The sequence below is a fragment of the Spermophilus citellus genome, assembly GCF_964194105.1.
Source record: "Spermophilus citellus genome assembly, chromosome: 10".
In the NCBI taxonomy this organism is placed as follows: domain Eukaryota; kingdom Metazoa; phylum Chordata; class Mammalia; order Rodentia; family Sciuridae; genus Spermophilus; species Spermophilus citellus.
This window is the reverse complement of record NC_138197.1, coordinates 57,261,437-57,783,199: the sequence shown is the minus strand read 5'-3', so window position 1 is coordinate 57,783,199 and position 521,763 is coordinate 57,261,437. Positions and strand designations below refer to the sequence as shown.

The following is a 521,763-nucleotide window of genomic DNA, read 5'->3' as shown; positions in this document are numbered from 1 at the left end:
AATTTTCCTCTCAATGTGTCTTTTGACTTTATTTTTATTTTTTTATTTTTTTGCGGTACTGGGGATTGAACCCACAGGTGCTCTACCATTGGACTACATCCCAAGTCCTTTTTATTTTTTATTTTGAGGCAGGGACTCACTGAGTTTCCTAGGCTGTCATGAAGCTTGCAATTCTCCTGCCTCAACCTCCCAAGTAACTAGGATTGCATGCATGTGCCACCACACCTGATGTTGACATTAATTTTGATAATAATATTCCTGTGTAGAAGTACAGTTGTGGAACCAAATCTGGTAGGGAATGCAGGGTGTATGGAATCAGACTCCAAGGCATGGGAAATGGCCAGGATGAAAATGACCCCTCCCCTACAAATGCCTTGTTGGTGCCTAATGTAGCACTTTAAATGCCTTACTGAAATCAGCCCAGCCTATTTGTCTGAATAAAAGCTTTGAATCCTGGAGAGATCTTCGTAGGTTTGTCAGTACTAATCTTGAGCCCTCATTTGTACTGTGGGATCCAGTAACACCAAGGGGCTTTGGATGAGGTCTCAGGTCCTTCTGGGTGAACAAAAATGGAGAGAAGACTTGGTTTGCAGCATTAAGGAAACACTTGAAAAACATTTATAAAATCCAAGTGACAATGTATATTTATACATAAAATCAATAAAGCTTGCATTTGTACCTAATATATGCTTTCCAAAATGCAAAGAGAATGAGATGAACCATAAATAACAAAACATGAGCACTAAAAATCTTATGGTAGTATGGCCAAGAGAACATTAACATTTTTCATCATTTTGTCCAACTGTAGTATTTTACAAATATGGAAACCAGGGCCCCAGAGAAGTTAAATGATGATCACAGCTCCCATTCCTAGCAGAGACAGAATTAGATTCAGTCCTCTTGACTGATTAGGAATTCCTTGTGTCTCTGAATTTAAAAACAACTCGGGTATTTTAAAATGTGACTTTTAAAAGAATTTTAAAAATTTGATAAGTTTTTAAATTTTAAATTGATCCACCTTTTTACAATTATGTTATAATTGAGTCTGAGACCCAGGAGAATCTATGCTCTGAAGTCAACCCAAAGCTCCTAGAAGTAGTATCCCTGAACTTTTCCCAGAGACTCTGCCTTCTCTCACCCAGGCCATCAGCAACTCAGACTGCCTGAGGCTTACTTTCCTGCTTACTTAACCTACAGTTTCTCTAAAAGACAATTTCCTGCCCTCCCTTGCACCCACCTTCCACCTGTGTGGATGAATTTCACCTCTCACTCTCCAGCTGTCATTATAAAACATTAGCATGTTGACAGCTCAGTTACCTTTAGATCAGACCTAAATAAATGTATGTCCTCAAGCTAGGAGCTTCTCTGAAAACCCTTTTTAGATTTTCATTTTCACCTCAAAGAAAGGGTGGGAATTAGTTAAACAGTAATAACAAAGGGCATAAAAGGGAAGGGGAAAAAAATCACCTTAACTCTGCTAGCGCCTTGTCAAATCCCTTGCTCTGGAGTTAACTACCACTAAGGATTTCATAGGTATGCTTTCAGAAATGTCCATGCATGTGTAAGGTACAGTCATATTTTTAATGATTTTTATTTTTTGATACAGGAGATTGAACCTAGGGGTGTTTTTACCATTGAACTACATCCCCACTCCTTTTTGTCTTTTTCTTTTCTTTTCTTTCTTTTTTTTTTTTTTTTTTTTTTTTTTGAGACAGGGTCTTGCTAAGTTGCTTTGGGTCTCACTAAATCTCTGAGGCTGTCCTTAAATTTGTGATCCTCTCACTTCAGGTGCCAGGTGCTAGGAGCCACAAGCAAATATACGATGTATGGCACCTTTGGTTGTAAAGTGACGCCAGCTAGCCACTGAGATATGATTATGTTAAGATTTACATTCATATGGAAATTGGACTCCCGCTGTTCACCTTGGCCTGCTACCGGACTCATGTTACCGGGACTCATGGAGAGTTCCCATTGGTTGGGGAAGGATAGTAGGAGGAAATTCCGGGGGAGGTCCGGGGGACCCCCGGTTCCGGGGGACGGGAGGTTCCGGTAGACGCCCGCGTGGGAGGACCAGGTTTGGCTTGCCGGCGCCAACAGAATATTGGCGGCTTTTTCGAAATAAAGTTTTGTTCCTGCTTGAGTGGCTCGTGATTCTGTGCCCAGCCAAGACTGCGGCATTTGGCGGCCCGTGCAGGGAACGCCTGAAGCTTGGAGGTGAGTAAAATTGCTCGCCCCTGAGGGAAGGCGACAGGATGGGTGCCCATCTCAAAAAACAATGTGTTCTTGTTTTGATTTATTTTGTTTTTATTTCGAGCTCCCTAGCCCTAGAATTTTCTCAGGCGAACTGGGAAAAATTGTTGGCTCAAGGTTTGAAGTTATTCGGCCCTGAGAAAGAGAAAATCGATACAACCATTCTCTGCTCCGTTTTTGTTTCATTCTGTTTCGGCTTTGTTTTATCCTATCTTATTGGGTTGCGTTACCTTTATAGTAGATTAGAATCCAGTAAAAAACAAACCGAAAAACTGTTAAGTAAATTGTTAGAGGTCCAATCTATGGTAGAAAAAACGCTAGGTCAAGCAAAAGAGAAGGTCTCTCAAGCTAGTCAGACAGAGGAAAATTTAAAGAAAGCAAGCTTAGAGGAAAAGCAGCCATCAGGTGGAGAATTACAACAGGAGGTTGCTACTAACTCCGTTCTATCACAAGAGGGCATAATTCAACCAACAGCTCCATCTACCGCTGAGCAGCCCTCAACTCCCGTAGTTGATGGACGGAATTCTGAGACAGAACCTCAAAGATTAGCATGCCCTGTACTTGAGCAGGCAGGAGGAAAAATTATAATCTAGAGATAGCAATAGATAAAGTACAATTAAATCTTCCAATTAATTATTTAGGAGTTCTATTATCCTCAACCATGGTCCGTCCACCAAAAATTCAAATACGAGTAGATCAACTCAGATCACTTAATGACTTTCAAAAGTTATTGGGAGACATAAATTGGATAAGGCCTTATCTAGGCATACCAACAGGAGAGTTAGGACCTTTATTTGATATTCTAAAAGGTCCATCAGATCCAAATTCACCCCGCATGTTAACGCCTGAAGCAAGAAAAACATTAAAAATCATTGAAACATATATGGAAAATATGCATTTGGATAGAATTGATATAAGTTTGCCTTTATTATTTATTGTACTACCAACAAAAAATATTCCTACAGGAGTATTTTGGCAGGAAGGTCCATTATTGTGGATACATTTATCTTATTCTCCTAACACTATTCTTACTAGATATCCTGAGGCTGTAGGACAATTGATACTCAAAGGAATAAAAGCAGCTAAGGGAGTATTTGGGATTTCTCCCAATAAAATTATTACTCCATATACTATGGATCAAATTGATGAGTTAGCTAATGAGTTAAATACTTGGGCAATAATCATGTGTAAAACTAGTGTTTCATTTGATAATCACTTACCATCTAATCCTTTGTTGTCTTTTTGGTCTAAGCATCCTGTAGTTTTTCCAAAAATGACAAGAAAAACCCCTATCATAAATGCTCCAAATATATTCACTGATGGGTCAAACAATGGTACAGCAGCAGTAGTTACTCCTGATCAAACTTTTACATTTTTAGTACCCAAGCAATCAGCTCAAAAGGTAGAGCTTAATGCAGTATTACAAGCTTTTATGATGTTTAAAGATTCTGTATTTAATTTATTTTCTGATAGTCAATATGTAGTTAATGCTATAGTATCCCTTGAAGATGCTGGTAGGATTTCACCTTCTTCTACTGTTTTCTCTTTGCTTTCCGCTATACAAAGTCTAATCTGGGACCGAAAAGATCCATTCTTTATAGGTCATATCAGGGCACATACAGGATTGCCTGGAGCCCTTAGTATGGGCAATGAACTAGCAGATAAATCTACACATGACATACATATTTTCTCCACAATAGAAGAAGCTATAAATTTTCATAAAAGGTTCCATGTCAATGCTAATACTTTACAAAAACGTTTTAAAATAACTAAAGAACAAGCCAGACATATAATAAAACAATGTCAAAATTGTGTGACATTTTTACCACAAGTTAATCTTGGAGTCAATCCTAGAGGACTGATACCTAACCATATTTGGCAGATGGACGTCACACACTTGCCAGAATTTGGAAAATTAAAATATTTACATGTTACAGTTGATACCTCTTCCGGATTTTTCATGGGCTCCCTTCATGCCGGAGAAAAAACTAAAGATGTTATAGCTCATTGCTTACAAAATTTTGCCACTGTGGGCGTTCCAAAACAGTTAAAAACGGACAATGGTCCTAGTTATACTTCCACCTCTTTTAAACAATTTTGCTCATCATTTGGCATTACTCACATAACAGGAATTCCATACAATCCACAAGGACAAGGCATAGTTGAAAGAGCTCATCAAACTATTAAAATGTACTTATTAAAACAAAAGGAGGGAATTGGAAAGGGGTATATATCCCCCAAAGATAAACTTAAAATAACCCTTTTTACTCTAAACTTTTTAAATTTGGATTCATCGGGACTTAGTGCTGCGGAAAGACATTTGTACCCAAAAAATGTACGTAAGCCTAAGGTACTTTGGAAAGATATTCTAACAGGACAATGGAAAGGCCCGGATCCAGTGATAGTCTGGAATCGGGGCGCTGTCTGTGTTTTCCCACAGGATGAACAGCAACCGATTTGGATTCCAGAGAGATTAACTAAAACAATTTCTACAGAAAAAGAAGATGATTTGACTCAAATCCATAACAGCTGACATCCAGAGCTCCAGCTTGGCTATTCTTACATCTGCGACAGTGATTAACCAAGGTGTTTTTTTTTTTCAATATCTATTTTATTATTGCATTTTTCCCACATCATAAAGTTCTATTTTAATTTTGAGCTCATACAAACCTAGGTTAATGTTTTTCTGATCAGTTTTATTTTTTGACTGTGTTTTATTTTTTTGACTGTGGAGTTTTTAAACATTGCAATGGAGATTTCACCTAGGTATAGTTACAAGGCCTTTATTTACTATTGTCTTATGTGTTGTATGTTGTGTGCACACTTCTGTTTTGTGTTGTATGTCTGTATGTGTGTATGTCCATATTTCTTATATGAGGAGCGCTCATGAAAAAATGGATCCGAATTTTTTCTTTATTCACGTGATTTATATGGTTTAATTTAAATTAGGTGAACAGCTGTTAATGATTGTTTTTAGAGATGGTTAACAGATCTGTTTGTTTACTAATTTAAATTAGGTAAACAGCTGTTAAGGATTGTTTTTAAAGGAGTTTAACAGATCTGTTTGTTTACTTTCACCTTTCCTTTTCATTATATTTAATAATTCTGTTCAGGATAATGTCTCTTTAGCATCATTGCCAGAATTTCCATCTCCATCCCAATTCCGGTGAAGACTGAGATAAAACCAAACTACAGCTTCTATGATAGCTATCACAGTAAACTGTATAAACTGATACATCAATGAATATAACTCAACAAGTAATGCTCAATCAAGGACTTGATTTACTTTGGGAGGAAATGGACATATTGATAGACTCCTCCAATTTGAACTGCTTGCAGAACTTGCCTGGACTAGATATCAGTTGCATACATTGTGAAATATCATCTGGTGCACCGAATTGTGGTACTGCTGGCATATCTTTGCTGATGGTGTCACCAGTGATGCAATTTCCTTGCCAGCTCACCCCATGTTTATTGTGGTAATACTGGCATATCTTTGCTGATGGTGTCACCAGTGACGCAATTTTTCCAAAGGAGCCATCAATTGGCTTGGTGTCGTGGCATTTCTGTATCCTCCTCCCTTCTACTAGTGATGGTCTAAAATTTGGGGGCCAACAGAGGTGAGGCAAAGAACCTCACCCCCCCACTGGCACCAAGGCTAAATTTGGGGGCCAACAGAGGTGAGGCAAGAACCTCACCCCCCCACTGGTGCATAGGCCTATCCACAAGCATGGCTGAATGCTGGACCAGTAGTCAGTGACGGGTTGATCTGATTACAGTGGATTCAACCTAAGACAGGAAGCTGACGCCTAAATGTCAGTTCTCCCATGACGGGTAAGAACCATATGTTAAATTGGACAACCTACCAGGCACGGTCCCTAGCCACATTGCTTGTTGCTTAATTAAACAGAAGGGGGCAGATGCTAGGAGCCACAAGCAAATATACGATGTATGGCACCTTTGGTTGTAAAGTGACGCCAGCTAGCCACTGAGATATGATTATGTTAAGATTTACATTCATATGGAAATTGGACTCCCGCTGTTCACCCTGGCCTGCTACCGGACTCATGTTACCGGGACTCATGGAGAGTTCCCATTGGTTGGGGAAGGATAGTAGGAGGAAATTCCGGGGGAGGTCCGGGGGACCCCCGGTTCCGGGGGACGGGAGGTTCCGGTAGACGCCCGCGTGGGAGGACCAGGTTTGGCTTGCCGGCGCCTACAGAATATTGGCGGCTTTTTCAAAATAAAGTTTTGTTCCTGCTTGAGTGGCTCGTGATTCTGTGCCCTGCCAAGACTGCGGCAGCCAGGACTACAAGTGTGCACCCCGCTTTACAGTTTTTTAAATATGCACACTTACTATCCTGTATGCATCTTTCCAAATCAAGGAATCATCATCTCAATCTCTATTAATATCTGTAAATGTATGTGTGTATATGTATATATGTGGAACACAATTTGTTTATGATTTGTTTTTAAATTGCACTGATTTCTCAAAAGTATGGCATACTGGCACACTGATAGAGCTTGAAAATTATTGTTGGAGTGAGTACTAATAAGCATTCTTTACCTAACATAACCCATACATGGGGGGAGGTGTGTGGCCTTGGACAGTCTACTTGCACTATCTGAGCTTCAATTTTTCCATCTGAAAATGGGATTATCATTACTTACCACAGTGGGTGGTGACAGAATTTGATGAGATGATAGATGTAGGGCTATTGATATGGTGAAAATGGCTTTAGAGGAGGCAGTGTAGTATTTTCTTTAAAGGATAGGTTTTATAGTGAACAGAACTGTGCTGGAATCCAGGTCTATATATTTACCAGTTCTAACCTGGGATGAGGGATATAAGTTCTCTGAGCCTCGGTTCCCCATCTATAAGAAATTCACATAAAAAGGTGGTTGTGAGTTTTAAAACAAAATAATTCATAGAAAGGGATAAACAGGGTGTGAACAGGACATTTATGGTAGTCCTCAGTAATAGTCTCTATTCCTATCAAGTGTATGCATGGAAAGTAGATAAATCCAAGCTTAAAACCTATCGCTGCCACTCCCTACTTATATGTCCCTGAGGAGTTCTCTTAATATTTCTGAACCTTAGCTTCCTTATCCTAACTTATAGGACCATGAGAATGAAGTAGATACTTAGTATGGTCCCCAAATCATGGAAGACACCTCGTCCCACCACAGTGTATAGGTCTTCAATGGAAACACACATAGGCCAATTCCCTCGGTCTTTCCAACTCTTCACTGGACAAATATGGTGTATTCAGACTTTGGTACATATTAAAGATAGGTTTGAAAGTATGAACCCTTATGCCCTTTTGTCATTATTATATTTTTAAAAAATATGTTTTTAATTATAGATGGACATAATACCTTTATTTTGTTTGTTTTGATGTGGTGTCGGGGATCGAACCCAGCACCTCACACATGCTAGGCAAGCACTCTACCACTGAGCCACAACCCCAGCCCATTATTATATCTTTTAGAGTCTTTTCTGTAGACTCAGTCTTATCCAGTTGTTCACAAGGAATGCAATGAAACTTGATGAATAGCGATAAAAACATATTCCAATCAGAATATTAATTATTTAAACAAAAAAACTTATAGAGGACTTATTTCTTCAGGGCATAAAGTTTCTCAGCAAATTAATTTTTAAGTTATCAAATAATAACAAATAATAGTTCTACCTCCCTCTCAAGTTTAATAGGAACTCTTCATAATGACACAGGGTGGGGAGTGGCTAAATTCCAAATCATGGCTCAGATGAAGGTCAAAGCACAGGAAATATCCTAAGATATCAAACGAGAGAGAGAGAGAGAGAGAGAGAGAGAGAGAGAGAGAGGGTGGGAGGGAGAGAGGACTCTAAAAGAGAAATATTTAGCAATTGTGGTGCAAGGCCATTTAAGGACAATGATTCTTAAATGCTGCAGGTCACAGATCAGGTTCCCAGTGCATGGGGATTCAGGCTATTCTTGTCTCTCCTTGAGTTCCCAGATTTCATACTAAAGATAAAGAGTCACTTTGTTCAAGGGACCTGATTGCCATAGATCCACAGACTGAGAATCTCAGGAAATTACTTCTGGCCCATAAAGCTTCCTAGATAGATGCTATCATCTTTCCATTTAGACCAAAGGAAAGTAGGGCATTGAATGGTGACTGAAGAAAGGAGGGGAGGGTCGCAAAAAAGGGTCACAGCTGATAATTTTAGCTCTGCTTTACCCACGCTTGAGGAAAGGGGAAGGGAGTAGGTGGCCAGAGGTGTGGCGGTTCTGGAGCAAGGCTTCTCAACGTGAGCACTAGAGACATTGTGGGCTGAGTAATTATGTTGTGGGACGGGCCTGTCCTGTGCATCACAGATTTTAAGCAGCATCTCTGGCCTTTACCGTGTACATGCCAAATGTCCCTGGGGAAAAAGAAAAGCAGGTTAAGAACCACTGCTCTGGAGTATGAGGAGGCAAATAATAGGATTACACTCTGGCCACCCCACCATTTCCTTTTTCCTTTATAAACATTTTGCTATTTCCAAAAGGCTTTTTATAGGTCCCTTAATTCCTTTCTCATTTTCAGCCAGATAGTTATCTTTTTTCTTTCTAGTAACCCCACAACAGACTTACCTGGGAAACATTCGGTGAAGCCCTGGGGCAGCTTGGTGGCTAGTGGGAGGGTGTGACATCACAGTGGAGGAGGGGTGAGCCGACTACAGCAGTGGGGTCTCAACTGGACAGAGTTGTAGGGGTCCGGAATGCAACATTGAGAACTAATTGTCTTCTTTCAACTTTGATTATCACTGTCCTTCAGGAAACTTGGGATAGGCAGGCAGAGGAAGAAGGGGATGAATTTGAATCATGTGGGAGAAAATTATATATCCTTGCCTGTGTGCCAACATGCAGCCCCCAGGCACATCAGGACTGCAGCAGATCATGGAATAGGTCTGTATATTTTTCAAAACACTTTTCTTAAGATTCTTTAGTTGCTTTCTTCTGCCCATTCCTCTCAGTCAAATCACATGCTAGAGGTTTTTTGTTTTTGTTTTTGTTTTTAATGACACCTAACTTCAATCACAGATGCAAATGTCAATAATAAGTTAAAGATTTCCTTGAAGCTTTACATAGCCCAAGATGTGAAGTAAGCAGATTCCTAAGTAAATTGTGGTGGAATAAAAATTAGGTAATTTATATGAAGTTCCTAGAATAGGGTTTAGCACATAGTCTGCCCTCAAAATTTTGGCCATTACTCTGAAAACCTGTTTTTGAAGATGGGGAAGTACCTAAGATACAATGTTAAATGAAACCTGCTGGATCTTGGACTCCAAATAGTGGATCTCTATTTTTATCAAGAGAGATCTATATTTGGGGGATTTTAGTTCAAGATTGAACTATGACGGTCTATTCCTTGGATTCAGATTTCATGATTTCTGAGGTGTGAAAGGAAAGTGACCACAACACTCGGAGTGACCAAAAGATGTTTATTGCAGCAGTGCAACAAAGAGAAAAGAAGGAAGGAAAGAGAGAGAGAAAGAAGAGATGAGATGAACAGGGAGAGAGCAAGAGCAAGAGAGAGACAGAGAGCGCGCGCAAGAAAGATAAAGAGAGCAAGAAAGAGAGAGAGAGCAAGAGAGAAAGAGCAAGAGAGAGAGGGGCCTGGCAGGAGGGAGTTTTTATAGCCCAAATCTAATGGGGCCTCTGGGTCTGCATGCTGCCTTGTTGGCCCAAGTGGGGTTGAGTGCTCAGCCTTGAGCGGGACTTGACACAAACAGGTGATAAAGGACCAGATAGAGGGGGATTTGAGTGTGTGGGCTGTCTTGCAGCCAACATCTGTTCAGCCTGCCCTGCAGACAACACAGTTCAGTCTGCTCTGCACCCAACATATTTCATTTATGTGAATTTTATATTAGATTAAATCACAATTGGTGAGTGTGAGGTCAGAAGTTTTACTTGTAACTACTGACATTTACACATTTTGTGACAGTGTGCTGGTATCTATTCATGACTCAAATACCTTAAAATATCCTGGGTTCTTTGTTAACAAAGAGCATATCTTCTGATTAAAGAAAAGACAAAATAAGACGATAGAGTTATTTGGGTGCTCACAGAAAAAAAAATCTGTCAGTACCAAATATTCAAAGTAATCCTAGATGTAATGTTTCGGTACAATAAACACAGAGTAATTTAATTCAATTATTTGCCTTCTTGTTGATCCAATATGAAGCATTCAATATTTAAATGCCAAATAAACGAATGAATATTCTACTTAAACATGTTGAATAAATGAATTTTAAAACTATATCTTGAAGCCAGGTGCAGTGGTGTACACCTGTAATCCCAGTTATTTGGGAGGCTGAGACAGAAGGATCCTAAATCTGAGGCTAGCCTGGGCCACTTAGCCAGAACCTGTCTCCAAATAGCTCAGTGGTACAGCACCCTGGGTTCAATTCCCAGTACTGCAAAACAAAACAAAACAACAATAACCAAAACTGTTTCTTGAGATTATTATTTTTCCTGTGACAATTTATAATTGTTTTTAAAACTCTTTTATTAGAGCATTATAGTTATACATAATAGTTGGGTTCATTTTGACAAAATCATGCATGATTGGGATTTGACTTACTCTGTCCCCAGTGCCTCCTACTTCCTTCTCCTCCTCCCCCTATTTTCCTTCTTCTACTCTACTGCCATTTCTTTCACTTATTTATGTATTTATTTTTGATTGGTCTCTTATACATATACATAAAGGTGGAATTCACTGTGGTATATTTACATATAATTTTTTTTAAAGAGAGAGGGAGAGAGAGAGAGAGAGAAAGAGAGAGAGAATTTTTAATATTTATTTTTTTAGTTATTGGCGGACACAACATCTTTGTTGGTATGTGGTGCTGAGGATCGAACCCGGGCAGCACGCATGCCAAGCGAGCGCGCTACCGCTTGAGCCATGTCCCCAGCCCCATTTACATATAATTTTGTTAAATTCATTGAGAAATTTTTCCCTTGATCTCCCTTCCTCCCTCCCATTCCATTTTTTTTTTGAGAGAGAGAGAGAGAGAGAGAGAGAATTTTAATATTTATTTTTTAGTTTTCAGCAGACACAACATCTTTGTTTGTATGTGGTGCTGAAAATCGAACCCGGGCCACATGCATGCCAGGCAAGCGTGCTACCACTTGAGCCACATCCCCAGCCCCCCATTCCATTCTTCTACTCCACTGATGTTCCCTACTTCTTTATGACATGCAATCCCCTATCCCTTTTCCCTTATTTTGCTCTAGATTCTGCAAATGAGACAAAATATTTGACCCTTGTTTTTCTTTTTTTTAAAAAACTTTAAAATATCTACTCCTTTTTTGTGATCTTCTCAAAGCTTTATTTTTTAAAATTGCTTTTATTTTTTAAATATATGACAGTGAAATGTATCGCAATTCTTATTACACATATAGAACACAATTTTTCATATCTCTGTATGTAAAGTCGACCCTTGATTTTCTGAGACTGACTTATTTCACTGAGCATGATGTTCTCCTGTTTCATCTATTTACCGGCAAATGCCATAATTTCATTTGTAATTGCTTTTTCAATGTATTTTTAAAAATTGTTTCTCACCTGATTGCTGCTTATTCCTCCTAACTATAACTTTATGTAGTTTTTCTTTGAGAAACAACTTTGATTTGTATAGAAATGAAAAACAGGAAAATTACAATATGTAGGCTCAGGAAAATTAAAAACTAGGTTAAACTCCATCAAAACACTTCTCCTTTTAAACAAACTTTATATTTTAGAGCACCATTAGGTTCACAGTAAAAGTAGGCAGGAAGTACAGAGTTCCCATATACTCCCTGCGTTCACATGGGCACAGCTTCCCTATCAACATCCTGCAGCAGAGTAATGTATTTGTTACGACTAACAAACCTACCTTGACACATCCTCACCCAAGTCCATTGTTTGCATCAGGGTTCACTCTTTTTTTTTTTTTTAATGGTACAGGGATTGAACCCAGATGTACTATATCATCAAGCCACATTCTCAGTCCTATCTTTTTTTTTTTTTTTTAAGACAGGGTCTCACTAAACTGCCAAGGCTTTCCTCAAACTTGGGATCCTCCTGCCTCAACCTCCTGAGTCACTGGGAGGTTGCACCACCACATCCCAGTTCAGGGTTTGCTCTGGGTTTTGACTAAGGTAAATTTTCATGCATCCATTAATATCAAGTCATACAGAATAATTTTACTGTCAGAAAAATCCTCTCTTGCTCTGCCTATTCATTTCCTCCCTAACCCCCGGCAATCACTGATCTTTTTAATGTCTATGTAGTTTTCCTCTTCCAGAATGTTACATAAATTAGAATCATACAGTACATAATCTCTTACGTTGGTTCTCTCACTTGGTCATATATGCCCTTAATATTCCCCCATTTCTTTTGTGTTTTGGTAGCTTATGTCTTTTTATTGTTTATTATTTTTGTTTTTTGATGCTAAGGACTAAACCAAGGGCCTTGCACATTCTAAGCGCAGACTCTACCTCCAAATAATACTCCTAGCCCTTGCTAATATCTTTTTAGTGATTAATACTTCATTGTCTGCATGTAACTGTTCATCCATTCACCTCCTGATGAACATCTTGGTAGCTTCCAAGTGTTAGCAATTGTGAATAAAGGCACTATTAAAAAAAAACATTGGAAGGGTTTTGTGTGGATATAGTTGCAAATTCATTTGGGTAAATACCAAAAAGCATGATTAATGAATTACAGGGTAAGAGTATGTTTAGTTTTTTAAGAAACTGCCAATCTCTCTCCAAAGTAGTTGTACCATTTTGCATTCCCACCAGCCATGAATGACAATTCTTGTTGCTCTACATCCTTGCCAGCATTTGGTGTTGTCAGTGTTTGCGTGGGACTCTCTCCTGTCCAGCAAGGAGGTCCACAGAACAAGGTAGAATAGAGTGTGGCTGCGGAGTCACAAATCAAGACCTCTGGAGACCAAGCTGGAAGCAGGTCTGGTTTTATTGCACAGTTACCATGTACATATACTCTGGCAGCAGCTAGGCAGATTATAGGCAGCCACTAATATAATTTCTTCCCAACTGTCCATGCGGCAGTCGAAGAGCAGGCTGCAGAGCAAGCGCTGGGACCGCAACACGTGGTTTGTGGCTCACATGCCTAACACTAGCGGGGTGGTTCACCGCTCAGGAGCCCTTAATGTATGCCACAAATGTAGAACTCCATGCACTTGTCTCCACAAGTGTTCTCATTTTGACCATGTTAATAGGGCTGTGGTGGTATCTCATTTCAATTTTACATTTCCCCCAAATACTTTATTTTTTATTTATTTTTATGCAGTGCCAGGGGATGCATGCATGGTAGGCAAGTTCTAACACAGAGCTACATTCCCAGACCTTCCTCAAAAATACTTTGAACGATTTTTCTGAAATATAATCAGACTTACAAAATAGTTACAAGTCTATTACAAGATCTCTACCCATATCATTTATTAATATCTTTACCACATTGACTCTATTATTATCTTTCATCTCTGAACCATTGAGAATGAGTTGCAGACACAATTCCTCTTTGTTCTTTTTTCTTTTTTTTGAATTTTTTAATATTTATTTATTTTTTTTAGTTTTCGGTGGACACAACATCTTTATTTTTATGTGGTGCTGAGGATCGAACCCAGCGCCCTGAGCATGCTAGGCGAGCGCGCTACTGCTTGAGCCACATCCCCAACCCTCCTCTTTGTTCTTAAATAATTTAGTGTTATTTTCAAGAACAAAGATATTCTTTTGCATAACCTCAGTGCAATTATCAAACAGGAAAATTGCAGATGCAATATTATTACTAAAGATTTTAGAGGGTTTTATTTATGCCATTGTGTGTGTGTGTGTGTGTGTGTGTGTGTGTAAAACACTGAGATGATACAAAAAATCAAAACCTCACAAAAAAAGTATATTCAAAAAAGCATCATATATTTTTAGCAAATAATTTTTCTTTATTCATGGTTCTTCCTCCTACACTATTGTTAAGCCTATATTCTGTGCGTGCCTGTTTTTCACACCCCAAGAATGCACACATGCACACATGCTCACACACTCACAGATATTGAAAAAAACCCCACAAGATTACCTATGTTTCTCCAATTTTAACATATACTGATTCTACATGGAAACAATATCTTTAAATTAATTTTTTCACAGCATAGTGTTCTGAGACCCAATATTATTGTATTAAAAAGGAGAATTTCCTTTCTCAGACCAAGCAAACCTGGTTTTCTGTTTTTACTTAATGCAGGGCAAAACAACACATGAATCACTTCCTCCACAAGAAGGTGACTGCAGACTAGGCATTCATTATCTAGACCCTGGGCCAGGGCCATTCTGCCAGCCCCATTTCCTCAGGATGTGTATTTTTCTGTACTTCTGGATTCTTCTCGAAGAGTGACCAGCTGCCTCTTATTTCCTTCATAGTCCAGGTGCTGTGGTCAGGGTGGTGATAGTGAAATTAAATTTTTTTTTAAAGAGAGAGTGAGAGAGGAGAGAGAGTGAGAGAGAGAGAATTTTTAATATTTATTTTTTAGTTCTCGGCGGACACAACATCTTTGTTGGTATGTGGTGCTGAGGATCGAACCTGGGCCGCACGCATGCCAGGCGAGCGCGCTACCGCTTGAGCCACATCCCCAGCCCCTTAAATTTTTTTTTAAAGCAAGAATCTACTGTGCCAAATTGACTAAGATATATATATATATATATATATATATATATATATATATATATATATATATACACACACACACACACACACACACACACACACACAAATACATACATATATATATGTACCATATATATATATTTGTTGTTGTTCCAGTACTGAACATTGAACCCAGGGCCTCACACATGCTAGGCACACATTAGGTAAATGCTATACCACTGAGCTACATCCTATCCCTTTTTATTTTATTTAGAGACAGGGTTACATTAAATTGCCCAGGTTGACTTCAAATTTGGTGTTCTTCTGCCTCTGCCTCTCCAGTAGCTGGGATTGCAGACATGCACACTGTGCCAGGTTCACCATTATATTTTGAAGTACTTTAATTTTTTAATCAGGAATCTAGCTTTGTTATTAACAAAAAAAATTTTAGCTTTATCAAATGTTGAAGATTTCCTTTTCTCTCAGTCTCCTATCCCAAGGTACTCTTAACCATTTAAAACTTAGGAATAAAAGTTCAGATCATTTTTCTTTATATAAACTTTCATATTCAATAAGTACTTATGGAGTAACTAAATGTACTAGGGTTTAGGGATTCCCAATCAAAATGAATAAAATATCCTTGGAACTTATGTTCTAGTATTAGACAAACAATAAAAAATAAACATAAAAATCACTCAATTATTTTGTTCATTGCAAGATGCTAAGTGCCATCCAAAGAATAGATCAGGTTAAGAGAGAATGGAGTATAATATTGGTAATGGAGGCAGTTGAATTTAAATATATCATGGGGCTAGAGGTGTACCTCAGTGATAGAGCACTTGCCTAGCATTGTGCAGACCCTGAGTTTGATCTCCAACACCTCTCCCAGCCTGCCCCAAAAGACTACCATGTGTCTAGGTCAGCCTTTTAAGAAAGCAAGATTTGAGCAAAGTTTTTTTTTTAAGTTGGGAAATTGTTAATCATACAGATATCTGGGGAGGGACCACTACAGGAAGAGGGAATAGCCAGTGTATGTTATTAAGATTGGACAGTAGCTGGCTTGTTAGGGAAAAGCAAGGAGACCTATGGTAGACTGGTAAGGAGACTTATAGGAACATCAAGGGGTTTTTTGTTGTTGTTTTGTTTTTTTCAATACAGGGATTGAAACCAGGGCTACATACCTGCTAGGCAAGCACTAAGCTACATCCCCAGACCCTTATTATTGAACCCAGAAGTGCTTTACTCCTGAGCTATATCCCCGCTTCTTTTAATTTTAAAGTTTGAGACAGATTCTCATTAAGTTACTGCAATTGACCTTGAACTTGCCATTCTCCTATCTCAACCTTCCTAGTCCTTGGAGCCCAGCCCCCGGAGCCCAGCCCCCAGACCTTTTTTTAATTTTTTAATTTTTATTTTAAGACAGGGTTTCACTAAGTTGCTTTGAACTTGCTTTGACACTCAGACTCTCCAGTAGGTGGGATGACAGGGGCCACCAGGATGCCTAGCCTAAGGACTTTTTATTCTGAATGAAATGGGGAACATCTAGAAGGATCTGACTTGTGCTTCAATAGATGCCTTTGGCTTCATTTTTGAGAATTTGAGGGGAGCATGCTCTGATTGAGAATGGGGTGGGTGCTATGGTTTGAGTGTTCCTGCTAAAACTCATTTTGAAATTTGCTATTATAACAGTATTGAGACAGGACCTTTTATTTTCTCACAATATTTATTGGCACATTATAGTTGAACATAATGATGAGACTTGTTGTTACATGTTCATGCACATACTATAAACAATATAATTTGGCCACTTTCACTCCCCAGCAATTTACCCCTCCCTTTCTACCTCCCATTTCTTGGTCCCTTTCCTCTAATGTTCTCCTTTGATTTTTAGGAGCTCCACCCACCCCAACTTTTTCTTTTTCTCTCTCTAGCTTCTGCATATGAGGGGAAACATACAACACTTGACCTTCTGAGTTTGTCTTATTTCACTTAACATGATAGTCTCTAGTTCTATCCATATTCCTGCAAATGCCATAATTTCATTTTTCTTTATGGCTGAATAAAATTCCTTTGTATATATGTACCACATTTTCTTTATTCATTCGTCCATTGATGAACCTCTAGGCTAGTACCATAGTTTTGACTATTGTGAATTGTGCTGCCATAAACATGGGTATGCATGTATCACTATAGTATGACTTTAATTCTTCAGGATAAATACCAAGGAATGGGATAACTGGATCAAATGATGGTTTCATGTCTAGTCTTTTGAGGAAACTCCATACTGATTACCAGAGTGGTTGTACTAATTTACAATCTCACCACCAGTGTAAAAGTGTTCCTTTTTCTCCACATCTTCTCCAGCATTTATTATTCTTTATATTCTTGATGACTGATATTCTGACTGGCATGAAGATGAAGTCTCAGTGTAGTTCCTTAACTGCTAATAATGTTTAACTCTTTTTTTTCATGTATTTGTTGGCCATTTGTATTTAATATTTTGAAAACTATCCGGTTTTTATTTGCTCATTATTTATTTAAAATATATATATTTGTAGATGGACACAATATCTTTGTTTTATTCTTATGCGGTGCCAGGGATTGAACCCAGTGTCTCACGCAAGTGCTCTACCACTGAGCCACAGCCCTGGCCCCTCATTTGCCCATTTATTAATTGGGTATAAATTTTCTTGAGCTCTTTACATATTCTAGATAATAATCCTCTACCATAAGAGTAGATAGCAAAGATTTTCTCCTATTCTGTGGGTTCTCTGTTCATGTTCCTAATTGTTTCCTTTGCCATGTAGAAGCTTTTAAATGTGATGTCATCCCACTTAACTCTTGGCATTATTTCCTGAGTTTTAATGGTCCTATTGAGAAAGTTGTTGCCTGTGCCTAAAAACTGGAGTGTTGATCTTATTTTTTCTTCTAAGAGTTGCATAGTTTCTGGTCTAATTCCAAGGGTTTTTTACCTATTTTAAGTTGATTTTTGTGCAGGGTGAGATATAAGGGTCTAGTTTCATTCTTATACATATGGATAACCAGTTTTCTCAGCACCATTTGTTAAAATGGATGTCTTTTCTCCTGAAAGGGTAAAGTTTCTAAGCCGCAAAGCCTGAGTTAAAATGTAAAGGACCAGGTATTGTTAAGTTCCTATGCTACACTCAAAACCTGAAATTCCTGTAGCTGTTAGGACAATTCCCGGGACTGCCCAGTAGATATTTCCCCTGACCATTTAGTTGTTAAATAACCTGGACCCTGTACAGTTTGGCACGTAGGCATTCAGGGCCCAGACCAATCAGTTTAAATATATCCCCCTCTTTAGGAGTGACCTATCACCCCCGCCCGACCTGTTCCCACCAGTGAATGGACTAATCATGTTTGAGAGTTGTTGTTCAATTTTCCCGTGCCTCATGATGATTTCCTCATGATGATTTGCAAAGTCCCTGCCCTCCCTAAAAAAGTGTACTTAAGCACTGCTCAACCCCTGCTCGGGGCTCTTGGCCGCTCTCCCGTCTTGAGTGAGCCTGGAGCCCCAGCGTGCAGGATTGGATCCTCAATAAATCCCCTTTTGCTGTTGCATGAGCCGGTCTCTTGGTGGTCTCTTCCTCCGGCGTTCGCCGGACCCTTACACTCCAATGTATGTTTTTGGCACTTTTGTCAAGGATCAGATGACTGTTGTGTATGTATAGATTTGTCTCTGTGTCTTCTATTGGTACCATTGTACCATTGGTCTGTGTCTGTTTTCATGCCAGTACTATGCAGTTTTTGTTACTATAGCTCTGTAGTATAATTTAAAGTCAGATATTGTGATTCCTCCTGCATTGCTTTTTTGGCTTAGAATTGTTTTGGCTATTCTGTGTCTTTTATTCTTCCAAATGAGTTTTAGGACTACTTTTTCTAGTTTTGTAAGGAATGTCATTGGTATTTTGATGGGGGAGTGCATTGAATCTGTATATTGCTTTTGATAGTATGATCATTTTAACAATATTAATTCTGCCTATCAATGCACATAGGAGGTCTTTCCATATTCTGAGATATTCTTTAATTTCTTTCTTCAATGTTCTATAGTTTTCAATGCAGAGGTCTTTCACTTCCTTGGTCAGATTTATTCCTAGGTATTTTATTGTATTTTGAGGCTACTGTGAATGGAATTCAAGATGGTGGGTTAGAGGAAGGCTGCATTATCAATCACTCTGTGACTCGAGATTCAAACGGCAGGACTACTGCTTCTATGCAAGGTGGATGAAAAAGGGATTTCACTAAAAATATAGGACCGTCAGAGTATCTTACAGACTCAGAAATTGGGGTACAAATTAAACAAAGCAGAAAGATGACATTGGCGCCAACCCGGTTGTGGAAGCAGCAGCAGCTGTGGTAGCAGTGCTGGTTTAGCACAGAGGGAGGGAGAACACAGAAATACAACAGATACATTTAGTATAGAAAAAAACTGAGATCAGAAAAGCAGGCTGCCTTTAGCTGATCCAGAGGCTCCACTGTGCACTGGTGCTTAAAAAGTGCCCCGTGTTTCCCAACTGGCTGAGGGGAACTGAGGCATGAGCCATCTTGAGACAGCCATGCTGCAGCTGCTGCTGTGGAGCCAGGAGATCAGATCAAACACTGCTACTCTGTCTTGGCAAGAACCTACAGTGTGGCCTAGGGTGTACCTAGCAGAACAGGAGTGAAACAGACCCAGAGATATTTTACCCAGGGGGACTCAAGTCAGAAAAGTAAAGGGGAGCCCAACTTGCTTCTCCTTTGAGTGTGAGGGTTCACATAACCAGCTGAAGCAGGCCGGGAATCTGACCAGGCAGGTCTGAACACACTTAGGGACTAAACCTGAGAAGGCAGCAGAAGGGATGAAGGATTGGTGTCCCTGCCCCAGGAGTAGAATTCTTGAGAGGTTGCTGAGATCCAGACTCTCATCAGAGATGAGCAACTCCCTGGCCCTAAGGGTGTATTGATCTAATCTCTCTAGAGAAGACACCACCCAGCAAAACCCCTGAGGCCTAAATAGACCTAAGCCCCAGCTGTCTGAACTGCTCTCATAAAATGCTGCAGTAGCCCCACCATGAGTGTGCATAGATCTGGTCTGTGCAGACAACTCCAATTGACAATACTTCCCATCCTACCTCATACTGGTGAGAAGTTGAGAATTATTTGAACCAGTTACAGTCTTAGACTCTTACTGGCAGTTTGGTGAGCAACATGGAAAGAGGAAGGGGTTAACAACCCCCAGCCCTTGCTCTCACTCTCAGTACATAGCTTAAGAAGAAATGGAAAGAAAGACCGTTGGTCATGGACAGTGATCATCTATTCTTGTTGAATATTTTGACCATCTCTGTGAAAATGATTCCTCATTTTTCATTAAGAATCTTTATTCAGAGACTGGGGTCAAGATGGCAGAGTAGAGGTTACTTTCTGAAGTGCTCTGTGGCACAGGACCAGGAAAGAGGACAAACGGCTTCTCTTTGAGATCAGTTGAAAAGAAATCCTATTGGGATTTAATACTGGAATCTCAGAACAGCCTAGGGACACAGAAGTTTTGACAGAATAAAATTATTAAAAATAAGAGAGAGAGCTGGGGATGTGGCTCAGCAGTAGAGCGCTTGCCTTGCACATGTGTGGCTCTGGGTTCGATCCTCAGCACCACATAAAAATAAATAAAATAAAGGTATTGTGTCCAACTACAACTAGAAAAAAAAGTTAAAAAATAATAACAATAGGAAAAAAACCCATGTCTGGCACCATTGGTGCCAATGCAGATCCGCCACAAGCAGGTCAGAGAGAGAGTCTAAGAGAACCTGAATTTCAGGTGGCACTGACTCTGTCTTTTGAGGACTAGGGTTTTTGATTAGTATTAACTTGGTTTTGTTTAAATTGTTTTTCTGTTTGTTTTATATTTTCTCATCTCTATTTCCCTTGATATTCTTCCTCTCTTTTCTTTTGCTAATAGTCAAATTTTATTGTTCTCTCTTTCACTCTTCCTTAACTCTTTACTCTCTCTCACCCTCCCTCTCAATTATTAATCCTACATCTCCTCCTGCATTCTTCTTCTTCACTTTTTTGACATACCAAACACTTTTGTAAACATAATATCTCCACTGTTGGCAAGTTCCTACCATACCATTTCTGTTTATAGTGCTAATTAACATTGTAGATGCCAACATAGGAAATATGTATATAGTTTAATGCTAATATTGATTGCATTGATTGTTATTATCTGTCTCCCTCTAAAATGTGAGGTACTATAAATCTTCAGGAACAGTATAAATTTAGATTCTTACTGCCATCTCAGGTCCTCATAAATAAGCAGACATAAAAACATGAAAAAAGCAAGAGAACAAACCATCCTAAACAAATCAAAATACCTTAATAAGAGAATCCAATGATATCACAGCAGAGGAAACATCAGAGAAGGAATTTAAAATTCATAGTTGAACTGATCTGTGAGGAAAAAGATGTTCTGAGAAGTGAAATCAGAAAGAAAATATGAGAAGTGAAAGATCACTTCGATAAGGAGATAGAACTCCTGAAGAAGAATCAATTGGAAATTCTGGAAATGAAGGAATCAATAAACCAAATTAAAAACTCAATGAAAAGCATCACCAGCAGACTAGACCACTTCGAAAGAGTTTCAGGCAATGAAGACAAAATATATAACCTGGAAAATAAAGTTGACTTTGGAGAAAAGATGCTAACAGAACATGAATAGAACTTCTAAGAAATATAGGATAACATGAAAAGACCAAACTTAAGATTTATCAGAATAGATGAAGGTTTGGAGATACAAACCAAAATAATACACAATCTTTTCAGTAAAATAATATCATAAAAATTCCCAATCCCTAAGAATGAAAAAGAAAATTAAACACAGGAGGCTTACAGGACTCCAAATGTACAAAATTACAACAGACCTACACCAGGGCATATCATTATGAAAATGCCCAACATATAGAATAAGGATAAAAATTTAAAGGCTACTAGAGAAAATTGACAAGTCACATTTAGAGGGAAACCAATCTGGATCTCTGCTGATTGAACCAACCCAACCCCTAAAAGCAAGTGTATATATATATATATATATATATATATATATATATATATATATATATATAAACACACACACACACACACACACACCAATCCCTGAAAGAAAATGGATGCCAACCAATAATACTATATCCAACAAAATTAAGCTTCAGAATTGATAATGAAATAAAAATCTTCAACAATAAATAAAAGTTAAAGGAATTCACAACTAGAAAACCTGCACTACAAAACATACTCAATAAAATATTTCATGAAGAAGAAATAAAATATAAAATTGAAAACCAGCAAAGGGAGGAACTATACTAGAAAAATAGTTAATCAAAGGAAAAACTGATTCAAATTAAAAATCAGAAATAAATCTAAATAATAGGGAATAAAAAATATTTCTCAATAATAACATTGAATATAAATGGCCTAAACCATCAATCAAAAGACACTATCAGATTAGTTTAAAAAACAAGACCCAACAATGTGCTCTCTCCAAGAGATTCACCACATAAGTAAAGACATCCACAGACTGAAGGTAAAAAGATGGGGAAAATCAAATCATTCACATGGATCTTGTAAATGACTAGGAGTTTCTATCTTCATATCAGATAAAGTGGATTTCAAACCAGAGTTAATCAGAAGGGATGAAGAAGGTCATTTCATACTGCTTAAGGAAATTATAAATATTCATGTTCCCCAAAAATGTGGCACCTATGTACATCAAATAAACCCTTCTCAATTTCAAGAATAAACAGACCACAACACAATAATACTGGATGACTTTAACATGCCTCTCTCATTACTGGATAGATGTGTCCAAACAAAACTTAACAAAGAAGCTATAAAACTAAGAAATATAATTAATAACATAGACTGAACAGACATATATAGGATATTCATCAAAAATTAATGAATATGGGCTGGGGTTGTGGCTCAGTAGTAGAGCGTTCACCTAGCATGTGCTAGGCCCTGGGTTCGATCCTCAGCACCACATAAAAATAAATAAACAAAAATAAAGGTATTGTGTACAACTAAAAAATATTTTAAAAAATGAATGAATATGCTTTCTTCTCAGCAGCACACGGATAATTTTCTAAAATAGACCACTTCTTAGGCCACAAAGCAACACTTAGAAAATTCAAAAAAAATAGAGGTAAGGCCAAGTGCAATGGTACATGTCTGTAATCCTAGTAGCTGGGGAGGCTGAGGCAAGAGATCATGAGCTCAAAGCCAGTCTCAGCAACTTAGCAAGGCCCTAAGCAACTCAGTTAGACCTGTCTCTAAATAAAATATTAAAAAGAGTGGAGGATGTGGCTCAGTGGTTGCAGTGGTTGAGTGCCCATGAGTACAATACTTGGAACCAAAAAAAAAAAGAGAGAGAAGAAATAATACACTGCATTCTATTAGATCATAATTGAATATTAGAAATCAATGATATAATAAAAAATAGAAATAAAAAATAGAAACTAACACCTCAAGATTAAATAATTTGCTACTGAATGAACAATGGATAGTAGAAGAAATTAGGGATGGAATTTAAAAAAATACTATGAGGTCAGGCACTGTGGCGCATGCCTGTAATCCCAGCTTTGGAGGCTGAGGCAGGAGAATTGTGAGTTCAAAGCTAGCCCTCAGCGAAAGCAAGGCCCTAAGCAATTCCGTGAAACCCTGTCTCTAAGTAAAATACATAATAGAGCTGGGGATGTGGCTCAGTGGTCTCCTGAATTCAATAACCCCCCCCCCACACACACACACACACAAAAATACTTTGAGGTAAATGAGAATACTGACCCAACTATCAAAATCTCTGGGACACTATGAAGGTGGTTCTAATAGGAAAGTTTATAGCACTGAGATAATTCATTAAAAGAACAGAAAGTCACCAAATAACTAAGCTAGCATTACATCTCAAGTCTTTGGAAAAAGATTATCCAATCAAAACTAAAAGCAGCAGAATGTAGAAAATATTTAAAATCAGAGCCAAAACCAATGGAATTGAAAAAAAAGTTCAAAAATCAACAAAACAAAAATGTCATCTTTTGAAAAAAATTAATAAAACTGATAAACTTTTAACAATGCTAACCCAGAGAAAAAGGGAAAAAACTCAAATTTCCAAAATTTGTGATGAAAAAGGAAATATCACCATGAACACCACTGAAATACAGAGGATAATCAGAAACTATTTTGAAAATTTTTACTTCAACAAAATAGAAAGTCTTGAAGATATCAACAAATTTCTACAGAAATATGACCTACCCAAATCGAACCAGGGGGACACAGAAAATTTAAAAAGATAAATTTCAAGCAATGAAATTAAAGATGACATGAAAAGCCCACCAACAAAGACAAGCCTAGGACTGGATAAATTCTAAGCCAAGTTCTATCAGACCTTCAAAGAAGAACTAGCACCAATCCTCCTCAAACTACTCCATGAAATAGAAAAGGAAGGAGCCCTTCAAATTCATTCTAAGAAGCTAGAGTATCACCCAATTCCAAAACTATACAAAGACACATCAACAAAAGAAAACTTCAGGCCAATATCCCTGATGAACATAGATGTAAACATTTTTAATAAAATGCCAGCAAATCACATACAAAAACACATAATAAGATAATGCACCATGATCAAGTGGGTTTTATTCCAGGGAAAGTTGTTTCAACATTTGGAAATTAATAAATGTAATTCACCACATCAATAAAGACAGGAATCACATGATTATCTCAATAGATGCAGAAAAAGCATTTGACAAAATACTGCATCCATTTATGTTCAAAGCACAGGAAAAACTAGGGAATAGTAGGAACATACCTCAACATTGTAAAATCTATATGCTAAGGCCAACAGCATTCTAAATGCAGAAAAACTGAAAGAATTTCCTCTAAAAACTGGAACAAGACAGGGATAGTCTCTTATACTACCTTCTATTCAACATAATCCATAAAATTCTAGCCAGAGTAATTAGGCAAAAAAAAAAAATTAAAGGAGATATGAATAGGAAAATAAGAGCTCAAACTATCCCTATTTGCTGATGACATAATTTTATATGTAGAAGACCCAAAAATCTCCATCAGAAAACTTCTAGAGCTCATAAACAAATTCATCAAAGTAGCAGGATATAAAATTAACACTCATAAATTAGTTGCATTCCTATATACCAATGGTGAATCAACCCAGAAGGAAATTAGGAAAACTATCTCATTCACAATAGCCTTAAAAAAAAAAAAAAACCTTGGAAATCAATATAACAAAAGAGGTTAAACATCTCTATGATGAAAAGTACAGAACACTGATGAAAGAAATTGAAGAAGACCTTAGAAAGAAAACCTTAGAAAAAACCTCTCATGTTCTTGGATAGGCAGAATTAATAATGTCAAAATAGTCATACTACCAAAAGCGTTATACAGATTTAATGCAATTCCTATTAAGGTTCTGATGACATTCTTCATAGAAATAGAAAAGGCAGTCATGAAATTCATTTGGAAAAATAAAAGGTCCAGAAGAGCCAAAGCAATCCTTAGTAAGAAAATTGAAGCAGGAGGCATCACAATACCAGAACCTTAAATTATACTACAGAGCTATAGTAACAAAAATAGCATGGTATTGGCATCAAAGCAGACATGAAGACCACTGAAACAGAATAAGAGACACAGAGACAAACCCACATAAGCACAGTTATCTCATAGTAGAAAAAGGTACCACAAACATGCATTGGAGGAAAAATAACCTCTTCAACAAATGGTGCTAGGAAAACTGGAAATCCATATGTAACAGAATAAAATTGAACTCTTATCTCTCAACCTGTACAAAAGTCAACTCAAAGTGGATGGAAGACATTAGACCAGAAACAGTACATCCACTAGAATAAAAGATAGGCTAACACTCCATCATGTCAGCTTAGGAACTGACTTCCTCATATAATCAAGAATAAATAAATCAGATGGTATTCAAACTAAAAAACATCTTCACAGCAAAAATAAAAATCAAGAGCACAAAGAGAGAGCCTACAGAGTGGAAAACAAATTTTTTGCCAGCTGCACCTCACATAGAACATTAATCTCAGGAAATATAAAGAACTCAAAAAACTTAATGCCAAAACAGACAAACAAATACCACAATTAATAAATGAGCAAAAAAAAAAAAAAACTGAACAGACACTTCACAGAAAAAGAAATACAATCGCTCAATAAATGTATGAAAAAATGTTCAACATCTCTAGCAATTAGAGAAATGCAAATTAAAACTACACTGAGATTTTATTTTAACTCCAGTTAGAATGACAATTATCAAGAACACAAGTAACAATAAATGTTGATGAAGATGTTGTAAAAAGGGTACACTCATATATTCTTGGTAAGACTGCAAACTGATACAACCACTCTGATAAGCAGTATGGAGATTACTCAAAAAACTTAGGATGGAACCACCATTTGACCCAGTTATCCCACTCCTTGGTATATACCCAAGGGACTTTAAAATGGCATATTGTGACACAGCCATATCAATGTTCCATAATAGCTAAGTTATGGAACAAACTTATGCACCACATAACAGATAAATGATAAAGAAAATGTTCTATACACAATGGAATATTAGTTAGCTATCAAAAAGAATGATTTTATGACATTGCAAGAAAATGGATGGATGTATCTCTCTGATACATGGATGCTAACATACAATGAGAGGGGAGGGGAAGAGTAGAAGTTTAGTAGATTAAACAAAGGGGAATGAAGGGAAGGGAGAGGAGAAAAGAATAGGAAAGACAGTGGAATGATTCTGACCTAACTTTCCTATGTACATATATGAATATACCACAGTGAATCTCTACATCATGCACAACCACAAGACTGGGATCCTATTTGGAATAAGATGTAGTCCATGTTTGTATAAATAAGTTGAATTAAATATATGAAAAAGCAGAGCCTGTGTGTATTAAAATGGATCACAAAATTAAAATTAAAAAAAAAACTTTTTCTTTTTTGTTTTGTGGTTTTATTTTTGTGTGTTTTTGCTGTGATGATTTGTTCATGAACATGTATACATATTTCATTCTTCCTCATTTTTAACATTTTTAAAGCAAAGTTATTTTTACTTGCCTTGTCTTTTGAGGGTTAGGGTTTTTTATTGGTATATTTTGGTTTTGTTTTATATTACTTTCATTTTTCTGTTTCTCTTGACTCTTTCTCTCTTTTCTTCTGCTAACAGGCAAATTCTATTCTTACTTTCACTCTCTAACTATTCTTTTTCTCCTCTTTCCTTATACCCATCACATGATAAATCTCTTCTGCATTCTCTGTTCACTTTTTGAAGTGTAAACTTTTTTCTACCTTCCTATTGTATTTTCCATTCTCTTAACTATACTCTTATCATCTATTAGCACTAATTGGTTTATATAACTCCTGCCCCCACCATTAATGCTGTTTCAATTATTACTGCTATGGATGACAAAGTTGACACCTATTGTTTGCTTTAATGCCAGATATTGTTCATGGTTACTTATTGTATTTGCAATTGCTAAATCTACCATTTATATGTGGCAATTAACTTTTTAGATGTCATTGTTTGCACTGGTTGTTGCTGTTGTTTGTCTACCTCTATATTGTGAGGTGCTGAGAACCCACAGGGGGACACTACTAGTTCTCAGGGTAACACTCCTACTGAACTAAACTCAACCAAAAAATAGCACATCTTGTTCCACACACAATTTAATAACATTCAATCTTCAGCCATCCTTTAATGCAAAGAATAGAAGAGACAAAAAACCCAAGTAGAAATGGCTAGGGAGTGAATCCCCGGGTCCCACCTGTGGACATCCACTGCTACAGCAAAAATTGAAAGAAATAACACAAAGGCCGTAGACACCACACCTATGACAGGGTCTCAATCAAGATCACTCTAAGAGGACTGGGGATGTGGCTCAAGCGGTAGCGCGCTCGCCTGGCATGTGTGCGGCCCAGGTTCAATCCTCAGCACCACATGCCAACAAAGATGTTGTGTCCGCCGAGAACTAAAAAATATATATTAAAAAAAATTTTAAAAAAAAAGAGATCACTCTAAGACAGTTTGGCAAGTGAAGATTGTGCCCTAAAAAAAGCCCACACTAATTGTGGAAGAGAAATCCATTCCAACAGATGCATAAAACCCAACACAGGAAGATAAGAAATGTGAAAGAACAAATTAACATAGCACCTCCTCAAGGTCATAATTCACCAGCAAATGATGCCAAAAATATTGAAGTGGATGAAATATCAGATAAGGAATTCAAAAGACTCATTATAAAAATTGTCACTGAATTCCAAGAGAATACAGAAAAACAACTGAATGAATTAAGAAAGTCAGTACTGAAAATGAATGAGAAATTTAACAAGGAAATAGAAAAATTAAAAAAGAACCAAACAGAAATCTCAGAAATAAAAGACACAATAAGTCAAATAAATTGTTCAGTCACTCTAATAGAGTAAGCCATGCTGAAGACGGAATCTCAGAGCTGGAAGAGAAAATGGCCTTGAACATTCACATAGTATTTTAAAAAAGAGAGAAGAAAAAGAAAAAAAAGAAAAAGGAACTGTGATCAAAATATACAAGAATTCTGTGATACCATGAAGAGGCAAAGTTTAAGAATCATTGTAATTGGTGAAGGCTTGAGATGTGGGCTAATAAAATGGAAAAACTCTTCATTGTAATAACAACAGAAAAATTTCCAAACCTTCAGAATGAGATGGACAACCAAATACAGGATGCATTCAGAACCCCAAATAGACAAGATTAAAAAACAGTCTCTTCACAACACATTATAATTAAAATGCCTAGGATAGAATTTTTAAATTCAAGGGACATCAGGTCACATCAGGTCACTTTTAGAGGCAAGCCAATCAGAATAACTTCTGATTTCTTAGCACAAACTCTACAAGCCAGGAGGGTTTAGAACAATGTGTTCCAATCCCTGAAAGAAAATAACTGTTAATCAAGACAGTTGTATCCAGCAAAGGTATTATTCAAAATCAAGATGAAATAAACATTCCAAGAAGCCAGACATGGTGGCACACACCTGTAATTCCAGCAGCTTGGGAGGCCGAGGCAGGAGGATCAAAAGTTGGAAGTCAGCCTCAGGAACTTAGCAAGACCCTGTCTTAAAATAAAAAAAAATAAAAATAAAAAAGGCTCTGGTAGTGGGCTCAGTGGTTAAGTGCTCTCCCACAAAAAAAGAAAGAAAAACAAACAAACAAACAAACACCACCTTAAAAGATAAGCAGAAACTAAAAGAATCCATGACTACTAAACTGGTACTATAGAACCTACTCAAAGAAATACTGCATGTGGGGCTGGAGTTGTGGCTCAGTGTTAGAGGGCTTGCCTAGCATGTGTGAGGCATCAGTTTTAATCCTCAGCACCATATAAAAATAAATAAATAAAATAAAGATATTGTGTCCATCTATAAGTAAAAAAAAAATTAAAAGAAAGAAATACTGCATATGATGGAAATAAAAACAAACCTTGGCATTCACAAATAAATCTCATTTGAAGAGTAGCTAAGCAAATGAGAAACAGGACCAAATTAAATGTGATAAATAAACCAAAGTGGCACAAATTAATAAACCTCTCTCCATAATAATATCTAATGTAAATGGTCTCAACTTTCCAATTAAAAGACATAGCCTGGTAGAATAAATTAAAACAAGACCCAATTTTATGTTGTTTGCAATAGATACACCTTAGAGGCTAAGGCAGCCATAGGCTAAAAGTAAAAGGATAGGGGCTGGGATTGTGGCTCAGCAGTAGAGTGCTTGCCTCACATGTGCAAGGCCCTGGGTTCGATCCTCAGCAGTAAAAATAAATAAATAAATAAAATAAAGGTATTGTTTTTTAAAAAAAGTGAAAGGATAGATATTAATATGGAACTTGAAAACAAGCAGGACTGGCTATTCTCATATCCAGCAAAGCAGATTTTCACACCAAAATTAATCAGAAGAGATTAATTTCACATTTGTAAAGGGAACAATTCAACAAGAAGATATAATGATAGTAAATATTTATGCCCCAAATATGGTTGCAATTAAGTACATTAAAAAATAACACTACTCAAATTAAAAGCCTTAGATAGATTCCAATACAATAATCCTGGGTTATTTCAACATACCTGATAGGTCTTCCAGATATAAACTTGGTAAAAACTCTTTGGTCCTGAAAAATATTATAAATCAAGTGGACCTACATACATCTAAGGAATATTTCATCCAATGACAGCTAAATACAGTTTCTTCTTAGTGGCTCATAGAATCTATTCCAAAATGGACCACATTTTAGGCCACAAAGCAACACCTAGCATATACAAAAAAATTGATATAATTCCTTGCATTTTATCAGATCTTAATGAAATTAGAAATCAACATAACAAAACCCTACAGAAATTATATAAGCACATAGAGATTGAACAGTAGCCCCCCTTTAAAATTATTTTTTTGTAAAATTATTATTTTGATTTAACTCAGGGGCACTTGACCACTGACTCACATCCCCAATGAGACCCTGTATTTTATTTAGATACAGGGTCTCATTGAGTTGCTTAGCACCTCGCTTTTGCTGAGGCTAGCTTTGAACCTGTGATCCTCCTGCCTCAGCCTCCTGAGCCACTGGGATTACATGTGTGCACCATTGCACCTGGCTGAACAATTACTCTTTTGAACAATGAATGGGTGACAGAGGAAATCAAGGGAGAAATCAAATATTCTTAGACTCAAATGAGAATAGTGATACAATATACCAAAATCTCTGGGACACTATGGAGGCAAGTTTATAGCTATGAATGCCTACATAAGAAAATCAGAAAGGGGGCTGGGGCTAAAGCTCAGTGGTAGAGCATTTGCCTAGGATGTGTGAGGCCCTGGGTTCAATCCTCAGCACCACATAAAAATAAATAAATAAAATAAAGGTCTATCTACAACTAAGAAAATATTAAAAAAAAAGAAAATCAGAAAGATCCCAAATAAATAACCTAAACATGATTCCCAAGGTCTTTGAAAAAGAACAAAGCAAGTCCAAAACTAGTAGAAAAAAAGGAAATAATTGGGGCTGGGGCTGGGGTTCCATGGTAGTGCACTTGCCTGGCATGTGTGAGGCACTGGGTTCGATTCTCAGCACTACATTTATTTATAAATAAAGGTATTGTGCCCACCTACAACTAAAAAATATTTTTAAAATAAAAAATAAAAAGCTTTCCAACAAAGAAAAAAACCAGGACCAGATGGATTCTCACCTGAATCCTACCAAACCTTTAAAGAAGAACTAATCAAATTATTCCATGAAATAGAAAGGGATGGAACATTTCCAAATTCATTCTATGAGACTATTATGACGCTCACACCAAAAACAAAAACAAAAAAAAGATGAGGAAAGAAAACTACAAACCAATATCCCTGATGAACTTAGATGCAAAAAATACTTAATATTAGCAAATCATGTTCAACAACATATTAAGAAGATTGTACACCATGACCAAGTTGGTTTTATTCCAGAGATGCTAGGATGGTTTAATATAAGCAAATCAATAAATGCAATTCATCATATTAACAGAATTAAGGACAAAAAATCACTTAGTAATCTTAATAGATGCAAAGAAGGTATTCATCAAAATTCAGCACCCGATCATGATAAAAAAAAAATCAAAGAAATTAAGGAAAGAAGGAACTTACCTGAACATCATAAAGGCTGTATATGAAAAACCCAAAGCCAACCTCATAGTAGATGGGGAAAACCCAAAAACATTTCCTTTAAAATTTGGGATAAAATAAGGATGTTCACTCTCACCACTCCTATTTAATATAGTGCTAGAAATTCTAGCCAGAGTTATTAGGCAAGAGAAGGAAACAAAAAGGATACACAAATAGGAAAGGAAGAAGTCAAATCATCACTGTTTGCAGATGATATGATCCTATATTTAGAAGATCCCAAAAACTCCACCAAAAGACTGCTGGAGCTAATAAACAAATTTGGCAAAGTAACAGGTTACAAAATTAACACAAAAATCAATAGCTTTCCTGTATACCAATTACAAATCCACTGAGAAAGAAATCAAGAAAGAGGTGGGACCTTTAAGAGACGATTAGGGGGCTGGGGATGTTCAGCAGTAGAAGTAGTGCCTAGCATGCATGAGGCCTTGAGTTCAATCTCCAACACCAAATGCAAAGAAATGATTGGTTAGATCACAAGAGCTCCACCATTGGGCGGGGTTGGGAATTTTATAAAAGGGTGAATTCAGCCCTCTCTTGCCCTTATGCCTTTTGATGACTGTATTGCAGACCAGCTAAATCACAGTCTGAGAACTGACAAGACTTCCAGGTGATTCCTATATACTTCAGTTTGAGAGGCCTGAAATTGTGTGCTTTCCACATTTCTACCTGGAATAATGTGGACACAAAGAAGCCATATTGATGATCCAAGGGCAACGTTAAGAAACCCTTTAACTGATGCAAATTGCTTTTAAGTGTCAATCAATAAATAGTTAATTCTCTGTGGTCAAAAAAAGCTAATAACCTTCTAAAAAGGATTATCTCTGGAAACACTTTACTTATGAAATCATAAAGAAAGTCTCTTAGGATTCTTTTTGCTTTAAATATAAAGCCAGAAAAGTAACTGGGGGGTGTAGCTCAGTACTAATGTGAAGTGTGTCAAGAAATACTATTTGTGTAGTGCTTTATAGTCAAATGGTAATTTTTTTGTCTCTTGGAATGATCATAGGAGTTTATTACTGGGATTCAAGGACATATGACCAATAGCAGCAATAAGAACTAAATATATATGATTCTAGCTGAAATAACACCATAAGGCTTTAGAACTGATTTAAGGATGTATTCATTTTACAAGATACAAATGTTTAATATTTAATAGGAATTAAAGTGCTTAATTTTACAGTATTTTCAATTATCTGCCTTTATGACCAAATATACATATGTTACACAATATATACACTTTGCAAATATTTTACATTCATATAGCTAGAAAAGAAAAATTGTATACACTTTTTCACATTAGAGTCAATGGTAAAATTCTGATAACAGACCTTTTCAATCTTTGTCACCAAATCAAAAGAAAAATCCAGATAATATTTTCAAATATCAGTCAACTGACACTCACAAGATGAAATGCTAGTCTGGCTTTTAAAAAGTTTTATATACACACGTGATTGTTTTGTTAATGAAGACTCCCCCAGTGATACATTCCAATATCCATATACTATGTAATATTTAATGCAATTGTTACCCTAATGGTCCCCACAGATTATTGTTTTTTTTCCCAAACCTATATTTCATTCTATATGTTTAGTATTCACTTATTAAAATATACTAAGAGGTTTTTTTGATTTAATTTTTCACTAAATCTACCACAATGAATTTTAGGAAAAGGAATGACCCTCATATAACCCTCAGTGACTCCAACAAGTAAACTGTCTCGTTGAAGTCATGTGCTATTTCAGCTCAAAACAGGAAAGACTGCATTCTCACAGGTGCTCAGTCCAGAAAGTAAAAGATTATAAATTAATTCAGAGGGATGTTTTGCCTTAGCAAAAGTACAAAAAATATTCTAAGAGAATGAAAACTATTTTTAAAAAACCTAAAGGAAAACAATAACAAGAAGATACCATAGTCTATAATTTAGAGGCCAAGGTCAAAGCCTGGGTGCAATGAATCACATCAGCATGCAAAAACATAGATTTGTAATTTATGGTTTATATCCCTTCTGCAGCTTAAGTATTTTCCTCTTAACACACTTTGCTCTGATCTGGAGACTATCTACCTGTGTTCATTCTTATTTGTTTCAATTTCTCATCTTATTCATCTCTACCAAATCTGTAAAGAAAGCAAAGTTACCTTCCCATGACTCAACATGATTCAGGGGCATGTATGAGAATGAATTATATATTCAAAATCCATGTAAACAACTTGTTAAAATATTTCAACTATTAAAATTTCTTTCCTATGGAAAGAGAATTGAAAATCAATAAGTTTTACATATGTACATACAATAGAAATTCACAAAAAGGATTTTTAAAGAAGACCTAGTGGTCTTTCTACTTAATCATAATCTCTAAATCTAGAGAAGCTATAGTAGACAGTAGTATGAAAATAAAAAGTAGCTTGAATCTAATAAAACTGGGTAAGAATGAAGAAGTAACATGATCCACTATAGATGTCAACACAGTCCTAAGAATAGGAACTGGCTAGCCACATAGTCCTTATATTAATACATTCTTGTAGATTACACAATTTATTAATGAAAACATTGATATTCTTGCCTTTGAAATTTTAGCTTATAAATACCATGTGCTTAATCTTAGACCCACTAACATGAACATTATGTGATGCAGGAAATTTTAATTCTCCTCTAATAGAGCACTATAGCAAGGATACTTACCAAAAAAAGACCTTTGTTCCTTAAAATGTACTTATGTATTTACTCCTGTTGGTGTCTATTCCTCAGAATATATCCATTGCCGAAAGATCCGTTTAGAGATATATCACAGACAGTATGCTTAAGAACAACTTAAGGCTTTGGATACAAATGAACAAGATCTAATGTTTGAAGGCAGGGAACCCACCTTGTCTCCACAGAGATAAGAAAAAGTAAAACAGAATCATGAACTTCCACATGGATTTTTGAGAAAAGGTTTTTAGAAGGCATTAATGAATCTATAACAAACCTGCAGTACCATGAAGTTTATAGATTTCTTTATATATTTATGACAGAACAAGTGCTCTTTAAAAAAAAATACACAGGGTGCATTTAAAAGATGAATTTCTATAAAAAGTTTGGTAATTTAAAAAAATTGGAGTGGGTTGCCCAGTAAAGGTAACCTACATATTGAATTAATGAAAAACAAAATATAGCTTAATAATATAATACATATATGTGCTTTACTTGTTTCACTCTCCACACTCTTTGAGAAAGTAAAAATGATTTTGATAGCATTTGAATCCAAGAAATGATGCCCACCCCCTTCTCCACCATTTACCTCCTCAGTACTCTGCAATTAGAATTATACTATATAGGAAGTCAGTCTTCTATATGCTTGTGACTAGGGGTCTTCATACTAAACTTTCAATATAAAACCATATCTGGAGAGTTTATTGCTTGTATATAAGCTGGCATTACAGATGCCATTATTATGAAAGTGGCTGGCACTTTTCATTATTGAGCTCCACTTAAAACCTTGATAAAAGTCTCACACTTATCAAATGGTAGACTTTCAACAAAAGCAAAATTTAAGTTTTTTGAAAGCTGGAATGTTTTCTAATGAATATAGTTTTATCAAAGAAGTATTTTTAACTTTAGAAGAAGGGCACTTAACAAGATGACTTTGGAAAGCACCAAATTAGACAATGACCATTAAAACCCATATGGAATGTTGATTTTAATAGGAAAGTTTCTTTCTTTTTTTTTTTTTTAAGGTTCAGTTTGTCATGACTGCTCACACCAGTTGCTCTTTAACAACCTCCTCAAGGTCTCTGAGTTGAGCAGCTAAGAGTATTTTACCTTTCTCCAAGTAAATGTGTGATTCTTTAAAGAGACACAAATGAGTGAGGCTGCTACCCTGCATCTCTTCGTGCTTGACTGACTGAAGATTGTGGGATGAAAAGTGAAGATGATGACTAGGTAACCAGAAATTTTCTTCTAGTTCTGATATTTCTCAGAAAAAAAAAAAAGTAAAGAGAATGACTACTAAGAGCACGGTAATAATACTCTTTGTATTCTTTCCATAACCTAAGTTAGACAACACTAAATGTGTTCATGTTACTTTTATTCTAAAAGGACTTACTGGTAGGAAAAAATTGAGTTGTCTGGCTGCTCAAATAATTTTCAAAAATAATCTGACTCATAAGTTGTCTAGTTGCCATATATATATCTCCAATGATCTATTCACATTTACAATCGAATAGATCATTGGATATATATATGCTTTGATAATCATTCTATACTTTTATTGCTTCTCTTTTCTTGAGATTAAGAAAACCAAAGTATTATTTATAGCTGTAATTTTCTCAATAACCATCCTGGACCCGTTTTTCTTTCTTACACACATACCACAGCTGGCAGCTAGGAAAGAGAAGCAATGTACATTTTCTTTCAGTTTGGCCCTGATTTAATAGGGTACAAGAAGCTATCTTTTTCTCTTTGTGGCTCTAAGTATTTGGTTTAAAGTTAATGATCATGGCTGGTATTCCTTTCATGGAGGAAAGGAACCTAATTATGTCAGCCATAATTGGTTCATTTACTCCTTTGGAGTGGTGGGGAAAAAAAAAAAATCTTAAGACATATTTCTTAAAGCAAAAGGGCCTGAAATAAATAGCAGTTTCAAACTGAGTAAATGTAGATATTTAGTCATTGTCTACATTTAAGATGCAGTCCTTACAGACTGAGGATAGTAAATTTCTAGCAGATTGGTGTATAAAAAGTGATAATGCTTGAGTTATCATAGTGTAAAAGGAAATGAAAAACTGAGGTTGAGAAAAGAATTAAATAAGCAACTCCATGTGAGATTTTAATCACCAGTAAAATAGAAAAGAAGAGCAGCAGCCTTCATGAAAAAGAATTGCAATCTATTAAAATTCCACAGAGGATAAAAGGGGGAAACATTCTCCTATTCTTTAATCATTTGTACCTCCTGAAAACCTGCCGTTAAAATATTGCTTTTTGAATCTTGTCCTCCCCACCCCCTGCTCGTCTCTGGGGAGGTGGTTGTGCATAAACTTCCTTTACTATCTTTCAACCCCTGTCCCCAAACATAGGCTATCATGTGTGAATTTTGTTTCACATCTGACCAAGGAATAGGCCCACATAGTTATCTTAAGTGTTCATCAGATATACTCCTTATTCAACCATGCATAACAGTCACATGGAAAAAGGAAACAATGACAAAAAATGCAGTTTCCACATGTCCCAGGTTCTCTGTAAGGTCAGGTGTCTTCTATAGTTCAAGTTTTGGTGAAGATTTTTGCACACGCTGATGTTAACTACTACAACAGTTATATTTTTGTAAAAGGCAAATTAACCCGTATGACTTTGACCATCCCAGTGACCAAAATGCACTTTAATTTCAGAATAATTAAGACTGAAACATTAACTAAACCCTCATCTTATATTTAAATAGGTATTAATAGCACCTTCTAAGAGAGGCACTGTTTTAAATAGGCACAGAACAAAAACAAACAAACAAAACCAAAAAAACTCTAAAAATACTGTTGGAATTCACTAATTTGCCCCATGCCATTTAATGCTTTTTCTTATAAAAAATATCAACACCCTTAGTTGCCAATCAGTTAAACATAAATCACCCAAAACATTTAAGTTTAGAACACTGCTCAATTCCAAGATAAAACATGCTTTTTATTTTAAAAATAAATTAGAGATGAATATGAACCTAAAGCTGAAGAGAAAAGCATGTATAGTATATATATTTATATTTAATACTATATACAGATAATTGCTATATACTTTATTCTGAAGAGTATTTCTACAAAAACAAGTATTATCTTTTAAGTCAAAAGGTTGAACACCAATAATTTGTCCTTTTTCTTTTGTTTTAAAAGAACATATATCATTTATGCAGCTTGAGATTTATAAACTAAATAAGTTAATATTAATAGCTAAACTGTCCCTGTATTTATCACCATGGATCTATTTTGGCAACACGGAGGTATATCTTTTAAACTGTTACAGATCCTACATGTGAAAAAGAAGACATTGAGGGATTTTTTAAATGAAAGTGGCCCATTCTAACCTGGTAGTGATACAATCAACTGACACCATTTTCTTCAAGACAAAAAGCACATATTCTAGTTCATAAAAACTCCATTTTTCACATTATTTCAAAACTTTACCGGGAGAATGGCTCTGCACATTAATTTTACTAAGAGTACACAAATGGGAAAATCCCCAACAGGTGGCATTGATGAGCCTATAGTTTTCAACGTAAAGTGCTAAGAGGTGAGGAAGGAGAGCTGGGGATATCTGGAGCAGAACGTCTTGCTTGAGACCCCACACTGCAGCTGATCCGAGAGTTCAACATTCTGATTTTTTCTTAGGTTCAGGATGATCGTCCAAAGTGGCTTGGTGCTCATTTGGACCATCTGGTGTCTCACCTGTGACAGCTAAAAGAATGATTTTCAGCCACTTCTGTTTCAGTTCCTCACTGTCTGCAGCAAAGCTGTGTACAGACTTGGACTGAGTCAGTTTGAAACTGTGTGGCAGGTCTGCACTCCTTGGCATTTCATCCACGATGTAGCCCAGGAGTGGAATGGTAGCTTGGGCTCTGACATCCTGCGCAAAGAACATTGCACGAGGGAGAGAGCTGTTAGTCTGTTGTGTGTGGCCCTTGTTCCTACAAAACCTCTTTTGCTACTACTGCCCAACTCAGATTCACTCTGAGTGCTCCATGGGCAGAGGGGGTGGTTCCAATGCCTGGACATGAGGCTGATGGAGTTGGCTGAGTGAATGCATGAATGAGAGCCAGCACCCAAATCGGCCAGGACCCACTGATGCTATTACCTCCTTTCTGAGGGAGCTCAGTCAGTGCTCTACTTAGTGGTACTTGGGATTTAACCCAGGGGTGCTTTACCACTGAGCTACATCCCCAGCCCTTTTTATTTTGAGATAGGGTCTCTTTACATTGCTGAGGGCCTTGCTAAGTTACTGAGGCAAGCCTCAAATTTGTGATCCTCCATTCTTAGCCTGACAAGTCACTAGGATTACAGGTGGACGCCACCAAGCCCAGCTCAACTTTTCTTAATGTTTCCTATCATTAAAAAGGTGTGCTCTCCCCTTTTACTTTTCCCTCTGCTTTCCTTTCTCCTCCTCATGTTCTTTCCTAACTCAATTTACCTTTTCTCAAACCCACTGAATAGGAATAAGCAAAGAAAGGGGATAAATGATTCACAGGGTGAAGAAAATAGCAACTATAAAATTTATCATTTTAAACAACAAACTTAAGTTATTCATTCTTTTTCTTTTTTGGTATTGGGGATTGAACCCAGGGGCACTCAATCACTGAGCCACATCCCCAGTCTGTTTTTGTATTTTATTTAGAGACAGAGTCTCAGTGAGTTGCTTAGGGCCTTGCCAAGTTGTTGAGCCTGGCTTTGAACTTGCGATCTGCCTGCCTCAGCCTCCTGAGCCACTGCAATTACAGATGTGCACCACCACATCCCACCTATTTTTCAATTTTAATGAGACACAATGACAGCCTGAGCTCTTTTGTTCTAGGGAGGAGCAATGGCAGGATTGAGTTCACTGTCCACATGTCTCCCTCTGTCCCTGGGGGCATCTTGCCTTCAAGCAGATGTGGTTTAGTTACCTGGGGGGCACCGTACATGTACAGCACAAGAGGGTCTTGCTTGGGGATCACACACCAAGCTTTCTGCCAAGGTTTTGTTTTCTCCGTGTACTGAAGAAAGCTGCAAACAACACTATTTCCAGATACTTCTGCAGATTCAATCTAGAGCAATTATGATGGGCAGAAAGAATAAACAAAATAAAATCGAAGTAATTCAACTTAGGGAAAATACTCAAAGAATATGTATTCGTATAAAATGTCTTCTAGAATTGTCCAAAAAAGATTAGTTTGCAATTACATTTGAAACTCTGTCACTAACATGGAAAAATACTTAGGTCAACTCTAACTCTTACTAGAAATCTATCTTTATTATCTATCTATTTATTTTTACATGAGCTCTCATTATTATTATTTGCATTACAATTATTTATTTTTAATCTTTATTTATTTCAATTACATTTCTTAATAACCTATATACCACAATTTATCATATCTCTGTATACAAGATGACACAGCCACATCAATGTTTATAGCAGCACAATTCACAATAGCTAAACTGTGGAGACAAACTAGATGTCCTTCAATGGATGAATGGATGAAAAAATGTGGTATTTATACACAATGGAATATTACTCAGCACTAAAAAATAATAAAATCATGGCATTTTCAGGGAAATGGATGGCATTAGAGTAGAACTCAAATTTAAATAAACATGTATTGACTGCTTTTTAAAGGCAGTTTCCTCTGCTTGATACATGTATTTAATTTAATCATCATATCAACATTGAGAAGTTAGTACTTTCATTATCTCTGAAGCTCAGCTTTTTTTTTTTTTTTTTCCACCAGGGATTGAACTCAGGGGCACTCAACTACCAAGCACATCCACATCCCTTTTTTGTATTTTATTTAGAGACAAGGTTTCACTGAGTTGCTTAGGGCCTCACCATTGCTGAGACTGGCTTTGAACTCTCAATCCTCCTGTCTCAGAACTCCTAAGTGTCTGGGATTATAGGTGTGAGCCACAGTGCCCAGCTAGAAGCTCAGCATTTTTAAACAGTTTCCCCAAGAGCACACATTTAGGAATTTGTGTGCTAGAATTTTAGCCCAGTACGAATCCAAACCATGAACTTTGAGCCACAATACTCCAACAATGCATAAATACAATAGCAAAAAGGTAAAAACTGATTAATTGCCCTAGTACCTGAGATAATTTAAAATATTTCATTGTGACAAATTTTTGAAAAGTCATTTTATAGTTTTCTGCTTTGCTTTTAATATATTAATTACTGTCAAAAAAGGAAATAAAACCATTTAACTAAATTTTTATTTTACACTTTTATTTCTATTATTATTATTATTATTTTGGTATCGGGAATTGAACTCAGGGATACTCAACTACTGAGCCACATCCCCAGCTCTATTTTGTGTTTTATTTAGAGACAGGGTCTGAGTTGCTGAGCACCTCACTTTTGCTGAGGCTGGTTTAAACTCATGATCCTCTTGCCTCAGCCTCTCAAGCTGCTGGGATTACAGGTGTGTGCCATTGAGCCTGGCTTCTATTTTTATTTCTGAAATGGTGTGGTGCTACTCAATTTTGTCACGGAATGTGAGTGTGAGAGATAAGAGAATGCATACATACACTTAAATGTATACCAGAGAATTACTTTGTGTAGTGGTTAACAAACTCTGGCCAAAGGGCCAGAGAGAAAATATTTCATTCTTTCCAAGCCGAGAGGCCATACCAAGTAACATAGATACTTATGTGAAGAAAATAGACTTTCACAAATTTTCATTGACAAAATTTAAAATATTTAGTATGTACTTAAATTTTTTTTAAATGTGCATCTATTAATCAGAATGGAATTCTTCTGGGGAAGATAACATTTTTTCCCCCAAAGTGCTGATTTGTTACCAGGTGATACACATTTCTGTGTAAGAGTAAACATTAAGAAACTTTTATAGCAATTTGACTTTGTGATGATACCTAAGTGCATGCTTGTATATTTTTGTTGATCTGTGATGGTTTGGATATATAACTGATGCTTCACCACAGATAGTTTCTTGTGAAACTATCTGTGTTTAAGAAGAAACTATCTGTATCGGCAAATGACAACCTGCAAGTTAACTCCACCTGCTTTTGTATGGCCTACAAGATAACAGTAGTTTTTACAGATGAACATTTACAATCAACTTGATGATAAGAACACTAACTTTAGACTGCAATTAAATGAAATGTCATCTTCCCCCAGAGAATTATATTTTTCTTAGTTGTAGACCCATATTACAAAACCTACATATGTAATTTATAATATTTTTGAATTTTTAAATCCAAACAATGGCTCAGCAGTGAAGAGGATAAGCTTGCAAATATAATAAATCAAATACATTGAATTTTGTCAACCTAATTTGTGGAAACATTTCTTTTTATTTTAAAAACACCCATTTAATATTCTTGGTCTGGCCTTTTGGTCTGCAAAGAATAAAATATTTTCTCTGACCCTTTTATAGAGAAGTTGACCACTGTTCCACAGCACACAACAGTCTAGCTGGGACAGTGTTAAGTCTCAGATGCATATATATATTAAGTGCATGCATGCTTATCTCCTACTTATGGACTGCACATTGTATTTAGTTAAATTAATTAACCAAATAAGTAAATGATTTTCCCTCAGTATAAGGTTTTCTAGAAAACTAGCTACTGATTTTTATTTCACAGAGATACCCTGAAACTCATCATTTAACACATGATCTGACTCATTATACTGTGCCAGTTTCATGAGCTGCTATTAAGTCTTGGGGCTGAAGCTGTGTTCCTGGGGGTAAATGAAGAGTATCCTCCTCTCATTCTTGCCCAAGAAAGCAACATCTTGGTCTGCCATACAAGTAACACTTACATCCCATTAGGATTCAGAATTATATTTACAATTTCAGCATATAGGCCTATATTTTAACTTCAAACAGAGAATTTGGAGTTTAAGATCCTTTTTCAGTTAACCGAAATGACCTTTGTATATTTACCTCAATAAGCTCAATTAGAAGCTAATCAGTTATTCTTTAGAAAAATTTTTGTTAGTACCAGGGATTGAACCCAGGGTTGCTTAACAACTGAGCCACATCCTAGCCTTAAAAAACAAACAAACAAACAAACAAAAAAACCCCTCTTTTTAAAAAATGTTTTTAAATTATATATATGTGTGTGTGTGTGTGTGTACACACACATACATAATATATACATATATAATTTTTATTTATATATAATATAATATAATATACATATGTTTTATTCTGCTAAGTCCTTAGGGCCTTAAGTTGCTGAGGTTAGTCTGCAACTTGCCATCCTCCTGCCTCAGCCTCCTGAGCCATAAGGATTATAAGTGTGTACTGCCTCTTTAAAAATTCTTGTTAAACCAAATCTCTAATTTTTGGATACATAGAATTTTGATCCTATTTCCAGGCTTCCCTGAACTTCCTGCCACAAAGGCCTTATTACATAAAGGCTTATATTATCTTTGACTGTGAACCCATTTCAGATATATAAGTTCTATTGAACATAAATTCACTTGAGACACTTCAGTAATACAGTTACCAGATTATGTCACTGGCTATTAAATGACTGTAATGAACTGGCTATTTATTTTAATACAATAAGTTGAAAGAGTTGTTCAGGTAAACAGTATTTTAATCTAAATTTGAAAATTTTCATGAAGTGGTTTTCAAAAGCCAATATGTTGAAATTGAAAGAAACGCTTTCCTATAAAGAAAAGATTCTATAATTTGAATGTTAGAAGACATGCAAACTAATACTCTAATATTTGGTTATAGCTACTATGTGCATGTTGGTTAATAGGCCCTCTATCTGTCCAACCAAGTAAGTTCCTAAAAGTCAGCAAAAAGTTATCTTGCTTATTGTTACTCCAATTATTAAATACTAAGAGGAACAAAGTATATTACTTGTATTCCTCGTGGTTAAGAGAATTCTATGTTCCTGGCAGAAACACCTAAAAGATGTCCAACATTTAACATTTCATACCTCTAGAATTCCTTTCCTTTTCTTTTCTTCACTGTCTGTGAATCCACTTATTATTTGATAACAATCTTTACAGACTTTGCTCAGTTTTCCACCATCATACTCAAGTTGAGCTTTGTAGTCAGAACACTTCCAGCAGACCACCTTAAATTTTGAAAAAAGGATAATGAAGAGTGAATAGTCGTCTGTAGAAGACAAGAAGGTTTAATCAATAATCAATTAATTATACATAATAATAAATGAAAAAAATCAAACACACAGGGAGGATTTTTGTTAACATCCACATAAACATTTGAAGTAAATATCAAGGTGTTGTAATCTGTGATGGGCTCTGCTTATCCTTTTCTTCTTGACTTCCTGGAATAGGAGATCCGATCCCTGAAAGCTTGGTCCAGACCTTTATTTTTATACTTCTGGATAATTCATCCATGTCCTTAAAACTCATGATGTTCCCTACCCTGGGCTCTCTTCATATGGGACTCCTCCCCTTTCAGCCTGTTCTTATAAATCCTATCACAAGAAATGGCCCAGCCACCCAACCAGTCATAAAAAGTAGGAAACATAGGAATCGTTCCCACCATCTTCCTACTACCTCAAACCATAAATTCACTATTTTAAGTTCTGCTGATTTTACCTTCTAAACCTTTCTTCACTCTTGTCTTTCGTATAATCACTCAAGTCTAAACTATCAGCATGCTAGTTTGGACTACTTTTTATAGCCTCTTGACTAGTCCTCAAAGAATTCTTACTGGCTTTCAGGCCTCTACTCTTAAACCTCCAGGCTATTTTCCAAACAGCCAGATGCTTTCTGAAATATGCTAACCTGATGTGATCCTCTTCTTTTTAAAACTCCCCAGTCTTTCCTTTGCTCTTTGTTAAAGAACAAATTGTGAAGCATGGACTATAAAGTCTTGTATAACTGGTCCTCTTTCTCCCCTGGCTCTGACTTCTTCTAGCCCCCAAAGTACATGTTCCCTTGCTCTCTCATCTCTGCTTCAGTGAGTTAATTTTGCTAACTCAAATTTCACTTCCTCTTTTCAGGGGTCAGGGTTGTGGCTCAGTGGTACAGCGCTTCCCTAGGATGTGTGAGACAGTGGGTTCAATTCTCAGCACTGCATATACATAAATAAAATAAATGTCTGTCAACTAAAAACAATTAAAAAAAAAAAAAGGAAGAAGAAAGGTTCCAACTTCCAGAATAGAACCTGAGTCCTGTCACTGTGCCACTAAGTTTCCTGTACTTTTTGATTATAGTTTTTAATTATTTACTTGTAAGATTGTTTGTCTCCTTTACTAGGTTATAAACTCCAGGAGAGATTATTCTTGAATATTTTGTTCACCAGGCATACAATAAACATTACAGAATGTCAGTGAATGAATGACTATAATGCAAATAAATGCATGTTACTTTTTAGTGAATGGTATTCAAATTTCTAATTACTATAGGATAATTGTTTAAAATTTTTCTAGTTTAAGAAATTACCTTTTTATTATTATTATGGAGGTATATCCCCTCACCAATGTATAGTGAACTGTATCTAAGAAATATATAAGTATCAGTCAAAAATTTTTTTCCTGTGCTGGGGACCAAACCCAGGGCTGTCTATGTACTAGGCAAAGGCTCTATCACTGAGCCACATCCCCAATCCCTAGTCAAAATTTTAAACTAGGTTCATAGCATTTAAAATTCATGATAAAAATGGTCAGGGGTTGGGTATAGCTTAGTGGCAGAATATGTACTTAGCATGGACAAAGACCTGGGTTCAATACCCATCCCCTTACAAAAAAAATCCTACCATTTTCTTATAACGAAATTACTTTAGGGGCATTTAGAATTAGACTTGTCTGTATCTGCTAACTCAAATCAACTGTTTTATTTATTTTCAAATCATATAGCATTTTTAAAATTTTTATTTATTTTTTAGTTGTACACAATACCTTTATTTTGTTTATTTATTTTTATGTGGTGTTGAGGATCGAACGCAGGGGCTCGCACATGTGGCTCGCTGAGCCACAACCCCAGCCTCATATAGTATTTTGATATTCTACTAGCACACATTATTGTTTGTTGACCAAAGGCAAGCATGTCAATGCCAGAAATGATTTCTGATAAACTCAATGATGGATTTAAAAAGTCTTACTCTAAGATGTTTGTTATTTGTTTAGTTTTGATTACAAAACTAAAAACTGATTCTTAGAAAAAGAGAAAGAATAAATCTGCAATAAAATGAGAATAAGCTAAAAGAAATATCAACATAAATTGTTGCAGGTAAGCACACAACAAATAAATCATGAAGCTGCAATGCCTACAATGAAGTTCACCCATTCTTCTTAACAGAAAGGATCTAGTCTTCAGCTTGGTTCCCCCCAACCCCCCAAATTGCTGCTACCTCTTTGTAGCTTCATTTCACGCTTTCTCTTCGCTCTTTCCAATGACACTCAGCTCAATGGCTGATCAAACTATGTTCAAATTTTATTTATAAGTAGCATCATTACTTTTCTATATAACATTGTAATTATTAATTCGTATCATAAACATATTATTATATAAGTAACTTAAACTTTCATAAATAACCAAAGAATATAAAACATGCCAGAAAATGTGTAAGTTTTATAAGTTTATATAACAATTGAGATATATATAGACTGTGTAAAAAATAATAATATGAAATATGTAGCCATGATCAAACATATTTTTTTTTAGAGAGAGAGTGAGACGGGGGGGGGGGGTGGGGAGAGAGAAAGAGAGAGAGAGAGAGAGAGAGAGAGAGAGAATTTTTAATATTTATTTTTTAGTTCTCGGCGGACACAACATCTTTGTTGGTATGTGGTGCTGAGGATCGAACCCGGGCCGCACGCATGCCAGGCGAGCGCGCTACAGCTTGAGCCACATCCCCAGCCTGATTAAACATATTTTTGACTCTTGATTTTTATCAATATGGCAGAATAGATACATATGAAGAATCCTTTTGCCCTCATACAACTGGCTTCTAGACACAACAAATGTAACTTTAAAACTTGACTTTACTTTAGAGAGAATTCTCCAAGGTATAAAGACTAAAACCCAATGAATAAACAAAAAAAAAAAAAAAAAAAGAAAGAAAAGAAAAGAAAAGAGTGAGCTGAAAGTATAATTTTTAATAAACCGAGCAAATTCAAAGTTTATATTTGGAAAAAGTCCTAGGGCCTGAAGAACAGGGGGAAGTGAAACCGAGATTCAGTCATTTATACTAAACTTATGAAAGGAGGATCATGAAATATTAACCAAACATGAGCTCACAATCAGACTAGCAAAATATTTCAGAAAATAAACCATCACGAACCAGAATTAGTAGAAATAACCACCAACAGACTTTGACCAGATATTGGCATTACCGGGACAGAAATCCTGAAGTTGTATAAGAAGGGTTTGAAAAAAAATAAAGTGGAAAACAATACAAAAACTATAGAAATGAACAGGCAGATTTAGAAGGAAAAAAAAAACTTTCAGAAATCAAAAATAAGATGAAATTGAAAATGCAAACAATCAATAAAATAGCAGTTAGCTACAACTAAGGAGAATGTTCAAACTAATAAAATTAACAAAATACAGATATGCTACAAAGAGAGGCATGGAGATAGAGACTTGGAGGGTAGAATAGGAAGGTCGTGTAACACAAAGACCATATTGTATAACATTTGAATCTTCATTATAGAGGAGTTGAGAAAATTATAAGAAATAACATATACACATAGTTCCAACAATTCTTGGCACCAGTACACCATAAATGGTAGCTACTCTTTTTATCATTACTGCTACTCTCCTCTACACACTTGCTTCATTTTTCTATATATTTTTATGTCACTTAATGACATTACCATTTATTCACCTAATCTTAATGTGGGGACAGTCACTCTTGATTACTCATTTTGCCCAACTTAGAACCATCTCCCTTTCAAACTTGGTCAAATCAAAGCATGGCATGTCTGACTTTCAATGACCTCATCTTTACCTACATTTCTAGTCCCAGCTAGCAACAGCCAGTCCCTGTCTTACAGTGTTTAATATCAAGCCAGCCTGTATGCCCAATATATCAATTGTATCCTCAGTTCAAACATGCTGCCCCACTAATTCTCTGGAAGCTGCTCTCCCTTAGGCTGCCATGCCACCAAGGGAAACATCTGGGTCTCTGGCAATAGGTCTGGTTGACCATTGTTAACTCAGAGACCTGAAGAATTAACTCCATTATACCTCAGTTTCCAGAAGGCCTGGTCTCTCTAGTTGTTTTCCTAGACTCTTCCCATACACACTGCTTTGTATGTGATATAGTCCCCCATCTTCCTTCCACCCCTCAGAACCCTCTCACAGGGCCCTCACTCATGAATCCTCAAGTAGAGGCTGCCGGTTTCTCTCACCTCCCCTTGTGCCATCTCTGAAAACCTCAGGGCTGAAAGCTGGGGTTTGTAGCCTTTGGTTTTCTTCTTGCCCTCAGAACCCCCTGGCTTTAGCCTTTTCCCCTACTGAGCTATTGTCTCCTCATCATCTGCCTCACCACCAGGATTTTGTAGCTAAAATGGATCTTAGTTCAACAGGGTATCACAATGCCTGGTGACTTCAACATCCACATGACTAACCCACTGAACTGACTTCTTAGGTCCCTACTGCCTGTGCCATTCTTACGAGGTCAGTCTCATGGCTACCCACGAGACTGTGTCACCACCAGGGACTGAACCACATTTGACACGACAAGTTCAAACATGACTTGCTTGCTGGCAGCGGTCCACTAAGATGCAGCTTTGAAATTACAGAACTCCTTCTGTCCATTGACCCCACCACTTTTTCTCAGCAACCCTCTGCTCTCCCTCTGAGCTTTCCTACCTTCTTTGTTATTAACTTAGACTTTCCTTATTCATTATGAACTATCTGATGAAGACACCTCTCTCTCTCCTTGTTTTTCTCACTACATTGATTCTGGATAAACTCTGCCATTTGCCTTCTCTGGCCTGAGCTGAAGTTTGTTAGAGAAATCATTGCCGTTAAGCTGATGACTATCCCTTTAATCTTATGACCACAGACTACTAATGAGCATCTAGTCCGCCTGTGTTTCTCTGGCAGGCTTACCTTTTTCTGCCCAGGGCAAAATGTTTTATACTTAGTCTTCTCTCTTGAATCTTCCCATCTCCCCCTTCCTTCCTCCTTTACTCTCAACTTATGACTGCCTCATTCTTCAATGAAAATACAACACTGAACCTAAACTCCCTCAGTTCACACCACAAAGCCATAAACAACAGCAACCTGTCCCCACTTATAACCATCTTTCCTCCTGTTACAATGTTCCCCTCTGCCCATCAAAAGCCAGAACTTCTACCTGAAGGGTGAGTTCCACTTCTTCTTGTCTTCTCAAAGACACCAAGTCCTCTGGGCATTCTCTCTCTTACCACCTCTGGCGCCACACTGCCCCTTACTCATCATGTTCCAGCCACGTGGCTTTTGGCAATCTTGTGACTAGAGCAACCTTTTTCCTACTGCAGGTCTTTGGCTCAGACTCACTGTCTGCAATGCTCCTCCTGCCTCCTCCCTGGGATTAGCTCTTTCTCCCTCTTTAGGTATCAGCTAAGTACCAGCTCTTCAGGTAGGTCTTCTTTTTTTCTAAATAAAATTGGTTCCAAATCTTCCATTACTTTTACCTTCTCTTTTAACTTCTTGACCATTTTCTAATTCTGTTGACAGTAATTCGAAACTCTTGTCTTTCTCCATTATAATGTAAGCTCTGTGAAGCCAGGACCATTTTGTTTACCAGTTTTTTTGTTTTGTTTTGTTTTGTTTTTTGATACTGGGGATTGAACTAGGGGCACTCAACCACTGAGCCATATACCAGCCCTATTTTGTATTCTCTTTTCTTTTCTTTGGTGCTGGGAATTGAGTGGTTGGATTTTATTTTGGATTTTATTTAAAGACAGGGTCTCACTGAGTTGCTCAGTGCCTCACTATTGTTGAGGCTGGCTTTGAATTTACAATCCTCCTGCCTTATCCTCCCAAGCCATGGGGATTACAGGTATGTGCCACCCGTGCCTGGCTCCTATTTTGTATTTTCTTTAGAGACAGGGTCTCACTGAGTTGCTTAGGGCCTCACTGAGTTGCTCAAGCTGGTTTTGAACTCACGATCCTCCTGCCTCAGCCTTCCAAGTTGCTGGAATTATAGGCGGGCACCACCACACCCAGCTTTGTTTCCCATTTTTTCCTCCAGGGTTCAGCACAAAACTGAGTGCTTTGTACAAAATTGGCACCAAAATAGGCTTATTAAGTGATTTTTTTAAACGATCTTTTTTTTAAAAATATTTTCCCAGATGATAATTTAACCACTTACACCATTACTAGTGACCTTAATGAACCAGAAATCTCACTTACATGTCCACATGCTCGACAATGGTGCCTTCTCCTTGTCAGTGCATTGAAAGGTTCCTTGCATTTCATACACATTGTCACTTCATTGTCTCGGATCCATCTCGGGGCTCTTTTCCCTAGCTCAGCAGTCTTAAAAAAAAGGAAGAAAAAAAGAGAGAGATAATATATAAAAATTGTGATTTCCCTTTTTAAAAAAAAACTATTTTAACAATTGTATAAACCATGTTCTGAAACTCAAGACCCAAGAAAAGAAATCAAAGATTCAAAGAAGTTTAAAGAGTGTCAAGAAATACTACTATATCCATCAAGAAGGAATGAGATTCTGTCTGAATAGCCAATTTTGGCATTGTGAAGGGAAAGGGTCAGATCACAAAATGATTAGATAGATCTTCTGCAACTCTAAAGAGATAAAAGAGTTTAAAACTAAGAACTTAATTCAACTTACAGAAACCTCAGAGTGAATGTCATTATCCTTTGCAATCGCATTTCTGAAGGTTTCATGCCTTTGATGAAAGGCATCAATGGTCTCTTGAAGGGCCTAAAATATAAATGAAATTCAAAGCACACATTAAAGTATCACATGACAATCATGAATACACTTTATCAAACAATATCCATAATAGGAATCATCTTAAAATTAAATAAACTTGTTCTGATGATTATATACTTAAGTAACAGAATGATGTGCACAAATTAATGTATGCCTAGGTTGCCATAAAACAAAAATGAAAATAGAAATCAGGCTTACCTTGATCCATTCTTCTTTGTCTTGCTCGGAACTAAAACAAAACAAAATTAAAGTGAATGTGGAGAACATTAATTAATTACACCTGGTGAATAAAACGGCTTTCATATTGTTCCAACTTCCTGGAAAATTCAAGAATGTCCTGAAAGGCATTACAATAATTACACAATGTTTGGCAACTGAGCAAATAAATTTTTCTGAGATACAGTATCAGACTACCTATTAATTTTGGTGACCATATATTTTGTTGGGGGCGGTTAGGTTAAGCTGCCATGCTATATGCCCTGACATTGAGTGAAATACCCTCAGCTAGTGGTGTTTATCAAGTGGCCCTATACATCTAACATACTGGACAAAGCGGCTAATCCTTCAATCTCCTAAAATATATGAAGGCTACTAGTCACAGCCCATCTCAGAAAAAAGACTGCAATTATCCTTGCATCTACAATTCATTACAGAAAAACCAAAACAGATCAGCATTTTCAATGCCTGTAGGAAGGAGGTTTCACAGATCAATGGCGCCAAGGTTTTATTATTTTCTTTATGGAAAAAAATTTCCTCCACTGTAGTTAAGTCCCCGTCACCCTGTTGAGTCAAGTTTTACTTCCTCTCCCCTGTAAGTAGCTTACGTAGCTGGCTGACTGTTGTCACATTATATTTGAAAAAACCCTTTTGGGAACTCTGAATGATCTCTAAATTTTGAAGAATATCAAAGAGTGCCTGTTCATTTACCATGTTTGGTAGGCTAGAGCCAAGTGTGAGTTCCAACCTAATGTCACCTACCTCATTCCAACAGGTATTCAATATGATTGAGATAACTGGAGGTTTGTTCCTGTGACACCATCCATCTATCCATTATTTATTATCCTTTTTTTTTTTTTCGTACATGTGATATTGGGGATTGAGCCCAGGGCCTTGCACATGTGAGGCAATCACTTCACCACTGAACTATATTCCCATTTCTTTAAGAGAGAGGATCTCACTAGATTGCTGAGGTTGACCTTAAACCTGCCAATTCTCCTGTCTCAGTCTCCTGAATCACTGAGATTACAGGTGTGGGCCACCATGCATGGCTCCAATATTTATTACTGAATATCATAATGTGCAGGAATGTTGGTAGAATCTGTCAAATGGAAGATTCTGCTTATTGCCCACCTATACGCTTAAATCTGTTTTTTAAAAGCAAAAATATAAGCAACTCCCTATTGCTTTGCCCTGTCACCACAGCTCTCCTACCCTGGAAGCATAGTTATTTGTTAGCTACTTTTAGTCTTCTAAATGCAGACAAAGACACTTAACAAGAATTTAATGTCTTTTTTCTTACTTTTTTACTCTTGGCAAGTTTTTCTACTCCTTCAATTAATTTACTTATTAAAATATTTTAAATTTCACTTCCAATAGAAAAGTATTGCACAAAAATTAGATAAAACATAATACTTGGGGTAGGGGTGTAGCTAAGTGGCAGAGTACTTGCCCAACGTGTGTAAAACCTTGGATTGGATCCCCGGCCCTGCCTCAAACAAAACAGAACCCTCACCACCACAAAACCCCAGAATACTTTTTATCTTTTTAAATGTGGAAGAGGAAGCATAAATGCAAGGGGTCAGTCCTGCAGTTGACTCATACCTTAGCAAGAAAAGGGGAACTCTTTTTTTCCCAGCTGGCTTCAGAAGCAAATTCTCTAAATATTTCCAAATATATACCTAATTTTTTGATTTTTATTTTTGTAGTATAGGGGATTGAATCCAGGACCACTCTATCACTGAGCCATATTCCCAGTCTTTTTCAACTTTTATCTTGAGACAGAGTCTTGATAAGTTGCCTAGACTAGTCTCAAATTTGCAATCCCCCTGCCTCAGCCTCCCAAGAGTTGCTGGTATTACAGGTGTGTGCCACCATACCTGGCTTACACACCCGATTTTTTAACTTTTTCTTTCTTTCTTTCTTTCTTTTCTTTTTTTTTTTTTTTTTTTTTTTTTGTGTTTGTGGTGCTGGGAATTTAACCCTCGGCCTCCTGCTTTCCAGGCAAGCACTCTACCACTGAGCCACATCTGTAGCCCTACACATTTACATGCAATTTTTAATTGCACATAAATCCCTCCGATACTCTTTTTGAACCCTCAATGTTTGTCTCTATTCTTGAGAGCCATTATAGATCAAATGGAAAGTAACCATTTAATCCAGATTTTTTATATTACCACATTATCACAAATATAACTAGGGGAATAAGAAATTCTTAATCAAGAATAACCATGTTTTTGATACTAATTGGAATGTTATAAAGTGATGATTGACTGTGCTTAAGAAAATTTCTCCCATCCTGAAAAGCAAATAGCCCAACTTGCTAATGGAGGGCTAACATCTCCTTTTAGGCATCCAGAAACCTTAGAAAATCTTTGCATTCTCTCCTCTGATGTAATACCTCTTGGGTTTGTAGATTTGGAAGTATGCTGCAATTTTTTTTTTTTGCAGTCTTTTTTATTTTCTATTCTTTGAAATATGCAGCACCTTAATTCTTCTACAATTAAGACTTCTATGATGATCATAGAATTGACTAGTGCTCCCTATTGCCAGGGCCAATAACTCAGACACTGAGTGAGGCCTCACATCAAAAGCCTACAACACAGCATCATACATTTTCTCATGAGTTTGGGTGGCTTAGGCCCAAACCCTACCAAGAGGCAGGATAACCATGACCCTCAAAAGCCAAGCCCTCTACCTTTTAAACTCACTTGAAATGCTACTTGCTAATCTTTACAGTATCCCCTGATTGCTTCCCTATTAATGGGGTTTTCAATACAAATTCTTTGTGGGAAATCAAAGAATTGGCTGTTCCTTCAAACTTTCCCAGTTTGCTACACCTTCCATAGTGGTAATCTCACTAATTCTTAGACCTCCTGGGCACAGATTCTAGATAAAATGATATACTCTTGCCAGATGCAGTGGCACACACCTGTAATCCCAGTGTCTCAGGAGGCTGAGATGGGAGGATCACGAGTTCAAAGCCAGCCTCAACAAAAGTGAGGTGCTAAGCAACTCCGTGAGACTCTGTCTCTAAATAAACTACAAAATAGGCCTGGGATTGTGGCTCAGTGGTCGAGTGCCCCTGAGTTCAATCCCCAGTACCAAAATAAATAAATAAATAAATAAATAAATAAATAAATATTTTTTTTTGTTGTTGAAAGCTTGAATATTAAACTCCTAGACGGTGACTATATGTAAATCAAGGTGAATTCACCTGGGCAACCGGAACCACATGCTGTGTACATGGATTATTGGGCACCAACACAGTTAGAACTGGGACTGGTACTTTACACTCAGATCTGTGATCTTATGGAGTGTCCACATTTTCACCTTGCTAGGCCTTTGTAGGCTAAATGGAAAACTGTCTTCTAAAGCAGATTTATTTCACATCCTGACAGCACCTTTTCTTTCAGAGGTTCATGCATAAGGTAGTCAGCTATGATTGCTGTGGTTTTCCTAGTTCTTCCTAGGAAAAGTTAGTTCAGAACTCCAACCCTTTCTCTCCTACTCAATAAGGTGCATAATTAGAGCCATATTCTCGAAGTTCTGATTGCCAAAGGATTCCTTTCATGTATCTTACAACTGGCTGTGGCAGGGGATCATTACTTTGATTACCCTGTCAAACATTTCTTTCCATCAAAGTGCTCCTAGGTTCCAAGAATACAGAGCCCCTAAAGGACTCGGCAGTTTAGTATGGAATAGTCATCAAACAAATATTTGAGAAGCAAGAGGAGGAATAGAAGGCTGATTAGGGGAGAGCAATTTCTTCCAAGTGTCAAGACTCTGACAACGTGCAGCAAACTCATCTTCCTAGTACCTTGTTATTCTGAAGAGATAATCAACTGAGTGAATGCTTACTGACCCAGGCACCGTGGGGAGAGGAAGTCATGATGTCTGTCCTTCAAGAGCTCCCAGCTCTCTATTTACATCCAGTCAGATTCCCAGGGGTCTGTAGCACTCACTTGGGAAAAAACCCTCAGCACTATTCTTTTTTTTTTTTTTTAATTTATTGTTGGTCGTTCAAAACATTACAAAGTTCTTAATATATCATATTTCACAATTTGATTCAAGTGGGTTATGAACTCCCATTTTTACCCCGTATACCGATTGCTGTATCGAATCAGTTACACTTCCATTGATTTACATATTGCCATTCTAGTGACTGATGTATTCTGCTGTCTATCCTATTCTCTACTATCCCCCTTCCCCTCCCCTCCCCTCCCCTTTTCTCTCTCTACCCCCTCTACTGTAAATCATTTCTTCCACTTGTATTATTTTTCTCTTACCCCTCCTTTCCTCTTATATGTAATTGTGTATAACCCTGAGGCTCACCTTCCAATTCCATGCGATTTCCCTTCTCTGTCCCTTTCCCTCCCACCTATCATCCCTGTTTAATGTTAATCTTCTTCTCAAGCTCTTCGTCCCTACCCTGTCCTTGGTTACTCCCCTTATATCAAAGCAGTCATTTGGCATTTGTTTTTTAAGGATTGGCTAGCTTCGCTTAGCATAATCTGCTCTAATGCCATCCATTTCCCTCCAAATTCTATGATTTTGTCATTTCTTAATGCAGAGTAATACTCCATTGTGTATAAATGCCACATTTTCTTGAGCTATAATTTACTCTGATGTTTGGGATAAGCTTTGGGACAGCAATGATTCTCTTACCTGGCCTGTAGTTCCAGTGTTCTCTCTTTTCCAGACACCTGGAATGTGTATGGATATTCTTCATTATGAGTCTCTACAATTTTCATTCCATCGATGCCAACCCTGGTCCGAACTGTGAATTTTGAGCCTACCAAGCTGAATCTGGGCACACAGTACAGTAACATGTTGTTGAACTGCAAGAAACAGAATGTATATCAATACACAAGAAATAGAGAAAATAAGGAAAATTGACCAATTTTTTTTTTTTTTGAGAGAGAGAGAGAGCGCGCGAGCGAAGAGAGAGGGAGGGGGAGAGAGAGAGTTTTTTTTTTTTTTAATATTTATTTTTTAGTTTTCAGCGGACACAACATCTTTGTTTGTATGTGGTGCTGAGGATCGAACCCGGGCCACACGCATGCCAGGCGAGCGCGCTACCGCTTGAGCCACATCCCCAGCCCAAAACTGACCAATACTAAAAGTAGACCTGGACAGCAATTCCTTGGAATTCCAGGGAATATGGTACTTCCTACTTGAGGAAAATTTACCCCTACATTAAGATTTTTATGCTTACATTAAAAAAAAAATCATACAATTTTTGAAATAGTTTCCTTTCATGATTCAAATATTTTACTAATATGTAAGTAAATCAATCACCTTTTTATACCACTGCTTTAAGAAAATTAGTTCAATAAGTCTGATAAAAATTTATTGAGGACCTTTGATATACTAGGAATTGAAGTTGTTATTTTTTTTCTTTTGTTCCCATTTATTTATTTATGGTACCAGGGATTGAAGCAATGGATGCTTAACCACTGGGACATGTCCCCAACCCTTTATTTATTTATTTTGAGACAGGCCTAAGTTGCTGAGGCTGGCTGGCTTTGAAATTGCAATCCTCCTGCCTCAGCCTCCCAAACTGCAGAGATTATAAGTGTGCGTCACCATGCCTGGCTGTTTTTTTTTTTTTTTTTCCCCTAAATGGTATTGAGGATCTCCAGGGTCTCATGCCAGACAAGCTCTCTATCACTGAGCTATATTCCCCAATCTTTAACTGAAATTCTTTTTTTAAATTTATTTTATTTTTTGAAGTTCTTAACTTTGGAAGTTAAATTCCTGACCAGGTGCAATAGTACACACTGTATTCCCAGCTACTCAGGAGGCTGAGGCAGGAGGATCAGTGGTTGAGTATCCCTCGGTTCAGTCCCTGGTACTACAAAAAAAAAAAAAAAAAAAAAAAAAGAAAAAGAAAGAAAGAAAGAAAGAAAAGAGCTGGGAGAAGAGGTGCACACCTGTAACCCCTGCTACTTAGGAGGCTGAGGCAGGAGAATTGCAATTTTGAGGCCAACCTTGCAACTTAGCAAGACCCTGTCTCAAAATAAAAACTAAAAAGGACTGGGGATGTAGCTTAGTAGCAAAATGCCCCTGGATTCAATCCCCAGTATCAGAAAAAAGAAAAAAAAAAAGAGAGAAAAAAAAATCCTGATACATCAGCACAGACCTATGAATCCTTGAATCTTCAAAATTTATCACGTAAATTTACAGAAAAACCATCAGTTAGTATCAAGAGGTTTTTAAAGGTATGACGTTATTCTTGTCTTGATAAGGTGTACTTAAAAGAAAAAAAGAAAAGAAAGGTTTTTATTTTGAAACTGAATCAAAATTATTATGTACATTGCGCCTCATTTCTGGTCAACAATTAACAATCCTTGCTAGGACCATGAACAATATAAGACTAACATAACAGAAACTGATTTTTTAATGACTTTGTGAAAGCATTTATTTCACTTTTTTGGTGAAAGGGGTACAGAGGATTGAACCCAGGGGTGCTTTACCACTGAGCTAAATTTCAAGCCTTTTTTATTTTGAGACAGGTTCTCACTAAGTTGTTCAGGCTGGCCTTGAATTTGTGATTCTCCTGCCTCAGCCTCCCCAGCTGCTGGGCATGTGCCATCACGCCCAGCTATTTCACTTCTGAATATGTTAAAGTATACAGAGAAATAAAACTCTATAAATATTTGGGTTAATTTGTGGGCAGATTTCTAAGAACAGGTCCATACTTCTTACTTCATATTTGTTATTTAAATTGTTTCAAGGGTTACATATATTTTTCTTAGGCAAGAGTTACTAGGAACTAAATATTATCTTTTGCTTTTCCAACAGCATTTGCCCTAAATTCTAACAGATTTTTTTTCCACATGCTTCATCAAGGTTTCTCAATTTGTTCTTTTTCAAATTTTCTCTAAAATTTTACTATAAGCCCTGACTTTACTGCTTAGGAGGTGTGTGAACCCTCATGCTTCAGGGTCATTATCTGCAAGTCACTGGTTGCTAAAAAGATTAAATGAGGAAACCAAATGGTAAGTATTTAGCACGGTACTTTGCACATACAAGTTACTTAAATTAAACAAGTTGTCTTATTTTATGCTCTTCTAGGATTTGATTCTCGAGCTTTCCTCCCAAGCCCTCTGCTTGGCTCCATACTATGTTCTAAGAGGAGACACATCAATGGATATTTAAAGCATCAACATGTTTATGTGACACAGTCCATTGTGCTCATTCTAAAAGTATATTTCTCACCAGTTGTTTCTCGTTCATCATTTTGTAACTTCCTATAACCACTGTCATCATAAATTTCAGTTCCACACAGGGGAACATAGTATTAAAAGAGCACTAAATGCATTTGACATATATTCCAGTATCACCTATATTTCTAGTAGAGGACATAAGCCTTTATCATTAACAGCTCACTAAGTGCTGAGTATGGCCACGGCAGCCTCATTGTAGTAAGATAGAATTTGGAGATTTGAAAAATCTCCCAATGTTCTCATTGCCAATTCCATATTGTAGCTTGACTAAGCCCATACCTTACTAATTTTCTGGGGAAGGGGTGGCATTGAGGATTGAACCCAGGGTGCTCTACCACTGAGCTATGTCCCAGCCCTTTTTGAGACGGGGCCTCTCTAAATTGCTGAGGCTGGCCTGGAATTTGCAGTCCTCCTGCCTCAACCTCCCAAACTGATGGGACTGCAGGCATGCACAACCACATCTGGCCTGTTTGCTAACTTTTTGAGTTAACATTTCTTTCCCTCTCCCTTCCAATCCCCTCAGGAGGAGATTTGGTTAAGACTATATGTTGGAGGGGCTGCAGAGCCACCACCACAAGGACAGCTCACACTTAACCAAATTGTTTCTGAAAATGGAGTGACAAATGTAGTATTATAGCATAAAAGAGTCAAGTTACCTGATACTTGTGTTCAGGTTCGCTTTATAGTCTTGTTAGTTTATAGACATATAAATACATGAATATGGAGGATCTTAGCCTTTGCCTTTGGTAGTTATTCTCATAAGATGACAGATGTAAATATGTTTCTCTTTCCTCTTCATGCTTTCAGGACTACCTCATTAAAACTCTTCCTTGGTAGGACTTCACAGTATAAATTGTAAATAACTACATATTATCCTTAAAGAACTCTGATCACAGTCTAATGCTGGTTAATAAATACCTTCTGTATTCACAGAGATGAAAGTGGGAGCTTTTACAGGATATAAAATATTGCCTCACAAAGATTAGGTGCCATATCTGTGAAAAACAAGGTAGCTGGTCCTACTCCCTCTCTGAACCTTGCTCCTGTGGCAAAAGTCCTGTTACCACTACTAAGAGAATCTCTTGTCTCTGGGTTTCCCCTCATACTGAAAGAAGAAGTTGCAGCAGCCATAGCACCAACAATGACTTTTTTTTTTTCACTATAGGAGATTCACTTTCTTCCTATCCATACTTCAGAAGTGGTAATCAGCAAAGCACTGAGTGATGAGGCCATCTGTAGAAGTCCTAGGTGGTGACAAGACCTAGAAGCAAGTTCTCAATCTAATCTTTTAAAAAAAGGGGGCGCGGGGTTGGGGTGAGGAGTGGGCGTGGTGGCTTACGCCTGTAATCCCAGTAGCTCAGATGGCTGAGGCAGGAGGATGGTGAGTTCAAAGCCAGCCTCAGCAAAAGCAAGGCACTAAGCAACTCAGTGAGACTCTGTCTCTAAATAAAATACAAAATAGTGCTGGGGATGTGGCTCAGTAGTTGACTGGCCCCGAGTTTAATCCCCAGTACTACAAAAGGGCAGGGTGATCTCCTCGCTTGATCTCTAGTGTGCAAGTATTTCTAACCTCTTACAATATGTTCACTGAAATAATACAATTTCATTGTCTCACCAGTGATAATTTCATTGAAGTTTGTTTTAGAAGGTAAAAGAAGAGTGTTGGAGGAAATTTACAGTGACTGATCTGTATATTTAAAGTTTAAATAAGGAAAAAAAAATTACCTAGCAAGCTCTAACAAGGAATAGAACAACTACAAAAGGCCAAGAATAAAAACTCTTGGGTCATTTTGTGGAATAATTTAGTGATTCTTATTTTAAAACCTTCAGATCCCAGATAAGGTGATTTTATTGTGTATGTGTTTAACTTCTTTTTTTTTTTTTTAAATTGGTTCTTTTTAGTTACTCAACAGAAGAATTCATTTTGATATAATTGTACAAGTATGGAATATATCTTATTCTACTTAGGACCCCATTTTTGTGGGTGTACATGATGGTTCAAAATTCACTATGGTGTATCATGTAAGAACACAGAAAAATTATTTCTGATTCCTTCCACTGTCTTTCCTTTTCTTATCCCCCCTCCCTTCCCTTCATTCACTTTTATCTAATCTACTGAGTATCTATTCTTCCCTAGCTCCCTTGTTGTGGATTAGCTTCCACATATCAGTAGTGATCTAGTTAACAGAGTAACCTACATCAACATAAAGAAGTGAAAATGTAGTGTGGAAGCAAGCAAATAGAAATGAGTAAGGAGCATTTGGATACGGAATCAGATTCTAAACATAGTTTGACTTTTAAGCCAAATTTAATATCCTGTAATAGGGAATCAAAAGCTTGCCTTCATTTTCTCACTAGAGAGAAAAGAAAAGGAAAATGCTACTTTTGAAGTTTCCACTTATAGAAGAACAAGACGTTCCCTAGGAATAAACACGACAAGCACAGTCTCAGAGAGTGGATTCAATGAATGAACCTACACAATATGTGATTCTAGAATGGCCTTCAAAACACATGGTTTCCTAAAATTCCTACAACATCACTCCACTCTCCTGGGAGGTAATGGTGTGGTATATTTGACAGCCAATGGGAACTGGATCAAGATGGGTCTTTTCCTCAGTTGCTAACTGTCAGATTCCCCCCATCCCCCACTCCCAAGGCTCCTGCCATCTCTCTTCCAAACAGCAGCTTAATTTGGCTTTGCATCAAGATCCTCGACCTCAAACTATTTGCAGAATAATTTTGAAATGTGAAAATTAAACCAAGACAATTGGTTAGACACAGAACTAAAAAGTTTAACTATAGAGACTGCAACCCTAATGAGGAAGAAGGAAAAGGACCTATAATGTAAAGACAGAGCAGACATTGATTCCTGGAGGATTTTACCCAGAAAATTATATTAAGCTGACTTTTTAATTCTATGTTGTTGATGCCTGGACATCTTCATTCCTTGCTCATACTGAAGGGACTGACCCTCCCAGGTGACCCAGTTCCTAGAGACAGTCTAGGAGTCACCTGTGAGCACGCTTTCTGTACGGGAGCAAACACCCTCAAACACCTTCTTCCTCATCAAGCCGGGCTGCTGATTCCCCTGCCAGAATTACCCCCAAACTCAGGCAGAGAGCAGCCCCTATGCCCAGGAGCTCACTGCAGTTCAAACTTGCCCATCCCAAGCCTTTTACAGCCTTGCCCATTATCTCCTGTGGAAGCCACAAAGGCTCCTGCCCACCTTCTGCTTGTGCCCTCTGCCTCTTCACTGCTGTCCCCTCCCCATGGTAGGAATAGCACTCCTGCTGGGATCTGTCTTTTCACCTCCTTACCATTCTTGAATAATAATATTTAGGTCTATTTAGTTCTCTGTATCACCTGGGAAAGGTGGTGTACTTCTCTTTAGTTCAAATAAGGACTTTATAGTTAGATAATATTCATACATTTTAAAAACAAACAAAATTAATATACTACACAAATTTATCTTTTTTTAAAAAATTGTTTTTAGTATAGTAGTAAACCAACACTACTAGTTCTGGAACTCTAAAATGAAACCTTGTGCCCATTTCTCCTTCCCACCAGCCTTAGGCAACCACCAATTATGTAATTGGTGTATTTGCCTATTCTAGACATTTCATATAAATGGAATCAGAGTATGTGGCCTTTTGTGACTTCATTTGACAGTTTTCAAGATTCATCCATGTCATATATTATCAGTACTACAATCCTTTTTATTGACATAAATTCTTTTTATTGACATAATAGGATAGCCCATTGCATAGATATACCACACTTTAACCATCCATCACTGATAAACATTTGGGTTGCTCATGGTTTGGGGCTAAGATGAATAATGCCACTATGGATGTTGATACACAAGTTTTTGGGTGGACATGTGTTTTCAATTTCCTTGAGTTGAACAGACTTGGAGTGGAACAACTGGGTCACATGGTAGGCAAATGTTCTTTTTTAAAAAAATGACTGAGAGACACTGAACATTCCTCTTCATGACAGCTTGTATAAGGTTTCTTTTCAAAGAAGGCTGGAAGCAGTAGATAGAAACTTCTCAGGCCTTAAGAACAACTCTGTGAAATGAATGCCTGGCAGCAGAAAAGTCTGCCTAGGCAGCCTCTTCACCAATGAGTCTTTGTTCTTTGCCTTTAATAACAATCATAATAAAGCTGGTTGACTGAGCCACTATTCAATGTGTGCTTGCTCTTTGTCAATGCTAGCCATTATGATCCTTATTTTATTAGATACAGAAAAGAATCAGAATTCACTAAGGTAACAAAGAAATACAGGTCACGTGGACAGAAACTTTAAATAATAATAATAATGGCTTGGATGCCCCAGAAAGAATACTACATTTGAGATAAGCCCCAGACTAATTGTCATTTCCAGGAAGTGAAGGGAGGGACAAGGACTGGTAATGGTGAAAAGGAACTGTGTAGCAATCACACTTTCCCTATAAATACTTTAGACATAGCCTTACAATCTTGCCCATTCAGTTTTTTTACTCTAGAATGATTAAAAAAGTGATTACAGATGATTAGGAGAACTGCTGTCAGGAAATAGTATGGCAACACAATACTCAGGAAATGGTGCCCATTATGTTGAAAATGAAAGGAAACAAGTAGACAAGGAGGATTTCAGAAAGTATACCATACCCTGCATATGCACTATTAGCATTATCATGGAATTCAAGGCTAAATTGTCTTCAATATGCCCTACTGAAGTAAATTATACCCATAAAGTAAACCAAAAATAGTTAAATTTTAGTTACTTAGACTATTCCGTCATTCAAACTCCTAACAGTGTTTACTAAATCAAAGCAGATGTAATTAAAATATATATATATATATATATATATATATATATATATATATATATATATATTTTTTTTTTTTTTTTAAACATTTTATTTTTATGTGGTGCTGAGGATCAAACCCAGGGCCCTGCATGTGCTAGGCGAGCACTCTACCACTGAGCCACAACCCCAGCCCTAAAAATATTTTTTATTTTATTTCTTTGTGGTGCTGGGGATTGAACCCAGGGCCTTGTACATGCAAGGCAAGCACTCCACCAACTGAGCTATATCCCCAGCCTCAGATGTAATTATTTTGGGGAGCAAGCAATTAAGCATTGTACTTTTCCAAGATGTAAACAACAATTTTTATTTTTGTAAATTATTCATTTTTGGTAAATTTTTCTTATATATCTTGCCAACACTAGAATACTCACTAAGAAAAGATAGCGTTCTTGTGCTGACGTGTTCCGTGCAGCTAGCTTGAGGATCTGTCCTTCTTTTATGAGTTCATTGGAAGGGTTTACAATGTCTTCTTCTTCTCCCAACATTTCATAAATCTCCAAGAGTTTCTTTAGGTTCTCCTGGGAAATTAAAACAAAATACAGCAAGATCAAATACAGGAGGTGTCAATTAAGTGACATGAATAATAATACCATGACCTTAACTAAAATCTGCATCATTTAGAAGGGACTGGGAGTGAATGTATTTTTTTGGTATAAAAATGTATCCGTAAATTGAAACCTGAGAGAATAGGGGAGAGGGTTACTCCAGGAAAAATGAGACATTTTGCAAATGTTTTTTCTTGTTTACCTCTATCTGTTCACTTTGGTCCAAACCTACAGATAGTATTAGACTATGTTATGATAATTATCTAACCATAAAGTTCCTGTCTCCTCTAAAAACCACTTACCATTTTTCTTATTGCACTATTAGAATGGCTTGCTGCTGTAGATATAATTTCAAGTGATTCTAAATGGGAAAAAAAGAAAAGTAAATAAATATGTTTTGTCCTTCCTGGGCTACTATATAATTGAATAATTTACATACTTAAATAAGAAATCTGAGACCAAAAAACACAATGAAAGTAGCAGCAATTTCCACTTACAAACTGTATATCTTCAAAACTTAATTTGTAAGCAGACTAACTGAACTCAAAGGGTACTTCCTTGTATAAAGTCATGTATGATGATGAGGCTCACAGGTATATTGAGTTCATATAGACCATGAAAAGTCAATAAGCATTTACAGCGTACACTAATTAGATTCAAGGAACTTTGTCAGGTGCTTTCATACACAGGTAGTCCTTCTATTTTTTACTACAGTCTGAAAATATTACATGGAAAATTCCAGAAATCAAACAATAAGTTTTAAATAAGTTTTATTACAGTGTACTATTATAATTGCTATATATTATTATTTGTTAATCTCTTTACTGTACCTAATTTATAAGCTAAATTTAAACATAGGTATGTAGGTATAAGGGGGAAAAACCCAGTACTGAGCCCTATGTTTAAGACTGTGGTTTTAGGCTTCTGTGGAACATCTTGGAAGGTATCCCCTGCAGGTAAGAGAGGACTACTGTAATCAATTCTTATGTTATTAAAACAGCCTTGAACAGTAAATATATTTGCTCCATATAAAAGAAATGAGGAAGAGATGTGACTTGGCTAAGGTCACACAACTCTGAGGTTGAAGGCCAGATCTGAAACTGGGTCTTCTGACTCAAAGTTCTACAACATTTCGACAGAAAGTATTTTACTAGTTTCGTAAGCAAACGAACCACTAAGCACAATAAAACTTTCTCTGTGAAAATGCACTCAGAATTCTAGCCTAGGTCTGATGAAAGGGAGTCTTCTAGAGTCAGTATTGTTTCTGGGGTGGCTGTTAGTGAGAACTCTCTGATATGGACATTGTAGGAGCTCTGGGGCTGAGAATGAAGACCTGTGAATGCTGAGGGCCTGCTGGATCAACCCCAGGGAATACTTTTCAATCCTAAGTCATGTTCTGTTCTCTTCCCTTCTTTTCTGTCTTGTGAATGCTGGCCTGCTCAATTCTGTTACCGCAGCAACCCCCTCCCTTCTGGACTACATTTTCCGTCTTCTTTGCTCTGCTGAACAGAATGCACTTTTGTTACTTCCCTTTCCACTTTTAGGTCTAAAAGTCCTTCTTCTGTGATTTCCTTAGAATTTAATTGTAACTATTAATGCAAAGCCAAAACAAGTAATGAAATGCCCTACTATGTCCCACAACTTTCTTGCTTTTGACATGGGTATCTTAGGCAAAGACCGTCTTTGAATATAGAAGACACTGCATTTTATTTACATGTTTGAGAGTTCTTTACAGATTTGGGCAATTCTGTGCACCTGAGATAGGAACCAGGTTGGAGGGAGCCAAAGTAAGATGGAGTGGGGCCACTGCTCAAGAGATGAGTTCCAGGAATAGCAAGTGATTCCACCTCCAATCCACCACTGGCTCTGCCACTGGAACCCAGCACTTGAGCCAGATGGACAAAAAATGGGGGTGAGGCACAGTTCCTGGGGAGTACTGGGCTGGGAGAAGATGGTGAGCCAAAATCAAGCTAAACTACAAAAAGAGTAAATGGAAAGAGAAGTTTCACAGGTCACTTGGATGGTATGAGGAACATATAAGAGGCAGTTTATGTTCAAGAAAAGACTTAGGCTCCAGGGTCAAAGATGTTTTATGTTCCTCTTTTTTCATACCGTGGTCCCCTTATAATAGAGGGCAAGAAATTAGAAAAGGAAATTGTGGCAGTTAAGACTATACATGAGTATCGTCAGTGCTTACTAAATATCAAGCCATTTTGATTCCTTAAATTTTCATCTCTTAACAGTTGAATGATTTTTCAAACTGTGCCAGAGGGCTAGGGATGTGCCTCAGTGATACAGCATGTGCTCAGCATGTGATTCGAAAGGACCCAAGGTCAATCCCCTGCACGGAGGTACAAAACCACATACACAGAAACTGCACAAGAAACCTGAAGTATTAGCAGAATTTATGAATCTTAAAAACAAAACAAAACAAAAAAATAACCTTTCATTTTAATCTAATGAAAGAATCAAAAACAACTAAAAGAACTGGAATAAAGTTTTCTTGAGGAAAAAGTTAATAGACAATAAAAACACCATTTCCCATTGTATCTTGGGTAGGTGAGGCCAACAGTGCTTAGGTTATTTTTACATATTAAATGCCATCTTGGTATTCTTTGTATGCATTGACCTATCTAATTAAACAGCAGCACTTGTAATTTCAAATGGCTGTGTTCTTCCTGTGAGATGGTAATTGTGTATTGCTATTCTGGATGTCTCTAAGACTATAGTTTTATATTTCACAGTTAGTGATTAAAGTGAATCCAGAGTGGTAAATGTGATTTGCATTGCTTTAAACTTGTGATTTGGGCTCAAAACTGCCTTGCCTAATGGAGGCATTGATAATTTCCAGTGAGACTGTTTTCTGACAGCAATATTTGGCTACAGTAGCTAGCTGTGAGATGCATCTCACTTTGAAACAGGCTGCACGGTCACTTGATTATCTGATAATGGAGAAGAAAAAAAAATTTTAAAAACCATTTACTTTTTGCATCATTCCAGTCCGGGGAATCGGGGGGCAATTTCCTTAGGTAGTCCTTAAGGAGCATCTCATACCGAGGAATCCGCTGAACAGGTTCCAGCATGTGATGCTGCAAAGTTAAGCTCCCACAGATCTTCTGTTTCTGTTTTTAAAGAAACATTTAAAAATTAGGTTAGGCAATCTAAAAACTCACTATAATAACTTCCATCAACTATATTAAATATATTTAGGTTTTATTTTATTTTATTTTATTTTTGTGTATATGGTGCTGAGAATCAAATCCAGGGCCTTGTACTTGCTGGGTAATGAACCACATCCATAGTCCCCTGGGTTGCTTTTAAAAATGCAGACACACAAACTCCCATCTATGAAATCATAATTTTAGAGGGAAGAAGCTATAGAATATGCATTTTAAAACACTGCATATAAAAATCTAAGGCCCACTAATCTAGTATAAGATCAGAAAGGGACAAAAAAAAATCATGCAGAATTTTTTTTTGGTGCTGGGGATTGAACCTGAGGCCTTGTGCGTGTGAGGCAAGCACTCAATTGACTGAGCTATATCCCCAGCACCCAGTCAAGCAGAATTTTAAGCCAGAAAATTCCAGATAGCTGGCAACTACTTCAATTAGTTACTACTAGGGTTTGTGAAGTCACATTATTAAGTCATTCTACAGAGATTTTTCAAAAGATGCACCTGTATAATGAGATTCACTAACCACAAGTACATTAAATGTCTTTGGACTTAGCCGAAACTATTTCATAAATTTCATAATGAGGCTATCATAAATGGCATTTCCTTTGAAGAAAAAAAAAAAAACCTCTAGGAGAATGACAAGATCTGGCATCTTGCTATCTGTTGGAACATTTTAATTTTTCATTAGATCAAGGCATTCTTCATCATTAGAAACTAAACTCCATTTCTTAGGGCAAAATTAAGTCTATTTCACTTGCTTGCAATAGGTAGTTAACAAGAGAAGGAAAACATTCCACAAAGAAGAAACCCCCATTAAAATACTGAACTTCTACATGGTCAAGGCATTGCAGGATAAGAAAGCTGTATTAGGCCCTGGTGTTTTCATTCAAAGCAAACAAGTAACTCAAAGCCTCACAGGGAATGGAGCATTTAGTACCAACTCTGAGTGCAGGCTTTGGTGGGGAGGCAAGTGAGGAAGACTAGTCTAGGGAGAAAACCTGTGCAAGGCAGCGGTACATGAAACATCTTCCTTCAGTAAAGGAGAGCAGTTGGGATTTTGTGGAAAATAAGCATGAGAAAATAGGGTATGAAGAAGAAAAGGCAATATGAGCTAATACTATCAGAACTTGCAGAGTTTAGATGTGCTTCATCTAATACAGATCTTTGCACATGGGAGGGATTATCATTAGATCTGATTACCCTTCTTCAGGATGGCTTTACGGGGATGTGGGGAAACCAGCTTGGAAGTTGATGTTGTAGACAAGGAAGAAAGTTAATCAGGGCCCGAAATTGGCATGAAACCTGGGGGAGTAATAGCTTCCCTGTAAGATATTAATTTTACAAGTTTAATGATCTCATTTGATTTCCCCTAACAGATCTATATATCCATACCTTTATCTCTAGGAAAATATGAATGGTGTCAACATTTTTACATGAAGAAACTGTAGCTCAGAGAAATTAGGAGAGTGCTCTAAGGTCAAACGGTTAAAAGTAGCAGACTAAACTATAAACGAGGCTTACTGTCAGTCTACTACTCTTTCCATTGTCATGCCATTTCTTCATAGTTGGTGAAGACAGACACTGCAAAGGTAGAATTTAAAGTAACTACCATCCTTAACTGAGTAATTACTATGCAACAAGCACTGTGCTAAGCACCTTGAACGCACTATCTCAGAGGCAAATGAATACACATAGGAGGAGGAAAAATGACAGGTCACAGCTGAGGCCAAACTGTCAAGCTCTGGTGAATGAGAGAACAGTTGTGTTGTCAAAGCTAATCACCTGTCAGAATTATTATCTACTTTGTGCAAGGCATTAAAAAGTCAGATGGAAAGAAATGCTTGGGAGCTAACTATAGAACATGTTGACTTTATTTATTTACTTATTAGTTATCATCAGTTATACATGACAGCAGAAAGCTCTTCAATTCATTGTACACAAATGGGGCAGAATTTTTCACTCCTCTGGTTGTATGTGAAGCAGTCACACCATTCGTGCAATCCTACATGTATCTAGGGTAATGATGTCTGTCTCATTCCACTATCTTTCCTACCTCTTTGCCCCCTCCTCACCTCTCCTCTTTGCCCTATTTAAAGTTTTTGACAGGACCTTCATGTGGAATTGTACAAGCACACAGCACTCGGCCATTAGTAACTAGAGATTGGGGACAGAGGACTAGACTAAGGCATGTGGAAGTAGGATGTCACTGAGAGTGTGAAGACAGACTGCAGAAGACAAACCTTAGGCTCTGCTCACTTTTTAGTACTGCAAGAAGGGCTGGTAAACGATTCAAAAAAGCTAGTGTTCAGAGAGGTACATGAGTATTTAATCTTGAGAAAAGAGATGCTGATAAAAAGAGCATAGGGGAAGCGGCAGGACTTCAGACTGAGTAAGGAGACTGGTAAAACCTCCCTATCAAAAGCAACTGCTGGGGTTGGGGGCTGTGGCTCAGTGGTAGAGTGCTTGCCTAGCCCATGTAAGGCACTGGGTTTGATCCTCAGCACTGCATAAAAATAAATAAATAAATAAAACAAAGGTATTATGCCTATCTACGACTAAAAGGAAAAAAAAATTGAAAGAAAAAAAAAAAAACAATTACCAAGCTGCAAAAAAAAAACCTGACAAACAACCATTTCAGCATTTTTAGAAGTTGCTCTAAGGCATACAACAATCTGGAAAGCATTTATGCCTTAACAACTGTTGAACTTTGAGAAAGAATAGTGAGAATCTATGGCATTTGAGCCTGGGGCTGCTCCTGTCCTTTCAACTCCATCCTGTGTTGCCAGGGCAGTAAGGCTGTGAGGACCAGCAGCTTCCCTCCTGATGCGTGGAAGGTTCAATATGGAGTGGTGCACAATGCACACGCCCAGCAGCATGTTCAGTAGAAGTGAGGATCTCTGGGGTGGAGGAGTGGAGGGTCCAGTGGCTCTACTAGCCAAAAGTAATAGCTATGGATGGACTAATCACATTCATGGCTGAGACTGGAGAGAGCCCAAGTCAGAATACTCACCTGACCACCCTGAGGCTTTGTACACATGGATACAAAGTTTTAAAGAGCCCAGCAGACTTGACAACTACCCAATCTTTAAATGGGTCCCCTTATTCACAGCCAGGCCCATAAACTGAAAACGACCTTTCTGGCTCCAGGTAACCAAACACCTCTGTCCAAGAGCTGTTTGTACCCTAACCAACACAGACATATGGGTAATCCCCAGAAAACCAGGCTCACAAACACAGACATGCCAACAAACAGCTTGAAGGCAGACATCAGGGACTGCATAGCAGAGGAGTAACAGGTTTCATCCATTTTGTGTAAGTTAGTAACTAAACAAAGAAGCAAACAAACAAAAAATAATGACAACCACTTTCAGTGGAGAAATCAAAACCCAGAGTTGACATGATTTTGGATTATCTGAAATATCCAATATCCAGAAAAAATATAGACAAAGAAAAAGTAAAGTGTGACCTATAAAAGAGACAAAATGGAAACCAACAAAAATGGTGTGAGTACCTTTAGAAGTTAATGTGGCAGACAGAGTCTTCAATGTATGTTCAAGGAAATGAAATGACGTTTGAAGAATTCAAGGAAAGTATGAAAAAAAATGAATGTACAAATGACAATTTTCAAGGAGGAGTCAGACATAATTAAAAAGAGAGAAGAACCGAATGGAAATTCTGGAGTTGAAAAGTATAATAACTAAAAGAGAAATTCACTATAAGCGTTGGACAGTGTAAGGGTCCGGCGAATGTCGGAGGAAGAGACCACCAAGAGACTGGCTCATGCAATCAGCAAAAGGGGATTTATTGAGAATCCAGCATGCTGGGGCTCCGTGCTCACTCAAGAAGGGAGAGCAGCCCAGAGCCCAGAGCAGGGGTTGAGCAGTGCTTAAGTACACTTTTTGGGGAGGGCGGGGGGCTTTGCATACATCAGAACAAATCATCATGAGGCGCGGGAAAATTGAACAACTCTCATACATGATTAGCACATTCATTGGCGGGAATAGGTCGGGCGGGGGTGATTGGTCATTCCTAAGGAGGGGATACATTCAAACTGATTGGTTTGGGCCCTGAATGCCTACGTGCCAAACTGCACAGGGTCCTAGGTTATTAAACAACTAAGTGGTCAGCACCGGGCATTGTCTTAACTGCCTCAGGAATTTCAGGTTCTGTGTGCAGTTCAGAAACTTTACAATACCTAGTCCTTTACTTTTTAACTCAGGCTTTGCAGCTTAGAAACTTTACCCTTTCATACAGCAGAATCTGAGATGACAAAACAATTAGGGAACTTGAAGAAAAACTAATAAAAATCATACAATTTGAAGAACAGAGAAGAAAAGATTAAAGATAAGTAAACACTTTCATAAACTTGTGAGATAACATCATGAATAGCAGCATTTATGTAACAGGATTAAAACAAAACAACAACAACAACAACAAAACTTAAAGAAATAATGGCCAAAAACTCCTAAAAATGATTTTTAAAATATTAATCTAGAAATGCAAGAAGATCAACCAGCTCAATACAAATACAAAAAGATCCCCACACAGGCACATCCTATTCCAACTATTGAAAGCCAGCAACAAATAACAAATCTTGAAAGCAGGAAGAGAAAAATGATTAATCACACACAGGAAAGTACTGATAAAATTAATGACTAGTGGAGGAAAGAAAGCAATGAGAGTGACCATGTTCAAAGTGCAGGGGGGACCCATCAGTTAAGAATTCCGTCACTCCTTGGAATACCCAAAGGACTTAAAATCAGCATACCACAGTGATGCGGCCACATCAATGTTTAAGCAGTTCAATTCACAATAGCTAAGCTATGGAAACAACCTAATGACCTTCAACAGATGAACGGATAAAGAAAATGTGGTATGTATACACAATGGAAATATTACTTAGCTATAAAGAAAAATAAAATTATGGCATTTGCTGATTAATGGATGGAACTAGAGACTATCATGCTAAATGAAATAAGCCAATCCCAAAAGATCAGAGGCTGCTCTGAATGCAGATGCTAATTCACAATAAGGGTGAAGGATAGAAGTTCACTGGATTAGACAAAGGAGAATGAAGGGAAGGGAGAAGGGATGTGAATAGGAAAGATAGTAGAATGAATCAGACATAACTTTCCTGTGTTCCTATCTGAAAATACGACCAGTGAAACTCCACATCATGTACAACTACAAAAATGGGAAGCTATACTCCACAAATAATATGTCAATATATTCTACTGTCATGTATAACTAACAAGAACAAATTAAAAATTTTTTAAAAATTCGATTTTACAAAAACAAACAAAAAGAATTTGGTATCTAGTAAAAGTATCATTCAAAAGTGAGGGGTGGGGGTGGAGAATATGCCTGGATAAAAATAATGACTGACAGATTTCATTGTTAGCTGATATACCTTAAAGGAAACAACAGTCATTTTTATACTGAAAGAAAATTACTCTAGAAATGGCAAATACATGGTTGAATATAAATGTTTTATAAATATATTTTTATATCCTCCCTTAACTTTTTAATATACATAAAATTTTGTAAAACAATTATAAATTATAAAACATCACTATATTGTCAGATTTAAAACACACAAAAAATGTAATATATATAACACTAATAGCACAGCATGGAGGAAGAGCTGTATTTAGAGCAAAGTGTCAGAGAATATAATTATTTATATATTGTATTATTTATATAATACAACAGAAGGCAAAGAGCCATAAAATCCCAATCCCAAGATCGTTATGTGATGGAGAAAATGCCTTTTCAACTTAACAACTCTTTCAAAGAGTAAGTTATTAACAATTTTGACTAGAATATCAAAAGAAAATTACTATGGAATTATTAAAATGTATTATCCAGATTTGGTAGAATAGAAGAAAATCAGTATAAAGTGACCTAAAAATATCATTGTTATTCCAAAAACTCAAGGTTCATAGCAATCATTGTTTATATTTATATTCCATCCAACATGTGAAGCTCTGAAACTTGCAAAGGGGAAATTTGCTCTGCAAATTTATGTGAACCCTAATGCAGTCAGTCTCTGGTCTCATAAACAAATGGAGAATTTAGCACTTAGTATGTGGCCTGTGCCCAACAGGTATTTTAACTTCTTAGAGATATCTTTGCATAATTCAGTAGAATGGGTATCTCAGACAAATTTAGATCGGCAATCTTAGATCTAGAAGACCATATAACTTTGATAGAAAAATTAATTCGTAACTTTGAACAAAACCGTCCTGTTACCTGAATTTCTTCAATCACCGATTTGAACTGGGGAACTCGTTCTGTCATGTTTTTGACCAATTCCATTGCATTATCAAATCCCTTCACATATTCTCCATACATCTTAAGGAATGGCGCCAATTTCTGAAGGATGTCTCCAATCCGAGGAGTGGTTTCCCTGGATCGAATAAAGAAATAAATCCTTAAGTTTTTCTGTAGAACAAGCCAATTCACAGACTGCAGATGAAGTCTTCACTTTCTACACACACTCTGTGCTTCCTCAGATCCATCTTGCTGTGAGACTGGTAGAGAATAAAGAAGCTCTTTTTCCAAGGCAGTTGAGGAATGCCATAGTAAAGAGAGATGCTATGGCATCCTTGAAGGTCCAGATTACCCCTGATATCTTGTCTTTTCTAATCAAGAGACAGTTTGGAGTGCAGAGATAAAATGCTTTTCAGATTCAGCTGAAAACGTAGCACAACTTCTTAGTCTTTAATGTAAAAAGTTGGCACAATGTCTAGCTAGAGCTGTGTGTGGCATTTCTATTTGAACTGAAAAGCTGAACAATACAGCATATTGTATGACTGCCTTAGACATATCGTTTCTGTCTACTCCTCTTACCATTCTTGCATTCGTTTCTCCAGCTCTGGCAAGAGGAATTTACTATGGAAGGCATTTATTGATGAAATGTTAGAAAAGATTTTATTCACCATCTCTGCTGGAAATGAACCTCGGTTTGCTTCTTCCAATAGTTTGCAATAAAATACCTGAGTAAAAGAATAAAGCAAATATTACTTCACTTTGTGGGTTAACCAACTAGCACTGTGCTAGGCCTGTAGCAGGACTTTTATAGCATTTTATTGAATAAATGGAGAAGTTCATGATTCAAGAAGTCAATTGTTTGAAATGTAGTAAGGATATATACTCTGATTTGGAAGAACCACAAATAAGAATTAGGATGCTTGATTTTTAACCTACACGCCGCTCCTATCTGTGGGATGTTAATAATATACCTTTCTGTGCCAGAGAAAATCCAATTGAGGTTAATAGGATTTACCCTTCCTACCTACAGCCAGAGTTAAGGGATGTGAAAGTACTTTACATGCACACAGTAACTGTGGTGTTTCATTTCCGTTTATGTTTTGAATGACTTCTCCAGCACTTATTACATATTGCCCTTTATTGAAATTGGTTGACTTAAATCTTATTTTTCCTTATTAAAATTTATGTATCATGAGAAGGGAGGATACAGGATTTAGTTCCCACAACAGAACAGGCCAATGAGTCAACGAAAGTTCATTTCAGTTCTCAAATGTTTATTTGCTTTTTAGTGAACAATAAAACATGAAAACTTAAAACACTGATGGGGTGTTGTGGGGGATCTTCTATACAGAGTAACAAGTCCCTTAGAGACAATTAAGAAAAAAAAATAATAAGGAAAAAAGAACCACCTTGAGCCTTAGCTATTCTCCACTAGGTCTACTATACCTCTTCATTGCCAATCTGTTAAATGTAGGCAGAAGGAGATCTGTTCCTTCATAATGTCCAGATGGTTGTTAATGTTCTAAATTCACCTCCACTGCATTTTCTTGGGAGGCAAAAAGAACACAAAATTATGTCCTTAGAGATACCAATAGGTAGGATACTATAATAATTAATACTAAGATTCTAAAAGGTCACAACTGTAGCTAAGTTAATTTGGCTTAAGATCAAGAAAGAAAAGAAAGAGAAAGAAAAAGAAAGAAAGAAAACTTGCTAAGAGGAAAAGACATATCTTTACTATGAGCACCTAAATGTTCCAAGGTCTATAATTCCTGCAAGGAAAACAAGTTGCTCGAAAGGCCCAAGCTCCTCATAAATTGATTTTGTTTTATGGCGAAATTTCTTAAAAAGTGAGCATTTGAGCTATACACTATTTTAAATAGTAGAGTATATTAACTTCACTATTTGAGATAGAGAAGTTCTAGTTGAGGTTTTATTTTATAGTGAGGTCATATAAGCTGGCACCTCAAGGCTCACTGCACCAGGCACATAGATCACTCTAGACAACAAGGATAAGGTGTGCCAGGACAGTCTGTTTCCATGAAATTCCAATTTTCCAGTGGCAGAAGTGGGTTAATTCTTACAACTAACACTCAAACAGGGTAGCTTTAACAAGAGGAATTTATTTGCAGACAATCTATTAAATGTCATGTCTTTTATAGCTAATGTAGGATTATGATGCATTAATTTCCAATAGTTATCTTATAATGCATTTAAAAACTTCCCTAATAATATATTTGAAATCATACAAGGCTCCCCCGTGATGAAAATACAAAATGTGATTAAGTTGATCCACATATTCAGCAAATATTTGCTGGATGACTTTATGTCAGTTACTTCTACAAGTATCTTATACAAGGCTGAACAATTAAACTCAAAATCCTATAACTACACCAACTAAGATCACTCTCAGATTTGTTTCTGCTAAACAGAAACAATTCAAACACAATCACATATATTCATGTTAGCGTTATAACCACCAATATCTTAGATTATAATAGTAATATGGCTCCCCAGTCAGGATCAGAGTAAAGATAAAAAACAAAACAAAAACAGGCTAATGTTTAACACTGTGGGACACAGATAAAGTCATTTTGTGATTTGCACAGAAAGAAATCTCTACTTTTGTGAATTATAAAATATTCATACCCAGTGAATTCACCAATAATGTTGAAAGTGCTAAAGATTTCCTTGAACAAATAGCTTTCACTGGCTAAAAACAAGCCCACTTTGCAGTTTCTATAACACTTTAATTATTAGGTTTAAATGATGTACAATGCTGAGACATAGAATGATTCTGAAAAGGAAAACATTACCTGATCTAAGAGGTCAAGTCGGTTGACGTAAGCTCTCTCTGTAAGCAAAAGTTCATTGGCTATTTTGTGAAGTTTTTGTTCATTAGTTTCCTAAAAATAGAGCAGATAATCACAGGTCAGGAAATGAACCCTGGACAATATTTCTCAAGTAATAAACACCTCTCCTCTAATGGTTTGATCAAAGCAGTTTGCTCAAGTTTCTCAGGTCCTCAATTCCTGTCAGCCGACAAGACAGAAATGTCTATCTGTTCATCCAGACAGAAATGAACAAAATTAGAACCAAGCAAGCAATTAGGTTGGAACTACAGCTTCTTTAACTTCTATAGCAGCAGTCAACACTACCATTTGCCTTTTCCTCGAAACATCATTTCCTTTTCTTAGCACTACACTTAACTCATTTTCACCTACCTCTTAGGCTATTCTTTGGAAATGATTTCATTACACTCTCTGATGTCTTGTCTAACTATTGACTCTATGCACAAAACATTTTGCCTTTAAAAAATACTTTAGGGGGCTGGGGCTATAGCTCAGTGGCAGAGCACTTGCCTTGCACGTGTGAGGCATTGGGTTTAATCTTCAGCACCACATAAAAATAAACAAATAAAATAAAGGCATTCTGTCCATCAATAAAAAAAATACTTTAGGAAAATCTCAATTATGTCTAGTAGTAAAGAAAACAGAACTGTATGTGTCCCTTGCTGAGATTTGTAGATATCAACTCATTGTTAATGTATATGTTTCACCTGTGTCCTCCCTCACCTCATTCTACCCCATTATTATTTCTTTCCTTCCATCTCCCCACTTTCGTGGTATTGGGAATTGAAATCAGGGCCTTAAGCATAATAGGCTAGTACTCTACTACTGAGCTGCAACCCCAGACTTTTTTTTTTTATTTTAAGACAGGGTCTCACTAAGTTCCTAAGGCTGGCCTTGAACTTGTGATCCTCCTGTTTCAGCCTCTCAAGTAGCTCAGATTATAGGCATGTGTCACCATATGCAGCTCCACCTACATTGTTTTCAACTAAATTCTACTTTATTATTTCCTCAGTTTGTTTGTACTTAACCCTCAGATATATTTGTACAACCTTGCTTGTTTCATAATTCTAGGGACATTTTTTTTTTCAACCAACAATGCTGGTATTTTGCCCTAAATTTACTGAGTTAATCAATTGAGGAATTTACTGAGTTGACTAATTGAGGAAATGATGACTATATAGTTCTTATTTCAATTTTTTGAGACCACAGATTATTTACACATTATAGACTTCACATAAAAACACCTTATTCCAATGCTTCTGTAATAAGCAACATAATTTTGCACATTGGAATGAATATTACACCGAGAGCATAAAGTACAGGGCCTCCAAAATGCTAGGCAAGCATTCTACCACTAGGCTACCTTCTCAGACCTATAGAAATATTTCTATCTTAGTTGCTCTAGCTCCTGTGTTTACTACAATGCCTCCCTGAAAACACTGACATTCAATAAAATATTGCTGGGTGAGTGAAGGAGTACTAGCCACACATATTAACCACTTTGTCCATCTATTAGTACTTTGATGCCATGTCAAACTCTTTTTTTTTTTTTTTTTTTTTTGGAGAACCTCTCCCTCACTACCAAACCCCAAAGTTTCCCATTCTAGTAATGTACTATCCCTTTCCAGTTATCTGGCTTTGGAAGCTTGAATTACTTTATTTTTGGATCCCTCCCATGGAATTAGACAGCCACCAAGTCCTACTCAGGATATGTCTCCAGCATTTACCCTTTAAGTTTTCATCACTGCCACCCTGTTTTGCACATATCATGTTATGCCCAGACCAATCAAGTTTCCAAATGATCTAATTCCAAAATTTGTTTCCTTACCGGCCCCCACCCTGTATATATGGCTATATGAGTAATTGGTCTAAAGGTTTGCTTTGCACACATAATCCTACTTCCCATAGAAACAAAAACTATCAGTATCCTTCCTCTAACTCAAAAAATAAAATCCACACTCTGTGTACCATTTAGGGTAATTTAAACCTCTACTTACTTCCTCAAACTCACTTCTCACTCTATCTTTAAAGACCTTTTTCCCTCCAAACATGTCAACTGAAGACATTTCATCATTATTCAAGTATGTCTCTGGCCATCTCTGCACCTTTCTTCTTTCCATCCTCTCTGCCTGGCATGTGCTCTTACTGTATGTATGTCTCTACAGTCCTTTGACAGCTGAATTTCTATTCCTTGTCTTCAACTATTCAAAGCCCTCATTCTTTGTCTTATTACAATGCACTGTATTTTTTTAAATGCATTTTTTTTTAGTTGTAGATAAACACAATACCTTTATTTATTTTTGTGGTGCTGAGGATCTAACCCAGTACCACACATGTGCAAGGCAAGCGCTCCACCACTGAGCCACAACCCCAGCCCTGCACTGTATATTTTATACTTAAGTCATATTACATTGAGGAATTTCTACCTAGAACTTTGCTGATATACCATTTTGCTCCAGGAGAATAATAAGGGTTTAGGAAAAAATAGTAGCAAAGTAAACCAAAGTATGTTTTAAGCCAGTAGAGTCTCATTTGTGTATAGATGCTACACTTCATTTTATTGTTATTATTATTATTATTTTGAGATATGTTTTCATCCGGTTGCTCAGACTGTCCTCAAACTCACAATCAAGCTCTTGCCTCACCCTCCTGAGCAGCTGGGAGCACTGGCACATGCCACCATGCCTGGCTAGATGCTACATTGTAAACTGTGGATAAAATGCTATTAAGTTCTATGAATGCTTCTCTGTGCAACCCATGAGATCTACTTTATGTTCTATGTGTGATATTAATTATAATGTGAAAAGCTATGTTGCTCTTACAGGCATCAGAATGAAGCATTTTTATGTGAAATCTTTATAATAATGTGTAAATAATCTGTGGTCTCAAAAATTGAAATAAGAACTATGTAGTCATCATCTCCTCAATTAGTCAAGATTTTAATTTAACTTAACAAATTCAAGGCCAAGTACTAATATTGTTGGTTGACTGCCTGGCATCCTCTCCCACCCCCTGCTCCCCAATTTCTAAATGGCATCCAGATTTGGTTAGATAAACCCTATTGCTGTATAGTAATTTCTTTTGAGGAAACAGACCTCATTCTCAGGTCAAAAGGAAGACCTTGAATGATTTTAAAAAATCAATACAATGAATAGTTCAGGAGGCAATGAGACAGGATGAAATATATATATATTGAGGACTCTGGCAACAGGAGCTCCCAATTCTTATGGAAAATCAGAGGAAAAGAGATTTCTTTGGAAATCTACATGAATAAGGGTTGCTGGAGTTCAATCCATACACAGCTATCCTATAACCACAGGGACAAAGCCAATGAAGTTTGTCATTGTTCAGACCTGGCTAAGTGTTATGATTAGAAGTATCCCAGCTCGTATAGAAAACTTAAATACTATGATATGCGATATATTTAATTGTACACACATTCATACATACACATAGCAGATTCCAGGAAACTGAAAAACTCTCAAGCAACTTCTCTTTCAAGGAGAGAGAGAATAAAATTTAAATACTTAATAAAACTAAGGTGACTTCTGAATCTGTAATAAGTGATACAAATGCAAAATAATACACGAGAAATATCAATATTTCTGGGGAAGAAATAGAAAATAATGCTATCCTTCACACTAGAAAGAACTCTTGCCTGCACTGACATGACCAATCCTCTGTTTTTTAAAGTCAGATCCACTAAGGCATAATTTGCAAATAATAAAATTCACCCTTTGTGGTGTATTTTTCTAGGAGGTTTGAAAAACGCATTAAATCATGTAACCACTACTACAATTAAAATGCAGAACATTTCCATGGTGACCAACCTTCTCTCCATTTCCAAATTCCCATACCAGCTCCTGGTAACCACTGATCTGTTCTTTCCCCAAAAGTCATGTAAATGGAATCACACAATAAATGAGCTTTTTGCATCTTGTTTCTCATTTCGTGAGATGCATTTGAGATACCTCCATTTGTTTTTTAATGTCAATAGTTTGATCCCTCATTTTATTCTAATAATGATGATGAGTCTTCTTGACTCACACACAGTCTTTTATATGGTCTGCTTCTAGTCTGTCCTTATCTTTTAAAAAAGCAGTCCAGCAGAATTTGTGCCATCATAAAATATTTTTCATAAGACAGAAATTGTGTCATGTGTTACTGCTATGCAATGAAGTCACCCTGGAGGTTTTCCACAGACCTACAGGATCTTAAATAGGATGTTTATAAGAAACAATCTTTTGCTGACTTCAAGGCATATGTTAGCTGAACTTGGCAAATTGTGAATATTCTGGTCAATTTTTGCAAAATCCAAGAGGGATGTCAGCAGTTATTAGCAAAAGCTATACTCCTTCCATACAGATGGTCTTCTGTACATCAGTTCCCTGACCTTGCTAAAGCCAACACAAACATAAGCAAAAGTAAGCTTGCTGACATACGGTTTAATCACTCACCTACATATAGGTTTGCAGAAAAGTTATTAGGAATTTTGTGGTGAGAAAATCATGGACTCATGGATGCTTGCTCTAAGTTAATAAAAAAAAATATCATCATAATAACAGTTAACACTTATTCGCTGATGGCTTGTTATGTGCCAAACACTGTTGTAAGGATTTCACATCAACTGACTATTCTTTATAACTCTATAAAATAGGTACCCATTTTTTAAAAGTTCTATTTTTCATCACACACACAACAAAATGAAATCCTGATCTGAAGGAAGTCAGGTAATTTACCCACAGTCACACAGTTACAAAGTGACTGTATTAGATTCCAATCATATAGGAAAGTCCACAACTTTAAGTAACTATTCAGTACACAGTTTGACTCTTATCTTTCTTTGCAACAAAAAATAAGATTGTGGTGTATGCCTGAGAAGACAGACTGACAAAATACAAACTATATACTTATAAAATCCACCTAAAAATGGAATGTGGTACCTATTATTCATTTTGATTTATATATTATTTTCCAGCACAAATTCTGTTTAAAGGAAACTTTTCATCATTTTAGTAACCAGGTGTGTAAAATTCATCCACTTTAATGGAAAAAATAATGGCTTCCAACTTTAACAAATTTATTTACTGAAACACATCTGAATACCTTTGTGGGAAAATATAATTTAGCCACATGCATGGGGCTCTATGACATTATGATATACACATTTTTGTTTTGCACCATAGTTCCTGGCTCTGAACTCCTTCCCCATAGCAGACCACAGATACTAGAATGTTACTTCCCCAATGTGGATCACAGAAAAATCTAATCTTCTTCCACCTTTCTGTCCTGGAGCTGGTCATAAGGAAATTCTGATTTATCAGAGGTCATAAGACCCTCACCTTCTGGAGGGCTCCCATCCCACACCCTGGAGGAAAGAATCCTGTAGAGAGAGACCAAGAAGAATCTGAATAGAAACGCCTTGCTGGGTTTCCCCATCCAGTATATGAGCAATCATACCTGTGCCATGAAGTCTCCATGGAAACTACTAAATCACTAAATGCCCAGAGAAAGCATGAAAGCTTCATGCCTCTTCTCCCATACCTTGTCCTATCCATCTCTTCATCTGTATCCTTTGTAATAAACCAATAATCCAAAGTGTTTCCTTAGTCCTGTGAGCTGCCCAAGCAAATTAATTGAACCCAAGGAGGGGGTTGGGGGAACCATGATTTATAGCCTGTCCGTCATAAGCACACAACCTGGGGACTCTGAGTGGCATCTGAAGGGTGTGGTGAGTCTTGGGGACGAAGCCTCAACCTGGGGGATCTGACTATACCTCTAGGTAGACAGTCGGAGAAAAGGGTTAACTTTGAGGATACCTAGCTGGTGTCCCTGTTGCAGAACTGATTGTTTGCTTTGATAGGAAGAAATCCATGTACATTTTGGGATCACAGAAGTGATCTGTGTATAATGTATAATTGAGTTCAGTTGGTTTTTCATTTTATACCATCAGGCTGTATTTGACGTATGTTTAAATAATAAAATAGTTTTAAAAGTGTTGATACATTAGGGCTCTAGCCTGCAATGTTTTCAAAATAGGAAAGTTAAATAAGTAAATATTGTTACTTAATACTTGCCACTTCAAAATAATATAACTCCTACTTTGTCCTCAGGCGCTTTATTAAGAAGTCATTTATTCTGGTGATCCTTTAGGAAACAGTAATGGTTATACAATATTGATTTAATCAACAACTCACTTTCTTCTGTTAAAATCTAAACAACAGCCTTGACATTTCAAAACAATTTAAATAAATGGCATTAGGAAACATCTTACTTTTAATACCCCTTCTTTAAACTAAAGGGATTTTTTTTTCAAATAAATATTATATACTGAAAGCCAATTCCCAGGGTATTGCATCAAAACAAAAATACATTATATCTAAACTGCCAGACTTGAAAAAGATACAGTCCTCCTACAATAATAGAATACACAGTTACTTTTCTCTTCCTGCCTGATGCCTCTGCAGGCTGTTTCTGGAGCGGCTGTGCCTCTGGACCCTCTGGGAGAGCCTGCTCCTTTCCTGGGCTAGGATCAGCCTTGGCTGTTAGTCACTGTGCTCTCTGACTCATGAATGTACTTCAGTCTCAGTTCTGCCTCCTCATTTGCAGATGTCACCAACTCCTGCAGCTCTTTTCAGACCTTCTGGCATGACTCTCCCATATGGCAGGAGGCAGGACAAAGAACCCCCGCTGCAGCTCTCAGAGTTCATTAACCGGGTAGGCAGAAAATGCTTGTGTAGAGCCAGCAATTCATTCTTCAAAATCTTGGTGCCATCCACCCTGCCACATGCCTCCAACTACCAAGAGGGGGAGTAGACACAATGCCCATGGGCAATTTGTTTCCTAATGGATGCTGTAAAGGCAAAATCTTTAATTATTCTAAAGTGAATTGGATATGGACACTATGCTTTACAACTCTTCAAAACATGTCCTTATATGCAATTTCTTTTTTTTTTTTAAATTTGTTTTACTTAGTTACACATGACGGTACAGTGATCTTGACATATCATACATTTGAATCAGATGGGATATAATTTCTCATTTTTCTGAGTGTACAGGTTACAGAATTACATTTAAGCAGGAAGAGTAGTTTTTTTCTAAAAACATTTACTCAAAACTTCTACAAGTTCTTGCAGCTTTCCCCATATGCCAAATAAGGGTTAGATTTAAGACATGCATGTAAATGATCTATGTAAATTTTCAGGTTTCTATAAGATCAAATGAAATTTTTCTCAATTCTGTCCAAATCTGCTGCCAGTTAATTATATTCTCTCCTGTAAGGAGGGAAAAAAGTGTGACTTTATAGAGATTTATGCACCTCGGTATCCCCTGAAGCCCATTCTCGCATAAGAATTTGAGATAATTTAGGGAATAAACATTTGTTTTTGTAGCACAATTCATGGATGCATCAAAATTAGATGTGTCATTTTAAATGCCTTATTAAAGTCTTCAGAGAGGCTCCAGGTGATAATTTAAAATGAGATTGCAATATTTAATGCCTCATAATTGGCCTATCATTTGAAAAAGCATCTTAAAATTTGATTTGTGTTAGGTAACTTCGTTCTGTAATATTCCAAAATTCTACAGATTCTTTCTTACTAAACAAAGGACCAGAGAAATCAAGGGGAGCTATCACAAAAGTGAGAAAGTGACAATTGTTTACATAATTTTGTATACACAATTCTAGGTGCTTCACATGAATTTTTTCATATAACCTTCATAATATTCCCGATTCACAGGACTTATCCCTCTGTGTCCCACAGAGGGGGTGCCTCAGTTTTGAAAAAAAAAAAACAGAGAGGTGCTAAGATATTCAGTATGCAGAATATGTTGAATTCTGGGTCTATTCTATGACATCTCTGAGTCCACTCATCTTGACTCATAGGTACAGAAACAGGAATTCATGTGTATTTAACAAATACATAGCTCTTACAAAGCACCAAGGCACTGTTCTAAGGTTTTTTACAAGCTCTATGCCTCACAGCCGCACTGGAGCATAGATGTATAATCTCTACTTTACAGATGAGAAAATTGAGGCCCAGAGAAGTTTAAGTGACCTCTCTCTCATATGGCAGGAGGAAGGACAAAGATCCCAGAGCCAGTATGTAGCTGAGCTGGGATTCAAACCTAGAGTTTGCCACTAGTTCATGGTATAGGAATCCCTTTTCTGTTTGTTCTTAAAGCCACAGAAAACTGCTCTGTTTGTAAGATCTTACCTTTCCATATCTTGCATAACCACACTAAACTGGATCTTTCTGCACATGTCCTCCAAGCACTAGATCTTTCCAAATTCTGCTTCATCTCCACATTCTGTTCAACCCCACACCTCCTGGACCCTGCTGACTTGCTGATCTTGACTAACTCCTACCCACACCACCCCACCTCATTTGTTTTTACCTTCTTGAATTTCATGCCACTCAGCAAGGCTGGGGACATTACCAACTGGCCCCACTATCTTTGGCCATGGCCCTCAGAGTCATGGTCACAAGTTACCACTAACTAAAAAAGAAGCTAACCACTTTCTGCACTGTGGGACAACTCCATGCCCTTTCAGAATATCCTGCTGGCCTCTGCAAGGCACTTCCCAACAGGATACATCAAGACCCAAGCTTAGAGTAACCTCTACACTGTGGCCCCTTAGAACCTCACCCAGTGAATCCCAGACTGTCCTCAAGACTTTCTTGCTAAGAACACTGAGTACACCTTGAGCCATGCTTCAAATCTTGGCTTTATCTTCAAGTTCTCCCTTGCCACTGACCTTATGATGGAAAAAGTTATGCTTGATGGAGGTTAAGTACAGATGAACTTTTTTCTTTTTTTTTCAAGGCAGTGCCTTCCTTGCCCATAGTATATATGCAACATAAATTCACTCAGTTTAATTCAGTTATCCATGTTCACTGAGCTAGTTAGCCATCAAATCCCACTGAAGACCCAGTCTCCAGGTTAACTCCTAATTTCAATTCTAAGTGTAGACAATGCTCTTCCCCTTAAAGCTCACCAACACATCTGTACCCCTGACATCCCCCAAGCTCTGTGAAACACTGTCATCCCTTTACCTTGTGGACAAGCCTCATGTTCTTTTCCCATTGTGCCCGTGCTCTATGCATTTTCTATTCCCGCATGCTTTACTTTAGTACTATTAAGCACACCAATATATACTTCATCTTAAATTCTCCTGTTTCTTGGGCTCCATGTGCTTGATTAATATCTCCAGATGAATGTCTTGCAGGTGTCATAAAGCTCCATGGCACAAACTTAACCCAATTAGCAACTGTACTCCATCCTCTCGTCCCCAATGCCATTACTTTCCTTCCTGTTGGCCATCTCAACCATGTCATCAACACAATAGAAAATCATGGCCTTGAGAATTATGCTAAAGTGGCAAGTATGAGGTCAGCTGGTTGGTTAAGTGATGGAGCAGGCATTTGAACTCAGGCTTTTAAATTCCAAAGCCCGCATACTTAACTAATAAAACACATTTCCAGAATATTCTAGCTTCGTAGTAGAATCTTCTCCCAGACTTCTCAGAAGACTCTCAAATTCACTAAGTCAAAATCTACATTTTTTTTCTCCACAAATATATGTATCATTCACCTTCTTGTAGCTCAATGAATGGTCTTTGCCTCTAACCCTCGCTTTGTCACCCTCTGCGTCTTGCACCTGGACTAGTGCAGTTGCTTCCTAACTATGTACCCTGCTCCATCTGCTTTCCATTTTGTCTGACTCATTTTTCTAAAACCCACAGATGTGTCATCATTGTCACTTCCATGCTTTAATTGTCTTTGCAGCCAGATAACATTCAGCTTATGGAAAATTTGAATTAACATGGGAAAATACCTAAGTTTAATCCAACAAAACAGGATATGGAGTGGACATACATTATGCTATTGAATGAGTTTTCAAACCATAGCTCAGAAAAATAAGCTGGAATGTTAAAAAGATCCAGGTAGTACTCCCTGGGTAATAGAATCATGGGTGGTTTTTGTATTTAATGTGCTTTGCGCTACATTTTCTTGTTTTCTAGTGAGCACTATTAAGTCTTTAGTCAGGTTTTCAAAAAATCTTTTTTAAAAAAGTTTGTTTTCAAGTGGGGGTGAGGGGGAGCCCTACTTATCAAGCATACTAAGCTCACTGAAATTTGTCCTTAACTTTTCTTAAGCCTGGCTCTGTTCAGACATGGGTGTTTGCTTGCAGTCCCAGCTACTTGGGAGGCTGAGGCAGAAGCATCACTTGAGCTCAGGGTTTTGAGACTACCTTGGGCAAAACAGCGAGGCCCCAACTCAAAACAAAGGAAAATAAGCCTAGCTCTCTACTTACTCCACTTTTTCTCTAACCCTTGTGTGGCCTCATTGTGAGGTCAGACATATTTCCTGAAGCATGGCCTCTTGCTCCTGCTCACTGCTCCTACTTCCACTCACCCTAACCCACTTTGTACATGACCACACAGCAATCTCCCACTCCCAACTAGCATTCTTTGAACATAACTGTCTCACTTGTTTCCAAATCAGCAAGTAATTTTAAGAGTTACAATTAAACCTAGTAGAAATGGAAGGAAAAAGAGGAAAAGTAAATTAACTTGGATTATAGCATTGCTTTTTCTTTTATTTTGATACAGGTATCACTAAGTTCTCAGGGTGTTGCTAAGTTGCTGAGCTGGTTTTGAACTTGTTATCCTCCTGCCTCACCCTCTTGACTACCTGGAATTAGAGGCGTGCAGCCTGGCTAATTGCTTTTTCTTTATTCAAAACTTATGATGGAATGTGATCTTGCCATTCCTTTCTCTATTAAATGACTATTTTCTTAATTCTTATTTTAGTATGTTTAATAGGTACAACCTCTCCAGTCATATATAAAAATGTAAAATTGTAAAAGTAAGTAAGATTGTAATTTAAAATCAGAAATAACAAGAAAGGGAGGCTGGGGTTGTGGCTCAGGGGTAGAGTGCTCGCCTTGAGCTTGTGAGGCCCTGGGTTCGATCCTCAGCACCACATAAAAATAAATAAATAAAGTTAAGGTACTGTGTCCAACTACCACTTAAAAAAAAAAAAAAAAAAGAACCAGGAAGTACATTTAAATTTGTTTCCTAAAATAACATTTCAATTAATCTCTACACTATGGATTCTTCCTTATTCATCTATCAGCCACTTTATTATACAATTTGTCATTTTGGCCAAATAACCATCTTTTAATCTGCCTGTTATATTCTTGATAAAACTATTGGTTTTTATAATTTATTAATTCGAGCTTATGTTGTCAATAGCAGAGATGTATTAAACTTTCATCTTAAAAGTATAATTCTACACATTTATATCTGCTTACCATATAAAGCTAAGTATGTATCTAGCATATAAAATATTTATATCTATAAATATATATTAAATTCATTTAAAAATGTATTAGAATATTAACCTGAGTCTTATAATAGTTTACTTGATATAGTTTGAGATATTTATGATAACCCAAATTCATCACGCCAGGCAGGAATTATCGTATTCCTGTCTCTTGGTGTCCTTGTGGGCACACAGGTGCATGTTCACAATACAAAATTCCTTTCCCTTCTCATTTCCTGTAACTAAAGGGTTTTAATATGTCCTTTTGTAGATTTCAATCTTTCAATCTTTGTGATACATAATTAGACTTCAAGATCCAAGACCTGGTGTGACTGACAGCTGAAGTTATCACATAGTGCTCACTTTTTTCTTTTAGCTTTAAAAATATACATGCACGCTCGCTTTAAGGTGTTTGGTTATATTCTAGATCACTAGTGCTACAAAAAGTTTAATCATTGGAAAAGTGTAGATTTGCTAGAGTACGGAAGACTCCACAGATTCAATGACTTAGCTGTTCTACATGGTAAAAAAAATAAAGGTATTCTATACTCATCCATGAAAGTGATTCTTCATCAAAATAATTCAGATAAATCAATGAAACTGTTTACAAACCGAGATTGTTTTCAAATCAGTTCAATTATTGTTTGTTCTTGATATAATTTAATGTGTATCTATCTTCCTGAAGTTCCTTTGCAATTCTACCTTCTGTTCTTTATCCCCTCATTTTTCCACCCCTGGTGGGCATCTACAAAATGTCTAGTAACTTAATATTGGTTGAGATGAAATTTATTTGACTATCCTCATGTAGACCTCTATATCCAGTTATTTAAAGACAGAGTAATTTTTCAGTTGTCTGAATCATGATACAATATCTCACTAAGTCTTCAAAGTTCAACTGTTAGACAAAAAGCAGCTGATATTCTGGAGGATTACACTAATAAGGGAATAGATCTACATGTAACAGCATAAAATTAGTACAGTATCACTGAAAAGGGCCTTAAAATCATACAATTTACACCCTTTAACTACAAATGAAGAATTTTATTTACTTGTTCAAGGTCATACTGCTTGTTAGGACACAAGCCAGAGGAGCATCCCAATTTCCTGGTCTTAATTGTTTGGTCCATGATAAACTACTAGACTCTATTTTTTAAGATTTTTTTTTTTGTAACTATAGTAAATATGCCTAACACAATGTTCCATCTTAACACTATTAACATTTAAGCTTGCCTTTTGGAAGGAGCAAAAGCATCCTAGCAAACTGTAGAACAACAAAGAATGCAGGGTCCTCACACAGAGATTAAATCCTGTTTATAGATGGGAGAGATGTGGTGTTTGGATCAACAGCTCTGCAGAGAAAATTTCTTTTTTCTTCCCACACACAGCATGTGCCATCTACTGCTTAAAAGCCCAATTAGGAGAAAGGCCAGCTGGACCCTAATCCACTCATTTAAAAAGTAAATCCTGTTAAATCTCCCTCAAACTAAGTAAGACTCAGCAACGAACATGCACACACAGCAATATACAACACGATGTAGAAAAAGTACCACCCCACCAGTGCCAGCATCCCCAATGAAAATATTTCCCTTAATAAGAACAGCTCTTACTGTTTTATAAACACTTGCTGGGGGCATCATCCCAACTGCAAAAGGTGTTCTTGGTTCTACTCGGCTTCTCCTTTCACCATGGTTCAAGTGCAGAGACGCTAAAATCTACCTCGGTGCGAGATGTAAAGGATTCACTTCGCAATCAATGTCCTGTTTTCTTTACTGTTTCAGATAATGTTACCAAGCATGAGTCACTTTCTCCCACTCACTTCCTGATTTAAACTTTCACTGCTTGAGAGTCAGTATTTAAAATTAATTCACTAACTGGAAGAAATAAGCCATTTGCTCTTTGTGTACTGGGTCCCCCCTACCCCCAACCCAGGGGCAGTGAAAAGTTTTATTTCATTTGGGTTAAAGTTCTCAATACAACCAACAATCATTTTTAACTCTTATATTTTAGAATGAGTCCTTTTTGAGTTTCTGCCTGTGTTCATGTCAGAACACCATAAAAAAAAAAAAACTCGTAAGCCTTGTATTTGCTGTTTATAAATTTTCTGATAACTGCAACTTTTCAATTTTCAACCCCCCAAATAGTTATTTAGCATAATCAGTGAGAGACTGAGCAATACAAAATTTTTCTTCTCTTCAGAGATGTAAATAGCCTTAAAAAAAAAACAGTTTTCTAATCTAGGAAAATTTTGGATGATACTTATATTGTACCTGTGATCTAAGAAGTCCTAAATACTGTATAAAAACTATATTTATTAATATTCCCAAAGAACTAAACTGACATGAATGAAGAATACAATTCAAATGACCTTCTTACTGGAATTATATAACAATCTCTGCAAGTTAGTGGACATGCCAGAAGCAGCAGCAAGATTTCCTGGTTCTAATTGTTTGGTCTATGATATACTAAGTAAACTTTGTCCTTTTTAAATAGTTTCCTTTTACTTGTGGCAAAAGAAACTTAACATCATCTATTATGTTAACATTAAGAAAATTCAACATTTTAATTTACCTGAATACAGGTAAATTATGTGTATATTTCACCAGCAAATCAGGTGTTAGATGAGATTTGTACAGGAGCAGAAACTCCATTCCGGTAGTTCATCAAACTACTTCCCTTTTCAGGAAGGACATGAACTTTCAGTTCACCACTCCAGTAAACTATCTGTGGCTGTGGCAGCCATTGACATTCCTGCATTTTGCTATTTGGATTTGTAATTTGTTGTACCTGGGACACAGCACTGCCCTGAGTGTCACAGCACAAAAGTTCTGGGCCATTTATTAATTACATAAAGCAGTAGAACTTGGAAAATCACTTAACCCTTCTAGACTGTTTCTTCTATTAATGAACTGCTTGACTACAATCATCTCTAAATGGCCTCCTAATTCCAAAACCAAGCCACTTAGTATTATATTGGGTATTGATAAGAAAACTTTAAAAATGAGAAGTCTGAAAAGAGTTATAATCTGTTGAATAATTTAATACTTCCATATTAATGTCTTTCAAAGCATCCTCTGCTAGTGGCAAGTTCATCTTCCACGTCTAATATTTTCTTTTGCCAGATTAGAGAAGTTGAAAGAAGAAGAGTATAAAATTTCTTCTTGCTTAGCCTGTAACCATTAGGGAGGCAGCACCAACATCTAGAGCAACAAAGAACATTTCCTTCCTACACGAAGATCACATGACTGTGAACTTCCTATATCAAAATTGGCACCAGGTTCTGACCCTTGCAACTGCAATAGAGAGATCAACAGAAACTACACAGAAAGGTGAACTATTCCCTCAGAGATGGCATTAGTGCCCACAGCTTGAAACTGCCTTAACTACTGGATGGGGTGATCTGACTCACTCATTTCATGGGTGCAATGAAATAGTTTTAAACTGCTGTCCGCTGGGCAGCGCTTGCCCTGCTGTGAGTTAGCCTTGTGCTCTACCTTTGTCTCCGGGTGCTGGTCCAGCTGTTCCAGTTCCACAGGGCTGTCTCCATTTTCCCTCTCTTGAACCTTGGCTTCCGCTTCCACTTCTCCTTCTTTAAGGGGGAGCACTGCGCCTATACTTGGAGTCCTGCAGCTACCGTCAGAAACATCTCCGTCATGGTCACTTGTTGTGGGTGATGCAGAACTGATGGCGCTTTCACCTCTTTCTCCGTTCACCAAGTGTGTATCAAGGAAGGGTTCAGCAGTTTGAACAGGAGTAGCTGGGCGACCAGTGGCTGCTTGAGCCTCTTCACATTCCATCTGGTTTGGTGCTGCCATTATACCATTGGCCACACAAGTCTGTTCGCCCTGAGTCTGGTCTGTACCATTTCCCTGCCTCTGCGGTGGGTGCTCGGAGAGGAGTTTTTGTGGAGGTGTGGGTGTTACTCCATGCCGTCCTGGGGTCCGAGGAGCATTTAAGTTCACAGCAGAATCTTTCTTCGTATCACCATAATTTGCTAATGCACTAAAAGATAAAATACAAAGGAAGAGTGAAAACATTGGCATGGAAGTCTGAGCACATAGACCAATTTATTGTAGTGGAAAAGGAACTTTCCCCGCTATCTCACATGGCTTTTGGAAACATGGTACTGGGGATGCTGTCCACATTTAAATAAATAGTTAAACAAAGATTATAAGCCTGGGTTTACCTATGGAATCTGGAGCATTTCCTTAAGCTGTTTAATAATATGACTAGTTAGTAAAGATGTAGGTGGAAAATTATTTATATTTAATAAAATCATCAAGATTTTTATTTCCCTTAGAACTTTAAAAACAAGCATAGCAGAGCTGGGTGTGGTGGTGCACACCTGTAATCTCATTGGCTCAAGAGGCTGAGGCAGGAGGATTTTGAGTTCAAAGACAGCCTCAGCAACTTAGCGAGGCCCTAAGCAATTCAGCAAGACCCTGTCTCTAAATAAAATACAAAAACGGCTGGGATGTGGTTCAGTGGTTGAGTGTCCTTGGGTTCAATCCCTGCCACCAATAAAATAAAGTAAAATAAAAATAAGCATAGCAGTCCCCAGTTTATGAACTTGTGGTAAACCAGAAAGTTATTTTTATTTGCATGGCAGAACACATTCTTAAAAACTTAATTTTCCATGTTGCAATACCCTCTAACTGGTCTCCTCAGTGGTCTCTTTCCACTCTGAATCCCCTCCAGTCAAATCAAACTCAGAGGGCTTTCTCACACACTTGAGGGTAAATGATATCCTGATGTTACCTTCAAGACTGTACACCCTCCACCCCCTAGTGACTCCAACTCACACATGCTCCCCTAACCATGGTCTTGCTTTATTCCTTGCTCTTTCCTATCCCCAGTAAGCAAATGTGTATATTTTGGGGTCACTGCAACTGCTGTGCTCTGCCTAGGACACAGGTGGCTTCTTCCTCCTCCTCATTTAGGTTTCTGCTCAGATTCACCTTTTAAGTGGCTTTTCTGATTGGATCCATCCAAAACAGCACACCCATCACTATCTCCATATTTTATTTTTCCTTATAGACTTATTACCACTTGACATTATATAGTCCTAATAGTTCTAACAAGACAATGGAATCTCACTGCCAGTACAAATCAATGTTCCTATGTAAATACTTGCATGGCATTTTAACCTAGGATTCCAAGATGGAAATGAGAAGAAATAAAAACAGACTAAAACTCTACAAGGAGGCACATTGTGTTATCTTGTTCTCTGCTTTACTCCTAACTCTCTGCATAGTGCTTGATTTATGTGAAGTCCTCAATGAATATTTGATGGACTATGAATAATAATGATGATGACTGTGACAATAATACAATAACACAGACCATCACATGTTTACTAAGTCCCACAAGCTATGCAAAGCCCTTTACAGTGGTCATTGTGTTTCATCCTCATAAAAACTCCGAAAGCAGGGACCAAAGGAAATCTAGGCTTAGAAAATTGCATGCAGTTGGGCACAGTGGTGCATGCCTGTAACCTCAGCTACTACAGAGGCTGAGGCAGCAGGATTGCAAGTTTGAGGCCAGTCTCAAGGCTAGAAACCTAGTGAGATCTTGTCTAAAAATAGAAAGGACTGAGGATGAGGCTCCATGGTAGAGCACCTCTAGTTCAATCCCCAGTACCACACACACACACACAAAAGGCATCTTGTGGCCAGTGTCACATCTGACAAGCATCAAAGCCAGAATTCAAACCGGTAAGTCCAACTCTAAATCTCATGATGATCTTCACCTATGTCATGGTGATGAATGAAATGAAGAGCAGGAGAATAAGCTGCAGACAAAAAGACAAGGAACACTTTTGTTGTCTTGTTGTCCCTTAAAAGTAAGACGGGTCACCAACAGCTCTATGGAGACACCTGCAAAAATGTGGCCAGGGTTCTAGCTCTTGTCAAGTCTGCTCAAACTGGTACAATGTGATCCAGAAATATGGCCTCATCATGTGCTGGCAATTGTTTCCATCAGTATGTGAAGAATACAGGTTTCATTAAGTTGGACTAAGTGATCTTCCTTGAATGGATTGCCCCAAGACAGCCACTTGATGAAAGACAACATGCTAACTCTTTGTACTTGAAACATTCTAAAAAAAAAAAAAAAAAAAAAAATCTCAAGAAAAAAAAAAAGTGGGAACAAAGTCCAGTGCTGGTTATCTTCCCCAGTGCAGGTAGTGGGGGTGGGGAGCAATTCCCATGGACCATGCTAAGATGAGAGTTGCCTTCTCTCTTTGCTCCATCAACTCTAGCCACAGCTGCTCTGGACAGGAGAATGGAAACAGAATACACAATAGACAGCAAGAAAGTGAGAAGGAGGGAGGGCGAAGGTAGGGGTCAAGACTAGCACAACAGGAAGAGAAGGAAAATTCAGTAGTGGAAAATGTTATACACACAAAAGTTATAGGTGGCCAACACAAATACAAATGGAAAACATCACCCCTGATATTTATCTTCTAGGAGAGTATATCCTTGGCCTAGATAATTTCTTCTTGGAGATTTAAGTCAAATTGTCTTCCTTATCATGCCCTCTTGGGTGCTTGTAACCTGGCAGATAGATTAACAGATCTGCTGAACCAAAATGAGGCAAGCTCAGGACTTTTTAGAAGGACTGCTTTGGATGATAGTTGGAAATTTCCCATAAGGGACATCAAGGGTATGTCTGGGGATGTGGGGATAGGTGGGAGGGGTTCGTAGAAACAGAAGTTGAACCAGTACTTAGAAGATTCCTGCTACTTTGTGGATTTCAAACTTTGAGGTGAAACAGCTGGCCTTGCAGTACCCTTGGAAAAATCAGTGTTCACCTCAGCAGAAAACTTTATTTATTTCTAAAGTCCTGAAATCTTCATAAATTAAAAAGAATATTCTCTCTTACTTTGATAGAGATAGAGGAAAGGAAACCACACACAAAATAAATAAAATCTACTTGTTCCAAATCACTCTTCCAATAAAATGATGTCAGGTGAGGTCTTAACAGCAGTATGATAAGGTGCTCTAGACCATCCTGACCAGACTCTACCCTAGCATATGCTGGTTCTTACTGTCAATCAATTTCCTGCAGTAACTCAGTTGAGTGATCTTCCTTTATCCCACAAAATGCTAGTTTGGGCTGTGATAACTGGGATTAAAAGTGAAAACCACCCTGTAGGTATATAGACATCACTTAACAAAATATAAATACAAATTTCCCACTAAAGAGCTGTAGACCCAGGGCCACTGTTATGGTTTAGATATTAGGTGTCTCCCAAAAGCTCATGCATGAGACAATGCAAGAAAGTTTAAAGGTAAAATGATTGGCTTATGAGAGTTTAACCTAATCAGTGCATTTATTAATCCGCCGATAGGGATTAACTGTATGGTAACTGAAGGCAGGCAGGGTGTGGCTGGAGGAGGTACATCATTGGGGTATGCCTTTGAGATATATATTTGTCCTTGGTGAGAGGAGAACTCTTTCTCTCTGCTTCCTGATAGCCATGTCCTGAGCTGCTTTCCTCTGCAACACTTGTCTGCTATGATGTTTTGCCTCATCTCAGGCCCAGAGCAACAGAATCAGCCATCTATGGAATGAGAACTCTGAAACTATGAGCCTCCAATAAACTCTTCCTCCTCTATGCTGTTCTTTTGAGGACTCTTGGTATCATCAGAGGAAAAAAAAAAAAAAAACTTGAGTAAAAAACAGCCAGTTTGTGCTGGTAATGCCTCATTGCAAACATATCATTATCTGTTTGCATTGACAGGACTTTGCCACATGATAGTTGCCCAAACATGTTACACCCTATTTGCACTCAGCACACACTTGCTTAAAATGTCATAAAATATTGCACCTCTTTATTGAGATCAAACTTTCAAGCTTTGCATTAAGAATTGACTTTGATTGACTTTGAATTGGTTTAGCTTGAAAGAGTAAAAGGAAACTGATATTATTAAGCAGAAAAACTCTGCATATTTCATGTGTAGAGAAGAATCCAAAAGCAATGCAAGGGGTGGGTTACCAAAATGGTGAGGATGAGAGGCCTCAGTCTTTGGAATACTGACCCTCTGCCTTCAGGTCTTCATAAAGCTATCCCTGAAAACCAGGGATGTGGGCTCTGGCATGCGATAATGACAGGATCTGGGCCCTAGCCCTCCTTCCATTAGGAAGTATCTGAGCATAGCTGCTAAAACCTGCAAACAGGAGGGATCACTTTTCTATTATTATTGAAGCAATTTACCCTGAGAAGCAGGGGAAAAAATCTTTTTAATTAAATTAAACCATTCTTGTAAAGACTGCTATCATTTAAGATAGCAAAGGAATTATAAATCCTACTTTGAGGGGGAGAGAAAGTTTAAAGATTTATGACCAAAGTTCGCACAATTGATCAGGAATGAAAACAGGCTTCTAAGTTACTCTTTTCCAGAATGTGTAGCTAACATGGTCCCATTTTAAATGAGGGACATTGCACTTTTGTGCTTGGCCACAACTTTCAGGATATTCTGCAAGTATTTCCAACCTCTAATTTCACTACATAAATAACAAGAAATCCCATAAATAAAATGATCACATAATGGGAAACCATTCCCAAATATTGCACAGAAATGAATGAAAACACTCAGCTTCTAGGACGAAAGCAAAGATATATATGTGTGTGTGTGTGTGTGTGTGTGTGTGTGTGTGTGTATGCACACACACAAGCACACACACAGATACATATTCTCTTACCCTTCTGATAAACATTTTAAATACAATTCTATTTAAGTCAGTGATGAGAGTTCTAGCAAAAAGAATTCTTTAAAGAAAAAAAGTTGAGGGTCTTATATATAGAAAAGCAACTTATATGGGTTTTTTTAAGTGAGAAATATATAGTACTTCACCTGCCTTCCCCCCAGACATTAAAAAGAATATAAATTCTATCTGTAAGTACCCAAACTAAAATTTAGCATGAGTTCTGTTTTAAGGAATAATATCTCTTTGAAAAACCTACCACAAGATGGTTATGGTGTGCAGGAAAATAGGGACTGAATGAATATAGAAGACTCACATTAAATAAAATGGGTCAGAAAAAAGAGAAAGCCATGGATGAGAATCCCCCAGGAGTCACACTCCCAAATACACAAAGTGAGAAAAGCAGAGACAACTTTGTGTCCTTTCATAACCAGATGGCTGGTAATCCACGAAACAGTCAACAAGGAGTGACAGAGAGAGACATGCACAGATACACAGGAAATGAGAGCGAGCACATCTACACAAAGCAAATGATTTTATCCCTGGTGGCCTAGGGTGCTGTATGTAGGGAATGTACAGAAAATGACAATTCACTCTAGGGCAAGACTAAGTTATTTTAAAAATGCACGTGCTAAAGGCCTACCAAAGCTAATGGAATTACATACTATTTTAATTCAGAAAACCTATGGCGTTATTATCTTTTCAAAGATTGATTTCTTCCCTCTGCCTTCGCCCATTGTTAACTCTTACCTGCCTCCTTCAAAGCGACTGATGAGATCTGAAACCTTACTGGGTTTTTCTTTTGAGACACAAGAAGCAGAGGCAGGTTTAATTTCCTCCATCCTTGGTCTTGCACTAGGTAAAGCTTTATGCCTGGGGGTTTGGTGTATATTGGACGAAGGCGAATTCTGCAGATGTAATGGCTTTGGAGGCACTGTAGAAAAAGAACAGAATTCAATATTTCACCAATACATTGTTCTTTAACAATAAAGAGTCTGGTACCCTGAGTACAAAAATCTTTAGCATTATCATACTGTTTGTAAGGGGTCTTTGCAATCTGAACTGAATCTTAACCAAGTGACCTTTATTTGTCTTGGACATTTGCTTTATGTCCCATGGAAATCCTATTTCCAAATTTAGATAGTTCGTTTACTATTAATTCATCTTAAATACAGCATTGATAAACAATCTAGAAATATATGTAGGACTACAGCATCCCAGAGACAACATAGCAGCTCTTCATTTAAACAGAGAAAAGAAGGTGCTAAGTTTGAAACTAAATCCTAGAGATAAACTATTGGCTACAATACAGATTTTCTAATTGAGTGATAATAACTATACCAGAATCCAGAGCTACTGAGTTAAACAACACAAAAGTCAACAGAACAACAACAAATAGCAGCAATACAAGATTTCATTCACACAGCATTTCCCATTTATGAAAGCACTTTACCTCATTTGATCTTAGATAGAATTTTACACCTTATAGACCAGAGTCAGAGATAGGTACAGTTATTCACCTGTCATGTTTACGAACACTTACAGAAGTGATTGGCTTGGGGTAATAAGGCTAATCTAATTTGATGGCTGGTACCTAAACTCTAGGATTCCCATCATCAGTACTGCTCTTCCTTGTAAACCCAGCAAAAGGGGATAGAGGGACATAGAAGTACTTTTACTACTGTTTGCCACATTATAGAGTAGGCTTGCATCGATATACCACAAATCATGTTTACTAGTAAGTTCTTCATTCAATTCACAGAATAGGAAAAGATTGGTTCCTGAGATACTAAAATCTACAGACATTCCCTAGCAGACTCTGGATATATAATCGGTATATAATCAGTACAGGTATTCCTTCACTTATGGAAAACCAATATAATTTTTCTTTAAGATTAACACTGAGGGTAAAAGTTTATAACATGTATTTTTCTACGACTGATTTTAACAGATCAAATAGAATTATCTCCTATTTCTTTCTTAAACCATTCCATCTTTTGGAACAAGGGTAAGGAATCATGTCGCCTTCTAATTACATGCCCCACTTTGCCCAACTGGCTGCCCTGGCTTTCAGTTATCTCATCTCTTATGAACTCAGCTAGCTGACAGTTGCTGGATGCACACTGGCCTAGATTTCATCACTCCTGTGCCAGTTATCAATTTATTACAGGAAAGGAAAAAATATATCACAATGAGCTACAAGTGGAGCAGTTAATTCATTTTATTATCTTTTAACATAAGAAGAAAATCCCTGAATGAAAGAGCATGCTTCTTCTCCTTCTTCTTCTTTTGAAATGAAAATAATATTGTCTAAGATACAGTCAGGGGAAATGGTTAGTGTAGTATCCATTGGGAAAGAAGGGGTTTACATAATAAGTGTGATGTGTTAATTTTAAGGAAAAAATTATCACACAGAAAAAAAATACAAAGTAGTAAAACAGGACACCATCCCCACACATACACACAGCAAAACACACCTTCAAGCTTTAGGAATAATTTCAATATTTCTAACTAGAATATTGAAAGGAAGTGAATATGTTCTTTATAATTCTTTGTGCTACAATTGTTATAAAATAAATCATCCATGGGCTGGGGATGTGGCTCAAGCCGTAGCGCGCTCGCCTGGCATGCGTGCGGCCCGGGTTTGATCCTCAGCACCACATACAAACAAAGATGTTGTGTCCGCTGAAAACTAAAAAATAAATATTAAAATTCTCTCTCTTTCTCTCTCACTCTCTCTTTAAAAAAAAAAAAAAAGAAATCATCCATTTACAGTTGACTCACTGAACATTCCTTATCATGTGGGAGACACTGTTAGATACTTGAAAAACTGAAATATAAAGGCTTAGCTAGCTTTTCAGAGATGACTCTACTGACCTTAGCAAACTAATTATGCACCTCACCCACCCATACTGGGGTTGGAAGCCAGGGCCTCCTTCATATAAAGCACACATGCTCTATCACTGAGATACACCCCCTCCCCTACACCCATCTCTTAAACTGTTTCATAGTACTGTGTACCTTTTCTTCAAAGTGCTTATAAGTTTTATGCAACCATTAGATAACTAGTGATACATTAGTGACACATACAATAGCAACAAGTAACCAAAAAATTTAGTGTTTGCTGCTAAAGCAAATACATGATCACAATTATATTTACCGTAACTTTTGTATACTGTGTTTAGTAAATATGTGAAACACGTATAGGCACTAATCAATGTGTCATCCAGGAGCTCATATACTAGTGGGGAAAACAGTTTAACCATGTTGATAAAGGTGGGTGCTGGATATACTGCATTTTAGAAACATAGAGGAAGCATCTAATTCAGTAAGAGAGATAACCCAAAGGCACAATAAATCAGTAATATACACATTTTAAATAAAGGAACACATATAGTAGATATGATAAATATCTTAAAATAGTTTACAAATGGCCAAAGTGTCAGAAACATCGTCTTAGAGGGAAACTGTCCTTTTGCTTGTCATTACTGGTCTATAATAAAACACAATGAATACTTTGCTCAAAAGACCTAACCAACGAGTGAAACTAATTCTTTTTCTCTCAAAGTTAAGCAATAATCAAGGAACATCTGCTGCAGATTTCAAAGGGAAATACATCTTGTATGCTATGTATTTTTGATGCTAAAAATTTGATTCTAAATTAAAAACCAAGAACTTGTGTTTCAATTTAATGCTTTGTATCAAAAGAAAGTTACAATAGCAGGACCAAGGAGGGAAGGAATTGATGCCTCAAATTATTGAAACTAAGTTTCTCTTCATGTTTCTCACTTCTGGGAAACCAAAGGAGCTATAGTCATCTTCTTTATCTCCAAGGATTCAATTTCTTTCTTTTCTGTTGCCTCGCTGTTCTCTAGGGATTTAAAAATATCCACCCCCTGTAAACTTTAGGCTGTTATCAATGCTTTCAGTGACTGCCTCTAAGATACACTTGCATTTCTCAATGAATCTCCATTCCCTCACCGATCCCTATTTCTGATCTTTTACATGGTGGGGTCAGCATTTCCAAGTGCTTTCTGGGCATCTCCTAGGTGCTCCATCAGCAAATCCAGTTCATTATATCTAAAACTCAATTTATTACTTCTTACAAAAGAGCTTCCCCTCCACCTATATTCTCCATTTTTATAAATATTTAACATCATTCATCATTTGTCTCAGAATCATTCATCAAATGCATATTGACCATTATACCCACAGACTAAATAGTGTTCTGGGCACTGTGCATATGTTCCTTGCCCTCACAGATGTACAAGTCCACCTTCCCTCTAACATTACTTCTCTTTATAAAATCATTTACAAAGTCCAGCTGATTGTTATCTCTATACTAGCTGACTAAGGCTCCTCCTTTTCCTTCCACAGTTACTGCACTAAGGCCCTCTTATCTCTCACATATCCCCAGTGCCCACATTTAATTCAAAATAAACAATAAAAATGAAAGGGTCAGCAGTCAGGTGAAATCCTAGCTATTCAGGAGGACTGCAAGTTCAAGGCCAGCCTGGGCAATTTAGCAAGACCCTACCTCAAAATAAAAAGGGCTAAGGATGCAGTTCAATGGTAGAGGACCCCTGGGTTCAATTCCCATGAATTCATGTTAACACACACTCATAATTTGTGCCTAGAAGGTGAATTTTTCATGATCAACTTTTGTTATCAGTCTCAATAACTTTTATAAAAAGATGACAACTCTAATCAATTGCTATTTACTTGAGAATTTGAGACTCCAGGCTTAAAAATGATGATGATGATGATGATGATTAGCAATGTCTGCCCTGAGTGCAAAATAGAATATTTGCTATTATTTTAAAATCAATACATTAATAACTGTCTCATATTGTGAGTACCTGATAGCATATGAAATGTGACAGAGCATGCCCCTGAATATACTACTTTGGAATAAGGATTATTTTGAGCAAGACTATAGAAAAACAGCAAGTGTGAGAAGGACATGTTGCCTCTTTTTCTTCCTTACACCAGAAGGGGTGGGGGAGGCCCTCTAGAAGCTGTCTTCCCTACACCAGAAGGAAAGTAACCTTTGTTTCACCACTGATGAGGAGTTAAGGCTAAGAAAACTGTACACACATAACCTGTTACAGTAACTCCTACTTTCTAGTTTTCCCTCCATAACTAAGGAAAAGTCCCTTTGTCTTATTTTCATAATTTATTATTCTTTATCCAATTTGGTATATAAGAATTCAGCTTCTTTAGGCCTCCATTTTTCTTATGGAGACTCCATGTACATGTAAAAACTATATGTGCATTGTATATATGTACATTGTGTGTATATAAACACACATATAAATTTATATATTAGTTATATAAATAAATTTTATTATATAAATAAGTATGTATTTATTATGCATATTTATATTATATAATCTGTCTTGTTTCAGTTTAATTCTCAGGTCTAACCATAGACCCTAAAAGCAAAGAGGAGAAATTTTTCTTCCTCTACTCTTAGAGGGTCATGAACCAGAAACAAGATTTATTCTTACATATTAATACAATCCAGATTGTTAGTAATCTATTATAAAACTAAAAAGAAACCTAAAATCTGAAGCTAAAGAAATCATGATTTTAGCCAGGTTCGGTGGTGCATGCCTATAATCCCAGTGACTCGGGAGGCTGAGACAGGAGGATTGCTAGTTCAAAGCCAGCCTCAGCAAAATTGAGGCACTAAGTAATTCAGTGAGACCCTGTCTCTAAATAAAATGCAAAATAGAGCTGGGGATGTGGCTCAGTAGTCGAATGTCCCCGAGTTCAATCTCCAGTACCCACTCCCCCTCCCCCCAAAAAAGAAAGATTTTATAAATAGACAAAGAATATTGTAAAAGACCCCCCCCCCATTGTACAATAGGGAAAAAAAGATCATAAATTGTAGGCAAGATTTTAAGGCCACAGTTTATTATTAATTCCTACTGGTATTTGAGACAATGAGAATGGAAATGCTTAATGTTTCAATTCCTCTTCCTCTTACTATTTCATTCATTCATTCATTTATTTCAGATATTAGTTCTAGAGATATCAGGACAGTAATGTAACATCTAAAACAGGCAAAATCATTCCCACTAACAGTAGTTTAGCATGCAACTCCAATCACAACTCCAATCACTCCCTACTTGTTTTTGTACAAAAAAATAATAATTATTATAATAAAATAAAATAAAATAAAATTCTCAGGTAAAGGATGTTCTGAATCCAGAATGTGTACTACAACACTTTTCACTGAATCAAACAAACACAGGAACACATCCTGGTAAGGATGTGAACAATGTCAGAATTATGTTAGCAAGAATTTTGTTATGTCTACTTGTAAATAAAGACATCACAGCAGGTTGTCTTCTTTTGAAGTAGATTTCCTGGGCTTTTTCTTAGTATCTACCTGATCTCTCCCAACCCATCCCCACACAGCCGTTTTATTTTGAATCGTAAGCTTGCAATGTTTTCCTTGGGCCTTCAGGTTGTCCCAACACCTGGGAAGTCTCTTGCAATCTTTCCGCTCCACTTGGCAAACTCCCATACTTTCAACAAAGCTCACCTCAGGCATCAACTCCTTTTGAGAAGCCCACCCTTAGTATTCCACCCCTAATTTCCCTTGTCCTCCCACCGTACCTCAAAAATCTTCATTCATCTTTCTCAATTAACGTTTGTCATAATGTTTTGTAATATTTTTGAACCATCAATGTCTTCTTGGACTGGGTTTCTTTATGATATCTGAATGAGATCAGCCTAGGTCTTCTGACCCATCTGATTATATGTTAATATTCAACTCCTAAGGAAAATCAATGTATACCAAAACCAATTTATCTTATTGCTCTTATCAAAGATTCAAAAAGTAACATATAGCTACTTTGAGGAATAAAATACTTAGTAAAGGATTTTTTTTGGACATTACCTAGAACCACCCCACTTAAGAAAGCATTTTGTAACTGCACAACATTAATAAATATGAGATCTAAAATCTACAAGGAATTTTGTTGTAGGATACAAAGCTTCAAAACTTAGTACTGCCCTTAGTCTTCCCCTGCACCCACATAAGTGTCCCACCCCCTTGTTGCCTCCAAGATGCTCTGTGAGAACCTGGAGTTTTTCAACCTAGAAGACTTTTGTATTATATATGACTGAGATGGAATAACAACCAGAATAAAGAACTGCAATAGACTATTAACTAAAAGAACCTGTAGCCCCAGAATATAAAGAGGAAAAAAATAGTGTTTACCTGCACTAATAATCCAGGAACTGCAAATTAAACCCACCATATGATAATTTGTTACCATCAGATTTACCAAAAAATTTAAATCTCACAATACCAAGGGTAAGTGAGGGTATGGAGCACTATGAACTCTCATATGTTTTCAGTGAGAGAAGAAATTGATAAAACCACTAAGAATTCAGCCTTTTCATTTAAATACCTCTTATAGGAATTCTTGTACACATAAACAGGGTTTTAAAATTTTTACCTTTTCATTGATTCAACAAATACTTAATGAATGACTATGAAGTTCCAGGCATTTCAGCCAATTAGTGAGCCGAATGAAAAACAATTAAAAAAAAAAAAACCAGCAAGAAAATCATATATCAGTAGTTGGAAGTGATAAGAGAGAACAGGGGAGGAGCTAAAAGAGTAAGATCACAGGGAATGTAGGGAGGGCAGATTTCAGCACTAAACAGGATGTCCAAAGTGGGCTTCTGTGGGAAGCAACAATTTGAAAGATTTCAAGAAGTTGAACCAGTTTCTCAGGGAAGAGCATCCCAGCAGAGGGATAAAAAGCTAGAGACTACTAAAGTCTGGAGCCCAACATAAGTGCAGCAAAATGATTGAGTGAGCAGAGTAGGTGTTGAGGTCAGGGGGGGGCCTGATTTTGTCAAATTTTATGGACCCTGGAAGTGATTTTAACTTTGCAAGAAATGAGAAGTCACTGCAGAGTTCTGGGCAGAGATGTAGCTTTGTGACCTACATTTCAACAGCACCACTCTGGTTGCTGTGCTGAGAATATAGAAAAGAACAAGTCAGGGGTTATTATAGAAATCCAGGCATGGGATAAGGGTGCTTAGGAGGTGATAAGATTTGGTTGGATTCTAGACGTAGTTTATAAGTACATTTTCTGCTTGTGAGGTATGAGAAAAACAGGGAGGAGTCAAGGATGAGTCTGAGACCTTTGGCCTGAACACCTGAGGGAGGCACAGTCATCAGCTGAAACAGTGAGTTGAGTAATTTTTGGAGAGAAGATTGGTAGATCAGTTTTGCACATGCTAAGTGAGATATCTGAGTGTTAGTAAAATGAACCATTATAGCCACATTTATACACAAATAAAAAAGAAAAAAAATCTAATTATTAAAAAATTTCCAAGTATGCACAGTGATCATGAAGAATGAAGAGAAACTAATTACCAGATTGAAGAGCATTAGGAGATTTCAATTACTGTCAATAAAAATAAAAAATAATAGTTGGCTACATATAAATGCATTATAAACATACACTTGTTAACGATAGATTATTACACATGAATGGACTGTTTTACATTACAGGCAAATAAATTAGTTTGAGTATTCCATATAATTTCATAAATTATTCAAATAATAATGTGGCTTTTCCAAATTCATGAAACTTTAAAAATATTTAGATTTAAAGACTGAGGCATTATGTGACAAAAATTGAGTTTTACCAAAAAAAACAAAACAAAACAAAACAAAACAAAAAAAAACCATGAACTATGGAGAATGTTGTGGACCAAAGCTCTTGAGAGAAAAAGTACTATTTGCTTTAAAAGAAGCTATTTTGAGTTACTCTAGTATGGCCAGAAATAGGTCAATAATAAAAGTGGTGAACAAGAAGAAAGACTATGTTGGAGGTCGCTCAGTAATGTGTTTGACTAGCGGGACTGGTATAAAAGAGAATCAGCCATGGTTTCTAAGCCTTAGGGTATTTTCTGAGGTGGAATCAAAACAAGCTCTAATATTGAAGAAATCTTTAAAAAATCTACACACTGCCATTTAGATCCAAATGCAACTTTATCAAATCTAAAATTTACCTCTTTTACCTTTTAAAAACTTATACATGATTCTCCAATCAACACAAACATAAACCTGGTTCCAAATGCATGATACACAATAACCACCACTAATATATATGCATACAACAGTAATCTCTCTCCTCTGAAAACTACCAAAATAAACTGTAGCTATAATCTCATTAGCATTTCACATAAGGAAATCAAAAAACACCCAAGATATAATGATGTGCTCTTTTAGGATGTACATCAGTGTTTCTCAAAGTCAGCATTAATTATGTTTCAGTTTAGATGACATTTTGTGGTGAGGGGCTGTCCTGTGTACTGTAGGATATTGAGCATCATCCCTACCCTTTCCTGGCTAGATGCCAGTAGCAACTCTTACAAGTAATGTCAAATAAAAAATTGTCCCCAGACATAAGCAATGTCCCATGGAAGTGGTGGTAAGGGTGTCAAAAATGCCTCTGGGTAAAAACTACTGATATAGAACAAGAGTCATCAATTCAGTTAAAGTCACACAATGACTCTTTAGCCTCAGTACCCTCACCATTCACAATTTTTAAGGGGTTAAAGACATAGCAGGATTAAATAAAAGTCTCAGTAAGCTACTCCCTTACTCCATGCAGGAAGTCTTCATTAACACTCCCATCCCTTTTTTGCCTCAGTCACTCTAATGTTAAGAGCCTGAAGAAATCAGAATTAGCGCCTCTCCAGTAAAGGGTAGCTATTAACTACTGTTGGCCAGTAAGTCTTACACAGTACCCAATCTATATGGCAGCTCATCTTAGAATTCTAAGATATAGCCTTATTCAGGGATGTTGGTCTTTGAATGGCATACATCTAAAGTTTTAAATAAAGAACAGCTGAAGCAAAGTGGAAGAAATGTTAGAAAGGAAGGAAGGAAGGAAGGGGAGGGAGGGAGGAAAAGGAGGGAAAGGAAGGGTGTATTATAAAAAAGTGGAAGAAATGTGGCAGAGGAGATTATTGTAGACCTGCCCCAGGCTATAGGAGGGAATACAAGAGCACAAAACACAGAAAACACCCAAGACAGATGAATAAAACACACAGCAGGTCAGATGGTAATGAATAACAAAAAACAAAGAGACATGGGTGCTATGATCTCAATGTTGTGTCCCCAAATTCATGCTGACATCCTTACCCCCAAGATGATGGCATGAGAAGGTAAGGGCCTCTGGGAGATGATTAGGTTATGATTAAGTCTGCTTCTCATTAATGGGATTCATTCCCTTTAAAACAGGACCTAGAGAGAACCCTTGCCCCTACCACTATTGTGAGTTTAGTGTCAATCAGAAAACAGGCCAAAGTAAAATAAGGAAAAGGGCTGGGGATGCAGCTCACAAGTAGAGCCCTTGACTAGCATGCTTGAGGCTCTGTGTTCCATCCCAGCACTGTTAAGAAACAAACAAACAAGGAAAGAAAAGAAAAAAGGGGAAGAAAGAAAGGCCCTCACCAGACACCAAATCTATCAGCACCCTAATCTTAGACTTCCCAGCCCCTGGAATTGTGAGAAATAATTTCTGTTGTTTATAAGCTACTCAGTTTATAATATTTTGTTATAGAAGCCCAAGGAGATGAGTTCATTGGGGAATATAAAATATTAGGGTCAAAATTTTAGCCAGAGGTTCTAGGGAAGAGCCAAATATCAAGAAAGAGCATTTACTCAGTATCTGGAAATATCCTTGGTAGTTGTAGAAAATTGTATATAATCCACATTTAAGACAGGAAGTAAATAAGCATCTAAACAGCAACATATTGATTTTGGTATAACTTTAAAACAGCAAGAATAAAGCTAAGTGTTTATAGTCTCCATAAAGAAGTGGGCTTAGAGCAGAAGTGTCCCTCAGGAAGGACGCTGCTTTGATTTCTTGCAACACACTGACTGTCTAGAGCAGAGGGGTGGGAGGGGAAGGGAGGGGGCATGGGGTTAGAAATGAGGGTGGAATGTGATGGACATCACTATCCAAAGTACATGCATGAAGACATGAATTTGAGTGAACATACTTTATATACAAACAGAGATATGAAAATTGTGCTCTATATGTGTAATAAGAACTGTAATGCATTCCGCTGTCATTTATTTAAAATAAAAATCAATAAAAAAAATACACTGACTGTGAAAAACAGTGAAGTAATGTAATGTGTCTTCCAAAACAGGCTTTTAAGCAATGAAAATCTCGCTTTTGATCTGGCCAGTTACATAAACTAGAGTTGCATTCAGTTTTTATAGTCTTACCTCATATTTTATCTTTTCAACTCTAATGAGCAAGGTATAATTTTGTGTTTTACAAATAAAATAGCTTAAATCAAGGTAAAAAGAATGTCTGTGCTTATAGTCATGTCACTGTTATAGGGAGAACTGTGGCCCAAAGAAAAGGTCATAAGCTCATGGAGGGGCCTCTTCCTTTAAATCACCAATTATTTGGCTGTGCTTGACATTCCACCATGAATACAGCCAGTAGTGAGAACAAAAAGATTAACATACCATAATCTATTAAGAGTCTATTTCAAATGTTTTTTTCAGAAATCCTTAACAAAGACAACTTTAAAAAAACAACATGAGTTCTTTTACAATGCATTCCCTAGTATGCTTTTTTCTTTGTAAGAATAGGAAAGAGACCAAAGTAAACACAAAATAAACAAGATATAAATAGATTTCTCCAAAGCACAGTGATTCTAAAAATGTTTTTTTGGGTAAATAAATGTTCAGTATTATGAATGAAAATCCATCCAGAAGAAACTATACATTAAACCATCACAAAGCTCAGTTTTTGCACTGCATTCCAAAAGGCCTTGATCTCTACCATCAAAACTATAATTTGTGCTTCTCAAAGTTAATACTCAGTTCACTGGAAATTTCTCTGTAAAAGGAAGAGGTCACTGAATAAAATATTCAGAGCTTTCCACTTTATTTTCCCCCAAATAGCTACTCCATCTAAATGGAGGGATTTTACTTTTCGTCTCTGTTTCTAAGAGGTATATCATCTAAACACATTCTTGATAAGTATGTTAAGCACTGTTTTAGAATGATCTGTTTTACAGATCCTCTGACATCTAGCAGGCCAATTCTTCCTGACAGTAGTTCTAAATATGTTTATTATATAGACAGTAAATTAAGCCCTGCACTAGGTTGAGCATAAGGCATGAACAGATCCCAGTGCCAGGAAGAAGACATGAAATTTCAGCACTGTGCAAAGAACAATGACAGAAAAATTTATACACTGTTTTAGGAGCAGAGCAAATGCTGGCACTGCCTGAAAAGGTGCTAAAAAATAAAGGTACCCAGTTCCTCTCTTTTTATAGTTAAAAACTCCATGTTCTTCTTTCTTCTAAGTAGACTTTCTCAGTGAACAAAGCACCAGCCCCAACCACAACCCCCCACCCACATGCATACCTTGTGGCTTTGGACTTGCAGCTGAGCGTTTCGCTGGTGTCTTCCCATTTATTCCCTGAGCCTCTTCAGATACATTCTGATCAACCAGTGTGGTTGTGCTGCTCCTTGAACCAGGTGGGACTAGAGTGACCTTTGGACAGGTACTGCTGCCTGTGAGTTCAAAAGGAAAGATAGATAAATACTGAGGCATAGCACAATTCTATCTGGTTCGTCACATTTCTCCTAACCCCATAAAACCAAAGCAGTCATAAGATTAATCGTCAAAACACTATTTCCATGAGTGCTGAGTTCCTTGATAAAGAACTTTCCTGGGAAAGAGCTCATTCCATGTGCTTTCGAAACCCTCTTAGCACACCCAGGAAAACCGGCTACACACAGACCTCCCTTCCTAGCAGAGTCACAGAAAGGGCTTAGAATGCAGCTGCTCTGGTGTAGGTGGAGGCGAGGACAGGAGGGGCCCAGCTCTAATCTGTTAAAAGCGTTTCTTACCAGTGTCCAGTCAGTCACCAGTCATCAGCCTTTACTCAAAGAACAAAGCAGGAAAGCCCCAACGTGACAGCTGACCCAAAGACTCCAGAAGAATGGCTCAGACAGAAACAAGCAAGTAACACACAACCTCTCACCCACTAGCTTACTCTGTGACTCCACATAACACCCACGAGCAGCAGAGGAGTGACCCAAGCTTCCCAAGGATGGAAAGGCAAGATTACATGGAGAACGCCATCAAGTTTATTTAGAACTCAAAACCCAAAATGTTCTTTAAAATAACACTGAGATACATTACAAGACACAGAGAGGAAAAGATCAGTCTTCTGTTCAGTTTCTGATACAAGAAGGTACATCTTAAATTTCAGAGACCTTTGAAAAAGCCATGTCAGTGTCTTCTTTGTATACATACATTAAATTTCCCTCTCTCATGGTTGACATGGCGAAATTAACTATAGACTGAACTCTGGTTAAGAGAAAATAACATTTCTATCAGGAGTTCACTACAACTGAAACAAAATAGGCCATTTGGTTAAGAAACAAAGAGTTTCATTTTTGTAGGATTCAAATATAAATATCAGATATTTTTTTTTTAGAGAGAGTGAGAGAGGAGAGAGAGAGTGAGAGAGTGAGAGAGGAGAGAGAGAGAGAGAGAGAGAGAGAGAGAGAGAGAGAAAATTTTTAATATTTATTTTTTAGTTCTCGGCGGACACAACATCTTTGTTGGTATGTGGTGCTGAGGGTCGAACCCGGGCCGCACGCACACCAGGTGAGTGCGCTACCGCTTGAGCCACATCCCCAGCCCCAATATCAGATATTTTTAAAACTTTATCATGCAAATCAAGAAAAGCTAAGTTTAAAAAAAATCAACTATCTACTGAATCAACAAGATCCTTCTTGGGAGCTGGGGCTGGGGCTCAGTGGTGGAGCGCTTGCATGTGTGAGGCCCCGGGTTTGATCCTCAGCACCACATAATAAATAAAAATCTATTAACAACTAATAAAATGTTTTAAAAGAAGATCCTTCTTAGTCCAAATTATTAAATAATATTGGCTAAAAAGTACACGTCTGCTTTATTTTCTGTGTGCCCTTAAAATTTATTTTGGTGAAACAGATTTTAGGAAGTATTAACAGTTCTAAGTATTGTCTGAGAAATTTATTAGAGAAGCAGTGCAGAAATTAAATGGGCTTTCAACAAGAGACCCTTCTGCTAAAATGGTAAATCTGTCATCGGGATTAACTATTTTCAGCAAAAGCAAGAGCTATGGATGACTGACAAAATATTATTAAATTTGTAAATGAAAGAACTAAAAGTTCAAATCTTTAAATGTATGAGCTTATGTCCCCTTCCTAGAAAACCTCAAATTCACAGGGATATATATCAAGCAACCACTTAGCCTTTCAGGGGGATTTGGTTGTTTTTCCACAGTGATCTCAACATCAAGCAAGTATCCTAAAGGCCACCTGCTGGGGCCTAGTGAAGGATGGCGTAGGGGCAGAATCTCAGAAAAGCCACAGCTCCACTATAAACCAGAGCAAGAAACTGCAGCATAATCATAAAAGGAGACCTTGCCAAAGCAAGAATGCAGCTTTAGCCAGAGTGATAACAACAGCAGCAATAAAACCTTTAATGTGTTGAATGGGAAGTTAATGTGCTGAATGACAAAACTGAAAGTCTTAAAAAAAAAAAAAAAAACAGACCTCCACTGTTACATATTAACATATGAAACAAGTTTAAAAATTAGTCTATTTAGAAGTGAAATGTGTCTTACAAAAGTATTAATTTGAAATTCAAAATTAGGCACATAATTTCTGGAGAGCAAGCTTCCTGGGTGTGATGGGTTTTATAAGTGTCACATTTATAGAGATTATCTCCCAGGAATGTGACAAGATGCTTGCAATAAGAGATCAACTACACATTCATTTCCCCATAAATTCATTAAAAATTCATGACCACAGATCTTTTGCCAGGGATAATAAAGCCACAGTCAGAAACTTCACTTCATACTATTGTTTAAAACAAGTCTCCAAACATCCACCAGTTTCGTGAAACAGGAATACATGCAGGACACAGAGAACACATACGTTTTCAAAAGGTTATTTAAAGAAAAGAAGACCATATGTGGCTGTAAGCATACCTCTTTCTGTCCCCCAATTTACTATCTGGCCTTTTAAGGGAAAAGTTACTGACCACTGAGATAGGTCACACATATCTTGGTAAAGAAAGTTTGCCTCATACCAAAATCATTTCATTAATCATTTCATCTTGGTTAATAGCAATAAATAGTACAACTTTGCTTCTTTATGATTTGGGGAGAGTTCTCATTTGGGTGCCAGTTGCACAACAAGAAATTGAAACCAAATTATAACCAGATAGTCTACCCATTAACTACATTAACTACAGGGGCTCTTGGAGTCCCCATTATCAAGAAGAACCAGTAGGAGTGATTTACAAGTAAGTGGGTACCTAGGGCAGAGAAATAGTTCTGTGTGGACACAGGTCAATTCAACATTATCAAGATTTGTAACAGATACGGATGATCTCCAAGACAAAATTAGATAAAAGAAAATTGTATAGTACAGAATGTATAATGTGATCTCATTAAAAAAAAAAAAGCTGTATACAAATGTATGTAAATTGAGTGTGCCTTATCCAAGAATCCTTCAGATTTTGGAGTTATCTGGGTTTTGGAATATTAGCATAGACTTTATCAACTGAATATCCCTAATCCAAAAATATAAAATCCAAAGTGCTCCAGAATCCAAAACTGAATAAAGCAAAAGATATTAAAAAAAAAAGTTTTTAAAAATCCTGTCAACACCTCCAAGGAGTTTCAAATTTTCAAATTAGGGATACTTCACCTATAAACATATTAAAAAGGATGGAAGGTAATATGAAAACCTTAATTTTGGGAATTAGGTATGGTGGTGAAATGAGATAATAAATAAAAACTGTCATGTTTTGCTATTTATATAGCTATTACTATTTTATGTACAGCTTTATATCTTTTATAAATAAAATGTGTTTATTACTTATATAAAAAAGAAAAAACATGAAAGTCAACTACTACATGTATTACAAGACTTTAAAAAACAGATACCCCCTATATTTATACATCCATGTTCATGATATTATTCACAATAGCCAACAGATGGAAGCAACCCAACTCCAGCAGAGGATGAATGAGTATATAAAGTGTGGTATTGTACAGACTATGGATATTATTTAGCCTTTGGAAGGAAGGAAAACACTGACATGCCACTACACGAATGATTCTGAAAGATATTATACAAAGTGAAATAAACCAGTTTTCAAAAGACAAATACTGTGTGATTCCAGGTACATTAAGAACCTAGAATAGTAAAATTCATAAAAACAGAAGCAGAACGGATATTGCCAGAAGCTGGGAGGAAGAAGTATTGGGGAGTTATTGCTTAACAAGCATAGAATTTCTGTTTTGCAAGATGAAGAACTCTGTAGATGGATCAAGGCAATAACATAACAGTGTGAATGGATTGTGATGCCACTGTACTGTACACTTAAAAAATGGTTAAGATGGTAAATTTTGTGTTATATATTTTTTTTTTCAAAATTAAAATTATATCTATTGCTTAAATAAGAAAAACTCAAGAAATTCTAAATTTTCCTTATCTTCAGTATAGCAAGAAATCATATTAGAACCTCTTTGAAGTTTTGGTGCTCTTGAGTGCTATGCTTGGTTCTTTCCCGTCTGTGCTTGCTCACTTCCTTGATGATCTCAGCCAGTCCCAGGCCTTCTACATGCTGAGACAGGTACATTTACTTTCACTCCAGACCTTTCACCCAAACTCCAGAGTCATTCATTCAACTGCCTATTTGCATCCCCACTAGTATGATGAAGAGCTTTGTCACAATCAATATTCCTAAATCTGAACCTTATATTTATTTCCAACTTTCTCCCTAAACCACTTCCCTTACAGTTTTCTCCACTTTGCTCATGGCACCACCTAGGCTTAGACAAAATCCTTGTAAGCATCTGAAACTGCTTTCTTCTCACTTTCTGTACATCCCTTCCATCAGAAAATCCTGTTGGCTCTGCCTTTGACATTTCCAGATGTTGTCCATCTCTCACCACCTCCATTGCTACTATTCTGGCCCAACCTACCATAATCTCTCTAACTGGATAACAGCAAAACCCTCCACCAAGTCTCCCTGCTCTTTCCCTTATCCCTATTATAGTTGGTATTGTCCAACAAGGCCCAGAGAGATCCTTTTAAAATCCAAATCAACTCTTGTCCTTGATATTCTCCAGTGGTTCCACAATTTACTTAGAATAAAATGTCGAGTCTTCACAGTGGTTTGCAGACACTACAAGATCTGGCCTTGGTTCCATTAGCACTGTACTTGATCACCTGCTACTGCTGCTGTCCACTCTACCCCTGTCATGCTGGCTCTCTAATGCCCTCACACAGGCCAGGCACCCTCAGGCCTTCCATCCAGCCATTCTCTGCTGGGATGTGTCTCCCCCAGATCGTGACCATCTGAAAAATCTTCAACTCTTGGCTCAAATTGCATCTTGTTAACTTGGACCACCCTGATCATCTGGTTATTATAACTGCAACTTCTACCCTACCCTGCTGAACTGTTCATTTTTTTCTCATAGCACTTGTCATCTTCTAACACATGTTATTTATTTTACTTATTGCATGTTGTCTATTAGAATGTAAGCTCTGGCAAAAGAGTAATCTTCTTTTTGATATATCCCAGAAACATGACCAGTCATGTAGTAGATGCCTGATAAATATTCTGAATGAATAAATTCCAAAGACCTTAGGTAAGTTGTTCTTTATTTGCCTAAAATTTTGTTTCTATTTCATGATAGCTATTTTATAAATTCTGACAGTTGAGAAATATGTAGTTGTATTAGGGCTCACTCTATGAGAAATTTCAGACCTTTCCATTTTTGTCTAAAATCTAAAATACTCAAAGTTATTTCTACACAAGTCTTAAATACTTGGAAGAAAAAAATAAAAAGAAAAAAAAAAAGCTACACCCAAATAATTTTTTTCACATCCCAGAAGCAGATTTGTAAACATCTGGAGTTGTGAAACTATCCAGATGTTTGTCTTTATAAAAGTAGCTGTGGGGTTGGGGGGAGTGGAGAATCCCAGCAACTGACTGAATATTTCAGATTATAACCTGTAATTTTATTTATGTTCACTAGGATCACTAACTAAAATGCACTATGGGATGCCAATATTTCAGAATCATCACTCAATACGACCTAATATTAAAGAATATTATACTGGCTTGTTATACTGTTATACTGGCTAAGATATCCTTAAAGTTAAAAGGCAATATGAGGGGCTGGGGTTGTAGCTTAGTGGAAGAGCACTTGCCTAGCATATGTGAGGTACTGGGTTTGATCTTCAGCACCATGTAAAAATAAATAACTAAAATAAAAGGTATTGTTATCCATCTATACATACATACATATACACACACACACACACACACACACACACACAAAGGCAATATGAACTCAAAATAAACTCTGAAAACCAGTAACTGCAGATATTTAGTATTTTTAAAGGCCCCACAGGTGGAAAGCCCCAAATAAATATAAGAGGCAATCTTTACTATGATATCTTAAGCATATACAATAATGTGTGCATGCAATTGAAATAAAAAAAATGTTCAGCCTCTAAAAACAAATTATTTTTATAAACTATGATCAAGTGGACACACTGGAATAGGCCTATAATACCAGCTACTTGAAGTTGAGGCAGGAGGATCACTGGAGCCCAGGACTTGGAGAGCAACCTGGGCAACATAGCAAGCAAGACCATCTCCCTCTCTTCTCTCTCTCTCTCTCTCTCTCTCTCTCTCTCTCTCTCTCTTCTCTCTCTCTCTCTCTCTCACACACACACACACACACACACACACACACACACACACACAGGAAAAAAATAAAGAAATAAAATTCTGTTAGGTGGTCTGAAACACAGTCCTAATCCCTGTTCCTCCACTCGCTGGGTGACCAGTTGTTAGATGCTGTTAGCCTGCACAGCAGTGTTGACAGTGAGCTCTCCATGATGACACCTGCACTGGGGCTGGGATTGACTCAGTACATCTTACTCTACCTTGGCATAATGTTTTTTTGTTAGAGAAATAATTTCCTACATCAGAGAGGGCATTTGAGGCCACTTTCCCATCCCTAACCATGCACTGATGAAAGTTCCAAAAGTTCCCCTTTGGCTATGTCCAACTAAGAATGTTGGTCAACATTATGGAAAGCTCTCCCTATTCAAAGTACACCAGTCACTCTGCATCTGCAGCCATGACTGCAGTGGACGGCAGGAGAAACCAACATGGATCAATTTTTCTATCTTCTTGCAAAGAGCCATTTTAGTTGACACTCTTGAGTCGGAGGAGGTTCAAAGGCTGCTGTGCTCTACCTGACAATTGTTTCCAAATGATCATAACTCCTGTTTCTTGGTCCCTTCCTTTACTATTAAGCATAACCATGTAGAAGTGACTGGGCCATAGGTTTATCAAAACATCCTGCATTATTACTGCACTGATAATGAGAAACAGGCCCCAAAATTGCTCAATCATATGATCAGACAAATGCTGAGTTTTCAAACAATCACACTTTTTGACAGAGCCTAAAATTCATAACAGTTTATAATAGCAACTGTTGTCAACAAGACTTCTAAGCTGCGCATGGTGGTGCATACCTGTAATCCCAGCAAATGGGGCAGTTTAGCTAACTATTTTTTCCAAAATAAAAAAATAAAATAAAAGGCTGGGATGTAGTTCAGTGGAAAAGCACCCCTGGATTCAATACTTAGTACCACCAAAGGAAAAAAAGAAAGAAAGAAAAAAGATCTCTAAAACCCCTAAGCATATTACCATACAGAGGTGCCTGATACTGATAACTGATATTCGATTTCACTATATGATTATCTACATCAAAAATGCAACTCAGATGCTATGAACGCACATACCCAGGCAACATTCCTTGATTCCCAGAAATATGGGGATGTTTGGATGCCAGCTATACAAGTTACTGTGTATTAGGTACCCAGTGTACTTCTACAGCAATTTAATCATTCCTGTAAAATAACTATCATTTTTCTGAGTTTAAATCCAGCCTTTACTATTTACTAGTGATCAATTGGGCCAATGACTTACTTTCTCTACAGTTCAATTTCTTCATCTGTAAATGAGAATTCATAAGATTCATAGTAATACCTACATTAAAAGATTGTTGTGGAGATAAGAGTAGCTGGCACACAATAAATGTTATATTAATCATTTGCTATTATTTTCACTTGTATGATACCCAGTGATGCATGGTGCCAGGGTAGTGACTGGGGATCTAATCATTCTTTTCCCAACTTCCTCAGGCCCTGATCTCTTGCTTCCTTCTTTTCTGTCTCTGTCTTCTTTCATCTGGTCTTGCTTCTGCCTGAATTTATTTTCTTACCATCCAACACTGGCTCATACTGGTTTATATCTCAGCACTTGCCATTTGCTACCATGCTATCCACTCTGTTACTCTCTGGGATTACCAATACATGACTCTTTTGCACACCAATAATGACTTATTTACAAGTGAACAGACCTCATACAAACATGAAACCCTATTTCGTAAAGACAACATTATTAGTAATGATAAAATGTCTGGCAATTGATAAGAAGTAGAATTTATTACAGAAAACAGGAATATCAAATCATTACTCTTTACATTATCTTTACCATATTGCATTATTATAAATGCTTATTCTAAATTCAAACTTCTAAAAATTTTCTGTCTGCATTTCTTCATTTATTAGTATCTCATTTGCTAGTTTTTGCTAATGATTCACTTTCTAAAAAGTATGTTTAAATGCCTATTTCTACTTTTAAAAAACTCGATATTTATTCTTAATAGATCTCATCTTAGTCTCCAAATTACAAGCTGTTCTCTAAGTATTGAGATACACAATGATCAACTGCAAAAAGAATAACAAAACTGGTCAAGTTTCTATTTTATTCTTTTTTCCCTAGTTAAATGCACAGAGTGATAACTCCCTAATTAAAAGTGCTGGTACTCAGGTAATTCCTGAGAACAAAAAGACAAGTAGGGGGCTGGGGCCTGGTGGTAGAGCGCTTGCCTAGCATGTGTGAGCCTCGGTTGGATCGTAAGCACCACATAAAGATAAATGAAGGTATTGTGTCCATCTATGAATAAAAAGTATTAAAGTAATTCATGGTTAAAGAGGAAACAGTTGGTACAGTTAAGATGCAACAGCACCAGCCCAGACAGAAGGACGGGAACCTGAGGGCAGAGGAAAAAGAAGAGATGGAGGACTGTGAGATGCACTAAGAAACTAAAGAGAGACTGGCTGCAGACAGCAGAGACAGAAAGAGAAGGCAGTGCTTACCTGGGCTTCTCACTAGTGAGACAGGGAAATGGCTCCTTTCATTTTTTTTCTTTTTTTAATATTTACTTTTAGTTGTAGTTGGACACAATACCTTTCATTTTGTTTATTTATTTTTATGTGGTGCTGAGGATCGAACCCAGGTCCTCCTCGCATATGCTAGGTGAGCGCTCTATGGCTGAGCCCCAGCCCCAGCCTCAGCCCCAGTTCCTTTCATTTTAACAATGAATTCTAGAATGCAGTTTGACATGTGATTTCAGAAGCCTACAAGACAGCCTGGAACACAGTTTGCTCTGAAATTCATTAGGTTCAGCCAGCCCTGCACACTCCATTAGCCCTCGTTTTTCAATCTTATTGTTAAAGTTTTAGATACATTCCCTTTGGACTTTCTTTAAAACTTCATGTGCATTTTAAGTGGGAGAGCCTATTTGTGCGATCAGGGGCCAACTACTCTCAGGCTCTGAACCCATTTGTTTTTCATTTTTGTTTTTCCCTTTTCTTAACCTTTGGTCTCAGTAATTATAGATTGAATCATTTGTTCTTCCTCTAAGAAGGACTAGTTTCCTTAATTGTGTTAACAACAGCAACGAAAATCAGCCAAGTAATTACACTGGAGGAAGGAAAAATGTACCCAAGGAGAGCCCAGAAAACTCTCTGGACATGGCTGAGTCCTTTGGAACTCCACAGGGTTAAAGAACAATCCATGAAAGGGCCCAGGGAAAAAGTCAGCAATATTCACAGCATGTGCCATGCGCCCTAGGACTTTTCCAAAGAAGTGTGTGGTGAAACACTGCTCTGATGACAGGATCCCTCATCCCCACTCTTCCGTCTCCGGCCAAGTCTCCAAATTCTATGTGAAATATTTGTGATGACCAAACTTGAAACATTCGTCTTATGTATTCATAATGTCAGTGGGTATACTAGAAGCTCTGGAAAGGTCCATAGAAGAAAACGCTGTTCAACTTTGAATCCAGCATTTGTTCAGGAAATTTCCCATAATGTAGCATAAGTCAACATCCCACGGCGCTAGTGTGTGTCTCGGAACACATTTGGGAAAAGCTACCCTAGGGACTCTTCCGATTCCTGGCAGCCACCGCCTTGGCCATTTTCCACACTTTCCCACCTCCACTATTGGCCCGAACTCCTGATTTCCCAGTAATCATCTTGGCTGCCCTCATGACCTCGACTATAAACTGAAACTCCAACCTTCTCCTGCCTCTTGGACCTGACCCTGTACCCTCCAGCTCTGAGGTTGCTCAGACCATAAAAGCAGCATTGGGGCAGGACCCAGGACACCGAGTTCTGTGCACAGACTCTGAAACTGGAGCAGCCACCAGCCTAAAAAGTCAGATGCAACCATGTTTTGTTATTCTGCTGGTCCACACTCTCTCCATTCTCTACATCTTCCTCCTGTTTTTCACCTGCAATTCCCACAACCTAACAGAACATGGAAACAGGCAAGTCAGTTATCACAGAAAAGCTCCAAAGGAATTTTTTCTTTCCTTGAAGTGGTTATAAAATAAATTTGCACGTTTCTTTAAGCACAGGTTATAAAGTATTATAACAATACAGATAATAGTAATATACAGTTTTATTTCATCTATATAAGTATCATAAGACCTCTAAAATTAAACCAAACCACTGACCTTTAATTCTGAGTAGTGAACAGATACACTTTTCCTTTGCTCTATTTCCTACTTCTGGGGGTAGTACCCAAGATCAGGCAAAACATTGATAAGCTGGATTCTTACTAAGGACTTATAACCCATAAGTATTATAACCCATACATATATCAATAAGGTACTGGAATTGGTTATGTTCCCTGTTTAAAAAAATTATTTCAAAAGGAAATTTTTTCAACTGATTTGTTCTCTAGACACCAGGAGGAATCCATATGAATGCTTTCAACAGAAATAACTGGTGCCAGGAGAAATGTCCGATGGTAGCATACCCTTAAAAAAACTTATCCTGAATGTCACAAAAAATATCAACAACCATAACTTGAGGTTTCAAAGTGTTTTAAAAACTTACAGAGTTCTACAACAAACTTGTTTTCAATACTACTACTATTCTTACTACAAGTAGTAATAAAGGTTCAAGTGTCTAACAACACCGGGTGTTTATTCTGAGCCAAACATGCACCATGCAAAGCACACTATATACTATTATTTCATTTGCTCCTCTCAAGAATCCTATGAGGTCAAGTAAGACAGGCATTTTACTATCCATCATAACAATGATTAAACTGAGTGGTTAGGCTGGCATCCAATGTCATACCTACATTTGGTTCATAGGCACCTTCTGGACAGAGACTCCAGCTTATAGTTCTTAGGCTTTTGCTCAGCAGGTAAATGAGTGCCTACATCTGCTATATTAGAGCTGCCTACTATAACCCAAGCTTCGATTTCAGCCAACACTACGCAGCCACGAGCTTCAAAAGACCCAGAGTACTAAACCAGGGTACTAAACAATCCAAGGCAAGAGAATGGGAGGTCTTGATTTGGGACAACTATAGACAGAGACAACTCCAGATTACCTTATCCATTCCCAGCTTTGAACCTCTTTCTCGTCTGGTTTTTAGCTTCTCAGACACCTGACATCCTTCTTTTTCTGCTTTCCATTTCTGGCATACACTGTTTCCCCACTCTGAGGCTCAGGAGGCCATCCTTACACTGACTCTTAGACGCTCACTCGGAGCCAGTGGGCACACCTGCTGAGTAACCTCCACACTAGTCCAGTCTCAGTTAGCTCTGGTTACATGGCTGTGTTTTCTGCTAAGCCTGACCCACCCCCCTCCTGGAAGAGGTGAGAAAAGGACTCCCAGGGTACTCTAACTCATGTCATACTTCCCTTCAGCCTCTTTGAAAAGTAAGGTTGATTAAAGTGGCAAAGGCAGGAATCATATCAGGACTTTTGATTCCCAGGTCCTTTCTCTGTCCACTATAATCAACAGCCTTATTTTCAGGTCAGTGTGTTTGTCATTAGGAACAGGTTCATAATTTAAAACTATATTTCCTGTATTCAGGGAGCTGTGGGAATCCATCACTGTTCAGTTTTGCCACACACCACTCACCATGTATAAATAAATACCAGTGATCTTCAATCCAAATGGGTTGAAATAAACATTGTATTGAGAAACTCATAATACTCACAAAATTATTAGGCACTCTATTGTATCACAAAACCAAATTAAAGAAATACTTTGAGGTTTTAAAAAGTCTTAGAAACTAAGATTTTAAGATAAGAATGTTCACAGAGTGAGGTTAGATTTCTAATTTACTTCAAGGATTCTACCAAAACATAGTGATTACATCCTGCCACAGACCACAAAGCATTCTCTCTCCACAGCTGAAATATGAGGCAACTTTTCCCCGCAACAGAAGGATCGGAAGTAGCAGGAGAAAGGTTAGGAGTTACAGGTCTGCATTCATTCAACAAGCTTTGGTTTAACACTTGCAGTGAAGGCACTGTAATAGGACTGGTTTGCAGCAGGCATCAGGTGGGATAGGTAAGATCCTCACTCTGCTCTCAAGGAGACCTCCCTCCAAAAGAAGGGTAAAGTGTCTGCAATCTTCAGGTCACAGGCCAACTCCAGCTAGCCACCTGTTTTGTCAGTAAAGCTTGTCTGCAGCACAGCTACACTCATTCAGTATGTGATGCTTTCTACTGGTTGAGTTGAGCAACAGAAACCACGAGGCCTACAGAGCCTAAAGTATTTACAATCAGGTCCTTTACAGGAAAAAATTTTAAAAACCTTGGACCAAATAATGAAGGCATCAAGGTGTAAATTTATGCAATAATTTTCTAATCTTAATTCTGTCCCCAACTAGCAATGTGATCTTGGGCAAGTGAACTGTTGGTTGCAGGAAACTTATTAGCACCACTGTATTTCAGTGGATCGTGGTATATAATGCACTCTGGGGTATATTTAGTGAATTAACAGTGGTATGGGCTATAATTTTAGTTTCTTATTGTTTTAAACCCTGCATGCCTGGTGTGCTATTGTGTCGTTTACCTTCTGAATATGTTTAGCCAAGATAATCTTCCTGGGACATGTTTTGCATGTGAGCCATTAATCAGAGGGGGTAAGTCATTTCTCTAAAATCATACTTCTTGGTTGGTGGTTCGAAACCATGAACCATTAGAATCACCTGTGGAAATTAAAATCACCTGGAAATTTTAAAAGAAATTGCAATTCCCAGTTAGCTTAAATCAGAATCTCTGGCAAATTGGATCCAGGTGTCAGTTTAAAGTTTCCCAGCCAATTCAACATTCAGCCAAGGGTGAGAAGCAGCATTCTTGGTGTTATCATAGGCTTGGATCAAAACACCATCTACAGAGGAAGCTGTATGAAATGAATACTATAATTTTTTGGTTAAGCTAAAATTCCAACAAAATTTAAAAAGGGCACATCATGAAGGCTTACTGACATATTTTAATAGAAACTATTTAGGTTCACAGTACCATGTGACTCTGAAGTCATAGCCAATATTTATTTATATGCTAAGTATAAAGCCCTCTTCACAGGTAGGCAAAAAAGATCAGCTGATTTGTGACATTGTAAGAAATAAACGGTATTTGATCTTTGTTCCTGGTTTCTGACAAAAGGTAGCTCCTAAAACCCTTGGAACTTCCTGAGCGTTAAGGACACTAGGAGGATCATGTGTTCCTAACAGAGGTCTTGAAACTCTTGAAATTTCCTGGATAACGGGAGCCTCTTTTGTTCTAATGAGGTGAATCTTGGTGAGATCCTGGTTAGCTTCAGGATAGGGTCCACTGCCAAAAAGTCCAACTCTTGATTAAAAGCCCAGAACTTCTAGCCCCATTCCCTGCAATTTTGGGGGAGAAAGAAGGGCTGGATATTGGGTTAATAAAGGCACACACCTATGTCAAGTTCCAGAGAGCTTTCAGGTTGGTGAATGCAACCATGTGCTGGGAGAATAGAACAGCTCCTATGCTCAGGAAACTTCTGGACTTCAGTCGCCCATAATGTAAGTCAAATGCTTCCCTGAGTTCCATGAGCCTTACTGAGAGGGTCATAGAAACCTCTGATGTATAACCAGTTGGTAAATACTATGGCATGTCTGGAACTTGCAACTAGCATCCAACATGGAAACAGTCTTATGGGACTGTCCATTTGTGAGGGCTAAGGCTAACTCCAGGTAGTTAGTGTCAGAATTAAATTGTAGCACACCTGGTTGGTGTTCAGGGAATTGGAGAATTGGTATGAGGGGGAAAGAGCCCACAAGTTTGACGTCAGGAGCGCTCTGTGGATAGAAAAAGATCATAGTACCACTTCTGGAAAAAACATTAAGATATCCCCCAGTTTATTAAAAAAAAAAAAAAAAAGCCACCCATTAGGAACCTTAATAATTAAAAAGGAGGCGATTATTTATGGTAGACAAAGAACATGGAAGGCTCTTCTACATAACAAGAGACTTCTACAATAATGAAATTAAAATTTGTTTTGACTTTATAAATGTGAATGAAATAAAAACAGATGTAAGAAAAGAACTTGAAGGGCAAAAGCTACAGCCAACTCATTTACTCAAGATGTCTGGTTTATAAACTAACTGGAATTTTGGCTTTTCCTTTTCCTTCTTCCTACTGCCAAACTATTTTCCATTTATTCATAACAAAGCCAGAAATAAGAAAATCCAACTGGCCAGTGTTTCATAAGTCTTGACAAAGATACTATTAAAACCAATTATAATTGTTTTTCATTACTTCAGTCACAAGTAATCAAGAATGTACTACTGCTTTTCTTCACAAAAGGAAAAACATCCTTTTCATGAGCAAATCCTTCCTGATTTTGTTGATTTGCATTACTTTTGTACTTGCTATCTGGTTAATTTTTCTGAACTTGATTCTTTTTCAATTTTGAGTCCTTGCGGCTAAAACATCTTAGCCTAACACCTATTTTGTAAACTAATTTCTGTGAGCTTCCAGCTGATTTCCAATTCTCAGCCCACCATCCTGAACACTTGGTTTTATAGTTTCTGACACTATTCATTCACTTTTCAAACCTAAGTGGAACCTCATGGTAACAAAGGATAAAACCAACCCCACCAAACAGGAAACGCTCCTTGAGACCCAGTTCTTCACCCAACAGCCACTGTTCTAAATGCATGGGTCAGAACAGCCTCAGCCTCAGGATCAGCCAGACCTGCTACGAAGAACAAGGTTGTTTATCTGGAAAGTGCTTTTTTTATTCCTCCCCAGGAGAAAATAGAGTGGATTAGTAAAATTAGAGGCTCAAAGCTCAAATTTTTGGCATGATTTATCTCATGTCTGTGGGAAAGTTACTTAACTTCCTTAAAAAATAAAGAAATAGTTTTACTGCTCTAAGTGACATTACTTAGGCAAGGTCACAGGTAGACAGACCTAGACCTCAAAGTTCTTCAATTTGACTCTTGGCAAATTTTAAAAGTGCATCTGACAAATTAGACAGCTCACTTTAAAGGCTTGGTAATACTTTCTACCCCACCCCAACTCTCTGATGCTCTTTCATTTAAGACAAATGTCAGTATAAATTCCATTTTACTATACATTTAATATTTAACAGCTTACAAAGTTAGGAATTTGCTTTCCTTATTCCCTGTTGTCGAATCAACCCAGCAGGCCTTACGACGCTTTCCCCCAGCTAGATTCTAGGCCAGAAGCACAATAGCATCTTGTGTTAAGCTTCAAACAGTGCAGAGGATTGTTCCAGTCATGCAAAACTTAAAAAGCAAATGCTGCATCTAGCTTATCTATTATTTCCTATATTTTTTCTGGCTGACAAAAGAGGGAAGTTTGGAAGAAAAAAATGGACCAATTCATCAAAGATAGCCACTTTTCCAATTCTGAATTTTAAAACAGCCTTACTGAAGTCATGTTTAGCCAGGTCTAATGATATTGCTCCCACAATAAAATGGTGAACTATTGTATTTATCCAATGAGTGAAACCAATCTTATTACTCCCTTGCTTAAAATTCCTTAATGAGACTGCCAGAGCCATAGGAAAAACATTCCAGTTCATATAAAGGATTCCTCACCAGACATTGCTCTACCAAAGGGCTTCTTATCTACTCACAGCTGTATTCCTATGTTCTCTGCTCCTGGAATACCTCATACTCTTTTCATACACCTCTCTTTCTATATATGTTGGTTCCCTTAGTATGATGGTCCTTCTTGTGACAAAAACATAATGATCTTTTTGTGTGTGTGCGTATGTGGTTCTGAGGCTGGAACCCAGGGTTGCTCTTCTATTAAACTGCATCCCCAGGGCTGTGGTAGAGTGCTCACCTAGCACATGTGAGGCACAGGTTCAATCCTCAGCACCACATAAAAATATACAAAAATAATAGCAGATGAAGTTAAAAAAATTAAATAAAAAGATACATCCTCAGTCCTTTTTATTATTATTTTTTGAAATTTGTTTTGATCAGTTATACATGACAGTAGAATGCATCTATGCACTCTGATATATCATACATAAGTAGGGTATAATTTTCCATTTTTTTGATTGTACATGTTGTAGAATCATATCAGTCATGCATTCATATATGTACATAAGGTAATAATGTCTGTTTCATTCTACTATCCCTTCCTATTTTATTTCTATTTTTATTTTATGGGGGAGGGGAGTTACCAGGGTTGAACTCAGGGGCACTTGACCACTAAACCACATCTCCAGCCCTATTTTGTATTTTATTTAGAGACAGGGTTCTCACTGAGATGCTCAGTGCTTCTGTTTTGCTGAGGCTGGCTTTGAACCCATGATCCTCCTGCTTCGGCCTCCAGAGCCACATTACAGGCATGTGCCACCACACCTGGCTTTATTTTTTATTCTGAGATAGGGTATTGATAAGTTGCCCAGGCTGACCCTGAACTTGTGATCCCCTTGCTTCAGCCTCCTGAATCGCTGAGACTGCAGGCTTGAGCCATTGTGCCCAGCCCAATGTCACCTTTTTTGAGGAAATTTTCCTTAATAAATTTGACAGTGAATTGCTCCTTCTTTCCTACTCTCCAAATCTATACTTTGTACCTCCACTATGTCAAGTGTCACTCACAGTCACTGGTTTTAGATGTCTGTGGGGAAGGCAGGCTTATATATCATTTAAGGCATGGGTATTAAATATTTTGGGGATTAGTCTAGTGAATATAGTTATGTTTCCTGTTTTGTTACCACTCTGTTTTAAATTATTCACCAATTTTAAACTTAAGAGGCACTGAAAGTATCTTTTAACTGGGTGTCATGCACCTGTCCCAGCTACTCGGGAGGCTGAGACAGGAGGATTGCCTGAGCCCAAGAATTTGAGGCCAGTCAGAGGAGCACAGAAAGTTCATCTGAAGGCAAAACAAACAAACAAACAAAAAACCCTTATTGGCAATGTAAGAGGAGAAAAGCAGTAATTGTACCAGTCTAACAATCATTAGGGGGGCTTACATTTACAATACCACAAAAATAATCATTTTTAAGCTTTGTATATTTTCTTTTACTATAGTCAAATTAGATTTTATCTTACTATAAATCTAATAATGTGTCAATATTCAGATAAAGTATATTACCATATAGCAAATAACAGTTCATAAATTTTGACTGTTAGTTTTAGATTTTTACATGTAGGACAATTTCTAATTATCCAAATTTGGAAGGAAACTGCATGAAACATAAATACATAAATAATTTCACACTTTAATTTTCTACCCCTTCAAATCAAGCTTTAAAAAAAAACTATTAGGGGGGCTGGGGATGTGGCTCAAGCGGTAGCGCGCTCGCCTGGTGTGCGTGCGGCCCGGGTTCGATCCTCAGCACCACATACAAACGAAGATGTTGTGTCCGCCAAGAACTAAGAAAAAATAAATAAATATTAAAATTCTCTCTCTCTCTCTGTCCCCCTCTCTCTCTCTCACTCTCTCTTTAAAAAAAAAAAAAACTATTAGGAAGAAATGTTTCTAGGTTGGTATTTTTATTCAGTCTTCTTTCTTTGCCTATCTCCCTCCAGCAGAAGTAGAACAACAGGAAGAAAAAAAAAAAACATGAAAAATTAAAAGGGGGAAGTACTCTTAATACACAGCAAAATATCACAAAATTTCTTTTTATCATGTCATAATTTTCTCCACACTGACAAAAATGCTTCCCAAATTTATTAATTTCACATCCCAAAGTTTCTCCTCATCTCTTTCCTCTCTCCCAACCCAGCTCATTAATTGATCATCCAAAAACCATTTACTGAACTCATCTGTAGACGCTGCTCTCACTACGACCCCCACTTCCTTCTGTCTCAGTCTTTATCTTTACAGACCTTTAGATCAAGTTGGCTTCTAAGACTTGTGTGGGAAGAAGCCCATCACTCAGACTTTGCTCCACAAGGGAGACCAGAAGGTGGCAAGCAAGTCTGTTTACTCCTAAAAAGGGGATCAAGGAAAAGAAATGGAGAACTCTACAAAGACTTATAAATTATTAACTTGTCTTCTATTCCTGCTGCTCATTTTGCTTTAAGTTTCCTAACAGAAAAAGGCACAGGACTATCAGAAATGTATTCATTCAACAAATATTGATGAACCACTCTGTATTTATCAGTTCTGTTACTAAACCCAAGAGATAAGGCAGTAAACATAACAACCAAAAAGCCATTATATACTAAGTGAAAAAACGTGTTGCTGGCAAATCTGGGTAAAGGAGTGAGTGCTATTTGGAGAGGGCAGCTATTGTATTTACACACACAGGCGTGCGCACACACACACACAGAATGAATGAAGGCTGCACAGATAAGGTGTGCTGAGCAGACCCAAAGGGAGTGAGGTACACAAATATTGGGGGGATTAGAATCTCAGGCAAATTAAAACTGCACAAATCCTAAGGTAAGGATGTGTTTGCATAGTTGATGTGTTTACCAAGAAACAAGGGAGACGCCATGGGTAGACCAGACAGAGAACAAGCTTGCTGCTGAAGTCAGAGCAAGAATGGGGTCAAGGCTGAGGCTAGAACAGGAGGGCCTTGCACACACTGAAGGGGCAGAGGCTTTTCCTCAATAGAGCTGAGGATCCAGGGAAGGAATCTTGAGAAGAGGAAAATGTTGTGTTTTCCATTTTTAAAGGGATACTCAGGCTGCTAGGCAGAGAACAGATTGAAGCCAATAAAAATTAGCTCCCTATTTTAGGAAGAAGAAAGAGCATCCAGAGTAAAGATGATTATCAGAATGTGAGTCAGAAATGTGGCAGGAATGGTCTACACAGCAGCTAAGAAAAGACCTTTCATTCCCCAAATAAAAGGTCAACTCAACTTTCCCCTGGATTATTGTTAGTAGCTTCCTATCTACCCTTGACCTCCTGAAGTCTATTTGGTATGTAAGGGGACTTAGTTAAGTTTAAATCTGAATTCTGCACTGCAATTTAAGCCACATGTAGGTTTGGATGTATATTAAACAAAGACCAAATGACTACCCCTCAAAAGAAGTGCACAGTGCTTCCTATGGAATCTTCCATCACACTCTAGCTTACTTCATTTTTATGTGAGAAGGGTTTGCCTAGAAGCATAAGTTTTAAAAAGGGAAAAAAAATCCCAGGCATTAAAAACAAAATGTACAAATAACATGTACATTAAATTTGCATAAATTTTTCTTGCCTAACTTAAAAGCAATAAAATGATCTGGGACAGTAGGCAGGAAGTGGCTACATTACTGCCTTTTCAGTTTAGACCTTTTTAAAGGAACTCATAAAGCCCACATTGTTGTAGTGGCCATGCTCTCCAGGGTGTTGTCCCCTTAAGCAGAAAGGAGGCAAGAGCATCCCTCTGTGGACCCACACTGCCCTCTGAAGCCTTGCCATCATCCTCCAGCCTCACCGCAGTCCTCCCTCCAGCAGAGAGCTGACTCTCTCCCATCATCCCTAACTGAAGATGGAATGAGAAGGGACAGAAGCCATTTCAGGAAAAAGAGAACTTCACTGATGGAGAAAAGACTTCCCTTTTACTGCATTTCTGCTGCTTCTCCTTTTTGCAAATTTCACATTTAGATATGGTGGTAAACCGTGGAGAGATCACAGGAACCCCGAACTTCACACAAGAACAGTGAACCCCTGCAGAGGATTTCATGCTTCTGGCTGGGTAGTGGAAGGAGCAGGAGCAGGCAAGGAATCCGCTGCTCAAACCTTCAGCAACTACTAGAACCTGGGAACATAGCCAGCCAGAGCCATGCAGCTGTAGGAGGGGGTTTAGCTCAGCTCTTCTGCTGCAGGACTATGACCAACCAACCCCGCCCCAGGGCTTCATGCACCCCAGAAGTCAAAGGCAGGAAGGAGAGACACCACAAGTAAGAGACTCTTGCTAACTACCAGGATTGCTCATTCTATGTTTCAGTTCATACCAGTTAGCAGTGTAGACATTCTTCAGGGAAGTCTATATCCATGCAGAAACAAGGGGAAATAACTAAACAAAATGAATCCATTTCAGCTTTTAAAAATATTTTTAGTGGGTACTTCCGGTTCACATGATATTTTTACCACACAGTGGAATTTGCATTTCTATATGAAAGACTCAATTTCTCATTAATTAGCTCTCTTTAAAAATCAAGGACACCACTGTGGATTAATACTGCTGCTAACAATTTTTAAAAACAATCCATGCTTATCTGAACAATGTTATTGTATATGGAAAAATAAGGAAAATTTACTCCCTGGAACTTCTTTGCTGAAACAAGGCTGGGGTGGTGGAAATATTTGTTTTAACAGAACAACGCTCCACGCTCTGCATCAGAGGAGGGTAACTGATTAATATGTCTTAACTGTGTTCACACCAGAAATGCAGGGAAAAAAGGAACTTTTGCCTTTTTTCCTCTGCATTCCTTCCCTTACTGGCTGAATTTTTAAACTTTACAAATATTAGTTATATTTCTCTGGCTCATTGTTACCACCAAACCAATTTGTATCATTTTAGCTCAGAGGAAGCTGCCTGGGAAAGCCAAAAACTGTCAATAGTACATATTTTTATCTCAAAGCTAATAAAACAAGGTGAGGCTTCTTCTTAACTTTAAAATGACACTGAACTCTGCCACTTTTATGTCCCTCAGCAAGCAGCATTATTCAGTGACCCACACACTCTGAAAACAGCATGAGAAAGATATTCTAGAAAATGAAACCACTTACCTTGATCAGTGGACATGACTTCACATATACTGATAATTAGTCCATTCTGGCTTAGTAAGGAAACATTTGCCTTTACTCTCTTAAAGTTCATGTGATAAAATCTCACTCCTGACTTTACAGCTTCGGGGTGATCACCCGGGATCAGCCAGGAGCTCTGGCCAGTACACTGTGGACTTCAGTACATTCTTAGATCTTACTGCCCAAGGACAAGCCCATGCATAATATGCCACACCTCCCCAGAGGATGGGCTGCTGCTGTGTTTTGCAAGAGATGCAGTACATGAGGATGGAGAGATTTCTATTTATTACAGTGAAATAAACAAGGGAGGCACATGGAACCTTCAATTGCACTAGAAATACAGTTGGGAATAGGATGGTTTATAAACTGCCTAATGCCTGAACTATTAGTAATCCTTCTTGAAAAAAAAGCTAACATGAAAACAGTTTGTTTCCCTTTTAACTGGGTCCATGCCCTGGACCAAACGTCACAGATTCACAATTCATAAGCTTTAAGATATTAGGATCTCAGCTTGAATGATGTCAAATGATATTTTGCCAAGTATGACTTTTCTTTTTAGCATAGCTCATTGATTTTTTTTTTTTTTGTGAATAAACTGCAGAATGAATAAATACATCAAAGTCCCAAGGAAACCACATTTTATGTTATTTCAGAACCCTGTTTAACTGGTATATTATTGTTGCTCATTTTTATGTAATTCACAAAATTTGATCATTAAATATTTCTCAGAACCTTGAAGAATTAGGAAATGTCAGAATGAAAATATTTACAAAAATCACAATGAAGTAATAGGCTATCAACTTCTCCCTCACAGGAGATGGCAACCTCTCCAATCCATTCCTCCAAGTGCCCAGATGTGGTGGACCTCACAGTCTAGTGCCTACAGATACATCTGGGTGACTGTTCACACATATTGCTGGCTGGGTCCTATTTCCAAGGTCTGATTCAGCTGGTGTGCTATGGGGCCACAGAATTTGCAATTCTAACCAGCTCCCAGGTGACTCATAATGCTGGCCTGGGCTGACTTCAGGAATCACACTTTGAGAACCACTGACTGAGCAGGTTGCTTCATCTCACCAAGAACTGGAGAGCACATGCTCAATTGCATACCCACCAGGACCAATTAATGTCCAAATTCCAGGAGTCTGTTCCCTTTCTTCAACACAGCCTTTACATGGGACTCTTAGTAACTCGCACTGAATGTGGGCAAATTATTTTCAATACAAATTATAATTTTTAATAAATTTGCTCCCTGTGGTTGGGGATACGGCTCAGTATTGAGAGCACTTACCCAGCATGCATAAGCATGAACTTGGTACTCAGAGCACAGCAAAAACAAACACAAAAACACAAAAGAAAATTGTCTCCATAAAAAGCATGAAGTTTTGCAACTAATCTAATAAAAGAATACAGAATTAGAATGTACAAGAAAGAACTCAAAGAGAAAAAAACCTAAATTGTCTTTTAGTTCCTTCACAAATTCTACTAGTATGTGTTTAAATTTCACCGTGGAAGAGAAACTGTTTAGATTTGATTCCAAGACCACGCAGTCTTGGCACATATCAGTAATGTAAAAACCAGAATGTGTGTCTGTCACAAAAATGCCCCAATGTCTGCTTCCTAAGCCTTGATAGTAACGTTTAAATTATAGTCTCAGGTTTGGTTTTTAAACAAATTCCTTTTTTAATAGCTAACATTTACTTGGTGCTAGGCACATGTTAAGAACTTTCCAAGCAGCATTTCAGTAAATTCTCACTGTCAGGTAATAATTTATCACCATTTTAAAGAAGAGAAAAAAACAGGCTTAAGAGGTAAAAAAAACCTTGGCCATTCACACTAATAAAATGACAACCTCTAGGAAATTACATCCATTCACTTTTGTGCGACAAATTAAGATACAATGGTATTCATCTTTTCTTTATAGATGAAAGCCAGAAAACCAAAACATGGTTTGCAACTAGTAAGTGATAATTAAAATAAAACACATCCAGGACTAGAAGTGTAGTTTAGCAATAGAATGTGTGTGTAGTATGCCCAAGGTCCTCAGCTCAATCCTTGGCATCAAAATAATTAAATGTAACTATTGTGATTGATACTCTAATGTCCTCAAATCAATAATCTGCAATTATATGAAGCAGCTACCAAACATGGAAGTAAATTCTAAGCCACTCAATGTAGCCATGGCAGTTCTCACATAATTAAGATAAACTTGGTCAGGCTCACGCCTAAAATCCCAGAAGTTTAGGAGGCTGAGGCAGGAGGATCACAAGTTCAAAGCTAGCCTCAGCAACTTAGCAAGGCCCTAAGCAATTTAACAAGACCCTGTCTCAAAATAAAATACAAAAAGGGCTGGGGATGTGGCTTGATGGTTAAGTGTCCCTAGTTCAATCCCCAGTACAAAAAAAAAAAAAAAAAACAGGACACACTTGATCATATCACATGACCCACCAATTCCAACTCAATTCCAATTCCTCACTCAAAACACTTGTACATGGATGTTTACAGAGGTTTTATTTTTTAATCATCCAAAACTGAAGACACTTCCTTGTCCTTCAACTAGTGAACTGGTACATCCCTACAATGGCATACCACTCAGCAATAGCAAGGAATGAAGTCAGGACACTCACACATGCATTAGAAAGAAGCCAACGTAAAAGGCTACCCAGATATAATTCTGTGGGACATTCTGGAAAAGGCAGAGTCACAGGGGTAGAAAACAGATGCATGGTGGCCAGAAGCTGGTGGTATGCACGATGACACGACAAAATTTTGGATGACAGAAGGACAGTTGTGTATTTTCACTGTGGTGGTAGCTGTATGACTGCATCCATCTGTCAACACTCAGGAGGGCACTATAGAGAGGGTAATATTACTGTTTGTGAATTCTTAGTTGGTTGTTTTTTTTTTTTAAATCTAAGGACTACAAACAATTTATTCTTTCTAAAAAGCAAGAGATAGGAAACAGGTGGTTTATCTTTCATAGTATGAACTCAAAGCTACATGAGGTACAGTATACCTATTGCCCTTCTCATCTTCACAAATAGAGATCATCATTATTATTTTGTTGGTTTTCTGTGATTTTAAAAAACTTGACAAGTACAAAAAAGTGAATGTAGTAGCTTCCTGCACAAAGTCCAATTGTGAAGGTTGACATTTATAATAGCACCTTGAAAAGGTCCTTTCAAATATTATGTTTAGACATCTCCTTAACATTATTTGTTATAGGTATCAGCCCTGGAAAATACCTAAAATCCCTGCTAACCGACTTGAAGCTCTTCATAGAACACCTGTGCTCTGAAGTCTTAGCAGGCGTTCACCCTACCCTTTCATCTTTCCTCATTGTAGAGATGTTTATTTCTGTATAAATTCCACTGAATAAGGAACTAAAGAAACTTCTGCCACATATTCACATGATATTTCATAGTAATTTTTTCATTATGTTGAATTTAAATTTCTTTTTAGGGACGACTGCTTATGTTATTTTTAGTAGTTCCGTTTATAACGGAAATGTTCTAAAAAATCAAGAGTTCTGTGTGCAACCCATATTTTCTGCATCTGAACCTATAAATGTACAATTTTTGTTTTTCATATACCATGGAATGAACCCAGGAACACTTAACCACTCACTGAGCAACATCCCCAGCTCTTTTTTATTTTCAGACAAGTTCTCACTAAATTGTTTAGGGCCTCACTAAGTTACTGAGACTGGCCTTAAACTTGTACTCCTCCTGCCTCAACCTTCTGAGTTGTGGAGAGTATAGGTGTGTACCCCACACCTGGTTTATAAATCTATAATTTTAAAAATAGATGGGTGACTGCATTGTCTGCCTTAGCATATTTATTTAAAGCTAACTAGAACATCATCTGTCCTATAATTGAAAACTTCCATCTATTAAAATGGCAAACCTCGCTTTAATAAATTATTTACTAGCATAAATTTCGCAATAAAAGGAAAATTATACTACATGGATGTTAATATTTAATCTTGTTCAGATAGAATATGGGAGTAGGAAAAGATAATGGAAGACTCCTATTTTCACTTATGAACTAACAAGTAAAATCCTTAGATTGATTCTTTAATGTTATTTAACTGGAAGAAATCTCAATTTTCATAGGATGCATCCAATCTGAATCTAACCATTTTGCATTGTTAGTATACTAATAATAATCTAATAAAATCAAACAAAAATGTGGTAGTAAAACAATTCCCTCATTGGTTTAAAATGATGCATTTTTTAAAAACCATAACCAACTGGAGCATAATTTTCATGTAGCATGTCTGAGCCTTCATGAACCAAGGTTTAGAAATTCTTGAATGTATGCCAGGGAAATCCTATTGTTTGAATATTTTTGTACTAAACTTTTTTTTACAGATCTCCAAAGCAACTTATCTTTGAGCCTCTTCTTTTGTTAAAGTTACTAAAAATGTTTTCTATTATCTCTTTAGTTTCATATTCAATTAAAACTGCAATCATACAGTACTGTTGAAACAGTGCCAACCTCTACCTCCAAATCAGCGTTTCTGGATGGATGGGACCACAATCGGACATTGAATGGCTGCCCGTTCATTCCATTACTCTTACACGTTGGAAGTCCTGACAAGGCTACACACCTTTCTAATGGCATGTGAATAGGGAGGTACAGTGTACAATGAGATACATAACATTTTGGTCAATGACTATCTGCTCATAAAACAGTAGTCTCAATAAGATTATAATGGAGCTGAAAAGTTGCGATCACCTGGTGACATTAGCTGTTTTAACACTTTAGCACAATACATGACTCACCCGTTGGTGGTAATGCTGGCATAGACAAACCTTTTGCACTGACACTGTTAAAAACTACAGCACATAGAATTACATAATACTTGATAATAGATTACTGTGTAACTGGTTTATGTATTTTCTATACTACGTCGTTGTTTTAGAGATAGTCCTCCTTCCACTTATTAAAAAAGTTTACCATAAAAACGAACACCATGTCACACTGGCAGTGGCCTCATGCATTCACCATTCTCCATTGCATCAGAGGCTCTGTTGAAAGCCAGATGTGGTGGTGCATGCCTGTAATCCCTACTACATGGGAGGGTAAGGCAGGAGGATTACAAGTTCAAGGCCAGCCTGGGTAATTTAACAAGACCCTGTCTCAAAATAGAAGAGGGCTGGTGGTGTAGCTCAGTGGTAGAGTACTCCGAGGTACTGTCAAGAGATTGAACTATACCACATAGGTTTATGTATGTTCTATGATGTTCATACAACGAAACCGCCTAATGATGCATTTCTCAGAATGTGTCCCTGTCATTAGTAATGCATGACCATATTTTAGATAAACTGTTCAGAAAAAAAAAAAACTTTTACCTGTAATGCCATCTGACCTTAATAATTCCCTTCTAATAAAAAAAATAAATAAATGATAGCAAGGCCCCGAGCAACATAGCAAGACTCTGTCTCAAAATAAAAAATAAAAAGGGCTAGAAATGTGGCTCAATGGTTAAGCACCCCTGTGTTCAATCCCTGGTACCAAAAAACAAACAAACAAACAAACAAACAAAAACTCATTTGATCCTGCCAGATGTGCCCATCAGTCCCACCTACTTGGGAGGCTAAGACAAAGGGTCCCCTGAGCCCAGGAGCTTAAGGCCAGCCTGGGCAACATTGTGAAGCTGCATCTCACTCAAAGAACAAATTTTCAAAAAGATCTATATGGATGTAAAATCCCAGAGAACAAAACTGTGCCCTGGCCTCAATTAGGAAATTGATCTTCTCACTCCAATTTACAGTCGGTCTGATCTTATCGATAAGCATTTCCTGCACCACGTCACTCAATTCATATGATCACATACTTTAAGTCGGATGTCATTTTCTCTTTTGCAGCATTTTCCCATCATGGACTACGCACCTCTGAGATGTGTGCTGCCCCTGGCCAAGAGGTAGCAGGACTCAAAGGGGGCCCACAGCTCTGGGCCCCTGCTGCTGGTCAGAGCTCCAGGAATAACACTTCTGTACCCCTGTATAGTTCAGTTTGATGGTAAATACTACATAACGCTGCATAACTCATGTAAGTAAACTAGCAAATGTGATTTTTACTCTTCCATTTTTTTAAAAAAAGAGGTCAATCTGGTAAATATTTTCCTGCATTTGTACAAGTAATTCTGTGGCGAGATGACTACAAGTGGACTTCACAGCTCAACGGTCCCTAAATTTAATATTTTGATAACTTACTAAAAACTTCACCTCCCAGAAATGATACCAAATTCTTTCTTCCCTTCATTCTTTTTATTTTTAATTTTTAAAAATTTGTTCTAATTACACATGACAGTAGAATGCACTTTGACACATCATACATAAATGGAGCATAACTTCTCGTCTGTTTGCACCTGATGTAGAATCACATTGGTCATGTAATCATAATTGTAAACAGGGTAATAATGTATGATTCATTCTAGTATCCTTCCTATCTCCCCCACCCTCTTCTCCTCCATTCACTCCCCTCTGCCTAATCCAAAGTACCTCTATTTTTCCCTAGCACTCTCCCTTATTGTGAATTAGCATCCACACATCAGAGAAAACATTTGGTCTTTGGCTATTTGAGACTGGCTTATTTCACTTAGCATGATATTCTCCAGCTCTATCCATTTACTAGTAACTGCCATAACTTCATTCTTCTTTATGGATGAGTAATATTCCATGTGTATATATACCACAGTTTCTTTATCCATTCATCTATTGAAGGGCACTTAGGTTGGTTCCATAGTTTGGCCATTGTGAATTGAGCTGCTATAAACATTGATGTGGCTGCATCCCTGTACTATGCTGATTTTAAATCCTTTGGGTATAAACCAAGGAGTGGGATAGCTGGGTCATATGGTGGTTTCCATTCCAAGTTTCCTGAGGAATCTCCATACTGCTTTCCATAATGGTTGCACCAATTTGCAGTCCCACCAGCAATGTGCGGGTGTACTTTTTCTCCCACATATCCTCACCAACATTTATTGTTGCTAGTATTTTTTTAAATTGTAGATGAACATAATACCTTTATCATTTTTTTGAGATAGAGAATTTTCAATATTTTTTAAATTTTGGTGTACACATCTTTATTTTATTTTTATGTGGTGCTGAGGATCGAACCCAGCGCCCTGTGCATGCCAGGCAAGCGCACTACTGCTTGAGCCACATCCCCAGCCCAATACCTTTATTTACTTATTTTTATGTGGTGAAGATCAAGCCCAGTGCCTCATACATGCTAGGCACATGCTCTACCACTGAGCTACAACCCCAATCCCAACTGTTGCTAGTATTGTTGATAACTGCCATTCTAACTGGAGTAAGATGAAATCTTAAGAGTAGTTTTAATTTGCATTTCTCTAAATTGCTAGAGATGTTGAACATTTTTTCATATACTTGCTGATTGATCATATTTCTTCTTCTGTAAAGTGTTTGTTCAGTTCCATAGCCCACTTATTGATTGGGGTTGTTTGTTTGTTTGCTATTGAGTTCTTTATATATCCTGGAGATTAGTGCTCTGAGTGGTAAAGATTTTTCTCCCATTCTGTAGGCTCTCTCTTCACATTATTGTTTCCTTTGCTGTGAAAGAAGATATTTAGTTTGAATCCATCCTGTTTATTGATTCATTTTTAAAAGTGTTTGCCAATTTCATGTGACCAAAAAAATGCACAAATCTGAAGCGTATTCATGTGATAATAGTGTGAGTGAAATATACCTCAACGGGGGCCAGCTTACAATGTGGGATGAAGAGTCATGGAACAGAGTATGATTCTGGTTATATAAAATTTAAAAGCATTCCAAATGATGTTTTTCATGGAAATGGATCCGTATGTAAAATTGAAGGGACAAGAAAGGGTGCGATAAACACAAACTTCAGGACAGCTGATACCTCTGCTGGGGAGGCTTGGAGAGTAGAAAAAGAAAGGCACACGGAGGGGCTTCAAACTGCTAACACCCTCCTCTTTAAGCATGACGTTGTTTTATTCTTGTTCTTTAAATAATTCTTAAAAACTTTGTTTACACACATACACAAATATATATGCACACATAGTTTAGTATTTTATATTTAAAAGCAGTATCATTGTTTAAATTTGTATTTTCCTAACCAATAAATTTTTATGTTTATAAATGTTTATTAACCAATTTTCTTAAACTTCTATGAACTCTGCTCATAATTTTTTCCCACTCCTTTTTTAAAAATTTTGTTATGACAACTTAATGCATTATAATTCTTATTACACATATAGAGCACAATTTTTCATATCTCTGGTGGTACACAAAGTAGAGTCACACCATTCGTGCCTTCGTACATGTACTTGGGGAAATGGTGTCCACCTCATTTCACTGTCTTTCCTACTCCCATGCCCCCTCCCTGCCCCTCCCTCCCTTTGCCCTATCTGGAGTTTGTCTAATCCTACTCATTTCTCATTAAGTTGTAGGAGTCTTTGAAGGATTTCTATCATATCACAGTTATTTTCTCCAAGTCTGGCATATCTCTTATCAAATTTTGCTTTTATATTAATCCTAAAGGATTTATGTTATCTTAATTCTGAGCAGAAACAATATTTTCTGATAAATAATGGCATTTCTTTAATTATGACCATTATTATTATGATGATTTTTAACTTACACGTATTTCCTTTCATCTTTATTTTATTTTTATGTGGTGCTGAGGATTGAACCCAGCGCCCAGCGCATGCCAGGCAAGCACGCTACCACTTGAGCCACATCCCCAGCCCGACCATTATTATTTTTATACAAAATTCTTTGGATCCCACTTGATCCAAACTGGAAAGCCCCCTGGTTGCGGGATATAAATCACAGTCACTTCTGTGGTCTACTCCACCCCTTCCCATGAGTGCCTCTGCTTCACCCACCTGCCCACAGACGATCTCTCTGCGAGCACTTTCTACTGCACCGTGGAGTCCTTGATCCCCAATGTTTCTTCCATCCCTACATCATAATGCTGCTCTGTGTTGCTAGCAAACAAACAAACAAACAAAGAACAACAAACTGCATCTATTTAACGAATACAGAGTTTCAGCTGGGGAAACTGAAGTTCTGGAGATGGTCTGAATGTACTTAATTGCTGTGGAATCCTACTTGAAAATGTTAAAAAGTAAAATCTGAACATTTATTGTATTTCATCACAATAAGAATTCATTGTAATAGAACATTTCCCACCATATATCCCAGTGTTTCCCAGTCTTTGCCAGCCTCTCCTGACCTGTTTGTGCTGGGTCAACTCCTGATCATAGACCTTCCACGGCCTGCACTACTCCTTTCCATTCTTTCTTCACTATCCCTGAACAACTGACCCCTGGGGGCTGTAGCTACTCCACTCTGCAGAAAACTCCAAAATGTTCATTGCCAAATACAACTTCCCTTTCAGGCTTCATCTCAATCTTGACGTCTGGACAAGTACCTCCACTGAAAAAGGGAGGGTTGAGGTTTATCTTGAAGGATGAGTGGGATTTTGTTTAGGAAAAAATGAAGGGAAAGAATATTACTTCAGGCTTTGTAGTGAGGGGACCTGTGGCAGATTTGCAAGCTTCACTGTGGCTGACAGAGGGGTCCTCAGTCCCCAGCTGACGGCCTCAGGGGCTGCTTTACTGAGCTTAGAAGGAAATCAAAACTCCCTGTGAGGCCTGCTGACTCTGCCCGCTCACCTATCCACACTATGCTTTGCAAATAGAGGGAAAATGGCTTGGGAACCTATCAGTCAGCTGAGGTTCTGAGAAAGAAGTCAAGAAAAATGTTTTCTTTTCATAAATTTCCCCAGGAACCCAGCTATTATTTTTTCCAACTTTCAACTAACCACACAGCTTCCAGAAAAGGTTCCTCGGAGGCTTTAAGAAAATAAAATGTAAGCTCTGCCCCCTTGGCAGGTCAGACGAAGGACAAAGGACAGCCAGTTACCACTTGCTACTAACTTGGGATTGTAAAAGGGAGAGTTTTCATTGCCCTATTTTTTTGATCAGTTGCCTGATCCTAATTTGTTCTAATTATTGTCTCCCTTTTCCCAAGAGATGAATGGAGTTGGTTGGGGTAACAGCAGCTACTCAGACCTCTTGTATCGGCCCCAGTATTCCCAAAGGCTAAAATCAAAGCGGGGAAAAGACACCTGAACTATAACCAATACTTTCCTTATTTTCTTATTCCCCCACCACAGATGACACTTTTAAATGTTCAATTTCTTTGATGCAATCTCAGAAGTGCATTAAATAATGATGACAATTAACCTTTTGGATAACATCTCCCAAGTTACCATTTTTTGTGGTTGGAAATAAGGTCAAGGTTAAAAAAAAAAAAAAACACAAAAATTGTGGGGGCAGGGGCAGGGGGCAGGAAGCCAACTCATATCATCTGGGCCTTAACTGACAAATGGATATTAAATAAAATATCAATTTCTTTACCTGAAATTTTCTAATTATTACACCACCAACCTACATATTATAAACTTCAGCAATAATGCTAAAACTTGAAAAAGGTCTTCAGTACTAGGCTAAGGATTAAAAAATATTCCTGTAGTCTTAGGACACAACACTTAGGTTTGCACATTAACCACTAGTGCTACTTGAGAAAAATAATCTCATATTAGTAAGCAGTCACGGCTCATGGAATATGGCTTATCTTCATCATCTACATGGGACAGCAAGGACAAATGCAGTCACCAATTAGGTAAGTGAAAAAACAGAGGAGACTCAGATTTAAAAGTAGGAATTAGAGTTACCTATATATGGACAAGCTGGAAAATTATTTGTATTATGTTAAAACTCAAAAAAAAAAAAAGAAATCCCTTCTAAAATGGTTGTATTAATTCATTTACATGGAACTCAAAATAGTATATGTGACACATCACTTGGCACTTGGGAATCCATTCTGCTCATTATTTTCCTCAATTCCTCTTTCCCTGAGGCACAATGTCCTCCTCAGTTCCTAGGGCTTTAAGGTCTTAATGTATGACTAGGTCTCACTACCCTCTGTGGGTTTCCTTAGAACAGTTCTTTTAAATTGTAATTAAATAATCTTACAATGTCCTTTGTTAGCATTTGTTTTCCCCACTGTATCCCAAGCTTCTGGAGAACATGGATCCTGTCTGTCCTTTTCATTCAAGGCCTTGTGTCAAACACTATATACAATCTCATCAAATGGTCCTTTCTCCAGGAGCCAAATGGAGTACAGGTGGGTAAAATGATGATTGACAAGCTTGGCTAGGGTCTTGTCACTGCTGTAGATGCACAGAAGAAAGTCTGGGAAGGATTTCTAGAACAATGATCTCCATTTTTTTTCTATTTGTTCTAATTAGTTATACAGGACAGTAGAATGCATTTTGACACATCATACATAAATGAAGTATAACTTCTTATTCATCTGGTTGTACATGCTGTAGAGTTACACAGGTCATGTAATCATATATGCATATAGGGTAATAATATCCAATTCATTCTACTATCATTTCTACGCCCAGACACCTTCTCCTCCCTTTACCCCTCTGTCTAGTTCAAAATACTTCTCCCCCATGCCCATTGTAAATTACCATCCATATATCAGAGAAAACAATTGGGCTTTGGTTCTTTGATATTGACTTATTTCACTTAGCATGTTATTCTCCAGCTCTAATCATTTATTGGCAAATGTCATAATTTCACTCTTCTTTATGGCTGAGTAATATTCCATTGTGTATATATAACCAAGTTTCTTTATCCAGTCATCTATTGAAGGGTACCCTAGGTTGGTTCCATAGTTTAGCTATTATGAATTGAACTGTTACAAAACATTGATATGGCTGCATCTCTGTACTATGCTGATTTTACGTCCTTCGGGTATAAACCTAGAGTGAGATGACTGATTCAAATGGTGGTTCCATTACAAGTTTTCTGAGGAACCTTCATACTGCTTTTCACAGTGGTTGCATCAATTTGCAGTCCTACCAGCAAGTATGAGCATATCAAACTTTTTGAAGGCACATACCTTTAAATACGAAATCTGAGTGAGCACTCCTAGCAATTGTGCTTCACATTTGAGTATATACATGAGTTAAATACAAGTATTATTGCACTAGTGTACATACCATAAAACAAAAATATATAAAACTTAAACTTGGATGACATAAAGGCAAAATACAACTTTTTTGAGAAGGCATAATTAAATCTGATTCTTTTTAAAATTTTTGTTTAAAAATTTCATTATATAGCAGAGTCTGAAAGATTGGGTCTAGTCAGTTTACTTCCATAGTTGATATTAATGAGGCCCTAATTGAGAAGGATTAATTGCTGCAAGGAAAGAAGTACATCATTGGCTGTGCTTAGTAAATCACAATGTACATTTTAATAGCCCATCTACCAACTATACAAAGGGTTTCTCTGAAATTCTTCTAACAAATTTCCATCTGCCCTGATATTTTGGAAAGTGGTAGGTTTTCTTTTTTTTTTGGGGGGGGGGGTTGTTTTTGGTTTTTTTAAGCTTGGTCTAAAGACTTGCTAAAACTATTTCAAAGATTTAAAACAAGGTTTAAAAAATTCTTGAGTTTATGTTCAGAAATTAAAAAAAATAAAAAAGATATGCATGACTCACTGTGAGTGATAAGATTACACAATAATAAAAACATCTCCAAACAATCATTTTAAAAATGCCTTATCTGTGGTGCACTTTCCCTCTGCTCCGGATTGCAGGGACTGTCTCATTTAAATTTCACTTTTGCCTGGAAGGACAGACTGTGTTCATTTTTTCAAACATATCTGCTAGGTAAGAACCTACTAAATAGCTACAGACAGATATCTGTCTTCACATGAAAGGTTAGCAAATGAAGACCATTTGTCTTCTGCAAAATAATAAAAAAAAAAATGCAGTATCTTTAGTCTGACACTCGTTTAAAAGTACCACACCATCATAGAACCCATGATGTTTAAGGTCAGCCTGTTACCAAGAACTGCCGAAATCCCACTGTCTAAGATAATATAATCTCAGTCCACATAACCAGCCTTGCCTAAAATGCCACAGACAGAAAGGTCACAAGAGACTGTACTGTCTAAAAAAAAAAAAAAAAAACCAGAAGTCCTCATCAGTACCAGATATACTGTATGCATTTCAGATGTATTTGACAAGTGGACAAAATGAAGATGCTAATATAAGTCCATAAACATTAGGAATGCTAAGATTTTTCTGGGTTTTGTTTTTGTTTTTAACTCTTTGGGCAAAATAGGTAAACTTTACTAAGCATCTATGAGCTTTTTGGGTACTCACTAAAAGCACATCAGACATGAATTTGCCCAACTGAAATAATTACCATTTCCAAGTCTACTACAGTATTATGCAATAATATTTCCAGTATTATGTCATAGATAAGCATTAGACAAAATTAGCATCTAAAAGCACTAAGTTTCCTACTCCTTTCTTCATTTGAGTAATGAATTATACTTTTGGCACTTTCATAAGTCAGAGGCATTTTACTAGAAAACAATTTTTGCTCTCATCATTTATATGCAAACCACCTAATCGGTACCCTGGAGTTTGAAATAAAGCTTTTATTCTAGCAAGCCTTATTCTAATTTAAATGTAAAAGTTTATGCTAAAAGACCACTTTATAATTCACAGTTCATCATATGCATCAGTGTAGGCATGTATTTTCAGAACTGATAACCTGTGTCCATTTCATTGTTATTTCTATTAACCAAGATGGTGTTTAAAGGATCAGAACTCACTGCAAAGAGGAAATGCTGATCATATCAATACAAGTTTGAAAGTGGAAAATTAGTTCCTTTGCTGTATAATTCTACCCTATAACTTCTCAAAAGGTTTTTTATTTTTTACTGCTTGCTGCTGTTATTTTTCTACTGGTTTCTGAGAATACTTTTAGTTCTGCTTTTGGCAATTTTAGTTATTACCTCATGCCCTAATTTTGGATGAACAGTCAGTTATTTGCTAAAATCAAGTTACTGGGCTGGGGACGTAGCTCAGTGGTAGAGTACTTGCCTATCATGCAGGAAAAGTCAATGGTTCAACCCCCAGAACTGCAAAAAAAATAAATAAATGAAAATGAAAACAATAAAATCAAGTTACAGGTTGAAGACCGGGCTAACTCATTTCTTCAACATGATTATCTCATAGTAAGAGTTCATCTGTCTGCTTTTTTAAAGGGGATGTGGCTCAAGCGGTAGCGCGCTTGCCTGGCGTGCGTGCGGCCCGGGTTCGATCCTCAGCACCACATACCAACAAAGATGTTGTGTCTGCCAAAAACTAAAAAATAAATATTAAAAATTCAAAAAAAAAAAAAAAAAAAAGAGGGTATTTCATTTAAAACCAGTTTTCAATTCACCTGATCTTCTTCTATGGGATTTTGACCCTTAGTCATCTCTGATCATTTTTTATATTTAAAAGACACAAGTATTCGCATATATCTTAAAAAGTTAAGTTTCTGGAGCTGGGGGTGTGGCTCAGTGGTAGAGCACTTGCCTGGCACAAGTGAGGCCCTGGGTTCAATTCTCAGCACCACATAAAAATAAATAAATAAAGGTCCATCAATGACTAAATATATATGTAGAGAGAGGAGTTAGTTTTTGTCTTTCTGTGTCTCTTTTACCCCTCTGTTAAAAGGAGGTGAGAAGTTAATCATTACTAAACTTAGGAGAGGAGAAAATAAAGTTATCTGAAGTGCACCACATTGGAATGTTGTCTCAAAAGAACAGTAGGGACAGGTAGAAAAAAATGACTGTGGATTTTAAAAGATTTGGTTTCATTCCAAAAGATCATTTGTTGCTAATTCCTCAGACCTACTGTCAATGATATCCTCCAAATTCCTTAGTGATTCTCACTTTGAAGAAGTCTGGGAAAGACACATTTTCCTTATTTCTTCATTAGGTGCTTTACTTAGCAATTTATATTTGCTGGGCTTTATGCAAGCACCTAGAAGTACAAAGTAAAAAAGAAAACCGTGACCTCCAACAGTACCCAAACCAACCAGGAAGAGCTGGGCAAGAAGAGCCAAGACCTGCCCAGGCATGGTGGGGCACACCTATAATCCCAGCAGCTTGGGAGGCTGAGGCAGGAGAATTGCAAGTTCAAAACCAGCCTCTGCAACTTAGTGAGGCCCTAAGCAACTTAGTGAGACCCTGTTTCAAAATAACAAATAAAAAGGGCTGAGGATGTGGCTCAGTGGGTAAGCACACCTGGGTTCAATCTCCAGCCAAAAAAAAAAAAAAAAAAAAACACCCAAAAAACAGTAGAACTGTGTTGGTGGAGGACCTGTCCCAAAACAGAGTCATTGGGGCCAGCTGGTAATCACTGGTGCTTTACCTAGTCCCAGGGTGTGGTACCTCTCCTCATCCCCAATTGGCAGTACCACTTTTTCCTTACCCTTAGTTCAATTCAACAACCTAAGTATTCGTATGGTTAGTATGGATTCCATGCCAAGCCAGAAGCTGGGAGGTAAGAGGATATACGTAAGAAAGTTCCTTGCCTCAGAAGATCAATCTAGCAAGGGAAAGAGACAAAGTAATAGCCAATTTCAAATACAGGTGACCCTTGAATGAAGCCCTCCATGCATCAGAAAATCCACACACAACTTTTGATCCCCCCAAAACTTAACTACTAATAATCTGCTACTGATCAGAAAGAAGCCTTACCAATAAGCAGCTGACTAACATTTGGTGTATGTACTATATATGGTGAAAAAGGCATAAGAACCATGAGCAATCACTTTTTTGCTACAACACACAGTTTACTGGAGAGATAAACTGCTCACGTGGAGATGATTAGCGTCGCTCGAGTTTCAAGCAGATACTTGCAACACTTGAACTTGCTGCAAAAGCAACAGGATGTGGCTATGAAGTTATTACAATATTACAATGTGTGCCACAGTTTATTTTATGCAGCAATGATTTAATAGTGCATCTTGGGGCTGGGGATGTGGCTCAAGCGGTAGCGCGCTCGCCTGGCATGCGTGCGGCCCGGGTTCAATCCTCAGCACCACATACAAAGAAAGATGTTGTGTCCGCCGAAAACTAAAAAATTAATATTAAAATCTCTTCTCTCTCTCTCTCTCTCTCTCTTAAAAAAATGGTGCATCTTTACATTTGTTTATATTTCTCTTGAGTACCAAGTATGGCTTGTGTTTAGGTGAACAAATTATGCTAGATTCAAACTTTTTAGGTTAGACTTGTATATAATTTATGGTAGTAAATTATAAAATAGACTGTTGCCTACATATATTTTTATGCATTGATGATATACCGAGTTTTTTCTTAATTCTTTCAACATTTCTAGGCTATGTGGTTTGTCTACAAGTTTTTTCAAATTATTGCAAATCTTTAAAGAATCTGTATATAGGTGAACCTGCGCAGTTCAAACCTGTGTTGTTCAAGAGTTACCTGTATGTTGAGAACAGAGAAAATCCATCAGAGGCGCTTCAGGAATTCAGAGAAGAGAAACACAGCCAGGGGAAGGCAGCAGCCAAGGAGTGTCTTCAAGGAGCCTAACTAATACTAATATTTTCTCATTTCACTCAAAAGCCCAAACATCTTACAGCCATTTCTCGCCTCAACATTCACAATGCTTCAGTATCCTATAGCTGAAATATATAATATATATATATATATATATATATATATATATATATATATATAACAAATATATTAACTCACCAGGCAAGAGTTTAGACTTTTTTCATGGAAAAAAAAGTGTACATACATACATACACACACACACACACACACACACACACACTTGCTTTCCCAAGTTATATTGTGAATTCTGATAAATCCTGTTTTATTTTCTGCTTTCATTTCACAGCAAGGGTTTAGCCACCTGTTGATAGGAAACTATTTTAAATGGTAGCGAAGGCAAAAATTTAAAGTATGATGCAGGAAGAAAAAGTAGGAGTTTGTTTGTTTATTTATTGCAAAGGGGATGCAAACATAATTTGTCATACTAAGAATACTGTACTGGATTTAATGTGGTGTTTGCTTTCAAAACATAAAACAAAAATACAAATGTCAAACATAAATCTAAACCAGTTAGACATGTGACAAGAAATTAAATGCAGTTTCTGAGTCAACCAAGAGGCAGAGACCAAGGGACATGGTCTGCCTCTCCCACGGTGCCCCAGTATTAGCTAATGATGCATCATCCAGCCACCTATCCAAGCTGGAACTTGAGAGCTGTTCGACACTTCCCACTCTCCCGCCCCCATCCGCACATCCAATTAATCACTAAGTCTAATGAGTCCGCTCCTAGCAATTTCTCAGTGCCTTCTTTCTTCTCCATCCTTGAGCCACCGCCTTAACTCGGAGGACTCATCATCATCTCTCTTCTGTACCATCTGCTCCTCATGGAACTGCCGAGGCTCCTGCACCTTGCAACCCCAGCTCCTCCTCTATGTACTGTCACAGTCATCTCTCCAGAATGCCTAAAAGACCAGGTGGCTTGGCAGCTTAAAGCTCTCAACCAACTCTCTCCTGCAGCGGAGTCCTGCTTCCAAGGCAAGGCTTGGACTAACCCACTCCTACACCCAATCCCAACTTTCTTGTACTTCAAACACACGTTATTCTTTTGTAGTTTTTACATTTTAATGCAGGTTGTTCCCTTCATATTGAAAATGCTCTTCACCACCTGGCAGGTGTCACCTTATCCTTAAGATGCAGTGCTGAGTTATTTCCATGACAATATTTTTCTGGTTCTCTGGCCTGGGCTTGAGTCCTTCCTTCTCTCTGTGGGATCACAACACATCACACCCACCTTTGAACAGTTATGTGACCTTGAATTATACTTTGTTGCTATAAGTGAGGATGCTGAGAGCAAGACTGTATCTTTACTGTTCTAGCACAGCACTGGGCATGGGAAAACACTCAGATGCTTTATTAAATGAGTGTCCAGGTTGCCCAGGCAAGGAAATTAAAAAAAAAAAAAAATCCATCTAACTTTGGTGTAGGGAGATTCTATTTGATTTTTTTCTCCAGTAGAATTTTTATGCAAATGTGATGCCCTTCTTTTTTCTGCCAGTGTTCACAAACAAGAGAATAACCTTTCTGGAAAGATCTTGTACCTCTGAGCAATTAAGAGAAAACAGCTCTGGATGGTGGAGGATGCAGGGAAAATAGATGGCTGCTATGTATGCTTCAAAGCATCTGACTTCTACTCCATCCCCTTTTTACTTCCATCTGGTCAAAAAATGACTCAAATTTTTTCTAATGTTAAAAAATATGCACCCCCAGAGAAGTGAAGAGCTGGACCCTGGATCAGCCTTTATCAGAGTAACTGCATTTTAGGCAGACAAACTGATGGAATGGCTCACTGCTGGTTTACCTGGCCCAGACCTGGTCCTTCTGAGAAAAGACACTCCACCCAAACAATATTCTAGAGTGAGGCAGCAGTGACAGATCCTAGTAGAGGAAAGGTACTAATCTGGAGAGTCCTAGGTGTTATAGTACCAACCCATACCTGAGGCTGAAACCAACTAAACTCAAGGTTATGAACACTCCACTCCTTAAAACACTTGAATCAACCACAACTTCAAGTTTAGGATACACACTTCAGAATTAGCCTACAAGTTGTGAACTATCACAGAACAGACTCAATACACGCCATAATCAGAAAGTAGAAAAGTAGGGTCGGGGTTGTGGCTCAGTGGTAGAGTGCTTGCCTAGCATGCGTGCGGCACTGGGTTTGATCCTTAGCACCACATAAAAATAAACAAATAAAATAAAGGGATTATGTCCATCCAAAAAATTTTTAAAAAAGGAAGAAAGAAAGAAAGTGGAAAAGTAATTCAAGGAAAAGGAATAGCCTATTCACTATTTTTATAATAATGATTTTATGTCCATTCCATTTTTTAAAAGGGAAAATTAATTTTATTAAAATTATAAATTAAGTTCCAATCCTGGGATCAGATTTTATTTATGGAATAATGAACAGAAATACATCTTAAACTTCACCTGAGCAAAACAATGATGAACTCACTCGGGCCCAGATTCAACAAAGTTCACTGGTTTCTGCATAACACAGAGAAATTTTAATCCTGACAGTTAAACAAGTCGTTGATTTCACAGTATAGCTGCTAATGTAGTACTACTGCCATAGTTTGACATCATCACCAAAACAGAAAACAAAAGAATTCATGGCTGATTATCCTGACGTTTTCTTCCCCAAATATAGTGAAGACCACAAACAAGCACACTTACAATACTGGCTTATCTTTGTTCTTGGGTTCAATGTAGGTTTTAACCACTTCACTAGGGAATGAACCAGGAAAATGCCTCTTCTAGCTGGCAAGCCAGGTGGCTCCTGCTATTGAAGGTTTGGTCCTCAGCCTGTGGCCCTTTGGGAAGTGGTGCTGAGTTGGAAGTTTTCCAGTCATACGGGGGTGAGCCCTTGAAGGGAATATTGGAACCCTGCCCCCACCCCTCTGCTTCCTGGCTGCCATGCATGATTCTTCCTCCAACTCAAGCTCCCTACATCCTTCCTTACCACAGGCCCCAAAGAAAATCACCAAGAGCAACCAACCATGAGCCAAAAAAAAAAAAAAAAAAAAAACCCACTTTTCCTCTTTATGAATTGAATTATTTCAGGCATTTGTTAAAGTAATGAATTGGCTAAATCCTAACTGTATCTCAGTATCAATCATTAACAAGATCTTAAAATTATTTCCCTCACATAATCCAATCACTGCCTTCAAGATAGGACTCAAATTCATTGCCTCCTGCTTAATCCCACAGACTGCAGACTTCTGCATAATTTCACATCTTATTCTCAAAAGGCATGTGGGTTGTATTACAGGATCTTCCTCTAATATTTAATTAAGAATCTTTAAAGAAATCTTTCCAGAGTAAATTGTTTTCCTAACAGATCATTAGGGTTGAAAAGGACTTTGGAAGCCATGTAGTTCTATATACCTATCTTCTCCATAACACCTCTTAGAAGTGTTCGTCTAATTTTTACTTGAATACTACCAGCGATAAAACAGCCCAATTATTAGGAAACCCATCCTATGTTTTCACTACATAATCTATAACACAAATATATACTAGCCTAAATTGGTTACTATTACTTGGTACAGGTTTATCTCTTATCACATATTTCAAAAAAAATTTTTTTAATTGTACATGGACACAAAACCCTTATTTTATTTTTATGTGGTGCTGAGGATCAAACCCAGTGCCTCACACATGCTAGGCAGGCACTCTACCACTGAATCACAACACCAGCCCTCTTCCCTATCAGATTTTAATTTGCGTTTTTGAATCTTGTAGTAACTTACTTTTGCCATAAAATCCAAATAATGTCATTGCTAATCAATCATTTAAAATCTAAAGAATAACTGTAAAGAAGAAAAGAAATGTCAAGCTATTGATCATATAGCAGGCGTGTGCTTGTATCTGTTGCTGCAGGTGAAGTCACCTCTGTGTCTCATGGCCACAGTTGACAGAACTTAGCTGACCAAAGCTCAGCCCATTAGTCTCTCCAGTATATCACAAGTGAGAACTGCATGTATCTTACTGGGCTCTGGAACTGGGAAGTGCTACATAACCCGATTGGAGTGGCCATGTTTTCTGCCATCTATAGACAGATGTGTAAGAGGCCCAGGTGAAGAGCAGAAAGTATACAGCAGGGCAGAGGGGACGAGAGATCCAACACCCACAGGAATAGAAAGTATAACTGTCTTGGTTCCAGTATAATACTATTCCTTGCAATATGTACTCTAAATTAAAAAAAAATAGTAAGTTATTTTCCCCAAAATTTCTATCATTGTACATTCATCTGAAGAATACAGTGATGCTAATCCAGAACATAAGCAATCATTATTTTTTTGCCAATATACTATTGTGTATTTCTTTGATAGCTTGTTATATAAAACTTTTTTCCCAAAATTAGTCAATCATGTTTGTAAACTCTTGTCTCTATGAAAAGTTTCTTCTTCTGATGAGGATGATGTTACCTAGGTTAATGTAATGGCTTTATAACTAAAGAAAATGGAAAATCTAAGAACACAGACTGAACCAAAACACTTTTTATTCTAGTTCACCATTTAACAGTTGGTAAACTTGGATTATTATGTATCTCCTAGCAGGTTTTATTTGTTCAATGAGCACAAATCCCTTATATTCAACAAGTCTAGCTGCGATGACGAACGGGCTCTGCAGTGTCTGGCATGTCACTGCATCAATTGCAATTACATTAGTTGCATTATAAATACATTTAAGGCTGCTCCGATTGAATGATACATGCTTTGCAGATAAAGAAAACAGCGGTGTGTGAGTGAGTGTGTGCGCGCACAAACACAGATACAATCATTTCAGTTGCTCAGCTAACGCTGACCCCAGGTTCACGTACCCTGTGGTGAGGGTGAGGAAGAAATCATAAACTAGCTGCTGCCCCAATTCCTGTTGGTTCCCTTGTGACTTCTCAAGTGTAAGCCCTCATCACACTGGGTCCCATTCTAGGCCTACACTTCCTACATAGCCATACATAGCATAGCCCCTTAATATGAGCAGTGATTATTTTATCTCATGCCCAACTGAAGAAGATCCAAACCTTCCCAACCATGGGGGGGAAGAAAAAGCACCTACTGCGTGGAATCCATGAGAGCTGATCGGCCAGGCTGGGCATCCCTGAGGGAGTTTTCAAGAATTATATTGACTATAAAAGTTTTGCTTTATGTGCTGACTTCAGAATGTAAATACCAAGAATAAGATGTGACTGAACCATTGTGGTGGTGACAACAGAAGAAAAACTTTGCTGAGACTGAAGAAGATGATGATGAAGATTCCCAGCTGCCTTGAGAAGTATTCCCTCCAATGTTCCCATCGTTAAACTGCCAATTCTCTTCTCAGACTATGCAAAGATCTATTTCCCAATGTTTAAAAACATTCAAAGGTCCCTCATTCTTTAGGGGACCTCAAAAGTGTAAACACTTTTGAGCAAGGCAACATCTCTACCCTCACATCCTGTCCTGCCTTGTCTCAGGTTCTGCCCTCTGTGACCGGCACTTCTGGGTCAGGACTTCACCTGCTCCAGTCTCCCCAGACCAGAAGTCCCAACCCCACCTCGCCTGACCCACCCATTACCCGTCTCCTCACCTTTCTCCACTATGTTACCAACCACCCTGAGGGCAGCACAGTGTGAGCACAGATCTAGCCCTGCTCTTCACCTTGAATCTAAAAGGCAGAGTGGACACTCAAACGGGGCTTGCTGAATAAGTGAAGGTAAGTGCAAACAGTTCTCTCTGGCTATCCCTGCCAAGAGTAGCAAAAATCTTAACATTCAGGAAATTATTACCCAGACCCCTTAGAGAACATCACAATCATCACCATCACTTTCAGTACTAATTGACAATATTTAACATACCTCTCCTCATACTCACAATAACCCCATGGGTTCTGATAACGGGGAAACTGAGGTTTCCAGAGGTTCAGTAACTGGCTTAAAGACAACCAGGCAGCCAGTATGTAAGAGGGACCTGAACCCAGGTCAGCTGGACTTAAAAAGGCTGCTCTTAACCACTGTCTTGAAATGCCTTCCCATGCTTATCTGTTAAATTCTGCCTTTGAAAAAGAGCACATTTTAAGTCCTGGGGATGGATATATGCATGTTGGGGGAGCGGGTAATGTAGTGTAGCTTTACAGTTATTTTAACATGACTTTGGAATGATCCAGATTATTCATGCTCCTTAATTTCCACCTCCATAAAGTCATGATGACAACCCCCCTGCCTGAACTGGATCACACATGGCTGACTCCAGATCATTTTTGTCTAGGTATACATTTCCTGACTACCCAGTATAAAGCTTGCTACCCTAAACCCTCCTTACCATTTCATGTTTATCTTCACTAAGTTGCCACTACTTGAAAGTATTCTGTTCACTTATTTCTTCACTTTTGCCTTATGTCCCCCAGCCTCATGTAAATTTCACTAAAAGTTCTTGCCACTATGCTCAGCATCAAATTTTCCATACCTACCCAGTAACAGCACAGAGGAAATTTGTTCAATCGTATTTGATGGTGGGCTGGAAATGATGGCACATGCCTGTAATCCCAAGGACTTGAAAGACTGAGGCAAAAGGATTGCAAGTTTGAGGCCAGCCTCAGCAACTCAGTGAGGCCCTAAGCAATGTAGCAAGACTCCATTTCAAAATTGGGGAAGTAGCTCAGTGGTTAAGCACCCCTGAGTTCAATCCTCAGTAGGAAAAAAAAAAGTATTTGATGAATGAACGAAAAGTTAACACTGACAACAGTAATATCTGATAGGCTATCTCAATAGTGGGTGAGGTGGTCTAGGGCCAGGGGGAACATGTGGTTGATGAGGGGAGCAGAAGAAAGGGAAACTGGGTAGTGTATCTGCTGTGTCCACAGAAGAGGGACACCAACACATCCCAGGCGTGTATGATCTGAGTGACAGGTGTGCCCTGCAGTAGAACTACAGTCATCTGCCCTTCAGGCTGTCCTTCCTTAGTGCTCTACCTGCCACCTGCTCTAGGCTCCACAACTGCCAAGCAACATTCTCATCATTATTTTACCTCTCATATACACATGGCTTTAGGAAAGAGAGCATACAAACTGACACACAAATATCTAAGTTGGTTTGCCAGCTATGCTTTCTAAAAGGCTAGGCGTTTATTATGAGAAATCCATTTCTTACGACTTGTATTATTGAGTAAACCATCTTTCAAACCTGTGCTCCCTGGAGATGCCCTGAAAGTTCGTCCCATCTGAGTTCCATCAGCACCCCCACACTCTGCTCCTCGTAAGGGCAATGACATAGAAAGTCAGGTGACCTGACTGAGTCTGTTTACTGCCTGGTCTCAGATTCTGCCCTCTGCGACTAGCACTTCTGGGTCAAGATGTCACCTGCTCCAGAGTCCCCAGACCATAAGTCCCAGCCCCCACCTCACCTGCTCCACCTAAGACAAGTTGCTTCATCTTTATGGATCTTAGATTCTTCTCTAATGAGGATAAAAGAGGAGATGATTCTGTTTAGCTTGGGATCTTTATATAAATGTGAAAACAAACATCCAGTGATATATTAGGGATCAAAAAGAATGCAATAGATTCGATCTGCCTGCCTCATGTGAATATACCGTGTCTCATGATTTCATTAATATGAGTTCAGGACCAGGAAATTGGGGAAAAAATAAAGAAAGAACACAGGATTTAGGCAGACTAGGAGGAAGGAAGGAACTACTTATAGGAGGAAGTCCAACATTTAAAACATTTGTTTAAAAAAAAAAGCAATTAGCCCTACAGAGTGGTGTTATTTGTGAAAATACAGAACTTTTCTAAGAATAAGGTGCTGCTAGACATGCATGTGTAACTCCATCAAGCTATTTCTGGGGTTAGAATGATGGCAACTGAAAAGGGATAAGTGCCATCCATCCCCACAGCCGTTCCAAGGCTCCTCTGCAGCCTACGTAGACCTACTCCTTGCCAATTTATGGAAAGTTTGTCTTCTTGTGTTAAGACAAGCACAGGAGCAGTTATAAAAACAGAAGAGCTAAGGACAACTCAAAAGAAACAGCAGCCAATATGCAAATCTATGCCACACACAGCAAGAAAAGCCCGCCAAGTGCAACAAGCTTTGAGCCATGGCTTTTGTGCAAATTTACATGATTCCCATGCATGCTCTATAGGCTAACTATCCTGTAGTTCTATGTCTAACACAGCAATGCAAAATTGCTGATGCACCCAATCAACTCATTTCAAGCATATTCTGCAGCCATGGCAAAATGGAATTGTGGGAGAGGGCAAAAGAAACCACTTTTCAGTACATCTACTTTTAAGTCATGGAAAATTGCTAGCAGATTCAGCCCCAACCTATGAACATAACAACACTAGTAACAATAGCATTCACAGATTCTCCACTCCAAATTCCTACTATTCCATCATCTCAGACAACTCAAGGATCTAGTGGCCCAAAATAGTAAACTTCAAAATATGGATTATAAATATGTACTCAAAAAAGTAATGAGAAACACTGACTCAACTTAGGAGTTGGGCAGAGTAAGTCAACAAAACATAGGAAGAAAAATGTATGAAATTCGCCACTGTTTATTAGCTCTGTGGTCCCCTTGTCTGAATAAGTTAGGTCAGGCAGTTTTCCAGCATCATGTGTCAAACAAAATAACAGAAAGAGGAGACTGCTGAACTTGTAGTGGGTTAATTTGCTGTCTGCACAGACTGCTGAAGACCGGAATCACTCTAAGCACTTTAGTTCACATTTGTGTTCCACATGCTACTTGCACAAGTATCAGTACAGAGAATTCAGTATGTTCTAAGTTCTTCACCACCAGGCATCATGCACATAATGATAGGTTTCCCTGCCGATACTGCTGTGAATGGAAGTGGACATCTCACCAAGCCCCCAAACCATATCCTCTTGAGTAAAGGACAGTCATATGACTGTGTACTCTAGTCCCTGGGATGCCCTAGTTGGGCTCACAGGTGATCCAGGGACTATTCCTGTTGCCACTCTGTTCACTAATTTCAGTAAAGGACTCTCCTCAAGAACCACCAAGTATCTTGTCAGAGACTGAAGGAACAAAGCTTTTAAAGCACAATTTGGAGAACCGTGTGGTTTTAGTACTTGCTACTCTGGAAACTAAACAAGTAACACATTGACAAATATGCTTTCAAGTGAAAGTAAGTGACCAAATACCTGCAAATGCCCATAAAGTGTTGGGATTGTGTTCTAGCATAAGCATTCAATTAAAAACCGCATGCCAGGTATGGTGGTGAACGCCTGTAATCCCAGCGGCTTGGGAGGCTGGGACAGGAGGATCATAAGTTCAAAGCCAGCCTCAACAAAAGTGAGGTGCTAAGCAACTCAGTGAGACCCTGTCTCTAAATAAAATACAAAAATAGGGCTGGGGATGTGGCTCAGTGGTGGAGTACCCCTGAGTTCAATCCCCAGCATGCCCCCTATAGCCCCCCACTACAATCTTGGAACTATAACTCAGTAATAGTAAAAATAGTAAGCTTACTCACAAACACTAAAGAACTCAAAAAGTGTACAGATTTACCCTAGCCCACCACAGTGACCTAAGTAACCACATCCCAGGCACACAGAAGCCACACACTTCACACCCACTTGCTCCAAGACTGTTTCAGGTTTCTAAGACACATGTCATTAAAGCAGCATGAATACTCTAAATGTACAGGGTGCTTCTAAATCAGCTCATTTCCTCCCAACCCTTGTACTGCTTATGAATGACTCTTTTTTATGGTGAAAATTTTATCTCAAATAAGTTAAGATTAGCTTAAAAAATTGTACAGGTGATGTTAAGGAAATTTTAGACAAATATGTTATTATTGGAAAAAGATGCTTCTTAGAGGTAGAATGTAACTAATTTTATATATTAAAAAACAATAAAAATGTTTATAGCCCAATAAGGGCAAAAGATCAAAAGAAATTTAATTTAGAATTCTTCATTAAACGAATGATTAAAAATTAAAATTTCTTAATACCAAGAAGCCACAAATAACAATCAGGCCTGAAAACCTATTCTTGAAGTAAGAACATGAGCCCTTCACTAATATGAGGTTATCTAATTTTAAACCATCATTTTAAAAAAAGAAAATCAAGTAGACTCTATTAGCAATGACCTTTTCCAGGTCTCTGGGCAGCCACTGGCCCACTGACACCAATGTCCAAGACGACAGCAGAACAGCACAATTAGAAAGACTAAAACTGCACAGGCGAAGCCTCGCCCTGCAACCCTTCCTAGAGCAGATAAAAATGGCAGACCCAGTTAGACTCACAGCACTGGTGCTATGGTTTAAATGGCAGAAAAAAAAAAGAAAAGAAAAAAAAACTTAAAAAAGAAGTCTCCAGAGTATACACAGCACTCTTTTTGTTTTTTCACTTTTATATTTTAGGGCACAATTTTGGGGAAGGGGATATACAATGCTGCTTTACAAGGGACATAGAAGTCCCTTGTCTGAGCTACCAACCTCTTAGCCACACAGAAAAATGTCAGTCATCCATTTGTTAGCACCAAAATCTCCTTCTACTGCTCACAATATGCAACACATATTTTAAGGGGCTGTTGAAAGAAAAAATACAAAGGAAGCCCTTGAAATAGAAGGGACCTTCCTAGTTTTGCCCCTGTCTTTATCACTCTGCCTGCACGCCTGCCGGTAGAGCACTGTCACATTGTTTCCACATGCTCAGGCCCTTCAAACTTGTGCAAAAAAGCATTGCAAAATAAAACTACATGAACATCACATTTCAAAACATGACCTGGTAATAGTAAACCAGTCATGTGGGCCAGAATAAGCATTGATTAAATTATACCCTACAAACCCCCCAGACGTTTTGAATACGTTGTGGCCATGGGCGTATTTCAGCAAGAATACCGGTGTAATTCATTCTGAGGAACCATTAAAAATGACTGTCTTTTTGCCACTTTCAGAGGTCATAAAACAATTTCACAAGCAGACATCCTTTTTAAAGATGAAAGGACAATTCTTTCATTTCCCCAACATCAACATATCATTAAAGTGCCTATAAGACAAGTGTGTAAGCTGGACATTTCTTCCAGAAGAGCTCAGAGCTCCCTTCTCCTGGACCACATGGAGATAATGCCCCACACCAAATGTAGTACAAACGGGATAACAGTACCAGGGTGACTTACCCTAGAAAAAGCTGAATTTATTCCTGGTGGCTAGAAGTCACGAATGGGTGAAGTACAACTCCCTTCATTTGTTCTTCCAGTGAGCCAAATCAAGCCTCCCATTAACCCAGTCCATTGCAGATAATCTCCCACCACACAGGCTCCCCTGCTTACCCCAGTTCCCAGCCCAGCAAGGATAATCACATTCCAGCGGCGGGGAGTGAACAGATGGTGGATTCCATGGTAACCAGCCCTCCTAAGGCGATTGGTAGAAGTGTGTGACTACTGCTTATTGGGTAACAATCGCTGTCTTTGTGCTCCAGCCCTGCAAATCCTAAAGGAAGGAACGTACATAGCCACTCACATGCGCAGGGCTTGCCTAGCAGGTGTTGGGCTATTTAAACAAGGCAAGACAGCCCAACTAAAAGCTTTCTGCAAATTTACCCTTGGTGGTACAAAGTCCTAATGTTTCAGATTGTGAACACAGCTCATTCAGAGAGCAAGGTCACACCGCTTAACTTGATAAATAGAAAAAAAAACTTGAAAGTTAACTTGCAAAGTCAAAATAAAGCATTCTGGAAATCTAAGCTACATCAGTGAGTCATTTTCTGATTTGCAATCCACCTTAGAACTGAAAACTCAGCTTTTTAAGGAATTTTTTTAGCAAATATAAATGTATAATAAGTTTGGAAATAAAGTCCAATTTCAAAATCGGTTTTGTTAGAAGAAAACTTGTATAAATAAATTCATTTTTATTTTACTGTTTATTGAATGGGTAGGAAGAAGGCTAAAATTTTATATTTGAATACAGAATTTTACATTTTCATCTAGAGCCTTACACAATTACAGCCTTGAAATCTCTTGATTTTATACCATCTATTGGGTTTAATTTGTATCTGCGCCCATGAAGATTAAATATTGATTCAGCAGGAAAACAGTTTTTCCCTCAATACCTAACTTTCACTAAGAAATCAGAGAATAAGTCCTGAGAAGATCAGAACGGCTGAAAATGAAACATACCACACCAAAAAACAGCTGTCGGAGGTGAATATAAACTATAGGCACTCAAAATATCCATCATAAGTAAAAGGGCAAGGAAGATTGATAAGGATCAGCCTTAAAAAAAAATGTAACTGTGACAAGGTTTTTAGGTATTGTTTCCTTACTTCATAACCATTCGCTATCTTCAATCAGAACTCTTTTCTTGACTGAATAAGAAATGTGTTCCAAATATTTAAACAGACGTAATTATTACTTGCACATAATGATTAAATTCCTATCCCCCAATAAAGAATCAAGTAGTATGTTATTTATAGAAATTCAGTGAAATAACCAAATATATCAATATAATTTCTTTAGAAGACCAAGAGTTGTCACCCTATTATTAAGATTGGGTGTACTAACTAACAATGGCAACCAACCCAAAGTGAAGAACACTGTAAATAATATTATCAAGAAATGTATGTGAAACATTCATGAAAGAACCATGAACTCTTACTGGGAGAAATAAAGAAAAACTAAAAGGATAAAGAGATCCACTAGATAGATAACCAAACCTTCTCAATTTACCAAATAATCCTGTAGTAAAATTTCTAATATGCTTATAAAACAATTTAACAAAGTGAAGTTTGTTTGGATTTTTAATAAAAGAAACACCAAAGCCTATTCTATATGATACAGTAAAAGTAGTAATGGGTAAAAGTAACTAACAGGTCCAAATTTTTCAAATATGTCATAAACACCACAAATATACTCACAACCCCCAAACTCAGGACTCCTAGACAAATCTCTCTCCTATGAATTCCAGACTCCTGCATCCATCTACCTATCTTCTATCCTCTGCCTACATATTCAATAAGCATCTCAAGTATAACATTCCAAAATTCAGCTCCTGATTATCACCTCAAATATAACCTAAGTCCTCTCTCTTGCATCACTCATTGGTTTTTGAAATGGCAACTCCATCCTTCCACTCAGGCTGAATTCCAGGGAGCCTGTCCTTGTCTCCTCCCTGACATCACGAATACAACCCATCTGCTCACCTGGTGGACTGGTTTTCTAAATCTGGCCACTTCTTACCATCTTAACCACTCCCAAATCATCTCTCACCTGGATTCCTTAAAAAATTCCCAACTAGACTCTGCTTTCATCTTATCTCCTACAGATCATAAACCTAAGCAGAAAATGCCCATTCTCTTCAAATAAGCTTTTCCATTGCACTGAGAATACAAGTCCCAATTGGTACAACGAATTAAAAAGCTCTTAATATCATGTCCTCCACCTCCATTAACTCAATCATCTTCTACAACCCTCTCCTGCCTTCCCTGGGCTCTCCAGAAACTGACATTTTGTCCTCTCCTCTGCATTTCTCAATATTTGAACCGTGATGTATACCAGAGCCAAAGGCTATGCCACGCTGTGTTCCCAATGCCCAGTGAAGGTCCTTGTACTTGGTGAGCACTAAGTAGATAAGATGGATGAATAAAAGATTGTGCTACACAACTTTTTATTCTAGGAAAAGTCTACAGGTAACCTAAGAATCCAATATTAGATGAATAGTTATGCAAATAATAATGTACATAACTTGATAAGACTATCATACAGTCATTAAAATATGGCCACAAAGACTTATATGTCAAAGGGAAAATATTTATGGTATATTACTAATAACAATGTACTATCTACTGAGTTCCTAGTGTGGGCTAGGCACTATAATAAGCACTTAACAAGTATTTTATTTAAACCTCCATGGGACTATGAGATATATGTTATCATCATCATCTTTTAGATATAGAAACTGAGACCCAGAATTTAAGCTTTAGTCCTGGGTCTCTCTCAACACTGAGACTAGAATATCTCATTCATCCGAGACCAAAGCTTAGGTCTAAGTCAGTGCTATACCACCTCCTAGATGTGGAGGAAAACTGAATACAAAACTGAATGCTGACTATAAACATACGCAACACCTTTACAATGACATCCAAAAAAAGATTCTTAGGAACAAAGCCGATATCTACCAGGCTTCAAAATGTAAAGGGTTTCTAGAGAAAGAAATATTAAGTGATTTCCTGTTTTCCAAAAATTTTACTGTCACAATTATGATTTTCTAAAAAATATTTATTCCTCCTATTTTTTTATGTTCACTCCATAAGGTTCTTGGGTGTATCTATTATCTAGTAAGATAATTAAAAAATTAAAAAATAAAAAGAACTTGGCTCATAGTTTCTAGAAAATTAATTCCATGGGAATCACTCAGAAGGGAAAGAGTGGCAGATCTAAGAATGGCAAGTTAGGAGCAGTGTGTCCTCTCCAGTTCCAAGGTCACCCCTGGGTGTCCTGACATTGTCTTCATGACGGTGCCTCAAAACTCACTGCTCCCAGAATCTAATAATAGGGCACCAAAGGTAAGTGATAGGGCACATGACAAAGAGCCAACAATTACCAAAAAGGTTCTCAAGACTTAAAAAAAAAAAAAAAAAAAGGCCTTGGCAGCAGAGAAGTCCAATAATTTATCTTCTTCAAATACTGGGTGGCGGCAGCACTGCCTGGAATATCTGCTGTAGCAGCCCCTGTGCCAGCCACAGGGCCATCAAATAATCTTGGGAATGTTGCCCTCACTCCCTTCCCTGCTAAGGATGCCAGTTTCACTCACCTCTTCCTTCTTTTCCTTGGCTAGAGGGTTTATCCAAGAAGACATTAGTTAGAGGTTCCAGAACTCTTTTAAATCCCAGGGCCCTTAGCATTTCAGTACCTTTTTCATGGCACACAGGGCCAAGAGAAATTCCTGGGAGAGCTCCATATGTTGAGTAGTTGGGGACAAATGATCTGAACTCTTTTTGACCTAGCAACTTGGCACCCTTTGAAAATATAATACAAAATAATTGCAAGAAAAATCATTATTTTTTCTTCACTGGTGTCACTTCCTAATGGAATGTGGGTGCCTGTGGGGTCCTGTTCAACCACTCCCACCACAGATGGTATTAGACATCCCAACCTCACTTCCTGCCCCACACTGATTTTCACCAGCTTGTTATCACAGTGCTCACCAAACACCCAGGTTTGCAAAAACAATGACATCATTGAAAGAAAGAGCACATTATAAAACTAAAACTGGCAACAACCCGGAGGCAGGAGCTTGTACAGTGTTTAATAGATGTTGCTGTGTTTCCCCCTGAAATTTTAAGATATCCTAGAGGCAGCAGCACCCCAACAAGTTGGCAGAGGTACTCCAGAACACCTAGCACCTATTTTGGGAATGATGTTTTGAAGCCCTGAGTTTTTGAAAGCCCAACGACAGAAAGAATCCCTGATTAGAAATTCAGACACCTGGACTCTCATCCCTGCCAGTCTGTCCCCATTTGGGTCCTATGCTCTTTAGTCAATAAACGGGGGAGGACCAAGATTAGGGCAGCCCAGAGTCTCTTCAGCTCTGAAACAAGAGAATGGATGATAGGGGAAAGAAGGTTCTTCCTCATTCTTACTTAGTTGGGAAGATTAGCAAAAGAAGCTGGAACCACAAAGACAAGAAGAAAAATCTATATTCCAGGAGGAAATGGCACATTCCAGTTTTCAGCAGGATATACCTGGGTACTTCCTACTCCAGGTGTGGGATGACTGAAAGGTGGAGCAGGAGATGCGACTCTAGCACCAGGGAGACAGGCAACTAACAAAGATGCATAGGGCACACCTGGAACAGCTGTCTACTGGATATCAGAAAACAAACACAACATCTATAAAGAGGTGACATTTTGGGGGATGTGATGGGTGTTAGGTGTGACTGCAGGTATACCTGCAATCCCAGAGACTCAGGAGACTGAGGCAGAAGAATCACAAGTTACAGATAAGACTCAGCAACTTTAATAAGACTTTGTCTTAAAATAAAAGTGCTGGGGATGTACCTCAGTGGTAAAGTACTTGCCTAGTGTACATGAGCCCCTGAGTTCAACACCAGCAACACCAAAAAAAAAAGGGGGAGAAGAGGGAGACATATCCTTAGATATTTTCAGTGAGCTTCCAAGAATTCTGTGGTTTTGGTTAATATTCTATGAAAGTTTATTTGATGGCTGCGTGTGGTGGCTCACACCTATAATCCCATCAAATCAGGAGGCTGAGACAAGAGGATTGCAAGTTTGAGGCCAGCATCAGTAACTTAGTGAGACCCTGTCTCAAAAAGTAAAAAGAGCTGGGAATGTGGTTCAGTGATCTCCCCGTACAGAAAAAAGAAGGAAAAAAAGGGGGGGGGGTGACTTTACTACTTTTCTTCTATAATCAGTTTTATAAAAGTGATTTAGAACAAAAATAGATTTGTGGGTTACAGAGTACCTTATAAGCCAGAGAAAATACACAGAAATAAATTAAACTTTCCTGCCCCATTTGGCAGGAGATAAGATGAAGAGTCTGATTTGATGGAAGGATTTTTTTTTTTTAATTGTTCATCTTCCCTCCAAGTCCAACCATCAGGACTCCACCACAGGCCGCACCACTGGCCAGGGGTATTTTTTACTAAAATTGGGATTATGACCTGTCTAGTCAAAGGCGAGTAATGGAATTCGATTCCTCACATCAACAGATTGTGCTACTGTCCTCACAAGAGCTAATCTTGCCTGTCCTTCCAAATCCTTAATACTGGTTCTAACACAGGCATGGGAGGAAACCATCAAGCATTTGTTTGGGTCCCAGTCTCTTCTCCTTCCACACTTTATTGTCATCTCTACTTTCTCAAGAAGTGACTTCACCAAAGAAGTTGGAATCTACATATTTTCTTTTTTTTTCTTCTAAGAAAATTTCTGAAATACCTGTCTATAGAAAGTGCACATGTATAACAATATATTTACGTTAATGTACTAAATTAACAAAGATCTAAGATATTTGTAAGGTGTAATAAGTAGAAAAGAGCTAAAAGAATAAAGAATGTTCTATAAATAAGATCTGTTGAGTGGTAACTATGCCAAGTTGCACCCTGAGCGCAACAGACCAGAGGAACAGCTGGCCCCTCTCTTAACACCTTTGAGAAAGACTTTTACTTCTTGTTGTAGAGGGCGGATGGAGCCAACAACTAAGACAGCAAGAGAAGAACAGCTCCAGGTGAGCCTCAAAGATAAACCACACAGATGAAAACCACCACACTCTCAGCCTGTGAGCTTTTCTCCCTCCCTCATATCTTAAGGCAAACCAGAATGAAAATTATGACAAGTCAGATTTTACCCTCATAAAACCCAATGCTGAAGAGCTAATCCCTGCAGCTCAAAAAATATTCTCGATGGAGCTGGACGCTTTGGAACATGCCTCTAGTGTCAGCTACTTGGGAGGCTGAGGCAGAAGGATCCCTCAAGCCCAGGAGTTATGAGCCAGCCTGGGCAACACTCTGAGACCCTGACTTGGGGGTGGGGGGCGGGAGGTGGGGTTTGGGGGAGACAACAAACTAAGGGGCCAATACATGTGAGTTTTTGATCAAATTTACACAAAATCTCTCAAGTTCTAGAGGGTTTCATTTGTAGGGTGAAAAGGCAATTTTAACAAAAATTTAATGATCAGCCAAACCCTTATTGTTGATACAAAGGGATTTATTTATGGCCTCTCATCTGAACCTATAAAGTCTAAACCTCAGAAAGAGGAAAGTATTAAAAACAGAAAGAAGTCAAGTTATGTAAGCAAGGGTCCCTTGAGACTAGGACTAAGCTGGGTCTGTGAACATTTGAAGTATAAGAGTTGAGGTCATGTGTGCTGCAGAGGGGTGTAGGTGGGTGTGCAACGGAGATGTGCAGCAGTGGTGTGCAATGGTGGGTGAGATGAGTGTGTGTGCAGGAGATACTGGATGCAGAAGAGGCAAATCATGGTTAACTAATGCTGCACACAACTCAGCTGGACAAGGTGTGGTAATAGGAATTCTTGCCCCACAACTTATTTTGCTGGGTGACTTCCAAACTATAACCTCTGAGATTTGAGGTCTTCATCTAAGAATCAAGTATAACATAACCCATCTTGTAACATCAGCCAGATCATAGAGATGAAACCTCTCTGAATGCCAGATGGCAGGACAGTAACTGTCAAGTGACTCTGCCACCAGATTTCCATGTTTCCTGGCTATGACCCAGACTGTACTTCAAGCCCTAACCCTGGCAATCAGCTAAATCCCAACTCTATTCCAATAAGCTCATGCCACGGGTTCTCCTCTTGAAAACTGAAATAGAGTCAGCAGACCTGGGTGCCCACAATAGCTGGCCAGTTCATAAGCATCCAGCTTCATGCTCTGTGTGTCTGGCCCTGAATAGCAGAGCTGTCTGTGCTTGGGGGCAGCACCATCTTGTCATCTTTGCTATAGCTAGAAGAAATGCTGACTCTCTTGCCTTCTGTAATTGCTTAAAAAAAAAAAAAAAAAAAAACTTTAAGGAGCTGAGGGTATAGAGCTCAGTGGTAAAGTGCTTGCTCAGCATGCATGAGGGCTTGAACCCCAGCACTGCAAAATAAATAAATTAATTAATTAATTAATTAATTAATTAATAGCCTTATGAATAGGAATTCATGCTTATTGAGAAAAAAAAACCTAAAAAATAAATAGCAAAAAATATCAGTAGTGTAGCTTCTTCCTCTTACCTAGAAATAACCTCTATTAATATCTTGGACTCTAGTATATATTTATACTCACATACATGTATAGTTCACAAATATTTTACTTTACAAGAATAGCATATTATACATGCTACTGTGTTACATAAAATTGGGATTTTTCTGAACACCATGCTCAGTAAGAAATTTATGAAATCATTTTGACAGAGTCGTTTTTCATTTTTTCTCAATCATGTCAAGTAGTCAGTTGAAAAGGAAACCTTGATGTATAATTAAGCTACTTAACTAATTTTTATTTTATAGAAAGTGGCACTGCTCAGGAACATAATTTCTCTAACAGTCCAATAAATGTCAGTACATTAAATTTAAGGTTTTTTTTAAAAATAAACAAACTCTGCCTGAAAAGACTAACCACATGACTCAAAGGGGACCTCTTTATTCTCAGCTAATAACACAGTTTTCTGCTGCAGCTTAAGCTAATTCATTATTCAGAGTCACTACCTGACTTTCCAAAAATGTTTCTAATAATCTCTTAAGTGTTGTTCACTTTACAGGATTTCTAACCATCAGCTGAATAGTGATTGTTGACAGATGAAGGTTATGAATTTTAACAAGCAATTGGGATGTTATAATTTGGTCCTTTTCTTTAAAAATGAACAATACAGTGTTTGAAAGAATGGTAATGTCAGGGGAAAGTACTTACTCATGTGCTAACATGGGCGTACACACACACTCTCTCTCTTCTCTCCCCCCCCCCATTCACTCTCCCCCCTTAACTTCCTGCCTGAGCACCACCACCCCAAAAAATGCCATTGCTAGAAAGAGGATCAATGTTACCTTTGGTTTAATTTTTAAAAGACTAAAGGATTTTATATAGATTAAAGCACTGTGTCTGGGACAATATGGCCCACAGTCACATTCAATGTGATTGATATGGTCACCAAGGAGATCCTGAGGCATTCCGGTTTATATAGAGGTTCAGGACACAGGAGACTGAGGCTTTCGTACCAGTAGAGACAGACATTTGCTGTGAGCTGGAGAGAAGATCGAACATTCCTAACCACAGAAAGGAGGTTAAAAATTGTTACTTTTTCCAAGGGAAGGGAACTTCTCTTACTTGTACCATCTCATTCAATCATTTTATTTGACAAACATTTACCAAGAATGTTATGCCACTTGTAGATAATCAAAAGAGTCTTGAAAAGTATTCCTTGTCCTCATGCCCCTTACAGCCTAGGATAGTAATTCTGAAAATGTGGTTTCTGGCGGCAGCAGTAACAGTATGGCACTATTTGCTGGAAGATTTTAAGCTGCAAATTCAATTTGTTTAGCAGACGTGGGGCTTTTTGCATTTTTTCATCTTTTCTTTTGTACAGTTTTGCTAAGTGTGTCTTTCAAAGTGACTTGTCTGTTTCATATAAGTTGCAGAACATGTTGGCATCAAATCATCCCTAACAATTGCTAATGATCCTGTATGCTGAATACTGACACTGGGATTGTCTTTTCTCATGATCAGTCTCAATCAGGATTTATCAATTTTATTAAACTTTTCAAAAGACAAATTTTTAAAAAATTTTTCTCTATTTTTTTTTGTTTTTACTTTTATGATCATTGTTACTTTCTCTCTACTTTGAGTTTGATTTGCTCTTTCTCTAAGTTCACAAGGTGGACACTTAGACCAATAGTGTTAGAACTTCTTTCTACTATACGTTATATAAATTTACATGCTTGCAAACCAACACAGTACATGCCAGGTTAACAGTTTTTATGGCAAAGCGGCTTTTCCAGCCTCCAATTACCCCCATCATAGTCAGACTTTCCAAGACTTTCATGGAATTGTTTGTCTTAGTGTTTACTTAAAACTCAAATGCACAAGGCCCTGGATTCAATCCCCAGCACCACCCCCACCCCACACACCCCAAACCGGGGTATTGAGGAAAACTAATAAAACTTAACAAAGGTAGGGGGAAGGTCCCCACCGTGTGAACTACATTTAGGTGTACTAGCCAGACAGCCTAGAACAAATCAGATAGTGTGGCAAGAACTGTTTTAAATGTATAATTCCTGATACTCAACTTTATAATTCCTGATACTCTATCCAGTGAGAGGGCTATAATCCAAACCTCCCTAAACCTTCAATGAAAAGACATTTAGAGGAAAAGTGCATCTGGGAAGACTTTGCCTGGAAATAACACTCAAACTGCTTCCATCTGGCAACATAAAGTTATTTCTTCTATCTTTCTCATGCAGAAATATATAACCCAACTACGCCATCTGATGAGTGACAACCTTTCCATGACAGACAAATTCTTTCCTTCCTGCAATGTATTCAGAGCACTCTCCTAGGTGATATGCTATGAAACAGAAAACATGGTCTGTGCTGGAGATCATTTAATAAAACTATAAGAAGCATTTGGGCTAATTTAGATTCTGAAAATGTTAAATTTCAGAATTCTCAGAACAGCAGAAGTCACAAAGTTGCCACTGAAATCTAGTGAGCAAGGTCCATGTTTTCAATAAAGGGTACGCAATCAACCCGGTATTCACATCACACAGAAAAACGACTCTCACATCATTTATGCAGATCAACTCCAGGTGGATCACAGACCTAAATGGGAAAGGTGAAACCTTAATAAAGCTTCTAGAAGTGCTACAGGACAACATCTTTAAGACCTTCAGGTAGGCAAATACTTTTAAACAGGACACAAAGCCCTAAATTGTAAGGAAAAGACTCAAATTGGACATCATTGCTCAAATGACACCACAAAGAGCAAAAAAGAGAACTTTAAAAAGAAAACAAAAAAAGAGGGGCTGGGTTGTGACTCAGTGGTGTGAGGCACTGGGTTCATTTCTTAGCACCACATTAATTAATTCATTCATTCATTAAAGGTATTGTGTCCATCCACAACTAAAAAATATTTTTTTAAAAAAGGAAAGAAAAACACAAAATTGAAAAAAGAAAGCCTTAGAGGGAGGAAAATGTGTAATTCATGATTCTAACAAGGGACTGCTATACAGTATAGACCAAAAAACTAAGGAAAAAAATAAAATTAAGAAGAAGATTTAAATTTTTTTTTTTTTTTTTACAGGCCAGAGTTGTAAATGGGTACCTTCACAAAAGAGGATCTCCAACAAACATAAAAATAAGCAAAAAAAAAAAAAAAATTATAAGGAATAAGCAAATTAAATTAATAACCATTAATTATAAGGAATAAGCAAATTAAAATCAAAATGATACCACTAGACACCTATCACGTGGCTAAATGTTTAAAAACCAATACACATTATTGACAAGTATGTGAAACAGAATATTCACACACTGGAAACACTACAGACTTTTAGACAATATTGCTGAAAGCTGAACAAATGCATGTGCCATGACCCAATATTTCCACCAAAAGACAAGTGACAACAATAATAGCACCTTTCATCATAAGAACTAAGGTCCACCACCAGCAGAATGGAAATGAAATACTATTGACAATGCAAAAGAACAAATAAGTGCAATAGTATGCAATGAATAGGTCACAAACTTTGGAAATAGATGATCTTGGACTTGAATTCCAGTGCTGGTACTTACCATGTAATACTAACTATGTAGGCATGGGTATAATCTCATTGAGCCTGCTTTCTCCATCTGAAAAACAGGGTCACATCACCTATCTGATAAGGTTATTCTAAGGACAGAAAGATTGTACGCATAACATGAAGCACTAATAGGACCCAATAAATAAACGCAATTATCAACCCCTTATATATATAAACTCTTTTTTATATATAAACTGCTTCTAGTAAAATAATAGACTGATCTGCAAAATAAATCTGTAGCATTTCCACTGTAGAAAAGCAAAGGAGGTATGACTATTCTACTGATTCTACCATGTGGACTTGAGGGGAAAAAAAAAGTACATGGATTGATTGTTCCCACTCCATTACAAAGAGACTTACCAACTCAGTGATCAGTGAAACTATGTAAGAACCAGGTCATGACATTTTATTATTTGGTTACTTTAAGAACTCCATATGCAATTGCAGCTGTTAGCTCTAATGCCAGAGGATCAAGTGAGTGGGAAAGATTAAACAAATGGGCAGGAGAAATGCCAAGACTGTATAAACTGCTGGACAGGAGTCCAACTGGTTCAGTTAAAAGCTGAATCTTAGAAAACTATGAGCAGAGTGTGCTCTCTCTGAAGAGAGGCATATGACAGGTCGAGATGCAGAGAAAAACAAAAGAAAGAAAATGGGGACAAATCAAAGTGGGGAACCTAGTATTAGTGTGGTAGTCAGACTCACTGAGTCTACTTTAAGTCTTACAGTGTTCATTATTTGTCAGAGATTGACATCTAGATCCTATAATAAATCCTACTTTGTTTAAAATTTTACATGTAATATTTTAATGCTTATGATGCCTATACATAAAATCTGAAATTTAGCAGCAAAAAATAAAATGAAAAATTACTATTACTATGGATAGTAATAAAATAGTCAATAAAATTTTACTCATTTGTATAGAAAAGTCAGGTTCTCATTTTATGTTAACATCTAAACTAGCATAAATCCTCTTTGATCTTTAAGTCAAGTTTAAAAATACTCAAATTTTCTGATCCAAAATTACACAGAGACTCCACACTTCTACATTTTGATTCTATAATCATATTATCCTCGCTATTTTTATTCTATCAAAATCTATCTTTGTGCCTTGAAGTTGTAAATAGAAGAAGCACTTAAAAATTTATGAGTAACTGAGTGCTCTAAACTTCATTCCATTCATTCCACAAGAAAGGTCAGCACAGCATCTTGGTGCAAGTCTGTGACACAGAGCTCTTCACAACAGGAATAAAGGAGGAAAGCTTCTCTCTTCTGTGGCTGAATTACTGCAAGAAGCTCAGGCCCTTTCTAATCTTGTTTAAAAAAAAAATAGTGACCAAGGTCTTGTAAGTTTGTATCTTCCTAGGCACCACTATTTTCATAACTCATTCTTAATTCACACTATGTGCAAGGGTCTGTTTTCCATTCAAAGGGGGCTTGGCACATAAAAGAACCTGCCTTAGTTATAATCCTCCTTCCATTTCCCTTCTGGTGGAGCTATTTGCAAAAAGATCTATAGATTCCATTCTATTTTGTCCCGATGAACAAAGCATAAGCTGGATGACACAAAGAAGTTTAAAAAAAAAAAATGTAAGATCCTTAACTTTTAAATAAACATGTGCATAATTCAATATTTGTCCTTAAAGATCTAAGGTCAGGCTATTATTAATATCTTAAAATAGTAAGTTCTGAGTTTTCAATTCTACATAGGATGATGGGACAACGATGGGTTAAGAACATAAACACAACAGAACCCGGCCCCAGCACCTTGCAAGATTGTCTTAAAAATTGATACTCTTACAGTTATTCACAAATCAAAATTTTTAAAAATCTGTAAATATCTAACAATAGTGGACGAGTTAGCTGAATTAATTAATTAATTAGTCTGTAAGAGAATATCATACAGCTACTAAAAGATGATTCTTGAAAATTTTTAGTAACCTGAAATAATATAAAGTGGCAGGTAGAAGGCATATCATAAAACCCACACACACTATGGGCCTCGGCTTTGTAAGACAATAGAAACTAACAGGGAAAGCACCTCAACGTGGCATCACAGATTATACCTACCTGGATGTTTTTATTTTTTCCCTTTCTTATGTACCAAAAATAAGTTTTAAAAAATGGGTTTCTGAACAAAGACATTCCTCTAAAGTGGTTTGGGTTACATATAAAATACTATGAGACCAATAAAGCCACAGTGTTAGAAGGATCTAGTCAAGTCAACTAGACTTCAGATTCTGATAAATCATGCAAATTGATTTCAAGAAATCCTTAAAGGAAGAGAGTATGATATAGAAGACTCAGGGAGAAGGGGCCACATGGATTGCATTTGAACACAGCTCGATTCTTCTCAGGAAAATGGTCGTGCTGTGAACCCATAAAGAGAAATGCCATTCCCTCAAGTAACTGCTCCTGGAACCTGAAAACATCAAATAGCACATCTTTATGAAAACCACAGCATGAAACGTTTCTAAACAAGATTCACAATAATTTTTCAATCATGGCACAAATACCAGCAATTTCATCTACTCAGATACTTGGTATACTCAGAAAACCCAAATGCTTTCTCCCTGAGTTCAGAAAAGGCAATCACAAAACAGCAGTACTCACAGCACCCCATAAAGGATTCCTTCCAAAGAATGCCCAGCAGCACCTTTCCCTTTTCTCATCAATTTATTTCCTGCTTCTGGAAGAAGGACTTGAATTGGTGGGATGTTGGTAAAATCTATAAGCATCCTGTATTTGGACAGCCGAAAAGCACGCATCTTGTGTTCAACATGTTAAAAAATTAAATAATGGGAAGTGCAGAGTTATGTTTCTTCACTGCTAGCTGTGATGCAGCCTCCAAGAACTACGCAAGTAATACATTTCGACATTCCACGAAGGTATTTCAAAACGTACTCAGAGGACTCGAGAATACTGTGGGTGGAATGGGAAGGATGGGGCCAACTACATGTGATTTAACCGTAGTTACAGTCTTCTGTTTTATAACTAAACCATGTTTTAAAAATAGCTTTTAGCCAGATGCCAAACTCGCCTGTAATACCAGCTACTCATGAAGCTGAGGCAGGAAGATTGTAAGTTTGAGGACAGCCTGGGCAACTTGGTGAGACCTGACCTCAAAATAAATAATAAAAAGGGCTGAGTGGGTAACTCAGTGGTACAGCACCCTTGGGCTCAGTCCCCAATACTGCCGCCCCTACCACCTCCCCCCAAAAAAACCAAAGAGGTAGGCCTTGAAGGATCTGCAGGATTTTTTTCATAGCCATTAGAAAATTTAAATAGTGAAGTTGTATATAAACTCTCTGCATCCCAAAAAAAGCCATGGAAAGGTATACAGGTCAAACAGCAATTCCGCTTCTTCATAAAAATATCTGGATTGGGGCTGGGGTTGTGGCTCAGTGGTAGAGCACTTGCCTGACACATTTGAAGCACCAGGTTTGATCCTCAACACCACATAAAAATAAATAAATAAAATAAAGGTATTGTGTTCATCTACAACTAAAAAAAATATATTTTTTTTTTAAAAATCAGAGTTTTAATGTAGTAAAAGCATCAATAAGCAAATTTCTCATCCTTGTGTGTATAAATTACTTATTAGGAAGAATATTTTAGTTAATAGATCTCATAACATAGACATTTCAAAACATCTAAAGGTTTATCACCATGTAGACTCAACATTTACATAATAATCCAAATTCTAATTTCCCTTTCCATGGGATAGTTAGATGATGTAGTTGGAATCAAACTATAATACCTAAATTTAGTTCCAGTTTATAACACCACTTCTTCAAATATCAACTGAAAGTATCTGACAGTACTCTGAGAACACTTGAGAAAATGTTGATGTACAGGGTAAAAATCATTTAATACACTTAGGAACCAACAAGCAGAATCACGAAGAAACTGCTCAGAGAAGTATACATTAAAAATGTCAGTCTTAAAAGAAAAATTAGGTAAGAAAAATTAGGCCAAGAGTGTTAAGGCAGGCCCGGCACGGTGGCATACACCTGTTATCCTAGAGGCTAGAGAGGCTGAGGCAAGAGGATCGTGAGTTCAAAGCCAGCCTCAGCAAAAGCGAGGCCCTAAGCAACTCAGTGAGATCCTGTCTCTAAATAAAATACAAAATAGGGCTGGGGATGTGGCTCGGTGGCTCAGTGCCCCTGAGTTCAACCCTGCAAAAAAAAAAAAAAAAAAAGTGTGTTAAGGCAGGCTGGATATTGCTATATTGACACTAGGGAGACAAGTTATATATACTTCAGAGCTTCTAATAGACTCTTTTGGTGCAATTTCCAAGACAATATACATCTAACTGATTAGCTCTTTCTTAAACACCCCATCATCCAGTATAATGCCTCCATGAGTGGGGATTTGGAGAGGTAGTAACCCATCTGCAAAAATCAGTTGTTGTCAATGACACTGTCTTTATTATAAGTTTTAGGAGCCAATCTCTATAAAGTGAAAGGTGTCATAGTGAGACGTGGAAGGTTCACATAGATTAGTGGTGTCTAACTGATGGCTACCTAATGGTTTCCAAACCTCAGCAAGTTAAGCCACCATCTTCACCCAGGTTGGCTGAAAGTTGAAGGTGAGCTCAGCAGATGGAGGCTAAGTTTTGAACAGGAAGTACTAATGTTATGCTCAGGCATGAGTGACACAAATGAGGATGTAAGCATTTGAGTTTCTGTCTTTAGTCAGAGAAGTACGGCAGGAAACTTCAACCTACCCAGACATGCCAGTGACCTGTGGACAAAAATTGGAACTTCCCTGCGTGGCTACTTGGTACTACAGTGGCAAGGAGCCTAATGTGTATTTTTGGCCCTTGTTCTTGACGTCTTTTTCAATGTTTTAGCACTTTGAGCAGCAAAAGAAAAAAGAAAATTTATGTGGAATGTCTCCTGAAGATTGAATTTGATTGCACCTCGTAAATTTTTATGTATCTTTAGAATTGACTAGACCTTCTCATTGTTCAGATATTATGTGGATACAGCTATAGAAAAATGTTGCAGAGAGTGCACTGAAATAAAATTTCTCATAAATGTGTGCTATTTTTCTGAGTCTGCTGCTTATATGTTGGTTTGCTAGACTCTACAGAAACAGATTTATCTCTCTTGATTTCACATCAAGTGATTTTGACCAATTTAATCATACACACATTTAAATTTCAGAAGGTTTTAGAAAACTCAATTTGTTAGAAAGTTAAATGTATGAAGCCCTCCTAAGTATTACATGGCTAAATATGAAGTTTCATAAAAGGAAAATAAGCAAAGCTCCTTATCTGTTCTTAATACCACCATCATTATATTCCATGTCTTTATAAAATCAACATTATCATCAGTAATTGTTACTGTATACTAACTTACTATGTGCCTGCCTCGTTAGCAATCATAACAAAAGGTACTATGGGGCCCACTTTATAGATGGTAAAACTAACACCATCTACAGATCATTTAAACTAAAAACTTCTGCCCTACGTCATTGTTCCCTTGTGTTTTCCCTCTCAAAAGAACCTAAAACTTTCTATGCCTGGTAAACTTTCTCTAACTTGTGGTCATTTTCATAGCTAAATTCTTCAAAAGTTTGTATTGCATCTACTTTTAGGCAAATACTTTTACACATAACCCAGAACATGGGATCATTTTAGAGTAACATATCTTGCAGCCCTGCAGTTCACCCAGCAATAGTCACTTTTATCTTAATTTGCTGACTGGCTATGAGAAAAAACAAGAAGAGTAAATTTGTCACTTCCTTAAGGTCACTTTGAGCCAGAAATAGCTTTCTGATTTAAGGTTGGCTTGCACTTCCTCTACAGTGGTAAGCTACCAGTGGTAAGCTGGTCACCAAGAAACAGAAAAAAACAAGACCTATGGGATATTAAAAATACTTTCCAAGTCTTTTCAAGTTGATTTCTTTCTCCACCACCACATCCCCTCTATTTTGCCCATCTCCTATGCATGGTTTGTTGTGATGGGGGAGGGGATGGGAGAAGCAACTGTTTTGTCAGATAAAGGGGAAAAAACCTTATTCCTATTTCAAACATGAAACAAATGTTTCACTTCCTTATTAAAAATATAAGGATACATTTGTAGCTACTTGAGAGACTGAGACAGAAAGATCATAACTTTGAGGTCAGCCTGGGCAACTTAGTGAGACCCTGTCTCAAAAAATAGAAAAGGAGAGGGATGTAGTTTAGAGTGAGGTAGAGCACTTGCCTAGCATGGATAGGCCCTGGGTTCATTCCCCCGTACTGCATAAAAAGAAAGAAAATTACAATATTTTTTTAAAAAACGTGTTAAATGCATTTCTTCTCTTTAATTTCACTAGTACAGACCACTGCTTTTTGACTTATAAATTCAAGACAGTTCACTAAGAAATGTGTAGGTACCGATGCATGTGGCAACTCATACTGCAGACGGGTTTGTCTAATGTACACTGACTGCCAAGCAGCACTTTTCGTGGTGACAAAAATGTTCTACATCTCTGACACATAATAAGGTAGCCATAACTGCTGGAAAGGATGTAGAGAGAAAGGAACATTTTTACACTGTTGGTGGGACTGTATATTAGTACAACCATTACAGAAATCAGTATGGATGTTCCTCAAAAAGGCTAGGCATGAAATCGTTCATCCTCAAGAATTAAAATCATCACGCTGTAGCTATACATGAATGCCCATTTTATAGCAGCACAACTGACAACAGCCAAACTATGGAACCAGCCTAGGTGTCCATCAACAGATGACGGGACAAAGAAAATATGGTGTACATACACAACAGAGTTTTATTCAAGCATAGAGAGATGAAATTATGTCATTTGCAGGAAAATGGACAAAACTTGAAACTCTTAAATAAAATAAGCCAAACTCAGAAGGTCAAGGGGCATATGCTTGTTCTCTTATATGTGGAAGCTAGAGAATTTAAAAAAAAAAAAAGAAAAAGAAAGAAAGGTATGGGAGTCGGGGGGCGGTGAGCTAGGGGTGAGGGGGTGACTGCAGAAAAACAAAGGAAGATGAGTAGAATAGAGGAAAGGGACCAGGGGGTAGAAGGAAGGGAGGGATCAGGGAAGTCCCAGGGAGGAATATTGACCAAATTGTATTAGTAAAATGTGTGCATATACTAATATGTAACAACAAATCTTACCATATGTACAACTATAATGCACTAATTTAAAAACGTGGAGAAAAAAAATAAGATAACTACATGAACACTTGAAACATGGCTCATGTGACCAAGGAATTAAAATCAATTTTATTTGAGTTAATTTAATTTTAATTTTAAAAGGAAGCTTTGAGGGCTGGGGCTATAGCTCAGTGGTAGAGTGCCTACACATGTGAGGCACTAGGTTCTATCTTCAGCACCACATAAAAGTAAATAAAGATACTGTGTCCACCTACAACTAAAAATATACTTTAAAAAAAAAAGGAACCTTTGAACTGTGAATAGCACAGTCTAGTCTCTGGGTATATCTTCCTGGTTTTTCATTTTGTTTTTTAACTTTTTACTTTGCAATAATTATAGACTCAAATGAAACTGCAAAAATAGGAGAGAGAGGTTGAGTATTCCCTTCACCCAGTTTCCTTTAATGACTCCGTCTTATAGCCAGGCCACTGACATTGGTACAAGGCATTTAGTTCTATACCATTCTATCACTTGTAGGGACTCATGTCAACAACCACCACCGTAATCAACATGTAGACCATTCCATTCCCAAAGAGCTCCCTTGTGCTACTCCTTTAGTCAACCCAACACCCCTTTCTCTGTCCTCCCTAACCCCTGGCCACCCTGAGTGCATTCTTCATCACTATCATTTTATTATTTACAGAACATTATATAAGAGTAATCATACAGTAGTGACGTCTTGAAATTATTATTTTTTAACTTAGCCTAATGCCCTTGATACTCATTCAGTGTCTTGCAAATACCAATATATTCTTGTGCACAAAGTTCCATTGTGTAGACGTACCATAGTTGGTTAAGTCAATCTTATTTTGAAGAACATTTGATTGTTTACAGTCTTTGGTCATTACAAATAAAACTGGTCTAACCATTCATGTACAGGTTTTAATACAGATCTAACTTTTCACTTCTCTGAGATAAATGTCCAGAAGTACAAATACTAGATTCAATGGTAAGTATCCACATGTGCATGTTTTCATTTGTCATCTGCATTTTCTTTTTGGTTAATTGTGTTAAATACTTTGCCCATTTTCTAATTAATCATTCAGACATGTTTTTTCCATTGAGTTTTGAGATTTTAGTATGTATTCTAGGCAGAGTTCTATGCCAAATGATTCCCCTGAAACCAATTTACAACTTGCCTTTTTTTCTAGGGTTGGGGGTGGTACTGGGGATTAAACCTGTGGTCTCACACATGAAAACCACAGATTCCAACACTGAGTCACACCCCGGTCCTAACCCTATTGACAGTCTAATGCAGAACAAAACTTTTTATGTTAATGAAATTAGGGGGTTTTTTTTCCTTTTATGGATTATGCTTTTGGTGCTATGGCTTTAAAACTTTTTGCCAAACTATAGACACTGAAGATTTCCCCCCCGCCCGCATGTCTTCTTTTAAAAGTTAATAGTTTTATATTTAAATCAAATTAATGATCTACTTGAGCTAATTTTGTATAAAGGTCTGAGGTTTAGACAGTTTTTGTTTGTTTGTTTGTTTGGGTTTGGGCATCCATTGGACAACCATTTACTGAAAAGACCACACTTCTTGACTGTAATACTTTTGCACCTTTTTAAGATCAATTGGCCATAGTAGTATGTGGCTATTCCTGGGTTCTATAGTTCCTGTGTTTGTCTCTCTCTCTTTCAACACCACAGTCTTGATAACTATATGATGAATCTTAATATTGGGTAGATTGATTCTTCTCACATTATTCTTTTTCAAAATTGTTAACCTAGTTACTTTGTCTTTCCATGCAAACTAGAATAATCTTTTTCTAGAGCTTAAAAACCTTCCTAGAATTTTTGTAGGAATTGGGTTAAATTTATATATCAATTTGAGAGAAGTTAAATTTTTGCTACGTTGAGTCTTCCAACCAATTAAGATAACATATTTCTCCATTTATTAACTCTTTGATTTCTTTCATCAACACCTTGTAGTTTTTATGGGTATATCATTTTTGAAACTAGAAATGGTTTGTAAATGCTAAAAAAAAAAAAAAAAAAACGAAAAAAAAACAGGAAGTCCAAATTTTGAAAGTCAAAATGATCTTGGTTAACAAAAATTTAAAAATCAAGAAAAACACTTGAAGCAAATAAGCAAAATATGCCAAAAGATAAATTTACACAATTTATGAAGAAATGAATAGGACATGATAATAAATTTTTATTAAAACAGCCTACTGGGCAGATGAAACATGAAGAGAGTCACAGTAGCACCATTTCCCACTTTTCTGGGTTATATTGTCTATAATACGCATTAAGCCTGAACATCAACACATGCAATATCTGCAAGAGGACTCTAAATTCCACAATTTCAAGGACACATTACAACTCTGACATTATTTCATGAATTATGTATTAGAAGAGGTAGGGGAAGAATATAATGCTTTATGAATTTTGCTGCTTATATATCTATAGAGAGAAGGTCAAGTAGAAATTTAATAATTCTGCTAAATATTAAATGTATGTAACTACGTGGTTAATTTATTAGAGCTATGAGGAAAGGTAGAACATATAAGAAAAATTGTAGACAATTAAGATTATTTAGCCCATATATGTGAATTCAGCAAGAAATACCTGGAAGGTAATCAGGAGGTCATGTACCTACTCAGTTGAAATAAAGAACAATTTTTGCATTTTATATGAGAATATATTCTCACCAGGAGGAGGATAAAATAGAATGCAGCGGATTTTACAAACCCTGAAATAAGGTCCTATTAAGTAAGACTGAAGTGGTTGTGAAGGCAAGAGGTGTGATTGTGTGATTGTTGTGATTGTGCCCAAATCACAACAATCACTCAGAGGCACTGAACAATTTGTAGGCGTGTAATCCAGGACTTCAGACAGCTACCTCCAGCTTTCAAGTCTGGCTGTGAAAGACCATGAATATTAGAGAAGAAGCCTCCAGCTTTCAAGTCTGGCTGTGAAAGACCATGAATATTAGAGAAGAAGCAAAGGACAGTGGTTACAACTCCCTGTCCACACTATCTCTCCCAGAATGCGTTACCAGTCCATGCTCAGCGATCTCTCAATGAATCGAGTGCCTAGCCCCTCCCACAGAAAACGGAATTACAATTTCTGGTAACAAAGAAGAAGATAATGTCTGAAAACAAGTGTGGAAATTATTTTTGAAATTGTGGGTAGTGATGTCATGCCAGAGCACTTGACAAAGGGATGGAGTATCAAAGCTTCCAGAAGAACTCCTCATACAGCATTACATATGGTATCACAATCAACATGCCTCCTCCCCAGCACCCAGAGTCTTATTCCTAAATACTTCACTGGACTTGGCAGAGTACGAGGAAGACAGACATGAAAAACACGAAGAACCAAGGGCTAGGGACACAGCTCAGTGGTACAGAGCTTGCCTAGCACGTGTGAGCACTGGGTTCAATCCCCAGCACAAGGGGTGTGGGGGAGGGGCAAGGAGAGAAAAATAAGAAACACTTTATCAGTCATATTTGACAATTATTCAGTAAAACCAAAATCAAGTAAAGGAAACTAGTATTGCCCCAAACATTTTTACAAATGATCAAAGTGAAGAAAAATATTCAAGTTATTTCTACACTTAATAACAACTAATTGGTGCTCTCAAGTAAATGTATAACCAAAACCAAAAGCATTAGATCAAAAGTCCAACAACCCAGCAGGGCACACATACCTGTAATCCCAGCTACTTGGGAGGCTGAAGCAGGAGAATCACAAGATTGAGGCAGCCTCAGAACTTAGTGAGATCTTGTCCCAAAAAAGGAGAAAAAAAAGAGGGGAGTTGGAAGTAAGGTGAGAGGTAGAGCAGCCCTGAGTTCAATATCCAATACTGAAGAAGAAAAAAAAAAAAAAAAAGAAAGAAAGCTAAAAGTAGAAAATAAATGGATTTAATACCAAATTCTATGAATTTTAAAGCTACAGGACAGATATAAACTCTGCTGAATCACTTCTGCAGCAGAGAAGTAATTAGATTTTTTAAAAATAGAACTCCAAATTGAATAGGGAGAAATTTACTAAAACCTAAGTGCTTGGAAAATTCAGGAAGCCATTTACTGTCCTGAATGAGCAAACCCAATACATGGTTCCAGTTAATGAGTGAAAGCAGAAGCAACTCCTGCTGCCATCTGCTCTGTCCTCCCCTACAAATCTAGACACAGTTGCACACTGAAGGCCCCAGCGGTGGAAAGCCCTGAGATCCGTTCTCCCCATCACTCACTCTTGTGCTTCACCACCACCATTTCTACAGCCATCTGATTCTGCCCTTGATTGTTCACAGCAGCACCCGATCATTATCTTGAGAAGAGAAGTCTGTGGAAGTGAACTATTTCTCCACCAATAAGGCAGCCTGTCTTTATTAAAAAAAAGTCCAGTACCATGAGCAAATAAGATATATAAATGAATGCACACTTCCTTATCACTTGACAACCAACTAGTGACACAACCAGAGTATTATTCTGTTAATGAGAAATGTTTTGATTTAATTCTAAAAAATAAAATAAAATTCAGTCCATCTGTGAATTGTAACACTTAAAATGTCTAAAACAGATAGTAAGAGAGGTTCTTTATATGTAAAAGATTTTAACTTAATCTCTTTCCAGATCTTGAAACCTTTCTTTGAGTGACAAGCACTTTTTACCAACTCATAACCTTAAGCCAATAGTGTATTTTCAGTGCTGCTGAAAAGAAGTCATCAGAATATAGTGGATTTTTGATAGTCACAAATTCTTTGTCACTACCTCCATCAAGAGAGGAGGTCTATTCTCTACTCCTTGACTCTGGGCTGGGCCTAGGACTGCTTAGTCCAGCAGAAAAGATGAGAAATCTCATTGTTCCAATTCTGAGCTTAATATTGTGTGTGTGTGTGTGTGTGTGTGTGTGTGTGTGTGTGTGTGTGTGTATGCGCGCGCACGCGCTTAATTATCTGTCTGTGATGCTGGGGATTGAACCCAGGACATTGTGCATGCGAGGCAAGCATTCTACCAACTGAGATATATCTCTAGCCCTCAAGCTTCATTTTTAAGAGGACTGGCAACTTCTTTCTTCCTACTTTCTAGAGTCCAGCTGCCATATTGTGAGAAGATACACACACACACACACACTCAAGCCAACTTGGAGAAGAATCAAGACCCAAGCTGAAAATCTCAACTAAGATCCCAGCTGACAGCACCTACTTGTCAGTCATGTAAGTGGGGCATTGTGGAAATCAATCCATACACATAATCAAAATACCCATGCTGACAGTACAGATGAGAGATTAGCTATCCTTACCAAACTCCAAATTGCAAAATAGTGAGCAAGAGAATAATTGACATTTTAAGGTACTAAATTTGAGGATGATTTGTGTTATGCAGTAAGAGATAACTGAAACAAAAAGTATTACCAGAAGTAGGGATTCTGATGTAACAAAAAACAACAACAACAACAAAAATGTACTGGCTTTGTGTCCATTTGGTAGACAAAAGCTGGATGCTATTAGGAAAGATTTAAAAACAGTATAGAAATATTAATGGTAGCTGAAGAAATGAGGAACTAAGAATAATTAGTAAAGTTATTTAATGCAGTAATGTGGAAAATTAAAAGAGCACCTAATCAATTCATGGATCTGACTAAGGAGAATTCCAAGAAGAATGCTGAAAGTGTCAAGTGGCTTATTTAGCAGCCTGTGATAAAATGCAGGAATAGTGAACCAAAAAAGAAACTGGTTCTTTTCCAAGAATTAAGAGGAAATATAAAAGCTTGGACGTGGGTTTAGAAATCAAACTATTCCTCATTTCTGCATCTTAGCAAAAGACACTCAAAGTAAGAAAAGGCCTCAGGGTGAAGATCACAGCCAGTGCTGCCAGTTCCACAAAGCCACAGGATGTGGTTTTAAGGTCCTCTGATGAGATCTCATGAAGATTTTTAGGTGGTCGCTTATACTTTCAGTTAGACCAGAGAATCTAAAACTGTATGCATCAGACTCAGCTGGGAGGCTTATTAAAACCCAGTTTGCTAGGCCTGACCCTCCTAGTTTCTAATTCAGCAGGTCTGGGGTGGGACCTGACCGCTGTAATAAGTTCCTAGGTGAAGCAAGTACTGCTGGTTTTCAAAGACCAGGCTTTCTAAATCTTAGAGCTGGACCAAAGGCTTTGAAGAATTTTAAGGGTGTGAGTGAGTCTTGAGAACCATCTGAAAGACAGAGAGCTTCTATAATAAGAAAGTTATTTTCACACCACATTGTCTTAAAGGTGAACCCAGGTAAAGAGAATCCTGTTTTAAAGAGATTTTTAGGAGTGTTTTTTAACCTAATGTTGTCAACCCCAAGGAGATCCACACAAACCACCACCTTTTAAGAGAAATATAACAGTGGAAGCTCCATTAGCCCTAAGAGAATAGATGGTTCAAAATGAAACCAGTGGATCTTAATATATCATATTTCACAGTTTTAATAATAATGTAATGAGATAATTTACATCTCATACAATTCGCTCATTTAAAGTTTACAGTTCAGAAGTGTTTACTATACTCAGATGCACACAATTTTAGATGGTTCCATCTCATCAAAAAGAAATCTATATACCTTAAAGCAATCACCGCAGCCTCCCCTGCCCGAAGCAAACTCTAGGCTACTATCTCTATAGATCTGCCTATTTGAGACATTTCACATAAATGAAATTTTACAGTATGTGGTCTTCTGTGGTTGGCTGCTTTCACCGAGCATATTTTCAAGGTTCATCCATGTTGTAACAGGTACCAGTACTTCGTTTCTTTAATGGCTGAAAAATGTTCCATTCTATGGACGTAGACCATTTTACCTATCCATTTATCAGTTGATGGACATTTGGATCGTTACCACATTCTGGCTGTTATGCTGCTGCCACAAACATGCATGTATAAGCTTCTGTGTGGACTTGCTTTCATTTCTTTGGAGCCTATGCCTAGGTACAGAATTGTTGAGTCTTATGACAACTCTAGGTTGAAGTTTTGGGAGAACCATCCAGACTGTTTTCTAAAGCAAACACACTACCATTTTACAATCCTTCCAGCAGTGTGTAAGGGTTCAAATTTCCCCGCAGCCCTTAATTCCTTTTTGAAAGGGAGTGTGTGTTATAAATTTTCTGTGCCTGCCTCACCCTTGTGGGTTGCGTGGCAAGGGGCAAGAGTGAATAACTCATCCCTTTTGGAACTCAGACATGGTGACATATGTTGACACATGGTGACCTATGGACTTCTGGGTCCCAACTGAGCTCCCATCCAAGCCTCAGGACACCAAAGCCGTTCTAGCACCCAGCCTGGTATGGGATGAAATAGAACTTTGGTTGGTTCACTTACTAAATCATGGAAGAAAATAAAATGCTGTTTTAAGCTACTAAATGCTGGGGTGGTTTATTATACTGCATGCAGTCAATAACCAGAACAAAGCCTCCCTTTGGTGATATTTTAAACTTGGTTCTCTTTGGTCTATTAAAAAAATGCAATATAGAATAAACCTTCATTTCCTTCTGAAAATGTAATGCATTATACCTAGGATCAACTTAACAACATTTATACAGATGAATCATACTTTCTAGTCTCAGGAGAGTTTCCTTAAGACCAAGCAGTTGGTAATGGCAAAAATCTAGAGTTTCACCCTGTGCAAAAGGTTCACACCTATAGTCCTAACTACTTACCAGGCTGAGGCAAGAGAATTGCTTAAGCCCAAGAGCTCAGGGCCAGCTGGGCAAATAGTAAGATCTTGTCTCTTACAAAAAAAAAAAAAAATTAAGAGTTTACATGTTCAGCAGAAAACAATGAGCAGCTAGCTTACATGGGCCATCAAGATGATCTGGCCATGGCCAAGGATAAGCAATCTCAGCATTAGCTGACATCCCTCAGTGCCTGGTAAGGCACACTAGGGCTACACACAATTCTGAGGAAAGGCCCTGTGTATCAAGTAAATTCCCAACAGAATTAAGAAGTCAGCAAGGGATGCACAGATGCCAAACGATATGTGATAATAACCAAGGGGACAGGAATCCTCAAGGTTGTCAGAAGGAAGGTCTTTACCTGTCACTATGACAACCAGCAAGGAAACTTAACATGCCTAACTCCAATAAGAACTTGTAAACTCTTCTTTCTCTTGTAAGAAGGCAGCTGCTGTTCTGTGCGCATCTTTGGATTTAGGGGTCCTCACATGTCTGATCTATTCACCCCTGTCTTTCGGGCCATCCTGTGATGGCCCAAACAGCATAAGAGAGCTTAGAGGCTTTTTGAATCCCTAGAATAGGAATGATGATAGTAACTCCCTCATACGACTACAGATCTATGCTTATAATTTTTGCAGGATAGTTCTTAGAAAAGTACCAGACACCTATAAATGCTCAGTATTCCACTGTGAACATTATATGTGGTAAATCTGTTCAATAAGAAGTGTATCTGCTCTAAAACAATGATTTTTCAAGGAAAAAAGTGATTTTTAAATAAAAGGCTACCAACCCATGCATCTATTAAGGAACTGGTTTAAACAAACTGTAACATAGCAATAGAGTAAAATATTATAGTATCTTTAAAAATATACAGTACATAAAGAAAGTGAATTTTGCAAAATTCATGTGGAAATTTCCCAAAAGATATAAATAAGTGAACAACCAACTTGAAAAATAGACAATTCTATTTTTAAATAAGTATATACTATATACACACACAAAAAAAACCCTGGTAGGGCTGAGGATGTGACTCAGGGGTAGAGTACTTGCCTAGCATAAGTGAGGCCCTGAGTTTGATTCCCAGCACTGCAAAAACAAAGAAGAAAATCTTGTAGAAACCACCAGGCTAAATTGACACCACAATGTGGGTGAGAATTTCACTTTCTACAAAACATACGAAGCACATGTGACTTTCACGGCCAGGGAAACATTCATGGAAAGGCACACGGATCTTCCTAACACACAGCATGCTGTTTTACCTGTGCTGGCTCACACAGTTGCAATGTCCACTCTTCTCATAGTATCAAGCAGCTCAGGTCTGTTTTTAGAAAAGGGTCAGAGGCTGCTCGCTACATGAGCTGTTTCCTGGAAAAGGGCAGCTATTTTAATTAATGAACATTCTGCTGTAAGAGATCATAGAGAAAGAAACACACCTCCCCTTTGGCAAGTTAAAGGCTTACTCTCTAAAGTGAAAATCTAGAAGTAGTTTAAAAGGTGTCCAATGGTATTGTGTACTAAGCACTTTATATCCATTCTAATGTTATGATAAGTTAACCTCAGTTAAAAACTCCTCAAGGAACAGATCTAAATCAATTTCCTTAATTTCTCTTAAGATAAGAGAGCATTTTATTATTCTATCTTCTTATAATAAGCGACATTGGTTGAGGGGGGAAAATCAGAGGAGAGATAAAAAGAGAAAAATACAGAAATAGAACAAGGTGTTTCTTTTATTTTATTTATGTTTTGTTGGGGGTGGTGCCAGGGATTAAACCCAGGGCCTCACCCACACTAGGCAAACACTCTATCTTTGAACTACGCCCCAATTTCATTAAATTTCTCTTCTGTCAAATAGTTAATGAGCACCTACATGCAAAACACTACACTAAATCCTACACTTACTAGAAGACTTAAAACTGTGGTTGCTCTAAGCATGAGTAGCAACATAAGCACCTCTCCAATTCATTATATTCTCCCAAGGTGTATAATAGGGTTCAAATGATAGCTGCTGTGGAAACTTCAATTCCGTGTTTTAGCTTTCCAATTCTCCAACTCTGAAGAGCCAGCAGCAGGAGAAGGAGGTGAGAATTCTCCAAGAACTGGGAGATTTCCCAAATCCCCATACTCTTCTTCACCAGAAGGCAGGTAGGTTTTCCCCAAAGATCAAAGAGAAGGCTCTAGGAAGGCCCCACTGCACTGTGTTTAGTAAGTACATTCCAGGCACAAAAAGAAGAAAGGGGTCTTTGTCCTCTTGCCAAACCATAATCCTCAGGTAACAGTCACAATTATACTGAACTCCACCCACATCCTCTTCACTCAATACTCCCCTAAATTCCTTGCATTTGTGTCTGCTTCAGAACCCCTAAAGCGCTTTTTTATTTATTAGTTTAGTGAGTCAAGTAGCTTTTAAGATTTCTACCTAATAAAGTATATTTAGTTGAGATGCTGGGCTCTGAGAGAAGTTCTGGGTTTGGAATGATGTCCTCTACAGGGGCCTTGCCTGCAACACATCTTGTAGGGCGGCCTGATGGTTAATTTTATGTGTCAACTTGGACAGTACTTGGATTAATTAACATCAGCTTAAGGCCTAAACAAAACAGAAAGACGAGCCTTCAGAAGAGGAAGGAATTCTCCAGCAGATGCCGCTGGCCTCAGTCCACACCACTGGGTCTCCTGGGTCTTGAGTCTACTAGCCCACACTGCAGACTTGCCAGCCTCCATGATCCTAGGAACCATTTCCTTATATAAAACACACACACACACACACACACACACACACACACACACACACACCATCATTTCTGTTTCTATTGAGAATTTTGACTAATACAGTGGGTGTCCCTTGGAAGGTCATAACCTGGCTACTAGCAGTTTAACTTCTATATAGCAGGAGTTACTCAATGAGGGACAAATGGCCTCTCCAGACTAGGGTAGCCTGACCTTTCTTCCTGTCAAGGTGCTCTCAAGCAAACCATGCTGTTTGAGGGTGCAGGACTATCCCTGAAATGGCCACAGCTAGGAACTTCTTAATATCCCTACCAATGGGATTCTAAGAGCAATGAGTTTTGGAGGCAGTTCATTGTCTCCTCTTTAAAACTCAAAAACACACAATTAGACCTCAGCAATGACCTGCTGAGGTCACTGTGGAAAGGAGAAGAAAGAGGGGAAGTAAGGACAACAGGTAGTGGTAGAGAGTACAATGACCTCTGATTCAGTGTGTGATGCAATCGTCTTCCACTGTGAATGGTGAGTTATTTGTGCTTTTCCAAATGCCTCAGTATTACCAATGACCAACTCAAACAGTCCTGGAGCTCCTCTATCCAGTTATCATCCCTTCAGCAAACCTCTGCTTGGCTAAGTTGGCTCACCTTCCCATGGGTGCCTGGAGCCAGTGACATCTCTCTCACCAACATTTACAAGAAGTCCTTGCATATTTAAAAATCTGCTTTCTTGAGCTAGGGCTGTACCTCAGGGGCAGAACGCTTAACTACCATTTGTAAGGCACTGGGTTCAATCCTCAGCACCACATAAAAAAATAAATAAAATAAAGGCATGATGTCCATCTAAAACTACAATCAATCAATAACAAATCTACTTTCTCTTGTTTTTATCATCTCTCACTTTCCTCTCATTTCCACCATGTATCCCCACTCTATCACCACTACTCTTCTCTGACTTTAATCCTTATCTCAAATTGGAGTTGTAGGTAGAACCTATATAATCATTCTACTTAGAGAAGTAACAGGCAAAAAGAGATGAAGTGACCTGTACTACTTCAGACTGTCAATTAGTGTTAAGACTATAATTAAGACTCATTTCCTAGAAACTATTACTTTAACATCTTTTGCATAGGGGGGCAGTAGATAGTTATTGAAAGCCAAGGATGTCAAGTCACGTTGTATTTATTCTACCACTTAGGAAACTATGACTCTTAGTATTAAGTTAAACTCTTTGTGCCTTGGTTTCCTCACAAATAAAACTTGGAATAATAATAATAATATCTACTTTCACTGGGGTTTTGATCACACTTTATGAGACAAAATGGGTAAAACACTTTGAACACTATCTGTCATACAGGAAGTTCTCAATAAACTTTATCCATTCTTATGTTTTTGTTATTGTTTAATCAACCTTTCAATGATCATCAAGAATAAACACCCTATTTGCATTTTCTTTAATCTCTTGTAGGATCATGAATTTCAGCTGGAGAAGGCCAAACACATTAAAAAAAAAAAAAAAAAAGATGATTAATCCAGTGAAGCATGCTTCATTGGATCACATGCAAATAAATGCTTAGCAAAAACTAAAAGAGAGCTGGGATTGTGGCTCAGTGGTAGAGTACTTGCCTAGTGTGTGAGAGGCACTGGGTTCAATTCTCAGGACCACATATAAATAAATGAATAAAATAAAGGTTCATCAATATAAAAAAAGAATTAAAAAAAACTTAAAGAAACTTGGAATCAAAAAAATCAAAAGGAAATCAAACCTCAAAGAACATTTCTACCTGTTGAAATGGCTACTCAATGGCTATGTGAATGAAGTATCTTAAAAGGACAGATTCCTTCTGGGATCACCCTATAGAACACCAACAAAATGGTCTTCACATGGCTACATGGTAAAACCTGAATAGCAAAGACACTGTGTGGTTCCTTCCTCTGCAGTTTTGACCTCGGGTCTGTACTCCCCACACTCCATTACTCTGCCAGGGCGCCACTGCTCTGTGGGGAGGTGAGCAGGTGGTCAGAAGCCTGAGTTCCCGTTCCACTTCTCACACAACCCCTTTCAAACCTCAGTGCTACCAATGACACCACCTGCCCCACCTACTTCACAAGTTTTCAGAACAAAAACAGTGCGACAGATGGTAAGACAGAGATGCTTCCAGGTTTGCTGCACTAAGAAATACCCTACCCATGCTCCTCCTCAGTGCCTGCCTGAGGTAACTGCCATGCAGAGTTGAGCAGAACGGGTTACTGATGTTTAAATAATGACACTCGAATGATATATTCCTGGGCTGCACACTCTTTAACTTGTTGCCCAAAGAGTGTTTTAATCCACAACAATGTTTACTCTGGATACTGACATTCTTAATTACATAGCGAAGGGCGTTTTGTTTCAAGATTTTAGAAGAAGGCAGACCTCAGTGAAAGCTTTGCTCTTTCTTTCAAGCTATGTGACTTAGAATAAGCCACCTGAACTTTTGGGTTTCGTGAGCTTGTCCAAGGTCACTGTTTTGAAGGAATAAGACATTTCTATCCTTTCTCTTCCAGGCTAGTCTCTAAGGAGCCCATGAGATCCAACACACCAAGCTATGAACAAGAAAGTAGCACATGGACGGCCCTGTTCAGTTGGCATCTGAGAAAGCAGTCGCATTTCCATCCAAGAGTTCACACTTGAATTTCTAAAGTTGTCTCAAGCGTATTCTCTAAGTGATGTGAGTTAACACAAGCCCACTGATCCAGGAATTGTAAGAAATTAGGTTAAAATCTCCCCACAAAAGCAATACAGGGTGAGTAAAAGACTCAGTTAGCTGTGATTCACAGCACTTGTGCTGCATTTTCTTCCTGCTCTCACTGCCTTGTATTGTAGCTGTGGCCCAAGTTAACACAGAGGGAGCAGATGGAAATTATAGTGCCCTTAGAGCATCGCCTGAAGCATCAACCATACATATTTCAAGAGGCGTGACCTTCTAGTATTGAATTTGGCCCTTGGCTGTTGCCAAACTGGAAGATCTTCAGTTAAGACACAAAACTAAAAGGAAGGAATGTCTTCTTCTCTTTTTCTCTAAGGCAAGAGGTTTTTCAAATTGTGGTTTTGTTCCATTAGTGGACTGATAATAAAACACCAAAGTGTATAAGCACTCAGAGAGTGTGTAAGTTGTGGTTCAGACACACATGGACTCACTTGCATGCACACAGCCTTGGACAAGGCCATACATAAAGCTGGAAAGCCAAGGTTCTAAAGGACAGTCACTGACGGCTGGCCTGGAACCAAGTGGCAAACCTTAACATTCAGTTTCCCCAGTAACACTTCTTTGCAAAAGTTCATCACCATGACAAAGAAAATAAGACAGTTTAAAAGGTTGGACTATGGAGAGGAAAGTTTTTCTTCCCACTTCAGCACATTGGTTGCAACCAATTACTAATAAACCCAGATTGCTAATACATTTTCAGAACAAGAGACAAATAGGAAAAGAATCAGTAGGGAGAGGGTTCCAGATATAGCTCTAGGTAAGATTTTGCTCATTACTCTAAATAACCCAATATGACAGCTGCTGTGACTTTATAATTTTGCATTTTGAGTGATGAAGGTTGCTTTCTTATTGACATAGGACTGCTAAGTATGGTCACTAGCACCTACTGACCAGCAGTATCTGGTTTGAGGTGTATAAGGGTCTACATTTAGAATTACAGGTAACCAGAAGGTAGAACCCAGAACAACTTCCAGTCTCTTTTCCCATAAAAGGATTACACCTAAAGCAACATCTCAGTTGCCACAGAACTGCATGTAACTCAAGGAACAAGACTGACCAGTAATTAGTTGTCAGATCTTGGGAAAGACAAGTTCTATGCCCCCCCTATTTGTGCATCTACAAAATAAGAATAACTATGCCTTACCTCCTTTAGATTTACAAATTTTCCAACAACTAGAATTTTACAATTTATGCCCTTAAGGTGATATATCCTTGCTGGGTTCGGTGGGGCACACCTGTAATCCCAACAACCTGGGTGGCTGAGGCAGGAAGATCACCAAGTTTGAGGCCAGCCTCAACTACTCAGTGAAATCCTCAGCAACTTAGTGAGACCCTGCCTCAAAAAAAAGAAAAAACTGAGGCTATAGATCCAGCTAAATTGTAAAGCTCCCTTCGATTCAATTCCCAGTACCAAAAAAAAAAAAAAAAAAAAAAAAAAAAGATACATCCTAGAAAATAATTCTGTCACCAGAGGTAAAACAAAAATAAATGGCACAGAAATAAAGTCTAGGGCATACATTCTTTTCCTGGGGCACCCTGACTGACTACTCTCTATCTTCCACCTCTGAAGGTTTGGCTGACCAGACTCCTTAATCTTACCAGTCGGACTAGAATTCTTCCCTCTCTGTTGCCACCTAGTGGCAGCAGGATTCACAGGCCTGCAGATCAAATATTGCCTCCTAGGGTTCCAGAGACTGCCTTTCATCCCCTGAGCCAACCAACCAACTGCTTTCCTCAGCTACCAGGCAGGAGTGAGCCAAGAGAGCACTGCTTGGTTTTCATTCTCCCTCCCAAAGCTGGTCTTCATGAAGACAAACCTCATTGCCAGAGAAGCCAGCACATCAGAAGCCCCTACATTGGCTAATTTTTTTTTTAAGACAGAGAGAGAGAGAGAGAGAGAGAGAGAGAATTTTTTAATATTTATTTTTCAGTTTTTCAGTGGAGAGAGAGAGAGAGAGAGAATTTTTTAATATTTATTTTTCAGTTTTTCAGTGGACACAACATCTTTATTTTACTTTTTATGTGATGCTGAGGATCAAACCCAGCACCCCGCACATGCCAGGCGAGCGCATTACCACTTGAGCCACATCCCCAGCCCAAGGCTAAACTTTTTTAAATGGTAAAATATAGATGAGATATTTATTTATTTATTTATTTAGTTAGTTAGTTTTGTGGTGCTGGGGATTGAACCCAGGGCCTTGCACATGTTAGGCAAGTACTCTAACACTGAGCTACACCCAAGCTGTTTTTCTGTTTGGGTTTTTTTTTTTGTCTTGCGGCCCACGCTGTTTTTAATTTTACTTTTGAGACAAAGTCTCCTAAATTGTGGAGGCTGGCATTGAACTTGCATCCTCTTGCCTCAACCTCCCAATCAGCTGGAATTACAGGCATGTGCCACTGCACCCACCTTTAAATAATCTTAAAGACCAATGCAAGTAGAAAATGCTTTCATCTTTGACTTTATCCATGTTAGATTGAAGGCCACTGTGCTGTACAACTTTGGAACAAAACAGGGGCATTCCTCAGGTACCTAACAAGTGACACAATATACTAAACTTGGAACCCAGACATGCTCAGGGTCCCTGAGGACACTCATCACTACTGCATGTAACTCTAAATTTTCTGTTCAAACTTTGTCAGAGCTCTTCCTTCTTTTTTTTTTTTTTTTTTTTTGACAACAGAGACTCCATGGCCTTATGCAAAACTAAGCACCAGAAACACTATTAAAATTAGATCCATGGTACATAATGACAAAGTGGGAATTCTACAGTGACCATGGTATGGAATTTCTATTCTATCAGCTATTAGTGCTATAACTTTGAAAAGCCTATTACTTAAATTCTCTGAAACTCAGTTTCCTTCAATGTGAATTGAGAATAAAACACCTCATCGGGGCTGGGGATGTGGCTCAAGTGGTAGCGCATTTGCCTGGCATGTGTGCTGCCCGGGTTCGATCCTCAGCACCACATACCAACAAAGATGATGTGTCTGCCGAAAACTAAAAAATAATTAAAAAAAAAATCTCATAATGTTTACTAAACAGCCAAGCACTGTGCCTGGCAAATGTTAGTGGTGTTCCCTCCCTAACTCCCTACCATCTCCTACTTTCTCCCAACAGTTGATGAGGAGAGGGGAGCAGCTAAGAGGGGTCTCATAAACTGCCTCTAATCATCTTCTTTTTCTTCTTCTTCTTGTTCTTGGCTATTTTTAGAAATATTTGCAAATCTACTTACACAAAAATAAGTTTAATTCTAAAAAAAAAAAAAAAGGTTATACGATTTCCTCATAGATGAAAAAGAAATAAGAGAGAAGGCAAAAGTCAGTGCACAGATGTAAAAGGTCAGAAAACCCTGGAGAGAATGATAGTGAAAGTTAATTGCCTAGAACCGAGAGAGAGAGAGAGAGAGAGAGAGAGAGAGAGAGAGAGAGAGAGAGAGAGAGAGATAGGAGGAGATAATGGAATAATACTAATTAGTTACTGAGACTTCACCTGTGCACTGGACATGGGGTTAGAAGTTTTGCATACACCACTGTATTTGACACCCACCAGAAAAGGCAAAAGTTGGGATGAGCTGGGGAGGCATGTGAAAGTCTCTCCACCAACTTGACTGTTACACAAGGGCAGTGTTTCCTTGCTATAAGACACCAAACTAAACTAAATCCATAAATTAAAAAGTCACTGTACAAACCTTTACAAAGATAAAAAGAAAGGATATTCACAAGACATAAACTGTGCAACACAGAGGCCCAGCTCAGACTTCCAATTTAAAAAATGCACGACATTCTTGAAATTCTTCCAGGAAGGTTTCTGTTGCTTTATGGCATTTCTCAGCACTCTGTGAAAATATGTGGACTCAAATTCCACTTCTGCTAAATTGCACAGAAGATAAATAAACTACCTGGCAGAAAGATGTCAAAAGAAGTAGAGAAACAGACGAATAAATGAAAATATTACTATTAAATTGTGGCATTTTCTTTAGTTGGTGAGCTTCTAAGACTGAAGAAATCATTTGAAAACTTTTGTTACTAGACTGGAGACACCAAGAATCATAAAGGACCACAAAAATCTTTGTCCAATATTGGGGGGAAAAGGGGGACTGGGTTCATAAAAGTTTGTATTTATACCAGTTTTAATTGCTTGATTATTATGGCTTTTTCTATATGATTCAAAATACAATACTTTCCCAAAAGAAAAATATTCATCTCCTAACTGAATATTCTTTTATCAAACACAAATTTAGAAGACTCAGTACTAACTTTGAACATGAAGAATAAGTTATGGATCCCAGACATAGAAAAAAAAATCACACCCATAAATATATATATCAAAGGCCTTAGATAGGATTAATATAATCTTATTAAAAATGTAAATCAGTAATCTACTGGAGAAAATCAGTTCCTTGTGTTCTTTATCTTAGCTAATGGCATTTTCAAATGCCTGGTTATTTCAATAGAAACATTATGTAGAAAAAGCTTAGTACTCCATAGGTTGAAATACCGAATAATTGGGATCTGGTCTGGAGTTGTGGCTTAGCGGTAGAGCACTCGCCTAGTACATGTGAGGCCCTGGGTTCGATCCTCAGCATCACATAAAATAAATAAATAAAAGCTATTGTGCCCAACTACAACTAAAAAATAAATTAAAAAAAATAATCGTAATCTTGGGCAGGTTATTACACTTACTCAAGCCTCAGTTTTGCTGATTATAAAATGCCACTTTTGATTTATAAGATTCATGTTAATACATCACATAACGTATGCAAAGAAAACCACAAAGGCACTCCCCTCTGCCCCCCAAAAGTGGGGACTAAACCCAGGGTTGCTCTACCACTAAGCTACATCCATCCCATTTTATTTTTTATTTTCAGAAAGTATCTGGCTTAGTTGCCAAGGCTGGCCTGGAACTTGTGAACCTCCTGCCTCAGCCTCCTAAGTTGCTAGGATTGTAAGCATTCATCACCACACTTGGCTACACAGTCACTTTTATCTACTGAATGCTTGAATAGATCCTCAAATGACTATCCCCTCTTTGTTTTATCAGCATCTTTGTCTCGATCAATCATCTCAAATTTTTTATTATGCAACCCACTGACACTTTTTTCTCTGCATTGTCTCCATTTATTAACACTATACACGTACTAGTTGTCTAACATTCGTCACACAAGAATAGGACTAAATAAGATTTAAAGATAGATAAAATGGAAATCAGTTTTAAATACTGAATTCATAATATTAGCTAACGTCACAGCCATTATAAAACTAAAGTTGAAGGTCATACTGAACAATGGTGGATGTAAATTCAGACTTCAAAGGAACTTTGTGATAACTCTGATGTGATCTGAGCTAGGTCATTTTATTGTCCTGCCTGGTCAGTTGCTGCTTTTGCATCATCATATGACTCAAAGATAGGAGTAGAAGCCCTACTGTTTACTTGTTCTTTACTTGTATTGTTAGCCTTGGCTTCAAAACTGATTTCAGAGAATACTTTTACACTCATAGCATTTCGAATTTAAAGCTAGACAAGCTGTTTCATAAATCTACTAAACCAAGCACATCTGAACTGCAGTGTTTGGCAAAATGCTAAAAGCAAAGCACCAAGAAGTACTACCATCCCTGAGTCATGGGATCCTTACTCTTTCAGGAAATTCTACCTACTCCCTGGATGTGACAATAAGACATTCAGATCAGGAAGTATGTGTGTCAAAAAGGCAATTTTTCAACATATATGTTTGTTGAGAGCCACAGCCGAAGGGGCCGAGCAAACTTCCAGCTGCCAGCAAACTTCCAGCTGCCGGCTGATGATTGGCTCACAGCGGCCCCAGCAACATCTAGCTGTTTGGCTCCTCTGCGGTGATGCTCATTGGGCTGTTTCCCTGCCCTTTCAGACCACAGAGCTGCTCATTGGGGGACTTTTTTTGGCTCTGCCCACGCGACCCAGCCAATTGGCATCAAGAGCAGGAGGATGGTGGGAGGTGGAGAGGCTTGTGGTTGGGAGAGAGGCTTGTGGTTGGGAGAGAGGCTTGTGGTTGGGAGAGAGGCTTGTGGGAAACCGGTGGTGGCAGTTGGGCTCTGAGGGTTTTTCCTGAGGAGCTGTTTTGTTTGGCGTGTGTGGTTCTAAAAATAAAGTTCGTTTCTTTTGACAAGTGACTCCTGAATTGTGCCCAGCCAGACTGCGGCATTATGTTATTATGGCTTATTGAATTTTTAAGTTCATTTTTCTCTAATGTCTGGGATTGTGTGAGGGTACCTGCTCTTAGACTTGGAACAGCCTCCTAGCTAATGTTAGCCTCTTCCCCTCTGCAGTCTGTCTTCCATACTGCTTACAACTGTTACCTTTCTGAATTATAGATCTGATCATTTTACCCTCTTCTCCCCTCCGAAATCCTCAAGGGTACTACACTCTAAGCAGGGTAAACACAAACTCTTTATCATGGCATAAAAACCAATAAAAGGAAAGTTAGCAGCCACATCACCCAACCTGACCCTACCGTTATGTTAGGTGACTATAAAAGGCCTGTGGCATAGGTAAAGTCTCGCTCCAAACTCACCTGCTCCCACCTCAAATGCCTACTCGGTGCCTTCTTCCAGAGCCCCACCAAATTGCTAGATGCTTTATGATCATGGTCCTTCACAAACTTCATTCATTCCACAAGCTTTAATGGCTCCTATAATAGACAAAACCTTGGGGGAAAGAAATAAGTCCTGGCCCTGGCCCTCAAAGGCTTGGTCTCCTAAGCCTTCACAACTATCACTGAGTAAATAAAATTCCAGCATAATGTGAAGCACACTGTAATGGAGATTTACACAAAGGACTGTGTAGGAAAGTTTGAGCACTTCATGCATGGGAGTGTCAGTCCCTACCCACAATTTGCTCACTCCCCTGTATTCCAGGTTCGACACCCTCTTACTAGTCCTTCAGAAACGCAGCCCAAGCATCACCATTTCCACTCCACAAACTGCCCTGGAAAGACTCAAGCTGCTTCTCTCCAGAGGCCTCTAGATTATCTTATCCATATCCTTACAACATTTGCAGCTTTGTCATGAAGACATTTTCAATACAAATTTTAATCACTAACGGGCTCTTTATTTTTATTTTTCCACACTTTAGTGCAGGGCTGGGGATACAGCTCAGTTGGTAGAGTGCTTGCCTTGCAGGCACAAGGCTCTGGGTTCGATCCCCAGCACGCGCGCGTGCACACACACGCAACCTACTATTGTGACCAGACCCATTTAAGGACTCTAAGTCCCAGAAACTACCTGGATACCTGTAGCCAGACACTATGGGGGTGATAATCATTGAAGCTTCTTTAGAAAATGAGAACTCTTTCTTTAAAATAATACCAAAATGAGAATTCAAAGAACAGAAAAGTTATAGCAGGAAAACAGCTTGTGAATAATTTAGCTACATAATTAATGTTTTCCTCATAATGATCTAAGCTAGTCTGATTTATTTAAAAATAAATATCTATTTTGAAACACTTTGAGACTTTTTGGGGAGTGCTGGGGATTGAACATAGGTCTTGTGCAAGAGACACACACACTCTGACACTGAGCCATATCCCCATTCCCCAAACACTTAGATTTCACAATGCAGCAGCTCAGGAGGCTGAGGTAGGAAGACTGCAAATTCAAAGCCAGTCTCAGCAACCTAGTGAGGCCCTGTCTCCAAGTAAAAAATAAAAAGTATTTACTTTTTCTTTCAAATCTTTATTTTTGAAGGAGATAAATCCAGCTACAGAAGCATTTTAAATGGCTTAAGTTTACATTTTATTAACCTATAAACAGCTATATTCAAATATTCCTCCAAAACCACGATTTACCAACAAATCAATACTTTTCCAAGTAAGTATCTGCTGCTCCAACTCTTTCCATTTTCTAAATCCTTAATAAATTTTGTCTCATGAGATTATACCTCTCAATACTCAAGAGATCTGTGAAGATCACTACACCCTGTTGACAATTTCTCTTCTACTCAGAGCCAATAACATGAAGAATAATAATTCCAGTATAAGACCTTGGTGATTGTCTTCCCCAGTAGATAAACTTGAGGCAAATAACTTAAACTCCACAAACTGTTCCCTCATCTGCAAAAATGAGGATAATACTGCTGGACAAATGGATGCTCCAGTTTGGATCTGGGTGTCGCCCCAAGTCTCATGTGTTGAAGGCTTGGTTGGCAGCCTATGGTGATGTTGGGACAAGGTGGAAACTTCAGGAGGTGGGGCCTAGTGGAAGGAAGTTAGGTCATGCAGACATGCCCCTGAAAGGGACACTGGGACCCTGTCCCCTTCCTCTCTCTGTTTCCTGACTACCATGAGGTAAGTAGCTTTATCACAAACTTCCTGCCATGATGTTCCAACCTCAGAACAATGGAGCCCTCAAAACAATGAAGCCAACAACTATGGACTGAAACCCCAAAACTGTGAGCCAGAATAAATCTTTCCGCCTTATAAATTGATTATCTCAAGTATTTTGGTCACAGTGATAGAAAGCTAACACAATGGATAAGTACTTCCCAAACAAAAATGCTCTCTCTTGCTGGGTGCAGTGGTGCACACTTGTAACCCCAGCAGCCCTGAGGCTTAGGCAGGAGGATCACAAGTTCAAAGCCAGCCTCAGCAATTTAGCTAGGCCCTAAGCAACTTACCGAGACCCTGTCTCAAAAAATTTTAAAAAGGGATGGGGATGTGCCTTGCTGGTTAAGCATCCTGGGTTCAATTCCCAGTACCAAAAACAAACAAAAAGCTCTCTCCAAACTCAGTTATATCTGTGAAGTATTAAGTATTACTCTTAACTCTACAACAATGAAAGTAAAGTTAAAAGCCATATAATACTACCCTGAAACTATCATTAATTTGTGAGGTGACCTTAAAAAATGTCATTGAACCACTCTGGGTCTTATTGGTTAGTGAGAATACTGGACAAAGCATTAGTTCCAATAACTGTTTGGGTGATAAAGCACTTAAAATTCACAATGCTCTTTGCAGAACATGTTCTGGTGGGAAACATATCAATCTACTGAGTAAGTTCAGTCTTATCACACACAGGGATATCTTACAAGCAGAAAATACAAATACACACACACACAGATAGATTGTGTGTGCATGTGTGTGTGTGTATTTATATATATTCAATCACTGGTACCACCCCCCAAAAATTTAAATGAGGAAGTTCTAGTCACTATCCAATTGACAGAAAGGAAAATAAACTTCTTATTATTTCATTGCTAATCATTATTATTTAATTTCAGTAGCAGAACTCCTCACTCAGCTCCTGGGAGCAGAGCTGGAAGACCAAGGCATTAGAGGATCTCCAAAGTCCCTTTCAGCCCTACAATGCTATGTCTGGTTTCTCCTGCAATTTACATTCTATGTGTACATGCCACATGATGTTCTGGGCATAATTAACAATAATAGTTTTAATAGTGCCTGTCATGGTGACCATTTTAATAAAGAGTCCAGCAAACAGATCCATACATACTCACACATAAAAAATATACCTTACAAAACACAACCCCTGTGTGCTAGGCCCACTGAAGATGTTCTGAAGTCCACTAAATACTATAACAACATGTTATTCTTCATGATATGGACAAACCAAGCACAGATTATCTTTTTACAGAAGACCCTACTGATTGGATATTAAAAAACTTCCCCTATGCCCTACAAACACTATGGTGTGCTTATGAGAAATACTTGTGGAACACACATTGGGCAGACTATTTCCAAAATGAAGACAGTTTTAAGCAGTATGACCTAGTTACCACAGTTCCTCACCTTAAAGAGGATCAAAAAAATAAAAATAAAAAACTCAGCATGGTGCTGCACACCTACAATTCCAGTGACTCAGGAGGGGGATCTCAAGTTCAAGACCAGACTCAGCAACTTAGCAAGACCTTGTCTCAAAAAACAGAAAGGGCTGGGGATGGAGCTCAGTGGTAGAACACACGGGAGTTCAATTCCAGTATTGGGGGGATCATAACAACATTGGCACTAATATTTCAGGTGTATCAATCCTGATATAAATTGACAGATCAATAAGACTAGGCATACTTTGGGGCTTGGGGATATAGCTCAGTTGGTAGAGTGCTTGCCTCACATGCTCAAGGCCATGGATTCAATCCCCAGTACCACAAAAAAATAAAAATAAAAAGGGGGGGTGGGGGAGAGACTAAGCATAGTCTAGCTAAAATATATGTCCCACAATGATCTCCATGTAATTGATTTCTAGTTTAAAACAAAAATAACCACACTATAACAATATTAAAATAGAATAATTAAAACTATAGCTTTTGGTTTTGTTTTGTTTTGTTTGGGGGGTCAGGTACAATGGCACAAGCCTGTATGCCCTGCTACTCAGGACACTGAGGCAGGAGGATCAAAAGTTCCTGGCCACCCTGAGCAATTTAGCAAGACCCTGTCTCAACAAACAACTAAAAAGGGCTGGGGGATATAGCTCCGTGGTAAAGAGCTTGCCTGGCCTGCATGAGGTCCTGGTTTCAATCCCCAGTTAAAAAAAAAAAAAAAAAAAATTATACCATTTCTCTTTAGCAGAAAGTACGTATTTCCTTGAAATAACTCTTCTTTTTCTTTCTTTCTTTTTTTTTTTTTTTTTTTTGAGCAGAAGGTACAGGGGATTAAACCCAGGGGTGCTTAATCACTGAGCCCCATCCCCAACCTTTTTATTTTTTTATTTTGATTCAGGGTCTCTCACTAAATTGTTTAGGGCCTTCATAGGTTGCTGAGGCTGGCCTCAAACTTGTGATCCTCCTGCCTCAGCCTCATCAGTCACTGGATTATAGGCCTGTGCTCCACACCCAGCCTCTTTTAATCAGCCTTTTAATAATAATGTAGAAATACATGGAAAGCAGAAGAGAGAAGCCTTACTTTGATTTTTAAAATCTAAAAGTTTCCAAATAATTTACTTCCTTCATTAGTTCACTTATGCTCATTACACCTGAGAATCAGTTATACCAGTTTATATTGTCTCATTTTCATTTTATCCCAAATATCACCCTGTCAGGGGCTGAGTTCGTGGCTCAGTGGTAGAGTACTTGCCTAGCATGCATGAGGGCACTGGGTTCCATCCTCAGCATCACATAAAAATAAAATAAAGATATTGTGTCTGCCCAAATATCACCCTGTCAATGCAGAAACAGTGCACATTCAAATAAACATTTATTTTTAAAAATGCAAAAGAAGTCCAACTCATTAGCTGGCTAGAGACCTTTGTGTCTCAAATACAAAAGAGGTGACGGAAGTCTCATCAGACCATTCCAACAAGAAAACACCGGATTATTTCTTCCCATAGACTTCCATTTTAAAGGACTTCACCCTTTGTGGGAAAGGATCTATTGACTTACTGAGAACACAGAGCAGTTCTGAGTTTTCTGAATGTTCATCAGTTCTTTCAGTATAGCACTTGATCACTTTGATCAATTCTTTCTAGATTGAGAACATTCAAAGCTGTAACAATGACCTAAACTTGATGAAGTTTTGTTTGAAATAGATCCAGAACGTTCTCTCTGATAAGTAGATGCTGATCCAAAATGGGGAGCGGGGAGGCATGGGAAACATGGAGGAACTTGATTGGGCAAAGAGGAGGGAGGGTGGAGAGAGTGCATAGGGCCAGGAAAGATGGTGGAATGAGATGGACATCATTACCCTAGGTAATGATGAAAAGACTGCATATAAGGTGTGATACTACATCATGTACAACCAGAGAAATGAAAAGTTGTGCTGCAATTGTGTACAATGAATCAAACTGCATTTTGCTGTCATATATACCTAATTAAAATAAATAAATTTTTAAAAAGATTCTAAAAAGAACCCTCCCACCAGTTCCTTTGCCTTCTGAATCTACCTTTGGGAATTGAGGAGCAAAAAAATTCTTCCAAAACTGCCAGTTCCAGGAAAACCAGGGGACAGTGTCCTTTTACTGATATTCCAATGCGAGTCACTAAGTAGCTATTATTCGGCATCGTGAAAACAGGAAGAAGGAAGGAAAATAGATAAACCAAAAAGGACAGCTGTCCATCTGTGGTGGTCCCCTTATGAAACAGACTCCCACTGAAATTAAGGGCCTCTTCCTGAAAGCTTATTTTTCTGCATCCTGTATTTCCTTCAAACAGAAAACAGAGGCTGAAGGGTTGTCCCCCAGGTGCCTGACAGATGCCAAGGAAATTAAAACTGACATGTTTTCTGATGGACACAGCCTAACTAAATCTACATATGTGTATTATCTGACATTTGTTTAAATTTCAACTGCTTTTGTAGGACCTGTGGAGCAGCAATTTAACTGATTGATTCTCCCCAGTTTGATCAAATTGCATAAAGTTACTTTTTCCTTTTTCTATCATTTGTCTATTTCTTACACAGATAAGTTTTGCCAGCCTGAGATTCATGACTGGCATCTTTGGTACATCAATATTCACATGGGTTCATTCTGATCACATAGGACCAGAATACAATTACAAGGAAAATAATTAACATCTTCTGAATTTCAACCAATTTAAATAGCTTTTAATGATAGCTATGGTGAGCTGTTGTCTTTGCTAAGATTATTTTCATTTGCTAAAATTTTATTCAGACTATAAACACATAACACTATTTTAGCAAAAGCATAAGTAAAAATAGAAAGCCCCAAATTATCAATGACACGAATTTGGTAATGCTTGTTGAGCATTTACACAAGAGCTCAGATGGCCCAGTGAAGAAGGGGGTCTGAAAATTGGAAAAACATCCATTCACGGAGATTAACTCCTTTGCTTTTCTATTGTCAGGCAACTGCCAGGGTAATCACAATACTAAATCCTTTTCCTTTTTAAGTACTCACAAAGAGAGTAACACAATCACAAAATATCCTTCTCAAGGACTTTGTGACTATCAGCAGTTATTTTATCCATCCCCAGAGTTATGGTTAGACTCAGTGGGCAAATATTTTCATATGAAAAGTTCTAAAATGACAAAGACTAAGTTTCCTTCTTTAGAATCCAGATTTTTATACTAGACCTTGCTGCCTCCTAGAGGCCAAAGGTATATAAAAACAACGAAACATTCACAAACAGTCTCATTTTAATAAATAAAACATATCTTCAAATTCAAGTCTTGATAATCACCATTGAGAATATGCCACAATTATTTTTATTTTTGTTACTGGGGACTAAACTCAGAGGCTCTATGGAGATCAGGCTGTCCTGCTCCGCGTTACTCGGTGACAGAACAGCAGTTTTCAGGCTGTGCCCAACCCCAAGGTAGAATGACTCTACACCTTGTTTGTACAAGTAAACAACCCCTACCCTTGCCTGGCACAATCATTAGGCACAAATTGATTTATTAAAATAAAATAACTTTTGGTGCAAATTTACCAAATTAAATCAAGAGTACCTGGACATGTGGACACCCCAGCCATCGCAGGAAACCCAGGTTCATTAGCTTATCTAACACACCACACAATGAAATGAAGCAAACCCCTCACCCGAGACCCACAAAAGGAGAAGCACCCCAGGACCAGTCATAGCAGCCCAGTAACCCATCATCTGGTCACTCATCACAAGCCTTGTCCAGGAAAATCATCACTGTGACAACCACGCACAGTCCACTCCAACCTGACACTCTGAAACCATAAATTCTGCGCCCTGACGGCTCTGCTTCCAGAACAAATTCTTGGTAATCTCACTGACCATATACAGTGACTCCCTGCAATCCTATCTGTATCTGTTCTCTGCCTTTGCTCTCAGTCCAGCCTTCTGAGACCTGTGGTCACCTTTCTTAGCTTTTTTTTTTTTTAGTACCGGGATTGAACTCAGGGGCACTCAACCTCTGAGCCCCATCTTCAGCCCTCTTTTGTATTTTGTTTAGAGACAGGGTCTCACTGAGTTGCTTAGTGCCTTACCGTTGCTGAGGCTGGCTTTGAACTCGTGATCCTCTTGCCTCAGCCTCCCGAGTGACTGTTATTACAGGCGTGCGTTACTGCGCCAGGCCCTTTCTTAGCCTTTTTGTAACCTATAAAGACATAACTGTATAAAGTGTGATGTGCGACTTCAGTACTATAGGTATTAGTAGTTAAGATTGGAGTAAAAGAGCCTGTGATTGTCCAGCTTGTGACTTTATTAGGTGACCCACAAGTATTTGGTGAATGGTAACCACTGAACGTCTGTGATTTTATTGTTATTTAATGAATTCTGACACTGTGGAAAGACACAAATGTGTTTGGTCTATATTAATGGCAATGGCTCATTCATGACAGATGCTCTACCACATGGCAGGCCTTTTGATTTTTTATTTTTTTAATTTGATATTTATTTTTTAGTTGTAGTTGGACACTATACTTTTATTTGTTAATGTGGTGCTAAGGATTGAATCCAGGGCCTCGCATGTGCTAGGCAAGGGCTCTATCACTAAGCCGCAACCTAGGCCCCTTATTTTTCATTTTGAGAAACTTTCATTTCAAGTTACCCAGGCTGACCTTGAACTTGATCCAGCTTATTTTATTATTTTAACTGACTTCTTCTATGGAGATATCAACTGCATTAAAATACTGAAATATCAGATCTAGGAATGTAGCTCTGTGGTACAGCATTATCTAGCAGAATGAGGCCCTGAGTTTGATCCCCATTACTAAGGAAAAAATAGCTACAATACATACATTAAAATACTGAAACACCAGCTGGGCATGGTGGCCCATGACTCCCAGCAACTCTGGAGGCTGAGACAGGAGGATCACAAGTTCAAGACCAGCCTGGACAACTTAGTGAGAACTTCTTTCAAAATAAAAAAAAATAAATAAAAAGGACTGAGGATATAGCTCAGTTACAGAATGCCCCCTGAGTTCAATCCCCAGTTCCCAAATAAATGCCACTAAAATACCAATTAAATACCATTAAAATATCAATCCCAGCATCACTAAAATGATTAAGGAAAATTTCTACAGATGTTCCATTCATTCCTAAATAGATAGAAAAAATGGCATAGATATTCTGATATTCTGTTGTCAGCCACAAAAATGGAACATTAAGAAGTACCAATATTTTTAAATGTATACTTTAAGCTTTACTATAACTATGGTGGTAGTTTATCTTCAAATATCTAAAAGGACTCTGTTGCTATACTTCATGTGAGAGCCATTTGCCTAAGTCAGCATTAAACATAAAGAAAACAATGTGTGAGCAGAATGACCTATTTAACAAAACACAAAAGTGTTTCTTGACACAACACTCTGCTCAGTATTAGAATGAGCACACATGCAATCAACTTGTTGCTAAGTCCTTGTTCACAATCTTATTGCTAAAGAATCTGTAGAAAACTTTGAGATGAATAAAACTTGTTAATTCAAGGAAGTCAAATACAATGCAATCTTCCTTGCTTCTTTTGGGCGGCCTGCTGCTTCATTGTGTTGCTGTAATAAAAGATCCGGCAAGTGGCTGAGTTTTTAATGCATTCACATGGGGCAATTCTGCAGCAGAGTTACCTTGGGGATAAACATGTTCCCTCACACAAAGACTCATTCTAAGTAGGTCAAAGCTCTCCAATCAGTATTTAGATCACCAGAACCTTCAAAAAAAGACTTTAGAACTCTGTCACTTCACCCAGAAAGGAAGAAAAAGAATCACAAGATACTTTGTCAGGAACAAGAACATTGAGGATAAAAAGAGCAACTATTTAAAAGAATTTCCGGAGCTAGGGATATAGTTCAGTGGTAGAGTACGTGCTTAGCATGCTCCAGAGCCTGGGTTCAATTCTCAAAGATTTTTCTGAAATTCTAAATTAGAGTCCACAGAATTTAAGATACACATTAACCAAAAATCATGCTGTATGATCCTGTTGAATAAATTTGTTACAAGCAAAACAAAACTACTAGATTAGAGACATAGAAAAATAAGAATCAAAACTTGTTTAAGATGGGCACAATGGCACATCCCAGCAATTTGAGAGGCTGAGGCAGGAGGATCACAAGTTTGAGGCCAGCCTGGGCAAATTAATAAGACCCTATCTCAAAATAAAAAATAAAAAAGGCTGGGGATGTTGAACAGTGGTAATGCATCCTGAGGTACAATCCCCAGTACTGAAAAAACAATTTTTTTGTTTTAACTTATTTAAACCAATCATTTGCTATAAAGGAATCAGAGGCTGGGATCTATCACACTGAAAGTACAGTATTTTGACAATTGGAAGAGGGCACCTTGTGGAGAATGCTGGAAAAGCATATAGCACACATACAAATCCAGGGTCTTCTCTGGACTCAGACCAACACTGAGAGGCGCTTGCCACTGTTTTCCTCATTCCTCAACCATTTCTCGATGCCCAAGCACTGTAGATGTCCAGAAGGAACTTACTTTATTGATTTTTTTTCTTTTTTTTTGATACTGGGGATGGAACCCAGTGCTTTACCACTGAGCTACTTCCCCAGCCTTTTATTATTTTAAGACAGGGTCTCGATAAATTGCTGGCCTTGAACTTCCTCCTGCTTCAGCCTCCCAAGTTGCTGGGATGACAAGAGTGTACCACTGCACCCGGCTCTTTTGTCTATTCTTAGATATGATAGCTAGCATGATTATTTACTAAAATAAATGCTATGGTTTGGTAAGTGACCCCCCCACCAAAGGCCCATGTTTTAAAGTCTTAGTCCTCAGTCCATGGTACTATTGGGAGGTAGTAGAATTTTTAAGATGTGGGCCTAGTTGCAAGTCTTCAGGTCATACGAAGGTAAGCCCTTGAAGGGGATACTGGAATGCTGGGCTCTCCTCTCTCTCTCTTTGCTTCCCAGCCACCGGCCACCATGAGGTGAAAATCTTGCTTCACTGTAATGTGCCACCTCACCACAGGCCAAGGCAATGGGGCCCAGCAACCAGGAATTAAAACTCTGAAACCATAAGCCAAAATCAAACATTCCTCTTTTTTAAGTTGATCATCTCAAGTATTTTGTTACAATATAGAAAGCTGACTAACACAACAAGCAACAACAACAAAAAAAAATGTAGGACTGCTCTCCCCCTTTTTAAATTTTTTCTTTTGGTTACAAGTACCCAAGAACATTTAGGGTTAGCTTAAAAAGAGGTGAGTTTAAAAGGCGGGGGAGGTGAATTTATTATAAAAGAATGGTTCCTTGCAAAATCCAAATGTGAAGTAAACTTAAATCTCAGGAAGGACTAGAACTAGAAATTGGAAGACCACCAAAAATCAAAGGCATGTCTATTTCTTACCTCTATGTCTCGTTTCAGGGCTACTTGAATTCTCTGCTCACAATTTTCTCTGGTATTTAGTCTCCATGGCCTGCCACAGGTAGGCCCCAACTTTATATATTAATATGACTGGTAATCCAAACTCCATGTTCCTGGAGGGAGATTCTGACTGGCCTGCCTGAAGTCTGCTGAAGTTAGCTTTATTTATTTAGCAAATAGAACACAATTAACCTGTTTTAATGTCTTGCTCAGTAATTCTAATATCTATATCAGTCCTGGGAAAGTCGCAAGTGATTATTATCTTTCTTATGAGTTGTGTTCCCCTGTTTTCTTGTATGCCTGGTAATCTTTGGATGCTAAGAATTTTTAATTTTACTTTGTTGGATATTTTTTTATTCCTATGAATATTCCTGAGTTTTGCTCTGGGTTACAATTAGAAGTTACTTGGAAACAGTTCGTGCCTTTGGGGTCTTGCTTTTATGATTTGTTAGGCAGGTCCAGAGCCTTAATCAGTGAAGACTAATTACTCCTCAGTATGGAGGCAAAATCATCTTGAGTCTTCTACCCAACACTCCATGGCCGAAAACAAGTACCAAATTCCCTGAGAGCACTGGGCATTGTTTCTCATATCTACACTGAGTAGTTTATCCCCAGTCTTGGGAAGCTTCCACATAGGCACATAATTATTCCTTCCACTTGTGAAGAGAGGTAGAGAAGAAGGAATGAAGAATCCCCCTTCAGATCTCTGGGGAATCTTTGTTTTTATAGCTCTCTTTTTTGATATTCTGTTCTGCAAATTCTAGCCACCATGGTCTCCTGAATTCTCAACTCTGAGTACTCTGGGTTTCCCCTGGGATCACCCTCTCTGAGCTGTGTCCTGGAAGCACTCCCAGGCAATCATCGAGAGAGGCGTTGGGACTTATCTCCTTTATTTCCCAGGACCATGAGTCTCCGTACTATTTCCCAGGACCACAGTTCTTTGATACCTTATATCTTGTATTTAATTTGGTCTTTTGTTGTTACTACTTTTGGTTTTATATGAGAAGATAAATTTTGTTGCTTGATCTTAGGGAGAAATTCAGGCCCTTTCTTTTAGTAGGAAAGGGAAGGAAGGAGGAATTAAGAGATTGGCTATCTGACCAGTAGCTACCCCAAAACATATCTAATGTGGATTCTTTTCCTTGCAGTACTGGGATGGAACCCAGGGTCTTGCCCATGCTTGACAAGCATTCTACCACGGAGCTACATCCCCAGCCTATAATAAATATTCAAGAGAAATATGGAATTTATTAGATCACCCTGGTCATACTTGACATATACTGATTTAATGAAACATATATATTGGGTGTCTAGTATGTCCATACCCTCAGAATCCACAAGTGAGAAAAACAGATAATAGTAGAGAGATGACAGGGGATGGAGGAGTGAAAGATGACCACATATTTCAGGGTCCTGAAATGAACGAAATTTTGAGAACTAAAGAAAGAAGTCACAAACGTAGGGTCCCTTGGAAAAAAGTTCAGACACAGTAAAAAATGCAAAGCCTGGATTTATAAACATCCTCTTCTTAATTTAAACTTCACTGGCACACCAATAAATGCTTCACTGTACCATTTAGCAAACTGATAGAAGAATTTTCAATGAACATAATTTTTCATGTTGCTATTTTTAAGTATCTGACATGTTTTCCCTTTTCACATTTAAATAGGTCACAATGTCCAACAAATCTTTAAATTATTGGTTTGCTTAATATGTCCCTTTTTTTAAGCATGAAGGGCAGAGGCAAAATTCAGCCCAACAACTTAATTACAAATTAATTGTGCATGCTTACTAAAGAAAGGACACTATTCTCTAAATGTCTAGCTTCTCTCATTTTCTTCTTAGGTCTTATCAGTTTCAATGCCAGAATCTCAGGTTACCACCTGTCCTCTTAACCTGGAATATACTATCCAACTCACTGAAAAATTAATATTGATTTAATCCCATTAACACATAAAACTCTGACAATACAGCTAACAATACATGTTATAATTTTTATTCCAATAAAAATCTCAGCAGGGAATAGATTCAGTCTCTAAACAGCACTGTATCCACCCATGGCTAATTAGATATTTTGTCACAGATAAAATCTTTTTTTTTTTTTTTTTTTTTTTTTACTTTTTAGTTTAATTTTTATATGACATGTAGTTTACCATTAGCATACAATTTATATTTGTTTTATGTCAATGTTTTCTTTTTTTTTTTTTTTAATTTTTTTTTTATTGATTATTTATCGCATTACATAGTTCATGATATATCATCTTTCATACATTAGACTCAAATTGTGCTTTGAACTCCCATTTTCACCCCAAATACAGATTGCAGAATCACATCTGTTACATATTCGCATTTTTACATAATGCCATATTAGTGACTGTTGTATTCTGCTACCTTTCCTATCCCCTACTATCCCCCCTCCCCTCCCCTCCCCTCCCATCTTCCCTCTCTACCTCCCCTGCTGTTGTTCAATTCTCTCCCTGGAGGATAAGCACACAAGAGCATATTTGGGGTGTGGGTGGGTGTCAGGCAGATATTAGGACTCAAAGTATCAACAAAAAGGGAAACATGGACAGACGGGAAGGCACATGCCTCTAATCCCAGCAGCTCAGGAGGCCGGGGCAGGAGGGTTACAGACTTGAAGCCAGATTGCTGCAACTTAATAAGTGAGATCCCTTCTCGAAACAAAAAATAAAAAGGCCTGGGGATGTGGCCCAGTGGTAAAGCACCATTGGATTCAATCCCTGGTACAAAAAAAAAAAAAATATCTGAAATTTTGTAATGTTTTGAGTCTGTGACTACTCAAAGCTAATGGCCACTTAGCAAAAGAGTAATCTGATCTGACTTACTAAACACCACCAGAAAGATTCTTTTGAGTGGAAACTTACACATCTTAGATTCTTCTTAGGGTTTGCTCTACTTTTCCTAATTGCTCTCTACATTAAAATCAGTGAAGTCATTTTGGCAATTTTCCAGTAGTTTGAGAAATATGCAATGTTATTGCTCAGGTATACTAGTTTCAATAAAATGATAAAGGTTCTTTGTTTCTATGTCATAAGCTCAGAACATTTTTTTTTATTATGAAATGATTGACTTAAAGTTCTTGGTAATTTAATTCAAATATCTAACTAGAAAAACCCTGAGGACCATGCTGATTCCATGTTAGGTGTGCTGTACTGGGTTACATTTATTTTTTTTATATATTTATTTTTTAGTTTTCGGCGGACACAACATCTTTGTTGGTATGTGGTGCTGAGGATTGAACCCGGGCCGCACGCATGCCAGGCGAGCGCGCTACCGCTTGAGCCACATCCCCAGTCCTGGGTTACATTTAATAATAAACTTCAAAATTATGTGGGGCCAGGGTTGTGGTTCAGTGGTAGAACACTTGCCTAGCACACATGAAACACTGGGTTGGATCCTTAGCACCACATAAAAATAAATAAAATAAAGGTATTGTGTCCATCTACAACTAAAAAAATTTAAAAAAAAGAAAAAAGATATTTGTGACCCAGAGTAATCCTAGGTGCCTATGGAACTAAAACCACCTTAAAAATTTTTTTTAAACCAATAAAAAAAATTTTGCTCTGAAATCTGCTACAATAGGATAAGAACCTGAAGAGCCAGCATTCACAAGACAAGGAAGGCTGCTTTGGTGGCAACCGATATTTTACATTTTAAAGTATGTGAGGCTAATGCTTTATTAAAGGCAATAAAAACTGCAAAAACACTTGCATGGGGTACAAAGGCTTACACCCTAAACCCCTGGATTATTCATTCATGGTCTAAATCATATTAGAGGGGAAAAGAACCTATAGTTATCAATGTGTCCTTTAAAAAAAAAAAACAAAAAAAACAGACTTTCCAAAAAAAACTTTTAGCTGTAGATGAACACATTACCTTTATTTTATTTATTTTTATATTGCTGAGGATCAAATCCGGTGCCTCACATGTGGTAGGCAAGCACTCTGCCACTGAGCCATAATCCAAGCCCCAGATGTGCTTTTTCTTTCTCCTCAATACAACTAAGCATTTAATTTACTGGACATTAGATTGGAAAATAAACAATTTTCATAATCATTTACATTGTATCTTTAGTAATGCTTTTTACAAATAGCTAAAAACACACAGAAGTCTACATGGGCCAGGCCCAGTGGCACACACCTATAATCCCAGAGGCTCTGGAGGCCGAGGCAGGAGGATTGGAGGCTCAAAGCCAGCCTCAGCAACTTAGCAAGGGCCTTAACAACTCAGTGAGACTTTGTCTCTGAATAAAATATAAAAAGGGCTGGGGATGTGGCTCAATGGTTGAGTCCCCCTGAGTTCAATCTCTGGTACCAAAAAAAAAGAAAACTACATGGTCTCCCTGGGAGGCCACAGTATTTATAAAGAAAAACCAGGAACTATTCTTAATGGGAAAGAAAGAAATTAATGTCACCTAAAATATTTTTTGAATGCAAATAAAACTACTACTATAAAGATGCTTTTGATTCATTCATTCAGAAATGTTTATGGGACATTATGTATTAGTTGTCTGAAAGGTACTGGGTGTGTGGTAATAAATACAAGAGGTAAGCCTGCTCTCCTGGATCTTATCTAGAGAATGAGGCAGATGGTAAGCAAGCAAAAAACAAATATCTAAAAACTAAAGTGTGAAAATACTATAGAAAATGTAGTTCTTGAAAGATATGCTTATTATTTCAAAAAATGAGCTCAAATTTGGCTCTTTCCAAACAAGTAGATTAATCTGAGCACCATTTGCTTCTCTGTAGGGCAAGCACATCATGTATTAGATAAACTGGGACACTTATCCAATGCTAAACAGGAAGAGATACCAGGACAAAAACCAAGAGGGTTCCCGGGAAGACTAGTATTATATAGAAAACGGGGACAGTAACACCTACCTTGGAAGGTTACTGTTGAATTGAAAACAACACTCTTAAGGACCCACTGGAAAGCTTGTCACATTAAGACGACTTCAACTTTTATTATGTTGGATACAATTATACATTTGCCAGAGATTTGGAATAGAAGATCCTTCCCAACTCCCATCCCACCTTCCTCAATCTAAAGTCTAAAAATTGTTCAAAATTAATCATATATATCATTGTGAGGTTTTCATCTCATGAAGTCTGTGACTACTCAAAGCTAACGGCCACTTAGCAAAAGAGTAATCTGATCTAAAAGATCAGACTCCAGAATGAGCTGATCAGAGGAGGAGGAAGAGAAGCAAATTTTGAAGCAGATCAAGTGAATATCAGTACTTCATCTGTGTTCACTCTGGTGGCAAGACCTGGAGCTCTCCAGAGAGTTCCTGTGTTGAACTGGCAAGGTCCTGCTGGGGAAGATTCAAAACCAGAGGTGAAGGGATCTTCTGCAAAAGACCTCCTTGAACTCCTTTATCTCATTCACAGGACCACCAACCATCAGTGCAAAAGGCCCTTGGTTTGATTTACTTACTGCTGATTAGGCCCTAAGGACAAGTTTTCTCTCCAGAGAAGAATCCCGATAGTTTCACAAAACAAAGGGGGAACAGGAATAAAGGGTACCTGAAGCAAAGAGGAAATGGACTCCAAGGGAAATTCCTCCTTAGCCATAAAGTCACACACAGATGTGGTGCATTTATAGAACTTCCTATAAAGTACACAATTGCTTTAAAGTTTTATGAGAATAACGTAGACTGAAAATTTTAAGTCCCATTTCATTAAAGTTATTCTTTTGTTTTAAGCTTCATAACTCAAAATTATGGACTATGTGACGACAATGATCAAAGCTGGCAGGTGGGCGATGGCGTCACTTGTTTTCCACTTGGCCTAAGTTTGAAAAGTTCCATATTAAAAAGTTAAACAGGGCTGGGAACGGTCAGTGGCACAGTGCTTGTCTGGCATGTAGGAGGCACTGGGTTCAATCCCTAGCACCACAAAGTAATTTTTTTTTTTTAAGTTAAATAAAATTGGGAATCTACTGCATTCTTTACCATAAGGTGCTTGGACACTTTTGGCTAATGAGTCATAAGATTTATGAGGCAATAGTAATTTATAATCCAAAGAAAGGAGGAGGCCCAAATCACTCACTCACCCACTAAGTGTTCACTGAAGCTCTATTTTTTGTTTTAGGATCCCAATCTAACCAACAGCCAGTTGTATTACTTATAGCACAACTGTCCTTCACAAACTGACATAGCTATACCTGCACTTATACTGATCATTTCTTTATTAGCTTCCTGTTTGTCTCAACAACATTTCATTCTTAGACAAATAAATGGGTTAAACCTGCTTTTAGATGAACAGTTATCTGCCCGCTGCTGGCTGCAATGGTGATCTCTAGATTCACTGTGCAGAAAGGATGATACCTGAATTGTGTCTGGTGCATTCTAGAACTGAGAATTCTGAAAGGCCCATACGTCATGTAGAGATATAAAGCCTTTCCTATAAAACTGCTCCACACATAACTGAAAAATAATAGCAAAATAGGATGTCTTCCCAGAAGGGTTATTTCACTAGGAGAGACTTAACAATAGGAAATATAAAGAAGAAAATGAGTTTTAAAGTCAGCTTGCTTTTTAATCAGTCATAACCTTGGAGATAAGCCAATAATTGTTCACAGTGTCTCCACATTTACAGAGCTTCCTCTAAAGTACATCAGGTACACACATGAAAAAAAAAAAAAAAAAATTCAGGAAGTTCTATTTCCCAACAAATTCACTTGTTTGTGAAGGAGGATCTGCAATGGAACATAGTTTAGGAAGGTAAGGAACCGTGTTATCAGCTTAATCTTATGCAGTAATTTTCCCCCCTGTACATTTTTGAAAGAAAAAGACACCTTTCTAAGGAATCACACAAACACAACAGCATCTACTACACTATTGGTGATGCTTTTAGAATTAGAATATAATCTTAAAATCAGAGAATCATAAACTTATGCAATATTCTAGTTTACACAGGGGATCCTGATATGATTACACAGGTTGAATTCCATCCATGAAGATGAGGATTACAGGTAGAAATGGGATTTTTAAGCCAATGTTGACATTTTTGTATTTTATGTTGATATATAAACATATGACTTTATTATATCTAAAAATATATCTTCATAAATAACATTTAAGTAACATGTCATAAGCTGCCCAAGAATGATGTGCATAAGCACTGATACAAGAATCATCACATCTGGAGATAAATGTATCCACCACTTTAGTGGATAAGGACAAAACAGGACCACCCCCCACTGCTCCCCCACCCCGTGGCGGGGGGGGGGGGGGGGGCGGGGAGACTAATTAGATGAAAAAACAGACAAAAAGAAAAGCAATTAAAGATTAAAGAAGCCAGGCACTGGTGCACGCCTGTAATCCCAGCAGCTTGGGAGGCTGAGACAGGAGGCTCTGAGTTCAAAGCCAGCCCCAGCAAAAGCTAGGTGCTAAGCAACTCAGTGAGATGCTGTCTCTAAATGAATCTGCAATATGTATACGGGGTAAAAATGGGAGTTCATAATCTGCTTGAATCAAATGTATAAAATATGATATGTCAAGAGGTTTGTAATGTTTTGAACAATAATAAAAAAATAAATAAATAATAAATAAATAAATAAATAAATAAATAAATAAATAAATAAATAAAATACAAAACAGAGCTAGGGATGTGGCTCAGTGGCCAAGTGCCCCCGAGTTCAATACCCAGTACTAAAAGAAAAAAAAAAAGATTCAAGAAATATAGGCAAGATTATATTTACCTCTTCGCAAAGCTTTACCAAAAGTACTAGAACTATATCTAGTCCTTTTGGATTTGCCACACTTAAAAACAGAACCAAGCAAGGCACTACGATGCACACCTAAGATTCCAGCTATGCAGGAAGCTGAGGGAAGAGAATCCAAGTTCAAGACCAGCCTTAGCAACTAACTGAGACCCTGTCTTAAAATAAAACACAAAAAGGATAGGCTGACAATCCCAAAGAACCAAAGGCCAAATGTTTTCTCTAATTCACAAAAATTGAGGAGGAGGAAAATAAAAGTATTTACCACTAGACAGAGGGATGTGAAGGGAAGGGAGGGGGCTTGGGAGTAGAAATGATAACAGAATGAATTGGACATTATTGCCCTATTTGTATATATGATTACATGACCTGTGTAACTCTACATCATGTACAACCAGAAGAATGAGAAGTTATGCTTCATTTACATGTGATGTGTCAAAATGCATTCTGTCCTGTATAAATAATTAGAATAATAATAATTTTTTAAAAGGACAGGCTGAATCTCAGTGGTAAAGGATCTCTGAGTCCCCAGTACCAAACAAAAACCCAAGAGAACCAAGCACAAGCCAGATGAGGTGTCCAAATGTGGAGGTCAAGGTGGCACAAGGTGCCAGGTCCCAAGTAATATAGGACATCTGCACAGAAGAGGGAGGTGGGGGTATAATAGGAGTCTGGTTACATATGGTGGGATTGATGAAATAGGTAAATATATTAAAGATAATGGGAATCAGACTTCCCATTTTAAAGAAAGGAAATTATGAATATGACAAAAGAGAAACCTGGAACTGATCCTGTAGAGTCAGATTAGAATCTGATGTATCCATTTGAAAAGCTTGTGATTTTTAGATAGCATGTAAAACTGTGTGTATGTGCAGGTACCTATATTCCAGCTCCGTCCCCTGGGAAGGACTAGATGCAGTAACACCCCCAATAGCCTTGATCATACTTAGCTGCCACATACCATCTTCACCAAAAAGAACCAGGATCCCTGGAGAATTGGCTGATTCTAGTAGTGGGGTAGGAAGAATGAGACATGCCTGAATAGCTTGTGTCAGCCTGAAGAATTATGGGAACTAGTCAAGAGAATAGAAGGAAGGCAGCCTCAATGCAGAGTAACAGATCAGAACTCCTTAGGAAATGACGAGTATGCATGATATAAATGAATAGACTTCAAGTGCAATGAGAAGTCAGATATTTACAGTTTCAAAATGCTCTCTGCAAAATGCTCTTTAATTACAATAAAGAAATTCTACAGTGGGTAAGTCAGATCAATTCCACCTTCTAACAGCATCAATAATGAGACAAATAAAAATCATGAGCTGCCTGAGAAGATGCGATTAAATGAACAGAGCATCAGTTCAATGATATTCTCCAAAGATGCCAAGCCTGAATGTATCTAATCATAGGAAACCTAAGATAAACCCAAGGTGAAGGACATTCTGCCATAGTCATAGCTAGACTTTTCAGAACATCAAGGTCATGAAAGTCATGAAAAGACTAAGGATCTGTCCCAGAGTATAGGAATTTAGATAGATAGAACAAATAAATGCAATGGTTCAAATTTGAACCAGATTGTTTTGCCACAAAGAGCAAAATTGGAGCAAATGGAAAATGTTAAATGGGGCCTCAGGATTTGATGGTAATAATGGATCAATGTTAATTTTCTGATTTTGATGTCTGATTTTCATAGCTGTCATTATAGCTAGGTTGGAGAATGAACTTGTTTGTATCAAAAAGAAGGCACTAACTACTCAGAGCTGCTGGGGCTTCAGGTGAGCAACTTACTATTCAATAACCAGGAAGAAAGTTCTATGTCCTATAGCTGCAAATTTTCTGTATATTTGAGATGGTTTATAAAATTTAAAGTCAATATTAAGGCCACACCTGGTGTAATTACCCTAAGCAAATGTTTTGACTTTAATTTCTCTACCTCAGCTTCTCCATCTACAAATAACCCTCTGAAAATATTATGAAGGCAGTTTTATTTAAAACAAGCATATTCATTTATAACCATGCTGTAGAAATACTCCATTGTGTCTTACAGTTTCACGTTTTATCTAGCAGCCCTCCCATCCTCCTCTTGCGCAGTTCCGGCCTGTAGGAAGTGACCAGCTGCTCCTGAGTGGCCAGGCTCTTCCCTTCCATTGCCTTCCCTTCCCTTCCCCCTGCTCATGCACAGTTGGATTCCAAGACTAAGCTCCAGCATCCCTTTTTCTATGAGCACATGTGATTCTGCTCCAACTGCTTGGAGCTGCATTATCTGTCATCATACCTCTAATACCATGCACACCGTGATCTCTTCTATTCATTTCCCTCTTAAGATGAGGGCCAATTTGATGACATGGACCCAAATTCATTCCATGCTCAGACCAGGGCACTGAGTTCTGAAGGACTGGATCCACCAAAGTGAGGGCTGGGGTCACAGTCTGCAGCATCTGAAGATCTGGGACAAATCAGGGATTCTCGTCTAATGTTTGATCAACAGTTCTTTGCCTTGTATCAATTATTTTTTCCTCTGTAATGAGTTAAAAATCTGGGGTACCCACACACAAGAACACAAAAGCAAAACCATGGAAATATATGCCTCTGTCTCTAACAACACCACAGAAAAAAACAGGTTTCTCTTCTGCATTAATTTTAACCAACAACCATTTGAGTGCCTACTATTCCTGAGGCACTGTACTCAGTGCTGAGGACCCCAAGGTGAATAAATCAGACACAGTGTCCTATGGAAGGGCAGTGTTCTGGCTTGTGCGCACCAGCCCTTCCCCTATCAAGTATTTAACCAGATTATATTCTCTACTCAACAGGTGAAAAAGTGAGTCATTCGAGGTTAAGTGGTTCGTTCTGTGTCACTGAATAAGTTAATGGATGATCCAGGACAAGAATGCTAAACCTTCCTCATAGTTAAAAGCCTAATTCTTAGGTGAATCAGACTATATCCTTTGTTTCAGGTGGACAGTCTCATTTAACACAACACACGTAAATATCATGGTGCCATTTTAAATCACGGATCAAATGTTCAAAGGGAAGGACAACAAATTTTAATTCTGGGCAAGTAAAAGAATAACTTTAATAGCCTCTATTTGAGTCATACAACCACACCCAGAAAACCACTCAATAAGAAATACAAAAGTGATTCTAAAGCAGGAAAGATCTAGTGAGAAACAAAGAAGAAATTTAAGGGACCAGAGAATTAAACAATTATTTCAGTCTGGACCAATATCCCCCTTAATTTAAAGTAAGATGTATGAGGTTTCGTCTTCAGCCCAGGGACCTCACTGATGAAATGACGAATGTCAACAGAGCATTGGTGATGACGCTGTGTAGAAAGTTCCTTTTTTTTTAAATTTTTTTTTTTTATTTTTTAGTTTTCGGCAGACACAACATCTTTGTTTGTATGTGGTGCTGAGGATCGAACCCGGGCTGCACGCATGCCAGGCTAGCGCACTACCGCTTGAGCCACATCCCCAGCCCTAGAAAGTTCTTAAGGGCCACTGGTCTGGTTGGACTGGGGGACTTGTTTTAAGGCTACTTTTTCATAGCTTCAAATTTCCCTGTTCTCTTTTAATCTACACCAGGGAAGAGGGATGTCAGGATTTTTGAAGACACAGGGACACAGAAAAAAATCGAACACACCCAGGGCTTGCTAACTTCCTCCCACTGTGTTAGTAGATCATACTGCCCTTTTTTTTTTTTTTTCCAATTTCGATTCTGTATGACTATTCACTCTCCATTAAGCCCATGCATAAACGTACACATATTTTCCCATTTCTTTGGGCCTTCATTTCTAATAGCTCCTGCATCATGTAAAACTTATATCAAATGAATGTGTATGCCTTTCTGTTGCTCATCTCTTTCTTATTTATTTTTATGTGGTGCTGAGGACGGAACCCCAGTGCCTCACACGTGCTAGGCAAGCACTCTCCACTGAACCCCAGCCCTGATCTCTCTTTTATTACAGATGTCTGTTTTACTCCATTCAAGCTGCTAAAACAAAACAGTTTGAACTGGATAATCTATAAACAACAGAAATTGACTATTCATGGTTTTGGAGGCTAAAAGTCCAAGATCAAGGCACCTGCAGATTCGCTATCTGATGAGAGCTTGCTCCTTATAAATGTCACCTCTCAGTGGTGTCCTCACAGAGCCACAGATGGGAAAGGCAAACAAGCTCACAGGGACCTCTTTTCGATTTTTTGGTGCTGGCATTTGAACCAAAGACCTCTAGCATGCTAAGCACATGTTCCACCATTAAGTTAAACTGCCCTCCCCCACCCCCCACCTCCTTTTTTATAAGAACCCTAATAATGCCTTGAGGCCCCTCCCTTCGATACTACTACACTGGGGACTAGGTTTCAACTTATGAATTTGGGGGTTGGGGACACTGACTTGCAGACCATAGCTGTGCCTCACCCATAAAACCTACAATGATAATGGAAACCTTTTTTTTTTTTCTCCCAGACACTCTAGGGCCAGAGAAGGCTTCATGTGCCCAGCCCATAGGCATGTCTCATTGGCCCATGAAACAACAAAACATTTTTGTTATTTTTTCAAAATAACATTTTTTTAATTAGCTTCAAACACTGAGAAATATATAAAACTCCAGGCTTGAGGCCTCTCTTGAAAAATCAACATAAAACTCCAGACTTGAAAAATCACAAGTCCCACAGGCAGGAGGAGGCTCTTACAGAAGCTACTTGAATCTGTTTTTAATAAAGAAAATTTAGACTCTGGGGAACAGTATGCATGTTATTTACAATTCACAGTGTAGTGCGATTTCAGTCCCAGATCATGCAACATTTTCAAAACGACCATATGAAATGCACCAACTTCAAAACTAGTCAACGCACAGAGGCTGCTATGGCTTGGATGTAGTTTGTTCCTGAGAGGATCACATGTTGGAAGCTTGACCCCTGCAGGGAGGTGCTGGGAACTTTAAAAGATGGAGTCTAGTAGAATATAATTATGCCATGTGGGCTCCACCCTCAAGAATTGATTAATTCCTCTCCAAGGCAGTGAGTGGGTCAAGTCTTGTAGGAGTAGATTAATCCTCACAGGAGCAATCTGTAATGAAAAGAACAAATCTGGCCCCACCCATTTCCGTGCCATGTGACATTTGTCTCCTTCCCTCTTTCCCTGTAGGTGCTCCTATGTGAGGGCCTCACAAGAAGTGGATGCCAGTGTCTTGGATCTCCCAAACTCTGAACTAAATCAATCTCTTTTATTTACATATTATCCAGCGTCTGGTGTTTTGTCCTATCAACAGAAAATAAGCTAAAACAGAGACCTAGTGATGAACTGTAATAAAGAAGTTTTCCAACTGCCATTTTCACAGAAACAAGAGATTTTATTCAATAATCTGAGTCCTTACCCAAATAGAAAGCCATTGTTCCAGAAAACAATCCCTCTTTTGCAATGTAATCATTCCTAAGCAATAGTCAAAGGGTAAAATTTATACAAGTCAAAGTCAAATTTCCTCAAAACCTACTTTATAGAACAGAAATAGCAAAATAAAAGAAGAAAATCATAATACAGGCTTTTACAAATATGAAACAGCTTGTTTTCAAAGAGCCATATTATAAATACTATATTCCTCTGAGAAGAGTTTTTCTTCTTGTAAGGATTGGACAGACTGAGACTTCACTAAATACATTATTAGGCACCTACTGCTTCTCTAACAAATCTTGTTCTGGCAAGAGCAGGTTCTCCTGTCCCTTTAAGGACCTCTGGTCTATCTTCCCACTTCATTCAAGGCTACTTCAGGAACACACCCTCCTTCCGGTGGCCAAAGTTAGAGGAAGGTCATATTTGCATGGGAACTTATTCAACAATTCCTTGCTCCTGTTTCAACTAGAATGTATTCCAGTAACTCAGCCAAATATATTTACAGTACCAATCATTGTTTCAAATATATTTAACAGAAAGCATTTAAATTGCTACAAAGTTGCAACACACTAGTTTTTAGTTAGTTAGTTTTTTGGTTCCAGGGATTGAACTCAGGAGCTCTCTATACCACTGAGCCACATCTCCTGTTCTTTTTAAAATTTTTTTTATTTACTTATTCATATTTATTTAATTACTTTGTGGTGGTGGGAATTGAACTTAGGAGGGCCTTACCACTAAACTATATCCCAATATTTTTTATTTTTTTTATTTTGAGACAGGGTCTTGCTATGTCACTTAAGGCTGGCCTCAAACTTCGAATCTTCCTGCCTCAGCCTCCTGAGTCACTAGGATTACTGGCATGCACTACCATTCTGGGCCCAATCAACAGTCTTCTTAGAAGCTGGCAAAATTTTCTGCTGAATTCCAAAGAAATGCCCCCTTTAATTTGTTTGTGCTTCACCTCAATTCTTAGACTGCCACGAATAAGCACTCTCAGAGAAAGAAAAATTCTTGTCATAAATCACTGCTTAGTTCACAGTTTAGGGGAACTACATCAAAACAAGCCAAAGTTTTTTGCTAAAAGTCAGCCTGTCCATTAAATGTGAGTAAGTTATATGGAGTGTGAACTATAGCTCAATACAGCTATTTTTTAAAAAGGCCTTGTAACTTAATAAAAAATACAAATTAGTACACGTTAGTTTGCTTTTTCAAAATTGTCATCAGAATTAAGTACAAGAAAAATAAACTTGGGCTGGGCATGGTGGCATATGCCTGTAATCCCAGCTACCCTGGAGGGTAAGGTATGAGAACTGCAAATTTAAGTCTAGCCTAGGAAATTTAATGAGGTCCTTTCTCAAAGTAAAAAAAAAAAAAATAACTAAAGGCTGGGGGATGTAGCTCAGTAGTAGAGCACTCCTGGGTTCAATCTCCAGCATCACAAAAAATGATAATAAAGTGCACACGGTGGTGCACACCTATAATCCCAGCAGTTTGGGAGGCTGAGACAAGAGGATTATGGAGTTCAAAGCTAGCCTCAGCAAAAGTGAGGCACTAAGCTGAGACCAGTCTTAGTGACATAGCAAGACCCTGTCTCTAAATAAAACACAAAACAGGACTGGGGATGTGGCTCAGTGGTCGAGTGCCCCCGAGTTCGATCCCTGGTACCAAAAAAAAAAAAAAAAAAGATGATAATAAGTACACAAAAACAAAACAAATGAGTATAATAGAACATGACTCAGCAAATTGGTGAAAGGTTGAAATGAAACCTTGAATATAAAGATCTTTGCTTATCACTTGGCATGTGGAAGGTTCTCAAACATCACGAACAACACACTTACTCCACAGCAATATCTACAGTTCCCTCTACACCTCTCACAGACTTTTCATTACACCCTGCATTTGTTCCTGGGCCCCTTTAATACTCAGTCAAAGCATTCCTAACAGCCCTGACCCCTCTAATTCTTCTGACCATTCCATCTTCCAGTTCATGCCTTGCAAAAATGTGGAAATGCAGAATTCTCACCCGAGTGTACCTAAAGAGGAACTAAGGAGAATCAATACCGGCAGCACCTTCTCTGGCCAGGAGGAAAGACTGGCAACCTCACATCCAGGTAGGTTGTTCTCTGGCACTCTGCCCACAGATCAACAGAGTGCAGAAGAGCCACAGAAACTGGCTTCAAGAGCACCAGCTATTTGGGGACATCAGATCAAATTAGGAAATTCCTTCTCTTCTACCAGTGTTTGATACTTTGCAAAACATATATGGCCCACCCAAAAGTCTAGAAACTTCTGAAATGTGAAGCTCAAACAATGATGAATCCGTCCCTGAGTGAGTCACAGAAATATTTTTTGGTGCAGCTCCTCAGTATCTGCTGGGGATTGGTTCCAGGTCTCCTGCAATGCTCAAGCACCTTATACAAAAAAGCACAGCATTGACATATAACCCATGCAATCCTCCTATATTCTTTAAATCATCTCTAGATTACTTATAATACCTAATATAAATGCTATGTAAACACTCGATACACTGTATTAGTCTTTTATTTGTATTTTCTATTGTTGCATTATTATTTTTATTGGATCTTAAAAAATATTTTCAACCATCAATTGGTTGGATCTGAAGATGCGGAGCCCAAAATACATAAGGCGAACTGTATACACGAATGTACACACATACATACATATTCCACACGCACATCTTTATAAAAATTGTATTTACTGAGTACTGACTATGACAATATACCACATTTTGTATGCATTACTCTATTTAAAACGTCATTGCCTTAAGAAATACATTACCCCATTTTACAAATAAATAGCTACTCCAAATAAATAACTTCAGAGAATGAATTGACTCACCCAAATCTGTGAGGGGGCAGAGGCAAGATCTGAACCCAGACCTTTCTAATTATTTAAGCCAGGCCTCTCAACCAGTTTCATCCCACTTTCTCTTGAAGTTACTCTTCTCAAAACTCTATCATTTGCCATTGATTTTTTTGTTTTGTTTTGTTCACTAAACTCTGATTCTTACACTGTACAGTAACAAAATTCAGTCAAAACACCATACGGTGTCTCATCACACGGTAGATTTTTGCACTTGAATGAATTTAAACCTTGTTCACAAATTAATCCTATTCTAAATGTCAATAGCCACAAAAATTTAAAGTACATTCCCATTTTCCTAGCATGAAGCACTGGGAAGGCAAATAAGTTAATTACACCCATAAAGAAACTGGAGTGGGCCCAGATGCATGAAATCCTACTTACATGAAGCGAATGACCTTCCTGAAGAAGACAGTGTAATTAAAGCCTTCCTGTTTGAAAAGGCCAGGCTGTTTCTAAGGAGCTAAGAAATGAATTTAGCCTACATGTTTAAAATTATTCTCATGTGCATGAAGTTTACCATTTGGAAGAGGGGAAAGAACTATTTCAAATATTCCCGCTGTATAAAAGCTATTGGTACTTATTGTTTTGATTTTGAAATGGCAGGGGTTGAGGGGCCTCCTCAATGTGTTGCCCAAGTCGGACTTGGACTTGTGAACCTCCTGCCTCAGCCTCCCAAATAGCTGGGATTACAAGCCTGCTGCTTTCAGCAAAAGCTGTTCATATTTAAAACTGTTCACCCAAGCCTCCTTGTTTGAGCTACAGAACAATCAACTTTTCTTGGATTAGAAGCACGTAGCACAAGCTAAAATAGAGCAAATTACCACTAAGATTCTCCTCCATTTTCTAAGTGTAAACCAAGTTTTAGGATGTCATATTAACTGAAATTGTTGCAAAGGGATGACACGTGTGAGGAACTTTGAAAACCAAGGGAAAGCGCCGGCTTGTTGTGTAATCTGGTTTAAATACATTACCAGTTACTTAGGAGGCTGAGGGCAGGAGGAGTGTAAGTTTTAAGGCCCTTGGGCAACTTAAGTGAAATCTTGTCTCAAACTAAAACAGAAAGGGCTGGGGGCATAGCCCAGTGGTAGAGTACTTGCCTAAAATGTGCAAGCCCCTCCCTGAGTTCAATCACAAATACAATCAATCAATAATCAGATAGCCTGAGCAAAATTCTTTGCAGCCCACCCCCAGCCACAATAGAAAATCTCAAAAATGTAACTTTGTCTCAAAGAATCACTAAACAGTGATGTTACTAACTTTAATAGCTATAGTTAAAAAGGATATTTTGTTATGTAATACAGGTGTACTTTTGAAAGTTGTAATTAATAATAATAATAATAATAATTAATACTGGGGATCAAACCCAGGGCCTGACACATGCTAGACAAGTCTAGACAGCACTCTACCACTGAGCTGTGAGGTATAGCCCTAGTCCTATCACAGCCTTATTCTTTTTTGTTTGTTTTTGTTTTTGTACAAGGGATTGAACCCAGGGTACTCCACCACTGAGCCACATTCCCAGCCCTTTTTATGTTTTATTTTGAGAAAGGATTTTGCTAAGTTGCTGAGGTTGGCTTTAAACTTGGGATCCTCCTGCCTCAGCCTTCTAAGCGTGCACCACTGTGCCCAGCCCACCATTTTATTCTTAAGTCACCTTGATTCCTTGCTTTCCCTCTACCTGCTCCTGTCAAAATAGCGGCCCACAGTGACTCAGCTGCTGTAGCTGCTTGGTGCTCTGGTGCAGAGTTCCAGGCCGAGCATCCTACCTGTAACATCTAACACTTACCTTCACCACCCACCTAAATACACGACCTGCCACCTTTGCTGTCTCACAGAAGCTGACAGGAATCCACACTGGGAATCCTGACCGTTCTCTCTTTGAAAAAGAGTTCAACAGATTAAAAAAAATCCTGCTCCCATGGAGTGGAGTATTGTGTATTAGGTCAGGGAGGGGACAGAGAACAGAAAATATACAACATAAATAAAATACAAAGTTAGTGATGCATATTGCAGTGAAAATATGGCAAGGAAAGGAATATAGAAGTAAGGTTTCCAATTTCAAATAAGGGGACTGCAGAAAGTAGGAAAATGTCTTGTAAGTTACAAGCACAAAGGAGAGAAACTCAATAAATACTTCTTTAAAATTAAAAGTTTTCAAGTGCCTGAAATTTCAAATTAGACAGCCTTTGTGGTCTATAATAAAAGATTGTACCATTTCTGGGTGTAGTGATACACACCTGTAATTGTAGCAACGTGGGAGGCTTAGGCAGTAGATTCAAAAGTTTGAGGCCAGCCTCAGAAACAACAAGACCCTGTCTCAAAATATGAAAAGGGCTGGGAGTATACCTCAGTGGTGCCCCTCGGTTCAATCCCCAGTAAGTACCACAGCGTAGGGAAAAGTTTTGCCAATTAGCACATAAGCAGAGAAAATATTGGAAGAAAAAAAGGGGAATTATTATTCTATTTTTGGAGGGGGGTCCTGTTGAATAAAGGAAAATAAGTCAACATAAACTCTTAAACTTTTCCAAAAGTCTATGCAAAGTATATTTTCTGAATGAAGCACTATAGCTCAGGAAATGATTGTGAGAAACTGGCTTTGAGACTCAAAACAAAGAAAATAAAGTCCTTTTCCAGATGAAAAAGTATAAACTGCAGTGGGACTCAGGATCTGTGCCAACAATGGTCAAATGGCAAAAGAATTGAAGGAATGAAGACTCCAAAATCAGTGTTTTAATACAGTGGTGATGGGCTAGGGTTGTAGCTCAATGGTAGCATGCTTGCCCAGCTTGTGTGAAGCACAGGTTTGATCCTCAGCATCACATAAAAATAAATAAATAAAGGTATTATGTCCAACTTAAAAAAAAAAAAAAAAGCAGTGATGCATGCAATTGCCAGTATAATTTTCCTTAAGTTTACAGAAACAACCCCCATCAACAATACCATAATGTACAGTACTGCATACCTGCAATTCTAGCTACTAGAGACTGAGGGAGGAGGATCTCAAGTTCAAAGCCTCCCTAGTCAGTTCACAGTCCTGCAACCAGTTCTTCCACTTTGTAGACCATCTTGACTGTGAACACTCTATGGGCAACATAGTAAGACCCTGTCTCAAAGTCAAAATTAAAAAGGGCTGGGGATGTAGCTCAGTAGCAAAGCACCCTGGGTTCAATTTCCAGCACTGTGCGGGATGGGAGAGCGGAAAAGACCATGAGCAGAGAAACCCTTAATGCTCCTTGTGCCAGCTCATCAGAGCTTTCATGACATTATGTGATGACAGCTGCCACCAAAGGTGAGGGGTGAGTGGCTGTCTCAATTTTCTACTCCTTTTTTCTGCCTCCCCAATGCCCATTCGGTAGCTGAAGCAAATCTCCCAGGTTAACAAAAGCATGCAAGTTGGTACCTCTGTTCCAAAACTTGGAAAAGGGCATTAGCTCTCGGTGAAAATGAGTTTATACTGGGCACCACGCTGACTTCAAAACAATGGCTGCCATCATTGGCAGTTTCCTCCTGACTTTCTACAGAACACTTCTCTTCCCTTCTTTTCACTGTTTTCAGAGGCAGTGGCCTGGGTTTACCACGTTCCACAAAGAACTACAGAGGGGCTTTAATTAACATCCCGGTCAGTTCCCAGTCCTGCAACCAGTTCTTCTAGCACTTGGGACAGCATCTCGGTGTGAATACTCTCACCCAATTCTTTATTACACTAAGATGTCAAAGGAGGTGGGGGCTGTACATAATTCTTTTAGAAAAATTAAAGTAATTTAACAACAGCAGAAGGACATTGATGTATTTCTTTTGGATACACAATTACATATCCATTCATTATTATAATTATTTCTCTAATGTGATAAATGGAAGAATGAAGTTTTACCTGTTTTTGCAGAATACCTAAAATTTCTTGAAAATAAATGCTATTTGCATATGTCAAAATTCAGTAGGCTACTAGGTGCTTGAGCAGTTAGGTGATATGCCCAAAAGTTTAGAGGCACAGCAAAAGTGAAGAAATACTTTTTTAAAAAATTGTTGTTTTAGTTATAGATGGACACAGTACCTTTATTTTGTCTATTTAGTTTTTTTTTAGCTGATGCTGGGGAACAAACCCAGTGCCTCAGGCATGCTAGGCAAGCGCTCTACCACTGAGCCACTACCCCAGCCCAAGAAGATACTTTATATAAATATATAAATATAAATACATACACACACATATACTATACATATACACAAATATGCACATATATTATACATGCATATGCAATTTTTTTTTTTTTTTTTTTTTTGGTACCAGGGATTGAAGCCAAGGGCACTAGACCACTAAGCCACATCCCCAGCTTCTGCTGAGGCTGGTTTTGAACTCAAGATCCTCCTGCCTCAGCCTCCCAAACTGCTCGGATTACAGGCATGCGCCACCTTACCTAGCTATAAACTTTTTAATGGGAAATAGAAAAGTACAGGGACAGCCACACACAGTGGCCCATGCCTATAATCCCAGTGACTGGGGAGGCTGAGGCAGGAGGATTGCATGACCAAGGTCAGCCTCAGCAAGTCAGCAATGTCCTAAGCAACTTAATGAGATCCTGCCTCAAAATAAGAAATAAAAAGGGCTGGGGATGTGGTTCAGTGGTTAAGTGTCCCTGGGTTCGGTCCCTAGTACCCTCTCCAAAAAAGAGAAAAGTACAGGAGTTAGGAGCATGGATTTAAATCTTGACTCCCCCATGGACTAGCCATGTGAACTTGGATAAATTATTTCAACTGTCTGAACTTCTAGTTCCTTTTCTGTTTTGTGGGGATAATGGTTCGAACTTGTGGCAATTAAGCAAGTTTATACAGGTAAAGCACTCAGAATGCATCTGCCTTAAAGTGCTCTGCAAGTGATAGCTGCTATTATTATGACTGTTAAGATTATAATTAAGAAGGCTATAGAAGTAGCAAGAGATATGGAAACAATATTCACATACAGTATGTTTTGGGTTTAGAGGAGGTGGGTAGGGTAATTGTTAGCCAGTTTCTCCATTATATAATCTGGGACCATGTTGAATAATCTATATTTTTCAGATGCAGTAAATATTATGCAAGTTTAAAGTGTGGGTCAATCTACATTTTCATACCACATGACTTTAAAAATACCATCAATTGCAAGAGGTATCCTAATTTCAGAAACTTAAAATGTGAAAAAATAACATTTTAGATTTGATGACATACATTAAAAGATGGGAAATAATATAGTGCTATTATAATCTCATCTTTTTCTATGAGAATTGTAAACTAACATTATTACTCTATATATGATTGTATGAGCAGTGTGACTCTGCACCATGTACAGCCAGAGGAATGAGAAGTCATGCTCCATTTGTGTACAGTGTGTCCAAAGGCATTCTGAGGTCACCTGCAACTAATTAGAACAAATTAAAAATAAAAAATTGGTACATATTAACACAGATGGGAATTTATTAAAAGGTTGCATGATAGCAATGTTACATTATAACATATTATGTCTAAATAATTCTGATTAAAATTAAAAACAAAAATGTACAGAAGATCAAAATAAAGAACTGTGGACTCAAATCCAGCTTCTGATCCTATCTCTGCTTGTTTAAGCACGCCCATTAGAAATGCATGCAACTTGCTGGTCAACAAGCAGAAGCAATATTAGGAGTCTTGATCTTAAAAGCCAAGTCCTAATAAAAAATTTTAAAAAAAAGAATTAAAATTAAAAAAAAAAAAGAAACAAAGAAAAAGGATATGAAAGGAAAGAAGACAGAACAGAAAGAATGGGAAACGAGAAGTAAAGCTGTAAGATAATGACACTGGGGAAAAAAAAAAAAACTCCTGAAAACATATCATGCATTGGCATTTTGTAGTCTTTCAGTGGAGAAGCAACCAGGCTCTTCATTTCTCAATATGCTCCTGAAGCCAAGACCTATCACAGCATCAGAAAGGATTCAGAGAAAATCAGGAAGGGAAAGTCAAGGAAAGCTGGGGGAGGGCGGAACTCAGCTCCTGACCTGGAGATAAGATATGCAAATCACAAAAGATCACTAGGGAATCTGTTTGGGAACAGAGACAGAGGTGGGTTGTGTTGAAATTCAAGTTTTAGGGGAGTTTCTTGACATAAAACTTGGGCTCAAGACAGTATAGAAGGAAAAGTTGAGAGAAATCCTCAGCAAAAGGCAGCCTGGCTGGGACTGAGGGGATGAGAGGGCTAAAGCAGAAGGGGAAGAAGAGAGGAAAAGACCCCTGACTGGAAAGACCTTGCACCTGGGGTGGAAACCTGCACAGTAGGTTCCAGATAGTGTATAAACAACCAATCACAATCAAGAGACAAACATTAAAGAGACACAAAAAGGCCACAAGGAACCCAGCCCATGAGGGCAGTGCTTGTGTTATTCCTAACAATACTGAAAAATAGTTATTATTTTAACATTTTCAAGTCCTTTAAAAATATGAATCTAACAACTCCACAGTGTAATACTGACATTTCCATTTCATAGATGAGAAACTGAGTCAAAAACAGCTTTCCAGTCACTGAGCTAATCAGCAACAGAGAAAAAATAGAGTCAGGGAGTCTAAGCCCTGCACCACACTCTAAGCTACTACAGAATATTTCTCTCTCCTTAAGTGCTAGGCCCTCACAATGCAGGTCTATAGTAGATGTTCAAATATTTGTTGAAGGGTTTCTTGCTTAGTGGGAGCAGAAAGAAACATCACAGGAGGCAAATTTTGTAGCGAAGGATACAGGGCTTTAAAAAGAACACAGAGATACGGATGAAATTAATGGGATCAGAGCTCTAAAATAAACTTGTAGGTTAAAAAAAAAATTCCAACCTGGTATAGGTTTCCAGATTGTGTCAGCAGGATGCTACTCCAATCAGATGCATAAGCCAGCAAACTCAGACTCATGGATGACCTTGACCTTGAAAGCTCAAGTCACAGGTTCAGTCTTCCTCAAGGTAGGATGCAGCACAGTACAAAGTGTGCCTTTCTCTTAACTGCAGCCACCTTCTTATTTCTCTTACAAACAATATTAGTTTTTTTTATTATTATGTTGCTCCTTCTAGGGTGGAAATTACTCAAGGTGTAGGCATTTGACTTATTCACGTTTGGATTCCCAATGCTATTTACTATATTGGTAAGTCATCAAAGAGCATTGACAGAGCATGTTTCAGGAAAAAGTTACATGGTAGTCAACTTTCTGCAGAAGAAATAAAGATCATTCTTCAGAAGGCTTTTCATAATCATTTTTAATTAAATTTGGCTATAAGTTAGTAACTTTCTATAGACTGCCCTGCCTTGCATTTGAAATTATAAGCAATGACCTCTTCGGTTTTCCTCAGAATATCTTATAATTTATGTGGTTCTTCTATATGCTGACTTTTCACCTTCTAAGCACATATTTTAAAAATACAAATAAACTTATTATAAAGTGATTAACACATTTTAAAGCTATTTTTAACCTACAGCCAAACACAAAATCCTGTCAGGAACTCCAGCCTTGCAGAGTAGGCTAGACATTTGTCTGCAGCAGCCCCACAGCAGCTCATGCAGTTCCCAGATCAGGGGCAGCTTCCTATTGTCTAGTAGCTCCCCAGTGTCTGCACGCATCACACTTGCTCAAGTTGACAGTTTAATTCCGGAGAATGGATATGCATGTTGAGGCAGTATGGCACCTGGGTTTTCACGGGATTCCTGCATAAGTAAAGCAATGATACAAAGTGGCCCACAGAACACAGAATGACTAATTCAAGACAATGTTCTGCAAAATAATACCAAATTCACTCCTGAAAACACACACACCCTACTCCTAATCAATGCACAACTAGTCCAGCTTTAATAGTCTAAAAAAAGTCTAAATATTTGTCTGAACTTTAAAAGGGCATTTCTATATCAAGCAGTTACCCTTAGTGAAGATTTAACCAGCAAACATGAAGGTGATCATTTTTTGATATAAACATCCCATTATAGGCATCAAGCCATGAAACATTTTCTGACCATGGTAAGGATATGATCCATATTTAGATTTAAGAAAAGTAATGTAGGATAACAACACTACTGTTGAGATATGTGAGCCTGAAAAACCAGCCTCTACCTCAGAGCAAAGCCTGTCCAAGGAAGGGACATGACCTTTGTCCTTGGAAAGACCCACAGAGCACTCCTAGGCACATACCCACCCTGCTAAGTTGTTTATCTACAAATAACAGGAGAGACCTGCTGCACCAGGTGTCCCTGACTCAGTCAGGCTAGGTGGAGATCCATAGCAACCCCCTAGCAGCCACCAATCAGCATGAGACAAGGAAATACCTGGGATGCCAGATGACCCTCCCAGTAGTTTATGGTGTTGGGAAACCATGTAGTTCAGCATGAACACCCCTCTTGGCTTAAACCAATCAGTTCAAATGGATCCCCTCTTGTAGTAACCAATCACCCCTACCCAACTTGTTCCCGCCAGTGAATGTGCTAATCATGTTTTAGAGTTGTTGTTTGATTTTCCCGCAGTGTGTGATGATTTGCTAAGAGATGCATGATGTATGTGAAGTCCCTGCCTTCCCCAAAGAGTGTATAAAACTGCTGCAAACCCTGAGCTAGGGGCCGCTCAGCGTCACCAGTTGCTGTGTGCACAGAGGACTGAGCTAGTTCGCAATAAATGCCTTTTTGCTGCTTACATCGATCTTGGTCTCTAGTGGTCTTTTGGGGGCCCTGAATTCGAGCATAACAGGCCAGAAATAAGGCAAAATCTGACATGGTGAAATAACAGAAATAATGATAAGAAACAGTGGCCAACTGGGTGACAAGTAGATAACAGATTCCAGCAAATTTAAAACCAAAATTGAAGCCAAACAAAATCAAAACAGCAAGGTTGGTGAAATCAGCAGAAAGGGCTGAACTGCAGCAATAAAAGGAGTTTTGGGGCTGGGATTGTGGCTCAGAGATAGAGCCTTGCTCGCCTAGCATGCATGAGGCACTGGGGTTGATCCTCAGCACCACATAAAAATAAAAAAAAAAAATAAAGGTATTGTGTCCACCTACAAGTAAAAAATAAATATTAAGAAATTTAGGGGCTGGGGTTGTGGCTCAGTGATAGAGCGCTTGCCTAACATGTGAGGCCCTGGGTTCGATCCTTAGCACCACATATAAATAAACAAAGTTAAAAATCCATTGGCAACTAAAAAAATTAAAAAAAAAAAAAAGAAAGAAAGAAATTTTTTAAAAAAAGAAATGCTCTTGGGAAATTAACATTCCTTAAGCAGATCCTTGAAAATGCAAAGAAGATATAGATAAGGTAAATAATTATGCCTTTTGAAGAGACCACTAAGGACCAGGGAAGGAGGGAAATAAAGGAAAGAGGAAAAAGGAGGGATGATGGAGGGGAAAAAGGAGAGGAAGAGGAGATGGGGGTTGGGGAGAGAAAATTAAGAATTGGTGGAAAGAAATTTGGGAATTCACTGACTTTACAGTTGCTAATCCAGTGTTAGGAACAAAGACCAGACTACAGAAGAAAAGGAAGAATGAGGAGGACACCCAGAGGGGATAAAGAAATCAATGTAGGTGGGAAGAAGCTCCCGATGGAGCCTGAGGAACAGTCACTGGGCAGAAGCTCAGGAGAAAATCAAGGTTTAAAGTCTAGGAAAAACTCCTGGGGGAGGAAGGAGTAAAAGAAGCCTGTGAGAGAGAAAGTAAAAGATGTACATCAAGATTTCATTATAAATCTTTAGGTAAACTGCTTGTGTAGAACAACGTTTTGCAGCTATTCCAATAACATTCAAGATAGGTTCATTTTAAAAATACACACCTCTTGTAACCAATGTGATTCTGCAATCTGTATATGGGGTAAAAATGGGAGCTCATAATCCACTTGAAATCAAATGTATGAAATATGATATGTCAAAAGCTTTGTAATGTTTTGAATAAAAAAATAATAAAAATAAAAATACACACCTCTTAATGTTACAAAGAAGAGCCCCAACATACGTGAACACATATCACCAATTGTTAGTGCTTTCTTTCAGCTTGGCCATTTGAAGCCCTGGGAAACCTTAAGAACTGGTGTTACAAACAGGCACTGAAGCCAGAGATGAGTTCAGGTCCTGTCGCTGAAACTTACTAGCTGTAGGGCATCAAATTAAGACTTCTTGAAATTGTTTTTTCTTCTTTAAAATGGTAGTAATGCCACCTATGCTGCAGGGCTGGCCTAAGAAGAATTGGAAGTAGCACATAAAGTCCTGATTCAGACCCACAATTCAATAAACAGGACTTATTCTCATTGCTCTGACTCCAAAATATCCAACCCTTTTCTTCCAACAATGGTGAAATTAGTTCACTAAAAGTGCTCAGGACATTGGAGTATGTATTGAAAATTTGAATATTCCAGCCATGGTGAGAAGTAGAAAAGGAGTCGGATGCGGGGGTGACCGCCTGTAATCCTAGTGGCTGGGGAGGCTGAAGCAGTAGGATCATGAGTTCAAAGCCAGCCTCAGTAAAAGTGAGGTGCTAAGCAACTCAGTGAAAACCTGTCTCTAAATAAAATACAAAATAGGGCTGAGGATGTGGTTCAGTGGTCAAATGTCCAGTTCAGTGGTTGAATGTCCCCGAGTTCAATCTCTGGTACTCCCGCCACCCCACCAAAAACAAAGAACTAGAAAAGGAACTGTACTTGCATACAAACCTGTGAAGTCCATAACATGCAAATTCCCTCACCACAAAACACCCCAATGCTGAATGGATTACAACACATACAGTTTTAAATGCATTTTAAATATTACAGAGCCCATAAGAAAATAAAGACAACGCTGAAGGACAAGAAAAAAAAAACTATAAACTTAAATCTATAACTCATCAAACCATGCTACCCTGGGAGTAATGTCATTTCCAGGAATCCTAAAATCCAGGGAAGGAAGCTCCACTTCCGAAAAGGGTGGCCTGGGGAAAATCCACCTTCTACAAAAGCAAACTGATGAGAAAATTTATAGACCTATACTAAGCTTAGGCAGAAAAATAATGATAGCAACAATTTCCCCAGAGCAAGCCTGAGTTGAAATTTATACTACCTTGAAATTAGGGAAATGTCTGGAGAATATATTAAAGCTGTCCAGGACCGAGCAGGAACAAATAAATGTCTTCTTATAGAAAACATCCCCATAAAATTAAGGAGTAATGAAAGAAATAAACAGCCTTGTATTAGAGTCAGCAGAAGCAACACTGAATAGATAAGACTCTCCTCCAAGGGCTTTAGATATTCAACTATGGAAAAGAAAAAAGGAGAAGGCCTAGAAAAAGCTGGACGAAAGAAATCCAAGCATATCATCATTATAAATGGATTAGAGTCACCCATTAATTTATATTAGCATATTTAATAAATTTTAAATCCCACCTTGTGTATTTTTTCAATGTATAAATTTTCACAATGAAAAAGACTATTTTGAGAGAGGATAACCAAAAACACTTCTGAATCTTTAAGCTTCAATATACAGGGCTACAATATACTTTAATATACAGTCACAACATTCCCCTTTCCAACTCTAACAACCACTGGAGTCCAGGACCTTCTTTACTCTCAAAGCCCTTCTCACAATTTGCTGGGAAGAGCTGCCTGGGAGACCAGACACACAGGTGTGAATCCTGGCAAACCAATTACCAGTTAATGATTCCAAGTAGTAACTCTCTGTACCTCAATTAATTCAGTTATAAAGTGGTCATAATACTACTTACCAGGATTGTAAAATGGATATAGTGTATATTTGTGTGTACCACACAGTTCTTAATATAGAAAATACATTCAATAAATAGTAGCTATTATGAATGTTATAGTTAGATAGGTGGGGTCTTAGGGAGAAAGAGATCCTTACTAGATGGAGATGTGGATCTATAAGCTTGACCAGCCATGCTTGTCTCCTTAGTGAGATGAATAAAATCTCCAGTGTATGCTTGTACTAGATCAACTGGAACAAAAACATAATCAATTTGAATGTCACTAGATTCACAAAGACCTATACAATGGTCTTTGATTTATAGCTAGCTGCTTAACCAAGAAGAAATATTCTAAACCCCAAATATCAAATGATTGACATGGGTTTGATTTTTTTCACAAAAGCTTACCTGAGAATCTGCACTTTTCTTCCCAACCCTGAGAGCTTCACTTCTCTGAGTGTCTGCACCCTGCCTTTGGGGTGTGTAACTGCCTTTGCTGTCCTTTAATGAAACTTTGCTCGTGCCTTACTTTTCACACGTCTTGAAATTCTTTTCAGCAGTTAAGTCAAGAACCCATCCAACCTGGCCCAGATATGTTGAAGTCCCACTGTCCCTTTGGAGGGAACTCTTCAAAACCTGTCTGGTGACAATATGAGGAGAACATTAATTCATTAACTTGACAAGTATCACAGAATGTCTCCCACATATTGGTCCCAGTGCCAGATTTTTAGCAACACAGAGATGATAAATGACTCTGGTTTTTTTTTTTGTTTGTTTTTTTTTTTTTTTGGTACTGGGGATTAAACTCAGGGGCACTCGACCACTGAGCCATATCCCCCACCCTATTTTTGTATTTTATTTAGAGACAGGGTCTCACTGAGTTGCTTGGTGCCTCTCTGTTGCTGAAGGAGGCTCTGAACTTGCAATCCTCCTACCTCAACCTTCAGAGTCACTGGGATTACAGGTGCGCACCACTGCACTCTGCTAAATAACTCCTTTTTATGACATTATCTAGGGAGTTTATTTTGTGCCAGACATCTACCTATTGAGATTATTCTCAATCCTCCTGTGGTATCCTAAACGAGTATTGTTCCCTCCATTGTCTAGGTGAAGAAACTCAGAAATTGAGAGACTTGGTTCAATTCCCAGTAAGTGATGGAAAAGGGACTAGTATTTGGGTGCTGTATCACCCAAAGCCCATGTCACCTCTCTGCTTCACTCAGATGAGGAGCTTCAATTTCAGGCATATACAAAGGATAATGTTAGTAGACTTTATTTTCATTATTTTTGGCCAAAAACCAGATAACTCTAAAAATAGTGGGTTTCATAACCAGAGAATACAGCACTGTTGAACTAAATTCTCTGCCAAGTTCTTGACCTCTCAGTTTTTGTTCCTTCTTTAAGAGGGAAAGTAACGTTTCAACTGAGTAATGTTCACTTTAAAGTATCTAAATTGTATTTTTCACACACAAATATTTTTCTGGATGCTAAAGAATGACCTGGCATTTCTCAGAATTTTTTATTTATTTTTTGATGGGAGGATGTACTTATATAATGATGGATGGTCCAATGAGATTTAATAGGGAAGCAGACTTGATTTAAAAAGGGAAGCACTTTCCGAAATGTTTTTACCCTTCCCAAATTGAACAGGGTGTGGTCACCCAGTGGTTTGTAAAATGTATATATGTGTATGTTTGTATGTACCACACAGTTCTTAATATAGAAAATACACTCAATAAATAGTAGCTATTATGAATGTTATAGTTAGTAAGGTGGGGTCTCAGGGAGAGAGATCCTTACTAGATGGAGATGTGGATCTATAAGCTTGACCAGCCATGCTTGTCTCCTTAGTGAGATGAATAATATCTCCAGTGTATGCCTGTACTGGATCAACTGGAACAAAAATATAATCAATTTGAATGTCACTAGATTATGACATTAAGGTACTATATATCCTGATCTGGGGTTGTGGCTCAGTGGTAGAGTGCTTGCCATGTGTGTGAGGCACTGGGTTCTATCCTCAGCACCACATTAAAAAAAAAAAAATATATATATATATATATATATATATATATATATATATGTATAAAATAAAGATTGATAGGTCAATAGATACTATATCCTTCTACAGATGCTACGAATTATATTATAGGAAGGGGAACAGTTGTACCTATTAAGAGACAATCATTATTTCTCAAGACTGAAAATAATTCCAAGATTTTACTTTCAGGGAGTGAACAATATTGAGTCAATGTAACAAATCTTGAAAGGTTATGGCTAGGTTCTCTATTTCTTTTAAAAGTACTCTGGATTCCCTTTGAATTAAAAAAAAAAAAAAAATCGCCAGGGGTTGGAGGGGATGTGACTCAGTGGCAGAGCACTTGCCTAGCATTCAGGAGACCCTTGGGTTCATTCCCCAATACTGTAAAAATAAATAAATAATAAATAAATAAAAAAGGAATCTTTTATAAGCACAGCTGCCTAAACAATGTTGTACAGACTGCAACAACACCATTCACCCTTAGTTATAACAAGATTTTGTTGGCCTCTTCAGTTCAAAATTAAGTCAGGTGGTCTTAGTAAAATGTTAACAACTGGGAACCAATTATCCTCAAATTAAAAAGAACTGATTAACAAATTGTGTGGGTTAAATAACTTGAAAAATATATAAATAAGTACCTTTAAAAAGCAAAGCATTTTCACTTGATAAGAAAGAAAACACTCTTCCACTCATTTTTTAGAGTGAATCACACCTGAAACTGGAAGAGAACTCAGAAATTACCTCACCAGTTTCCTATTTTTGCAGGAACTAAATGGAGACTGAAATCACTGTAATTCAACTTGTTTATATATTTTCTTACATCACCATCTTTGTTGTTACCTAATGTGGTTTTATACATTTTGAATTCATCACTCATCATCTTTTTCTGCTGTATACTGATCACAATTTCAGGACAAGAACTAAAAGGGAACATTTTAAATCTCCAATATGAAATCATATGCAAATCAACAAAATAATTTTATTTAATATCAGAAAATGTGTGAAAGTAATTTATTTGTATTTTTGCTGGTTGAATAAGGGTTTTGTTTCACAAGCTGGTCTACATTCCATACTTCTCTGGTTATCACATAAACTGGTGATAAGAAATTTTAAGTTTTGCAAATGGGGTGGGGGAATTCTTAATGTGTTCTAGTTTCAAGCTTCCCTGGGGAGAATTGAACGCATTTACAAAACAGAGGAGGTAATGTGGCCTTAAATAGATTATCCTGAGAATTTCTCCAGGAATTGATACGAATTTCAAAATCAAAAGGCTGCATTGCTGAGCCCTAAATTTATCAACATGAAAACAGCAAAATTCCGTTTCCTGGTATTAGGCATGTTTCCTTAATAACAGACTTGCCGCTTTCCCTTCAGGGTGGAAGTTAAGCGTCCTCTGAAAAGCGAAAACCAGGGCACTAAGGATAGGCAGCCCGGGTCACACCCAACAGCGAGGCTGCTGGACCAGGATGAACATCAGCCTCCGCATTCACAGTAGTAGGTCTGCCAAGAGCAGGAAATTAGCGAAAAGATTAGACTTATGGACTTCAGGATCAGAAAACAAGATTTGCTGATACCTAACAAAACTTTCTTTAGAAAGAGTTACACCTTTACTTCCGGAATTCTTTGAGAAGTGACCGACAGAGCAACCTCAGAGCTAGGTGGATTTCTGCCCAAGGTCTTTCGGGGGAAGGGACAAAATAAGTAAAGGGGTGTGTGGCCGCGAGCAGTGGTCTAGTACTAGAGGTTTCCTTTTGCAGCTGGAGGAAAGGGTACACCTGCAGGGCACTGGGCGCGCCCCTCACCTGCAAACGCGTGCCCTTCCAACCCTTCCCTTCCCCCGGCGCACAGGCGCTTACCTGTGGCATTGGCGGATGCGTGGCGCCTGAAGATGCCCATCTGAGCCGGTCCCAAGTGCGACGGAGGCCTAGTCCAGGGCCGGGGGGTCCCGGGCGGCAGGTAGGAGAAGTTGGACTTTCTTCGGATCGCCACCCGCCTGAAGTTGTAGCCGCCGTCCACGCTCATGGTGAGGGGCTCGTTGGCGGCTCCGCCCTCTTTCCTACCCGGTTCCAGCTGCAGGAGCCCACTCTGGCGGCTTCTCGCGGACGATCGGACTCCAGGGGGCGTCGCCTGCATGGCCAGGTTCGGAGCGGTTCCCGAGGGATCCGCTCAGCAAGTGCCTGGCGGTCTCTTCCTGGGACGCTCCGGGCCTCGCGGGGAGTTTGGCTCTGACTGCTTCTGCGGCAGCCTCACCGCCTCGCTCTCTACGGCTCTCGCAATCACCTGATGCTCCTACCGCAGCTGCCCGGCCGAGGCTGCCTCCACCCCCTTCTCTCGGGAGCCTATCGCCCGCAGGTCCCCCAGGGAGACTATCCCGGAGGCGGGGAGTCCAGGCTGTTTGCGCCGCGGCGGCCGCCTCCTCCGGCCGGGGAAGCAGCCAAGGACGCACTGTGCTGAGCGCAGCGCCCAGGGCGCGGCCCGGGAGCCGGCTGGTTGTGGCCGCCCCGCCCCGCCGCGGACTCGACCATTGGCCCCCGGAGCCGCGCGGGCGCACACCTGATGCCGCACACCTGGCGTGCTGGGAAGGTCGCTGCGCTCACCTGCGCACACCGCACTAGGTTGGGAAGAAAATAAGTCCAGCCACTCTTGAACTCTGTTCAGGGTGCCTGCCATTCTCACAAACCCACGCTGAGGGTCTCATACGTTTTTCAAGATGTTGTGCAGAGCTCTTGATACTCATTTTGAGTATTTCAGACAAGGAAACCAAAGTGTGGAGCCTACCGTGGATCACCGAGCATTAAGAACCCAGAATCCCTGAGCGTCTGCATCACAATCTGCCACGCGCAGTGGGCCCCAGAAGGGAGAAAGGAAGAGAAGAGGTGGAGCTAACAATGCATAGGTTTCCAGAAAAGTAGACCCTCGTCATCATGATCATTTTCAGGACTTCTTTAGTAGTGCACTTTAGAATTCTTTTAAAACTGTCAATTTTTAACACAAACTATAGACAAAGAAAACGAATTTTTAACGGGTGCAGTGGCGCGAGCCTGTAGTACCAGCTACTGGGGAGGTTGAGGCAGGAGGATCGCTTGAGCCCAAAAGTGGAGTCCATCTAACCAGTTTCTAAAAATAATAAACAAACAAATAAATCACTGCTGTTTCTGATAACCAAGAGGCCTTGTTTCCAAACCACAGAGAGAGAAGGGGAAGATCCCCAGCTCAAGCGGATTTCCCCAGTCATTCCCTCCATCTTGGAGGTCACCCCATGTGGCATGATCTTTCAACCAGCTCCCTGAAATGTAGCTCATATCCCAACACTCCTCAAGAAACCTTTGTGGAATTCAATTGAACTCTCTCAGTCTCCTGGGCTGCTACTCAGAAAACATACAAACTAACCCTTAAAAGAAGAAACTACTCCTCTCTTGTTTTGTGTGGTACCAGAGATTGAACCCAGGGACTCTGCATGCAGAGCAAGCACTCTACCACAGAGCTATGTCCCCAGCCCCTATTCCCCTAATTCTTTAATGTATCTATTTTAGATCTTGTTAAAGGAACTTTTTGCTCCTTTAGGAGTTATTGTCCCTTTATCACTGTGTTACACCTAGTCATTATTTCTCTTTCTATTTAAATGCAGAGTTGCCTACTGTGCCAAAATATTGAATATCAGCTTGGATATATAGTATTAATATTTTATTTGTTAATACAGCTAATAAGAAGTTTGCTGTTTATTCATCAACACATATTGAACAAGAAATGTATTGGGCCCCAGAATACAGTGCTGAATACCATAGAAGAGTACTTAAACTTCATGTTTCTGTGGCTGGGACAATGCCCAATGCTGACCAAACTGTCTATCTTGGGCAAACAAGGAGAGTGCACTTAAACTTTTCAAGAGAAAAATTATGAATGATTTAATTAAGAAAAATCTAACTTTTGCAGCAGATTTGCTCTTATTTTAATCTTACTCCAGAGTTGGGGGTGTACCTCAGTAGTAGATCACTTGCTTAATACACAAAATGCACTAGTTCTATCCCCTACACCACAAAAAGAATGATAAAATTTCTCTCACTTGGATAATAAATTGTGTTATTTCCTCAGTAAAATGAGTTATAAACTTATTAGTTATTAACTTTGATGCTGTCACAAGGTAGGAGTTTATATAAATGTCATTAAAGTAATAAAGGTCACTAAAGGGTATGAGTCATGCTGACTTTGTGTAGTAGCATTAGGAGGTTGACATAAGTTAATTTCATAAGGACCTAATTGAAGAAGATGATACAAATATATAACAGAATAATATAATAATTAGTAAACAGTATAATTTGTGTATGTGTGTGTGGTACTGGGGATTGAACTCCACGGTCTTCTATCATTGAGCTATAACCCCAGCCCTTTTTATTCTGAGACAGGTTCTTATTAAATTGTCCATGTTGGCCTTGAACTTGGGATCCTCCTTCCTCAGTCTGTTGAATAGCTGAGATTACAGGTATTTGCTTCCATGGAGCCTGGCTAGCAGTAATGATGCTTTGAGGTGGTACAAATTAAGATTTCAATAAAACTTTATGTGTGTGTATAGTATATACTTTATATATGATTAAGTAATTTCTAACATGTTAATTTTATTTCTGTCTATATTTGAATACACACACACACACACACATACACACACACCTCTTAGAAGTTTTACACAAATTTGATGTGCTACTGAAACTGCCCTAGTACAAGTTTGGCCTTGTACCTCCTAAAAAGGAAATAATCAGACAATATCTTTTATTCATTTGGAAACTGGAATGGAAGCACTTGCTTTGTAAAATGTGTAGTCCCTGGCATCATGGTGCTTATAGCTCATGAGATTAGGAGAGAGGCACCCAACCTGAACTTGTTCTATCAATAGACCATTCCTAAAGGAAGTCAACATTAAAGGGAAACCCAAAGGATAAGGAGTCAGCCTGGTCTAGGGGGGATGGGGGTATAGAGTCACCCTAGTGGAAGGAAGACAGGATAGGCAAGCAGATAGAAAAAGAGAAGTGAAGCTGGAGAGAAACTAGGGTTAGATCATTAAGGACTGTGGAAGTCATAGTAACAAGGGAATAATTTTTAAGAGTTTTAAGCAAGAAGAGATGACAGGTTTGCATATTAACAATCATGTCAGAATGTCCATATCCCTTATTTTTAAGGGAATCACACCAAAAATAGTGCTTACTCCTGGATTTTTTTGGTGGGGGGGGTACTAGGGATTGAACTCAGTGGCATTCTACCACTGAGCCACACACCCAGCCCGATTTTGTATTTTATTTAGAGACAGGGTCTCACTGAATTGTTTAGTGCCTTGCTTTTTGCTGAGGCTGGCTTTGAACTCATGATCCTCCTGTCTCAGTCTCCTGAGTTGCTGGGATTACAGGTGTGCGCCACCGTGCCCGGCAATCCTGGATTTTTTTTTTCCTTTTTTTTTTTTTTTGCACAAGGCCTTGTGCATGCTAGGCAAGCACTTCACCACAGAGCTACACCCAAGTCCCAATCTTGGATAGTTTCATCTCAGAGGATTCATACCTCCATGAATAAGTGAATAAATGAAACGCTGGGGAAATTTACTTAGATTATACATGAACAGAGGATTTTAGGAAACTTTCTTTACCTTTGTAGACTATATCTCAGACCTTGATGCTACCTACATCATATTTTTTAGTTTAGTTTTTATTGCGGTAATGTTATGATAGTCTGTTTTGTTAAGTATCTCCTGTATAAACACTGCTGAACTACCACACCAATGCCAAGTAGCCAGGATAATTAGGGCACAGAGAGATGGGATGCAATCCTGCGTTCCCACTCCTCTCTTTCTTGACCAGGAAACACAAAGCTAAGTCACTGAATATTTAAGCTTTCTGCATGTTATTGAGTACTCTGGTTATTTAATTAGCAGTACATATTGATTTACTAAGACCTCCACCAGCACATGCTTTCTTTCAGTGGGCTATTTCTGTGCTAAAAAACTAACCTGTGAATGAACAGGTCCAGAACATAAAGGTAAGTTTGTTCATTCCAGGGACTGCACTTTTTGATTCTCTGAATTCTCAAGCCACACTCTATTCCATTAGCTGTAAGATGCCATAATTGGAAGAGGCACTAAGGAGGAACAGGACTGGAAACCATGATGAAATGTTTTCATGGTTCTTCAGTGACTCTTGGTACTAGAAAATATCTTTGATGTGTTTGTTTTGTTTTGTGTGGGGGTTTTGGTTGGGAGGGATATGAATGTAGGTCCTGAGCTACTATAGCCAACTTGTGATTAGGGGGGAGACTCTAAAGATGGCAGAGTAGGACAATGACCATACTGTTAAAAATTAGTTCATTTAAATTTTAAGAAAAGGACTTAAAATCTTGAAATTACAAAGCCTAGTACTTAATGTCTTATTACTGCTTAGTAAGGTTCCTTTTAGAATGTATACATGTTCCTTCTTGCTTTTTAATGAGATGATTTAGATAGCCGGTCAAGTTATGATCTGTGGGCCAACTCAAGCCCACCATTTTTTATTTTTGTAGAGCTTATAAACTAAGCATGACTTTTAATTTTCTAAATAATAAATTTTTAAAATATACTTTTTTTTCCTCTTTTGATGTTGGGTATTGAACCCAGAGCCTCATTTTTGCTAACTAAGCCTATTCTCCATCTCTGAGCTATACCCCAGATCCTGAAAGAAAGTCAGAAGTATATTTTATGACATATGAAATTATATAAAATACAAACTTGTGTCTGTAAACAAAACTTTTATTGAACTCAGCCAGTTTATGGCTGCTACAGCAACAGAGTTGAGTAGCTGTGACAGAGACCAGATGACAAGCAAATCTGAAAATATTTACTATCTGGTCCTTTACAGAGAAATTATACTGACCTGGATCTTGATACACAAAAGAAATTTTAAAAGGCTCATTTGAATTTGAAAATGAATTAAGGCATTTTCAAAAAATATAATTCACGTTCTGCTATGTTATACCTTTGTACATGCCATAATAATGTCAACAGGAGGTGACAAGCTGAGGCGATCAGACTATAGTGTCTATCTCTACTTGCAAATTTACAACCTTCTTCAATGACACCATGGCTTCATGACAAGGCTTATGCATCTATAGGCACCTGTAGTAGCCCACATAGCTCTGCATAATTAGAATTTAAAAGAACTATATTCATCATACCATGAAATTTTCTGTGAAAGAGGCAATATAAATCTGAAATCAGTGATGTATATGCAGTACCTCCAATAGAATTGTTTTTTTCAAAGACATAAATAGACATCTGATACACATTTTAATGAGAATAATGGCAATTAAAAATATTTTAAAGTAGGGTGTAAACATTTTCATGCTAATAATACTCAATGTTTCATGAGAAAACAGTTTCCTGGGCTGTGGTTGTGGCTCAGTAGCAGAGTTCTTGGCTAGCATGTATGAGGCACTGGGTTCGATTCTCAGCACTGCATATAGATAAATGAAATAAAGATCCATCAACAACTAAAAATTAAAGAAAGAAAGAAAACAGTTTCCTAATTTTTGGATCTTCAAAGTCCTAATAAAAAACTGCATTCATCATTCAGAGGCTTGAGAAGCTGAGGCAGGAGGATCGAGAGTTCAAAGCCAGCCTCGGCAACTTAGCAAGGCACTTAGCAACTCAGCAAGACCCTGTCTGTAAATAAAATATTTTTTAAAAGGCTGGGGATGTGGATCAGTGATTAAGCCACCTGGGTTCAATTCCCAGTAAAAAAACAAAAAACTGTGTTCATGAAATGTATCATCTTTTACTGTACATTATAGCATAGATACTTTTGTCTGATTTTCCTTTCTAGATTTTAAGCTCCTTGATGGCCCAGTCTGTTTAATTCATATTTATATTCTCTGTTGCATCATGTACAGTAGCTTCTTTATAGTTAAATTATTCAATGAAATTTACTGAACAAAAGAGACCAAAAGGAAGAATATTCATGAACATTAACAGCAATTCTTCTTTCTTCTTTGAGTAATAATTCACCTAACAGAAATTTAGGTGATTTTTTTTTTTTTTTTTTTTGGAATGGGGATAGGACCCAGGGACTAAGCATTCAGGAGAAATTTTTTGCCTAAAAATCTTATTTTTATTTTTTTGCAGTCCTAGGGATTGAACCCAGGGTCTTGTGCATATTAGGCAAGGATTATCCAAGCCCTATATAAAGATTAAGTTATTTCTTTTCTCTTTCTTTCTTTTCTTTTCTTTTTTATTCTGAGAAAAGTCCTTGCTAAGTTTCCCAGACTGACCTTGAACTTGTGATCTTCCTGCCTTTACTTCCCTTGTAGCTGGGATCACAGGTGTGCATCACTGTGCTGGGAGGATTCATTTTTTATAATGGTAACCCTGTCTGCGGTCAATTTGTCAGAAAATAACCTGATTTATTGTAGGTGAAATTAACATTTTTATCCTGAACTGAGCAGGTCTCACACTGTCCAAGGGAGAAGTTCTGCCAGGGACAAGTGTACTGAGCAGGGCTCAGCTGTTTATAGGCTTCTCAACTTAATAGAGCTGACACTGCCTCCGCAGCCTTGCTGGTGTGATTGTCACTTAGCCAGCCAATTAGCACCCCATGTCTTTGCTGATTTAGAGGATATTTAGGAACACAATCAGTTCTTGAATAATTTGTTCAATACCTTAAGCACAGGTTTTCCATCTGAAAATAGGCACAGCCATAGGCTATCTGTGTCTCTTTTTAAACTTTATCAATGTCGCCTGGAACATATTTTAACTATGTTACCCTTAATTTGCATTTCCTAAATGATGTAACTGTTTAGAAGCATCAGTTTAAAAAAAAATTTTTTTTTTTTTTTTTAGATTTTGATGGATCTTTATTCATCTATTTATATGTGGTGCTGAGAATCAAACCCAGTGCCTTGCACATTCTCGGCAAGCACTCTACCACTAAGCCTCAACCCCAGCCCCTAAAAGCATCAGTTTTGTTTAGGATAATGCTGCAAATGCTAAGAGAATGCAGCTAATTCCATACATCTTTTGGTTTTCCATGTTTGGTAGTTGGTGCAAGTGTGCTCAACTGGTTGATCATAAAGGAAGTTCTAAGGTTCTATTGATGCATATAGCCTATGGTTAATAAATATTCATCTGGGGCTGGGATTGTGGCTCAGCAGTAGAGCGCTCGCCTAGCATGTGCGGGACCTGGAGCATCTCAGAAAATTTTTTCTGCCAGTCAATATCAATTGACCTGGAGCATCTCAGAAAATTTTTTCTGCCAGTCAATATCAATTGATATTACACACAATGGTAGGCCACCACTGTCTAAGGCAAACAATAGTCATTTCCCAGATAAAGCACATTTTCAAAGGGCAGCCTTTTATTGGTCTGTTATGCATAATTGAAAGCATATTATCATAATTATATCTTAATTCAACACAGCTTTATTTATTTACTTACTTACTTATTTGTACTGGGGATTGAACTCAGGGGCACTGGGCTACTGAGCCACATCCCCAGCCCTATTTTGCATTTCGTTTAGAGACAGGACCTCCCTGAGTTGCTTAAGCACCTTTTGCTGAGGCTGGCTTTGAACTTCCAATCCTCATGCCTCAGCCCCCCAGCTGCTGGGATAACAGGCGTGTGCTGCTACACCCAGCTGAGCTTTATTTTTGTACTTGCTGAACATTAAAAAAAAAAAAAATCTCTTCACAGAAAATAAGTAGACTTCATCATTTGGATTTTATTTTCATCTTGATACTTATTGAGTACATAGAGTACTTACCTAGAAATGTGATGTGATGAGACCTTTTCTGCATTATTTAAGTATATTTAGTAACGTGGTCTTTATTTTCTAATAAAATAAATAACCCAGAATTAGAACAAAAATTGATATGAATGAAGCAAAGGTTGACTTTTAAATATATTCTAATTGCTGTTAATTATCCTGAAATAGCCAAACTTGAAGTATGAATCCATACAAATCTAAGAAAAAAGGTTAACACTTGATAGGAAGCAAATGCAAAGTCTAACAATGTGATGATAGCTTTCTTACAAGAATATTTGAAAAGATACCTTTAATTTCATAGAAAATCTAGATGAAAGGGTCATTCAAGGAGAGAGAATTAAGGACTAGAAGAAAGAAAAGTTTAGTCTTTGTCTACACATTGAAAAACAATATTATGGGTTGTTAAAGAGTATTAATAGGGCTGGATGTGGTGGTACACGCCTATAATCTCAGCAACTAGGGAGGCTGAGGCAGGAGGATCACAAGTTCAGAGCCAGCCTCACCAACTTAGTGGGGCCCTAAGCAATTCAGCCAGATCCTGTCTCTAAATAAAATACAAAAAAGGGGGTGAGGATGTGGCTCAGTGGTTGAGTGCCCCTGGATTCAATCCCAGTAATGGAAAACAAAAACACTACAGAGTATTAATAGGGTTAATTACAAAGACATTAGAGTTAATAGTTATCAATAAGTCTGTTGAATAAAACCATTTGACACAAATATTTATAGAGAAAACCTAAATGTAAAAGTCCTAATGCTCCAAGGGGCACACTATCTCTTTATAAGATAACTACTGGAATTTCAAAGCAAGATTTTCATGAAATGAAATATACGCATATTTTATTATGGTTATTCCAAATTACTAGTCTATTTTAAAAGACTAAGTTGAAAATGTTCTGTCGGGCGCAGTGGTACACACCTGTAATTCCAGGAGTTCCAGAGGCTGAGGCAAGGACGAAGGAGAGTTCAAAGCCAGCCTCAGCAACTGAATGAGGCCCTAAGTAACTCAGTGAGGCACTAACTCTAAATAAAATATTAAAAAGGTGACTGGGGATGTGGCTAGGTAATTAAGTGCCCCTGGGTTCAATTCCCTGTGCCACAAAAAAACAGAAAAGAAAAAAATGTTCTTGCTTAATGTTAAGAATTGATTATATTTTTAGACAGACAATAGCTTCTAAATTTTTTTTGAAAAAATAAATGTATAATTTAATATTTTAAAAAACTGATAACATGATGTGAAAAGAATAATTTTTCTTGTTTCATCTGTTTAATGAGGCCCAACCTGATCACCTCACTTAAAGTTGTCATGTTTTACTTTCCCCCCACTCTAATCTGACATGTTTTCCCCCTATTTCTACGTTTTTCTTTTTCCATACAATTTCGTTCTCTTAATATACTTTGATATTTACATACTTATTATATCTACAGGTTTTTTTTTTATGTCTCCCCATCTATGCTAGAGATATGATGCAAACTTCAAAAAGCTCTGATTGATAGATCTGAATCTTAGAACACTATCTGGCTCAAAAAAAAAATAGGCTCTCAAAAAATATTTGCTGAATTAATCCATGTCAGTGTGGAGGACTCCAGAATCCAGGCAGTGTGTTATTAAAAACAATATTAGCTACCAAGCATGAAACCCTGTAAGAGAGTATGTGTGTGTTATTTCATTTAATCTTTAAAATAACCTTGCAAGATAGGGGATTTCTATCCTCATTTCAAAACTGAGACAGCTGAGGCTTGTGTTTCAGTACCTTTTTCAAAGTCACAGAGCTATTCAGTGCAATGCCAGGGCTAGAATTTGAAAAAAAAAAAAAATCATGTTTTTAAAAGCACTTCTGCCAACATAGCTTGTTTTGGGACAAATATTTCTCTAGAATCATGATTTTTTTAAATATTTTTTTTTTAGTTGTAGTTGGACACAATACCTTTATTTTATTTATTTATTTTTATGTGGTGCTGAGGATTGAACCCAGTGTCTTGCATGTGGTGGGCGAGCACTCTACTGCTGAGCCACAACCCCAGCCCCTCGTGCTTTTTTTTTTTTTTTTCCTCTCGTTCCATTGTGAAATTTTTGAGAGCCCATATTTTCTTTATTTTTTTTCCATTTTTTTGAATAGATAGAATATTTGCATGGTTGAAAAATAGCAAAACAACATGAAAAGGTCACCTACTGCAGAGTCTGACTCCCTTCATCCCATCTTTCGCTCTTTCATAGGTAACCATTTCTATATCCACTGTTACTTTATAAAAACAAGAGAAGACTAACATATTTTTATTTTTTTCCTTTCATACATATCGAGTAGCTTACTATATGTGAGAGCTCATACTTTTAAAGTCAGTGGATTTCAATGAAGTAAATAATTATTTACTTCCTTTGAAAATTTGTGCTCCTTTAAATGAGGTAAAATCTTCCTGTGACATTTGACTGACATTATTAATAATTTACAACTTCAAAGGAAGTCAAATTATGAAGAGATCAGTAGGTTTTCCTAAATTGGTTTTATATTAATCTACACTAATTAAAATGTCTACTGCTGCTATTTTGAAGATTTCTCTTAAAGAGTTTTATAATCTTAGTACAAGGTGGTACATGAGTCAGAGTTAGAAATTTTGAGTTGACATATTATGGCTTCATGGAGGATAGGAGTACTGAAAGTTTCAACTTTAAAATCCTTTAGCAAGGCAGGGTGGTACACACTGGTGACTGGTACACACAGCCTCCAGTGACTAAGGAGGCTGGCTGAATTGCCAGCCTGATCAATTTAGCAAGATCTTATCTCAAAATAAAAAATCAAAAGGGCAGGGGATGTAGCTCAGTGGTAGAGCACCCCTGGGTTCAAACTCCAATACTGAGGAAGATTAAAAAGAAAGGGGTGACCTTATGTTTGGTTTAATGCTCTATTGTCACTATCTTGAAATTCTTAAACATTTTGAACAAAGAGTCTTACATATTCATTTTGAACAGGGTCTCACAAATTATGTTCTCAGTCCTATTGTGGGATGTGAAAACAGACATCTGACTGAATATTTATAGTTTCTCTCACCTGATTTTAGTAGTAACAGAAGTTAACTTACTGAATTATCCTTCTCTTATCCCCTGACATAGATAATAAAGAAAACTAGGTATTCCTACTATCACATTTCTTTACTACAACAATGTGTCATTATAGTTATCATTATATTTATGTTGCTTTCCACATTTGAATTATATTATTCATTATGTTTATTTAATATTACTGCTAATATTTTTCCTGGCATAATTTATCTTCTTTAACAACTATGTTGTGAGTTTAGCATACTGAAGTTCTGATAACCACTCACCATTTCCTCCAATCAGTTGGTGGTGAGAGCCTGCTGAAATTATAGTAGGTGACATTAGGTTCTATAAACTCAGTTCCAGATGCCTTATGAACAAAGTTAGATGTTAAGGAGCCAAGAAACCCATTTTTCAGGTACTTGCTACTCTTATTCAAATTTATCAATTCCTACCATTAAATATGTGTCCATCCAAAAATTCCCACCAATTTTGGCCATTTTCTTAAATATAGTGGAGATGTGGGAATCCTCCAAGTTGCCTTCATAATGTAGTACCATCTAAGTTGTCTGCAAAATGAAAGAGATGAGAACACTTGTTCCTTTCTTCTTCTTCTTTTTTTTTTTTTTTTTTTTTTTTTGAGATATGTTAGAAACTCCTGGGCTCAAGCCTCCTGCCTCAACCTCTCTCCCAGTAGCTGGGGGCTATAGGTGTGTACTACCTCCTCTATCTTGAGAAGAAACTTCCTTGGTGCTTCTCAGGTTGATGTAGTTGTGTTTTTTTTGTTGTTTGTTGTGTGTGTGTGTGTGTGTGTGTGTGTGTGTGTGTGTGTGTGTAGAGACAGGGTCTTGCTAAGTTGCTGAGGCTGGCTTTGAACTTGCAATTCTCTTGCCTCAGTCTCAAGAGTTGCTGGGACTATAGGTGTGCCCCACCTCGCCCAGCTGTTTTAGCTTTTTGAAGGTGACAAAAGTGGTGTTATCAAATAAACCTAAAGAAAAGAAAATCAAAACAAACAACAACAAACCCAGGGGGATGTGGAAGAAATAATAAAAAAGATTTTTAGGAAAGTTGATTGCTAGTATTGTCCTTGTGAAACAGGTGAGCAGGCAGCTTTAGCTGGATTGTTGTGGCCCACGGTGGGTGAGTTTGATGAGTTATGGGAGTTGTATTAGAGGTTCAGAACCTCACATATATCCACATTCTGTCTGGCTCTCCCTCTAAATCCAATCCAATCAAAGCAACTAATTTACTACCAGACATATTTGCAGGAGGAGCCAGTAAATTAACCTCCCTCAACAATTTGGGTCTCTGCTTTTCTTTCATGTAGGAGAACAAATAATTATCTCTAAAAAGAAAGAATGTAAGTTTCGTTTTTGCTGGGTGCAGTGGTACATGCCTGCAATCCCAGCAATTTGGGAGGCTGAGGCAGTCTGGGCAACTTAGCAACACCTGGTCTCAAAATAACATAAAATGAAAAGGTCTGGGGATGTAGTTCAGTGGTAGAGTATTCTGGATTCAATCCCCAGTATCATTATATATATATAAATTTATATTAAAAAAATATATATAAACAAGCAACCCCTTCCCCCCAAAAAAACCCAAACCTTTATTCTTCTGTCATTAAAATAATGTTTCTTTTTTCTTTTCTTTTTTTTTTTTTTTTTTTTTTAAGAAAAGGCATCCTCTTAGTGTTGGTACATTTCTAGCTGAATTTAGCTAAGTGTATTTTCCTGCCAAAATACCCTTTTAGGAACAACTACAAACTGGAGAGATGGTAAATACAGAGGATGGGCAAAGTTATACACGTTATTTAACAGGAATGTGCAGAAATGTTAAAGCAAGCCATTCAGTTTTTAGTTTAAATAAGTTCTTTGAATAAATATATAGATCATATACAAATTCCTATATTTTTTGTAATTATAAATCAAAATGATATACAGAAAAAAATGCTAGACTGATTAAAAAGAGAGTACTGATGAAATGAACAAAAGGTAACCAGTTTATTTACTGGAAAAAGTTATGCATTACACAATATTCAGTTGTTAACATAAACCAAGGTATAAGAATCGATATATCGGCTTCTGGTTATTTTCTTAGCATCGGAGTGCCTTTCCCAACCATTGAGTGTGTGATCAATTACACGAAAACAAGCACAGGGTGTAGGAATTCTCCCATGAGACATTCACTTAAGATTGTCTACAATAAAAAAATAAAAAAGGACAAGCAATAATAAATACATAAGGATTTTTTTCTAATTAAGAACAAATGCATGTGTCTGAGAATGTTTCCTTTGAAATTTGAATTTTTAAAAATAATTAGCAAACAGAAGTTCCTTAGATCAGTCATTTAGTCATGTTTCCATATGGTGTTATTAGGTGGAACACTTTCACATCATTTAACCCCAAAAGGCATAATAAGAAACTGTAATTAAATGTAGGAGAAAGCTAAATCGCTACAACAATAATCAGACAGTGTACAAATCAGGGTTGGCCACGAATGACACAAATGTAAATACTGGAAAGAAATACAATGTAGGAATCATGTTTGGTTTACTGTATATACGTAATCATGCAAATAAAAACACTGAGTAGATTACAAAAATGTCATAAAAGATTTCCAAAGAATTGTTGACTCTAACAGTCAAACCATTGAGCTTAAAAATTCTGTGGTGACAATGTTAAAACGATGCATTTCCTCTATGACTTGCTATGCAACCGTATCTATGAATCCAACATTCACTCTGTGTCTTCATTGTCACCAAATAATGATTTTTCAACATAGTGATGATATATCCTTTTACTTTATAGGTCTCTGATCTTCGTTTTAAAGTGATTTTTTAAAAATACCAATGGCATTCTTTTTTTAATATTTATTTTTAATGGTAGTCGGACACAATATTTTTATTTATTTGTTTTTATGTGGTGTTGGGGATTGAACCCAGGGCCTCGCCTGTGCTAGGCGAGCGCTCTACTGCTGAGCCACAACCCCAGTCAACCAAAGTGATTTTTTTTTTTAAAAAAAGAAAGGCATACACTCACACTAAAAAAAAGGTCAACACACAAGTTTACTTCTCAGTGTTTTGATTAGAGTCATGATTACCAGAGAATAATTCTGAAAGGAAGAAAAGTTAAAATAAAAATAAATTCTCAACACATGTTGTACAGCAATTAAAAGCCAATCTCAGAATTAATCTGGATCTGCAGTTTATCCAGGCTTCAGATTAAATAGGGCAAAATTTAAATAACTCCAGAGGAAAGGGATAAAACTACATTAAAGAGTAGATCCATGCATTTCAATATGGAAAGGAGACCAGGTACAGGTGGCAATCTCTTTACATTCCTAATGGGGAAATCGCAGGAGAAATAAGACTTCTAGAGTGTTCATATCATGGATATGGGAAGGCTTACACGGTGTGAACTATCTCATGCAAACATCTTACACTGTGTACCTCTATGCACCCTTGCCTTACACTAACAGCAGTTTATTTCTTCTCCTCTTTTTTTTTTTTTTTTTTTTTTTAAACAGAACACCATTTGTAGAAAATTTTCAGCTGGAGAACATACCTTAACACTAAATATCTCTTTCAAGTACACTTTGAGTAATAGGATGAAAGAGATGTCTAGATGAAGTCTTTCGGGTGTTAACAGAGCTAGGCTACAAATGCAATACATCAGGGACTATGGTAGTAATGTTGGCATCAAAATAAAGATGAAATTGAGCTGGGGATATAGCTTAGTTGGTAGAGTGTTTGCCTTGCATGCATGAGGCCCTGGGTTCAATCTCCAGCACCACACATAATAATAATAATAATAATAATAATAATAATAATAATTTCAGACACAATCATCTGGGAGCATTATTACAGAGGATGGAAGAAGTCACTCGGGAGTAAGCTTGTTCTCATATGTCAACACAAATTGATTTTAAGGAGGTTAAAAAATGATTTTTCAGTAGCAGCACTGATCATGCTATCTATCATGACTCCAGTTTAATGGCTTTCTGGAAAATTATGTTCCCTTTATTTGAAAACATATTACTGTAAAGTTTTTGTGATCTTAAATGCATAATTATTTTAAATCACTCTGATTTATAAGCAACAATAACAACAAAAAAACCAGAGAGTGAACTTTTAAAAATGGAAACTTCACCCCAAGAGTTTCTAGCTACAATATCAATGTATTTGTGGCATCCCTGGGTTGAACCAGTACTGTTCCTTCTTCTGATTTCTTTCTCAGAGATGCAATTATATCTTTTGGCTGACTGGAGCATGACAATGAAATGTGACATTTTTATTTCAGTAGAAAATACATTTTATTCCTTCATATTCTTGTTTTGTGATCTCCACTTAAGAACTGGAGAGGATTTTATTTAATTTATTTTTTTTAAATCAGGAAATTCCCACATCTTGGCTATTTGTTGGACCACTGTTTCAGGCTTTTCAAAATAGCAGGATTTATCTGTTGTATTTCCATAGGATAAGAAAAGCTTGAAGATCTTTTAAGTAAAGATAAAATTCAAGAGGTATTTTTTTCCCCTAAGGGATCACATACCTTTTCTTTCTGAAGTATTCCTGAGGACATTTGTTTTTTAGATTCCAAAAATTGAGGCTTTTTGTAGCAAAACTGCTACATTCTAGATAACTTTAAAGATATTATGAAATATAGCTGGGAGGAAAATTAATACCAACAAAAATTTTTTAAGCCAAATGTCTTGGAGAAAGTAAGATTATTATCTTATTTCAAGGGATTAAATACTTTATGACTATCAGTAAAACTTTGATGTATTTTAAAAAAATAAAAGAATCATGGGATTATAGCCTCCTACGATGATAACAATTATTGTAAGATATTTTAAGATATTTTGCCACTTAACGCTCTCTAGATCTCCAATAATATTAACTTTAAAAAAACATATCTTTTTTTATGATTATCAATTCCAGTGATGAATTTTCCATTGTAAAATCCTTCTTCCTAGAATTAGTATAAATCTTTCACACTGAAGAATTTCTTATTCTAGCCTTAGTGATATCTATCACTTGCTAAAATTTCTCTTTTCTTGAAGATCACTGTTGTACATGCTCTCCTTGAGCTACATAAAGTATATCTACGTCTTAACTGTTTAAGAATTTTCTGTTTTTGCAAAGTTCCCCAAAGTCCCTTTTTTGGAATCCAGAACTGTATACATGAAAGGAATCTGATAAAATGTGAGTTGATGGGAAAGTATCCAAGGTTTTTTATGCCCCTGAGCACTTAGGCCAAAGGCAATTTATTGCTCCTTTTAATTTTACTGATATTTTTTAGTTAAGAAAAAAATCTCTAGTAAGAAAGCATTTCTGCATACTAACACTATTCTTTTCAGCATTGTAATTGTGCTTCCTTTTTGAAAAAATTACTTGGGCCAGGAGTTCAAAACCAGTTGAAGAGCAGAGACCCCATCTCATCAAAGCCAAAAACCAAATCGAAACAAAACTTCTACTTGGTTATTCTACTAAACGCTCCTGCTAGATTTCTTTCATCTTTGCTCATCGTGTTTACAACACTTAGCCAGTATCTTTAGTGTATTTTTTCAATTTAGTTTTCCTCCCCAAACATGTCTTCAATTAGTAAGGTTCATCCTTTTGGGTTTTCACTAGTTCTTCACTTTTTCGGTTTCCTTTTGGGTCCTGGTATTATCTTTACAAGTATTGATTCTTACCAACACTACACATATTTATTCATTTAAAATGCCTATAAATAAATATAAATATGGCTCAATTTAAACTATACCAAATAATGCCACATTGTAAATACATGGTATTCTCTCTTACTGCTTAGGAACTACCACTTAATTTTGTGCTGAAAGTGAGAAATTTATTTCCAAGTTTCTAAATCTTCTTGACAAATTTCCACTAAAATTAGTATTTTGTAGTTAAGACTTCAAAACAAGCATTTTCCACTCTATTTGGATAAAGAACTGAAATAAAACTAGTTTATGATAGGTTTCATATTTGAAGAAATAAATGTTCTGTATATGACTCAGTTTTCCCTGGGACCTAAATCTAGAATAAGGGAATAAAAATGAATGCAGCCCTGGTAACAGGACAGTTGTGTGGTTACACAGAACCAAGATCGACTGCTGAGTTCCCATCTCACCAGACAAAATCCATGAGACAAACAGAAACACGTTCTGAGGTACTCGTTAAAAAAGGCATGTTTTCTCTCGCACAAAGTCAAATTAGCAGCTATGCCACTTTTCAGGTCCAAACACATGATGCTTGAAAAAGGAAAAGTGTGTGTGGAGGCGGGGCAAGCATTCTTGAATCACTCTAATAAAATCCACACTGTCTCACTAATCCTGGTAGCAGGCAGATGAAACAGCAAGGGGACACGGGTAGGATGGAGCATGTTAGGTGACTGTGACTAGGGCTTTCATGAAGATCTGTTTTGTTTGTTTCTGTACTTGAACCTGAATCTCTCTTTTGGTGAAGATTTCGACTATTTACCCCAAGTTGCATAAGAAATGACTGTTGAAAATAGCACTTAGAGAAGGAACACAAAACCTCCTGGTTGCTTTGGTAATAATGACCACTATTTATCAGGCAAATGACTGACAGAGGCTCCAGCAATGTGCTTAATGACTGACAGGTGGGCCTTGGATGGACCCCTCTATGAATGTACCACCCACTTCCACTCGATAAGCTCCTAAACCTCCACTGCTAGTGTCCTGCACCGTTATCTGTCCTTTATGTTAACAGCCGAACTGTGTCCGTTCTGAAGAGAAGTTACATGAAAAGGTGAAACCCTTATGGTTGTAAATTAGTTAAGGCTACCTGACAAAGACAAGGAATCAGGGCTAGGAGCAGTTGTGTGGGCAGCACTTGAGAGTTAAGGAGCCCTAGTGTTAGACCTTTCAGCTCAATTAGCTGTTTCCTTGTTTGTCAGATTATGTGCAAAATAAATTTTGCTGTGAAAATCCACTGCCTTAAATCAAGTCATAAAAGTTACCTAGCAGAATCTGTAAATGAACTAGGAACATGTCTTATCTCAATATAATATAATGACTGTAGGCACCTGAGTGTTTGTCAAAAGTAGACAATGAGCTAAGGTTTATTATCTATTTGTTTTTTGGCAAGGAAGATTCATTATGAAAAAACCTAACAACAACAAAACATACAATTTTAATCAAAATCTGAACACTTTCTGGTAAATTAACTAGCCAAAGCTACCTTACATCTATGTATGTATATATTTTCTCCTTTGTTCTTGATACCTTTTAGCAGAAAAGACCCATAGTAGGACCCTGAATTTGGAAGAAGTTTTAAAAAAAAAGTTCTGGTCATTTAATAAACACATCATTTTTTTTCCTTTCAGGTTGTTTAAGCCTTCTATAACGTCATCACACACGTACACACGTACAAAGAAGCAGCACCAATACATCTACTCAACTGCAATTGTAAAAAATTGGAGATGCCATCAAAACTTAAATAAGTCAATGAAACAAAATTTAGTCTCTTTCTTAGATTTACTTAATAATGTCCAGTGAAGAAATCTAGTTTAAAAAAAAAAACAACCAGCAGTTAATGAGCTACAGATTAGAAAATAAGTGCATAAATAATCAGTGTAGCAGCAAAATACAGTTATTGTTAACATTCTGATGCACCACATTTATCATTTTGTGCAAGCAAAACGACCACAATCTGGCCAAGTCCAGATTTCAAACTCAATTAAAACTCATATGTAACTGAGCAAATTATGCTTCTTTGAAAATAAATGCATTAAATTCACCTCTCACAGATATTATTTTTACAGACATAAATCATGTAGCAAATAAAGTACAAAATAAATATCAATGACCGAAAAATATCAGAATCAACTTCTATAGCTGAATTTGGAGCATGAGGAAAGATGATTTTACAATATATGTATTTTACATCGTCTGAGGTCTCTCTTATGCTATCGAGGTAAGCCAGCCATCTGAGATGCATATTTCATGTTTCTTTTTATTTTTGAAATTTAACTGAACTGTAGCCATTGGATTGGAGAAGTTTATCAGCGACTCAGAGGAACTATAAAACGTTTGGTCACACCGGGGTCTGTGCTTTTCGTCATTCTTCTCAATTTTCTCTCTTCCAAAACGATGAACATTAATCCAATTGTACAGCGAACCGCCGGGAAGAACATCCCCGCCGGGGCTTGTGGCTACAGAACCTTCAGCCCAGATGTTCCTCCACAGGAGCTGGAGACTAGGGGTAAGGAGGCTTGGAGAGACAGTGGAGAGGGGCGCAGGGCAAGCTGGAATGTGGCTGCTCCTCAGGGAGAGCTACGTCAGGACTGAAAACGAGAAAAAGCTGGTCAGCAGGAAACGCACCGAGGGGCCAGGCAGACCATGAGGGTCAGATCAATTGCTTTCACATACATTTTAAAAACATGATCAGAAATTTTGCACAGAAAATAGTTTAAATTCAAAACATGACAAGTCACCTGTGGCTTTCAAAACAAGGTAATAATAATAATAATAATAATAATAATAATAATAATAATAATAATAAAAGAAAGGGGGGAAAACCATGTTAGGGAAATTCCATGTGAACTCTGGCCCCAAAGTCACTTCTTTTCAACTTCAGTATGCATACAAATTGCCTAGCAATTTTGGTAGATTCTGATTTAGTAGATCTGGGTAGGACCTGAGATTCTGCATTTCTTATAAGTGCCTGCTCCAGTAATTTGGTTGGTTTGTTTTTGCAGTACAGGGATTGAACCCAGGGATGCTCTATCACAAAGCTACATTACTGGCCCTATTTATTTATTTGAGACAGGGTCTCACTAAGTTGCCCAGGCTGAACTCAGCCTTGTGATCCTCCTGTCTTAGCCTCCCAAGTTGCTGGCCAGGCTCTCTACTGATTTAGGTGGTGCTGGAAGTTGGACCAAGGCCTTAAGAGTTGAGAGGATTCTATTGTTCTCTGGCCAATCTGGATTCAATGGGAAAATTAATTGACCCGTGGAAGGCCAATTCACTAGGAGTTCCCTCACCTGCTTTAGCATAGTGATGCAAAAACAAAAAACTGAAGAGTTTTATGACATTTTCCATTTGTTAAGTAAATGATGGAGATAGACTATCACCTCTGAGAGCTTCCAATTTAAACAACTCAGGCTCATCAAGGTCTTGAGTAATCTTGAAGAATGAGGAAGTAAAATAACTGAATTGCCTAGATAAAACCTAAGTATTTGGGTTCAGATCTTTTAAAATGTGGCTAGCAGAGGGGAAAGGGCATTGTGGGGATTTTTCTCTTTATTTTTTGTTGAGGGTTATTGCTGTGTTGCCCAGGCTGGTCTTGTACTCCTGGGCTCAAGCAGTCCTCCTGTCTCAGTATCGCAAGTAGCTGGGATTATAGGCACACACCACAAAATCCAGCCAAGATGGATATTTTTCTAAAACTACTATTTCCCCATATATAACGAAATTCAGTACCATACAATTCACTCCTTTATCAGAAATGTTTGAGAGAACTATTCAAGGTTTGTTATTATTTATTAATTTAAATGCTTTTTTTTTAAAAAACTGGATTAATCCTTTATTTTATTTATTTATTTTTATATAGTGCTGAGGATGGAACCCAGTACCTCACACATGCTAGGCAAGCACTCAACCATTAAGCCACAACCCCAGCCCTAACTTAAATACTTTTTAAAGCTAGTATCATTGAAATAATTAAAAATTAGTATTAAATAAATACATTCTAAACTTTGGTACTGAAATTATCATTCAACTATATGTATCTTGAATTTTAATACAAAATCATAATTACACAAAATTTCTAGTCTGCTTGAAGTTACCTTTACTTCCTAAGCTCTTTGCACTTGTACATTTAGTTTAAAAGAAGATTCATGTTCTGTGCTGGTTAGAACCAATGGTAAAAGTTATTATCCTACATATTTTAAAAATGTGTGGTAGGTAAATACAGGAGAACTGGAACGTCATCAAAAGAACTGAGTGGATGGTATTATTTATCAATTAAAAAATATTTTAAAAGGAAGAAAATCATTCATGGCAAGATTGACATTCTCAGAGGGTCAGTCAGATGGTTGGGAAACAGCAGGTTACTGCTAAATCAAACAGATTTTCCCACAGACCTAACGGTTTCTTTCTGTAAATCTGCAAATCTGCATGAGTTAGGACTGATTCCTTTTGAGAGAATTAATATGTTATGCAATGTAAATTATAGCAAGCAATGCAGTCACATTGTGCAAGAAGGATGCATTTTTGAAGACTTGTGTAATTCAATACTCTCTTTGATAAAGGAGGGCAAGTATTTCTGCAAGGCTGGCTGTCCTGTGTGGCAATACATTGAGTGTAGGTTACAGTTCACTTGGCCCTGCACCCTGACATAATATCATTCATGATGACTTAAGATTATTTTCATTATTTCAGACTTTTTACATAAAGCAAGAGTTAAAAACAACTTAATAGTATTACTATTACAAATTTGCATGAAATCCACTCTTACTGCATATTATGTATAATAGCCTTTAAGGAACACACTATTGGTTTCCAGCCTAAGAAATTATTCTTTTTTTTAAAATATTTATTTATTTTTTTTTTAGTTCTCGGTGGACACAACATCTTTGTTGGTATGTGGTGCTGAGGATCGAACCCCGGGCCGCACGCATGCGAGGCAAGTGCGCTACTGCTTGAGCCACACCTCCAGCCCGAAATTATTCTTTAAAAACATTTTTTTATTGGTTCTTTTTAGTTATACATGACAGTAGAATCCATTTCAACATAATTATACAAGCATGGACTATATCTTGTTCTTATTCAGACCCCAGTACCTCTCCTTCCCCTTCTCTCCCCACCTGCAGCTCCCTTCCCTCCACTGGTCTTGAAGATCATGTTGTAAATAGTAAACTTAGAAACTATTACTATGTCATAAAGGTGGATATTATCTTCGGAAAGCTTTTTTTCTTTTTCCTTTTCCAAGAAAAATAACTATTTGAAAGAAGTAGAGATGGTCTGAATACCAAACACCTCTATATGTTTAAACAGTAAATGTATAAAGTGACGGAAGTAAAAAAAAAATTAATATTTGTTTTTAGTTGTAGATGGGCACAATATTTTTATCTTATTTAAGATAAGATAATTTGTGTGAGATAAACGTTCTACCACTGAACTACAACCCCAGCCCCCTGCAATTTTTTTCAAAATGAGAAACAGAGAACATCTAATCAGAAATCACTCAACATTTGTAACAAATTTTCTCATTGTCTCATTAAACAAACGCCTCTTTTGAAAAAAGAGTCTATGTGGATAATAAAATACTCTTGCTCCTCCTACTGTAAGTAGAGTGAGGGAGGGGTCCTGTCCTCTGCAGAGCAGTGTCTACAGTCAGGGCAGAGGGATAGGCTTTGGATCACTGGGCTCAGTTGTGTTCGGGATGCATGACTCTGGACAAGTCATCTGACACACTCTGACCTCAATTTCCTCATTTAAAAATGGGAATAATAGCTGTGCTTACCTTACAAGTGAGGTGTAATGATTAATACTCGTGAAGAACTTAACCCTTGTCTGGAATGCAATATGAAATCTAATGTTGGCTGTGTGTTACCTTTTCTGTGAGGAAGGAGTGGAAGGGGAGTGAAGGCTTTAACTTCCATCCAGTTAGCAGTGGGTGCGGGCAGGAAGGGAGCCAGTCACAATCTCGCAACTCTGCAAACAAGTCAGTCTTTTCCAGTCCATAGATGTTTAATCATCTCTCTTTCTTTTTTGTCAGGACCAGGGATTGAACTCAAGGCTCTGCCACTAAACTATATCCCCAGCCCTTTTTATTATTTATTTTGGGGCAGTCTTGCTAAATGGCTGAGGCTGGCCTGGAACTTGTGACCCTCTTGCCTCAGCCACCCAAGTGCCTGGGATTTCAGGAATATACCACACGTTCAGTCATTTCTCTGTGTAAACCACAGTGAGGAATGGACGAAGCCCTGACTGGACCATGCCGTATTCATGTGGGCAGAAACTGAAACATTTGTAATTCATTAAATTTTTCCTTTTTTTAAATTTTTTTCCAAGAAAATCATCCCAATGGAGGTAGCAAATATCCTACATTCAGTAATCTCAAAAGAAATGGAACTGGGTCACAGAACCATTTATTCAAACCCATTCTCAAAAAAAAAAAAAAAGGTAAAATAAAATTAAAGTTAAAAATATTTCCTCCCAGCCTTTCTGTTTCCTATCTCATTGGAAACACTTAAAACAATAGGCTTCCCTACTCTGTGTCCAAGCGAATTAGACAGGCTATGAAAGGGACTGCAGATCTTTTTCTTGAGGGTGAGTTAGGTACAAAGTTAGTATCGATAATAAAGATTGAGTGGACACAACATGCCAAGTTTCGCTAAATTTCCCCAGTATGTATTCTTCCTCACTTTATGAAGATACAGAATCTTAGTTGAAGAAGAAACTTCCAAGATTTGGTGTTAGAGATGGGATTCAAACCCAGGCTACTTAGTCCAGAGCTCATTCATTCATTCATATGATCAATATTTACTGAACATCTGTTGTATCTAGCAGTGTTCAGGGTGAGAGTGGAGGCTGGACTGTAGAATCCCACTGAGATGGATTGGAACATTTGTACTTATATTCAATTACTTACATAATGCAAATTACTCTGGTGTTGACTGCTTATATTAAATAGCATTAGTATATTAGCAAAGAACCTAACAACAACAACAACAACAACAACAAAGCTCTATTGCTGGAACTTGTGGAATAGCTGAGCAGGAGATATCAATTGAAAGACTCTGGATAGTGACTCTTTAATAATACCCCGATCTCTGACTCTAGGTTCCACTTATACAGCTGGCAGTGCAACTGTCTCAGAGCCCACACCATATTTGGGCTTTGGCTGCTACTGTGTTTGTCTTTGTAGCTGCCCAGCTCCCCCAAGATGTGACTTTGCCAGTGATATCTATTCCTCAGACATGCATGCAAATGTGTTTGGGCCAGCCTCTAATCAAAAGAAGCCTTCCCCTGGCAGAAGAGCAACAGATACATTAAAATACACCAATTAGCAGACCATAAAGACACAGCCAGACTACAAAAGCTTGGCCCAACAAGGCCAGGTAGGTAACTGGAGATGAAGTATTCCATGGAGATGAGGCGGTCCTGGCGGACACTGTGATGCTGTGTGCAAGTTCACCCTGGGGGGAGGTCAACTTGTGACTGATATGGAAAGCTTTCATATGGAATAGGAACTGTCAGCAAACTCTCCAGTTCAGTGTCCAGGGAGTGTGCAAACTTGCCTTTAAATTTCTTCAGTTAATCTCATGTAAAGGGACTCTCACCACAGATACCCTTTTTTGAATGTCGATTATAAGGTTTTTCAACAGCTTTCAAACTCAGTTTTGATGAGAGCACTGAGCAGACAGAAAATAGAAACACTTTTTATAAAGCTGTCCTGAATAGACATTAGACATATTTCATATCTAGTTTCTGTATTCTTCCTGTTGATTTGCCTGAGAAATGCATTTGAAGGACAAAAGATAAGCAGAAGAAAAAGTAGGACAAACATCCCAACAGTTCCAGGTTTTATATTTTGGAAAGCATTGAAACTACTAATTCAAATACTTGAAATACTAATCCAAGTATTTATTTAGGGAGCTGAAGGCAGCCTTCAGTCTCCCAGCTAGTGGCTGGTGACATACATGCAAGCTGCCTTGTATTCTCGTTGGGAGCATATGGACTTCAGGTATGCAAACCGTATTCATGTAGCCCATATATGAAATAATGCGTAGCAAAATATAATTATGTATAGGTAGTTATGGTATTGGGAAGGGGAGTTGGGGGGGCATCTAGGGATCTGACATGCAGCTGGGTGGGAAGATAAAGGACGTGTGAATTTACCTGACAGTTGGGCAGTCTTGCCTCCCGGCTAGTTGTGAGCACTGTGGCGGTACGGAGGCAGCAGGCTGCTGACAATCTACAAGAAACTGATAAATTAGACATGTATACAAAGAGATGACAGAGCAAGGTGTTAGTAACAGTAACTAAAGCAGCTGCCTGAGATTTAGTGAGGAATGTGCATTCACATAGAATGATTAAGCAGGTTTTTTCCTGAATGATGCCAATAGAGAAGACACACTTTTTTTAAAAATCAAATACAGTATTAAAAAATTAGTGACAAAATTAGTAGCAAGACTTTTCAAGTACATTAGGACACATGTAGTCCTTCATATTTGGTATTTTGCTACCTCTAAAAAGGAAGGAGCTATTAATAAAAGATTTTCAAGTTCTGAACTTAAACATGATGGTGGTTACTTACATAGTACACAAATCTGCTATTCTAAAATGGAATGTATTGAGATAACTGAGCATATTGTCAGGACATGTGGACATATTGTCAATCCTACAGGTACATGGAGAAAGGCATGTAATAAAACCTTTTCCATAATTAATAGAAGGATGTTGGATAAGAAAATCATCTTTAGTTTCCTGAAGATTGATTTTTATATATTGAAAATGAGAATTGTTAGCAGAAATCTTCCTGTTTATTGTATAGCAAATTGTTAGTAACTTGGGCTTATGAAGAAAGCTAAATTGAATTAAGGGGAACTCCATTCTTTGTTTTGTTTTTACCAGTTTGAAGCCATATAATATGACTCATACTAGGTTAACAAAGTGATAGCTAGTGAGAGTCCATGTTATAACCAATCCACTTCAAGGAAGACTATGTGCCTGGTGTTTAAAAAATCAAAAATCAGTCTGTACTAGAATCATCCAAGAATCTAGTTAGAAATTCATAGGTTATATTTATGCAAAAATACTTTTGCACATAATTTAAAATTGGAGTTAGACTTAAAAACTGTTCTTGAAAATTTGAAGCACTTTCTCTTGGTAACTGATTCAGTTATGTATTTGTTTTGCAAACTGCTTCCCCTATATTTATGTAGATAACATTTAAGCCCAATTAACACAAATTCTGGATTTACTGTCTTGAATGAATGACATGTAGATTTAAAAATGTGTACCTAAGTATCACTTTTTCTAAAGCCAGTATATTCTCTACATAGCTAAGGAATATCCAAAATCATGATAATTGTTGATGATTTTATGAAAGACTTTGGAAATACACTGAAACTGTGCCACACAGAGTACAGTATAAGGTAGTCTTGACTTTAGTTCATTTAAGAGAACATTATTACTGAAGGGACCCTATTAAATGGTGGCCTGGGTTGCAAAGTAACATATTAATTATTGCTTATAATATGATCAAGAAAACCTGATTTTGTTGAGTGGCTAGTGTTCAGATTATTATGTCAGTAAAAACCTTTCAAAAATTACAAATTTATTTTCTCATATTTGAGGAAATATTTTTCTTTCATTTTGTTTACCCATGTTTCACCTTAATTAGCTTCAATGATTCCCTTTTGTAGAAACTCAGAGTCTTAGAAATACATTCCTTTTTTTTTTTTTTTTTTTAATCTTTGCTCCTTTTGTCTTTTCTAATAGTTTTTCTATCTGGCTTGCAATTTAGGCACATCTTAGACTAATTTAGTCACTTTTTTTTTTTGGTTGGTTGGTTTGATATTTTTGAGAGTGTCTTTCTATGTTGCCTAGGATAGTCTCAAATTCCTGGACTCAAGCAATTATCCTGCCTCATACTCCCAAGTGCTGGGACATAGGATGTACCACCATGCCTGGCTTAGACAGCTACTGTACTTGAGGACAGGTCTGTGCACTTTTGAAGTTAACCAGGTGTGTGTTGCCCTCCTGTGGTATATTTGGGTAAATGCAATGGATGTAAAGACAAAATCACTCTGCAATCCCTGTTTAAATATTGGGAGGGAGATATAAACGAAGTTGTTCTAAAGCAGAGTACTATCTCTGTGGAATGACAATACTAGAATTGATTGGAGTATTAAAATGTTAAATATTTCATATCTTACATATATTAGAAATACTTTTTTTTTTTTGCAATAAGTCATGTATTGTTATTCATTCCAAATATACTTTGTGATAAAGTTTAGAAGGAAGGTAATCAGGACCACAATGCTCTCCCCTAGTGGACTGTTTTAATACGCGGTAGTTATTCTTTACATTTGTAGTAAACATCATTTTTCCTTCTTTAGAAGTAACACCTCTGGCTAATTATTATTTTACATTTATTATTTATGAGGACTTCGCTGAGTGCTAGCCTAAAAGTCAAATTCCACAGATAAGTTGATGACAGATGAAAAAATTTTAAAGTTATCTACAATGATGTGACTCAATAGTCTTCTAAATCTCTGGTCTAAGGACCTCCAGCTGGGCTCACATCTAGCCCAGCTGAGCTTAGCTCTGTCTCAACATGTACTGTGTAAGATGAAGAGGGCAGGCTGGAAGAGGGAGACAGTCCCTTCTAGCTGAGATCCTGTGGGCTCCCCATGACCTTCCCTGCTCTGAGGAGGACCTCCTTTGGCAGGCTTGAGAAGGAACTAGGCTGAATCTCATTTCCTTTGAGGGCATAAAAGATGACAATGATGTGGCTTATGCAGCAGGCACTGCGGATCCCCCTGCAGCCACTGCTATTGTTTAGCCACCAGGATTGTCTCAACCATTCAACAGTCAAGTCACTCAGCTCCAAGTATATGTCAGAAACTGTGTTAGGCAGTGGGAACAAAAGGCAAACAGAGAAGCTATAGTTGCTGCTTGATGGAGGAAGACAAAACATATTCCATGAGCAATCACAGTAAGCGAAATGGTGGTGATGGTGATGGTGATGATGGTAACAGCATCCCGCACTTATTCATGGCTTTGCCATGTGTCAGGCACTGTGCAGGCACTTAATATGCACATTCTCCTTGAACCCTGTTTTATTCATTCAATTTGGGATGAGGAAAGGGAGACTTAAGCAACTTGGAAAATCCACTAAGAGGTGGGGAAAAGGCTTTGAATGGATGATTATATGATCCAAAGGCTGAGCTGAACCTGCAGCTCCCTTGATGGCAGTAGCATGGGGTATTATAGAGACTAACTTTAGCTAAATTAAATCAGATTTAATCTAACCAACTAAACGAAATCAGTTTTTGTTTGGTTTGGTACCAGGGATTGAACCCAGGGGTGCTTTATCACTGAGACACATCCCCAGCCTCTTTTATATTTTATTTAGAGGCAGGGTCTAACTGAGTTGCTTGGGGTCTCACTAAATTGCTGGGCCTGGCTTTGAACTTACGATCCTCCTTCCTCAGCCTCCAGAGCCTCTGGGATTAGAGGCACATGTCACCATGCCTAGCATTAACTGAACTGAATCTAAGCGGTCAGGGAATGCCTCCTGCAGATGTGACATCTGAACTGACACCTAACAGATACTTGACAGCAACTACACACTGTTCATGGTCACTTCATTATAAAATTAGTGTTTACTAGAACTGAAATGGATAACATTGTAAGTTATCACTCATAGACCTGAGAAAAATCACAGTATATTTTAAAGAGATTGTGCTTCCAGGATAACTATTATACAGGGTGAATAAGAAAAGTTAAAGGGAAAAGCATCTAGATCTTGATAAGCACAGGAAGAGTATTCTCATGTGACATTCCTCATAAACAAAAGACTCAAGTAGGAAGGAAGGCAGAAAAGAGATATGTTACTCAGTGAGAGTGCGCTTAGCCTGAGGGAAGCCCTGGGATCATCCCCGGACCGGAAAAAGGAGAGAGAGATATAGAAAACAAGGGAGGGAGGAAAATATTTGCGGAGTCAACTGTTGTAATCTTTCCTACAAACTTTACATTAGTCATCTGTTTTAAGTCTTAGCAAAATCTGGAGTTTTCATTTTCACTATTCCCATAATGAGGGAAATATTTTCTACGTATGTATATTGCGTCCGTTTTTTTTCTTATTTATTTACTGGTACTGGAGATTGAACACAGGGGTGCTTTATCACTGGGCTACATCCCCAGTCCTTTTTATTTTATTATGAGACTTTATTTGAGGCCTAGGCTGGCCTCAAACTTGCAATCCTTCTATCTCAACATCTCCGGAGTAGTTAGAATTATAGGCGTGTGTCACTATGCCCGGCTATTTTCTTTTTCCTTTAACATTTTCATTTTTCTTCATCTCTTCCACCAGAAACAAGCCCAGAGTTTGGCATCACAGTAGGTGGTCTGCAAATTTCCACTGATTAAATTAATCACTAACCACTCTGTGTATCCAGGGTCACATAGCCAGGAAGTAGCATACTGAGAATTTAAATTTAGACTCTTTTTTAGTTTGTTTTTATTTATTTATTTTTTGGGTACTGGGGATTGAACCCAGAAGTGCTTTACCACTGAGTTACATCCGTATCCTTTTTTTTTTTTTTTTTTTTTTTTTAATGAGACAGGGTCTCACTAAATTGCTGAGGCTGGCCTCTAATTTGTGATCCTTCTGCCTCATCCTCCAGAGTAGCTGTATGCACTGCCATGCATGACAAATTTAGACTTTTTAATGCTACAGACTATTTTTCATTCACTACTCTTCTTGCTTCTCAACTCATTGTCAGCTACTTCCAGAAAATATCATGTCATAGAATCAAAGAAATGTAAAAACTTCACCAGTTAAGAAACTGATTTGCAGGCAATCAAATACCTCAAAATGCAAAGCAAGATGTAGTGTACAGGAATGATACCTATTTTTTTGAAAAGATGTGGGGAAAAATAACAAATTTCGCTGGCAGACAGAAAAAGTCTTGCCACGTGGCTTTCTCTTAGGCTTCTACTATTTTTAAACATTCCAGTGCAATTTAGAAAATGACTGGCCATTTGGATGAAGGGAGAGCCTCATGTGGAAGGAGACAGAAACACTAAATTTTGATTCTGCCTTGGCCCACAGGGCAGCAGTGGGCGTTGGTGTGGATAGTATGGACCAGAGCCATCTGTGGAGACCATTCCCCACCAAGGTGAGTAGTGGGGCTACAGGGTGGCTGCCCAGGACCCCAGATGCTCTGCGGCAGGTGGAGCAGCAGCTCTTTGCAACAAATAGTCCCCCACGGCACAGTTCACCCTGACCCCTTGTTTTCCTGACTTTGGAACTAATGCATCCCCACTTCTCAGGAGGTCTTTTCCATACCACATCTCCTTCCCCCAGGGCCACAAACTCTGCCAGATGCTGCCCACATTCTGTGAAAACTAGTGTCCTCTGAATTTCCCTCATACAAGTTCTCCCTCATAAGACACGATGTCAAATCCTTCTGAAAATGAGGTGTTCAGAAAGGAATTGCGGGTGGTCAGACAGGACTAGCAGAGAGGGGGAATGGCAGGCCTGTCCCATCTGTCATCCCAATTCTATGAAAACAGCAGAACCCTTGTGGCATTTTTGGGAATTCACATCCCACTGCTGCTGCATAAGGAGGTTTCTTTGTTTATAAATGGTGCTGTCAAGTCAGGCTCCGTCCATCCTATACATAGAGTATGTGAAATTTCAATGTATTAATACTCTTAATTTTTTTGTGTTTCCCTAATACTTTTCACCTTTTCCCCCTCAATAACTTTTGGAACCTATACCATCATCCAGCATATTTGCTTCCTCTCCCATTTTGTTTTTGTCTCAGATCAGAAAATGTGCTAATCATAATTTTGATTTTTTTTAAAGTTTTTTTTCCCCCCAGGGCTGAGGACTGAACCCTGGGCCTTGCGTGTGCTAGGCCAGCGCTCTGCCAACTGAGCTAAATTCCCAACTGCTTGTTTTTTTTTTTAAAAAATATTTTTTAGTTGTAGATGGACACAATACCTTTATATGTTTATTTGTATGTGGTGCCAGGGACTGAATCCACCCAGTTCCTCATGCATGCTAGGCAAGTGTTCTACCACTGAGCCACAACACTGGCTCTGATTTTGACATTTTTATCTAAGATTAGCAACTAATAATAGGACCTGGCTAATAAAGATCATATTTTATAAACATCCATGATTTGGACCCTTTGTACCTGTCATTCAACCAGTTGTAAATCAAAAATTATCTTACCACCAAGAAATGATTTCTCTATTAGTCTCAAGAATATTTAAAAATACCTAATTGGCTATGTGCCAAGGTTCAGATATATTGTTTTACTTTCCCAGGTTTTATGAGAGAGGATGAGGGTGGCCTAGCAGAAATCATTTCCGTCCTTCCTTCCCTCTGCGCTGGGGACTGAATCCAAGGACTTGTATATGGTAGGCAAGGATTCTACCACTGGACTGCACCCCTCATCCCCAAAAGTCATTCTTGATGGACTCTTGTTGGCGTTTAGCAATCCCCATTATAAACTGAGCATATAAAACCCATCAATTTCTAGAAACTTGTCTAGGATCAAGTTTGTTAGTCTACAATTTAGAGAAACTTTTTACTTTTCCACTGTATAAAAACTCTATTTCCACATCTTCTGTCCACTTAGGTATTGATCCTCTTACTTCCATGCTCTTGTTCTACCTGGGCACCTCTTCCTCTCTCTTTCATATGTCCATGACTTTTTTGGGGAAGGGGGTTCCAGGATTGAACTCAGGGCACTCGACTACTGAGCCACATCCCCAGCCCTACTTTGTATTTTATTTAGAGACAGGGTCTCACTGAGTTGCTCAGAGTCTTACTGTTGCTGAGGCTGGCTCTGAACTTCAATCCTCCTGTCTCAGCCTTCTGAGCCGCTGGGATTACAGGCGTGCAACCCCCCACCCCCTACCACCTCCTACCACCCCGTCTGTAACTTTTTAATCTTTCCTTCAATAAGAAAAATGAAAAGGAAAGGGATGTGTGCCTTCCTCTTGTTTTGAAAATGACAACTCATACTTATTCTAAAAAATAGGCAGGGGAAATGCAAGTTCATGGTACAAAGTGCACACATGCCTCTTGATGAGATGCTCAGTAGTCTTTGTTAACTTGGTGTACTGTTTCAAGTCTGTTTTTAAAAGTTTACTAAATCTTGGGGGCTAGGGTTGTGGCTCAGTGGCAGAGTGCTTGCCTTGCACACGTGAGGCACTGGGTTCGATCCTTAGCACCATATAAAAAGTAAATAAGTAAAACAAAGGTATTATGTCCATGTTCAACTAAAAAATTTTTTTTAAAAGTTTACTAAATCTCCTTGAACAATTGCTGTCACAGAATATGACTTCGCTGCTATTTTCAAATAGATACCACTTTGGACCAAAATTCTTACATACTTAGAGTAAACAGTCAATATTCATTAAAGACCTTCCACAGATGACTAATTAACAGTAAGCAGAAAAGCAAGATTAATTATGAAAGATCCTAGATAGGAAATTGACAGAGTTGTGGACTGTCTTAAGATCAACACAGCATGGTTAATGATCAAAGCATTGAGGCATTTTCTTTTATGTCCTGATGGGAGGGAAAAGGATCTCCAATTTCTTTTTGCAAGTTTGGGCATGCAGACTTGCATAATGACAGAAAAAGGAAGAAAAGGCAGAAGGAGAGTAGAAGGAAGAAGGAAGAATGAGAAATAATGGTAACATAATATCTATAAAGTCATATATATAGTGTATACATACGTGCACATGTATGTGTATATATGTAAATGTGTGTATACACACCTACATATGAACATACACAAGGCCAAGTACTTTGCATGCAGACTCTTTAATCCTTATAAAAACTCAAAAAGATAGATGAGGTCACTAGTGGGGTGATTTAAGTTAAAATGACACCGGTAGAGTTGGCCCTAATTCAATCCAACTCCTATCCTTGTGTAAAGAGATTACAGAGACACAGGGGTGCACATGCACAGAGGAAGACCACGTGAGGCTTCAGCAAGGTGGCGGCCGTCTGCAAGCCAAGGAGAGAGGCCTCCAGAGAAACCAAACCTGCTGGCACCTTGAACTTGGACTTCAAACCTCCAGAATTGGGAAAAATAAATTTATTTGTTTAAGTTGCTCTATCTGTGGTATTTTGTAATGGCATCTGGAGCAAACAGAGCCTTTGGTACTTGCTCCAAAGTGGAAGCAGGGATTACTTCTGCTGACTCTGCCAAGAGTGCTCTGCAGTACAAATAAACCCAAACAGCAACAGTTCTCTCAAATTCTTCTAGTCTCTAAGCTCTCCAAGGATTGAAATAAACTCAAAGCAAAATGATATATACACAAGCCCAGCAGTACAAATTATGAATGAAAATATGCACTTGAATTTCAGCAGATTTTCTTCTTAGCAAAAAGCATGCTAGAGAGAAAAAAAGAGAAAATGTCCAAATCAGTGGTATAAGGAGAACTAAACCAATGATAGAATGTGAAATTTGAGCATTATGTTTGAGAATTTGTAATTATATTAGTAGAAAATATAAATTTCTATATACTATACACTGAGGTGGAGATAGAAAACCTGTGTAATTACAAACAGGTCTCCCAAACTCAGGAATTCTGAAAGTTTGTGGATTGAAGCACAGAGCACTCTCCATAATTGGTAACTGACGATCTTACAGATACACTCAGGTCTTAAGTGAGGATTTTGCACAAAGATCAGTTATGGATATAGGCTAACTACAGTCATCCCCCCTCTACTTGCCATTGATGCTTTTGCAATGACTGCTTGTGACCTTTATTGTCTGTCTTTATTCTGTATTCTCAAATCTCCATTTTGGCATGGGACCTACAGTTTGTAGGTACTTTTGGACCTACCTGTAGAGACCCACAAGTTTGCACCACTGCTCTGCCAACCACAGCTGAGTGACACTAAAGAAGGGACTTAAATATGTTAAGCTTCAGTTTTTAAGCCTCACTTGTTTGATAAGTGAGAACATGAGATACCAGTCTTGCAGGGTTCTTAAGAAGACCAGGGAGAGGATGTTTGTGAAAACATGCAGTCTACTGATGAGACAAGAGACAAGGGAATGGGGAGAATCACGACCTAGAGGTTTTCAGCTTTAAGAAACAAAGCTATTAACAGCAATCCATCAAGAAAGGCCCAAACAGGCCCTGTGATGAACTAATTCATTTCCATAGCCATTTGTTGCTATCATTATATATCCATCTGAAGTGTTCCTGGTTTCTCGGATTATTCAGAGCCAACCAGTGTCAGTCTTCATTGCTGATCACTCCAGAAGGAAACTTCTGCTCCTCTAAACTCCTTCAGCCTGATCTCATCTCCTTCAGCACTTCTTGCCCAACTTTCGACCACTGCTTTCCTGAAAGTATGTCTGCTCCCCCAGCAGCAGGCAGGACCCTATGTCATAATTCTTTGTTTCTCCATAGAGGTTTGTTTAGAGAATTTCCATGTGGCTCAAAATACCTGCTTATATAGATGTCGTGTCTCTTAAAGGATCCTTGGATTTGTTCATTGTTAGGACTTTATCAATGTTTGAGAGATCTACTTGAAGGGAGAGGTTGCAATTCAGACATTTCTGATATCATAACATCTTTCAAACACTGTCTGATAAAGAGGTCTTTTTTTCCCCTCCCGTATTGGGACAGAAGTCAGGGGTGCTCTATCATCATGAAGCTATAGTCCCAGCCCTTTTTATTTTATTTTGAGAGAGGGTATCACTAAAGTGCCCAGGCTAGCCTTGCATTTGCTATCCTCCTGCCCTAGCCTCCCAAATAGCTGGGATCAGGGGGGTGTGCCACAGTGCCCAGCAAGTTTTTAAAGTTAGTGTAGTGATAATATTTTTTCTTTTCTGATAATTGGAGCCATGATAGCGTAAGACTTTGATGCATAAATATTGAAGATAATATTTAAACTCATTATTTATGAAGTATTAAGTAACATTAATACTGAATTATTCCTCACTAAATCTACAAGATGATTAATAATGGGTTAATGAATTAACAGAAAAGTTAATGAAAAGAAGCATCAAGTAAATTCTCCCTGTGGAACAACTTGAACATTATATAGTCCTATGGACTCCTAAACACATGAATTGAAAAAACAGGTATATAAAGAATTTAGGAAAAAAATAGAACAACTTGAGATAGATATGTGATAAAGAAAAATAAGAAGAACACGAGAAACACACAAATACTAATATTTATATAGTAGTTAGGAAAAGTTGAAATGTTTAAAAATATCTAATGATGAGTTTAAAGATACATTGATACTAATAAAAATGGGTAGGTATGAACAACCTTTGACATTTTTTAATCAAACACATAGAGTTGGCCATCTCATCCCTTTTTGACAAACACATCACATGTTCTGTTAACACATTAGTTTCTCTGAAAGAATCCACAGGTAAGACAACAGCATCATTTCCAACTTCTCAGGGATGTAATCTACTAATTGATAACACCACACACTTCTCTTTACATCAGTGTTTAACAGCAAATTCCATGCTACGTTTATACCTATGATAGTCAGAAACTATTGTTATTCAGTAATAACCTTCAGAGAACAAAAAGAACTGTTGAAACACATACTTTTTTAAAAATATATAGATCATGCAAAATAATAAAAAAAGATAAAACCTGGTAACAAATCTTAAAAAGGCATCTGGCTCTGCCTCCCGTAAGTGACAACTGCATCTAGTTTATCACACCTTGGTGACAGGCATTAAAATTGTCTTCCACGATGTAGAATCAGAACATGACTTGCTAAGAAGAGAGGGAGTGTTTTTTTAGATTTTTGTACTGATTATTGATTAGACAAAAACTTTCACCCAACTTTCCATTTCCTATATTAATGAATATCATATGGCTAGCCGATAAAGCAAATCAGGATTCATAGGAAAGTCTAATTTTATTTCAAATCTTGCAGAAGAGAAATATAAAAGTGCCCTGCAGTCTAGTCACCTTTGTGCTTCTGAACAACTTACAATTAAACCATGAGCATGTGTGTCACCAACAGCCTACGGCAGGAGAGACGAGGAGGAGGAAACTGGGAGGGATTGAGTACAGTGGCACTAAGAGGGAAAAGTACACTCTTCTTACACCAATTAAACAGCTTTTAAAATACAGCCTTTTGTTTGGAAATAACCTTCTCAAGAGCAATGCCAGCCGGCACAGAGTTAACTCAAGGTGGTGTGGTGGTCTGTTCTTGGTAGGTCAATAATAGCATGTATCAAATGAAGACCAGCTTCTCCTCTGAAATGGCAGAATGAATTCATCATCAAAGACACGAACGAGAAGGACATTAAGCAAGCCACAACCAAGAACCCACTGAACAGATCACTTGTGAAATTAGACCCCAGACCGGAAAAATATATGAGACACCACTCAATGAAATGTGTTTGATTTTTCTGATTTAATATTTTCTTCACTTTTAAAAAATCATTGCAAAAAAAAATATCATACTAGAATATGTTCTGAGAGGCTCAAGGCATCCTCTTCTGTAAATCCATGGATCTGAAAATTATAGACTTTCATCAATGTCAGTTGTTTCTTGGCTTTTTTTCCCCTCCCCTTTTAAGAAAAGAAATGCTTATCAATGTAATCCACATTTTGGGGGGGAAACAATTCAGAAACCCAAAACGAAACTAAGTGTTTCAGAATGCCCTATGTTCTCATAAATAAATTAAACTATAAGTACAACTTAAAGGAAGAGCAATGTGTTTATAGAGTAGATATTTTTAAAATCCAAGTTTACAGAAGGTGCTTATACATTTTTTCAAAGAAAAAAAATTAAGTATTTACAATTATAAGCTTCCTAACATGAAAGTATTTGATTGATAGAAATTTAATGGAACAAAAGCTTCAGGAATAAATCTATGAAGGAAAACAAGGTTCACCTACATGTTTATAGCCAACTTACCTCTTTTTGCTTTTGATGTCAAGTAGTGCATAAAAAGAGAAAAAAATTTATGTTTAACTGATTCTAATGCATTACATAATGGCTCATTCCATAAATACCTACTCAGAGTAAAATACTATTCTGATTTTTAAAGGATCCTATGTACAGAGGTGAAGCAAGAACTGCTTAGACAGCCAGAAGCAGGGATTTCAGATGAACCCGGCAGCATAGTCACTGAGATATCTGAACCCAGGACCTGGGTATCATTTGATCATAAGCAAACAGTATATTTCTACTCTAAATTTCTGATTTTGGTTCTCATAGTTCACACAGATAAGAGAAGGATTTTCTATTTGTAGTATGCTCTTCAGGGCAGTGAAAAATTGGGAGATAAGGCTTCATTTAAAGTAAAAAATGGGTAGATGATCAGCATTAGAACTGCAAAATAGTCCTCAGTATGAGAAAATGTGTCCCCTCCAATTAAAAAGTCTTAAAAATTATTTTATTTTTTGGTTTTGTTTTGTTTTTTATATCCACCAAAAATTAGTTAAAATGACAGTCCTGCTCTAGGTCATTATTGGGCAAAACAGATGTACATATCCTTATGTAAATCTTTACCTACAAATTTTTGAAATTATAGAAGTTTCTTTTAGGAGTAACCATCACATCTAGTACATCTTCTGAGACCTTTAATTGACTAATGCAACTATATGAGAAGCCAGCTCTAGAAGCAATCCCTCACAGCATTTACATTATTTATGTCACAGTGACATAAATAATCTAAATGCTGAAAAAGAATAAGAAAATCCCTAGGACCAGGCATAACAAAAGCCAAGGCAATCAAGGCTTTTACACGTACACTTTACAAATACTTTTAAATTTGTGATATTTAGAGTCTATTGATGATTTTATTTTTGGCTGAGAGTTGACAATTAAAGGACAATGATTTAATGGCTGGACGTCCTATTTATGACTTTACACTTTTTAAAGGGTACAAAGAAATAAAGTCAACCACTTAGAGTTTGCTTTCCCTTTTCTTTCTCATTCTTTTAAGGCAGAAGATACACTGGGGAAAGGACCAAGAAACCCGAACAAGATCAAGTGACGGGTGCATGAAGAGGGATACACAGCTGTACTGAAGGAATCCCAGAGGGTGGCAGGAATGCTTCATGTAATTTAATGAATACAGTGCCCTGTGAATCTTTTCTGATCGATTAACTGCACAAGTCTAATTACTAGGTCACTTTGAGTAGTAGTCTAGGTGTAAATGCTGTGGAACTACATTTTCTCTTCCTTCCTTCCTTTTCTTTCATACTGGGGATTAAACCAAGAGTACCACTGAGCTAAATCTCCTAGCCCTTTTTAAATTTATTTTGAGAGAGACTCACTAAGCTGAGGTTGGCCTTGAACTTGGAATCCTAAGTAGCCTCCTAAGTAGCTGGGATTACAGGTATGCACTACTGTGTCCAGACGGAACCATACTTTCAGTACATCATTTAAAACCAAAATACAGAAAGTAGCAAGACCAGCCCTTCCATGAGCATTATACCTACATATTATTTGCACTATGCTCACAGGCAGAGCTCGGACTGCTCCTTCAGACCCTGCTCAGCTGGCTCAGAGTTTAGGAATACCCTTGAAGCCAGGTTTAGTATACAGAAAGGTCCATTCCCCCAAACTACTCATAATGCTTCAGAGGAGTCTGAGTGCCTGCCATGCTGATGAGCACCAGAGAAGCATTTCTAAATTAAATTGGTGGCCCCAATAATCAGTGTAACAATACAGGCATATTTTTAGATTGTGAATCCCATCTGTTTTGAGAAAGAAATCAAAGTGTTAGTACATTGCAAGAGTTCAGTGGGAACTCAGGAACACTGCTCTTTTCAGATCATTAACGCACAGATATTTTAAATTGTCAAGAGTTTGTTTATTATCTTAGATAAAAGACATTTTCCTCTTTCTTGGGAAAAAATTCCCTTAGAAACTGTATAGTTCTGATATTTTTAATATTTTTATGTGTCTATTTAGAAATGTGGGTTTTACGTAAGGGGCTCCAGACCCAATCATGGAATTGAATTCACAGAATGAGAGAAGCTTAGGGATGGCCTGAGCCCCTTCAGGACTGCTTCACCCTCTTTTTCAGAGGGTGTAGTTTGGATAAAACCTTTCAGGTAATGCCTTATAATCAGAAGTTTTGTTATAATAAAGGGTGTCATGTACTTATAATGAGGGTGACTGGGATACAACAAACTAGGGCCAGCAGGTTGTACTAAATAGTATGGGCACAGCACAGAAGCCTGACAAAGACCTTGATGGTCTCTTTTCCATGGAGTTCAAGGAAGAGGGATCCCAGCCGCCCACGAGAACTCTTTTTGCATGTGGGGCTTTGGGATACAAAGGCAATAACAAATGCAAGTCATTGAAGTACCTAGCACCAGGGACACCAAAGAAGCTAAGGGTCAGGTGCTATAGGTAATTGCAGATGGTGGGATAAAGGTTGTTCTCGGACTTGGGGTGGAGACGGATAAAATGCACACTGGTTTCATTCAGTATTTGGCTTAGTTTATTATTGGTTGGAGGCTGGTCACTTAAGTGAGTCTACAGCAGGTTGTATGGTCTAGGAACCAACTCTGAGAGTGTCTCTTTGGGTTTTCTAGCGCTCCGGTTGATATGTTTTTCTATGAGCCAGAAAGCAGGGCCATTTGGGCAGGGTCAAGAGAGGACAGTAGTTACTGCTGGGAATGTCCTGGGCTTTCCGTGCATCTCAGCATACCTGTTCCTTCTCCAGAGGGGTAATGAACCCCTCTGGACACTGCTGCCTCCTGGAGACCTCATAATCTTCAGCACCATGTTGGTGGACTTGGGGGGACACAAGCACAACCTAATCACTTTTGCTCTGAATATGCAGCAATTGAGAATATCAACTAAATATATTTTCTTTCACTTAATGAATATATGAGAAAAGTTTTTTTCCCCTAAGGATTTAAATTAGAAAATTTCAGTTTTCATGGATTTAATAAAATTTTAATATAACTTTAAGCTTTAAACTTTAAGTTTAAAATTATATAATAATACCAATTAGTCAACATGGATTGAAAATATGATCTAATCTATGCACATTCCTGCTGTGAAGTTGTCATATAATTCCTTCAATAATGATGGAATTCCCATCTTTTTATCACAGTTTATTTTGCTTACAATGCTCAGGTTTTGAATGTGGAATCGTTTAAGGAAATCCAAGTTCTGGACAGGAATACCTGATAGAAGAGGGAAAAAAAAAAAACAAAAATAAAAACAAAACAAGATAGAACTGTGGTCATCAGATGTCCCATCAATCATTGCCTTATTTGTTGAGTGGCTCCAATTTGTAGCATGAAATAGCTTACTCTGTATTGTCTTCATCTTCTCTCTTATTCTGGGAAGAAGGAGAACATTTGGAACTCACCTTGAAACAGTTCGATGCATTTTCGATCTATATGTGGCACCATTAAATGCTGCCACTTAAAACTGGCAAGATGCATTTTACATACTTACAAGGCACTCCCTGCTTAAAGTAAGAAATATGGGATTTTTCACAACTAGACTGCAGCAATTTAAAAAGAAAAAAAAAAAGCCTTGAAGTCATTTTATTGTTTTAAGAATATTTAAGGAACGTGTTTTATTAGCACATACCTAAACAATAGGAATTAAGTTATTATCCTAACAAGGAGACCTAGAAACGAATAAAAGATACATATAAAAAGGATATGCAAACATATAATATTACTTAATATTTTTAATATTAAATGTTAATATTAAATATTTAATATCTATTTAAAACAGAGCTATGAATCAGAGAGAACGCAGAATCAATTTGCAATAGCAAATATCAGAACCACTATTTCTGTTTAAAAGAAAAGGTATGTGCCATCTTAAATCTTATTTTAAACATCAGATGTTAGTTATTACAATTAGATTTCTGTGTAGTCGTTGTATCTGGTCAAAACAGTTGGTAAGGGAAGGTTTAGAACTGCACTGTCCAGTAAACTAGCCATTAGCCACACGGGGTGCTTTTCATGTGGCTGAAATTGAGATACACCTGTAAGTTCATAATACAGAATTTTCAAAGACTGAGGAAAAAAACGTAAAATATCTCCTTAATAACTACTTCTATGATTTTCATGTTGAAATGATAATATCATGGATATATTTATAATATCTTATTAAAATTAAGATTACTTGTTTCATTTACTTTTAAAAATCTGACTATTAGAGAATTTAAAATTACATATGGGGCTTATGTTATTTCTATTGGATAATTCTGACTTAGGAAGTTAAACAGTCTCATATAGCTATCATTTTGTCATTTGGAAAAAATATTCCTGTTCTACACATGGAAACATTTCAAGGTGTTTTATTTTATTATTTTGATATTACTGAGGACTGAACCCAGGGGCACTTTACAACTGAGCCATATCCCCAGTCCTTTTTAATTTTATTTTGAGACAAGACCTTGCTAAATTGCCCAGGCTATCCTCAAAACGGTGATCCTCATGTCTCAGCCTCTAGAATTTCTGGAATTATAGGAGTGCAGCACAGTGCTTGGCTTATATTTTAAGTTTTCTTAAAGAATTCAAGCTTATCTTCCTTCCCCTGTGTAATTTCTTCTGATTAAAAATAAAAAGATGGGTTGATATGAAAGAAGAGTTAAGGTACATTAGGTGAAAAAAATAGCATGCATAATGTTGGTGGATGTGCCAAAGTTGTTAGTACATATATAAAATGCATACATAAAACATGCCAATGTTGTTAATACATATATAAAATGTGTTTATATATGTATGTTCACTTACATATGTACAGAATGTATTTCTTTTAAGTATTTATTTATTTTTTTAGTTGTAGTTGGATACAGTACCTTTATTTATTTATTTTGGGCCTCACACATGCCACAACCCCAGCCCACAGAATGTATTTCTATAAGGATAGAAAAGGTTGGGCAGGCACAGTTGTGGCAGAGGTCTACTTTTGTTTGTATAATATTTTGTACTTTTTGAATTTTGAAACACAATTAACTATTGAAAAGTATACTTAAAAACTAAGATAAAAAAGGAGTAAAATAAAAACAAGGGAAGCTGATATATTTACATATACCTTTCTACAGTACTTTGTACTACATGGTCACAAATGTTACCATCTAAAGTGGATATTTCCTTATCTTTGCCTTGATTTTTAGGTGTGCATATGTTTTTTTTTAATATTTATTATTTTTTAGTTCTTGGCGGACACAACATCTTTGTTGGTATGTGGTGCTGAGGATTGAACCCCGGCTGCATGCATGCCAGGCGAGCGCGATACCGCTTGAGCCACATCCCCAGCCCCAGGTGTGCATATGTTAAAGCAACCAAACAAAGACAATTCAAAATGATATACGGGACGCCTGGCTTAAATAAGGAGACAAATGAATAATTCACTTGGAAATTTTCCAAATGCAATTGTTATGTAGATTTCACTGCAACAACTATAGTAAACTGCATCTCAAATATACTATCAATAAACCAATACAGTAAGAGAACCACACATGTGGAAGACACACCAAAATAAAGCATTTATTTTCTGATATTGTAGGAAATTTGGACCAATGATCAAGTATGGAACAAACTGAAGGCCCAGGTACTGGGCAAGATCCTCTGTTTCAAAGGCCAAGGAGGTTTCTATCCACGGGAGCTTAGGACTCATCCAGGAATCTGATGCTAACCTCTTTGCTGTCTGCATTGGCCCACAGTGAGGCAGCAGCTAGTTCTTCCTAGTGTAGACAAAGGCTTCTTTAATGTTTGCACTTATGTACACAGCAGCAAAACTGCTATATATGATACATAAAGCTTATAACCTTTGCAAGAGAAAATAAAAGAGCAGAAATCTTAAAGGTCCAAAATATTTTTTATGAAACCATTTATCAAAATCAAGAACACTGGACTAAATTTGAGGCTATGTGGTATTTATCTAAACAAAGCAAAAGTAGAGCTAGTTGGGAAAAATTAGATAAATTCCTGTATTTTCAGTTTTCTATTAGGTGCCTGTCATGAACAGTGACAAATGAAATCTAACAATGAGACACAGCTCTTAGATAATATCCTTAACAATGCAGATTCTAATTCAAGATCATTCTAAAAGATTTCCTATAAAAATAAAATTACCATTTGAATATTGGAAAAAAATAAGAGATTCAAGATTTTGTATATTTCGAGTGTAAAAAGAATCATGGTTAAACCTCCCAAAAGGAAGAAAAAAAAAACCTCCCGTAGCATTTATGATTCCCTTAAATTTGGAAATCTGAACCAATTTCTAATTGCACACTACCTTGGGACAAGATAGAAGAAAATGTATTTTTCAACATGTGTTTGGTAATCTTCTGAATTATTTATTTTAATATATATATATATATTGCTAGGTTCTCACGGATGCTAGGAAAGTGCTTTACCAGTGGGCTACAACCCCATCCCTGAATGAATATTTTTTAATTAATTTTTGTTAATAGCAGATCCCAAAATAAAGACAACATGCTCTAGCATCAGGTAAAGCCTAAGCCTTCCTCCACAAAGAAGAACTCCGTGGAGGCTGTGTTAAAAGAAAACCCACGCCTCAAAGATTACAGGCTGGGGGTGTAGCTCAGTGGTAGAGCACTTGCCTAGCACACTGAAGGTCCTGGGTTCCACCCCGGTAGCCCCCATTCCCACATGATCACAGGTTTTAGCAGATCCTGCGCACTTAAACTATTTCAAGAATTAAATACTGTAGAAAAAGAAAGGAGAGTGATATGAAGACCTGGAAGAGACATAAATAGGAAAGCCTCTATAGAAAAATATAACTTATTAAAAAAAACTACTAGGGCCATTAGTTCAGGAAGTAAATTCAAATAGCATTCGCTGAGCTCTTTCCACATGGGAAGATGAAGAAGGTGGTAAGAGCAGGCTGTGTGCACACAGGACATGCTGGATTTCACACACAGGCTGGACTTTTAAAACTTCACACACGTACAAATGTTTCTCTGAGTTTTGATTCTGGTCAACACCCTCTTTCATTTGTACATTCTATCAGTTTCCATACCTGCTTCTTTATCTGAAATGTTATCCGTACCTAATCCATTCTTCACTTTGCTGTCAGGATGGTTTCATATAATGGACATCTGATCCTATTTGTAACTGTTAGGTGAGCTCAGTGGTGTAAAGTCTGCTTGCACTAACCTGATTACCAGTCCCTGCCCACTTTTCCAGTCTCATTTCCCATCATTTCCAAGTCTTGACTTAGGTTCCACCCCTCAAGCTGATGGCCTTTGTACAAGTTGACTTTCCTTCCTAGAAAGGTCTCCTCATTACCCACCCCTGCACCTCTACCTTCTGCCTATCAACATCTAAACATCATTCATGGTCAGCATTTGCCTCACTTTTTGAAGGCTGTGCCTAACCTAACTCCTTCATTTATTCCAGGAACATCTTTTAACTCCATTACTTATTTGCATGCCTTTATCCCCTACCAGGCTGTGAGTTTCCTGAAGAATAGAATTGTGTTTCATTTGAATATCATTGTATATCAAGAGCCAAGAAAAGTGCCTGACACATAATATGTACTCAATAAATTTTGTTATATTTGATGAATAAGTGAATGAGCAAATAAACAAATGGTTTAATGAAAAAAATGTGGTTTTGGTATAAGCTTAAGAACACAAGCTTTGCAATACAAACAGAAAATTGTTTACTTGTTTGAATGTAGTGAAATGTAAAAGCAATTTTTACTATGAACATGCTTGTTGGTATGTTGATATGTTGACTATGAAATTTTTTTTAAGTACTGGGATTGAACCCAAGAATGCTTTACCACCGAACTGCATCCCCATCCCTTTTTAAAATTTAAAATTTTGAGACAGGGTGTCATTAAGTTACCAAGGCTGGCCTCAAACTTGTCATCCAGTTGTCCCAGCCTCCTAAGTCACTGGGATCATAGGCGTGCAGCATCATGCCCTGCTTGACTACAGATTCTAAAAGGATTATGAATCTAAGGTCAACACATTTCTCTGAGTTGTTTTTAAAATCAGCAAAGTCTAAAATATTATAGAAAACTTTCAGATTTCAAGGCAATGCAATTCTCTTAACACCAGTTCAGTAATGATTTAAAGAGCAAATTATTTAGGATAGTACTTTAAGAAAATGCCAAAGTTGCTTTTTCAGGTTTGAAATTTCTTATTTATCTTGTACAAATGCTGCAATCAGATCTTTACTACAGAAAGAACATCTCTTGCCTGTGAATTACATGGATTCCTTTTACATATTCTGATAGACAGATTTTAATTACTGATTAAACGGTAAGATGATATTGTTGTTATCATTATTACTATTATTATATAAGCCTAGGCAGTTATAACATCAAGATGAAATGTTGGCTACAAAATAGCAACAAGTTTATGAAGATATGCAATCTGCTGCCTGATTATAAATTCTTGATGACAGCAGGGTCCCTTTTGATTCAAGTTCATCAACGCTGAAAGGCACTTCTCAGATGAGCTGGTAATTGAAACTGCAAAAATTAAGAGGAGTAGGAGGACTCGGGATTTTGTGTGGCAGAATAAGGATAATGTCAAGAATAAGTCAACAGTCATGAGCAGAAAACTCTGGAATTTCAGTGGATGACTCAGCAGAACCAAATTCAGAGGCAAGGACCAAAATTTTCCCCCCAAAAGTCATATTAAAGTAACAAATCAATTAGTACAATGTACTAATCAACTAGTGTAAAACTAATATTGTAAATCAATGTTCTACCCTAGAGTGGATTCTTCAGAATTGAGAAATTGTGTTTTAAAGAGGACTGGGTTTTTTGTTGGTCACCTCATAGAAATGAAATCTATTTAAAAGTACATCTTAGGGTAAAAACATTTTATGTTCCACGTTTAAAAAAAAAAAAAGACGAACTAAACTAATATAATTAACTTATTGATATAATTATTTCAATGATCCTCAAAAGGAAAACAATGTTGATGTATCTGCTCATTTAAATAATTTAAGTTGCCTAAAAATATATATTTAATATGTATTTTAGAAAACAATATTTAACAAAAACATTCTGAAAAATGAACAGGGAATTGTACATTAAAAATGGTTGATACCAGCCAGCAAATTTTATAATAATCAACAATTTATATTAAACTCATGAATAAAAAAAAAATCTCAAAATCTGTTATTACTTAGAGGTTTTAGATATTGCTTGCTTAGAACATAGGATTGGTTATAAATATGACATAGTTCCCCATTTTTGGCATAATGAAAATATTTTATATAGTAAAAGCGTTCTAAACAACATTCAATATATTTTACCCACTGTAGTTCAGCATAGGAAAAGTAATATATGTTATCAATAATGCTGGTATTTTTAGGAGCTAGTTTGTTTGGTGTGTCAATCAATTTCTATAGTAATTGATTTATTTGAGATCTTTTAGAAAATATTGTTGATTGATCTAATAATAATTTGTTAAGAATTAATCTAATTGATTCTATGATATATAATTGAAAGATCTGCAGGCTATAAGAGCTTTACTTCTTTTCCTCTTCTATTATTTTAACTTCAAATAAATGGTTAGAAATATAAAGTTTACTAGTAAGTTATTATTAAAGTGATTTTTTGGTCTAGTGATGATTCTGAGTTATAATCTTATATATAGTAACCATTTCTTAGGCCAATAACATCTTCTGGTTACTCAACTAAAGAATTTAAGAAAAATAATGGCATTTTAATTCACATAAGCTAAGTGGTCTTAGAGCTGAAGATATTTACAGTTGTGTGTAAAGTAGGAGGAAGATTAGCAGAAGGGGAAAATGCTTTGTGGGGCAGTCTGCACACTGATATACCCTTTTGACAACATCAAAATGTAGCAAAAGCCATAAAGATGTTCAACTTCTAACCCATGATTTCACTCCTGAGAAAAAATCGAATACATGAGTTGTTGAATGCATGAAGCTATTCCCAGCAGCATTCAATAATATACCATATAATCATATAATGGAAATACCATTCCAGTGGACAACCCCAGGGGAAGGAGTGACTAATACAATAACAACATCTGAAATAAAATTTAAGATACAATAACCTTAAAAATAACAATGACCAAGTAGCAACATGGAAATGTTAATGATGTAATATTAATGACTTCCACAATGTAATGATAATGATGTAAAATATATATTCATGTACACAAGAACCAAGCAGTCATACAAAAATGAAAATAGCTACTGTTAGATTTTATTAATTTTTAATCTTATTGCTACACCACCTTTTAAAGTGAAATGCAACAGGAGTTACATCATACCATTTATTTTCTAAATTCGAGTAGACAGTGCTACTAAATCCATTTGTAACACTAAAAAGAAGGCTTTTGTGGGTTTTACCCAAGTTAGGTGCCCTGGCATATCATTACCCCTTTGGTAGTTCACAGAATACTTCAAGGTACCTTCCAAAAGTGTCTAAAAAATTAGAAAATGAGTTATAAAAGTAGAAGTAACCATTGGAAGGATTACTTTTGTGTGTGTACCTGTGCATCTGGGCTGTTACCCCATTACTGATTTCCTCAACATTTCCTTAACATTCTTAGAATGTAGAACATGTGATATAAATCATTATAGCACATCTTTTAATCCCAATCAGTAGGCTGATCAAATGAATCAGATAAGAAAAATATTAGAGATCCAAAGGCTGAGGTTTCCAAAAAGGAATTAAGGTAAAATTGAAGTAAACTGGGTAAAACAGACAGACAAACAAAACTCTCACAAAGGTGGCAAACTCAGAGGCTACAGTAGAGGCCAGAAGGTAACAGAAAAAGCAGAGCAGGCTGTGTCGGTCATAGGGAGTGATGTGACCAAGTGCCAGGCTTTCCCTGTCTAACGACAGCAGCCACTACTGAGCTCCAACAGGTTGTTGACATGCATGAATGCAGACCAAGGGCTGCCAGATATCCAGAATCATTCAAAAGAGGCCACAAATAACAGGTGTTCATATGAAATCCCTGAGTTTGTAACTGCTGACAACTAACTTGAATTTGTTTTAATTTTTGGTTCCCTGTAATAGACAAATAATAGCTGCCCTTGGGCTTATTTTCTTTCATGGGCTTCCTGTTGGCCATCTCTAACTTATACTGAGCATGCAAGGGTTTTGCAAAAGGATGATCTTTATTTGCCAGAGTCACATTTTCTTTATTTGCCACAAATCATGCTTTTGATTTAGGCCTTTTCATAGGAAAGATTAAAAAAAAAAACAGAAATGTTAAATTAAATTGTGAGCATATTGGTAAGCATAAATTAAGGGCTTACAAATGACAAGAACCTTATACTAATACCTAAATGTTCCTGAGGAGCAAAGCCTTCATGGAGTTCACTTTAATTTTCTGTATAATGACCGAGGAGACATTCTGAGTCACTACAAAAGGAATTGGTTCAAAAGCCATAATATAAACATGGCTCTGGGGTGAAATTACATTAAACGTGGTAAGAGCCAAACTCAAAATCTGACCCAGATGGAATCGCCACGAGCTACCAAACTGCAGAGAGGATTCAGGTGTGTGCCCTGCTGTGCATGGCTGGCTGATTTCTCTTTCCCTCTCCCATTCCTTCCAGCTCTCATTTCTATCCTTGGCTGCTGGAAGGAAGTCCCTAGAGTCGTCTCAGGAACCATGTCTGGCTGTGGTCAAGGAGGAGACAGGAAGCTAAGTGCAGAGGAATCTTTACTTCAGTGCTGGGAATTCACACATCCTCAAAGTCCCTCAGAGTTAGGCTCTGTGGATGGGGGAGCGCGTTGAGCGGCTGGAAGGAAGGGGAGAGTCGTCTTTTCAACTAGACATTTGCATCACATGCACCCAAGGAAAAAATGTTTACCTGGTGGAGCCACGGTTAACCTTTTTTCCTTGCTGAGCCGGTGCCCTTGGATGAATTCACTCATGGAAGGGGGGCCCTTCAGAAGAAATGATTCTGTGGAGGTGGGATCAGGGGGAACTCTTAATAAATTCTGTAGGTAGGAAGCCCCTGAAGTCCTGGGACGGCTCTGATCACAAAGGGAAGGTGAAAATTGTCTTGCAGGAGATCCAAGAAAAATACATATAGGAAACAAAAAAGTTTTACTTTAATTACCTTTCAACGCCTCACCAGTGACAACATTACTTATATTGGCATTTAATTGTTTTAATATGTAAATCAAGATTTTTTTTTTTTTTTTTTTTTTTTGCTAATTGTTTTAGTTTCCACACCAGGATACAACCCTATTTGGAAACTGTTTTGGATACTGGAAAAGAGATTTATTACAGTTAGTCAGTTTGAACCTCAAATAGAAAATATATGTATTATTTGATTCTTAAACGAAAGCTAAAAATAGAAAGTTTTACTATATTAACAGACAACACCAAGTATGTAACTCAATAACGAGGACTTAGGGGGAAAACGTCATGAAATCAGGCCACCAAAAACCTTACAAGTGGTTTCTCTGTGAAATATTCACATGCCAACTGAAAGAGCACAAAAACTTGCTTTTAAAGGAAAGGAGTATATGTATTCCATTCCGTTTTTACCTAAAAACAGGCATGTCCTTTCAGTCATCAGTTTGGGTCATATGGACAAAAGTTCCCTTAAGAGAACATATTCATATCCTTGCCCCGTTAAAGAGAAGCTGGTAAATAGCACCATTTCCAGAGGTACAATGACTTATAATCCAAGTAGAACACAGCTTCATTCTCATTATCTACCTTTACCAATTTTCCAGTTGGAGGTAAGGGAGAGGCATATATGCATACAAAGAGCAGCAAAAATATGAACAGACACTTTGAAAATTATTTTATGGGCAAAGTGGTGGGGATGGGGGCAGAAAGGAATATAGTAGCACGATTATCACAAGGTTTTGATCTGGGAAGACCGATATTTGCAAAGCCCATCTATAGCAGCTCCCATTTTTCCTTCTCCTTCCCCTCCTCCAGCCACCACAACAAGAGCACATTAATTTTTGCAGTTAACTAAAATCTGGCCACTGCACCATACTATGAAGATCGCTGCATGCATACCTTTTCCTCTGAGTGCCACTGCTGACCCGAATGGTGGGTGTCTGTGGGCCCTGACTATGCAGGAGGTAAGTGTCTATGGTGGGCACGGTGACTGATGCCTCCCCACTTACTTTAGGGCTGCCGATCTTGCTCTTTCCAAGTTTGCCTTTGCTGCGACGGGACTGCTCATGGTCAAACTCTAAGTCCTCCAGCCGCTGGGTCAGGGCGAGTTTTTGCTGGATAGCCATTCGTAACAAAGTGTTTAGAGTCTTCTTCTCATCCTCTGCGGCTGCTAACTGTCTCTGCATCTCATCCAACTGTGTGACATATTCATCACATCTGGAACCCAAACAGAAAGGTGGTGAGGGGGACATCTTGGGGAAACTGAACTGGAACTCAAGTTGGAAAGTACAATACTTCCCCCCACCTTAACCATAATTTCACTTCCCCACAGTTTCAGTAACCTGAGATCATCTGTGGTCCCAAAATTTTATTTGTCTTGACTCAAAAGATTTTTCTTTTATCTTTTAGATTATTTTATCTTATTTTTATTTGTGGCCTGGGGATTGGACCCAGGGACACTTTACCACCAAACTATATCCCCAATCCTTTTTCATTTTTTATTTTGAGATAGGGTCTCACTAAATTGCTGAGGCTGACCTCAAACTTGATATATCCTCTTGCTCCAGCCTCCAGAGTCACTAGGAGTACAGGCAAGTACCACCACATCTGGCTCAAAATTTCATTCTCATTTATTACTCTATACTGTTATAATTGTTATATTATTTATTATTGTTAATTTTTTGCTGTGCCTATTTTATAACTTAAGCTTTATCACAGGTACATTATGTATAGGAAAAAAACATGGCACGTAACTTTTATTACAGCTTATTGTTATAATCATTCTATTTTATTATTGTTAATTGTCATTGTGCCTAATTTATAACTTAAACCTTGTAACAGGTATAGGAAAAAAAACACTATACATAGGGTTTAGTATGATCAGTGGTTTCTGGGGGTCTTGGACTATATCTCTTATGGATAAGGGAAAAACTGCTGGAATGAATTTGACTAGAATTTAGATAGATAGAATACTGGTCTTCCTACCAACAGAACGGAGATAACCTACAGTAATAGGAAACTGGAAACCATAGAGCGTGTACAATAACCCACACAATAGGGTACATATGGGAGCACTCTAAATAGGCATCATGAACCCCAAGGACAGAGTTCTTTTGGGGGCTGCTTTTTGGTAGTACTGTACAGTTTCACATGTCCAAAGTACCTTAGATGTGTTACAATGGCTCTTTCTGCTGTATAATATTTGTCTTCTTTGCAGGAACATGACAAGTGTGTTATGGGTTATGTCTGTGGCATCCGAAAAAATAATAATGTTAGTGAAGAAAATATTTGCTTCTTTATCTCTATTTATAGGTTTTATTTTAATTTAGTACAGATTGCAGCTGGCACTGTTTTCAATATGGGTAATTTCTCTGAATTAGGAAGTGGCGTTTTCAATGATTTCTCTACCAAATGAGAGTGCAGAGAGTTGTCAAAGAAAACTTGCACAAGGTTTGATGGAGGTAGAGCCAGTTGTCAGGAACATCTTCATTCAGGTTCATGCTTGCACTAAGCATGAAGGTAAGCTCAGTGATTTATTTCCCCACCAAATCGAAACCTGAGCCCATCCATATGCATTTGGAAGAAAGAGGCAGTGTGGGAAAAAAAGCTTATTCTGAGATTCTGCTCTTTATTTACCCATTAAGATATTAATAACAATTACTGTGCATGCACCAGCAGATGGTTAACAACCATCTTGGAGTTATCCAAGACGCATTATACAAACTTTGAAATTAGCACAAGCCTGGAGTATTTTAAAGAAGAAAACAGGCTCTGTGGTAAAAGAACTTGAAATCAAGGGGGTGCCATTCTCTTTACCATTGACTGTCAGGAATCAGCGGGGACATGTAGATCATAAGAAAAATCAGATTTTAGTAAAATACCAAGCAAATTTCAGGACCTGGATTAATCTTCACTGCTGGATAACAATATTTTAAACATATAGCATTAGGCAGTTACTGTATCTGAAAAAATAAATGACTGTGAAAATGAACTAATGGGGGATATAGGCCATTCACTCATATACGGAGACTTCAAATGACCTTTTAAAATGTTTTCAATTTCTTTCTCAAAGAACAAATTTATGTTCTCTTGATTCTAAACATAAACCTGATTTCTTGCATCGGAGAGGGGACCATTCCCAATCTCTATCCTATCCCTCATAGTGGTCAGAGGTATACATCTTCTACTTTCCAAATACCACTGTGCTCTGGGCCCCAGAAGCCAGTTCCTCTCCACCCCTGAGGTCCCTCAGGTCCCTTCTGACTGTCATTTCCAAGAGATTCAATCACATATGACCTTGAGCCTTTTCTTTTAAGTTACAAAGCAAGCTGCACAGATCCTGGGGACTCCTATAAGCCCAAGATATATATTTTTTAAATTACATCAGCTACATGTAAATCATTTTCTGAGTATGCAAATAAAGTCAAAGTTATGCTTTGTGAATTTTGCACCAAATTTGTATCAAAGAGGATATATATAGTTGGTGCTTTTTGTTGGGGGGAGGAGACTGCTTTGTGACAACAAAAAAAGGTATTTCAACAGTATATTGAGGACCTCCAGATTTTGAAACCCTCAAATCATTACATGTAATAATAATCATTATTGCAGTACTGAGGATGGAACCCAGGCCCTTGGGCATGATAGGCAAGTGCCCTACCCCAGAGTCACATACCAGCCTAGTACATTATTTTTTCCCCCACGTTTTAAAAATAGGTACATTATAGCTGGACATAATGGTGGGACTTCATGTTACAGATTGGTCTACGAATACAATATAACAATATAGTTTGGACAATATCACTCCCAAGTATTTCCCTTTTCCCTTCCCTCGTCCCTTTCCGCTAGTCTACTCATCTCCCTTCAGTTTTTTTTCTAATATTTATTTTTTAGTTTTAGGTAGACACAATAACTTTATTTTTTCACAATTAAATTATTTTTTATTTATATGAAATGTCCAGAAGAAACAACTCTACAGTGTCAGAGAAGAGATGGTGGTTACACCACTAGGAAGAATGGGGAGTGAATGCTAATAGATACGGGGTTTCTTTTGGGGGTAATAAAAGTGTTTGAAAATGGTCTCTGGCGATGATTGTACATCTCTGTGTGTAGGAGGCTGCCACGCCATGTCACCAGCATTTTCCTTTCCTGATTGGTGAGGCTCTGTTGGTCACTTCCAGTGATCTGGCCACATCAAAGTGGCTGTAGACAGTGGCCCTGATCTTGAGAGTTGTAAACATGTAACAAACGTGTCTTCCTGCAGCCCCATGGGTGGAGCTACACTCACCTGTTCCTTTGTGATATTAACCCTTCACCCTGTTTGGGATAGAAAGTTCCATGGAATCGCCTTTTGTGTACCCCTTCTCTTACTCTGCCCTTGGGTGTGGCCTTCCTAGATGTCAGTCAACCTGCTGACAGCAGACATAAGGAAGCTAGACTCAGCCCCTTGAAACCTGACCCCTTACCTCAACTGAATGGCTTCTCCTCAATAAAAGGGTCAGCACGTGCTCAATCTCTTTCTGTGGACCCTTAAGGTCAGAGGAGCTGTCACAGGACCCCCAAAGAAAAAGGTATCTCTGTCTCTTGTGTGGTTATTTTGTGCAGCCCAGTTCCCCTGGAGTGACCCTGAGTGTTTTTGCCACATGGAACGTGACATCTGTGATTATATTATTATATTAAAAACCATGGAATGGTATAGTTTCAATGGATCAATTATATGGCATGTGAATTATATCACAGTAAAGTTGTTCTCTTTTTTAAAATAAGATATATAAAAGGCCAATGAGAATATAAAAAGATTCTCCGCATCATTAGTCATTAAGAAAATACAGAATAAAATCACAATAGTGACTTGATTTTTATATGGTGCTGAGGATTGAACCCAGTGCCTCATGCATGCTAGGCAAGCGCTGTACCTCTGAGCCACAACCCCAGCTCCCCCTTTAGTTTTCATGAGATCCCCCACCCACCTTTCTTTTCCTTTTTCCTCTCTAGCTTCCACATATGAGAGAAAACATACAACCCTTCACTTTCTGAGTTTCCAGAATATTCTTCATTAATTATTTCATATTTAAAAAAAGCATTTCCTCATAACAAAACTGATGTGTGTGTGGTGGGGGAGATAGAAAGTAATACTTGTATAATTAGTTGGGCAATGTAAAAAAGTCAGTGATATACACAATTACATTTTAGAAATAATATAAATATAACTTAATTCACAGTGTATTAAAGTGTAAGTATTAGCTGATTTGATGACTATTAATCTTCATGATGACAGTATCAGTAAGCACCTTAATGTACTTTTATGTACTTTAGTCATAGGACTATATTTCAGTGATGATAATATTTAGCTATTTTAAGAAGTATTTTTTCCCTTATGGGAAACTTTTAAAAAATCTAATATATGGGATAAGGCTGTAGCTTAATGGTAGAGTCTTTGCCTAGCATGTGTGAGGCCCTGGGTTCTTTTCCCAGTATTCCCCATCTCTGCCCAATATCTAATTCTTTTGAGCATATAAGGTATAGAAAAAGATTATTAAATTAATTTTTGGTTATTTGATTTTGAGACAGTGTCTGGCTGTGTTGTCCAAACTGGTCTTGAGCTGCTGGCCTCGAGTGATCCTCCTGCCTTGGCCTCCCAAGTGGCTGGAAAAAATATTTATGTATTAGAATTGTTTGATCCACTGTGTCCAGTAGAGGACTCTGGAAGTGAGCCTTATATTTGTCAGAGTGGAATCTCTGTCCTAGACCACAATCTAATACGCTCAAGATACACAGAGACTCACTCGTGAGTGCTCTAGTCTTTCTTGCGTGGACCACAATTTTAGGAAGAAAACCCAGTTACCTTGTTGCAAACATTGCTCTCAGGGATGAGAAGGTGGCTGCATCTTCTTTCAAAGCCTTCAGTTCATTCCTCAGTTTCGTCATGGTTTCTGTCACCATTGCTTTTTCATTCTCATATTTGTTCTTCAGATTAGCTAGGGCCACCTCAGCTGTCTAAAGCAGAAAAATCACAATGCTCACCCTGTTCATACCAGGAACATAACATACCACACAGTTATTCATGCTGGGTCTATTAATTCTCTCATAAATGGAAAGTGAAATTGACTTGGCTAGATTTCACATAGCATATGTACATACCTTGGACATAGGAAAGATTTTCTTTAGTGTCAAAATGAGTTGTGAGAGGGCTGGGGATGGAGCTCAGGGGTAGAGTGCTTGAGACACACACACACACACACACACACACACACACACACACACATGAGGCTCTGGGTTCAGTCCCCAGTACTGCCCAAATAAACAAACAAACCCCCACATAAACCAAAACAACAACAAGAAAAAGCAAAACAAAACCAAAAACCTGGTGTGAATTGATAATGTGGTTAAATTGCCTTAGAAGCCAACCATGAGCCAGTCAGTATCAGGATCTAAGAAATTGGCTGTAGTCCAATAAATACTTCATGTATATTGTTGAAGGTGTAGGAATTTCAGACATGGAGGGAGCCAAAATGAAACCTTACATAAGAAGGATTTTATTAAGGAGTTAGTAAAGGAGCGCAGTTTCCAACTGAAATACGTTAGGACTCATATTTGTGTTCTCTGTGTTCCCTGTGGGCTTAAAACACAGAATAAAAGGCCATTGTAATTTATAACACGAGTATATGATAAGCTATAAGCCAGTGTTCTTATATGTTTAAGGAAAAGAAATAACGAAGAACCAGTGGGTTATAGTTAAATTATTCATAATCTCCAAGAAAGCAGAAACTCCATAATGCAGAAGAAGTTAAAATATTTGTTTGGGTTTGGGATTATCTGAAGTTTCTAGAACTAGTAGTGTTTCAAACCAAGAGCTAGCCTGGCACAGTAGAAAGTAAAAACACAATGACTGAATCCAGTGCATAAAATTGGTGCATATTTAGGGACATGCACAGCTCATGGCATTGGGAAGTCAAACGGAAGCATGGCACATGGCCCATGGCATGCATTTTGAAGTCAAACTGGAAATGCACTATTTTTACAGACTCTAAACTGCAACTTTTCAGAGTGTGAAAAAATATCCAATACTACTGGAAACCCCATTACTAATGGGATTTCCCAGGGAGACTATCATTATATTTCTGTGCTTGAAATGCACAGTTTCAACTTTCTTACACAAAGTGTCAACTTCGATAGAAATGGATGAATTCATTTTTAATTAAACTAATATCAGGATGAGTTATTTCATTAGTATTTGATTCCAAATTAGTTTCTTACTGGTTTTTAACTCTGTATTTAAATTCAGATTAATATGACAAGTTACTCATATAACAATTCTGTATGTTCTGTAAAGCTAATATTCATTGGAATTTTCAGAAATATTATACATTCAGAAAACTATCCAGAATAAATTGGCCTGCGGAAAATGTCAGGGTTTTTTTTTTCCCTTCTCTCTTTCTTTTTGAGGTACTAGGGATCAAATCCAGGACTCACATGTGCTAGGCAAGTATTCTAACACTGAGCTACATCTCTAAGCAATTGTTTGGTTTCTCAAAAAGTTTACACACATATTCATTTAAAACAGGTGATTAAATTTAAGTCATGCGAATGTAGGTGTAAGGAATTTGTAAGCAAGCACATAGAGTCACATGGTCAGTTTCTAAGGGGAGAAACAAGGGGGATGACAGGCCGCTGGATCTGAAATAGAAGAAAGAACTCATTTATTATTTGTAAGAAATGCCCCCAAAGGCTGTTTTATTTGCAGATTTGTTTCCCACAGACTATGCAAAACTTTTTCAGAATTAATTTAGACCATCAAAACCCCATTAGTAGATTTGTTGATATCTACATTCACTTTCTTCCCATACTTCAAAGTTAACTTTGTAAAAAAAAGAAATACTTATTCTCATTCACAGAGACCATCATAAACATTCCCTCAATACATTATCCTGTTTTGTCACTTGTCCCACTGTACCTAATGTTCGTTTGTCTGGAATTATTTCCTTTTCCCCTGGGAAAACAATTTCTTATCCTTTAAGAACAAAAGAAAAAAAAAAAACCTCAAGAATTGTTCTGTGAAGTCCTTTCCAACTCCTCTTAAGAAACATTGTTGACTTCCTCTGCCATGTTCCCATAACTTGGATTACAGCACATATAACATCAAACTATAATTATCTGTTGTATTCTGCCATTCCCAGGGGGCTGTGAGTCCTCTTCTGGCAAGCAGAGACCATATATTAGTCTTATTTGAATGTTCACATCTAAAACAGGCTAGTACATAAATGATGCTTCATAACTAAATTACTCCGTCAGAAGACACCATGCCTTGGAAAAAGAAATCTTAAAGTATAATAAAAGATTCATAGATGGGCTGGGATGTAGCTTGGTGGTAGGGCACTTGCCTAGCATGTGCAAGGCCCTGGATTTGATTCCCAGCACCTCTAAAGAAAAAAAAAATTCACTGAGAATACAGAACGCCTACCTCAAAATAAGATGATTTCCTTTTTCCCCTAAACCACGGAATTCTCACCTTAGTCTCAATAATTAACATTTCACAATGTCTAAATATGATGATGTTATCTGTTGAGACTTGAAGCTATTTATGCGCATAAGCATCATGGTAAGCCCACTATTGTTTTAATGGGCTAAAAATGTGTTTTCATTGGATTTACTAAGCCTACACAGGCTGTGACTCTGATGTAATGCAAATGGTACCACACAGCACTGTGAAAATCAAATTCAGCTAGGCATGCTTTGTTTTTCTCTAATTTCTATGGCACTGTTTATACCACTATAAAGTGTTCCACATGTTCCAGCCTGTAGTTACAGGCATGTGTTGAATTTGTACTAGATTATTAGTCATTTATTTTTGCATCCCTACTTACTATCTCCTTATCTGCAAAGTCAATGAATACTGGCTCAAAAATTAGTTCTCTCTTGGCTTATCAACCAACCTTATTGTTTCAGTCAAATCTCTTGACATTTTCATTGGTCTAGTTTTCTAGGTTGGTTAATATTTAAACTTTATGTAATAAATCAGAGAAGTTATCTGAAGGACTCAACCAAGAATGACCCCAGGATATTGTGCTCGTGGTAAAGATTATGTAAGTCTTGTCTAGTGTGATTTTGATCCTTGAATTAATCCACCATCTAAACCTAAGTTTCATATATATGGTCACTAATGGAGCTAGAGTTCATTCTCTCTCTCTCTCTCTCTCTGTCTCTCCATAGCTTTTTTATTTTTATTTTATTTATGTTTTTGCAGTGCTGGAAATTGAACCCAGGGCCCCATGCATGGTAGGCAAGCACCCTCCCACAGAGCTACATTCCCAGTTCCTCCCTCCCTTCTCTCCCATTGCTACCACCATTTCCTTCTGTATCGTTTGCTTGCTAATGTGGGCTCCAAACTATTTGTTGCTAAAATCTGCCTGCTGCTGTCTTGTTCTTTATCCCAGAGTCCATGACTTGATCATTTATCTAATACTCTTGTTTCTCAAAGCCTAGGATTAAAGACAAGACACCCATTTTCCACCTTGCTACATGCCCTTGAGGAACCTCTGTCTCTGAAGTTGAGGTCAGGTTGGTGGCTCTCAGACCTCCTTTATACATGACTGCACCCAGACACCCTTACGACCTGACTGCCCACCAGGTGTCTGCCTCTCCTGCCGTATCTCCCTGGTTGTCGTAAACTGCCATGCCGGCCTCTTCTGCCACTATCTATGTCCTGCTTCCACACTCACAGGACTGCTGTCGTGTATCTGCAGCTGGGTCTTCTCTTCTGTTGTTACTTTTACCTTCCTCATCTCTTCCTCCACTAGCTGGGCACAACTACTCTCTATTTCATCCATTCACTCACTTAAAAATAACATCACACTCTGACCTGGCACTAGGATGCACTTTGTCTTACTGCTCCACTGACCAGTAATCGGAATCCTTGTCTTGATGGTCCTGGAAACTCAACAACATTCGGGAGGAAATTGGTTAAGAAGGTTTTCAACTAGCATGCTTTCACCAGTGGAAGGAGATTACCTGTTTGTTGGCTTTCAACACTGCCCTCAGCGTGGCGATCTGTTCCCGTTTGGTGCTCAGCAGGGACTTGAGCTTGAGGATCTCTTCCATTAAGGCTTCCTTGTCCTTATCAATCATGGGGGCCAACTCCCGAGCCGCTGCTCTCTGACGAGACAGTTGCAAGGACCGGTCCACTGCTTTCTGCAGATGCTTGATTTGGTCCCGGATTATGGCGTTAAGGTTGTAGATATTCATTGGCTCTTTGCGGATATCACTTGTATCCAATACCGGAGATGATGGTGGGGCAGTAATAACAGGAGAGATGGTGGGGGTCTTAGTTGGACTTGGTTCTTTACTGGCCTCTGTGTTTTCTTTTGAAACGGGTTCAGATGAGGTCCTTGTTTCTACTGGGGACGACACACCCCGTCTGGCCAATCGGGGAGACAAAAGTCCCCTGGGATCATCAGGCCCTTTCAGGCTGCCACTGCGGGTAACTCTGCTTTGCCTATAGTAGTCCAGCATGACCCTGTTGGGAGTTTCATTATTACACAGACAGACATGGTGGTAAAGCTGGGCTAGCTCCTCGCTAAACGTCACTAGCTCATCCTGCGCTGTATTAAGGGTATTGTGATTTTCGTTGGCTATGCTGGTCATCTTTTGCAACTCCTTCTCCATGTGGGCCATCTTCTCACCACTCTCCTTGGTGTTCTTCTCAAGGCTTGTCACCTGCTCATCATACATTTGGATCTTACTCTCATACTTGGCCTTCTCTTCTGTATAGTTTTCTACAGATTTATTATATTTCTCCTTTAAGGCCTTAATTTCTGCTTTCAAGTCAATCACCTCGGTTACTGCCACTCTGTATTTGCATTCGAGGATCTCTAAGCCGTTGATGTCCACCTCATAGTCATGGGCCTCCTCCCCTGAGTCCCGGCCCTTCTCCCCATCCAGCTCAGACTTGAGCTCCTTGCTGCTCTGCAAGCCCCTCATGGCGTTGACGTGCTCTGTGAGCCGGTGCACCCGCTCATGCTGCTCCGTCAGCGCCCCCTTGGTGTGTTCCAGCTGTGTCTGTGACTCCTGGAGATTGGCCAGAAGAATGGCCTTTTCACGCTCTACCTGCAATGAAAAAGAAAGTCTCTGAGTGCCTTCAATGCAGTGCCACGGAGGAGCTTAGTCCATTCACAGTGGGGCCTGTGCATATTTAAAATAACTGCAGCACAGTCAATGTTCCCGTTATTTCAAATTAAATTGGAGCATCTTTTCTTATTCAGCAGTTCTGGGAAGTCAACCCAAAAGTACATAATTCATAATATGGTATTGATAAAAGTCAAGCCATTTGAATTTTTCATAAAGGAGATAGAAAATCTTCCGAATATTCTATTATGGGCATTATGTACAATCCCAGTGAAAATGGGTTTCAGGAGTGTTTTGTTCTTTTTTCCCTTGAAAATCAAATAGGTTTCCTTGGAAAAGTCTAAACATTATTTGAGTAGTGTACATGATTATAGATAAAACCATTTCCCCAAATCTCTCAATAGAACAAAACCTTTTATAAAATAAAAATTGATCCAAACACAATGTACTGAATGCCAGGTGCAGTGGTGCATGCCTGTAATCCCAGGAGCTCAGGAGACCAAGACAGGAGGATTTTGAAAGCAACTCAGTGAGACCCTGTCTCTAAATAAAACACAAAATAGGGCTGGGGATGTGGCTCAGTAGTTCAAGTGTCCTGAATTCAATCCCTGGTACCCTGCACCCTCCAAATTACTGAATGTGCCTCCAATTTATTTTGAGACAAAGTATTATGATAAATGAAGTAATGGGTTTGAAATGGTTCTCAAGCCATGCTCTGCTAGTTCATATTTAACATATATGTGTTCTAAGTCTAAAAGGATAAGTCTACCATTCTCTTCATGATAGCACCTTCAGAAAACATCATATAGAACATAGTTTCATGTTGGGATGTTCCATATACAGTATTTCTTTCCTCACCCAATTTATTTCTGATGAAATCAACTGGATAGAGAGCAGAAGCTTGGCTTTTTTTTTTTTAGTGCTACAGGGGATTGAACCCAAGGTCTCGTATGTTAGCACACCCCAAACACCCCCTTTAAAATTTTTTTTATAGTTGTAGATGGACAGAATGCCTTTATTTTATTTATTTATTTTTTATTTTATTTTATTTTATTTTTTTTATTGATTATTTAAAGCATTACATAGCTCATGATATAACATCTTTCATACATTTGACTCAAATTGTGTTTTGAACTCCCATTTTCACCCCAAATACAGATTGCAGAATCACATCTGTTACATATTCGCATTTTTACATAATGCCATATTAGTGACTGTTGTATTCTGCTACCTTTCCTATCCCCTACTATCCCCCCTCCCCTCCCCTCCCCTCCCATCTTCCCTCTCTACCTCCCCTGCTGTTGTTCAATTCTCTCCCTTTTTTTTCCCTCCCCCTTGCCCCTCATGACCTCTTATAATTTTATGTATCATTGAAGGTCTCCTACCATTTCCGTATGCTTTCCCTTCTCTCTCCGTTTCTCTCCCCCCATTCGTCTTTGTTTACTATAGTCTTTTCCTCATGCTCTTCCTTCCTGTTCTGTTCTTAGTTGCTCTCTTTATATCATAGCAGACATTTGGCATTCGTTTTTTTAGGGCTTGGCTAGCTTCGCTTAGCATAATCTGCTCTAATGCCATCCATTTCCCTGCAAATTCTATGATTTTGTCATTTCTTAGTGCTGCATAATACTCCATTGTGTATAGATGCCACATTTTTTTTATCCATTCATCTATTGAGGGGCATCTAGGTTGGTTCCACAGTCTAGCTATTGTGAATTGTGCTGCTATAATCATTGATGCAGTTGTATCCCTATAGTGCGCTCTTTTAAGGTCCTCAGGGAATAGTCCGAGAAGTGCGATAGCTGGGTCAAATGGTGGATCCATTACCAGCTTTCCCAGGAATCTCCATACTGCTTTCCAAATTGGCCTCACCATTTTGCAGCCCCACCAGCAGTGTACAAGAGTACCCTTTTCTCCACATCCCCGCCAACACTTATTGTTGTTTGACTTCATAATGGCTGCCAATCATACTGGAGTGAGATGGTATCTTAGGGTGGTTTTGATTTGCATTTCTCTGATTGCTAGAGATGGTGAGCATTTTTTCATGTACTTGTTGATTGATTGTATGTCCTCCTCTGAGAAGGGTCTGTTCAGGTCCTTGGCCCATTTGTTGATTGGGTTATTTGTTATCTTATTGTCTAATTTTTTGAGTTCTTTGTACATTCTGGATATTAGGGCTCTATCTGAGGTGTGGGGGGTAAAAATTTGTTCCCAGGATGTAGGCTCTCTATTTACCTCTTTTATTGTTTCTCTTGCTGAGAAAAAACTTTTTAGTTTGAGTAAGTCCCATTTGTTGATTCTTGTTATTAACTCTTGTGCTATGGGCGTCCTATTAAGGAATTTGGAGCCCGACCCCACAATATGTAGATCGGAGCCAACTTTTTCTTCTATCAGACACAGTGTCTCTGATTTGATATCTAGCTCCCTGATCCATTTTGAGTTAATTTTTGTGGATGGCGAGAGAAAGGGATTCAATTTCATTTTGTTGCATGTGGATTTCCAATTTTCCCAGCACCATTTGTTGAAGATGTATTTGGATTTCAAAGAGAGCAGGCACTTAAACTATTTAAGATTCACTGTGCTTAGAATTAATAAATGTAAAACACTTGAAAGCTTTAAAATGACTATACATTTTAGGTGTCATTATTTTAATCTCCATTTGTGAAGAACTTATCCAAGAGAGATTTGCTGAGTTAATGGTAATCATCTATCACTAAAAGAGCCACCTTATTTTTTTCTATCATCTTCCTCTTCTATATCCCCCTGACCCCTGCCCTGCCACACACCAGGGAAGTGCTCTATCACCAAATCACCTCCCTAGTTCTTTCTTTCTTTATTTTTAATTTTGAGACAGAGCCTTGCTATGTTGCTGAGACTGGCCTCCAACTTGGGGATCCAGTCTCAGGCTCCCAAGTTACTGGGAACTGCCCTGTTTGCCTTTTAAATAAACATATTTACATGTATTGTGGACCAATAGAGTTTTTGTGAAAGACCAAGAAAAGATAATTGCAATTAACATTAGGACTTCTATAGGAAAAGAAATCAAAGCTGTTCTTAAACTATCAACTTCCATGAATTTAATTTTGTAACAATTTAAAAGGATGAGTTTTGAATTCAAGCTCCCGTTCGCCTGCTTCCCGCAGACAAACAGCTGTGACTCAGCACTAATCCATCCGGATGAAACAACTGGTCAGCCCTTCTGATCCTACGGAGGTAAATGCCTACCGAGCCTTCATAGGTAGTGGCCACAGATTTGAAACGGGGCTTGGGAGAGACAGTAAGGACCCACCCGTTGCATTGGTCGCCCGGCAAAGGGAAACGAACTGTCGCCATTTGCAAGAGACACCACTATGGCAGAGAACTGACGTCATCAGACTGCGGCGGAGGAGATAACTTCATTGAAACCTGCGGCTACAGGTGTGTAATTCCCTAGCCTTCCCTCTCCACACATCGGGGAAACCTTAAGGGCCCCTCCCAGCTCTCCCGTGAGCGCGATAGCCAGACCGAGGGAATCAGAGGTGGTGCGGGACCCGCAGCACGGAACTACCGCTCCCACCAGTGCTGTCAACTGAGGTCTCTTGCACCAGCTACCGGGGGCGTGGCTACCGGAGGGCAAGTAAAATTCGTTGAGGATTCTCAGCCCCAAGCTCTACAAACTTAGGGTCTGAGGGAATGGCAAACTGGAAGAGTGTGCCCAGTCGTTCATGAAAACAGGGCTCCCGGGAGCAGCAGACCTGGCGTGTAGCCAGTATTGTGGTGCGCGGCACCCGTGAGAGGGGCCTGGCTAGAGGAAAAGTGGGAAGTGACTAGACACAAGAGGAGGCCCTAGGCACTCAGGATTGGAGACTCGCCCAGTCTGGGAGGAGCTGCTGCACAGTGATTGGTTCCCGCGTATTGACAGGAGAAACTTGGCCTGGTGGGCACAGCGCCACCTACTGGAAGAGAAGTTAATCAAACTCTAAGACTGCATTTATTAGTTTTTTTTTTTCTTTTTTTCTTTTCTCTTTTTTTTTGATTTGGGTTTTTCTTTCATTTTCATTTTTCTTTCTTGTTGTTTTTTTAAATTTTTTCTACAATTTTTTAAAATTTTTTTCTTCTAATTTTAATTTTAATTTTTTTATTATTTAAAAAATTTTTTTTTCTTTTTTTATTTCCTATTTTTTTTCTTCTTTTGTCTTTTCATTTATTTTCAATTATCTTATCCCCCCTTCCTTGAATTCTACCTGCTTACTCTCATTCTCTTTAGTGATTTCTTCCCTTCCCTTCTAATACCTTTCCTCCCAAGCATCTAATAAATTTATAGGAGTAAACAGTAATTCATCAGTCAAACAGAACAAGAAGCAACATGAGCAGCTTCAAAAATCAAGGAAGAAAAGGAGTACAGACAATGCAGGACAGCCTAAATATTCAGGAGGACCTAGAGTCATTAGAAAAATGGTCATATAAAGAACTCAAGGAACACCTTAGACAGATGGAATGGAACCTTAAAGAGGATACAAGACAGCAAATTCAAGCAGCAAAAGAACACATTGAGAATGAATTACATAAACAGATAAAAGAAGTTAAGCATCTCTATCAGGAGATAGAGATTATAAAAAATAATCAAACAATAATTCTAGAAATGAAGGAAACAATAAACCAAATTAAAAACTCAATTGAGAGTATCACTAACAGAGTGGAGCAAGTAGAAGCCAGAACGTCAGATAATGAAGACAAAATATATCATCTTGAAAACAGTCTAGCCGACTCAGAAAGGCTGGTAAAAAATCACGAGAAAAACATCCAAGAGTTATGGGATAACATAAAAAAACCAAACTTACGAGTCATCGGGATAGAAGAAGGTACAGAGATTCAAACCAAGGGAATGAGTAACCTGCTGAATGAAATAATTACAGAAAACTTTCCAGAAATAAAAAAGGAAACAGATATACAAATTGTAGATGCATACAGGACACCGAGCACACAAAATCACAGTAGACCAACGCCAAGACACATTGTTATGAAGATATCCAATATACAGAACAAAGAGAATATATTAAAAGCTACAAGAGAAAGGAGAGAGATTACATTCAGGGGTAAACCAATAAGGTTAACAACGGATTTTTCATCACAGACAGTGAAAGCAAGAAAGTCATGGAACAATGTATTTCAAACACTGAAAGACAATGGATGCCAACCAAGAATTCTGTATCCAGCAAAATTAAGCTTCAGGTATGACAACGAAATAAAAATCTTTCATGATAAACAAAAGTTAAAAGAATTTGCAGCCAGAAAACCAGCATTGCAAAGCATTTTGAGCAAAACACTACACGAGGAAGAAATGAAAAACAATAACCAAAACCATCAGGAGGAAGTGCCTCAGTAAAGACAGAGGGCGAGGGGAAAGATAATCATGGAGAAACAAACTAAATTTTTTAAAAAAAGGATAAATAATCAAACATGGATGGAAGTACAAACCATATATCAATAGTAACTCTGAATGTTAATGGCTTAAACTCTCCAATAAAGCAACATAGGCTGGTATCATGGATTAAAAAAACAAATCCAACAATATGCTGCGTCCAGGAGACACATCTGATTGGAAAAGACATACACAGGCTGAAGGTGAAAGGATGGGAAAAAATATACCATGCACACGGTCCTCATAAGCAAGCAGGGGTGGCCATCCTCATATCGAATAAAATCGACTTCAAGACTAAGTTAATCAAAAGGGATAAAGAAGGACATTATATACTGTTAAAAGGAACCATCCACCAACAAGACATAACAATTATCAATATTTATGCACCAAATAATGGTGCTGCGACATTCATAAAACAAATTCTCCTCAAGTTCAAGAATCAAATAGACCACAACACAATAATTATGGGTGACTTCAACACACCTCTCTCACCATTGGACAGATCCTCCAAACAAAAGTTGAACAAAGAAACTATAGAACTAAATATCACAATCAATAACCTAGACTTAACTGACATATATAGAATATATCAACCATCATCAAATGGATATACTTTTTTTCTCAGCAGCAGATGGATCCTTCTCAAAAATAGACCATATATTATGCCATAGGGCAACCCTCAGTAAATACAAAGGGGTGGAGATAATACCTTGCATTTTATCTGATCATAATGGAATGAAACTGGAAATCAATGATAAAAGAAGGAAGGAAAAATCCTACATCACATGGAAAATGAACAATATGTTACTGAATGATCAATGGGTTACAGAAGACATAAAGAGGAAATCAAAAAATTCTTAGAGATAAATGAAAATACAGACACAACATATCGGAATCTATGGGACACAATGAAAGCAGTTTTAAGAGGAAAATTCATCGCCTGGTGGTCATTCCTCAAAAACAGAAAAAAACAACAAATAAATGAGCTCACACTTCATCTCAAAGCCCTAGAAAAGGAAGAGCAAAACAACAGCAAATGTAGCAGAAGGCAAGAAATAATTAAAATCAGAGCGGAAATCAATGAAATTGAAACAAAAGAAACTATTGAAAAAATTAACAAAACTAAAAGTTGGTTCTTTGAAAAAATAAATAAGATCGACAGACCCTTAGCCATGCTAATGAAGAGAAGAAGAGAGAGAACTCAAATTACTAACATACGGGATGAAAAAGGCAATATCACAACAGATGCTACAGAAATACAGAAGATAATTAGAAATTATTTTGAAAACCTATATTCCAATAAAATAGAAGATAGTGAAGACATCGATAAATTTCTTAAGTCATATGATTTGCCCAGACTGAGTCAGGAGGATACACACAATTTGAATAGACCAATATCAATGGATGAAATTGAAGAAGCCATCAAAAGACTTCCAACCAAGAAAAGCCCAGGACCGGATGGGTATACAGCGGAGTTTTACAAAACCTTTAAAGAAGAATTAATACCAATACTTTTCAAGTTATTTCAGGAAATAGAAAAAGAGGGAGCTCTTCCAAATTCATTCTATGAGGCCAACATCACCCTGATTCCGAAACCAGACAAAGACACCTCAAAGAAAGAAAACTACAGACCAATATCTCTAATGAACCTAGATGCAAAAATCCTCAATAAAATTCTGGCGAATCAAATACAAAAACACATCAAAAAAATTGCGCACCATGATCAAGTAGGATTCATCCCTGGGATGCAAGGATGGTTCAATATACAGAAATCAATAAATGTTATTCACCACATCAATAGACTTAAAGATAAGAACCATATGATCATCTCAATAGACGCAGAGAAAGCATTCGACAAAGTACAGCATCCCTTTATGTTCAAAACACTAGAAAAACTAAGGATAACAGGAACTTACCTTGACATTGTAAAAGCAATCTACGCTAAGCCTCATGCTAGCATCATTCTGAATGGACAAAAGTTAAAGGCATTCCCTCTAAAATCTGGAACAAGACAGGGATGCCCTCTATCACCACTTCTATTCAATATAGTTCTTGAAACACTGGCCAGAGCAATTAGACAGACGAAAGAAATTAAAGGCATAAAAATAGGAAAAGAAGAACTTAAATTATCACTATTTGCAGATGACATGATTCTATACCTAGAAGACCCAAAAGGGTCTACAAAGAAACTACTAGAACTAATAAATGAATTCAGCAAAGTGGCAGGATATAAAATCAACATGCATAAGTCAAAGACATTTCTGTATATCAGCGACAAAACTTCTGAAACGGAAATGAGGAAAAACACTCCATTCACAATATCCTCAAAAAAAAAAAAAATACTTGGGAATCAACCTAACAAAAGAGGTGAAAGATTTATACAATGAAAACTACAGAACCTTAAAGAGAGAAGTAGAAGAAGATCTTAGAAGATGGAAAAATGTACCCTGTTCATGGATAGGCAGAACTAACATCATCAAAATGGCGATATTACCAAAAGTTCTCTATAGGTTTAATGCAATGCCAATCAAAATCCCAATGGCATTTCTTGTAGAAATAGATAAAGCAATCATGAAATTCATATGGAAAAATAAAAGACCCAGAATAGCAAAAGCAATTCTAAACAGGAAGTGTGAATCAGGCGGTATAGCGATACCAGATTTCAAACTATATTACAGAGCAATAGTGACAAAAACAGCATGGTACTGGTACCAAAACAGGCGGGTGGACCAATGGTATAGAATAGAGGACACAGAGACTAATCCACAAAGTTACAACTATCTTATATTTGATAAAGGGGCTAAAAGCATGCAATGGAGGAAGGATAGCATCTTCAACAAATGGTGTTGGGAAAACTGGAAATCCATATGCAACAAAATGAAACTGAATCCCTTTCTCTCGCCATGCACAAAAGTTAACTCAAAATGGATCAAGGAGCTTGACATCAAATCAGAGACTCTGCGTCTGATAGAAGAAAAAGTTGGCTCTGATCTACATATTGTGGGGTCGGGCTCCAAATTCCTTAATAGGACACCCATAGCACAAGAGTTAATAACAAGAATCAACAAATGGGACTTACTTAAACTAAAAAGTTTTTTCTCAGCAAGAGAAACAATAAGAGAGGTACATAGGGAGCCTACATCCTGGGAACAAATTTTTACCCCTCACACTTCAGATAGAGCCCTAATATCCAGAGTATACAAAGAACTCAAAAAATTAGACAATAAGATAACAAATAACCCAATCAACAAATGGGCCAAGGACCTGAACAGACACTTCTCAGAGGAGGATATACAATTAATCAACAAGTACATGAAAAAATGCTCACCATCTCTAGCAGTCAGAGAAATGCAAATCAAAACCACCCTAAGATACCATCTCACTCCAGTAAGATTGGCAGCCACTATGAAGTCAAACAACAACAAGTGCTGGTGAGGATGTGGAGAAAAGTGTACACTTGTACATTGCTGGTGGGACTGCAAATTGGTGCGGCCAATTTGGAAAGCAGTTTGGAGATTCCTGGGAAAGATGGGAATGGAACCACCATTTGACCCTGCTATTGCCCTTCTCGGACTATTCCCTGAAGACCTTAAAAGAGCATGCTACAGGGATACTGCCACATCGATGTGCATAGCAGCACAATTCACAATAGCTAGACTGTGGAACCAACCCAGATGCCCTTCAATAGATGAATGGATAAAAAAAAAATGTGGCATCTATACACAATGGAGTACTATGCAGCAATAAAAAATGACAAAATCATAGAATTTGCAGGGAAATGGATGGCACTAGAGCAGATTATGCTTAGTGAAGCTAGCCAATCCCTAAAAAACAAATACCAAATGTCTTCTTTGATATAATGAGAGCAACTATGAACAGAGCAGGGAGGAAGAGCAGGAAGAAAAGATTAACATTAAACAGAGACATGAGATGGGAGGGAAAGGGAGAGAAAAGGGAAATTGCATGGAAATGAAGGGAGACCCTCATTGCTATACAAAATTACATATAAGAGGTTGTGAGGGGAATGGGAAAATAAACAAGGAGAGAAATGAATTACAGTAGATGGGGTAGAGAGAGAAGATGGGAGGGGAGTGGAGGGGGGATAGTAGGGGATAGGAAAGGTAGCAGAATACAACAATTACTAATAGGGCAGTATGTAAAAATGTGGATGTGTAACCGATGTGATTCTGCAATCTGCATTTGGGGTAAAATTGGGGGTTCATAACCCACTTCAATCTAATGTATGAAATATGTCAAGAGCTTTGTAATGTTGTGAACAACCAATAAAAAAATAAAATAAAAGGATGAGTTTTCTTGTATGTGAATTTTGAATCAATACATAATTCTGTTTTTAAAATTAAAAATAATAATTGTATATATTTTTGGGACATTGTGATACTATGATACATTATGTATTGGAGGATGATTAAATCAGGCTAAATATAAATCATCTCACATAGTTATCCTTTCTTTGTAGTAAAATATTTAAAACCTTCCCAACTCATTCTGAGATCCTAGTATTACTCAGATACCCAAACCAGACAAAGATATTACAGGAACTGAAAAATACATGCTGATTATCAATTAGGAATACAGAACAAAATACTAGCAAACTGAATCCAGTAACATAAAAGGGATTAGATAGCACAATGAAGTGGGATTTTTCCTAGGGATGTAATGTTGATTTAACATCCAAGAATCAATAAGAAAAATACACATCATTGTACTGTCATGTGTAACTAATAAAAAAAAAAAAAGGAAAAAAAAGAGAAAAATACACTGTTTTGGGCTGGGGTTGTAGCTCAGTGGTTGAGTGCTTGCCTCTCATGCGTGAGGCACTGGGTTCAATCCTTAGCACTACATACATAAATAAATAAATAAAACAAAGATATTTTTTAAAATACACTGTTTTAATAGAATATAAAACGACATGATTCCTCAACACATGCAGGAAAAGCATTTGACAAAATTCAATGTGCCTTCTAGGAAAAAAAAGGTCAACAATGTAGGAATAAAAGGAAATTTCCTTACACTGATTGAAGGCATCTATGAAATAACCATAGATAACATCACACTTCTGTAAGTCAGCTTTCCATCGTTGTTGACAAATTATGTGAGAAAATCAACTTGGAGGAGGAAATATTTATTGTGGCTCATGATTTCAGAGGTTTCAGCCCCTGGTTGGCTGGCTCCATTGTTATGGGCCCATAGTAAGGCAGAACATCATGGTAGAGAAGGTGTGGCGGACCAGAGCTGCTTACCTCATGGCAGCAAGAAAGCAAAGGCGCAAGACATACCCTTCCAGGGTACACCTCCAGTGACCTACTTCCTCTGACTAGGCCCCACCCCCTACAGTTTCCATCATCTCCTAATAGTCCATTCAATTATGAACCAGTCAATGGACTACTCTTTTTTTTTTTTTTTTTTTTGGTACTGGGGACTGAACTCAAGGACACCTAACCACTAAGCCACATCCCCAGTCCTTTTTACTTTTGGTAAAAAGTTGCTAAGTTGCTTAGGGCTCCCTAAATTGCAGTGGCTGGCTTTGCACTCACAATCCTCCTGTCTCAGCCTCCCAAGCCACTAGATTACAGGTGTGAGCCCTACAGGTGTGAGCCCCTGTGTCTGGCTGGACTACTCTATTGATGAGATCAGGGGCCTCATGATTCCAGTCACTTTCCCAAAGCTTCATCTCTGGACATTGATGTATTGGGGACTAGGCTGGGAGACATTCCAGATGCAACTATAATGGAACAATGGTGAAAAAGACTGAATCCTTTCCTGCTAAGATCAGCAACACGACGTGACTGATTGACTGATTTACTTCTGCGACTTCTATTTGACATGGTATGAAAGTTCTAACCAGGGAATGTAGGCAGGAAAATGAAATAAATAAAAAGCATTTAGATTGAAAAGGAAAAAGCATAATTGTCTTTATTTGCAGATGATATTGTCACAAGCTGTCCGTGGCTTGTGTGTGGACTGTGTTGTGTATCATAGCTTAGTGAGGGGATAAGTCTGGCATAGGGAACTTTCCGTGGTACCTGCTACAGGGACCGACTGCCCAATGCAGGTGAACTCTCCCCCCCACTCAAGCTCTGCCAAGATCCCACACTGCACCTGAGCTGCATGTGACCTGCCAAGATGTCAATCCACCTGCTGACTACAAGACATCATGAAGCAAGACTCTGCCCTGAAACCTTATCCCTGCCTTTGATGTACCCCCTTAAATAAACCACAGGAGCCATCTTTCCTTTGTCTAATTCCAGCATCTATGTGGACTAGATCTATCAGGGGCTCTGCTTTATGTAAATATATCTCTGATTATTTGTGTTTTGTTCTTCACTAATTAATTTAGACTTTAAGTTTCCAGGTGGTTTACACCCTCCTTGGCAGGAAGAGGCATCCCTCAATGAGACACTGTCGCCCCTGTTATGATATGATCTTGTATATAGAAATTCTTAAGAAATCCACTATTTTAATATTTATTTTTTAGTTATAGGTAGACATGATACCTTTCTTTTATTTTTATGTGGTGCTGAGGATCGAACCCAGTGCCTCATGCATGCAAGAGCTCTACCTCTGAGCCACAACCCCAGCTTCAAGAAATCCACTTTTTAAAAAAAAAATATTGGAACAAATAAAAAAGTATAATAAGTTTGCAGGATACAAGATCAATGTACAAACCTCTATTATATTTCTACATGCTAGCAATGAAAAAAATCAAACCTTAAATTAATGAAATAATTGCATTCACAACACTATGAAAAAGAATAAAATATTTAGGTAAAGTTTAACAAAAGAATGCTAAATGTATACTCTGAAAACCATAAAGCATTGTTGAAGGAAATTAAAGAGGACCTAAAGCCAGGGGTGGTAATGCATACTGTAATTCCAGTGACAAGGGTAGGATGGGGGTGGGGTGGGGACTACAAGTTCAAAACCAGCCTTGGCAACTTAGCAAGGCCCTGAGTAAGTTAGTCTTAAAATGAAAAATAAAAAGGGCTGTGAATTTAGCTCAGTGGTAAAGCACCCCTGGGCTCAATCTCTAAAAACAAAAAGAAAAAAAATCAAACAAGAAGATAAGTAATACCCTTTATTCATGGGCCAAAAGACTTAATATTAAGAGACAATATTCCCCAATTGAACTCGATGTGCAATGCAAAACCTATCAAAACCTCAGCTGAATTCTTCACAGAAACTGACAAGCTGATCATAAAATCCACATGGAAATGCAAAGGCCACTGAATAGGTAAAAATGATCTTGAAAATAGTTTTTAGAAAAGGACAAAGAAAGTTGGGGATGGTGGTGCACAAATGTAATTCCAGCTACTCAGGAGGCTGAGGCAGGAGGATCAAGAGTCTGAGGCCAGCCTGGGCAACTTAGCAAGACTCAAAATTTAAAAAAGGATGGGGCATATAGTTTCAGTGGTGCAGTATTCCTGGGTTTAATCCCCAGTACCACAAAAAGAAAAGAAAAAAAAAAAAAAGGAAATTGCAAAGCTTGCTACAACACAATAAAAAGGTAGTGTGATACTAACATAAAAGTGAATATGTAGATCAATGGAAGAGAAATAGACTCTTATCTGGAATAAACTGATTTATCAGTTTATTTATCATATCTGATAAACTGAGGTGTCAAGACAACTCAGTAAGGAAAGAAAAGACCAGTTTTTCAATAGATGTTGCCTGGATAAATGAAGGAAACATGTCCATCTACAACTAAAAAAATACATATATATAATATATTACATAGATATTACATATCTATGTAATATATATTTTTTAAATAAATAAAAAAATATATATTTATTTAAAAAAATTTTGTGCATCACAGAACACTACCAAGGTGAAAAGACAATCCAAAGTATAGGAAAAAATGTTTGAAAATCCTATATCTGATAATAAATTTGCATCCAGGATATATTTAAAAAAACTCCTACAACTAAATAATAAAAAGAAATCACTCAATCAAAAAAATGGGCAAAGGAAGTTAATAGATAAAAAAATTTACATATGACCAAGAAACACATGAAAAAATTCACAACATAATTAGTCCTCAAAGAAATGCAAATTGTAGCTCAGTGGTTGAGTGCTTGCCTACCATGTGTGAGGTACTGGGTTTTGCTCTCAGTACCACATAAAAATAAATAAAATAAAGGTCTATTGACAAAAAAAAAGGAAATGCAAATCAAAACCTTGATGAAATGGCACTTCACATCTGCTAGGATGGCTACATTAAAAGGGCAGACAGCAACAAGTGCTGGCAAGGAGGCAGAGGAATCAAAGCCCTCATAAGGGTTTATAAAATGGGGCAGCCACTTAGAAAAATAGTCTGGCAGCTCCTTGGAAGGTGGAACAGAGTAACCATGTCACTGAAATTTCTAGAACTCGATCCAATAGAATTAGAACATATATGCACCCCAAAGCTTATAGGTGAATGTTCACAGCAGCATAATTTATTCATAACAACTCAAAACTGGAAACATCTCAAATGTTCATCAACTAATAAATGACAAATAAAATGTGATATACCTATGCCATGGAATATTATTGGCAATAAAAAAGAATAAAGTTCTGTTACAGGTTACAACATGGATGAAGCTTGAAAAATGTTAATGCTAAGAAGCCGGTCACAAAAGACAATATATTATATGATTCCGTTTATAGGAAATGTTCACAGCCTAGGGCTGGGGATTTCTGGGAAAATGTAGAGTGACTGTTAATAAATACGTGGTTTCTTCCTTTTCTTTTTCTTTTCGGTACTATGGATTAAACCCAGGGGTACTTTACCATTGAGCTACTCCCCAGCCCTTTTTACTTTTTATCTTGAGACTAGGTCTTGCTAAATTGCTGAGGTTGGCCTTGAACTTGTGATCCTCCTGCCTCAGCCTCCTGGGTCACTGGGATTACTAGTCTGCACCACCACACTGAGCCCATGGTTTCTTTTTGGTGTGATGAAAATGTTCTAGAATTGACTGTGGTTGCTCAATGATGGTTGCTCAACTTGGTGAATAAACTAACAACCACTTTAAACAGATGGATTCTATGCTTTGTGAATGGTATCTCCATAAGCCCTGTTCTACAACAAACACAAAACCGAACAGCAACAACAAAAACTACTCAGAGGCTTTCCCTGGTTGTGATTATTAGATGCTCTTCTTATGTTTACTGATATGTAATAGAAAAGGTAAGGTTTGTTGGAAATGTGCTTCCCTACGAAGTTTATACAAACTCTAAAGTAGTTTAATCACTTAAGTGCTCAACTTGTACTAGGAAAGTGTCTCTTAGGTTTTAAGAACTAGGAACTGACCAAACGTGTTCTAATTAACTTCATCCCATACATAGGGAGTAAGCTCTTGCCAAGCAGAGATAATATTTAACTGATTGTGTGGGGCAGCTCCACTTGCTAGATTTATGACCTTGAACAAATGATGCAACATACAGTGTCCTCGTCCCATCCCTATCTGTACAACAGGGATGACATGATCTTCCCCCTATGGTGGTTATAAGCACCAGCCAATTAAGCAAATAAAAATTGAACTTTTATTGGACATACAGAAAGCTATTATTATAACTTATGATCATTATAGAAAATATTAAAACTGCCTTTAACAGAATAGACCCAAATACAATATGAATCTATTTCTTTTACATCTATGAGGTTCAACAAAATGTACTAACTTCAGTTTTATAGAAACATAGTTGTTTTATCATACTACATGTAAAATTATCCAACATGATACTAAGAAATAAATAAATTCATTTAAAAAAACTGAACCTGTTTTCCTGCTCAGACTCCATGTGGATGTAAAGTTAAACAGTGTTTTTTTTTTTTTTTTCCAATTAAAGGCATAAATTTCAGCACAAGCACAGAGGACTCCTGAAATAAATGAAGTAATTTAGTTAGTTTTTCCAGATAGGATCTACTTATTTTCTTTCTAATAAAACTAATTAAGGTCCTGGTCTGTCACTGGAAAATGTCGATTATAATCTGTTTGAAAGAGCAAGGTCCTTAGGGTAGCAAGAAGCCAAAATAATTTATCTAGTAATACCCTCAGATTTTCTTCTAGTGAATAAGGGATGATGCTGATTGAGCTGTTCACTATGGAGGCCTATTGTCAAGCTTACAGGGACCCCTAGATGAACAAAACATGTTTTCCTACTGTATTATTCTTATCTTTTTTTTTTTTTTTTTTTTTTTTTTTTGCAGTGCTGGGGATAGAACTTGGCCTCACACATGCTAGACAAGTAAGAGCTGCACCATCAAGCTAAACCCCTGTCTCATATATATGTGCTGGGGATTGAACCCAGGGCCTTGCACATGTGAGGCAAGCACTATACCAACTGAGCTATATCCCCAGCCCTCTCTTATATTTTTTGTGCATATGTTTCTATGTGAAATGAAAGCTTGATTAACTAAATTTGAATTTTTAAATATTCCTGTACTTTATTCCATAATCTTAGAATACATAGAGCAGTAAAATATTCACACCAATTTGCTCTGGGAAGAAAAGCACCCCCTAATTTCAATCAAGGCTTACCACCACCACCTACCCTTTCCGATAATTTTATGGTTTCTGTATTCACTGTTTATATAAAATGGTAGTGGAGACCTTGGCACCTCAAAACTGATGGATAGTTCCCAGTACAGTAATAATAACTTACAGTTTTATGAATGACACATAGTTTCATAGTTACCATCCCATTTGTTCTTCACAATTCTACAAAAGAGGCCTGGCATTTTTACAAGGGCTTTAAAGTACAACTGTGCAGGTTGTATACAGTGCAATCCTAGAAGGAGGCAATATTTAAACTGTAGTCCCTGTAGATTTTTATTATTTATTATCATTTCCCAGCAGATGGCAGTCTAACCTCTTAAAGAAGGAGAGCAGGTTTTGTATTTTCTTTTTTCCTAATTCTAACAAAAGGCATGGTAAGAGACCAGTGCTTTGCTAATGTGTTGCCTTCCCTCTTTGTGAAGGAGCTTCAGAGAAAGCAACTACCCAGCATTCCTGACATTCAAGGCAGAAAGATGCACAGGTCCCCTCCCCCCCAACCAGGTTAAGTAAACACCTACAAATGAGATAACATAATCTATGTGTATAGATGGAGACTTGTAAGACAAGAAAAGGCCAACAAGGTATGGCCTATGTATGCTGTCTTTAAAGAGGTTCTATTTTTTTTTTTTACAAAAATTTAATTTTAATTGACAAATAAAAGATTGTACATACTTTCCATGTATAACAGAATGTTGTGAAATGTGGATACATTGTGAAATGGCTAAATTTTGAGCTAATTAATATATATATATATATATATATATATATATATATATATATATATATATATTGCATCCCATACTTATCATTTGCAAAAAAAATCTACTCTCTTGGTAATTTTTAAGAATAAAATGTATTGTTATCAATTATAGCCACCATATTGTACGGCAGACCTCTTGAACTTATTCCTCCTATCCATCAAAAGAGCTCTTAATCACAAGGAAGATAGTCTGAAAAGCTGCATATCACCTCATTTAAGGTGTTATATTCCAGCCTGTGCCCCTCGACATGATCAGTAGTAACTAAGCATAGGTGTTAGATTTGACGGCACACAGACTTCACTCAGATGAAATGTTTTTATTGTTGCCAAAAAAAATCCTAAGAGACAAAGGGACTATGAAAATACCAACTGTCCCATCCCAAGTGTGCTGAGGCATACAAAATTGCTCACGCTGACTGCCGTCAAAGGGGAGGGTCCACCAAATAGTGCTTATTCTTCTCAACCTATGTTCGGAGGGGGAGACATATCTGGCTACATGAAGCTGGCTGGTTGTTATGGTATTGTTGGCAAGCCCTCCTGCTGGTCTAGCACGGCCCCTGTAGGGATCTCTGATGGAGGGGGGCCCACAGATGCCATTAAACACATTGAGGTAATTAGGCGACTGGAACCAGAGATCCCCAAACTTATGTATCACCCCCTGGCACTACCTAAATCCCAACTCCCTGATCTAGACGCTAACACCCTAGGTATTTTAGAGACCACCTTTTCCCTGCTTAATGACTCCAATCCCACTCTTGCCAGAGATTGCTGGCTTTGTATGACCACAGGTGTAATGATGCCACTGGCCATTCCTGTTAATAATACCATTCAAGAGGGCACAGCGTGTGGCCCTGGGTTACCCTTTAGGGTGCAAGTTGTGGAGGGCTTTATAATGTGCCTTATAGGATCTTTTCAAAACACTTCTAATGATGTTGATGTAGGGTTCCTGAATGTAAGGAACTGCTCGGTGGTCACTAAATATTCCTCACCAACCCCACCTCTTTGTCCTCCCAACGGTACTGTCTTTGTCTGTGGCGGAAACCTTGCCTTTTCCAGGCTCCCGGCCAACTGGACGGGCGGATGTGTCCTGGCACTTCTCCTCCCTGATGTAACAATCGTCTCAGGTGATGAGCCCCTGCCTATTCCTAGCCTGGACACTTTGATCAGGAGACATAAAAGGGCTGTTCAGTTTTTGCCGCTTCTTGTGGGTCTTGGAGTGACCGCTGCTGTGGGCACCGGTACAGCCGGATTAGGCACGGCTATACATTCGTACCGCCGCTTATCCCAACAACTCATAGACGATGTACAAACCCTATCAGGGACCATTAAGGACTTACAAGATCAAATAGACTCCTTAGCAGAGGTGGTCCTTCAAAACAGACGTGGCTTAGACTTGCTAACCGCTAATCAGGGTGGGATCTGTTTGGCCTTGGGGGAGAGATGTTGTTTTTATGCTAATAAGTCAGACATAGTCCGTACAAAAATTAAGGAACTTCAAGATGACTTGGAGAAAAGAAAAAAGGAGTTACTTGAAAATCCCCTTTGGACGGGACTAAATGGATTTCTGCCTTATCTCCTTCCTTTGCTTGGACCCCTGTCGGGCCTTCTCCTTATAGTTGCTATAGGCCCCTGCCTTGTCAATAGAATAACACAATTTATTAAAGATCAAATTAACATTTTGACTTCTAAGCCAATACAGGTCCATTATCAACGCCTACAAACCAAGGATGATTTTGCTGAAGTTTGTCTCCGACCAATTCGAAGACGATTTTTCTACAATGATCCCTGCTTCATGCCTTCCTCCTTTCACCCCCCTTTCTTCTTTATTTTATTATTCTTCTCCTCTGACTCTACGCCCTGTTGAACCGGAACCACTTAAAGACCTAATAATGACTGGCTGAGTAGATACCACTAAACGCCTTGGCAACAACGAGCTGATCTTGTAGTACCCAGAGACGGGCAACTTTCACGCTTGCACTGCAACCTAAGGCAGGGGAATGGGGCCTCCCCAGAGACGGGTAAGCACTGTAAGGGCAGTGAACGACCTAAGACAGGGGCTACTTGATTCCCTTTGACGTGCAACAAACAAAAGAGGGGGAACTGCTGGCACGGACTCCCCCCCGGCCCCCAGGGCTTGGATCCAGCCCTGATTTTTGTGCACGTCAAAGAGGCCAGCTCACAAGGCCTTGAAGGAGCTCACAAGGCCTTGAAGGATTTGTGGTGTCTGTTTTCATATTATTTCAGCCTGTAATGGTCATGTGGGAACGTCCTGACCTGCTTGGGTCTGATAAGGTTCCTAGTTGAAGGCTCATTATGAGTCGACATGAACCACCTGTTTTCCCCTCCTCCTTGCTCCCGCCTACTAGTGGCTTTCTATTCTATCTGAAAGAAATATATAAGTATGAGCTGAGATAATAAAGTCAGATTCCCCCTGGATGAAGGACCTCGGACTCCTGTGTCTTTTTAATCCCGACGTCTCCCGTCGGACTCGGCCCATTCGCCGAACGCGGGCGGCACTTTGGTTTCAGATTTATACCTGTTCTGTGTTTTTAATCATATAGTATCCTAGCCAATTTGTATACATAAAGTCCTTGTTGTTTTTTTATAGCTTAAAGTACTCCTGGGAAATGTCACCATTAATCTGGAAACTAGATATACAGTTATTTGTGATAAAAAACTGCAATTTCTTCTGTTCCACTTGTGTATAAAGCTTTTAGATTCTCTGTTAGTCAGAAATGTTAGTAAGAATCTGTTTTTTTTTTCTCAGAAAAAAAAAAAACAAAGAAATTCATTTGAGTGCCACATGATGTAGAGTTACACACATGAACATAGGAAAGTTATGTCGGATTCATTCTACTGGCTTTCCTATTCCCATCTACCCGCCCTTCCCCCCCACTCTCCCCTAATCCAGTGAATCTCCACTCCCCCATCTCATCGTTCCACATATCAGAGAGAACATTAGGCCTTTGGTTTTCTGGAATTGGTTTATTTCACTTAGCATGATAGTCTCCTGTTCAAACCATTTACCGGCAAAATGCCATAATTTCATTCTTCTTTATAGCTTAGTAATATTCCATTGCGTATCTGTACCACATTAAGAACTTCATTCCTTAAAATGATACAAATAAGAGATTTCTTTTCAACATCCCTTCTGTCGTATCCTTCTAAAAGACTGTGCTTTCTATCTCTACCTGAAGAAGCAACATTTTTAAAAATCAGCCTGGAACTAAAACACCAGAATCAGAAATCCCACCACACACCACATGCCATCTACCATGGTGCCATCGACCCTTCTCTCAGCCCTAGGCAAAGTTCTCACCTGCATAAGCTGCTGCTTCAGCTTCTGAATCTCTGAGATGTTCAGCTCACTGAACAGGTCCGAGACCGGGTGCAGGGACTCCCCTTTCCTCAGGGTGGGCGCCCGGTAGTCTCCGTTCAGTTTCACCAGCGGCCCGTGGAGGTGCCCGTTCATCTTGTCGTCGTTGTTGGGCTCGCCCCCGTCCTCCGCGAACTTGAGGCCGTCGACCGAGAGGCTGATGTGGTTGTCGCCGAGGGTGATGTACTGGGAGAGCTCCTTGCGCAGGCTGTTCTTCTGCTCCCTCTCGTTTTTCAGCGTCTCCAGCGCCTCCTCCAGCTGGTGCTCGGCGATCTCCTTGAGCCGGATGGCGTCCTCCAGCTGGCTGTTGAGCAGCACCGTCTCCTCCTCAAACCGCTTGATCTCATGCTTTAGGCCTTCGTACTCGACCTGAATTAGATAGGACAAAGAAGATTCATAAAACTAAAAGTTGGGTCTTACAAAACTGCCATCAGGCGCTCTAGTGGACTTAATCACTAAAAAAGATGACAACATTCGTCTACAAAATGAACCATAGACACATGATTTTTTTTTTTTCAGATGCTAGGGATTGAATCCAGGGCTTTATCCATGTTAGGGAGGCACCCTACCCCTGAGCTATACCCCCAGCCTGAAATAAATCATAAAAAGCAACAGTATTTCCTTAAGATAACAGAGGATGATTTCCTTAGAAATTATATATGTAATGAACACACACACACACACACACACACACACATATATATAATTATATATAATTAGCATCTAATAGCATGATGACATTGTCACTTTTTCTAATTTATTTTGGTAACAGAAATCTATATAAGTATATAATTTAATTCTTAGCAGGATGAAAAAGTTTTCTACTGTTCTAGGATTTCTTTTATAGGATCCAATCGTCAAAAGAGGAAATTGTTTGCCTAATAAATCAGAATTTTTTTTTTGCTAATAATTTATCCAAATACAATCCATGGAAAGATTTTTATCATCACTGTTACTTTTAAAAATGTCATTATTTATAAATAGGAAACTTTTATACCCAGGGATAAATTAAGTTAAAAGAATACAATAAAAAAAAAATCTCAATAAGATATGTTTGAGATTAAGATGAGAAAGCAAAGAAAGTTTATATAGGCTTAAGGATCAAATCTGAAAGAGCGCCTGTTATTCCAGCAGTCCAGGAGGCTGAGGCAGGAGGATCACAGGTTCAAAGCCAGCCTCAGCAAATTAGTAGGGCCCTAAGCAACTTAGCGAGACCCTGTCTCTAAATAAAATATGAAAAAGGGCTGGGGGTGTGGCTTGGTGGTTAAATACCCCTGGGTTCAATCCTGGTACAAAAAGAAAAAAAAGAAAAAAAAATCTGAAAGAAAAGGGGCAAGTTATCCAATAACAAAACATATCTATAGTGTTATCAATATAATATTCTTTTGAGTTGTATTCAAGTGGGAACCTGCTCAGACGACTTCCTGGCCATGAAAACCCACAGGTGACAGAGGTCTCTCTTTGAGCTGCTGGGCCTTCCCTGGGATTGTTTCCTTGGCACTTGTCACATGTCACCATTCCATAAACATTTTACTTCTACAACTACCTTGAAATCTGCCTGGAGAAAGTACTTTTTATTCACCAAGGTGTCCCTCATAGTGATTCAGTGTTCCTTCACAGTGTTTAAAACAAAATTCTGCTCTTCAATAAGCATTTGCTGAATAACCGTGAGTGAAAAAATAAACTAGAAAAACAAAGACATCCTGCTATTGGATGCTCACATAAACTGTTTGGCTTTATATTTAACTTTGGTATTTATTAGTTTAAACTTAAATTTTAAAAATGGTTCTAAGAATTGAAAAGAGATCATAAACCACTACTTTTCATGTATTTTTATCCCTCTCACATAATCTTGGTGTGATCATGTATCTTGCAAATGTTAGAATATGGGTTTGGTGGGGATGCAGGTTTGGCTGATACATCAGAGACCTACAGGAGACTGTCTCAGTCGAGATGAAAGTTTTCCTCTCTCATGTAACAGTATGGAGGCAGACTGTCAAGACCAGTGGGGAATCTCTGCTCCAGGAGGTTACCAGGAACCAGGCTCCTCCTCTCTTTCTGTCCTCATTTCTACTTGGTCCATGAGCTAAGCTGGCTTGCCATCTTGATCCTGTGCCTGGCAGTGGGCTGAAGTAAGTAAGGGGCACACCCTCTGCCTTTTCAGAAACATCCCATCGTTCCCATATTGCTTTTTCTCATATTCTATTGGCCAGTGCTGATCCTACGACATACTTTGATGCAAGGGAGCTGGAAGCATGTAGCTTTTACTCTGGGCAGCCTTGGGCCCAGTTAAAACTGGGAGATACAATGGGGAGAAATGAAAACCAAAATTCATTGTTACAGAAGGTCATTGGAGCACTGTGGGGCAGGTCTGTAAAGACACGTGTATAAAAGAAGTTTCCAGGAATACTAGATACATATGTGAATAAGCATAGTGGTATTTCATTAAAGAATGTGTTTACCACATTATACAGCATATAATAAACTCTGTAAGGCACATGAATAAAAGATGTTTTCAAGAATGCTATTTGTATATATGAATAAGGAGAGTGTTATTTCAATAAAAAGAATGTGTTTACCACAGTGTGGTGCCTGGAATACATTATGTAAAAACACCCTATAAAAGACATTTCTAAAGAAAAAAAAGGTAATTAGAATTTCAACATGTCAGTGATAGAATTACTCAGAAGAGTCAATCAAGGAGGTATATGTCTATTATTTATAATGATAATTATAGAATGCTAATTGTTCTACCCTAAATATATCTTTGAATAAATATAAGGAAACACAACAAATCAATTCATGGCATACTACCAATAATTGTCCTCTAAAGGAAATTTCTGTGTTTCATATTAACTACATTACTTAGGATTGTGGATACTTGATGGGAGAATAAATTGCCTGATGGGGAAAATGCATAAATGAACATTTAAATAGCATATAACAGCCATGATGACGTACAAATAAAATACATTTGTGTGTGTGTGTTTGTGTGTTTCTGTGTGTGTGTGTGTGGTGCTGGCCTATGTGCATACAAGTTAAATGCTCTACCACTGAGCTACACCCCTGTCACTGAAATATACTTTTAAAAATTCCAAGGAGTTGTTACCTAGCCTAAAGCATCTGATAATTTGACAGTCCCTAGCTACCAGCCATACTCCCGAATTAATGTGTTCCATGGGAAGGTTAAGAAAGGAACACTGTTTTCTCAGTCTTTCAGCAAGTATTTGTGAATAGATGCTTAAAGAGGGAGTAAGACATGCTATTTAAATATTATTTAGAAAATAATAAATAGCTAATAGAAAAACAAAACTTCAGAAGGGAAAAATCCATGGAACCAAGCATCTTACAATGGCAGTAGCTTTGCTGCTGGAGAAACCTGCAGCCAGGCTGGGGTACACAGCGTGGGGGGAGGATCAGTACAAAGTAAGTTTCAGGCTGATTTTGTGATTGAATGCCAGTTGTCTCTTCACAAAAACCCGTGGCATTTGTACACAAAATATTATGCTCAATTCATTAATTAGAGTATTTATGATGCTAATGGCTTTAAATAAAAGCCAATAGTAGGGGAAAACTCACAGCATTTCCTTATCTGGGACAGACTTGGAGCTACCTTGTACCCATGTGTCAGGGAATAAGCCCAAACAGCTTGTACAGAAAATGATTTTGAATTGGTTCAACATTTAATTGGGGAAATTATCATCTGACATCTAGAAAGTAAAATTGAAGAGATGTATACATTTTCCTCAAAACTCCCGAGTTTCCCTGTTTCAATTCCTGGTAGAAGGGTCTGGGTAAATGGTAAACAGTGATCAGCCACATTGATAAAATGAATTCCCTTAGAAACAGCTTCTAGGTTAATGAACACAGGCAGGGTACCTTGGCAGTCTCCCAAGGACCCCTAATCCTGGCTCTAATTAATCCCTGAGATGAATCAGCCCACCACACAGGACCACAGGGAGGCTGTCTGCTCCTGTTCCTATCTGAGCAGAGAAAATGGAGGAAGGAAAGGCAATTTAAATATTTGTACTTCAAGCAAAGTTCTCTTCATTCTTCATCAGTGACAAAAACCAAAACTACACCAAAAACAAACAAAAGAACCCCAAAATCCCCACTCACTCGCGCGCGCGCGCACACACACACACACAGAGACACACACACACACACACACACACACACAAAATCCTTCTCAATTTAAGAAGCATTTTTTGAGAGTTCTGGGGATTGAACCAGGACCTTGCACATGCTAGATAAACGCTCTACCACTGAGGGGTATCCCCAGCCCTTTTTAAAAATTTTATTGTGAGATCAGGTTTCACTAAATTATTAAGGCTGGCTTTCAACTTTTAATCCTTTTGCCTCAGCCTTCCAAGTAGCTGGGATTTTAGGTATGCACCACCATACCCAGCTGAGAAGCATATTTTTAAAAAATTCCTCTTAGTATTAATTTCTCCACTGCAAGCTCATTTACCCCAGCCAAAATAAGACCTGGGATGCCTGTGTTAGGCAGTAGATAGTAATGAGCAGAAGAATGCAAACCAATAACATGGCATGGTCATGAGTTTTCTTTACCTTTTTTTTTTTTTTTTTTTTTGTTACCAGAGATTGAATCCACTAAGCCACATCTCCAGCCCTTTTCACTTCTTATTTTGAGACAGGATCTCACTAAGTTGCTAAGGGCCTCACTAACTTGCTGAGGCTAGTCTCGAACTTGTGATCCTCCTGCCTTAGCTTCCCGATTTGCTGGGATTATAAGAGTGCACTCTCGTGCTCAGCTTCTTTAAATTGTTTTTAAGGCAAATGAACAAATAAGTAACCTATACAAAAATAACAGGTGCACAAACCCTGAGAATAAATAGGTGGAAACAAAGGGAGCCAATCAAACAGGTCAAGAAAGAAAGATCAATGAGGCTAACTCCTGACAAGGTCTACTTGGGTCATTGTGAAGTTAGGATTTGTGGCCATAAGTTTCTCAATATATTTCAAAAGACAAATTTCTTTAATGATGCAAGTGCACTAAGGTAGTTTGGCCACCAAACCCAGTCCCTACATTAACATAGGACTGACTTGTAGATGAAGCCACTCTGAATAGGAGGCCACCATGACAGGTCTGGAGAGGACCAACTGGGGTCAAAGACTCCACTGTCCAACACAAAGGAGGAGCTCAACACATGACTGCGGAAGAGTGCGGAAGGTAAACCCCAGTTCTCAAGGCAAATGTATAACAGCAATAAATTTGGAAGCCACACTGTTTCCTTTGTCACTCTCTGCTCAGAAAGGACCCACCCTCTCGAGAGTGCTCTCTGCTTCAACCTAACTTTACTTTCACTAGAATAAAATTCTTTTGCATGGCTTTTCTTTAAATTCTTTAAATTTTCTTTTGCTGGGACACAAGAATGGAGGTTTGGAGCTTCAGCTCCCTACTCTCCTGTGACATGTGGGTCTGCTGGCCTCTGGTGCATGGGGTGTTTAGTGCTCAAAGGGGAAGGAAAGAGGTAAAAACACAGGGGGATTTCCTGACAACCCTTTTTGATGGGCTGAATCTACCCCCTGTTCTCATCAGTAGACATCTTGCTTCCCTAGCAACTCCAAAGCTAAGTGGCAATGATTAGAAACCAAATTTTAATTGTGTCAATCCATATTTTTCTTTTTTCCTCTTAACTTTTTTTCCCCCACCAGTGCTAGGGATCAAACCCAGGGCCTCACATCAGCTAGGCAAGAGATCTACCACTGAGCTAAATCCCCAGCTCATTAACTCTAAAAGTATATACTGGCTGTTTTCCAAGTTTACCAAGGTCAAGAATCATGCCTTATGAATTCTTGTACCTTTCCAGCCTAGTACAGTGCTGGGCACATAGTCGGGTTACCTGAACTGAGAGGTTATGATAGCATATAGACCAAAGTAGAGGTTATGGCTGAGGAAGCTCCTTCAAAAGAATTTGGATATCCAAGTTGCCTTTACTTAACTACACGATACAGCTGTATTCATAAATGGATTCTTCTCATATTACAGATTTGAGAATTCAATTAGTAATAACTATGCAAAAACATGTTGCAAAACAATTAGAAAAAGGAAGCCATGTAAGCCTTACTACAGAAAAAAAAAATTACACAATTATGTAAATGTACATCTTTAGAATCAGGGTACAGGGTACAGCTGAAAAAGAAATCAGGCACTTGATTTCTTATGCTTTTGTTCCTGCTGGTATATACTTTATAATCCCTTTCCTTCTATGATTTAAAAGCAATTTACCAAAAAAGGGAAAGGAGAGGGCTGGGGTTGTGGCTCAGTGGTAGAGTGCTCACCTAGCACACATGAGGCACTGGGTTTGATCCTCAGCACCACATAAAAATAAAATAAAGATATTTTGTCCACCTAAAACTAAAAAATAAATTTAAAAAAAAGGAGAGAGGGAAGGAGGGAAAAAGGAAGGAGGGAAGAAGGAAGCAAAAAGAATGAGACAAGTGATTGTAGGGAGACCTTAAGCTTGTAGAATGAATAGCCTATAGACCCAGGCTTTTAACTGGAAGTTGTCAGATTTAGTTTACTGTAATGGGCTTAACTGCTGAAATAAAATCAACCAAAATTCTCCTTTGTATCTTTATTAGTAAAGCTTTATTGTAAATCATACTCCTTATAGGTGTATTTTTTTCCTTCTACATTGTAGCTGAAATAGGAAAGCTGAGAAATTTCAGTACATAAATATTTCATAAAAAGATTAATGGATTATAAAAAAATTTGACAAGCTCCTCCCTAAGAAATAGAGGTGATGGAACTAGAGTTGTCAGAATCTGTGGATCCATCTGTATGTATCTAAAAGAAACCTTCTTAAATCTCACCTGGTTCTGCTTTAACGTGGACACTAGTTTCTGCAAAGTGATATTCTCTTCTTCTAGTTCAGTGTAGTCCTGAAGGAGCCGGGCCTCCCGGAACTTATATTCTCGAATTTCATCCTTCATCCGTATTCTCTGTAGCTCCACCATCTCATTGTTCTGAAACAACAGAATAAACAATCAATATAAAACTTCCTGATTCTAGATTTCATAAAGTGCAGAGACAGTTCTGCTGTCAATAATAATAATAATAATGCCTCGTGGGGCAAAATGGCCAATTGCCTTTTCTGAATGGCAATTTAGTGATATCTATTTTTTAAATTTTAATTTGTTATATATGACAGTACAATGCATTACAATTCATATTACACATAGAGAGCGCAATTTTTCATATCTCTAGTGTACACAAAGCAGAGCCACACTATTTGTGTCTGCATACATGTACTTAGTGTAGGGATGTCCATCTCATTCCACCGTCTTTCCTACCCATCATCCCTCATTTCCCCCCCTTTTTTGAGATAGAGACCTAATGTGTTTCCCAAGCCTGTCTCAAACTCCTAGGCTCAAGCAATCTCCCACCTCAGCCTTCCATGTAGGTGGGTGGGACTATAGGCATGCATCACTGTGCCCTGCCTATCTGTCAAAAGTTTAAAACCACATATATGTGACTCAGCAATTCAATGTCGAAAAATCATTCTTAAATTTATTCTCATATAGGTAAACAAAAAGAAAAATTCATGTATGCTTACACAAAGAATTAGAAATAGTTTAATTTTTGCTATTTTTGAGGAATGATGATGAGATATGTATTCATTGTACATTAAAAAATTATTTTAAAAAATGAGAAAGAATGAGTAAGAATTCTATTTTGCAAAAATGGAAATATAGTTATAATATATAATTAAATATGAAAACAAGTTATAGATTAGTATGCATATTAGGATCCCAGGTGTGTTAAAAAATAAAAAAGTGTACACACACACACACACCACAACACTTTCATGTCATAAATATATTTGTAAGAATACCCTGCAAAATTGTCAATAATGATTATTTAGAAGGGGTTGGATTACAAGCCAAAGGGATGAGCAGAGGCGTCCATTACTTTGATTCTTATATCCTTCTGGGTCATTTCAAAAGTTTTGATAACAAATATGTATTGCCAGGTCTTATGTGTAAAGATTCAGGATATTAATAAAGCAATTAAGGGCTGGGGTTGTGGCTCAGAGATAGAGCACTTGCCTAGCATGCATGAGGCGCTAGGTTCAATCCTCAGCACTACATTAAAAAAAAAAAGATATTGTGTCCACCTATAATAAAAAAAATAAATATTTTTTTAAAAATAAAACAATTAAGTAAAATATTTAAATTTTCCCCTAAACTTGTGTGCAAGTATAAGCTATGTTTTAGTACAAAATATATAATGGGTATCTACACTAGTGGGTATCTACATTTATACATGCAATATATTCATAATCATGGAAAGAAGGGACATGTTCTTTTAATTCAGGATCCATGAGATTATTTTCCTATTTAAACAAAGAGAAATATTACACATATTTTTAAAAGGTACTGTAGGAAGCAAAGTCATTTTCTTTTATAATACTTTGATATCCATAAGGTAAAAAATGAATCATGATCACATTTGGCCTCTGAGCCACAATCTGCCAACTCTTGATATAATATTATATAGGGTTGACAATGGATAAAGTACTGTTATTTGCAACATGAGTGAATCTCATTAATATATTGTTGATTGAAACAAGCCAGGTGCAAAGACTAAACTGTATGATTACAGGTACAAAAGGAGTTTTATTGCACTTCATGGATCTTTTTAATAGAAATTAAATTATTCACTTAATGTATATAATGTAGTGTTTGTTCTCTAATCTAGCAGCCTTTTTACATTCACTTCTGAGTCTCATGGGAAATGTTTTTCAGCATCAAGATGTGGGTAGATGAGGGAGCAATGGTAGCATCAACTGAAAGGGATGAAGTTCATCTGCAGCTAATAATATGGAAGAAGAAACACAGACCCATAATAGTATTATGCTTTATTAGGCCAAGATCAGAATTAACCCAATCCATACAGACTTCTTCTAAGCTGAGAATACACATGGAAAGAGATGACTTTACTGAGACTAACAGCCTTATTACTAAGATTCATCAGGGGAGAATCCATAAACTATGGCAGGGTATCCAAGAATGCCCTCTGGTTGGCCAATGTTATCCATTTCAAGACTGCGAGGAAATGAATGCTGCCCAACTACATCTCCATGATAATCACTGAAGGAATCATGGCTCCTTTAGAGGGAATTAATCCATCTGAATTATAGAAATAGTTAGGTGCTTCAAGAATATCTCTGTTATGGACATATGCTCAATTCAATCATCACCATACAAGTACTGCTCACTCTCGTCCATCTGGTGGCTCTATACTATATCTAGCCACTAAGAGTTATGCCAGCAAAACTTCTCGCTCTGAAATTTCTTAGCCCATTCTTCATCATATTCCACTACAATATATAGCATATTACAGACCTCTCAGATTTCACTATTTTTTATCATGCATGATGTCTACAAGATATGCTAAAGCCTGGGTCCCCTTGATTATGACATTTCTCAGGGCTTGGTGGAAAACCAACATACAAACTCATTGTTTTAATGTCAAGCAATTAGAAATTTGATGTGTGCAGGGATTATTCTAGATTTTGCTAGCAATGTAGCATAAGAGTCATCCATAGATATAGTTCTAATCATTATAACCACTTGTAAAACAAAGTCATTTTCTGCAGCACCTGGTTTTCGTTTATCCTTGAGGTATGGAACTAACTGGTACTATTTAAGAGCTGACTCCCATCTAAATCTGTAATGGTCAAATTTGCAAGAGTTCTCAAACATTCATCACAAACTTCCTCTTCATCATTAGAGATCTGGGCTGCAAGGTCCCCAACAAAATCAATAAACACATTTTTAGTTGGTCCATCATGCTTGGAAATGTTTCTAATCATTTTCATCAGCAATTGATCCTTAAAGTTCAGAAGCCTTTTCAAGACATCTTCAACCCATTCCTTTAGAAAGATTCCCAAATAAACAACCTAATGGTGCATCTCAAAGCCCTTGGAAAAGAAGAACAAGCCAAGTCCAAAGGAAGGAAATAATTAAGATCAGAGCTAAAATTAATGACCTTGAGAATAAAAAATAACAACACAAAGGATCAATGAAACAAAGAGTTGGTGCTTTGAAAAGATAAACAAGATGGATAAGCCCTTAGCCAAACTAATCAAAAGAAAAAAAGGGAGAAAATCAAATTAATGAAATTAAGAGATGAAAAAGAAGAAATCACTACAGATATCTCAGAAATCCAGCAGATCATTAGGGCCTATTTTGAAAACTTATACTCCAACAAATTGTAAAACCTAGAATAAATGGGTACATTTCTAGACAAATACAATCTGCCAAAACTGAATCAAGAGAACAAAAAACAAAAACAAACAAAGAAAAAAATTAAACAGACCAATAACTTGTAATGAGATATCGGCAGTAATAAAAAGCCTTCGAGGGGCTGGGGTTGTAGCTCAGTGGTAGGGCGGTTGCCTAGCATGTGTGAGGCACTGGGTTTGATTCTCAACACCACATAAAAAAATAAAACAAATAAAACAAAATAAAATAAAGGCATTCTGTCCATCTACAACTAAAAAAACAACCAAAAAAAAAAAAAACACAAAAAACAAAAAACAAAACAAAACAAAAAAACCTTCAAACAAAGAAAAGCCCAGGACCAGATGGATTCTCAGCTGAATTCTACCAAACCTGAAGAAGGACTAATGCCAATTCTCCCAAATTATTCCATGAAATAGAAAGGGACGGAACATTTCCAAATTCACTCTATGAAACTGTTCTCACACACTCAAAACAGATAAAGATTCATCAAAGAAAGAAAACTACTGACCAATATCACTGATAAACTTAGATACAAAAATACTTAAAAAAATATTACAAATCATGTTCAACAACATATTAATAAGATTGTATACAATGATCAAGTTGGTTTTATTCCAAGAGATGTGAGGATGGTTTAATATATGCAAATCAATAAATGTAATTCATCACATAAACAGAATTAAGGACAAAAATCACTTAGTAATCTCAATAGATGAAGAGAAGGAATGTGACAAAATTCTGTACCCATTCATGATAAAAACACTGAAGAAACTAGGTATAGAAGAAACCTACTTCAACATCATAAAGGCCATCTATGAAAAACCCAAAGCCAACCTCACAGTAAATGGGGAAAAACTGAAAGCATTTCCTTTAAAATCTGAGACAAGACAAAGGTGTCCACTCTCAACACTCCTATTTAATATAGTGCTAGAAGTTCTAACCAGAGCAATTAGGCAGGAGAAGACAATAAATGGGATAAAAATAAAAAAGGAAGATGTCAAGTTATTATTGTTTGCAATGATATGATCCTATACATAGAATATCCAAAGAATTCCACCAAAAGACTGCTAGAGCTAATAAACAAATTTGGCAGAGTAACAAAGTCAACATTTTAAAAAATCAATAGCTTTCCTATATACCAACAACAAATCTGCTGAGAAAGAAATATACCAACAACAAATCTGCTGAGAAAGAAATCAGGAAAACAATTCTATCCACAATAGCCTCAATAAATAAATAAATAAAATACCTAGGAATGAATCTAACCAAGGAGGGAAAGACCTCTACAATAAAAACTGTAGAAATCAAACAATTGAAATGTTTTGAAAGAATTGAATAATATCTCAGTCATGAGAGAGACCTCCATGTTAATGGATAGGCAGAGTTAATATTGTTAACATACTACCAAAAGCAATATACAGATTCAATGCAATCCCCATCAAAAACCAGTGACATTGTTTACAGAACTAGAAAAAAAACAGTCCTCAAATTCATTTTGAAGAATAAAACTGCAGAATAATTCAAAGCCCAAAAAAGCAATGCTGGAGGCATCACAACACCTGTCTTTAGGAGGCATCACAACACCTGTCTTTAAATTATACCATAGAGCTATAATAACAAAAACTGCATGGTACTGGCATAAAAACAGACATATAGACCAATGGCACAAAATAGAAGACACACAGACAAACCCACAGATCTATTGTCATCTGTTCCTTGACAAAGGTGCCAAAAACATACATTGGAGAAGACAGCCTTTAGAAAAAAAAATATTTTTTAGTTGTCGTTGGACACAATACCTTTATTTTACTTATTTATTTTTATGTGGTGCTGAGGATGGAACCCAGGGTCTCGCACATGCGAGGCAAGCGCTCTACCGCTGAGCCACAACCCCAGCCCAAGACAGCCTTTTTAACAAATGGTGCTGGGAAAACTAGTTATCCATATGTAGAAGAATGAAACTAGACCCTTATCTCATATCCTGCACAAAAAGCAACTCAAAATAGACCAAACACCTAGGAATTATAACAGAAACCATGCAACTCCTCCTAGAAAATGTAGGGTCAACGTTCCAACATGTTAGGCATAGGCTATGACTTTCTCCAGGGGACCTCTAAAGCTCAGAAAATCATGCCAAGAGTTAATAAACGGGATGGCATCAAATTAAAAAGCTTCTGCAAAACAAATGAAACAATTAGAAATGTAAAGAGATAACCTACAGAAGGAAAGAAAATCTTTGTGACTTACTCTTCTGATAAGGTTTAAAATCTAGACTATATAAAGAGCTCAAGGAACTTTACACCAAAAAAATCAAATAACCCAACTAATAAAATGGGCAAATTAATTAAAAAGACGACTTATTTAAAAAAGAAATACAAATGGCCAACAAATACATTAAAAAAATGTTCGACATCATTAGAAATTAGGGAAATGCAAAAAAAAAAAAAAAAACTACACTGAGATCTCATCTCATGCCAGTCAGAATGACAGCCATCAAGAATACAAACAATAATAAATGCTGGAGAAAATGTGAAGAAAAAAATATTTTTACACTGTTGGTGGGAATGTAAATTAGTACAACCACTATGGAAATCAGTATGGAGGCTCCTTAAAAGACTAGGCATGGAATCACCATATGACCCAGCTATACCACTTCTCGGTATTTAATCCTAAAAAATTAAAGTCATCTTACTACAGTGATACATGCACACACATATTTGAAGCAATAGACAAACTATAGGACCAGCCTAGGTGTCCATTGATGAATAAATGGATAAAGAAAATGTGGAATTTTATTCGGTCATAAAGAAAAATGAAATTATGGCATTTGTAGGAAAATGGATGGAAAAATAAAATTTGTAGGAAAATGGATGGAACTAGAAATCATTAGGTTAAGTGAACTAAGTCAAACTCAGAAGTATCAAGGGTCATACGTTTGCTCTCATATGTGGATGCTAGAAAGGCAAAAGGAAAAGAAAGTTGTGAATGGGGGCAGGAATCTTATGAAAAAATCAAAGGGAGATCAGTAGAGGAAAGGAACCAACAGGTAGGAGGCAGGAAATGCTGGAGACTGAAACTGGACAAATTATAATGTTATACTGTGTGCACGTACTAATATGTCACAACAAATCCCACCAATATATACAACTATAATGTATGAATAAAAAATGTGGAAGAATATTTTTTAAAAGTTCAAGAATATGCTATGTGGGGTTGGTCTTCCCAAAACAGATATGTCCTGACTCCTAGAGTCTTTACAACAGGGAAGGTTAAAATGAGGATATCAGGGTTGGCCCAATCCAATAGACTGATAGCCTTATAAAAAAAAAAAAGGAACATGGGCCACAGAAGCCAGAGGCAGACTACGTGAAGACACACAAGGAAAAAGACAGCCCATGATCACAGGCAGAGACCGGAGTCAGTCCTCTACAGCCAAGGAACCACAAGGTCACCAGCACACCAGTGCTAGGAAGGGAGAAAGGAAGGTGGCCCCAGGAGCCATCAGAGGGAGCTCTACCCTGCTGATACCTTAATCTCAGACTTCCAGCTCCAGAACAAACTGTGAGACAATAAATTTCTGCTGTTTTTTTTTTTTAAATCATCTGTTCTTTGGTTGTAGTTGGACACAATACCTTTGTTTTATTTATTTTTATGTGGTGCTGAGGATTGAACCCAGGGCCTTGCACACGCTAGGTGAGCGCTCCACCGTTGAGCCACAATCCCAGCCCCAAATTTCCACTGTTTGAAGCCACCAGTTTATAGTAGTTTGTTGGGGCTCCCTAAGAAGTGACCGCACATGCAAAACTAATTGGTAACAGAAGTTGGCATAATATTATCTTTGCAGGAAGACGAGTGACATCTGCAAGCACTACAAAGATTTAAAAGATCTCTGTTCCTAACAGAAGGTCAAACCTTAAGAGAATTGCTGATTTTTCTGTGTATACTTACCAATGCCCCTTATCTAGCTTCATTTTCTACAGATCTTGATTTTGAGTAACCCCTTTGACTTTGGTTTTTATAAGCACTTCTCTGTCTGAACATGGTGATTTTTTTTTTTCTACTGACTCTGTTTCTCAGTACAGCTCTCCCTGGTTCTGCTATGCTTATGTGAAAACAACAAATCATAAACTCATAATTTTTTCACATGCAAACAGAAATCTCAGCTCCAAAATCATGGATTGTGTGCTGGCTAATGAAAAGGTCATTCTAAGGCAGGTACTGCATTCTCTGTATAGAGGTTGTTAGCTCAGAGTCTTGGGAGGATGAAGCGTTGTTGACTCAAACGAGGAGACAGATGACAAAGGAAAAATTATTCTGATCTTTATTAAATTAGCAAGGAAGACTTTATTGGAGACCACTGCAGCTGAAAGGAGGAGAGAGTGGCTCAACTGTGAATATAGCAAGGGGAAGTGGGGACTTAGAGCTAAAGATCATGGTGAGGGGGTCAACAGATGGAAAATGACTAAAAGGAGACACGGATGGTAGGAGGGCTCTTGCTAAGCTGGACCAATAGAACTCCTGCTGATGGCAGTTCAAGGACCAAGGCATCAAAAAGGTAGGGGATGAAGAAGTTGGTTGGATATGAAGGGTAATCAGGTTATCAAGGTCAGGGGCTAACTTAGCAGGACTCTTTGTGATAACTGACTGGCAGGCCAAAGACAAGAAGGGAGGGCAGGGCTGAGACCTAGGCTAAAAGAGGAGTCAGTGGAGCTTCACTAAATTTTGGTCGAGGACAGAGAGTGTGTCATGCTCTGTACTATGATAAGAGAGTTTGCAAAACATCTGCCTTGGTGTCAAGAGAACGTAAATCCTAATTTGGGCAGGGCCAAGGCCCTTTTGGCATCAGATTTTGATCTATTCCATATCTTGTCATCATAAAAACTAGATTTTAAGGAATTTCCCGGAAGTGTACAGACCTCATCAATTCACTATAATCTTCTGTGGAATGTAATGATCAATCCTGAGGCTATACCAACCAATGGGTTGTCCTGGAAACCTGCATTCAGCTTACCATGTGTCCTATCATGTGTGTATGAGCAATCTGAGCTCCTTGTCAGTTGGACTGCTTCAGACGTCTGGGTGCTCTCTCATTAGTTCTCATTATGATAAATTAATAATTCTACCAGTCGCTTCTTAGACTTCTTAAAAATTTGCCTATGTCTCCTCCCCTAATTGACTTCAGCTTAATCCCTCCTTTTGAGCCTCACTCTCTGCATCAATGACCTCTGAAAGGGATTCTGCTCTGCTGTAAGCCATGAGTTACTGCAGCACAGAAGTGTTATGAAGATAGTTTGCCAATTTAAAAGAACCTGATAAATGGCTTCTACAAATTTTCTAAAAAACTAAAAGACAGACTTCTGCTTCTAACCTTGCTACAGGAGACTATCTCAAGCACATTTGACCAGGTTTATGAAACAGTAAATAGTGGCATATAATCCTGTGAGAATGTGGTTTTCCCAGCTTTGGAAAGCTACTGCCCAAGCATCCAATACAAGCAAAACTCTGATATCATATAATAGATGAATAGAATAGCAAAAAGAACACACTTAATTCAGCTAAGATCATACAAAAGAGTTAGCAACAACCCCCAAAGGTCATACAATACAATTTACACACAAGGCCTACTTTTCCTGCTCTGGGGAGGCCCTCTGCCACAAGGCCTGGCCTGCCTCTCCCTCTACTGCTCTGCCCCTGGGCACTCAGCTCTGGCCCTAGACCTTTCCTTCTGTTCCTCCACCTGCTGGACACGCCCACTTGGCTGCTGCCTTCAGCTTTCTTCACTCTGCCTTCAGGCTCATCTTGACCATATCCTCTTTGACAATGTGGTAAAGCCTCTGAACCTCTTCTTGGAACATTACTTTAAAGGTCATGAAAGTCAAGATAACAAAAGACACTGGCTCTGTTAAAATTTTTACAATAATTTAAAAAGTTATGATATGGTAGCTGATAATAATGGCCCGATTGGTTACACTTCCTTGAAGAAAACCTGTGGAGTCTCTTTTCAAAGCAAGTCTGAACAGGCTTTCTGACTGGCTTTGACCCGCACGACACAGAGGAAGTCCTGTGAGACTTCTGGATCCAGGCCTCCAGGGTCTCACAGTCCATGTTCTTGTCCTAGTCGAACTTTGCTGCCAGGAGAGGAAGCCCAGGTTAGCACACAGGGCCATGGGCCCAGCCATGGTCAGCACAGCTGCCAGGCCTTGGACTGCTTGGCCTTAGTGAGCTGCCGATGACTGCAGCCACGCTAATGAACCCAGCCAAGTCTCTAAGAACTTTCCAGCTGAGCACGGCCCAAACTGCTCACCACAGAATCATGGGTTATTGTTTCAACCCTAACCTAAATTTGGGGGTCACTTATTGTACAATAATTCATAACTGGTACAGTGATACATGAGCTTCTTTATAAACACAATGTATAATCAGATTTTGTGGCAGATCTAAGAAATACTATAAGTTTGAAGCAATGACATTGCAAGATACCAGCAAAATCTAATTACTTTCTACTGATTACAAAAGTACCAGGCGCTGCTAATACCACTGGGGTTCGTTGCCTACATTCAAAAGCAAGAAAATGCCAAATTTCAGCCTGAATTTAATGAGAATAAACAATTATTTTCCCACCCAAGTTTAGAGGCCTCTCAAATTCTAGCTACAAACTTCCAGAACCTCTGTTAAGACACACTTATGCTGCTTCTTGTCCATTCATGTCTCAGTTCAAATGTCCTCTCCCCACAGAGGCCTTCCCTGAACAGCTACTATAACAGCTCCACCCCCAATCACCCTACATGACTCACTCTATGGATCAATATTTAGCACAGAGTATTTACTAAAAAAACATAATAATTGTTGAAGGAATAACACTAATCATTATTTGAAATTAGCTATTTACTAATTTTATGCATTTTACATTAGATGATTACATTTCTTTTTGCTTATGAATATAATGGACTGTTTCTATTTTGTTCATGCTATGTCCCTAGTACCTGGCACATTTTAGTTCCTTGTAATCATGGAATAATAATACAGGTAAAGGAAGGGTTAAACACAAATTTGAAAATATATGTTATTGCATACATGATGGATCTTTGTCTTATTTTAAAGGGAGACACAAAAGGGAGAACAATGCACTTTGAAATAAAATATACCCAAATCTGTGAAATAACAAGCAAGATTTGTTATAATTCCTCTTCAATATACTGTGGAGCTTCTTGGAGGCAGAAACATGATTTCATACTCTTTGGACATATGCTTTTGCAACATATGTACTCAATTAAATATAGAATAAAAAATAGTAGAGTTTCTCTAATTTAGCTATGAGTTAAATTACAATATTTTATTGAATTGTTGTATCTGCAGAAACATGAAATACTAATTGTTTTCTGTATCTTTTTTTTTCATGAAAGGGAAAATTAAAGTATATTTTGGGCAGGATTTTCTTATTTTAAAAGGGTAAAGGTGTTTGGTTTATGTTTACTTTTATGTGATAATAAAAAATAGCCTCCTTAGAATTTGTAACCTTTTAGAATAACTTTTATTCAAATACCAGGACTTAGCCCTGTGAGAATGGACTTTTTTGTTTTCTGTATCTTAAAAGATCTATCATTACCTGGGTGAGTGATATACATTTATTTACTTTTCCTTATTTAATATGTATAAAAATATTAGGAAGCCCAGTAAATTGCATGCCGGTCACCTATATAAAATTATTTTTAAAAATGTTAAGATATTAGAGGTTCTGTAAATGAGAATACACACATTGCAAAAAAAAAAAAAAGTAATGGCCAGAAACCTGGCTTGTATCTACAGGAAATTAACCATAAAATCTTTGTAAAACAGTAAATGTCAAGACAAATTTAAGACCACAGCAAAGTTAATGAGGATTACTAACAAATAACTCATAAAACAACTAATGAAAAAACAACTAATGAAAAAATAACCAATGAAAACTTGCAGTGCTAATTAAGAAAAAGGAAGAGCTTGGGACTAGCAGACCGGTTAATGTGGAAGAATCACTAGCAATAAAACAGGCACTGGGCCCAGGGAAAGAAAATGAGTCCTATTTATGTCACTAAAAAAAAAAATCCTTGCTTTTTGAATTGCTTAAGATCACACTCCGTTGGGAAGGTTTTTAATTCCACAATAAATCAAACAACCGTGGCTGTTTCTTTGCACCATTCACCACAAGATTCACCTTGTGCATTTTTTTTTCTTCCTAGCATAAGATGGTGTTGAGCTCTACTAAAAACTCCCAATGAAAACAATGAGAGCAAGAATAATAAAGCAGGAGATAAAGGAGAGACAGTGGCCCAGGAGGGGGATGCACCCCCTTCCTTCCTGATCAGCTTCCCCAGGGAGCAGGATCAACCTAAGAGGGTAGCTGTGGAAAGAATATCCTCTTTATTTGCATTGCCCTTTGGTTGGTTGCATACTTAGAGCACTATTTTAATCAACATTAAAAAGATTTCTTCTTGCAGTAATCATAAAAATTCCTTCTATTATTGGTAAGAAGGAATATTAAACATGAATCACACAAAGAACATATGAAAATGCATATAAGTATGTAATAATAACAATGCCTTCCAGTTCCAATGTTCAGTGTCTCATCTATTCATTAATTTTTGCAGTGCTAAGGATTAGCACCCAGGGCCTCACACATGCTAGGCAAATTTTCTGCCACTGACCTATGCCCTGGCCTTTTAGTGTCTTTTATGAATCAGTTATACTCATTGCCACGCTAGATTTTTGGAGGGGTACCAGGGATTGAACTCAGGAGCATTCGACCACTGAGCCACATCTCCAGCCCATTTTCCTATTTTGTTTAGATACAGGGCTTTACTGAGTTGCTTAGTGCCTCGCCATTGCTGAGGCTAGCTTTGAACATGATCCTCCTGTCTCGGCCTCCCAAGCTGCTGGGATTACAGGTGTGCACCACTGTGCCTGGCCACACTATATTTTTTTTAAAAGCTTTATTTATTTACTTTTAAGATAGGGTGTCACAATGTCACCAGGCTGGTCTAGAACTCCTGGGTTCAAGCCATCTTCCTGCCTCAGCCTCCTGCCTAGCTCTGACTTCAAGTATGCACCCCTGTGCCTGGCATCACATTAGCTCTGAATGACAGACAGCTTGTGTTGAGTTGGAGGAGAGACCTTCAATTTCCTCGGCTGCAGAATGGCAATCTAAATTCATAAGGTTATATGGTGGTTGTGAGGATTCAGTGATATAACATGGAGAAATAAGCAGGGATGCCAGATACACAGATAATTCACCATAACACAAATGGGTTCACACACAAAAACCTGGGCAACCAATTATTCTTGTATTCATTGGGAAAGTTTTATAAAGGAGATTACATTTGACTGGAACCATGAAGGAAAAGCACAGTTTGGAAATGAAAAAAGAGTAAATTAAAAAAAAATGACAAAAAAATAAATGAGGAAAAAGTAAAGTGGAACAAGGAGGATAGATATTCCAGCCAGCGATAAGCCTTTGAACAAAAGCCCCGTATTTGTAAGGAAGGCAATGCTAAAATACCCAAAGCTACAGGAGTGACAGAAAGTCAAAGAAGAGAGGGAAAGTAGGAAAAATCTACAAAACTGTTATATGTTTTCAGCACATGCTTAAGTTTGTTGCTATCTCATAAAATGCAATATTAAATTACAGTCTAGTGTTGTTAACTTTTGGGAGAATGGGAAGAACCAAAAATATTTTCAGTCCTTAGAATCTTTACAGTTTTTAACTAGGCTGTGGTTTGGGTAAAAATGCAGTTTGATGTGGTTGGAGCAAAGTAACTTGAGACAGATTCTGTAGGAAATTCTTTGTTAAACAAAGGAATGTGGGGAACCACTGAAGTCTTCCAGGCAAAGCAGCTGCCTGATCAGACCTGTTTTGACAAGTGACTGCTCAGTGTAGAGACTGAAAGAAAGAGTCAAAGACAACAAACAAGCAAATGCTTCAACAGCCTCAAGTGACAGGAGAGAGGAGGAATTTTGAGGAGGGGACAGATCAAGAAATGTCTTAGAATTAATGGGACTTTGTCACTGATTGATGCAATAGTGAATGGGGGGAAAAAGAGTAAAGACGAATGATCTAATAAGGATAAAAGTACCATGTTAAGTAACTTTTTGTTGCTGGGACAAAATACCTGAGAAAGACAACTTAGGAGGAAAGACTGATTTTGGCTCAGGGTTTCAAAGGTTTAGTCATCGGCTGGAAGGCAGAAGCATCATGGCAGAAGGGTGGAGGAAAGCTGCTTCCTTCAAGGCTGCCATGAAGCAGAGGGAGAGGAAGGCCTGGGGACAAGATATCCCCTTCCAGGGCACACCCCCAGTGACCTATTTCCTCCATTAGGCCTCATCTCCTGCAGTTTTCACCACCTTCCAATAATGCCATCAAATAATTAATCCACGAATGGATTAATCCACTGATGAGGTCAGAGCCTCATGATCCAAAGACTTCCCAAGAGCCCCACTGCTGCATTGGGGACCAAGCCTTTAATATCTGGGCATTTGGGGGGACATTACAGATACAAACCATAACAAGTACCTAACAGAGTTATTAGAAAAAAAGGAAATTTTACAATAGAGTTAATGAGAGAGTGAATGATACATCCTGTAAATAAATAATTATAAGTGGTATTTACTTGGACTGTCATACCAGAAATTCCTGGAGCCATGAGAAGAGTAAAGGAGGAGAGCTGTTTTTGCCCAAGTAGAGAAGCTAGAGAGGGGAAAAGCTGGGTTTGTGGAACAGGCTTTCTGCCAGTCCCAGACCATAACATTAATTTTCCTTCATTTGGCAAATAACAACGCTTCTGTTATTGGAGAGAGGGGGACACTAGTTCTCCTTACCCCTCAAGTATCCCACAGGAATTTTCCACCCTGGAGCCAAGAAGTCCTGAGCTTTAGGAGTTAAGGGAAGTATGAGGGTTGGAGGGTGGACAGGGAAGGCGAGGGGCTGCCACCAACCCAAGCAAGCCCACCCACATCGTTGCCTACACTGCTCCTGCTGCGCACCTGAGGACAAGCACACACTCTACTTGTGGATTCCAGGAGCACAAGGCTCTGACTTTCTCTTGTGCAAGGAAAGAAGAAGGATGGGAACACTGGATGACGGATACATGAGGCAAGCCCCGGATCTCTCAGTTCCCAAATCTACTTAACTCAAATGGTCCATTCATTCTTCCACTCACACCGGCCGCACATTCCCATGCCATTTGTCCCACAGTTGCCAATAAGGGCACCTCCTGTTCTCACAAGTCATCTTCTCCAGTTCCCCCAACCCAACCACTCTTCCACCTCAAAAGGGATTCCTCATCTTTGATCTCTAACTTGCTCATGATCTGCAACCTTGGTTCCTCACTCCTCTCCTCAGCCAGCTTCAATGCCACTGTCCCCACATTCTTACTCTCTTGCAAACACACTTAATTCCCTTGTGCCCCCACCCCCCCCACCCCATCTCTAATGAAACCTAACTCTCTGCCTTCCCCGTGTATGCCCATAGCTGAATAAGAACTAAGGAAAATATAAATTGGGGCTGACTGGTTTCAGCTCCATTCATGAAAAGGCAGTGTAGTGGCGTGGTTAGAAGCCCAGACTCTGAATCAAGCTTCCCTGGGTTCAGATACTGACTTTAATCCTTACTAGCCTTGTCAGTTACTTACTTTTCCATGTCTGTTTCTTTTTTGCTGCAGGGGAAATTTCTTCAGAGGCTTGATATGTAGATTAGAACATTGCCTAGTGTATGAGATTTATTTAAGGAAAAAAAAAAAAAAAAAAAAACTCCTGAATCTCTCCCAAATGGGCCTTACGTACTGACAGATGGTCATACTGTAGGTTTAAGTATAGCAAGTTTTCTGCTTCTCTCTCTTTCTACAATTGGTCCCTTCCTCTCTCCCATGTTAAGCAAGGAAAAAAAATAAAGAGATTTGTCAAGGCTGGGAAAGAATAATAAAGGAGGGGAGAATGAGGACTTAAGAACAGTTGTGAATGTATATTCTACAGTTCTGTGCAGTCACTAGAAGTTACTCATAAGTTTGGGAAACATTAGGTTACATGAAGTTATACACTTTTCTTTTGGCTTCTGAACTTCTCAGAACCTTTAATAGGCTAGTGTAGATTGAGCATTCAGACTTTGTAAGAGAAAGATAATGGTATGTACTGTATTCTAAATCTATTTGACCACAAGATCTTTGCTCCTTTCATGGAACATTTTAAATAATCCATTAGATAAGATCATCAAAAAAATGTTCTGATATAGCTCAGTTTGTAGAGTATTTGCCTAGCATGCATAAAGGTGCAATCCCCTGCACCACCAAAAAAAAAAAAAAAAAGTTCTCAGATGGTGGGGTAAAACACAGAGCTAACCCAACCCAGGACTCTTGCAATTGCAGGTAGCTGAGTGGATCATTTGAATAAAGTAATGGCATAAAATTGAAAGCAGAGAACTAGTCAGATGTTAAAAAGGGTGAGACAGACAGATGAGTAGGTCCTGATTTGCAATGAGTGAGTAAACAGGTGAAGGAGTTCAGGACATATCACCCTAAAATATACCACTCTGGGATACTGATTATTTTGAGCCGAAGGCTTTGGAGAAATAGCAAAAGCCAGAAAAGCTTTCTGTTCTCTCCTTTTCTACCTGAAAACCAGCCATAAAATTTCCCAGAGAAAGGTGCTTTCCTACAACCAGGAAGAGAAATACACCCTTGTCAATGGACTGGAATTGATGCTGAAATAGATCTGTACAAACAAATTCAACTAAAATAACCCTTATTTTCTACTAGTTTTTCCCCACAATTTGGTTCTGACCCAAATGCCATGGTCTGTCATTTCTTCACACATTCATTATTTTTTGTCTATGTATAAATTTTCTGTTCTGGCCACTTTTATTTATTTATTTTTTTTTTTGGGGGGGGGGTGTCTTCACTTCTTGTGAGACTTCCACTGCACATGTAAAATTATAATGAATGTGTATATTGTTCCAACCATCTGTTCTATGTCAGCAGAAACTTTCCCTCCTCTACCCTGTCAAATTGCTTTCTTGTTCTTCATTGTCACTTCAAGGTTTGTGCAAATCTTGCTCTAAAGGCGGCACCATGAAGGGTTAACCATCTGATGTTGGATTTGAAGAAATACAGTCTTCTCCCCATGGGATCACTACCTCCATTAGAAGCTAAGGACCATCTCATCTCATAAGCAGTTCACGCTTCAGGGCCTCATTTTAAATACTTATCATAGGCAAAATCTTGGCAGCAACACAACATCTGCCCTTTTAAACAACTGAAATAAATGGTGCAAAATAAATAATATAGGACAGGTCTTCATCTTATATGCTGCTTTATAGATTTTTCTTTGTGTAAAAGGACATTAAAAGAACACATGTTATTTTAAACAATAAAACAGATCAATAAACATTCAAATTGCATCTTAGTTGGACAGAACATGTATATTACAGGAACGCTTTTTGTGTAGGATCTTTTTTTGGTATCAACTTTTTGAGATATAATTCACATCTCTACAATTCACTCATGTAAATTACACAATTAAATAATTTTTAATATTGTTACATAGCTGTGACCGTTATCACAATCAATTTTAAGACATTTTTATCACCTCAAAAATAAACTCCATCCCTTTAGCTATCATTACTGCCCCCTCCCCACAATGCACGCAATTCCTTCCAACCCTAGGCAATCACTAATTTATTTTGTGTCTCTATAAATTTGTCTACTTTAGACATTTCATATAGATGAAATCAGATAATAATATGTGGTCCTTTGAGAATGCAAGTAAGATTTTTAACAATTTAGTTAATGCTGATAAAATATTTGTCTTTCAAAGTCTATAGATATCTTTGCTGAAGTGCAAATGATATTTTAAATTATATCAGCAAATTTACTGCAGGGTGTTGACATTTGTTCAGCATAGAGTAGATCCAGTAATTGAGATACTATATTTCATAAGGTAGTAGGGTCATTTAAAGTTTACTCAATGGACTGAAAGTTATTTTTTAATTAATAAAAATGTGACTTTGTGACCTGGGTATTGTAACCTGAGTATACTTGTTTTTTTGGTTTTTTTGGAATAAACTTCTAAAGATGTAAAATACTATAATCTTTTCTCTTTTCTATGATCTACCCTGAAGTCAGGAAACCACTGATCATGTCCCAAAGTAGAGTTGTCATTTCTTGCTTACTTGTTTTACTTAATTTTCTTTCTCTTCCTTCCTTTCTTTTTTTTTTTTTAAGTAAAGATGCAACAAGCACCATAATGAACAACAGCATGACAAGCTTCCTCTCTGATTGAATCCTCTCATAACTATGGATATGCATTCTGACTTGATACCACCATTACTGCAATCAAAAATCATTAAATGGAAAAGGGAAATTTTGGTAATGCACTAAATAGATTTAAAAACTAGAATGTTCAATGAAGGTGAAGGTTGAATTCACAAACGTTGCATAAATAGTTCAGTCTCTAGAAAATATCCTTTTTCCTCAGCTTCACAGACTTTTTAAAGAATGATCTAACCCAGGAGATAAATGGTACCAACAGTCTGAAAATCACTGACCATGACAATTAAATTTAGGGAACACACTATAACAGGGAAATGAGTGAATAAAAACAGAGGTGATGGTATGCAATATAGTGAGTTAAACATTGAAATAAAGAAGGAAAGAAAAAAATATAGAGGGATGAGAAGGAGAAGGAACAAACAGCAGCAAAATGTGAAAGCAAAGTTTGTATGGAAAAGGGAATATTGGCATAGCCTGTAGGCTGATTTGAAAGATAAAAGCTGCTCAAGAGACTTAAAGTTATTAGTTATGCTGTTTTTTCTTTTTTTAATAAAAAAATAAAAAATTGTGCTTACTTAGAAGTATTCAGAATATCAACAAAACTGCAACTTTTTTTTTTTTTTTTTTTGCAATTACAGAGTGTTCTTCAGTTAGCAAAACAACAATTATTTCATATAAGCTGCCATCGGAGACAATGGAAACGAAAAATCTAACATCTGTATAGATAACTAATTTGTGCTGTGCACCAACAAGAATCTGCTTTAAATTTTCATGCCAATTTACAGGAAGTAAATTGAATGAAGTTAGTGGCCACAGAAAATACCACTGGGTCAGGGCTATCTAAAGACATATTTGGTAATATGTTAACTACACACATAAAAGATACTCTGTTGTTTAAAAATAAAACTTACACAGCCTTACATTTCAATATTTTTTCTTTAAAAGAAGTGAGTCGTATACAGGGGGTTAAATGCTTTATAGACAAGAGAAAAGCTGCACTAGAGCCAACTTCTCCTCCTCCTCTTTATCTCCCCCAACTTCCTTCTTTTCCTTGCATTTTCAGCCTCGACCACGCCCCTGTTTGCTGCATCAGCCTTTCCTTCAGCTCCTAGACAACAACATCCTTTTTGTGTTGTTCCTTCTTTTCACAGGGCTGCTTGTCATCAGCAACAGAGTTATTCCACATCTCTCCCAGGTGCATGGCAACGTCATCAATGGACAGGCTACATGTCCTCCTTTGATTTGGGGGTGCTATCAAAACAGAGCAAGAAGAAGGCCGACAGAGGCCTCTTGGGTGCACTGGGATCCCTGAATTTTGTTTCCCATTTAGGAGGGAAATAGGGTTTCATTTCACAATGGGCCTTGTCTGCCTTTGCCTGTCCACAGATTTTTCTCTTCTCATTTGTAGACATGGTCTTCCACCTCTCTGAACACATCTTAGAAACTCTGAGAAGCTTAATGAAATAGGATGACATTTTGCCTCTGGGCTTCTTAGGATATCTCCTTTGCCCATGTGGTTGTTTTTCCTCCGCAAGACACAGCCACCCAGTAGCTGTCCAGCCCCTGCCTTGTCCCAGCGCTGTCTGTGGAGCTCATATATTCCAAAATGGCTCTAGTTTTGTTTACGCTAAGTTTGTGTGTAGTGGTGACTGACTGGTCATTCTGATCCACAGAGTCTCTGAAGTTTTCACAGGGTACCTGGTTGGTCTGACTTAGCTGTTTATTTCTGCTGCTATAAAACATGTTTATTATCCAGGAAATAAAATTTAGCCCAAATATTGATAATGAAGGAAAAAGCTTAAAATACTCGTGAATATAGTTACTCCAAATACAGACTTCAATCTATGCAATATTATGAAAAATAATAGCTTCAAAGAGCAGTTGTTTTATATAGAGGTGGTGAAAACAATGCTGTAACAGGAAAACATGGTGGTGGGCTCAAATACTGGAATTCTGTCCCCTCCCCCATGTGTTTCTGGAATATTCCCTGTGAAGGCTTTCGATGTTCTGGGAATGGGAATGCTGGAGAGTTTTTAATACGGAAATTCAGTTGTGATGTTCTTATTAAAAGTGACAGACTTAGAAGTATTGATCAGTCATAAATTAGCTGGTATTCCAATTTTTGACAATCACATTAAATTGCGAAAAATTCAAAGATGTGTTTTTCAAATAACTTTCCTAAAGGTAATCTGTCTTCTCCTTTTAGAACCTAAATTAAAGTTTCAATAAGAACTCTCTTAACCAGGGTCTTCCTGGTATAAGCTTTCCCCTTTTGTTTTGAATAAATGGAAAAACAGAATTTTGGAATCACTGGAAGAGAGGAATTTGGGGTGACAACGAGGAGTAATAGCTTAGGATAGGAGAAGAAGCCTAGATAGCAAAATTTAAAAGTTATAAGGCCTGGGTGGGAAGAAAACTATATCATCACAAGATATGACTACTGTGTACAGATGGAGTTAATACACCATGATGTAGCTCTAGAAGTCAGGACTGCACTTTGGTCATGATAAAGATGAAATAAACTAACCAGTGATTTATAGGGGCTATTTAAAGTCCGCAACTCCCCTGAAGCACCATCTACTAGTTTGTCTACAAAGTCTGTAGAATTTACAGATTGCTTGGCGTCTGGTTTAATTGTCCTGCTTGAGCTATGTGTACAGCAGGGCATAAAAGGCTTCTCTGTACACTTGTGCTTTGGCTTCCTTGGAAACAGGTATCACGCTTATACCTTGGTGGTTCAAAGCTTGGACACAAAGTGCATCCACTGAGACCGAGGAGGGGTCCTGGCACTGTGCCCACACAGCCCAACCCTCTCAGTGTTTGCTGCCTGTGTTTACTCTCTCCTGCTGAACCACATCCTTTAATTTATCAAACCCTTCCATAAGTACATCCTTTGGAATCTTTTGAGTCCTTTTAGTGATCTGACCTGTATTTATTGCAACTTCCGTAAAAAGCAAACAACAGAAACTGAGGCTACAACCACAGTGTGCAATAATTATGAATTCTAGCAACCATCCAAGAAAATGCTGCACAAAAGAGAAGAAGGCACGGCCTCCCTGGCATCTTGCACACTCAGATGAAGCTGAGCCATGAATCCCAGGAGGCAGATTAGTTATGTCAGCCCTAAAGTAAAACTGTGGTGTCAAAGAATATGAGCTGCATCTCAAAAATGTTACCTTCATACTCACGTTAAGAAACATTTGGAATACAAATTTTTCCATAAATTATATTTGCAGATAGACTTTTTAAACCAAATAAACTAATAATGGTAAGATGCACAGGAAAAAAAAAACATCCGAACACCACTCTTTACAGAATTCAATTTATGTTTGAAATATATATGTATGTATATATAAATATATATTCAATGCTTTTCCTTCTTGTCAGGTAAAGAAAAATAGATTCCAAGTCTTGTGATTTTTCTTTTATACTAAATAACTGCTTTACTGTAATTATTTATTTCATAATTACTCAAAATGCACTTTTCAATCAATTAAAATGCCACTGAAGTGGATGACCTTGATATTTTAATGTTTTAATAAAAGTGTTTTTACCATATACATATCATTTAGACACAGGAAAAAGTTTCTCAGCATAAAAATGTAAGAGAACATCATCATTCAAACATATATAACTAATAAAAAGTATTAGTATTTGGTAATTAAATATAAGTAGTAAAAAAATAACTTGCCGTATATATATTTTACTAAAATGCTGAGTAAACTGAGGTCCCAGAGACATTAAGGAGATTAAAATTTCTGAATGAGTAACAGAACTAAGAAATAACAGACCTAGGTTTTGATCCAGGGACCCCAGATATCTAAGACACCTTGACTTGTCTCCTGGCTTCGGGCAGAAAGCCAAAGAAAATCAGATGGAATGGAAACAGAACAAAATATGGAAGGAGAAAATAAAGGGTTATCTGCAAATCAAAGAAGTAAATTCCTCATTTGGGGACCTCCAAATTGGAAGCCCTGTGAAAACAGAAAACTAAAGATCCATGGCCACAAGCTCTCAGCAAAGTCTTATTTGACTTAAAGAAAGGACATGAATTCAGGATAAAATGCAGTGTTTGGAGGATGAGAACATGCTTTGCCTCTGTGGAGACTCAGAGCTCCACACTGGGACTCAGGTCTGGCTCCCCTCCCCCAGCCCTGGGAAAGAACTTAGGGAAGTGCAAGCCCCTTCTTGGGCTGCCTAATTGCCAGGGCTGAGACAGCCTTGGAGCCACACTGTGGAGTAGAGTGCCCAGTGGCTTCCGGCTGGTGAGCGACTGCTTTCTCTGTTGTTGCTTAAAGATCCCACAGAACACACTTCACACACAGGGTCCCTGTCAGCGTGCAGAGGAGAAGAGAAGCCTTTATACTGAGCAGGCCCAATGAGAAGGCCTTTCATAAGTGCACAAAGGCCAGTGATGTATTCTTCCCTGCCTAGAATTTCAATTAGCACCTCAGCCAACAGACCTGAAAATGACCAAGTGAGAAATGTCTGTATTTAATTTGCAGGCCCAGACCAAGGAAATATTATAAAATATATGTTAAAAATCAGTATGAGCCAAGTGAGCATTTTGTGTGTATGGGAAGATGGGGCTATTTCATGAGTATTCTGTGGGGGTTCATATTTATTTTATCTTGTCATAGTTTTACCTAAAAATTCCTAGTAATTACCTTTTTGTTTTACCTATTTTATAGTTTAGTGAGTTAAATCATGAGATAAAAATGTCCCTATCTCCCATTAATTAATTAGTCTGTGACAGATATCTTTGTTCTTTGGTGGTATCTTACTTGTTCAATGTCACTTTCATCGAACTTTCATACTTTTAGTAAACCTCACATTAAAATGATAGACACCCCCCTCAGTGCTGGGATTGAACCCAGGACCTTACACAAATATATTCAGATGTGGAGATTTATTTTATTACTATTCATATATTTAATGTTTTATTCATCATAATTTTCATTAATAAATTTAGAAGACAAAATTATATAATGATGTTTTGGATCAATCCCAATTGCAAATTAGCATTTATCTGGGCCCCGTCATAGGACAAGACTAGGACAAATCAATTTTAAGCAAACATAAAATGAAGCAAACATAAAATGAACTTAAAAAGAATCAAAGGTAGCTGGTACAGTGGTGCATATCTGTAATCCCAGCTATTTGGGAGTTTGAGGCAGGAGGATCATGAATTTGAAGTCAGCCTGGCAATTCAGTGAAACCCTGTCTAAAATTAAAGAGGGGAAAAAAAAGAGGCTGAGAGTCTACCTTTGTATTACGAAAAAAAATTCAAAGCCAACAATTTTGCATAATAAGCCACTGTCTCAGCCATCAGATTTATGACTTCAGAAGGCAAGTTAAAAGTGTTTAAAATTTCATCTGCTTCAAAATTTCATTTAATTACAGTAAAACTATTAGAAATACTAAAATGAGTATACATCCAAAAGACTGGGATTCTAATTAGAAAAAAAAAATACTCCACAAATATGTCAAAATAGACTCTACTGTCATGTATGACCAAAAAGAACAAATATGAAATTTTTTTAAAAAAGGAACCCTAGAATGATTCCTTAAGTAGTAACCAATCTTTTTTTTTTTTAAATTTATATATGACAGCGGAATGCATTACAATTGTAACCAATCTTTGAAACATTTTCCCTATAATTCTCTTTTTCTTAATAGAACAACATTTTTACTATTCTGTACTTATAGAAACCTATAAGTACAGAATAGTAAAAATGCTTTTTTGTACATGGCAAATTACTGTTAAATTACTCAGACTTAAGTACTCTATAAAAGTGTATAGTCTTCGAGCTGGGTGAAGTAGTACATGCCTGTAATCCCAATGGCTAGGAAGGCTGAGTCAGGAGGATCATGAGTTCAAAGCCAGCCTCAGCAACTCAATAAGACCCTGTCTCTAAATAAATACAAAATAGGGATGGGGTGTGGCTCAGTGCCGAGTACCTCTGAGTTCAATCCCTGGTGCCCCACCCCATCCCAGTGGCTTAGAGGCAGGAGCATTGCAAGTTCAAATCCAGCCTCAGCAAGTTATCGAGATCCTAAGCAAACTTAGTGAGACCCTATCTCAAAATAAAAAATAAAAAAGGCTGAGGATGTGCCTCAGTGATTAAGCACCCCTGGGTTCAATCCCTGGTACCAAAAACAAACAAATAAACAACAAAATTCTACTATCTAAGTTTTGGAGGGCAGCATTTATATTTATATTGCTTTAAAAAAGCCCACAGCAAAGTTCCAAATATTACGTATTCATGTGCCCATTTCTAATATTAAGTTTTAAATAAATCTGCCTTTCTAATATGATGTTTAGTATTAATATATGCTGCCATTTAAATTTATAGTAAATTAATTATGGCGGGAAAATAAGCATGTGGAGCTGTGGACATATTATTGATAACAGAGATTCTCAAAGAGTGGTCTTAGAACACATCAGCAACATATCACCTGGCAACTTGCTAAAAATACTCACCTTTAAACCCTACCCCAAATCTGAATAAGAAACTCCAGCAACCTAGTCTTCTGATGCACACTAAAATTTGATAACCTGTGGTCCACAACAGAAAATTTTACTTAGGACAGCTTAAGTTCTGCCAGACAATGGATGAAAGCAGGTTGGCTTATTTGTTACTCAATGACATCAAGTATTTGTGGATAAAAACAAATAACCACCATTATTTCCATTGGGTACAACTATAATACACCAATAAAAATATTTTAAAAAATGAAATAAAATAAAAATACCTACCCACATACATACACACACACACACACAAAAAAAAAAAAGAAATAAAAGTAAGTATGACAAAACAATCAATAATGTGAAGAGAGAGCCTTCAGAATAGGAACATCTGTACCATACCCACCTCAAATACAGCAATAATCTCCAGGATATATAAAGAACTCAAAAAAACTTAACACACACACACACACACACACACACACACACAAAAAAAAAAAAAACAAAAAAACAAATAACCCAACCAATAAATGGGCAAAGAAACTGAACAGATACCTTAAAGAAGAAATACAATTGACCAACATATATTTGAAAAAAATGTTCAACATCTCTACCAATTAGAGAAATGAAAATCAATACTACACTGAGATTCCATCTCACTCTAGTTAGAATGACAATCATTAAGAATACAAGCAACAATCAATGTTGGAGAGAATGTGGGGAAAAAGGTACACACATACATTGCTGGTGGGACTGCAAATCAGTGTAACTATTATGGAAAGCAGAATGGAAATTCCTCAGAAAACTTGGAATGGAACCACCATTTGATCCAATCATCCCACTCTTGGGTTTATACCCAAAGGACTTAAAATCAGCATACTACAGTAATGAAGCCACATCACTGTTTATAGCAGCCCAATTCACAATAGCTAAACTAAGGAACCAACCTAGGTGCCCTTCAACAGATGAATATTAAAGAAAATGTGGTATATATACACAATGGAATATTACTCAGCCTCAAAGAAGAATGAAATTATGGCATTTGCAGGTAAATGGATGGAACTGGAGAATATTGTATTAAGTGAAATAACCCAATCCCGAAGAACCAAAGGTGGAAACTTTTCTTTGATTGAGGATGGTAATTCACAATGGGGGTGGGGAGAATAGAGATAATTTGGACTAGGCAAAAGGAAATGAAGGGAGGAGGGGGGTATAGGGGTAGGAATGATAGTAGAATGAATCAGACATTATTACCCTATGTGCATATGTGTTTATATGACCTGTGTAACTCTACATCATGTACAACCAGATGAATGAGAAGTTATACTCTATTTATGCATGATGTGTCAAAATGCATTCTATTGTCATGTATAACTAATTAGAACAAATTTTAAAAATAAAATAAATTTTTTTAAAAATTAAATAGGACAGTGAAACAAAACAGAGAGCCTAGTATTGATGCAAATCAATACTACACTGAGATTCCATCTCACTCTAGTTAGAATGACAATCATTAAGAATACAAGCAACAATCAATGTTGGAGAGAATGTGGGGAAAAAGGTACACACATACATTGCTGGTGGGACTGCAAATCAGTGTAACTATTATGGAAAGCAGAATGGAAATTCCTCAGAAAACTTGGAATGGAACCACCATATTTGTATGAAAACTTAATCAATGGTAAAAAGCAAAAATGGCTTATCACACAGAAAAAGATTAATGTTAATAAATTAGCTATGTTAATGTTAAAACTCAATACTTGTTCATTTAACATCATTTACAATAAAGTAAATGAAAACATCTAGAAATAGATATTTCTCCGACATACAATAATTGACAAAGATTTTTATTTACCCTGCATTCATCCTTTTTTATTATTTTTATTTTTTTTGGTGCTGGGATTCAATCCAGGGCCTCATGCATGTTAGACATATCCTTTACCACTAACTACAGCCACAGCCCCTCCCTCACAACTCAACTCTTTATTGAGTGTACATTATGTGCCAAACACTAGTATAAGAATTAGGGATATAGTACATATCAAAACAAAACATAAAAATATGATTTCTGCTTTTTTAAACCTACATGCCTACCTTAAAATAGACATAATCAATAAGTAAATATTGTAGTTTATTCACTTAAATTATAGGTAAATTATATACACTATGCATATATACAAAGATCCAGAAAGGAGAAAGTTCGGATGATTGAGGACAAGGAAGAGGCATATGGATAAAGCATCAAAGCGTGAGATCTTTGAATTGCATGTAAACAACGTCCATCAAAGGCATCCACCATGAGAGACACTAAACCACAAAGCAGACTGAATGACTTAGCTGACATGCGTCAGTTTTTGTCATGGCCACCCCTGTGCTGGCACAATGAAACCGTGAATGTACCACGGGCTCTTGTCGGTATATAACAAATAGAATTCAAGTCTCAGAGCCAAGGCTCTGGGGCAGGGCTCTAATCCCTACAAGGAAGAATAGTTTCTTACCAGTAAGTGATTATTATTCATTGCTGTGAATAATTATTCAATAATGAATAACTGAATAATTATTAATTGCTCTCATTATAAATTCTCTTTCAGATGCCATTAGCATGGATTTTAGACTATAGGTGTTCCCAAGGTATTTTTTTAGATGACATGGTTCAAATGACATTCTGGAAGATACTAAGAGGTTGTAATTAACTAAGAGGTTGAATTTTTAGAATGTGGCCTATTACTGCAATTATAGCACTTTTATTGACAGTCACCATACTGGAAAAAGAAAAACCGTTACTGTAACCTTGTCGATTTGAAATTTTCAAAATATAATTTCATGTGTGTTTCTAGGGCAAGAAAATTCTCCAATAGATGTAATGTACTTTTCTGATGAAATGACCCGCACCCTCCTCCTCCTACCACCATTGCAAGGCTCTATTACAATGGATGGTTTTATGCATGATAGAATTATAGGGCTATGACCTTGGCAGGGGAAATGATTAGCTGCACAGAAATGACCTAAACAGAAATGGTTTCCGTGCTTAGGCAAGGAAGTCTGTATACATCATCATTAGAAGTTTAAACCAATTTTTGAAAAGCGATGGAAGACCCTACAGACAGCGGCTGTAAGAATGGATGCACAAATGAACGTGAGAGATGACACACTTTCTCACCATCCTGCCTGAAAAGCTAAGAGACACCCGACTGGGGCAGTGACAGTATACATCCTTCATCCTTTAGAATTCTACTCTCCTCTTTAATTCACTTAAGCTGGAAATGAAGATGGAAGAGTGTTTTTGAAGTAAACTGCTGACTGAGACCCAACATCTGCCCAGAATCACCTCTTAAGAAACTGAGAAATGACACTAATTTTCAATCAGCAAAGAGCCATCTGAATGAATTTAAATGTCTTAGTTTATAGGTGCATATACTATTTTCTTTTAGCCAAAAAACTTGCATGAGAACTTGTATAGCTAGCCATGACGAAGAAGCAAAGGACGGACTTAGCTTTTCATTGTGAACAAGGCCCAAATAGGACTGACCTCTAGCACAGGAAAACTGTCAGTAGAAACACCCCAAGTTTCTGCTCAAAGGCCCCATAGGAGGTGCAGGGGGAGGGGTGGAACCCAGAGAAGCCAAAGGCCTAGCCAGGCAAGGAGTTCAAAACTCAGGCAGCTGGAAGTTGCAAGATAGAGTACTGGAAAGGAGATGGCTATGAGCTATGCAAAAAGAAAACTCCACAAATCTGCCTATGGGCTTCCTCAAACCCTTTCTATGTGCAAGAATCTGTGCAAAACATTATGCAAAGGCCGGAATTACAAAGAAACAGGGCCCAAAAGAGAGTTAAGAATTTCACATCCTCAGTCATTTCCTTTTCTTTTCCCCTCTTAATAATACTTGTAGTTCTCTGACAATTTTAAGATTGTTTAATTCCAGAAAACAATTTTTACGGAAACAAACATTAGAACTTTGTCAATGCTGCATGTATTTGATTTTTCAAGAAGGCACTTTAAACTTGCGACCAGTCATTCATTTACTCCTTTCATTAGTTCATCATATAAATGTTCACTGAGTACATAAGAAATTGTGTAGGTGCCAAGATTATAAAAAGGACAGGACATTTCCTCAAAGAGTTTTATAATTGAGTTGGGGAGGAGTGCCCAGAGCTAATAACAGTATTTAACACCTATTGAATCCTTACATGCAAATTCAGTTCTAAGTACTTAGTATGTAAAGAACTAATTTACTCTTCACAACAGCCTTATGGTGGAGGTATTAGTATGTGTGTGTGTGTGTGTGTGTGTGTGTGTGTTTTTTGGTGGTACTGAGGATTGAACCCAAGGCCCCATACATCTAGCTAGGCAAGCACTCTACCACTGAGCTACATCCCCAGCCCTTTGCAAATTTTCTTTTGAGACAAGGTCTTGCTAAGTTGCCCAGGCTGACCTTGAACTTGTGGTCTTCCTGACTTAGCTTCCCAAGTAATTGGGATTACAGGTGTGCACCACCGTGCTCAGCAGTAGGTATTATTATCCCAGTTTTATAGAAAAACACATTGAGATGCATAGAGACATTACATAATTTGCTTATTTACATTCTGTGAGTGACAGAACCAGGATTTCAAGCCTTGCAATCCGACTTGAAAACAGCTGTTTTTAAACATTAGCATATGCTTCTTAAGAAATGAACTACCCATGAAGTGTTTATTGGCAGGCTACCAAATGCAAAGCTTTATATTAGGTAGCTAGTTTTAAACACATTAGGACAACCCCTAGCTTAAAGAAATTTATGGTCAACCATAATTAACATTAAAATGACTACTATGGATTACTCTCTGAAAACACCCACAACACAACACATGACTCCTGCAGGAAAAAAAAATGCATTAGGAGTCTTAAACAATTTGCTTATGAGTTAACTTCAGAAGCCAGGTAAGAACTGGCTCTTTAACATGTGATAAGTTATTAATAATTCTTCTCTAGTGATGCTAGGAATTGAACCCAGGGCTACTAACATGCTAAGAAAGTGCTCTACCACTGAGCCACATCCCTGTTCTTCTTTTTCTTTATTATTTTTTGAGACAGGGTCTCACTAAGTTTCCCAGGCCAGCCGAAACTAATGATCCTCCTTCCTCAGCCTCTTAAGTAGCTGGGTGTTATAATTTGAATCTGAAAAATACCCCAAAGGTTGGTGTGCTGAAGGCTTAGTCCCAAGCTGGTGGTTCCATTAGGAGGGGCTGGAAACTTTGGGAGCTGGGGCCTCCTAGGAAGAAGTAGGTCAATGGAGGCATGCCTTTGAAGGGTGTAGTTTGTCCCTGGACCCTTTCTTCTCCTCCTCTCTCTTCTTCCTGGCTCCCATAAGGTGGGCAGCTCTATTCTACCATGTGTTCCTCTCCATGATGTTCTGCCTCACTACAGGCCCAGATCAATGGAACCAAATGATCATGGACTGAAACCCCTGAAACCACAACCTAAAATAAATCTTTCCTCCTTTAAGTTGATCTTCTCAAGTATTCTGTCACAGTGACAGAAAGCTGACTAACACTGGAATTGCAGGAACACACTACCATACCTAGATTGTTCAGGAAATAAGAGTACTTTTGGTGTTATATGTTCTCCTGTCTGAGTTTCCTAGGGTTGCTGTCACAAATCACCACAAGTGTGGTGGTTTGAACAACAGAAACTATTCTCTCATAGTTCTGGAAGCCAAAAGTTTGAAACTATAGTGCTGGCAGGGCCTTCCCTCTGAAGGTTCTAGGGATGAATTCTTCCTCATCTTTTCCAGCATTCCTTGGCTTGTGGCTGCAAAACTCCAATCTCTGTCTTCTTTTCTGCCTCTTATAAGGATACCTGTCATTGGATTTAGGGTTCACTCTAATTCAGGACTGTCTCACCTTTAGTTCCTTACCTTAATTATATTTTCAAAGATATCTTATTCCAATTAAGAACACATTCTGGGGTACCAAGGGTTAGAATGTGTTGGGCTGTGTGACAGGTGTTTTAGGGGCCAATAAGCAATTCGCTATACCCATTCTATTTTTATTTTTATTGTTTGTAAGATACCAAAAGGGGAGAGACTTGGTAGTAACAAGAATGGAGATGGAGAAGGACGTGGGAGAATGAGTACAGACAGCAGGAAGAAATAGAAAACATCAACAACACAGTAGCCAAGGGGTTCATGATTCTCTTCTTCTTAGGCTCAGATGTAGACAAGAGAGATCAAGGGCAGAGCGGCTAGAAGAGACATTATTAAGAAAAAGATAAGACTATACCCAAAGGACTTACAAACAGCATACTACAGGGACACAGTCACATCAATGTTTATAGCAGTACAATTCACGATAGCTAAACTATGGAATCAACCTAGATGACCTTCAGTAGATGAATAGATTTTTTAAAAAATGTGGCATATATGCACAATGGAATATTACTCAGCGATAAAATAGAATAAAATCATGGCATTTGCATGTAAATGGATGGAGGTAGAAAAGATAATGCTAAGTGAAGTTAGCCAATCCCCAAAAACCAAATGCCGAATGTTTTCTCTGATATAAGGAGGCTGATTCTTAGTGGGGTTGGGAGGGGAAACATGGGAGGAATAGACAAACTCTAGAAAGGGCAGAGAGGTGGGAAGGGAAGGGACAGGGCAGGGGGTTAGAAATGATGGTGGAATGTGATGGACATCATTTATACAAAGTATATGTATGAAGATATGAATTGTTGTGAATATAATTTATATACAACCAGAGATATGAAAAATTATGCTCTATATGTGTAATAAGAATTATAATGCATTCTGCTGTCACATATAAATAATAAAAAATTAATTAAAAAAGAAAAAGACAAGAAACAAATGTCAAGGTAATGAGGCAGCTTTGGGGATAGTGCTCAAAACTTCTGGTAATGAGCTGCATTTACACTGTTATAAAAGCTTAAGGATATTTATAGATATAATAATACATTCATGGACAAGCATAAATAACCTTGTTATATAAACTAAGGATGTGAAACAGGGTCACATTTAATAGTAACAACCCACATATTACTGAATTTTGCCCTTACCAGTGACTGTAACACCTCTAACCAAGTATGAACTCAACTCACACCCATAATTATTTCTGAGAGTCTCCATGAGTTGTCCTCCGGGGATCAAAATCATGTTCATCAAGGTATTGGCCATCTGGACCTCTGCTACTTCCCCACCGGCATGAAGGGGTCCCACCACTCTTTTTGTGACCCTCCTGGGCCCCATCCTGCCATGTTCCATGAGGACTTGCTTCCTACATTTGCTGGGTACACCTGGTACCAATACTGTTTGAGTGGTGGACTCTCTTCCTGATGCCAATACCATGGAAGTGGTAGAATCCTCTGGTTTCAAAAAATGGCACTGGTACTCAGAGTGCAAAGCCTCATGGAATTCCAGTATGGTAATACTGCTTTCCTTCCCTATAATATTACCCTTCCCTATAATATTGGGATTTACAGCAATGCTTCTTGTAGACTTCACATCCCCCTATGCTCTCCCCATAGCACCAGGCACAATTTCATTCCACACCACTACATACACCAGTGAGATCCACACAGCAGAAGGACATAAGTTGGTAAAGCATCAAGCCATAATGGGTGGATTTCTAAGTTGAGGTAAGAAAACAAGAAATAGGAACAAATGAAACAGAAAAAATGATTACTACCTATACACTGTGCATCTAGGAGATCTTTGCACAAGTTTTGGGTGAATTCCCTAGCCTGGCACATGGATAATCCCTAAGTATTTGTTAAATTAATAAATGAGATGAAGGTATTGACTCTATGGAAACTATGTGTTTGGGTGTCACAAGATAACAAAGTTCACAGTCAACTTCTCTTTCCTGTACCTATAGTAGGGCTTGCTTACATCTGCCCTGGATTCCCTAGCCTCATCAGGGAATTATGATTTTTTTGAATCAGTATTATTTGCTTAAAAGTCTATTTTTATTGAATAGAAAATCCAGATGATGGAACCTGTCATGTATTCAATAAGTTTAAGTTTTAAGAACCTTGGGCAAACCCAGTAATTCTACAGGTTTGAATCTGTAGGGTCAGTGGATGCTGCTCACCCACACAGCACATGGGCCTGAGGATTCTGAAGGGCTTCAACAGAAGTTCAGTCCAGAAATCTAATCAACAGCATAGCATGTAGAAGACAGCAGACTAGCCATATGGCTGAGAGAATGTTTTCAACTACAGGGCTGTGACTCAAAAGTGGCTTGTGAAATCAATTTAGAGAGTTAATTTCAGCATTAAAAAAATAATACTAAAATAAAAGAATAGCATGATGCAGAACAGAAAAATAACAACACACACTGCACAGAGTAAGGGTAAATATTGTTTGAGCAAAGTATTTTGCTTTGGGATGTAGACATTTATGCATGTCTACACCTATATATGACTGCACGCACACTTATGCATGCATGCGAGTCCTGGGTAATAGCATAAATTACATTATTTATAGTGAGTTATGCAAAAAATGTCTGAAAGGCACCATTACAGAGAAGGCAAGCAGACAGAGTCATGAAGAACCAGAGAGTATTCCACCTAGAATACTGGCAGCTACTGCTCAGCTCCAAAGAATTCTGGCTATAGCTTACAATTTCCAAGAGAAATCAGAAATTTGCATCTTTGTAAAATGTCATGATTTTTAAATATTGGCAACTAATTCAACCAAACAAAACAGAACAAATATATGTGTTGAAGACAACCCTTATACAAACAGTTTGGTTTCTCAATTGTAGAATAATATTTTTAAATACCTACTGTGCAGAAAAAGATGTTACTGGGCACCCTCCTATTCATAAAGATTTACTGCTCTTTCTATGAGGACCCCCCTTTTATTTGTTTGTATTTATTTTTATATTTTGCAGTGCTGGGGAACAAACTTGGGGCCTTGAGCATGCTAGGCAGGTGCTCTCCCATTGAGCTCCACCCTGGTGGTCCTTCCTTTCAAGAGACTGTACAATCCACTCACAAACATCAGTCTTCGACAAATGATTTGCACTGGTCAGTGCCAGGTAAGTGGAAGTGACACTTCTAACTTATAACACTTATAACACTTCTGAGCATAAGTGTTATAAGCTGTTGTGTGACCCATCATGTTGCTCTTTTCTCTTTGGAGGCCAGTGATGCTCCACATTGAGGCTGCCCATCCACCCAAAGGGCCAGAATGTTGGTGATGTGGAGCAGACCACTGACCATTGGAAACAAACCGGTAGCAAGAACAGGAGTTAAACCTTATTGTTTTAATCTACTGAGATTCTCAAATCATGTCACTGTGGGATAATTTAACCTCAACTCAGGAACACACTGCTTTCCACAGATATTTCATAAACAACCTTATTAAATTCCCAATGATCCCTTAATTAATAATTATCTTGCCTTAAAATAATAGCATGTCATATGACCAACAGACATATCAAAATGTCTGCAATTTCATCTGCTTCAAAATTTCATTTAATTACAATAAAACTATTAGAAATACTAAAATGAGTATACATCCACAAGACTGGGATCCTAATTAGAAAAAAAATACTCCATAAATATGTCAAAATAGACTCTATGTCATGTATGACCAAAAAGAACAAATATAATTTAAAAAAAAAAGGAACACTAAAATGATTCCTTAAGTAGTAACCAATCTTTGAAACATTAGACACATTAAAACCATAATGTAATACCACTGTGCAGTCACTGGAGTGGCTTAGATGAAAAGAAGAGAAAGTACCCACATACTGGTGAAGAGGGGGAATAACCAGATGCTGACATACAGGCATGTACACTGGTATGACCACTTTGGAAAATTATTTGGCAATCTCTGCTAAAGCTGAACAGGCATATCCCACAGTGACTCTACTTCTAGGCATACAACTGACAGAAATATAACCCAGACATGCCTCAAAATACACAAACTAGGAAGTTCACAGCAGCCTACTCATAGGTGCAAAACATCTGAAACAATTTAAACGTCAAATGAAAATGGAATGGAAAAATAAACTGATATTCATGCAATGAGATATATCTATCCATATATGAACATATCACTGATACGTATTACCTGTACCACGCATATTAATACGAATTAATGAACCACAATCACATGTAACCACTTAAATAAATGCACATGAGCTTCTACTATTTCACTATACTATAACATTCATTTTACTACAAATGCATTTCATCTATTACAAACAGCATTGCTATGCATTTTATTGTTTGTGTCTTTTTACTCAAAAATGCAGGGTTTTCTGGGGTACACACTTGGGATTGGAATTGCTAAATCTTAGGACCCAAACATCTTTAGTTTTACTAGATAAGGCCAAATAGTTTTTCTAGGTGGTTTTACCAAATTACAAGCCTATTATTAGTGTTGGAGAGTGATTTTGAACTCCATCTTCCCAACTTTTGGTATAATCCATATCTTCTAGAAATCTTTAAAGAGAAATAGGGGTTTGACAAAATGTTACTCAAGTTCTTATGACCACTGGATCTACAATGAGCAAGGCAGGTAACTTACTTTGTGATCCAGAACGAATAATTTTATATATATATATATATATATATATATATATATATATATATATATATATATATATATATATTTCTACTTCCCTAAGAAAAAGTCTGGTCTCTTCTCCATAATTCTGAAATTTCTGAAAAATTTAAATTTCTAAATCTAGTGTTGCTTAGAAAAGATTCACACCACTAAGAAAAAATCGTTACATGATTATTCGCATTTGATGCTGAATTGCACAAAGTAATTAGTTACTGAACTTTGTTAATATTATTCAAGAAAATCAAACTAATGTTGAATGAAAATATTTGTACCAGTGTTTCTTATCTCATGTAATCCTCAAACTTCCTTTCCACAGCTAAGAAAAGAAATGTCTTTAACCTGCAGTGACAAAGCCAAGTGGTGGCTGGATCACAATTCAAACCCAGGTCTGTCTGATTACAAAATGCCTTTATTTCTATTAATCATCTTTGTTTCTTTTTGTAATATCCCTCTGAGCTATTCTTTTTTTCTTTTTTTTCAAAATAAAGACACTTTGTACTGTTAATTTTTTTTTTAATTTGGCAAAAGGGAAATGTTGCTAGCTTTAAAATCTTAAGCGTCGCTGGACACAGTGGTGCACACCTGTAATCCCAACAGCTCAGAAGGCTGAGGCAGGAGGATCATGAGTTCAAAGCCAACTTCAGGAAAGGCAACACAGTGAGTCCCTATCTAAATAAAATACAAAATAAGGCTGTGGATGTGGCTTAGGGGTCGAGTGCCCCTGAGTTCAATCCCCAGGACCCATCCCCACACACACACAAAATCTGAAGCTTAATGAAAGCAGGTCATACTCCATCACCTCACTACCTCCTGAGTGGTCTTCAGCAATTGAATGGACCTCCTTAAGCTGCATCTTTATGATCTGATCCAAAGAATAGCTATGAGGATTAACAGATAAATAATGGCAAAGCCTCGGTGTTGTGCTTTGCAAATAGTAAGTGATCAATATTTGCTATATTGTTAACAACACAGACACACGCCAACATTTATTAAGGACAACACTTTAACAAGCCTGCTTAGCTACTGTTCTCTGCTGTCTTTATATCCAGCAAAGCTTCTGGCACAGACCAGCTGGCACAGGAAGTAGTTTGAGTGGGTGTCAGGGATGTCCTATGAGTGGTGAGATTTAGCTGGGATCCAAATGGTGAGAATGTGCCAGTGGTCTAGGGCAAAGCATCTCAGTAACAAGTGAGAAGCAAGAGCAAGTGCCCTGAGGTGACGGGAGCTGCCCTGGATACAGACCTTCAAGTCCTGATGCCCTGGGCACTGACCAATTATTGCCTTCAGTCTGCCACAATAGTGCCAGGTCTTCAAGTAGCTTGGGTGTTACCCCAGCCAGGTGTGGCTCCAGGTGTAGGCATCACCTCGGGGTGGAGCTATACCCACCTGTTCCTTTGTAATCCTACCCCTTTGCCCTTTTTGGGATAGAATGTTCCATGGAACCTCCCCTTGTGTGATCCCTATATATGAATAAAGAATGCCGGTGGCTCTCTTGCTTTCCAAGGACCCTTAAGGTCAAAGAGCCGTCTCCGGATTACTGAAAAGGTAATTCTGTGTGGTTGCGAGCTTTCTTTGTCATTTTCTGGAGTTATTGGAATAGTCAGATTTCGTGAACCCAGCATTAGGTCTCCAGCTAGGCTTGATGGGGACACTGAGGGAGGAAGCAGCAGCCAGGAGGCCAATGCGGGTGAAGCAGAGTCATACATAGTAATATAGGCATCGCCTCTGGGAGTCAGCAGGTGCCTGACCACAGCTTTGCAGAACACAGTACGGATGATAGTCCCAAATTAGGATGGTGTGGCCTAAGGGTTTCCAACTTTACAGTGGTGCAAAAGCAACATACATTCATCAGAGACCATACCTAAAAGTCTGAATGCTGTCCCCTTGCCAGTGTATGTAGTAAGAAATTCTTACAATGCTGGGCAGCAGCAACCAGGTGCAGTTCCCAGTAGCCCCAAGGTCATGAGGGAAATAACAGATACTTTACAGTGTCCTGTGTCAGTAAGCTCTGATGGTGTGTTGAATGAATTTTCCACTTAGGATATTTTCAACTTACAGTGGGTTTATCAGGATGAGATAACATCATGAGTTGAGGAGCATCTGTTTGGATGCTTTCTCCAAATTCAGTGCCTCACCATTAGAATATTTTTAAGGCAGGAGTATGGTACAAACAAAGAATATTGGTAGAATATGTAAGAATTAAAAGGATCACCTTAGCAGTTATGCCTCTCCTGCTTTAAAAAAGAGACAAGGCTTTCACATGAGTAGTTTTTTCAAATTCTGTCCAGATGACTGCTTGTTATGGCTGTTTATGAACAGAGAGTTTGCATCCCCCCAAAGTTCCTATGGCGAAACCCTGACTACCAATGTGACTGCATTTGGACATGGGGTCTCTGGTAGTTAATTAGGTTTAAAAGAGGTCATGAGGGTGAGGCTCTTATCTGATGGGATTAGTGTCCTTGGAGACAACAGAGAGTTTGCTCTTGAATGGATGCGCCTCTCTCTCTTTCTCTCTCTGTCTAGGCCATGTGAAGGATACGGCAAGACTGTAAGTAGGAAATAGGCCATTACCAAGAGCGAAATCAATGGGCATCTTGATCTTAGATCGGACTTCCCAGCCTCCATAACTATGAGAAACAAATATTTGTTCTTTAAAGCCACCTGGCCTGTGGTATTTTGTTATGGCAGCCCAAGCAGATTAATACAATGACCAAGATTTAGTTCAAGGAAGAATGAAAGACTCTAAATAAAAGCACTGAATGCATCTTACTTAATGCTTCTACTTTAAGAGAAAAACAGAATGCCTCTAGAGAGCTCAAAGAAAAGAAAACTGACTAATTAAACAACAAGAATAGTAAAGGAAATTGCTTGTTAAGAAATGTTATCTATTGGTTCATTGCTCTTTTCTAATTGCACCCTAGGGAAACCAGACAATAGTATTCATTGAATTCCTGAGGGTGGGCCCTGATTTTGCCCCTGTGATGTAATGGCTCAATTCAGCAAGAGGAAGACAATCTGGCTGTCCAGATTGAATGAGACAGGGACACACACAAATGCATTGCTCTTCATAGCAGCATGCGTAACAGAAGAGGAAAGATCTTGGAGGTCAGTGTTTTATTTATTTGCTTGGGCTGTTTATGGATTTTCAAATAGATGTTATAAGACAGTATGTCAAAATATGGGACCTGTTAAGAGGTTCAAATGTCTTGTTTTGCTTATGCAGCAAATATTTCCCTTAGCAAATATTCACTGAGCATCTGTGAGGGCCAGACACTCTTCTGGATGCTTGGAATACAGCAGTGAAAAAGAGAGGTATAGTCCCTGCTTACAAGGAGCTTGTATGGCACTTGGACAGAAACAGAAAATAAACAAGAAAAATAAACCCTCAAAAACTCTCACGTAGTAGAAAATGCTAAGACTGAAATAAGCAGGAATACACTAGAAAGGCCTTAGGGAACTATTTCCATCATTAATCACCTATCGATTATGATGAATAAAAATTAATTGGAAGCTTAATATTCATCTCTGCTTTCTCTTTGTTCTTGAAAGAAGAAATGTTTTCATCACTTTTAGTACTTAAAACAACAAAATAAAAATCCATTGTCTTTCTTCTGCTATTATCATTCAGTCATAAAAGATTGGGTCCTTTTGAAAGACAAAATGGAAAAGACTGCTGGATAAGTCCCATGAGGCATTCAGAGCTACAGGTCTGGGCATACAATGTAAGCAGTGTGAGCACAGGGCAAGGTTTCCCTCATCTCTGCATCCTAATCCCTGGCATGATTAATATGCTAAATGTAATGGAAAATTGGGCAAATATATCAAAGAGTAGTTCAAAGAAAAAAGGAATCCAAATGCCTAATAAATACAGTAAGATGTTAAATTCTGTAGCATACTTTAAGAGACGTACTTTGGCTATCACATCAGCCATAGCCACGAGGTCCACTCAAGTGTCATGCAGGGCTGACGCCACGTGTCACTTGGCAATAAGATTCGACCTGATCCGGGAGTCCCAGGAGACGAGGATGCTTCAACATCAGTGCAGCTTTCATAAACCTTAGAGCAACCTTGACAAGCACAGCCTAACCTCCCTCTGTGAAAGAAACTGCAACCGACCATCCTAAATACAGGTACAAAGAAGGGAGAAGAATCCCCAAACTCTGAGGTAGTACTCCAGTCCCTGGCTGGTTGTGACCTTTGCCACCACCCTGCTCTGGTGTCTTGTCAGAGCACAGCCTGGTGAGCATCAGACCATGTCTAAGACTCATTCATCTTTGATGGGAATGAGACGGAAGGAGAGAAGTCACCCCCGGGGGAAGCTGGTTAACTAGGACCACTCAGAACCCCAATGGTAACAACTCATAATTAAAGAAAATCAAAGTGAAAAGAGAAGTGGTTTCAAAAATTAAAATTTATCATAGTGGTAAAGCTGAGAAACTATTATAAAAACAAACTCCAGGGTCCTCCTAAACTGTGTGGAATCATAAATTCCTAATTATCATTGGAGGGAGATGCAGTCTTTTGAGAAGGCAATTTAGAAAGAAACATCAAAATAAAGTAAACATCCTGTTTTACATGGAAATCATACCACAAACAATTTATTCCATGTAAATATTGTCAAAATGTATAAATATGAAGTTATAAATATATTCCTTGTGGTATATTTATAACAATAAAACCTGACAATAAACCAAGTGACCATCAACATGGTGGGCTGGTTTCATAATATGTGGTATAGCATACCTTAAAATAGTATGTAGTTGTTTAGAAACAATGGAGAATTCCACAAAGTATGTAATTAGGTGAAAAAAAAATCAAGGAGCATTAAACATTTATGAAACAATTTATAAGTGTGCTCATCTACTTTTCATGACTGTGACAAAATAGCTCAAAATAATAATTTATAAGGAAAAAAGGCTTATCTTAGCTCCTAGTTTCAGAGATTTCAGTCCATGGTCAGTTGGTTCCACACACCGTGGAAGGAATGTGTGTGGGGTGAGGCCTTCACCTTATGAAAGCCAGGAAGCAAACAACAAGGAAGGAGCCAGGGTCCCAATATCCCTTTCGGTGTCCTGTCCCCAATAACCTAATCTTCCTTCCACTCCTAAGGATCCCGCTACTTCCCGATAGTACCACAGGCTGGTGACCAAACCTTCGACACATGGGCCTTTGGGAAACCTTCAAGATACAAACTATAATAAACATGTGTGAATAGTGGGTGGTAGAAAGAATAATACTCCCCCCCCCAACATGTCCATATTCTAACCCTGGGAACCTGTGCATATGGTAGGCTACGGGGCATGGGCAGTTATCATTTGATCATGTGATAGGAGAATAGGCTGGCTTATCTGGTGGGCACAGTGAAATCACATGGGTCCTTAGAAATTGAGAGAGAGACCCAGGAGGGGACCATGGGGATGGCAGTGTGAGGATACAGCTTGACGTTGCTGACTTTGCAAATGGAAGAAGGGGGCCACCAGCCAAGGAATGTGAACAACCTCCAGATGCAGGAAGGGCAAGGAAAAGGATTCTTCCCTGGAGACTGTGAGAGGAACACAACCCCGTGGACTCCTTGATTTTAACCTGTGAGACGCATTTCAGACTTCTGAACTTTAAGATAGTAAATGTCTGGTTTTTTGTTTTGTTTTTTCAGGTGGTGAGGCCTGAATCCAGGGCTTCACACATAGTAGGCCTGAGCTACAATGAGCTACAATCCAGTTGCACTTAAATATTTAACATCCATAATATAACTTTAAAAATATATAATAACAACAATATAGAATTGTTTCTAATCGGCATTTTTAAATGTATAATTCCTTTTATAATGTAGGTGATTTTAAGAATAACTTTCTATTCTAGCCAAGAAATAATGAAGTATGGGCTGGGGATGTGGCTCAAGCGGTAGCGCGCTCGCCTGGCATGCGTGCGGCCCGGGTTCGATCCTCAGCACCACATACCAACAAAGATGTCGTGTCCGCCGAGAACTAAAAAATAAATATTAAAAATTCTCTCTCTCTCTCTCTCTCTCTCTCTCCTCTCTCACTCTCTCTTAAAAAAAAATAATGAAGTATATGTAAGAAAAATAAAATTCTAAGAGGGTGAACTTTTGTCTATATTATAGTTCACTCAAAAACACTTGGAACTACCAAATTAGAATAAATAAATTTCTAAAACAGCAAATAAAAAATTAATTGATTAGAAATTAATTTTTTTAAAAGGACTAGGAACTTCCTAGTGCAGCAGTATAGACTTGTAATCCCAACAACTGGGGAGCAGAGATAGAGGATTACAAGTTCAAGGTCAGCCTAAGCAACTTAGGGAGACCCTGCCTCAACATAGAATAAAAAGAAATGGAGTCAGGTGGGATGGCACATGCCTGTAATCCAGTGACTTGGGAGGCTGAGGCAGGAGGATCACAAGTTCAAGACTAGCCTCAGTGACTTAGGGAGACCATCAGCAATTTAGTGAGACCTTGGCTCAAAATGAAAAATAAAAGACCTGGGGTTATAGCTCAGTGGTAAAGAGCCCCTAGGTTTAAGCCACAGCACCAGAAAACAAAACTAAACTAAACAAAAGGAATGGGAGTGTAGCTCAGCGGTATAGAGTCCCTAAGTTCCATCCCCAGTACCCCCAATAAGACTAGTTTATCCTTATAATTTTACATATGGTGGCCTAAGCTTACTGAATATATGTCTGTAGGTAATAAGATTAAACAGTACAATTTTGAAAAGTAGGTGGGTCCCTAGTGAAAAGCAAAAACAAAACAAGATACAACTGGAGTCTCCTCCTGAGTATCTGAGTATCTAACGCATCTGCCCTTATTGTTCCCTGGTTTCACTCTTTTTTAATTTTTTTTTTTTTTTTTTTTTTTTTTGTCCTAGGGATTGAACCCAGGGTTGCTAAACCACAGAGCCATGTCCCCAGGCCCCTTTTTATTTTTTATTTTGAGACAAGGTCACACTAAATTGCTGAGGCTGGCTTTGAACTTGTGATCCTCTGCCTCATCTCCAGAGCCACTGAGATTACAGGTGTGTGCCACCAAGCCTAACTCCTTTATTTTTTATTTTGTAAGGAGAGATGATGGGGATCGAATCCAGAGCTGCATGCATGCTGCAAGGAGCACTCTATGACCGACCCCACTGCGTCCCCTGACCACCATGTCTTCAAATTAACAAAAAGATAAACATGTACTGCAAATCCCACCTAAATTTTCTAGTCATAAATCACACTGCAATAATAATAAAAATATCTGAAATTGAATGGACATTCCCTGTTTCCCAGGCACCCTGATAATAGTTTTATGGGTCTGTATTAATTTTATCTTCACCATTCAATGAAGAGGAATGAAGATTGCACCACTGAGGTGGATACAATCTTCAGTCCTCTTAGTTGCCCAAGGTCCACAAAATGAGCCCAGATTTTAACAGAGGCAGGATAATTGCAGAGTGTGCAATCTTAACCATTTAATTTAATCCTCTCTCGATATAGTCAAGAAAGCTTGACTCAACATGTAAACAGAATTTTTTGTGATCAATGTACTATAGGTGAGCTTTAGCTTTAGCATTTCAGATCCAAGGCTATGAAATTAGCATAATAATGTGATTCATGGCTCTTTCATTCCAATAGTTCAATCTCTCCCAACATCTTTTCTTAATTTGGCCTCAAGGAATGGTTACTGACAAGAATAACCAAACCTGACTATATTTACTATCAAGTCCCTTATGTCCTTTTAAAAGTCTCTGTTCTAGGACCTGTGCTTTAGAATCCCTGGGAACCAAGGTTGTGCCCCAATAAAATCACTTGCAGATTATTGGTATTATCACATGATATTATCATATCAGTATTATGACATAGGAAGATATTTGCACATAAGAATGAACAAAATGTAATAATGAAACAACTGAATTGTTTCAATGCTGCCAATTAACCAAATGTCTTTAAAACACCAGAAGCAAACAAGCAAATGAAGAGCAACACATCTGCAGGACTCTGGAATTCCTTAGTGATCTCCAGGAAAACTCATCCAAAGTTGCAACATTTTAAGCTAGACTCCATTTGAATGGTGTCAGAGACACCCAGAAACAAATGAATCCTCCCTCCCCAGGCACAGGGATCCATGTCACCTTCTAACAGGGATTTAAAAAGACCAGCTTTAGGCCAGACATAGTGGTGTACACCTGTGATACCAGCAACTCAGGAGGCTGAGGCAGGAACATTGCAATTTCAAAATCAGCCTCAGAAACTTAGTGTGGACATAAGAAACTTAGCGAGACCCTGTCTGAAAATAGAAAAGGGCTGGAGGTGTGGCTCAGAGGTTAAGGGCCCCTGCATTCAAATCCCTGACACCAAAAAAAAAAAAAGAAGAGGCTGCCTTTGCCTAGGCCTGCAGATGCCCCGTGGGTAACCAAAAGCAGGATGAAGTGTGACACTTGTGCCTTCATTTAGTATCTATCTGTCTCCTTAATTACCTGAAGCTTTGCTCAGTTGTGCACTGGGCATGTTAATCATTTAAGGAGTGTCCATCTAAACATGAGTAATACAAGGTTTATTAGCCCTAAATTTATCTAACCTACCTTGTCCCTCTTCAAGTCTGAGACAAAAATCTGCAGGGACATTCAAGTGTCAACTTTTATAAAATCGGACCCCCTGGAGTGGCACCTGAAAGTCTCAGTCATTGTCCTACACCTTCCAGCAACAAGTGGAAGGATGGGGCTGTCCCTATGAGGAGCAATCCTCTCATGAGAACTAAACTGCCCCTTCCAAATCAGGAGTTTGATAAACAAACACCCTGAGCAATAGTGAAAATCATCCCCTCAGGTGATAAAAACTGCTCGGGAGCCACCTTGAAAAATCAGAACTGAAAAAATGATCCACCAGACCACAGTTTGACCAGGACTGCTTAATCACACAGACCTTTTGCCCCAGCCCCAATTCTTCTTCCAGTCAAATCTTCTGTCAGGGCCTGGAGGCAGGTCTGAGATGCTGGATCTCGCTTTAAGAAGGCCATAATCATTAAAGTTTCTTTTCACAACTACCCTTCCTCCTTTTTTTTTCTTAATATTTTTTGGCCGTAGTTGGACACACTACCTTTATTTTATTTATTTTTATGTGGTGCTGAGGACCGAACCCAGTGTCTCGCACATACTAGATGAGTGCTCTGCTGCTGAGCCACAACCCCAGCACCCCTGCTGGGTTTTTGAGTCAAATGTTTGGACCTGGTTTGTGGGGACCTCTGGAGCCAGGCCTCTGGCTTAGCATTTTAATAACACTTCGCCTCTTTGATCGAATCAGATCAAATCTCTTGCTTAAATTCTAGGTGAAAAGGGAAAAGAAAAGAGGATAGGCACTTCCCAGGCCAGCCAATCACTTTCAAGATTTATCTGTTGTTAACTAGAGTCTATAAGTATTTCACAGAACTCATATAAATAACATTTTCTGTTTCAGAGATCACTGTACATCTCAGGCACCTTGCCAGTGACGCCCAGGTTCACTTTTCCAACCCAGGTCTGTTCCTCAGGGCACCAGGAAGTTTGCTTCTTCAAATTGAGATAGGATAGAAGGAATAAAAAAAATAGTTGGAAAAGGAGACATAAAGGAAGGTTAAGGAAAAAAGATTTTAACAGACGTCTCACATACTTTTCCAGGTCTGTGACTCCTAAATTCCTGGAAAATCTGTAAATCTTCTGGTGTGCTGCTAATTACTCCCCCAAGTAGATTAAACAAAGAGAAGAGAGATACAATATCTTTTTTTTTTTTAAGAGAGAGAGAGAGAGAGAGAGAGAGAATTTTTTAATATTTTATTTTTTAGTTCTCGGCGGACACAACATCTTTGTTGGTATGTGGTGCTGAGGATCGAACCCGGGCCGCACGCATGCCAGGCGAGCGCACTACCGCTTGAGCCACATCCCCAGCCCAAATATCTTGATGACTATAATTTAGGAGACTTTTTAGCACTGTACGTTGATCAGATAATGAAGATCACTTCTGCCTTAGAATCTCAAAACTGATCAGACCACCAGAACCCATCTTGAGATCACTGGGCTGATATTGTTCCTACATACCTTTCCATACCCACTCCTCACCACATTTCCTTTAAAAGAAGAGTCACAAACCCCAAAACACCTCTCTCACTCCCAAGATGACCAGTGCTCTCCCTTGAACATGTATTCCTTGCCTCTCTTGAAACAGCCCAGGTTCTCCCTTAGATGTGTAAACACTTTCCTAAATCAACCTCAGTCTATGCCTTTGACTGACACTTGGCTGAAATGCTTTTCCATCACTTATTCCAGGAACCTAACTCTTCCTGAGTTGAGTACCCAATCCACTCCCTAGATCCTTCTTCAGATATATCTCTTTTCTGGTGACAAAACCTTTTTCCCTCCCTCCCTTCCTTCCTTCCTTCCTTCCTTCCTTCCTTCCTTCCTTCCTTTTTTCCTTCATAGCTGTTACTATAGTCAACCCTACCCACCCAGAATTCCTAAAGACTGGTGCTGAGTAATATGCAAATTCACCACTTACCCAGTTTCCCTGGACCACCTTCCCCATCCTCTCCTAACTCAGAATTCTTAAAAGTGGCCCAGGAGTCTTCCTTTCATCTCAAGGTTTCCATCTAGATAGATAATGAGAAAAGAGAAGTCCCACATACTTTTTCTCATTATTTGTCTAGATGGAAACCTTGAGATGAAAGGAAGACTACTAGAGGACATCACTCTTGTAATTACCCCTCCTACTGCTCTCCTTCACCATCAGTTTCTCCAGCTTGAAGGATCACCAGTTTTACAAACACAGACTACCACCAAGGCAGGAATTAATAATAAAACAAAATTTAAAATAATGGTGTCCCCATCCTTCTGCTACTGTTCCAGCAAAAAGCTCACATGGATGCTGACACTTGCCATCTCCATTTCCTCATGTGTTCTTTGGCCTCTTGTCCTCTGGTCCCAGTTCCCACCACCTGCCAAGGTCATGGGCAACTTCCACTTTGCCATATCCAATAATCAATTCCTAAGCTCATTCTACTCATATGGTTCTTCATTTCTTCTTTTTGAAAATGTAATTATCTCAGGGATTCTAGGTAGTTGCTTTTATCTTAGTCTCTTAGACTCCTCCCTGTCTTTCTGACTTCTGTATCACTAGATCCTTGGATATCTTCTGTCACTCCTTCATTGATCTCCTCTAGACTCAAGACTTTGACTGCCATCTATTCACTAAAGACTCCTCAATTTCCTTCTCTGGCCTCAGTTCCTACCCTATGCTTGAACTCTGAAACCAGTTGTGCACTTGTCTTTTCACATGCATGTCAGACAGGCAGCCTGAACCAACCAGACATGACCAGAAGAGAAGTCTGGATGTACTGCCCACCCTCCTCACAACAAGCCCAGTCCCTCTGTTGGGTGCAGAGCAGGCTGAACTGTGTTGTCTGCAGGGCAGGCTGAACAGATGTTGGCTGCAAGATAGCCCGCACACTCAAACCCCCCTCTATCTGGTCCTTTATCACCTGTTTGTGTCAAGTCCCGCTCAAGGCTGAGCACTCAACCCCTGCTCAAGGCTGAGCACTCAACCCCCCTTGGGTCAACAAGGCAGCTTGCAGACCCAGAGGCCCCATTAGATTTGGGCTATAAAAACTCCCTCCTGCCAGGCCCCTCTCTCTCTTGCTCTTTCTCTCTTGCTCTCTCTCTCTTGCTCTTTATCTTTCTTGCGTGCGCTCTGTCTCTCTCTTGCTCTTGCTCTCTCCCTGTTCATCTCTTCTCTTCTCTCTCTCTCTCTCTCTCTCTCTCTCTCTCTCTCTTTTTCCTTCCTTCTTTTCTCTTTGTTGCACTGCTGCAATAAAGATCTTTTGGTCGCTCCGAGTGTTGTGGTCACTTTCCTTTCATTGGTGCCGAAACCCGGGAGAGGGTTAAAACCCACTTTTGGGTCCCTCTTCCTTCGGAAGTGCCACTCACCGGATGGCCTGAACCCAGACCTGAACCCATTTTCTCGACTGCCAGAACTCCATCCACCACCGACCTTCAATTGGTGAGTTTCCCCTTCCTGGATCCCTAAACCCAATGGTGGTGTCAGGAGGATTTGACCATTGATTGTCTGGCAAACCTCTTTGCCCACCTGCGGGGAGGAAAACACCCCACCACAGCCTTTAAGGCTACGGTGGCCCTCAGGGACTCCTTCCTAGGGCAAAATAGACTCCTGGGTTCAAAATTATTCCCTTCCCTTCCCAGCTGGTAGTTTCCCAGCATAGGCTTTGTAGGTCTCCCTCGAAGGACTGTGTAACCTCCAGGGACACATAACAGAGAACTGAACATCACACCCCACCCAGACCTTCACGGTCTCGGTGGCTCTCCTAAAATCCTAGTCCTCACACCTTCAAGACTCAGCCGCCAGAGAGACGCTTACCCTCCCCCTCCTCCCTCTTCCCCTGTCTCTCTCTTTCCCCTCTTTCCGGCCCTGTGGCCCTGCGAGTCTCCGGCCTCTCCAGGAGGGGTCCCGAAAAGAAAAGCCTTGGCCAAGGTCTCCCACTGCTCTGGCTCCGTCCAGGACGAGAGCTTCGACTGTCAGGATTCGGTGACGACCAATCTCTGCAGCTCGAACCTGCCACTAAGGCACTCCTGATTTTTGGCTCTAGCGGGGACGCCCCTTTTGCCAATAAATCAGTTTCCTCCTTCTCTCTTATACTACGGTTGCATCTCCTTCCTTCTCCTCTATACCAAGTTTGCGTCCCCTTCCCTCCTCCTTATACTACTTTGCGACATGGGTAATGTGTCCTCTCTGCCGGTCAACTCTCCCCTACAATGCCTCTTGGATAACCTCAAAACCCTCTCCTTGACACCAGACATCAAACCCCCAAAACTGATCAAATATAGCACCCAGGCCTGGCCCACTTATCCCTTAGACAACCAAAGCAGATGGCCCCCCTTTTGGGTCCCTCGATCCCTCCATTCTAAGGGATCTCTACAATTACTGTGAGCATTCGAAAAAATGGGTAAAAAACTGCTACATCAAAGGTTTCTTCTTGCCTGTGCTCTCTGCACCTCTTGCAGACCTCTGCAAATTTTTCTAGCTTGCAAACCAATACCCACAACCACTGATCCCCAATCTCCTCCTCCTCCGGACTCATCCACTACTTTTGACCCTACTGATGAATTTCCACCCTATTGCCTGGCTCAAATAGGTCCTCACCCTCAACCTTCTGCCCCAGCCCCTCCACTGTCTCCCCCACCTGAACAACCTGACTTCTCCTCTCCACTCACTAGATCAAAAACTAACCAACCGCCTTTCCTCAAACCATTGCCTCTTTTCTGAGGTAGCAGGTACTGAAGGAATCCCTCCACCCACTCACTCCTCTCTTCTTCTGTCAGCGCCCACACCAGGTCCCACCAGGTCCTCTTACCAGCTAACCCAAAGCTCAAACAAGCTGAAGAGAGCCCTTGGGCCCCTATCAGAGATCTGGTGAAAATGGCCTTTAAAGTTGCTTTGTCATCACTGAAAACAGGTTACTAAGAATTGTCTCTTACAGGCTTTTTGGGATATTCACTCCCATCCTCCCCTCTGCTCTACCTGTTCTACTGCTCAAGTTTTCCTTGCTAGGGAAAATCCTATTCTTTTACATCACTCCTTCCTCATTCTCAGATCCACCAAGCTGCTCTCATCCCCGCCTTCCCCCTCCCTACCCAGGCCCACAGAAAAGTCTTAACTGATCTTCTCCAGAAATCTTCACCATGGCTGATTTTAGGACTTTCAGCAAAAGAATCTCTACAAAAAACATTTAATGTAGATAAACTTCCTATTTTCCTGTTGCCCTGTTTTACTTGGTCACTGGAAAAATCAGCACTCAAAAAGCTGGACACCCCCTTACTAGTTTTTCACAAAATATTTAAAACAAGGCCTCTGGCCTTGAGCTGGGGCTTCACAGAGAAGGCTATATGTCTAAGATAAGGAAGCCCAACTGGGCTCCATGATAACAGCTGGCAGGGGTGGGGAGGGTGGAGGGAAGAGGAGAGAAAGGGAAGAAAAAGCTCTCCCCCTCCCAAGTGTCCTTGAAGGGTTAACTTGCCCAGAACAGAGAGAGAAAAAAAAAAAACTGCTTTTTGTGAACTTCTGCAGACTGTGAATTTCTGAGCCCCTTCCCTTACATGTTGGGTACAAAATTCTGAAACAACCTAAACTTGGGGTTCAGGGGATTAATTGATTACAACAGAAGCAGTGCGCTCTGAATCTGGCTGCAACCAAATAAGACTGTTTCCCTATCTTCGGTGCTATCTTAGGTGCCTTGCCTTGTCTGTCCCTACAATTCTATATACCTAAACATTGTTCATGTTTTCATGAAATGGTCAACAGATGTGATTAATTGTGTGCTACAAATAACAAAATATCTCTTATTTTGGAAATATTTTGGAATAATTTGCCTAAATTCAGAAATTTACAAGGATTGTTTCAAAGTGTGAATAAAGGAGGAGTTAACAGATAGGAAAGAGAAATTAAAAGGTTCTAGGTATGGATTTAATAGAAGGAAAATGTGTTTCTGGATAAGCGAGTCTATTAAGTAAATAAGAGGGTTTAAGTAAGTGATAAAGAAGGTCTATGTACGTTGGTTATATATGTAAGCTTTTTGAGCAAGTAATCTTGAAGGAATTAAGCATTATACAACTATGGTTAAACAACAACTGTTATTTTGCAATATTGTAATATGTTATTTCTTTAAAAGCTAAACTTGATTAATATAAAAACATCAATAATAATTGTGGTACTATTACTCTTCTCTGTATATTAAATGTGTTCATATTTTCCAGGTATATAAGTCATTAAGATAGAAGCTTTAAAAAAATTATATCAAGCTAGTGTTCTCCAAAAGGTTGCATGGTTATTTTAGGCTTATAAAAACAACATATCAGAGATTTATTTATATCATTTAATGTTCTATAACTGGACCTGTTATCAATAAGATTAATATAAAGTTCTATACACTGGGTACAATTTAAATGTAATATACTGTATTACCTAGTATTCATGTGACATCAAGCAACAGCATATATAAACTTTATAAAATGATATTTAAAAACAATGATCAGTTCGATAGTAGAACACTTTACCTAAGATTTATAAATCTTAGCCTTACCTGAGATAAGGCTATGCCTCCCATCTTACTACATGTCAGAATGACTCCAAAGTAGGCCAGACTTCAGCTAAAGCCCAATACTCTTAATTTAGGGTGAAACTGACTTTGCTGGATGTTTGAGATCAAGACTTAAGGTTAAATTAAAATGGCCAAGAAAACCAATATTTGGCTCTGGCCCTCTGAGTCAGTCTGAATCCAGGGAACAGGGAACTTCTCTAAAGAGCTTTGCAACTCTGGGCCACATAACCTCCTGATCAGGGAGATTATTGAGACCACTGGAGAATGGAAAGCCAATCAGTGCACTTGCTGTGAATAGGAGGGTCATTGGAGACAGGAGACATCCCTGATGCTTCCAAGGGAAGCCACGTGGTCAAGCAAGACCTGGACCCATCCTAGCGCAAATGGCACTAGCAGAACTAAGAAGATGCTCTCAGGTTCCCCCACGAGCGACCCCTATGGGAACTCAGCTGACTCTTAATGATAGAAATAAAGTCAATTTTGACCAACTTGATCTTAAACACCTACCAAAAACAGTTAAGCTAAGACACAGTCATTCCTGGGAGTAATAAAGGACAAGAACAGCTAGAAAAGAGGAGACAGCAACTAAGCCAACAGGCTCCATGGGGAATGTTCAGTCAAGTATGGCCTTGGCTGCCCCCCATCACAGGACCCCTATTAGTCCTCTCTATGTTTCTCCTAATAGGACCATGTCTATTAAATTGCCTACAGAAGTTCCTGCAAGATCAGATACACAAATTCACCAACAAGCTGGTCAATCAACTACTTCTTTAAGACTACCAGCCCGGATGCCCAAGATGGAGACCTGCGACTCATGACCAACTCCTCTGGCTCCAGAGACTCTGTGCCCTTCTAAAACCCTTTCTAACCCCTTTTTGCAGTTTTCACAACCCCTCTTTCACTTCATAGGAATGAGAACTACTCTCCAGCAGGTCCACTCTGCTTATTCTGTCTGCTCTACAGTACCCCCACAAGGAAGCATCAAACCTAAACTCCCCCTGGTACCACCATGTCTTAAAAAGGCACTTGTTCCAAATGTCCAGTCCTGGACTTCCACCACGCCCACCAAACTCAAAATTTCTCGCCAACCCTCTTCTTCTTTTACTAATCATTATTCTCTCTCAAGTTTTTATCTCAAACCACAGATACTGCTTCTACATCCAAGCGACATGACACCAGGATGACACCACCCACTCCCAGTTTATGGGTCAAGGCGATTGCCCTTCCACTGGCTGCAATCGGTCTGTCATCCTTAACATTACTGGATTCAACCAAGCCACCTCCAATACTTCCTAGAGTCCCTGCTACAGGACCACTGGCTGATACCAAGAATCTCCTCCATCCAGGACTGGTTTGATGCCATCGAGGACTTGTGGCTTCAAGAAACTTTTATGGACTTTACCCCTACCACAGTAGTTGTCTGTAGCCACTGAGTGTTATTTCTGGCTGCCCTGGTGTTCTCAGACCTGTCCCCCCAACATTCCTCCGCTTCCCCTTCTAGGTCTAACGCTGCCCACCATTAAGCACGAAGTAGCCAGAGGACTTTCCGCCGTCCCCCATGTCACTTAGAAAAACAAAAAGGGAGGAATGTTGGGTGCAGAGTAGGCTGAACTGTGTTGTCTGCAGGGCAGGCTGAACAGATGTGGGCTGCAAGATAGCCCACACACTCAAACCCCCCTCTATCTGGTCCTTTATCACCTGTTTGTGTCAAGTCCCGCTCAAGGCTGAGCACTCAACCCCCCTTGGGCCAACAAGGCAGCATGCAGACCCAGAGGCCCCATTAGATTTGGGCTATAAAAACTCCCTCCTGCCAGGCCCCTCTCTCTCTCTTGCTCTTTCTCTCTTGCTCTCTCTCTTGCTCTTTATCTTTCTTGCGCGCGCTCTCTGTCTCTCTCTTGCTCTTGCTCTCTCCCTGTTCATCTCTTCTCTTCTTTCTCTCTCTCTCTCTCTCTCTCTCTCTCTCTCTCTCTCTCTCTCTCTTTCCTTCCTTCTTTTCTCTTTGTTGCACTGCTGCAATAAAGATCTTTTGGTCGCTCCGAGTGTTGTGGTCATTTTCCTTTCACCCTCCATGAGGGTCTTCCACGGAACAACATGACATTGTGTGATGATTTTGCTTCTTGCTCATCTCACATCAATGTAAGTTTCATAGGGAGAAGGGTGTTGCCTAGAGTCTTGATGAAGTTCTGTTTCCAGACCAGTATCTGGCAATCTGTGTCCAATAAATATTTAATGGATGCAAAATAGTGAGAGAAGAAAAATGAAAACAATAAACATTAGAAAATCTGCAAATATCAAACAACTATAAAGATGCTTTCTTAAAAGTTCTTTCTAATCAGTTGAAAAGTGTAAACAGACCACTTTTTTTAATGCTTTGTTGGAACTCTGCCAGGTATTAGGGTGTTAATGTCTGTAGGTGGAGATGATTACTTCTTTTGTCTTTAATGTCTCATGCCTCCCATTATTCTCCTAGTTATCCAGCTATCCTGAGAAGGAGAAGCTATAACTAGAAACAGGATACTGAAGGGATTCAAAGGTATCACTTACATCTCTGGAGGCCAATGCACAGTTGTTTTTCTGTCTAAACACCCTTCCCCCACCTTTTTTTTTAATACTAGAAAGTCAACCTAGGCAACATTTAATAATTTTCCTTTCTTACTTAAAAATAAAATCAGCTTACTGGGGATTTTTAACATTCCTTTTCGACATTTGCCCCTCAGAGGGTGAGTCTCTACGTATCTTCTCCTCAAGAGGGAACAGGAAGCATCGATGCCTGATCCACACATGTCCTTGTTTGAAGACTTTAGTCTAGTGATTCTCATGTCTGTCCCCAGAACTAGAGAATGAACTCTGGAATTAGATTTTCCCAAGAGCATTTAGCCAAATTAGGGCTTTGTGACATTCTTTAAGCAATTCTTAAACTTAACAGGAACTATAATAAAACAAGGAACAATTTATCTACTATAATTCAAGTTTCTTTTTTTATTCATTTATTTTATTGTTGGTTGTTCAAAACATTACAAAGCTCTTGACATATCATATTTCATACATTTGATTCAAGTGGGTTATGAACTCCCATTTTTACCCCGTATACAGATTGCAGAATCACATCGGTTACACATCCACGTTTTTACATATTGCCACACTAGTGACTGTTGTATTCTGCTACCTTTCCTATCCTCTACTATCCCCCCTTCTCTCCCCTCCCATCTTCTCTCTCTAAAATTCAAGTTTCTTGATAAGAAAAGCTAAGGGATGTTTTTTCTTTTCAGATGTCAACCTTGCTTCAACCCAACACTCAAGTCCTTAAAAATGCAAATGGCTCCATGTTGTGATTTCATTCTTTTCTTAAATATCTGTTTATTGGGAACTTATCCTACTAACCATTGTAAGAGCTTTGCATTAGCTCATCTTCAATGTAACACTACATTCCATATTATTCTCATCTAACAGATGAAGAAATAGAGGCAGGGAGAGGTAAGTTATTTGTTAAGGGCCAGATCCTATGCTTTGACCACTATGTATTCTTTGTTCCTGCTGATAATTTGGACTATATTAGTGTTATGGTTTGGATGTCCCCTAAAAGCTCGTGTGTGAGACAATGCAAGAAGGTTCAGAGGGGAAATGATTGTGTTTTGAGAATCTTAACCCCCATCAGTGAAATAATCCTGATAGGGATTAACTGAGTGGTAACTTGAGGCAGTCGGGTGTGGCTGGAGGAAGTGGATCATTGGGGGCATGGCTATGGGGTATATATTTTGTATCTGGAGAGTGGAATATCTCTCTCTCTCTCTCTCTCTCTCTCTCTCTCTCTCTCTCTCTCTTCTTCTTCTTCTTCTTCTTCTTCTTCTTCTTCTTCTTCTTCTTCTTCTTCTTTCTGATCACGATGTGAGCTGCTTTCCTCTGCCACACTCTTCCACCATGATGTTCTGCCTCACTTCAAACCCTGAGGAATGGAACTGACTGTCTATGGATGGAGACCTCTGAAACTGTGAGCCCTGAAATAAACTTTTTCTCCTCTACAATTGGGCTTGTTGGGTCATTTAGTCATAGTGGCAAAATAGCTGACTAAATTATGATTGATATACATTACTATTATTTATGCTGTACATGTTTAAGATATTTGAGGCCACTTATAATAAAATAGGTATACGTGATAAAGCAGTTAAGATAAAATAGTAAACTTTTAAAATAAAAGAACAAATATCCTTGAGAACTATGATGTAGATTTGACGTCTGAAAATGGAGATTCCCCTGTATCAATATGACTTAGTTGTTTGTTCCATGGAAACTTTGCCCAGGCCAGATAAGATCATAAACCAATAATTCAATTTTGCCTTAGGAAAATCACGTAATCTTAGGTGATATATTGATTGCTCACCTGGGCAAATAGCTCACATATCAAATAACATCAAATAGCCTGACCAGGCCTCAAGTAGTTATTTGAACTGAGCTTTAAATTGAGTTCTTTGAAAAAGCAGTATATATATATATATATATATATATATATATATATATATATATATACACACACAATGGAATTTCTTTCAACCATACAGAAAAGTGAAACTATGTCATTTGCAGGAAAATGAATAGAACTAGAGACTATAATGTTAAATGAAATAAGCCAAACTCAGAAGGTCATTGTGTTTTCTCATATGTGGAGGCTAGAGAGGAAAAAGGAAAAGAAAATAGAGCAGGGAGAATCTCATGAAAATCAAGGAGAGATCTGTATAGGAAAGGAACCCAGTTTATGAAGAAGGGAGAGAGGGGAAAGTGCTGGGAGTGATATTTGCCCAATTATTTTGTTTTATGTGTGCAATGTATGACTATGTGACAAAAAATTCCATCATTATGTACAACTTTAATGCACCAATAAAAAATGTGGAAAGAGAAAAAATAGAGTTATTTGATTCCTAGCAAATAAGTAAAAAAGGAAAATACAATTCTAATTATCTGATTAAAAGTGATATAAGATATTCAAGAGAAAGGCATTAGCTATTGTTTTTATCACCAATGTACAGATGAAAAAACTAAGGCCTAGAGAGATTATAAGATTTAGACAAGATTCATTGAAAGTAAGGGGTAGGGACTGAATTTGAATTCAGGTCTTATCTGACTTTAAAGTGCAGTGGGTGTTTTGGTTTTCGGGGTTTTTTTGGTGAAACTGGGATTGAACCCAGTGGCACCCTATCACTGAGCCATATCCCCAGCCCCTTTTATTTTTTATTTTGAGACAGATTCTGCTAAATTGCCCAGGCTGACCTCAAACTTATGATCCTCCTGCCTCAGCCCCGTGAGCAGTCAGGATTACAAGTGTGCATCACTGTGCCCTGCCAGAGTATGTATTTTAAGTCACATCATACTGTTCACAAGAGTGCATGGCTTTCTAATATCCTACATCAAGTAAAACCCCAAAATTAAGAAAAAATAGAGGAGTTAAGGCACTGCATTATACTTGATAACCTTTGGGTATCTATGTTGGACAGGGCTGAAATAACAGGGGAATTGGAGGTAATTCTCTGATGACAGCCTCAACCATCCTGTGTCGCAGACTGAAGGAGATGCAGATATTTTAGATACAAGCAATTAGGTGGCAAGGCTGACATTCTCCATTAAAAGGATGAAAAGCCTGCTGGGAAAATTTGATTGGATGAGGGAGGTCATCTTATCTTCTGGCAAAGAGACATAGGGTCAAATGGTCCTCAAGCAGAGCTTTGTCACACTGAGAAAATATTTTGCAGAAAAAAATTATACTGAAATATTTGGGTATTATTAGCTCTCTATTTCAAATACTAAAGAAGCTTAATATTGATTTTCCCCATATGTGGTTGCAAAAGTAATTGCTCTCTGTATTTCATTTTAAGAGAATATCTATGAAAATTAATATTATAATAGTTGATAAAGAATTATTCTTCTTTCCTAGAGTCAACTGAACTAATGATTTCATAAAGTCACTCTTAGGAGAGATACTAAAATTAGCACTTTAAAACAAAAGTGAAGGCTGAATAAGTCTTCTAAACTGCTCTATTAAGAAACACATATATGCCAGGCATGGTGGTGCCCATAATCCCAGCAGTTCAGGAGGCTGAGACAGGATTGAGAATTCAAAGCCAGCCTCAGCATCTTTAGCAAGGCTCCATGCAACTTAGTGAGACCCTTGTCTCAAAAAAAGGGGTACAGGGCAGCTGGGGACATGGCTCAGTGGTTAAGCTTCCCTGCGTTCAATTCTCAGTACAAGAAAAAAGAAAGAATACATGCATAATATTGATAATCTAAAAAGTGAACTAGACCATTCAGAGATGAATGAAGAGCCTCCAAAGTAATTGAAACATAAGGAATAAAATAAGGCAAAATAATATTTGTAAACTTTACATATATTATTGTGTGGTAATAATTAAATAGGCATAAGAGTGGGTAGAAAGAATAACAGAACAGGACAGGAATAAGACAGAACAGAACTAAAAAAAAAGCAGACACGTGGATAGAAAATCACAGTAAAGACAGAATAATGTGGACATTCTCTTAGAAACACAAGTGTCCTTAAGGAAGGAATACATTTAATTAAAAGGAAATTATGGAGAAAACAACTCAGACCAAAAAAATGTTTTAATTATTCATTAACTGTGTATAGAGTTATTCTTGGACGTGAAAAGAAATAAAGTGCCAGGCTCGGTGGTGCACACCTGTACAATCCCAGCAGCTCAGGGGGCTGAGGCAGGAGGATTGAGAGTTCAAGACCAGTCTCAGCAACTTAATGAGGCACTTAGCAACTCAGCAAGACCCTGTCTCTAATAAAATTTTTTAAAAAAGGGCTGGGGATGTGGCTCAGTGGTTTAACCCCAAGTACCAAAAAAAAAAAAAAAAAAAAAAAAAAAAAAAAAAAAAAGAACAGGGGTCCTCAGGCCTAAGAATTGGACAAATCAGACCATTTTTAGCTTGCAATTTGGTATATTGTGAGGGGAAGTCCATCTCCAAAAGCAGTTACAGCAAAGCACCAACAGTGTAGTTACACTTCATAGGAATTCTTCATAGGAACTCAGCCTTCTTCACTATCTTAGTCTGTTTCACACTACTATAACAGAATACCAAGACAGATAATTTATAAAGAAGATAAATTGATTTCTTCTGGAAGCCAGGTAGTCCAAGAGCATGGATCAGCATCTGAGGAGAGCCTCTATGCTGCGTCACAACATAGTGGAAGGCATCACACGCCCGCTCAGATCTTTCTTTCTATTATAAAACAACTAATCTTATCATGCGGCTCCATCCTCATGGCTGCATCTAACTCTAATTTCCTCCCAGAAGCCCCACCTCCAAATACTGCCAACTCCTAAACTTGGAGATAAAGTTTCCAACATCTGAATTTTGGGGGAACACATTTGAACCATAGCAATAACCCTGACTTCTACTCATTTCAGATAGGAATTGGGACAGATTGCTAACAACCAATCAATTTCAAGGTCATCTAAGATATGCACAGAATAAACAAAGGACCTGGTGTGAAGTCTTTAAAGAGATTTCTTTTAGACTAGAGAGCTGAGTGGTGTACACCTGGATGTTTCCCATAGGACATTAATTCAGGTGTGTACTTGGAGGATACCAGCCAAGTACTTCCTGCTCTGATTTTGGCAATTGCCCCAGGGGGAGCAGCACTCTGGCAGAGAAGTGCCTTCCCATATCAGAACAAATTGTATATTCATTTTATTCCCTGAACAGTGTAATATAGGTGGACAATGCCTTGCACATTCTGCTATTTCCAGCAATGTCTGGCACAGTATTTGCAGAGTAGGTGCTTAACCAGATGGTCATTCCTGAAGGAGACATTTTATAGAAAATTAAAATATACACAGAGTTTCCATCTCTCTTTGCCAGAGTCTGGAAACTTGTGGTTACATATGACTCTCTGCACGTACACATGGAAAGCATTTGCCAGCTCAATAGTATTTCTCTCAATCTGAAGCTTAATGGTGGATTTGTCCATCACAATAAGAGGGTAATAACACTGTCTGACCTTGGAGTGACTCATTGCCCTTCTCTGCTGACTGGCCCCAGGCAGAAAGGGTAATACAAAATAAATGAATGGGTGAGTACACCGCAATGAGATGGGCATCGCCAATTCTACTCTTCTGAATCCAATCAACTTTTAATATATCTTCACTCTTTGTCCTAATAACACATGCCCCATATAGATTGAGATATGATAAAGAACTGAGTATTAGACACAGTTATATATTATTTCTTATTCCTCTTCTTTGAACCTTTTTTTAAAAAATTGATATAGAATATTCATGTCCAATGGGGGATGGTATAACCCCTGTGGAGGATAAATAATGGCCCCCAAAGATATTCAGGTCCTAGTTCCTGGAATCTGTGAATGTAACCTTAAGTGTTAACAGAAACTTTGTAGATGTAACTAAGGAATTTGAGATGGAGAAATTATCCTGGATTAGCCGGGTAGGCCCTAAATGTAATCACAGTGCACCCCTTAGAGGGGAGCAGAAGGGTGCTTGACACAGAAGAAGGCAGTGTGATGTGGAGACAAGACAACGTGCTGCTGGCTGGCTCTGGATTATGGAGAAGTGTCCATTAGACAATGAATACACTGAGAGTTGGAAAGGCTGTGTACACTTCCCTAGCACCTCCAGAGGGCGTTTGGCCCTACCAGCACCTAGATTTTAAACCAGCAAACTGCAGACTCTGGCCTCCAGCATTTAAGAGAGAAGTTTGGGTTGTATTTAAGCCACAAAATTTGTAGTCCTTTGTTACACCAGCCATGCAAAACTAATACAGTTCCAAACAGGTCAAAATGGATACTTTGAGAAGCCAGAACTTTCTTAGATATTATAATGGTTTGTGGACTTCTCAAGCTCAAACTGTATCTCAGTCTTCATTTATTTGACAGGAAAAATTAGGAGGAAAATGTCCAAAAATGCTCCTTAAAGAGATGACAATGCAGGGCTGGGGTTGCAGCTCAGTGGTAGAGCGCTTGCCTGGTATGTATAGAAGCCCTGGGTTCAATCCTCAGCACTGCGTATGTATAAAAAAGTAAATAAATGAGTAAGTAAGTAAATAAAGGTCCATTTGCAAATAAAAAAAATTTAAATGACAATCCAAAGAAAGGTTGTAAATTATTTCACTGGCAAGCACTACCAGTGAGAGTGATTCAAATGCGATGCAACAATTTTATTACTCGAAAGAAGCAAGTTTCATTATTTTTAATTGTTGGGGTAAAGAAGTTAGTTAGTATTGTCTTTTTTTTTTTTTTTTTGTAGCGAGGATTGAACCCAGGGGTACTTAACCATTGAACCACATCTCTAGCCCTTTTTATTTTTTATTTTGAGGCAGGGTCTCACAAAGTTGCTTAGGGCCTCACTAAGTTGCTGAGGCTGGCGTCAATTTGCAATCCTCCTGCCTCAGCCTCCCTAGCTGCTGGGATTGCAGGCATGAACCACCATGCCCAGCTCTCATAGGTGTTGTTTGTTGTTGTTTTGCAGGTATGTTTATGTGTCGCATGCATGTCTGTGGGGGGATGTACTAGGAATTTAAAATAGGGGCACTCTACCACTGAGCTACATCTCCAGTCTTCTTATTTTTTATTTTGAAACAGGGTCTCACTAAGTTGCTGAGTCTGGCCTTCAATTACGATCCTCATGCCTCAGCCTCCCCAATAGCCTTTTACATTCTTTTATATCTTTCTTTTGTTGTTGTTGTTGTTGTTCTTTTTAGATATACATGACAGTAGAGTGTATTTTACACTCTACTGTATTATCATACACACATGGAGTATAACTTCCCATTCTTGCGGTGGTACATGATATGGAGTTACACGGGTCATGTATTCATATATGAGCATAGGAAAGTTATGCCTGAATTATTCTACTGTCTTTCCTATTCCCATCCCCCCTCCTTTCTCTTCATTTCTTGTTGTCCAATCCAATGAACTTCTATTCTCCCCCCCCAAAACTCCTTATTGTGTGTTAGCATCCGCATATCAGAAAGAACATTAGGCCTTTGGTTTTTTGGGTTGGCTTTATATCTTTTATTTTAACTCCTCAATTAGTTATTCAGAAAAAGCTTGCTGACCACCTCTTCATACCAGCAGCAAACATTTACCTAGTGTTTAAGACAGATACTCTCTTATATGTTCTATATTAATACACTGTAATAATTTTGCTTAAATAGTGTCAATCTATTAATATTCATGTCTAAAAACAACTGTAGAGGTACACGGTATACCAAAATACTTAGGCACTAGGAAATTTATTTTGATATTCTAGATTCCTATAATCTGACACAGACCAGGTCTTTATAACCTGTGATAGCCTCAGAAGAGATGTATGGTTACAACTCTGCTTTTTGAAAAATTATTTTAGTAAAACTAAAACCCTCTCAGGAAGCTATTTCTAAATAAGCACTTTTAGGGCTGGGGTTGTGGAGTGCTTATCTAGCATGTGTGAGGCACTGGGTTCAATTCTCAGCACCACATAAAAAATAAATGAAATAAAGGCATTGTGTCCATCTATAACTAATAAAAATATCTTTTAAAAATAAGCACTTTTAATGTTATTGAACAAGTGATATATAAGCCAGCTAAGTAGGTAATCAATATGCAGACTTTCTTCTGGGATGCACAGTATTTTATTTTAATTCAAATTCAAAGTTAAAGTTTCTATTAATACATCTAGTATGATTCAGGCCACAGGGTTTATTTTTGAAATATCTTTGTATAGCCTGAGATGTATGTAAAAATTCATTATGATAACCCAGCTCACTACTTAGGTTGCTTAAGTATAAGCTTCCCATAACCTTCAAGAAATTAAGTCCTGAGTGGCTTTGGGTATCCTTGATTGTGAGATTAAGCTATAAATTCCCTTAGGAGAATTAAATGCCTGAACAGAATCTTAATCAGCCTGGACCTGCCAATTGGGATGTTCTTTGGAGATAGAGGTCAAGATGTTTAAAAAAAAAAAAAAAGATTAAAATTGTCCACTAAGCGTTCCAGCTAAAATGCTGATCACATTCCTTCTCCTTCTGCTCAGGCCGTGCAGGGAACAAAATCTGAGCCTGGGGTGGGCGAAAAAGTTTGAAACAGAATCAAGCTATTTTTAGTCCAACAATCAATGTGTGCTAAATGGATTGTGCATGGATCTTTATTCTTATGTTCCAAGAGGTAGAAATGACCCTGTTCAAAAGATAAGAAAGGGAAGGGAAGGGAGAGAGGGAGGGGAGGAAATAAATTCTCGTGTATATGCTGAGTATGCACCGTACCCATCCTATAGTTTAAAGGGTGGGCAGCCTCTTACTGTTCTTTATTCGTAAATGGTGAATGATAATTAATAAAAACTTAATCATGGGCTGGGGTTGTAGCTCAGTGGAAGAGTGCTTGCATAGCATGTGTGAGGCACTGGGTTCGATTCTCAGCACTGCATATAAATAAGTAAAATAAAAGTCCATTGACAACTAAAAAAATATTTAAAATTAAAAAAAAAACTTAATGACCTTGAATAAAGTAAAGGGGCTATGCAAGATTATTTAAAAACAGATTTTTTTTTAACCTCTGTCAGCTCCAGTGCTTCCATTTCTACAGCATGTCCTGAGCAGCACATTCTCACTATTTCTAACTATAGCTTGACCCTTCCTGGCATTTTTCCACTTAATTCTCCATTTGGCACTGGTTTAATGACTAGCTATCAGACAGCAAGTTGATATAACTGTCATATCAGGCCAGAAGTCTATGGCCCTTCTCATTGTCTAATGTAGAGATAAAATAGTCAAAAACAATAATACTATTTTGAATCTATGTCCAAATCATATTCAATACCTGGATGTTGGGAATTTTTAAATATGCTTAAGTTTTTAAAGTTTTTCCCCAAAATATTTGGGATCATGAAGATGCAAGTCCTTATTCCTGCCCTATAGTAACCTCAAAATGCCAAAAATATGTTTGAATGAAGATGAGAAGACATCATTCTGAGAACTATTAAAAAGCTATTGTATTATGTCTCGTTGACACCTATAATAAACCAACTTTCCAAAATAATTGGAAAAGGCATTTCCCATCCTTATTATTAGAGAAACTCCATGTGCATGCTCCTTATAACGATGCCTGCGTTTTATGGCTGATCAATACTCACAGCTCTCTGGGCATATGGGATTACAGCAGGCAACGCGATGACTTCACAGATCTGCAGGATGTGTGCCTCGCCTTCCTCTAATGGAAACCTGAGTCTCCCCAGGGACGCTATTTCCCTCACATCCCTCCCAAGTGCTGACCGTTTTATTCCTGAAGTCCCCCTATCACTGGGCCCGGAGGCAGGAGTGCTGCCCCTTTTACCCCACGTGGCTCTTCTCTGAGATTCTCCCTCACTCTCCCTGAAACACTTGTGCTTTAACTCTCGTGGCATCAGATCATATCATCCTCTACCTAGCCCTGCTGCTGAACCAGGTCTTCAGTGCCACCAAACGTCCACTCATTTCCCTGCATCCTCTCCAGAACTTCTGGTCTTAATTCTGGGCGATCTCCATATGCACACTCCTGTATGGATCTTAGCTGTCCCTTCAGTTCTCAACTTGCTGCTACTGGGAGGCGGGAGGACATTTAGGAGGTGGAGCCCTGTGGGAGGTTTTGGGACCTTGAGGGTGTGCCCTCACTGGGGGCTGTGAGACACTGTTCTCTTCCTCTTTCCTTCACTTAATTTCCTGGCCGTGAGGGACGGGTTTTTGCTTCACTGTGCACTTCTGCTATGATGTGCTATGCCTCCCCCAGAGCCCTAAGAGCAAGATGTCCACCTAGTCATGGACGAGAACCTTCAAAACTGTGAGCCAAAATAAACCTCCTCTCTGAAGTCAGAGGTAATCTCTCTAATGACTTCGGGTGTTTGTAACAGTGACAGAAAACTGGCACAATGCATCCAGGTGACCTCATTCCTGCAGTTCCTTTTCTTGACAGCTCTTCTCTTACTGGTGTCATTCCCGTGCAGAGACCTTAGTGACCCACTCTCCAGGTCGCAATAGCCCACTTCTCCTTTCAAGTCCCAACACCTCCCCAGCTTTCCTCTCAACTGCGGATCTGTCTTCCCACTTCAGTGAGGTGACTGAAGCCAGCGGAAGATGACTTACAGACTCTCTTCTTCTACGTCTATGCGTGGACCGGCATCTGTATCCACATATTCTGCTTTCCCAAGCATAGCCATAGGTGAGATGTCCTTGCTGACCTCCAAAAGTAGTATCACCACTTTTTTTTTTTGGTGGGGGAGGGTACTGGGGATTGAACCCAGACATGCTTTACCACACTGAGCCACATCCCCAGACACCTCCCCACCTACTTTTTTAAAATTTTGAGGCAGGGTATCACTAAGTTGCTTAGGGCCTCCATAAATTGCTGTGGCTGGCCTTAAACTGGCAATCCTCCTGCCTCATCCTCCGGACCAGATGGGATTACAGGTGCGTGCATCACTCGTCTGGCTAATCCCTTCACTTTTGTACCAAATTCCATACCTCTCTCTTTTGCTTAAGGAAATCAATTCCTCCACGCTTTCTTCCCTTTTCCTGGTACAGGCTTAAAGTTTCCCTCTCAGTGGGTTGCTCCTATCAGCATTCACATATGCTGCTACTACTTCCCTTTTCAAACAGACAGAACAAGAACCAATTTGCCCTTGAGCCCATTCCATCTCCTGGCACCTCCTCCTGTCTTTCATCCTCTTTAGAAACACCAATGAAAACATTGTTTCTATTCTGTTTCCAGTTCCTCACCTTTTATTTCCTTGCAAGTCCACTCTAATCAGGCTTTTGTTCCCACCATCCTGGGGAAATTCTCTCACGGGTAACCAGTGACATGCTGCTAAATCAAGGTCAACTCCAGTTCCTCATCTTGTTCGCCCTGTGGGCAGCGGCTCTCTTTACTGGACTGGCAGGAGCCATTCTCTCTCCATCACTCTCTACCTCACTTACTATTGATTTTTAGTTCCTTTTGCTGGTTTCCCTTCTGGTCCCCCACCTCTTGATGCTGAGGGGGCCCAGAGCTCAGTGCTTGGGCCCTTTCTCTTTTCTATCTACACTTCTGTCTTTAATGATCTCACCAACGCCATGACTTTAAATAGCATCTGTCTGCTGACAACTCCAAAATTTACAACTGGACCCCTCGGCCTCTCTCTGAATTCTAGGTCCTTCTCTCCCACTACCCATCCACATCTACACCTGAAGACCTAGTAGAAATTGAAAACTTCACATGTTCAAAACTGAGCTTCTGATTTTCCTCATAAAATTTGTTCTAGCTGAAGACTTCCCCACCTCAATTGATGAAAATTCCATTTTTTTTTAAGTTAACCAAACTAAAATCCTTGGACTAGAGCTATTTTTTTTCCCTCCCTACCTCTGGTTCTGTCCATCCAACCTATTAGAAAATGCTGACTCCATTCTCAAAGATGTTCAAAATATGACTGTCCCTGTGGCCCAGATCACCATCTTCTCATATAACAGACGGGTCATCTGCGATAATTCCCACCTGTATCCTTGCCCCAACAGTCCCGTCCCTCCTGTGCTCAACACCTTCCAGTAATCGTGCAAAGTAAAAACCAAACCCCTGTCAACAGTACGTAAGGCCCTGCAGGATCTGGCTTCCTATTTCCTCTCTTAATTCATCATGCCAGTGTGGTGGTGGTGAAGGGAGAGGTGCATAGATCAATATAAAAGAACGCAAAGTCCAGAAAAATACCCCCATAGACGTGGCTAGTCCATCTTGACAAAGGTGCCAAGGCAATTCAACGGAGAAAACGTAGTTTTTCAACCAATGGTTTCTGGAAACATTGGACATAGACATGCCCCCCCACAAAATCAACTTTAACGTGAACCTCATACTTTATATAAAAATTAACCCTAAGTAGATCATAGATCTACATTTAATACTACAAGGCTTTAGATGAACATTTAGGAGAAAATCTTCATGACTTGGAGATAGAGAAGGATTCTTAAATCTGACACCAAAAGCACAACATGCGAGAAGCTTGTTGTTTTCAGTGCTGCATATTGAAACCAGGGACGTGGACATGCTAGGCAAGTGCTCTGCCACTGTACTATATCCTCAGCCCTCAAAATAAGTTTGTTTTGTTGTATACATTAGATTTAATCACAATGAAAAATTTTTTCTTTGTGTGCCAATATTGAAAGGCCTAGTGGAAGATCCTTAGGCTAGCTGGAGTTATACCCTCAGAAGAGACTGTGGGACTCCAAGCTTTCTGGCTTCTTGTTAGGTAATATGATTTCTCCCTCTAGCAGGTGTTCCTGTCATCTGTCAGGAAGTCCTCACCGGAGCAGAGTGGTGCCAGTACCATGCCCTTGAGTCTCTAGAACTATAGTTAAAAAACTCTTTTATTTAAAAAGTAGCCTGCCTCTGGTATTTTGTTACAGTAATGAAGAACAGACTAATACACGGCAGGAGACGCTTTTAAGAAAATGAGAAGATAAGCTTCATACTGGGAGAAAAATATTTGCAAATCACACCTGACAAAATACTTGTTTTTCTTTCTTTTTTCTTTTTTTTATTGGTTGTTCAAAACATTACAAAGCTCTTGACATATCATATTTCATACATTAGATTCAAGTGGGTTATGAACTCCCATTTTTACCCCAAATGCAGATTGCAGAATCACATCAGTTACACATCCACATTTTTACATAATGCCATATTAGTGACTGTTGTATTCTGCTACCTTTCCTATCCTCTACTATCCTCCCTCCCCTCCCCTCCCATCTTCTCTCTCTACCCCATCTACTGTAATTCATTTCTCTCCTTGTTTATTTTCCCATTCCCCTCACAACCTCTTATATGTAATTTTGTATAACAATGAGGGTCTCACTCCATTCCCATGCAATTTCCCTTTTCTCTCACTTTCCCTCCCACCTCATGTCTCTGTTTAATGTTGATCTTTTCTTCCTGCTCTTCCTCCCTGCTCTATTCTTAGTTGCTCTCATTATATCAAAGAAGACATTTGGTATTTGTTTTTTAGGGATTGGCTAGCTTCACTAAGCATAATCTGCTCTAGTGCCATCCATTTCCCTGCAAATTCCATGATTTTGTCATTTTTTAGTGCTGCGTAATACTCCATGGTGTATAAATGCCACATTTTTTTTTATCCATCATCTATTGAAGGGCATCTGGGTTGGTTCCACAGTCTAGCAATTGTGAATTGTGCTGCTATGAACATCGATGTGGCAGTATCCCTGTAGGACACTCTTTTAAGGTCTTCAGGGAATAGTCCGAGAAGGGCAATAGCTGGGTCAAATGGTGGTTCCATTCCCAGCTTTCCCAGGAATCTCCATACTGCTTTCCAAATTGGCCGCACCAGTTTGCAGTCCCACCAGCAATGTACAAGAGTACCCTTTTCTCCACATCCTCGCCAGCACTTGTTGTTGTTTGACTTCATAGTGGCTGCCAATCTTACTGGAGTGAGATGGTATCTTAGGGTGGTTTTGATTTGCATTTCTCTGACTGCTAGAGATGGTGAGCATTTTTTCATGTACTTGTTGATTGATTGTATGTCCTCCTCTGAGAAGTGTCTGTTCAGGTCCTTGGCCCATTTGTTCATTGGGTTATTTGTTATCTTATTGTCTAATTTTTTGAGTTCTTTGTATACTCTGGATATTAGGGCTCTATTTGAAGTGTGAGGAGTAAAAATTTGTTCCCATGATGTAGGTTCCCTATTTACCTCTCTTATTGTTTCTCTTGCTGAGAAAAAACTTTTTAGTTTAAGTAAGTCCCATTTGTTGATTCTTGTTATTAACTCTTGTGCTATGGGTGTCCTATTAAGGAATTTGGAGCCCGACCCCACAATATGTAGATCGGAGCCAACTTTTTCTTCTATCAGACGCAGAGTCTCTGATTTGATATCTAGCTCCCTGATCCATTTTGAGTTAACTTCTGTGCATGGTGAGAGGAGGGGATTCAGTTTCATTTTGCTGCATATGGATTTCCAGTCTTCCCAACACCATTTGTTGAAGATGCTATCCTTCCTCCATTGCATGCTTTTAGCTCCTTTATCAAATATAAGATAGTTGTAGCTTTGTGGATTAGTCTCTGTGTCCTCTATTCTGTACCATTGGTCCACCTGCCTGTTTTGGTACCAGTACCATGCTGTTTTTGTTACTATTGCTCTGTAATATAGTTTGAAATCTGGTATCGCTATACCGCCTGATTCACACTTCCTGCTTAGAATTGCTTTTGCTATTCTGGGTCTTTTTTTTTTTCCATATGAATTTCATGATTGCTTTATCTATTTCTACAAGAAATGCCATTGGGATTTTGCTTGGCATTTCATTAAACCTATAGAGAGCTTTTGGTAATATCGCCATTTTGATGATGTTAGTTCTGCCTATCCATGAACAGGGTATATTTTTCCATCTTCTAAGATCTTCTTCTACTTCTCTCTTTAGGGTTCTGTAGTTTTCATTGTATAAATCTTTCACCTCTTTTGTTAGGTTGATTCCCAAGTATTTTTTTTTGAGGATATTGTGAATGGAGTGTTTTTCTTCATTTCCGCTTCAGAAGTTTTGTTGCTGATATACAGAAATGCCTTTGATTTATGCGTGTTGATTTTATATCCTGCCACTTTGCTGAATTCATTTATTAGTTCTAGTAGTTTTTTTGTACACCCTTTTGGGTCTTCTAGGTATAGAATCATGTCATCTGCAAATAGTGATAATTTAAGTTCTTCTTTTCCAATTTTTATGCCTTTAATTTCTTTCGTCTGTCTAATTGCTCTGGCCAGTGTTTCGAGAACTATATTGAATAGAAGTGGTGATAGAGGGCATCCCTGTCTTGTTCCAGATTTTAGAGGGAATGCCTTCCATTTTTCTCCATTCAGAACGATGCTAGCCTGAGGCTTAGCATAGATAGCTTTTACAATGTCGAGGGAAGTTCCTGTTATCCCTAGTTTTTCTACTGTTTTGAACATAAAGGGATGCTGTACTTTGTCGAATGCTTTTTCTGCATCTATCGAGATGATCATATGGTTCTTTAAGTCTATTGATGTGGTGAATAACATTTATTGATTTCCATATATTGAAACATCCTTGCATCCCAGGGATGAATCCTACTTGATCATGGTGCACAATTTTTTTGATGTGCCTTTGTATCCGATTCGCCAGAATTTTATTGAGGATTTTTGCATTTAGGTTCATCAGAGATATTGGGCTGTAGTTTTCTTTCTTTGAGGTGTCTTTGTCTGGTTTCAGAATCAGGGTGATGTTGGCCTCATAGAATGAATTTGGCAGAGCTCCCTCTTTTTCTATTTCCTGAAATAACTTGAAAAGAATTGGTATTAATTCTTCTTTAAAGGTTTTGTAAAACTCCGCTGTATACCCATCCGGTCCTGGGCTTTTCTTGGTTGGTAGTCTTTTGATGGCTTCTTCAATTTCATCCATTGATATTGGTCTGTTCAAATTGTGTGTATCCTCCTGACTCAGTCTGGGCAAATCATATGACTTAAGAAATTTATCGATGTCTTCACTATCCTCTATTTTATTGGAATATAGGTTTTCAAAATAATTTCTAATTGTCTTCTGTATTTCTGTAGCATCTGTTGTGATATTGCCTTTTTCATCCCGTATGTTAGTAATTTGAGTTCTCTCTTCTTCTCTTCGTTAGCATGGCTAAGGGTCTGTCGATCTTATTTATTTTTTCGAAGAACCAACTGTTAGTTTTGTTAATTTTTTCAATAGTTTCTTTTGTTTCAATTTCATTGATTTCCGCTCTGATTTTAATTATTTCTTGCCTTCTGCTACATTTGCTGTTGTTTTGCTCTTCCTTTTTTAGGGCTTTGAGATGAAGTGTGAGCTCATTTATTTGTTGGTTTTTCCTTTTTTTGAGGAATGACCTCCAGGCGATGAATTTCCCTCTTAAAACTGCTTTCATTGTGTCCCATAGATTCCGATATGTTGTGTCTGTATTTTCATTTATCTCTAAGAATTTTTTGATTTCCTCCTTTATGTCTTCTGTAACCCATTGATCATTCAGTAACATATTGTTCATTTTCCATGTGATGTAGGATTTTTCCTTCCTTCTTTTATCATTGATTTCCAGTTTCATTCCAGTATGATCAGATAAAATGCATGGTATTATCTCCACCCCTTTATATTTACTGAGGGTTGCCCTATGGCATAATATATGGTCTATTTTTGAGAAGGATCCATGTGCTGCTGAGAAAAAAGTATATCCACTTGATGATGGTTGATATATTCTCTATATGTCAGTTAAGTCTAGGTTATTTGTTGTGATATTGAGTTCTATAGTTTCTTTATTCAACTTTTGTTTGGAGGATCTGTCCAATGGTGAGAGAGGTGTGTTGAAGTCACCCATAATTATTGTGTTGTGGTCTATTTGATTCTTGAACTTGAGGAGAATTTGTTTTATGAATGTCGCAGCACCATTATTTGGTGCATAAATATTGATAATTGTTATTTCTTGTTGGTGGATGGTTCTTTTTAACAGTATATAATGTCCTTCTTTATCCCTTTTGATTAACTTAGTCTTGAAGTCGATTTTATTCGATATGAGGATGGCCACCCCTGCTTGCTTACGAGGACCGTGTGCATGGTATATTTTTTCCCATCCTTTCACCTTTAGCCTGTGTATGTCTTTTCCAATCAGATGTGTCTCCTGGAGGCAGCATATTGTTGGATTTGTTTTTTTAATCCATGTTACCAGCCAATGTCGCTTTATTGGAGAGTTTAAGCCATTAACGTTTAGAGTTACTATTGATATATGGTTTGTACTGCCAGCCAGGTTTGATTATTTATCTTTTTTTTTAATTTAGTTTGTTTCTCCATGATTAGCTTTCCCCCCACCCTCTGTCATTACTGAGGCACTTCCCATTGATGGTTTTGGTTATTGTTTTTCATTTCTTCCTCGTGTAGTGTTTTGCTCAAGATGCTTTGCAATGCTGCTTTTCTGGCTGCAAATTCTTTTATCTTTTGTTTATCATGAAAGATTTTTATTTCGTTGTCATACCTGAAGCTTAATTTTGCTGGATACAGAATTCTTGGTTGGCATCCATTATCTTTCAGTGTTTGAAATACGTTGTTCCAGGATCTTCTCGCTTTCAGCATCTGTGATGAAAAATCCATTGTTAACCTTATTGGTTTACCCCTGAATGTAATCTGCCTCCTTTCTCTTGTAGCTTTTAATATTTTCTCTTTGTTCTGTATATTGGCTATCTTCATAACAATGTGTCTTGCCGTTGGTCTACTGTGATTTTGTGTGCTCAGTGTCCTGTATGTGTCTACAATTTGTATATCCATTTCCTTTTTTATTTCTGGAAAGTTTTCTGTAATTATTTCATTCAGCAAGTTACTCATTCCCTTGGCTTGAATCTCTGTACCTTCTTCTATCCCGATTACTCGTAAGTTTGGTTTTTTTATGTTATCCCATATCTCTTGGATGTTTTTCTCGTGATTTTTTAACCAGCCTTTCTGAGTTGGCTAGACTCTTTTCAAGATGATATATTTTGTCTTCATTATCTGACGTTCTGGCTTCTACTTGCTCCACTCTGTTAGTGATACTCTCAATTGAGTTTTTAATTTGGTTTATTGTTTCCTTCATTTCTAGAATTATTGTTTGATTTTTTTATAATCTCTATCTCCTGATAAAGATGTTAACTTCTTCTTTTATCTGTTTATGTAATTCATTTTCAATGTGTTCTTTCACTGTTTGGATTTGCTGTCTCGTATCCTCCTTAAGGTTCCATTTCATCTGTCTAAGGTGTTCCTTGAGTTCTTTATATGACCATTTTTCTGGTGACTCTAGGTCCTCCTGAATATTTAGGCTGTCCTTCATTGTTTGTACTCCTTTTCTTCCTTGCTTTTTTATGCTGCTCATGTTACTTCTTGTTCTGTTTGACTGCTGAGTTACCTTTACTCTTATAAATTTATTTGATGCTTTGGAAGAAAGATATTAGAAGGGAAGGGAAGAAGTCACTAAAGAGAATGAGAGTAGGCAGGTAGAATTCAAGGAAGGGGGAATAAGAAAATTGAAAAGAAATGAAAATACAAAAGAAAAAAATAGAAAATAAAGAAAGAAAAAAAATTTTTTTAAAAATAATGATAATAAAAAAATGAAAATTAAAATAAAATAATAATAATAAAATAAAAAATTTTAAAAAATTAAAAACATTAAAAAAGTTAAAGAACAACAACAAAAAAATGAAAATGAAAGAAAAAAACCCAAATTTTAAAAAAATAAATAATAATAATAATAATAAATGCAGTCATAGAGTTCGATTAACTTCTCTTCCAGTAGGTGGAGCTGTGCCCACTGGGCCAAGCTTCTCCTCTCAATAGGTGGGATCCAATCACCGTGCAGCAGCTCTTCCTCCCAGACTGGGCGGGTCTCCAATCCTGAGTGCCTAGGGCCTCCTCTTGTGTTTCCTCGAGCCAGGCCCCGCTCACCCGTGACGCTTACTTACCACAATACTGGCTACACGCCAGGTCTGCTGCTCCTGGGAGCCCTGTTTTCATGAACCCCTGGGCACACTCTCCCTGTTTGCCTCCCTCAGACCCTAAGTTTGTAGAGCTTGGGGCTGAGAACCCCCAGCGAATTTGCTTGCCCTCCGGTAGCCACGCCCCCGGTAGCTGGTGCAAGAGAACTCAGTTGTCAGCACTGGTGGGAGCGGTAGCCGGGAGTTCCGCGCCGCGAGTCCCGCATCACTCCTGATTCCCTCGGTCTGGCTATCGCGCTCACAGGAGAGCTGGGAGGGGCCCTTAAGGTTTCCCCGCTGTGTGGAGAGGGATGGCTAGGAGATTACACACCTGTCGCCGCTGGTTTCAATGAAGTTATCTCCTCTGCCCGTGACGTCAGTTCTCTGCCATGGTGGTATCCCATGCAAATGGTGACCGTTCGTTCCCTTTGCCGGGTGACCAATGCAACGGGTGGGTCCTGACTGTCTCTCCCAAGCCCCGTTTCAATCCTGTGGCCACTGCCTATGAAGGCTCAGTTGGCTTTTACCTCTGTAAGTTCAGAACGGCCGACCAGTTACTTCAGCAGGATCGTTAGTGCTGAGTCACGAGAAGCAGGCGAACCGGAGCTTGAATGCAGCCGATCCGGGCTCGGTGTGTGTTCTGAGAGGCCCAGACTGTTGGCCCCAGATCCATGTCAGCTCGGCATTGCCTAGTGATCCTGAGCAAACAGCATTTAGACAGTTTATGACTCCCTATGCCCGCGCAGCTGGAGAGGTCAGAGACTTGATCTCTCCGAGTCCGATGCCATGTTGGATCGACCTGACAAAAGACTTGTATCTAGAGTATATAAAGAATTCTCAACATTTCCATAGGAAAAGAAACAACTAAATTAAAAATGGGCAAAAGCCTGAAGAGACACTTACCAAAGAGAATATGTAGAAAGCAAAGAAGCCCAAGAAATATTCAATATTATTATCCATTGTGAAAATGCAAATTGAAACCACAATGAGATACCACTACTTGCCTACCAGAGTAATAATAGTTAGAAAATACTGACAATACTGAATGTTGAAAAGGATGAAATCTGGGCAACAAAAACTCTCGTGCAATGCTAGGGGGAGTGCAAAATGGTACAGCCATGCTGGAAAAGCTAAACACACCTTACCATTATAACCTAGCGCAACCACTCTCTAAGTAGTTACCCTGGAAAAATGAACACTTATGCTCACTCAAAAACATAAATGTACATGAATGCATACAGAAGTGCTACTTATCACCACAAAAATCTGAAAATAACCCACATTTCCCTCCATAGGTGAATCAGTTAAACAAACACAGTGGAATGCTAGTCAGCAATAAAAAGGACCGGACTTAATGGATGCAAGGACTTAAATGAATCTCGAGGGCATGATGCTGACAGGAAGGACCCATTTTCAAAAGATTACATACCATAAGATGACGTTTTTATGACATTCCTGAAAAGACAAAACTAGTGGTGACAGCTTGTAGGCTCTCAAAAGCACCTAAATGGCATCTGGCTTCACCACAGGCACCGAAGATGTGGAATGAATGAATAAATGTAGGACTGCAAAGCTGAAGATCCAAAAATATTAAAAACCCAAGATGAATGTCTAAAGAGAAGCTCAACACTTAGGTCCAAGAGCTCAAATTCTCAAGGATTTCCACCAGGTGGAAAGACAGCCCATGATGTCATGTTTTTTGTTTGTTTTGTTTTTCTTTTAAATCAGGCACATGTTTTAAAGAGACACTGCATGTCTGTCTGAAAACCAGGATGCTCAGGCATCCTGAAACCTGCCACATGGGGAAGCACTAATAATGGATCTAGATATGTTTAGTCTGAAAGAGAAATGACGAGACAGCTCTTTCCAAATATTTGAAATTGCTGAGCATGGCCTAAAATTGTCAAGTGAAATAGAAAACAACAACCACAACAAATATTCTCTGTAGTGCCAGAGGCTAGAAATATGGCCAGCTGGTAAGAAGTACATGGACCAATTTTCCCTTAATAAAAAGAAGCAGTTTAATAATTAGTGCTGCCACACAATGGGACAGGCAGCCTTGGAAAGAAGGCAGAAGACAGGGAATGAATAGTAATTTATTTTATTATTTTTAAATTTTTATTTACTGATTGATTGTGGTGCTGGTGATGAACCCAAGGCTTTCCACATGCCAGGCAAGCACTCTACCACTGAGCTACAGCCCAAGTCCATGAACAGTGCATTAGCATGGTCATAGCACCTGTCTTCTCACCGAGGACTTTCAAGCATTGCCATCTACATGTTGTAAGTAAGGAAACTAAAGCTTAAAGAATACTACAGTTTAGGTAAGTGTCCCCCAACAACCTACATGGTATATAAACTCTTGGTCTCCAGCTTGGTGCTCTTGGGAGGTAGTAGAGACTTTAAGGGGCCAGGTGGGACACCTTCCTGTCATTGGGGGCATGTCCTTGAAGGGGGTAGAAGAAAAGCCTAGCCCCTTAGTTTCCTACTGTTTTTGAGTCCCAGTCAAGAGGAAAGGTTCTGTTCTGCTATTCATTCACTACCATGATGTGCTGCCTTACTTGAAGCAACAGAGTCACTTGATCATGGACTACAATTTCCAAAACTGTGAGCCAAAATAAACTTTTTTGTTTTACAAGTTTTTCATCTCAGGTATTTGTCACAGTAATAGAATGCTGACTAACACAGAGAACAAATGTAAGTTGCCCAATATCACATACTTGGCCACTGGTACAGCTAAAATTCACACAGGGATGGCTAACTTCTAAAACATGTTCTTTCAGTTTCGTTTAATTCAATTTGACTCAATAAAAATTATTTTTAAATTTTAATTTCTAATATCTGATTTTGGTTAGCCTTGATGTTGGGGATACCAAGGTAAATGATAGACAAAATATAGTCCTTTCTTTGAAAGGGGCTCACAGTTTCTCTTTGCCATAATTCTGGAAGAGTCTGAATAACAAATATATGGCCATTTAGGGATGTTAAAGAAATATTATTGTTCTGGGAGAAGTATTTACTAAATAACCATTGCAGTTCCTTCCCACCCTAGGATTTTATGAATATGAGTTCCTTGTGGTAGAATAGATGTACTTTCAAAATGTTCATATAATGAATTTCTGGAAATTGGGTCACTGGCATATTATGAAATTTGATTTTTTTACTCCACTGAGAGAAAAATTGGACTTTCAAATGTGGTAAAAATCATATGGACTGAGGCTGGGGTTGTGGCTCAGTGGTAGAGCGCTCACCTAACACATATGAGGCACTGGGTTCAATCCTCAGCACCACATAAAAATGAATAAATAAAATAAAGGTATTGTGTCCAACTACAACTAAAAAAAAATTTTTTTTAAATCATATGGCGTAAGGGGCTGGGATTGTGGTATCATTTGCCTAGCATGTGTGAGGCACTGGGTTTGATCCTCGGCACCCACATAAAAATGGGTCAATAAAATAAAGGTATAAAAAATGTTGCATCTGTTTAAAAAAAAACTTAAAAAAATCATATGGAGTAAGCATCTTTTAAAATATAAAAGTCATATCCCACTAAAATGGGATTACAAATTAAATTATTGTCAAGCCAGGCACGTAGTATATGCCTATAATTCTAGCTACTTGGGAGCATGAAGCAGAAGGATTACAAATTCAAGGCCAATGTGGGTGACTTAGACTTTACCTCAAAAAATGAAATGAAATAAAATGAAATAAAGGGCTAAGAAATATAGCTCAGTGTAGAGCATTTGCTAATATGCAAGAAGACCTAAGTTCTTAGTCCAGTACTGCAAAAAAAAAAAAAAAAAATTAGCTCTTGTCTTGGTCTATTCTTGCTGCTAAAACAAAATACCTAAGGCTGGGTAATTTCTAAAGAACAGAAACTCATTTCTCACAGTTCTGGAGGCCAGACATCTAAGGTCAAAGCACCAGAAGCTGTGGTGTCTCGGGAGGACCCAGTCTTGACTCCCAAGATGGTGCCTTATTGCTGCAGCCTCTGGAAGGGAGCAATGCTGTGTCCTCACGTGGCAGAAGGGCCAAAGAGCCTACCTAGTTCCCCACCTCTTTTATAAGTGCTAATCCCATTATGAGTGCACTGTTCTCATGATTTCATCACCTCTTAATACTACCACATTACTGATTAAGTTTCAACACATGAATCTGAAAGAGACACAGTAAGACCACAGAAGCTATTGTGCTAATTCTCGATACATTCTTCAAGAATTTAATTAGTTTGAGCCAAGATTCAGAAGAGGCTGACGTGCTTTTGGCAGCTACCATGACAAGGCTAAGAGCGTATAGATCAGAGCCAGTTTTTTTTGATTCTGGCTTGTCACTTAGTGCAAGTACATTGAACAAATATCTAAATGTCTCTTCAATTCACATGTCCCATTTTCCATTTTAGTAAAATGGGATAATATGCTCAAACATAGATACAGAATTCAGAACAGTGTCCAGTGCTCAATAAAGTTACTTTAAAGTACAGGCTGAATCTTACTTTTGACTTAATAAGTTTTTTGTTTATTTGTTTGTTGGTTGGTTTTTGCTCTGCCAGGGCTGAACAGAGGACCTCACACATGCTAGGCAAGCACTCCACCCCTGAGTTATACCCCTGGACCAATTATTCATTGTTTAACTCCAATCTGCTGCATTCCACCTAAGAGGTCTATCTTATGTGACACACCAATTCTGTTTAGAAATACTGATCCAAATGCTTTGTGTGCTTTGTAAATATTACAGTAAATTCTAACAAATGTTACTAAGCAAGCAGTAGGTAATATTAAAGGTTTAATTATCCTACTTTATGGTTTCATCAGTGTGGATTTTAGTTAAATTTAGTACAAAGAAATTGTTTAATTAACACTGTCCAAATAAACCTACTTTGGTTATCTCTCTTAGACCTAATACACTGAAGGTAGAAAAATGAAATCCAAACCTGTTTCAGTAAGCTCTGTTTAGGAACTAGAGTAATCTATTGCTTTATGTTCTCACCTAAGTGTTGCTACTGAAGAGAACACAGGGGTTTTCCCCCCACTGTCTATTACTGATTTTATAAAATTAACTTCTAACTTGTTTAAGATTAACTTCTAATTTGATTCTTTGATTTGGATAGCTTTTTATTTATACTATCTATAATTTTAAATATTATTTAAAACAGTTTACCATTAAAGACATGCTTATAGTAAGGCTGACAAAATGTCAAATGTCTTAAAAATTGAGAGGAATATATGAAAATCTAAGTTAGTTTTTGACAGTTAAACATAGTTCTGAGGCCAAGGCAGAAAGAAAAGCATATTGTAATCCAACTGCCCAACCTGAACCACAATAGAAAGGATTTCCATGGTGGTAAATTAAGAGACATTTATCTAATGTTTCTTTAATCTAAGAACACAGATCTACATAATGAGTGATATCTTCATGGACTTTCATAGGGGTGTAGAAAATTATTAATGATAATAGCATATGCTTATTATGGACTTACTCTATGCCAATATAACCTTAAAACAAATTTTACCAATATCAGGAATATAAAACTTTTAGCAGAACTGAGAAAACTGATTTCCTAATACTTAATTAGGCAATTTTTCCATTTGGCCTCCATACTTTCCTATAACTACTATATATGCAAGACAAATTGACCTGGGAATTACACACACATACACACATGCATATATGTGTAAAGCTAACATACTGCACACAACTTCAGAAACTCACTTTTGCCAATACCAATGATCCTACTGAAACAAAGAGATGAGCCCTTTTAGTAAATACACATGCTTTCATTAATTATTAAATTCACACAACATCTGTCAAGCTGATGATTTACTAAGCTTTGGTTGTCCTTACGTATTTTTCACGGTCTATGATGCATAGTTTTTCTAACTTATTGATGTCTCTTCCAATCACTATGTATCAATGAGTACAAAAAATAAATTAAGTTGAGCCTACAATAAAAACAAGTCTGAGATTTCAATTTAATATCAACCATCAAAAGTATGTTATGCACATCTTAATCTCAGCAGCGTGGGAGGCTGAGTGAGACAGAAGAATTGCAAGTTCAAAGCCAGCCTCAGCAAAGGCAAGGTGCTAAGCAACTCAGTGAGACTCTGTCTCTAAATAAAATACAAAACAGGGCTGGAGATGGGGCTCAGTGGTTGAGAGCCCTGAGTTCAAACCCCAGTATGCCCCCCAAAAGGTATGTTATGAGTTAACTAAAAATACATATAATTTATTTCTATTCTCCTTTTATAATACGTGTTCTGCTCTAAATGCTAATAATAATGTTTTTAAGGGCATCAAAACAACTTGAAGCCTGACGAAAAACAGTAGGCCCTAGAGATACAGTAATGCCACTAGATTTCAGCCTGTCAGAACATCAACAAACACACTTAGGAAACCAGGAAACTAACAAGTTTTTTATTTTTTTCTTTCAATTACCTGACAAATCTGAATGAATATATTCATAGCCTAAATTGCCTTGAGCTGCTTTAGATTAAAAAAAAATGTATGTACCAAGCTATTCTCTTACTGCACAGCAATTCCCCCAAATGTACAGAAACCTAAGTGTTCTCAAGGAATTCATTCAGGAGATCATGGTGCTCAGCAGTTATCCAAATTGTGATCCTTCTGGTCCTCCCTTCTTCAGCTTTGGACAGACCAAAAAGTCTGAATCAGTGGATCTTAAAATGTTTCCGGAACAACAGCCACAGCATCACCTGGGAACTTGTTAGAAATGCATATTCTATTAATAAGATGTTCAATTAAGGAACCCAGTTGGTTGTGGACCTAGCAGCTGCACGCCAATAATTGCTGCATGGGTGTGGGGTGCTAAAAGACATCTGCACCTCTTCTACCAATTGCAGATGTGCATGCTGTCTGCATGTGTTGAAATATCACACTGAGCCCCATTAATATGTACAATTAATACATGTTAATAAAAAGTAACCTAAATTGCTGAAAATGGAGTGATAGAATATGAAGTTTCCCAAAATGGCCTTACGGGGTTTAATGGATAAAGCTGCATTTGATTATAAAGCTGCATTTGGTTATTTCTGTCCCCAAGCTATCCGGCACTAAAGAATGACCCTAGAAGTCTCAAAAGGATATGGTGTGTGATGTTGCCTTGTGAAGGATGATGAGGGTAGTTTGGTGGAGGCTCAGGGTCTGATGGAGATCCCCCAATCTAATTCATACTGGCTATCATTTGCTACCTTCCTTACAACCAGTAAAATGGATTGGGGTTCTGTATTACGAGACTCCATGGCCCTCAGAATACTCCCCTGGGATTCATTCCCCAGTGAGGAGCATCTTGGGTTAACACTGCTGTCGTTTTCAGTTCACACTGCTGCAGAGGATTACAGCCCACCATTCTTCTCCACGTTGTATTAAAACAGGCAATGAAGGGAGGAAGTGCTAAGGTCACTATATTTTTTAAATACACCTTGGCAAAACTGTCAAGGCCATTCCTAACCCATAAAATTTTTAATTCTTAAAAAACAGTAAAAGTGAGGAAAGCTCATCTCAGAGCAAGCTGCCATTTTGCTAAAAAGGCAGGAAAACTGCTAGCATCAGTATTACGTGCTTCTTGCTTAACACAGCTCCTTGGATGAAAGCAAAGGTTTTATTCATCTCTCGGGCAGACAGCATTTTGTATTGTTTCTCTCTCCCACACAAGTATTGCAGGGTTTACTTGTTTACCTCCTTCAGATCCTGCACAATGGCCGTGAGCCTCTCATTTTCTGCTTGGACATTAGTGACCACAGCCCGGCTCTGTTTCAGTTCATTCTGCATCTCCAAGATCTTGCCCAGATAGTAAGCTTCCTTCGATGCAGACTCCTGCAGAAGCGTTTCCTCCCGAGTCTCACCATCTTCAGCGACTTTACGATGGATGGAGAAGGACTGCCCAAATGCCTGTAGAGTATTTGGAAAGAAAAAAATGTGCATAATGAAATATACCACAGCACTCTTAAGCAGACATGGAAAATGTTTTGTTTGGCTTTGTGTATTTAAAAAAAAAAAAAAAAAAAAAAGCTATGCTGAAAGACCTCCAGAAGAAAAATAATAATAACTAATAAAAAACATAGGTAACAATCTAATAGCTCTAATTAGTGCCTGAAATCCTTTTTGAATAATTCAAATCCTTTTGAGGGAAAAGGGTGCTGGAGATAAACCCAAAGCTTCCTGCATGTTAAGCACATGCTCTACCATGGAGCGAAAGCTTCAGTCCCTTCAAAACCCAATTTTAAGGAGAGAAAAAAAAATCAAACATCTTGCAAAAATAGCTATGTGTTAAAGAAAAAATTGAAAAACATTACTGGCTGTTTTATGTTATTTTTGTTCAGACAGATTCTATTGAAAAACACTTGATTGTTAATCAGTACATTAAAATTCATGTCACCTTTGTTCTAGAAAAATATCCCACAGCTAGGCACAGTGGTGCACACCGGTAACCCCAGCAGCTCTGGGAGACTTAGGTAAGAGGATCACAAGTTCAAATCCAGCCTCAGTAATTTAGCAAGACCCTAAGAAATTTAGCGAGATCCTGTCTCAAAGAAGTAAAAAACAAAAAAGGGGGCTGGGGTTGTGGCTCAGCGGTGGAGTGCTTGCCTAGCACGTTTGAGGCCCTGGGTTCGATCCTCAGCACCACATAAAAATAAACAAAAAATAAAACTATTGTGTCCAACTCAAAAATAAATATTTTAAAAAAGGAGGGCTGGGGATGTGGCTCAGTGGTTAAGCTTCTAGGTTCAGACCCCAGTAACCTCCCTCAAAAAAAAAAAAAATCCCACAAATATTTCCCAGAAAGAAAATAATAGCTTCACTAGCTTTCTAATACATTAGCCTAATGTCAGAACAATTATCAACAAGTGCCCTTCAAAGAGAAAATCATCAAACAACATTCAAATGGCCCAGTACCACAAAGACATTGAAATGTAATCTCTGTAAGAAAACATTTATCTATTTATTTGTGCAGAAAGAAATCTAGGAGAATAAACCAGAAACTAAACAAGTTGGTTGTCTCCAGGGGATGGTGGGAATGGGGTGAAAAGACTGGGGGAATGAAATGTCCTGGAGGGAAGAAGGGGCACAAGGCTTCTCCGATTATGCCTTCTCAAATAGTCTGACTCCTAGAATGACAGTAATGCCTCACAAATACACATTAGAAATCAACCTCTATGTGCTGTGGAAACCCCAAATAGAACACAAATAGTATAAGGACAAACCCAACTGTATTATAACTGAATAACAAAGTCACACCAGAAGGTATATGGAATAAAAATCAAAGCTTAGCATTTTATTTTTTTATTTTAATTTTATTTTTATTTTTTTTAAAGAAAGAGTGAGAGACAGAGAGAGAGAGAGAGAGAGAGAGAGAGAATTTTTTTAATATTTATATTTTAGTTTTGGGCGGACACAACATCTTGGTTGGTATGTGGTGCTGAGGATCGAACCTGGGCCGCACGCATGCCAGGCGAGCGCGCTACCGCTTGAGCCACATCCCCAGCCCGAAGCTTAGCATTTTAGAAAACAATATTTTTACTATACACTATGAGGTTAAAGACAACATGGACACTGAGGGCAGTGGTGCACACCTGTAATCCCCGTAGCTCAGGAGACTGAGGTAAGAGGTCTGCAAGTTCAGAACCAGCCTCAGCAATTTTGCAAGACCCTAAGCAACTCAGCGAGACCCTGTGTCTAAATAAAATATGAAAAGGGTTGGAGTTGTGGCATGTGGCTCAGTGGTAAAGTACCCCTGGGTTCAATTCCTGGTACCAAATAAATAAATAAATAATTTAAAAAAAAAATTAAAAAAAAAGACAACATGGACTTCCTCAAAACACTATATAATCTAGCTGGTGAAGTTGTTTTTCATAGAGATTATGAAAGCAATGTTTCTCATTGTTGGAGAAAGGAGCTGCAAATAAGGAAGGGAGAAATTGAGAAGGAAACTAGTGGTGGAGGAAGTTATCAGGATAAACATGATTTAATGGGTAAATAAATATTCACAGATTGAGAGAGAGAAAGGCTTCTCAAAGGTATGCATATTCACACACACACACACACACACACACACACACACACACACACACATACTTCCCAGCTCTGTCAGCTGTAGGACCCAGAAGCAATGGCATGCCAGTAGCAATAAGCACACCCAGCACCCAGATTTTGTTCCTCAATATCAATCTCCAATAAAAAGAGAAAGGCTCTTTGGAAAAATTGGTCCTAGGGTTGGAGTACAATGAGCTTGGCATATCTGTGATAGCCAAGAGTAATAAAATGCTTTTTAAAAAACAATGGGGAGGGCTGGGGTTGTGGCTCAGAGGTAGAACACTCACCTAGCATGCATGGGGCACTGGGTTCTATCCTCAGCATCACAGAAAATAAAATAAAGATATTGTGTCTGCCTATAATTAAAAAAAATAAATATTAAAAAAAATGGGGAGGGGCTGGGGTTGTGGCTTGCCTATCATGTGCAAGGCTCTGGGTTCGATCCTCAGTACCACATAAAAACAAATAAATAAAATAAAGGTTTTGTGTCCATCTACAACTAAAAAAATATTTAAAAAGATAAAAATAAAATCAATGAGGAGACTGGCATGGTGTCACACACCTGGAAATCCCACAACTCAGGAGGAAGGTCAGGAAGATCACAAGGTCATGGCCAGTCTGGACAACTTAGTTAAGATCCTCTCTCAAAAAATATAAAAGAACTGGGATATAGCTCAATGATGGAGTGCTTGCCTAGCATGTGCAAGGCCCTGAGTTCAATCCCCAGGACCACATTTGGAGATGTGGTCTCACACTGGGATGAGAGTCTACATCTTGGGAGCAAATTTTTACCACTCCCATATCAGATACAGCACTAATCTGTAGGGTATACAAAGGACTAAAAAAGCTAACCACCAAAAAGACAAATAGCCCAATCAATAAATGGGCCAAGGAACTGAACAGGCACCTCTCAGAAGATGATATACAATCAATCAACAAATATATGAAAAAATGTTCAACATCTCTAGCAATTATAGAAATGCAAACCAAAACTATCTAAGATTTTATCTCACTTCAGTCAGAATGGCAGCCATTTTTACAAACTACAATAGTGTTGGTGAGGATGTGGAGGAAAAGGCACACTCATACATTGGTGGTGGGACTGCAAATTGGTGCAGCCAATATGGAGAGCAGTATGGAGAGTCCTTGGAAATCTGGGAATTGAACCACCATTTGACCCAGCTATCCCTCTCCTTGGTCTATACCCAAAGGACTTAAAAACAGCATACTACAGGGACACAGCCACATCAATGTTTATAGCAGCACAATTCACAATAGCTAAACTGTGGAACCAACCTAGATGCCCTTCAGTACATGAAAGGATAAAGAAAATGTGGTATATATACACAGTGGACTGTTTTACTCAGCAATAAAAGAGAATAAAATCATGGCATTTTCAGGTAAATGGATGGAATTGGAGAATATAATGTTACATGAAGTTTGCCAATCCCCCCAAAACAAAGGTTTTCTCTGATATAAGGAGGTTGATTCATAATGGGGTTAGGATAGGGAACATGGAAGGATTAGACGAACACTAGATAGGGCAAAGGGATGGGAGGGGAAGGGAGGGGACATGGGGGTAAAAAAATATGTTGGAATGAGATGGACATCATTACCCTAAGTACATATATGAAGACATGAATGGTGTGAATATACCTTGTATATAACCAGAAATATGAAAAATTGTGCTCTACATGAATTGTAATGCATTCTGCTGTCATATATAACAAATTAGAATAAAAACTATATATATATATATATATATATATATATATATATATATATATATATACACATATATATATATGGATTTGGAATGATTTGAACAATAAAATAATTATAATAATGCATTATAATCCACTGAATAAAGTAAAAATGCATGAGCACATATTGATACAATAACTGAATAAATGGTTATTATATTAATAGTTATTTCTTACAGTAGATTCTAATAATATGAAAAGAAATGATAGAAATAAATTAAATCAGCATTTGGGCAAACATCAAGTAATAACTAGTGTAGAAAAGAATCATTCAGGGGCTGAGGTTGTGGCTCAATGGTAAAGCACTTGCCTAGCATGTGTGAGGCACTGAGTTCGATTCTCAGCACCACATACAAATAAACAAAATAAAGGTCCATCAACAACTAAAAAATATTTTTAAAAAAAGAATCATTCAGATAAACCTAAAATTTGGGGGAAAAGTATTATGAGAAATAAGATATTTGCAAAATCTTAAAGTATCTCCCCTCAAGATACCTACTCATTCCAATTGGGAAAATAATAACTTTAAAGTGAAAAAGAATTGGGAGACACCACCTTAACTAAGTGACCAAAAGTTAGAACAACTATGAGACATAGATGTCACATACCCACTAACGATATGTTGAGAAGCACAACATCACAACATCATTGTGTTTGGAGGTGATGTTTGTTCAGGGGTATTCCTGCCCAAAAGCATAAGCCAATTCTTACCATAAAACATCAGACAAACCCAAAGAGAGAGACATTCTACAAAACTGTTGGCCAGGACTCTTCAATATTATGATGGTTATAAAAAATGGAGAAAGACTCATCCAGATTAGATTAGAACAAGAAGAATGACGAGTGCTGGTTGGGGTGCTGGACTGGATTCTGAACCTGAAAAAAGACACTGCTAGAAACTATGGTCCACATATACAATGGAGTTTTACTGAGCCATAGAAGAACAAAATTAAGGCCTTTGCTAGTAAATGGCTGGAACCAGAGAACATCATGCTAAGTGAAATAAGCTAGACTCAGAACACCAAGGGTTGAATTTTTCTCTCATATACAGAAATTGGGGTGAGGGAGATTTTCAAAAGGGAGGGAATCTCACAAAAACAGGAGGGAGACCAACAGAGTGGAGAAAAGGGGATTGAGAGAAAGGGAGAAGAGAAGAGAATGGGAAATTACTGAGGATCAAAATCTATCATATGCTATGACCATGTACAAATATACTGCAGTCTGTATTATAACCACATACACATGATTATATCATTAATAATAACTGTTATTATTACTATCATTAAAATGATTAATATAATTAATAATAATAACAGAAGGGAAATCAGTAGAGCACAGCAAGCAGATCAGAGGAAGGAAGAGGGGAGAGAAAGGGGAGGTACTGGGAAATAAGATTGATCAAATTATATTATATGCATGTATGAATAGACACAATGAATTCTACTATTTTATATAACTATAATGCACTAATAGAAAAAAAAGGCACTGGTAGGACAGCTAATAAAATGTAGCAGGTTCTTTAGATTGGGTAATAATATTGTATCAGTGTCAGTCTCTGGTTTCCACAATTGCAGCATGGTTATGTAAGATGGTAACACTTGGGGGAGCTGCATAAAGATTATATGGAAATCTGTGTAGCATTTTAGCAACTGTCTCTACATCCTAAGTTATTTCAAAATAAAAAGCTAGTACACACATGGCCTCTGCCCTACATGACTTTGCGGGTCTGATAAAATACTGGCACAGGGTTATGGAAGAATATCAAAGACATGAACACCAAAAAAGTGCTATATATTCATTGAGAAGACTATGGTTTCATGATATACCACGATATCATTATATTTTGAAATTTAAAATGCTCCTGGATCATGCTGTAGTCCGTGAAAATACTAGACCATAATTGGCCCATGAAACTCCATCTCACATTTGTTATACTGTTAATCTGAAGGCCAAAAAGATTTGTGTTAATTACTGTAAGGGACATCTGATAATAGGAGATAGCATGATTTAGTGATTTTAAAGATAATCTGGGGCTTCTCTTAAATAATACTCATAGAAATAAAACATTTTAAAAATAATGCCCTGGGGAGGGATTATGGGGGTAGGAAAGATGGTGGAATGAGATGGACATCATTACCCTTGGTACATGTATGATTGCACAAATGGTGTGTCTCTACACCATGTGCAACCAGAGAATTGAAATGCTGTGCTCCATTTATGTACGATGAATTGAAATGCATTCTGTTGTCATGTACAACTAAGTAGAACAAAAAATAATAATAATAATAATACCCTAAAAAAAACAGAGTCTTACTAAGACTATATTTTGAATGTCAACAAAATCAAATATTGGTCCTAAGCACCAGCTGAGAACCAAGTCTTCCAATATAGGTGTTCCCCTGTGCACAGAATACTCCCGGTGCTTGGCTTGTTCAATCTCTGGACAGAAAGGAATTCTTGAGTAGTTAGATAACCATGTATGGTGATAAGCACATAAAATCATGAACAGATGAAAAATTGTGTTTGGAGGTGATGTTTGTTCTGCTATTCAATTGGTAATGAACAGACTCTGTGAGGTCAATTCTGAATTGATTATCCACTGAAATACCTCCAGAGCAAGGAAGGTTCTGGCAGCAACTATCCCCACAGTGGGCAGGTGAGTCTTTCTCCAGCCTCTTGCCCTGCTAAAGGATCCCTGACTCTGTAGTCGGGTATTGGTAAAATCTAACATCATGAACTGTGTGTCACGAGCCTCAGCTAGCTTCTTTTACACAACTATTTCCCCATTTATGGGTACAGAAAACTTGAAACATCTGCCAAAGAGCCATTTTCTTTACGCTGCCTCAGTAAAATCTGTTGGCTTGGGCACTCTCTAGCTCTTGGTTGAAACAACTCCCAACATCTTAAATTCATTATTCCAACCTTAATGTAAAGTTTTCAAATACCTGTACTCTGCATCGAGCACTAAAGGAGATAAAAAATATTTTTTTTTCAAATATGACATTGAATGGGCTTTCAAAAAAGAATCAAGAATTAAATTTCAAGTATAAAATTTTGACGAATATTTTATTTGTTGTTATTGTAGTCCAGAAATTTTAACTGAACATATGGGTTTCTGAAATTAGTCATTGTTTTAATGAAGAACTTGGCCCTGCAATGAACCTGATTTGGAAAATGATCAAAGTGCAGAATGGAAACTAAAGACATGACTCATGTTTCTTACTTGAAATGGCAAAATAATACCAATTCTGCACAGGCGAGAGATGCCCCATGATCCACATTTGCCAATGAGAACTAACACTACTCAGAAACTATCTGCTTTTTTTAAGAAAGGGAGAGTGAGCCAGATGCAGTAGTGTACACTATAATCCCAGATATTCAGGAGGCTGAGGCAGGAGGATCACAGGTTTGAGGCCAGCTTGGGCAACTTGGCAAAACCCTGCCTCAAAATAAAACAGAAAAGGACTGGAGATATAGCTCAAAGTATAATGCTCCTGAGATTAATCCCCAGTATTGGGGAAAAAAAAGAAAGAAAGAAAAGAAGAAAAGAAGGGAGGGAAGAAGAAAGAAAAGAAAAAAAAGTAAGGGTAAAGGAGGAAATACTCCTATTTTATCTAATTCCTAATTGCCAATGTCTGGAATTGGGCATGACAGTCACTAACATCTATCGTTCAGTCACTTATTAAAGTTGATATACCAGACCTGTCTGGCTCACCAGGCACCTCCTTCCTCTATCACCAATGGTCTCCTGACAAGAAGACATCAATCTTTTTCAAGGCTACTGAAGCTACAAAACCTGGCTTGAACAACAAAACCAGCTTCAATGTCCTTTTACAGGCAAACTGAAGGTAGGCACGCTTCTAATTATTTTTTATTGAGATGGCAAATTCCTTTTAGGTACTACAATACTTTTATGGGTATTTTGTTTTAAATCAATTGAGGCAAATTAATATTTCTAAACAGTTTTAGCATGTTCTACGATTTCTCATAGTGTACGTAGCTATAATTGCAAACTTTTAATATATTCCATTGCAATGGACCAAAGTTACTTTACTTATTAGCATTAAGTCCAATTAGCTATATAATAAGCACTTTTTTCTCCTTCTACTTATATGACTTCTTAATCCAAAGAAAACTGATATTTATGTCTTTATGTTCTGGATAACATATTAATTATGAAGTAGAATTTTCATAACTATTTTTCTTTATAATATGAGAGGCAAATTTTGGGTGAGAAAATTTAATAATATCACTTGAACCTCAGTAAGCATCCTTGCTTACAAAATTTTCATTCTTTCATCTTAAAAACTGGCAGAAAGTGTACTAGGTCACTCAAAGACATGAAACAAAATATTTTTAATCTGAAACCGCAAAATAATATTGAAATTCACTCATTCATTCATTTGTTCTTCACCCCACAGATTAACAGAGCACTATACTATACCAGGAACTGGTGGATTCCAGTGTTCTAGGCATGGATACCACAGTGTTCTAGATAATCTCTGTCATCCAGAGCATGCATTCCAGTGAAACATAAACAAGTAAATCAATAATAAGTGTGTGACACAATGATGGAAAAGTTCTAGGGGAAAAAAAATGAAAGGCAAGTCCAATGGAGCTTCCTACAATGACCTATCTGTATTGTCCAATATGGTCACTGTGTCTATGTGTGCTCTTAAAATGTGGCTAGTAGAACCAAAGTACTGATTTTTTAAGTTTTACACAATTTTAATAGTAACATGGCTAGTGGCTACTGTGTTGAAAAGTGCAGGGATCGAGGGTTACACAGGAGCAGAGAGAGGGAGCCTCGTTTAGAGAGACGGTGGTCAGGGAAGAGATTAGAACCAAGTGAAAGAATGACCTAGAACCAGCCTTTTCCCAGAGGAGCCAGCCTACATTTTAATGTTGCTAAGCAAGAATTATAACAGTGTCATGTTGTCTCATTAAGACTGTCAGTGGCCAGGCATGGCGGTGTACACCTGTAATCTCAGCAACTCCGGAGGCTGAGGGCAAAAGAATCTCAAGTTCAAGGCCAGTCCCAGCAACTTAGCAAGACCCTGTCTCAAAATAAAATTTAAAAGGCTGGGGATGTAGCTCAGTGTAGAGTGCTCCTTGGTTCAATTCCCAGGATAATGCTATCAAAAAATACCATCCGTGGCAGTTCATGAAAAGCTTTCCAATAGCACTTCACCATCTGAGCGCTCCAGCAAATATTTAGAAATGATTCAACTTGTAGGATTCAACTTGCCAACACTTTCCTTCTTACAAGTTCCAATGAGCTAGATCAACTTCCCCAATGAACTGGTTTACCTTCTATAAATACACTACAAAAATAACTTGACTAATTATATTTCTGTTGCCTCAGCTGACAGGAAATTCAGCATTAAATAAGAGAAATACCAATCACTAAAATATCTTTATGTTTTTTGGTATAACTCTCTCCTGTTTTCTCTCTAATATTTTGAGTTTCATCACATTTTATCCCATTATGTTGGTTTCTTTTATTTTAATCTACTTTGAACACTTTGGGAGTAGAAATGATGTGAGTTATAATCCTATCATGAGTTAAAATGTTTAATTACTGTCTGTTTTTAATGAAGTCTTTAAAAAAAAAAAAAAAGGTCCATGGGTCCATGTTAAAGAAGTCTGAAAGTTTGAGGACTGAAAGCTTTTCCAAGGATTCATTCTCATTCCATGGAAAACACTGAGTCCAAGGGATCTGATAAGGCACACCCCCCAAAATGGAAAGAATCTAGCTAAAGTATTAAAACTGACTGAGAAGTATCTCCCAAACCACTATATTCCAGCAGCAGAGACTTAGAAGGTATGATCCAATTGGAAAAGACCACACTGAAGCTCAGGCATTCCAGAAATATCCAGTTAGTAGAAATTGGTTCCCATGCTCACAGAGTTTAAAAGTTATTAGGCAATATGAGGTTTCCCCGATAAAAACAAGCCAGGTCCTTGAAAGAGAAGATGCACTTCTAAGAGGCCAAAAAAAGTTAAGAGGACAAGCTTCTGAACTGTAGTAACTCTGCCCAACATAGTAGCTGTGGCATTGGGCAAGTTACTCAACATTCTGCACCTCAGGATTCTCATCTGTAAAATGGGAATAATAATAGCTTCTATGTCATAGTTTAATTGTAAGGCTTAAAAGGGAAAATCTATGTTATCATTTGGAAGAGTTTTTGAGACAAAAATAGTAAGTGCTCAATAACTGTTCATGCTTTGAAATAAAGGGCATTTGGGTTTAAATCTGCCTCCTCTGAAATCCTTTTTTTTTTTTTTTTTTGGTGCAGTATTCCATTTTAAACTCAAAGTGGCTTACCAATGAGCTACACCCCCAGTTCTTTGTATTTTATCTTGGGAGACAGGGTCTTGCCAAGTTGTTAAGGCTGATCTGGATCTTGCAATCCTTCTGCCTAAGCCTCCACAGTTGCTGGAATCACAGACATGCGCCACCACACCTGGCCTTCTCTGGAATTTTTGGCAACATATTTAATTTCTATTTCAGTCATTTTATGTATAAAATAAGAATAGTAACATTTATCTAAAAGGTAAGACTATACTAGTTTAGCTAGGTGTAATGGCATGGGCCTTGGGAGGCTGATGTAAAAGGATCACTTGAGCCTATTAAATTCAGGACAGCCTGGGCAACAGAGCAAAACCATCTCTTAAAGTTAAAAAAAAAAAAAACTAGCCCTTGGGGGTATTTGATAAGAGGTATAAAACTCATAGCAAATGCCTCTGCACAGTAAATGCCTATTACGTGTTAGCCCCCCATCCTCTTCTTTCCTGCCCTTAGTAAGTCTCAGACCTGACCCTGGCAGGCCACTTCCTCCCCTAGTGTTAAGCTTCTGCTTTGACTTGTGCAAGACATATGGGAAACATTGAACCTCTTACCACAAGGGGACCTCTGATCTATCTTTCTTCTCATGAAGTGACCAAATATGTAAAAATACTAGGAGTAATTTCTTAAGGCATAGGCTTAAAGGACTTTTGATTGCTAACTTTTGATTCCTAGTTTTGCATTCTGCAAACCATTTTTCAATTACCATAAAACTGAAATATATGCATTTAACTTGAGATTAGTTTTTTTAAAAAAAAACAATACATGACATATCATCAACTGATTTAATCATCACGCTATGCGGCTATAGAACATTATTCTAATAAATAACATATCATATTTTCTATACTTCCTACATGCTCTACCATAACCTGGTTTAATGACCCTGATTTTTCTCAGTGTAACACCTAACAACAGCCTCTTATTCAAATATGCATCTACTTAAAGCCTGAGATTTTTTCTATACTCAATGGCTTATAATTGGCACCTCTGTCTTGCTTAACAACCTCCCGTTTTAACGTGATTTTTCTAAATGTTGTTGTTATATGTTAAATACACATAAAAGAAAATTTGTAATAAAACATAAGCACAAAAATAGAACAAAAATGAATTTCTGTAATTTAAGAAATAGACCAAGACCCATCAGTTTCAAAAGCTTCTATGTACCCACCTCGGTCCTATCTTCTTCACTGTACCCCAACCCCTCCCCAAGCAGACACCATCCAAAATTTTGCATTTATCATTTTCTTTATAGTTGACCACATATGTATTTATCTATAATATTGTATAATGTTGTTTTTACAATTCATACAATGAAATCCTTCTATATGTATCCTTTTGCAATTTGCTTTTCTAATGTAAGCTTAAATTTCTACAATTCAGACATTTATTGGTTGTTCATTTTTACATTTATAAGTTTATACATTTATATATTTATACATTTATTAGTTGTTCATATGTGTAGTTCTTTTTCATTGTTATAGTCTCGTTCATAAATATATATTATTCTAATAATCCATTCCCTTGACAAACAATGTAGCTATGAACAACATTTTCATGCATGCCTCCTAGTAGGCTAGTATTTCTAGTATTTCTCAAAATATATTCAGGGAAGGAAGAGTTTTATTTCCAATCTTTGGCAGACTCACATTTTTTTGTAAAACACAATAAAAATAAGTTACTATAAGTCTACACGTACCATGTGACTCTGAAAGACAAAGAAAATGAAAGACAAGATAAATGAAAGCATATGATCACATAGAGAGTTGTACAAAATTATTCATAGCAGCTTTATTTGTAATAGTCAAACTGGAAACAACTCTGATTCCATCAATAGGTGAGTGGATAAATGAGTGTGGTATATCCATACAATGGAATAGTACTTGGCAATAAAAAGGTAATGAACTACTGATACATGCAACCACAAGGATGATTTGCAAAATAATTATGCTTAGTAAAAAAAGCCACAAGATCTCTAAAAATCCCATTTATAGGAAATTCTAGAGAATGTAAACTAATCTACAGTGACAGAAAGATCAGTGGTGGCTCTGAGAAGGAGGAAGAGATCAGGAGGTTGTAAAGGGTGTGGGGTGTCAAAAAGAAAAAATTACAAAGAGGTAAGCAATGTTTTAAAGAATGATGGATACGTTCATCACCTTGGTTATGGTAATGATTTCATGGGTGGATGCTTATGTCAAAACTTATCAAATTGCATATTTTACAAGCTGGGGATATAGCTCAGTGGTAGAGCATTTGCCTAGAATGTATGAGGCCATACGTTAATTCCCAGAACTACATACACAAAAAAAGTATACTTTAAATATATGTAGTTTATTATATGTTAATAACTAAAAAAAAACACCATAAAATAGTAACTTACTAAAAAAATGAAAAAATGGCAAAAGTCATGGTTTTTTTATTAAATTTGACAAAATCATATTTCAATAAACTTAAGAAAAAAAAGAAAAAGATCATAAATCTGTACCATTATTCACCGAAAGTATGATTAATATAATCTGTACTTATCTTGATACAGACCTGTAGGAAATAATTTCCAAGCCAGCACTGGTCCCCAGATACAACTGAGTAGCACTGTCCTAAGCTACATGAGCAACAGGTTCTCTAGTGGTGCTTCTCAGCCAATAATTATTTGGCTGTTAGAATTACCCAGGGAGCTTTGTCATTTTAACTTCATTTTTTTCCATTTTTTTGAGGGGGGGGGCGCACCGAAGTGTCTCTCTGTTCCCCAAGTTGGCCTTGAACTCACAATTGATCCTCCTGCCTTCACTTTCTTGAGTGGCTAGGATTACAAGTGCAGGCCACCATGCTTGGCTCAACTGGGGACCTTTGTAGAAAGTAAGACAGGCCTGGGAATGCAGCTCCATCATAGAGTATGTGCTTAGCATGTGCAAGGCTCCATCCCCAGCACAGAGGGAGGAAGGAAGGGAGGAAGGGAAGGAAGAGGTTCCATCTCCAAGTGCTCTGTGGTAACTTATTCGGGATGGAGATTCCCAGTGTTCTTGGTTCAAGGATTGGCATGTCAAGTTTTTCACAGCATCCCTGGAACAAATATGTAATAATTCTGTTGAAATAGTCAGGGTCCAACAACTTACGTCTTTATATTCTAACAACACTGTTTGAAAAAGCTGTATAAAAAATTTGAAAGAAAAGTGATATTTTTATTTCATTTATTTATTTTTTTTGGGGGGGTGGACACAACATCTTCATTTTATTTTTATGTGGTGCTGAGGATCGAGCCCAGCACCCCGAACATGCCAGGCGAGCGCGCTACCGCTTGAGCCACATCCCCAGCCCTTATTTCATTCTTAAATAACTACAATCACCTACTATTGCGATGTGTGCACCCAGGAATCGGATTGGACTCCACCGCCCTGGTTTTCTGTTCCACAGTAGTTTTCTTTAGGCATCTGCTTTAATAATAGCAATCACTGAAAACCTTTTATACTAGAAAAGACTGCCACATGGACTAATTATTGAAACTGCACTGAACCGTCTTGAGCTAGTAGTTCATATAATGTCCAACAGACAGATGCCAAGTGTCACTGAGTTTGCTTGAATATAAAATATCCCACAGTTCTCTATGGTTTGCTGTGGTGCCCAGGACACTTGGAAACACAATTGGGAACCACAGGTCTGGCATAAGTCTCAGCTATGTTTTTCCTTGAGATCTTAATGTGGCACTGAGAATCACTGCTCTAAGCTTGGACCAGATGCTAAATGGCTGCACTGTGTCAGCATCAGTTCTTGACAAGGCTGCTGACTCCAATGCGCTCTACTAATACATACTGCCATGAGCAGCACCAACAAGTCCCTCTTGCTACCTACCCTTACTGTTAGTGTGAAGACTAAAACTTTTGCCACCCTGAAATCTGTGAAATAGTTTAACCTGGCAGGTTTAATTTGCATTTCCCTATTAATAAAATTAAACATTTTCATACTTTTACTAACCATTCACTATTCTATTTCTGTAACTTCTATCCAAAGCTTCTGTCATTTTTTTCTCCAGAGAGCCTTTCTTCTTCTTTTTTTAAAAATTAGTTTTATTTTTTTAAACACATGACAGCGGAATGCATCACAATTCTTATTACACATATAGAACAATTTTTCATACTTCTGCTTGAATATAAAGTATGTTGACACCAATTCATGTCTTCATACATGTACTTTGGACAATGATGTTCATCACCGCCCTTGCTAATCCCCTGCCCCCCCCTTCCCTCCCACCCCTCTGCCCTATCTAGAATTCATCTAATCCTCCCATGCTCCCCCTCCCTACCCCACTATGAGTCAGCCTCCTTATATCAGAGAAAACATTTGGCATTTGTTTTTTTGGAATTGGTTAACTTCACTTAGCATTATCTTCTCCAATGCCATCCATTTACCTGTAAATGCCATGATTTTATTCTCTTTTATTGCTGAGTAAAATTCCATTGTGTATATATGCCACATTTTTTTATCCATTCATCCACTGAAGGGCATCTAGTTTGGCTCCACAGTTTAGCTATTGTAAATTTGCTGCTATAAACATTGATGTGGCTGTGTCCCTGTAGTATGCTGTTTTTTTTTAAAGAGAGAGTGAGAGAGGAGAGAGAGAGAGAATTTTTTTAATATTTATTTTTTAGTTCTCGGCGGGCACAACATCTTTGTTGGTATGTGGTGCTGAGGATCGAACCCGGGCCGCACGCACACCAGGCGAGCGCGCTACCGCTTGAGCCACATCCCCAGCCCAGTATGCTGTTTTTAAGTCCTTTGGATACAGTCCGAGGAGAGGGATAGCTGGGTCAAATGGTGGTTCCATTCCCAGATTTCCAAGAAATCTCCATACTGCTTTCCGTATCGGCTGTACCAATTTGCAGTCCCACCAGCAATGTATGAGTGTACCTTTTCCCCCACATCCTCTCCAACACTTATTGTTGTTTGTATTCTTAATATACCTGCCATTCTGACTGGAGTGAGATGGTATCTTAGAGTAGTTTTGATTTGCGTTTCTCTAATTGCTAGAGATGATGAACATTTTTTCATATATTTGTTGATTGAATATCCTTTTCTGTGAAGTGTCTGTTCATATCCTTGGCCCATTTATTGATTGGGTTATTTGTTTTTTTGGTGTTTAGCTTTTTGAGTTCTTTATATACCCTAGAGATTAGTCAGAGAGCCTTTTTTTTCCTTTATTAATTTACCAGTTATACATATGACAAATACCTTCCCCAGTCTTATTTATTTTTTTTATTTATTGGTACTACGGGGATTGAACCCAGAGGTGCTTTACTACATCCCCAGCCCTTTTTTATACTGTATTTAGAAACACCAAGTTTCTTAGGACCTCACTTAATTGCTGAGGTTGGCATTGAACTCACAATCCTCCTATCTCAGCCTCCAGAGTCAGGGGATTACAGGCAGGTGCCACCAGGCCCAGCTCTTTCCCCAGTCTTTTTTTTAATATTATTTTTAGTTGTAGATGGACACAATACCTTTATTTTGTTTATTTATTCTTATGTGGTGCTGAGGATCCAACCCAGTGCCTCATACTTGCAAGGCAAGAGCTCTACCACTGAGCCGCAACCCCAGCCCCCTCACTTCCCCAGTCTTTATGGCTTGTTTCTCACTTATTTGGCAATGCTTTTGATGAGATGAAGTCCTGTTTATAAAGGATGGGTTTCTGTTCCCCAAGTTTTCATCAGTTATGTATATTATATATAAAACAAATATTTTCTGCCAGTTTGTGACCTCCTTCCTCCATCCCCACTCCTACTCTTTTAGTTGTGGCTTTTGATAATGTCCTTGCTTTTAAAGTAGTCTAATGGCCAACCCTTTCTCCTATGGCTAGCACTATCTTTGTCTCATTTAAGAAATCCTTCTCTCCCCCCAAGGTCATAAATCTATTCTCCTTTATTTCCTGCCAAAAGTTTAAAAGTTTTGCCTTTTATATTTAAGTTCCTTAATCTACCTGAAATTGATTTCTGTGGATGGGATGAAGTACCGATCTATTTTAATTATTTTCTATATGAATAATCAATTTCCCTTGCACCATTTAATGCACTGCCCCTCCCTTCCCACTTATGTGGACTGCCAAGTCAGCCGTAAATCTTATTGACAGAGTGTGTCTGTTTCCAGGCTAGCCTGTAACGTCCCGGGGATGTGGATAAGGTACTGAGGTGAAGGACAGTTCCTATGAGAAGGAAGGGGAACATTATATCATCTACATCTTAGTCGTTAAGTTAGTTATACTTTGAATTTTCTGCTGCAAACTGGATGCTGTTACTAAGGTAGCCTAAAGTCAATCTAATGACGAAAACAATGGCTTTGTACAAAAGGAGCAAAGCCATACTGGTGCTGAATGTATCAAACCTTTTTTCATTATGTAAGTAATGTGTGTGTGTGTGTGTGTGTGTGTGTGTGTATACACATATATAAGATTAATGAAAATGCAATACACAAATCAGCAAAAAAAAAAGAAAAAGAAAAAAATTACCTCTTATAGCAATTTTTCCTGCCCCACCCCCACAAATTTGGTAAGTTCAGGTTCTCCACATCTTTGCTTACCATTGCCCACTAGCCCTGGAGATCCTAAATATTTGTTCTTCCCCATATTTGAGCCTCAAACTAGGATCTGATATTCTACCTGGTGAAGTTGTCTCAACTACAAAGGATTCCATGTGCCCAAGTGGAGAACCTTCCACCCTTTCTCTCACTAAAACCTCCCCAGGTTCCTAATATTTTGTTGCTGGCAGTGTGATACATGTCAAAAATCTTGGGATCAAAAATGTTGAAAACTACTGTCCCATAATTATTTGTATATGTTCAGTGTCATTTCTGAGGGTTCATATCAACTTCTTTTGGTTGGGTTAGAAGCTGGTGTCTTACAACAGCCATGATCCAAATACAGAGACTTCGAGAATCAGCACAAGGAAAAATACGTGTGCTCAGCAAGAAATTCCAAGAGACTGCTTGCTTTGCAGAATGTCAATCCAGAAACAAAACTGAACTGCATACATTTTCTGATTATTATAACCAGAAAGAAATTCACATGTCTAATAGATTCCGTCTTTTTTCAACAAATATGTACTAAATATATAGGCAAACTTTTTTCCTGGGTCTTGTCCCATGAGTGTCTTTGTCTTTAAAATGTAGATAAGATGAAATTATTTAAGTCACCATAAGTTATATTCTAGGTATCCATGTATAAAAGTAGTAAGTAATAAGGTTCACATTCTCTTTCCCAATTAAAAATCAAACCTTTCCCCTAGTAAAAAGTAAAGGAATAATTTTTTTTCCCTATTTTCCTCCTTTGCCCTTTCTTTTTACCATTACTCTTTCTTCCAATGAACATTCATTAAGTGCCCTATGTATTTAAGTGCCAAATTGCTGGCTTCATTATAGTGTATGAAAAAAATCTGGAGGGCTTATTTATATGCATGTTTTGTATAAAAGCAAGTCTATCCCTTTCAAAGACAACTTGTTAAGCCATTCATTCCATTCAACTCAAGAAAACAGAGTGAAATCAGCTGAGGCTGTGACCTCACTACAAGGCCCCAGATAATAGGAATATCTCAGAGGAAATTATCCTAGCTCAGGGCTCAGAAAAGGAAAGCCTTGTTTCAGAAGAAAGAACCATAGAAAGGAGGCTTTCTTTGCGGGGGGGGGGGGGGGGGGGGAGAGCAGGGGTGCTTGTTTCATACTAAACCAGAAAACAAAAACAACAACAACAAAAATGTGGTGTCTCTTTTGAAAGCCAAAGAAGAAAGTAATTAAGGACCCTTCCAGATCTTGCAATTATTAACAAAAAGCACTATTGACATGAAATTATCAATATGACCTAGAGTTTTCTTTGTTCCATATTTTTATGGGTGCTTTATAGTTGCACATAATGGTAGGATTTGTTGTTACACGTTCGTACATGCACGTGATATAGCTATATAATTTGGTCAATATCCTTCCCCAGTATTTCCCTTTCCCTCTCCTCCTCCCTTCCTAGTCCCTCTCCTCTCTTCTACTGATCACCCCTCCATTTTCATGAGATTCCCCACCACTACCACCCTTCTTTTCCTTTTTCTTCTCTAGCTTCTATATATGAGAGAAAACTTGCACAACGATTGACCTTCTGAGTTTGGCTTATCTGCTTAACATGATGGCCTCTACTTCCATCCATTTTCCTGCAATTGCCATAATTTCATTTTTCATTATGGCTGAATAGAAGCCCATTGTGCACATGTACCACATTTTATTCATCTGTCTGTTGAGGGACACCTAAGCTGGTTCCAGAGTTTGGCTACTGTAAATTGTGCTCCTAAAACATGGGTGTGCATGCATCACAATAGTAAGATGACTTTAATTCTTTAGGATAAATACCAAGGAGTGGTATAGCTGGGTATATGGTGGTTCCATGCCTAGTCTTTTGAGGAATCTCCATACTGATTTCCATAGTACTTGTACTAATTGACAGTCCCACCAACAGTGCAAAAGTGTTCCTTTTCTCCACATCCTCTCCAGCATTTATTATTATTTGTATTCTTCATGGCTGCCCTTCTAACTGGAGTGAGATGAAATCTTAGTTTTGACTTGCATTTCTCTAATTGCTAAAGATGTTTAAATTTCTTTTCATATATTTGTTGGCTGTCTGTACTTCTTCTTTTGAGAAGAGTCTGTTTAGTTCATTTGCCCATTTATTAATTAGGGTATTTGTTTTTATGGTGTTAAGTTTTTTGGGTTCTTTATACATTCTGGATGTTAATTCTCTGTCAGAAAAGTAGTTTGCAAGGATTATCTCCCATTCTGTAGCGTCTCTCATCACATTCTTGCTTGACTTTTTTGTTGTACAAAAGCTTTAAAATTTGATGCCATTTCATTTATTAATTCTTAGTATTATTTCCTGATCTTTAGGGGTCCTATTGAGAAAGTCATTGCCTATGGCTATATGTTGAAGTGTTGACCCTATGTTTTCTTCTAGGAGTTGCATAGTTTCTGGTCTAATTTCTAGGTCTTTGTTCCACTTTTTTTTTTTTTTTTTTTTGGTACAGGGGATTGAACTCAGGGGCACTCAGCCACTGAGCCACTGAGCCACTGACCCACATCCCCAGCCTATTTTGTATTTTATTTAGAAACAAGAGTTGTTTAGCACCTTGCTTTTGTTGAGGCTAGCTTTGAATTTGCATCCTCCTGCCTCAGTTTCCCAAGCCACTGCAATTACAGGTGTGTGCCACCATGACCAGCCTTTGATCCACTTTGAGTTAAATCTTTGTGCAGGGTAAGAGGGGTCTAGTTTCATTCTTCTACTTATGCATAACAAGTTTTCCCAGCACCATTAGTTAAAAAGGCTGTCTTTTCTCCACTGTGTATTTTTGGCAACTTTGTCAAGGATCAGACGACTGTAGATGTGTGGGTTTGTCGTTTTCTCTTCTGTTCCATTGGTCTATCTGTCTGTTTTTATGCTAGTATCATAAAGTTTTTGTTACTATATCTCTGGAGTATAATTTGAAGTCAGGTATTGTTTTTTGTTTTGGGCTTAGAACTGCTTTGGTTATTCTGGCTCTTTTATTCTTCCAAATGATTTTTAGGATTTTTTTTCCTAGTTCTGTGAGAATGTCATTGGTATTTTGATGGGGACTGCATTCAACTTGTATATTGGTAATATTCACCTAGATTTTCTTAAAATTCATTCTACTTTCTATGTAGAATAGATAAAGTACCTATTATTAAGAAAAAAAAATTCTTGAACATATTTTCTCTTTTGCTCTGTATTCGGGTACTTAACATTCTTCCTGGTTAACAAAATGAATTAAATATATGTTTTGAGTGCATCTTCTTGTCCTCATGTGATGTAGTTTTTCCCTTGATTTTTAAAAACCGCCTGAGTCTAAAATGATTATTTGTAATAGCAGATAGTAATGTCTCATTCTGCATACAAGGCTCCGTAACCTATCAGTGGGTAAGTGACAGAACCTGTATTCAGAGCCAGTGGCAGAATCTGCCTTTGGCTATACTATGCTGTCCTCAGCCGAAATACAGCAAGAAGCTAGAAATTAAGAACCTAATAGAAACATTCATGAGAGAATATGAAACTTTTGTTCTGAACTTACGGAAAGTGAGGAAATTAAAAGTAGTTTAAGCCGAGTAAGAAATGAGCTTGTTCAGACTAAACTGGAGCAAAAGTTATCCAGTTATCTCTGTCCTCATCCTCTGTGGGGCAAGAAACTGAGTTGCTGACACAAAATCCACTCTTCTTGCTCCCTTACTACAGAATGCTGATTCTGTTTGGGTGACAATGTTCCCCGATAGAAGGCTACTTCACCCCAACCTCCCTGGGTGCTAGGGGTATACAAGGACATGTGAGCAGAAGTTAAGGGGATGGAAGCCAGGGAACTGATTTAGTTGAGATAGATGGATGGATAGATAGATAGATAGATAGATAGATAGATAGATAGATAGATAGATAGATGGATGATAGATAGACAATTTTTTTTCTTCTTTTCCCATTCTACTTTCTTCATGGAACATGACCTGATGGCCCAAAACAATCTACAGTTTCAGTACAAAATACTAATGGTATTTTTCCCAGATATAGAAAAAAGCAATCCTAAAATTTGTATGGAACCACAAAAACAAAACAAAACAAAACAAACAAACAACAACAACAAAAAAAACCCTGAATAGTCAAAGCACCTTGAGAAAGGACAAAGCCAAAGGCATCACACTCTCTGATTTCAAACTATATGGCAAAGGTGTAGTAAACAAAAAAGTATGGATGTGGCATAAAAGCAGATACAAAGACCAATACCAATGGAACAAAATAGAGAGCCCAGAAATAAACCCACACTGGTCAACAATCTTTGACAGGGTACCAAGAATACACAGTGGGAAAAGGCTCATCTCTTAAATAAACAGTGTTGGGAAAACTGGATATCCACATGCCGAAGAATGGGACTCTTGCCTTATAGCTACATAAAAGCTAAAACGGATCAACCATAAGAAGAAACAATAGGAGAAAAGCTCCTTCACACTGGCCTTGGCAATGAGTTTTTGAACATGATACAAAAAGCACAGGCAACCAAAGCAGAACTAAACAAGAAGGGCTATGTCAAATTTAAAATTTTTGTGTAGCAAAGGAAACAATCAACAAAATGGAAAGGCAGCCCATGAAATGGGTGAAAATATCTGCAAACTACTTATCTGATAAACTGTTAATAACAAAAACAGAGAGCCCTGGGTGCAGCTCAGTGATACAGCTCCTGCTTGGCATGTATAAGGCATCATAATCAATCCCCAGCAGCACATAAGAAAAAAAAAATTGTTAGGATGTGGTTGTGGCCCAACATAAGATTCAGGTGGGCTTGAGGAGAACATGTGCTCTGCTCCTGTTGAATGACATGCTGGGTGTGTGTCTCTTAGGTCCATTGGTTTACAGTGTTTCTCAAGTCTTTTTGTTTCCTTATTGATTTTATGTCTATATGATCTACCCAAAGGAGAAACTGGGGTGTTGAAGTCCCCTGCTATTACTGTATTGCTGTCTGTTGTCCCCCTCGGTTGTGTTAATATTTGCTTTATGCATTAAGGTGCTCCAGAGCTTTTGTGTGTGTGTGTGTGTGTGTGTATTGTATTTATAATTGTTATTTCCTCTTGATGTGACCTCATTATTACTGTACATAGTGATTTCTGTGTCTTGTGAAAGACACTGACTGAAAGTCTTTATGGTCTGATGTAACAACAGTCACCCTGCTCTCTGTTGGTTACCAGTGGCATGGAATGTCTCTTTCCACCCCTTCACTTTCAGTCTATTTGTGTTCTTGAGGCTAAAGTGAGTTTTCTCTCAGCCACAAATTATTGGATTTTGTTTTTTCCTTCATTTGGCCAATTTTTGCTTTGGATCTTGTTTTTTCCTTCATTTGGCTAATTTTTGCTTTTGATTGGGGATTTAAAGTAATTATTGATAGTTAAGGACTTACTGTTTAATTTTGTTATATCTTTTGGGTATCCGTTGGAGGTATTTTCTTTGTATTTACCATGGGTCTTACATAAAACATTTTAGTTATAACATTTTATTTTAAGTGGATTACTTCAATCATCTACAAATACTATATTTTACTTCAACCTCATTACACATCTAATGTCAAGCTTTATAACTTTTTATATTGTGTATCCATTAACAAATTATTGTAGCTATAATTATTTTTATAGATTATGCCTTCTAACTTTTATGCTAGAGTTAGAGTAAGCTTTTATCGTCCACTTACCCATGGCTGGTCTGCCAGGTATTATTCATGGACCACACATTTCTCTTTGATTTTGCCTTAGGCCTCACCACATCTCTGATCTGCCATTATAGTGAATATTGACAAGGCTGAGGTAGGGAATAGGAGGGAAAAGGAGGGCAAGAAGAAAAAGAGAAAGAGAATATGTAGTGGACTGCTCAATGGGAGAGTGAGGCTCAAGAGGTGGTGAGACTATCTGCTTTATACATTATTTGGTAATTTTTTTAACCAGAGAATCTAAGTATCTTTTTTAGTCCATGTCAAAATGGCTTTTTAAATCACTATACCCTAAAACTCATTGTGCTCTTCCTCGGGTTATTCCTCCTTAAAGGCACTTTCTAGGTTCTAACTCCATATTCTCAACAAGCTGATTTTGCATCCATGATTGAATTTCCTAAGGTAAAACTGTGAACCTAAGGATGAAGTTTTCCTATCAGGCTCCATGAGGAAATAAACAGTATAAACTTGAAAATATTTTTATTTAATCTTCATTAAATTTAAACAAAGAATCCATGGGTGATGAAAGTGCTTAGTGAGAAAGTTTGAGAAAACTTTGAAACAGATCATTTAATAACTGAGAGTATTGAGTCCATATTATGTCATGTCACCAAGTACTTTTTTTGTCTTCTCAGGAGCACAGTGAACAAAGAACACATAGATGACAGACACACCCATCTGCTTTAGGTGTCTATGTGTACACGCTATTTCTTGTCAGACTAATAGGCAGATTTCTTTTTTTTTATTGGTTCTTTTTAGTTATGCATGACAGTAGAATTCATTTTGATATAGTTATACAAGCACTGTGTATATCTTATTCTAATTAGGTCCCCATTCTTATGGATGTACATGATGGTGGGATTCACTATGGTGTGTTCATAAATGTACGTAGGAAAATTATTTCAGATTCATTGTACTTTCCTTTTCCTACACCCCTCTTCCCTTCTTTCCCCTTTGCCTAAACTACTGAATATCTGTTCTTCCCCCCTCCACCCTTATTGTGGGTTAGCTTCCACAAATCAGCAGAAACATTCAACCTTTGTGCTTTGGGGGACTGGCTTTTTTCACTTAGCATGATAGTCTCCAGATCCATCCATTTCCTGTCATATAGTCATTCTTCTTTAAGGTTAAGTAATACTCCATTGTACATTTATACCACATTTTCTTTATCAGTTCATCTGTTGAAGGCACTTAGGTTGGTTCTATAGCTTAGCTACTGTGAATTCAGCTGCAATAAACATTAATGTGGCTGCATCACTGTAGTATGTTGATTTTAAGTTGGGTATAAGCCAAGGAGTGGGATAACTGGGTCAAATGGTGGTTCCATTCCAAGTTTTCTCAGGAATCTCCATACTGCTTTCCATAGTAGTTGCACCAATTGCAGTCCCACCAGCAATGTATGGGTAAACCCTCTTCCCCACATCCTCACCAATATTTATTCTTGTATTCTTGATAACTGCCATTCTGACTGAAGTGAGATGAAATTTCATTGAAGTTTTAATTTGCATTTCTCTAATTGCTAGAGATGTTAGAGATTTGTTCATAAATTTATTGACCTTTCAGAACAGGCAGCACTTTTATACCACAGGCAATTTTATACCACAGGCAATTTTATACCACAGAGGACTTAACCTATAACCTTAATTTTATACCACAGGCAATTTTATACCACAGAGGACTTAACCTATAACCTTAATTTTATACTACAGGCAATTTTATACCAAAGAGGACTTAACCTATAACCTTAAGATTATGTATATTTGTTATAAAAAATGAATTTCTTAGAACACAAATTATAAAAGATCTTTTTACACAAATTTCTAAACTATGTTTGACATAGAAAATTGATTTTCTCACTCACCTTGTTATAATTAATTCAATGTCTACAATTTTGCTCATTTTATTATAATTAACCTCACCAATATGTAAACTAGAGAGTCTCATGCTTCTCAGGAAAAAATACCCAGATTCACTTAATAAGATATTTTACTCCTGGTTACATAGTGAAATAAAATAACATTTACAGCAGGTTCATTTCCAACACCGCAATGCCTAATGTCATTCTCTGCATACTTGGCAAGCTGTTTGCCCAGGTGAACAATATATTGTTCTAATAAGAACTGTTTGCCAAGAAGAACAAACTGTTTGTCCTGATAAATTGATTTGCAAGAATTTCCCAAAGCAAACACTGAAGTTATTTATTAATTTACTATCTTATCTGGGCAAGAACTTCCTGGAACAAAAAAAAGAAGTCCTGTCAATGCAAGTGGGCGGCTGAGTTCTAATATCTCCCGTTGCATGTGTTACTAACAAATGGCTAAGGAGAAAAAAACTGAATGAAATAGGGGAATTTTTAACCATAGAATTGCAGAGGTGGGTGATTATGCTAAGCCCATAAATTCACCATAGAATTAACTGAGACCCAGATAGTCCAAATAACCTGCCCAAATCCACACAGTAAGAGAGTAGACAATAAAACCCAGATATTTTGCCTCCTAATCCAATGCTCTACCCATCACATCACTCAGTTACTGCAACTAGTCCTTTAAACATGGAGAAGTAGAGGTAAATGTATTACAACACCTATAAATGGCTTCCAGGATTTTCAGCATCCCCATAAATGTAATACAGATTTAAGCAAATACACAACATTTGCAAAAATTGTCAACTCTTACAACTCACATACTTCACAATGAAAATCTTAAGAAATGAATGTAGCCTTATTCATTTTATGTCTATAGAAACCACAACTATATGCTTCTGCAAAAACGTCCATTCCATCATTTGTTCGTCTGCATTCTAGACTTGAACACTATTAATCTAAACCCTCACTTAAACTGGTACTAGTAAAGAACTTTGGGAGCACTCCAATGTCACGACTGTCACCAGTGAAACATTATATAAAGATCTGATGGTTTTTTGTTCTTTTTATTACTCAATCATCTAGAAAAGGTAATATCTAGACAACATGTCTTATGTTTAGGTTGCTGAGACCATGGAAAGATCTACAATATATCACATAGAGAAAAGTTTCCTGCTGTCTAAGGCTCTATGATTTAATATGGTAGACACTAGCTCCATGTGACCATTTAAATGTAAATTAAGAAAACAAAATTCAAAAATCAGTTTTTTGGTCACATTTTTATATTTTTACAGTAGAAATGTATGTTAACTGTCAGCAATTTTTAGGGGTATGTTGTATTTGGCCACTTTACTGTTGAATATATGTCGCTCTAGTAAATGTGCATGATTAAGTAAAAAACCAAGCAAGGTTATAGCAGTCAGGATAGGGTAATACATAACAAAGAACCACAAAATCTCAGTGTCTTAACACAACAAAGCTTCATTTGTTCCAATCTGTGTTCAAAGTCGATGTTTCTGGTCAGATGAGTTTCCCCTGGATACATCTCTGCTAAGCAGTGATTTGGAGAGACAGGCTCCTCTGAATTCACTCCACCAATGGAGGAAGAGAGGAGGAAGGGAGAGACAGTGTGTGCATGGGAGCATTTTGGATTTTGTCAAATATTTGGGAACTAGGTCTGGAAATGTCACACATCATTCCTCCCCATAATCTATTGACCATAAATAGTCTTCTTGTCCCACAAAGATGTAAAGGGAAAGAGAAGGCCATCTCCCTATAAGCCCAAGAAAATGAAATGGTGTGGTGAGCACGGAGTGCTTTCTCTGCCACAGAAATCAGGTAACATTCAGACTTCATCATGCAAATACCTGAGAACCTGTTTACAACAGGTCCCAAGTGGTAGATTGTATTATTGGTCAAAAATATTCAGTGTCCCTCACCTGGAAGGATTATACATCTCTATCATACTGATACGAGGCTTGGCTGTTTGACCCCTCTCTGGAAGGACTGCACATCCAGAGTGGCCATCTGACTCAGTTTATAAAATGTGGATGGTATGGCATGTGCCACTGTCAAGCAGAAGCCTTGAGAACCTTTGTACATTTCCATTTCTATTGCCCTCTGCTGAAAGACTAGCAAAGCTCAGAGAGGGGCTGCTCCTTTAGCATATGCCTTAGAATGACCATTACATGGGATAGTTTCTTGGTTACCTATAATGATGGGTGTCCAGAGATAAACTCCTGTTGTAAGTCCCTGAAATTCTGACTTGTGTTTATCACTTTTCTACTCATAAAATACATTTTGTCAATTAAAGAAAATTTAGGTGTCAGAAATTTTGCACATAACAATGGAAATCAAGAAATCAAAAGCTGACAGAAAGCTGGACATGGTGGTGCACGCCTATAATTTCAGCAGCTGGGGGAGGGGAGGTGAGGGGAAGGGTCTCAAGATCAAAGCCAGCCTCAGAAGAAGCAAGGTGCTAAGCAATCCAGTGAGAATCTGTCTTTAAATAAAATACAAAATACGGCTGGGGATGTGTCTAAGTGGTCGAGTTCCATCCCTAGTACCCTGGCCCCAAAAAAAAGTTGACAGAAAATTTGTCCATAATTCATCTACCTATTTCCAAAGTTTCAGGCAGAAAGAGTCCTATCATCCTTACTTTGCTTTTCTAAAGAGTCCAAATTCACTTGCCATTATTTGAAGCAAATTCTCATCAGATCTTAAATGAAGGGGGGAAAAAACAATCATCAACCACATGACATTGTAGTTATAGTCAATTCCTGACTATTCAAGAAAGTACAATAGACAAAAATCAGTGTAGGCTGGTATGGTGGCCCAGGCCTGTAATACCAGGGAGGCTGAGGCAGGAGCATTGTAAGTTCAAGGCCACCCTGAGGAACTTAGCAAGACCCTGTTTCAAAATAAAAAATAAAAAGAGCTGAGGATATAGCTCAGTGGTAGAGAGCCCATGTATCAGAGAGAGAGTACAAAAGAGAGAGAGAGAGAGAAAGAGAGAGAGAGAAAAAAAAATTAGTGTAATATTCAGTGTAGAAATTAGTGTAGCATTCAGTGTAGAAATTAGTGTAGCACTCAAATCAATAAATGTTTTCTCCTTGCAAGGCACTGCATTAGAGATCATCAAAGATGATCAAATGCTTCACAGCACCAGAAAATGCTGGCTATCTTCAGCAGTCCTGACTATGAGTATCAATATTCCTATTTAAAAACTAATAGCAAAATGGCCAAAAGGCATGTAGAAACAGAGAAATAAAATAAGAAACATGAATTTTCTAACCCACTGGACAAATAAAGCTCTGTGAATAATATTCATCAAATTTTGTGATAAATCATAGCAATGCCTTCAACTCTCCACCATTTCCAACCCTCTGATTTCCTCAAAACAATTTCTAAAACTTTAATGAATCAAAAAACTACGAATCTCTTCAGGTCAATATATTTTTATTCTGCACAGTACCAGACAGTGGGAACTGCAGAGTCCCATCCTTGGAAGTGAATCATCTACTCAGGAGAGAAATTTACATATAAGAAATTACTGGAAAATTACAATACAAACCATGCATGGTGGTACATGCCTGTAGTCCCAGCTACTCAGGAAGCTGAGGCAGGAAGACTGCTTGAGCCCAGAAATTCAAGGCCAGCCTGGACATCATAGCTAAATCTCTGTTTCTCTCTCTCTCTCTCTCTCTCTCTCTCTCTCTCACACACACACACACACATACACACACACACACACACACACACACACACACACACACAAAGAGAAAATAAAACTACAACAGAATATAGAATGCAATTGTGCCATCAAAAATCAAAATTTCATCCTTCCTTAAAAGCAAGATATTAAGATATTTTTACCACCCACACTCTGAACTGGGTCTACAATGAGCAATTTCCTATTTTACACTGACATTCTTTAAATTCTCCTTTATTTGAAATGAAATAAATGTATGCACATCTAAACAAGCATACCCTGGTGGTTCTTCATTTCCAGCAGCTAATTAAAAGCAGCTGCAACAATAATCTTGGTGAACAGACTGCACCTTGGAGCAATCACCACTACGATTCCACCAAACACCACAGTCTGGTCCAGACAGACCAGCAATTTACTTCTCCCCTGCGATTGGCTGCACCAGGATTTCTAGATCAAGTCGGGCTTTGGTAAATTGATGAGGTGAACATAGATACAAGGAGAAAAATCTAATCATGCCAAAATTACATAGGTCAGTGTTTTTCTCTATTAGAAGTAGAAGTAAATTCTAATTTTAAACAACAGTTGTTAAGAAAACCTAATTATGTTTTTAAAGCCAGTGAGGGAAAAATGATATTTTCTGATACAATCATTAACTTAGCTAAATTTGAAAATGCACTTGAAATAGAATCCTTCACATTCAGCATAAGATAACCAGCTGTCTTATTACCATTCAGATGCATAAAATAAAGGGCTCCTGATGGTAACTTTTAATGATTTTAAATGTTAATCAGGAAAAGAATTTAGATTAAAAATAAGTTATTTTCATTTTGTAGCCATAACTACTGTACACCCTGGCTTTAAATATGATAAATTGGCAAAATGTGGAATTCTCTATAAACACCTCTTTAATACCTTTAAGGATTGCTCCAAATGCCAAAAATATTCCTAAATTCATTTCTGGCTCCACTGTAAAAAGTAATATTCTAATTTCTGGGTAAAGATGGATTGAAAACACATTTTACTCTCTGAAACTCCTCTAAAGCTACAGTAAAAAAAAATTATAAAAGTTTTTTTAATGCCCACAAGAGAATGCGATAGGAGATAATCTCTACAAACTGTTAAAAAAGCCAGATACAGATGGCCAAGGAGTGAATGATAATGCAGACCTGTGAAGCAAATTCTCCTTCATTAATAACACCATTGTAAAGAGATTAAATGAAATGTTACAAAACCAGTACAGAATAAATGCTTGCTTTTATCATTAATAAAGTATTTACAAAGGGCGAGCTTTTGGAAGACAGCATAACATTTTGAATTAGGAAATAAGAGCCAGGAATGAGAATATTGTGAGGAAAATCTAACCTGCTAAGGCCAGAGTGGACTAAAGGAAAATGAAAAGGCTCTATTTTAAACTCTTCAAGGGAACCATGTAATTCCTTAGGACAAGGGTAACTTGGCCTAGGAAACCTTTGTAGAAGAGACCCAAGGAAGAGCATGTTTAGAAATATGAAAAGATAAAGAAATTTTAATAATCTGACCACAGGAAACACCAAGAGAAAGGCCTAACCCCAGAATAGAATGTGTACCAGGGGCCTATTTTGGGGCCTCTGTTCCCCATTAGATGAAAGGTTAAGTACAGCTGAGATTCTTCAGAGGACGTTAGAGAAGACGACATCCGTTTTGAAGAAGGAGGAAGAGCAGAACCAGGAAACTTGTCCTTGGCAAGTGACTTCAAGGTCGAGGCAGGAAGTCCTCTGGATTCTTTGAGAGAAGCACTGGAGCGGATGATAGGACCCTGAAATCTACATCTAGATTCAACTGGCTTTGCCACTTCATAAGGGGAGTCTAGACCTGGGCTATGATTAAGTAGGGCTCTGCCTCTTTACCCAGTGTAAGGGCAAATCCTCTACTTCAAATCCTCTTCAAGACTGGGTATGTGGCTCAGTGGTAGAGCACTAGCCTAGCATGAGTAGGGCCCTGGGTCCCATGCTTAGCACCACAAAAGATATGGATTACTTCAGCCTAATACGCAATTGTCACAGAATTAAAAAAAAAAAAAAACAGTAATATTATCACTATGAAAATAACATTGTTTATTCCCATAGTTTTTAGCAAAGTTAGCACCTTGGAAATCAAGAAAGTAGAAATTTAGATTTCTTTAATATTCAACCTATCACATCATTATATTTTAAACACTGGACAGCATAAATAGGAAGAAAAACAACTTACCTCAAAATGTGTTTTATCTTATATTTTAAGAAGGGATCGATATTTTTCTGTCAGGTTCAACTTTAGTTAATATGGAATCATAACTGTACCAAAAATACAAAGTGTCTACTTTGTAATGGCCACCTCATCTGGAAATTGATCTGATCATTTATTTAAAATTTAAGTACATATTCTTGGAACTGCTTCAGGTGGGAATGGCATCCGGACTCTGGTGTAAATAGGCTTTTCCACAGAAGCTCTTGGTCAACTGAGGAGAGGCCTGCTATTTCTGCAGAGCCACAGCTGTTACTTCACACAAAAACACGTAGCAGGGTCCCTTCACTACAAGGAACAAGTCCTTTTAATGGATATATTCTTATAGATTTATTTACATTTCAGTGGCCTTTAAAAAACTATAAAATACATCATGCTTTTTTCAGATAATATTTTACATTCCAAAATGTGTTCTATCTCATATGGAAAAAAAAGAGGCTGCCTCTGTCAAAAGTTGAGAGTTTTTTTTTAACTAAAGAACAAACAGCTTCTTTTCCCTGAAATGAAGTGTGAATGCTCTCAATGAAAACGTAGTGCACAAGCCGCTCTCAACATAGCTGACCCCCTAGAAATGATTCCTGGCCTGTGGGGGCCAGGACAGCCTACAGCAGTAACAAAACAACTCCCTACATCAGCATGGGGGAGAGCTGACATTTTGCTCCCCTCAGTCAGCTGCCAGGTTTCTATACATAGCTAGAGTCTGCTCAAAACCAACAAGTATAACCTGCCTGAGTTTTTAATATTGCTAAGTCATGAGATCCCTACTGCTGTGGTCCATCCACTAGGTAAGACATCCTGGAGTAGAGACTCCAACTGGAACCAAAGCAAAGGTAATTAAATTCTAACCCAATCAAATTCCAAATTTAGTTCTATAAATCAGGGACTAATTTGCTGACCCAACAAACAGGTCAGTCCCCATAACCCTGGTCCTGCCCTATCTTGGCTTTCTGTCCTGTCCTTGAAACTGTAGCTTATGTCCCACCAAGAACTGTGGCCTCCTGTTTCATGTGTTTCTTCATCACTGAAGTGGCAGCAGCCAGAATGAACTTCAATCCCTTTGTGACTTCTGACTGAAGCAAGAACCATAAAAGACATTTCCACACACCTTCTCACATGCACAGAAAGATTATGTCTTCCTCTCTTTCCAAAGAGCTGAGAACAGAAGCACAATGGGCAACCGTGCCCATCTGAAAGGAGAGGGAAGTTCAGGTTGAACAAAGACACTATGAAGGTCAGCAGACTGGCAAAGTAGCTCAGGTTTACAGGAAGAGGGGTGTCTTGTGCTTTGAATGGGGTGCAGCGGGAAAAGGCTAATGAGGCTGATGGCACAACTGTCCCTGTGTGCACTCACCCCAGCAAGCGGGTTAGCACCAAACCAACACTGGACAAAGGCCTCAAGAAGATCCTGGAATGGAAAGCCAAATCTAGCTAAGTAGGAAAGGCAAAGGGCAGAGATAAGTAAGAAGCACCTAGAAGATGCAGTCATAAGTTAATCTCATATATAACTTTCATTTAAAAAAAACTGGTAAAATGATATCTTTAGAAAGGGAAGAGGAACTGTACTCAGGCCTATTTAGTTGCAACTGGCTGGCATCAAGCACTGAAGTCAGATGGGGAGCACTTTTGACCAGGGTGTTTTATTTTAAATGCTCAAGCCCTGATCTCTTCATGCTGTGCCCTTTCCTTGTATGGGTGAGGGTGATTTCTCGCTACTATGAAGCAGAATTATTCTGGGTTCTGAGAGTTATACTGAATCTCAAGAAGGGAGTCCCATCCTCAAGCATTCTACTATCTAATTAAAGATATGACTAAATCTCATGAAATTACAGCTAGCCCAAGAAAAGTATCATTTAAGGAATGCAACTCTGTTTTGTTGATTCATACTTCCAGAAATAACTTCTGTTCTTTTCCCTCATCAGATTAAAAAAATAAAAGCAACAAAGCCCATCAACCACACAATCATACTAGCACAGGATCATAGTATGCAATTGGAATTTTCACTTAATATGCATTCTAAACACATGTGTAGCACTATTTTTAACAGATGGAAATAATTTCATTAAGTTGATCTTTATGCTGTTTCCAAATTTTTCAACATTGTGAAGTTTTTGCAATCAATACTATTTTACATAGTAATACTGATAAAACCATCCTCTTTTCTATAATCATATATGTTTTCTTTATCCTTGCTTCCTTTTCTTAAAAGTTAACTCCTCTCTCTCTCATCCTCACTCTTCAGAAAACCAGGGTTTAAAACAAGTATCTTTCAAATCTTTTCCTTTCCCTATAGAATGGTAAATATATATATATATACACGTTATTGTTCATCTCACAAAATTTGGATTATACTATATATACCATATATGGGCAACTTATTTCACTAAAAAAGTAAATAAAAACTTAAAAAATGAAAATTATATCAATGAAATCCACATCAATAGAGATCTAAACAAATATTTGTTACTTATATGAATTCTATTATATAAGCAAATGACATAGAATTATTATTTATTTTTGAGACAGAGTTTCACTGTGCTGCTGGCGATTAACTCCTGGATTCAAGCGATGCTCCCATGTCAGCCTCCAGATAGCTGGGGCCATCAGCAAGTGCACCAAGCCCAGTTTTATGGCATGGATTTTATCCATTCATTCCTCTTCAGGTTTTTCTCATCATTACAAAAAATGATCTTTGTATTCATAGACTTGAATCTTGGTAATTTTATTTCTTTAGGCTAGGTTCTAAAATTTGGGATTGATGACCTAACAATTACATGTAATTTTAGTTTTAAAATATTTGGCCAAATAGCTTTTCCAAAAGAACTCATATTCCTTCCAGTAAATGAATGTACTCTTTTCTTAAATTTTTAGTACTGGGAATAATCACTTTTTCTGCTAACCTGAACAGAAAATGGTATATTAATGTTACTTTAATATATATTTTTCTGACAAAAACTAAGGTTGTATATTTTTTCATGTTTGTTGGCCATTTAGATTTTCTCTTCTGTAAAGCCTAGTGCCATCTTTCGTCTTTTGTAAGATTTATTTCAGGAATGCTAAAAGAGTCTGTTTTCAGGAAATTTATATGAATACTTTGTTATATCAACAAAGGAAGAAAAGCAAATGAATTCCCACAATACATTTGGTAAAATTCAGCAGCTAGGCAAAAGAGGGAAAGCTTTACTAAAACTATTTAAATATGATAAAAACTATTTACCAAAAGCAAACATCATATTAAATGATAATGCACCAAAATAATTTCCATTAAAATCAGAAAGGGCTAGGGATATAGCTCAGTTGATAGAGTGCTTCCCTCCCTCCTATGCATAAGGACATGGGTTCATCCCCAACACGACAAAAAAATAAAAATACAAAAAAAAAATCAGAAACAAGAGTGACAATATCTCCATCATTATTGAAAAAATATTAAATGTTTTAGAAGTTCTAAGAGTAAATAAAACAATCAGTAACAATATGATAAAAGAAATTATAAATATCTCCAAATTGTACATTATTTAGAAAATCCAAAACATGATTTTAAAAACTGTATTTCTAACAGACTTTGTAAAGTGATGTAATACCAGATAAAAGTTAGCAGATAATATACATCTGCCCTGTGACCTAGTAATGACACTCAGATATTTATACACACAAAAAAATGAAATCATGTCTACAAAAAGACTTGTACAAGAATGTTCTGTAGCACGTTTGCTCATAATAAACACAAACAAAAATGACCAGAACATTCAACAGGAAAATGGATAAAGCATGATACACTGGCACACTGGAGTACTCTCAACAATAAAAAGGAACAAAGTATTGAGATGAGCACAATAACAGAATGAACTCAGAAACCTCATGTTGCTGAAAGAAGCCAACAACAAGCACACACTGTGTGATTTAGGTTACATGAAATTCTAGAATAAACAACATTAATCTGTGGAAACTCATATTTATGAAATGTCCAGCATAGACAAGTTCACTGGAATAAAAAGAAAATCCATGGTTGCCTGGGGTTTAAGGTGAGGATGAGAACAGGAATAAACTCTCACTCGGCATCAGAGATCTTAGGAAAATGAGATATTCTCAATCTGATATATAGTTATGGTTGTACCACTGAATAAAATAAATAAAAATTATTTAACTGTATGCTTCTTAAGTATTAAAAGTGGGTTTTTTTTAAAGATACATACAATAGACTTTAATAAAGTTGTTGTTGTTTTTTAAGTTAAAGAAAAAACTGAAGGAACTACCCACCTTATTTGCTGCAGTAATCTAAGGATGTTAAAGCTTGGTATGAGTTAAAAACACAGAAAAAAAGATAGGAAAGGGAAAATAAAAAAAATTATTGAATGTCATCTCTAACTCTTTTTAAGATATCTTTTATTCAATCATTCATTCATTCACTAGACCTGCTAAAATGCTGGGGATAAAACAGTAAGCAAGGCAAACATGATCAACCTCTTCTTACATTCATAAGAAGAAACAAATGCCAAAAATCAACTAAAAATCCTTGCACATATTAAATGCTATAAAGGTTCAAGTAAAATAATAACTTTTCTTTATAATAATAATAATAACCAGGTAAAAAGGGAAATTTCCATTTTTTCCATTACAAAAAAAAAGTCCTATAAAATATGAGGAGAGGAACACATCCTACATGAAGAACACTAGTTATAGTGTTCTCGTATTTTTAAAAACCAAAGAAGATTTGAATAAATGTAAATACATTCTATGATGGTGAATCAGAAGATTTCATTCCATTTATATTCCCAGTGAGGTTTTGGAGCTAAATGATTTCATTTGTTAAAAAATAAAAATCTAGAAATAACCCAGAAAGCTATTTTAAAACAATAAGAAGGCTTACTATTTTAAAATTTCCATTAAAAGCCAGGCAGAGTGGTGCATTCCTGCAATCCCAGTGACTCAGGAGGCCAAGGCCAAACCACTACAAGTTCAAGGCCAGACTCAGCAACTTAATGAGATCCTATCTTAAAATTAAAAAAAAAAAAAATTAAAGGTCTGGGATGTAGCTTAATGGTAAAGTGCCCCTGGGTACAACCCCCAATACCAAAAACAAAAACATAATAATAAAATAAAATTTCTGTTAAAGACAGCGCTTTCAAACATTACAACACTGGCCTGTAAATAGATCAGTGGAGCAAAACAGAAAATCTGGGAAAAGACTGAATATAAACAGAGCTAGTGATTCATTTCACAGGGCAAGATAGTGAATAATGTTGACACAACTGGTTATCCCACTACAAGAAAATAATCATTCCACTTTAACTGGGGAAAAAAAAAGAACTTTAACTGGAAAATGGAATTTAAAACTTTAGAAGAAAGTTAGGAATATTTATATAATTGAGGGATTTGATACACATTTTTGTATACAACAGGAAATGAACTTGTGTAGGCACCTTTGTGTAGGCATCTTACATTCTTATAAGAAAAAAAAGGTATGTAAATAGAGAAAATAAGAAAAAAACGGTACAGAAGGAAAAACTATTTTCAAAATAGACAAAGTAAAAATATTCACAAATAGACAAAGAACTCCTATGAATTCATGGGGAAAACAATGAACTACCCAAAAGAAAAATGTGATGATGCATTTTTATTTCTGCCACAAACAACATTAAAGTATGTTCACGATCATTATGTGAAAGCTGTTTTAGAATTCTGTGGGAAGAGGCAGACTAGTTTTTGTTTTGTTCTGTTTTTTTTTTTTGTTTTCATCTGAAAATAATTTCTGGAAATCTCAGTAAGAGCCTATTTGTGGGGAAAAATAAAGCAATTCCTAAAGATTCCATATTCCTTTAGAAGTTAACACTAGGTAAGCATGACTCTAAAAGTTCTTTTTTTCTCTTTTTTAGAAAAGGTTTCCCAGAGGCTAAGGTAAACTGCAGTTCTCATGGACAGTGGGGAAGGAAGTGTCTTCCACACAGGCAGGGTAAGCAGCCAGTCGGGTAAGCAGGACGGAGCTTCCCCAAGTGGAAGTGAGTACCCAGCAGGCACACAACTGAGGGTGGTCACCAGCTCTCTACCTGAGCAAAGAAGAACCCTGGCCAGCCAGCTGGGAGCTGTGGTGGGGGGGTGGATTAGGCATTTTGTACTATGGTATTAGTTATGCTGTTGCCTGATAAGCTGATGATGTTGGTTTAACAAGTCAACAAGGCCTACTCAAAGATGAGAAGGGGAAAAAAAAAAAAAGATGAAAAGGAGAACGGAGGATGGCTTGGCCTACCTAGGGCATGATATGGGGTGGGGATCAATACTGAGAATGTAAGTACCTTCTTAAGAGAAAAGACCGGGGCTGTGGTTCAGCAGTAGCACACTTGCCTGGCATGTGTGAGGCACTGGGTTTGATTCTCAACACTGTGTATACATAAATAAAATAAAAGATTTACCAATAACTAAAAGAATGTTTTAAAAAATTTTTTTAAAAAAAAAGAGAGAAAAGACCTTGCCTCATTTAGCAGTGGATCCCCAACACTGGAACTGTGTGTGGCCCATGGTAAGCACGCAGGAAAGGAGGGCATGTTCGGCCTACCTGTCAGACCCTCCTGAGAATAAGAGCAGTCATTCATAATATTCCCTGGAGGATGGAACCCATCAGACTTTTCTACACAGGAAGAAGATAAAAGAGGCCTGAGTCCTGGGAGTTCTTCACACCTTTAAAAGACACCTAACGTGTGGCAAGGACCAATGGCAGGTAGGGAGTGGAAGAGAAAGTAACCTCAACTAGCTCAGCCCCCAAGACAAAGCTCTGGACTCTGTTCTCTTACTGCCTTGGGTCTCAGAGGGTGATTTCCTCACCACTGAAGTATCACGATCAGAGATTCAAGTGTCAATTTACAAGCAAGGAGGCAGAATAGCTTGCTTATGAGTACATTTCCTTGCAAGACTTCAAGGTTTTTGAGAGAAGGAACCTCCTCTTTCATTCCCTATAAATAATACCTAGAATAAAACCAAACCAGCCACCCCGTTCCCAAAACACCTAGCTGCTTGTTAACTCTAGTACCACATCACTAGCACCTACTCCCTCCTCTTTAGGTAATGGATCATTCTAGACTTCCACATATATAGGTAGATAAAAGCCAGCTGGCCATCTGTGCGTTGGTGCCCAGTCCTGGGTAGAAGCAAATATAAAAAGGAGAGAAAAAAAAAAAAACACACAGGAGAAGGGAAGGAAAATTCTGTCTTGCTGTCTAGTGCTCAAGCTATTTCAGGACTATAATTTTAAAAATATAAATAACAAATCATAAAAGGGAAAGCACTCGTATTCCTATCTCAGTCATAGCAGGACCACAGCAGAAGCCTTACCATGCGCTCCAGATGGCGTGAACAAAAAGGGCCCCGACTGAGGAAACCACAGAAGGAGCAAGAATTGAAGGCTGCACATGCAGATCTTAAGGTACAACGGAAAGGAAAGCAACAAAATCTTGCTCAGCCGCCCAGCCCTGTATGTCACACACCCTAGGGTCCTAGTTGACAATGTGAATACATTTTAAAAGCAGCAGTAAAAGGCTATTTCCAATTCCCAGCATGTCCCCAACATGGAACAGCTGTGGCTGCCTCTCTCTGGAACACTGCAGGCCACGCTGGCAGAGAGAGGCAGAATGACACATCAAACAGGTGCATCTCAGGCTCCCACCTGAAAGAGACATATGTTGAGGGTGCTCACATTCCACAGGGCCAAATAAGTTCAGCAGCCATGCCTGACTCCGACAGGGCTGCCACATACAGCTCTCCAAGGCAGAGGTCTTTGCCTTCTTGTCAATCTTAAAGGGAGATTTTTCATCATTTCATTATTTTAAAAATGAATCTGGGTAATTATATTTTTGATCTTATATTGGAAGGACAGGTCATTTAAACTCTGGATCTCAGTCTATCTGAAGTACTATGGAATTGGTCTGGATCAAGGTTTCCAACCCCAGAAGCATCACCACTTTGGTGTGGGGGCTCCCTGGGGCTCTGTAGGATGCTTAGCAGCATCCCTGGTCTCTATCCCTAGATGCCAGCAGCAGTTGTGACAACCACATGTCTCCAGACATTAAAAAACATCTCCCTGGTTGAGAATCACTGAGCCAGATGACCTCTAGTGTCACTTGAAATTCTAAAATTCAGTGATCCACTAACCTCTGTTCAAACTGATAATACCCTTTGGGAAATTTTGCTCACACAATATTATGCCAGCCCAAGTAATAACTCTAAAGTTCGTTAGGGTGACGTTTTGTAAATAGGACTTCACCTGCTGTAAATATAGATCCATCAGCCTTCTAATATGCTACCTACAATCCTACAACCTTTTTTTTTTATTGGTTGTTCAAAACATTACAAAGCTCATGATATATCATCTTTCATACATTTGACTCAATTGGGTTATGAACTCCCATTTTTACCCCAAATACAAATTGCAGAATCACATCGGTTACACACTCACGTTTTTACATAATAGCATATTAGTGACTGTTGTATTCTGCTACCTTTCCTATCCCCTACTATCCCCCCTCCCCTCCCCTCCCATCTTCCCTCTCTACCTCATCTGCTGTTGTTCAATTCTCTCCCTTGTTTCCCCCCCTTTCACCTCACAACCTCTTTATATGTAATTTTGTGTAACATTGAGGGTCTCCTACCATTTCCATATGTTTTCCCTTCTCTCTCCCTTTCTCTCCCCCCACTCGTCTCTGTTTAATGTTAATCTTTTCCTCATGCTCTTCCTCCCTGTTCTGTTCTTAGTTGCTCTCATTATATCAAAGAAGACATTTGGCATTTGTTTTTTAAGGATTGGCTAGCTTCACTTAGCATAATCTGTTCTAATGCCATCCATTTCCCTGCAAATTCTATGATTTTGTCATTTTTTAGTGCTGCGTAATACTCCATTGTGTATAGATGCCACATTTTTTTTATCCATTCATCTATTGAAGGGCATCTAGGTTGGTTTCACAGTCTAGCTATTGTGAATTGTGCCGCTATGATCATTGATGTGGCAGTATCCCTATAGTACGCTCTTGTAAGATCCTCAGGGAATAGTCCGAGAAGGGCGATAGCTGGGTCAAATGGTGGATCATTCCCAGCTTTCCCAGGAATCTCCATACTGCTTTCCAAATTGCCTCACCAATTTGCAGTCCCACCAGCAGTGTACAAGTGTACCCTTTTCCCCACATCCTCGACAACACTTATTGTTGTTTGACTTCATAATGGCTGCCAATCTTACTGGAGTGAGATGGTATCTTAGGATGGTTTTGATTTGCATTTCGCTGACAGCTAGGATTGTGAGCATTTTTTCATGTACTTATTGATTGATTGTATGTCCTCCTCTGTGAAGTGTCTGTTCAGGTCCTTGGCCCATTTGTTGATTGGGTTATTTGTTATCTTATTGTTTAATTTTTTGAGTTCTTTGTATATTCTGGATATTAGGGCTCTATCTGAAGTGTGAGGGGTAAAAATTTGTTCCCAGGATGTAGGCTCCCTATTTACCTCTCTTATTGTTTCTCTTGCTGAGAAAAAACTTTTTAGTTTAAGTAAGTCCCATTTGTTGATTCTTGTTATTAACTCTTGGGCTATGTGCGTCCGATTAAGGAATTTGGAGCCCGACCCCACAGTATGTAGATCATAGCCAACTTTCTTCTATCAGACGCAGTGTCTCTGATTTGATATCTAGCTCCTTGATCCATTTTGAGTTAACTTTTGTGCATGGCGAGAGAAAGGGATTCAGTTTCATTTTGTTGCATATGGATTTCCAATTTTCCCAGCACCATTTGTTGAAGATGCTATCCTTCCTCCATTGCATGCTTTTAGCCCCTTTATCAAATATAAGAAAGTTGTACTTTTGTGGATTGGTTTCTGTGTCCTCTATTCTGTACCATTGGTCCACCTGCCTGTTTTGGTACCAGTACCATGCTGTTTTTGTTACTATTGCTTTGTAGTACAGTTTGAACTCTGGTATCGCTATACCTCCAGATTCACACTTCCTGCTTAGAATTGCTTTTGCTATTCTGGGTCTTTTGTTTTTCCATATGAATTTCATGATTGCTTTATCTATTTCTACAAGAAATGCCATTGGGATTTTGATTGGCATCTCATTAAACCTGTAGAGAACTTTGGGTAATATCGCCATTTTGATGATGTTAGTTCTGCCTATCCATGAACAGGGTACATTTTTCCATCTTCTAAGATCTTCTTCTATCTTTCTCTTTAGGGTTCTGTAGTTTTCATTGTATAAATCTGTCACCTCTTTTGTTAGGTTGATTCCCAAGTATCTTATTTTCTTTGAGGATATTGTGAATGGAGTGGTTTTCCTCATTTTCATTTCAGAAGTTTTGTTGCTGATATACAGGAATGCCTTTGATTTATGCATGTTGATTTTATATCCTGCCACTTTGCTGAATTCATTTATTAACTCTAGAAGTTTCTTTGTAGACCCTTTTGGGTCTGTTAAATATATTATCATGTCATCCGCAAATAGCGATAATTTAAGTTCTTCTTTTCCTATTTTTATGCCTTTAATTTCTTTTGTCTGTCTAATTGCTCTAATTTCTAATTTAATATTTCAAGAACTAAATTGAATAGAAGTGGTGATAGAGGGCATCCCTGTCTTGTTCCAGATTTTAGAGGGAATGCCTTCAGTTTTTCTCCATTTAGGATGATGCTAGCCTGAGGTTTAGCATATATAGCTTTTACCATGTTGAGATAAGTTCCTGTTATCCCTAGTTTTTCTAGTGTTTTGAACATAAAGGGATGCTGTACTTTGTCAAATGCTTTTTCTGCATCTATCGAGATGATCATATGGTTCTTGTCTTTAAGTCTATTGATGTGGTGGATTACATTTATTGATTTCCGTATATTGAACCAGCCTTGCATCCCAGGGATGAATCCTACTTGATCATGATGCACAATTTTTTTGATATGCTTTTGTATTCGATTCGCCAGGATTTTATTGAGAATGTTTGCATCCAAGTTCATTAGAGATATTGGTTTGTAGTTTTCTTTCTTTGAAGTGTCTTTGTCTGGTTTCGGGATCAGGGTGATGTTGGCCTCATAGAATGAATTTGGAAGAGCTCCTTCTTTTTCTATTTCTTGAAATAGCTTGAAAAGTATTGGTATTAATTCTTCTTTGAAGGTTTTGTAGAACTCCTCTGTATACCCATCCGGTCCAGGGCTTTTTTTGGTTGGTAGTCTTTTGATGGCTTCTTCTATTTCTTCCCTTGTTATTGGTCTGTTTAAATTGTGTGTGTCTTCCTGACTCAATCTGGGCAAATCATATGACTTAAGAAATTTATCGATATCTTCACTATCTTCTAGTTTATTGGAATATAGGGTTTCAAAATACTTTCTAATTATCTTCTGTATTTCTGTAGTGTCTGTTGTGATATTGCCTTTTTCATCCCGTATGTTAGTAATTTGAGTTCTCTCTCTTCTTCAATCCTACAACCTTTAAAGACTAAAGCACAATGAGAAGAAATGAGAAAACAGTACTCCTGTAGAAGGTGAGAGCCAGGTCCCTTTCTATGAGTAATGTTTCGGCTGTGTCCCAAGAGGACCTTCTCCATAAGTGGTTTAGACATCTTTTATTTATTGAACTTATATCCTGCCCTATTCCAAGAAGCACTGGAGGCAGCTCACAAAGAGGCATATAAAATAAAGTGGAGGCGAATGGTAAAAATAGGTGGAAATAGATAAGAAAGAGAGAAAATAAACATTCCAACCCCTGAAAGTCAATACCATTTCTGTGATGAGCAGAAAACTTAGCTCAGGATTTTTCAGGACCTCTAAGGAAAGGCTAAAAAATAAAATACACTTCTCTGTGTACTTCACATTGTCAGAGAAGGGAAATTATTCTCTAGTGAAATAAGATTTTTCTTAGGACTGAACTCAGAAAGATGCTTGATGGGGAGCCCTGTGTGTGGAACACAGATCAAAAGGATCCATATTCTATGGTTGCACAGTGAGAGGCCATTCTTGTCTGAACCTTCACTATACTATAAAGGAATAGTTCAACAAATTTGGTGAAGGTATTTCTTTAGGACAGTAAAGCAACGTGAGTGGCTTTTACAATGGAAGTTGTCCAGTGACCTGGGTGATCTCAGGATGACACGTCATTTGCAGGGACAGGGATATAGCTCAGTGGTGAAGCATGTGCTTAGCACACACAAGGCCCTGGGTTTGGTCCCCAGTCCCCCACACATACCACATACATACCACACACACACCACACGTACACACAAATGTTATTTGGCAGTAGAAGTGGTTTTCTCTGTGGTTAACAAAGAAAACTTTTCTTCAGAGAGAACCTTCTAGAGAAGTCAAGTATATAAAACAGATCAAGGCAAAGTTGGACCTTTCCTTCCTTTTATTGTCTTCCCTCCCCAAAGACCTCAAAGGCTTCTGTCACAGAGTTCAGAAGCCATTAATCTAGAAAATAAACTTTGAAATACTTAGGATAGACTCAACAATACAATAAATATTCATCGTGCCAAGCATCAGAGTAAATATTATCTTGTACATCATTTTTCTTGAAAGTAATTTTTTCAGTTGAACATTTTATGAGAAAATTAACAGTTCCAGGTAAATCCCCAGGACAGCCTGGAAGGCAGAATAAAATCATTAAGCCCACATTCACTATGGAAATTAAAGTCCGAACTAGGAATCATATCCAGAGGCAAGGCTGCTCTATCTCCTCACAGCAAACGGACACAAATCAGAATTTTTTCTCAGGAATCTATTTTGGATCCACACAGGATTTGACTAACAGTTTGGTTCATGTGCACAGTTTCTACATTGTTGAACGTCTCAGGCAGTTTGGGCCTGAAGATTTTTCAGCACAAATATTGCCAGCGATTGACCACTGTTATGACTTGCTGGTTCCTATCAGTAATGTCAGGTAACTGTTCTCACCTCAGTCTCAAAGACTCCTACAAACCTCCCATTCTCTTCCCTCAAAGGCCAAGACAGAAGCACCCCTGAGCAGCCAGCTCCCACTCTTGCCCTGGACCCTCATGGGGCCTTGCTCCTCAGTCCTGAACTGAGACCCTTCAAGTGAAAATTCATTTACCACATCTCACCCTGGGAGCAGACAAGGAACAGGAAACTGCACCAGAAAAACAGGGACCTCTGAACCCCTGGCTCTTCCACCACCTATTCCACAGAATTGTGCTTTTACAAAAATGGGAAGTAATACTCCATATATGTATGCTATGTCAAAACACATTCTACTGGGCTAGGGATATAACTCAGCTGTACAGTGCTTGCCTTGCATGCACAAGGTCCTGGGTTCAATTCCCAGCACCAAAAATAAATAAATAAATAAATCTACTGTTAGGTATAACTAAAAAGAACATTTTAAAAAAAAACTGTACTTTTATAAGAGGGACTTAGAGACCATTTTTGCTAAAGTACAGACTCTGTACTTGGGCCTGCGGATGCCCAATGGGTCATTAAAAGCAGGCTCAAGCGTGGCATCTCCGTCTTCACTTTTACCTATTTCCTTTATTCCTTTAAACTTTGGATCAGATTCCTGCTCAACTCTGCATGTGGGCATGTTAACCAATTAAGGAGTGTTCATCCAGAGCTGGTCATCCTCCCCCTTCAAGGCTGGAGACACCAAAAGAAGAATAGCTAAGGCAGATTTTCAGCAGACTGTGAGCTCTGACATCCTGTTCCAGACCCCTGGGGTGGAGCACAGAAGTCTTCAGTCATTGCCCACTTTCCAGGAATGGTGAGGTTTGCAGGCAGATCAACCCATGATGAAGCTGCCTCCCCTGAGAGCAATCATCCCCTTCCAGGATCACAGATCTGATGGGAAATTTCCTGTGAAGCAATGAAAATTGCCCCCTGAGCAGTGGCTACTTCCTTGACCCCTGTAGACTATGTGACCAGAACTGACATAATGATCAGCCAGACCACAGTCTGACCAAAACTGCTTAATTATGCAGACCTTTGCCCCAGCCCCAATTCTTCTTCTCTTCCAACCTAAAGCTCATGTCAGCATCCCCTCAAAAGACAGGGCTGAGACACTAGATCTCACTCATCTCTCCAACTGGCTATGCTGATTCAAGTTCCTTTCCTGCTTTTCACCATTACACTTTTTGTTTTTTTGGAGTGAGTGGCTAGACCTGATTTGTTGGGACCCTCAGAGCCGCGCCTCTGGCCTAGGACTCTGATAACACTTTCTCAGACTATTCCATGATAGAAACACATATGGGAAGCTCTTCTGAGGAACAGTAAGAAGTGAAGAAAGTGTTTTATAAGGAACTACAACTTGGAAAAGCTATGGTCATGCATTAGCGGGTAGATCTAAACACCATGATCTTCTTGTGTAATCAGCAGCATGAATAAACCATAGAATGCAATCTGATAAAACTGGCTTAATTAAAATAGAACTAAGTAATAGCGAGCTGACTGGTGTTTCTTATCTACATGTTGGAGAATGGCTACCAAAATTAATTTTTGTTTTATCAAAGTTAATGCTGTGTCTTTCTTCTTTGTGATGTGTTAAAAAAAAAAATCAGCCTTCAAATAATAGCAACCAGCACTTACGGAGGATATGTTAGAAACCAGGCATTGTTTAAGGATGATATTCATGCTGTCTCCTTTTAACTTTTATGTTACCTTTTAAGGGTATTATTTCTCCCTTTTCAAAGAGGAGGAAACCAAATCACAAGGAAATAAAGTAACTTCCCCAGGTCGAAAAGCTTTGAGTGGTAGAGCTGGGATTTGTCACAGGGAAGCCTGGCTCCAGAGTCTATGTTTTAACCAATAGGAAACAGTGCCTCTGGGTTTCCTTACTCATAGGAACTGGCAGTAGATAAATCCCTGTCAAGTAAGAATAACTTTAAGCATAAAATTGCTACATGCCCATTGAAAGAGAAATAATGTTAAAGATCAAACAAAACACAAATATATGTGAATAACTACAGCAAAACCAAATCCTATAATCCATTCTCCAGTCCACCATAAATACTCCATTGCTTTTGCTATAACAGAATATTAACAACCATTTTACCTCCTTCTAGTGACAGAGAGATGCAGCTTTCCACACATTCATGGATTAGGGACTGGCTGAAATATCTGATTATTTTGTTACTGGGACAACCTCAACTTGACTGCGGAAAACAGAACATTTAGAACTGATGATATGCAATCCACAGCTTCCTTTTGAATTGATGTAAAAAAATTATCATTTTCTTATTATAAAAGTAATACATGCTATAGTGAAAACATTTTGAATACAATCAAGAGTCTGTGATAAGCAATACAAACAGTTTGGTTTACATCTTTTCCATTTTATTTCTATGCTGAGTGTAGTTACCAATTGGGCATTTAAAGATTATCAAGCAATATGATATGAATTTATTTCTATTTCTTATTTGATATTCCCAAAAGTCTATAAGGCAGGTACTGTTGTTGTCGTTATTATTCTCAGTTTTGGTAACTGAGGCTTTAGTAGGGTCTAGAACTTGCCCCCAGTCAGGATGCAAACTAGGACTCAGGATTGCTGATCCTATAATCTCAGTAAGGCAGACACCCTTTCTTCAGTCTGTCTCAGGCTCTGTGCTTGGTAGAGATAACAACTGTTGCTAGTTTTATTTTCTCCAGGTTTCTCTCTTTTCTCATTTAAATACAGCTTCCCTAGCTTATTGACCTCAAGGTTTCTTAGCCTCAGCACTATTGAAGGTCAGGTAATTCTTTGTGGAGACCATCCGATGAAACCTCTGTTTAACAGCATCCCTGGCCTCCACCCACTAGAGGTCAGTAGTGCTTCCCTGTCGTGACAATCTAAAATGTCTCTACACATTGCCAAATGTCTTGGGGGAGGGAGGGACAAAATAGCAGTTTAATAAAAATCTCTTAACAGTGTTTGAAACCTCATAGTCATATTAACATAGTCCATTCATTGAGATGGGCCTTCATAATTCACAGAAACACCTCAACTAAGATCATCTACAACTTTCCATTTATGAAGAGCCCCTTCAGGGTTTCTGACCAGGTCCACATGTATGTATTTCTCTATAGTTTTGAGGTATCTTACAATGCTTTTTATTGTGCTGTTTTTTTGAACAGATGAGTCCTCACATATCTTCCCACCAGTCAAGTTGTAAATTAGTTTAAGGCAAGACTGAGGCGGTCTTATCATTAATCCAAATCTTTCTGACAAATTAATTTTTAAAAAAATATATTTTAGTTGTCAATGGACCTTTTTTTAATTTATTCATTTATATATGGTGCTGAGACTCGAACCCAGTGTCTCACATGTGCTAAGCAAGCTCTACCACTGAGCTATGGCTCCAGCCCCCAACAAATGAACTTTTTACAGAACATCCACTCAAATACGTTCATATAAATCCAAACTTAAGTAAATGCTAGAGTCTCTTTTCAACATCTCTTCCAGTTGTTCTAGCGTTTCCTCTCATAATATTGCATTTAATCCTCATGAACCTCATTATCTTTGTTGCAATTCCTCTGAGCTCTAATATAAACTTCAGAGTCTCAAGGAATACCCTGTCCAACTTATGGTCCCTTCTAGATCTTTCCCAAGAGACTTCCCTTTGCTGAAGCAAAGGCAGGACCACATCAGCTAATTTCACCCCTAGAGCCCCAGACGTGCCATTTCACCCCACTGTCAGAACGCACAGTTGTTACAGAGCTCAATTAAAACAATTTTGACGGAGAACACAAATGCTGACAATTGGCTCCTGTGACCTTCTAAAATCCATTTTAGAAGGTCTTGAATTTTCTCCCAATAGTCAGATTGTTTCCTAGAGTGTTAATGGATTCACTTTTGTCCTTTGAGATCCTTGAAGAACAATCTGTCTTTCTCTTTAACTATCAATGTGCTACTGAAAGGATTTCTGAGTCCAGGCTGCAGTACTCCCCTTTGACCCTCACCACTAAGGAAAAGAAACAGAGAGACAGGTCATATTTGGCTTTCTCTAATTATACTAATTGCCTTTGCAACAAACACAATGAAGTTCCATTTAACAGCAGAGAATTCTCCCAGTCCATTCACTTTCCTCCATTTGATGAGAATTTCTCGGTCTAAAACATTGACTAGATTGATGTTGATAAAAAAGAGAAAGAGGCAAAGACAGATGCCGTGGTGGTAAACTTTCTTTAGTCTCACTTTTGTACTATATATTCTGATCAATACCATTGGTAAACAAGATGAGTTTTTCGAGTTATCAGGCTAATTAACAGAGGCTGCTAAACAGGCAAATCTGAAACTCTCAATGATTTAACTCAACATGTTTATTTCTCTCCGATAAACGTCAAAGTACCTCCTCCATTTCATAACTGTGCCATCTTGAATATACCACCTCCAAGTTCATTTCCACAGGAAGGAAAAGGAACAAAGCAAATGCACTGTTTCCGCTGCCTGCAAACAGCACTGGTGAAACTGTTCCCGGACCTCGAGTGAATCTTAGTCTCATGACTCTAACTCAGAAGAAGGGATGTAGGATTTATAAAGGGACACATGAGTATTTGATGATACTAATTTTTTAAAGTAAAAATATATAGGAAAGGGGCTGGGGATGTGGCTCAAGCGGTAGTGCACTCGCCTGGCATGCGTGCTGCCCGGGTTCAATCCTCAGCACCACATACCAAAAAGATATTGTGTCCGCCAATAACTAAAAATAAATATCAAAAGTTTCTCTCTCTCTCTCTCTCTCTCTCTCTCTCTCTCTCCTCTCTCTTTAAAAAAAATATATAGGAAAAAAAAGAAAACTATCATTTTGTCAACAACAGCTCTCTGTATAATTCTGTGATTATAGGTGACTTGATATTATTCTCTACATACTTTCTTATTGTTAAATTCTCTATAAGAAGTATTAATTTATAATAAAAATATTATTACATAAAGAATCTATATCATTCAATTTCATACAGGATTATCTTCCCACCTCAGCTCCTGGTACATAATAAATCTTCAGTTACTGCAAGAATGAATAACAAGAGCCAGGAAGAATTAAACAACGTAATTTGTTACACTCATATTAAAATCTACTATAATGAAAATCAATCTCAATTTCGGTTGCTTAGGTATAGTGCTAATAAAAATCAGATAAAAATATCGCAACAATTCTCAAGACCCAAGACCCTTGCTACATAATTCTACATTTGCAAGAAAAATTCATGAAATTTCAGGCTACTCTTTCCAAATAAATACATTAAATTTAGAATTTAAAACTATGAAGTTTCAAAATTTTTTCCTGATTTTTTGAAGATTGGATTCTTGGGCTAGGGTGTAACTCAGTGGTAGAACACTTGCATAACATGCACAAGGTACTAGATTCAATCTCCAGAACCACACACACACACACACAAAATAATAAATAAATAAATAAATAAACAAATAAATAAAGACTGGATTCTTAAAGAGCTTAGTCTAATTAAAAACCTTAATATTCTAGACCATGTTTTCTGCTTGGTTTATCTTCTCGGTCCCTGTCCACAGGATTCTGAGAAGTTTTAGGGATATGCAGGTGTACACACAGAGCCCAGCTTCATCTCCAATGCTGTGAAAGGGCCTGGACATCATGGAGCAGAGCCCTGTGTTCCCCTGTGCCACTTGGACAGGGGCCAGGGAGAGTGACTTCCTGGGGTATCCATGTTGGATCAGATTTTATTTTTTAATTAAAGCATCTCCATTTCCAAACAAGAAGTCAAAAATCGAAGAAGGGTTAGAATTACAATAGCTAACACATATTGATCCCTTACCACTTGCCAAGCACTTTACTAAGCATATCATACTCTATCTCTCATTTATTCCTCAAAGTTAGATTCTGAAGAAAGACAATGTCCACTTTACAGATATGGAAATTAGTTCACATAGAGGATTTGACATCAAATATCATGAGTGGATCCCATGCACATAACTACTATCCCATGTCACTTATACATGTCAAATCATTTGCGATACTGGAAAAACAACACCCTTCCCAAGACTGACAATGGGATCATTGATCCCCTTTTTTCCAGCATGAGCCAAATGTTTTGCTACAGTAGTGGTAGTACAGTTCTAAACCTGGTAGCTTTAGACACTTGAGCAAAAATTCATGAAAAGGTACAAGATCATTTTTAAAAAATACTTATCCAGAGCCTTTTACTGACCCCGCACTATACAGTACAAGGTGATGGGAATACAGTGACAAAATATACTTGTTCCTGTACTTTAGGAGCTTACAACCTAGTTGAGGGAGCAGAAATTAACAAAGTAATTATAGAAATCCAATCTCTGATTATCTTTACACTCTGATTACTCTTAAAGTTCCACATGCTTTCATTTCACCCTGGGCAGTAGAAACCATCAGGAATTTCTAGAATTCATAACTTATTGAACATTTAGTCCAGCTGATCAATTTTAACCTCCAAATGAAGGCAAGTTACAGTCAGGAATTCATATATCAAAGAAACCAGTAATGATGACAATGCAAAACGTCCAGGAAGACTCCTCTGGCCATGGCTACCATTCAACAATTACGGTAAGCAAAACTATTCCCTCCTAAAGATGAAGGGGGGAAAGGCAATCATGACATCAGTGCTGAGGAAAATAATTAGTCATATTGACACACCGCTAATGGAGCGCGGGTCTCTGGCTGAATCGTATTGATTGCACTAATGTTCTTTCTAGGGTGAGCTCCCTTCATTTGTTCTCACAGTACGCCATCTCTCAGCTTGGAGGGATTACTACTCAGCATTATGATGGGTAATGACTGGCAAAGGGTGTTTGCAGGCTCAGAGTTTTTACCCACTGGGGGGCTCAGAAGGTCATGTTAAAGACTGGATTTAGGGGAGTCTGAAGACATCATGACATCTAAATCTTTTTTTTATCTGATTATGGGCAGTAATAGATATTATTGTGTCATTACAGCTTTCAGACAGATGATATGGGTATTGTTCATAGAGCCAAACAGTTAACCTCGTCTATAAAAATGCTTTAAAAAATGTTAGACAGTTATAAAGTTATACTGTAGTCTTAGCTGCAAATAAAAGCAAACTCAGAACCTAAGTACAACTGAAATTTTACCTACTTTCATTTGTTTTAACTTTCTTTTATTCTGTAAATATTTTTTTATTTATATATGACAGCGGAATGCATTACACTTTTCATTACACATACAGAGCACAATTTTTCATATCTCTGGTTGTATACAAAAAGGAAAACACGTAGATGAATATATGTGTGGATAAGATATCTGAAATTAAATACTAGACAAATATGTTTCAACATTAACAGTACTTTATACATAATAAACCCTAAACTGTTGCATGAACAAATGACTCCAAAACACAAAAGCAATGTCAAATGGCACCACTACTTCAAGATGATTCAGATTTCCATACCAAATTACAAAAGTTAAAAGTAATTTGAGTAAGCTCATGGTACCCAAACTTCATATGGAAACATTCTCTTTCTTCCTGATTTTCCATATTTTTTTTAATGAGGCACTTCTATTTTCAAGATAAACACTGCCTTTCCAAGAATGATTACTTTCATTTTAACAATATTTATTAAAATACTTCTAAAGTATACAACAAATTATCATAGTTATCTAAGATTTTTAAAAATAAGACATTTCATAACAATACGAGGAATTACAAAATCTTATCCAAAGGGCAGAGGAAGGCACACCAGGAGAGAGCCTCCTCACTGTGCACTCCTCTCTGAGGGATTAGGCAAAGCTGCCTGGTAAAGGGGGGCTTGGTTCCAAAAGGGGATAATACCCAGAGTGAGCTAAGCCAGGATCTGGGACATGGCTGTGGGAGGGAGAGTAGCTACTATGTGTTGAATATGAGTATGGGCCAGACTACGGCACAAGCTAAGTATGTGACAAATGCACATGTTATCTAAACCAATGGACATTATTGTGGGTGAGCAATCTGAGACCCAGGGAACAAAATACTTGCAGAGAGTGACACAACTAGGAATGGGAGAGTCTGGATTCGAACCTCTGGCTGTCAGGTCCAACCCATCCGAAACAAGGAGACTGTGTCCAAAGCAAGCGGATTTTTTTTTCTTCTGTAGGAGAAACTCAACTATGGATGGAAAATAAATGCTCTCTTTCCTCTCCGGAAAGCACCAGAGAAACAGGCAGGATCCAAGCCAGAGACCCAGTCAAGGGGTGGGTTAAGTGGAGACTTTCACTTGGAGACACAAAGGCCCAGTAATGCTGGAGGCACAGCAAATGGTGCAGCATGACAGCTACAGATTCCCACCTGCTGGTGAACCGATTCTCCCTGCACAATGCTTGCCACAGACAGGCTTTTATGAGTCCTGTGGTTGGTGCTGCGCTGACAGATGAGGGACAACTCTGACTGGAGCTACACGGGATTAGGAGGACACCGTTATTGTACGTGATGCTACACAGATACCTTTAAGGGCTACCAGGAGGTGCGGCATGTCTGGTTAACAGCTCCATACCACTACGCTCTTTAGAGCTTTCCTCTTTTCCAGTCATTTTTTGGTGTCATTTTGCCTAAACAGCAAATTGTGTCCCCCCTACGGTCCTACCAGGCTTCTCAAAATATGCACATCATTCCCATACCCCCTAGCAGCTGGACTATAATATGCCAGGAACTGGTAAGCCAAACCTGTGTGACGGAATGTGAACAACCTACAAATGGGTCCTGTTCTTCCATTCATTTATTCAACAAGCTTTTTTCTTTTTTTTTTTTTTTTTTTTGGTGGGGGTGGGTATCAGGGATTGAACTCAGGGGTTCTTAACCACTGAGCCACATCCCAACCCTTTTTATTTTTTGTTTTGAGACAGGGTCTTACTAAGTTGCTTAGGGCCTGGCTAAGTTACTGAGGCTGACTTTGAACTTGTGATCCTTCTGCCTCAGCCTCCCGAGCTGCTGGGCAGGTGCGTGCCACTGTGCCCAGCTGACACATATTTTTTTAAGCATTCTCAGGAGTGGCAAGTGTTCTACAATACCTTAGGAAATCAAAGATACCTCTGACTGGCTCATATGCCAGAAGGAATGAAGAGGTGGGAACAGGATAGGACACCACACGGTGTAACTGAGGTTCCAACACTTTTCACAGGGTGAAAGTGCAGAAAAGGAAACAGGATTCATGACAGTAGCAGAAGTCTGGCCCCAAATAAAGTGCATACACTACATTCAGGAGCGGGACCAACTCTGCCACCTTTAGAGTTCAGAGAAAAAGAACAGCTATTTTTTTTTTTTTTTTTTGCTCATCATATGCCAGGAGTTGTCCTTTCTATGTATGAATTCTTACAAAAACCTTAGGATGTTGTACAATGGCTTTCCACCCCCCCCCATTCATTTCTGGAAACTGAGTCATGGGATAAGTTAAGTAATTTGTCCAAGGTCACATTCTAGTAGGGAGTAAGGAGGCTGGGATCTAAAAGCAGGCAGACTAATTCCAAAGCCCACACTTTAACCACTTCAACTCTTAGCCTACAGGAAGGTGCTCAATAATTAATAGTAAAATTAAAATTAAATACACCGTGTCATATCTGACTTATTGAATTAAAGACCCCAGCCTCCTCTGAGGTTCTCAGGGTCCTAGTGACCCCAGATCATAAGATGCTGGTCCACTGTTAATATAGCTGAGCAGGGATAGCTCCAACTTACAAACCCATTGTCTTCCAAACATTCACTGCATTCTGAAAATACTTTCCCAAATATTAAATGGGAAAAGTACCCTATCACCAAAACATATTTTAACCTATAATGCTGGTAAATTGTTATACATTTGCAATACCTTGGAAATGAGTTGCGGTGTTAGGAGTTTTAAAGGAATGGTGGCAAGGAGATGTGGGATCAGGTGGCCCCTGGTACCACCCCATAGGGAACCTGTTACTTCCAGAAGAAGCAGAAGGGGGAGAGGGCCCCTTGATGAAACACTTTTTTAATATTTAGATAGAGGCTGGGGCTCTTGCCCCAGGTCTCTAAAATGTGTAGGAATGGGTCTGAAAATCTGCGAATTCAAACTACCCAAAAATAATGATAACAATATACCTGTAGATCTTCCTACCACTTTTTTGTCCCTTCAAGAGAAGGTCAGGGTCCTGCATTAACATTTGCATCTTTATGTAAAGGATCCTACAAAAAGGCTATGCAAAAAAAAGTGAAATCCAAATTGATGTAGAGCAGCAAGGATCAGGTACCTATCTCTGAAAATAAGACCCTGGATTCAATTATAAGGTAAGAATGTTTCTAAGAATTTCATGTCCTGAATCAATTCCTAATACTTTCAATTGTGCCAATTTTGTCTGCTGTGTTTTAAACCTATAAATCTATCAGACCTTTGATTCAGAAAAATAAGTGTAACTAACATAGATTCCAATAATTATATTCTAGAGAACAGTTCAAATTGTTTTTTATTTACTAACTCAGTTAGTTATGTCTCTTTGTGTCCTGCAGTGTGTGTATGACACAGAAACCTTATTCTGCATACACAGAGGTATATATTCACATTGGCAATAGCTGATTTATACTAATCCAGGGATAATCAATCTCAGCACTATTTATGTATTAAGCCAGGTATTCTTTGCTTTGGGGAGGACCGTCCTGGACTTTGTAGCACATTCAGCTGCACCTCTGACCTCTACACACTAGATGCCAATAACAGCCCTCAACTGTGACAACAAAACTGTCTCCTAACATTGCCAAATGTCTTCCCTACAGTGTAAGTGTGTGTGTGTGTTTATACACATTCTATTATATATTTCAAGAGAGTAGGAAGGAAAATTATGTATACATTTGTGTAGGCAGACAGATAAATAATGTAAGACTATGAATTTGGTATGTATTATTAACATACATAGTTTACAAATGGGAAAACTGAAAACTGAGGCACAGAGATGTTAAGTAATTTGTCCAAGTTCACACAGCTTAGCAAATAACAGATCCAGAACTTAAATTCATACATTTTTAAGAAGTCATTCTTTTAAACACTGAACCATGCTACATAATGTAAACTACTTAGGACATAAATAATTTAAAAGTCTAAACTAGAATCTACTCATCTCTTTTTGTAATATAACACAGGATAAAAGAGAACAGTATTTGATGTCTGAGGTTCTGGGTCCTACCCCCACCTCCTTGTTGGTTGTGTTGCTTGGGCAAATTACTTACAATTATTTTCGATTTTATTAACACAAACATAGCAATTAGAGCATAAGATAATCGTAAGGATTAAATGATTCACTAATTGTGAAAAATGAGCTGCAAGTCAGAGAATTTGCTTGTCTACAAAATATTTCTTGGGTTGGGAACGAAGCTTGGTGGTAGAGTGCAGACCTCGCATACAGGAGGCCACAGGTTTGATCCTCCAAACAAAACAAAAACATTTCTTGGTGTGTAAGTATTAAGATTGTTGTTTCTATAATAGCCAGTAGCATATACTCAGTATGAAATAGTACCATCCTTTTTGAGAAATTGTATAAGCATTAAAATTTAAGGATTTCCTGTGCTTTTTTAAAAAAATATTTTTAGCAAGTAGATGGACATAATAACTTTATTTATTTATTTTTATGTGGTGCCAAAGATCAAACTCAGTGCCTCCCACATGCTAGGCAAGCACTGTACCACTGAGCTCCCCCTCCACAGTCCTGAGCTTTTATTTTTTATTCTCTATTCTTAATGCTCAAATACTGTCAAGTGGGTACTAATCTTAAGATAAAGAGATATGACCATACACACCTAGTATACAGCACCTCATATACAACAAAAAACAGTAATAGCCAGGCATGTTGGTACATGCCTTTATTCCCAGGTACTCTGGAGACTGAGGCAGAAGGATCACAAGTTTGAGGCCGACCTTGGTGACCAAGCAAGATCCTGTCTCAAAGTAAATAAAAGGGCTGAGAAAACCAGGCGTGGTGGCACATTCCTGTAATCCCAGGAGCTTGGGAGGTTGAGACAGGAGGATCAAGAGTTCAAAGCCAGCTTTGGCAACTCAGTGAGACCCTGTCTCTAAATTAAATATAAAAAAAGGTTGAAGATATGGCTTAGTGATTAAGTGTCCCTGGGTTCAATCACCAGTACCAAAAGAAAAAAAGGGCTGAGAAAGTACCTCAGTAGTAGAGCACTTACCTAGCATGTGCAAGGCCCTAGGTTCAATCCCCAGGATTACAAAAAGCAAAACAAAACAAAGTACTGCATACCACAAAACACTAAAGAAAATGTATCTCTCACATACACCTATATATGTGTGTGTGTGTGTGTATATATACATACTTATGTGTATATTTTAAATATGTACATGTTTATGTGTTTGTACATACATAATATATATGTATAATATGTGTGTGTATAAAAACAACACAATTTTCCATGACCAGAATTTGCTTGACCACAAGCAATTTTCAAATAATTTATGAAGAATAAAAAAAGCTGCTTCTGGGACTGTGTCACAAGCAGTTTTCCTGGTTGATCTAAGCGAGTGCTCTGTAAGCACACATCCCCTGCTTGTGGTGGGTAACACCCTGTAAGTTTACGGAGGTCATCATGATATCATTAAAAATGTAAACCTGAGAGGTGGTTAATGGCTCTCTAGAAAACAGTTTTGGAGTACAGAACACACACACCAAAAAACTGAAAATTTAGGGAAAATGATCTCGGGGTTCAGTCTGAACAGCTCCCAGAATGCTGTTCACAATGATCAGCAATGTTCTCCCGGAGTGCCCCATCTGGAGCCAACAGGGTCTGTGGCACAGCCCTTCAATTACAGTAAGCATGTCCTTAGATCTCAGCAATGTGATAGCTGGGAACCTGAGCCCCAGCTAAGGCTGCCTTGGCTGCATCTCTTTATTAATTCATCCCAGAGGGGCTGAGCCATGCTGGGGAGCAGAGAATATGGCATTGTGTCTTCCCTGGCAAAGGCAGGACAAGCACAGGCATTTCACACACAGACAAGTTTGTCCTGCCATTCACAGAGAGCTGTCTAGCCACTGCCAGAAATGCGGCATGCCTCAGCACTGTGCACAAAACCCCTAGAGGAGCAGTCATTTTTAAGTGCAATTTTATTGAAAAAAAAAAAAGACCAAGTCTACTGTTGTCTCTTTGCAAGTGTCTGATGATCTGTTTCTGTCACAAACTTACAGGGTCTGCTATTTGATTTCCAACCATCAGGGTAGACCTCAGAAGAAGAGTTCCCTCTCAATGGGCCACAGCAGGGCTATTTCAAGACCTCACTATATTTAAAGATGCTATTTGTCCACAGAGACTTATAAATCACCCTCCAACATCTCTCTGAAGTATGTGCTGGTCTGCAGCATGGCTAGATATTTCCAGGTGGGTGGGAATCACTGGAAAAGCTTGGGACATCTTGCCAGGCAGATCATTTAAATGATTCAGGGTTACATGTCATAATAAAGGCAAAGAAATTTTTTAAAAATGTTAAGTCTCTGTTATAAATCCCACTTAATGTAAGTGAATATATCTTAATACATCAACAAATGTTATTCCCAGTATTGTTTCTTGTGTTTTAATGCAGCTGAAATATTAAACTATGGCATTCTTTTTCCTGTGTCAGGGGGATTTGGGAGTTCAAGCAGATGTACATACAAGAGAAGGGACTCTACTTTGCTACTCTATAGCAACAATCACAATCCCCTTGCATTTAGGACTTGCTTTTTCTGTAGAGTTTAAATTTTTTACAATAACATTAAAGATGATACTGTTAGATGTTCTTATCTCAATGAAGAAGAGAGCTGTATTTCCCTCTTCTGAGAATCCTAAAGCAATGAGTTCTTGAACTAGATATGATGCTTTAAAAAAAAAAAAAAAAAAAGAGCTAAAATCCTCAGCCTGAACTTGAATTTTAATCTCCATAGCTGGACAGCTGAAATTCTCCTTTTGCATATTAATTAGATTTAGTCTCTCTACCTTATGGTGCTACTATTCACAGATGGTTACTCCAGGGATGGATGCATCTCAGTAACAGTTGGAAATGCCCCTGGGTAATAAAGAATGTAAATAATTGCTTGTGCCTTTGAAACAATGCAATGAGGCTGTTGGTGGATGACGGGGTACAGCTGTGGACCTAGTTCACATTTGCTTTTAAGCCCTTATCTGCACTGTGGATTAAACAAATTTTAAAATATGTCGATTAACTGGGGAAAATGTCATTCAAGATACTGGATTTTAAAAAACATAGCTTAATGAAAAAGCAGCAGCCTTTGAGACTAAGACAAACAAAAAGGTTGACTTCACAGATGCTCATTTTTCTGCCTAATTGCAGAAACAATGTGGGTTAAAATGTTGTGAACCCAAGGAAAGCCTGAAATGGGATCTATTTAACCGGGTATAGGATGAAATAGAAAGCTTATCAACAATCCATTAGTACAGATATTACTTAGTATGTGTGCCATGGTTTGAATAAGTGTTTCTCAAAAGTCCATGTATCAAAGGCTGGGTCCCCATCTCATGGTACTACTGGGAGGTGGAGCCTATGAAAGGGAATTCAGTCACCCGGGATGTGCCCTTGAGGGGTATATTGGAGCTCCTGACCTCTTCCTCTACTACATGCTCCCACCGCAATGTACTGGCTGGCCACGGGCCTAAAAGCAAATACTGGACTGAAACCTCCAGAACCATGAGCCAAAATGAACTTTTTCCTCTTTTTAACTTGATTTATCTCAAGTACTTATTACAGTAACAGAAACTTACTAACACAATATCAGGATATGAAAGAGTACATTCAGGATATCAAAGACTTTTCTGTTCTTAAGAAACTGAAAATCTACTTCAATAGAAAAAAAGTTCATTCATACAAGACAGTTCATAATCAAGTAGTGGGTTATAACATAAGCAGTAGAGATGATAAAAGCAAAGAAATCGGGGGTGAGGGAGAACATTATGAGTTGTATTCATTGGCTTGGTAGAGAATGGGGTCTTGAGGGAGTTAAGGAAGAACTACTTTAATGAAACCAGCAAAGTCATAAGAATGAGCACAAATGTGACAGATAAAGGAAACACTGGCTGCCAGGAGTTGAGGGCTCACATAGAGAAATGGTGAGCACAGCAGGTCAGACTGAGGGCCTTTACCCCCCAGGCATGAAGAGGGTGCTGGCAAAAGGAAGAATTTAAGTGGTATTTAAAGAACTGATCACTAAGCCCTGGGAAACTCAGTGAGATCCCATCTCAGTAAAAAGAAAAAAGGGAAGAAAGAAGAAGATTTAAGCCCCCGCACTGCAAAACAAAACTACACAAATCTAGCCCACATGGCTGTGTATTTCTCTGCCTATGTTATTACTACACTAATTAGGTTTTATTTCTTTAAAAGAAAAATAAATAAAAGTTATGAGATGCCAACCAAAATAACTCCATCAACAGGAAAACTTATTCTAACATTGCTCAAATCTCCCCCTCCCCTCACCAAGGATTGTGTCTGGCAACCATGTTTATACACACAAATCTTTCTCCTAGTTATAGGACTATGGGTTGCCAGCAAACACCTAATTCAGGAAGGTTCATCAATTTTTTTTTCTCTCCCTGGCAGCTGGAATTGGAATTTTAAAATGCTAGTCTCTGCTGACTACTGAAACTAAAGACATGCTGTTCACAGGACCGTGAACCATCCATCAAGGCCACTGGGAAGGAGAAAAGGGCTAAGTGGAATCGGGGATGGAAGGAGATATACAGGCAGAAGTAGGGATGTCAGCCAACATCACATCTACATGGATCACCAGTCAGGGTGCTGTGACTCAGTTGCTCTGCTGCTCTCCATGCTGCTGTCCCTGCTGCCACCCCTGGCATTTCTAGTACAATCTCTCTGTCTCACAAACTCCCAGAGGGAGGATCTGATCAAGTTTATTTGATCTTGCCCCAACATGAACTAACCATCATGTACAGTTAGAAGCCTAGAGGTACCTGGCACCATGACCTTCAATCCATCTTGCCTTGCAATAAATATTTACTGCACTTTACTGTGCCTGGGTTAATGTGTGCATGTCTCCAAAAGAATGAACGATGTAAGTGATTTAGGCTAAGCTGTACCATAATCCAATAGTCATATTGTATACAAGTAGTTAATGAGCTGCACCTGCTGAGCAAGCAGGCAAACAGCCAGAGGCTCCAGAACAGTCAGAAGGGCTGTGAGGGCACAGACAGAAAGAAGGCAAGTGACTGTCCCTGGTGGAGTTCTGGGCAGGCTCCATCACAGGCAGCTACAGCTCTATGTGAAGGACTCTGGGAGAACAGGGAACCTGCTGAGAACATGCCACACTGTCTCCTGCTTCGTGCAGAAATTTCCATCACATAAATCTCAGTTCTCTTTGACATCGAGGAAGTCACATCCTCAGGAAACAACGTCTGCTACCATCCTTCCAAAAACCCCACCACCATCTGTTTTGATACCTACACTCAAGATATAAGCCAGTAGATCCTATTTTTTTTTTCCCAAGGGCTGGCTGAAACACAAAAACTTACCAGAATTGCTGGGAAGCATGGTACAGTTCTATTAAAGTTACAAAGAAGAGCTAGAATAAAAATGACAGGAAAATATTCAGCAGAAGGGTCAATGGATTTGCCAGGAGTCTTATATGGCTTCTTCACTATGGAAGGGGTTCTCCTCTTCAGACTGTCTCTGAATGACCACCTGCATATTTTCATCTATTATGTAAGGGACCAGAGTGAGATATCAGACCATCACACACTCAGCACTGTCACGGGCCAACCTAAGGTCCTGTGTGAGGCTGTGCAGATCTGCCTAACAACTCAGGTACCATTCCCATCTCTACTCTCCAAAGCTGTGCAATGCAGCAGCCTAGGACATGTCCTGTCCACAGCACAACAGAGCAACTGTGTGGATTCGTGGAAGTTAAAAAGGAGGGCATCTGAACAGCTAGAGACACATCCTACCTATGTGTCCTTTCAGATCATGGTTCTCTCTCTCTGTTCAGCCCCCAAGCCCATTTCTTTTAATCCATCTTCATCTATTTGACTCTAAAATTGAAGAGGCATCTCCTAGGATCTTCTGTGTGTACAAAAAAAAAAAAAAAAAAAAAAAAAGCCCAGTTTAAATTCTCAACATCAGGGAAAAATACAAGCTTTTTGCTTTTTTCTATTCTCCCCCCGCTCCCCTAATTCTCTAGATAAAACTTTCAGACAGGCCAAAATAAGCTATAGGTACTGCTACTGTCTGAATGTTCATGTCCTTCCAAAAATGATAGGTTGGAACCTAATACCCAATGGGATCCAGTTAAGGGGTGTGATAGCATTAGCAGGTGACTGGGTCAACAGGGCTCTGTCTGCCCTCATGGTTGGGACTAGCACCCTTACAAAAGAGTTTTAAGGGAGGCAGTTTGCTCCATCCCACCAAGTGAGCACTCAACCTTGGAGGAAGAGAGCCTTCGTTAGACATTGATTCCGCTGATGATCTGACCTTGGACCTTTCAACCTCCAGAACTGGGAACTCTACATTTCGTTGCTTATAAATTATCTGGCCTAAGGTATCTTGTTATAGCAGTTCAAATGGAGAAGATATGCACCATCAGGGAATCCCAAACCAGTTATTCTCTCACAGTAGGATCACATGACCAGAATTCTCCCACATCAGCTAGGTCAATGTTTTGCCTTAATTCTTGTTCTGCATCTCTTTAGCTCTAATCTTCTTTTTCTTGGTTCACCTAGCACATCTAAAGCCCCCTATTTTACTGTTCTACATTTCAGTCCGTTTCCTGGTACCGTGTCTTTGACAAAGCATACAAATTTAGCAACATGAAATTGTATTTCTTGAATTCAGAAAAATAGTTTCTCCTACATATAGAAACATATAAAAAGAAGGCTGGATTAAGTTGTATGAACTACAGAACTGATTACAAATTTGTAAGTTATGTACAAATACAAGAACATACAATTGTATTAATACCATCCTTTAAAAGATAGCAGCCCATCAGTCACAGAGGAAATCTTCATTAATGACCAAAACCAACTCCAGTATTACCCAAGATACACATTTAATACATGTTTGAGGCATCATGATTCTTTACTCAGGGGATCACGCTGTACATAAAGGGCTTATCCCATGAAGCTGAGACCAAGGAAACCCAGCGCAGTATGCGAACCATGTATGAAATGCTTACAAATAACCAGTGTTCGTCGCTTTCTAGATAATTCCTGCTTCACCTTTTTACAATTACAAATTTTTTACCACATTAAATTTTATTATTTTTAGGAGAAAAAAAAACGCAACCTGTAAACATTCCTATGGGAAGGCATCATGTTCATATGGAATGATCAGTCACAAAAGCTCCTTCCTGCCTGCCCGCTAGCTGACCCGAACAGGAAGCACCGCACAGTACATTTGATATGACTTGGGTCACAATCCATGGACTGGGGAGCTTTTATCCACTCCGGGCCCATTGAAGCTTGAGGATACTCTTTCATGTGCATTAAACCCACAGGGACTGATGCACAAAATCTGAATAGACATATATTTTACAAAAAGAATCATATGATTACCAAGAGGTCAGTGAAGGAAACAGTGAGAAAATCACATTCTCTCCTCAAAGGCAGGCTCTCCAGCAAGCCAGCTGCCAGGCACCTGCTGGGGGCGCATGGAATCTAAATTAATAGGAGCTCTGCTTGATTTGAATATAACTGCACCAGGCTCTGAAACCCAGAGCACCTATCTCCATAACACAGGCCTGTCACAACTGGCCACTCCAGGGACCCAACATTGTACTTGGCTGGAAATGGCCAACATATGCTCTTCAGGTTCTCTTTTTTTTTTTTTTTTTTTTTCCTGCCTCTCTTTTTAAAGCCCCATCTCTGATTCCAGCTAGCTTGCTTGCACGCTTGCTTAAACACAGGGGTTTGAACCCAGGGCCTCTCGCAGGCTATGGACGCACTCTACCACTGGGCTACATCCCCAGTCCTTTTTGCTCTATGTTGTGATCCTTCTGTCTCGACCTCCTGTGTACCTGGGATTACAGATGAGTGCCACCACGTGGGGCTTGATTGCTACAGTCTTGACATAGATACTAATATCTTTCTTAAGGTTACTGTCAAAACTGGCTGACCTGGAGCCATTCTGTATCTTGGAAAGCTTCCTTCTCTACTCCAACCCATTAAAGGTTAATTTTATTCCTTACTTCCAAGTTCATTGAAGACACTTCACATCAGAAACTGCATTTTATACCCACATTAGCTAACTTACTGCATACTTATTCATGCTTCTAGAAAACTTACAAAAACTTTTCAAAAGTATAAACAAAGCAAACCTAAAGTGGCCTTGAATCCAATGTTAAAAAAAAAATTGATGAATAGTCAGGTGAATAATGAACTTGAATGATTATTGTTTTATATTTATCCTTTCCTTTGGTTTTCTAACATTTCCAAGTTTCAATGAAAATTTTTCCTCCAGGCTACAGAAGGACAGATGTGTGTAACTTTAATGTGCCCATCCCAATCTCAGAAGAACCAGACTCATCCAAAGGAGACACAAAGAACTTCGGACACTCTTTGTTAGAAAGTTGAGAAGGTGGAACAGTAAGATGCTGGGGTCACATTCAGAAGGCCATTTGGAAGCTCAGAGTTATCAGGCTTCCCGTTTGGAGATTCAGCAGCAGATATGCAGAGGAGGAGTGGGGACAAGTGATTCTTCCAGAGGAGGAGGAAACTTGCATAGAATGGTGTGGACTTCACCAGGAGCAATTTTACATCAGACTTTTATCAGCTTTAAAAATAATTTTGGTCTCGGTATAGTTTTTTCATCAATACTTCAAATATTACAGGAAACAAAGGTTCCTTCCTTTGACTTTATCAAGATGGCTGTTAATCAAAACAGAACAAAGAGGATAGATCTTTCAAACTCATTGTGGAGCCAGGCACATGGTACACACCTTTAATTCGGCTACTGGCGAGCTGAGGCAGGAGGATCACAAGTTTAAGACCAGCCTCAGCAAATCAGTGAGACCCTGCTCAAAATACAAAATAAGAAGTACTGGAGAGAGCACTGAGCTCAATCCCCAGCACCACCACATGACAACTGCCCCCCGCCACAACTGCACCACTGTGAGGGAAGGCAGTCAGGACCTCCCTAGAACAAGCAACCACCTTTCTCCACGTCGTGGAGAACATCACATACTCAAAGCCAGACTCTTTGTCTTGACCCAAAGCTTATGAAAGAACAAATGTCACAAGCCCAGCTCTTCACCAGAAGCTTTGAGGATGGCCTGGCCCCGAAGCCAACTTGAATGATTTTAATCATAGATTGTGTAACCTTAGATTACAAAGAAATTCTTCTCGCTAAATCAACTATCAAGAAGGAAGAAGTTTAACTGCCTGATAATTACTCAAATATCCAAAATGGTGGTTTAGGGGAAAAACAGCACTCTGCTGATCTTGTACTGAAATGAAGAGCTATGGATGTCAGGATTCAGAGTCCTCTGCTCCAAATATTAAACACACTGAATTTGCCCCACTCCCAAATTAGGAACATAACAGATGCTAGCTCCAGGAAGGACCGGCTCCTGTTGTTTTTGTTTTCTGTGTGTATGTGTATGTGTGTATATACTGGGGGGGGGAGGGGGGTTACTGGGGATTAAACCCAGGAGTGCTTTACCACTGAATCACATCCTCAGCCCTTTTTATTTTTTATTTGAGACAGGGTCTCACTGAGTTGCTTAAGGCAACTAAATTGCTGAGTCTGGCCTCAAACTTGTGACCCTCCTGCCTCGGCCTCCTGAGTCTCTTGAGTTTATAGGCTTGCCCACTGGGCCCAATTTCCTTGGCTCCTTTTGATGTAATAAGAAGGCTCCAGGGACTCTGAAGGAAGCTAAACCTGTAAAATTTCTGTCTTTTGTCCTAATGTGCCCCTTCCCCCATTTAAAAGCCTTCCTCCTCCCAGAATTCCTTGAAAACAGAAACTTTGAAACAAAATAAGCTTCTTCTATCTTCCTTCAAAGTTGGTTTCTGGAGCAGGGAGCCTTGTGATCCAGCCTCTTTCCTCCCAGGTGGTATTTGAGTTGCCCAGTAATGATTTCTGTAAATCTCCCCATCTGGCTGCTTCCCAGGCCCCTCCCCATCTGGCTGCATCCCAGGCCCCGTCTTAATAGGCCTGGAGGGTCTCTGGTTCTTGAAAGTGTCCAGCGTTGTTTCCACACACCACTTCTCTCCTGATCCTTCTGGTGGCTCTGACCATGCTTCTCTGGCCCTTTCACAGCATGGCCTTCCTGTCTGCCCAAAAGTACTACTGCCCCCCCAGGACTCCTCCACACTTCTTTTCCTTCTTCATCTGATAACTCCCGTGACTCACTCACCCCTGGGACTTCAAGAACTACTTATGTACAACGCTTTGAAACCAAGAATGCACAACCACAGGGAGACACATATCTACAGTTCCTCATTGTTACTTTTCTTGCTTTTTCATCAATCAGTCCTGAGATTCAGAATGTATTTGCACTTTGCCTACTCGCTATCTCCACTTTGATGTTAGTTCCCTTTCATGCTATCTGTGCAAAACATTTTTTTCCACTTCATATCAAATGTGGCCTAGGGATGTAGCTGAGTGACATAGCACTTGCCTAGCATGCACTAGGCTCCAGATTACATACATCCCAGCACTGGGGGGTGGGGTGGGGGTGTGTGATCTCAAATCTTTTCTCCTGGGTTCTGTATGAATTTATAGCATCCACTTACTTCCCCAAGTAAAAACTTCAGAAACCATTATGGATATGAAGCATTATTGGCCAATATATAATAGTGACTATGTCACAGTAATGATCAACAATGTGTAAGAAAAAAATTTCAAGATTGGTAATTAAATAAGCCTGATGAATAACTGTTGACTTACATTAGCGGCATGATTAGGAAGAGTGAAAGAGAAGAATAATGTGTTATGAGACAGCCTTGATGTGTCTGTGTATGCCATCTGTAAGTATAATTAAGGAGATCTGACTAATTCTGCTTTCCCTTCTCAACTCTAAGTTGGACTAGGGCAGGACTGTTTGTATGCTCATCACCTAGGACAGTCAACACTGGCTGGATTCATAGTTGCTAACACAACTGGCTGAAAACCTAATCACTTTCTACTTTGACTTTCAGGATCAAAGCAGACTTGCAGAAAGCCAATGGACAATATCAGTCTAATAGGACCACAAACACTAAAAAATACCTAATAGTACAAATAAAACCTCCTCGGTTTATCTGTTGGGTCTTCAGTTTAATCATATGACCAGAAATTTCTCTATCTCACTAGACCCAAGACTCAGATTATGATAATGAATCTCACCTTGGCAACACTATAAACTGGCCTTGAGGGTCATTTATTATTTGAAAAGCCCCTTCCAAAGATGAAACAAAGCTAAAATCTCTGATACCAATTAAGCATCGATTGATCAGGAAGGTATGAGAAAAACAGAGAGGTCTAACCAAGATCTCAACTCTGAAGGGCCAGGGGCACAGGCAGGAACACAGGAAAAGGAACATCTTTGAAAGCATTCCACTCAAACACCTGAGGAAGGAGAAACCAACTCCCAGTTCTCTGTGACCAAAACTGACAACTCAAACTGGATGAGCACTCTAAGAATTATTCATATACAAAGACAAGTGTTTATATCTGTCATGACACAAGTATACAGAAAATAAAAATCTGCTTGTGAAACTTTTTCCTAAGCCTTCCTCATTAAAATTTTACATTTGTAGAAATAATATCCACTCCAGCCTTAAAGCAAACAAAAATTTCTCTCTAGCCCCTCAAATCTAACCGGTCAGCAAATCCTATCAACTTGGTTATGTAAGATTCTGCTCAAAAACTGCGTTCTCTGTGTCAAGCTACTGGCTCTCTATGCTACAAAGGAAGTCTCTGTATTAACATGTATTTTAATAATATACTATAATTATTTTAGCATCTCCTTCCTCCTTCGCTCTTGGAACTACTTAAAGATTTTCAGGATTTCCTGTCTAATAACTAGGCTTAAAAAGTATTCAGTAAATCATAAGCTTAGGAAAAAAAAAAAAAAAACAGGAATTGGAAACATGAGCATAGGATTTTGATAGCAAAGCCCTTTGGAAGCTGGGTGTGGTGGTGCACACCTGTGATCCCAGTGATTTGGGAGGCTGAGGCAGAAGGATCACAAGTTCAAGCCCAGCCTCAGCAATTGCCCTAAGCAACTTATCGAGACCCCATCCCAAAAAATAAAAATGGCTGAGGATGTGGCTCGGTAGTTAAGCACCTCTGGGATTGATTCCTGATACAAAAAAACAAAAAACCCAAAGATGAAGCCTTTCATCCCTCCTACTTTAAGCCTCTCAGTTGCCTTTTCCCTACCATGTTTTGTCAATTTCAGATCATGACCTGGTGTCACAGCACCTTCCTCATGGTTTCCATGGCTGTAGCTGTGGGCACTGAATGGATGTACTAACTTTATCACTTTCTTACTTCTTTGTTCTTCCCTTATTCTGTTCCTTATCAGAAGCAAACACCACAACACAGAGAGGTCCAACACAAAGAACTGAACTATGCAGAGATAATGTATGAATAATGGTGCTGATTAAAACATTGACAAATATTAAAGAATACTGCTTTCAAGCAACTCAGGTCTCCTACGTCTAAGCATATGACTCAACAAGCCAACTCTTTCCTCGGTGAGAGACCACAGCACTGGCCCCTCCCTACTAATGCTATTGATATCTGTCCATCAAAGTAAATGGATGACCTCATATTTGAATATAAAAGAGGAGAGCTCAGAGCTCTGAAGTGACTGATAATGCAGTTCTGCTCTCTGCTGTAGAGGGAAAGTGATTTGGATTAATATTTGAAATCTTAATCTTTATGAAGGAAACAGGAGCTTAAGTTGCTACATAAAAGGTTTCAGTGGATGACAGAGATCTTGACATTGGTGTGCAAGTAGATAGTATATTAACCTATCTTGATTAATGAAAGCAATTACCAAGTGCTGTTACCATAAGTGGAATAATTCCACTAAATGACGTCTCTGGGTAATTCTTCATTTAGCCCAGATAAAGCCAGGGGTTATTTGAAAAAATGTTTCCCATATCTAAAAATGAATGTTTTGCTAGTTTAAACATAATCTTTGGCATTTACACCCACTACAGATTTATGCCTTTTGTATATTCATTACTATGTATGCAAAACCATTTTCAGGAGTGAGAAAGAAAAATCTTACATTTCACTAGGAAAAAAAGCTACTCTCCTATTATGGCATGCTAATACTCACCTTGGGAAGAATAACTTACAAACTCAAGATTTTATATATGCAATTCAACTTCTGTGAATTCAAAGACAAGCACAACAATTTATTTACATTTAAAGTTATGAAGGATTAGAGAACTAATTATAAAAGACAAAAATTATTTATAAGACCTCAGGGTAGGACTGGGGCTTTAGCTCAGCGGCAGATAGCTTGCCTGGCATGTGTGAAGCACTGGGTTCGATCCTTAGCACCACATAAAAATAAACAAATAAAATTAAGGCACACTGTCCACCTATACCTACAAAACAAAACAAAACAAAAAGACCTCAGGGTAGGGAAGAATTTTGTAAAGACACAAAAATATATGAACAACAAAGGTAAAATTGATAAATTCAATTACATTTATTATAAGTGGGAATTTTATCAAACGCTACCACAAAAAAAGAGTCAAAAGACAAACTACTGTGAATGCAAAGAAATATGCAACATACAAGGATGAAGGGCTAGGATCCAGAATATATATAAAGAACTCCTAAACGTCATGAAAAAGTAAGATAAACCTAACACTTCGAATGGCTGAAGACTTAAATGGCCATTTTGTAGAACAGGGAATCCAATTACATGGATTAAGCAAACATGAAATGTTGCTTAAGCTTATCAGTAATCAGGAAAAAAAGAATTCTACTAGGATAATTATACCCCCACCAGATGAGCACACCTTAAAATCTAACCATATCCAATGAAAAATCCTTATGCACTGCTGGCAGGTATATAAATTGGTATGATCACTGCTGTAGTTTGGATCTCACGTACCCCCTCTACCCACCCAAAGGCCTGGGTGTTGGAGGACTGGTTCCCGGCTTGGTGCTTTTGAGGAGGTGGTGGAACCTTTAACAGGTGGGCCTAGTGGGAGGTATCCAGGGCAGCAGGGGTGTGTCCTTGAAGGAGAAAGTGGGATGGGGAGGAGAGATTCCTCTTTCTCCCTTTCTGACAAGGTTCGCCCTTCTGCTCTATCCCATACCCTGCCATGATGTACCTCCAGAGGCCCAAACAACAGGGCCAACCAATCACCAACTGAACCAAAACCATGAGCCAAACTAAGCCTTCTCTCTTAAGCTGATTGTCTCAATTATGTGTTATTGTGATGTATTAGCTGACTAACACAATCACTTTAGAAAATACAACCAGGTGAAGACAGGTATGTTCTACAACACAGTGATTCCACTCGCAGAAATTTGTGAACATAGATAGGTACCAGGTTATATGTATAAAATGTCCAGAGCAGCACTGTTTATAATAGCCAAACCAATGAAAGCAATACAAGTTCACCAACCAAAGAAAGGAAAATAAACTCTGGTGCAATGATACAATGAAATACTATACAGGAATGAAATAACTACTGCTACAGGGAATGAGCTAGAGATCCCACAAAAAGTATTATTAAATAAAAGACATTATGAAAGGATATATACAATATTATTCCATTCATGTAAAGTTTAAAAGCAGACAAAAACTAAACTATGTGTGGTAAAACTGTAAAGAAACCAAGAAAATTATTAGGACAAAATTATGGATAAGGGTTGCCTGAGGTGAAAGGAGATTCTAGGGTGCTCATAATATTATATTTCCTTCACCGGCCTGGTGTCTACATGAAAAGCTTATATTATTTGTTCAATTGTGTGATCATGTTTGTACACTTTTTCTGTATATGCTTCACTATTTTTTTTTTAAAAAAAGTGAAACATATAAGACCAAACATTCTGGAGCTGGAATGTAGCTCAGTGATAGAGCACTTGCTGATTAAGTATATGCAAAGCTCTAGATTCAATAATAAAAATTTAAAAAGGAAAAAAAAATAACAGGCATTCTAGAAATAACAAATAACAAGGAGGTAGGGGCAGAAAAAGAACTAAAAATGTAATCAGGTCCGGCATAATGGTGCATGCCTATAATTCCAGTGACTCGGGAACCTGAAGCAGGAGGATCCCAAGTTCAAGCCTAGCCTCCCAACTTAGTGAGACCCTTTTTCAAAATAAAAAGGGCAGGGGATGAGGCTTGGTGGTAGAGCACTCCTGGGTTTGATCCTCAGTACATCGCTCTTCAAAAACAAAATACTGCAAGAGTCAAATATAAAGCAAAGGCTGTTATAATGTGCCTTTTGTTATAAAAAAAAAAATCATGCCATAGATACCAATAAATAATCATTTTAATGTGAAGAATTAGCAGACTATTAATTTTACCAATAAAATTTTGGATACTTATGTATTGCAATAAAAAGAGTTCTAATGAACCCTTTTCCCCTTTATTGTTTACTAGAAATGTTAGTCCTCATTTTAAATGAGTTCACTTTGCTTTTTCTGTATGTCAGGTGTTCTCAGATAACAAAGGTTCTCAAAATGGACTGCAGTTGAAGCCTTCACTTTACACTACCTTCCTGTCTAACAGAGCAGGTTGAGCTATGTAGGACTGCCATATTTGATTATTTTTTACCTACAAAAACAGCAATTTTATATGATTCACCCTAATAGGTGGCTTCCGAAGCCTAAGCTGCACACTCCTGCCAGCGGCATGCCCCTGCCCATGTGCTTAAAGAGCTGACAGTTGTGCAGAACAACATGAAGACGCCCCTGGTTTTCTTGATAACTTTTCCTCCATATTTAAAAGGAGTCCACTATCTGCTTTTTTTCAAAAAAAGATAAAGCAGTGATGAGATGTACACAATTTATTAAAGTATACTATGATTTAGCTCATGCATTCCACAAACATTTATTGATCACCTACCATGTGCTAGGTCCTGGGGACAGACAAAAACAAGCAAGACAAGGATCACTGATTCGTGAAGCTTACAAAGAAAGAGAAATAAAAAGGGTAAGAAAATCGGCATGTCTAGGAAAGTGCATTCAAAGAAGGAGCCTCTAACTCACATTTCTCATCGGGTGTTAGAAATACAGGATTTCACCTTTGCCATATTTTTTCACACGAGTTTAGTTTAACAACAACACATCAAATCAAAGGCAGACATCAGGACAAAGAGATCAGAAATGTCAATTCAGAGTCAGCTGAATAATAAAGTCCTGTATAATTCCATTTTCTTGATTTTAAATTGGTAGCTTATAAAAGAGGAGTGTAAAAGAGCTAAACGTCGTCTCTTTGAATCGTACCTCCTTGTTAAAGCGGCAGATGGCGTGCCTTATGTTCACAGAAGGAGAGCCGAAGCGCTAGCAAAGGTAACTGCTCTGCCAGAAGGAAAGGAGCAAATCAGAAAATGGCTCTGAACTGCTGTCCCCTCCAAAGGTCAAGGATGACTGAGCTTCAGAGACATACGGAATGACAAAGGTAACTAGTGTAACGTTCTCCAGGGTGTTTTCTTTTCAAAATCAAGAAAACGTATTGGTCCTGAGAAAGGTCTCAACTACACTGAAAACCTATTGAGTCTCCTATCACAGAATTTAAGGTCCCATGTTTGACCTAGCATATACCATGTTGTTAGTGCAGTTGTTGGGGTCCCTTTTTTTATTTTATTTTCCCAGTTCTGCTTCCTTAAATGCCCAAACAACACGCTTAGGTATGTAACATGAACACTGGGAGAATGAGGAAATATAAGTAAAGTGTTATTCATCCAAAGAAACTGAAGCCCGACGATAATCCATATAAGAATTGTAAATGGTTATACAAGGCCAAAAAAAAAAAAAAGCATTCAACCTTATTAGTAACTTAAAAATTTTAAATAGTATGGAATGCCACGTTTTACCTACACAATAGGCAACAATATTTCTAAGAAGGTAATGAATTTCTGTCTACTGTGTATACAGGCCATTAGTGCTTGAGATTTCAAATAAACTCCAGCATTTTTCATAATTTCCATTTCTAATTGTATGTTTCTCCTAATGCATCCTCAGGACGATATCAGACTTCAAAAGGTCAGGTCTGGGAAGATTTCTAAGAGAAAATGAAAGCGCCATGAAATGCTTCTTGAAAAACTAGACCATTTTGACTTGATTTATTAGCATTTCATGATGAAATTGTGCATTTTTACCAAAAGGATACTACTATTTCTACCTTCAAATTGGAATCCAGAACTCATTATCGCTGCTGCTGTTCTGTGTTCAGCCACATAGTCAAAATCAAAAGCTTATGGCCAGCCATGCAGCACACACCTGTATTCCCAAGAGGCTGAAATAGGAGAATTGCGAGTTCAAGGCCAGCCTCAGCAACTTAGGGAGACCCTGTCTTAAAATAGAAAATAAAAAGGGAGAAATGAGGAAGAGGATGAGCAGAAGGAGTCTTGAATGGAGGGAGGAAGAAACTTCTATGAAGGTAAGAAGAGAAAGGAATAACGGATACTCAAAAATCCATTGATAATCCTCTCATTTATAGCCTTTTTTTTTAATATTGGGAATTGAACCCAGGGGTGCTTTACCACTAAGCCACATTCCCAGTCCTTTTTTTAAATTTTGAGACAGGGTCTCACTAAGTTGTTTAGGATCTCCCTAAGTTGTTTAGGACCTCGCTAAATTACTGAGTTCATCTTGAATTTGCAATCCTCCTGTCTTCAGACTCTAAAGTAGCTGGGATTACAGGCTTTCACTACAACACCCAATTTATAGCCTTTCTTTTATTAGACTATAGTGAGAGGCTTATAAAAATATTATTTTCTTTTTGTTGTTGTATTTATTTTTCATTGACAAATAACTGTATACATATTTATTGGGTATAATGTGATATTTTGATATATCATCATGGAATGATTAATTCAAACTGATTATATCCATAACCTTATATACTTATTTGTGTGTGGTATCAATGTTAAAAATCTGCTCTATAAGCAATTTTGAAACACACATTATGTTATTATTAACTATAGTCCCCAGAATGTACAAGAGATCTCAAGAGCATATTCCTTCTAGCTAACTGAAACTTTGCACTCTTTGACTAACATAAAAATAGAGAATATTTCTTGGATTTATGTCATCCTTGCACAGGGGCCATGCTAATCTGCTCTGTCTCATTCCAATTTTAGAATGCTGCCCCAGTGAGCACAAGATGTTGCATTCTTGACTTTGGGGCATTTTCTAAAATACTACCTTTTCATGAAGTTTCTCTGCCAAGGAAACAAAATCCATCTTCGTCAGAGCAAAGGAAGCCAGTACACCAAGAAATTCTCCAGGAATATAATTATAAACATTTAGCATTGTTTTGAATATGAGAAAAGGAAAAGCTTTTATCTAGGAGTTTTTCATAATCTCAAGAAAGAATTCACCCGTCATTTATTTTCAAGGAAATGCAGCGCTTCTTGGAAGAAAACCAGAGGATCCTGCTGTTAAATCAAGACACACGCAGGAAAAAAAATTATGCATTCCACAATAACATGGCATGGAACACAAAGGAGCGGTACTTCTCCAGCAGAGACAGGGCCCCTCAACACAGGGACTCCTGCGGGGGACTTAATTACAGCGCAGCAAAGGGATCCACCACAAGCCAGCAGCCACCTTCCAGGGCCAGTGCAGACCTGGGTCCTCCGTGCAGGCACAGATGGCCCCACGGCTTCTCCTCTGGCAGGAGACCCTCTAGAAAACTCTGAGGATGGATATGTGCCCAAAAGTTTTTTGCTATCAGTATTTTTTAAGAGCTCTGTGCCCACCATATGCTCCTGTAAAAGTTATCCTTAATTTGAGAGTCAATCGTCAAGGATTTACTGAGCCTGAACTATGTGCCAGGGACAGGAGAAAGGACTAAAGCAGCTTATCCTCTAGTTTAGGAACATGGATTAAACTCTGATTTAATTTAAGGGCGTTTGATTTTTTTTTCCACCATGCTGCAAACACAAAAACAGTAGAGGAGACACCATAAAACCACTGCCCTAAAATTAGAGAGAAAACAAACACAAATTTACAGAAAAAGAGTTCTATCCACATAAGAAACCTGGCCTCTGACACAGGGATGTTACATTGAAATCTAATTCAGTAGCAACGGTCACTGGACCCTTTTAAAGCAGTAACCATAGCAACCACAAACAGGACTACAGCACAAACAGGCAATTAGCCCTCAAATTATGAAGCAGTGACACAGTTGCTAAATTATAGCACTGAGTGCATTCTACCTTGTAAGAAATTCTAAAGAAAATGAAAATTGAACCACATGCTTACTAAAGAAGAACCAGGCTATATCTTCCATATTGTTTTATGAAACTAACATACATGTAGCTTTTCTGTATACGAACCCTACCTTCAAGGTCATGCTTGAATTAATAAAAATCACAAAATTCTTCATTCTTATGGGCGTATATACAATAATACCACCTATTTAGAGTTCATTCACAGTTTCCATAGTAAGTATATATATATATATATATATATATATATATATATATATATATATATATATATTATATAGTACGGTATGTGTGTATGTGTATATATATATATATATACACACACACACACACACACACAAACTATGGAAATTGTAAATGAACTCTAAATTACATAGGTGTATTATTGTGTGTATATATATATATATTATTGTATATATATGTATACATATGTATACATATATATATACACATGAAGACACAAACACACATATTTATAATTAATATCACTCTGAACTAAGAAAGCACTGCTTAGTGAGTTGAATCAACAAAGGTACAGTTCTTGGGTAACTAATGTACTCATAACCAGCATTATTTAAGTCTACCCTATTACTTCTACCATGACAGTATTAATATTGTTATTGTTGTATTTTGTTATTACTATTAAGAAAAAAGTTTTTGTTTTGTTTTAGGGTTACCAGAGATTGAACTCAGGGGCACTAGACCACTGAGCCACATCTCAAGCCCTATTTTGTATTTTATTTAGAGACAGGGTCTCACTGAGTTGCTTAGTGCCTCGATTTTTGCTGACACTGGATTTGAACTCATTCCTCCTGCCTTAGCCTCCCAAGCTGCTGGGATTACAGGTGACTGTTTTCTTTTAGTTTTTTTGGTTTTGGTTTGGAATTTGTTTTTTGTTTTGTTTTTGTTTTAATTTTTTTTATCTTTATTTATTTGTTTTTTTTTTTTTTTATGCGGTGCTGAGGATTGAACCCAGGGCCTCGCTCATGCTAGGCAAATGCTCTACTGCTGAGCCACAACTCCAGCCCTAGAGTGAATTTTAAAAAAAAAATTTTTTTTAGTTGTAGACGAACATAATACCTTCATTTTATTTGTTCATTTATATGTGGGGCTAAGGATTGAACCCCGTGCCTCACACATACTAGGCAAGTGCTCTACCACTGAGCCACAACACCAGCCCCTCATTTTTCTGTTTTTGAGATGAGGTCTTACTGTGGTGCCCAGGCTGACCTCTAATCTTTTATCTTCTACCTCCACTTCCTGAGTAGCTGGAATGACAGGTATGCATCCCCATACTCAGCAAAAATACAAGTTTGTAAGTTACATTGCCTGCCTTGAATTTTGCTTTCATCACTAACTAGACAAATCACATAATCCATCTGTGCTGCAACTTCCCCATCTAGATCATGGAGATAATAATAAAAACAAAGATGTTGCGAGCACTACCACGAGGCACAGTATTTAGCACAATATTTAGTATGTGGTGAGTAGAGAACACAATTTATCTCTTTTTCCATTTAAACATTTGGCTTCCTCTCCTAACTGGTAAATAAGGAATCTGAATTAAAACCCAGGTCTCATTCTAAATTTTAGAACACTTTCTATAGCTATACTGCCAGGAAACACCCCCCAAAAGTCCATTTAATCAAAGTACACAACTGTCTCATTATTATACAGTAACAAAAAGTAACCTTCGTCGCACCTGCTGACACTGTATGGCCAGGGCTTTATGTGATGTCAGATAATGAGAGCCGGTGCTTCCAGCAAAAATATTTCACCACCTAAACATTACCTTGTTCTCTTTTTTTGTTGTTTTTCCTTCTTAAAAAAAAATTATATATCTGAGTAATGAATTACTCAAGGAAATATTTCAGAGTGTTACTTTTAAGTCACAAAGGCAAAATAATTTGTTAATGAAACAACTTTAACCTATGAAGGGTTCAGTGAGAAGCAGAGTCATGCTACACCAAAACAGTGTCTCAGCTCCAGGTACTAAGAGCTATTTCTGGAGCCATAAACAAAACTCATTTTTAAAAGCTTCTAAACAAAGAACCAGGATATACCTCTTCATTTCATAAGAATACTCAACCCTGGCACAAAGTGGTCCAGGTGAGTTTGGATGAATATCCTAAAGAGATTAGACTAGAAGACCAAGGTCCCACAAAAGGGGAAGGTAGGAGATGCCCAGTCACTGCCCTTTTCTATTTCCTCTCCCCCAACCCTCAGAATTCACTCATCAATTCATTTATTCATCAAGATATCATGTTAGGTACTCACGATAAAAAGCTCAATAAGACAATAAAGAATCTGGCAGAGAAAACAAAATAAAAACCAACCATCACAAAACAGTGGAGCATTACAGTTGCCAAGGATTTCTCAGGGGTCACAGAGGGACCCCTGCTGACCAGCACTGAACATAGAATTAGGCAAGATTATATGCCATGTACTCCCGTAAACATTATGCCATTCAAAAATAAATGCCGCTGGGCACCATAGCACATGCCTATAATCCCAGTGGCTGGGGAGGCTGAGGCAGAGGATCTTGAGTTCAAGTTGACTCAGCAACTTGGCAAGGTGCTAAGCAACTCAGTGAGACTCTGTCTCTAAATAAAATACACACACACACACACACACACACACACACACACAAAGGGGGCCTGGGGATGTGGCTCAGTAGTTAAGTGCCCCTGAGTTCAATAAATAAATAAGTAAAAATTAAATACCAACAAAGGCTTACCAAGCCTCACTGTAGAGGAGTGAGTGAGGTGTTATTTCTACTAGTTACATTTTTTACTTTAATTCCAGCTTCAGGATATATTTCTGTCCCAGTCTATATGTTCCTGTTTGCTCTCTGCTAAGTAGACAAAGAAATAAAGGCTTCAAGATATAAGAGGCAGAACTGAGAATGAAATTTGGGTCCTCTTAATGCAAGTCCAAGGATCTTTCTTCTGCACTATGATCCTCCCTAAATACCTCCCCTTTCCCATTCTCCACTTTCCTTTCTCCTTTATTTCTCTTCCCTAGATGGGTAAGAGTGCCAGCATCTCAATCAGAAGTCAAAACTCAAATGTCAACAGGTCGGGGATAGATGATGTAAATGAGAGAGGCAGGCAGACGGGAAGATGATGTGCATGAGATGGAATGGCGGGGACGGGGCAAGTTTGAGGTTCATGCCCTTCCTGAAGAAGGAAACTCACTCAGTTCCAGCCCTCTCAGGCCAGCCAGAAAATGTCACCCCTGGGCTTTGTGAATCCTTACAAATTTTTACAAATTTTGAGAGAAGCTTTAAATCCAGATTTTTATATCACTCTCCTTATTTAAAAGGAGGAGGAGGAGAAAGAGGAGGAGTGGGGGGTGGAGGAGTGAAGAGGAGGAAGAGGAGGAAGAAGCTCCTGAAATCAAATGTTCCTCAGTCCCAGGGCTGCATTCTGGCCCTGGGATACCAGTTTGTAATTTCTTCTCTAGAAGAGAGGTGGCCAAGCTTGCAAGTGTGGCCCTCTGTCCCTGGGGTGTTTCTCTTGTGAAGTTTAACCATCAAACAACCATTTCGAAGCAAACCACAGGACAGATGTTGTCAACAGACTTTATTCTAATGCTGAGGTGTTATGGAGACAAGTGCATTGAATAGCGGTCACAGTGTTGAAACGATTTAGACATCACAGCTCCAAAATCCATGAAGTGTCCGACTCACTTCCTTGACATCCTACCACGCAGCTTTTTGGCTTCTGCTTAGACACCCCATGACCCAACTGGGAAGTCTTCCCTGGGGTACCCTGCTAACTCACTCTGCCCTTAGTCTTGACCGAAGACCCAGCTTCATATTAAGTTGAGTTCTGTATCCTTGTAACCGCAACCCAAGAGTCCCTGGATTATTACACCTAGAATACAATATTCCAGAAGTGATAAGGCAAATTTTATTATCACATTCTGGACAGTGTTTCTGCTAATGCATACAATGCTCACATCAGCTTCCCCTCACCTCCTGCCAGTACTGGGGATTGGACCCAGAGGCACTTTTACTGAGCTACATCCCAGCCCTTTTTTTTTTTTTTTTTAATTTATTGATATGGAGACAGGTTCTCACTAAGCTGCTGAGGCTGGCCTCAAACTTGTGATCCTCCTGCCTCATCCTCCCAAGTCTGGGATTACAGGTGTGCACCGTTGCACCAGGTCCCCATCAGCTTTTTTACCCAGCCTGTCACACTTTCCTCCCTGCCTGTAGCAACCCCAGCAAATCAACAAAGGTTTACCAATCCCCACTCAGAGGAAAGAGTGAGCTGTTATTTCGACTTGTCACATTTTTTACTTTAATTCCAGCTTCAGGATATATTTATGTCCCAGTCTCCATGTTCCTGATCTAGAGTACTTACTTTGCTTCCCATAAATAATTATTTTAACTCTTTGGCTTAAAAAAAATCCTGACATTTATTTTAGTAACAGAATGGAGTTGGTTTCACAGAATGTTAAGTGAATATGTCTGGCTAGTTTGTTTGACTTTATAGGAAGAAAAATGACTTAACATTTTAGCTTTATAATAGAAATTAAGAAATATTGCTACAAATTCAATGGGTATCATGAAATGTTGCCAACATCAGTCCAGTAAATTACATCATAGAACATTACAACTATAGAATGATGCTTGTTTTTCTGTCAAAGTCATGAATCCTTTCCAAATGATCTTTGTCTTGGCAGACTCATTTTTAAAAACTTTTTAAAATATCAAAATTGGGATCATAAGAATTTTCAAATTCAAGTAAATAGCCCATGTTTCATTTCCTAAATTGATTGGTAAAGTATTATTTTATGGCTTCATTTTCTTATTTTTCTATCATCTGATTTCTTTGCTTCTTCCCAGCTCCTTATAAAGTAACTAAGAAGCCATCCTGATTTTTCCCTTTCTTTTCCACAACAAATTGATTAGCAAATTGCATAGCAAATCTTTCAATAAGTTAACGAGGCTCATTTCTTATGCCCAAGGAGACACCCCCCCCCCAGCACCACCCCTGCCCCAGTCCACATCTCTTACTTGGACTATTGCAATAGCCGCCTAACTTGATTCACTCTCCGTCTGCAAGGATAGCCAGAGTGATCTTTTTAAAACATTTATCAGATTACATCACTCCAGTGGCTGCCTGTTATTAAAACAAACTCCAGACTCTTTCCAGGGCTCAAGGACCTGATTGCTGTCCGCCTCTCCATGATCTTCTCTCACATGGATTCCTCTGATCCAGCTACACCAGAGTCCTTGGGGGTTTGGGGTGGCTGTGCTGACCCCTGGGGATGCAGGAAGGTATCACTCTAGATCATGCAGTCCCATAACATACAGGGATCACTGTGCCCCAGCACCAATAACACCCATGTTTGCTTTTTTCCAAAATAAAAATTATTTAATTTGTTCTTTTTAGATATACAGAACAGAAAAGTATGTTTTGACATATTATACATACATGCAGTATAACTTATCCTAATTTGCAAGAAAAATAAAAGGAGACACAGAGACAAGATGCAGAGACAGGAAAAGAAGTGACTGTCCCTCCAAGCAGACACATTTATTTATATCAAAAGTTACATTAGGTCATTAGTACCATGATTGCATTATTATTTAGTAATCTTTTAATCCCAGGTGCTGGATAATTAAGATCAAAGTCCAGGCTGATTACTGGACTGATTATCTGACACAGAGGCCTTTTCTTTAAGGACACTGGGTTGGGTCTCTGATTAACTTTGTGATTGTGGGATGCTTAGTGACTAGGAAGTTTCTACTACACCTATATAGTTATCTTACTAGCTTCCAGGAGAACCACCGAGCATTCCAAGCATGGGAAACAGAGTGCCAGTTGCCCCCTGGGAGTTTGCTCACCAGAGGAATGCTTCCCTGTGCATTTCTCGGTCAGAATACCTACAAGTCCCTGTGTGCCTGAGATGAAGGTCAAAACTGATAAGACTCTACCACAGAGTTTCCTCATGAAGGACATTGCTACAGCAGCCAGATATCCTGTGTCTTTACAAAGAAGTCTCTCAGCAGTCAGGCATTCTGTGTCTTTGCACAGAAACTTCCTAGTCACTAAGCATCCCACAATCACAAAGTTAATCAGAGACCTCAACCCAAACACAGAACCCCTACACTAATTAGGATCCCATTCTTGTGGTTGAAGATGATGTACAGTTTCATTGGTCATGTATTCATATATGAAAATAGTTATTCATTCTACTGTCTTTCCTATTCCCATGCCCTTTCCCTTCCCTTCATTCTCCTTGGTCTACTCCAGTGAACTTTTATTCTTCCCTCCCCACCACCCTTATTGTGTGTTCGCATCTGCATATCAGAGAGAACATTCAGCCTTTGGTTTTGGGGGATTGGCTTATTTCACTTAGCATGACAGTCTCCACTTCCATCTGTTTACCAGCAAATGCCATGGCTGAGTAATATTCCATTGTGTGTGTGTGTGTGTGTGTGTGTGTGTCTATATATATATATATATATATATATATATATATATATATCTCACATTATATGATAAAATATTCAACATCTGTAGTCATTAAAGAAGTGCAAATTAAAACCAAACTGAGATTCTATCTCACTCCAGTCAGAATGGCAATTATTAAGAATACAAGTGACAATAAATGTTGGTAAGGATGTAGGGGGAAAGGTTCACTCATACATTGCTAGTGGGACTGTAAATTGGTGCAACCATTATGGAAAGCAATATGAAGATTCCTCAAAAAACTTGAACCACCATATATGAATATGTGACCACCATTTGACCCAGCTATCCCACTCCTCGGCATATACCCAAAGAACTTACTACAGTGATGCAGCCACATCAATGTCTATAGCAGCTCAATTCACAATAAATAAGCCATGGAACCAACCTAGGTGCCCTTCACCAGATGAATGGATAAAGAAAATGTGGTGTCTATACACCATGTCTGCTCTTCTCACAAACACCAAACTCATTCACACAAGATCTTTGCTTTCACTTTCAGCCCAGGACACAATTTTCCCAGCTTGTTCCTTCTTACACTTTGGATTCAATTCCAATGTCATCTCCTCTAGAAGACCATGCCCAGACCTCATTTCTAAAATTGCCTCCTCTACCAATCCTGCCAGTCTTATTCCTTACCCTGCTTTATTTTCTTTTTAGCACATATCACTATGCAATATTATTTATTCATTTGCTTACTCTTTTTTTTCTCCTTCCCCAAAATTCCCTAAGAGCAGGAATTGTGTACCCCGACCACCTAATAATGCCTCAGATTCAATCCTCATCAACAGAAAAAAAAAAAAAAGAAAGAAAGAAAAGAAATCAACAAATCAGTATCTATAATAATCATCATGTGTGAAATAAATATCTAAAATATTTTTTTCTTATTTAGGATTAGAGATTCTTTAAAAAAAAAAAAAAAACTTCAATTTGGGAGGACAGTGATTATTTTTTCCTATGTCAAGTTTCCCTTTTCAGTTTGGGAGTTTTGTTTTGTCTTTTCCAGTGCTGGGGATTGAACTCAGGACCTCAAACATGGTAGGCAAGTGCTCTGCCCCTGAACTACATCCACAGCCCTGGGAGTTGCTTTTACATTTCACAACTTTTATATAGTACAGGGAGATATGGCAAGTTTAAAACTAAGCTAAAAACTAGTCACCACCTAACTCTCTCATAAATTTTGAAAGGGTGTTTTTTTGTTGTTTGTTTGTTTGTTTTGATGAATAGAGTATTTTAGTCAAGCTCACAGTAAAGGTGCAGTTTCTCCTAGCTCAGATAGTCATCAAAGCAAGAGAGGGCAGCCTCTGAGGGCACCCAGAGAGAGAAGCCCCCCTTGACTTTGAGAGGATCAACCCCTGAATCTACTGGAATACAGAACAAACATCACCTTTCATCAAAAATACACACCAACATATTTTCAAGACCAAGAAGAGCTGAAACAATGGATTGTTATTTTTTTCTTTTTAAAATCACACTTTGAGAGCACTACATTGAAAGTTCAAAGTAGAACTGAGAAGTGGACTCAGAGACAAGTGACAAGTGAGTATGTTGAGGATTACACCCAGATTTTAAAACATGCTTTTATTTAAATGTCTGGAACCTATGCAGACCAAGATTGAGCATCTTTACTGGTCATCTACAAACCCTCCTTTTGGTCCTGTTGCATTATTTTTTCCAGACTGTTTGGAGTCGACTTTTGTTTATAGTATCTATCACATTTATTTTATTTCCCTATGTAAATCCAATGTGTCAGTCCTGTTTTATAATAATTCTCAGTTTTATATCCTGCCTAGGAAGATGCCCTGCACACTGACATTTAAAAAACATTCTCAGGAATTTTCTCCTTATTAGAATTCATTCTTTAACGATCCACTGAGTCCTTGTGTTCTAGGTTAAAGTTAATGAAGGGAAGAGGAAAATATAAGATGAAAGAAAATATGTAGTATTAGAATAAGACTGAAAGACTCTTTTTTTAATATATACTTTCTTAAGTTGTCTATGGATCTTTATTTATTTATATGCAGTGCTGAGAATCGAACCCAGTGCCTCATACATACTAGGCAACCACTCTACCACTGAGTTACAACCTTACAACCTCAGCCCAAGACTGAAAAACTCTTATTTTTTAATGTTAAAGAGAGGGGTTTTTTTTCTTTTTTTCTTTTTTTTTTTTTTTTTTTTTTTTTTTTTGGTTTTTGCAGTGCTGGGCATCAGACCCAGGACCTTGTGCATGCTAGACAAGTACTGTATCACTGAACTATATCCCTATCCCACAGAAGCAGATTTAAAAGTAACACTAAGTTACTGAACTTTTCATTACCATATTGTTAATATTAAGAAGGAAAACAAAACCACAAATATTGATTTAATTGCAATGGGATAAAAAAATTAATTTTAACTTAGGTAATTATTTCATGTGAGCCTTTTCCATAAAAGCTGTAAATTTCATGGGATTCTAATATAATTTGTACCTAAATAGTTAATAGAGAATTACAGTGAACAGTTATTTTCCGCTGGTGGTATAAGAATAAAAATAACCAAAGGGAGAATTTTTACAGAGCTACATATAATAATAAATTTCAGATACTTGTCTAAGTTAGAAATGTCCTTGCTCACATACCACAAAATGGATGATTGGATTAGAGCCTGTACTTCTTAATACTTTATGAAAAGCTCATAAATAATATTTTTCTCCAAAAGTGACTTAGGAATTAGATCACAGACCCTGTAAGAATTCTTGTAACATTAAATTAGACAATTGAGTTCTCTTGCTGGAGCTAGCATGCTTTGCGTACAAAGACAGACACAAAGTCTAGCACAACCATAGACACCTTCTTAGCATCTTTCTCCTTAGGCTTACTGGGAGATAGAAGTAAACCTAGAATCTTCTCTCATTCACACTTGTCATTTCCTTGTAAGTGCTGGAACTATTCCAAAGCAAAGAGCAGATGACAGCAAAGACTTCAAAAGATAATGGCTCCTAAGGAAGAGCAAAATGAGAAAAATATCCCATCAGCTATCAGAAACTTTATCACACAAGTCTAATAATAATACAGTGTGGCATTTGCACAGGAATAGACCAATAAGCCATTGGAACAGAATAATCCAAACAGGGACCTGTGCCTATGTAGAAACTTGATTTATGACAAAGCAGATATTGAAGATTAGTGGAATAAAGCAGTTACCATTCAGTAAATGTTGATGTTAAAAGAACTGGCTATACAATTTTGTGGAAGAGAAATTATAGGAAAAAATTCAATTATATTTCTAACTCATACCAAATATACAAAACAATTCCAGGGAGAATTGAACATTTAAATGTAAGAGATAAGGCATAAAATATTCAGAAAACAGTACAGGTGAAAGTTTTTATAACCTCACAGTAGGAAAGGACTTCTTAAGAATCAAAATACATAATCTATAAGCACAAAAGAATAATAAATCAACCAAATTAAATTATGCACTTTTGGGCTGGGGTTGTAGTTCAGTGGTAGAGTGCTCACCTAGCACATGTGACGCACTGGGTTTGATCCTTAGCACCAAGTAAAAATAAAAAATAAAGATATTGTGTTCATCTACAACTAAAAAATATTTTTTTTAAAAAAATATGCACTTTTGTTCTTTGAAAGACACCACAGAAAGACTGAAAAGACAAATCAAAGACTAGAAAAGATATTTCCAACACACACACCTGAAAAAAAAGCCTAGTATACTAGGCTCTTGTCTCCTTTAGAAATAGAGATAGAGAAATGTACTGTTAGAAGGCCAATAGGGTAAAGGAAGGGGATCAAGGGGGAGAGGGGAGGGAGGGACATGGGAAAGTACTGAGGAATCAAATCTGCCCAATTGTGCTATGTCCATGTGTAAATATACCACAGCAAATCCTGTATTCTTGTATATGTGTGTATGATTGTGTGCATTTATATATATGTGTATGTGTGTGTGTGTGTATGTGTGACACACACACGTACACATATATATAGTTTTTTTGGTACTGGGGATTGAACTCAGGGTGCTTTACAACTGAGGTACATTCCCAGCCCTTTTCATTTTTTATTTTGAGATACCATTTCACTAAGTTGCTGAGGCTGGTCTCAAACGTGCGATCCTCTGCTTCAGCATCCCCAGTTATTGGGATTACAGGCCTATGCCACCACACCCAGCTTATATATATAATTACAATATATTACTTAAGATAATAATAATAATAATTAAAAGGAAATCAATAGAGTAGAGCAAACAAACTCGGAGAGAGAGGAGGGGAGGCAAAGTGAAGGTACTAGGGAGTGAGACTGATCAAATCATGTGCACAAATGAGTTTGGCATAATGATTTCCACCATTATGTATGATTATAATGCATAAATAAAAAATAAAATGCAAATCAACAAATCATGAGGTAGAAAAAAAAAAGAAATATACTCCTAGAAATCAATAAGAAAAATATAAACAACCCAATGGGAAAGGGGACAAAAGACATGAGAAAGTATTTAGAGGAAGGAGAACCACAAATGCCCATAAACACAGACGGTGCTTAAGCTCATTAGTAATCATAAAAATCCCAACTAAAGCTACAGAGGGACCCTTTCACTTCTACCAGGTGAGGCAAAAAGTTCTGAAGTGGGACCATAGGAAGCACTGACAAGGAGATGGAACCAATGGTGGCTTGTTCCTTACATATGCTACAGTGTTGTTTTACTGTAAGCTCAAATACAGTTTTTAGAATATCATCTGTGGTGGCTCTCTAGACGGCCATGGCAGTGGATTTCTACAAAGCAGGTCTGCACTTGCTTCTGACAGATAGCTGCAGGCATGATCAAACTGGGAGTACCCAAAAGGAAATTCTCACCATATTTTGGATTTTATCCCCTACACACACGCACAGGCACACACGCTCAGTGTGAACAGTCGGCAAATCTTGGTGACAGCCAACTGGAGAGCTATGAAGCCAGAAGTTTCACAGAGTCTCCTGCTGGAGGAAGACAGTGCATCTGGTCTCCATGATACTGCATGTGTAGTCCTCTGGGACCCTGTTTGTGGGGATTCTAAGCTTGGTCTTCTATTTCCTCTATCTGAAGTAGCCTATAGACAGATGCTCGATTTTACCTGATGTAGCAAATGCACTCAAGACCGCAGTCAGCCTGTTCCCTGCTGACTTCCAAGGGTTCCTGCTTTCACTCTCAGCTGCTGAGCACCCTTACCTTAGCCGATTTCATTCATGCATCTTAAGAGCCATTTTTTTATATTTCAATCAGGAAAGCTAGCTGGACAACCTAAACCACTTTACTGACAGAATTAAGGTCAAAACTCACTGTTGTGAAACATAATCATATTACTTTCCTGCTCTGAAATCTTCAGTGCTTTTCCCATGTTGTAGAGAAAAAAGTTCAAGCTTAGCACTTCCCCGAGAGGCCCAACCCTGTTCAAGAGGCATGAGGGGAGCTGGCAGTGTGGCTCAGTGGTAGAGTGCTTGCCTGCAGGTGTAAGGCCCTGAGTTCTTCATTCTCCAGTATCACAAAAAAAAAAAAAAAAAAAAAAAAAGGCTTGAGGAAAACTTTCCCAGTGGAGAAGCAAAATGGAAATTGAACTGAATCAGCAGCAACTCAGAGGAAAAACAAGAGAGTGCAGGAAAACAGCAATGAATCCTAATTAGCAAATTCCATAGCGAAGGAATATTCAAGCCTAGGAAGGCAGAGCTCAGTGTCCACGGGTCAGATGAGCAAGTGAGAAGCCAAGACTGCAGGGCGAGAACGCTTCTCAAGGCCAAGAGAGTCAAGACTCAGAGCGCAGTGGGGGAGACCAGGCCCATCATTAGCAATATTGGCCCAAGTACTCAGAAGGCCAGTGGGCACCGAGGACCCAAACTGAAGGGCCAACTGGGTGACATGGTCATAATAGGAGTAAGATAAATCTGCCACCTTCCAATTCACAGAAGCCCCAGAGGCTCAAGCAAACCCTCAAACACACCAGAAGGCCTGAGAGCAGTGCCTACCTCCAGGTCCACGTTAGGTGGAGGTAGTTCTCACCACGTCGCTGGGCCTGGCCTTCACAGGCAAAGCCTCCCAGCCATGGCCAACCTCATCGCTGTCAGCTGGGCTGAGGCCTTGGCTGGCAGGGACTGACAAACCTCTCAGCACCAGGGCTTCGCCATCTGGCCCCACACCACCTCTCCTGGCTCACCTCCACCTCTCCTGTTCCATCTACCACCTCCTGCCACAACACACAGGCTGACAAGCAGCAATCACTCCAGGCTTCCCTCCTGCATAGGCAGCTCCCTCTTCCTGAGTCGGTCCCTCTTCTCTCCCTGGAAAATCCCGACTCATTCTTCAAAGCTCCCTCAAATGTTGCCTTGATTCCTGTAAGTCGAGTTTGTATCACTCCGCTTTGGGATTCTGTCAAGTACAGCCAACACATTAGTTTTAAGATTATTTTTAATCATGATTTATTAGCAGTATTCATACCATCACATTGATCACTCACTGAATGCTTAGTATGCATCAGGTGCTGTATTAAATGCTTTACATGTTTTTTTTTTCTCTACCACGCACTGTTAATATTGTCCCCAATTTTACAGAAGAGGAAACAGGTTCACAGAGTTTGAAGTATTCACCTAAAATTACACAGCTACTGAAAGGATGTCTCAACATGGTTTGTTGTGACTCAAAAGTTCATGATCTTTTCAATTAAATAACATAATCAACTTTGTTTATCTCCGCTGCCTCCAACAATAACTTAAAAGGCTATGCCTTCCTCCTTGTTATATACAGTACAATGCCTGACACAGAGCTGATGCTCTCAAAATATTTCATACATGAATGAATACATCACCAGCATTCTAGAACATGAACTGTATCTCAGAACTGATAACACGATGTCGCAACTGTCTTTATCTCACCCTCAACTAGAATATACTGGATGGCTCATATTGTCCAGAATGATAGGCAGAGAGAGGTCAGCTAGGTGAAGACTCGGGTACAAGGAATCAGGCAGGTCAGCATAATGTCTGTTTAGCAAATTGGTTTAATCTAGTAAAACAAGTACTTACTTTTAAAAACAAGTGGGGTATTCTAATATCCTTTCAAAATAACTGGCTATCTCAATCACTTCATTTTTATCTTTTCCTAGCCCAATTCAATACAATGCCATAGAAGGGATGAAGAGAATTCAGAAACCTCATGAACTACTGGGTTGATCAAAACTCCTTTTCCCTAAAGGAGGTTACAGTCTTGCTCCATTGTACACAATTGGGGAAAGTAAGTAGGTGCAGGACCCCATGACTCCTTCAATTAAATCCTCCAGAAGTTTCCCACATTCAAGCAAAAGCCAAAGTCCTGGTAACAATCTAAACACTGCTACATAATTTGAACCTCTGTTTCCTCTGTGGTCTCATCTACATTCACCTCATGGCTCAATCCCGGCCAGCCCCTGGTCTCCTTGCTGTTCCCTCTGAGTCAAGCCACCTCTGAACATCCTATTAAAACACTGAAGGCACAAAATACATCATTGCTATAGGGAAGACTGAATGAACTGTCTCATCTTTACATCATGACCTGTTGGCTCATTGCCATTTACTCTGATGTCCATTTTCCAAATTTCTGAATCACATTAGCATCACAAATTTAAATAAATCTTTAAATTTTTTTTTCACTTGGAATTGATCAGTGATGACTGAAATGTCATGGGTTAAGAGTTTTTCCATTGCTTTTTATCGGAAATGACTTACAGTGACCATTATCTAAAAATGTAATTTTAGTTTTGAGACCCTGTTCTAAATTTTAAGAAATAATAGCTTGTATTATACCAAGCACTTTAGTGTGATTTACCAAGATATATTATTTATTTTGCTACAACTAAAAAAAAAAAAAAATTCAATTGTAAAACTTGATGGAAAATAACTACAGTAATTAGACAAGCTGAGAATTTTCTTTGAAAGGATTCTAGTTTTAAAATATTTTAAAATATTTATTAAAATAGATCTTCTTGTTTGTTTAGATCCCTGGAAGTAAGATCACTAAACTATAGTTAGTTACCAGCTACCAACATTAACCCGTGTCAATTTTTTTAAAAAATCCAAAGAGCCAACAGTAAAAACTACTTACTTACAACTAGTTTGGGAGTGCAGTGTCCTCCTCCCTCCCTCTCCACCCCCCCCCTCTAATGTCCTCCCTCCCTCCCTCCCCCCTCTCCCCCCTTCCTTCCTAATTATATTCTGATATTTTGAGCTTAAAGGCTCTAAGCACATAAGCTATAGAAAAAAACAAACCAGCTTGTGATTTAAAGGGGGGAAAGTGGCCATGCATGCCAGTGTCTCCACCTCAACAGATCTTGTCCTCATGGACAAGATCAAGCTCATTCTGTCTCCATCTAGTTACCTCACCGGAGGTCAACTTGGGAAAATCACCTACAGCCATCTAGAAAATTGCAATCAGTGAGGCTTATCAACAGGCCCATCCATGTCACAATGTAAATCTTTTTCCATTTCAAAAATTGATGGCTAAGGGCTCTTGAGTGGTGGCATTTGATTCCACATTACTCTGCAGTATGTAAGCAAAAACAAAGACCCATGATTCTGAACCTTCTATTACAGACCCACGCCACACTGTGAAACAAAACATTCCTCAGGAAATTGCTAGTGTTATTGCCTTCTTCCCATCAATGTAAACAGCTTTCCTATTTTCCATTCTAGATTTAAAGATAGGAGCATGGCAGTTAAACATTACATTTTAGAGTAGTGCTTTTTCTCCTTAAAATAATATTTGAAAACAGCATGCATAACCAAAAGAACAACTGAAATAACTCATGAGTTAAAGACCAATCCTTCAAGGAAATTCTTTAATATTCTACTTACAACCTTGTAAAGTTAGCATAAACAACTGCAAACAGAATTAAGCCAAGAGAGCAGATATAACAAAGGAGACAAATAACTGGGTTGGGGGCTACTGGGGGTTGAATCCAGGGTCGCTTTTCCATTGAGCTACATCCTTGGTCCTTTTTTATTTTAACATAGGGAGGGTCTCCCTAAGTTGCCGAGTGTCTTGATAAATTGCTGCAGCTGGCCTCGAACTTGTGCTCCTCCTGCCTCAGCCTCCTGAATTACAGGCATGTGCCACTGTCCTGAGACAAATAACATTTAATAGAAATTTTAAACAACCCTCAAGAATGGAACATTAAATGCAGTCAAATTTAATCTTATCTCCCTGTCTAATGCAGCTAAGTTTTTGGTGGGGTTTATTGGTTTTCAAAAAGCTTTACAGTAGCTTCATTTCCACAAAGTAGAGAAAACAAGTTTTAAAAGACATGCAATCAAGGGTTATTATGAGCTCATAATTTCCCAGCTTTTCTTACTGAACACTTCTATTCCTATGGAGTCATTTAATCCTGGAGTTGAAAATATGCAGAAGAGATGTCCTCAGCACCAATTAATGACCGGGGATGAACATACTGAAGCCCAGATACACCTCCAGTGTCTGATTCACCTGTGCTGGAGTGAGGTCCAAGTAGCAGTATTTTGATAAATACCACGTGGTCTTAACATTATACTAGTTCCCACCAAATCTTCTAAGAAAAGACCTTAGGGATATCTAGCTCTGCTGAAAAACTTCCTGATGTTGAGACCTGATACCTCATTAGAAAAATTCAAAGACAATGCACTACTTTAATTTTTTTTCAATGGGGGGGGCAGTACCGGGGATTGAACTCAGGGACACTCGACCACTGAGCCACATCCCCAGGCTTATTTTGTATTTTATTTAGAGACAGGGTCTCACTGAGTTGCCTAGCACCTCATTTCGGTTGTCTAGCTTTTAACTCGCGATATTCCTGCCTCAGCCTCCCCAGCTGCTGAGATTACAAGTGTGCACCACCACCCCCAGCAGTGGCAATGCACTACTTTGAAGAATAATTATTTTTCAACAAGAAATGGCTATTTTTACACAGTTTAGAAAGTGATCATTGCCCCTTAACAATAGCAATAGAGTTCCAAGATCTCTGCACTAGTCCCTCCTCCTAAAAATCACTTCATCTAATCTCCACAAGCCTAGCTCCTTGTTCTCTCAGGTCTGGGCTCAAATGTCACCTCCCTGGGATACTATGCCCTATCACACTTTTCCCAAGCCAGTCTCTGCTTACTAAGGGCACTTCTCTCATCTGAAGTGTGATTCTCTCCTTAGGTGCCTGATGCAACACTGTATCTTCAGCAAGTGGCACACCACCCAACAAATAGCCACTCAATACAGATTTCTGAATGAATAAATGAGAGAACAAGAGATAATGAGCAGGGCTGGGGATGTGGCTCAAGCGGTAGCGCGCTCGCCTGGCATGCGTGCGACCCGGGTTCGATCCTCAGTACCACATACAAACAAAGATGTTGTCTCTGCCGAAAACTAAAAAAAATAAATAAATATTAAAATTCTCTCTCTCTCTCTCTATCTATCTATCTATCTATCTATCTTTAAAAAAAAAAGAAATAATGAGCAGTCTAATGCAAACAGAAAAACTCAGATTTCCAGGCACAGTGGCACACACCTCTAATCCCAGCCATTGGCAGGCTGAAAAAAGAGGATTGCCCAAGGCCAGCCTGGGCAACTTAGCAAGGCCCTGTTTCAAAATAAAAAGCTCAGTGGTAGGGCAGTCCTGGGTTCGATCTTAATTTTGTAGATAATGTAATGAAATCCCAAAAGGAAAAGATGCCAGTCTCCAATTTTATTTTGTAATGATTGTGACACTTTTGCTAACATTTTCCTATTTTCCACCCTTTTCTCCCCACCTTTGTGAGATGTTGTTTTAAGATCCTAATCAACGATCTCAGAACCCAACTATCAGAGAGCAAAGATGGATAATGAAATAAGGTCCAATTGCCTGAATCATCCTGGCTTCTCACCAAGATCCAGAATGGACAGGATGTGATCACACTGCAGGACCAGCTTGGCTGACCGTGGAAATCCGCCAGGTATTCTGCTGATACATGTATTCCCATCACCAGCCAACGAGGCAAGGAAGCAAAATCACTGCTAATTCACCCACAAAACCGTCCACCTTTTCCCTTGGTGTTTTCACACAAGCTTGTTATGGGGATGACCAAATTCCACCAATTTCTTTGACATACACCTATGTTTCTTTCCTTCTCAGTACCCAGATAAGTAGACCCTGGGCCACTTTCCCCAGCCCCAGTTCCCAGAGTCACCTACCCTCTCTGAGTCTCTTTACTTTTCTTCCCTAATCAACCCTATTTTCTTCACACTTAAAACATCAGGATCTTGCCTGATGTTTTAAGGCACAGTGATACATACTTGTAACCCCAGCAACATGGGAGGCTGAAGCGGGAGTATCTTAAGTTTGAGGGCAGCCTCAGCAATCAAAGAGACTCTATCTCAAAAATAAAATTTAAAGCTGGGCCCAGTGGTGCACGCCTATAACCTCAACAGCTTGGGAGGCTGAGGCAGAAGGATCTCAAGTTCAAGGCCAGGCTCAGATATTTAGTGAGGTCCTAAGAAACTTAGGTCCTAAGAAGCTTAAATTCTAAGCAAGTTTATCCAAAAAAAAAAAAAAAACATGAATTAAAAGGACTCATAAAACCTACGCATCAATTTTGCCCTCTAAAAGTGCTCTTTCCCATAGTATCTGCCTTTGTAAATGGAACCACCTTCTGTCATCCTGAGCTTCTCAACTCCACCCTTTTGCTCACTTTCCACGCCACTCACATCCAACACTGTATTCTATCCTGACTCCTAAATAGCTCTTAGATGCGTCTCCTCTTCCCCATCCCCACTGCCACTGCCCCCCCACCACCACCACACAGAATCTACCCTCTATGACCATCGCCATGACCTTCGAAGCTGCACTTGTGACCCTGGTCAAGACATTTCATCTCTGATGTGACATGGTTCACTGAAAAGAAAGTGGGCTTCTTAAACCACTTAGTTTTGTGCCCTTGAGAAGGGCCCTTGACCTCTCCAAGACCCAGTATACACAATATCTACTTTGTACAGGGACTGCTATTAAGAATCAGAGACAAGGCCTACAAAGGACCTAGACCTAAGGGAGCCTGTCATCTAGTTCAGTGCTTTCTTATTTGTATTATTTTCTTATCTATAAAAATGAGCAATAAGTCTCTGAATAATTTCGAAGATTCAATTAGATGAGGTGTGAGGCATCAAACACAGCTACAGTGTCATTTCCTGGGGGTGGCTCCCTATTCCCAAGACAAAACAAGGCCAGCGCTCTTTCCCAACTGTATCTCTGGCACTTGACTTCATATCCCTTCTCCTTCAGCATAATGAGTTGTTTAATGGTAAGACTCTGCATCTCTTCATACCCTCCTCTCCTTCAAAGCCACAATTACAGGTAAAACTTTATGTGTGAGAAAGTCCTTTACCACATATTTCCACACGCAAGTAATTATCACATTTTCAAATCTGGAAAGCAATATCCACAAAAGCAAGTGTATTTAAGGGGATGACAGGACAGAATATTTTTAAGCCAGAAATTGTAAAAAAAAAAAAAAAAAAAAGATTTCAAACTATAGCTGGTATACATAGTCACAAAAACATGGTAAAGATGATGAAAGATTATAAAAATCTTGCTTAAATCATATTTGAGAAATAACTTTGTCAGAGATGATTCCTTGAGTTGAAATAAAAAGGACAGATGAAGCTGGGTGTGGCCACACATGTCTATAATCACAGTAGCTCAGGAGGCTGAGGTAGAGGGTTGTGAATTCAAAGCCAGCCTCAGGAATTTAGGGAGGCCCTAAGCAACTCAGATGGACCCTGTCTCTAAATAAAATATATATTAAAAAAAGGCTAGACAAATGGCTCAGTGGTTAAACACCCCTGGATTCAATTCCAGGTACCAAAAAAAGAAAGAGAGATGGTATAAATCTGAGAAAACAGGTTAAAAAAGACAGAGATGATTGAAAGTGATTGATTATTGAGGTTGTTTGTAACAGTCCCCAAAGTGTATGTCAGTAATATTTTAGATTTTTTAATTAATGTGATAATAAGTGCAAATATTTCTTCTTTAAAAACACAGAACAAGATGTGATGGTGCATTTCCATAATCCCAGCAACTTGGGAGGTTAAGATAGGAGGCTCACAAGTTGGAGGCTAGTCTCAGCAATTTAGTAAGGCCCTAAATACCTTAGTGAGACCCTCAAAATAAAAAAATAAAATGGGCAGGGATATAGTTCAGTGGTAAAGCACCCCTGGGTTTAATCCTCAGTACCAAAAAAAAAAAAAAAGTAAGAGAAAAAAACCAGGTGGGTGGCACACACACACCTGTGATCCCAGCTACTCAGGGAGGCTAAGGCAGGAGGATCACAAGTTAGAGACCAGCCACAGCAGCTTAAGAAGACCAAAGTCTCAAAATAGAAAATGAAAATTTAAAAGAGTTAGGGGTGTAGCTCAGTGGGAAAGTGCCCCTGGGTTCAATACCCAGTACTTCTAAGTAAATAAATAAAGTAAGTAAAAGAGAAATTAAAATAAAAGTTTAGATATATCAGTTAAGTCTTAACTTTCTCTTCACATTTATTCACATAGATTGGAAAAGAAATCAGAGAAATTTTTCTCCATATGATTTTGTGATTTAGAATGTACAGATATAAAAAGAAGCTAACAATCTTTCTAAGCATGTGAAAAATAAAAATTAATTCTGTTTAAAGAGGAATACAAGCAATTTAAATGACTTTCCTCAGATCCCTAATGTAACAATCTCTAAAACTGCAGAAGTAAATGTTTATATTTGAACAATTTAACTACAGCCCTGAAAAGCTGCTCAATGCCCAGAAAGTACTTCTTCAGCAGCTGGTACCTACCCTGGTTGAGAAAACAAGGCAGAAAATGAGTTGAAGATTCCTAGAATATTGTCTAGTGTAGCCTAGCTGCAGAACGCTCCTAAGACTGTCACACGACATGTCTTCTAAAATGCTACCAGTAGATGCTGAATCACTCTTTTCTAGGGGATCTGGCTAAATTTTTTTATTTCCAATTTTGACCATTCTGAAGTAAAAGAAAAATTTCAAATTTAAAATTTGGAGTCTTTTATGGATGTATATTTATAGTGTTACTTATTTTAGAACCATGACTCTTCTTCCAACACTGTTTTGGCCTGGGAGACAGACACAGCGCTGATTTGCACATATCCCAAACATATCATCAACCAGGCCCTGAGCATAACCCGGCAGGTGTGCCCCTGGGGCCACTGAAGAACAAACAATATTTGTGAAATCATAAAACCATGGTCAAGTATTCTAGTGAACATGCTGCTGCTGCAAGTATAAGGAAATGGAGAACATTATCATGATGTCAGACATTCTCTCTCTCTTTTTTTTTTTTTTTTTTTTAGATCCTTGGTACTTTTTCTTCAATTGTGTTCCTCTGTGAACAGAACTGTAGCAGTCTTGTAATTCAGCACAAGGCAAAGTCCTAAACAATATCAGACCAGACTAAAAAGCAATTGGGCTGAGAGAAGAAATAACTAGAAAAATATTAATGAATTTTTTTTCTGTTATTTCCTTCAGGCCACATTTCTCCCCTGCAATACTGTCACAGCACTACCTAGTCTGGGAAGGAGGTTGGCAACACTGTTGGATACTCACTGTAGAAAACAAAATTATTTTCAAAAGCTAAGTCATGATGCTAAACTGCAAGTTACTAATGTCCAAAATGAATTCAGTACACTAGTTTCTGTTGATATTTCCCATAAACTATTCCGGTTATTTTTCAATGAATCATTTCTGCTGAAAGAACCTAGAAATAAGCCAGAGTCCTTTTATACTTGGCTTTTTAGTTTTAATGCAACAATATTAAAATATAGAGAAAACATTCTCTATATTCCTGAGAAATCAGAGCAGTCACAAAATGTTTTTAAAAAATGGCTTCCATGTGACATCATCGCTGGAATATCTCAGTTTGCACAAGTATTTGGGATGGACTTTAGAAACAGAAAACATTACTTGAGACTGATTTAGCTCACTGAAGTAATGCTCCCAACTAAAGTACATAAACTTATTTAAAGGGTAAAAATAAGTTTATGTACTGTATAACCAAATATAACGATTGCTTTATTACCCTAAGATACATTTTCAGATAACTGTGCCAATTCATTAGGAACCACAAATTGTATTTTGTTTATGCTAAAGATAACTCAAAATACATATATGAATAAATACCATTTGGTAAAAATAATCCTGATCATTTTTTTAACCTCCTGATATACAGAACAAAATTGCCTTAAATTTCTATAGAAAAAATATAATTGGTGTTTGTATTATTCTGCAATAAGCAGCCACTGTTATATTATTGCCATGAAATTTTTCCCATTTTCTCATTGCTGATGATGACACTGTTACAGGTAGTTACTCCCTACACTTCCTACTTTTCTTAGTCTCTCTCTGACACTAACCAATATGGACTAGTCAATACTTGAAAAAGGTATCTTCTTCCAGTATAAACTGATTCTTTTATAAAATATCTATTGTATACCCTCTATGAGTTAAGCTTTGGTTAAAGATTTTGGATGCAATGTTCATTAAGATAGATTTCTTCAGGTTCATTATATTAAATGAAATAATCTAGGCACAGAGAGATGAATACCATAATCTCATTCATATGTATAATAAAAAAAAAAAGTTAATCTCATAGAAGTAGAGAGTAGAAGGGTAGTCACCAAAGGCTAGGGGTGTTGAGGGAAAGGAAACTGGGGAGACACTGATCAAAAAAAGACATAATTACAGTTAGATAGGAAGATTAAGTTCAAAAGATCTATTATACAGCATGGTGACTATAATTAATGATGATATATTTCTTGGAAAATGCAGAGAATTGGTGTTAAGTGTTACCACAAAAATGATTGTATGTGAGGTAATGCATGTGTCAATTAGCTAGATTTAACCATCTCACCGTGTATATATACTTCAAAACATCACATCATGCATGATAAGTACATATAATGTTGTCCATCAAGTTTGAATAAATAAATAAATAAATGGCAGGTTCCTTGACTTAAGAGTTCATGGTCTATTAAAGGCAAAAGACAACTGCGTTAAGATTTTCCATGCAGAGTAAACACAATGACACAGAACTATCCCTAGAAGGATTGTTTGAATCAAGCAGGAAGGTCATCTAACAGTTGTATTTCATGTCATGAAATAAATCCACCTCCTTTATCACAAAGGTGATGCCCTAATACTGTCTGGTTTCCACTTCTCCATCTTGGCAAAGCACTGTTGATAGGTGAAGACAACGTCAAAATATCTCTGAGAATCACAGTCATAGTCCTGTTCCCATACGTCATAAGGTTCAGCATCACATTAGACTAACAACTAATCCAAGTTGGAAAATATATAAATAAGTCCAGTGGTTGTTAAGAATAGGCATGCATATACCAAGAAAAACATAAGCCATGAATTTACAGCCTGGTATATAAATACTGTTTTTCTAGTTGAAGTTTTAAACCATATTATTACATCTATTTTTTTGGTTGTTTACTATCTGAATAAAAGTAAGCTATCTGAAAGTATAAATGCTTACCATATTATGTGCTAAATTAGAAGGCAGGTTGATTAGATACATCATAAATCAAGTCTTTTAGTTATGAAAACACACAAATAAGGCCTTCCTCTCCCCTAAAATAAATTTACATTATAAGAAAAACATTTTTGAAGCTATGTGCATAACATTTAAAATGCTAATATGCACCCAAAAATAAAGACTTAACATACAGAAAAGCAGTGCATATGTACACTAAAATTTATAATTGGTGACTTGCTACTCATAGTGCCTACAGAATCAGGTAAAAGAGACTGAGTGCTTTAAACAATATGTATGTTCTCACAAGTGCTTGATAGAAAATCAAAGCACATTCATGATTTTCTTCCAATACATCAGTCTTTAAAAGAAGCCAAAGACCAAAGACAACAAACAATATACAAGGCCCATTTGTGTATTCTGCTTTTATAAATATGGTCATTTTAACCTGAAGAGCCTCATTTGAAATGCAGGGCTACCCACATATTTGATATATACCATTTTTTCAGACCATCTGAAGGCCATTCAATTTCCCCATGGTCAGGGTGACCTCATAAGACTTGGGCATGGCCCAGCCTGGCTCAGAGGTGAAATCAAGGCAGCAAGATCACCCAGCAAAGTTGTTTTGCTCTAACAGCCCTGTGACATGAATGACCAAAGCCAAGGAGAATGAAGATTGCCCAGCCTTTGTCAAATGGAATTGCCAGTTCTCCTAATGACAATTCCCTACCTCACTAAGAAGCAGTTGCATTTAGCAAAAAGCTAAGGTACTACTGATTCTACATCTTGAAACTGTGGGTCTTCAGGCACAAACATACTGGTCATCTGTGTGGATTGTGGGATTGTTACTGAAACCTGGGTTTGAAATAACAGTTTTGAGAAGTTTGATCTATCCATTCCAACCTGGTTCTGTATGGCCTTAGAGAGCTGATACTTGAGGACTCCAGTGAATGTCCCTCCCCCACAGGCTAAACAGCCAGGGCCTCCAGAATTTCAGCTTAGACATTCATTTCTTGGGCAATTTTTCTCTTGGGGTGGAAAACAATGGACTCTTTCCATTTTTTTTTTTTTCTTGTCAACAAAGGACTCTAAGATGAAGTCCTTTCAATTGCATCCTTTCCGACTTCTTTATAAATGACGAGTGGGCCAGGGGAGTGGGGGGAGCGGCCGAGCAGGGAAGAGGTGACAGGCAACTCACCTCCTTCAGCTGCTCCAGCTCCTGTTTGAGGCTGTCGTACTCAGCCTCCAGCTCGTCATACTGCTGTTTGAGGGTCAGCTTCTCTTCCAGTACCACCAGCCCGTACTCAGCAGCCTGGATCTTCTCGTGGGTCGTCTCTGTGAGCTCCTTGGTCAGCCTCTCTATCTCGGTCTTATAATGGTCCACCGTCTGCAATACCTCTTCTGCGGCCATAGCCCCGGTGGATGGAGACAGGAGGGGGTGACCGGGTCGGGGAGATGGGTGCAAAGCAGGCGGGGAACGGGAGAAGCAAATGGGGAGGGGAAGCAAAAACGGGAAAGAAAAAGTGTGCCTGGATGAATGAGCAAAGCAATACCCTGACGGCTCTGCTGGCCGAGGCAGCTACACTGCCCGAGAAATTGACGCGAAATGCAACATGGAGAATGTAGGCGAGAGGCTCAGGGGCGAGGCGGCAGCTGCTGCGGCATGTGTCCTCTGGGCCGGCCCCTGCTTGCGGTCAGCAGCGGTGCGGCATGGCCTGGGCTGCGGCGGCCGGGGGCGGCGAGGGGCTCCGGATCCCGTTATTCAGAGGCCTGGGGCCGCCATGTCTCCCGGCAGCGTCACTGCAGTCTCCCCCTGGGTCTAGCGCGCTCCGGCTCCAGGCTCGCTCGCTCGCTCCACCTGCTCCCTCTGGCCCTGCAGCAGGCGGTGCGGAATGATGCAGTCTCGGGCCCTTCCCGCCTGCCCTCGGCTCCAGGCAGGGGGCGGGGAGCGGATGGAGTCAGCGCGGGGGGGGGGGGGGGGGGAGGAGGGAAGGACCAGACGGAAACGTCCCGAGGCGCCTCCCGCCGGGCGCGCAGGCTGCCACCACTGGCTGCACCGCCCGGCGCGCGAGGCGGAGGCCGACCTGGCGGGGAGGCATCGGGAAGCTAGGCAAGCGCGGCGCCTGTGCCCGGCCCAGCTTTGCTAAGCAGGAGTACCTTCCAGAGCCTTGTCCCCTGAACTTCGAAGCCCCCGAGGGTGGTGTGGGCGCCCCAACTATCTCGCTGCCTTGTGGATCAAAGCTCAGGAAACTGCCTGGAACTTGGTGCCTTCTCCAAGGGAACGCAAACAAAATCAACAAGATCATAGCCCCCCACGCAACCTTCTTCCCGACCGTGGGACCTCTGGCTCACTGTAACCTTTCCTAGCTTCCTACACCCTAACAAATGCTGCTTCCAAAGCTTCCTATCTGTGGCCCCTAAGACACTTGCCCTCCCTCATCCTCTTCTCCCTGCGCCCCACCCTCCCCAGTCTTGCCCGATCAACCAAACTCGCCACTAAAGAACCTTACCATCCCCCCTCAAGACAGGCTTCCCTAAAATTGTTTGTCCTTGCTGGGCGTGGTGGCACTTGCCTGTAATCCCAGCGACTGGGAAGGCTGAGGCAGGAGAATCACAAGTTTGAAGCCGGCCTGGGAAACTTGGGGAGATCCAGTCTCAAAATAAAAAGTAGGGCTGGGGATGGCGCTGGGTGGTTTTAAAAAAGAAAAAATGAGTTCAATCCCCACTACACACACACACACACACACACACACACACACACACACGATTACTTGCCTTCAACCAACGTTTTCTGGTCCAGTTTATCACAGGATCATTGTCTACTCTGGAAAATAACATTATAACCCATGTACCAAATAAGCCTTTAGGCACTATTTCCTCCCAATGGTTCTTCCAACGAGGCACCTTACTCTATTTCATTAAAGAATGAAAGAAATGTCCATGAAACTTCCTTTACAAGGTATCTATAATACCCTACAACAAACACTGTAAATATAAGGGCAAGGAGTTCTTGAGATCATGTGCCAAGCCTTCTTCTGAGTTTGTTATATCAAATTTCTTCAGTTCTTACAAGGATTCTGTAATGTAGGAGCCACTGTCTCCAATGTATAGGTGGTGAAAGAAAGTCACAGGAAGGTTGGGTGATTTGCTTCAAGTCAGGCAACTCTTTGAAGTGATGAAGCCCTAAAATGGATTATTACGTTGGCTTCACCTCACTCATTTCTAATACAAGCTTAGCAACAAAATAGTATGAGTTTGTAAGATAACAAAATTAATATGAAAGTGATGAAGAAGTGTCGTAAAAGGACAAAAAAGCAAAGAGATGAAAAGGGTTGGAAAGAAATGAGGAGAGAGAACAATCAAGAGGGAAAGGAAGAGCAGGAGAGCAAAGAACAGTTGTGTGTAAATAGGAGGCTGTGGGTTCCATAGACCAATGGGTCTCACCAGTTCCTTCCCTCTCTCCTATTGAGAGGCACCTATTCCAAAGTGTTTCTCAGTGGCCACGATGTGTTCAACACTGAATTTTCAGAACCAGAGAGCAGAAACCAACCCTACACTGTGCATATGGTATAGGAAAGAAGACAATGGATAGTGTGGGAGGAAAAGAAAACGAAAAAAACCTTTAGAAAGCTTCCAGTAACAGGCTCTCTGGAGGTAATTTCCATTGCTTCAGAAACCAGAACCCCCCCCCCACCAAAAAAAAAAAAAAAAAAAAGATTCCCTCCAAATGCTTACAATCAAAATATTCTCTTGCAATTATCTGATATAAAAAAAGGGGAAACTGTGCAGCCACCATGAATTCCAACATCAAAGAGGAGCTGGGATTATAATAATCCCATCATTACACCTATGCTTCCCAGGCCTCACCCTCCAAATGAAAAGCCCCTCATGTGTGCCCCTGTTGCACCTGTCCTTTGTCACACTGATAAATGATGATGAGCTGCAAAGGAGATGAAACTCACAATTGTGGAGATTTTTGTGTTATGTCCCTGAATGGTCCTCACTCCATAAACTAAGCAGAGCTCTTCCAAAGGAATCATAATACACAGAGTATTATGGGATAGAACTAAATGGAGTTTGCCTCTGTGGCTTTTCTTGTTCTAAGTTTCCATTGCTGCCCACTCCCTATGCTCTATCCTGCCCCCCATTTCCCTCATTGATACACTTTTGTTAACTTTATTCAAGCCTGAATACTATTTTAACACTTCAAGATTTTGCTTAGTTCAACTTCAGTCCTTTATATGTTGATATTTAACTTGAAGAATTTCTTATACCCAATTCTTCCAGTACTGCAAGTTACAATTCCCTCTTTTTTTCATATATGTCTGAATACTTGTGGGTATGTGTCAATGAGATATACATCAATGACAGGTACATGGAAAATAATTTGGGTTTTGCTTTGGGTTTTTTTGTTTGGTTTGGTTTGGTTTGGTACTGGGATTTACTGAGTTACATCCTTGAATCTTTTATTTTTATTTTATTTATTTATTTATTTGTTTGTTTGTTTATTTTTTGAAACTAAGTTGCTCAGAGTCTTGCTAAACCACTGAGGCTGGCCTCAAACTTGCAATCCTCCTACCTCAGGTTTCCGGGTCACTCAGATTACAGTCATGCACCTCTGAGTCCAGCAGAAAATAATTTCTTAAACTATTCCTAGAAGCAGAGTTTCCTATACTTTCTTATCTTAGCAGTCTCCAATTATTCTGAAACTTTCTTTTTACAAATATTTAGGAGGGAAATTGTATTTTGTACCATAGTCCTCTAACCAATCTCTCACCAACTTTGTCAGCATGGATATTGTTTTCTTTTGCTATCACTCATTCATTCACTCATTTAAAAGATGTTTATTAGACACCTCCTGTGAACAACATACAATAGTAGGCATTGTGAAATCAATGACCAATAATGGTTGTCAATAGTTCCTTATGTCCAAGTGCTTATGTTCTGAAAGGGACAAGAAAAAAAAAAAAAAAGCAAACAACCACCACCACCAAAAACAGTAATTACTGGGATAATTCTAAATTGTGACATTGGCAGGCAGGATGTAACACAGTGGTTAAGAAGACAAGCAAAAAAAAAAAAAAAGAAGAAGAAGACAAGCAAGTCTACTTGATTCAAATCCAACTTTGACACATACTTGCTCTATGTTTCTCAGTTCTTTCATTCTTAAAAGGGGGATAATAATATAACCTACTATTATGAATAGAATAGTATCTGACACCTAATAAGCAGAATTTTTTTAAAAGTTTTTGAAGAAAAAACAAAGATAAACAGAAAGAAGAAGTAACAGGATGATCATTGGAGATCTCTCTGAAGAAGTGATAATGTATTATCCTATTATCTTAAGAACAAGAGTTGAACATGTAAAATGTTGCAGGGGGAAAGCTTTCCAAAAAAAAATAGAGTAACATGTAAAAGCCTGCAGCAGAAAAGAGCTTTGTGAATGCAGAGAATAAATATCACAAAGGCTAGAGTTTAATAAGCAAAACAGAGATGGTCCAAGACTGTAACAGCATAATAAACAACACTGGAAATACAGGGATTATACTTGCTTTGCAGGTCAGAATGAGGAATCTGGGATTTATTCTCAGGGCAGTGAGAGGTCTTTGGTTATTCTTTAAACTAAAAATAAAATGATTTGGATTGTAAGAATATTTGTATTGTGAGATTAGAGGCATCAAAAGACAGAAGTGGGGCTGGGACTGTGGCTAAGTGGCAGAGCGCTTGCCTTGCACGTGTGAGGCACTGGGTTCAATCCTTAGCACCACATAAAAATAAACAAATGAAATAAGCATGCTTTCCATCTATAGCTACAAAAAATACTTTAAAAAAAAAAAGATAGAAGTATACAAGGAACTGGGTTCAGTGACCAATATTGGGAGGAAAAAAACCTGAAAGATAGGAGTGGGGTCACTAGTTAGGAAGCTATTGCTATTGTCCAGGAGAAAGAAGATGGTGATATGGACTGAGAATGATGGCATGAAGGAAAATAGATGGATTCCAAATCAATTGGGGCATGGAATGGAAAAGTAGAAATATAAGGACCTGGTTTTAGAGATTGGATGTGGAATAAGGAGAAAATATGAATCCTGAGACAATTCTCATTTCTTTTTTTTTTCCCCCCTGGGTACCAGGGATTGAACTCAGGGGCACTCAACCACTGAGCCACATCCCCAGCCCTATTTTGCATTTTATTTAGAGACAGGGTGTCACGGAGTTGCTTAGTGTCCCGCCATTGCTGAGGCTGGCTTTAAATGTGTGATTCTCCTGTCTCAGCCTCCAGAGCTGCTTGAATTACAGGTGTGTGCCACCATGCCCAGCCTCATTTCTGACTTGGATAGTTGGGAAGATGGTTTGTCATTTAGTTAGATGGGGCAGATGCAGGAAATTCAGAGTTCTATTTTGGACATATAAAATTTAAGACAGTTTGAAGATATTTCAGTAGAAATGTTAAATTGACCATTTAATGTAAGGCCAGAATTAAGAAAAGACTTTTTAGGAGGTATAACTATTTTCTTCAGGAAACCATTGGTATTAAATGGAGAGACTGCAGGTGTGGCTCTGTGGTAGAGTGCTTGCCTAGCAGGTGTGTGGGAGGCCATGGGTTCCATCCCCAGCAACACAAAACAACAACAACATGGAAATGAATGGGATCATCTGAGGAAAGGTGTAAATAGAGAAGAAAAGGAGGTCCAGGACCTAGCTCTGAGGTCCTTCTATTGAAAGCTGAAGGTTGAGTTGAAGAGGAAAAGCCAACCTAGGAAATTAAAAGGGACCAGTCAGTGTAAAAGGAAGAAAATCAAGAGAGAAACATTTGAAAGGGAGCAAAAGTGAGAAGAAAAAAAAATTGAAGAGTGAGGCAATGAGCACTAGTATACCATCAAGAGGTCAAGGTCTTATAAGATAAGGACACAAGGGTAACATCACTGAATATAGCAACCCAAAGGTGGGTTTCTTGACAAGAGTTGTTTGTGTGGAAGAGAAAGGATGGGAACTAGATTATAGTAAATAGAAGATGAGAAGACAGCCTGACCAGACAACTCTGCCCCCTCCCCCTGGAAATGATGGAGGAAGAACATGGACTGAGAAGGTGAAGTCTTGATCCACTGAGGGGCTCTGCTATGGACAACTGGCAGAAGGGCACTTCTCACTAGACCTCACGGGAGATGTGTGGTTTCCCCATCCATGCCTTCTGGAGCCAGCACCTGACTCCAGGATGCTCAGATACCTGCTCATCAAGGGGCTGCCCCTGGCCCAGGCTGGGGAGCACCTCTGGGTGCAGGCCCACTCCTCTGCTCAGGTAGCTTCCTGAGCCCCACTGCCCCTGTTCCTTTGTTCGGGGAGTTCTCCCAGCTCCACACCTCATCTATCTTTTGTCTCTTCTAAGACATTAATTAATTATAGCAGGAGTACTTTGTTCCAGGAAAAAAAAATAGCCAAATAACCATGTTCTCTCCTCATTTTACATCTCCCAAATCAGCGGCCAACATATTCTCTGTGGTTGCGTTTCTTAGCCACAGATGCAACCCTGTCATCCCTTCACTAGGAAACCACTGCATTCTCTGCTACTCAACTTAAGCTGGAAATATGTTTTCTTTTTAAATTACGTTTTTTTTAAAAAAATTATTTATATATTTTTTGTACAAGGGACTAAACCCAAGGGCCCTTAACCACTGAGTCACATCCACAGCCCTGTTTATTTATTATTTTTTAATTTTGAGACCCGGTCTCACTAGGTTGCTTACATCCTCTCTAAGTTGCTGAGGCTGGCTTTGAACCTGCCATCCTCCTGCTTTAGCCATCCTGAGCCATTGGGATTACAGGTGTGCACCATCATGCCCACTCATTTTTTTAATTTTTTTTTAACATGTAATATTGTATTTATGGGGTACATGTAACATGTATTTATGGGGTATGGTGTCACAATTCCATACATATGGGATTGAATTTTTCCATCTTGTTTTTTATCTTGATTTCTAAATCTCTTCAAAATTCTTAATGATTCCATTTTTTTGTCATCAGCTTTTACTTATCCAGGGGGCAACCTCATATCTCATGTTATTAATTCTCTCTTCAATATTAAATCAATTCCTCATCTATTTTGGCTGAGAGCAATCAGAATAATTGGCAGCATATTTCAATACGCAGAGTAATATAACTTACTCTTTCTTTGAAGGAAGACTAAAAAATTCTGATTGCCATTTATTATATTTTTAGAGTTTGTCACCTGACCAGCCTGGATTTTCTTGATCTGATGCAATGTTTTGTATCACCTATGTCAGATACCAATTCCTTTTTTTTTTTAATATCTTTATTTTTGAGGACCACTCTTGTGAAAAAAACTACATGCTAGCAGCTAAATCAGTGCAGCCAAGGGTCTTCCAAAGTCCAATGGATCAAAAGAGTACACAAATTACTTGAATACATCTTTGTCACTAGCTGAATCAAAAACTCAGCTGAGCCAGGCATGGTGGCAAACACCTGTAATCCCAGCAACTTGGGAGGCTGAGGCAGGAGGATCTCGAGTTCAAAGTCAGCCTCAGCAATGGCAAGGCACTAATCAACTCAGTGAGAACCTGTCTCTAAATAAAATACAAAATGGGGCTGGGGATGTGGCTTAGTGGTTGAGTGCCCCTGAGTTCAATCCCCAGTACCAAAAAACAAATAAACAAACAAAAAACAGTTGAAGTTTAAAATCATGCAAGTTTAGAGTCACCAAAAACCACATAGTTGTTTACCATTTTCCAGAGGGAAAATGAATAGAAATGATGGGTAGTTGCAATGATACAGAACTACCCTGTCATTTTGTCAATGAATGGCCAAGAGGACAAGGAGAAAAAGAAACTGAGGATAGTAGGGGAGAAGGCAGCTAATGAGTTAAGGCAAGGAGGACAGCACATGACTAGTTGTCTCTCCACATCTAGTTTTTTCTTCCATAGTGAAGAGAACTCCCACTTTCTCACTAGGCTCATGTCGTGTAACGAAAGTGACCACTCATTTAAGTTAATAAGCTAAGTAACTTGCCATGCAACTAGGATCTGGCTCATTGGGTTTAAGGAGTGTACACGGCTCCCAGGAAGTATCCTTAACAGGAGGCGGTGTGTCCCTCTCCCTGCAACCCTGCTGGCTGGAGTGAAGACTAAACAATAGGAGCCTTCCTTGACCATGGGGAAAAAATCAAAATGAAAGTAATGTAGAGGGAATAACAAGACAGAAGGATTCTGGGTCCTTGAACCTTTACAGGAGGACTGGTGGGAAACCAGCCTTCAGTTTCCAAAGTCAACACCCATGTGAGGTGACTTTTTTTCAGTTAGATAGAATAAAGAGAAAATTTATAATTGAGGGTCAGTTCAGTCCTTATTCTTCCTTCCTGACTAGAGAGAGCATCTAAGGCTGGGAATGACATTAGAGATTATCTATTCTGGTAAGAAAGAAAGAAAGGAAGGAAGGAAGGAAGGAAGGAAGGAAGGAAGGAAGGAAGGAAGGAAGGAAGGAAGGAGAAAGGGAGAAAAACAGCTTTGTTGAGATGTAGTTCACATATCAAAGAATTCACCTATTTAAAATGTACTACACACTAGTTTTTAATTGTGCAACTTCACTATTGTCGATTTTAGAACATTTTTATCACCTCAAAAGGAAACTGTACCCTTTAGCCATCACCCTCCCCTCCCATCCCTGCCGTAAGCAACATGTACAAGTTTTTGTATAGACATATATTTTCATTTCTCTTGGGTATGCTTAGGAGTGGAATTGCTGGTCATGCAGCAATTCTAAGTTTAGCATTTTGAAGACCTTCCAGATGGATTTCCATAGTGCCTACACCATTACATTCCCAGCACCAGTGTATGGGGCTCCAGTTTCTCCACATGCTCAACAATGCTTTTAATATCTAATTTTTATTTTTTATTCTAATCACCCTAATGTAAGTGGCAACTTGTGATTTGCATTTCCCTGATGGCTAATGGCCATCTTTTCATGTGCTTGTTGACCACTGGTATATCTTCTTTAGAGAAATGTGTGTTTAGGTACTTTGCCCATTTTTATCGGATTATTTATCTTTTTACTATTGAGTGTGTGAGTTCTTTGTATATTCTAGATACAACTCCATTTTATCAGATACTTGATTTGCAAAGATTTTTTTTCTCATTCTGAAAGTTATATGTTTATATCTTTGACAGTGCCCTTTGAACAGGGTTTGTTTTTGTTTCTGTTTCTATGGAGCTGAGGATTCAACTCAGGGCCTGCCTTGCACACATTAGGCAAGCACTCTACCACTGAGTTACATGCCCAGCCCAAAAGTTTTCAATTTTGATTAAGTCCAATTATGATGTTCATGCTTTTGGTGTCATATCTAAAAATCCAGGGCTGGGGATGTGGCTCAAGTGGTAGCGCGCTCGCCTGGCATGCGTGCGGCCCGGGTTAGATCCTCAGCACCACATACCAACAAAGATGTTGTGTCCGCCGAGAACTAAAAAAATTAAAAAATAAAAAAATAAAAATAAATAAAATAAATAAAAAATCCATTTCTAAATCTGAGCTTATGATGATTTAAACCTTTTTTTATTCTAAATTATTTGATATTTATTTTTTAGTTGTAGTTGGACACAATACCTTTATCTTATTTATTTTTTATGTGGTGCTGAGGATCGTACCCAGGGCCTTGCACATGCTAGGCAAACACTCTACCACTGAGCCACCCCAGCCCAACTCTAAAATTTTATTGTTCTAGGTCTCTGATACATTTTAAATTAAGTTTTTTTTTTAAAGATAGAGAGAGAAGAGAATTTTGTTTTTAATATTTATTTTTTAGTTTTCGGCGGACACAACATCTTTCTTTGTATGTGGTGCTGAGGATCGAACCCGGGCCGCACGCATGCCAGGCGAGCGCGCTACCAGTTGAGCCACATCCCCAGCCCTAAATTAAGTTTTTATATTGTGTGTTTAAAGGGTTCATCTTTTGATTGTGACTATCCTATTGTCCCAGCATTTTTTGTTGAAAAGACTATTATTTCTCCATTGAATGACTTTAGAAACCTTGTCAAAAATCAGTTGACCAGGGCTGGGGATGTGGCTCAAGCGGTAGCGCGCTTGCCAGGCATTCGCAGGGCGCTGGGTTCCATCCTCAGCACCACATAAAAATAAAATAAAGTTGTTGTGTCCACCGAAAACTAAAATATTAAAAAAAATTCTCTCTCTTAAAAAAAAAATCAGTTGACCAGTCAAGTGCAGTGGCTCAAGCCTGTAAGCCCAGTGACTCAGCAGGTTGAGGCAGGTGGATTGCAAGTTCAAGGCCAGCCTTATCAATTTAGTAAGGTTCTAAGCAACTTACTGAGATCCTGTTTCAAAATAAAAAAATAAAAGATCTGGGGACATAGCTCAGTGGTAAAGTGCCCCTGAGTTTAATCCCCAATACCAAAATATTTTTTTAAAAATCAGTTGACCAAAAACATATGATTGTGTGTGTGTGTGTGTGTGTGTGTGTGTGTGTGTGTGTGTATGTGTGTGTTATACTAGGGATCAAACCAAAGGCCTCTTGTATTCTAGGAAAGCAAATAACCACTGAGTTATATCCCCAGTATTTTTTATTTTGAGACTGTGTCTCACTAAGCTGCCCAGGCTGGACTCAAAATTGCAGTCCTTCTCTCTCAGCCTGAAATATCAGCTATGTGCCACTGCATCCAGCTGTCTAAATATATGGATTTATTTCTAGACTTGCAATTCTACTTTACTGAGGTATATGTCTATCTGTCTTAGTCTGGGGACTATAACAAAAAAAAAATATCTGAGATGGAGTAATTTATGAAGAACAGAAATTTACTTCTTTATAGTTCTGGAAGTCCAAGGTTAAGAAGTCAGCAAATTTTGTGTTTGGTGTGGGGGGGGGCTTCCTGTTCCCCAGATAGTGCTTCTTGCTGTGTCCTTGCACAGAGGAAGAAACAGGCTAGCTAGTTCCCTCCAGCCCTTTTATAAAACACTAATCCCATCCATGAATGCAGAGCCTTTATGGCCTAATCACCTTTTTAAGGTCTCACCTCTTAGTACTATTACACTGGAGACTAAAGTGAATTTTGGAAGGGACACAGATATTCAAATCATAGCTCTATCTAAGGGCATGTTGACAATTAGGTGAAGGTACATCTGATAGGGAATCAGGACTGAGTTCCAAGCCTCTCCTGAACACAGAAATCGTCTAGCCCTGGCTCCTTTCCCTTTAGGAACAACTTCGGGATCAGCTTTCAGGCTTCTGAAGGGCCACTTTGAGAATCCTCCACACTGTTCCCTTTCTCCCCAACCTAATTCCCCCCCATGATCTTTATGAACCCTGCGTATGCTCTCACCCTTCAAACAAATCAAATGAAAACAAAACCTGTTTTCTTTTTCTTTCCCTGTTTTGATGGCCAGTCCTACCTAAAACCAAAGGAATTACTAACTACAAACTGGTATCTCTTTCTGATATTCCAACCATCCAGAAAAGTGTTTTTCATCTTTCTATTATAGTAAATAAAAGGAAAAATAAGATTCTATGTTAAGAAAAAAATTAAGATTCACATCTTGATACATACATATTTTAAACATTGCTAAGATCATATGTTATTAGGTGTGGTTTTATATCCTGCTTTGTTTATTTAACATTATAGTGTGAATTTTTTTAAAAAATATAGCTCGCTGATTGACTAATGAAAAAAAAAAAAACCCAAACTGCAAGACAACCAACCACAAGGCATCTAGAAGAAACACTCCTTTCGGGAGTATGCTCAGTAAAGATTTTGGTGACTGAGAAATGACACTAATTTATTATAATAGTAAGATGCACACCTCTGGGCGGAGATCTAAGATGCTAATATGACATCCATGTAGAAAATAGCATGGTTAGGACATGGGACGGCAATGTGCGAGTGCAAAACTGACAGGAAAGTTGTAACCCCCAACTGCACCTCCAGTTCTGTCCCCAGCTATTATCCCTCTAAAAATGTTAGAACCCCAAATTAAGATGGCACAACTCACTCTCTGAGATAGCCCACACACCCATTCTCAAGTGTGTATGATTCTTTTACAATAAACCTTTGCTACTCATTACTGATGCATCCTTAAATTTTCTTCTGTGACATGGTCAAAGAGTAGAGTGCTCTTCAGCTACTAGGACCCCCATGTGGTAACAGTTGGGGTCATAAATGTGCACCACCATGCTAGCTACTTTTTGAAAACCTAATCTCATGCCCCACAACATCTATCAAAGCAAGGATTATTTAAAGTTTATCAGCCCATTCATTCTGAGGCACTCTACAATCCCCAACCAGTACAGAGCAAGGTGCCAGGGTCACAGCCTACTGACTGGTTACCAGGTTTTGATGTTGAGCTGTGTGGCCCTGTGGGACATGCTGGAAGACAACCTAGTGAAAGTGGTCATCTTGTCTACACAACAGTGCCCGTGAAGTCATTATCATGAGTTTATACAATGTCTCTTTTTATGGAAACTTGGAGTGTCCTGCAGAATAAATCTGTGTCTGGTCTTGCTGTCAAAAACACTCAGTTTTCTCCTGAGAAATTGGTCTGCTGTTATGTCATGAGTACTGGCTGGGAGTTATAAAACTACTCAGATTCCCTTTATCCCAAGCTGCTAGAGAGCTTGGGATATTTGTGATTCTCTTTTAGCAAGGGTGTAGGTCGAGTGACAAGTCCTTTTGGCCCAATTCCCAACCTTGTTTTCTGTCTGTCCCCACCATTGGTTTTCTTTCTATACAGAATACTTGAAATTATCTTGTGTTTTATATAGGTCGGCCTGTTGCCTTCAGTTTTTTCTGGAAGGAGGCATAGTGGCTCTGTGCCGTGTCTGTGCTGTGGACAAGTTACATATCTTGTCTGTACCACAGCTTCTTCCTCTATGAAAAAGGAACAGCAGCATCTTCCTCATGGAGTTTTGGTAACAATTAAATGACAAAATAGATGTGAACATCTTAGACTTGTGGCTGCTCATAGTTAAGTGCTTAAAATAAACTTTTAAATAATTATAAACAAATCATTGTGATCATTCTGCTATTGTTAAGAGTTTGAAAGGGAAATTCTGGGGAATGATATTGGCCAAATTATATTGTTATGTTGCATGCATGTACGAAGATGTATCCAAAAACCACACCATTATGTACAACTATAATGTACCAATAAAAAAAATGTTGGAAAAAAAAAGAGTTTGACCTTGTATAGAACTTACTTCAAGTGGAATGACTGGGTCAAAGAGTAAGAATGTTTTGAAGGCTGCGTGCTAATTTCCATGTCAATTGAAGTGGAAATGAGCTCTAGTTCCAACATGCCTTCATAGGGGTCAAATGCTATTACTTGCAAAGCTCTTTGTCAATATGACAGATGAAAAAGGAGTATTGTCTTATTGTCATTTCAATGCACATTCTGTTGATAACTCCTGTGATTGAACCTTTTGACCAAAACTACTACATTTATTTATTGTTAATATTTTCTCTCTCTCTTTCCATCTTTTGCAATTTTCCTCTTTGTGTTTTCCTTTAAACCATCTAAATGAGATGATAGACTCTTTTTTTTCTGTCACCATCATTTGCTGAGAGGAGGTTGGTACAGGGGCTTGACAGAAGCAATAGTCACAGGATGGGGGTGGGGTAGAAAAAAGGAAACCAAGGATATGTAAGTGAATACCAGATCATCATATGTGTCCTGCATGGAACGAGCTACTGCCTTATTCAATGAGAATGGGTGCATAGTTCTAAAAGCAAAACGTGGTTAACAGAACATCTGCACAATCTGACTTTCTCTTCTACTTCTAAGACAGGATCAGTTCCAAGAAAAAAAAAAAAGTTCATCTTTAAACTGAAAGAAAATTCCTTAAATTACAAAGGAATTTTAAGATCACAATCAAACACTTCTTGATGCAAAGACTGTTTGCAGAAGAGTAATTAGTTTTGTAGTCATGGAAACCCAGCTGGTGCCATGGCTACATAACCAGCTTGCACAGAACATTTTTAGTAAACCAAGTCACCAATCAGTTCACCAGCTAAGACCATTTCACTTTAAAAAATGCTTTATCTCATTGCTGGTGGAGAAAGTTAAAGGCTTTGACATTGTGTTAAATATATGAGTTCAACTTCTTAGCTTTTCTTTCTTTAACTTCAACTTCTTTTGTTCCTTTAAAAAAAATTAACAAGTGCAAGCACATGCCACAATTGTTCTTTAATTTTTCTTCTAATTCTCCCTAATAAAGGCCCTGGGAATATTTCCCTGAGGATACTAAGACACCAAAAGGTGCTGTGGCCACTCCATGGACTACACAAAACTCACACACAATTTTTTTTTTTTTTTTTTGTACTGGGGATTGAACACAGGGCCACTTTACCACAGACCTGCACCTCTATCCTGTCCTATTTTTTATTTTGAGAAAGGGTCTCACTAAATTTCACAAGATGGCCTTGAACTTTTGGTCCTCCGGTCAAATAGCGGGAATTACAGGCACACACCACCACACCTGGATAACACACAACTTATTTAATGTATAACTAAAGTCTTTGGGTGATTGAGGAGAACCTAGTTACAAGCTCTTGATATTCCAAAGCAAAGTCAAAGATTGATTGCAATGTCCTTTCTTCAACTTTTTTTTTAAATAACATGATTTAAGTGCTACTGTATGCCAGGCCCTGTTCTAAGCTTTTTGCATATATTAATTCAACTCTTACAACAATCACAAGAGATTTCGAGTAACAATAATGAAATAATAATATTGCCATTTTATAGATGAGGAAATAAAGGCACAGAGAGGTTTTGTACCTTGGCCAGGACAGAGCTGGAGAACTGAAATGACATTCATCAGCTATTAATAAACCTTCTTTCCCAGGCCATGTCCTCTTCTCTTACCCCAATTTCTTCTACAAATGACAAGTCATGGTCTTTGCTAAAATGTTGTAGTGGACCAAACAGTGAGCTAGTTGTCATAAGACCTGAATTCTTGTCTTATGTGAGCTTGGTAAAGTTATTCAATCACATTGGGGGTTTTATATATGTCAGGTTGAAATAATAATACCCCTCAAACTCACAGGGTGTCATAAAAATTAAGTGAGAAGGTAGAGATGAAAGGTCTTCATAAGGAGAAATTTTTAAAATAACTCCAATGACTTTTTATATCTGTGCTAGTAAGAGCTGTCAGGGAAGTTTCACAGAAAAGCCCACATTGAGCCAGGTTTTGAAGATGTGTGTGTTCCAGTAGAATCACCAATAACATTGAGTGAGAAATTACTATGTTCCAGGCTCTGCTAAGAGCCGTATACACATTATTTCACTTAATGTTTATAACAACTCTGTCAGGTCATTCAGGTAGGCCCTAATGACCTGCTTAGAGAAATCCCTGCTAGCATGAATCAAAAACAGCCTGGTCATCGCTGGGCGCAGTGGCACAGACCTGTAATCCCACCCACTCAGGAGGCTGAGGCAGGAGGATCACAAGTTTGAGGCGAGCCTGGGCAACTTAACAGGACCTATCTCAAAATCAAAAAGGGCTGGGGAAGGAACCCAATGGTAGAGGAACATGAGTTCAATTCCCAGTAGCCCCCTCCAAAAAAAGAATAGGCTAGTCATGTTATTGTTCATCAATCATAGCCTAAAGACAGAAGTGGTAGTGCTTGGAGCAGCAAATTGCACAGATTTGGAAGATAACAACCTGTGTTCCCCAAATGAGGGAACCACGGAAGCCCAAGCCATGCACTGATGAGCTTGATGAAGACATAATAGGAGCTGGGTGCGGTGGCACACACCTGCAATCCGGCTACTGGGAAGGCAGGAGGATCACACATTCAAGGCCAATTTACCAAAAACTTATCTCAAAACTAAAAAGGGCTGGTAGAGCACCACCCCTGGTCCTTTGAGTCAGTGACCACATCCTGAGACAGTGTAGTGTGGGACATATCTAGCATGTCAATTAGGTCAGCCTTTTCCCATTGCACTCAAGGAAAAGTTCTTAAACTATTTTTTTTTAATTATTCTGGTTTAAGCTTTGTCTGTCCTTAGACCAAAAGAACAACAGAGACCTCAATAAAAAGACTAGAAACCTAGATTGTTTCCAAATATTGTCCCAGTTTATATAACAACAAGTAAGGAAATACATTTTAAGGCATATGCCATGGCACAATGAGCCAGGAGCAGGGGAGAACCACTGGTGAGAGATGTGGATAGCAATCAGGTAGGGATAGAAGAACAATTCATCTCACAATATTCCTAACTAATTTTAAAAACCACCTTTCCAATTCAGGAACAGAAATTCTGTTATTCATTCCCGTGACAAAAATAAAGAAGTTCCAGCTACTTTGATTGTTTCCATGAATGTGACAGGTAGAATTCCAAAGAGATAAATGTGCGAGGTTGGTCCACCTCACATGTAGCTAAGACTGATGCCTGTAGTGTCTGTCTCATGTCATGGACAGTATTGGCCATGATGAGAATTACATGTTCTATTCTTCAAATGGCTGGAAACAGACAAGAATAGAAGGGCACTCAAAGCCACTTCCTTCTGGAAGGCCAAGGGTACAGGAGGGCTAAGCAGGATTCCTAATGGAGAACAGGGAGGTGGGCAGAAGAATCTTAAGACATCAAGCCGGGCACAGTGGCACATGTCTGTCATCCCAGCACTGGGGATGACAAAGCCAGACTCAGCAACTTATTAAGGCCCTAAATAACTTAATGAGACCTTGTTTCTAAATAAAATATAAAAGTGCTGGGGATGTGGCTCAGTGGTTAAGCACCCATGAGTTCAATCCCTGGTACCAAAAAAAGGAAGATCTTTATCAAGCTATTCTTACTTTGGCCTTTTACCCTAAATAGAATACTCGCTCTTGGCAATCTTTCCAAATATCTACACAGCCTATGACAAATAATGTTAAGTAAGAATTCCATTATTAATCTACCAAACCATGTCTATAGCTGTTAACTTCATGATATTTGATCTAGACCATATTTGGCTCTTCTGTTTGGATGCCAAAAAATGAACATTATAGATGCAAACAATCCCTCTTGGAATACATTTGAGACCAAAAGGAGTTATTCCCATATGTCCCCATAGAGCTCACTGATGCATCCCTTGAGTGCTCATAGATTAATTAATCTGGGGAGGGGGACACAGGGACACATCTTCCTTCCTCCCTTCCTCCCTCCCTCCCTCCCTTCCTTCCTTCCTTCCTTCCTTTCTTCCTTCCTTCCTTCATTGTGGTACTGGGGACTGAACCCAGGGGCACTCTACCACTGAGCTACATCCCCAATTCTTTTTATTTTATTTTATTTTGTTTTACTTTTATTTTGAGACAGAGTCTCACTAAGTTGCCCAGGCTGGCCTCAAATGTTAGATCCTCCTGTCTCAGTCTCCCAAATTACTGGGGTGACAGGCCTGGTCCATCATGCCTGCCACACGTTACCATCTTTAAAGTCTGCACAAAATGCTGCAAAAGAGATGAGAAAGGGGCTGGGATTGTGGCTTCGTGGTAGAGTGCTTGCCTTCCATGTGTGAAGCACTGGGTTCGATCCTCATCACCATATAAAAATAAAATAAATCCGGAACAAGACAGGGATGCCCTCTATCACCACTTCTATTCAATATAGTTCTCGAAACACTGGCCAGAGCAATTAGACAGACGAAAGAAATTAAAGGCATAAAAATTGGAAAAGAAGAACTTAAATTATCGCTATTTGCAGATGACATGATTCTATACCTAGAAGACCCAAAAGGGTCTACAAAGAAACTACTAGAACTAATAAATGAATTCAGCAAAGTGGCAGGATATAAAATCAACACGCATAAATCAAAGGCATTTCTGTATATCAGCGATGAAACTTCTGAAACGGAAATGAGAACAACCACTCCATTCACAATATCCTCAAAAAAAATAAAATACTTGGGAATCAACCTAACAAAAGAGGTGAAAGATTTATACAATGAAAACTACAGAACCCTAAAGAGAGAAGTAGAAGAAGATCTTAGAAGATGGAAAAATATACCCTGTTCATGGATAGGCAGAACTAACATTATCAAAATGGCGATATTATCAAAAGTTCTCTATAGGTTTAATGCAATGCCAATCAAAATCCCAACGGCATTTCTTGTAGAAATAGATAAAGCAATCATGAAATTCATATGGAAAAATAAAAGACCCAGAATAGCAAAAGCAATTCTAAGCAGGAAGTGTGAATCAGGTGGTATAGCAATACCAGATTTCAAACTATATTACAGAGCAATAGTGACAAAAACAGCATGGTACTGGTACCAAAACAGGCGGGTGGACCAATGGTATAGAATAGAGGACACAGAGACTAATCCACAAAGTTACAACTATCTTATATTTGATAAAGGGGCTAAAAGCATGCAATGGAGGAAGGATAGCATCTTCAACAAATGGTGTTGGGAAAACTGGAAATCCATATGCAACAAAATGAAACTGAATCTCTTTCTCTCACCATGCACAAAAGTTAACTCAAAATGGATCAAGGAGATTGATATCAAATCAGAGACTCTGCATCTGATAGAAGAAAAAGTTGGCTCCGATCTACATATTGTGGGGTCGGGCTCCAAATTCCTTAATAGGACACCCATAGCACAAGAGTTAATAACAAGAATCAACAAATGGGACTTACTTAAACTAAAAAGTTTTTTCTCAGCAAGAGAAACAATAAGAGAGGTAAATAGGGAGCCTACATCCTGGGAACAAATTTTTACTCCTCACACTTCAGATAGAGCCCTAATATCCAGAGTAGATACAAAGAACTCAAAAAATTAGACAATAAGATAACAAATAATCCAATCAACAAATGGGCCAAGGACCTGAACAGACACTTCTCAGAGGAGGATATACAATCAATCAACAAGTACATGAAAAAATGCTCACCATATCTAGCAGTCAGAGAAATGCAAATCAAAACCACCCTAAGATACCATCTCACTCCAGTAAGATTGGCAGCCACTATGAAGTCAAACAACAACAAGTGCTGGCGAGGATGTGGAGAAAAGGGTACACTTGTACATTGCTGGTGGGACTGCAAATTGGTGTGGCCAATTTGGAAAGCAGTTTGGAGATTCCTGGGAAAGCTGGGAATGGAACCACCATTTGACCCAGCTATTGCCCTTCTCGGACTATTCCCTGAAGACCTTAAAAGAGCTTGCTACAGGGATACTGCCACATCGATGTTCATAGCAGCACAATTCACAATAGCTAGACTGTGGAACCAACCCAGATGCCCTTCAATAGATGAATGGATAAAAAAAGTGGCATCTATACACAATGGAGTACTATGCAGCAATAAAAAATGACAAAATCATAGAATTTGCAGGGAAATGGATGGCACTAGAGCAGATTATGCTTAGTGAAGCTAGCCAATCCCTAAAAAACAAATACCAAATGTCTTCTTTGATATAATGAGAGCAACTATGAACAGAGCAGGGAGGAAGAGTAGGAAGAAAAGATTAACATTAAACAGAGACATGAGATGGGAGGGAAAGGGAGAGAAAAGGGAAATTGCATGGAAATGAAGGGAGACCTCATTGCTATATAAAATTACATATAAGAGGTTGTGAGGGGAATGGGAAAATAAACAAGGAGAGAAATGAATTACAGTAGATGGGGTAGAGAGAGAATATGGGAGGGGAGGGGAGGGGGGATAGTAGGGGATAGGAAAGGTAGCAGAATACAACAATTAGTAATAGGGCATTATGTAAAATTGTGGATGTGTAACCGACGTGATTCTGCAATCTGCATTTGGGGTAAAATTGGGGGTTCATAACCCACTTCAATCTAATGTATGAAATATGATATGTCAAGAGCTTTGTAATGTTGTGAACAACCAATAAAAAAAATTAAAAAAATAAAAATAAAATAAAGGTATTATGTCCATCTACAACTAAAAAAATATTAAAAATAAAAAAAGAAATGAGAAAACAAACAATTTGGATCAGGTGATCTCACATAATAATAAAGTAATAAAGAATCCAAACACATTCACAATAGAAAATTGAATTATGGCCACCAGCTGGCCTGAGAAAAAATTACAAGAGGTTATAGGTAGGAGGAGGCAATTAGGTAAATCCTAAATCGTTCAACTAATGACATATAGTAAGAAACATGTTCAAACCTTGAAAGGGAAAACAAAAGTAATAAAATAAAATAGATGGTTGAAAAAATGAATGGAAAACATTTCATTATTAAATAAATTTTATACCTTCTCACAGGAAATATGTACGAACTAGGAAACTTGTTATAATGTTTCTTCTCCATATATGAACATGTAAAAGTTGATAAGCCTTTATAACTGATGGCAAAGTTAACTGAACAAGCCATCTGCGATTATAGAAGCACTTGTTCTGTGGAATTCGTAGCATAGGCAGGTCCCAAGCCTTTCTTGGGAACTCCTCCAGCCCTCGGGGCTGCCAGCCAGCATGCCTTATATTTAATGAGCATCAGAGACTTTGTTAATTAGCATCATTATGTTAGAAGTAAGTTCTCAATGCTAAGATTGGTATGGCAATCAAGAGATGTGGACTGCCTCATCAAAACATCAAGGACATTCTTCACAAAACTAGAAAAAACAGTCCTAAAATTCATTTGGAAGAATAAAGACCCAGAATAGCCAAAGCAGTTCTAAGCCAAAAAAACAATGCTGGATACATCACAATACCTGACTTCAAATGATATGCCAGAACTACAGCAACAAAGACTGCATGATACTGGCATAAAAACAGGCACATAGACCAATGGAACAGAACAGAAATCACAGAGTCAAATCCACACATCTATAGTCATCTGATCCTTGACAAAGGCGCTGAAAACACAAATTGGAGAAAAGATTGCCTTTTTAACAAATGGTGCTGGGAAAACTGGTTATCCATAAGTAGAAGAATGACTCTAGGCCCTTACACAAAAATTAACTTAAAGTGGATCAAAGACTTAGGATTAGACCAGAAATTATGCAACTCCTAGAAGAAAACATGGGGTCAATATTCTGGCATATAGGCACATGACTTTCTCATAGGACACCTAAAGCTCAGGAAATAATGCCAACAGCTAATAAATGAGATGGCATCAAATTAAAAAGCTTCTGCAGGGCAAAGGAAACAATTAGGAATGTGAAGAAAGAACCCACAGATTGGGGGAAAATGTTTGCTGGCTACTCTTATGACAGAGAATTAATATCTAGAATATATAAACGTTAAAAACTTATGACCAAAAAAACCAATCATCCCAAATAATAAATAGGCAAATGGACCAAACAGACACTTCTCAAAAGAAGTATTTCTTCTCAAAAGAAGAAAACAAATGGCCAACAAATATA

At 38.2% G+C, this 521,763-nt stretch overlaps 2 protein-coding genes across 22 annotated transcripts; both read right to left on the bottom strand.

The window, feature by feature from the left end:
* Nucleotides 1–34,749: 34,749 nt before the first annotated feature.
* Nucleotides 34,750–237,504, bottom strand: FGD4 (FYVE, RhoGEF and PH domain containing 4). 9 transcript variants are annotated; one of them, XM_081310697.1, is made up of 17 exons: nucleotides 236,784–237,503; nucleotides 107,874–108,023; nucleotides 96,185–96,368; nucleotides 90,220–90,727; nucleotides 75,363–75,452; nucleotides 73,126–73,271; nucleotides 72,526–72,682; nucleotides 66,081–66,219; nucleotides 63,400–63,458; nucleotides 62,924–63,070; nucleotides 55,134–55,306; nucleotides 50,448–50,478; nucleotides 50,145–50,237; nucleotides 49,703–49,828; nucleotides 43,318–43,458; nucleotides 39,309–39,449; nucleotides 34,750–38,275 (listed from the first exon to the last, which is right to left on the bottom strand). In XM_081310697.1, the coding sequence occupies exons 1-17, from the start codon at nucleotides 237,058–237,060 to the stop codon at nucleotides 38,018–38,020; spliced, it is 2,820 nt and encodes a 939-aa protein (XP_081166823.1). In that variant the 5' UTR covers nucleotides 237,061–237,503; the 3' UTR covers nucleotides 34,750–38,017. The 9 variants fall into 9 exon arrangements, 7 of the variants coding, with proteins under 7 accessions (XP_081166823.1, XP_081166825.1, XP_081166824.1 ...); XM_081310699.1 differs by lacking the exon at nucleotides 236,784–237,503 and adding an exon at nucleotides 170,286–170,433; XM_081310698.1 differs by lacking the exon at nucleotides 236,784–237,503 and adding an exon at nucleotides 128,898–129,070.
* Nucleotides 237,505–255,718: 18,214 nt separating this feature from the next.
* Nucleotides 255,719–501,402, bottom strand: BICD1 (BICD cargo adaptor 1). 13 transcript variants are annotated; one of them, XM_081309424.1, is made up of 10 exons: nucleotides 500,645–501,402; nucleotides 402,631–402,843; nucleotides 323,573–323,725; nucleotides 316,676–317,101; nucleotides 295,524–296,618; nucleotides 291,361–291,512; nucleotides 286,419–286,736; nucleotides 285,247–285,440; nucleotides 261,601–261,686; nucleotides 255,719–256,037 (listed from the first exon to the last, which is right to left on the bottom strand). In XM_081309424.1, exons 1-10 carry the CDS (start codon nucleotides 500,855–500,857, stop codon nucleotides 256,032–256,034), a joined length of 2,856 nt encoding a protein of 951 aa, XP_081165550.1. In that variant the 5' UTR covers nucleotides 500,858–501,402; the 3' UTR covers nucleotides 255,719–256,031. The 13 variants fall into 13 exon arrangements, 11 of the variants coding, with proteins under 11 accessions (XP_081165550.1, XP_081165546.1, XP_081165552.1 ...); XM_081309420.1 differs by having other exon boundaries at nucleotides 261,601–261,676; XM_081309426.1 differs by having other exon boundaries at nucleotides 261,601–261,676; nucleotides 285,247–285,412; nucleotides 286,529–286,736.
* Between the last annotated feature and the right edge of the window lie 20,361 nt (nucleotides 501,403–521,763).

Excerpts from the sequence above, each read along its gene's own strand:
- BICD1 (XM_081309420.1), bottom strand. The coding sequence starts at position 500,857 with ATGGCCGCAGAAGAGGTATTGCAGACGGTGGACCATTATAAGACCGAG. Across the intron at positions 402,844-500,644 it reads AGCTGGAGCAGCTGAAGGAG|GCATTTGGGCAGTCCTTCTC; the intron begins GTGAGTTGCCTG and ends AATACTCTACAG. Across the intron at positions 291,513-295,523 it reads TGTTGAAAGCCAACAAACAG|ACAGCTGAGGTGGCCCTAGC; the intron begins GTAATCTCCTTC and ends TTTCTGCTTTAG.
- FGD4 (XM_081310697.1), bottom strand. The coding sequence starts at position 237,060 with ATGCAGGCGACGCCCCCTGGAGTCCGATCGTCCGCGAGAAGCCGCCAG. Across the intron at positions 72,683-73,125 it reads GAGAAACGAATGCAAGAATG|GGAAACCACTCCTCGGATTG; the intron begins GTAAGAGGAGTA and ends TATTCGATCCAG. Across the intron at positions 55,307-62,923 it reads AAGAACGCTATCTTTTCTTA|TTCAACAACATGTTACTGTA; the intron begins GTGAGTATTCTA and ends TGTTTCTTGCAG.